This window comes from Loxodonta africana, chromosome 7, assembly GCF_030014295.1.
Source record: "Loxodonta africana isolate mLoxAfr1 chromosome 7, mLoxAfr1.hap2, whole genome shotgun sequence".
Classification (NCBI taxonomy): domain Eukaryota; kingdom Metazoa; phylum Chordata; class Mammalia; order Proboscidea; family Elephantidae; genus Loxodonta; species Loxodonta africana.
This window is the reverse complement of record NC_087348.1, coordinates 58,304,149-58,880,864: the sequence shown is the minus strand read 5'-3', so window position 1 is coordinate 58,880,864 and position 576,716 is coordinate 58,304,149. Positions and strand designations below refer to the sequence as shown.

General features: G+C 37.0%; 1 protein-coding gene across 1 annotated transcript; it reads left to right on the top strand.

Annotated features, from left to right (window-relative positions):
- The first annotated feature begins 219,808 nt into the window (after window positions 1–219,808).
- LUZP2 (leucine zipper protein 2) lies at window positions 219,809–485,942 on the top strand. The gene is made up of 9 exons (XM_064288344.1): window positions 219,809–220,021; window positions 234,913–234,975; window positions 367,064–367,126; window positions 379,951–380,013; window positions 429,430–429,504; window positions 444,371–444,535; window positions 468,788–468,880; window positions 482,960–483,037; window positions 485,838–485,942. Exons 1-9 carry the CDS (start codon window positions 219,947–219,949, stop codon window positions 485,940–485,942), a joined length of 780 nt encoding a protein of 259 aa, XP_064144414.1. The 5' UTR covers window positions 219,809–219,946.
- The last annotated feature ends 90,774 nt before the right edge of the window (window positions 485,943–576,716 follow it).

Sequence of the window (576,716 nt, the reverse complement as noted above, 5' to 3'; positions counted from 1 at the left end):
ACACAGTATTTTGCTGTTGTTGGTATATACCATATTTTAAAACTTGGATATATTATATTAGAGTGATATATTAATGCTATGTTAAATGTTTGATCATATAAGTTTGTTAAATGTAACATATTCATTAAATCAGTAGGGATTGGAACAATTTTTGAAAGCTGTATAAATGTGTTTTTACAGAAAGGATATGTAAAGATTTTTACCTTTTTTTTTAAAAAAAAGATTCTTCTTATAACTAGAATCCATAGAGTATTTATAATTTGACAGATTAATCCTTCATAAGAAAACTATATATTAAAGTATCAGATGACTATATTGAAACTTCTGTAGGTATAACACATTTGCCTTCAGGTGTTTGAATAATGTTAGGGACTATCATAGCAAAGTTGATTTAATATGATCTCCATTCTTTCATTTTTATAAAGCATAGAAGTTGTCTTGCCAGAATTGTTAAATGGCAAAGCTATTGAAAATCCTCAAATTGCTTCTAGATTCAACTTTTGACTCTTTGTTCAACAAACCCATACACTCTGCTCAACTACTTAATTATGGGAGAAAGGAAATCGTTCTGTGATCATATGGAATGTTATTCTTAGTTCTTGCTTGAAAGTCAAGGAGTTTAGATGGTATATTGATTAGGTAGACTGAGTAGTAGTTAGAGGTCATGTGAAAGTGACATTGTTGTTTCCACAAAATACAAAGATACATTAAAAAGAAATGCATTTGTCAGTTAACAATGTGATGGTGTAGAAAATCAACTTAGTGTTTTTTTATCTTTTTAGACAAAATTAGGAAAATAATTTGAGAAATAACTGGTAAATCCATAAATTTCTTTGATAGTAAAATAGTGTCAAGTCACACAGCAGAAATCACCAATATATTGTTTTATTCATTTATAGCATAAATACTGATTCAGTTCATATCTCATGTTAGACAGTAAGTAGCCTCTTAACCTTATCCCAGAAATTGCCTCGAAAGTACACAGCAAGGGATTTGCAGGCATGGTGTAGATTTGGCCACCATAGTTATATTCACAGCATTCAGCATTATGGCTGGTGTGAATTAGGAACTCTACACATATATGAAAAAATTAATAAATGAAATTTATTAAAATACATTAATTAAAAATTATTTCAATACCCAAATGTTATGATTCTTAAAAGAAATACAGTATAACCTAGTTATAATTTTATCTGTTTAGTAAGATTTAGCCTTTCCTGAGTTCCCTGGTATTTAATGATATTTGAAAATACCCCACAGATGTTTATGAACATATCTTGCAAATCCTTTTCCTTTATTAAGTTGTGGGAGATCAGTGAACTTACTGAGAAGGAACTTTTATTAGATTCTTGTTCTGCTTAAGGACAACATTGTTTAAATCTTTTCTAATTGTTTCAAAAAGTTGTGGATCAGGCAATTAGAGGCAAAAGAGCTACGTATCTGTTGCCTACAATACTGGAAAGATCTATTTTCCTTCTCCACTGCCTGTCATATCAAATAAGTAGACTGAGAGTTTATCTGTGATAAATGTACTCTATTTAATACAATGGGAGTGTCCCTTAATTTGAGTACCTAGCATAGTGTCAGCCTAAATCTCCTTCTGAATTAATTAGCAAAAGCTATATGTTAATCACTTCACAATTAAACTTTTGGAGTCTCACAGTTGAAAAAGTATAATCCTTCCACAAAACAAAACAAAAAAATTAGAATGAACTCAGTAATAAAACTAATTTGCATGCTCTTTTTTTTTCTTTTTTTTCAAATGTGTTAAACACCTGATGAATTATTCAACACTTGGTATTAGTGGCAGTTCTGGAGACTTAACGAGCCTCCCTAATTTGACTTCTATACCAAATTATGAATTTCATTCCATGTTTATGAATTGAAAAGTGTTCATTAGCAAAATGCATGCATCAATGTAGTATATACTGTTAATAAGAATTTTTTCTTAATTTGACACAAATTTTTCTTCTAGTATTATAAGCAGAATATCTTCCACTGATAAAAATTGTTCTATATCTGTTATTTATTTTACTGTCATTTATATGATGAGCAGAATATAAGTGGAAATCTACTTATTTTTGTTTATACGTATTTATATATATGTATTTGTTTTTTCCTGGATGTCATGTGTTGAACAGCTTCATAGAACCCAATTTTATAGTTCCTAGTTCACCTGGTGGTGCAGTGGTTAAGCACTGGACTGCTAACCTAAAGGTCAGCAGTGTGAATCCACCAGCTGCTCTGCAGGAGAAAGATGTGTCCCTATGGGACAGTTCTGCTCTCCTATACGGTCATTATAGGTTTGCCAGGAGTCGGAATCCACTGGACAGCAACGGGTTAGTTCCACTCAGTCTTGAGCTCTGTAGTTCAAACAGAGCTCTAGTAAGCCAGACTCGGGGACCTACATAGCCTAACCAAAAACAGAGGAACAAACCCATTGGAATCGAGTCAAATCCAACTGAGAGCGACCCCATAGGACAGAGTAGAACTGCCCAATAGGGTTTCCAAGGATTGGCTGGTAGATTCAAGCTGCTGACCTTTTGGTTAGCAGCTGAGCTCTAAACCAGTGCACCACCAGGGCTCAGTAGGTAGCCTAGCATTGTTAATATTTCTTCACAAAGAAGGTATCTCTCAATCCTTAGGTGTACAGTCTTTTACTGGCAAAATAACTGTCCTAGTCATTCAATGCTAAGAGAAAAGCTATCTTAAAAAAGAAAAAAGTGGTCCTAGTTTGTGCATTTTTTAAAACTCTAGATTGCATTTAAATAGCAAGAGATGCACTAATAATAAAAAATAACAGCAACATAATATTAGCTAATCTTTATTGAACATTTACTATGCACCCGGTAATATCTTAAGAGCTTTACATGCATTTCTCATTTAATTCTCACAACAAACAATGTTAGAATTAGGTGCTAAACTCCTGTTTCATTAAGAGGAAACTAAAAATCTGAGAATTGAACAACGTTCCCTGATTGCGGACAGGTTACTAGTGAAGCAGATAATCAAGCTCTGGTAAGTCTAACTCCATGCTAGTAACTCCTCAGCACTACCAGCCTCTGTAAACCATTGTTGGGAACGTTGTTGAACTTGAGGAGTACTTTGTATATTCTGGGTATTAAATCCTTATCTGATATATGGTTACCAATTATTTTTCCCCATTCCTTTAGTCATGTTTTCACTTTCTGAATAATGTTCCTTAATATACAAAAGCTTTTAATTTTGATGGACTCCAGCATATTTATTTTTATCCTGTTGCTCATGCTTTTGGTGTCGTATCTAAGAATTCATTGCCTAAAGAAGGTCTAGAAGTTTCATCCCTATGTTTTCTTATAAGAGTTTCATAGTTTTAGCTGTTATACTTAGGTTATTGATCCATTTTGCATTAATTTTTTGTAAGTTTTATTTATTTTGTTGTTGTTGAGAAAATACACAGCAAAACATATGTCAATTCAACAGCTTCTACATGTACAATTCAGTGACATTGATTGCTTTCTTTGAGTTGTGCAGCCATTCTCACCCTCCTCTTCTGAGTTGTTCCTACCTCGTTAACATAAACTCACTGCCCTCTAAAGTTCCTATCTAATATTTCAAGTTGCTGTTGTCAATTTGATATCATATAGGTACTTCTTAAAAGAGCATAATACTCAAGGCAAACTTTATTTCAACTTAAGCTAAACTCTTTTTTGGTTTTAAGAAGACTTCAGGGGATATTTTTGGTTTGAGGTTTAAAGATTATCTCAGGCAATAGTTTCAGGGATTCAACTACCCTCCATGGATCCAGAAAATCTGGAGTCCATGAAAATTTGAAATTCTGTTCTGCATTTCCTCCCTTTGGATCAGGACTCTTCTATGGGTTCTTGGTCAAAATGTTCAGCAATGGTAGCCGAACACCATTCAGTTCTTCTGGTCTCATGGCAAAAGAGGCTGTTGTTTGTGGAGACAATTAGCCACACATTCTATATCCTCCTCCTATTCCTGACTTTCCTTCCTCTTTTGTTCCAGGTGAATAGAGACCAATTATTGTACCTTGAATGGCCACTTCCAAGCTTTTTAGACCTCAGGCACTATGTGATGAACTAGGAGGTAGAAGAGAAGCACAAACACGTTATTAGGCCAATTAACTGGGATGTCCCATGAAACCGTAACTCTAAACCACCAAACCAAGTAACCAAATTCTGTGAGGTGTATGGTTCTGCATAAGCAGCCTCAGCAGCCACTCTTTTTTTGTCATTGTTGTAAATATATCCATCACACAACTTTTGCCATTCAACTTTTTACAGATATGCAATTTTTTGACAACAATTACAATAATAGGCTGTGCAACCCTACCTTTAATCAGTGTGATTTTTACATCACCATTAGCCCCTTTTCCACCTTCTCTTCCACCCCTGGCAACTGCTAATAAACTTTGGTCTGTGTACATTTGCCTTTTCTTGTCTTTTTATGTAAGAGTTCAAACAATATGTGTCATTTTGTGATTGGGTTTCACTCAGTACAATGTCTTCAAACTCCATCCATACTGTAGCATGTGTCAAGACCTCCTTTCTCCCACTGCCTGAGTAGTATTCCATTGTATCTTATGTACTACATTTTGTTTATCCATTCATCTGTTGGGCATTTAGGTTGTTTCCACCTTTTGGCTATTGCAAATAGTGCTACAATAAACATTAGTGTACAAGTCTTCTTTTGAGTCTCTGCTTTCAAGTCATTTGGGTATATACCTAGGAATGAAATTACAGAGTCATATGGCAGTTCTATTTTTTTATTTTTTCAGGAACTGCCACACTGTTTTCTACAATGGCTGTACAATTTTGCATTTCCACCAGCAATAGATAAGAGTTCCAATTTCCCCACATGCTCACCAACATTTATTTTCTGTTTTTTTTTTTTTTTAATTTTAGCTATCCCAGTAGAAGTGCAATGGTATCTCATTGTGGTTTTTATTTGCATCTCTCTGATGGCTCATGATGCTAGGCATCTTTTCATGTGCCTAGTGGCCATTTGAATGTCCTCTTTGGTGAAATGTCTATTCAAGCCTTTTGCCTATTTTACGACTGGATTATTCCGCATGCAGAAAAATGATACAGGGCCCATGCCACACACCATACAAAAAAAAAAAAAAAAATTCAAAATGGATTAAGGACCTAAATGAACAAACTAAAACCATAAAATCCTTAGAAGAAAATGCAAAGGCAGTGCTGTCCAGCCTAGCTTTTAGCATTGGATTATCTAACACAGTAACAAGAGCACAAACAGAAAAAGGCAAAATAAGTAAATGAGACCTCCTAGAAATTCAAAACTTTTGTACATCCAAAGACTTTACCTAAAAAATTGAAAAGACAAGCTACCAACTTTGAGAATCTTGTTGGAAACCACATATGCAAGAAGAATCTAATAACCGTTTGGGATTAACTTTTGTACAGGTATAAACTATGGGTCCAACTTCGTTCTTTTGCTTGTGGAGATCCAGTTATGGCAGTACATTTGTCGAAGAGATTATTATTTCCCAAATGAATGGATTTGGGACTCTTATAAAAAGTCAATTGGCCATAGATTGTTGTTAGGTGCCATTGAGTCGGTTCTGACTCCTAGAAACTGTATGGACAAACAGAGTGATACACTGCCTAGTCCTGCACCATCTTCACAGTCATTGCTGAGTTTGAGCCCATTGTTGCAGCCACTGTGTCAATCATCTCATTGAGCCTCTTTGTCTTTTTTACTGAGCATCTACTTTACCAAGCATGATGTTCTTCTCCAGGGACTGATCCCTCCTGATAACATGTCCAAAGTACACCAGACAAAGTTTTGCTATCTTTGCTTCTAAGGAGCATTCTGGCTGAACTGCTTCTAAGACAGATTTGTTCATTCTTCTGGCAGTCCATGGTATAGTCATAGATATATAGGTTTATTGCTGGATTCTCAATTTTATTCTATTGCTCTACTTTTCTATCCTTATGCCAGTACCACACAGTTTTGTTTTTTTTTAATGCCAGTACCACACACTGTTTTGATCACTGTAGACTTGTATTAATTTTTTAAATAGGGCAGCATGAGTTATCCTACTTTGTTGTCTTTTTTTTTTTCTCTCAAAATTGTTTTGGGTATTTGGGGACCCTCACAATTCCATTTAAATTTAAACATCAGCTTTTCTATTTCTACAAAAGTGACTACTGGGATTTTATTAGGAATTGCATTGTATCTGTAAATTGCTTTTAACATTTTAACAGTATTAAGTTTTTCCATCCATGAACGTGAGATGTCCTTCCATTTATTTAATTCTCCTTTAATTTCATTCAGCAGTGCTTCATAGTATTCCTTGTAGGGGTCTTTCGTCTCCTTGGTTAAATTTATGTCTAGGAATTTTATTTGTGTACACAGCATTGTAAAAGTAATGTTTGTTTGTTTTTCTTAATTTCCTTTCAGACTTTCATTGCTGATGTATAGAAACACAACTGATCTCTGTGTGTCAATCTTGTACCCTTGTAATTTTGCTGAATTTGTTTATTACCTCTGGTAAAGTTCTTGTGAATTCTTTGAGGTTTTCTATATATAGTATCATGTCATCTGTGAATAGAAATAGTTTTACTTCTTTTCTGATTCTGATGTCTTTTAATTCTTTTTTTCTATGTAATTGCTCTGAGTAGGATGTCCAGTACAATACTGAAGAACTTGGGCATCTTGTCTTCATCTTGACCTTAGGAGGAAAGCATTCATTCTTCACTGAGTATAATGTTTGCTGTGGGTTTTTCATAAATGTGCTTTATCATATAATTTGTTCAGTACTTTTATCATGAAAAAGAAGTTTAATTTTGTTAAATGCCTTTTTCTGTGTCAATTGATAAACATAACTTTTTTTCAGTAACCTTCTTTAAGTATGTCTTAGGCAGTTCACACCTCTCTCTCTCTCTTTTTTTTTTTTGGGTAGGTGGGGAACGATTTTGTCTTACTGTAATCCTTAGATTGTTTCCTGCCAAGGAACATGTTTGAAAATAGAAATAAACTGAAGCCACAAAATATAGGGAGGTGTATATCACACATTTAATGGTAAAATTTAGGTTTAGGTCTTTCTTAAAATGAATTATATTAAGTCAAAACCCTTTCTCCCCTTTCATTAATTTGATTTTTATGCAAAATAAAAATGAATTGATTATCCCATTATGAATTCATCTCAAGTTTTTGTACATAATAGTTTAGTAAATATTAATTTCTTCTTGCTTTTACTGAAAATTTATAAATGATGTCCATTGGCAGTGCATTCAGTTAGTACCATGCTTTTTCTATTAAATTCACAGTTATTATTCATTACATAAGTCTGGAAAAATGTGTGCCTGGAGCCATTTCTGAGATTTTACTAAGGTTGGCAATAAACAATAATGGCATGGAGAAAGCACTTTTTTTTTTTTTCAATGAAATATTCTGTGGCCAACTCTTGGTTATCTTCCAACTTTGTTTCCTGGCCTTCCTTAGAGCTTGTCTCATGGTTTGTATACCATTATTCTAGAATATATTTATATACAATAGACTAGAGCAATTACCAGCTAATTTAAGAGTTAAAAACAAGCAAGCACAGTAAATGTAATTCTTAGCCAGTTTTCAGGAATTGGCTTACTTACTGCCCCTTATTCTAGATTCTACTGATAGACTCTGTTTTTTCTTGCAGTGGGTCTGGACTGTGGATGGAGTTTATTTTAAGAGAAGGAGTATAACATATTGATTAAGAGCAGGATGGGGCTGGTTTATGTTAGGAACTTATCAGGAGAGATACTTTTACATTTTCCCATGAAGTATCTTATTTCAACATTCAGTTTTCCAAATAACCAAGTGTCTTAGTTATCTAGTACTGCTATAACAGAATTACCAAAAGTGGGTGGCTTTAAGAAACAGAAATATATTTTGTCACAGTTTAGGAGGCTAGAAGACTGAATTCAGAGTGCTTGCTCTAGGGGAAGACTTTCTCTGTTGGCTCTGGAGAAAGATGAAGATTCAATTCTTTGAAACCTAGAAGGCTGTGGCCCCACCCTTTCAGATCCAGGAGATAGTGGCCGCATCCTTTTAAACCTAGATGGACCTACTTCCTGTACTCCTTCCAACAGTTCTGCTGATCTCTGAGCTGTTCCAGATATGTTCTTATTCTTTTCTTGGAGGACAACAGATTCAGCTCTTTTGGTTTGTTTCCTGCATGTAGAATTCCAAGAGGCAGTACTCCTTTTTTCATTCTTTCTCTGACCTCTTCAGTCTAAGCTAATGGGTTTTCTGCTGTGGTAGTTAGTTATATCCATCCATCACAGGCTTAATCTCTTTAGAAAAGATTGAATAGACATATCTTTGGTAAACGTTCTAGGACACATGTCCTTAGTTTGCAGAACAGAATTTTCCAAATCTTTAAGTTATGTTTTCATTTTGCACAGCTCATTTTTAAGTCCATCTCTTTTCTCATATTTTACTATATGCAGCACGGAGAAAACACATGACTCCTTTAAGATCTTGCTTAGAAATCTCATCAGCCAGATATCTGAGTTCATCACTTACAAGTTCTGCCTTCCACTAAACATATGAACATAATTCAGACAAGTTTTTTGCCACTGCGTAAGAAGCATAACTCCTCCTCCATAGTCTAATCACATGTTCGTTGTTTTGTTATAAAACTTTACCAGTAGCACCTTTAACGTCCATGTTTCTAGAAACATTCTATTGCTGGCACCAAATATATTCTCCAAGATGATAGCAACTTTCTTTACAGTTCCCTTCACTTCCTTCTGAGCCCTCACCAGAATTGTCTTTGGTGTCCGTAATTCTACCAATAGTCTCTTCAAGTAAATCTAAGTTTTTACTATTAGGCACCTTAAAACTCTTCCAGCCTCTACCCATTACTCAACTAAAACACTGCTTCCACATTTTAGGTATCTGTTAAAGCAGCTGCCCACTCTTCCAGTACCAAATTCTTAGTTATCTAGTGCTGCTATCACAGAAATACCACAAGTGGATGCTTTTAACACACAGAAATTTTTGTTCATTCAGAGTGTCAGCTCTATGAGAAGAATTACTCTCTTTGTTGACTCAAAGGGAAGGTTCTTGTCTCTTCTGAGCTTTTGCTCTTGGAGAGTCTTCACACGGCTCCGTCTCTCTTCCCCTGTCTCTGTTCTGCTTGCTCATTTAATCTTTTTATATCTCAAAGGAAATGGACTCAAGATACACCCTACACTAATCCTGCCTCATTAACATAACAAAGACAACCCATTCCCAAATGGGTTTATAACCACAGGTATGGAGGTTAGGGTATAAAAACATATTTTGGGGGGATACAATTCAACCTATATCACCAAGGAACTGACTTCTTGCCACCCTATACCCAATCCATCTGTCTTAAGCTGGGTTCTCTAGAGAAGCAAAACCAGTAGAACATATAAATATCTATATAGGGAGATTTATATCAAGGAAATGGCTCACGTGACTGTAGAGGCTGTGGGTCAGGCTGGAGGTGTCTCATGATTCACATAGCTTCAGGGGCTGGCAAACCCAAGATAGACTGATCAGACAGCAGAGCTTTTGCTCACAGGCTGCAAAGAATGATGAATCTCAAAGTCAGCAGGCAAGACAGTAGGTAAGCTGCTAGTTCAAGCCCCAAGAACTGGAGGTCAGACGAACAGGAGCTGGCTGCAGGATCCAGAGAAAGCACAAGCCCAAGAGCCTTGCCACCTGTAGTGGATATAGGCCACACCCCCAAGGAAACTCCTTTTCAACTGATTATTTACTCACAACATATCCCATTTGGGAGGTTATCACATTATATTAAACCTCATGAAGGAGTTGATCACATCATCATACGACTGCCAAACTACATGATAACTGCCAAACCACTGAGAATCATGGTCCAGCCAAGTTGATACACAACATGAACAATCATACCATTCAAACCCTAAATTCTAGGCTTTATATCTGTAGTAAAGGAAAGCAGGCACTGCATCTTTCTCATCTTCAGACTTACTTACCCAAAATCCAAACCCATTGCTCTCAATCAATTCCAACTCATAGTGACACTATAGGACAAAGTAGAACTGCCCCATATGGTTTTCAAGGCTCTAAATCTTTACAGAAGTGGACTGCCACATCTTTCTCCCTCAGAGTGGATGGAGGATTTGAAATGCCAATCTTTTGGTTGGCAGCAGAGCACTTAACTACTGTGTCAGCAGGACTTCTTCTCAGACTTGTTTAGAACGACCTGTACCTGGGTCTGATATTTAACAGGTTTTCTGACTCAGTTATCTATGAACAAGAGGAAAAAAGGGAAGCAAGCCATTATTCAGAATATTTGGCAAGCGTACTCAGGTGGGTCCTTCGTGCTTGACCAATATCAACCTCTACTCGTCATGTGTCCAAACATATGAAGACACACGCAGGCCAAAGAAATGGGCTCATGGCTTTAGACAAAGAGTCTGGGTGTACCACGTGCCAGGAACATGATATAGAAAGAGAAGGTCAAAGTTTGTAGTGGGTGTATCTATTTGACCTCAGGGACGCCAGACGCTCCTTGGAATCCGACTCGAGGCCACTGGGTTACTACATGCTAGACACTCAAAAGACTGGAAATAAGTCAGTAAGACAACCAATTACTGCTCTCATTCTGGTAATCGTCCTTTGGATACCAAACTCTGGACTTGCCTACCGGTTGCCATTGAGTCTATTCCAAGTCATAACAACTCTGTATGACAGAGTAGAACTGCCCCATAGGGTTTCCAAGGAGCTGTTGGTGGATTCAAACTACCGACGATTTTATTAGCAGCCAATCTCTTAACCACTGTACCACCAGGACTTGTCCGGATAGACCAAATGAAATCTTCCAGCTTCTTTTTATCAGTCCCACTCCCACCCACAAACCTCGTATCCCCTGTGGTCTTCTCTTTACCCCCACCTCCATCCTGACTTCTGTCTATCCCAGTCACTTAGTAAATTTAATTCTTATGTGACATACAATAATCCTAGGGTATTTGAGATGTTTAAAAATGTTCTTTATATTTAACCATCAACTCTTGTGCTGAAAATGACAACCACTTATTTCAGTTCACCAAAGAAGAAAGCAGCTGGGCACTTTATTTTCTCTAATTACGCATCTGATCTATTGCTCCCTAATTGGTTAAGGGTAGATAAATGACTTAATGTCTCATGATAAGAAAGCCCTCAATAACGTGTTATTGTTTATATCTCCAGAATATACTAAATTAAAATTATCTTTATATTATATAATTCAATTAAGTTTCTGTGTGTGTGTGTGTGCGTGTGTGCACGCCCACCCATGCATGTGCCCCTTGATGACTGGATCCGTGATGATAGTAGTATTTGTAGCACCAAACCTATTGCATGCATGTGTTTTTGCTTAATAAATACACTCTGAACTGTATGATGTGTCACAGGAAAATAAGCAGGCAAATTGCAAAAATGCAAATTAGGCACTGATTTGAAAAGGGACTAGCTATCACTTATTTAAGCTTCTCTTCTTGTTACAGGCTCAGTCATAGGTCTGGAAATGCAAAGGTGATAATAGGTGGTCCTTCTTTTTGTGAAACTCACAGTGCAATCTGAGATTATGAAAATGCATGCATAACCCCACCCCAAAAGCAAAGTCAATACAACATCAACATAACATAAAATTCCAGACAGGAGTATGAAGCATACTACCTGCAATATTGCACAGCGATATACTAAAGGAACTTATGAATAAAACTTAGTACCCCTGGTGGCTAGCGGAGAATCAAGAAAGAGCATGTGTGAATATTCTACTAAATACACTTCTCTCTGTAATTCTTGAGTTCTTCTGATTACTTGTAAACAAATATTTTTATTTCTATTAAAATTTTCAAAGAATAAGAATGAAGTAAGTCATCTCCTCTTGGATATATGCTGCTTTTCCTTTTGGATAAAAAGTACAGTAGTTTGATACTACCTTTGCATTCATCAGCAGAGTTGAAAATATAGAAGGCTTGTTGAAACCAGGCCCTATTTTTCTGAAGTGTTTTATTTAGAATCTCATTCCTATTAGGTTCCCTTTGAGAAAGATTTCCATGGTCAAAGAACTTTTGGAAATAACCCATATTCCCATCTTGGAACTTCAGAGTGAACAAAGCATACTGAAATAAGAGAGGTCTTAAATGACAAAATGTATTAAACTGAAATTAACCAAATACCTCTCAAACTTACTTGACCAGAAACCCTTTTTGTTTTCTCTGTTGTATTTATAGCTTGAAGAACATATGTTGTAAAGATCATCTCATCTTAGGCTGAATTTGTATAGATGCTAGGATAGCTTTGGGAAGTTTCAGTTATTGATCTGTTTGTTGCTTTACCTAAATCCCTATTTCAGATTTTTATCTTGTCATTTATTTTCTCCAAGAGTACAATGCTGAATCATCAAAAGTATTTTGGTTCCTTAAGCTTCCAATATTGACATTTTAGAAAAAATGAAAACTTCTTGGTTAAGGTACATATAATCACTTTTTGACTTTAAGTTTCATAAATGCAGACACTATACATTTCATTTTCATGTTTATATCCCATATGTTGTTGTTGCTGTTGAGTGCCATGGAGTCGGCACAACAAAACAAAACACTGCCCGGTCCTGCACCATCCTCACAATCGTTGTTAAGCTTGAGCCTATTGTTGCAGCCACTGTGTCAGTCCATCTCATTGGGGGTTGTCATGGATTGAATTATGTCCCCCCAAAATATCTGTCAACTTGGCTAGATCATTATTCCCAGTATTGTGTGATTGTCTGCCACTTTGTTGTCTGATGTGATTTCCCTATGTGTCGTAAATCCTATCACTATGATACAAAGAGATGGACTAGTGGCAGATATGTTGATGAGGTCTGCAAGATTAGCTAGTGTCTTCAGCCAATCTCTTTTGAGATATAAAAGAGAGAAACAAGCAGAGAGACAGGGGGATCTCATACCATCAAGAAAGCTGAGCCAGGAGCAGAGCGTGTCCTTTGGACCTGAGGTTCTTGTGCTGAGATGCTCCCAGACCAATGTAAGACTGATGACAAGGACCTTCTTCCAGAGCCAACAGAGAGAGAAAGCCTTCCCCTGGAGCCGGCACTCTAAATTCAAACGTCTAGACTATTGGACTGTGAGAGAATAAACTTCTCTTTGTTAAAGCCATCCACCTGTGGTATTTCTGTTATAACAGCACTAGGTGATTAACACAGGGGTCTTCCTCTTTTTCACTGATCCTCTACTTTGCCAAGCATGATGCTCTTCTCCTGGAACTGAGACCTCCTGATAACCTGTCCAAAGTATATGAGACAAGGTCTCAACATTCTCTTTTCTAAGGAGCGTTCTGACTGTACTTCTTCCAAGACAGATTTGTTCATTCTTCTGGCAGTTCATGGTATATTCAATATTCTTCACCAACGCAATAATTCGAAGGCATAGATTCTTCTTCAGTCTTCCTTATTCATTGTCCAGCTTTTGAATGCATATGAGACAATTGAAAACACCATGGCTTGGGTCAGTTTCACCTTAGTCCTTAAAGTGACATATTTGCTTTTTAACATTCCACGGAGGTGTTTTGCAGCAGATTTGCACAATGCAGTGGGTCCTTTGATTTCTTGACTGCTACTTCCATGGGTGTTGATTGTAGATCCAAGCAAAATGAAATTCTTGACAACTTCAATGTTTTCCCCATTTATCATGATGTTGCTTATTGGTCCTGTTGTGAGGATTTTTGTTTTATGTTGAGATGTAATTCGTACTGAAGGAAGTAGTCTTTGATCTTTTTCAGTAAGTGCTTCAAGTCCTCTTCACTTTCAGCAAGCAAGTTGGTGTCATCTGTATATTGCAGGTTGTTAATGAGTCTTCCTCCAACCCTGATGTCCTGTTCTTCTTCATATAGTCCAGCTTCTTGAATTATTTGCTCAGCATACAGATTGAATAGATACGGTGAAAGGATACAACCCTGACAAACACTTTTCCTTACTTTAAACCATGTAGGATCCCCTTGTTCTGTTTGAATGACTGCCTCTTGGTCTACGTACAGGTTCCTCATGAGCACAATTAAGTGTTCTGGAATCCCTGTTCTTCGCAATGGTATCCATAATTTGTCATGACCTGTACAGCTGAATGCCTTTTTATAGTCAATAAAACACAGGTAAATATCTTTCTGGTATTCTCTGCTTTCAGCCAGGGTCCATCTGATATCAGCAATGATATCCCCCTTCCATGTCCTCTTCTGAATCTGGTTTGAATTTCTGGCAGTTCCCTGTCAATGTACTGTTGCAACCCATAGAGACTCTTAAAGTACACATTTATGTTCTTGAAGAGTCTGTGTTATGCCCCTGTATTTGACACCACCAAGACTGCTGTTTAGGCATCTCTCTCTGTCTAAATTTCACAATGAAAAGCGGTTGTAGCTTACACTAAGAAGAAAACCACAATGATGAAAAGGCTTGAAAATAAATGAATAAAACCCCTAAGGAAAACTTAGAGGAATTGAAACTACAGTTGAAAAGACAAATAAAAGAGGTAAACAATTGCTTCTGAGAGACAAATAGCCTCAAAACTACATTTGACGTGTGGCTAATTGTCTCTATGAACAATAGCCTCTTTTGCCATAAGACCAGAAGAACTGGATGGTGCCTGGCTACCTTTACTGAACAATTTGATCAAAGATTCTACAGCAGAATCTTGATCAAAAGGGGGGAAATGCAGAACAGAATTTCAACTTCTTATGGACTCTAGACTTCCTGGAAACCCTGGTGGTGTAGGGGTGAAGTGCTACTGCTGCTAACCAAAAAATATTGGCAGTTCAAATCCATAAGGCACTCCTTGGAAACTCTATGGGGCAGGTCTACTCTGTCCTATAGGGTCACTGTGAATGGGAATTGACTTGCCGGCAACAAGTTTGGACCTGGGATCCCTGAGCTAAGAAGCTCTTGGAACCAGGAGGCAGAAAGAGATAGTTGTAACATCAAAGACAGTGAGAAGTGGCAGCGCAGCAACAGCAGCAGCAGAGTCAGGAGACTAGCACGAGACTGACAGGAGATGGTGTAACGGGCTTCTTGGCCCATGGAGCAAGATAGCTGAGTGCCTTTGGGCAGGAAGATTGCTGATTGAGTGGAGTACCTCTGGGCACTTGGTGGAGCTAGGAATGCCAACCCATGGAGCTAAAGCTGAGCACCTTTGGGCTAAGGCTTATTGGCGGACTGGAATGCCTCTGGGTACTTATCAGTAGCACTGGAAGAGCTTAGTAACACTTGCCCGAACAGGGCAGAGGCCAAGCAGGGAGGCTGAGGGCCAGAAAGAGACCTGCCTGTGGGTACGGCAGAAAAGAGGTTGTCTTGATTGAAGAACTGTATCCTAAGCATTCCTGAACCTGAATTGTAACCTGTTACTTCCCTAACTAACCCCATAACTGTGAGTATGGTCTATGGGGTCTATGTGGCCACTGGAAGAAATTATCAAACCTAGCAGAGAAGTAGAGAGTGCCATGGGAGGGTGGGTTGGTATCAGAATTGGTAAACAGGTTGGAGGGTAGAGGCATGTCTCACCTCTGCCTCATAGAAATCAGCACTGGGCTGTTGATCTTGACTCTCCTTTCCTCCTTGTGAAGTTAAACGAGGAGTTCAGACACTCCATCCACACCAATTTGATGTTGGCCTTCAAGATTGATGACCCCTCTTTCTGTGATCAGCACCTACGTGGAACACTTAAATGCTCTCTCTGCAGTCTGAATGCTGAAACAATAAGAGTATAAATATAGGTGAATTTAGTAGAAAATACAGAAAGCATGCAAGCAGACTTTTTCTGCTCTTCAGACTGTATTCAGTGTGTATTTGGATCACTTGAATACCTGGAAGATAGTAAGAAGACTTTAGTATTGCTGTTTCTAAAAAGAAATTTGAAACAGTCTGTATATCCAGTGAAACTGTATTTGACTGGGCTTGTCTAGCTGCCGCAGCCAGAAGTCGGGACTGAAGCTTGCTTGTGAATCAATAACCAGTGTCAGGTCCAAATTGAATTTTTTTCCTATTAGTTTCTTGAGTCATCATTTTATGTCTCACCGCATTGCTTAAACCAACAGAAAGGATTTTTCCAGCATAGTTTTTTTTTTTTTTCTCACTCTCTGCACTTACTAACCTGCTTTATCATATCCCTTTGAAAATAAGGGTTATAGATTATTCTCTTTTTAATTGAAAATATTCAGAAACTTCTATTACTTTGTGTTCCCTGACCTCTGCTGAAAAAGTGTTTCCTTAGGGTCCTTGAGAGTCCTTTGAAGGTGATGAACATATCAGTAACATACAGTCAGGGGAGAAGAAAAATACTAATGTGACTAATTTTTTTCTTGACTTGATGTCTCTTAAAAAGCTGCTCTCAGACACACCCATGTCACTCAATGTTTTCTCTAACTCGCAAAAGATTGAACCATTGTTATAGGATTTCAGAATGATGTTTCTCAAACTAAATATTAGATGGTTAACGAATGAAGACGAAAATTAACCAATTTTTGTTCGGGTGGCAGAAATGAACAGGAACCAAGGTAAATTTTAAAAAGCGTTTTTTAAATTGACCTATATATTTTACCATTTATTCTAATTTTTTTTTTAATTTTGCATACTAGTCTGGTAAAGTTAGCTGTCGTCATTCACCTTTTTCTTTCTCAAATACTTTTCATGGAGATGCAAATGAATGATTAAAACTCACAGAAGTGATATCAGAAAGTAGGCAGTGTTTTCCATAGTAGTCCTCTGCACTTCCTGTAGGAATGGAGAAGCAGTTCACCGAGAGCTTATATTCTGTTGAAGCAATGAATCTAAACTTTTTTTCCAGTCTCGAACTCAATAATTTCAAATCACATTACCATCTCTCACTTCTGCTATCTGCTCTTGAAGCCATATACTTTTGTTGCCTTTATTTAGAGTGCTCTTATTTACATAACTCACATAGGATATTTGTTTCTTCCTAAGATATCTGAGGAGTTTCATTTTCTAAATAAATTCTAAGAAAAATATATCTTCTTCTCAGGCATAACAAGAATCTCTTTTAGATGGGTTCAGATACCCTTAACGAGTTTGTTATCCTAGGTTTAGTGACCTGAATTTCAAAGAAGCAGTGGCCATTAAAAAGTAATACATTTTCATGAAATAAATCTTGATCTGTTATCATGCTTAATAAAAGATAAGTGACCTTTTTTGTGATCATTTTATGATTCAGTACTCTCAAGTCAAATTAAACAGAAATCTATGAATGAATCAAGCATGCTGTCCTTAATGTTAAAATTCAAACGTATGAAAGTTACAGGGAATAATTAATCCTTTAGGGGCTCTAATCCTGTATTGCATATAGATGAGTACTAAATTGCAAAAATTCCTTGGGGATTTTTTAATTTATTTTCCAGAATATTATTAAAACCAGATAAGATTCTAATAGTTCTAATTCACTGTTATAGTTTAAAGCCAAATTATATTGTTAGGTATGATCTATCAAAAGTTATCAATTTTCTTCTGTAAGTAGCACAAATAGAATTCGGCATATAGCTTTATTGACTATCCCAAATAATCTTCTAAAATATGGGTATGAGATTTCTTTATGCCATAGGATAGAATGATTGTATTAAGGCTCTTTGCATAGGATTAGCCTGTTGTTGTTGTTGTTCTGTGCTGTCAAGTTGGTTTCGATTCATACCGACCCTATGTACCACAGAACCAAACACTGCCCGGTCTGTGTCATGCCCATAATCATTGTAATGCTTGAGCCCATTGTTGCAGTCACCGTGTCAATTCATCTCTTTTTCGTTGACTCTGTACTTTACCAAGCATGATGTCCTCCTCCAGGGACTGATCTCAAGGATTAGCCTAATGGGCAGCAAATATATGAGGGATTACTTTTTCATTTGTGTGTTATAATTCAATGAGTATAAACATGGACCTATGTAGGATCTCCGCCCAGGTTCAAATATACTCTGTCATGTACCTGTCCTTGATTTGTCGTTGTTTGCTGTCACAGAACTGGCAGAATAGAACCTGGGTCTCCTGCATGGAAGATGATAATTCTGCCGCTGAACCACCACTGCCCTCCTCTGTCCTGGATAAAAAAAAAGTGAACACAAATTCCTTCCCCTGTGAAAGGACGTGGCTGGTGTGGTTAATATGGGAGAGTGCAAATAGAACGAGGTGATGGTTTCATCCAAATATCTCATTATAAACTTTCCTACCTGTAGTAATTTTCACAAAACTGTTACCCAAAAAAAGAGAGGGAGAGAAAGAAGACAGCAGATAGCACACGGATGGAGGGCTTTCTTCCAAGCTTCTAATTCTTAGGAAAATCTTATGGTCAGCCTATTCCGTGGTCTTTTCTATGTAAAATTCCTGGGACTAGGGGTAAGATTTTTCTGTCAACTTTATGACGCCAACTGTGAAATACAACCATATGATTGTTATGGGAAAATATTTAGAATGATTTTGAAAATTAAAAGCATCCCATGTTACTACATATTCAATAAATATTTTCTGGGTACCCTAATAGATACTTGACACTGCACTTGATAGTAGGCGCAAAGAAGTAAATAACACAGTCTCTGCCTTCAGAGATTCTGAGCATAGATGTTTTTGTAATAAATTAAATACACATGATCAATCCAACAAGCTATGAGAACTGAGGGGAGCAAACAGCTTCTATTGCATAGAAGTGTCAGATAAGAGTTTGCAAGATGTCTCCAGGAGCTGGGCTACAGTTTTATCTGGATTTTGCTTTTATGGAGGGAAGAGGTCATCTGGTATAAATGCCTAGCCAGATGAATACAAAGATTCATATGCAGAGAAACACAGAAACCTTTAGCGTGATAGGGGAGAAAGCATCTTATTTTAAATTTTAAACAAATTTTTTCTTTCTGCTTCTAATTTTCATAGATCTATTTACAACTTTGCTTTTTCTTTCTCATCTTCAGTTACAATGTGTTTTTTATTTCTATTACTTTTTTTTACCTTGAGGAGAGAAAATGACGACATTATTAAGTTACTCAGCATCTATCCCTTAATTTGTCAAGTCATCCTTGACTTACGGATCGTGCTGTTTATATACACTGGAAGGTGAGACATTAAAGGAGTAAATGCCAGAGCATCCCTTTGTCAGTGAATTACAAATCTCTCCACGAGCAATGGCAGAGTTTCCCTGACACTAAAAATGATAATGATCCCCAGTCTGAACGCTCACTTTTTACTTCATTTAACTGGGCCCTTGAGAATTTCAAGAGCATTGGATTTTTTTTTTTTTTAATTAAAAATGTGGTTGCAACGATATATGGTTACTAAAGGAAAAAATATATATATATGTGTAGGTTGGGGAGAAGGAACCTGGCTATCCAAATTTATCTCTTTTTTTTTTTTTACCTTAGGTAGGATACTTAAGCGACCAGAGAAATATCCCAGACTGTTGTCCATCTGCAAACCCGAGGTTCAGGCTCACTTAAAAAACAAACAAATAAACAATGTTTTTGAACAAGAAAATAAGATTTAAAAATAGCAATAATAATATAACAGCTACTATGTGTTGAAAATTTATTGAGTTCTGTAAAAAAAAAAAAAAACTGTTGCCATCAACTTGATTCTGACTCGGGATGGCCACTTGTGTTACAGAGTAGAAGTGCTCCATAAGTTTTTTGGCTGTGGTCTTTACAGAACAGATTGCCAGGCCTTTCTTTCATGGCAATACTGGGTGGGTTCAAACTGCCAATCTTTAGTTTAGTAGTATAGCACAAACCATTTGCAAAACACAGGGACCTTTGTGGAGTTCCAGGCACTCCTTAATGTAAGTATTTTACATTATATGGGATAAGAATTATGTTATATAATCTTCACAATTCTATTATGGGGCTACTATTATGGATGAAAAAATCACAGGGTAAGTAACTTTTCCAAAGTTAACAGTCAACAACAACAACAAAAAGAAGACCCCGGCCTTATAAAGTGTTTTTCTTGCTTCCAACTGCTTATAACTATAGTCAGGCATCACTTAACGTCCATGATACATTGTGTGAAATAGGGCATTATGTGGTTTGGACATTGTACGGATACCATTATAATATACGGGCAGTCCCTGGATTATGAACGAGTTCTATTCCTAAATTTGTCTTTAAACTTTGTACATAAATTTGAAGAGTTAGGTACGATTAATCTCTAACATCAGTAAGTCAAATGTTTGTCTTAGTATATAGTATATAGTGTACCTTTCTATGCATAAAAAAATTAAAGAAACACTTCCAGATACACTAAAACATATTTAACATAATGATGCAGTAATAATAATAATGTTTTGATGTGTGTCACAAAGTAGCGTCCATTTGCTATCACAAACCATTGTATGTACCTCAAATTTTTAATATACTAGGCTTTACAGGGATTGGGACCATAGGCTCATACGTGGTCGGATATTGCACAAATGGACATTATTTGGCACATGGCTGTCCTGTGTTTGACAGCTGCCTTGGGCCTCCACTGCAGTTGAAGTAGCTGCTCTCCCTCTTGCGGGTGGGATATATTTCCAGGACCAACTTTGACTGTGCTTATTAATTTGACAATTGGCTATCTCATTCTACTCTATGCTCTATCTTTGTGTAAATAAACTGCTGTCATCAGAAGCCCCAGATATCATAATGTCATGGCAGTTGGACATGTCATTTGATTGCCTTCAGGGATGTTCTATAGATTGTAGTGACTCCGAGATTTCTAATTCATCACTACAGACACCTCTGAAATGTCTGTCTTGAATATCCTCCAGGTCTTGTGTTGCCTCCAGTGACTTACCAGGAATAATAATAATGTTTTGATGTGTGTCACAAAGTAATGTCCATTTGTTATTACAAACCATTGTATGTATCTCAAATACCAGGAGATACTGTCTCTGTATTGTTTTCTTCATTACAGTTTTCCTAACTCACAAATCTGCTGTGAGAATAATGAAATGATATATATGAAAGGGCTTAAAAAAATGTAACACCCTTAATTTCCTCCTCACTAAAATGAAGAGGATTGAACCAGATAATCTTTGAAGTTCCTGTGGCTCAGTGATCCCATTATTTGTGATTTATTAACTTGCTATTCAAGTACAAGGTATCCTGACAGCAGACTCCAAATATTCTCGTTTATTTCTGAGACAGGCTCTAGTAGGCATTATATAAACTGAAGGGATAATAGAATATACTCAGAGGAATTCAGAGGACACTTTACATTAACTCATTCTCAAGCTGGTGCTTATATCACCCTTTTTTAGAGGTCTTCCCCTTTTCTTCAAACCAGGTTAACTAGATATATAATTGTAGGCTAGCATTAAAGAAGCCAGGCCACTTAATATATGACAGAGAAATGCTCTCCTTTTCCTCAGTCTGATACTGTCTGACATTTTTTTTATTCACAATTTGGCTTATAATTGGTTGTTGTGCAAGGGCCTTTTCAGCTCATCTGATCCCAAACTGAATATTTTCAGTTCAAACACTGAAATGAAATGACAGCAACTATGTTCACAACTGAAACGATTGGGGTTTGAACAGAGTTCAGTGTTTTCTCTTAAATTTTGGTATTTAAGTTACAGTTTCAATACTTTAAAATTTAATGTGATTTATTTGCATTTAAAATAGTTCTGTTTTCTCCTTTGATCCACAAGTACAAAAACTTATGCTCCTGGTGAGTGTACTTGGCATTCAATTTTCCATGAAGAAATGTGAATGTTTTACAAAATATTGTTATAATTGAATCATCCACTCATTCTTCTAAATAAATAGTTAAAGATGTGCAACTGTAGCAGAATATAAGACCCTTTTTAAGATGTCTTGTCATTCTTAACATGGTGATATAGCTACTGTGTATACAAACATCTACATTTTTTCACCAAATGATGTTTAATTGCATCTTCTCAATTAGGAAAAAATAGTTAATTTTATTAATACTTTAAAATGAGCTTTAGATTAATGTCTCTGTTATCACCTTTATCCTAGAATAGAGATGAAATGTAGTCATTAGTGATTTTTTCACTAATTTATAAAGATTAATCCTCTTTTTTATTATAAAGTTCCACTTAAAAGATATCCATGGTGTTTTTAAAAAGCATGTGTGTCACTTTGTTGCTGAATCAAGGTATCATTACAGTAGTATTTCAAAAAGGTAAGAAATTCAGAACAGGCAATGCATTAACCATATCCAAGCATTCTAAAATCAATGCCAAGATACTACCTTGGCTTGTTTTCAGCATGAATTGGACATACAGAGGTTTGTGATAGCACTCCTTCTTTTACCTATATCAAAAACCAACCGAACCAAGCCCAGTGCTGTTGGGTCGATTCCAACTCCTAGTGACCCTACAGGACAGAGTGGAACTGCCCCATAGAGTTTCCAAGGAGCGCCTGGCAGATTCAAACTGCCTACCCTTCGGTTAGCAGCTGTAGCACTTAACCACTACACAATCAGGGTTTCCTTGACCTATATACAAATCTTAAATAACAGAAATATTAATAGTTACTATTCTTGAATATTTTGATTATATGTACAAGCACATTATCTTTCATTTTTCAACAATTCTTCAATGTAAGCAACATTACACTATTTTCAACCAAAGTGGAGAAATATTCATGGATTTGACCAAGACCTCACACACCAAGTGAAGGGGCAGAGCCACATTTCAGATCCAGATCAGCCAAAGTCCAAAGCTCAAGTTTTTTTCCATGTCTTGTGACTGATGCCTCTGGTTTCAAGGATTATGTATTGATAGTTTTGAATATCAGTGGGTTTGATTACTGTTTCTCTGTAGTCCTTTGGACAGATAAGTACAAATGTACTGTGGTAGTAAGAATTTGCAGGAGAATTGATGTAAGAGCCAATTTAATAAACAGAAAATACAAAATGAAAATACAAAAAGAACAATGGTAGCTACTCAATATATGATATATCACTCTCCCTCACTTTCCACTTATGTAAAAAAATATATAAGTTCAAGGGATGGATGCAGCTTCAGGTCAGTTTTTTTTTCTTTTTTTACCTTGAGCAAGTCATGTGACTTTCTTGCATTTTTTTTTTTTTTTTTTTGCCATCTGAAAAATGGAGATTATAATAGATAACACATGAATAATATCTGTGAAGTTGAATGCAGTCACACCCACAAAGCAGGATACACTCTGGGGAAGCCAGCCATGGACTTGTAATTAAATAAAAAGCAACAATAACATTTAAAAATATTTATTGTCAAAGTAGCAGGGGGAGAGCCAAGATGGTGGATTAGTCAGATTCACTAAGCCATCCCACTGCAACAAAGACTTAAAAAAACAAGTAAAACAGGTATAGACATCAATCCTGGAACCCTGAACCTTAAACGGAAGGATAAAGTATTAGATCAGAAGTCACTGAGAAGAAGAACGTGATAGAAAACAGGGAAGGCATAGAGACATGGAGTGGAGATTTCTGGCCAAACAGCATGACTCAGTGTGGCCATCTTGGAATAAAACCAACAACTCCACATGCAAAAAGACACCTCTATGGAATTCCCAATGGGAAATAGAAATATGGTGCAGACACACCCAGGGCTAAGTAAAACCACATTTGATAGCTGCAACTCGAGGAAGAGCCCAGACTCTCTCACTCAATAAAAACAGGAGCATGCTCTTACAACTTCTACTCCTCAGGTGAATAGCAGCTATAACTACCTCATCCTGGAAACCCTGTAGGCCAGAAAACACAGTATCAAACTGCTCTATTGCTCTCCTCCATCTAGCCCTCTCTGCCTTTGCCTTTGGCCCCCTCCTACCTGTCTTCTCTGCCCCACTGGCTACAGGCCTGAGGAGATCTGGCCTGGACCCCAAGCCGTTCCCTGCTGGCTCTGAACCACCCTCTGCCACCAGATGCACCCTGAGGGGACTTGGCCCATCCCTTTCCCCACTGCTCTGGCCCCACCCACTTCCTGCCATGGCCCTGAGGGGACCTGTCCCAGATGTAGGCCACTCCTTACCAGATCCAGATTCCTTCCACTGCCTATTGCCTGCCTCAGCCCCAAAGGGACCTGGCCCAGACCATAGGTTTTATCCCACCATCTCCAGACCACTCCTGCTACCCACCGTGTCACCAAGGGGACCAAGCCCAGACCCCAGGCACCTCCTCACTGCCTCTGGAATCACCCTCCACTGCTTGCCACACCCCCAAAGCAACCTGGCCCAGACCCAGGACCCTCCCTGCTGTCTCAGGACCTCCCAATGACTGCCATGGACTCACTCCAGCCCAGGGCCCTGTTCACACTGGGGACAACCCATCTCTGCCCCTCCCCCCAGTGGACTTGCCCTGCTGCAACATAGCTGAGTGACCAGCCCTGCACATCCGGACAAGGTGGTAAGGAATATCATGCCCGCAGGCAAGCTAGCAAGAAAGCACACCTGACCCACTCACACTGTCATAACCAAGCAAAACAAAAAAAGCAGGACAAAATAAACAAACCTACAATCAGTCAATGAAATAATACCTAAATGTGTTGGAGACAGCACACAATATCAAAACATAAAAAAAAAAAAAAGACAAGATGGCTCCAGTAAACAACCAGAATAAAGCACCAGTTTGCCTTCTGGCAGAAGAAAAGGCAATGGTACTACATGATAGAGAATTCAAAAGCCTTAATATTCAAGGTTTTCCAAGAAATTAGGAAAGAGATCCAGAAAACACAGACAAAACTAATAAATAAATAAATAAACACAGACAAAGCAATAGAAGAATTGAGGAAAATCATACAAGAACAAAATTTCAAAATAAATAAAGAATTATAAATCATAGAGAAAGAGCAATTCCAAAATTTCAGAAATGGACAACACAATAGAAGGTTTTAGGGGCAAATTTGAAACAATGGAAGACAGAATCAGCAAAATTGAAGACAAATCCACGTATGGCAATTTATTTGAGGAAAAATCAGAAAAAAGAATGAACAAAACCTAAGAACTATGTGGGGTGAATCAAGAGCAAGAAACTGTGCATGATCGGAGTTCCAGAATGGGGGAGAAAATGGAAAACACCGGGAGGATCATTGGATATTTACTGACTGAAAGCTTTCCTGATATCACGAAAGACGAAAAGTTGGTCATCCAAGAAGCTCAATGAATCCCATATAGGATAGACCCCAAAAGAAAGTCAACAAGACATATCATAATAACACTCACCAAAACCAAAGACAAAGAAAAATCCTGAGAGAAGCTCAAGAAAAAAGAAAAGTCACACACAAAAGGGAAACAATAAGACTAAGCTCTGATTAATTGGTAGAAGCCATGCAGGCAAGCAGGCAATGGAATGATATACATAAAACCTTGAAAGAAAAAAAAAAAATTGCCAACCAAGAATAACATATCCTGCAAAACTCTCTGTCGAATATGATGGTTAAATTAGGACATTTCCAGGTAAATGGAAATTAAAGGAATTTTAAAAACCCAACCAAAATTACAAGAGTTATTAAAGGGAGTCCTTCAGTTAGAGAACCAACAGCATCAGAAAACAACTTGAATCTAGGACACATCAGCCAAATACCAACCTAGGTAATGAACTCTTGAGGATAAAACAAAATTAAAAGATTCAAAACAGGGAACTAGAGACAGCTATATGTAAATGACTACAATGTAAGAACAACAAAAGGGAGAATTCACTGTGTAGATACAGAACTTTCAAATGGAGAGGAAGTCAAGGAGATACCAGGTAATAAAAGACTGGTTCAAACTTAGGAAGATAAGGGTAAATTTCAAGGTAACCACAAAGAAAGTTAACAAATTTACTCATCAAAATAAAGAAAAACATAAAGTCTGAATAAACACAAAATCTACAATAATGAAAGAAACAAAAATAAATTACACAAACAAAAAGAACTCAGCACAGGAGAGTTAGAGGAACAAAGAAAACATCATCACCATTAAAAGAAAAAGGAAAACGTCAGCACCACAAAAAGCAAACAAAAAAAGCACTACAAAATGACAGCAAAAAACTCACACCTATTGATAATCACACCGAATCAATAATTAAATGCACCCATAAAGAGAGACAGTGACAGAATGGATTAAAAAAAAGTGACCCATCACTATGCTGTCTACAGGATACACATCTTAGACACAAAGATAAAAACACATTAAAAATCAAAGGATAGAAAAATATATATATATATGAGGCAAACAACAACAACAAAAGAGCAGGAGTAGCAATACTAATCCCATATAAAATAGACTTTGAGACAAAACCCACCATAAAAGACAAGGAAGACTATTATGTAATATTTAATGCAACAATCCACCATGATGCATAACCATAATAAATATCTATGCACCCAATGACAGGGCTCCAAAAGACATAAAACAAACTCTAACAGAACTGAAAAGAGAAATTGATGGTTCCACAGTAATAATAGGATACTTCAACACACCATTCTCAGTAAGGGACAGAATATCTAGAAAGAAACTCAAAAAAGATATAGAAGATTTAAGCCCACAATCAACCATCTTGACCTCATAAACATATATAGAACACTCCACCCAACAGCAGCAGAGTATATATTCTTTTCCAACACACATGGAACATTTTCCAGATATAGCAAATCATTGGCCACAAAGCAACCCTCAACAAACTCTTAAACATTGAGATAATACAAAGCATCTTCTCTGATCAAAATGCCATAAAAGTAGAAATAAATAGCAGGAGAGCAAGGAAAAAAAATCAAATACATGGAAACTGAATACCAAATCACTGGGTAATAGAAGAAATCAAAGATGGAATAAAAAAAAAAAAAAAATTCTAGAATCCAATGAAAATGAAAACACACCATACCAAAATCTTTGGGACACAGCAAAGGCAATGTGCAGAGGTCAATTTATAGCAATAGACACACACATCAAAAAAGAAAAAAAGGACAAAATAAAAATGTGAGCCCTACAATCAGACAAATAGAGAACAAACAGCAAAAGAAACCCACAGTCACCAGAAGAAAGGAACTAATAAAGATCAGGGCAGAAATAAATGAAATAGAGAATAGAAAAACAATAGAAGAATCAACAAAACCAAAAGTTGGTTCTTTGAAAGGCTTAACAAAACTGACAAACCATTGGCCAAACTGACAAAAGAAATACAGAGGGGAAGCAAATAACCCATATAAATGAAATGAGGGATATTACAACAGATACAGCTAAAATAAAAAGGATCATAACAGAATACTATAAAACTGTACTCCAACAAATTTGAAAACCTAGAGGAAATGAACAAATTTCTAGAAACACACTACCTACCTGAACACAAAGTGAGATTGAAAATCTAGCAGACCCATAACAAGAGAAGAGATTGAAAAGGTAAAAAAAAAAAATCGTAGCCCAGTTGGCTTTACTGGAGAAGACTACCAAACATTCAGAGAAGAGCTTACACCAGTACTACTCAAAGTATTTCAGAACAGAGAAAAGAAAAGAATACTTCTGAATTCACTCTATGAAGCTAGCATAACCCTGATACCAAAACTAGGCAAAGACACCACAAACAAAAAAAAAAAGAAAGAAAATTGCAGACCAATATGTCCAGTGAATGTAGATGCAAAAATTCTCAACAAAATTCTAGCCAATAGAATTCACCACCATATTAAACACACACACACACACAAACAAGTGGGATTCACACCAGTTATGCAAGGTTCGTTCAACATTATAAAATCAATCAATGTAATCTACCACGTAAGTAAAAGAAAAGAATCACATGATCATCTCAATTGATGCAGAAAAGACAGTTGATAAAGTTTAAACCCATTCCTGATAAAAACTCTCAATAAAATAAGAAGAAAGGGGCAATTCCTCAATATAATAAAGGGCATCTATACAAAACCAACAGCCAAAATTATTTTAAATGGAGAGAGGCTGAAAACATTCCCCCTGAGAATGGGAACAAGACAGGGACACCCTGTATCACCACTCCTATTTACCATTGTACGGGAAGTCCTGGCTACAACTATAAGGCAAGAAAAGGGAATAAAGGGCATCCAAACAGGTAAGAAAGAAGTAAAATTATCCCTATTCACAGATGATATGACACTATACATAGAGAACCCTAAAGACTCCACAAGAAAACTGCTGGAACCAATACAAATATTCAGCAGAGTAGCAGGATACAAGATAAACATTAAAAAATCAGTTGGATTCCTATACACCAGTAAAGAGAACTACAAAAAGGAAATCAGGAAAGCAATACCGTTTATAATGGTCCCTAAAAAAATAAAATACTTAGGAATAATTCTAACCAGGGATGTAAAAGACCTCTACAAAGAAAACCACAAAACACTACAGCAAGAAACCAAAAGAGATATACATAAATGGAAAACCATACCATGCTCATGGCTAGGTAGGATCAACATTGTGAAAATGTCGATTCTACCCAAAGCGATCTATAAATGCAATGCAATCTCAATCCATATACCAACAACATTCTTTAAAGAGATGGAAAAACTAATCGTTAACTTAATATGTAAAGGAAAGAGGCCCGGGATAAATGAAGCATTACTGAAGAAGAAGAACAAAGCAGGAGGCCTCACACTACCTGACTTCAGAAACTACTATACAGCTACATTGGTCAAAACAACCTGTTACTGGTACAATGACAGACATATTGACCAACAGAACAGAATCGAGAACCCAGATGTAAATCCCTCTAACTACTGCCACTTGATTTTGACAAAGGCCCAAAGTCCATTAAATGCGGGAAAAGACACTCTTTAACAAATGGTGTTGGCAAAACTGGATGTCCATCTCTAAAAAAATGAAAACAGGACCTATTCCTCACATTATACACAAAAACTAATTCAAAATGGATCAAAGACCTAAATATAAAACCAAAAACTATAAAGATCACAGAAAAAAAACAGGGTCATATACAGCATAAACAGGATATAAACCATAATTGGCAATACACATACACCAGAAGATAAGCTAGATAACTGGAATCTTCTAAAAATTAACACTTAAACGCTCATCAAAAGACTTCATCAAAAGAATAAAAAGAGAACTTCAAGGCTGGGAAAAAAAACTTGGCTATAAAGTATCTGACAAAGGTCTAATCTCTAAAATCTGTAGGAATTTCCAACACCTCTATAATAAAAAGAAAATAATCCAATTAAAACATGGGTGAAGAATGTGACCAGACACTTCACCAAAGAAGACATTCAGGTGGCTAACAGACACATACATGAGAAATGCCCAGGATCACTAGCCATTACAAAAGTGCAAATCAAAGTTACAATGAGTTACCATCTCGCCCCAACATTACTGGCATGAATTAAAAAAAAAAACAACCAAAAATAACAAATGTTGGGGAGATTGTGGGAAGATTGGAACTCTTATGTACTGCTGGTTGTTGTTATGTGCTGTCCATTTGGTTCCAGCTCATAGTGACCCTATGTACAACAGAATAAAATACTGCCCAATTCTGCACTGTCCTCATGATCATGGTTATGCTTGAACCCATTGTTGCAGTTATATTGTCAATCCATTTCACTGAGGGTCTTCCTCTTTTTCTCTGACCCTCTACTTTACCAAGCATGATGTCTTTCTCGAGGAACTGGTCCCTCCTGACACCAAAAAAAAAGAACTGTTGCCGTTGAGTTGATTCCAACTCATAGGGACCCTATAGGACAGAGTAGAACTACCATATGGTTTCCAAGGAGCACCAGGTGGATTTGAACTGTCAACGGTTTGGTTAGCAGCCATAGCTCTTAACCACTATCTTACCAGGGTTTCCGTCCCTCCTGATAACTGTGCAAAGTATCCTTGCCATCCTTGCTTCTAAGAAACATTCTGGCTGTACTTCTTCCAAGACAGATTTGTTCCTTCTTTTGGCAGTCCATTCAACAGTTTTTACCAACACCATAACTCTAAGGCTAAATTCTTCTTCGGTCTTCCTTATTTATTGTCCAGCTTTCACATGCATATGAGGTGATTGAAAATACCATCATTTGGGTCAGATGCACCTTAGTTCTTAAAGTGACATCTTTGTTTTTTAATACTTTAAAGAGGTCTTTTGCAGCAGATTTGCCCAATGCAACGTGTCATTTGATTTCTTGACTGTTGCTTCTATGAATGTGGACTGTAGGTCTAATTAAAATGAAATCCTTGACAACTTCAGTCTTTTCTCCATTTATCACAAAGTTGTTTATTGGTCCTGTTGTAAGGATTTTTGTTTTCCTTATGTGGAGATGTAATCCATGCTGAAAGCTGTGGCCTTTGATCTTCATCAATAAGTACTTTAAGCCCTTTTCACTTTCAGCAAGCAAGGTAGTGTCATCTTCATATCACAGGTTGTTACTATGTCTTCCTCCAATCCTGATACCACGTTCTTCTTCGTATAATCCAGCTTCTCGGATTATTTGCTCAGTATACAGATTGAATAACTGTGGTAAAAGGATTCAACCCTGAGGCACACCTTTCCTAACTTTAAACCAAGCAGTATCCCCTTGTTCTGTTTGAATTGCTTCCTCTTGATCTATTTACAGGTTCCTCATGAGCATTGTTAAGTGTTCTGAATTCCCATTCTTCACCACGTTATCCATAATTTGGTATGATCCATATAGTCAAATGCCTTTGCATAGTCAATAAAACACAGGGAAACATCTTTCTGTTATTCTCCGTTTTCAGCCAGGATCCATCTAACATCAGCAATTATATCCTTCATTCCATGTCCTCTTCTAAATCTGGCTTGAATTTCTGGCAGTTCCCCGTCAATGTATTGCTGCAATCACTTAAGTGTGATATTGATGATATTGCTCGATAACTTTTTAATTAAGTTGGATCACCTTTTTTGGAATAGGCATAAATATGGTTCTCTTCCTGTCTGCTGGCCAGGTAGCTGTCTTCCAAGTTTCTTGGCATAGACAAGTGAGCACTTACAGTGCTGCGTCTGTTTGTTGAAACATCTCCATTGCTATTCGTTCAATTCCTAGAGCCTTGTCTTTCACCAATGTCTTCAGTGCAGCTTGGACTTCTTCCTTCGGTACCATCGGTTCTTGATCACATGCTGCTACTGATGTGACCGGACGTTGACCAATTCTTTTTGGTATAATGACTCCATTTCTTCCATCTTCTTTTGATGCTTCCTGCATCATTTAGTATCTTCCACTATTACAAAAAATTCAAGGCTTGAATTTTTCTTCAGTTCTTTCAGCTTGAGAAATGCTGAGCATGTTCTTTCCTTTGGTTTTCTAATTCCAGGTCTTTGCACATGTCATCATAATAATTTATTTTGTCTTTTGGAGCAACCCTTTGAAATTTTCTGTTCAGCTCTCTTACTTCATCATTTATTCCTTTTGCTTTAGCTACTCCATATTCAAAAGCAAGTTTCAGAGTCTCTTGTGACTCCAATTTTGGTCTTTTTTTCTTTCTTGTCTCTTTAATGACCTCTTGCTTTCTTCATGTATGATGCCATTTCACAACTCATTTGGTCTTTGGTCATCTGTGTTCAATGCATCAAATCTATTCTTGAGATGGCCTCTAAATTCAGGTGGGATATACTGAAGGTCATATTGGTGGGAACAAAAAATGGCACAATCATTTTGGAAAACAATATGGCCCTTCCTTAAAAATTAAGTAATAGAAATACCATACTATCCAGCAATCTCACTTCTGGGAATATATCCTAGAGAAATAAGAGCCATCACACAAATAGACATGCACACACTCATGTTCATTGCAGCATTATGCACAATAGCAGAAAGATGGAAACAACCTAAGTGCCCATCAACTGATGAATGGGTAAACAAACTGTGGTACATACATGTGATGGAATACTATGCAATGATAAAGAACAGTAATGAATCTGTGAAACATCTGATAACTTGGTTGAATCTGGAGGGCATTACATTGAGTGAAATAAGTCAATCACAAAATGATAAATACTGTGTGAGACCACTATTTTAAAAACACATGAAAATGTTTCCACCCAGAAAGAAAGAATCTTTGATGGCTATGAGGGGGGAAAATCACTAACTAGATAGTAGATAAGTGTTAACTTTGGTGAAGGATAAGACAGTAAACAATATGACAGATGGCAGCACAACTTGACCAGGGCAAAGTCATAGAAGCTTCACAGACACATCTAAACACCTTGAGGTACCAAGTTAATGGTGCTGAGGGCTGAGGATCATGATCTTGGGGGACATCTAGCTCAATTGGGGTAACATAGTCTATAAAGAAAATGTTCTACATCTGAGTGTGGTGGGCAGCGTCTGGGGTCTTAAAAGCCTGTAAACGGCCACCTACTAGTCCCATCCCAGCTGGAGCAAAGCAGAATGTAGAAAACCAAAGATACAACAGAAAGATTAGTCCAAAGGACTAATGGACCACAACTACCACAACCTCCACCAGAATGAGCCCAGAACAACTAGATTGTGCCCAGTTACCATCACCAACTGCTGTGGCAGGGATACAATAGAGGGTCCCAGACAGAGTGGGAGAAAAATGAAAAAAAAAAAAAATTCAAATTCACAAAACAAAAACAAAAAGACTAGGCTTGCTAGCCTGACAGGGACCAAAGAAACCCCTAGAGTATGGCCCCTGGATGCCCTTTTAACTCAGTACTGAAGTCACTCCTGAGGTTCACACTTCAGCCAAAAACTAGAGAGGTCTATAGGGCCAAAAGTAATACACATGAGGAACATACTTCGTAGTTCAATCATACGTACGAGATTAATGGGCACACCACCCCAAAAGCAAAGAGGAGACTGTGGGAAGGGACAGAAAAACTGAAAGAATGGAAACAGGGAACCAGGGGTGGCGAAGGGGAGAGTGTTGAGGCATCACAGGGTTTGAAACCAATGTAAAAAAAACAATTTGTGTATTAATGAGAATGTAATGTGTTCTGTAAACTTTCACCTAAAGCACACACACACACACACACACAAATATTTTCAAGATATTCACACAAAAATACATGCGCAGTATTGTCCAAGATACATTGTCTTTTAATTGAAAGCAAATGCCTGCCATTTTTCACTATATTATTGTCCATTTCAGGAAATGGTGACTATCCTAGAATATACCTGTTGCAGGTATATTCTAACCTGATGCAAGTTAACAAAGGATCACTGGAAAAAATGAACTGTGTAGTGAGTGTTAACAGGGAAAGAAAAGCAAAACAAAACAAAAACACCAACGCACATTCTGTGTAGTTACCTTACAGCTGACAGTGCTTTTTACTGTGGACTTTTTTGGCTTTAACTTAAGCAAACATTAACTACCCTAATTGGGAGATTATGTCAGGATTTTTAGATTTCACTCTACCTGACAACAGGCATTCCTAATATACTATGTCATGAATCTCTTGGTGTTATATTCAATCAGATCTATTCTTTTCATGAACACTGGTAATTAGAATTTACGGAACATTTCACATTTTATTTGAGATTTTGATTTTTCAACAGCTTTCTAGCAGGAGTATAGTCAGCATTAAGATGTTTTTAAATTCTATTATTCATTTAAGAGAAAAACAAAAAGAAAAACATATCCATTGCTGTTGAGCCAATTCCAACTTATAGCGAGAACCAAAAATGATGTGAGCAGAAATGAATGTTTTATATTTCCTTAGTTTTACATTTTCCTCGGTTCTCATTGTCTCAGTGTGGCTGTCAACATTTTAAATGACCTAATGTATATCAGTGGTTTAGTGCTACGGCTGCTAAAGATCAGCAATTCAAATCCACCAGGCGCTCCTTGGTAACTCTATAGGGCAGTTCTACTCTGTCCTGTAGGCTTGATATGAGTTGGAATCAACTCGACAGCAATGGGTTTGGTTTTTCGGGTTTTTTAATGTATATCTGGGAGACTCTCCAGCCTTAGTGCTCCCCACATGGATTTCTGAATGCTAAACCCTTACTGGATATATGTTTGCAGCACACCCTGTGTTATCCAGCCAAAGCAATGGGAGTGTGCTCGGAGAGGTCCTTTGTCTGGGTGTCACACTGTGGATTGAAAGAGAGCACAATAGAAATAACCTTCAAAATGTGTTGACAGTGAAAGTATTACCTAAAGTGAGAAAAGGTAGTAAAATATTCGTTTTGAAAATCAGAGTCATATAACAACAGGTATAGGGAAAAAGACCTAAAATTACAGCAAAAAGAGGCCAGTAGAATTCTTTGTACCTTGAAGAATAGAATCCATTACAGACGTCTATCAGTGATGTGCGTAAGTCAAACAATGCCCATTCTTTAGTGTCCTGCTGCCTCAAATAGACTTTTCCTTTTTTCCTGTACAATTTAAACAATTTTGAATGTGAAATTTTTACCTTTCAGGACTATTAGGTTCAAAATGTAATGGAAAAAGTAGTGGAATAAATGGGAACTCCTGTTTACAGGCTTGGAGTTCTGGTGGCACAGTGTTTATGAGCTGGGCTGCTAACCAAAGAGGTCGGGAGTTTGAATCCACCAGGTGCTCCTTGGAAACTCTATAGGGCAGTTCTACTCTGTCTTACAGGGTTGCTATATATATATAAATATATATATATATACATATAAAAAATGTGTATGCATATACACGCACATAAAAGATATTATTTATATAACGTGTTTGGTTTTCTTTTTTTTTTTTTTTTTTGGTATTTACATGCTTGGCCTGTTCAGAGTTTTAAAGGATGGATCCGGCCCAGTAAGTCTCAGGAGGATGGTAGTGATGGTTTCCTAGTAGGACTTTTAGTGCCACACAGCACTGTTAGATTTTTCCTGTTAGTAGCCACCATCAGTGGCCCTGACTCATGGTACTTGTCTCCACAATGGAACTAATTGCGGCCCAGTCTTGCACCATTCCCACAATCAGTTGGGGATTATATCCACAGAGTTTTCATTAGCTGTTTTTTAGAAGTATCTAGGCCTTCCTAGTCTGTCTTAGTCTGGAAGCGCCACTGAAATCTGTTCAGCATCATAGCTGCATACAAGCGTCTGCTGACAGGCAGGTGGTAGCTGCACATGCAGTGCGTCTTTGGGGAGTCCAACCCAGATCTCCCATGTGGAAGCTGAGAATTTTACCACTGAACCACCAACGTCTTCTACTGTTAGATTAATCTTTCTAAAACTTGCCTCTTTCTTAAATGTTTTCTAAATAACTACAATGTCTCCCATTACATGGCTTTCAAATTAATTTGCAGCATTATTTCACAGTTCCCTTATACTTACCATATTCCTGTCTACTTTCTTACTTTTCTTTCATAGTACATCTATCTGCAATTCTTTACCTTCATTTTTCCTTCTCCACTTCTACGTGCCCAAGTCTTTTCATGAGTGCTACTTTCTTCAAAAAGCTTAGTCTGATCACCTGTGGCCTGTAAGCAAAAATCAGCTTCCTCTGCTGAGAATTACCATAACACTGTATTGCTATCTTTCTGTATTTCTTTCATATAGCATTTCATCACTCTCTACATTACATTATAAATATCTTCCATTGCAAATGTAATTTACAATTACTATCTTTAGCATTCTATGCCATTATTTCTGTTATCTTCAGCTAAGCAACAAACTGTTCCTACAAAAGTTTCTTATTGCTTCTTATGATTCTGTAGTTCAGCTGGATAGCTCTTGCTTAAGGTCTGTAATGAGGTTGCTGTCAAATATCAACTAAAGGCTGACTTATACAACTGCCAGCTAATGCTAACTGTAGGCTGGTAACTCAGCTGGGGGCATCTTTTAGAATTCTAAAAGTGAATTTCTTTGTTGGGATGACCAACTTGTTCTGGTTTGTCCAAGACTTTCCTGGTTTTCGCACTGAAGGTACCACATTCTAGGAATCCTGACAGTTCTGGGCAAAGCAAAATGGGTAGTCACCCATTGTAGCTTAGGTTTCTCACAGTTTGGAGGCTGGGTTCCAAGAAGCAATATCCAGAGTACATGTGTTCTAAGAGTTTCTTGCAGAAGCTCCAAGCTTCTTATCATCTAACTTCAGATATGATTGACCATTTTACTAGTTAATCAAGTCGCTAAGGCCAGCCCATATTCAAAGGGAGGGGAATGAAACCCCACTTCTTGATAAGTGGAAAGTCCCATTGCAAGGGAGAAACTGAGACGGAATTTATTGTGGCTCTATCTGTTCCTGGAGTACTTTAGTAGGCACTTGCATTTAATAGGCATTGATAAATGCTTTAAGTATAAAAACAACCAAGAATATCTTTATCCTGATTTGATAAATTCTTATTTGTGTAAAAATAAATTGCCATCCATTTTTTGAGACCTTTCTTAATTTGTGTTGAGGATGGTGACAGATTTGGATCAAGCCTAAAAAAGAGAAGGCAAAAGAGAAAATGTCCTAGAGAAAGTCCATGCTTCTTCTAATGCTGAGTACTGTTGAGAGCCTATTATTTATTTCAAATTTGTGAAAGAGTCATGAATAGCATTTGGAAAGGCAGTAATAGGAACTAATGACAAACTCATGCATTACTTTATGCATCTACAATACAGTATTAAGAAGTAAACAACTAACCAGAAACTACCATTTCTACTTTAGCATTTCTCTTTACCCTTTTGGTGCCCTGAGGGAAAAACATTCTCTAAAGTTATGCAGGGATCCATATTTAAGGGCCTCACTGAAACCTACCATCCCTGTAGATGAACAGCTCTAGCTCTGCTTTTCTTACTGCACCTGAATTAGGTTCTATTTATTTCCACCAAAGCGAACTGCGATACACCCCAGGCCCAATTCAATAAAAAAAACTTTATACTTGTTAATGATTGATAGTTGTGTCATGTGCTAACCTCTCCTAAGTAGCAGCTTTGTACCTAAACATTGACCTCGATATGTTAACTCAGAAGTTTATCATTGACTGTGGAGGCATCTGACACTCAGATAGATCTTTGGAAGATATGTTTCAGTTTTCGAGTTCTAGCATAGAGGCAGTGTTAATCTTTGTCAATATACAGGGCCAGCTCTATTAGATTCTCAAAACAGGCGTAGTCGCAGTTTGTGGGCACCTCTGATGGCTTTTACTGTATTGGCTAAAGCACACAGTATTGACGTTGAGTGCACTTTAGAGAGCTGGATGCCCTCTAATAGCCGGGTGTTCCAGGTAGGAGCAAAGAAGCACGGGCATTGGAGAACTAATTGGTATTGAGACTTGAAGCTTTTCTAGGTCACTAGGCTCAGATCAGTAGTAACCCAAATTCATTCTCTTCAATGGCTACGTAATTTATGGGAAATCAGGCCATGGACACAGTCAAGTTATGGCTACATTGTGTGTACACTATAAAATCAAAGTATAACTGTCAGTTTTATTGGAATTTGAGGTGATTTTTCTTTGAGATATTTAACTTCAATATTAAATATTAAAATATTGTACTTTAGGAAACGAGCCTGTGCTTTAAAAAAGCCAGTTAGAAAGACAAGACTGTGGCTACTTACGAATAGGCAAAATCAAATTTCAGAACATGCCAGAGGCCTCTATGAGAGAATGCAGGACTGTAAAAACAGATTATTGCTTTATTTATTTCAATGAAGAGATGTCAAGTGAGTCTCATAATGGAATTTCTATCACCAAATATGTATTGCCTTTGTTTTCAAGAACTCATATTTAGTGCAGGTGAAGGCCTCAAGTTAAAGCCTGCCCCGTGGGGGTACTTTCAGCTCCAGAGACATGGCTGGAGTCTATTTAGTAATTTTAGTCATTAAAACTTTCAGATTTGTAGTAAAGTATTTAGCTCAGTTTATCTAAGGCAGGAGGTTCGATGTGCATGTTGGAGCGTTACTCATACCACCTCCTCTATATGCCAGAGAGGCTCATCTTTGTCTGTGCCTTGGGAAATTTACAAACTACAGTTGTAGAGCCTTACAAGGACCTGGGGCTGTCTCCATCTTTGTCCAATTCATCCCTGTACACCACAATAGCCCAGGAATGTAATCCCAAGTCTTTAGCTTTCTATTTCTTGAGGCATCAATTAAATAATATCGCCTCTGTCTTGTACTTTAGCTTTCCTCTATCAAACAAGTTATTCCCTCACTTACTATTTACTATGTTTGCATGCCATAACATAAGGTAGAATAAGTTCTAAAATCAGCGTTCAAGTTCTTTGGGTGTCTTCAGAGGAAATGAATGATTCATTCTGTCGGGAGGTTATGTAAGACTCATGGAGAATGTTACGTTTGAGCTGGCCTCTGAGAGAGATCAGTTAGAATTTTATAACAGTAACAGAATCTAGGGAAAGTATTTCAAGCTGTGATAACAGCGACACCATAGTTGATGTTGTCAGAATATAGTGTATATTCAGGTAAATATAAGGTTTATTTTATGGTGATCAAGCAGTTTTTCAACAAGTTAACCACTGACTGACTAATGTAGCCTAGTGCCTAAAATGTAGTCTGGCTTCTAAAATGACATATAGAACACCTAGTTTTGAAACCCTAAGGACATTGGTTATAAGAACAGACTCTAATTCTATGTTAATCAAAAAAAAGTAAGAGTCTATTACAAAGCTCTCTTAGGCTCAGAGATTCTATAAAAAGTCCGAACAACTGGCTCGGTAATCATCGTGAACCAGGTGATCCCCAAGAATTAGGAAGTAAGGACCAAAACAGCAAGAACAATGATAGCAGGGACAATCTAATTAAGATACCTCTTCTCAGAAGATATGGAATCCTGTCACTTTGTAATCTTAGTTTTTCAGCTAAAATGTCAGATTCTGAGGAGGATATATCCAGTTGGTCTGCTTGGTCATGCTATGTCATGATTAAGGGAGGGTTGAGACCACTATTCATAGTCTATTTCAATGGTCAAGCAATAATTGCAATAAAAGATTGACATTAGAAGTGCTATTATAAAGGATAAACAAAAAAGAACAGTAAAAAATGATATGTGTACGTTACCAAGGAGTTAATATGAACAGAAATAAAATGGAGAGTAAAAAAATTAAATGTGTATATTGTATGTATACACATACACACACACACTTTAATAGCATTTAACTTGAGTTGTTGCTCAGTTCATTAGGGAATCTCTTACACTGTAATGCACATGTTTGATGCTACAAGGCTTTCTTCAAAGTAGCTCCATATGGGATGAAGCACACTTTAATTTTCTTTAATCCAAATCCTAGATCAGCAGGTAGCCTGTATACAAGCATCAGACTTACTGACCATGTGTTCAGTGCTTCCCACCGATGCTGGATTCTGTGGTTTTGAAGTTGCTTCAGCGCGGGCAAAATTAAGGATACAAATGTAATCTGAGTAAAAGGGAAGGTCGAACACGATGTGAATCTAAAGAATAATTAAATTTGGTGACAAAAATTAGTCATTGTACCAAACTCTAGAAAAGTGGTGGGAGTGCCTTTGGGCTTCATGGCTGGAAGTCCAATGATGAGTAAAGCAATAAACTGCAATTTTCTTGCAGTGCTCTTTTTGGTTAAACTTAGAACCCCTTGCCACCAACTTCCTGCTTGTATATCATCACCTTAAAGAGCAATTTAGACTATAAGGAGTGGTATTCATTATTTAGTCATGTAAAAAATATTTATCAAGTGCCTCCTTTATACCTTGTAGATACAGAGTTGTTAGATCTTGTCATGGGGTTGGTAACTAATGTCACAAAACAATATGCATACTAACTGTTTAATGAGAAGCTAGTTTGTACTGTAAAACTTCATCTAAAGCAAAAAAAAAAAGTGAGAAAAAAAAAAGAGTTGTAAGATCATGCCCTGGAGATATGGTGAGGAAAATGAGAGTTTCATTCTCCTAAGAGTAGTAGTCTTGTGGCATGAATGGCATTAGTAGGATATGAGCCATCAGAACATCAAAGGCAAGAGCCTTATTTTGCCTGATACGCTTATCTGTTGAAAATTCCCTCTGGAATACTTCATGTAGAAGAGTTTCCTAAAACTAAGGATAAAAAAGTTAAATGGTGTAATAAATAGCTTCTCATAGAAGCTGCTGTGTCATTTATATCTTTCAGCAAATATGTCATTGGTCTGAATAAACAGTTTAAGTAAGTTGGCAGGTTAAATGAACTTGAGGAAGGGGAGGTACTAACACTTGCCAATATCCATATCTCACTGTATTCAGAGAAAGCAAAAATAATGTTTTCATACTGTCCCTGAAAATAAGCAAGTCATTTACAGAGAAAGAAAATATTCTTAAAGAAGATGATTCCAAGGGAGGTTATCATGCCATCTTCAAAAATAGAGCCTTGCAACAGACAGGAAGCAGTCTGGTTTGGTGTCTATGTAAGTCAAATCCTTATGGTACATGGGAAGGCTGCAGCTGTTGACAGCACAGCAGGTGTTCTTTACTTCCAGAGACACAATTCCAAAGATAGGCTTGTTGCCAACACTGCAAGCTTGCTGACACCAGAACTCAGGGATAAATGAGGGACTAGTATAGCAGTTTTAGTGAAATCTCTGGGTCTGTTCAAATGGCCACATCTTGTTTTCATCCTCAAAACTATTCAGTACAGTTTGGATTTTTTTTTTTTTTCCCCTAAGTCAGTAATCTAGGTAGCTAACACATGGAAAATTTTCTTTGGTGTTGTACTAATTGGCCTATATACTGGATCTTTAGCTGTCAAATGTTAAGCTCCCTCTGAGCTAGCAAATGTTTTCTTCATCAAAAAAGCAAAGAGAATATGAAGACAGCCACCCTTTAGGTTTTGAGACAGGTTTAGGAATAGATGCTAACACACAGATTCCAAAGGAAAACTGTTTTTCTAGAGTTGAATCAGGAAGATGACATACCATACTACAGATTCTCAGGTATGAAGTATCCTCTTCTCAGCTCTAAGTTTATGAGTGGATCCTACCACACCGTCACTGCCAGGAGGTCATCTGACTTCTCATGATAGGTTACTCTCCACTTATGTAGAATCTCCTTTCATCTTTGGGCCACTTTTAATTGTCAGAAAATCCTTCCTTATTTTTCCTGCAGTTGTTGTCTATTGAACCCACCCTCCACACCACACCAACTGCCTAAACATTGTTCTGCCTTAGATTCTCCCAATACTCAAATATAGCAAGCATAAGTAATTAGCCTTTACTTATTATACAGTGGAAACCCTGGTAGTGTAATGGTTAAGAGCTACAGCTGCTAACCAAGAGGTTAGCAGTTCAAATCTGCCATGTGCTCCTTGAAAACTCTATGGAGCAGTTCTACTGTGTTCTATAGGGCCGCTATGAGTCTGAATCAACTCAACGGCAGTGGGTTTGGTTTGGTTTGGTACTATACAGGCTAAGGAGCCCAGGTGGTCCATTGGTTAAGAGCTCAGCTGCTAACCAAAAGGTCAGTAGTTTGAATCCACCAGTTGCTCCTTGGAAACCCTATGGGGCAGTTCTACTCTGTCCTGTAGGGTCACTATGAGTCAGAACCTACTCAAAGGCAATGAGTTTGGTTTATACAGACTAAGCTACTACTGGTCCCTTTAAGTTATTCTCATATGACATTACATGTGGGCTTCTCTTCCTCCTCAGTTTTCATGCATTTAACTGTAGTTTGTCTATATTCTTAAAATGTAGAATCATCTGAGAGTCTCATTATAGCTGAGATACACCAAATATTTGTCAATAGTATCTTTATATTTTAGGGAGACTACTAAATTTGAGAAATACATAAAGAAACAAAGCCTTCTTTCATTTGTCTTTCTTGTGTGAATTTGGAATCTTTTATAAGTCAAAACATTTTGCCAGTCATTATCGTACTTACTATGGGTTACATTTTGCTTGTGGCAAGTGCACACATTAAAATACACAGCTTCTTTGTTCTCAAGTAAACTTGAGTTATAAGAATTATTATTTTTTTTGGAAGGATTGCTTTATAAGAAAAGTTTCCCATAAATTTTCAGATTAATGTAATATAAAGTAAAACTCTGGACTCAGAGAGATCTGCTTTCAAATTCCATTTGCCCCAATTGGAAGATGTGTACTTTTCATCAAGTTACTAACATCTCTAAATATCACTACTTGAATATGTTACAGGAAAATAAGGGCATTTAACGGCATTTTTTAGGACTAAGTGAGATCATGTATGTAAAATACCTAGCACCTCAGCTGGTTCTGAGGAAATATTCTACATATATAAGCACAGGGGCAGGGAAAGAGATGTGCTAACAGTATGTATTCACATTACTGATTGAAAAAGAAGGTGATTTTCTAGACTCAGTGAGACTAGATTGCATGTTTGATCAATTTCACACTGCAGAAGTTGGTAAAAATCTTCAATTTCATCTTTGGCATTGGTAGTTGGTATGTAAGTTTGAATAGTAGTTATATTAACTGGTTTTCCTTGTAGACATATGGATACCATCCTATCACTGACAGCATTGTACATTCGGATAGGTCCTGAAATATTCTTTTTGAACAATGAATGTAGTGCTGTTCCTCTTCAATTTGTCATTCATACCGTAATAGACCATATGATGATCTGATTCAAAATGGCCAATACCAGTCCATTTGAGCTCACTAATGCCTAGGATATTTGTCTTCAAGTGTTCCATTTCATTTTTGACAACTTCCAATTTTCCTAAATTCATACTTTGTACATTCCCTGTTCTGTTTATTAATGAATGTTTGCAGATCTTTTTTCTCATTTTCAGTCATGCCACATCAGCAAATGAAATTTTCCAAAAGCTTTACTCCATCCATGTCATTAAGGTTGACTCTACTTCGAGGAGGCAGCTCCTCCTCCCCAGTCGCCTTTTGAGTTCCTTTCAACCTGAGCAGCTCATCTTCTGGCGCTATGTCAAACAGTGTTCTGCTGCTATTCATAAGGTTCCTATTTGCCAGGTTTTTTTAGAAGGAGATCACCAGGTCCTTCTTCCCAGTCTGTCTTAGCTGAAAGTCCTGAGGAAACTTGTTTACCATGGGTGACTTGTTAGTATTTGAAATACTGGTGGCATAGCTTCCAGCATCACAGCAACATGCAAGCCACCACTAGTACGACAAACTGACAGTGTGCTCATGCAGAACCTCTACAAAGACAAAGAAGTAGCCATTCAAACAGAACAAGGAGATATTGATGCTTTAAAATCACAAATATGTGCATCAGGGTTGTATCTTTTAACCATTTTTATTCAATCTGTACAATGAGCAAATAATCCGAGAAGCTGGACTGTATGATGAAGAACAGGACATCAGGATTGGAGGAAGACTCATTAACAACCTCTCATATGCAGATGACACAAGCTTGCTTGCTGAAAGTGAAGAGGACTTGAAGCACTTGCTGATGAAGATCAAAGACCACAACCTTCAGTACGAATTAAAAAAACAAAAGCCAAACCTACAGCCATCAAGTCATTTCCGACTCATAGCGGCCCTATAGGACAGAGTAGAACTGCCCCATAGGGTTTCCAGGATTCAAACTGCCAACATTTTGGTTAGCAGCTGTAACACTTAACCACTGTGCCACCAGGGCTCCTCAGTATGGATTACAGATTATACCTCAAAATAAAGAAAACAGAAATTCCTACAACTGGACCAATTAGCAACACCGTAATAAATGGAGGAGAGATTGAAATTATCAAGTTCATTTCACTGGGATCCACAACCAAGAACCATAGAAACAGCAGTCAAGAAATCAGAGGACACACTGGATTAGGCAAGTTTGCTGCAAAAGAGTTCTTTAAATGTTAAAAAACAAAGTGTCACTTTAAGGACTAAGGTGCGCCTGACCCAAGCCATGGTATTTTCAATTGTCTCATATGCATGTGAAAGCTGACAATTAATAAGGAAGACTGAAGAAGAATTGATGCCTTTTAATTATGGTGCTGGTGAAAAAATCTTGAATGTACCATGGACTGCCAGAAGAACAAATAAATCTATCTTGGAAGAAGTACAGCCAGAATGCTCCTTAGAAGCAGGAATGGTGAGACTTTGTCTCAAGTACTTTGGACATGTTTTCAGGAGGAACCAACCCTGGTAAAGAGCATCATGCTTGGTAAATTAGAGGGTCGGTGAGAAAGACGAAGACCTTTACCAAGTTTGATTGACACAGTGGCTGCAATGATGGGCTCAAACACAGCAAGGACTGTGAGGATGGTGCAGGACCAGGCAGCATTTCGTTGTGTTGTGCATAGGGGCACTATGAGTTGGAAGCAACTGGATGGCACCTAACAACATTTATTACTATCAGTTACGAATGATGAAGACACAAAAACTTGAAGTCTCTTGAATTCCTTGTGACTTAGCCAGATATGTCAATTCTCTACCATGATGGCAATGCAAGGTTATTTATATATCAGTAATCACAAATAGCCGAAAATAAACCCTTACTCCTACACACATGGGAAAGAGATATAGGCACTGCTGGCACATGCTGATGTTTTATAAAGTCAAAAGTAGGCCTAAATTTGAGTATATTGAAATGTCATATGGGTATTTTCCTACTAGAAGATTCAGATTCTGAATTCAGAAAGAAAGATTTTGTCACTAAAATGTTTTCCTTCTGATTTTGTGTTGAATTTTGTGAGCAATAATCACTCACAGCTTTATAATTTCCCCTAGCCTAGACAATTAAAAAAATAGATATAGTGAATGAAAATATCAGCTTTATTATTGAAAGTGCTGAATTGAAAAGGTGGCTTAAATGCATGGCCATGCCCAAACTCTGTTACATTTCTTCTGGTGTTAGAATGACTTCCCCTTCATTCCTTAGAGGAAGAAGTGAAATGTGTTTACTGGAAGGTAGAAGTCTCTTTCCTATTATTTCACAAAGGATGCAAATTACTACTTAAGGTAGAAAAATCATCAATGGGCAGAATACCTAGGTGTGATAATGATTACACATTGTAGTGATTTCCAAAGTTCTAAGGTAAAATTCCCCCACGTGTCTGTCATTTTGCTGTACTGTGGGGGCTTGTGTGTTGCTGTGATGCTGGAAGCTATGCCACTGTTATTCAGATACCAGCAGGGTCACCCATGGAGGACAGGTTTCAGCTGAGCTTCCAGACTAAGACAGACTAGGAAGAAGGACCTGGCAGTCTACTTCCGAAAAGCATTAGCCAGTGAAAACCTTATGAATAGCAGTGCAGCATTGTCTGATATAGTGCTGGAAGATGAGCCCCCCAGGTTGGAAGGCACTCAAAAGATGACTGGGGAAGAGCTGCCTCCTCAGAGTAGAGTCGACCTTAATGACGTGGATGGAGTAAAGCTTTTGGGACCTTCATTTGCTGATGTGGCATGACTCAAAATGAGAAGAAACAGCTGCAAGCATCTATTAATAATCAGAACCGGGAATGTACGAATTATGAATCTAGGAAAATTGGAAATTGTCAAAAATGAAATGGAATGCATAAAACATCGATATCCTAGGCATTAGTGAGCTGAAATGGACTGGTATTGGCCATTTTGAATCGGACAATCATGTAGTCTACTATGCTGGGAATCACAACTCGAAGAGGAATGGTGTTGCATTCATCATCCAAAAGAACGTTTCAAGATCTACCCTGAAGTACAACGCTGTCAGTGATAGGATAATATCCATATGCCTACAAGGAAGACCAGTTAAAATGACTATTATTCAAATTTATGCACCAACCACTAGTGGTGGCCAAAGGAGAAGAAATAGAAGATTTTTATCAGCTGCTGCAGACTGAAATTGATCGAACATGCAATCAAGATGCATTGATAATTACTGGCGATTGGAATGCAAAAGTTGGAAACAAAGAAGAAGGATCAGTAGTTGGAAAATATGGCCTTGGTGCTAGAAACAATGCCAGAGATTGAATGATAGAATTTTGCAAGACCAACGACTTCCTCATTGCAAATACCTTCTTTTACCAACATAAACGGCGACTATACACATGGACCTCACTAGATGGAACACACAGAAATCAAATTGACTACATCTGTGGAAAGACATGATGGAAAAGCTGAATATCATCAGTCAGAACAAGGCCAGGGGCCGAATGTGGAACAGATCATCAATTACTCATATGCAAGTTCAACCTGAAACTGAGGAAAATCGGAGCAAGTCCACGAGAGCCAAAATATGACCTTGAGTCTATCCCACCTGAATTTAGAGACCATCTCAAGAACAGATTTGATGCATTGAACACTAGTGACCGAAGACCAGATGAGTTGTGGAATGACATCAAGGACATCATCCATGAAGAAACCAAGTGGTCCCTGAAAAGACAAGAAAGAAAGAAAAGAACAAGGTGGATGTCAGAAGAGACTCTGAAACTTGCTCCTGAGTGTCGAGCAGCTAAAGCAAAAGGAAGAATTCATGAAGTAAAAAAACTGAATGGAAGATTTTAAAGGGCCTCTTGAGAAGACAAAGTAAAGTATTATAATGACATGTGCAAAGAGCTGGAGATGGGAAACCAAAAGGTAGGAACACTTTTGGTGTTTCTCAAGCTGAAAGAACTGAAGAAAAAATTCAAGCCTTGAGTTGCAATAGTGAAGGATTCCATGGGGAAAATACTAAATGATGCAGGCAGCATCAAAAGAAGATGGACGGAATACACAAAGTCATTATACCAAAAAGAATTAGTTGATATTCAACCATTTCAAGAGGTGGCATATGATCAGGAACCAATGGTACTGAAGGAAGAAGTCCAAGCTGCTCTGAAGGCACTGGTGAAAAACAAGGCTCCAGGAATTGATGGAATATCAATTGAGATGTTTCAACAAACAGATGCAGCGCTGGAGGTGCTCACTCGTCTATGCCAAGAAATATGGAAGACAGCTTCCTGGCCAACTGACTGGAAGAGATCCATATTTATGCCTATTCCCAAGAAAGGCTATCCAAACGAATGTGGAAATTATAGAACAATATCATTAATATCACACGCAAGCAAAATTCTGCTGAAGATTATTCAAAAACGGCGGCAGCAGTATGTCGACAAGGAACTGCCAGAAATTCAGGCTGGTTTCAGAGGAGAACATGGAACCAGGGATATCATTGCTGATGTCAGATGGATCCTGGCTGAAAGCAGAGAATACCAGAAGGATGTTTACTTCTGTTTTATTGATTATGCAAAGGCATTTGACTGTGTGGATCATAACAAACTATGGATAACACTGCGAAGAATGGGAATTCCAGAACACTTAATTGTGCTCATGAGGAACCTTTACATAGATCAAGAGGCAGTTGTTCCGCCAGAACAAGGGGATACTGATTGGTTTAAAGTCAGGAAAGGTGTGCTTCAGGGTTGTATTCTTTCACCATACCAGTTTAATCTGTATGCTCAACACATATAATACAAGAAGCTGGACTATATGAAGAAGAGCGGGGAGTCAGGATTGGAGAAAGTCTCATTAACAACCTGCGTTAGGCAGATGACACAACCTTGCTTGCTGAAAGTGAAGAGGACTTGAAGCACTTACTAATGAAGATCAAAGACCACAGCCTTCAGTATGGATTACATCTTAACATAAAAAAAAGAAAACAAAAATCCTCACAACTGGAACAATGAGCAACATCATGATAAACGGAGAAAAGATTGAAGTTGTTGAGGATTTCATTTTACTTGGATCCACAATCAACAGCCATGGAAGCAGCAGTCAAGAAATCAAAAGATGCATTGCATTGGGCAAATCTGCTGCAAAGGACATCTTCAAAGTGTTGAAGAGCAAAGATGTCACCCTGAAGACTAAGGTGCAACTGACCCAAGCCATGGTATTTTCAATCACATCATATGCATGTGAAAGCTGGACAATGAATAAGGAAGACCGAAGAAGAGTTGATGCCTTTGAATTGTGGTGTTGGCGAAGAATAAGAATAACGAATAAATCTGTCTTAGAAGAAGTACAACCAGAATGCTCCTTAGAAGCAAGGATGGTGAGACTGCGTCTTACATACTTTGGACATGTTGTCAGGAGGGATCAGTCCCTGGAGAAGGACATCATGCTTGGCAGAGTACAGGGTCAGTGGAAAAGAGGAAGACCCTCAACGAGGTGGATTGACACAGTGGCTGCAACAATGAGCTCAAGCATAACAAGGATTGTAAGGATGGTGCAGAACCAGGCAGTGTTTCATTCTGTTGTGCATAGGGTCACTATGAGTCGGAACCGCCTCGAAGGCACCCAACAACAACAACAAAAGAAAGGTGAAATTAACTTACCTGTTTCTGGATTGCTTCTATAATGTTAGGGAAGATTTATTTTCAAATACTTTATAGAAAGTTGCAGTATTTGGTTCCAAATGATGTAGGTGGTCGGCTCTTTTAGGAAAGTGCCAGGGCCTGAGGTTTATAATATGAAATCCAAAAATGGAGGGGAGGGACTGGCAACCCTTCAGGAGGTGTTGCTCTCCTATTCTATCCATTACATCCCATTCCCCAATGTATAATTTCAGAAGTTATTGCTGAGTGACCCAAAAAAATCTGAGTTTGACCTCATTTTTTGAAAGGAAAATCATTTTCTAGGAGAAGTTTTAGTTCATTAACTTACATGTCAGAGAAATCTTTATCTGGGCCCTCCACATGCTAATGTTCATTTGGAATATTTGAATATCATCCAGGTGAGAGCAAGAAATGAGACACAAAAACTACGGCACCATGAATTCAGGAGAAACTCTCTGCGTCTGGAAACGTAGGGCATGATTGTTCTATCGTCATATTCTTGCAAGAAAATATTTTGTAAAATGTGTACGGAGACAAAGGGAAAAATTCCAGTTTCTAGAAATGCACAGATATGAACACATATAGTTTATAATCCTGTATGTACATTTGCATTGCTTGCATGTGTGTCTGCATCAGTTTAAGAAATAAAAATATGATCTATTTTATAGAATGTTCTAATAAATTGTAGATGTATATTGCCTCAATTATCCAAGTGATTTATTTTTAGGTCCAGCTTACATGTTTTATACAAAACCTTCCTGTGAGATAATAAGGGGATAAAATTATAGGGAGAATAAAACCAAAAAAAAAAAAAAAAAAATTGCCATCAAGTCTATTCTGACTCATAGCAACCCTATGGGACAGAGTAGAACTGCCTCATAGGGTTTCCAAGGAGCGCCTAGTGGATTCAAACTGCTGACCTTTTTGTTAACAGCCGTAGTAGCTCTTAACCACTATGCCACCAGGATTAGTTTGTAATAAGTCAAAGACCTAATTTCTTGTCTGTTTTTGCCATTTCTTCTTATGTTTATGATAGTAGGTGTATTACTATATTACAAAACTTGTCTAGGACTGAATTTCACCATTTCTAAGGTAAGATTAAAAAAAAATTTTACAACCAATTTAATTACGGAATGAATTAAGGAATTTTTGTGTAAAATTCTATGCAAATTACAGTAAGCAAACATTAGTTTAGTATACCTTCCAGTTAGTGATTAAAAAAATGAACAGTGTCACCTCGCTCTCTGGCCTTCCCAACATAGTATGTCCTATGGTACTTAGCATTTATTTACTACCATGTCTTAATGGTGTAGCCCTTTCTTTTTCTACTGAAGTGTGAGGTCTTTGAAAGCAGAATTTATTTGATTCAAGTAAAATCTTTCAGAGGTTCCTAGGTAATACAAATGGTTTGTACTCTCCCGTTAACCTAAACTTTAGGGGTTTGAACCCACCCAGCAGTACCAGGGAGGATAGGTCTGATGACATTCTTCTGTTAAGATTACAATCAAGAAAACCCTACGGAGTAGTTTTACTTTACAGCACATGGTCTTGCCATGAGTTATAAAGTCAAAATCGACTCAATGGCAATTAACAACAACAGCAACATAATACTTCATAGCACATTTCATACATGTCTTGCATGTAGCAAATACAATTACTATCTGATGGATAAATTCAGTCAACAGAAGTTCTTAATATGATCCAGGCTGTGATATGTGCGAAGAATACAGTGTTGATATACAAGTGGCACCTATTATTTCTCAGTTGAGAGTTTCAAAGCATAACTAAACAAAACAAAAAATCATATAAATAAAAACATAGAACTAATAATAACATTAAAATACTCTTTAGCTTTCTATTCCTCTATGCATTTTTTGTCTCCTACAGATTTTGGGTATGGGATTATGTGATATTCGATTGAGAAATTGAAGACATTGGAAAAACAGAAAATTGGTGATATAAAGAGGCAACATAGAGGATAACAGCATAGCCTGGGACAATGATCTGCTGGGTTCCACTTTTAGCTCAGCTATTTACCATCTATTTGACCTTGGCCTACATGTTTAACTTTGCCGTGTTTTAGTTTTCTCAAAGTAGTGAAATTAATGTAACCAAGTAATAACCTTGCATGCTTCTCAGAATATCAGTTTTGAAAATGTTCACTTATTTTATATTTTCTTTAAGAAGTCCACGCACTAAAGTCTAGATATGTCTTATATAAACACTGACTACAATGACTTGGTGGAAGTAGTCCCCAGCTTGATTGTTTTGTATAATATTTATGGGAGTTATTTTTTTGAATTTTTTTCAAATTCAATGTTATGTTTTTAGTTTATTTTTTATTTAGATTTGCTTGTTGAAATTTCATCCTGATCAATCTGAAGAGATGAGGATCTACCAATATTAATATTAGTATTAATCATCCTAAAGCCCATACTGTGAATTTAATATTGGTGCAAAACAGAAATGAGGGTTCCCTTCCTATGGGCTCCCAACTAAGCTCTGAGTATTATGTCTCCTATAGAATGGCGTAAATATGACAGGGACATCCTGAGTTTTAGGGGTTCATGATGTGGACATTAATCTGAACTATTTTAGAGTAAGAAAACCCTCTACGTAAGCAAACACCTTTAATTTAGCTCAAGAGATTAAAAAAAAAAAAGGGTCATAATTATTTCTGAACATATTAATTTTATTAGACCAAACTTTTGAGGATATATTATTATGGGAATTGTAATGCTTCGAATCTAAGCTCTTTTTAAAGATCACTTACTTTCATTTGTCAATGAACTTATATAAAGCAATGAAGATAATATCCTGATATTCTCACTTATATTTCACAATTTTTTTAATAATTCTGGTATAGGATAGACATAATTATTCTATTGAGATGCTATATAGTTTTCTATTTTAACAGGCATTCTTTAATTGTAGTATATAAAATAGTAGATTTTTGATAGAAATTTTTTTATCTCCCTGTTCTTTCTATCTATCTATCTATCTATCTATCTATCTATCTATCTATCTATCTATCTATCTATCTATCTATCTATTATCTATCTATCTATCTATCTATCTATCATCTATTTATCTATCACCTCTCTGTCTGTCTGTCTGTCTATCTCTCTCTATCTATCATCTATCTATCTAATCTACCCACCTACTTACCTACCTACCTGTTTTAATTTAGAGAGTTATCAAGTTACTTTTACTTTTTTTTTTTTAATCAGGTTACTTAGTATACAAAAAAGCAAATCAAAAGATTGACAACCTCTGTCTTCTTTCCGCTTTTAACCTCACCTCAGCCCCCACCCATTAAATTCATAGCATTAACTGCCAACTTAGCATCATGTGAGTACAGTCCCACAATGTAGAAATAGATCATCAGATACCAAATTATTATATGGCATGCAGCCAGGGTGGTTTTTAATAAATGATAACACTTCTGTGCTATTCAAAGAAATAATAAATTTGGGAGCTTGGCCAACTATCTTGGGTTGACTACCTTTTCTTCTGTGCAAAACAACAACTGAATATCACTGCACGGAGTCACAATTTGTGAACACATTTTGAAATACTTAAGAAGTCTACAAAGAAAATATTAGGTTATTTAAAAGGTAAGGAATGAATAAGAACCCCTGGTGGTGCAGTGGTTAAGCACTCAGCTGCTAACCAAAAGGTCATCTGTTCAAACCCACCAGCCACTCCGGGAGAAAAGCAGCCCACTTCCGTAAAGATTACAACCTTGGAAACCGTGTGGGGCAGTTCTACTCTTTCCTATAGGGCCGCTATGAGTTGTAATCCATTCCACAGCAATGGGTTTGGTTTGGTTTGGTTAAGGAGTGAATAGATTTTCTAGGGAGCAGATTTAAGAGTTGGGGTTATACGTGTAATCATTCTAATGTCTCAAGCAGCCATTTGCTTCCCCAGTTATACAGCATAGTAGCATCTTGGTGTGTAGACAGGCAAAATAGAACTTTTTATAAGATGTAAAAATGATATGGTTTTCAGTAAAACTCATCTCTGGGCTCATTTAAGTATCATGCTGAGGTGTTAGAAAAAGCTTGTACTGGCTCCATTTTGTATTTCTGCAAACTACTTTTTAGTCTTGTGGATGTTGATCTACTCAGGATACTGAAACAAATTTGCAGCTATTAAAACTAAAAATCTAATGCTTGAATAAATAATACGTGATTCATTTCTAGATGTATTTGCAAATACACAGTAGAATCCAATAACCAAACTAGGTCACGACCCACTAGAAATGCTGGCCTTTAGTAGAAATTCAGATATATTTTTTGCCTCTGCGTGTGTTTGCTGTGGTGGTGATGGGGGGAAGTGGGCATGTCTATCTGGTATCCCTTCTGATTCTATTTATCTGGCCAGTCTTTTACAACACTTATATCTGAGTTATGTGTGTGACCCTTGTCTTCTGTATCATGCAAAAAATTCTCAGGTATTTCCAACACTAGGACATTCTTTCTTAAGCTCTGTCTGGCATAAACCCAATCATGAACGAACGCAAACAATAAACACTGTATCAAAGATGAAATAAAAGATTATAGAATTCTGTAGAACAGAGCTTACATTTTTAGAAGTTTCAAGGACACACAATTTTTTTTTTTAGATGATGTTATTTATGGGATTTAGAGTCAAGTAGTTGTTGAATTCCACCTCCTGCTGTAATTTGCTTCACCTTTTTAAGCTGTCTCTGTAAAATGACAATACTGGGAGGGCGGAGCCAAGATGGCGGACTAGGCAGATGCTACCTTGGATCCCTCTTACAACAAAGACACGGAAAAACAAGCGAATCAATCACATACATAACAATCTACGAACCCTGAACAACAAACACAGATTTAGAGATGGAGAACGAACTAATATGGGGAAGCAGCGATTGTTTCCAGAGCCTGGAGCCAGCGTACCAGTCAGGTACGGCACAAGCACAGAGAGCTGCTCCACCCCCCTGAATTAACCCCGGGAGGGGGACCAGCCGGTTCCGCGGGCGGCGTGGGACGCAGCCGGTAGGAGAAGTCCCTGGGAGGCAGTGGCTGGTATTGGAACGGGGAGAGCAGCGTCCCAGCCAAGGAATCATCCCGCCGGGATTTGGACTGGACGCAGGTATGGCATAAACACGGAGAGCTGCTCCACCCCCCTGAACTAGCCCCGGGAGGGGGCCCAGTTGGGTCACGCGGGCGGCGTGGGACGCAGCCGATAGGAGAAGTCCCTGGGAGGCAGTGACTGGTCTTGGAGCAGGAAGAGCAGCGTCCCAGCCGGAGAACCATCCCGCCGGGATTTGGACTGGACGCAGGCAGCTTCATTAACATCCGAATAGCCTGAGCCAAAGGGAGAACTCTGGTAGGGATCTGACTGCATTTTTCTTTTAGCGGATTTTCTGGAAAAACTGGTTTCCCAGTGATGGCTTGGAGACAACAATCCATATCAAACCACTTAAAGAAGCAGACCATGACAGCTTCTCCAACCCCCCAAACAAAAGAATCAAAATTTTTCCCAAATGAAGATACTAAAACAACAACAAAAAATACACATAACAGGGAATCATGGAAGTCAATAGGTAAAAGATCACAATAATCAAAAAGAGGGACTAAATACAGGAGGCATTGAACTGCCATATGAAGAGTGATACAAGATGATATAGAACAATACAAGTTAGGTTTTTACTTACAAAAATAGGGGTAAATAATAAGGTAACCACAAAAAGGTATAACAACTCTATAACTCAAGATAAAAGCCAAGAAAAACGTAACGACTCAACTAACATAAAGTCAAACACTATGAAAATGAGGATCTCACAATTTACTAAGAAAAACGCCTCAGCACAAAAAAGTATGTGGAAAAATGAAATTGTCAACAACACACATAAAAAGGCATCAAAATGACAGCACTAAAAACTTATTTATCTATAATTACCCTGAATGTAAATGGACTAAATGCACCAATAAAGAGACAGAGAGTCTCAGACTGGATAAAGAAACACGATCCATCTATATGCTGCCTACAAGAGACACACCTTAGACTTAGAGACACAAACAAACTAAAACTCAAAGGATGGAAAAAAGTATATCAAGCAAACAATAAGCAAAAAAGAAGAGGAGAAGCAATATTAATTTCTGACAAAATAGACTTTAGACTTAAATCCACCACAAAGGATAAAGAAGGACACTATATAATGATAAAAGGGACAATTCATCAGGAAGACATAACCATATTAAACATATATGCACCCAATGACAGAGCTGCAAGATACATAAATCAAATTTTAACAGAATTGAAAAGTGAGATAGATACCTCCACATTTATAGTAGGAGACTTCAACACACCACTTTCTGAGAAGGACAGGACATCCAGTAAGAAGCTCAATAGAGACACGGAAGATCTAATTACAACAATCAACCAACTTGACCTCATTGACTTATACAGAACTCTCCACCCAACTGCTGCAAAATATACTTTTTTTTCTAGCGCACATGGAACATTCTCTAGAATAGACCACATATTAGGTCATAAAACAAATCTTTGCAGAGTCCAAAACATCGAAATATTACAAAGCATCTTCTCAGACCACAAGGCAATAAAACTAGAAATCAATAACAGAAAAACTAGGGAAAAGAAATCAAATACTTGGAAAATGAACGATACCCTCCTGAAAAAAGACTGGGTTATAGAAGACATCAAGGAGGGAATAAGGAAATTCTTAGAAAGCAACGAGAATGAAAATACTTCCTACCAAAACCTCCGGGACACAGCAAAAGCAGTGCTCAGAGACCAATTTATATCGATAAACGCACACATACAAAAAGAAGAAAGAGCCAAAATCAGAGAACTGTCCCTAAAACTTGAACAAATAGAAACTGAGCAACAAAAGAATCCATCAGGCTCCAGAAGAAAACAAATAATAAAAATTAGAGCTGAACTAAATGAATTAGAGAACAGAAAAACAAGTGAAAGAATTAACAAAGCCAAAACCCGGTTCTTTGAAAAAATTAACAAAATTGATAAACCATTGGCTAGACTGACTAAAGAAATACAGGAAAGGAAACAAATAACCCGAATAAGAAACGAGAAGGACCACATCACAACAGAACCAAATGAAATTAAAAGAATCATTTCAGATTATTATGAAAAATTGTACTCTAACAAATTTGAAAACCTAGAAGAAATGGATGAATTCCTGGAAAAACACTACCTACCTAAACTAACACAATCAGAAGTAGAACAACTAAGTAGACCCATAACAAAAAAAGAGATTGAAACGGTAATCAAAAAACTCCCAACCAAAAAAAGCCCTGGCCCGGACGGCTTCACTGCAGAGTTCTACAAAACTTTCAGAGAAGAGTTAACACCACTACGACTAAAGGTATTCCAAAGCATAGAAAATGACGGAATACTACCCAACTCATTCTATGAAGCCACCATCTCCCTGATACCAAAACCAGGTAAAGACATTACAAAAAAACAAAATTATAGACCTATATCCCTCATGAACATTGATGCAAAAATCCTCAACAAAATTCTAGCCAATAGAATCCAACAACACATCAAAAAAATAATTCACCCTGATCAAGTGGGATTTATACCAGGTATGCAAGGCTGGTTTAATATCAGAAAAACCATTAATGTAATCCATCACATAAACAAAACAAAAGACAAAAACCACATGATCTTATCAATTGATGCAGAAAAGGCATTTGACAAAGTCCAACACCCATTTATGATAAAAACTCTTACCAAAATAGGAATCGAAGGAAAATTCCTCAACATAATAAAGGGCATCTATGCAAAGCCAACACCCAGTATCAGTCTAAATGGAGAGAACCTGAAAGCATTTCCCTTGAGAACGGGAACCAGACAAGGATGCCCTTTATCACCGCTCTTATTCAACATCGTGCTGGAAGTCCTAGCCAGGGCAATTAGGCTAGACAAAGAAATAAAAGGTATCCGGATTGGCAAGGAAGAAGTAAAGTTATCACTATTTGCAGATGACATGATTATATACACAGAAAACCGTAAGGAATCCTGCAGAAAACTACTGAAACTAATAGAAGAGTTTGGCAGAGTCTCAGGTTATAAAATAAACATACAAAAATCACTTGGATTCCTCTACATCAAGAAAAAGAACACCGAAGAGGAAATCACCAAATCAATACCATTCACAGTAGCCCCCAAGAAGATAAGATACTTAGGAATAAATCTTACCAAGGATGTAAAAGACCTATACAAAGAAAACTACAAAGCTCTACTACAAGAAATTCAAAAGGACATACTTAAATGGAAAAACATACCCTGCTCATGGATGGGAAGACTTAACATAGTAAAAATATCTATTCTACCAAAAGCCATCTATACATTTAACGCACTTCCAATCCAAATTCCAATGTCATATTTTAAGGGGATAGAGAAACAAATCACCAATTTCATATGGAAGGGAAAGAAGTCCCGGATAAGCAAAGCACTACTGAAAAAGAAGAAGAAAGTGGGAGGCCTCACTTTACCTGATTTCAGAACCTATTATACAGCCACAGTAGTCAAAACAGCCTGGTACTGGTACAACAACAGGCACATAGACCAATGGAACAGAATTGAGAACCCAGACATAGATCCATCCACGTATGAGCAGCTGATATTTGACAAAGGACCAGTGTCAATTAATTGGGGAAAAGATAGCCTTTTTAACAAATGGTGCTGGCATAACTGGATATCCCTTTGCAAAAAAAATGAAACAGGACCCATACCTCACACCATGCACAAAAACTAACTCCAAGTGGATCAAAGACCTAAACATAAAGACTAAAACGATAAAGATCATGGAAGAAAAAATTGGGACAACCCTAGGAGCCCTAATACAAGGTATAAACAGAATACTAAACATTACCAAAAATGATGAAGAGAAACCCGATAACTGGGAGCTCCTAAAAATCAAACACCTATGCTCATCTAATGACTTCTCCAAAAGAGTAAAAAGACCACCTACAGATTGGGAAAGAATTTTCAGCTATGACATCTCCGACCAGCGCCTAATCTCTAAAATCTACATGATTCTGTCAAAACTCAACCACAAAAAGATAAACAACCCAATCAAGAAGTGGGCAAAGGATATGAACACACACTTCACTAAAGAAGATATTCAGGCAGCCAACAGATACATGAGAAAATGCTCTCAATCATTAGTCATTAGAGAAATGCAAATTAAAACTACGATGAGATTCCATCTCACACCAGCAAGGCTGGCATTAATCCAAAAAACACAAAATAATAAATGTTGGAGAGGCTGCGGAGAGATTGGAACTCTCATACACTGCTGGTGGGAATGTAAAATGGTACAACCACTTTGGAAATCTATCTGGCATTATCTTAAACAGTTAGAAATAGAACTACCATACAACCCAGAAATCCCACTCCTGGGAATATACCCTAGAGATATAAGAGCCTTCATACAAACAGATATATGCACACCCATGTTTATTGCAGCTCTGTTTACAATAGCAAAAAGTTGGAAGCAACCAAGGTGTCCATTAACGGATGAATGGGTAAATAAATTGTGGTATATTCACACAACGGAATACTACGCATCGATAAAGAACAGTGACGAATCTGTGAAACATTTCATAACATGGAGGAACCTGGAAGGCATTATGCTGAGCGAAATTAGTCAGAGGCAAAAGGACAAATATTGTATAAGACCACTATTATAAAATCTTGAGAAATAGTAAACCTGAGAAGAACACATACTTTTGTGGTTACGAGGAGGGGAGGAAGGGAGGGTGGGAGAGGGTTTTTTATTGATTAATCAGTAGATAAGAACTGCTTTAGGTGAAGGGAAAGACAACACTCAATACATGGAAGGTCAGCTCAATTGGACTGGACCAAAAGCAAAGAAGTTTCCGGGATAAAATGAATGCTTCAAAGGTCAGCGGAGCAAGCACGGGGGTCTGGGGAACATGGTTTGAGAGGACTTCTAAGTCAATTGGCAAAATAATTCTTTTATGAAATCATTCTGCATCCCACTTTGAAATGTGGCGTCTGGGGTCTTAAATGCTAACAAGCGGCCATCTAAGATGCATCAATTGGTCTCAACCCACCTGGAGCAAAGGAAAAGGAAGAACACCAAGGCCACACGACAACTAAGAGCCCAAGAGACAGAAAGGGCCACATGAACCAGAGACCTACATCATCCTGAGACCAGAAGAACTAGTTGGTGCCCGGCCACAATCGATGACTGCCCTGACAGGGAGCACAGCAGAGGACCCCTGAGGGAGCAGGAGATCAGTGGGATACAGACCCCAAATTCTCATAAAAAGACCAAACTTAATGGTCTGACTGAGACTAGAGGAATTCCGGCGGCCGTGCTCACCAGACCTTCAGTTGACACAGGACAGGAACCATCCCCGAAGACAACTCATCAGACATGAAAGGGACTGGTCAGCGGGTGGGAGAGAGCTGCTGATGAAGAGTGAGCTAATTATATCAGGTGGACACTTGAGATTGTGTTGGCAACTCTTGTCTGGAGGGGGGATGGGAGGATAGAGAGAGAGGGAAGCCGGCAAAATTGTCAAGAAAGGAGAGACTGAAAGGGCTGACTCAAGAGGGGGAGAGCAAGTGGGAGTAGGGAGTGAGATGTATGTAAACTTATATGTGACAGACTGATTGGATTTGTAAACGTTCACTTGAAGCTTAATAAAAGTTATTAAAAAAAAAAAAATGACAATACTGTCAGTTTCCCCCAGTAATTCTCTGAGTTTTAAATAAAAGAGTCTGTTGATACCTTGCAGAAAGCCTAGAATCTGGTTGTTTCTTTACCCTTAACATTGATTAGAATCATATTTTATGCACACATTGGTATACCTAAAAGTGAGTATTAATGAAGTGTGGTGTTTTCCTCTTTCACAAAACTCTGTTACCTCTCAAATAGAATTTCCTCCTGGGGTTCTTCAATTCCCAGGTCAGAATCATGCCTCCTGTGTACCTGTCATAGTAACTGTGCCACGACCTCAAGAAAGATTCATCGGTCTGTCACTTGCATTCACTGATCAGGCAGGGCCTTGGGAGTAGATACTATGCTATAGAGACTGCTAGTTCACTCCGGTTTGACAGTTCCCATTCTCTTCAGACGAAGTCTTAACTCAGGTGTCAGTGGTGATACAGAAGCACTGTACAATAAAAGCGCTTGGAAGGTCATACGTCACCAGCTCAGTTGATCCACGATTCTCTAAAATAATTAGACTGGCTGCTATGTGATGAATTATGAATTCACTTCCCTAGTTTCCTGAAATGACATTTGGAAAAAAAAAAGATTAATTTAGTATAAAACTAATTTTATCTTTTAAATCAGGTGGCCCAACATCAGGGACTTTTTTTTTTTTTTTTTGATCTAACATGTTGAGCTTAGTTCTTATAAGGTACAACATTCTATTTTAACTTACTTATTTTTGTTCCAGAAAGTTGAAGCAATATTTTTATCTCATACAAGGACAGTGGCATTCACCGTGTGGTACACTGGAGAAAATGTTGGATGAGGAAACAATAGGACCAGATTTTAGTGGTATTCTTGTCACTAGCCATGTAACCCTAAAATTAATCAGTGGCAAGGATGGGATTATGTTCCAAGCCTTGTCCTGTTTCCTCTGTGTATAAAATGTTGCTACTACCCTCCTAGAAGCATTTGTAATATTATCCTAAGACTCAAATAGGGTAATAGCTATTTCTGTTATATGAGAAAGAGAAATTGAGTTACGAAGACCAGGCTTAAAATCTGTTATGACTCTTAATTAGATAATCTTGACAGCTTATTTAATCTCTCTGAGACTCATTTTAAGAAAGAGAGACTGAAAGAAATCTTTAAGAATCACTTTGGTTCTGACTGTATATTATTTTACACTGTAACACTTAATACAAATTTAAGATAAATATGCATTCACTATGCAAACCCTGGTGGCATAGTGGTTAAGTGCTACAGCTGCTAACCAAAAGGTCGGCAGTTCAGATCCACCAGGTGCTCTTTGGAAACTCTATGGGGCAATTCTGCTTTGTCCTATTGGGTCACTATGAGCTGAAATCAACTCCAAGGCAACAGCTCTGGTTTTGGTTATACTCTGTGTAGAGTTCCTGGATGGTGCAAAGGATTAAGTGCTAGGTTACTAACTGAGAGGCTGGCAGTTGGAATTTACCCAGAGATACCTTGGAAGAAAGGCCTGCTTTGGAGAGATCATAGCCATTAATCTTATGGAGCACAGCTCTACTTTGAAGCACATGAGGTTACCACAACTTGGAGTCGACTGGACGGCAACTGATGGTTATACTTTACATATATAAATATGCATACTTAAGTAGAAAATGCAACATTTTCTTTAAGTGTACTTAATTGTAAAATTATGATGGGGTACTTTTGAAATTCTGGTAAAATATATTCACATTGTAATGAAAGTTAATCTGCTGTATTGTACCTCAGTAATAGCTAGAGTCACACTCCACTAAACCCACTACCATCGTTTTTTCTGACTCCGAGAAATCCTATAGGACAGAGTAGAACTGCCCCACAGGATTTCCAAGGCTGTAATTCTTTATGAAAGCAGACTGTTCCATCTTCCTCCCAAAGAGCAACTGGTGGATTTGAACCGCTGACCTTTCGGTTAGCAGTGGAGCCCTGTAACCACTGCGACCCAGGGCTCTCTAGATTCTCATTAGCCTATGAAATAAGACCTGCATTTGAATGTAATCTCAGCTATATACAATTTATGTAAAATGTGGCAAGTCACTTAAGTTCCTTGGAAGAGTTTCCTTCTCTGTAAAATGAGCTTAAGTAAACATCTTCGAGTTTGGGGGAGAATTCCTTGGAGCCATTTATATGACAGCTTCCTAAGGTAAAGCTTTTCTAAGGTAATCACTTGCTAGTTCACTGGTTGGCATAGATAGATGTCCCTCAACTAACTATTCCTCTTCCCTCACTTTCCATAGTTCAACACCCACTCCTGGAGGGGAGTCCAGAGGGAGAGGTGAACAATGAGCAGTAGATAGTTCAAGCTGGGTCCCATTGAAACTGAGCTAGACTGGGATGTACTAGAATAAACATCTGATGGGGTGAAATACAGAGAAGAGGTAAACGTGCTCTCAAATTGAGGAAATTGTGAGGCTGGGAAACAGGAATCAAAGACCAAAGAGTTGGAAGCCACTTAACATTGAAAATATGCAGGACTCAGGAGCAAGTATAGAAGCAAAGCTTAGGTCTAAAGACAATTCCCTCAATATGAGCCCTAAATAGACAACTTTGTTCATGGCTTGCTATCCCTGGTGGTGCAGTGGTTAAGAGCTCAGCAGTTCAAATCCACCAGCCACTCCTTGGAAACCCTGTGGGTCAGTTCTACTCTGTCTTATAGGGCCGAACAGGAGTCGGAATTGACTGGCAACACCTAACAACAGCAACAACACTCCATAGTACTGTTTTAGAACTCTAGTGAAATCTGTTTTCCCTTCACCTGATAAGTAATGTGTATTGTAGTACTTAAGCAATGTTATTGATGTTGGGTGCCATTAAGTCAATTCCAAGTAGAACTGCCCCATAGTGTTTCTAGGCTGTAATCTTTACAGAAGCAGATTGCCAGGTGTTTTTTCCCAAGAGCCCATAGGTAGGTTGGAACCACCAACTTTTAGGTTAGCAACCAACTGCTTAAATGTTACGCCACCAGGGCTCCTTACTTTAATAATGACCTTCTATTCTTTAAATCCAAGGAAACTCCGGTGGCCTAATGGTTGAGAGCTACAGATGCTATCCAAAAGGTTGGCAGTTTGAATCCACCAGCTGCTCCTTGGAATTCCTATGGGGCAGTTCTATTCCATCCTATAGGGTCGCTATGAGTCAGAATCAACTTGATGGCAAGGCTTTTTAAAAATTTTTTTATAAATCCAAAGGGGAAGGAAATCTAATATGTGAGGAGGATGAAAAATGTGTTCATGGCTGGGATTGTGGAAAGACACTCAGGCCACAGGGAGTGATAGCCATTTCATTTTCTGCACTCAGGGCTGTTATTTTGTGTGTGTGTGTGTGTGTGATTAACTCTGGTGAACATCAAATGTTTATTAAGAAAGTTTTACCTATTGTCCATGAAGACAGTCTCCTCAAAGTTCTCTGTATAGAAAGAAAAAAGGCAGACAGGCACTGAGATTATTTAAGATGCTGTGACTGACTGTCACATATCCTGCATTCCTGAGAGGGACACACTGTCTTTCTTAGCACTGAGAATACAGCATGGCCAACTTGAGTGATGGGATTTCCCACTGGGTAAGGGCCATCATTGCAGAAAAACTCTCTTGCAGCAATGCCATCCATTACTGGGAAGCTGACACATAGGAAATTCAGGCTGAGCTGTTACAAGACTGAAAAGTGTGAGTTGGACTGATTAAATGTTATGTCTCTGCACAGAGCAACATGTTGCTCAAAGGGGTATTGATTAGTCTCTACTACTTGGAGAGCTCAAACTCCATTTCTAGACTTGGCCTCTTGTCCTCAGGTCAATGAGAGGTCATCAAGAATTTTCTGTACTAGTGGTATTACTAAGGTCCCTAACGTTCCATTTCCAGGAACCTCAGGACTTCTTAGCAGACTGAATGCAGGGCTTTCTGGTGAAGATTCAGAACATTGATGAACGGAATTGGAATGAACTATGAAACAAGGAAGAAACTAAATGGTGATACACAGCAGGGAGAAACTTATAACGGATTATGAGCTCAATAAGTAGTATATATGGAGTAGACATCTCCATTTGTGCTTTTAAGACATATTTTCTTCACTTAGTATCTATCTTTAAGAAATGTTTAAGAAATTTCTTGGAAGTAAGAGCTATACTGGTATTCAGTGATTCTCACTTTTTCAAAAAGTTCTGTGGTAAACAAATTTGGCATCCCATTCCTGTTATTTACTATGGTAGAATTTAGCCCACTTCTATAGCCATTTATAAAACAGTTACCATGGACGATGAACTGTGCTAGGTGATGAGAATATGGGGATATTAACAATAATAATGAATATTTAAACAGTGCACACTGTTGAGTTGTCTCATTTTATCCTCATGCCAACACAGTGAGCAAAGCATGTTTATATCTCCATTTTACAGTTAGGAATCTAATAAACCTGTTCAACCTCACATAGCTCATAAGTGGCAGAGCTTAGTCTTGGAATTAATTCTGCCTGACTCCAACACCATTTTTTTTTAAACCAGGATGAAATACCCACTCAATGAAAACAATACACACCTCTTGAGCTCAAGGGCTCACTGCAGAGTTGAGGAGTGAGCTATAAAAACAAATCATTTTCCCGTTTAATCCTTCCATTAACTTCCAAGTGCACTTAAGAGAAATGCTGAAGTGGTCACTGTGGCCTCTCAGTTCTTTCATGATCTCCTCAATGACTCCTTCTGGATCCCCACCTCTTAATTCCTTCCCTGTACTCAGTTCCAGCATACAAATCTTGCTCAGTCTCCTTGTACTCTAGCCCACTCTGGGCCCATCTCTCTGTCCCAGTCTTCATTGTTCAGCTATTACTTGACCTGGAGATATCAATTTAAATATCATTCCCAAGAGAGACCTTTCCAAATTCATAGATCTGAATTAGTTTGTGGTATTGTGTCCCCTCATATCATTCTGTAAGCTTTCTTCATATCACTATCGCCATTTGTAATTACATATTTATTGTGATTATCAGTTTGATGTTTTCCTCTCCAAAAGCCTTTAAACACATTTTGGGAAAGGATCATATATATTTATTCATATTTATAGTTATTAAATTTCTTATAAAAGCACACCATATTGATCAGTGTGTTACTCTGTCAGTATATTTTATCTCTTATATATAAGCATGTCAATTTAGGAAACAACAAATGTGATAATACATAATAAAGAAAAATTTCAAATCCCCTTTTTGCCTTGTTATATGTTATTAAAGATTAGGAAGCTGTGATTAAGTAACATTGATGAACCAGTAGGGATTTGTTGAATGAATGAATTAATGAATATAGACATCCTTGCCTAGCAAGGGGACATTTGTTTATGGTAGCACAAAAAGGATATTCAAGAGCATTAAACCCCATAGAGTCTAATTATTCTGATTATGTTCTCTGCGTTACAATTAGTTAAAGGCTAAACCTCTTTTTCTAAAATCTTCAATTCTTGAAAGGTATAATTTTTTTTTTTTTTTTGGAAATGAAGTAAAATAAAAATATTTGTTTTCATTTGTCTTATGTTGCTGAATCTTGTGAAATGTAAACATTTGGATCGTTCCTTCTATTCTTATTATGTATATTAACCTATTACTATGTGCCAAGATTGTGCTAGCTACTGAGAGTATACCTTTACCTCAAGAACTCAAAATTCAAGGGGGAAAAGTAATAATGAAGATCAACCCTTGTATAGTAAGCTATTTAAAACCCTTGGTGGCTAACCAAAAGGTCAGCAGTTCAAATCCACCAGCTGCTTCACAAGAGACAGATGTGGCAGTCTGCTTCCGTAAACATTACAGTCTTGGAAGCCCTGTGGGGAAGTTCTACTGTCCTATAGGGTTGCTATATGTTGGAATCGACTTGCAGCAGTGGGTGTTTGGGTTTATAGTATACTATTAAAAGAATTGCAACCAATTCACAAAACATATGTGTATAAAATTTTTTTAATAAAAAACTAACTTGAGCTGTAAACTTTCACCTAAATCACAATTAAAAAAAAAAAAAAAGCTTATGGAGGGGGTTTTTGCTTAGAGTACACTGAATATATGTTAATGGTGGTGGAATTATTGGGAATCAGAAAGCAAAAATATGTGCAGAAATCGAAGAATGTAGTCAAGGTCACTGGAATATACATGTCGAAATTAATGAAATGTATGTTTTGTTGTGTGTATATCACTATAACAACAACAAAAAATAAATACATAAAATCAGAGTCATATTCCCCTACCTCATCACTTAACCTCCCTGCTTCAGTTTCCACATCTGTAAAATTGAGATAACAATGGGTGCCTCTTAGGATTGTTGCAAAGGGCAGTAATATCTGCTATGTACAGTGTGCTGCACTATCCAAGCGTCTCCCATTCCTACATCTGATGATGATCGTGGGCATGGAGGGACACCATGTTAACTAAATTTGTTTGGTTCTTGAACTCCTAATAGCAAGTAGCTAATTTCAGAGATCAAGAAACACTAGCCCTATCTCAAAAAGTATATCTACTGGTCTCAATTCATTCAGAGCAAATAAGAAGGAAACCACAGACCCAAAGAAGAAACTATTCTACAGGACAAATATTCTACATAAACCACAGCCTCACCTACTCTGAGACCAGAAGAACTAAATAGTGCTTGGTTACCACTACTGACTATTCTTATCAGGGTCACAATAGATGGACACTGATAAAATAGGAAAAAATATGGAACAGAACCTTAAATTCCTAAAAGAAAGGGGGAAAAAAAAAAACAAAACAGACTTATTGGTCTTGTTGAGACTATAAGACTCCCTAAGACTATTGCCCTGAGATACAATTGAAACCTTGAACTGAAACTAACTCATGAGGTCATCTTGTAGCTAAGTAACAAATTGGCTCAAAAAATAATGAATATCACCTTTAGGTACTGTGCACCTTTACACAATCACATATGAGACCAAACAGTCACCAGTTACTTTAAAACAATATGAGAATGTAAGGGAGCAGGGAAACTAGATTAACGGAAATGCAGCAACCAGAATAGAAAGAATGAGAAATGTTCACGTGTTGTGAAGAATGTAACCAATGTCAATGAACAATCTGTGTAGAAATTATTAAATGGGAACCTAAACTGCTGTGTAAACCTTCACTGAAAACACCATAAAGTATCACTAAAAAAAAAAAAAATTTACATATTCAATTTATTGAAACTTCATAAAATCTGGTAAGATAAGAACTATTTTACTTACATTATATATCTATATTATATATCATACATGTAGATTTATAATATTAAGTATTTGTAGATAAAAAGAAATATAAACATTCATATTGTAATGTGATATGTGCTAGAAAATATGTGTGTGAGCTCAAGGAAGCTTTGTTGTATTATGTGACACAAAAATTGAATCAAAGTTTTCCAGATAGAGAACTATCTTGGGAAGGAAGGATGTTACTGGAATATAAAAACAGCATTTACAGAAGTATGGGAATGTTCTTCATCATCGTCATGAGTCACTGTCACCATCATCCTCATCATGTCTAACGTTTATTGAGGATTCAACATATGTCATGCATATTATTAAGTGCTATACATAACTTAACTCTTTCAATCTTCTCAACAACCCAAGATGTAGCTCCTACACTTCCACACTTATAACCATTTTACAAATGAGGAAAAAGATGTGCAGAGATATGCAGTTATTTATATACAGTGACTCTCTAGAAGCTTGTCATATCTAGGAAGTGGTGGATAATTTTGGGTGGTTGGGATATTAAGATAATCATAGGAAATTCAGGTGTAAAAGTAGTCCTGAGGCAGATCATGTATATCATCCTAAGGTAAATGGACTTTGAAGAGTACGGCATTAACAATTTCATAAAGGAGTGTGTTAGGATTTCTGTGTTTTCAAAAGATCATGTAGTAGGGAATGTGAGCAGGAGAGACCAATTAGGAGAAAATTGTAAAAGTTTAAGGCAAGAAGGATGAGAGTTGAAACAAGGGAGTAGTTTTGGGGATAGAAAAGTGAATTCAAAGCCGGGGGCAAACAGTAAGAGAGAGTGATGGGGAGAAATTAATGTTTATTACATAGTTTCAGACTTTGGCAAATTAGTGGAGAAATGGGGTTACCATCAGAGATAGGGAATATAGGGGAGGGACTGGTTTGATGACAGTTAATTATTTCAGTTTTGAATAGGTTACTTTTAAAATGTCTGTGAAAGAGGAAAAACACAAAATTCTGGAGTTGCCTGAAACTTCCTCTACTTGAAAAAAATGAAATCAAATTTATGACTTTACAAATTCTACTCTTTGTAAGTAAGGGATCATTATTCTCATGATATGTTTCCATTAAATGTGATCTACCTTTAGTTTCTATTGAAGGCAATCTATTAACCCTAGTGGTTCCTCTCTAAAGTATAATTTGGTACTTAGCTCTCAACTTGTGCACTATAGCAAATTTAGGAATGGAGCTGCTTTCATTCTCCCTTCAAAGATAATTGACATCTGTAAATGGGTGAATATTTGATTTATATGTTGTCTTTGAGTATGAACATTTCAATGATGTAAGACTATCCTTCATCCTTTTGGAGCCCTAGTGGCACAATGGTTAAAAGCTCAGCTGCTAACCAAAAATGTCGGCAGTTCAAATCTACCAGCTCCTCCTTGGAAATCTTATGGGGCAGTTCCACCCCTCGTATAGGGTTGCTATGAGTCAGAATCTGCTGGATGGCAATGGTTTTGTTTAATACTCTAATCTGTTGTTCTTTTTACAGTTCAAAAAACAAACAAACCAACCCACTGCTGTCAGGTAGATCCCTACTCATAGTGACCCGATAGGGTTTCCGAGGCTCTAAGTCTCCACGGAAGCATACTGCCACATCTTTCTCTCAGAGAGTGGCTGGTGGTTTCAAATCACTGAGCGTTCGATGAGCAGCCCATTGCTTTAACTACTGTGTCAGCAGGGCTCGTTTGTATATAGTTAGTTGTATTTTATTTTCTATGCACCATCAGCTTATCTGGAACATCTCATGGCATATTCTTTTTAAGGATTAAAAAACAAAACAAAACAAAAACTGTCCTCTGGGCTTATTTTTTTGATTTTATTGAGTGAGGTGCCTTTGTCCCTTCTTCCAGAGTCTCTGTTTCTCAACTCTGTAAACTCTACTTGGATAGTAGTTCTACTTACACTGTCAACAGTATTTCCCTGACCTTTGGATTCCAACCACAAATGAAATTTCAGATAGACATTTAGTAAAGGGGGGACTGCTGTCTGACCTAAAGGTGATGACTTCTTATTTGGCCAAGAAGGTATATTAAAACACATGCATGTAAACATACACAAAATCTTGCTCTGTCTCTGTCATCTATTAAAAAAAATAAAATTAAAGGGGTAATTTTAAAACCATAAAAAGGGAAATAAGACAAAATAAAGAATGTATGGTTTTGTTGTTGTTAGATGCTGTCTAATTAGTTCCAATTTACAGGGACCCTATGTACAACACAGTGAAACACTGCCTGGTCCTACACCATCCTCACGATTATTGCTATGTTTGAGCCCATTGTTGTTGTCACTGTGTCAATCCACTTCATTGAGTGTCTCCCTCTTTTTCACTGGCCCTCTACTCTACCAAGCACAATGTACTTCTCCGGGGACTGGTCCCTCCTGACAACATGTCCAAAGTATGAGAGATGAAGATTTAACATTCTTGCTTCCAAGGAGCATTCTCACTGTACTTCTTCCGAGACAGATTTATTCATTCTTCTGGCAGTCCATAGTATATTTAATATTCTTGACCAACACTGTAACTCAAAGGCATCAATTCTTTTTTGGTCTTCAGCATTTATTGTCCAGCTTTGCATGTGTATGAGGTAATTGAAAAAAAGAATTAATACATGTGGTTAAATTTTAAAAGCTCACTACATTTACCTTTATTATTTATTATTTCACCTTGAAATGTGAAACTTTTTGTCGTTAATAAGTGCAAGTTTACATTCTTCCTGGATGAAATAAAACCTGGGCAAATTGAATTTGAAATGCATGTGGCATAACAGACATCAAAGGTCTAGATTTAGCTTAATCTACATTACTTTGGGGATGAATGCAATTGCAGGTAATGTGATCATGAACGATAAGTATTTCTGACTTCAAGACAATAGGAAAGGGAGACAAAGGTGAAGTGATTTTTTTTTTTTTTTTTTTGGTCATTTTAAACAGAAAAATTACAAAGAGGATGATGTTAAGAGATTACACAAGACAATAATTCAGAAAATACTTATAATTCTGATTCGGTCACTAGCAGTTTAGCAAATATTTGCTTTTTCCTTTGTTTTCTCTCGCTCTTTGGAAGACCTTCCAAAAAATGCCCCTTTTCCACTGAGGAAACATCTATGCATTCTAAGTACGCCCAAAAGCACATTTTCGCAGTGAATAAAGACGTTTATATTGGCACATGGTAAATCCTGCCCTGTTCCTTGGACTTCTTCTCCCGCCAATTTTTTTTTTTTTTTTTTTTTTTTAACTCATTCTACTACAACCACACTGAACTTTCTATTCCTCAAATGCAAGAAAAAATTTTCCTGGTTAACCTCTTTGTGCGCATTTTCCCCCTCCTGAAAAAGTCCTCTCCAAAACTTCGTTGGCTCAATTGTTGTGTTTTCAGAGAAACATTACGTAGTGACCTGCCTTAAAGTGGACTCTTTGACTTTTTCTACCCATTGCTATCACAGAAACACTCTGCTTTATTTTCTTTACCCTTGTACTCATCATTACTTAACACACTTTGCTAATTTCATCACTTCTTTATAATTTACAAATTAAGTATACAGGAAAACCTGCAAAAGCCAGACACTATGTAAGGAGGAATCCTGTCAGAAAAGGAAAACTCAAATTTTTTCCACTAATAGAAAGCAGTAGAAGAGTTGTAAGACTGAACCCAAAGGCGGAAAACTTGCGAGACCTGGAAAAACAGGACAGTCCCATTGAGTTCCAGCTCTCACAGGTTTCACTGTAATTTCTTTACAACACAAATTTTATCTGCCTTGTTCACAGTTCTACTGCAAACACCTGAAACATTGCCTAGCACATAATGACATTCGAGAGTGATGAATTGAATGAATAACTGAAAATACAAATCTTCACATCTTTTTCCTAGTTCAAGAATTAAAGTTTACAGCCTGTCACTAAGAAAAGATCTTGACATTTAAATTTTGAAATCATACCTAATTTTATTCATTTTTTTCCAAAATATATATACTTTATGGCCTTGTTATTATTCTATTAAACATTTTTGAGATAATGTAGATTCAAATCAGAAATAGTAGATCTTATGTACCTTTACCCAGTTTCTCCCAATGGTAACATCTTGCAAAACTAGAGTGTAATACCACAACCAAAATATTGATATTGATAACACAATGTACAGGATATTTCCATTGTCACAAGGATCTCTTGTATTGATCTTTTAGAATTATACCCACTTGTCTAACCCATGCACCCCGTCCTTAATGCCTGGTAACCTCTAATCTGTTCCCTTTCTAAAACGTTGTTATTTGAAGAAAGTTATATAAATGTAGTAATACAGTATGTAAACACTTGGAATTTGCTTTTTTTCACACAGTGTAATTCTCTGGAGATTCATCCAAACTGTTGCTTGAATCATAGTTTGTTCTTTTTGATTCCTGAGTAGATGGATGCACCACAGTTTGTCTAACCATTCATCTGTTGAAAGATATCTGTGCTATTTCTAGTTTTGGACTATTATAAATACAGCTGCCACAAACATTTGTGAACAGGTTTTTATGTGAGCATAATAAGTCTTCATTTCTTTGGGATGTATGCCCAGAAGCGCAATTGTTAGGTCGTGTGGTAGTTGCATGCTTAGTTTTCAAAGGTACTGCCAAATGGTTTTCCAGATTACTGTACCGTTTTATTGTCACATCTGATAGATGTATAGTGATGTCTCATTGTGTTTCAATTTGCATTTTCCTAGTGACCAATGATGTTGAACACTCTTTTCATGTGCTTATTTGCCATTCGTATATACTCATCAGTGAAATGTCTCTTCATCTCTTTTGTGTGTTTTTAATTGGATTTTTTTAACTGTTGAGTTTTGAGACTATATATCTAGTTACCGGTCCCCCTCATGGTATAAGTGTTTTGCAAACATTTTCTCTCAGTCTATAGTTTATCTTTTTATCCTCTTAACAGGGTCTTAAACAGAGATAAAGCTTTCATATTTATGAAGTCCAATTTATTATTTTTCCCTTTTTGGATTGTACTTTTGGTGTCAAACCTAAGAACGCTTTGCCTAACTCTAGATCCGGAAGATTCTCTCCTATGTATTTTTTCCAAATGTTTATAGTTTCATATTTACATTTGTGCATGTGATTCTCTTTTTTTTTTTTTAAATAAGATGAGAGATGCAGCTCAAGATTCTGTTTTTTTAGTCTATGGCTTTTCAGTTGCGCTTGCAGCATATGTTAAAAAGGCTCTTTCCACCACTGAAATCCTCTTGTCAAAAATTAGTTGGGGATATTTGCATGGGTCTATTTCTGGGTTCCCTGCACACTTCTACTGACCTATGTGTCTATCCCTTCACAAATACCATACATTTGTGATTACTGTAAGGATATTATAAAACTTGGGTAGACTGATTCCTCCCACTTTTTTTCAAAATGGCCTTAGCTATACTAGTTCTGCTGTCTTTCCATATCCATTTCTGTATCTATAAAAATAATCTTCTGAGATTTTGATAGAATTTGCTTTAAACTTGTATACCAATTTGAGAGAATTGACATTGTATTATGTTGTCTTCCTGTCCACTAACAAGGTAAATGTCTCCATTCCTTTCAGCAGCATTTTTGTAGTATAAAGCATATAAGTCCTGTAAATGTTTTGTTGGCTTTGCACCTAATATGACTTCTCTCTCTCTCTTTTTTTTTTTTTTTTGAGCAATTATAAGTGGTACTGTATATTTAATTTCAGACTCAAAGTGTTCACTGTTAGCATATAGAAATATAATTGATTCTTGTAAGCCTATGTTATATCCTGCAACCTTAATGTATTCACTTATTATTTCTAGGAATTTGTTTCTTTTTTGATTCCTTGGGATTTCTTATGTAGGCAATCGTGTTATATGTAAATAGGGACAGTTTTATTTGTTTTTTTTTCTGAACTATATGCTTTTCATTTATTTTTCTTGACTTATTGCCCTGGTTGGAACATCCAACACTCAATACTATTTTGAATAAGAATGATGAGAGCAGGCATCCTTGTATTGTGTCTTATCTTTGGGGTAAAGCATCTAGACTTTCACCATTAATTTTTATCTAGCTGTAGGTATTTTTGTAGATATTCATCATCAAGTTGAGAAAATTTTGACCTACTTTTTATTTTCTGAGAGTTTCTACCATGCATGGGTGTTGGATTTCTTAGTGTTTGGCTGGAACAGAGCAGTTATTGCAATTGTTTTCTGTGTTGCTAGGCTCCCTGCTTCCACATCCTTTGATATAGCAGTGGGTTTTTTTGTTTTGTTTTGTGTTTAGGATTTATATTTTGTCTGCATCCTTGGAGCTTCTGGGTTTAGGCTTCTTCAGTTTCAAGTCTGAGATATATGAGACAAAAAGAAAATTCAGGGAACTCATGACCATATAATTCCTCAACTCCTAGGTTCACTATCCAGTCTGCCTTCTTTTATCCACCTTTAAGAGTCTTCTTATACTTGTTTAATATAATGGCTGTGGTTTCTAGTTGTACTTGTTATTGTTGTGTGCCATGTAGTTGAGTCCGACCCACAGTGACACTTTAGAACAGTGTAAAACTACCCTATAGGATTTCCTAGGCTATATCCTTTACAGGAGCAGATCTCCAGGTCTTTTATCCTGCTAAGCAGCTGGTTAGCAGCTGAGCATTTTAATCAGTGCACCACCAGGGATACTTATAGTTTTACTTAGTGGGATGGATAGGAAAAAGTATGTCTACCCCATCTTTCTGGAAGCAGAAGCACATCGGATGCTAAACATCTGCTTATTGAGTTTCCTTAGGTAAGCTATATAATCTTTTATTTCTCAAAATGAAAATTTCTCCATGAAACTTGCCATCATGCATCAGCCAGAAGGTATCATTAAATTCTTGGAACTTTCTTATCTTCGGCTTTCATTGATGTCCTCTTTTTTTTTCCCCCTAATTGCAGCATTTAGCATTTTGTATAAAAGCCCTTTTATATACATGTGCTACTAAGCAAATAGCTCCTTAAGGTTTGAGACCAGGTTTTGTTTATCCTCAGAGCACCTGGCCCAGTGCCTTACTTACATGAAAGACTCAATCTTCCCTGAAGAAATAAGCTATTTGTGTTTGCTTATATTTTATCAGATTGTGTGAAATGTTGAAACTCCTTTGACAATATGAAAAAATATATAGTAGTATTAGAAAAAAGTAATTGAAATGTGCTCAAAATCAATAGTAATCCTTACAAATAGTATAAGAGTATTTTGAAACTATGCATATTTGCTAAAATGAACTTTATTTATATCTCTATTCTTTCCTGTTTCTCATTTGAAAGTTTGGCATTGTTTCTTTAAAGCCAGAAGTACTTTGAGGATCCTAGTTTCGAGTTTAATTAAATATACACATTTTAGTTAGTGAGTCCAAAGTCAAAATCTAATTATCTATTTCATGGGAAATAGTCCACAGAAATAAGTTTTTTAGGATAAGAATTTGATTCCATCATTTGTATGCTTTATCAACATTAAAAAAAAAAATTAGGAAATAGTAATTCTGAGACTTTTTACCATAAAAATTGAAATGAGAATTTTTAGCCCTTTTTAATTCAATGTGTGAAAGGTTTTAATTTTAAAATTCTATATTCAAATACATCTTTATGCATTTTTCAACCCAAGGGTACTGAATTTCATTTCAGTTCCACAAAGTCACAGTGTCTCCCTAGTTCTAAATTTCCTTATTTTTAAAGTGGAGGTAATAGTAATACCTTCCCTGTTTCCCTGAGTTGTAATATTGCAACTGAGGGAACTCACCTATAACTAATTTATAAATTATTGAATTCCTACACTATCTACCTCTCCATGGTGGTGTATGCATTGGATAATGTGGGTGTGCTTTAAAAATGTCAAAATGCTAAACAAATATTATTGTCTCTGAAGAATGGACCATTTTTGATTGATGATATAGTCTTGTATGGTGCCAGAATCACCAAAATCTTGAACGATTAGTTTCATCGTACAATGCACATTGTTTGAACATTTGACCTATTTGTGGATAGCTGCAAAGTAAGTCCTAGGGAGAATCCATATACCCACACACACATACAAACACAATGGGGGTGGCGATGTTAAATTACCACAAAATAAGTCAAGGCAAACATCAATTAAGTCGTGAGTTGATTTGTCAGTTATTTTACCTAAATCTAGATATTGAGTTAGTATACACCGGATAGTCATGTTTGCTAAGTATTGAAATGTGTCTATACCAGTTGGAAATAGCCATCTCCCTAAACCTCCTAAACCCCCCTCCCACCTTCAGGACACCTTGACTTCTTTCCTGGATCCCTTCTCTTAGAACTCCCTAAAGATGACACTTGTATCAGCAGGAACTTCCATGATTCTGCTCCAAAGCGAAGGCAGCCACTGTTCTGATTGGTCAGTGCTTTGTTAACTATTTTTGACACTTTTTAATTCTAACTACTTCCTAACTCTTTATAAAGACCAAGGATGAAATATTGGATTAGATTTTGCCTTAAACTTGCTTGATCTTTTCAAGGGAGGGGATAGGAAAGGGCTGGACTTCCAAATTTGGCTCTCGCTTTACCTCTGGCCTTCTCATTTTTCACCCTTCAACATCTACACTTCTATAAAATGGCAACCTAAGAAGATATTGTCCTGAGAAATGAGGCAATGTTTATGAAATTCTGAGCAATGAACTGGACAACAGAGATGCCTCAAGAAAAGGTAATTATCTCCATTTTCCTTCTCCACAGAGGAAAGCTAGGAATACAAGTAGCCCTGGGGGAGAATCAGGTTTCAATTAAGGTAAGGAATATCAGAGAAGAGTTTATTCTCTTGATTGTGTGTATTCATCCTTTCATTAGTTAATAATAGGTAATATTAGATTTGGTACATAGTTTGTGCTTAAAACTGGGGATAAAAAAATAATAATAATGATAATTTTCTCCACCTTCAAGAACTGATATCTTAGAGGCTGTACTGAACTAACAAGATACACATGGGCACTTGATCTGTTTGTCTACCCTACAAAGCTTTCCTGAGTTCTCACTGACTAACTTGTGTTCATACTTCATCCCAGTGCACAGCGGCTCTGCCTGGAAGCCTTTATCAATGGCACAGAGAGGACTGGGTACTACTTCTCTATGTTTTCATAGCACCATGTGCTTGTTCCCTTAAAGCACATATCCCCCAATGCTGTAATGACTAAGTTACTTTTATATCTCTCCTTCTAAATTTCATTTTCCTTAGGGCAGGAACTGTGCTTTCAAGAGATGATGACGTGGTGTCGCAAATGAATGTGTAAATAAGCTCAGATGTGTTGAGGATTAGTATAATAGGCCCTGTGATAGGTTCTTTCTAAATTTTATCTTGGTTAAGTCCTATTTTTAATAAAATAGAATACATATGCAGAGAAAGCACTAACCATTCAACTCACATACCAATACGGCCTAGATTTGAGCCAGAGAGTATTTTATTTTAAAGCCCCTATCCTTGCAGCAATACCACAGTGCATTTGTGCAGACAGGTAACTCTGTCCATCCGTTTTAAGCCTCCATAGGCACTAGGCATTCTGGCTCACTAAGCAGGTCCTATTAATCTCTGACTTGGTTCTCTCCATTGAACAGTTCATCTCATATGCATCCTAGCAGCACAGATTCTATAGTGGACCTAGCAATCAAGTTCAAATGTCACTGAAGTTTAGAATCCACTTGCTCTTGAAAGCTTTTCGATTCTCCGTTCACTTTCTTTTGCTGTGTTCTGTGTATAAGGAATATTTTTTTCTAAAATGCTTGGCTGTTTCAACCATTTTATGATTTCCATTATTCTCACAGAAGGATTACAAACAGAGTGCCGTGGTGTATGCCTTCTCTTCACCTTCATAGAACGTTGTCCTAACAACTCTTCTCTTAGCTTGCCTTAATCTTCCTTAAACCTGTAAAAAGAAAAACATAAATTTAGCCTAGTGTGCCTTGTAATCTCCTTATTTACTTATTTATTTTCACTTGTTCTTCGTTTACATATAAGCCTTTGTCAACACCATCAGAAAAGGTTCACACATTTTAGGTAGGTAGGTTTGCAAGTTGGGGGAAGAAGGGGCTCAGTTCTCAGTTTAAATCCTAACTCAACTGCTTATCAATAGCATAGCCTAGGGCAATTTGTTTTAATCTTGTTGAGCCTCAGTTTACTCATCTGGTAATAAAAACTAGAAATAATAATATCCACCACCTAGGATTGGTGTGTAGTAAGCCTTCAATAATTGTTACCCCTCTCCACACACTTTCTTCCCTTTGTAGAAAATCTTACCTCTTCCTGGAAGAATTTTTGTGTAAACTTTATTTTATATTTCCTAAATATGTTTGAATTTTTTCTAAAATCAAAATTGTGATTTAGAAGAAAAACTCTTTTACAGTGTCAGAGATGCAAGTAAGTTATGTTTCATCAATTTCCATCCAATCTCAATAGTATTAAGGAAAAAATGTCCAGGCCTTACACTATAAACATGCTGGAAAATGAAAAATAAGCAGGCATTTATTGAACAACAACAACAAAAGCCTGTTTTTTGTTAGTGAAAAGCTGCATCTGGGTCCCAGAATAGGCCATAATTATAAAAACTCAAGAAAAAACTGTTTACATGAATTCAAAAGGATCACAAAAATCAAACTAAGCCAACAGTGGCTTAAAAATAATAAAATCAGAGTTTCCACAGGAAGGGTCCCTCATTACGCATAACTACAAATAGGAAAAAAGAAGCTCTTTTTTTTTTTATGTTTTCTTTTTGTTATTTGCTTTGATATGACATAGATTTATATATAAACAAGGAATGGAACTTAGCAGTCTTTAAAAGAGGAAGCTCAAAAAAATTATTTATGTATTTCTAATGGAAAGTATCCCCTATTTGTCTGTGAGTTTGTTGTACTGTGGGGGCTTGCATGTAGCTGTGATGCTGGAAGCTATGCCACCTATATTCAAATACCAGCAGGGTCTTCCATGGCGGACAGGTTTCACCTAAGCTACCAGGTTAAGACAGACTAGGAAGAGGGACCCGGTGGTCTACTTCTGAAAAGAATTTGCTAGTTAAAACCTTATTAATAGCAGCAGAACATTATCTGATATAGTGCTGGGAGATGAGCCCCTCAGTTTGGAAGGTACTCAAAATAATATTGGGGAAGAGCTGTCTCCTCAGAGTAGAAAAAAGAGTAGAGTTGACCTTAATGATGTGGATGGAATCCAGGTTCTAGGACCTTCATTTACTGATGTGGAGTGACTCAAAATGAGAAGAAACAGATGTAAACATACGTTAATAATAAGAACTTGGAATGTACGAAGCATGAATCTAGGAAAATTTGAAACCTTCAAAAATGAAATGAAACACATGAACATCGATATAGTAGGCATTTGTGAGCTGAAATGAACTAGTATTGGCCATCTTGAATCAGACAATCATATGGTCTACTATGCCGGGAATGACACCTTGAAGAGGAATGGCGTTGCATTCACTGTCACAAAAGATTTCAAAGGGTGGCTCAGAAAGACAAAGTAAAGTATTATAATGAAATGTGCAAAGACCTGGAGGTAGAAAACCAAAAGGGAAGAACACACTCGGCATTTCTTAAGATGAAAAAAGAACTGAAGAAAAAATTCAAGCCTCAAGTTGCAAAGGACATTTCAAGAGCTATCCTGAAGTACAATGCTGTCAGTGATAGGATAATATCCATACGCCTAAAAGGAAGACCAGTTAACAGGACTATTATTCAGATTTACATATCAACCACTAAGGCCAAAGATGAAGAAATTGAAGATTTTCACCAACTTCGCAGTCTGAAACTAATCAAACATGCGATGAGGATGCACTGATAATTACCGGTGATTGGAATGTGAAAGTTGGAGACAAAGAAGGATTGATAGTTGGAAAATATGGCCTTGGTGATAGAAACAATGCCAGAGGTCATGACAGAATTTTGCAAGACCAATGACTTCTTCATTGCAAATACGTTTTTTTCATCAATATAAATGGTCACTATACATGTGGACCTCACCAGATGTAATACATATGAATCAGATTGACTACATCTGAGGAAAAAGATGATGAAAAAGCTCAATATTGTAGGTCAGGACAAGGCCAAGGGCTGATTGTAGAACAGCAATTGATGAATTGCTCATATGCACATTCCAGTTGAAACTGAAGAAAACTAGAACAAATCCAAGAGAGCTAAAATATGATCTTGAGCATATCTCACCTGAATTTAGAGACCATCTAAATTTAAAAAAAAAAAAATTTTTTTTTTTTAAAAGAACAGATTTGATGCATTGAACACTAATGACTGAAAACCAGATGGGTTGCAGAATGACATTAAAAAAAAAAAAAAAATTAAGGACATCATATACGAGGAAAGCAAGAAGTCATTAAAATGACAAGAAATAAAGAAAAGACCAAAATGGATGTCAGAAGAGACTCTGAAACTTGCTCTTGAACATCAAGTAGCTAAAGCAAAAGGAAGAAATGATGAAGCCAGAGAGCTCAATCAAACCCAGTGCTTTTGAGTTGATTCTGACTCATAGCAACCCTATAGAACAGAGTAGAACTGCCCTATAGAGTTTCCAAAGAGGGCCTGGCAGATTCAAACTGCCAGTCATTTAGTTAGCAGCCATATCTCTTAACCACTATGTTGCTGGGTTTTCTAAAAGCTGAGCAGAAGATTTCAAAGGGTGGCTCAGGAAGACAAAGTAAAGTATTATAATGAAATGTGCAAAGACCTGGAGGTGGAAACTCAAAAGGGAAGAACACACTTGGCATTTCTTTCTCTTTTTTATTTTTTATATTTTTTATTGCGCTTTAAGTGAAAGCTTACAAATCAAGTCAGTCTCTCACACAAAAACCCATATACACCTTGCTACACACTCCCAATTACTCTCCCCCTAATGAGAGAGCCCGCTTTCTCCATCCATTCTCTCTTTTTGTGTCCATTTCACCATCTTCTAACCCCCTTCACCCTCTCATCTCCCCTCCAGGCAGGAGATGCCAACATAGTCTCAAGTGTCCACCTGATCCAAGAAGCTCACTCCTCACCAGCATCCCTCTCCAACCCATCGTCCAGTCCAATCCATGTCTGAAGAGTTGGCCTTGGGAATGGTTCCTGTCCTGGGCCAACAGAAGGTCTGGGGGCCATGACCACCGGGGTCCTTCTAGTCTTAGTCAGACCATTAAGTCTGGTCATATGAGAATTTGGGGTCTCCATCCCACTGCTCTCCTACTCCCTCAGGGGTTCTCTGTTGTGTTCGCCGTCCCGGCAGTCTTCGGTTGTAGTCGGGCACCATCTAGTTTTTCTGGTCTCAGGATGATGTAGTCTCTAGTTCATGTGGCCCTTTCTGTCTCTTGGGCTTGTAATCACCTTGTGTCCTTGGTGTTCTTCATTCTCCTTTGATCCAGGTGGGCTGAGACCAACTGATGCATCTTAGATGGCTGCTTGCTAGTGTTTAAGACCCCAGACACCACTCTTCAAAGTGAGTTGCAGAATGTTTTCTTAATAGATTTTATTATGCCAATTGACTCAGATGTCCCCTGAAACCATGGTCACCAGACCCCTGCCCCTGCTATGCTGGCCTTCATAGCATTCTGTCGATTCACGACACTTCTTTGCTTTTAGTTTAGTCCAATTGTGCTGACCTCCCCTGTATTGTCTGCTGTCTTTCCCTTCACCTAAAGTAATTCTTATCTACTATCTAACTAGTGAATGCCCCCTCCCACCCTCTCTCCCTCCCCCATCTCGTAATCACAAAAGAATGTTTTCTTCTCAGTTTAAACTATTTCTCAAGTTCTTATAATAGTGGTCTTATGCAATATTTGTCCTTCTGCAACTGACTAATTTCACTCAGCATAATGCATTCCAGGTTCCTTCAAGTTATGAAATGTTTCACAGATTGCTCACTGTTCTTTATCGATGCATAGTATTCCATTGTGTGAATATACCATAATTGATTTATCCATTCATCTGTTGATGGGCACCTTGGTTACTTCCATCTTTTTGCTATTGTAAACAGTGCTGCAATAAACATGGGTGTGCATGTATCTGTTCATATAAAGGCTCTTATTTCTCTAGGATATATTCCTAGGAGTGGGATTGCCGGATCCTATGGTAGTTCTATTTCTAGCTTTTTAAGGAAGCGCCAAATCAATTTCCAAAGTGGTTGTACCATTTGACATTCCCACCAGCAGTGTAGAAGTGTTCCAATCTCTCCACAGGCTCTCCAACATTTATTCTTTTGTGTTTTTTGGATTAATGCCAGCCTTGTTGGGGTGAGGTGAAATCTCATTGTAGTTTTGATCTGCATTTCTCTAATGGCTAATGATCGTGAACATTTCCTCATGTCTTTGTTAGCTACCCGAATGTCTTCTTTAGTGAAGTGTCTATTCATATCTTTTGCCCGTTTTTTAATTGGGTTTTCTTTTTGCAGTTGAGTATTTGCAGTATCATGTAGATTTTAGAGATCAGGTGCTGATCAGACATGTCATAGCTAAAAACTTTTTCCCAGTCTGTAGGTAGTCTTATTACTCTTTTGATAAAGTCTGGATGAGCATAGGTGTTTGATTTTTAGGAGCTCCCAGTTATCTAGTTTTTCTTCTGCATTCTTTATGATGTTTTGTATACTGTTTATGCCATGTATTAGGGCTCCTAACGTTGTCCCTATTTCTTCTTCCATGATCTTTATCATTTTAGAATTTATATTAAGTCTTTGATCCATTTGGAGTTGGTTTTTCTGCATGGAGTGAGGTACGGGTCTTGTTTCATTTTTTTGCAGGTGGATATTCAGTTATGCAAGCACCATTTGTTAAAAAGACTGTCTTTTCCGCATTTAACTGTTTTGGGGACTTTCTCAAATATCACCTGCTCGTATGTGGATGGATTTATGTCTGGATTCTCAATTCTGTTCCATTGGTCCTCGTATCTGTTGTGCCAGTACCAGGCTGTTTTGACTACTGTGGCAGTATAATAGGTTCTAAAATCAGGTAAAGTAAGGCCTCCCACTTTGTTCTTCTTTTTCAGTAATGTCTTATTTATCCAGGGCCTCTTTCCCTTCCATATGAAGTTGGTGATTTGTTTCTCCATCTCATTAAAGAATGTCTTTGGGATTTGAATTGGAATTGTGTTAAATATATAGATAGCTTTTGGTAGAATAGACATTTTTACGACATTAAGTCTTCCTATCCATGAGCAAGGTGTGTTCTTCCACTTATGTAAGTCTCTTTTGGTTTCTCGCAGAAGTATACTGTAGTTTTCTTTGTATAAGTCTTATACATCTCTGGTAAGATTTATTCCTAAGTATTTTATCTTCTTGGGGGCTACTGTAAAGGGCATTGATTTGGTGATTTCCTCTTCGATATTCTTTTTGTTGGTGTAGAAGAATCCAACTGATTTTTGTATGTTTATCTTGCATCCCAATACTCTGCTGAACTCTACTATTAGTTTCAGTAGTTTTCTGAAAGATTCCTTAGGGTTTTTTGTGTATAAGATCATGTCATCTGCAAATGGAGATACTTTTACTTCTTCCTTGACAATCTGGATGCCCTTTATTTCTTTATCTAGTCTAATCGTTCTGGCTAGGACTTCCAGCACAATGTTGAATAAGAGTGGTGATAAAGGGCATCCTTGTCTGGTTCCCGATCTCAGTGGGAATATTTTCAGGCTCTCTCCATTTAGGGTGATGTTGGCTGTTGGCTTTGTATAAATGCCCTTTATTATGTTGAGGAATTTTCCTTCTATTCCTATTTTGCTGAGAGTTTTCATCATGAATGGGTGTTGAACTTTGTCAAACGTCTTTTCTGCATCATTTGATAAAATCATGTGATTCTTGTCTTTTGTTTTATTTATGTGGTAGATTACATTAATTGTTTTTCTAATGTTGAACCATCCCTGCATACCTGGTATGAATCCCACTTGGTCTTGGTGAATTATTTTTTTGATATGTTGTTGAATTCTATTGGCTAGAATTTTGTTGAGGATTTTTGCTTCTACATTCATGAGGGATATAGGTCTATAATTTTCTTTTCTTGTGGTGTCTTGACCTGGTTTTGGTATCAGGGATATGGTGGCTTCATAGAATGAGTTTGTTAGTATTCCGTCCTTTTCTATGCTCTGAAATACATTTAGTAGTAGTGGTATTAACTCTTCTCTGAAAGTTTGGTAGAACTCTGCAGTGAAGCTGTACAGACCAGTGCTGTTTTTTTGTTGGGAGTTTTTTGATTACCTTTTCAATCTTTTCTTTTGTTATGGGTCTATTTAGTTGTTCTACCTCTGTTTGTGTTAGTTTAGGTAGGTAGTGTGTTTCCAGGAATTCATCCATTTCTTCGAGGCTTTCAAATTTATTTGAGTGTATTTTTTTGTAGTAATTTGATATGATTCTTTTAGTTTCAGTTGGGTCTGTTGTAATATTGCCCATCTCATTTCTTATTCAGGTTATTTGCTTCCTCTCCTGTTTTTCTTTTGTCAGTTTGGCCAGTGGTTGATCAATTTTGTTGAGTTTTTTAAAAAACCAGCTTTTGGTCTTCTTAATTCTTTCAATTGTTTTTCTGTTTTCTATTTCATTTAGTTCAGCTCTAATTTTTATTATTTATTGTCTTACAATACCTGGGGGTCTCTTTTGTTGCTATCTTTCTATTTGTTCAAATGGTAGGGATAATTCTTTGATTTTGGCTCTTTCTTCTTTTCGGACGTGTTCACTTATTGTTATAAATTGGCCTCTGAGCCCTGCTTCTGCTGTGTCCCAAAGGTTCTGATAGGAAGTGTTTTCATTCTCATTGGATTCTATGAATTTCTTTATTCCATCCTTAATGTGTTCTGTAATGCAGTCTTTTTTGAGCAGGGTATTGTTCAGTTTCCAAGTGTTTGATTTTTTTCCCCTGCTTTTCCTGTTATTGATTTCCACTTTTATGGCCTTATGGTCAGAGACGATGTTTTGTAATAGTTCAATGTTTTGGGTTCTTCTAAGGCTTGCTTTATGACCTAATATGTGGTCTATTCTAGAGAATGTTCCATGTGCACTAGAAAAGAAAGTATAGGTGGTTGCTGTTTGGTGGAGTGTTCTGTATATGTCTATGAGGTCAAGTTGGTTGATTGTGACATTTAGATCTTCTGTGTCTTTATTGAGCTTCTTTCTGAATGTCCTGTCCTTCACGGAAAGTGGTGTGTTAAAGTTTCCTACTATTATTGTCGAACTGTCTATCTCACTTTTCAATGTTGATAGAGTTTGTTTTATGTATCTTGCAGCCCTGTCATTGGATGCATAAGTATTTAATATAGTTGTATCTTCTTGGTGTATTGTCCTTTTAATCATTATATAGTGTCCTTCCTTATCCTTTCTGATGGACTGAACTTTAAAGTCTATTTTGTCAGAAATTAATATTGCCATTCCTGCTCTTTTTTGATAGTTGTTTACTTGATATGTTTTTTCCATCCTTTGAGTTTTAGTTTGTTTGTGTCTCTAAGTCTAAGGTGTGTCTCTTGAAGGCAGCATATAGACGGATCTTGTTTTTTAATCCATTCTGCCACTCTCTGTCTCTTTATTGGTGCATTTAGTCCATTTACATTCAGGGTAATTATGAATAGGTATGAATTCAGTGCTCTCATTTTGATGTCTTTTTTTGTGTGTTGACAGTTTCTTTTTCACACTCGATTTTATGTGCTGTGTAGATTTTCTTTATTTAATGTCCTTTCCTCATATTTGTTGTTGTTAATTTTGTTTCTACTGAGTCTGTATTTTTCCCTTGTATTTTATTTTGATGAGTAAGATAGTTTGTCTCCTTTGTGGTTACCTTATTATTTACCCCTATTTTTCTAAATTTAAAACTAACTTTTTTTTTTTTATTTGTATCGCCGTATCTTCCTCTCCATATGGAAGGTGCATGGTTACATTTCTTAGTTCCTTTATTATTTTAACGTTGTCTTCTTTTATATAGTAACAGCGCTGTTACCCTGTTTTGGGCTTTTTTTTTTTTTAATATATATAATCTTGCTTGCTTAGTTTTTTTTTGGATTTCCCTGTCTGGGTTGACTTCTGGTTGCTCTGCCCAGTGTTTTAGTCTTGGGTTGATACCTGATATTATTGATTCTCTAACCAAAGAACTCCCTTTAGTATTTCTTGTAGTTTTGGTTTGGTTGTTACGAATTCCCTCAACTTGTGTTTATCTGGATATGTCTTAATTTCACCTTCATATTTAAGAGACAGTTTTGCTGGATATATGATTCTTGGTAGGCAATTTTTTTTCCTTCAATTTTTTAAATATGTCATCCCACTGACTTCTTGCCTGCATGGTTTCTGCCGAGTAGTCCGAGCTTATTCTTATTAGCTCCTCTTTGTAGGTTTTTTTTTCTATTTAGCCTTCGCTGCTTTTATAATTGTCTCTTTATCTTTGGTTTAGACAAGTTTCATTATAATATGTCTTGGTGAATTTCTGTTAACATCTACCTTATGTGGATTTCGGTGAGCATCTTGGATAGATATCTTCTCATCTTTCACAATATCAGGGAAGTTTTCTGCCAACATATCTTCAACAATTTTGTGTGTATTTTCTGTTATCCCTCCCTGTTCTGGTACTCCAATCACTCGTAGGTTATTTCTCTTGATAGAGTTCCACATGATTCGTAAGGTTTCTACATTTTTTTTTAATTCTTTTATCTGATTTTTCCTCAAATATACTAGTGCCAAGTGATTTATCTTCGAGCTCAGAAATTCTAACTTCTACTTGCTCAACTCTGCTCCTCTGACTTTCTATTGAGTTGTCTAATTCTGTAATTTTATTGTTAATCTTCTGAATTTCTGATTGCTGTCTATGGATTTTTCCAGCTTATTGAACTTTTCATTATGTTCCTGAATAACCTTTCTAATTTCTTCAGTTACTTTATCTGTGTGTTTTTTGGCTTGTTCTGTGTATTGTCTCATTTCCTTCCTGCTGTCTTGAAGGGTTCTGTATATTAAACTTTTGTATTCTGCATCTGACAATTCCAGGAATGTACTTTCATCTACAAGATCCCTGGGTTCTTTGTTTTAAGAGACTGTTGAGGTGATCATGGTCTGTTTCTTTATGTGACTTGATATTGACTGTTGTCTCCAAACCATCTTTAAGTTATTGTATTAGTTTATGCTTGCTTACTGTGTCATAGCTGCTTGCTTTGTTTTGTTTTGGTATACCCCTATGGGTTGCTTGAGTGAGCTAGCTTGATTATTTTCACCTTTGGAGCTCTGGTGTCCTGTCCCTAGCTGGCTAGAGCTGTTATCAGGTATGTCAGTCTAGGAGTCCATTCAGTTTTCTTGTATGAATTCAGCTCAGGCTTCCAGGTAGCCGATCATCAAGTGTGTGGTACGGCCCCTGTCCTACAGTCTTAGAGGGGTAGGGGTGATTGGCATATATACTGGTATCTGATTGCAGCAGGGAGTCACCCTCTGAACAAGGCAGTGGGCTGAGAACTGACACCCAAGTGTCTCTGAAGAAAACACATGTTTGTTCCCTAGAGCGTGCTTGTGGTTGGGTTCTGCAGAGGGTCCATGGGCACCCAAGGTTTTTGGTTGTAAGGACTAGGACGTATCAGATATCTTTGGAACCCTGTCATGGGCGGCTAGGTGACCTGAGTAGAGCTTCCAGTCCTTGGGTCCCTGATGTGGGTAGCTGAGAACCTTGCTTAATAGGCAAAGCAATGTCAAACGTCAAACACCCACCTCTCCACTGCACCACTGAAATGGTTGGAGTTTGCCAACAAGGGCCTATTCTCCTGAAATAGGCCCACACAGGTCCATGCAGAAGGGAAAGGTGCTTAAGGTCCACAGATGGTTTATGCCTGGACAGGAGCCACTTCTGTCCTGAGCTCCCACGGTTAATGGAACTAGCAAATTATCTTTTCACCCCAGTTGCAAATTTTTTCCTTCTCCAAGGCCTGGAGGATGGCTCTAGGTGCTCACCAGCGTCTATCTCAGGCCCAGGGATTCAGCCGCTGAGGCTGGCTTGGGGCTGGGGGGCCGCGGTAAAATATTCACAAGTGCTTAGGTTTTGCCAAGAGCACTGTTCTTCTCAGGTTCCGGAGGTATGAGTAGTTCTGTGTGGCTGGCTGCTTCTCTCTGAGGAAACTGCACCTGAACACTAGTACCAGCCTGCTGCCGGCACTGCCGCCACTCCGGGAATGGTGCCGCCACTCCGGGCTCACCATGGTTCAGGTCCAGTAACTCCTCTCCACTTCTGAACACTCTCTTTCTTCTCCTGTCCCTCAGTTCATTGTCTAAGCTTGCCTTTGATGCTCAAGGCTCCCAGCTTGTCACAAATATGCTCATTACATTTGTTTTTTCTCATCTTCGTCATAAAGAGGGCTCACCAGAACATCTGTCTATTCCACCATCTTGGCTCCGCCTCCTCGGCATTTCTTAAGATGAAAGAACTGAAGAAAAAAAATCAAGCCTCAAGTTGCAATACTGAAGAATTCTACCAGGAAAATAATAAACAAAAAAGGAAGCATGAAAGAAGATGGAAGGAATACACAGAGTCACAATACCAAAAAGAATTTGTTGACATGCAACCATTTCAGGAGGTAGCATATGATCAGGACCCAATGGTACTTAAGGAAGAGGTTGAAGCTGTACTGAAGGCAATGGCAACAAACATGGCTGCAGGCATTGATGCAATACCAATTGAGATGTTTCAGCAAAGGGATGCTGCACTGGAAGTGCCCACTCATCTATGCCAAGAAGTTTGGAAGACAGCTACATGACCAATCAACTGGAAGAGATCCATATTTATGCCTATTCCCAAGAAAGGTGATCCAACCGAATACAGAAATTATTGAACAATATCATTCGGTTTTGGGGTCATTAATATGACAAATAAGTAAAATTTTGCTGAAGATCATTCAAAAGCAGCTACAGCAGTATATCAACAAGGAACTTCCAGAAATTCAAGCCAGATTCAGAAGAGAACGTGGAACCAGGGACATAATTGCTGATGTCAGATGGATCCTGGCTGAAAGCAGAGAATACTAGAAAGATGTTTACCTGTGTTTTATTAACTATGCAAAGGCATTCAACTGTGTGATCATAATAAATTATGGATAACATTGTGAAGAATGGGAATTCCAGAACACTTAATTGTGCTCATGAGGAACCTGTACACAGATCAAGAGTCAGTCATTCAAACAGAGCAAGGGAATACTGCATGGTTTAAAGTCAGGAAGGTGTGTGTCAGGGTTGCATCCTTTCACCATACCTATTCAATCCATATGTTGAGCAAATAATCTAAGAAGCTGGACTCCATGAAGAAGAAAGGGGCATCAGGATTGGAGGAAGACTGATTAGCAACTTGCTTTATGCACATAATACAACCTGGCTTGTTGAAAGTGAGGAAGACTTGAAGGACTTACTGATTAAGATCAAAGACCACAGCCTTCATTATGGACTACACCTCAACATAAAGAAAACAAAAATTCTCACAACTGGACCAATAAGCAATATCATAATAAATGGGGAAAAGATTGAAGTTGTCAAGGATTTTATTTTACTTGGATCCACAATCAATACCCATGGAAACAGAAGTCAAGAAATCAAAAGACGCATTGGGCAAATCTATTGGAAAAGACCTCTTTAAAGTGTTGAAAAGCAAAGATGTCACCTTAGGCTAAAGTGCCCCTGACCCAAGCCAAGGTGTTTTCAGTTGCCTCAAAGGCACTTGAAAGCTGGATGACGAATAAGGAAGACCAAAGAATTGAATTGTGGTGGCGAAGAATATTGAATATACTAAGGACTGCCAAAGGAAGAAATAAATCTGTCTTGGAAGAAGTAGAACCAAATATTCTTTAAAAGCAAGAATGGCGAGACTATGTCTCACATACTTTGGACATGTTATCAGGAGGAATCAGTCCCTGGAGAAGGACATCATGATTGATAATTTAGAGGGCCAGTGAAAAATAGGAAGACCTCAACAAGATGGATTGTCACGGTGGCTGCATCAATGCCTCAAGCATAACAACAATTGTGATTATGGTGTAAGTCCAGACAGTGTTTCCTTCTGTTGTACGTATGGTAGCTTTAAGTAAGAGCCAGCTTGATGGCACCTAACAACAACAGCAACTAGAAAGTATATTCCACATAAGCTTAAAATCTGTCAGGTCACATGTATGTCTCTATCACTTAAAATACTGCTTTGTTGTTGTTAGGTGCCATCAAGTAGATTCCTATTCATAGTGACCCAATGTGACATTGTAGAACTGCCCCATTAGGTTTCCTAGGCTGTAATCTTTACAGGAGCAGATCACCAAGTCTTTCTCCCATGGAGTTGCATAGTTTTGAACCTCCAAGCTTTGGTTTGCAGCTGAGAACTTAACCATTTCACCACCAGGGCTCCTAGAACACTGCCTAACACTTATTAAATGCTCAGTAATTTGTTGTTGAATATTTGCTGTCTTTTTTTTTTTGCATTCATAAATGTGTCATTTTCTCTAATGCTAATTAAGAGGCAATTTTTTCTAATGTTAGCTGCCAACATTTTATAACTATTTATAGTTTATATAGCATACTCATATTCATGATTTAATTTTATCTTATGAGTAATTTTAATTTTTTTCATTAAAAAAATACTAAACCAAAATAAACTCATTGCCGTGGAGTCAATTATGACTCATAGCGACCCTATAGGAGAGAATAGAACTGACCAGTAGTGTTTTCAAGGAGCCGCTGATAGATTCAAACTGTTGAATTTTTGGTTAGCAGCTGAGGTCTTAACCATCAAGCCGCCAGGGCTCCATTATAAGGATACTGCAAGATAGATATTATTTCCAATTTTGAGAGAGGAAAAATGCGAACTGGAAAAGTGGAGTAAATTTTCTAGCCTCACTCAAGTAGTATGAGGCCAACCCTGATCTCAATGACAATATTTCAGATTTTGTAACCTTATCAGTATTCATCCATTAATATATTCATTTATTGATGAAGTAATAGTTTAAAATATTCAGTTGAATACCTCTTACAAGCTTGGTGCCAGGAATAACAAACAATAATAATTGTCTGTGTCCTCAAGACCTCATATTTTAGAGACAAAGACAGAAAAATACACCAGTGATTACAATATAACAGGGTAAAACTCCTAATCAGAGATAACAGGTTGAACACATTTGTTAATGTCCTTTCTTGAAAACTGCTATTAGATTGAGGATAAAGGAATAAAACATGCATGAAGTCGTAATTGCAGGGATTTAGCTTTCCAGGAATGGTTTCCATGATGCACAGGGAGAGAAAATAATCTCATGGTGCTGCTGAGAGTTTATTAAATGTATGGATCATACCTGCCTAAGTCATAGAGGCAGGCGATACTGTATAGTTAAAAAACAAAACAAAACTAAACTTTGGATTTGGAGACCTGCTCCCTCATCCTAATTATATCATTCATTATCTGTGTAGTCATGGATGGTCTGCTTCATATCTCTGAGCCCTAGACTTGATAACAATATAAAGTGCTTTATAAAGTCCCTTGTACATAAGGAAGGTAAAAGATGATGATAAAAATGAAGAGATCTACACATGAAAGAAAAACAGTAATAAGAAAAGAGAGTGAGAGAAAAGAACAACTAATACTCACGGTAAGTATCCCGCATTGGAGATTACAATTCATTGGTGGGATATTTGAGGGTAATGATGAAGTTCAAATGCATCCCTGGCTTGCTGGAGTAAAGGGGAAAGTCCTTCAAGAAAAGAAACGTCAGGCTGAATAATAATTTGTTATCCAACTCTACATTAAAATTTTTCAAGCTCCAGGGCCAGATTCCTCAGTTGAATTAGAGGAATAACCAAATCTGCTAACGATATTAATGAAGTGATACAGGGAACAGACAGCTGGATGTCATGAGAGTCTTAGAACACACTTGCAGATGAGGATGGAGATGTAGTAAACAGCAAGCAGCTGTAATGACCTGGGGAAGGCTAATGTTTCCCTTCCACTGGCCTTAAGATATACGGGGAGTGGGCACATGGGTGGATAAGAGCCAGAGATTTTTAATTCAAATACTGCCGCATGTTAGCTTTTGACGTTGAACAAGTTATATTAGGCCTTCTGAGTCTCAGCTTCTTCTACTATCAAATGCCTACCTCATAGAGTTATTGTCCTGAGAAATGAAGCAATGTACGTGAAATGCTGAGCAGAGAACTGGACGCTGGTGGTGCCTGTACAAAGGGCAAAAAACAATGCAATTGCTGTCTGGTTGATTCCGACACTATAGAACAGAGTAAAACAGCCCCGTAGGGTTTCCAAGGCTGTAAATCTTCATGGAAGCAGACTGCCACAACTTTTTTCCCCCATGACGCAGCTGGTAGGTACTAATCAGCAACTTTTATGACCTTTCAGTTAGCAGCAAAGCACTTAACCACTGTGCCACTGGGGTAGCCATCTCTACTATACTTCTCCCCTAAGAAAAGCTGGAAATGGGAACGGGCCAGGGAGGGAATCAGGTTTCAGTTAAACTAAGGAGCATCAGGGTAGAGCCTGTGTTCCCTCAGGGGCACGATCCTATCACCTAGGGAGAAATTCACTGCCATTGCAGCATTCTCCAGCCATCAACTGGCTTGCACACCTTGGCTTACAGGCAGACAAAAACAAATGAAACTGCCTCTCCACTGTAAAGTTTTAAAACAGATGCCCAAGTGTAATTCCACAATGAATCACACTGCATTCCACTTTAGACATTCCATCAATATTTCCTATTGCCTTGCCTCCTGGTAGGCCTTCATCAGTGAGAAGGTAACCTTTCAGCCAGTTGTAAGGATGAGGTGGGAGAGCAGCAATCAATGAATCATGCAGACTGTGTAAATGACACAACCAGCCTGATAGTATCTAACCTTTACAGAACTTCACCCAATTATTTGTGAAGAAAAGACCATTGTAGATCAATTCTACAGGCGAGCATATTATCAGGATGACTGTTAAAATCAAGAGAGAGAAAATAGCGCCATATTCTGAACTCTGATCAACATTAATTAATAAACTTTATGGAACTTAGCATCTATTTCACTTTATCACAGTTAAAAAATTCAAGTTTGATTCAAATTCCAAGATGGTGTGTGACAAAAGACCATATGAAGTACTTATTGTGTTACTTCATGTATTATATGAAATTCATGTTTTCAGTTGCTCCATACCAGGGGTCAGCAAACTCTGGCCCTGGGCCAAATCTGGCCTACTGCTTGCTTCTGTAAGTTTTATTGTAATACAGCCACACGCACTTATTTACATATTATCTATGGCTTCTTTCATAGCCTTGAGTAGTTGTGACAGAGACTTCATGACCCTAAAACCTAATATCTTTGTTTTATAGCACTTTACAAAAAAAGGTTTTTGACTCCTGTTCTATATGAGGAAATTTTGAAGTGTGGTAAGGTCCTCTAATTTTCACTGTGGTATTTGGACTGGAATTTGTTTCCATATGCACACAAGTGATACATTATTCACTAAGGTATAAATACTAATGTCACACATTATAAGTTCTACATACTACAAATTATGTGAGCATTTTATTTTATCTCAATTCTGTTTCATTTTGGAAGAAAACGTAACGTCCACATTTTAGTTTAGATATACTTTATCATTATTATGTTTACTTTTTGACATTAAAATTCCCCAAAGCGTGCTGATCTCTGAGAGGCTAATATTTTGATTAGTTGATAATTATGAAAGTAATTTTAGATAGAGTTTTTAAAGTAAAGAATTACTCAAACCTGAATTAAATAGCACGTGGGGATACTTTTGGTCTTTATGTTATTTAACTAACATAAAAGGGAAACTGATAAATCATCACTTTGGGTTGAGAGGAAAAGCAGAAGTCAGCCTGTTTAAAACCTATTTGATGTAAGTTATGAAAACAGATGCTACAGAGAGATGTTCTCAAAGTACAGGAAAATATGTGTAATGTTATTCTCTGAGAATTAACTTTTTTTAAATCAATATTTGACACTTCAGAGCAGACATATACAGAAGCAAGTTAAATGGCTCCTAAGCCAAAACCAAACCCATCAATTTGATTCCAACACATAGCAACCCTAGAGAACAGAATAGAATTGCCCCATAGGGTTTCCAAGAAGCAGCTGATGGATTCAAAATGCCCACCTCTTTGTTACCAGTCGAGGTTTTAACCACTGTGCCACGAGGGCTTGACCATGATCAGATGATTGAAAAAATCATTGGAAAAATATGTCATGAAAAGGAGAAGATTTTTCAGCTATGAAAAGAAGGCTTTTTGACTGCCAGAGTTGACAGTGTCCATTCAGGCTCTGCCCAGGGTGGACAGCGTTCTTTATTTAGGACTAGGCCTATTTCCTCTGAGTGGCAACTTATCACTATTGAAGGAATTGAGATATTAAAAAATTTTTTCTTAATATGACCCAATATTTGACTATTATTACTAACTTCTATTATTCTGACCCCAGGCTGATCAAGAACATTCTGACGAAAATTTGTCTTCTCATACAGAGAACAACATGAGAGCCAGATGTTCTCCTGTGGTACATAGATAACTGGTGTTCGAGTTTCAAGTACCCATCTCTGAGAGCTTAACTTGAATCTTCCCTGCAAAATGGAACCTCTTTGAAGTCAGTATCTGAGCTTGCAGGACTGAGATTCTGACACTGGACTGAGGTGGCCTTCCAGTGAGTCATCTTTTAGATGACAGACACTAAGTCTTTCTTGCCAATATTCAGACCATACCACACGTGACTCACTCTTTTCTAAATTTAACGCAGGAGACTCCCCTCCCCCCTTGTGACAAAGTAAATGTGTATTTAAGTGAATTTGATTATTATTACATATTTAAAATGAGCTAATCAACACCAAAGTTAGTTAAACAAACCCTCAAATATTTACTCTCAGGGGGAATTTTAGGCTTTGGCAATGTGGAGTAAAAAACTTAGCTTTACTCTAAGTAAGGTTTGCCTCTTTGTCCTTGGCTCCAGGGAAATAACCATTGGAGTAATTGGGGTACCTTGGTTTGGGACTTCCATTACACTGGAGGATTTGTGCTGAGTGGGGGCTGGCCAAACCAGAAAAGACTCACCTGTGAGGCAGATATCAACTAACCTGAGGAATCATGATTTAGCCTATCATGCACGACTAGCCAATAAAAGCTCAGAACACTAAGGCTCAGAGAACTTCCTGGTTGGCAAAGGGAAAGTGATGTGCCCTTTCTGCAACACAGCGGCTCTACATTGGTAACCTTCCCAGACCTCACCTGTGCATGCGTTCCTTATGAGGATCCTGATTTACATCCTTTTAGTATAATGAAACCGGTAGTTACAATATAATACCTTCTGTGAGATCTGTGAGTCATTCCAGCAAATTAATAAACCCAAGGACAGTTTTCTCTTAACTCGTAAGGCCTAACCTACCTCTGGGTGACTAGGGACAAAGAAAGAGTGCCATGTGGGTGGCAGGTGTCAGAAATTTTGGGAAAGTGGGAAAGCGGGGATGTGATTAATTTCTACCTCCTGAAAATAGTTTTTATGCTGATTCTCATCTAGGCATCTATCACTGTAGATACCATGTTTAGCTGGTGACAGTTCATCCGTGATAAAGTAATTATAAAGTAAATTAAGAGACACTCTAGCAGAAAGGACGGGATGGATGTCACACTATTTGTAATTGCACACTTTTAAACTTTTGAGCAAAGTTAATTCTTGAAAAATAACCACACTCACACACATACCTTTCTGTGAAACACGCCCTGTATATGCCTGTAGTTTATGTTTATCCATAAGAAAGATGCCGGTCTTTGGTCATGTATGCTTTTTGATAACTTCCTTCCATCTTCAAAGTATTGCAGAAACTTAATAAGGTACCATGCACTTCCATGGAATTGAGAATTGGTTTCTTTCCTTTTATCTCATGGAGATTGAAGCTGCTGGAATGGACCCACTGAAACTTTTCATACTTAAACTAGAATCTTTGAGGTCCTTGTTTATTTTCTCAAGTTAGGTGCAACTGAGTTCTGATTTATTCATTACAAAAGTATTTCTTCGGTAATTGCTCATGCAGGTTTGATGCTATATGTAAATGAGGACAAGAGGAAACACACACATATACACACAAAGCATAAAGCTAAATTTTATAGGGAATGTAGAGCTCTCTATGACAAAGTTTATCCTCTCAATCAAGAATACAAATGACTGTAGGAAAGAGGACACACGTATAAAATGAACCAGTCACTAAACCTGACCTGACTAGCAGACAAACTGCTGCTGCTGCATATTCCTGGCGTTGGAAGTGATCCAAATGGAAAAGTAATATAGATAGGCTTTTACTGGCTGTTCTAGGAGTGAAGCATTTACAAATATTTGGTATTTTATTTTCAGAACAAGTGAGTAAGATTGGTTGACATTTGAAGACATGTCAATGCCTAGCAACCAGGGCTTCAAACCAGTTCATTTTGGTTTGACCCCTGCTGAGAATTTATATTTCCATTCCGGATATACTGAATCATAGTCTGCATTTTAACAAGATACCCAGGTGATTCTTATATGTACATTCTGATTCAGTATATCTGAGGTAGAAATGCAAATTCTCAGCAGGCGGTCAAACTGGAAAGAACTAGTTCAAAGCCCTTCTGGCAACCTACTAAAATCCTAGAGATAGATGTTTTAGTGTTGAATTGTGGTTAGAAAATAATTGACAATCTAGGTAATAGGAGGTTATCATGTAAAATCAAAACGGAATAAATATCTATATCTTCAGATATCCTGAGAGACATTGGAAAGATTAGGTATCTGGTAATGTTGTAAAAGAGCTTGCCTTTTTGATCCAGTAAGTGTTTTCCACACAAATAAAATAAATTTGCCACAAGTCCTCTAGAATTTTTTTTTTTAACATCAAGGAATGTGATTACAGTTGAAAAGATGGTAAATGTTTAACTTCCACTATACCATAGCAATTTGTACATTCTAAGAAGTGAATTCTATTATCAGTATAGGTAGGACAATTATGTTTTTCGATGATTGTATTTCAGAATCTCCTGTAGAAATTGCAGATTCTCCCTTTTATGAATCCCTCGTGTCTACCATTCAGCAACTGAAAATCCCTGTCTAGTCAGCAGGACAATCTTAATATTATCCCTGACAAGCAACATCAAACACAGGAATGCTCTAAGTCCTCACAAATCTCACCTAGCATATGAGGAAAAGATAAAGAACTGCAGCACATTGACAGTTCGAACCTACCCAGTGGCTCTGCTGTAGAAAAATCTGATAAACTGCTCCTGTAAAGATTACAGGGTAAAGGACATAGCAGTTCTACTCCGTCACCTGGGGTCGCTATGAGTCGAAAACTGACCCAACAACAGCTTTGGTCATGAAAGGTGACTGACATTTTCTCACATATGAGGAAATACAAGGAGCCCTGGTGGTGCAGCGGTTAAAGCAGCCCAACTGCTAACTGAGACGTCGGTGCTCTGAAACCGTGAGCAGCTCTGCAGGAAAAGATGTGCCAGTCTGCTTCCGCAGAGATTGACAGCCTTGGGATCACTTTGGGGTCGCTGTGAGCCAGAATTGAATCGATGGCAGTGGGTTTGGTTTGGTTTTGGGGTATGAGGAAATACAGGATGCCACACAGAATCCAAGCCAAGCTAGCAAGATAGTTTGAAATACTCAGAGATACTTATTTTTTAAACATTTTGAGAATATTAGGACTCTCCCAATACTTTTTTTCTAGGTAATATCTTATTGTGTTTTTGGTGAATGTTTACATAGTAAATTAAGTTTCCATCAAATACTGTTTCCAAAAAAAAAAAACCTTTTTAAGTTCAGGCAACGAAGTGTTACATTAAAAAAAATTATGTAAAGTATAATCTATAGGTATTAAAGGAGACGATTGCTGAGTTCCTGGGTGGTATGGAAATAAAGGACCTTGTGAATGGTCCAGAAATCCAGAAAGAAATCTGAGCAGCAAGAGTAAAAGATTAGGTGGTTCTGATGTGAATTGCCTTTCTCAGACCTGGTGATTGCCTGGTCTCCTTCACATTGGTCCCATTTTAAACTTCCTTGATTTGTATATGGTGTTTTTATGAATATATATACACTTATTTTGTGCTCACGTTCAAAGGCATTAATGAGCAGAGGATACATAAAAACATTTCATCCAAAAATAATGAAATGGAACTGCTATAGTGCTTAAGTAAAAGCTTTTGAATACTTAAAATAACACAAGGACGTATATAGGTCACCTAAAAAAAAAAACCAAACCCAAATATATTAAGGTTGACATTTGATGTCGTTTATTCTTAGCAAAGAATACAAAGATTATTGCATTCAAAAATTTGTAAAGAAAAACTTTCTGTAAGGTCAAGTTTCCATTTCAATTACATATCCACCCCACTCATATATTGATCATTCAGAACTTAATTAAATATAAGTTACTTCAGGAAAAAAAAGCTGAAAAATAAAGTATTTTTTCAAAGTTGCCTTTTAATATACCCTATCATTGTGAAGAAATCCTTAATCCTTTTCCTACAGAAAAAAAATGCAACTCAGATGAAGAGGTATTAAAAACAAATGCATACACATATTTTTCCTTTGTCAAAAATGTTACATAGGAAAATATTTTATACTGTAAATTATGATCTATTTTAAATATCTATGTATCACATGCTTTCTATCCCCAAATGAATTAATAAATGTATCAAAATGTGGCTGCTTATTTTCACAGTCATATAACAATAGCATGGATTTTTTTCTGTCATAAGATGAACTGTTCACTTTTTTCAAAAGGACATATGAAATAACTTACCTGTCTTCTAGAACCGTCACATTCAACACCTTTCAAACTTTGAAAAAAAACACAAATGTAAAAAATTTTTTTTTCGTTTTAACCTGTAAAATATTGGTTTCTGTTTATTGAAAGATAATAAAGTATAAACCAGTTTAATTGTCAAAGCAAAGAAGTTAAGAGGGCAGACTCTACAGGCAGAAAGCCTTCATTTTATATAACAAGGCTTAGAACTTACTAGAAGAGTGATCTTGAGCAAATTATTTAACTCTCTCTTCTTCTGTTTTCTTATATGTTAATGGGTTTTGTGAGGATTTTATGAGTTAATGAAGGACTTAGAAAACATCTAGCTGTGATGAGTGTTCTGTAGGTGTTAGTTTTTAGTACTATTATTATTTGGAGAGTCTTGATTGTTAATTTCAAGCAACATAATCAAACGAATTGTTTAAATACTTTAATAGAAAAAATTAAAAAAATATTAATTGCTGATGCACCAAGGGAAAACATGCAACAGCATCACCTTGCATATTCGAACACCACTTTCTGAGTTCTTCATGCCACCAAGTATAAGGCACAGATCTATATCTACACACACACACAATCATAACAAAACCTTACAATATAAAAATTAATGTGTTCTTCAAATTACTGTATTTTTATACAGATAACATGCACCTTCTATGTTTGCCAGTTGCCCTCTCCCCCTGTAAGGTATTTCCATAAGCACTTCTATGCCAACTTTTTTTTACATGTTATTGTAAGAAAAAGAAAAGAAATTAGCATAGCACACTAATGAAAATACCTTGCAGGGGGGAAGGAGTGATTGGCACATAAACATAGAAGATGTGTGTTATTTGTGTAAAAATAAGGTAAGTCACCTTGAGGATTTTAGCACTTACCCCAGTGTTGGGACTATTTCCATAATCCTTCATTCCAATTTGCCATTAAAGCCTGCAACACAGTCCTTGAGTTGATATCCTGAGTGAAAGAAAATTCCCATTATTTAATTTGAGTTTGGTTTGGTTGAACATGAAATTTGAGATCAAGTGGAAAAGATAGACCAATTAGTGTTTCTCATCAATTTACTGAAGATAAAGTTTACAAAATACCATGGAAGAAGTGTAAAGACTTCTGAGATGGCTATTTTGATAAGTAGAGCTCATTTTATTTTATATATTTTTGTTAAGTTATTTAACAAGCAAACAAACCATACTGCTTACCTTACACTGGCATATCCCCAGTGTGAAACTCACATGCTTAGGGGCTACTCCTTCAAAATCCACATTTAACTTTTTGAGTTCCATCTAGATTCAGATATTCCTGAGCCATATTGGGTGGGATTCTTCACATAAAGTTGTGTTGGGTTTATTACAGTCAGAAAGAACTGGAGCTGGGGGAAGGGGAGAGTTTCAGAAGGAGGGAGAAGTTTGGATTTTGTTCTTAAATCTACGATGACCTGAGGGCCATTGGCGGTGTGTTTGTGTCTTGTCCCTCTCTCTCCTGATCCACCAGCGTGCATGTATTTTGTGTACCTCAGTTGTTTGATTATCCATAGTTTCTGCTTCTTCATATGTTCAGTCGGGACCCTAATCTATCTTCACTATGTCCCTTCAACTCCAGTTCCTCCTGCTAACTGCCAAGATTTTTTTTAGTATTTCTTAGTAAAAATCTCCAAGAGACAAAAGCTGATTGAATCAGTTTATTTTTTCATAACAGGTTTTATAAAAATATTTCAACTTCCATCCAATTGATTACCTATGGTTGGGCCAGGTGTCCACAACTTAGCTGTTCTACTATAGCTGGAGGTGAGGTGCATTTCTGGGTGCCTGAGGACTGCTTCACTAGCAGGTAATGAGAGGTAGACCTATGACCAACAACTACTATATTAGCTGTTTTCATAGAAATTGTTTAACCTTTGTGAGCCTTAGTTTTCTTCATGGTAAATGTTTGATAAGCTTCCTAATTTGGATGCCATGAGCTTCAGAAATTGTGTGTGTGAAAATTTTGTGGCCTAAGGGATGTCAGGTACTTTAAAAAAAATAGAACTTTGATTTATCCATCTATAGCCCCCCATCTCCTGTCTCTCACCCATCACTGTACATTCCTTTTGAGTGAGAGGATATTTCACTTTTAATTTTAGACACTTCCCTGGTCTTGTTGCCCTGTAAGTTACAAAGGGTTGATTCTCAATTTCCTTTATATAAATTGTCTGGCTTGTATTGAGAGAAGTTCAGCCTCAGCCCTTCAGTTGAAAAGATTTATAAAGGGAAGTAAACCTGAAGGAAAAGAATCACTCACTCAATGGTTTTTAATGACTGTACATATTACTTTCATTTTATTGAGCATGGCATTGTGTTGATTTGGGAGATATGAAAAATGACATTGAAAATTTTATAGAAAAACTGACAAAAATGGCTATGCATTTTGGTTGATTGCATGGCTCTGATTGATAAAAGACACAATAGGTCATCTTTCTTTTGTGCCACCTCTGTGACACAAATTTGATACAAAACTACATGAGTAATATTAGTGTTCTATTTGCTTTAGCCAGATCTTTACCTGAAAAATTAAGACTTATAAACTTTCAAGATGTTAGAAATAAAGGAAACCAACTTAGGTTTGGTGATGATGATGAAGCTAATAATGATGACATAAAGTACCTTGCCCAGTGCTTGTAATATATTAGATTTACGTAAACACTGTTGTTTTCCTACTCTCTACCTTGTACTTATTTTTTACATTATCATAATTCTTTATTTAAAGTAATTTCAGAAATTGCTGTTTCCATTAGATAAAAAGTGGAAAATTAATTTAGCATGGTTCTCTTTCCTTCTCAATGTATACTTTGGTAGATGACAAAACAAATGTATTTTAAAAACAAACATATTAGATCAAAAACAAGTGTTTCAGAGCTCCAAATTATGTATCATCTTAAGCTGAAAATAAATCGGATCTTTTCAGAAATTCTCTCTTAAACTATTAAGCCTGTTATCAAATATTTACTAATAACTCATTATATGAATAAAAGCAAGAACTCTCAAACCTGATTTAGCATATGTACACTGAAATCAAAAGAAAAAAAACTAAATTCTTTGTTAATGCTCACTAACTGAAGAGAGTGGGAAACCCTGGGAGTGTAGTGGTTAAGAGCTGGCTGCAAACCAAAAGGTTGGCAGTTTGAATCCATCAGGCACTCCTTGGAAACCCTATGGGGCAGTTCTACTGTGTCCTATAGGGTCGCTATGAGTCAGAATTGACTCAACAGCAACAGGCTTGGTTTTCTTTTTAAACGAACAGGGGCACAGTAAAGATGAATCAAATAACATCTCCAAACGAGAATTTCTAATTTCAGAATCCCAGGTTAGTTTTCATTAACTTCAGGATGAACCAAATTAAATGAATATTTTACAAAATGAACTCCAACAAATAGAATATTGGAATTCTCAACAGTTTGTTTGTTTGCTAGTATCCAGTCTTGTATTTACTAAATATTACAAACCCTTTGAAGTTATCGGTGTCATCAATAAGGAGGCATTAAATGGTTTATACTTAAACCAAAAAAAAGGCAAACCCAGTGCCGTCAAGTTGATTACAACTCAAAGTGACCCTCGAGGACAGAGTAGAACTGCCCCATAGAGTTTCCAAGGAGCACCTGGTGGATTTGAACAGCTGACCCTTAGGTTAGCAGCCGTAGCACTTAACCACTATGCCACCAGGGTTTCCGGTTTGTACTTAGCTTTGTAAAAAATCTGAATATTTCTATATCAATGAAATTTTTTAAAATAATTTTTATTGTGCTTTAAGTGAAAGTTTACAAATCAAGTCAGTCTTTCACGTAAAAACCCATATACACCTTGCTACATACTCCCGATTACTCTCCCCCTAATGAGACAGCTAAAACTCTCCTTCCATTGTCTCTTTTTGTGTCCATTTCACCAGCTTCTAACCCCCTAGACCCTCTCATCTCCCCTCCAGGAAGGAGATGCCAACATAGTCTCAAGAGTCCACCATATCCAAGAAGCTCACTCCTCACCAGCATCTCTCTCCAACCCATTGTCCAGTCCAATCCATGTCTGAAGAGTTGACCTTGAGAATGGTTCCTGTCCTGGGCCAACGGAAGATCTGGGGGCCATGACCACCGGGGTCCTTCCAGTCTCAGTCAGACCATTAAGTCTGGTCATAGGAGAATTTGGGGTCTGCATCCCACTGCTCTCCTGCTCCCTCAGGGGTTCTCTGTTATGTTCCCTGTCAGGGCAGTCATCGGTTGTAGCAGGACACCATCTAGTTCTTCTGGTCTCAGAATGATGTAGTTGCTGGTTCATGTGGCCCTTTCTGTCTCTTGGGCTCATAATTGACTTGTGTCCTTCATGTTCTTCATTCTCCTTTGAGCCAGGTGGGTTGAGACCAATTGATGCATCTTAGATGGCTGCTTGCTAGCATTTAAGACCCCAGATGCCACTCTTCAAAGTAGGATGCAGAATGTTTTCTTAATAGATTTTATTATGCCAATTGACTTAGATGTCCCCTGAAACCATGGTCCCCAGACCCCTGCCCCTGCTACACTGGCCTTCGAAGCATTCAGTTTATTCAGAAAACTTCTTTGCTTTTGGTTTAGTCCAATTGTGCTGACCTCCCCTGTATTGCGTGCTGTCTTTCCCTAAAACAGTTCTTATCTACTATCTAATTAGTAAATGCTCCTCTCCTACCCTCTCTCCCTTCCCCCTCTCGTAACCACAAAAGAATGTTTTCTTCTCAATTTAAACTATTTCTCAAGTTCTTATAATAGTTGTCTTATACACTATTTGTCCTTTTGCAATTGACTAATTTCACTCAGCATGATGCCTTCCAGGTTCCTCCATGTTATGAAATGTTTCACAGATTCGTCACTGTTCATTATCCATGCGTAGTATTCCATTGTGTGAATATACCATAATTTATTTATCCATTCATCTGTTGATGGGCACCTTGGTTGTTTCCACCTTTTTGCTATTGTAAACAGTGCTGCAATAAACATGGGTGTGCCTATATGTGTTCGTGTAAAGGCTCTTATTTCTCTAGGATATATTCCAAGGAGTGGGATTGCTGGATCCTATGGTAGTTATATTTCTAGCTTTTTAAGAAAGCGCCAAATTGATTTCCAAAGTGGTTGTACCATTTGACATTCCCACCAGCAGTGTATAAGTGTTCCAATCTCTCCACAGCCTCTCCAACATTTATTCTTTTGTGTGTTTTGGATTAATGCCAGCCTTGTTGGAGTGAGACGAAATCTCGTTGTAGTTTTGATCTGCATTTCTCTAATGGCTAATGATCGTGAACATTTCCTCATATATCTGTTAGCTACCTGAATGTCTTCTTTACTGAAGTGTCTGTTCATATCTTTTGCCCATTTTTTAATTGGGTTTTCTTTTTGCAGTTGAGTATTTGCAGTATCATGTAGATTTTAGAGATCAGGTGCTGATCAGAAATGTCAGAGCTAAAAACTTTTTCCCAGTCTGCAGGTAGTCTTTTTACTCTTTTGGTGAAGTCTTCGGATGAGCATAGGTGTTTGATTTTTAGGGGCTTCCAGTTATCTAGTTTTTCTTCTACATTCTTTATAATATTTGGTATACTGTTTATGCCATGTATTAGGGCTTCTAACATTGTCCCTATTTTTTTCTTCCATGATCTTTATCGTTTTAGATTTTATATTTAGGTCTTTGATCTATTTTGAATTAATTTTTGTGCATGGAGTGAGGTAGGTCTTGTTTCATTTTTTTGAAGATGGATGTCCAGCTATGCCAGCACCATTTGTTAAAAAGACTGTCCTTTTCCCATTTAACTGTTTTGGGGCCTTTGTCAAATATCAACTGCTCATATGTGAATGGATTTATACCTGGATTCTCAACTCTGTTCCATTGGTCCATGTATCTGTTGTTGTACCAGTACCAGGCTGTTTTCACTACCCAGGGAGTATGAAAAAAACAAACCAAACCCACTGCTGTAGAGTCAATTCTGACTCATAGCGACCCTAGAGCATAATAGGTCCTAAAATCAGGTAAAGTAAGGCCTCCCACTTTGTTCTTCTTTTTCAGTAATGCCTTATTTATCCAGGGCATCTTTCCCTTCCATATGAAGTTGGGGATTTGTTTCTCCATCTCATTAAAGAATGTCATTGGGATTTGGATCGGAATTGCATTAAATGTATAGATCACTTTTGGTAGAATAGATATTTTTATAATGGTAAGTCCTCCTGTCCACAAGCAAGGTATGTTCTTCCACTCATGTAAGTCTCTTTTGGTTTCTTGAAGAAGTGTATTGTAGTTTTCTTTGTACAAGTATTTTACATCTCTGGTAAAATTTATTCCTAAGTATTTTATCTTCTTGGGGGCTGCTGTAAATGGCATTGATTTGGTGATTTCCTCTTCGATGTTCTTTTTGTTGGTGTAGAGGAATCCAACTGATTTTTGTATGTTTATCTTGTATTCCGATACTCTGCTGAACTCTCATATCAATGAAATTTTGACAATATATGATGAAACTAGCAAAAACAAAAACAAGCAAACAAACAAAAAACAGCTATTTACATAATGTCCTCTTTTTTGGAATAAAAGACTTCCAAAGCTTGAAGACCCTGTCTTTAGCAACCTTGAGCAGATGTTTTGTTTGCAAACTTTTAAGGATTTCCATATGAGAAGGAAAAACATATCTCAAGTGTACTTTCTACCTCAGAGTGGAATTTTGTAGTATTTTGAGGTAGAGGAAAGGTTAAGATTAGTCAGAAATAGGTTGTTCTTTGTGAAGTGAGTTTGGAGTTGAGAGAGCACTGTTAACCTAGCAGTTGTAGCCTGATCATAAGGAGGAATTGCTGTAATAATAGACATACAATATTGCCTGACCCCAGAATTCCCAGATGGTTTCCTTTAGGCTCAATTTTCCATAAAATTTTCCACTGAATTATGTTTACAAGAGTATTCTTTTTTTTTTTTCTAATTTTTTTTTTTTTTTTTACCATCCAGAGAGATTGCAGAATATAAAAATAATATTTTCACACAGTGCAGAAAGGAAAGAGATAAGGGACTCAGAAATACTGGAAATGGCTTTTCCTTTAATATCTTGCCATGTGACTGAGAGCTTTAGTTGCCTCAGTAGGACATAGGAATGCTGATAAAGGGAAGATTTCATTAAAGGTCAAACTAAAGAAGGCAACAAAGGGAAGCTGAGAGTACAGGAGAAAACGAAAATGACTCTTACGTACTGCGTTTGAGTATCAATTTGACCACACGCTGAATATTTAACCTTGGGAGACATATTTAAACTCTAGGAGCCTTAGAGCCCATACCTGTAAATACTGACAGGCATATACATTTTGCAACATTTTGGAAAATGTTATTTCAGGAAATACACCTAAAAGACCTCTCTGTTCAGTGCCTTGCATTTTGTACACAATCACATATCATGTCCTTTTTGTGTATATGCTTTAGGTGAAAGTTCACAGCTTAAGTTAGTTTCTCATAAAAAAAAATTCTCATAAAAAGGTATACACATACTTTTTTGTGACATTAGTTGCAGTTCCCACAGTGTGACAGCACACTCCCTCTTTCCACCCCAGTTTCCCTGTGTCCATTCAACCAGTTCCTGTCCCTTCCTTCCTTCTCCTCTGCTTTTGGACGGGAGCTTCCCATTTGGTCTCATGCATCTGACTGAACTAAGAAGCACATTTCTCATGTGTATTCTGTTTGTTTGTTTTATACTCCTGTCCAATCTTTGTCTGAAAAGTGGGCTTTAGGAATGATTTCAGTTCTGGGTTAACAGTGTGTGTGGGGGCCATAGTTTTGGGGCTTCCTTCAGCCTCTGTCAGAACATTAAGTCTGGTCTTTTTACGTGAATTTGAGTTCTGCTTTATGTTTTTCTCCTGCTCTGTCTAGGACTCTCTGCTGTGTTTCCTGTCAAGGCTGTCACCATCTAGTTCTTCTGGTCTCAGGCTGGTGGAGTCTCTGGTTCATATGGTCCTTTAGTCCTTTGGGCTAATATTTTCTTTGTGTCTTTGGTGTCTTCATTCTCCTTTGCTTCAAGTGGGATGGAACCAAATGATGAATATTAGATGGCTGCTCACAAGCTTTTAATACCCCAGAGACCATTCACCAAAGTGGGATGCAGAACATTTTCTTAATAAACTTTGTTATACCAGTTGACCTAGATGTTCCCCAAAACTGTGATCCCCAGACCCCAGTCCCAGCTATTCTGTCCCTCAAAGTGTTTGGATATGTTCAGGAAACTTCTTAGCTTTTGCTTTGGTTCAATTATGCTGACTTCCCCTGTATTGTGTGTTGTCCTTCCCTTCACTGAAATTGACCCTTGTCTACTCTCTAGTTAGTGACTTCCCCTTCCTCTCCCTCGCCTCCCTCCTAACCATCAAGGAATGCTTTTTTTCTGTCTTTAAACCTTTTATTGAGTTCTTATAATAGTGGTCTCATACCGTATTTGTCCTTTTGTGACTGACTAATTTCACTTAGCATAATACCCTCCAGATTCATTCATATTGTGAGATGTTTTGTGGATCCGTCATTGTTCTTTATCATTGCGTAGTATTCCTTCTTGTGTATGTACCATAATTTGTTTTTCCATTCATATGTTGATGGGGATTTAGGTTGTTTCCATCTTTTTGCTGTTGTGAATAGTGCTGCAGTAAACATGAGTATGCATATGTCTATTTTTGTGACAGCTCTTATTTCTCTCAGGTATATTCCTAGGACTGGGATTGCTCAATTTCATAATATTTCTATCTCTAGCTTTTTAAGGAAGCAACAAATAGTTTTCTAAAGTGGTTTCACCATTTTACATTCCCACCAGCAGTGCAGAAGAGTTCCAGTCTCTCCACAACCTCTCCAACATTTGTTGTTTTGTGTTTTTTAAATTAGTACCAGTATTATCGGGGTGAGACAGTATCTCATGGTAGTTTTGATTTGCATTTCTGTAATGGCTAATGATCATCATTTCCTCACGTGTCTGTTACCTGCCTTAAAGTCGTTTTTGGTGAAATGTCTGTTTGTATACTTTGCCCATTTTCTAATCAGATTATTTGTCTTTTTGTTGTTGAGGTATTGCAGTATTTTATAGATTTTAGAGATTAGACCCTTATTGGGTATGTCGTAGACAAAAAAAAAAAACTTTTTTCCCCCAGTCTGTAGATTCTCTTTTGGAGAAGTCTTTAGATGAGCATAAATGTCGGATTTTTAGGAGCTCTCCGTTACCCAGTTTCTCTTCTGGTGTTAGTGCCTTGTTAGTTATTTTTTGTGTCCTATTTATGCCATGTATTAGGGCTCCTAGCATTGCCCCTATTTTTTTCTTCCATGATCTTTATGGTTTCAGATTTTATATTTAAGTCTTGATCCATTTTCCATTAGTCTTTGCACATGGTGTGAGGCATGGGTCCTTTTTCATTTTTTTTTTTTTTTTTTGGCAGATAGATATCCAGATATGCCAGCACCATTTATTAAAGAGACTGTCTTTTCCCCATTTAATGCACTTTGGGCCTTTGTCAAGTATCAACTGGTCATAGGTGGGTGGATTTATGGCTGGGTTATCAAGTCTGTTCCATTGGTCTAAGTGTCTGTTGTTGTACCAGTACCAAGCTGTTTTGACTACAATGGAGGTATAATAGGTTCTAAAATCAGGCAGTGTGAGGCTTCCCACTTTGTTCTTCTTCTTCAGTGATGCTTTACTTATCTGAGGCCTCACCGCTTTCCTTATGAATTTGGTGATTTGTTTCTCCATCTGGTTAAAAAAAAAGATTGTTGGAATTTGAATTGGAATTGCATTTTATCTGTAGATTGCTTTGGGTAGAACTGATGTTATCACAACGTTGAGTCTTCCTACCCATGAGTATGGCATGTTTTTCCACTTACATAGGCCTGTTTTGGTTTCTTGCAGCAGTGTTTTGTAGTTTTCCTTGTATAGATTTTCATGTCTCTGGTTAGATTTATTCCTATGTATTGTATCTTCTTGGGGGCTATTGTAAATAGTATTGATTTGGTGATTTCTTTTTCAAAATTCTTTTTGTTGGTGTAGAGGAATCCAACTGATTTTTTTGTTTGTTTATTTGTTTGTTTATCTTGTATCCTGATTCTTTGCTGAAATCTTCTATTAGTTCCAGTAGTTTTCCTGTGGATTCTTTGTGTTTTTCTGTGTATAAAATCATATCATCTGCAAATAGGAATACTTTTACTTCTTCCTTACCAATGTGGATGCCCTTTATATCTTTTCCTTGCCTTATTGCTCTGGCTAGAACCTCCAGCACAATGTTGAATAAGAGTGGTGAGGAAGGGCATCCTTGTTTCATGTCCTCTTTGATGTTAAACAAATATTCAATCATTCGACAAAAACCTATTGTGTACCTACTATGTGCTAAGAACTATTCTACGTACTGGTGATGTAGTGATGAATCCAACCAATTGATCAAACCAAATCAAGGCGGATAGCTTATATTAGGAAAAGAGGGACACTAAGCAAGTTAGATATCAAGAAAATGAAGACAAAAAATAAATAAGGTAAAACACAATAATATGAAAGTTTGACTGACTCAAAAACGAAAAGAAACCAAACTCATTGCTGAAGAGTAGATTCTGACTCAGTGAAGGAGTTGCAAATGAAGACAGGCTAGTCAGAAAAGGCCTCCCTGAGAGGGTGACACTTGAACTAAGACTTGCTGATGAGGAGGAGCCAAGTATGGAAGACAATGGTGTGGGGCTGGGGAGATGAAGGAGAACTTTCTCAGTCTGAGCAAACAATAGCAAAAGACAAGGAATGAGAATAAGCTTGCCATGTTCAAGAAAAAGATGATCATGGGGAAGCATAGAATGAAACGGGATGGGGACAATCCCTCAAGTGGTATTTTGCCCACTTGCTATGTCTTTTTCAAGGAAAAAGAGAGCTTAAACAAGTAAAACTCATAAAAATTCCAAATGCAGAATAAATAACCACTCTATCGCAGCTGAATTAAAACTTTAGAAGTCTCAAGCAATAAAAAATTAATGATGCCTCTTCCTCAGAAAAATTTAATACTAAAACAATAAATACTAAACCATAAAATCAGTGAACAGAAGTCTAACAAAATGTTGATGTTTTCCACAATGACTACTATAGCATGCCCTAAAATTAGCTCATCTGATGTCCATTCTTTCCCTTCTTTCCTGCTAACAATACTTGATAATGTTGTGAAAAGTATGAACACTTGCTTTTTCATCTACCCCTTCAACTGTGAAGAACCACTAAACACAGATATGGGTGATGGGAAATCAGCAAAAGTCATTTGGGGAGTTGTGGGAAATCATTTTCTTTCCCAATGAAAGAGGAACAAAAGTGGTTGGCACCCTTCACACCCAACCCTTCTTCCCTGAGCAGAAGCATTCATCTTGCAACGATGAAGCTGCAAAGTAGAAGAGCAAAAGTCAAAATGCTAAAGCGGTGAAGCATTAAGATAGAAAACCCTGGATCTCTTTTTATGGTATTACTAAGCAACTGAACAAATGCCAGTAATAATATATCTTCTGACTTGTTACTTAAATGAGGAAATTAATCACTATGTGTTAAGACACTGTTGGTTAGATTTTCCAATAAGTCACTTACAAATAAACATTTTCCTAATTTCTGTAACCACTTGATTTTTTTTTAGAATAAAATATGAAAAAATTTTTTTTTCTCTCTTATGAAATACCTAGTTTACATTCTCAGTTTTTGAGTGCACGCTGTGTCAGTTAACATAAGCACAAAAACCAACATTCATTGAGCTCTTACCATGAATCAGGCTAAGTAAGCACTTAAAGCTGGGTCTATTTAATCACCTCTGTGACACTATGAGGCTGGTGTAGTTAAAATTTACATTTTGTGGAAGAGGAAAATGTAAATTTTCAGAAATGTAACCAATCCAAGTCTGTACAACTCATAAGCGACAGAATTAGGTTTGAAACGAGGCCTTGTCTTTCTCCAGGGACCCTGCTTCTAGTAATTGCTTAGTACTGCCTCCTCTTCATAGAATCTTTCTTACAGAAGATTTAATAAACAAAGCTAATGAGATTTTATCTACAAACACTGTTTAATTTTTATGGAAAATGGGAAAAATAGAATGACTCTGGGAAGAATACACACACACATACACACATGCACACTCATATATATATGTATATATAATATGTAGATATATATATATATAAAATCTGCCAACACACACACTCACACACACACTTATTGTATATATTTAAGTCAACTGTTCTTGTTTACTTCTTATGGTTGGTGGTGCAGCAGTGGTTAAACATTTGGCTACTAACTGCATGATTGGTTGTTCGAACTCACTGGTCACTCCAAGGCAGAAAGATGTGGCAGCCTGCTTCCATAAAGATTATATCCTTGGAAACCCTAGGGGCAGTTCTATTAAGTCCTATAGGATTGCTATGAGTTGGAATTGACTCGACAGTACACAATAACAACAAATAATTATTACTTAATCTCTGCTCTCAGAAAATATCTATCACAGCATAACAAAGCACTAAATTTTAGCTACACTGAAATCGAAAGCAGCCAAATGATATATTTTAATTTTTGTGAAGGCTATTGTCATGGGTTGAATTGTGTTCCTCAAAAATATCTGTCGACTTGGCTGGGCCAGGATTCCCAGTATTGTGTGGTTGTCCAGCATTTTGTCATCCGATGTGATTTTTCAATGTGTTGTAAATCCTGTCTCTATGATGTTGAAATCGGACTAGCGGCAGTTATGTTAATGAGGCAGAACTAAATCCACAAGATTGGTTTGTGTTTTGAGCCAGTCTCTTTTGAGATACAGACGAGAGATCAAGCAGAGAGACATGGGAACTCATACCACCAAGAACGCATCACCAGGAGCAGAGCACGTCCTTTGGACCTGAGGTTCCTGCATGGAGAAGCTTCTAGACCAAGGGAATGTTGATGACAAAGACCTTCCCTGAAAGCTGATAGAGAGAGAAAACCTTCCCCTGGAGCTGGTACCATAATTTGGACTTCTGGCTTACTAGACTGTGAGAAAATAAATTTCTCTTTGTTAAAGCCATCCACTTGTGGTATTTTTGTTATAGCAGCACTAGATGACTAAGACAGCTATTTTAATGAAAAAATACTGACAGATGGTTAAGATACCATACTCATGGTTACTGTGCTAATTAGATAAATTGAACACAGTGTGCTTCTGTTTGCTTTGGAAACTGAAACTAGTAGAAATATTTGAACACAAGGACTCCAGCTTCCAAACACGCTTCTTGAGTTACAGGTTCCCCTGTTGCTATGGCATAATTCCAGTGTCCTGGGTACCCAGGAACCCTGTGACAATATACTTTTCAAAGGAATATGAGTGCCTACAGTCCTGCAAATTCAACACTGCACAATTATGGAAAGCACTAACTTAATAGGAAACGGGGTGGGGGTGCTTTAAACAAATAAGATAATTATATTATAATATATTCAAGATGAGTATCTCATATTTTTCTTCTCTATTAAAGATGGTAGGAATAGTTGAAGGCCTGACTATACAATTATCTGTGACTTCTCTCTTTGAAAACATATTTTCTTTCTTTCTCAAATTTGCAATAGGCAGAAATAGACATTCTGACAGTAAACTGAGAATAAAAATCATTATAGAACACAATGCTGTCAAGCTACACAATAACTAATATGTAAACAAGAATGAAATACAGAAAAAAAGTTTAAATCAGGGTTAGAAAATAAAAGACATAGGGAAGGAAAAATAATAAAAAGGACATTACAGACAAGAGTTTAAGAAGTGTTTTTCATGAAATAGTATTCCTGAATCTTCAACCCAATAAAAATAAATATGCTGTATATTGTTTACTTACTTTTACCTGAAATGCTTTGCCAGCCAACTATGGTTTTCATTTCTGTGGTTTTGTTACTTGGTTCTAACAAGATTTCACTGAGGTAATAAACAAAAAATTAGGGACCCAAACCAAACTAATGAAGGAGAATGATGAAGAAATCTGTATGCTGACATAGCCCAGAGGGCCACCTGCCTTCCTTCCTGATTAAGTTTCCTGTGAGCTAGTACTTGTTGATTCGGCTGACTTGAACACTGGCATCAATGCTGATGTTGCATATCCATCCCTGCTTGAGTCCTACATTGAATTGCTATCTCATTTCCTCTATGATCTAAATGAAGGGTAAAAATGTAAGTACAACAAATAAACCTCTGCAAATAAATTTGCTGTCTTTTTAACCACTCATTCTAGCTACTTTCGTATGGTATGGGCAGCTATGTAAAAAAGGTGAGACTGGAAAAGGGGAGAGTGTGTAGCGTTCTACTTGATGTAGCATGAACAGGAAGACAGCTGAGGAGGACTCACCCTTCACTGCACAAATGTAAATAGCATCAGAATGGGCCTTGCCGAAGCCTCCAGGAGAAGCAGACTGAGAGAAACACTCCCTCAAGCTGTTTTTACACCCCTTATCGGAAGGTTTCATCAAAGTAGTGAGTGAGCAAGACCAGCTGCCAGCAACTGACATTACAGAAACACATGACAGAGCCAAGAATTCCTTCTATCCAAGCAACACAGTGGGAGTGTTGGTTGGAAGTATAAAAGTCTAGTAGTGTTGCATACTAACTACAGCACCTTCAAAGGGAAGAAAACAGCAGGGAGTGGAATGATTTTACCTGCATAATCAGTCCTAGAACAGGGGTTATTCAGCCTACAGAAGTGAAGGCTACTCATGAAGGGTAAAGGTGAACATTGCCTGAATATGTGGAAGAAGTGTAAAATGAAAGAGGGAATATAATTTGATCTCAGAATTTAGGAAGACATAGCTATGAGAAACAGAGACTCTCCTACTACTGCAAAGAGTCAAGAAGAAACTCCACCAGAGATAGTGTAAAGAATATTCCATCTGTTATGGACTGAACTGTGTCCCCCAAAAAATATGTGTTGGAATCCTAACTCCTATACTTATGGCTGTAATCTCATTTGGGAATACGGTTTTCTTTCTATGTTAATACATTAGCCCATATCCTTGTCGGGTACATCCAACCCTAATAACTTTTGCATTATAAGGTGCAACATAGACACAGAGACGAGCCGACACAAACTGGGTAAGATAGATACCATGTGAAAATTGCCAAGGAACTGAGAAACACCAAGGCTACAGAAGCTGAGACAAGGATGGTTCCCCAGAGCCAACAGAGAAAAGAGAGTCTTCTCATATAGCTAGCTGGTGACTTAAATTTGGACTTCCGGCCTCCTAAACTGTGAGAAAATAAATTCCTGTTCTTTAAAGCCACCCGCTTGTGGTTTTTCTGTTACAGCAGCACTAACTAAATAAGCCACCATCTTACATCTTTCATAAATTAGAGTGATTAATTTGTGGGTTACAAGTAAATTAAGAACAACACAAAGAGTTAACCTTAATGTATACAACTTAAAAAAAAAAAAACAGAGGATCCCAGGAGGGAGTATACAATGTGACAAAACAATGTAACCATTATTATATGAAACAACTTGATTGAAAGGAGTGGGAGAAAAATGCTGACATCCATAACACTGGAAATAAGTAGAGTCTATAAGACTTTTATAAGACTAAAGGAAAAAGGAACTGTAAGTAAACATTGAACTCTAGTTAATGAAGTTATTCCCACAGAGGCTTGTGATAGCTATTCTGATGATCACTAGACAGTATACTGGAACTGAAAAAAAACAGTTATGTGAATAGTCGGAGAATGGCAGGAGACAGATTTCTAGCTGCTGGATTGGAAGCAAGGGGAACCAAAACCAAACCTGAACACATTGCTCTTAAGTTGATTCTGACTCATAGTGATCCTATAGGGCAGAGTAGTATGGTACCATAGGGTTTCCAAGGAGCAGCTGGTGGATTTGAACTCCGACATTTGGGTTAGCAGCCAAGGTATTAACTACAGTGCCACCAGGGCTCCAAGCAAGGGGAGGTGGCTAACATAATGCATGTGGTAATGTATTAGAGTGGCTGACATCATTATGAACTAATGTTTAGGTTAATGTAGAGCTACTTATATATAGACATATATGTGTATACACAGATTGTTATACAAACTATATTGTTTTTGCTGTCAGCTTAGAGGAACTAGAAACATTGGCACCCAGTAGCAATGAGCATACCTACCACCCAAATATTGATTTCTAGTATTTTCCAGTAAAAGCTATAAGGGCTCCTAATAGAAATGGCTGCTTCCAGGACTGGTGCAGGGAATATATGAGATGAGCCTGGTGCATTTTGTATTTCCAAAAAGTATGGCATTCTTAACACACACACACACACGCACATACATAGTTGTCAAAAGAACACTGGAGTCAACTGAAAAAGCTCCCCCTAGATGGCCAAAGCTGGAATAATTTGAGCAACACAATAAAGCAGTGTTGATTGTAAACCAAAATATAAAATATAACATCATAAGTCCATACTGAAATAAGTAAATGATAGAATAAATGTGGAAATAGTCAAATTTCTCATGTGTAATGTTGTTATGGAAACTCTGGTGGCATAGTGGTTAAGTGCTACGGCTGCTAACCAAAGGGTCTGCAGTTCGAATCTGCCATGCACTTCTTGGAAACTCTACGGGCAGTTCTACTCTGTCCTATAGGGTCGCTTGAGTCAGAATAGACTTGATAGCACTGGCTTAATGTTGTTATTGTTAGGTGCCATCCAGTCCATTCCAACTCATGGCAACCCCATGTGCACAGAGTAGAACTGCTTCATAGGATTTTCAGAAGCAGATTCACCAGGCCAGTCTTCTGAGGCACTTATGGGTAGGTTTGAACCACCTACATTTTGTCTAGTAGTTGAAAGCTTAACCATTTACACGACTGCCCTTGAGAACGTGGAGCAAGCATACGAGTGTACATATGATATGTATGATACGATAAAAATGGCATTTTACCTCTGTGGTCTTCCTCCCAAGAACATATAACCCCAGTGTAATTATTAGAAAAACCTCAGACAAATTTCTATAGAGGAATATTCTACAAACTACCTGACTAGTACTTCTCAAAACTGTCAAAGGTCATGAAAAACAAGGGAAGTTTGAGAAGCTGTCACAGCCAAGAGTAGTCTAAGGAGCTGTAACAACTAAACATAGTGTGGTATCCTGGATGGGATCTTGGAACAACAACAACAAAAGACTATTTGATAAAAGCAAAGTATATCTCAATATAGACTTTAGTTAATAGCAATGTATCAATTGTTGCATGCCATGGAGTGGATTCTGACTAGGCTGTAATCTTCATGGGAGTAGATCGCCAGGTCCTCTCCTCAAGAGCTTCTGGTAGGTTCAGAATGCTGACATTTTGGTTAACACCGCAGTGTTTAACCATTGCACTCCCAGGGCTCCTTATTATATCAATATTGGTCCATTAATTGTGACAAATGGACCATACTAGTATAAGATGTTAATAATAGAGAAAGCAGCATGGGGTGTATGGAAACTCTCTGTACTCATGTCATCATTTTTTCTGTAAATCTAACTGTTAATTAAAAAGAATTTATTTAAAAAATTGTATGTGGAATTCTAATATTAAAATAGATAAACATGTATTTTTATTGACTAAAAATAATGTATCTTAAACTGTTAACTTTTTCAATAGCTTGAACAATTTCTTTGAGAACCATTTTGTTTTAATGATACTATGTAATTGGTTAGTCTAGCTAATAATTGCAATCTTATGCCAATTTATTTCACTAATTTGTATGCACAATATCAAGAAGACCCTGATTATTAAACACAAATCATTGTGAATAACACATTTCTAGACTAGAAGTAACAAGATGGCCTTCAATTAGATTGATCTAGAAATTTTAAAATAATGTGAATGTCTTTTTATGCATCAAAGTTGAGACACTATATATGGACTTACTTTCTCTAATTAGGAAATACTCCATTTTGAGAGAGTTGCTGAATCAGTTAAATATTTTTTCAGGGTGAGAGTACCTTTCCCTATATCTTGTAATACTGTTAGATGTCCAACCATGATATTAGGGAAAAAATAAAAAATAAAAAACCTCAGGTATTGTATTGCTTATGTTTATAAATTCACTCAAATTTATAAAAGTCTGTTTGTTGATCCCAAATGTTCTTTTAATTTCCTTAATAAATTGTGTATCCTTAAATAAGCTAGCTTTGCAAGTCTGAATCTTCAAACTGAGCTCATGTAGCTTTATAAAAATATAAGCATGGTGTGAAAGTTAGTTCTATTAGAGATCTACTTAAGTAATTCATTTTCCTCAGCAGGAAAAAATAGTGACTTTTTTTTATTATTATTTCATTAGAAAAATTTGTACCAGTACCTTCCCTCAGGATAAGAAATGCATTTCAGTGTATAAAGGAAATTCCCTAAATCATGCTCCATTTTGTTAGAAGCAAATTTGGAAAGTCAGCAATTTAAAAACTCAATAAAATTCACAATTTATATGTTCCCTGGGTGTTGTACATGGTTAATATGCTTGGTTACTAGTTGAAAGTCTGGAGGGTCCAGTGCACCCAAAGGTGCTCCAAAAGAAAGGCTTGGCAACCTACTTCCAAAAATCAGCCATTGAAAATCCTATGGAGCACAGTTTTACTCTGAAGCACATGGGGTTGGCATTAGTTGGAATCAACTGGAAGACAACTGGTTGGTTGGTTAATGTGAATACCCATTAAAAAGATGAATGACACTTACCCTGCTCACTCATTATTTCAAGTACTTGACATGTGTTAATGCATCTAATACTCCCACAATAATATGAGTTACTATTTACCCCTGTTATACCTGTGGGGAAACTGAGGTGTAGAAAAGTCACTTGATTTATAAGAAAGACAGCTGGGATTTGAGCTCTGGCAGTCTAGGTTCAGACTCCATAGTCTTAAACCCTATACTATGAGTAGGTTGTACCGGTACCTGGGCTCCATGCTTGTTCTTTCCGATTATTGCAAATTATTTTGAATAGGGGGAATTCTTACTGGCACAGGTACTTACTCAAAAGTAATATTGAGATCTTTCAGGAGTGCACTGTGACTGAGAACATCTTCATTTGGGATGCTGATGCTAAGAACACCAATCATTTTATCTCAACTCAGCAATGAACTCTTAGCGCTCTCTTGCAGCCTGAAGTCCCATTGGACAAAAAAGATAATCTGCTCGTTGTGGTTAGGTGCCCTAGAGTCAGTTCTAGCTCATAGCAACCCTATGTACAGCAGAACAAAACATTGCTTGGTCCTGTACCATCCTAACAATTGTCGCTATGTATGTTTGATCCCATTGTTGCAGCCACTGTGTCAATCCATTTCGTCAAGGATCTTCCTTTTTTTGCTGACCTTGTACCTTACCGAGTGTGATGCCCTTCTCCAAGGACTGGTCCCTCCTGATAAAATGTCCAATGAACATGATATGAAGTCTCACCACCTTCACTTCCAGGGAGCACTCTGGCTATACTTATCCCAAGACAGAATTGTGTGTTCTTCTGGAAGTCCATAGTATATTCAATATTCTTTGCCAACACCATAATTCAAAGACATCAATTCTTCTTTGGTCTTCTTTATTCATTGTCCAGATTTCAATGCATATGAGGTGACTGAAAACACCGTGGTTTGGGTCAGGCACACCTTAGTCCTCAAAGTGACATCTTTGTTTTTCAGCCCTTTAAAGAGGTCTTTTGAAGCAGGTTTGCCCAATGTAATACGTTGTTTGATTTCTTGGCTGCTGCTTTCATGGACATTGATTGTGGATCCAGGTAAAATAAAATCCTTTACAAATTCAACATTTTCTTCATCTATCATGTTGCTGCTTATTGGTCCAAATGTATAATCTGCCTAGTTCCCAGATAAACCCTTATCCTAGGTTTTTTTAGGGATAATTTGAAGTCAATTTATCCCTTTTCAGCTGACAGTAATTAGAAGCTATAGAGTAGAATGCTATTCAGTGTGTCTCCTCCATCATGGCACACTGACAATATGTCTCTGTGGTTCTTTTTTTTTTTTTTTTCTCCAGTCTGGCCTTTCCTATCATCATCTATTCATAGTGCTTGGATAGGCTTGCAAAGCCCACCTGCAACACAGGCTTGTATTTCAAGTAAAGCAGTGCCGTTGGGCCCTCAGGGCATGGAGGTCCACTTTCAGTTAATGCTTTTGGGCTGCCTCAAATGTCCTCCCTAACATCCTGTGTTGATTGTTGCAAGTTTTACAGCATTTGACAACCTTTCTTCTCTCCCAGTTTAATTAAAGATGAGCTTCTATCTCTGCATGTTTTTATTTTCCTTTAAAAATCTTTTACTTCTAGTGTTTTAGAGAAGACAATAAGATAGAAATCCCTATATTTTGACATCTTTAATGAAATTATCATTTGTTTTATTTACTTCAAGTTCATTATATAAGGAAAAGCTCATGCTTTGTGTGTGTGTGTGTGTCTCTGTGTGTGTTTGTGTGTGTGTATGCTTGACCGTGTTTAGTTTAGTAGCCAAATATAATTTTAATGTTGATAGAAATTTATTTATATATTATGGCATGTAAATATATACACAAGCAACATTTTATGATCTGATGTTTGAAATTTTACTCATTGCACTTAAAAATCAACTTTTAGAACAAAAGTTTTGTGTAATGGCAAGATAAGAGCAAGTGTTCACTTTTTTTTTAATAGTGTTTCTTAAATAATGGTACACAGTGTCATTATTCCTTTTATGCAGAAAAATAGAACTCAAATTGGTAGAAATACTATTTCATTCTCTTTTTGACAATGGCTTTTGAAATACCACAGATATCTTGATGTTATCTTTAAAGCTATTACGGTGGCTAACGGGTCACTTGTGAGATTGCTCTTTCGAAGGCTGAGTCATAAGTACGTTTATTTAATCTTCACTACTTATTGCACCTATCAGAGCCACACTAAGAGCCACCTGGCTATTCAAAGTCAAAGAGGAAGAAAGAAAGCAATTATTCTATTTAATATTTTGCTTAAAAATAAAAGAAATAAAAAGTGTCAACATCTTTAATTTTGTGAACTCAGCACCTTCCGCTCTCACAAACTCAAAAGCTGACACACCCAAATAGGTAATGCAAATGAGTGAAGAAATGAGGTTTGAAAAGAAAATTACATGGTTCTACCTGCTCATTAACTATTTCATTTAATATTTTCTTGATAAATCTGCAAATGAAGAAAAAAATTTAAAAAGCAATAGCATATAATACTAGAAAAACTTGCAGCTGATTCTTGTCCCAGTGTCAGAGAAATAGTGGGAACTTGGGAAAGTAGAAAGCAAATGCCTGATCTAAGGGGGTTCTTGATACTTGAGATATCCTCTGATATTTAAGTGTTGGCAGCTATATCAATGAAAAGAAATTATGTGGATCAATTCTATGTCACATTTACACTGCAGGCTGCTGGTTTACGACCTTAACCATAATGTTTGTTTCTAGGTATGGTATGTTCTCATATGGCCATCTGTAAATGTGTTAACATTAAAGTACCTTGATTTATTTTTCTGCCTTCAATCACTGAGGTGATGATTTTGTTTCTTTTCTTTTAATATATATAAAATTAATAAGCAGGTAGAGAAAGAAAAAATTATGAATATTCTGAGCGCACCCAGCAATTAAATGAATGACAACAACAACATTCCTCTTGAATAAAAACTGAAGGAAAACTAACAGAATTTTTTTTTTTTCCAAAAGTATCTGTGTCTAACTAATATATGATACTCTCAGGGAAGGTATGGAAATTATTTTCTCTCACAAGAAAGTAGACTATTTTCAACCTGCTGAAGTAAAGTGCTATGTAATTATATACTAAACATTTTACTAATTGAAAATCACTCACACAGAAAAACAAAAATCAACACCACTTTGAATGTGTGCCTTATGCTATTATCTAACTTTTTCAAGTTAGATTACTGATCTGGTTCTTTTTTTGATATGTTTATCTCAAGGTTGAACGCTCTCATCGTGATTGTCTGTCGTTATTTCTGAGACACTTGTGTGTGTGTGTGCATATGTTGTTTACTTCAATTATCTTGGTCTTTTGATTTTGGTTTAGCCAAAATATAGAACAACTGTGTCTATTTTTATATCACCTTCTCCACCCCCTCCATGTACACTGGAATCCAAGAGCCATATAGTCCCCTATTCTGACCTACAGTCACTTTCATGAAACAAAGTTCCCTGGGGGCAACTAAAGATATTACCAAACCATCTGTCTTCTTTTTCGTCAGTGTTCATTGAGGTCCTGTCTTTTGAACCTCTTTTCTCCACCTGCTTTGCCAGCCCCTTTTCTTGTTTTCATTCTTAGTGTGCTAGTCTTCTTCTTCAGGAATCCCATGCCTTCACTTTTTTTCTCTAGTATGATTTTAATTCTATAACCTTGCTCTAATCTCTTTCTAAGTATCAAATTGATGTTCACCACTGACAGAAAAAAAGATGTACTATTTAAATATGTATCTCCAATTCAGCATTCCCAAAGCTGTCCTTATCTTACCATTACAAGCCCCACTTTTTAAATTTCTGTCAGCAATACTTCTATTCATTTTCTTAACCATATACAATGTGGTAGTTATTACTCTTTCCCACCTTTTATCCATGAGGGTTTCAAATTGCTTCTTGTTAACATGTGTTGTTGTTATCATTATCCCTCATATTCATCCAACTAGCACCATCAAACACACTTGATTTTGCTTAGTTAAAAAAAGAATGCCTAAGCCTCCCAGCTTTCAATCTCAATCTCTCTCTAAAATATATATGTATATATATATTTAGAGGATGAAGTCCAAAACTCAGTTTTGGTGTGTGCAGCAACCCACTATTCATCTAATAATTGACATGAGCACTCTCCGACATCCTGAGAAGTTATACCTGAACCGGGTAACACGTGAATTCTGACTGTTAAGGGCGTATGTGGTCAGTCCCCGATGGGCTGTTACTTCCAGAAGCAGAAGTGGCACATCAAGCCTCTGGATGTGCATGCACCATGGCAAAGGAATCGAGATACGAGAGTGGGAACTAGCAGTGGGAGCTGTGAATCAGGATGGAGCAATGATCCTGGGAACCATGTAATTATTAAAAACCAAACCAAACCTATTGCCATCGAGTAGATTCTGACTCATAGCAACCCTATAGGACAGAGTAGTATGTCCCACAGGGTTTCCAAGGAGTGACTTTTTGGTTAGCAGCCACACACTTAAGCACTGTGCCACCAAGGCTCCATATAATTATTAAAAGTTGAAAATATAACAGCTATACGAATGATTATAATTACTATGTTTTTAATTATTCTATTCTACAAATTTACGTGAACAAAAAACACCCCACGTTTTCTTTCTTTTCTTTAATGGGCCTCCTCAAGCCAATGAGAAATTCATCTTCAGTCATTATTGGGGTTGTCTATTTCCAATAAGAAAAATCTAGCACTTACCATCCTGTCACTAATCTTCCCTCATGTAAGCAAGCATAAAGCCTGAACATCTGCTTAACATTGGGAAAGGGCACAATATGGGACTAACATACATAGTACTTTGCTGTATTCTTATCAAGCAAAGGAAATGCATGCCCATTCCTTGGACCTTTCCCTCCTGTGATGGTTAAGACTGTGCATCAGCTTGGCTGGGCCATAATTCTCAGCGTTTATAAGTAATCACCCCCGTGATGGGATCTGTGAGTAGCCAGTGATTTGAAAGGAAGCTTCCTCGGGCGTGTGGCCTGCATCCGAATATAAGCAGATGTTCTGGCTTTTTGCTCGCTCTGGATCCCGCAGCTGGGTCCTGTTTATCAGATGTATGGCTCTTGGGACTTGAGCTAGCAGTTTACCTGCCAGACTTGGGATTAGTGGATTTTCACAGCCTGTACGCAAGAACCATGCTATCTGATCTGCTGATCTTGGGTTCACCAGCCCCTGCAGCTATGTGAATCAGGAGAAACCTCTATCCTGATCCACAGACTTGAGATCTTCCAGCCTCTACAACTGCTTGAGTTGTTCCGTTGATATAAATCTCTCTCTCTCTATATATATTTATATGCTTTACTGATTTTGCTTCTCTAGAGAATACAGCCTAAGACATTTCCTTATCCAAAATAGTGATTTTGTTGAAGAGTCATATTGAGGCTTCCCAGTAAATCCCTCCCACAATTAGAGAAGTCCTTTCCTAAGATATTTTTCCAAAGATTCCAAAGAGCTTCGTGGGGACAAGCTGGATCCTGGGTATCTTTTTGTCTATACTCTTTAACAGAAAACTTCTCTTGAAGAATATAATTTTCTTAGCACTGTCTCAATTCCACCTCCCTTTGGAATATCTCTTGTTTCTCGATGAGCCTTTTGAATTCTCGGGGAGTGAGGAAGGTTTTTGGGTTAATTGGGTCCATGTAAGTATTAAATTTAAAATTCCAAGTAGCCTTTATGCAGGATCCTCAATCTAGATATTTACTCATATTATCTTTTTCATAAAGTGCTTGTTAACCCACTGCCGGTGAGTCTATTCCAACTCATAGTGACCCTGTAGGACAGAGTAGAACTGCCCCATAGAGTTTCCAAGGAGCACCTGGTGGATATGAACTGCCAACCTTTTAGTTAGCAGCCATAGCTCCTAAATAATATGCCAACAGGGTTTCTGAAGTACTTGTTACTGGAGCACTATTTAAAAGCATTAACGACCTTGAAATCTAGTCCATTTAGGTGTTCAAAGAGATATTTTGATTTTTAGTAATTGCCGTCTCTGTTCTGTTTTGGTACCTTGCCTTCAGTAATAGTCTTGGGTGTCATTTCCTAAATTGGGGGTTTCATTCCTGGTGAACTGGGTGACAGGACTACAAATTCTGGTAAAATATCATTTCTCTCTGGGACAAAAAACCGTCATCTCAGTCTGTTTAAACATATTATTTCATGTCTCAGGTACTATATGCAGGATTGGGATAATAAGAGTGTTATTAATTCCTAGGTCACTGGAAACTGGGCCACTTTGTGCGTCCTCCTTCTTCAGAATCAAGCTCACTTATTTTTCAGGAATTTATAAACTTATACAAACCTTAAAATTCATCTCTATGCCCTTCATGTATGTGTTTGTCTTCCTTCTTGGGACCAGAGATAAACTGATCTTTGCAGCAAACACTGAGATTGCATTTTACTCCTTTCTTACTTCTGCTGAGCATTCTCTGTTCAGGGCTGCTGGAGAACAATGTCAAAGTTCATTTCTTCACAGCCGTTGTTATTCCCCAAATTAGTAGTAGTTTCCCTTCTGCGACCAAAATCTTCATCAGGGTCACGGCTTCTTTCTCAAATTAATACTGTAGATAAGGTAATATCTCCATATGAAGATATATGCTGCACATAGATTCTTAGTCATCCCAGGCAGCTTCCACCTATAACATTGAGTTGCCAATATCAGGTGACCTAAATATATCTATATTTTAATTTTATTTAAGTCACCTTAAATCTACTTTAGGATTATATTCCATCATATGGGGATGTAGTACATCTCACCAAAAACTAGAAAGTTCCTAAGATTTTCCAAACCATCAAAAGATGTTTATTATAGTTTGAGGGGCCAAGCACCACCCCAACACACACATAAGGATTCGCACATGCAGTGACAAAAAACAATAATAAAAAGTAAGCAAAGTAAGGAGGGCAAGTGATTTATTAACCAACCACATTTTAAAAGATTCTGATGAGCCATCACTGTGCCAGTAGGAGTAAGATTTTCTATGGTAAGAGACCGAAGCAGCAAAAGCCAGTAGGGGCAGAGACTAGATTCAAGAGCCCAGAAGCAATGCAGCCCCAAATGATTAATGAATGCTCAACAAATCATCCCTTAGAGACCTTAAGAAATGCTTGAAAGTGCTTTGCAAAGGGCTGAAATTCCTACATAATTACATGGGATTTAGATATAACAAAATTTGTGTTTAACTGTTAAAAAGGCAGCATGTGTACCTATAACTGGGAGTCTGGATACTTACTGTCCAGGGACTTAACTTTGTTGGGAAAATTTCTTAACTTCTTTAAGTCAAAATTACCTTGTTTCTTACAAAAATAAAAATAGCATGTGAAGTGCTTAGCACATGTTCTACAAAAAAAAAAATTACAGGTGCTTAATAATTGTTAGTTCCTTCCTCCCTCCTTGTTCTCACACATCAAGTCCATTCCCACTTCCATGCCTTTGTCCTTGTCTTTTCTCCTTATTACTACCCTCCCCTCCTCTTCTGCATTTCTCCAATTCAAAGTTAATCCTTCTAGGCCTTATTTGTTTTATTTATTTTGTAAACTATGCTTCAGTAACATTACTCAGCTCACACTAACCAACTGGACCATACCCTATGTTCTGAAGAAGTTGGCATTATACTCAGAAGTATTTAGGGAGAATCAGGCATATTTGGGAGAGGCAGGATGTTCAGGGGTTTGTTTTGGATATGCAATGTTTTATGTGCTGAACACATATCTGAGTGAAGGTGTCAAGTAGACATTTCTACGTAAATTTGAACTCAGGGAAGAGGTTCCATGGAAATTTTTTAGAATAGCTCCACTCAAAGCCATGAAGTCAGTTGAGATTTTCTAGAGAGAGTAAACAAGGAGAGAAGAGTTCATCTGATTTATCCCTGGGGCACAACTCTATCCCTGGGGTTGCAGATACTACAGAAAGGAAATTACAAGGGGGAGTGGGAAGTAACACACACTAAGATAGGAAGAGAATTAAAAAAATGAGTGTTTCCTGGAAACCAAGGGGAGAGATTTTCAAGAAGAGAGCCTACAAATGCAGAGAATGCTATTTATATGTCAAAGTAAGACAAGAACTAAATACCAACTTCTGCTTCTAGTGAGCTGGATGTAACCAATAGTTTTGACAAAATTTATTTTAAAAAAGCAGTGGGATGACAGCCCAAACAGTGTGAGTCTAGGAGAGGGTAGGTGAAAAGCCATTAGAGCATAGATAATCTTTCAAGAAATTTTGTAACAAAATGAACCAGAGATTAGACAATACTAGACAATAACCGGATGATGCTATGAGGCCAAGGGAGTCTTTTAATGACTTATATTGTGTAGAAAGATAATGACTTACCTTTTAATGACTTATATTTTAAAGAAAATTATGATATGGAAGAGAGAAGGAACAATTACTGTATTGATATTCACAAGGAGAGGATAGAGTATCTTACACTAATGTATTTACCTACCTCATTTTGAAATTTAACTGGGATTTGAATAAAAACCTTTAAACAATTTTAACAATTTTCTGGATATTTCTCTCCATACTTTAGTACAGTGAGCATAGAGTGGACTAAACCTTTATTTACTTACTTTTAATCTTGGCTCTACTACTGAATAATTTTATATCATTGAGCAAAATATGGAGAAGAAGAGATGCCCACGTAAGGACATTGTTGTAAGACAGGAGCCTAGAGAATTCATACACAGTAACAGGAAAGAAGATAATATATAGGTACAGAAGCCAATCTTCTGGTAGACATTATGGTAAGAACATATGGGAATGTTCTTAAAGGATTTTAGTGTCTATTTTTTTATTTAATATTCAGTGAAATATGTCTGATATTTTACTTAGCTAGTTCCCTGTTTTTGTACTATCGTAAAATGCTCTGTTGAACATCCTTGTGTCCGAAACCTTTGTCCTTATCCTTAGTTATTGCATTAGGATGAATTCCTGAAAGTGAAAGATTGAACCCAATTTGGTTTCACTTTCACCAACCGTGAATGACTAGAGATTACTGTAATCAAAGCTGTAGTTTTTTAAGCAAAAACATTTACTTATTTATTTGCTTTTACTTAACTTTTTGAATGTTATAAGTATTGAGAATTTGGTGGAATGTTTTTTCAGAAAAATAAAGTAACTTGGCATTAATATGAACATATTTTTTTCTCATTTTGGGGGGAATGCAGACTGAGTTAACTATAATGAACATGAAATTAGCTAAAAATATAAATTAACACAAACTAGTTCCTATATGGAGTCCTGGCAGAACACTGGTTAAGAGCTCAGGCTGCTAACCAAAAGGTGGGCAGTTCGAATCCAATCAGCCACTCCTTGGAAACCCTATGGGGCAGTTCTACTCTGTTTGATAGGATTGCTACAAATTGGAATTGACTCAATGGCATTTTTTTTTTTTTTTTAATGGTATCCCTGAGTGGTGCAAATGGTTAAGCACTTGATTACTAGCTGAAAGTTTGGAAGTTTGAAACCACTCAAAGGCACCGCAGAAGACAGCCCTGGCAACCTGCTCCTGAAAGGTCACACCTTGAAAACCCTATAGAGCAGTTCTACTCTGCACACGTGGGGTCGCCATATGAGCTGGAATTCCCTTGATGGCAAACTAACAACAAGAGCTCCTATATATGATTTAATTGTATTGAAAGATGGAAAATAGTGTGCTTCAGAAAAATATAAAAGTGAAGTTTATGATTCATTTAATGAAAAATTTTTTTATTTTTAAGTGGCAATTAACCATGGAAAAGAAAGAAACATTGTTTTCATTTTTAGCTCTGTTGTGATTTCACACTGGTGTAATTAAGACTTTGAGCTCAGTTGTGCCAACAGGTATTTTATCAATGGTTAAGACAAAAATTAGCCTTTGGTTAAATATATGCAGGTGGTTATAACTGTAATTATGTATGATCCTATTACTTCAAGCACCTTAAAAAGCCAGGAAGGGACTTGGGAAACCGCTACGTACATCCTGACATGGTGATATCAGTATTACAGCTTTTTTGTTTTATCGTTTGCTGCATAGCTAGGGATGTGTAGAGGGTATTTTGGATTATGATCTGGGGAATGAACTGAGAGTGACGGATAGCATGACGGTGCTGAACATTCAAGGCCTGGAGGTCATAATCTGGCTATATTGCAGGTACCTGACAGCACTGGGTCTGGGTAAGAGGATGTTATAAAAGGCAATAGCATAAAAACAGGCAAAGTAGAAGGTAAAATATCACACTTCAGAGATCATGAGGAAATGTGTGCAGAGTGGAGTGATACAATGTGAGCTTATCTGTTATGTGAGAAATATCAAGTGGAAATAAATGTGCGGTCTGAAATGCTAGAGGAAAGAGTTAATGTTTGGAATTTTGTGACTAGCCCAATTAGAGTTGGCTGTATCCAAATGAATTTTTTTTTTTTTTTTCTCCTGTGACTTTAAAATCCTTTGGTATCTTTCTTAGCCATCTCTGGGGAAAAAAAATAGAAAACAAACACTTCCTGAGTGCCTCCTATGTGCCAGGCATTGTACTGAGTGAGCTTTTTGTATCGTAGTTGTATTTTCCCTTTAACCACTCCCCAAGCTAAAATTTACTCTTGTTTTGCAAAAGAGGATTCTGACACTCTGGAATTTTAAATGATTTGCACCCTGTTAGAAAATTCATGAAATTTGAACAAAGTTTTTTTGAGCCCCAAAGTCCTTGCTCATTTCTCTAAGGAATAAAGGCAAAGCCAAGAACACGTATGAGTGTTTATGAGTTTCTATTTGTCTACTATTTGAAAATGGTAAAATTCAAAATGAAGAAGGTAAATCTGTTAATACCATAATCCTAATATTTCCCAGGGATGTCTTAACTTTCCAGAACAAATCTATTTTAACTACTGATTGGCTGCATCTAAATGTCAAAACAAATATCTTCCATTTTATTACTTTTATATTGTTACATAACAAATTACCACAAATTTAGCAGCTTAAAACCAGGAAAAGAGGCTCACATGGCTAAGCAGATTAAGTGAGGAATTAAAGAGTTGGTGATAGATTTGTAGAGGTATATAGAGTTCTGGGTACCTATGTGCACATGGGATATTATACTGGTGTTCTATTGCTTCCATAACTAATCACCACAAACTTGATGGCTCAAAACAACAAAACTGTGTTTTCTCACAGATCTGTAGGTCAGAAGTCTAACATAGGTCTCACTAGGCTAAAACAAAGACATTGGAAGGGCCTTGTTCCTTTCTGGAGGTTCAGGGGAAGAATCTGCTTCCAAGTTCATTCAGGTTGTAGGCTGAATTCCATTCCATGATGTTGCAGGACTGAGTTCCCTATTTGCTTGCTGGATGTTGGCTAGGGGTTGTTCTAAGATTCTAGAGGCCACTCACATTCCTTTCCTTATGGCCCCTTTCTCCAATTTCAAAGCCTGCAACAGTGGAGTAAGTCCTCGTCACTCTTTGGATATTTTGATCTCCCTGCTGCTTCTCTGCCTCATCCCTCCTCTGCTTGAAGTCAGAGAAAGTTCACCATTTTTAAGGGCTCTCGTGATTACATTGGGCCCATCTGGATAATCCAGGATACTCTCCCTATGAGTCGGGATCGATTCGACGGCAGTGGGTTTTATCTGCAAAGTCCCTTTTCATACGATCCTGTTGTGACAAAACTATTCACAGATTCCAGAGTTTAGGATTTGCAATATTTGCCGGGACAAGGGAGGTTGGGAACAGCATCATTCTGCCAAAATTCTTGCTCTACCCAATATGATAAGTAATATTGGATTCTTTTTCTAAACATAATAGTAAGCCAGTGGGGACTCCTATGCAGAGGTTAGACCTAATTTTATTTCCATTTTTTAAATGATAATGTCGTGTGGAGGAAAAAGAAGATGAAAGAGGAAACAAGAAGGCTACTTAGAAGGCTATTAATAATAATCTAAATGATACCTAATGGGGGCATCATTTTGGAAGATAATGGAGGAAGTGGTAGAACTGGCTGAATTTGAGATATATTTTGAAGGGAGAACTGACAAGCCGATGTATTAAATACGGATTTTTAGAAAAACTAGAAGCAAGGTGAGTTCTAAGTTTTCTGAACAAATGAGTTAATGTGCTGCTTTTAGAGCTAGAATTTTGGCAGCCTGTTAAAACCTGTGGCTCTCTTCTCAGAATAATTACAATAATACTCAAGTATTTTTAAGTACATGAAAGAAAATGCATAGGATTAGAAAAAAAACATGAGTTATATTAAATATACTTATCAAAATATTAAGCAATACATGTGATATTGTAGCATATATACTTCTTAATTAGTGAATTTTGTAATGTGGTCAGCAGAATTCTGAGATGGTCCCAAGGTTTCTGCCCCCTGATGTATGTTGTTGTGTGCCATCTAGTCAATTCTGACACATAAAGACCATATAGGACAAAGTAAAACTGCCCCATAGGGTTCCCTAGTCTGAAATTTTACAGGAACAGATCTCTGTGTCTTTTCTCCTGAGGAGCCGCTGGTGGGTTTGAACCACTGACTTTTCAGTTGAGTTGGTTATGACTTATAGTGACCCTATGCACACCAGAAGAAAACACTGCCCGGTCCTGTGCTATCCTCCCAATTGTTGCTACACTTAAGCCCATTGTTGCAGCCACTGTGTCAATCCAACTCATTGAAGGTCTTTCTCTTTTTTGGTGACCCTCTACTTAACCAAGCATGGAGTCCTTCTCCAGGGACTGATAAGGTCCCAAATACGTGAGATGTAGTGTCCCCATCCTTGTTTCTAAGGAGCATTCTGGTTGTACTTCTTTCAAGACAGATTTTTTTCATTCTTTTGGCAGTCCGTGGTATATTCAATATTCTTCACCAACGCCGCAATTCAAAGGCGTCAATTCTTCTTCAGTCTTCCTTATTCATTATCCAGCTTTTGCATGCATATGAGGCAATTGAAAACACTATGACTTGGATCAGGCTCAACCTTAGTCCTCATGGTGACATCTTTGCTTTTCAACACTTTAAAGATATCTTTTGCAGCAGATTTGCTCAAAGAAATGTGCCTTTTGATTTCTTGACTGCTGCTTCCATGGGTGTTGATTGTGGATCCAAGTAAAATGAAATCCTTGACAACTCCAATCCTTTCTCCCTTTATCATGATGTTGCTTATTGGTCCACTTTGTGAGGATTTTTGTTTTCTTTATGTTGAGATGTAACCCATACTGAAGCTTGTAGTCTTTGATCTTCATCAGGAAGTGCTTCAAGTTCTCTTCACTTTCAGCAAACAAGGTTGTGTCATCTGCATAACGCAGGTTGTTAAAGAGTCTTCCTCCAATCCTGATGCCCTGTTCTTCTTCATATCGTCCAGCTTCTCAGATTATTTGCTCAGCATACAGATTGAATAGGTATGGTGAAAGGATACAACCCTGACACACACCTTTCCTCACTTTAAACCATGCAGTATTTCCTTGTTGTGTTCGAACGACTGCCTCTTGATCCATGTACAGATTCCTCATGAGTACAATTCAGAATCCCTATGCTCTTCAATGTTATCCATAATTTGTTATGATCCACACAGTCAAATGCCTTTGCATAGTCAATAAACCAAAGCACAGGTAAATACCTATCTGGTATTCTCTGCTTTCGGCTAGGATCCATCTAACGTCAGCAATGATATCCTTCATCCAATGTCCTCTTCTGAATCCAGCTTGAATTCCTGGCAGTTCTCTGTGGATATACTGCTGCAGCTGCTTTCAAATGATCTTTAGCAAAATTTTACTTGCATATGATTATTAATGATATCGTTCAATAATTTCCACGCTAGGTTGGATCACCTTTCTTGGGAATAGGCCTAAATATGTGTCTCTTCCAGTTGGTTGGCCAGGTAGCTGTCTTCCAAATTTCTTGGCATAGATGAGTAAGCACTTCCAGTGCTGCATCCATTTGTTGAAATATCTCAATTGGTAGTCTGCCAATTCCTGAAGCCTTATTTTTTGTCAATGCCTTCAGTGCAGCTTGGACTTCTTCCTTCAATACCATTGGTTCCTGATCATATGTTACTTCCTGAAATGGACGAATATAGAACAATTCCTTTTGGGGTAGTGACTCTGTATATTCCTTCAATCTTTTGTTGCTCCCTGTGTTATTTAATATTTAGCCTGTAGAATCCTTCAGTATTGCAACTCAAGACCTGAATTTTTTTTTTTTTTTTTTCAGTTATTTCAGCTTGAGAAATGCTGAGTGTGTTCTTCCCTTTTGGTTTTCTATTTCCAGGTCTTTGCACATGTCATTGTAATACTTTGTCTTCTCGAGAAGCCCTTTGAAATCTTTTCAGCTATTTTACTTAATTTTTTCCTTTTGCTTTAGCTAAACTTGACTTTCAAGAGCAATTTTCAGAGTCTCTTCTGACATCCATTTAGGTCTTTTCTTTCTCTCCTGTCTTTTTAATGACCTTTTGCTTTCTCCATGTATGATGTCCTTGATGTCATTCCACAACTCGTCTGATCTTCAGTCATTAGTGTTCAATGCGTCAAATCTATTCTTGAGATAGTCTCTAAATTCAGGTGGGATATACTCGAGGTCATATTTTGGCTCTTGTGGACTTGTTCTGTTTTTCTTCAGTTTCAACTTCAACTTGCATATGAGTAATTGATTGTCTATTCTGCAGTCAGCCTCTGGCCTTGTTCTGACTGATGAGACTGAGCATTTCCATTTTCTCTTTTCACAGATGTAGTCAATTTAATTCTTGTTTATTCCATCTGGTGAGGTCCATGTGCATAGTCACTGTTTATGTTAGTGAAAACAGGTATTTGCAGTGAAGAAATTGTTGGTTTTGCAAAATCCTGTCCTGCAATTTCTAGCATCATTTCTATCACCAAGGCCATATTTTCCAACTACCAATCCTTCTTTGTTTCCGACTTTCACATTCCAATCACTGGTAATAATCAGTGCATCCTGATTGCGTGTTTGATCAATTTCAGACTGTGGAAAAATCTTCAGTTTCTTCATCTTTGGCCTTAGTGGTTGATGCATAAATTTGAATAATAGATGTATTAATTGGTCTTCCTTTTAGGCATGTTGATGTTATCCTATCACTGATGCATTGTATTTCAGGATAGATTTTGAAATGTTCTTTTTGACAATGAAGGCAACACCATTCCTCTTCAAGTTGTCATTCCCGGCATAGTAGGCCATATGATTGTCCCATTCAAAATGACCAATACCAGTCCATTTCATCTCACTAATGCCTAGAATATCAGTGTTGTTGGGTTCCATTTCATTTCTGACAGTTTCCAATTTTCCTAGATTCATACTTTTACATTCCAGGTTCTGATTATTATTGGATATTTGCAGCTGTTTCTTCTCATTTTGAGTTGTCCCACATCAGCAAATGAAGGTTCTGAGAGCTTTACTCCAACCACATCACTAAGGTCACTCTACTTCGAGTAGGCAGCTCTTCCCCAGTCACCTTTTGAGTGCTTTCTGACCTGAAGGGCTCATCTTCCGTCACTATATCAAACAATGTTCTGCTGCTTTTCATAGTGTTTTCACTGGCTAATTCTTTTCAGAAGTAGAACTCAGGGTCCTTCTTCCTAGTTTGTCTTAGTGTGGAAACTCAGCTGAAACCTCTCCTCCATGGGTGACCCTGCTGGTATTTCAATACCGATAGCATAGCTTCCAGCATCACAGCAACACAGAAGCCCCCACAGTAATAGAAACTAACAGATGCCCGGGGGCCACTTCCCCTTAAGTGTGAGGAGAATCTCTGAATGTTATGATGTCACTACATTGATTACGTTTTATATATATATTTATATACAGATATATAATATACATAGAGACAGCAAAGGTGAAGGGATTTTTGCAAATGTAATCAAAGTCTCAAATCAGTTCACTTTGAGTAATCAAAAAGAAGATTATGCTGTATGGGTCTGACTCAATCAGGCAGGCCCTTTAAAATCTGGTCTAATGGTCAGAGACTGGAAGTGGCCTAGAAACTCATTTTCTTGCTAACTTTAAAAATGCTAGCCACCATACATTCTACAACTATAAGAAAATGAAGTTGGCCAATAAACATTGAGCTTGGAAGAAAATCCTGAGCCTCAGATGAGAGCACAGACCTGGCTGGTTTGTAGCCTTTTGAGACCCTGAGCAGGGAATCCAGCTAAGGTGCACCAGGACACCTGGCAATGTAGTTCGAAACCACTAAGATTGGGTTAAATTTATTATGCAGCTATAGGAATGAATACACTTAATAGGGTCCGCGATGTGTCTGGTAACTTCTATGATTTCAAAGTACTTATAAGCATAAACTTAGTCTCTGGGTTACCTGCAGCAACCACAATGTGATATGAGATTATCGGTTTTCTAGCAGTGACAAAGTCACCCAAGTTCTCAGATACCTGAATTCTATCCACAGATTGCTTGGGGAGAAAATACGGACTCAGGTTAATTAAGAACTGCTGCTCAAAAAGATTTTAAGTAAGAATATATACTCAGTCATTTTAGAAAGACTTTGTTCAAACTATCTAAAGCGAAACAAAAAAATTTATTCTCAGTTATTCAGAAATATTCAATTAAGCAGGGCAATCCTTTCAGTTAATGTGTACTTTATTGCATAAAAATGGAGGAATGGTTTAATAGTGTTTCCAAACTTTATTCTTTTTAATTAGACGACTCCTAAAAACATTTGACGCATCTTGTGCTGAGAGACATGACGTAATGAGGCTTAAAGAAAGACATATACAGCAAATCCATTTGGTTGGGAGATGCTGGATATAATTTTATCAGAAATCTAAACACTTAGTAACCTCTATATTCTTTTATGTAAAAGTTAAAAAAAACAAACAAACTGTGTGAATGACGGTCACACCTTGCTCAGCACTTAAAACATTGAAACCATACCCTTGAGTGGAGAAAGTGAACTTCAGAGACCACACTGACTTTAGCCACAAAGTAATAAGTATAGTTGTATTAAAAAAAAAAAAAGAAATGTTTGATACCATTCTTTTCATATTTTTGAAATTTCATGTAGTAATGTTCTAAAAATACAATATACATTTTTATCATGTTCCTTCAGAAAAGTTCTCCCCAATTTGTAGGCAATAATGAAATATTGAATCACAAGAGAATTGCAGCTCGAGCTACTCTGCTTCATTGTCATGTGATTGCTAATTGAAAGAAAAATCCAATGTTGGCATATGAAATTAAATGAAACCTTGTGAGGATTATGCCCACTTAGACACACACTCAACACCTGCTGCCTTTTAAGAGTAATTATCATCCTTATTAGATTGTGTGGGGTCAGCTCAGTGGGCTGGAGACAGATGCTTGGATCAGATGTCCCTGTTTCACAGCTGGGGCTGCAGTGTCAGCATGTACCTTTCTGCTTCATTCTTGTCTCCGTGTCAGCACAGCTGTACTTTTCAGTACATTGGATTTGAGTGTTGATAGCACCACTGAGCTCAGTTGTCATTTGTGTTGCAAGTCCAGCTTATTCAGATAATTCAAAAGCCTCTATTTCTTGGGTTGATGAGATGTTGGCTCACATTTTCCTGAGATTCTGTATTCAATCATACCATTTAAAACAATGTTTTTACAAATATGGTGAAATATTAAACCATCTGTGAACCTAAGTACAAGATTTATTATACTGTTCTTTAACTTTTCTTTGAATTTGTTTAAAAAATCTAAAAATAAATGAATACATAAAAATGCTTGAGAGAGATGCAGGGTCGTCCCTGAAATGGGAGAAAACGTCAATCAGTGGAACACCCTTTTTTCACTCCCCGTGGTAATTTTGACTCTTTTCCTACAATCATGAGATGCAGCTTAGAGGAGACTGAAGCAATGTCCACAGACAAGCAATCATGGAATTTCAAGTGCTAAAATATGTAGAAAATCAAGAATAACCAAACATTTCTGGAAAAAAAAAATAAAAACAATATGTGAGACACACCAAATTCAGCAAGCAAATGAACAATAAAGAAAACCTAAATAATTTCTGGAAGAAAAGAAAAACAATGGATGAAAAGCACTGAAATCAACAAAACGAACAAAACAAAAATGAGAACTTAAGTAAGAAGCTCCACCAGGGCTCTGAAGATAAATGTAAGACTATAAAATAAGCACTATTCATAGCTTCAGAGACATGAAAAGACATCACATTCACAAAAATTAAAAGGTTATTATTAAAAATTACCAGTGTAGACCAAGAAAATATTTTATGTAATTCTTTTTTTATTATAAAATACTTAAACAGGTATTTTAAATGCATAAATTTAAAAACATAGATTTTAAAGTAACTAGATATTTAGGAAACCCCCCCCCAAATTTTTTTTTTTTTTTTTTTCGTGGTGTAGTGGTTAAGTGCTACAGCTGGTAGCCAAAAGGTTAGCAGTTTGAATCCACCAAGTGCTCCTTGGAAACTCTATGGGGCAGTCCTACTCACAGGGTTGCTATGAGTCAGAACTGACTCGACAGTTGGTTTTCAACAAGTTAGATATTTTTTTAAGATTCCTAAATGGCAGAAGGGACTCAGAAAACCATAGACTTAACAGAATAGAATATGTAGATTAACAATGACTGTATCCCAGAAATCAGCAAAAAAGGGATAAAAAGCATTTTTAATAGAAAAGTAAGTGGCATGAGGGTTAGATCTCGAAACCTCAACATAGTTCTAAAAGTTTTACTGCATTAAAAACTGAAATAATTGAGGAAATAGTCAAGAAATTACATTTTTTAAATATCCAATGATGCTGAAAGACCTGGATCTTGTTAAGTAAAAGGTGAGTCCATAGACTGGTAAACAGAATAATGAGTATAAGACTCACTTGTAAATAAATACCATATAACTTTTCAGAAAAATAGAATTAATAAAAAATTTTAAAACTTGCTGGGTGGGAGGGAGTTTGGCTTCAGAAAAGGATTAGATTAAAATTGTTAATCAAAATGGCAGCCCTGTGGCAGAGATCAGGGATGTAGTGTATAGAGTGGCAGACAAAAATTACTTCGTATCTAAAATGCTATAGCCAAATTAGCATATGCATAGGAAGGAGCATTAAGCCTTTAAATGAGAAATAAACTGAAATAATTAAGTAATTTGGCAAAATTAGGAAAGAGAAAGACTGATCTAAAATAAATAATAGTTACAAAGAAAAACCACTTACATTCTGAAACATTTTGATGAATTAATTGTAGTCATCGGCCCACACATTTATGTAACTATACAATCGTATAGTCACAAAGGTGATAACATTGCATAATCACAAATGTAATTTTATATGTAATTACACAATTTTATAGTCTTCTTTTCTTTTCATATTACAATATATTTTCCCTTAGTAAAATATATTACAAATATCTTTTTTAAGGTATGATTCTCTTTCCATTGAGTGGTTATGCAGTGATTTATTTATTATAGTCTTATTTTTGGATACTTTAATTGCTCTTTTTTTTTTTTACTATCATATATAATGGGGAGATCATCCTCTATACATATTTATTTTCTCTATATGTGGTTATTTGGGGGACAAACTTTTAAGTATAATGTTACCTATGCAGCCAGTCTCATCATTTATCAACTACTTGAGAAACTTAAGATTTTATCTTCATGTTGAGAGTAGAGTCTGCAAATTTTCTAAATGGAAGGAGCTGGACTCAGGAAGCAATTTAATAACAAATCAATGTGTTCTATCAAAAGGTGGGGCCTACTGATGAGACGAGGAACAACAGGGAAAGAAATTTCCCTTAAGAAGTGTTAGCACCCAAAGAAATATATAGGTGTCTATCTACAACGTCAGCTCTTGGCTGCTAACCAAAAGGTCAGCAGTTCAAACCCACCAGCTTCATCAATTGGCTTCCTTAAAGATTTACAGCCTTGGAAACCCTCTGAGACAGTTCTACTCTGTCTTATAGAGAGTTGGAATTAACTCAATGGCAACAGGTTTGGATCTATAACACCTTCTTTACCAACAGAATCATCTATTTGGTAAGGAAGAATCTTATGGAAATGAAAGACTCTTTGTCTGTGTTTCCCACCTGGAAACACAGGCAAAGGCAGCAGAGGAAATTATATAAAGCTTTTTATAAGAAATAGATGAAATTTTCTAAAGAAAGAAATTAATAGTTGAGTTCTTCATTGAAAATATTTCCTATGTTTGCATTAAAATACGAGGTTAAAATGAATGCAGGTGCTGTTCGAAGATGATTTAATTTCCTTGTATTATATATAAAAGCTGACAAGTTAAAAGGGAGTTATGTAATTGAATCTATTTCTCTAACTGGGAAGAGAAGTTTCCTTCAGGAATAAGTTCACATTTGAATGAAGGGAAGGGTGAATACAGACAGGAGGATTCATTATCAAAAGATGCTCTTGTATTCAAAGTTTGTAAGTCAAGACTTTCTTAATGTTATTGCTAAATATTTGATGAAGGCTTTTTTAGCCAAAAACAAATGAACAAAGTAACACTAAATAAAAACCAGTATTCTATTGAGAAATTTAGGGAAATAGCAAATTTAGAGAAATGAACTGACATAATTCTGTTTTTCTAGCCCTCATTCCGCTGTTGACTTACTCTATGGGTTTGTTCTAGTCACTTAGCCTTTTCATTCCCCATCATCCATTTTTTATGCAAAGTTTTTGTGAAAATAAAATGAGTTAATATATAAAAACATTATGTGATAAGAGCAAAATGCTGTATACATGTTAAATGATATTATTAATATTATCCAAGAGAATCCCACAACTTACTCATCTTCTTATTGAAAATAAGCAGTATCTCAGCCCAAAATATGTATGTGTTCTTGAATGTACAAAATTAAAGACACATGTTGAATAGATGCTACATGAAAGGCTTTGAACTATGCGTTTTATAAAGTGGCATCTACCAGAGTAGAGAGGACAAAGTTTTCACATTCAAAGACTTGATTTACATTCCTGAGACTTATGACTTGCAATCAAGAGTCCTAAGATCACTTAATTCCCAGCAACCGAAGGACCTATTTAGGGACAGTGAACAATGGATACCAGGTCCTGTTGCCATCGAGTTGATTCCGACTCATAGCGACCCTTTGAAACAGAGTAAAATTGCCCCACAGAATTTCTAAGGCTGTAAATCTTTATGGCAGCAAATGGCCAAACCTTTCTCCCACAGAGCAGTTCATGGATTTGAACTGCCAACCTTTCAGTTAGCAGCTGAGCAATTAACCACTGCACCACCAGGGGTCCTGAACAATATATAGCAAGTAACAAATAGGCTTAGTCAAAAATGTAAAATATACCACTTGAGCAGACAGAATTTTTTGGACCACTGTAAATCAGCAGTGGCTCTGAGAATGCGTACATTTGCATTGGCAGAACAAAACTGATTTCTCAGCAATCCGTATAACCTAAAACTCAAGTCTCCTGACTCCTTTCAGAACAGTAAACTCTCTGATGCAAAAGTTCATAGAAGGAAAAAGATTCTTAGGAAGGATGTTTATCTCTAAGAGTGTATTAATTACCTTTATGAAAAATGAGAACGATAAAGCAGCAAAATTGGCAATAACTAATGTCAGTGTCAGGATGGCAAGCACTGCACTGAGTACTGTAGCAGTCTGAATAGAAAATGTATCCTACCCTCAGAAAGCTCATAGTGTAAGTTTGATTGCATTATTCATGGAAAACCACTGTGTTTCTCCAGCCTTTATCATCATTGGTGCCACCTGCTGAAACTTGTCAGGACTTTTTTTACTTGTAAGCAACAGAAACTCAAATCCACTCAATGTAAGCATAGAAGAGAACTTGTTGATCTCATTACTGAAGAGTCCAGGATAAGTCTATCCTACTCCAGGCATGGCTGGTTGAAGGGACTCAAAGAATGTCCTCAGGACCTGGTCAGTTTTTCTTTATCTCTTTGCTTTTCCCTTGTAGTTGTGTTCTCAAGCTGGCTTTTTCTATGTGGAGGCCAATGGCATGCTGGAAGATCTAGAAACATATCTCTGCAATTTAGGAACTCCAGGAAGGAAGGTGGATGTGAGGCCAACAAAATGAGCAAGTGCCTATTATCGTGCACATCCCTTGTTGTCTATTACCTATGAATAGCTTAACTCTGAACCACAGCTTCCCTCATGAGATGGGAAATGGAGAACTTGAGTATGCCTCAAATTTTCCTGGATAGCTAAGTGCTTATTATGTCCCTTTTTCACAGGACAGGTTTCGAAATTTTTCTCAGAAAATATGGTCAAACTTTATTTGAATCTCTTTACAGTTTTTCCTTAAGCTGTGCTTCCCTTTAATCAGGCTGTTTTTAAGTACCTAGTGAAATTTAAACTCTCGTTAACCTGGCACTGGCAGGCAGCAATGTGTAGCACTAGAACAGGAAATCAGAACTGATTTCAGTTAAGTAGCTATGTGACCTTGTAGTTGGGGGTAGTTCTCTTTGACTTTAGCTTTCTCATCACTAAAATGAGGGAGTTGGTCCAAGCAATTCTTGTGCCCAGCTTTACCCAGAAACAAGACAGAATGTGCCCACCTAGCATCTCCACTCATTTAAGTTTATTTTTATTCTGTGCCTAGGCTTCCCCAACCCACCCAGTTTTATCCAAGCATGTTTTATCACCCAGTACTTTTTAGATCTATCACTAGAATAAAAATACATTACATCTGCACCTGCGAAATGTTTTCCTGATTGTTTTTAATGGTTTGCTTTTAAGGGATCAGTGCATTTTCAAAGAACTAACCTTGGGGGATTACAATTAATGCTACAATTGTTTTAAACCATTAGAGAAAACTGCCAGTGAATCTTTTCTATTTTTTTCCATCCCAATGTCTCTGTTAAGGAAATGGCTACTCTCAAAGATATAAATGTGTTTAGGTTTGTAGGTAGGAGGATAGAATGTTTGGGGTTATTTTAAGCAGGCATGTTTTGTAGTAACTGCCCATAGCTACACCTTATTCCTTTTACTGATATGGCGTTAATATTCAGTATTTGAGGAATTGTGTTTTGCTAGTGCTATGCAAAATACGCAACTGGTTTCTGCCTAGAATTTACAAAGGGAGGATACTTTTGGGTTAGTTGTGAAGCTTGAGATGTCCTAAAGAAAAGAGAGGAGAAAAAGAAAATGATGACCTTACTTACTGATCAGACCTTCTTTAACACTCTTTGGCCATGAACTTCTCACTAAATATCTAATGGTAGAGAAATAATCTTAGAGTGATGACAATAAATTTTATGTTTATCTGGCTGTATTCTGAAATAATAATTAAAAAATTAAAACATATTACATTGATAGAAGTTTATTGCTAATGAATAACTTTAGTTACAAATGATGTATAAATCTAAATTGAAAGACTAAAATACAGTCTTGTTAAAAAAAATGTAGAACAAAATTACAAAATTCTAACTCAAAAAGTAAGACCAGACTTGCTGGCCTGACAGAGACTGGAGAAACCCTGAAAGCATGGCCCCTGGACGCCCTTTCAGCTCATTAATGAAGTCATTCCTGAGGCTGGTTCACCCTTCAGCGAAAAATTGAACAGGCCCATGGAACAAGCAAGACTAAAGGGGCACACCAGCCCTGGGACAGGGACTAGAAAGCAGGAGGGAACACGAAAGCTGGCAATGGGGAACCCAGGGTTGAGAGAGGAGAGTGTTGACATGCCGTGGGGCTGTTAACCAATGTCAAAGAACAATGTGTGTGCTGACTGTTCGATAAGAAACTAGTTCTGTAAACCTTCATCTAAAGTGCAATTAAAAAAAAAAAAAAGGAGGGGGAGATGGTAGGAGGCACGGAAGAAACCAAAAGAGATGGAAAGAAGCCTCACCAGCTCAGGGACCTGGCCGTTGAGGGTGGTGCGAATTCAAGCAGCCCAGTGCAGAAGCACTGAAATCATGGTCCCCACAGCCCTCAGCCCAGCAATTCAGTCCCTCAGGGAGTTTGGATGTGTCTAAAAAAAAAAATAAAAAATAATTTTTTTTTTTTTATGGAGCTACCATGACCTTGCCTTGTACAGGTTGTGCTGGCTTCCCCAGTATTGTGTACCGTCTTACCCTTCACCAAAGTTTCCACTTAACTATTGTCTATTAAGTGCTTTTCCATCCGTACCCCTACCCTCCCCCGTAACTATCAAAGATTGTTTGTTTTTGTATGTAAACCTTTTCATGAGTGTTTACAGCAGTGGTCTCATGCAATATTTGCCCTGTTGTAATTTACCTATTTCACTCAACATAATGTCTTCCAGATTCATCCATGTTATGAGGTGCTTCACAGATTCATCATTGTTCTTTATCATTGCATAATACTCCATTTTGTATATGTACCACAGTTTGTTATCTGTTGATGGGCATCTAGGTTGTTTCCATCTATTTGCTATTGTGAACAATGCTGCAATGAACATGGGTGTGCATATATCTGTCTGTGTGATGACTCTTATTTCTCTAGGATATATTCCTAGGAGTGGAAATATCTAGCTTAACTGTCATAACATAGTTTATAAAGAATATGTTCTACGTTGTATTTTGGTGAGTAGCATCTGGGGGTCTTAAAAGCCTGTGAGCAACCATCTAGAATACTCCACTTGTCTCACTCCTCTGGGAGCAAGGAAGAATGAAAAAAAAAAAAAACTAAAGATACAAGGAAAAGATTAGTCCAAAGGACTAATGGACCACATCTACCACGGCCTCTACCAGACTGAGTCCAGAACAACAAGATGGTGCCCAGCTACCAGCACTGACTGCTCTGACAGAGATCACAATAGAGGGCCCCAGACAGACCTGGGAAAAAATGAAAATGCAACATGCTATCATGCATTTTTTCTAAGGAACATTAACAAGAGAACTTCTTGAAGCTGCTTTCCCATACTCCCTGTCTGCTAATCTGAGATGTGGGTGGGACACATCTAAGTGGCACGGAGGCTGCACTTCCCTGCCAGCCAAGCCACCACAGCCAGCCAGGAAGCTCGGAGGTAGAGCAGCAGGAAGAGGATGGGGGATGGGAAAGCGTGTATCTCTGGTTACCGGGTGCTCTGTCTCCTGCTGGGAGCTCTGTGAAGCTGCTTTTCCATGCTTACTGTCAGCCTATCTCTGACAGGAGTCCAAGATGTCAAATCTGTGCTGTGTTAGCTGACAAGGAACTCCACAAGTGTCTCTCCTCACTCTCAGTCCTCTGTCAGTTTCTTATTCCGTTCAGTGTTTGGCTGAGTCCCTTATCTCTTCATTTGACACTTCAGGTTCCAGGAATGATGTTTGTCTCTGTTTTACTTAGTTTTTAGGGTCTTTGCTGTGGAGAGACGGTGTGGTGCTTCTGTCTATGGTGCCATGTTGGCTAGAAGTCACTTCTTTTGGTTTCTTACTGTAGTGCTCTGTAGTTTTCTTTATAGGTCTTTTACATCCCTGGTTAGGTTTATTCTTGAGTATTTTATTTTTTCGGAGGCTATTATAAATGGTGTTGTTTTCTGGATTTCCTTTTTGGTGTTCCCTTTGTTAGTGTAGAGAAATCTGACTGAATTTTGTTTGTTGATATTGTACTTTGCTAATTTGCTGAATCCTTCTCTTAGTTCCAATAGCTTTTTGTAGAATCTATGGGATTTTCTATGTATAGGATCATGTTGCTGTTGTTGTTCTTGTTAGGTGCCATTGAGTCTGTTTCCACTCATAGTACCCCTATGTACAGCAGAACAAAACACTGTCTGATCCTGCGCCATCCTCACAATCCTTGTTATGCTTGAGCTCATTGTTCCAGCTACTGTATCAATCAATCTTGTTGAGGATGTTCCTCTTTTTTCTTGACCATCTACTTTACCAAGTATGATGTCCTTCTCCAGGGACAGATCTCTCGTGGTAACATGACCAAAGTATATGAGTCTTACCATTCTTGCTTCTAAGGAACATTCTGGTTGTACTTCTCCAAGACAGATTTGTTCGTTCTTTTGGAAGTCCATAGTATATTCAAAGGCATCGATTCTTTTTTTTTTTTTTTTTAATTTTTATTGTGTTTTAAGTGAAAGTTTCCAAATCAAGTCAGTCTCTCACACAAAAACCCATATACACCTTGCTACACACTACCAATTACTCTCCCCCTAATGAGACAGCCCGCTCTCTCCCTCCACTCTCTCTTTTGTGTCCAATTTACCATTTTCTAACCCCCTCCACCCTCTCATCTCCCCTCCAGGCAGGAGATGCCAACATAGTCTCAAGTGTCCACCTGATCCAAGAAGCTCACTCCTCACCAGCATCCCACTCCAACCCATTGTCCAGCCCAATCCATGTCTGAAGAGTTGGCCTTGGGAATGGTTCCTGTCCTGGGCCAACAGAAGGTCTGGGGGCCATGACTACCAGGATCCTTCTAGTCTCAGTCAGACCATTAAGCCTGGTCTTATGAGAATTTGGGGTCTGCATCCCACTGCTCTCCTGCTCCCTCAGGGGTCCTCTGCTGTGCTCCCTGTCAGGGCAGTCATCGGTTGTAGCCGGGCACCATCTAGTTCTTCTGGTCTCAGGATGATGTAGTCTCTGGTTCATGTGCCCTTTCTGTCTCTTGGGTTTGTAATTGCCTTGTGTCCTTGGTGTTCTTCATTCTCCTTTGACCCAGGTGAGTTGAGACCAGCTGATGCATCTTAGATGGCTGCTTGCTAGCATTTAAGACCCCAGATGCCACTCTTCAAAGTGGGATGCAGAATGTTTTCTTAATAGATTTTATTATGCCAATTGACTTAAATGTCCCCTGGAACCATGGTCCCCAGACCCCTACCCCTGCTACACTGGCCTTCAAAGCATTCAATTTATTCAGGAAGCTTCTTTGCTTTTGGTTTAGTCAAATTGTGCTGACCTCCCCTGTATTGTGTGCTGTCTTTCCCTTTACCTAAAGTAGTTCTTATCTAATTAGTGAATGCCCCCTCCCTCCCTCCCTCCCTCCCTTCCCCCTCTTGTAACCACAAAAGAATGTTTTCTTCTCAGTTTAAACTATTTCTCAAGTTCTTATAATAGTGGTCTTATACCCTATTTGTCCTTTTGCAACCAACTAATTTCACTCAGCTTAGTGCTTTCCAGGTTCCTCCATGTTATGAAATGTTTCACAGATTCCTCATTGTTCTTTATTGATGCATAGTATTCCATTGTGTGAATATATCATAATTTATTTATCCATTCATCCATTGACGGGCACCTTGGTTGCTTCCATCTTTTGGCTATTGTAAACAGTGCTGCAATAAACATGGGTGTGCATATATCTGTTCCTGTAAAGGCTCTTATTCCTCTAGGATATATTCCAAGGAGTGGGATTGCTGGATCTTATGGTAGTTCTATTTCTAGCTTTTTAAGGAAGTGCCAAATCAATTTCCAAAGTGGTTGTGCCATTTAACATTCCCACCAGCAGTGTATAAGTGTTCCAATCTCTCCACAGCCTCTACAACACCTATTGTGTTTTTTGGATTAATGCCAGCCTTTAAAATTTTTTTTTGTTGGAGTGAGATGAAATCTCATTGTAGTTTTGATCTGCATTTCTCTAATGGCTAATGATTGTGAACATTTCCTCATATATCTGGTAGCTACCTGAATGTCTTCTTTAGTGAAGTGTGTATTCATATCTTTTGCCCATTTTTTAGTTGGGTTATTTGTCTTTTTGCAGTGAGTTTTTGCAGTATCATGTAGATTTTAGAGATCAGGCACTGATTAGAAATGTCATAGCTAAGAACTTTTTCCCAGTCTCTAGGTAGTCTTTTTACACTCTTGGTGAAGCCTTTGGATTAGCATAGGTGCTTGATTTTTAGGAGCTCCCAGTCATCTAGTTTTTCTTCTACATTCTTTCTAATGTTCTGTATACTGTTTATGCCATGTACTAGGGCTCCTAACGTTGTCCCTATTTTTTCTTCCATGGTCTTTATCATTTTAGATTTTATATTTAGGTCTTCAATCCATTTTGAGTTAGTTTTTGTGCATGGAGTGAGGTTTGGGTCTTGTTTCATTTTTTTGAAGATGGATATCCAGCTATGCCAGCACCATTTGTTAAAAAGACTGTCTTTTCCCCATTTAACTGTTTTGGGGCCTTTGTTAAATATCAACTGCTCATATGTGGATGGATTTATGTCTTTATTCTCAACTCTGTTCCATTGGTCCATGTATCTGTTATTGTACTAGTACCAGGCTGCTTTAACTACTGAGGTGGTATAATAGGTTCTAAAATCAGGTAAAGTAAGGCCTCCCACTTTGTTCTTCTTTTTCAGTAATGCTTTACTTCTCCGGGGCCTCTTTCCCTTCCGTATGAAGTTGGTGATTTGTTTCTCCATCTCCTTAAAGAATGTCATGGGATTTGGATCAGAATTGCATTAATTGTATAGACCACTTTTGGCAGAATAAACATTTTTGTAATGTTAAGTCTCCCTATCCACTAGAAAGGTATATTCTTCCGCTTATGTAAGTCTCTTTTGGTTGCTTGCAGGAGTGTACTGTAGTTTTCTTTGTATAAGTCTTTTACATCTCTAGTAGGATTTATTCCTAAGTATTTTATCTTCTTGGGGGCTACTGTAAATGGCATTGATTTGGTGATTTCCTCTTCAATGTTCTTTTTGTTGGTGTAGAGGAATCCAACTGATTTATGTATTTTTTTTTTTTTTTTATCTTGTATCCCGTTACTCTGCTGAACTCTTCTATTAGCTTCAGTAGTTTTCTGGAGGATTTCTTAGGGTTTTCTGTGTATAAGATCATATCATCTGCAAATAGAAATAGTTGGACTTCTTCCTTGCCAATCTGGATGCCCTTTATTTCTTTCTCTAACCTAATTGCTCTGGCTAGGACTTCCAGCACAATGTTGAATAAGAGTGGTGATAAAGGGCATCCTTGTCTGGTTTCTGATCTCAATGGGAATGCTTTCAGGCTCTCACCATTTAGGGTGATGTTGGCTGTTGGCTTTGTATAAATCCCCTTTATTATGTTGAGGAATTTTCCTTCTATTCCTATTTTGCTGAGAGTTTTTATCACGAATGAGTGTTAAAATTTGTCAAATGCCTTTTCTGCATTAATTGATAAAATCATGTGATTCTTCTCTTTTGTTTAATTTATGTGGTGGATTACATTAATTGTCTTTCTAATGTTGAACCATCCCTGCATACCTCGTATGAATCCCACTTGGTCATGCTGAGTTATTTTTTTGATATGTTGTTGAATTCTATTGGCTAGAATTTTGTTGAGGATTTTTGCACCTATACTCATGAGGGATATAGGTCTATAATTTTCTTTTCTTGTGGTGTCTTGACCTGGTTTTGGTATCAGGGATATGATGGCTTCATAGAATGAGTTTGGGAGTATTCCATCCTTTTCTATGCTCTGAAATACCTTTAGTATTAGTGGTGTTATCTCTTCTCTGAAAGTTTCGTAGAACTCTGCAGTGAAGCCATCCAGACCAGGGCTTTTTTTTTGTTGGGAGTTCTTTGATTATCTTTTCAATCTCTTCTTTTGTTATGGATCTATTTAGTTGTTCTACATCTGTTTGTGTTAGTTTAGGTAAGGTAGTGTGTTTCTAGGAATTTATCCATTTCTTCTAGGTTTTCAAATTTGTTTGAGTACAGTTCTTCATAGTAATCTGATATGATTCTTTTAATTTCAGTTGGGTGTGTTGTAATATCACCCATCTCATTTCTTATTCAGGTTATTTACTTCCTCTCCTGTTTTTCTTTTGTCAGTTTGGCCAGGGGTTTATCAATTTGATTGATTTTTTTCAAAAAATCAGCTTTTGGTCTTGTGAATTCTTTCATTCCTTTTTCTGTTTTGTATTTCATTTAGTTCAGCTCTAATTTTTATTATTTGTTGTCTTCTGGTACCTGTGGGTCTCTTTTGTTGCTGTATTTCTATTTGTTCAAATGGTAGGGATAGTTCTTTGATTTTGGCCCTTCCTTCTTTTTGGATGTGTACATTTATTGATATAAATTGACCTCTGAGCACTGCTTTCGCTGTGTCCCAGAGGTTTTGATAGGAAGTGTTTTCATTCTCATTGGATTCTATGAATTTCTTTATTCCATCCTTAATGTCTTCTGTAATCCAGTCTTTTTTGAGCAGGGTATTGTTCAGTTTCCAAGTGTTTGATTTCTTTTCCCTGCTTTTCCTGTTATTGATTTCCACTTTGATGGCCTTATGGTCAGAGAAGATGCTTTGTAATATTTCAATGTTTTGGATTCTGCTAAGACTTTCTTTTTGACCTAATTTGTGGTCTATTCTAGAGAATGTTCCATGTGTCCTAGAAAAGAAAGTATACTTGGTTGCCGTTGGGTGGAGTATTCTGTATATGTCTACGAGGTCATGTTGGTTGATTGTGGCATTTAAATCTTCCGTGCCTTTATTGAGCTTCTTTCTGGATGTCCTGTCCTTCATGGAAAGTGGTGTGTTGAAGTCTCCTACTGTTATTGTGTAGCTGTCTATCTCACTTTTCAATGCTAATAGATTTTGTTTTATGTATCTTGCAGCCCTGTCATTGGGTGCATAAATATTTAATATGGTTACATGTTCTTGGTGTATTGTCCCTTTAGTCATTATATAGTGTCCTTCCTTATCTTTTCTGATGGATTTAATTTTAAAGCCTATTTGGTCAGAAATTAGTATTGCCACTCCTGCTCTTTTTTGATTCTTGTTTGCTTGATATATATTTTTCCATCCTTTGAGTTCGTTTGTGTCTTTAAGTCTAAATGTGTCTCTTGTAGGCAGCATATAGACGGATCTTGTTTTTTAATCCATTCTGCCACTCTCTGTCTCTTTATTGGTGCATTTAGTCCACTGAAATTCAGCGTAATTATGAATAGGTATGAATTTAGTGCTATCATTTTGATGTCTTTTTTTGTGTGTTGATAGTTTCTTTTTCCCACTTGATTTTACGTGCTGAGTAGATTTTCCTTATATATTGTCCTTTCCTCATATTTGTTGTTGTTAATTTTGTTTCTGCTGAGTCTGTATTTTTCCCTTGTATTTTATTTTGATGAGTAGGATAGTTTGTCTCCTTTGTGGTTACCTTATTATTTACCTCTATTTTTCTAAATTCAAAACTAACTTTTATTTCTTTGTATTACTGTATCTTCCTCTCCATATGGAATGTGTGTGATTACCTTTCTTAGTCCCTCTTTATTATTTTAATGTTGTCTTCTTTTATATAGTAACATCGCTGTTACCCTGTTTTGGGTTTTTTTTTTTTATTATTATTATCGTGCTTTGTTTTTTTTTTGGATTTCCCTGTCTGGGTTGACGTCTGGTTGCTCTGCCCAGTGTTCTATTCTTGGGTTGATACCTGATATTATTGGTTTTCTAACCAAAGAACTCCCTTTAGTATTTCTTGTAGTTTTGGTTTGGCTTTTACAAATTCCTTCAACTTGTGTTTATCTGGAAATGTCTTAATTTCACCTTCATATTTAAGAGACAGTTTTGCTGGGTATGTGATTCTTGGGTGGCAATTTTTTTCCTTCAATTTTTTAAATATGTCATCCCATTGCCTTCTTGCCTGCATGGTTTCTGCCGAGTTGTGACTTTTCATTTATCCCTCGCTGCTCTTATAATTGTCTCCTTATCTTTGGTTTTGGCAGGTTTGATTATAATATGTCTTGGTGACTTTCTTTTAAGATCTACCTTATATGGAGTTCGATGAGCATCTTGGGTTGATATCTTCTCATCTTTCACAATATCAGGGAAGTTTTCTGCCCACAAATCTTCAACAATTTTCTCTGTATTTTCTGTTATCCTTCCCTGTTCTGGTACTCCAATCACTCATAATTTATTTCTCTTGATAGGGTTCCACATGATTCTTAAGGTTTCTTCATTTTTTTTAATTCTTTTATCTGATTTTTCTTCAAATATATTAGTGACAAGTGATTTATCTTCGAGTTCAGAAATTCTAACTTCTCCTTGCTCAGATTTGCTCCTCTGACTTTCTATTGAGTTGTCTAATTCTGTAATTTTATTGTTTATCTTCTGAATTCCTGATTGCCGTCTATGGGTTTTTCTAGCTTATTAAACTTCATTCATTATGTTCCTGAATAACCTTTCTAATTTCTTTCAGTTGCTTGTTCTGCATTTTGCCTCATTTCTTTCCTGATGTCTTGAAGGGTTCTGTATATTAAACTTTTGTATTCTGCATCTGACAATTCCAGGAATGCACTTTCATCTAGAAGATCCCTGGGTTCTTTGTTTCGAGAGCCTGTTGAGGTGATCATGGTCTGTTTCTTTATGTGGCTTGATATTGACTATTGTCTCTGAGCCATCTATAAGTTATTGTATTAGTTTATGCTTGCTTACTGTGTCATAGCTGCTTTCTTTGTTTTGTTTTGGTGTACCCCCATGGGTTGCTTGAGTGAGCTAGCTTGATTGTTTTCACCTTTGGAGCTCTGGTGTCCTGCCCCCAGCTGGCTAGAGCTGTTATCAGGTATATCAGTGTAGGAGTCCATTCAGTTTTCTTGCATGAATTCAGCTCAGGTTTCCAGGTAGCTGATCATCAAGTCTGTGGTACAGGCTCTGTCCTACAGTCTTAGAGGGGCAGGGGTGATTGGTGTATATACCAGTATCTGATTGCAGCAGGGGGTCACACTCTGAACAAGGCAGGAGCCTGAGAACCAACCCCCAAGTGCCTCTGAAGAAAACATGTCTCTGTTCCCTAAAGCATGCCAGTGGGTGGGCTTTGCAGAGGGACCATGGGCACCCAAAGTTTTTGGTTGTAAGGACTAGGAGGTACCAGTCATTTTTGGATCCCTGTCACGGGTGGCTGGGTGACCCGAGCGGAGCTTCCAGACCTTCAGTCCCTGATGTGGGTACGTGAGGACCTTGTTTAACAGGCAAAACAATGTCAAACGTCAAACAACCACCTCTCTACTGCCCAGCTGAAATAGTTGGAGTCTGCCAACAAGGACCTATTCTCCCAAAATAGGCCCACACAGGTCCATGCAGAAAGGAAAGTTGCTCAAAGTCCACAGATGGTTTATGCCTGGACAGGAGCCATTTCTGTCCTGAGCTCCCCTGGTTAATGGAGCTAGGAAATTATCTTTTCTCCCCAGGTGCAAATTTTTTCATTTCCCAAGGCTGGGAGGATGGCTCTTCGTGCTCACCAGGGTCTATCTCCTGCCCAGGGATTCGGCCACTGAGGCTGGCTTGGGGTGGGGGGAGCATGGTAAAATATACGCATGTACTTAGCTTTTGCCGAAAGCGCTGTTCTCCTCAGGTTCCAGAGGTGTGAGTGGTTGTGCAGCTGGCTGCTTCTCCTGGAGGAAACTGCAGCCAAATGGTAGGACCAGCCCACTGCCGCCGCCCCTGCCGCTCCGGAAATGGTGCCTGGGGACTCCCCGTGTTTCAGGTCCAGTAACTCCTCTCCACTTCTGAATGGTCTCTTCCTTCCCCTGCCCCTCAGTTTGCTGTCTAGCTTGCCTTTGATGCTCAAGGCTCCCAGCTTGTCACAAATATACTTGTTTCACTTGTTTTTTCAGGTCTTTGTTTTAAATGAGGCTTACCAGAGCGTCTGCCTATTCTGCCATCTTTGCTCCACCTCCGGCATCAATTCTTTTTTGTCTTCGTTATTCATCATCCAGCTTTCACATGCATAAAGAGTGACTAAAAACACCATGGCTTGGGTCAGGATTACCTTAATCTTCAAGGTGACATCTTTGCTTTTCAACAATTTAAAGAGGTCTTTTGCAGCAGATTTGACCAATGTGTTGCAACTCGACTTCTTGGCTGCTGCCTCCATGGGTATTGATTTTGGATCCAAGGAAAATGAAATCTGTGACAACTTCAATCTTTTCTCCGTTTATCATGATGTTGCTTATTAGTGCAGCTGTGAGGATTTTTTTTTTCTTTATGTTGAGGTGTAATCAATGGTCTTTGATCTTCATCAGTAAGTGCTTCAAGTCCTCTTCACTTTTGGCAAGAAAGCTGTGTCATTTGAAAAAGAGGTTGTTGATGTGTCTTCTTGCAATCCCGATGCCCTGTTCTTCTTCACAGAGTCCAGCTTCTTGGATTATTTGCTCAACATTCAGATTGAATAGGTATGGTGAAAGGATACAACCCTGACACACACCTTTCCTGACTTTAAACCATGCAGTATCCCCTTGTTCTGTTTGAACAACTGCCTCTTGATCCATGTACAGATTCCTTGTGAGCATGATTAAGTGTTCCAAAATTCCTATTCTCTGCAGTGTTATCCATAATTTGTTATGATCCACACAGTCAAATGCCTTTGCATAGTCAATAGAACATCCTTCTGGTATTCTCTGCTTTTAGCCAGGGTCAATCTTACATCCACAATGATATCCCTGTTTCCATGACCTCTTCTAAATCTGACTTTAATTTCTGGCAGTTCCCTGTCAATATATTGTTGGAGTAGCTTTTGAATGATCGTCAGTAAAATTTTACTTGTGTGTGATATTAATGATATTGTTCTATAATTTCTGCATTCAGTTGGGTCACCTTTCTTGGGAATAGACATAAATATGGATTTCTTCCAGTTGATTGGTCAGGTAGGTGTCTTCCAAATTTCTTGGCATAGAGTAGCGAGTACTTCCAGTGCTGCATCCCTTCGCTGAAACATCTCAATTGGTATTCCATCAATTCCCAGAGCCTTATTTTTCGCCAATGCCATCAGTACAGCTTGGACTTCTTTTGGTACCATTGGTTCCTGCTCATATGGTGTCTCTGAAACGGTTGAAAGTCAATCAATTCCTCTTGGTATAATGACTCTACGTATTCCTTCCATCTTCTTTTGATACTTCCTGCCCCATTTAATATTTTCCCTGTAGAATTCTTCACTATTGCAACTCGAGGCTTGAACTTTTTCTTCAGTTCTTACAGCTTGAGAAATGCCAAGAGTGTTCTTCCCCTTTGGTTTTCTATCTCCAGCTTTTGCACATGTCATTATAATACTTTACTTTGTCTTCTTGAGCTGCCCTTTGAAATCTTCTATTCAGTTCTTTTCATCGTTTCTTCCTTTTGCTTTTTCTACTGGATGTTCAAAAGCAAGTTTCAGAGTCTGTTCTGACATCCATTTTGATCTTTTCTTTCTTTTTAATGACCTCTTGCTTTCTTCATGTATGATGTCCTTGACGTTACTCCACAATTCATCTGGTCTTTGGTCATTGGTGTTCAGTGCATCAAATCTATTCTTGAGACGGTCTCTAAATTCAGGTGGGATGTACTCAAGGTCATACTTTGGCTCTCATCAATGTGTTCTAATTTTCTTCAGTTTCAACTTGAATTTGCATATGAACAATTGGTGGTCTATTCTGCAGTTGGCCCCTGGCCTTGTTCTTACTGAAGATATTGAGTTTTTTCATTGTCTCTTTCCACAGATGTAGTTGACTTGATTTCTGTGTATTCATTCTATCTGGTGAGGCCCACCCGTATAATCGCCATTTACATTGTTGAAAAAAGGTATTTGAAATGAAGAAGTCTTTGGTTTTGCAAAATTCTATTATGGAGCCTCCTGCATTTGTTCTATCATGAAGGCCATACTTTCCATCTTGATCCTTCTTCTTTGTTTCCAACTTTCTCATTCCAATCACCAATAATTATCAATGCATCCTTCTTGCATGTTCCATTAATTTCAGACTGTGGAATCTGGTAAAAATCTTCAATTTCTTCATCTTTGGCCTTAGTGGTTGGTGCATAAATTTGAATAATAATCTTATTAATTAGTCTTTCTTGTAGGTGTGTGGATATTATTCTATCACTGACAGCATTGTATTTCAGGATAGATCTTGAAATGTTCTTTTTGATGATGAATGCAATGCCATTCTTCTTCAAGCTGTCATTCCCAGCATAGTAGGCCATATAATTGTCCTATTCAAAATGGCCAATACCAGTCCATTTCAGCTCACTAAAGCCTAGGATGTTTATGTGTTTCACTTCATATTTGATAATTTAAAATTTTCCTAGATTCATACATCTTACCTTCCAGCTTCTGATTATTAATTGATGTTTACAGATGTTTCTTCTCGTTTTGAGTTATGCCACATCATCAAATGAAAGTCTCAAAAGCTTGATTCCATTCATGTCATTAAGGTCCACTCTACTTTGAGGAGGCAGCTCTTTCCCAGTCATATTTTTAGTGCCTTCCAACCAGGAGGATTCGTCTTCCAGCACTATATCAGACAATGTTCTGCTATTCGTAAGGTTTTCACTGACTAATTCTTTTCAGAAGTAGACTTCCTGGCCCTTCTTCCTAGCCTGTCTTAGTCTGGAAACTCAGCTGAAACCTGTCCATCATGGGTGACCCAGGTGACATTTGAATACCAGTAGCATAGCTTTCAGCATCACAGCAACAGGCAAATCCCCACAGTACAATAAACTGACAGACTCATCTACAAATAAGGATAGTTTATTTCTTCCTTACCAGTTTGGGTGCATTTTATTTCCCTTTCTTCCATTAATGTTTTGGCTAAGACTTCCGGAATAATGCTGGATGTAAGTGGTGATAAAGGATATTCTTGTCAGGTTTCTGTACTCAAGGGGGATGTTTTCAGCCTCTCTCCATAAAGAATAATGTTGGCTGTTGGTTTTGTGTATATGCCCTTAATTATGCTGAGGAATTTTCCCTGTTTTTCTTTTTTGCTGTGAGTTTTTATCAGGAATGGGTGTTGGGTTTTATCAAATGTGTTTTCTGCATCAACTGTTGTGATTATGTATTTTGTCCCCTTGTTTTATTTATGTAGTGGACTACATTAATGAATTTTCTAATGTTGAACCATCCTTGCATACCTGGTATGAATCCCACTTGGTTGTGATTTTGGTATATTTTATTTTCTACCGGCTAGGATTTTGTTCAGAATTTTTGCATCTATATTCATAAGGGATATTGCTCTGTATTTTTCATTTTTAGTGGTGTCTTTGCCTGGCTGCGGTATCAGGATTATGCCTGCTTTGCAATGAATTTGAGAGTATTCCATCCTTTTCTGTGTTCTGGAATAGTTTCAATAGAATTGGTATAAGCTATTCTCTGAATGTTTCATAGAATTCTCCAGTGAAGCCACCTTGGCCAGAGATTTTTTGGGGGGGGTGGGGGGGGAGGGAGGGCGGTTGTTATGACCTCTTCAATTTCTTATTTTGTTATGAGTCTCTTTAAATTTTCTACCTCCGTTTGTGTTAGTTTGTGTAGATAGTGTGTTTCTAGAAATTTGTTTCTTCTAGATTTTCAAATTTGTTGGAGTGCATTCATTTTCAATACAGTTTAAGAGATGCAATAGAGAGATGGTATTTTTATACAGGACTAAGAAGAGTCCCATTCCCTCAACATCACACTAACTTAGTTGAAAATATGTGTGCTGAATTTTACAGAAGTCACCAGTAATTTTAAGACATAAAGGTAAGTGATATTATTGAGGGGCTAAATGAGTACAGAGTGAATGTTTTCATTAGCTTTTAGAACAATTGTCAAAGATTTTTGTTTATTATTTTTCCTTTCTTTTTTACTTGCTCTTAGCAGAAAAAAGAAAAGAAAAAGCACACTCAATTTGGCATGCACAGAGCATATTAATAGACTGACAATGAATGTTGTAAGGAAATGGACCTTTCAGCAAAATATATTTTAGAACAGTTGCATTTGTAATTGAGAGATGTCTCTTGTAGCTTGTGATTTATTACTTTTTTGCAGTTTAGTCCTGTGCAAGTATTGAACTCACTTAGAGAGTACTGGGAAAGAATTGCATTATTAAATATTCTGAATTGCACAGTATACCCAACCTTTTCTTGCTTACTGAGGCAAATCTTCTACTGAAGCCTTTGGTCCCCTAGGGAGCTGTTGAAAATTTGCCTTTGGTCCCTTACGAAGCTGTTGAAAATTTATCAGTATGGTGAATTAGTCTGAATGTAATAAATGATTTAATATGAAAATAGAGTTAAAACTTTTTAACTTTATTTGTATTTGTCCAATTTATTTGTTGGTATTTTGAGGGAGCTACAATGAAGTCACTAATTTTTATCTTATGAGATTTAATATTTATTATAATCCATTGCTGTAGAACTGCCCCATAGGATTTCCAAGGAGTGCCTGGAGGATTCGAACTGCTAACCTTTTGGTTAGCAGCCAGGTTGTTAAGCCCTGAACCACCAGGACTTCTCAAGGTTTATCATAGAATTATTATATATGTATTAGTATATATATATATTTTTAATTTTCCAGAAGAGCAGTGTTTTACAAATACTCAGCCCCATTTAATCAATGAGGCCTCTTTAGGTTGACATGTCCGAGATTACATAGTAATTAATAGAGCTATAATGAAATTTTAGACTTCTCTCTTCAAAATTTATGGTTTACCACTCAATATACAATAAAAAGTGAAAGAAATATTTACTGAACAATACATTGGAGGTGAACATTATAGACTGCATAAGCAATATAAACAAATCCTCTCATTTAAAATATTTTAAATATTCTCTTTCATTAACCCCCTGAGCTGTATTGTAAACCACATGTCTGTATCTTTCTTCCTGGTAAAAAGCTTGCTATGATCATATTGAAATTCCAACTAGATACTTTTAAAAACAAAAACTACCATCTTTTGCTCTGTTTCCGTAGGAATATTCCGTTTCTCTGCACAGAGCACACTTTGGTTTAAGAAGCCATTCTATGTCTGATCTCTAAACTAGCTTCAGTCTTTCCACATGGTTCTAGAGGGGCTCGTAGGTCATCTTGACAAGGCAGTGGGGTTGGGATTAGAATTTCAAATTCTGCCTTCTTAGAGATCTTGTTTGTTTCCTTAGACTTTATCTCTACAATATATTTAATTTCAGGTGTGCATCTTCATTTATATTTCATCCTTAAACTAACAAAGTCTGCCTTGAAATTACCTCTTAGTACAGGATTTGCAAATTATGCAATGTTGACGTTTGGGGTCAGATAATTCTTTGTTGTGGAAGGCTGTCCACTGCATTGCAGGATAAATAGCAGATGTAACACCCCTACTACTAAACTGTATCAACTACCTCTTGTCCAGCAGACATATATATATATTGTGACCTTCTTCTTTTTCTAGTTGCATACATTTCCTTCATCATTTAGGTACTTCTCCCCTGTGCTCTGGTTGCAGAGTGAAACACGTTTACCTCATCTTCTCCTCTTTTGATGCTTCTCCAGACAGGTGACTGGCCCTTTATGTCAGTTTCACTGGGAATCACTGGAAGGATAAGACAACACCAACAAAGCATGCACACATACAGAAGAGTAGTAGAGTAGCACAGTCTTCCCTCCTTCCTCATACACCATGGGAAATATATTTTTGCTGTTCTAACTTAAAAAATCTAAAATTTTTAAACATCTCAATTTTTACCTATAAAGATTGTTCATGTATCAGGTATATTACGGTCTTTTTAGGCTGGTCTCAGAAGTTAGCCAGCCTTTTGAAGTTGGCTTTGAAGCTAACCTCTTTGAAGTTATAAACTGCTATTCAGTCACATCTTCACAGTAGATATGACCTTGATATTTGTTTTCGATCCTGTGGTTACTTTAAGAAAATTAGGCTGTTGTTCAGCTACAAGGTAAATCAATAAACCCTTTAAAGTGGTATTGGGCTATCTGAACAATAATTTTATACCATGGACCAAATGCCTAGGTGATATATAGATACTATTTCCTCTAACAGACTTACAAAATAATACATGTTTGCCACTTCTGAACTTTGGAAAGTGAGGTTTTCAAAATCTGTTTGCTATTTAGGGTATAGAAAATATCTCAATTTCCTGAGACATCATAAGGCAATTTTAGGGACCACAGTTGACTTCAGTAATTAAAAATTATAAAGCAATTTCCATAAGTTCACCTTTTGCCTCATTTGTTATATTATAGAATTTTACAACACGCACAGTGTGTTATAAATGCATGATTACTCAATTGCAAATTAGCTCACCATAGAGTTTTTTTTTTTAGAGTATTATTGAAACAGAACCCTCATGGTGGAGAATGGGTTTATTATTCATTTACCTTGTCTCTGCCACATAGGTTCTACATTTGAATATATATATATGTTTTTTTTTTAATATTTAATCACTGCTAATGGCAACAAGGGAAAAAATATTTTCACTCTTCGAAAGATGCCTTCAAGAAATATCTGTTGGGGTATTTTTATATTATCATTGTTATTTATGTCCATGTTTTTCATACTTCTAAAAGCATAAAACATCAATAAAATGTTAATGGAAGATTTTATTCTTCCTTGTCTTATGCAACAGAATTGGAATGGCAGAATAAAGATCAGTGAAATAATATTAGGTCATGAAAAAGCTTTTGGTGGAGGTCATTTCTGGAGGCTGTGTTTTCCCTGTGAAGCCTAAATGACTCCATTGAGTCTGAAAATTCAGAAATAATTTATGGATGGTCTAATGGAGATGTCCTCCTTCAGTGGGTACTTTGTTTCTTTTTTGGTTTGTTTGTTTGCAAATTCCTTCTCTAAATCCCAAAGCATTCATTAGAATATAAATCAAATACCTTCAATCAAACCTGTTTAAACTCTCATTATAAAGTAGCAATTCAGAGACTGGAACATAACAAATTCAAAATGATGCTTATTAACCCCAATTAAAAGGAAAGGAAAAAGAACAAAACCGGCTGACAGCCACAATTGGATATTTTTATTGGATGCAGAAATAGGGTTGAATCTTTCAGAGTGGTACCTGAAGTCCTAGTAATCCTCATTACAACTCTATTAAAAAAAAAAAGTGTAACTCTAAAAGAATATTGTAAATGATGGAATGGAACTTTTTCATGGAGAATACAAGGAAGAGACCAATCAAGTGCCTTATTCTAGATTTTGTGCCTCCAAAATATGTACAGGTAGCCCCTGACTTTTTACCAACTTCTGCAGTCTGAAATTGGTCAAACATGCAATCAAGATGCATTAATAATTACTGGTGATTGGAATGTGAAAGTTGGAAACAAAGAAGAAAGATCAGTAGTTGGAAAAATGGCTTTGGTGGTAGACATTTTACCTAAGATCACATAATAGGATTTTGCAAGAACAATGACTTCTTCATTGAAAATACTTTTTTTCAATAACATAAATGACAACTGTACCTGTGGACCTCACCAGATAGAATACACAGAAATCAAATCAACCACATCTGTGGAGAGAGACATGGAGGAGTTCAATATCATCCATCAAAACAATGCCAGGGACTGACTGTGGAGAAGACCATCAATTGCTTATATACAAGTTCAAGTTGAAGCTGAAGAAAATTAAAACACGTTCATGAGAGCTAAAGTACAACTTGAATTGTACTTGAGTACATCCCACCTGGATTTAGAGACAAACTCCAGAATAGATTTGACACATTGAACACTAATGACCAATGACCAAAGACCAGAAAAATTCTTCAATCATATCAATGACATTGCACATGAAGAAAGCAAAAGACCAGTAAAAAAGACAAAAAAATGAAGAAAAGACCAATAAAAATGTCAGAAGAGACTCTGAAACCTGATCTTGAATGTAGAGTAGCTAAAGCAAATGGAAGACATGATAAAGTAGAAGAGCTGAACAGAAGATTTCAATGAATACCTTGAGAATACTATTTTAATGAAATACAAAGTAGGAGTTAGAAAATCAAAACAGAAGAACACGTTCAGCATTTCTCAAGCTGAAAGAAGTGAAGAAAATATTCAAGCCTCGAGTTTCAATATTGAAGGATTCTATGAGCAAAATATTGAATGACACAGGAAGCATCGAAAGCAGATGAAAGGAACATACAGAGTCACTGTACCAAAAATAATTGTTCAACTTTCAACAATTTCAGTAGATATCATATAATCAAGAACTGATGATATTGATGGAAAAATTCCAAGCTGCGCTGAAGGCACTGGTGAAAAAAAAGTCTCCAGGAATTGACAGGATATGAATTGAGATGTTTCAATAAATAGATACAATTCTGGAAGTGCTCACTTGTCTATGCCAAGAAATTTTGGAAAACAGCTACCTGGCCAACTGACTGGAGGAGATCCGTACTTGATCCCATTACAAACAAAGGTGATCCAACAGAATGCAGAAATTATTGAACGATAGCATTAATATGACATGCAAGGAAAATTTTGCTAAAGATAATTTAAAAATCACTGCAGCAGTGCATCAACAGGGAACTGCCAGAAATTCAAGCCAGATTCAGAAAAGGACATAGAAGAAGGGATATCATTGCTGATGTCAGATGGATCCTGGCTGAAAGCAGAGAATACTAGAAAGATGTTTGCCTGTGTTTTATTGACTATGCAAAGACATTCGACTATGTGGATCATAACAAATTATTGATAACATTGCAAATAATGGGAATTCCAGAACACTTAATTGTGCTCCTGCGGCACCTGTACATAGATGAAGAGGCATTTGTTTGAACAGAACAAGGGACTACTGTTCACTTAAAATCAGGAAAGCTGTGTGTCAGGGTTTTATCCTTTCATTATACTTATTCAGTCTGTATGCTGAGCAAATAATCCGAAAAGCTGGACTATATGAGGAAGAACAAAATATCGGGATTGGAGGAAGGCTCGTTAACAGCCTACAATATGCAGATGACACAACCTTACTGAAAGTGAGAACTTGAAGCACTTACTGATGAAGATCAAAGACCACAGCGTTCAGTATGGATTATACCTCAACATAAAGAAAAAATCCTGACATCCTTACATGACCAGTAAGCAAGATCATGATAAACGGAGAAAAGATTGAAGGAGTTGAGAAATAAAAGGACCTGTTGCATTGGACAAATCCGAAAAAGACCTCTTTACGTGTTTGAAAGCAAAGATGTCACTTTGAGGACTAAGCTGTGCCTAACCCAAGCCCTGATATTTTCAATCACCTCTTATGCATGTGAAATCTGGACAATGAATAAGAAAGGCAAAGAATTGATGCCTTTGGATTATTGTGTTGGTGAAGAATCTTGAATGTGCCATGGACTGGTAGAAGAAGGGACAAATCTGATTGGAAGAAGTACAGCCAGAACGCTCCTTAGAAAGGAGGGTAGTAAGACTTCATTTCATATACTTTGGACATGATATAAAGAGGAACCAGTCCCTGGAGAGTGACATCATGCTTGGTAAAACAGAGTATCAATGAAAAAGAGCAAGACTATCAACAGGATCGATTGATACGGAGGCTATAACAAAGGGCTCAAGCTTAGCAACAATTTTGAAGATGGCCTAGGAACAGGCTATATTTTGTTCTATTGTACAAAAGGTCTGCATGAGTTGGAACTGACTTGACAGCACCTAATACCAACAGTCCCTTACTTTCCATGGAGTTCTGTTCTGAAGATTCCATTGTAAGTTGGTTCTGATATAAATTGAATACCTTTTTTTTTTTTTTTTAGTTTCCATTATTATTGTTTTGAACAATAAATCATAACATTGAACTTCTGTAAGTGAATATCTGAGAATGGCAATATTGGCAAATTATGCCCTGCAATATTATATTTAGTGCATATTTCCAAAGATAACATGTATAAAAAAAAAATACAGTCATAAGTGCAGTTCAAAGTAACTTGAGTGTGTCCTAAGTTGGGGACTACCTGTATCAAATATTTTCATTTAGGTCTATTCCCTTTGTCACCGTTTTAATTAAAGCCTCCGTCCTCAGCTTTCTGGAGGTACTGTAAGAGCTTCCGCTCTAAACCCCTTCCAGTCTATTCTCTGCTTTGAAATAAATCACTTGCTATAATTGCTTCCTTTTACAATTAGAATAATGTGTTAGTACTTTTCCAGGTCTTATGAAACACTACATTATTCTGTCCTTGCCTAACCATCTAATTCATCTTATGCTGCTCTCTTCCTTTTTCCAGTCACAGAAACCTCTTTAATTTCCCAACACTGCAATCTTGCTCAAGACTCAGAGCTGTCACACATACCATTCCCTCTATTTGGAATTGCAAAGCTCCTGCTGTTCACTAAGTGGGCATTCTCACATCCTTCAAGATTTTTCAATGCTACTTTTCAGTAACATGTTCCCTGACCACTCTATATGACCACTCATTTTTTGCTTATTTTCTTTGGAGTTATTTATCATAATTCATAAATATGAATATAAATATGTACATGTTATATACACACACATATAAATACACATATAATGTGTGTGTAGCCACAGAGAGAAAGAGTAAGAGAGAGGTAGTAGTTAGATAGATCGCCATTGTTGTTTTGACTTGTTAATTTGACTATTGATAACTCCCGAGGGCAAAAACTGTATATGTTTTAGTCACTAAAATATACCCAGTGCCAAGAGCAATACATGGCACATAGTAACCATTCAATATATTTTTGTATCCATAGTGGATAAATAAATGAAACACATCCATGAAAGAAGGACTATCTTAGTTCACACAGCTAGATGGTTGCGAACCATGCCTTATTAGGTCTCAGCCCAAAGCTCTTGTTACTATGCCAGAATGGACCGCAAGACACAGTAGAATTTCCCAACTCTTCTGTACAGTTTTACTTGACTGCTCCAGTTAAAGTTAGCTGCTTCTTTTCACTGTATTTCCAGTGTGCTTGGTGTAAAAAAAAAAAAAAAAGAACTTGTAAGTGTACTAAAATAAAGTACATTGTTAAACACTTTGATTGTTTCTTATGTTTTATGTCCTGAACTATGTCTAAGCTACTCGGTGATAAGCTTCTAGTCTTCGACATTACTTTAAGAAAATCTTTGAAAGTTTCTAAGACAATGCAGGTCCTGAAGTAGATTCTTATTTTTAATATATGCTCATTAACTTTGAAATGTATCAGGAGAGAACAAGGTTGACTCAAAGGCAGGCCTTTCAGTCTGTCTGGAAAGCAGAGCGCATCTCCCAGTGTTAATTTAGGCTTGACAAATGAGGGGCGAATTTCTTCGTAAGAGAGTTCATATCATCATTGAGAAGCACTTATTCTTCCTTGAAAGGTTATTTTCTGCAAAATAAGATATATGCTGCATCCAGGCATCCAGCTTGCTCTGCAAGAGAACCATCCTTGGCATTTAGACTAAGTGTTATGTCCTCTAGCTAGGAAATGAGTTGTGAGGGATATTTTTCATTTCTAACTTCTGATCTTAGAAACATTTTTAGTAAGGTTTATGAGAGAGCAGCTGCTAAGCAGGTTTACATTCACTGGGTCAGAAAATCTCATATGGGTAGAAACAATTCAGTTATTGTTTTAGCTGAAGAAACTTTCTGTGATTGGAACACCACGGGTCTCAATAGAGTCAGACAGATGTGAGTCCATATCTCAGTTCCAAACTTTACTATATGTATGACCTGTGGCAAGTTACATAAACTCAGTCAGCCTCATTCACTCATATATTGTGTTATACCTTCCTCACAAGGGTGCTAAGGTTTTTAACGGCCTATTAGATATTCAGTAAACCAGAACTTTAAGTAACAATGATATCAGTAATTATGTAGACAAGTTACATTTCATAAAACACCACAGAACTGAGACATGGATGTAGGGAAATTTCAGCATATTTCATTAATTATTTTATTCATTGATTTTTTTTTTTTTAAAAAAAACCTTTAACTAAAAAAACTAGCCCTACTATATTACAGGCAATGAGATAGGTTTGAACTGTTGAATAAAACTGCAAGCTTGTCTTCCTCATGGAGCTTACATTCTACCTTCTTTCTATTGTTTTAATTTTAAAGATCTTCAAAAAATGGTCTAATTTTTTAAAATATGCTTTGTTTTTAAAATATATGCCAATATTGATGTTACCTTTTCCCAGTTTTATCACTCCCATTTTTTTTTTTTTAAGGTGGTATTACTATTGGAGTGTGCCTTCTTCCTTTAGGAAAACTATGGGCTATAGAGGTAACAGGTGTCTCTTCAATGTGTTCATGTGCTGACCATAAACCTTATCTAAGATTCAATTACTGGTTTAATTGTCTCCTCCACTAGAAGTTCCTTAGGTATAGGGGTTATTTCTGCCTTACTTGCTATTGTATACCTATAAGAGGCACTCACAGGATATATATTGAATGAATGAAAGAACGAATAAATGAGTATTACCAGTGATTATACATGTTAGGTAAGGTATGGGCTGAAAGTTACCACATCATTTTGAAATTCCAAAGTAAAAAGAAAAGAGAAATAAATTATGCAAATTCAAGGATCTACATTAATGGCGTATTTAAATTATTTCTGCTAAAAGCGAGTAGAACTGAATGTTGGAAAGTAAAGTGTGGTGAGTTTAACATGTTTTCAGTAAATTATCAGATTATCAAGGTACTTGTAGGAAATCAACATTCTCAAAAAAACAAGACCCCTAAATCAATAAAGCTGACTCTCTGTACTTTCTACTGATGTCTGACACAGGTAATGTGATTAATTCAAATCCAAAATAGCCCTTTAAATGCTCGCAGTCTTTAATTCAATCTTTGCTCAAGAAATTCAAGAATCTGACTAAAAAAGTTAGTGAAATGAAGCAGCATGAGCTTTACTACTTCTCTTTGTCAAGCCTGCCTGAACTCTAACGGGTAAAAAAAAATTTTTAAATATTGGCTACAAGGCCAAAAGAAGAAAGCTAATTTCCTATCATATATAATATCCCCCTGAATAGTTAAGAATTAGTATGTTATTAAAGGAGAGCATCTGGTTGGCTTTCCCATAAATTGTTGCCATTTACAGTCATAGCATACCTTCCTTAATTTGTATAAAAAGGTATAAATATAGACAGCACCTTACTGGCTTTGCATTTTACTCCCTCTTTTAACATTTAATGTATTATTCATACACTGTTCACTGCATTCAAAGTAAAAGCTGGTAAACGTAAACTTCCTTAGAAACGTGTCCTGTTGTCATTAACTCAAGGCTCTCTTCAACGTATTCTGAGATGGACTTCTTAAAATGTCAGGTATATAAGAAAAATCAGTGGAAATAATGTGTTTGGCATAAGAACTCTTCTTTCTGACTCATGAAAAATTACCAATATTTCTGTATACATTTCGATGTTTTGCATTTTAACCAAAGTACTTATGAGAACAGGGCAATGTTTTCTTATTTTAAAAATGCAGTTTATTTGTAGGAAAAGCCCATCAAATCACATCAAAATAACTTTGTGGCACTTGGTGGACTAGTGTAAATAATTTACAATACAAATAAATTGAAATGGACAATGAATTTGGTGGAAAGGAAAGTGAAGGTTAAAATGTTCTATGTTATTATAATCACTGAACATATTAATTCACGATGTATTAAAAATGAAGCTAATTCTTTTAATTGTAGACTATACATATCTCTCACTTCTCTATGATGAAATATAAAAATGGAGGAATCCAAAACACAAGATTACAATTGGAGCAAATAGGTTACATAATTCACCCACAAGAATGAGTCCATCCTCATTATCTGCAGATCCCATTTTTACAAATTTTCCTATACACATAAATTTATTTGTAGCCCCAGAGTCAATAATCTGTGCTTTTGTGGTTATTCATGGACATACGCAGAGTGGCAAAGAGTTTGAGTCACCAGACAGATATTCCCAGCTTTTTTAAGGTTGAAATGGGCAACACTCTGCCTTTTTGTTTCAGCTCTCATAGTCTATTTAATGATACATATTTCACTGTTTTATGTTTTTTGTTGGTGATTTTGCTGTTTAATATGGCCCCTTAAGCATGGTGCTGAAGTACTGTCTAGTGTTCTTAAGTGCAAGAAAACTGTGATATGCCTCTGTTTAGGCATAAGGTATAGTGCTGTTGGCTCTGAGCTCAGTGTTAATGATCAACCATAAATGTTAATTAAGATGTCTTTAAGCAGAAGCTCACACAAAACAAGGTTATGTATTGATTGGTTGGTAAAAGTATATGACCAGAGGCTTGCAGAGCCTAATCCTATATTTTCCTTATGAGCAATGTTTCAGTATTCACTAATTCAATGTTCCCGGTGACTTTATAGACCACCACTACTGCAAGTAACAAAAATCAACTGTATATGGAGAGTTTAATGTCTGTTGCATTCCTACTACCACCCTCTTTGAGTCAGAATTGACTCAAAGCAATGGGTTTGGTTTGGCTTTTGGTATATAAAGTCCCTGGCCCAGAGTCATTATCATTATCTTGAGTAGGGAGGTCTGTGATTACTGGCCCCACAACTACATTTTTTAGCTAATGAGGTCAAAGTACAATTAAGAAATCTAATCCCAGCAATGTTGCAGGCAGAAAGTAGAAAAGGCACTGAGCATCCTTTCCTCTACCATCTTACTGACTATTTTACCTTAAGACACTTAACCTTCAGTCCACTAACCATTTCTTCCCCCTTGCACGAAATGAAGTAGTTAAAGGAGGACTAGAACACTGAGAAATCTGGGTTGGACTGGAGCTGCCTTCCCACTGAGGAAACACATTCAGGGCACTGTTAATCCTGCTGTGCGAAGGGAAGGCCCTGGGGTTATCTTTTAAAAAGATTTACAAACCTTCTGACATGTTTGCCATCTACACAAGTCTGCTGCTGCCCCAGAAGCAGCACAGGGAAGCTGACAGCAGCTTTAGAAAGCCTGGAAATAATGAGCCTTGCTCTTTTTCTGCCAGAAGGGCATTAGTGGCTCTTTGCCCTCCCTTTTGCATGCCTAGGAGGGAGAATTACTCTGGACACTATTCATCTCCTTGTTTTTTCTCCTCTCTTTTCCTTCTTTTCTCTTCTCTGCTTTACTTTTTTTTTTTTTTCTTCCTATTCTTCTTGGCTCCCCTCCCCTGTTGCCAGCCAAGCAGTATAAACTGGTCATCTACTACTTGTAAGACACCCAGTGGTGCCAATTTTGATAAAGAATGCAAATGAAAATTGCCCCTGTGTTTCTCCTGTCAGCATCTTCTGGTGGAAGGGTGGAAATGTCTTTCCACAGAATAGTGCCTCATCTCCCAGTACTGGCTAAAATTGTCCCTTGCCCTTTATGAGGGAGACTTGATTTATCTTTTCTTATAGACGTCTTTTTTCCTCAATGGCGGCACCCAACAGTGGTTCTCATACTCATCACAGTCCCTTAGCCTAACTCAGGTCACCTCCTTTAATAAGTTAACATATCAACATCAGTTCATGTATTTAATTGTCTGGAAGTCCAATTGGAAATGCAAACACAGTACAACCAAAAGAGAGCCCACCATCCCTTTATTGTCACCTCCCCTCAGCACACAGAATATCATCCTGAGTTCTTGATTTTAGAACACAGTCCCACCCAGAAATCATTTCTTTTTGCCTTACGTTCTACGTTGAAACATTACACGAATCTACTACTACATGTAATATTCTTTCTATATTCCTCTCTCTATTTCTATTGTGTTTTTTTTTTTCTCTCTCAAATCAGACCCTCCATCCTTCTCTCCAAGTTGTTTACATTAGCCTTCTAACTCGCTTCTCAATCAACACTCTCTTTTATTACATTTTCCACCTGATCACCAACTGGATCTTTCTGAGGATTAGATTTGTCCACATCACTTTATTGCTCAAAACAGTCTGTACATGGGAAATACAGGGTGGAAAGAAGGAGTGTGCTGTCACATGGTAGGGAGAGCAACTAGGGTCACAAAACAATGTGTGTATAAGTTTCTGTAGGAAAAACTGACTTGAATTGTACACTTTCACTTAAAGCACAATAAAAAGAAAAAAAAAAAATCTGTAGTTCCTAATTACCTACAGGAAAAAAAAAAGTTTAAACTTATTCATTTGATCCTCTGGATTGTCTCTTTCCAATCCTGATCCTTCAAGACTTTCCTTTACATCTTTTAGCCTTCAGCACAACTGCTTTGTGTATTGTCTCTGGGTTGCCCTGAATTTTCCTGCCTGTGTAGCATTTGCTTACACAGCTTCCTCTGTCCTACAGATTTCTCCTGGCTGGAACAGATGATGTGCCTATCCCTGGACACTTGTGTTTTGAGTGCACACTGACAGCTTGCCTCAAGCGTTAGGGATTTGAGAAATAGCTCTCAAGCAATGACAGAAAAGAGTTCGAGAAAAGGTGCCTATATTTCCCTCCCTTCATTGGAGGACAACTCTAGAACTTGTTCTTCTCTATTTCCCAAAGGTCTTTAGATGTATTGAGCTCCAGTTACTCACAGTGGCAATATGCTTCTTAAGTCACCTCTATGGTTTCCTGCCTGTCTCCATCTTACTTCCTAATTGCCCTACAAAGTCTTCGTGGGATCGCCTCTCTTATTCTAGGGTTAGCCTAAGACAATAAAAATAGTCATCCTTAAATTCAACTCCATGCAGCTTTACCTTTTTACTGCAGCTGTGTACCTCGAACTGTACATCTCACTGTACACCAATTTGCCTCTAAGTGTCACTATTTCCTGCTTTTTACATATGTGTTTGTATGCGTGTGTGTTTTCTGAAAATGTTGTTTCCAGATAAACAGGAAATGCATCACCTTAGCTTCATATGCCCTACATTTCTCCATCATGCTAAGTGATATGTGAGTTCCATTTTTTTTTTCTGAGTTTTTATATCTACCCTTTCCCCATTCATTTTTTTCCTGTGTGAGAGACCTGTTTGATTGTCTGGGTCACCCCTTAGTGTAGATATTTAAGTAGATCAAAAATCAAATTCTTTATTTATAGTTTTTTTTTTCCCCCCTTTGAGAGACCTTAACGGTACAGTGAAAAAGGAGGAAGGTCTGTATAGCACAGCACCAGAGACCCTATGAAGGTGCAGTTTTTAATGCTGCCTCCATATCCTCCCATTATCAAATGGTAGAGTAATGTTTCGGTGCTTATTTTCCTCCTGTTTTCGGTGCTTGGAAAGAGTTGCCTATTCAGTTTCAGAAAAACTACATTCCATTTGTTTTACATTCTACATTGACCCACTAGCAAAATCTTAGAAAGTCTACCTATCTAATATCCTCCCTATTTTCCTCCATTTCTACTGTGTTTTTCCCACATCAAACCCTCCAGATTTCTCTCCAAGTTGTTTACATTAGCTTTCAAACTGGTTTCCTACTCAACACTCTTTTCCATTTTGTTACGTGGAAGAATGTGAGCTTTTTTAATGCCTTTAGAATCTTGACCTTTTAGGTTTTCATAACTCTCTGTCATTTAATATGCCCTTGCTTTATCCTTTTATCTCTCCTCACACAAAAATCTGCCCAAGCTATTGGAATATTTAACCTGTTTCTGGTTACAGAGATTAGAGTCATGGCTAGGTTATCTCTGGGGATGTAGTTTATCTCATTTCTTGCCCCTCCATTAAATATACTCTCCTCACCCAACACACTGAAATGTTAGCCAGTCCCTGAAAGTAACATAGTTTCTCCTCCCTGTGCCTTTACAGGTGCTATATCTCCTAGCTGGGACAAGGTACACATTTCCACCTCTCCCATACTGTTACTGATATCAGACATCATTCTCCTTCTATTTCCATTGTCATCGAATTGATTCCAAATCATAAAGAGCCTATAGGTCACAGTAGAATGCCACCTAAGGTTTCCTAGGCTGTAATCTTTATGGAAGCAGTCTGCCATGTCTTTCTCCCTCCAAGTGGCTGGTACTCTCCTTCTATAGCCCTCTGTAATTGCTTACCCAGTTCAGTCTGATTTGGGTGTCTCTCTGATCTACTCCTTCAGCATCCTTGTTATGCCTCAGTTGTTGCATTGACCACGATCAATGAATGCCTTCTTGACTGCCTTCTCCGTGGGATATCATTAGACTAAGATATCTTTCATGGCAAGGATTATGATTTATTCACTGATGTGTTGTCATCTCTACCATAATGATGATTTCTGGCATGTATGGTAGATAATAATAAATGTTTGTCGAATGAATGGATGGGTGAATGAATTGTTGCTTGAAAATGGAAATTGTTTTGTAAATCTGGGCCATATAATATCTTTTCTTGACCTATTACCAAATATTTTTAAGGAGATTTCAAGCAAATAGTAGATTACTCCATAATAGTTAAACTATAAAAGAGGACTGTCATGTTTGATGAAGCCCTAGTGGTGCAGTTGTTAGGAGCTCAGCTGCTAACCAAGGGGTAGACAGTTTGAGTCTACCAGCTGCTCCTTGGAAACCCTATGAGACAGTTCTATTTTGTCCTGTATGGTCACTATGAGTCGGAATCAACTCAGGGGCAATGGGTATCATGTTTGACAATATCACATATTCTTATATGCACTGCTTCCAAATTTAAGAAATTGTTTTGCATCTTCATTGCTGAATATATGCTGAAGGCATAGATACACCAAACATGGTAGTAATTATTGAGATTGGGGAATTCCATCTTAAGCCTCTATTTTTAGTATGCAGTAAAAGAATGTGAAAGGATACCTAATAAAACATTTGTAGTCATACCTTTAGTAGAATTTGGGAAGAAAAAATGTGAAGTCTGCAAAGCAGAAATTTGGCTGAGTTGGTTACTTTATCATTTGAATAGCTTACTGTTGCAGCTTCTCCAAGTCATATTCTCTGTTCCACTGCAGCAACTTTTAGTGCTTAGAGAAGTTGCTCAAAAGATAGTTGCTCCGACATAAGCAATTCAAAGACATCTTTGGAATACTTCAAAGCCAGTTGTAAAATGCAATATAAGATGCACCTTTAATATGTCCTGTGAAACTCCTGTCCCCATTGGTACAGTTAGCATGCCAGCAAATATGTTTTTCAAAATTATTTTCTAACTCTGTTCCTATCTTGAAAGTGTAAGTATACCTGTCCAAAATACATTTGCATCTGCTTTACAATTGAATCCGTTCTATACAGTCCATCTAAATAGCCCCTCATCTGTTATTTGTAGCAGAAATACTCCATTTAGGAGTTTTGTTTCCTAAATACTTGCTTCCAGCTTTGTTGGCAGTACGGGCTGTGAATGTTATGAGCATAGTAACTTATAGAAATCAGCCATTTTTATGGTAATACTTTATAATTTTTACTAAAATATCTGATCCTCGATCTATTATCCCTGTCTGTAGACCTTCAACATATTATGCTAAAGTCCTGACCCTGCTCGAGTTGCTTCCTCTGCCCTCCCCACAGTTACTGAGCTACTTAACATGGAAACCTAGGTTTGAAACTCCTCAGCAGAGGCTCAGCAATATACAATGTCAAGGGGACAAGCAGGACTATGTCTCATAAACTGGTATGTAATAAATGTTACATGGGTCTGAGATAAAATTGTTGTTGTTAGTTGCCATTGAGTCAATTCCAACTCATGGCAAACCCATGTGTTGCAGAGTACAACTGTTCCGTACAGCTTTCTTGGCTGTAAACTTAATGAAATTAGGAAAGAAAAATAAAAATATTACACTGTGGAGTTTTTCTTTCATGAAGTTAAATTTGGTCTATTTAAAGAATGGTCTGGTCTCTGTATAGATGTAATGTCAGGTTCAACCAGGGTTTCAGGTTTATAACTTTTTGGTGTTAAAATGTCCTTACTTCTATGAAGAGATATTGATATAAAATTGTAATTGATTTTTAATGTCCTTGTTTGGCAAAATTAAAATTTACCAAACCTGTATTAGTCATCAAAATATGTTTTGTGGAATTTTATCAGGCTCTGAATTTCAGAAGTAGAGGAATCATTATCATAGGCAATAATCATTCTTGAGAAACAATGTAAAAGTTAACACTCAGTATGTGCTGGATCCTATTCTAAGTGCGTTACCTGTGGTGACCTATTTAATTCTCACAGTAAACCTATGAGTCAGGTAACTATTAGCCTAGGGCTGCTGTAATAAGTTACCATAAAGTGAGTGGCTTAAAATGGTAGAAGTGCAATGTCTCACAATTGTGGAGGCTAGAAATCCAAATTTGGGGTGTCTATACCATTTTTTTTTTTTTTTATACCATGCTCTTTTCAAAGGCTTGAGGGGAAGATCCCTTCTTGTCTCTCCCAGCTTCTGGTGGCTCCAGACTTTCCTTTGCTTGCAGCTATAGCGTAACTCACATCTCTTCACCCATCATTACATGGTATTCTCCTCTCTGTTTATGTCTGCCCCTGTGTCTTTTTTCTTCTTTTATAAGGACTCCAGTTATATTGGTTTAGGGCCCATCCTACTCCAGTATGGCTTTATGTTAATTGAACTAATAGCATCTTCAAAAACCCAATCACATTATACCTGATTTTATAACTATTGTTGTTGTGTGCCATCGAGTCAATTCCAAATCATAGCAACCCTGTATGACAGTGTAGTACTGCCTCATAGGGTTTCCTAGGCTGTTATTCTTTATGAGAGCAGATCTCCCGCAGAGCGGCTTGAGGGTTTGAACTGCCAGCCTTTTGGTTAGCAACTGAGCAGTTAACCATTGCGACACCAGGGCTCCTTATTAGATACCCATAATATATGTATCTTGATAAGCAGGTCATTGGCCCAATTGCCAGGCGTCCTATGATTAAGACTCTTTTTGTACTTTTCATTCAAGTTTCAAGGGATCTCTTAAAATTTTATTCCCAAGTCACCTCCTAATGCCTCCTACCTGCTGACAGAGTTTCCCATCCTTGACTCCAATTTGAGTGTGTAACACTGCATGTAATTGGCACCTGTGCTAAACTAATATTTAAAAAATCTATGGCCACGTAAGAGAGCCCTAGTGCCAGTTGCGTTACTGGACTCTTCTCATTTGTCATCACACCTCCGGGGTAGCATATTCTGGGTGTTGGCCATTCATAACCTGAAATTGAGTCTGCTGTCTCACTCTCAAATCTATCCCATATCCCAGCTGGCAGATCTACTCAGAAATCCCAGCTCTCGCTTCCCTGTCCTGTCTCACTATAGTCAATGGCCCTCCTTCTAACTTCAGGTTTTTCCCTATGTTATATCTTCAAATATTTTTTCCATTGACTTTTCAGAACTTGGCTTACACACTTCAGACACAAAATTGTTCTGTCTCTTTTTATAATTCACTTCCTTTGTATAATGGCTTCCAATCTTACCTGATTTTTTATTCTTTCTATCTGTTCCTCTGTATCTCACTTAGCCAATTCCTACTTCTCGACCCAACACCTTTGATAATTTTCCTCCTAGAATTTTAGAAACCATGAAAGTAAGTGCCATAAGGATCTTTAGAGGACATTTGATGTAGACATTTTTTTTTTTTACATCTGTATTTCCGTACTCTTGGCAAGGATGCTAAGACTAAAGACTGGGGTGAGAAATAGAGAAATCTCAATTTTCTCAACTCGGGGGGCAGGGATCTTTGTTACTATAATAGCCACGTTTAATTTTGTAAGGTTTCAATTCTATAGTGCTTAGATATTTATATTACAATAAAATTAATAGGCACATTAATTATTCATTGATATTTATTAAAATAGCTGATAAGTCAGAGTTTTTTTTTTTTTTTTCCTTCAAAAATGTTTCCCTTTCCTAAGGCTTTGTTCCAGGTCTCCAAAGCAAGGGAGCTTTAAATGGATAGACTTTGCATAATGACTTTCATTTTTTTTCTAAAACAGTTTTTGAACATTGTGGTTGTCCCATTTTTCAACAAGGCATTCAGGGGCTGATTTCTCATGGAGTTAATGAAACTTGAGCCTTAGACTCCATGATTGCACAAGTTACTTCAAAGGCCATGGGAAAGATCCTAGCAATCTGATCACAAGGTCATGGATTTTTGTAAAATTTGAAAAAAAATAATAAAATGCTTTAACTTCAATTGGATAAAACAGCAATTTTGTTATACTTGTACATCCCTCAAAGATGCTTCCATTGTGTCTAGTACTATCACCGTAGCAGCACTTTGGGGACCTATCGAAAAGGGGAAGTTGAATTGAGGCTATGTTTAGTATAGATGTAATGGGGTATATGTACGTGGTTCACAGTCAATTGTTCTGTCTTATACATTCACTTCCTTTTTATAATGGTTTCCAATCTTTGGAGCATCATAGTACTCTAATTAGTACCTGCTCTTGGGATATCATATATAGAGATACAGCCTTAGTGGTCTAATCAAGAGCTGATCATGTTCTATATGCCAAGCAGGTGAAGTATCTGATTGATAGAAGAGAAATAAGGTTTGAAATACATAGTAACAGAAAATGGTACATGGAGACTCTTCCAATTAATTAAAAGTACACATTATTAGCAGAAGATTCAGTTCTCACCAACAACTAGTCAACACAGAGGAATATACCCCCCCCCCGCAAAAGATGCACGACTCACAGTTATAAACATGCCGTATATTTTGCCTTTTTGGTGGGATGTCAGGAAATAGAATTTATCAGAATTTCTGTGTTTTTATAGAAAAAAAAATCAGTTAACAGTTCAGGAAACACATTCATGTGTGATGTCATATGTTTTATGTAGTTCAGTGTATCAGATCTGGATGGCAGTAAAACAAAAAGAAAGGAAGAGAGTGAGGGATAGAGGGACGTAGGGAAGAAAGGGAGGAGAAGGAGAAGGAGTAAAGAAAAAGAGAGAGAGAGAGAGAGAAAAAAAAACAGCATTCAAATTTTAGAACTCTAATGAGAGGCATCACCATAAAAAGGATTGGATCCATAGTCTATAGTGGGTCAGATCTATGATGGTTCAATCTGCAATTTGTTGGATTGGATCTATAAGCATTAAACCTTCTATAAGCATAGAAGTTTCTTTGTGTCTGGATTATTGGAAAATTTATACTCTTAATAACTTGTGGTTATTTATCCGTGACCAATATAGGCATGATACTTGCTTATTCCTACAAATACATCTACATGAGAAGAGGATGGTGTAACCTGCTTATAACAATTCAAGCTACAGACAATGTCTGGCACCAATTAATGCCATCTGCAGCATTGGTATGAGTCACAAGTCAGCCTGGCAATTATATCATTCAAGGTTCCAAAAAAAAAAAAAAAAAAGCTCATTTAAATTTTGTGATTTGAGGTGAGTGTAATCAGGATGTATTTACAAAGATGAGGGTATCATGTAAGGAGTGCCATACCCTGGGACTAGCACCTGCAAGGCCCCAGAAACATTCCTAGGTATGAGGAAGCAATAGGAGGGAGTAGGTAACAGACAGTAAAGATATAGAAGACTCTGTGTGAAGTCTGCTTGGTAGGGGTTGAGACCTTTGGTGCAGGCATACATTCTTGAGTAAATACCCTAGCCTCACTTTCTGATCTCATATGAACCTTTTATTGGTTTTATTTTAAAACGGTGCAAATAAGGAAGGAAAAGATGTCTCTTAATATATTTTTCCTACATATCAGTCTCTTGAGAAACTAAGTATGCAGAGTGGGGAATAGTCACAAATGGATCTTGAGGGTCAAATGACTTGCACAGCATAGAAGTTAAATTATCTTCATATGAATACTGAGTGACATTTTTTCTTTCGCTAATAGATTATAAACTTGTAGTTGACACAAGTTAAGAATTAACCTTACCTCCTCATCTAGGATAATATTAAACCATAATTCTCTAATTTGGAAAAAAACACTTGAGGCTAAATCGTATGACCAAAAACTCCTGCAGATAGTTATGCATGGGAGTCTATTTTATTTTTACAGCTGCTATTCCATTTTTTTTCCGACATACCTAACTTTTGAATGACAGTTCTTTTCTATGTTTCTCCATGGATTTTTACAAAAAGAGCCCAAAATATATGTTCCTCACTAAAAAGCGAGTAAAAATCTATTTTTGGTAGTATACAGGGCACTATCAAAATAAGTGATTAAGAATTAATAGTCTTGGCTGTCTTCTATTGAGTTTATTGTTTGACTTTTGCAGGTAGTATTTTACTATCTAATTTTCCTCATTCTTCTCTATCTTCGCACTCTTTACGCTTGATCAATAATATCTTTTTGGAGAAATAAAAAAATGGTTTTTGTACAGCATTAGGTGATTTATTGCACTATGATACCACTAGACTTGTAATATTTTCTGTGAATTTTAACATAGTAGAACATAAAAGCAGTTGATCTCTTTTTTCTCACAGGAGTATCTAAGCAATAAATCTCCCAAACATGGTAAGATAGAGTGCTTTAAAGATGGTACCTGGAGGAGAACCAATCTTGGCAAAAGGACTGGAGTTACTCTGCTACATATGTTTTATCTTAATTAAAGGGATGGCTATTTCTGGGCATGGGAGGAAATTAAATTATATATTGAGTAAAAATAAACATAAGCAGAGCATTTTAACTTCATACACTGAGAGCTGCAAAATAGAACATTTACTATAGAAATTAGATTTTTTTTTCATAAAATGGAACTGACATATTTCATTTATTAGTTTCTGAACATAGATTCTTTTTCTCTATGCTATATATAAACTACTTGGATTTATGGGGTATAGAATTTATGAGATAAAAGCAGAGACAAAGAACAGTCACTGTACTTCATGTCCTTGAAAATGTGTTGAGAGATAGATGTGACTATATTAAAAAAGCTGAATAATATTATCAATATAAATAAGTGGTTCAGATGGAGGAAGTATACAAATGTCCAATGTGTGTATAAAATGATGCTCACTCTCTAATTATGAAGACAATGCAGTATAAAAAAATTAGTTTAGAAAAAATTAAAAGGACTGTTAATAGCTCAGTTCTCTTTAGGATGAAGGCAAAGAACACATCCATATATACTACTGGTAAGGATGTAAAATGATTGAAGGTTTAGAGAGAACAATTTGGCAAAATTTAAAGTAGTATAACCTATGAAACAGAAATTTCACTTATTTTTTCTCTTCAAAACCTTGCAGTGGTTTCTCATTTCACAGTAAAAGGCAAAGGTTTTATAATAGTCTATAATGCTATTTTTGGAGCCCTGGTGGCTCAATGGTTAAGAGATCGGCTGCTAACCAAAATGTCAGCAGTTCAAATGCACTAGTTGCTTCTTGGAAACCCTATGGGGCAGTTCTACTCTGTCCTATAGGCTCACTATTAGTCTGAACCAACTTGAAGGCACATAACAATAGCAACATAATGCTATTTGGCCCTTCTGACCTTTTCTCCTCCTTCCTTCCTATTGCTCACTCTACTCCCACCACACTGATATGTTTGATATGCCTCCAGCATACTTGGTGTGGTTCCAGTCTATGGTCCTGTACTGTTTCTCAACAATGTTTGTCCCCTAAAGTCTGTTTGGTTAATTCCTTCACTTCTGTTGTTATTTGCGTGCACAGCTCTACCTTTGCAAAGAGGATTACCTTGCCTACTCTATTTAACACTGCATGTTGTCACCTGTGTCATCCTGCTCCACAAAATAAGTCTATTTTTGCAGTGATTCATCCCAAGGGCCCAGAATCAGATATAACATATATTTATCGAATTAATAAAAATAATTATATACAAAAGGTTTTCTCTAGTCCAATAGTAAAAAGGAAAACTTAGAGATGCCCTAGATGCCCACCAACATAAGCCATGATTGTAGCCATTCAAGAAATATTTTTAAAAACCTTAAATGAATGTGTTAGATTTATACATCTTCACATGGAAAATAATATGAGAAACATATGGTTAAAATGAACAAAGCAGTTTTAGAATCGGTAAGATCTGTAGCAAAAGACCTCTTTAGAGTGTTGAAAAGCAAAAATGTCACTTTGAGGCCTAACGTGCGCCTGACCCAAGCCATGGTATTTTCAGTTGCCTCATATATATACAAAAGCTGAACAATGAAAAACGAAGCTGGAAAAAGAATTAACACCTTTGAATTATTGTGTTGGCAAAGAATATTGAATATACCATGGACTTCCAAAAGAATGAACAAATCCGTCTTGGAAGAAGTGCAGCCAGAATGCTTCTTAGAAGTGGGACCAGTCCCTGGAGAAGGACATCATGCTTGGAAAAGTAGAGGGTCAGTGAAAAAGAGGAAGACCCTCACCTCAATGAGATGGATTGGTACAGTGGCTGCGACAATGGGCTCAAACATGACAAGGATTGTGAGAATGGCACAGGACGAGGCAGTGTTTCATTCTGTAGTACATAGGGTTGCTATGAGTCAGAATCAACTCAACAGCACCTAACAACAACAAAAAGATATGAACTAATGAAGGGAGGGAAGCATCTAACTTTAAACTCTTTATGCCTAAGAAACTCTTTTAAAAAATGTACTCCAAACAGCAACAGTCATTACCTTTGGAAGCAAGGTAAGATAGGAAGGAATTTAAATATGGAGAAGAATTTATGTACTGTTTGACTTATTTTCAAAAAGAATACATTGTTGTGTGATTTTTTTTTAGTATACTAAAACAAAAATAAAATAGTGTTTTGACAAGTTCAGAGGAAGACTAAATCTCTTGTATGAGATGGCATTTTAGTGGAAACTTAAAATTTGCACAAAATTTTAAAAGGTGAAGACTGTGAGACAGGAAAAGAGTAGGAGAGTAAGGCATTTCAGATAGAAGGATGCATTGGTACATGTGTTCCGAGGTAGCCATTACAGGGAATGGCAAACACATGGGTTCTACAGGAGCGGATGAACCTTTCAAGACTGTGGAGAGCACTAATCTGGAAAGAAAGGCTGATACCCAGTTACATAAGACCTTGCACAGAAGGTTAAAGATTGGGTACTTTATTTTTTAATGAATGGGAGGCCATAGTGGGTAATATTTGAATATGGAGATGCCTTGTTGAAATTGGTGTTTACAATCACATTGACCATGTTAGGCAGACAAGGCCAAGGCAATAAGAAATCATTTTATCTGTCCCACTCACTTGAATGTGGTCAGAAACTGCCTAGAGAGCTCCTGGAAGGGAGATGGCCTCTGAAGACACTGAGTCACCACACATACAGACATGGTCTTTTACTTTAAACCCAAAAGGCAAACATTTCTATGCATTTGTATCTTTTTTCCCATTTATATTTTAGCATACAGTGTTAATTTACTAATCTTTGATGGACATTTACCACCCTTAATTCTGAGAGTCACCACAATTATCTATATTGGTAAACTCTGATCCTTTGAGAAATTGTACATTTCAGCTAGGCGAAATTTAATTTTCTCCCTCTTTACCTCATAATAACATATTCATCCATTTCTTCAATTGTTTATTTAACAAAAATTACTGTGTAACTGGTATGAGCCATCAAATCTGATAAGTGCTTGGAATACAATGGTAAAAGGAAAAAAAAAAAAAAAGGTGTAGCTCTGCATTTCTAGTAGAGAAGACAGAAAGTACATTAATACATTTAAAAAATGTGTTAGATAAGTGTTCTGAAGGATATAAAGAAACACATAAATTTAGGAAAACAAACAAACCAAATACACACTGTTTAAGAATTTCTATAAATAACATTAACAGAATCTTGTGATTGGACATATGAGAGATGACCTCTTTAATGATGAGACAATATACAAACTGTTAACTAAAACTATAATCCAAGAAAGAACTAGTCGTGCATGGATGGAGAAAATAACTTCCAGATAAAGAAACAGCAAGTGCAAAGGACTTGAGTCAGAGTAAGAACAGAGTTCTTCGAGTTTTCTGAAGAGTAGTGTGGCTAGGGAGTCCCTGGGTGGTGCAAAGGGTTAATGTGCTAGGTTACTAATTGACAGACTGGTGGTTTGAGTCCACCCAGAGGCTTCTCAGAAGAAAGTCCTGGCAACCTACTTAAAAAAAAAAAAAAATCCACTGAAAAACTTGTGGAGCACAGTCTGTTCTGACACATTGAGTCCTCACAAGTTGGAATGGCCGTCGTGGCCACTGTTTTTTTTTTTTTTTTTTTTATTGTGGCTGGAGTTTTGTGAACTAAGGAAAATAAAGTATAGATGAAACAAGAGATGTAGGCAAAGACCAAATAATAAAGTCTGTTTAGCTCATGGAAAGGACTTTGGACTTTATTCTGAGAGGATTATCAGGCACCTAAGAATATGAAATACAGGAAAAAATTATCACATTTACATTTTGAAAAAAAATATTCTAACTACTTGTAAAAAAATCAAATTGGAGGAAGAGTCATTATTGTAAGCAGAGTAACTCACTGGTAGTTTATGGCAGTCTCTTAGGTGGATTAGAGTGTGAGCATGCAAGCTAAGAGACATATGTATTTTTGAAATACATTTTGGAATTAAAACCTACAGGGGTTATTGATGGATTGAATATTAAAGGTAGAAAAAGGGAGATTTCAAATATGACTTTGCTTTGGTTAAGTATTTGGGAGAGTTGTTTTACTATTAATTATGGTGGGGAGACCTTGGGAGAAGCACAAATGTTTTATTCAGGACATTATAATTCTAAGATACAGATGGAAATATGAGGGCAAATGGAAATACAGATTTGGAGCTCAGAAGAATATTCTTGACTAGAGATATGTATTTGGTATTTGTTGGAATAAAGATGATATATAGAACCATGGGAAGGGATAATGTCATGTAGGGTGAGAGTAAGGGTGAAAAGAAGAGAAAGTCAGAATTTTGAACTCTGAGGAACTACCACACACAGGGAACTTTGTTGAAGTAGAGGCCAATAAAAGGAGATAGTAGGAACTGTCAGTGATGGAGTAAAAATGTGACAGCTCAATTCCATTTCCTGAAAGTACTTGTCATTGCTGCTCCATAGAACACTCTCCTCCAGAAAGCTACCTCCCTCATCCTTTCTGGTGGTTGCTCAAATGTCACCATCTTAGTGATGCTCTCCCAGGCCATCTCATTTAAAATTGATCACCCTCAATACTGACACTCCCTATTCCTTTTATTTTCAGCTATATTTTTTTCTAAACTTCCTGATATCTAACATATTATATCATGCACTTAGTTCTTTATAAAGTGAGTATATTAGATTATTATTATGCTATTATAATATATGGACCATGAAAGGCAGGGATTTTTGTTTACTTAGGCACTGTTATATCAACAGAACTTTAAATGGTGCAAGCATATTATTGATCTTCAATGATTTTTCATAGAAGTGAATGAATTAGTTCCATTGGACTAGAAGGTATGGATCCAAAATTAAAATGGTTTTAAGAGTGAATAGCAGTTGAGAAAGTGGAGAGCATGTGTGGATGTAACCAGCTCTGAGATAACTTTCTCATTAAAACCGGTGGAGGCATTAGCCTTTGACCAGAGGAAAGATTATAGGTGTGCATACAGAAATAGATATCCATACAGATGCATAGATATAGATATGAGTACCTGGGTAGTACAAACAGTTAAATGCTCAGCTAATAACCACAATATTGGTGGTTCAAATTCACACAGAAGTGCCTGGTGATCCACTTCTGAAAGATCATACCTACTGAAAACCCTATAGGGGTATAGTTCTACTCTGAAACTCATGGGATCTCCATGAATGGGAATCAACTCTACAGCAACTGGATTTGGTTATAAGTATACATATATAGAGATATAGACCATAATTTTGACTAGAGGAAGATGACGCAGATTTTCATGTCTTTAATTGAGTCAATAAACCATAATGCAAAGAGTTGGAATCTACTCAATGGCAGTGGGTTTCTTGGTCTTGTGATAATGTAAGCCATGGCTTAGTGATCTGAGTTATTGAAAAGAGAGTAATTTGCCTTTCTCATATTATTAACATTTTAGAACAAATATACAATTTAATCAGATTTAAAATAAATCTTCATCTTAAATGTATCAATTTGTCTAACCCCCTCTAATACACACACACACATACACACAGGCATGCATATGCTTCCCTGTTAACACATGGTCACATAGGCACTGCATTGTCAGGCTATCCCTCTACTTTAAAGACTTAAGAGAGGAAAGAAGGATCATATGAACCAAACACATGTTTTTCCTTGTTTAGGTAAAGAACAAAGAGGGAGGCAGGGCCAAGACGGTGAAGTAGTCAGATGATTCTGGTGATCCCTCTTACAACAAAGACCCCCCCAAAAAGGTGAAACAATTATATTTATGACAAGCTAGAAGCCTTGAACATCAAAGGCAAAGTTAGAAAATGGACTGAGTGTCAGGGGGAGGGAGAGATGGTTCAGAAGCAAAGAGAAGTTGCTGGACTTGAATCGCCGGTAACTCTCAGGCATCATTCCCAGGAGTGACTGCTGCAGGCTGGTGGTAGCATTTGGCTGCAGTTTCCTCAGAGAGAAACAGCCAGCTGCACAGCCTGCTCACACCTCCGAAATCAGAGAAGAATGGCACTCTTGGCAAAAGCTGAGTATTTGCAAAAATTTTACTGTGCCCCCAGCCCCCAAGCCAGCTTCGGTGGACGTTGATTTGTCTGGTCTGAGATAGGTCCTGCTGACTGCTCTGAGCCATTCTTCCAGCCTTGGAGAAGGAATAAATTCACAACTATGGGAAAAGATAATCTGCCAGCCCCATTAACCTGGGGAGATCAGGACAGAAGCGGCTCCTATCCAGACATAAATGGTCCGTGGACTTTGAATAACTTTCCCCCCTGGATGGTCCTGTGTGAGCCTATTTCAGGAGAATAGGCCTTTGTTGGAAGGCTGCAACTGTTTCATCTGTGCAATGGAGAGGTAGGTGTTTGATGTTTGACACCACTTTGTCTATAAAACAGGGACCTCACTACCCACATCACGGGCCTAAGGACTAGTGGCTCCATTCATGTCACCCAGCCTCCCATGACAGAGGTCCAGGCATAACTGATACCTACCAGTCTTTACAACCAAAAGCATTGGGTACCCATGGTCCATCTGCAGAACCCACCCACCTATGTGCTCTAGGGAACAGAGATGCGCCTTCCTCACAGGCACTCAGGGCAATGGTTGTCATCTCCCTGCCTTGTTCAGAGAGTGACCATCTGCTGCACCAGATACCAGTACCTACACCAATCACCCCTGAAACTCTAAAACTGTAGGACAGAGCCTACATAGCACAAAAAATTAAGTGGGAAAAAGAAACTGTCAAGAACACAAAAAAAAAGACATCAAAATGATAACACTAAATTCATACCTATCCATAATTACGCTGAAGGTAAATGGACTAAATGCACCAATAAAGAGACAGAAAGTGGCAGAATGAATTAAAAAACACAATCCGCCTATATGCTGCCTACAAGAGATACACATTAGACTTAGAGACACAAACAAACTAAAACTCAAAGGATGGAAAAAAATGTATCAAGCAAACAACAATAAAAAAAAACAGAAGTGACCATATTAATTTCTGACAAAATAGGCTTTAAAGTTAAATCCACTGCAAAGGATAAGGAAGGACACTATATAATGATTAAAGGGACAATATACCAGGAGATTATAACCATGTTAAATATTTATGCACCCAATGACTGGGCTGCAAGATACATAAAGCAAATACCAACAGCATTGAAAAGTGAGATAGACAGCTCCACAATTATAGCAGGAGACTTCAACAGACCACTTTCGGTGAAGGACAGAACATCCAGAAAGAGGCTCAATAAAGACATGGAAAATCTAAATGCCACAGTCAACCAAATTGACCTCATAGAAATACACAGAACACTCCACCCAACAGCAGTCAAGTATATATTCTTTTCTATCGCAAATGGAACATTCTCTGGAATAGATCACATATTAGGTCACAAAGCAAGCCTTAGGAGAATCCAAAACATCAAAATATTACAAAGCAACTTCTCTGACCGTAAGGCCATAAAAGTAGAAATCAGTAACAGAAAAAACAGGGAAAAGAGATCAAACACCTGGAAACTGAACAATACCTCGCTCAAAAATGAATGGGTTACAGAAGACATTAAGAATGGAATTAAGAAATTCGTAGAATCCAATAAGAATGAGAACACTTCCTATCAGAACCTTTGGGACACAGAGAAAGCAGAGGTCAGAGGTCAATTTATATCAATAAATGCACACATCCAAAAAGAACAAAGGGCCAAAATCAAAGAATTATCCTTACAACTTGAACAAATAGAAAGAGAGCAACAAAAGAAACCCTCAGGCACCAGAAGAAAGCAAATAATAAATATTAGAGCAGAATTAAATGAAATAGAGAACAGAAAAACAAATGAAAAAGTTAGCAAGACCAAAAGCTGGTTCTTTAAAAAATTAATAAAATTGACAAACCATTGGCCAAACTGACAAAAGAAAAACAGAAGAGGAAACGAATTATCCAAATAAAAAATAAGATGGTTTATATTACAACAGACCCAGCTGAAATTAAAAGAATCATATCAGATTACTACAAAAAATTGTACTCTAACAAATTTGAAAACCTAGAAGAAATGGGTGAATTTCTAGAAACACACTACCTACATAAAATAACAGAAACAGAGGTAGAACAACTAAATAAACCCATAACAAAAGAAGAGATTGAAAAGATAATTGAAAAACTCCCAATAAAAAAAAAAAAGAAAAAGCCCTGGCCTGAACGGCTTCACTGCAGAGTTCTACCGAACTTTCAGAGAAGAGTTAACGCCACTACTACTGAAGGTATTTCAGAGCATAGAAAAGGATGGATACTCCCAAACTCATTCTATTTAGCCAGCATATCCCTGATGCCAAAACCAGGTAAAGACACCACAAAAAAAGAAAATTACAGACCTATATTCCTCATGAACGTAGATGCAAAAATTCTCAACAAAATTCTAGCCAATAGAATTCAACAACATATCAAAAAAATAATTCACCATGACCAAGTGGGATATATACCAGGTATGCACGGATGGTTCAACATTAGAAAAACAGTTAATGCAATCCATCATATAAATAAAACAAAAGACAAGAACCACATGATCTTATCAGCTGGTGCAGAAAAGGCATTTGACAAAGTCCAACACCCATTCATGATAAAAACTCTCGGCAAAATAGGAATAGAAGAAAAATTCCTCAACATAATAAAGGGCATTTACACAAAACTAACAGCAAACATCATCCTAAATGCAGAGAGTCTGAAAGCATTCCCCTTGAGACCAGGACCCAGACAAGGATGCCCTTTATCACCACTCTTATTAAATATTGTGCTGGAAGTCCTAACCAGAGCAATTAGGCTAGATAAAGAAATAAATGCATCCAGATAAGTAAGAAAAAGTAAAAGTATCTCTTTTTGCAGATGACATGACGTTATGCACAGAAAACTCTAAAGAATCCTCAAGAAATCTACTAAAATAGAAGAGTTCAGCAGAGTATCAGCATATAAGATAAACATACATAAATCAGTTGGATTCCTCTACACCAACAAAAAGAACATCGAAGAGGAAATCACTGAATCAATACTATTTACAGTAGCCCCCAAGAAGATAAAATACTTAGGAATAAATCTTACCAGAGATGTAAAAGACCTATACAAAGAAAACTACAAGGCACTACTGCAAGAAATCAAGAGACCTACATAAGTGGGAAAACATACCTTGCTTATTGTATAGGAAGACTTAACATTGTAAAAATGTCTGTTCTACCAAAACCAATCTGTGGATACAATGCAATTCTGATCCGAATTCCAATGACATTTTTTAATGAGATGGAGAAACAAATCACCGACTCTATATAGCAGGGAAAGAGGCCCCGGATAAGTAAAGCATTGCAGAAAAAGAAGAACAAAGTGGGAGGCCTCACACTACCTGATTTTAGAACCTATTATACAGCCACAGTAGTCAAAACAACCTGGTACTGGTGCAACAATAGACACATAGACCGATGGAACAGAATTGAGAATCCGGACATAAATCCACCCACATATGAACAGTTGATATTTGAAAAGGCCCAAATTCAGTTAAATGGGTAAAAGACTGTCTTTTTAACAAATGGTGGTGGCGTAACTGGATATCCATCTGCAAAAAAAAAAAAAAAAAATGAAACAAGACCCATACCTCACAGCATGCACAAAAATGAACTCAAAATGGATCAAAGACCTAAATATGAAGTCTAAAACAATAAAGATCATGGGAGAAAAATTAGGGACAATGCTAGGAGCCCTAATACATGGCATAAACAGTATACAAAACATTACTAAAAATGCAGAAGAGAGACTAGATAACTGGGAGCTGCTAAAATCAAACAGCTATGCTCATGGAAAGACTTCACCAAAAGAGTAAAAAGATTACCTACAGACTGGGAAAAAGTTTTTAGCTATGACATTTCTGACCAGTGTCTAATCTCTAAAATCTACTTTACAGTGCAAAAAATCAACTACAAAAAGACAAATAACCCAATTAAAAAAATGGGCACAGGATATGAATAGGCACTTCACTAAAGAAAAAATTCAGGTAGCTAGCAGATAGCTGAAGAAATGCTCTCGATCATTAGCCATTTCAGAAATGCAAATCAAAACTACAATGAGATTTCATCTCACTCCAACAAGGCTGGCATTAATCCAAAAAACACAAAATAATAAATGTTGGAGAGGTTGTGGAGAGACTGGAACACTTATACGCTGCTGGTGGGAATGTCAAATGGTACAACCACTTTGGAAACAGATTTGGGGCTTCCTTAAAAAACTAGAAATAGAACTACCACAGGATCCAGCAATCCCACTCCTTGGAATATATCCTATAGAAATAAGTGCCTTTACATGAACAGATAAATGCACACCCATGTTCATTGCAGCACTGTTTATAATAGCAAAAAGATGGAAGCAACCAAGGTGCCCATCAATGGATGAATGGATAAATAAACTATGGTATATTTACACAATGGAATACTATGTATTGATAAAGAACAGTGATGAATCTGTGAAATATTTCATAACTTGGAGGAATATGGAAGGCATTATGCTGTGTGAAATTAGTCAGTTGCCAAAGGACAAATATTGTATGAGACCACTATTATAAGAACTTGAGAAATAGTTTAAACAGAGAAGAAAATATTCTTTGATATTAAAAAAGCAGGGAGAGAGGGAGGGAGAGGGTTTTCACTAATTAGATAGTAGATATGAACTATTTTAGGTGAAAGGAAAGAGAACGCACAATACAGGAGAGGTCAGCACAATTGGACTAAACCAAAAGCAAAGAAGTTTCCTGAATAAACTGAACTCTTTGAAGGCCAGGGTAGCAGGGGTAGGGGTTTGGGGACCATGGTTTCAGGGGACATCTAAGTCAATTGGCATAATAAAATCTATTAAGAAAACATTCTGCATCCTACTTTGAAGAGTGGTGTCCGGGGTCTTAAATGCTAGCAAGCAGTCATCTAAGATGCATCAGTTGGTCTCAACCCACCTGGATCAAAGGAGAATGAAGAACACACAAGGGCATAAGGCGATTACGAGCCCAAGAGACAGAAAGGGCCACATGAACCAAAGACTACATCTTCCTGAGACTGGAAGAACTGGATGGTGCCTGGCTACAACTGATGACTGCTCTGACAGGGAACACAACAGAGAACCGCTGAGGGAGTAGGAGAGCAGTGGGACAAAGACCCCAAATTCTTGTAAAAAGGCCAGACTTAATGGCCTGACTGAGACTAGAAGGACCCCAGAGGTCATGGTCCCCAGACCTTCTTTAGCCCAAGACAGGAACCATTCCCAAAGCGAAGTCTTCAGACAGGGATTTAGACTTGACTGTGCAATAGACAATGATACTGGTTAGAAGTGAGCTTCTTGATCAAGTGGACACATGAGACTATTTGGGTGGCTCCTGTCTGGAGGGGAGATGAGAGGACAGAGGGAGTCAGAAGCTGGCCGAATGGATATGAAAATAGAGAGTGGAGGGAAGGAGTGTGCTGTCTCAGGGGGAGAACACTAGCAGTATACAGCAAGGTGTATATAAATTTGTGTATGAGAGACTGACTTGATTTGTTAACTTTCACTTAAAGCACAGTAAAAATTTTTAAAAAAGAGGTGAACTTTTATTTTATATCTAACTGTGCATTGCTAAGAAATAAAAAAAAAAAAGAAATAGCATGATAATAAATGAAACATTAATCAATTTTTTTCCTGTAAATTAACAATATTTCTTTACCAGCTTCTGGCTTTTCTCTCATGTGCTAAAAACGTAATCCAAATTATTATTTCTGTCTATATCTGGACAGTGTTCTCACTTACGCTATGACAAGAAAAAAATAACGATCATGATGAGTACGAATTTTTAATTTCTTGTCCCTGTGTTAATTAGCTTAAATTTACATTACTTTCATTAAAATCAAGATTATCTGTCAGTACGTTGAATGAGTACGTATATGAAGGAGTTTAAAATAAGTACTTTGTGGTATTATAATTATAGATACATAATCTTATGTTCAAATTCATACATATTCTAATATTTCAAATAGCTACATACCCAAAGGGAATATTATTGTGCAGCATTTTAGTCCATTAAGTTTTATGTTCAAATGAACCAGAGATATGAGAGGTCATCTCATCTCTGAACTTTCTGAAAAGAGAAAAACACATGAAAGCTGCCAATGAAGGAATGTGAATTATGTAGATATACATAACTGTATTTGCACAATCTGTACTGGTATTTTAACCCCAAAAGGAAATCTTTAGGCCAGATGATTCATTACCCACATAAATTGGTTCCTACAAATGCCTTGAGCTCACATGTTTTTTTATATGAGCAGTCAGTCATGCTTCTACGTCTGTTGGTCTCTACATATGCACACACACATACACAAATTTATATTCAGTCACTTGAACTATAAACTTTGAAAGTTCTCTGTGCAATTGGGATACTTCTGTTTTCATTTTTTCCTTCTCAAAAAAGAAATTATTTTAGTAACAAAATTATTCAGCTGAGCTCTAATATCAAGGAAAGTGAAAATTTTAAAATTTTTCTTCCTGCAACTATTTTTAGAGGAGCCCTGGTGGTGCAATGGTTTAACACTTGACTACTAACCAAAAGGTTGGTGTTTGGCTCTCACCAGCTGCTGTATGGGAGAAAAGACCTTGAGATCTGCTCCCTTAAAGATTTCAGCCTAGAAAACCCTACTGGGCAATCCTACTCTGCCTTACAGGGTCACTATGAGTCGGAATCAACTGGGTGGCACAAAACACCAAAAACAAACAATGTTTGTTTAGATTTTTTGTATTTAGAGTAGGTTTTTCTTGGAAATCTTGGTAGCGTAGTGGTTAAGAGCTACTGGTGCTAACCAAAAATGTCGGTAGGTTGAATCCATCAGGCGCTCCTTGGAAACCTGTGGGGCAGTTCTACTCTGTCCTATGGGGTCACTATGAGTCGGAATTGACTCAAAGGCAACGGGTTTTGTTTTGTTTTTTTTTCTTGTTCCATTAAAAATTCATAAAGAAGGAGGAGATATGGAAAGGGTCAGAAGAGAGACACGAAGAGTATGTGTAGCAGGAGACTTTACAGTCACATTTCATTTTTCCTTAATTTTTAATTATTTGGTGGAAAATAAAAGCAATTCTGATGTGGAGACTAATAGAAAAGTTAGTGGAGTGTTCTAAGGAGATCTGAGACAGAAAGATTTAAAATTTTGTTTTTGATAGCTACTGAAAGTAGAGTTTCTCTGAATATTTATTGAAACACATTTATTATAAAAAGCAGCTGTGCCAATTGAAAACAATTTGAAGTAGCAACCTGGCAACAACAAGATGACATGTGAGTTGTTCAGGCTTCCCATCAGAATGTTGGGAACAGGAGCTAAACAATTGCAATGACAGTGTTGCAAAATGACTTCCGCTGTTTAGAATGCTGCCCGTTGCCACTGCCGCTCATCTTGATTAATAAGCATTTCCTCCAGTGGATGGATCATTAAAAAGTGACATTTTATATTTTTTCACCTTGGCTATTAATTTCATCTGTGGAAAAAAAATTTTTTTTTTTTTTTTAGACATAGAGTCATAATCTGTGATGGACATTCCTATAATTTCAAATGAAAATAACATATGCAAACTGTGGAAATATGACAAACTTGCTACTTAAGATTCCAACAATGTATAATATGAAATATGTACTCACCATGCAGGGGGAAAAAAGTGCTTCCTGAAGCTGCTGATGGTCTGTTTAAGAAAGTGTTGAGTGACAGTTTACGCCAAGGTTTGTAAGCCCCAGGCTGAGACTACCTCCTAGGGCAATGGAAAATTTTTCACTGAGAGCTGTGGGATGACTTGTACTTGACACTTCTTTCCCTTATGTATGAAAGAATAGTCCTGTACTAAAGCACAGAAAATTGCCTGGGAGCTGCTGTCTCTGTTTTATACTCTGCTTTTGTGAAGACGATGATTATGATGAAGATGAGGAGGGTGCTTACAATTTTTTCTAATATTGTGGTGGTGAGGAGGATGCAACATATATTGAATGCCAGATGCGTAACACTTATTATAACAGAAAAGGGTGTGACCAAGATTCCAGATCTCTTTTATGTGTATTTTTAAAAAGTTTCTTGAATCTCCATCCTACTCCATGGGGAGAAGGAAGTCCAGTGCCCTCTCTCTCTCTTTAATAACACCATGATCTTCTGAAGTCATCCATCTTTCCTGGGAATGTTTGCTAAGATTCCTTCCTTCCATCAAATTCCAAATTACTGCCCTATATGTCTTCCTTTTTTTATTTTTCAATAGTAACTTGTGTTGATCCCAAAGAAGAATATGGCCCCGCTTTCTTCAATGTCTCCTGAAGTACAACTGGGGATCCTGGTGATGCAGTGGCTAAAACATTCAGTTGCTAACCAAAAGGTCAGGGGTTAGAATCCACCAACTGTTCTTTAACAAAAAGATGTGGTAGTCTGCCTCTGTAAAGATTACAGCCTTGGAAACCCTAGGGGGCTGTTCTAGTCTGTCATATAGGGTTGCTATAATCAGAACCAGCTCAATGGCAATGAGTTCGGTTTTTCTTTTTTTTAAAAAGTACAGCTAACACAAAGATGCTTCTTGGAAATTATGGGTAATGATGGGGATGGGGCACCAGACACCACTCTGAAACCAATGCAAAATTTAATTCTATAAAGCAATCTTATTTTTGAAAGTCTCTGTCCCAACATGCTACTCGGTATTTCCCATGAACTGAAATGTTTTTACTTAGTGCCTGGTTTCCCATCATTTACTGAGCCACAGCTATCCCTCCTTCCTTCGATCTCTTCACTTTTCCTTTGTTTTCACCCTTCCTCCCATAATACGTACTTCATGGCATCTCTACCTTTTCTCTTTGATTTTCTTTAATAATAATAACCCATCGATTTGTTCAGCACTGTGCTCTGGGGCCCACCTTACCACAAGGGATTCTGATTCAGGAGCTCTGAGTAGAACTTGAGAATTTGAATTTCTTATAAGTTCCCAGATGATGCTAATGCTACTGGAATTCAGACCATGAGTTGAATAGCATTTCTATCGATGCTTTTCTTTATATCGTTTAGGAAGTTCAGGTCTAATTACCTGAAAGCCAAATAAACAGTGACTTAGTAACAAAACAATTTAATAAGATCACATAACCAATTATATGCATGAAGGAGCTTCTAGACCTGGTCCAGTGGCCCAAATATGTCATTAAGAACCAATGCTATTTCAATACTTAAAATTACCCATCTCCACCAAGCTGGCATCTCATCTATCTTGGGGATTGGTGTGTCATGCTTCAACAATGATTATCACAACTTCAAAAGTGAGGACAGCAGGGTGAGGGAAAGTATCAGTTTGTCAGGGCAGCAAAATATTTCCTGCTTTATCTTTATTAATAATAAAAGAAAAAGTTTCCAGAAGGCCCAGAAGATGCCTCAACTTTTGTTTTCTAGATCTACCACATGGCTATCACTTGCCATCATGGAAGTTAAGCAAGTGTATATGTAGCACGTGCAACCTCTGATGTGGGTAGGCTCTGCTAACAAAAGAAAAGAGAAGGAAATGGCTAAGGGCTAAACAACCAACTGCATCTAGCACATTCTAGAAGGATAACAAGAGCTTATCAGGTTTCAAAAAAAAGGCTAAATACCATTCCAGGACAAGAGAATAGCATACAAAAACACAGAGTTGTAAAAAAAGCATAGAATATTCAGGAACTGGAAATAAATATATTTTGACTGGTGTATAGAGTATATGGAACAAAACTATCAGTGAGATAAAGCTGAAGAGGGAAGTAAGCAAATGTTTTTTTGCAATTGTGTCTTAGTTTGCAATTGTATTTTAGTTACTTAGGATACCATTCTTTGTATTTAGTACAAAACTGCGCTTTATCTCAACTTGACGATTGAGGGATCCCATTTCAATTTTTCCAGTGATCTTGCAGAAAAGTCTTTCCCCGAGAACCTCTTTTGTTAATGGAGTCCCAATAAATAACAGAAATTTGATATAGATTATTACTCATAAAGAGGTATGCGCACAGCCTTCACTTGGACCTTCAATCATGTTGTAAATTTAGCTGTATTTACGTTTGTTGGCCTCAAAAGCAGTGAGAAGGGAGAAACTAGGAATTCCTGGGAGAATTTAGGTCAGATGGTACTTTCTGTTCACCAGCAGTGAGTACATAGAGAGGAGCTTGTGGATTAAATAGCTACTATGGTATCTGCCTCTCTCAGCTGGTTTATCAGATCCTTAGAACACGAAAAGTTTAAGAAAACAAGATCCAGGATCCAATTTTCTTGTTATATATTCCTACCTTGGGAAGTAATAGAAATTCACTCCTCTGGCAAGAGCATTTTCTTTTTTTTTTCCCCAACTTAACTGTAATTATCATTGCTGGCACCAGGCTTGCTTAACATTTTAATAGGTCCCTGTCAGTGTCTTTAAAAGCAAAAGTGAGAATCAGTGGGATGGCATTTCAGAACCACTGTGAAGTCCTGAAAAGAAAAGATTAATATATATATGAAAGGTGGCAATTTCAGTATTTTAAAGATGCCGTTGGAGTTTTTCCCTGTAGAATCAGAGAGATCATGGAGGCCTTACAGATTTTATTCTTCTTTGTTTTAGTTTCTTTCTGACTAAATACAATTTGCAGAATAGTAGGATCTGAAACCACTCAGGGTAAGAGGCTTGGAAAATCAATATCACTCCTATCAGTCAGAAACACCCAGCAGAAGATTCATTTCATGCATCAAACAGAATGCAAAGCTATGGATTCCTCCACACCTAGGGAAATGTGTTTCTGTATGGATACGTGAAGTTAATAAAAACCTAACATAGCGACTGGCAGGGGTGTTTTTCTCTCTGATTAATGGTCTCACATTCCATGCCAATCCAGTACCAAGCCTTTCTGAAATTTTCTGCTACTTTTTGAAACTAGCCTATCCATTCTTTCTCTGGTGTAGATTTCCTTAATCACAAAGGATTTCTACTACTTGAATTTTTCTTAAGAAACCCTGGTGGCACAGTGGTTAAAGTGCTTGGCTGCTAACGCAACAGTCAGGTCAGAATTCACCAGCCACTCTATGGGAAAAAGATGTGGCAGTTTGCTTCCTTAAAGATTTACAACCTTGGAAATCCTGTGGGGCAGCTCTACTCTGTCCTATAAGGTTGCTATGAGTCGGGGTCGACTCAGTGGCGGTGGAATTTTTTAATTATCCATTAAGGGTATCATATGTCACAACCTACCCTCTTACCAACGCTGAATTTAATATGTATCTTCAGTATAAAATTATCACGTTTTATTGCGATTATATATTTGTATCTATTGTACTTTTGACTAAGAACGTTGTGAATGCAGGGACTATCCTTTAGCCATTTCTGATCTGCAGGCTTGGCTCAAAATCTAGTTAAAAAGAAGAAAGAGACATAATCAGAGTGTTTAACTATCTTGAGGGAAGAAGGAATGCTAATATTTATGTACGCTGGCCGGGTAGGAGTGGTGCAAATGAAGCAGCTTCATAGCCTTTAAAAGCAAGTTATAATTCCAACTAAAAAATCTAGCGATATTTCTATTTTTTTCTGACTAGTCAGGCAGCTGGAGTCCCTCGGTGATGCAAACAATTAAGTGCTTGGCTATTAACCAAAAGGTTGATGACTCGAACCCACCTGGGGGTGCCTTAGAAGAAAGGCCTGGTGATTTGCTTCTAAAAAGATCATGGCCTTAAAAATCCTATGGAACACAGTTTTACTCTATAACACATGGAGTCACCATGACTCAGAATCTACTTAATGGCAGCTGGTTAATTAAGTAGTTGTTAACTTCTTTCACCATGGTCACTAAACAGCATTTCTTTCCAGGCGGAGCAGCAATAAGGTAAACTTTTTCACTGTGTGGCCATTTAAACAATCTAGGACTAAATGGGAACGGTATCTCTTCTCCCTGGATACATCCTCCTGCATGCCACTAGATCCATCTAGGCTCTCTGCAGAGATAAGGGGGTTTCTGAACCTACCACTGACAGTACGTTTGTAAGTGTGTTTTGTGCTTCTTTAGCTTAAGTCATCTCTGACTCCAAGAATTATCTCCTATCTGAAGATGATTTAAAAAAAAAAAAAAGCTGGGGATCCCAAATGACCAACTCCTCCTAGGGCATCAGGGGGTCTATTTCCTACAGGGGCTTCATGTGCCCTGTGAAATTTTATGTGAAATTTTGTTAATTTATGAGTACGTGGAATTTTTTTCTGGGTAGAGTATTTATAATTTTTGTAAGATTCTTAAATAAACTGACAACTCCCCAAAATTGGGGAACTACAGTGTGTGATCTATTGCATAGTGAAAATAAACATTCAGCTCTAAAGAAAGGGTGAAAGGCAAAATTCAGGTTAAATTACCCTTTGAATTTTCCTGCATCTTTCACACAGTTACTGTGCCTCTCTCAATTAGTCCAACAGAGATTGTGGACGTGTTTTTCCTCTTAAGCATTGCACAAGTTTGCTCTTTCTTTGGCCAAGTGGGCATACCTGTTCTTGGTTGTGTTTATAAAAATATGTGCATATATATATATATATGTATGTATATAGTCACTATAAGTCAGAATTGACTCGACAGCAATGGGTTTGGTTTTTGGTTTATATATGTATATGGACAGATAGAGATTTCTTCTTACTTATTCAAAACTTTTCACTTTGTTTCTTCATGTACACACACTGATTTTATGGAAAGAGAGCACAGTCCTTTTTTCCCATTTGCTTGTCTCTCCCCATCTTGTATTCCTCCTACATCTACAACATTGCTCTGCCTCCACCCCCTTGTAACACATGCCCTTCCAAGTTTCTCCCTTTGCTAGCATAACACTATATAGGTACACACATACACAAACACATGTCTGTACATTCAAAGAGTGTTACGTATTATTACTAATTTTATATAAATCCATCACACCCTTTTGTGTCTCTTCTCACTCAAAAATACCTTATGAGGATTCCTCCAAGTCACCTGATTTAACTCTGATACAAATTTTAATCTCAAAATATTATACCATGTTATATATGTACCATAATTATTTAGAAGTGTTATTTTATTTCCAAATATTTGTATCTGTGATAAATGCTGCTTTAAACATATGTCCTTGACAGCTGGCGCTTGGATTTCTATGAACAGATTATCATGTGGAAAATTGGTGGGAGAAGGGTTGTATATTTTTTTTATTAAAAACAGTCTCATCACAAGGCTTGAATGTCTCAAATTTTGATTATATATGTATGGGAGATCTCCCTTCCTAAATAGTAATTTTTCTAGACTTCCTTACGTGAGGACACAGAACTCATTCTGACACAAATCTACAGTGGGCTTTGGGAGATTTTCTTAGTTTATGTTGTCTGACCTTAAAAGGAAAGGATTATGTAAATATCCTGTTGGTCACAGGGAATATTGGATCTGGTACAAAGAAGAGAAAAAGGATGGTTTTCAAATATCACAAATACCACTTAACAAAATGATCAATTGCCTTGGTGCCAAGATTCAGAGGAATTTTACAGTTATCTTGGTTTAAAGGAGGACAGGCATTGCAAATGTTTCCCAGGAAATAATTCAATATGGTCAACATTTTAATATCCTAACCAAGCCAGTAAGTAAAAGTCACTCTTATTCAATATTCTTTCCTATGAATAAATAAGAATCTACACTTTGAAATAGCCTGGGCAACTGGGGGAGAATAAATCTTTGTCCTTTTTTGATCTATTTTTGAAATAGAAATTTGACTATATTTAATTTATCTTTTTCAGTAATTCACAGAGCAGTCCATTTCCTAAATAAATCATTTCAAACTTCTGAGAATGACATTCAAAAAAAAAAAGGTTTGGATAATTTGAATCTCACCAACTTTTTCAGGTTTTATCCAATAGCCCAGTGGGTACCTTATATGCAAGTAACTTGCTGATTTGAAATTTACATACACTCAGCACTTTTCCATCTCTGTTGTCCTTACTTATATTGTTCCCTCTACTTAAAATGCACTTTTCCCTTTAGTGCATTTAATAATCCTGTAAATTTTTCCAGGACCAACTCAAATATCCTTTTTTCCATGTAACTTTCCATGATGTTTTAAACTAAATGTCATCTCTCTTAATGCCATACTCTTATCACTTTGTCCTATCACACTTTGCTAATGTTTATATTTTTTCAGAGTGTCCTACAAATGGGTGGGGGGGCGGGGGGACCAGTAAAATATTTGCTGAGTTTATTTATAGTAGAATGGGAACATTTGCAATATTTTGTCATTGAAGATATCTAGGTTTGAAGACTGCTTTTATCATAAACTACCTGTGTAGCCTTGGAGAAATTACTTAAACTCTGAATTTTTGTTTTTTTGCTTGTAAAATAAACATAATGCCAGTTACCTTTCTGAATCATTATGATAATTAAGAGATATATGTAAAGTGTCTACCACAGTCTGACATATAATTGTAGATAATTAATATTATTAGTATTTAAAAATATATTATTATTTAAGAAGAAATAACACAAATGAGTCAATATGGCAGTCATATTAAATGATTGTTTATATATAGGCAAGAATGCCTCAAACAGGTTGACTGCAAGTCTGTATTTCTGCAATTATTATTATTATCTTATTATGCCTTTGGAAACCCTGGTAGCATAGTGGTTAAGTGCTACGGCTGCTAACCAAATGCTGGCAGTTCAAATCTGACAGGCGCTCCTCAGAAACTCTATGGGGCAGTTCTACTCTGTCCTATAGGTCGCTATAAGTCAGAATTGACTCAATGGCACTGGGTTTGGTTTGGTTTTATTACGTCTTTTGGGAAACAAACCTTCTTGAGATCTAACAGCACTACTCTAGATATTTGAATTTTTATGAGGTTTAAATCAATTGTGATTTCTGCATCAGAAAGCAAGAAATGGTTCTAAGAATAATGGGGACATATCACAAGAATGTAAGAGCCGTAAGAGCCAGCTTGTAGATACTTCCATTGGCCCAATCTAGGACAAGTTGAACATCAAATTAAATAATAATTATTGGAGGGGGGAGAACAATGCTGTATGAGATTTATGTGTTCAAAAACACATATATATAAAAAAAAGAAGAGGGGACGGAGCCAAGATGGCAGACTAGGCAGACGCTACCTCGGATCCCTCTTACAACAAAGACACGGAAAAACAAGTGAATCGATCACATACATAACAATCTACGAACCCTGAACAACAAACACAGATTTAGAGACGGAGAACGAACTAATACGGGGAAGCAGCGATTGTTTCCAGAGCCTGGAGCCAGCATACCAGTCAGGTACGGCACAAGCACAGAGAGCAGCTCCACCCCCCTGAACTAACCCCGGGAGGGGTACCAGCCGGTTCCACGGGCGGCGTGGGACGCAGCCGGTAGGAGAAGTCCCCGGGAGGCAGTGACTGGTCTTGGAGAAGAAAGAGCAGTGTCCGAGCTGGGGAACCGTCCCGCCGGGATTTGGACTGGACGCAGGTACGGCATAAACACGGAGAGTTGCTCCACCCCCCTGAACTAACCCCGGGAAGGGGACCAGCCGGGTCGCGCAGGCGGCGTGGGACGCAGCCGGTAGGAGAAGTCCCTGGGAGGCAGCGACTGGTATTGGAGCGGGGAGAACAGCATCCCAGCCGGGACACTCGGTCACGGCACAAGCACGGGGACCTGCTCCACCCATCTGAACTAACCCCGGGAGGAGGCCCATCTGGTTCTCGGGGGCGGCAAGGCCACGCGGCTGGAGGGACGAGAAGTCCCCGGGAGGCAGCGACTGATTTTGGAGTCGAGAGTGCACCGTCCCAGTAGGGGAGCCTTGACGCTGGGCTTGGGGCTGGAAGCGGAGGATCTGACCGTGACTCCAGCAGGCCAGACCCCCCGGGGGCAATCTCCACACAGCCAGCACACATAGGCAACGCGCCCGCGGGAATCTCAGATATAATAGTCATTCCAAGCAAGACAAGCAACTCTGGCTATATTCTGAGGTGCTACTCTCCTATCTCTCTGTTCCCTCCCCCACCCTCCCCAGGCGGCTTCATTAACATCTGAATAGCCTGAGCCAGAGGGAGAACTCTGATAGGGATCTGACTGCATTTTTTTTTTAGCGGATTTTCTGGAAAAACTAGTTTCCCAGTGATGGCTCGGAGACAACAATCCATATCAAACCACTTAAAGAAGCAGACCATGACAGCTTCTCCAACCCCCCAAACAAAAGAATCAAAATCTTTCCCAAATGAAGATACAATCTTGGAATTATCAGATACAGAATATAAAAAACTAATTTACAGAATGCTTAATGATATCACAAATGAAATTAGGATAACTGTAGAAAAAGCCAAGGAACACACTGATAAAACTGTTGAAGAACTCAAAAAGATTATTCAAGAACATAGTGGAAAAATTAATAAGTTGCAAGAATCCATAGAGAGACAACATGTAGAAATCCAAAAGATTAACAATAAAATTACAGAATTAGACAACGCACTAGGAAGTCAGAGGAGCAGACTCGAGCAATTAGAACGCAGACTGAGGCATCTGGAGGACCAGGGAATCGACACCAACATAGCTGAAAAAAAATCTGATAAAAGAATTAAAAAAAATGAAGAAACCCTAAGAATTATGTGGGACTCTATCAAGAAGGATAACCTGCGGGTGATTGGAGTCCCAGAACAGGGAGGGGGGACAGAAAACACAGAGAAAATAGTTGAAGAACTCCTGACAGAAAACTTCCCTGACATCATGAAAGACGAAAGGATATCTATCCAAGATGCTCATCGAACCCCATTTAAGATTGATACAAAAAGAAAAACACCAAGGCATATTATCATCAAACTCACCAAAACCAAAGATAAACAGAAAATTTTAAAAGCAGCCAGGGAGAAAAGAAAGGTTTCCTTCAAGGGAGAACCAGTAAGAATATGTTCTGACTACTCAGCAGAAACCATGCAGGCAAGAAGGGAATGGGACGACATATACAGAACACGGAAGGAGAAAAACTGCCAGCCAAGGATCATATATCCAGCAAAACTCTCTCTGAAATATGAAGGCAAAATTAAGGTATTTACAGACAAACACAAGTTTAGAGAATTTGCAAAAACCAAACCAAAGCTACAAGAAATACTAAAGGATATTGTTTGGTCAGAGAACCAATAATATCAGATATCAGCACAACACAAGGTCACAAAACAGAACGTCCTGATATCAACTCAAATAGGGAAATCACAAAAACAAACAAATTAAGATTAAGTAAAAAAAAAAAAATACACATAACAGGGAATCATGGAAGTCAATAGGTAAAAGATCACAATAATCAAAAAGAGGGACTAAATACAGGAGGCATTGAACTGCCATATGAAGAGTGATACAAGGCGATATAGAACAATACAAGTTAGGTTTTTACTTAGAAAAATAGGGGTAAATAATAAGGTAACCACAAAAAGGTATAACAACTCTATAACTCAAGATAAAAACCAAGAAAAACGTAACGACTCAACTAACATAAAGTCAAGCACTATGAAAATGAGGATCTCACAATTTACTAAGAAAAACGCCTCAGCACAAAAAAGTATGTGGAAAAATGAAATTGTCAACAACACACATAAAAAGGCATCAAAATGACAGCACTAAAAACTTATTTATCTATAATTACCCTGAATGTAAATGGACTAAATGCACCAATAAAGAGACAGAGAGTCACAGACTGGATAAAGAAACACGATCCATCTATATGCTGCCTACAAGAGACACACCTTAGACTTAGAGACACGAACAAACTAAAGCTCAAAGGATGGAAAAAAGTATATCAAGCAAACAATAAGCAAAAAAGAAGAGGAGTAGCAATATTAATTTCTGACAAAATAGACTTTAGACTTAAATCCACCACAAAGGATAAAGAAGGACACTATATAATGATAAAAGGGACAATTGATCAGGAAGACATAACCATATTAAATATTTATGCACCCAATGACAGGGCTGCAAGATACATAAATCAAATTTTAACAGAATGGAAAAGCGAGATAGATACCTCCACAATTATAGTAGGAGACTTCAACACACCACTTTCGGAGGACAGGACATCCAATAAGAAGCTCAACAGAGACACGGAAGATCTAATTACAACAATCAACCAACCTGACCTCATTGACTTATACAGAACTCTCCACCCAACTGCTGCAAAATATACTTTTTTTTCTAGCGCTCATGGAACATTCTCTAGAATAGACCACATATTAGGTCATAAAACAAACCTTTGCAGAGTCCAAAACATCGAAATATTACAAAGCATCTTCTCAGACCACAAGGCAATAAAACTAGAGATCAATAACAGAAAAACTAGGGAAAAGAAATCAAATACTTGGAAAATGAACAACACCCTTCTGACAAAAGACTGGGTTATAGAAGACATTAAGGAGGGAATAAGGAAATTCATAGAAAGGAACGAGAATGAAAATACTTCCTATCAAAACCTATGGGACACAGCAAAAGCAGTGCTCAGAGGCCAATTTATATCAATAAATGCACACATACAAAAAGAAGAAAGAGCCAAAAGCAGAGAACTGTCCCTACAACTTGAACAAATAGAAACTGAGCAACAAAAGAATCCATCAGGTACCAGAAGAAAACAAATAATAAAAATTAGAGCTGAACTAAATGAATTAGAGAACAGAAAAACAATTGAAAGAATTAACAAAGCCAAAAGCTGGTTCTTTGAAAAAATTAACCAAATTGATAAACCATTGGCTAGACTGACTAAAGAAATACAAGAAAGGAAACAAATAACCCGACTAAGAAATGAGAAGGACCACATCACAGCAGAACCAAATGAAATTAAAAGAATCATTTCAGATTATTATGAAAAATTGTACTCTAACAAATTTGAAAACCTAGAAGAAATGGATGAATTCCTAGAAAAACACTACCTACATAAACTAACACATTCAGAAGTAGAACAACTAAATAGACCCATAACAAAAAAAGAGATTGAAACGGTAATCAAAAAACTCCCAACAAAAAAAAGTCCTGGCCCGGACGGCTTCACTGCAGAGTTCTACCAAACTTTCAGAGAAGAGTTAACACCACTACTACTAAAGGTATTCCAAAGCATAGAAAATGACGGAATACTACCCAACTCATTCTATGAAGCCACCATCTCCCTGATACCAAAACCAGGTAAAGACATTACAAAAAAAGAAAATTATAGACCTATATCCCTCATGAACACTGATGCAAAAATCCTCAACAAAATTCTAGCCAATAGAATCCAACAACACATCAAAAAAATAATTCACTCTGATCAAGTGGGATTTATACCAAGTATGCAAGGCTGGTTTAATATCAGAAAAACCATTAATGTAATCCATCACATAAATAAAACAAAAGACAAAAACCACATGATCTTATCAATTGATGCAGAAAAGGCATTTGACAAAGTCCAACACCCATTTATGATAAAAACTCTTACCAAAATAGGAATTGAAGGAAAATTCCTCAACATAATAAAGGGCATCTATGCAAAGCCAACGGCCAATATCACTCTAAATGGAGAGAACCTGAAAGCATTTCCCTTGAGAACGGGAACCAGACAAGGATGCCCTTTATCACCGCTCTTATTCAACATCCTGTTGGAAGTCTTAGCCAGGACAATTAGGCTAGACAAAGAAATAAAAGGTATCCGGATTGGCAAGAAAGAAGTAAAGTTATCACTATTTGCAGATGACATGATTATATACAGAGAAAACCCTAAGGAATCCTCCAGAAAACTACTGAAACTAATAGAAGAGTTTGGCAGAGTCTCAGGTTATAAAATAAACATACAAAAATCACTTGGATTCCTCTACATCAACAAAAAGAACACCGAAGAGGCAATCACCAAATCAATACCATTCACAGTAGCCCCCAAGAAGATAAGATACTTAGGAATAAATCTTACCAAGGATGTAAAAGACCTATACAAAGAAAACTACAAAGCTCTACTACAAGAAATTCAAAAGGACATACTTAAGTGGAAAAACATACCCTGCTCATGGATAGGAAGACTTAACATAGTAAAAATGTCTATTCTACCAAAAGCCATCTATACATTTAACGCACTTCCGATCCAAATTCCAATGTCATATTTTAAGGGGATAGAGAAACAAATCACCAATTTCATATGGAAAGGAAAGAAGCCCCGGATAAGCAAAGCACTACTGAAAAAGAAGAAGAAAGTGGGAGGCCTCACCTTACCTGACTTCAGAACCTATTATACAGCAACAGTAGTCAAAACAGCCTGGTATTGGTACAACAACAGACACATAGACCAATGGAACAGAATTGAGAACCCAGGCATAGATCCATCCACGTATGAGCAGCTGATATTTGACAAAGGACCAGTGTCAATTAACTGGGGAAAAGATAGCCTTTTTAAGAAATGGTGCTGGCATAACTGGATATCCCTTTGCAAAAAAATGAAACAGGACCCATACCTCACACAAAAACTAACTCCAAGTGGATCAAAGACCTAAACATAAAGACTAAAACGATAAAGATCATGGAAGAAAAAATTGGGACAACTCTAGGAGCCCTAATACAAGGTATAAACAGAATACTAAACATTACCAAAAATGATGAAGAGAAACCTGATAACTGGGAGCTCCTAAAAATCAAACACCTATGCTCATCTAAAGACTTCTCCAAAAGAGTAAAAAGACCACCTACAGACTGGGAAAGAATTTTCAGCTATGACATCTCCGACCAGCGCCTGATCTCTAAAATCTACATGATTCTGTCAAAACTCAACCACAAAAAGACAAACAACCCAATCAAGAAGTGGGCAAAGGATAGGAACACACATTTCACTAAAGAAGATATTCAGGCAGCCAACAGATACATGAGAAAATGCTCTCGATCATTAGCCATTAGAGAAATGCAAATTAAAACTACGATGAGATTCCATCTCACACCAGCAAGGCTGGCATTAATCCAAAAAACACAAAATAATAAATGTTGGAGAGGCTGCTGAGAGATTGGAACTCTCATACACTGCTGGTGGGAATGTAAAATGGTACAACCACTTTGGAAATCTATCTGGCGTTATCTTAAACAGTTAGAAATAGAACTACCATACAACCCAGAAATCCCACTCCTGGGAATATACCCTAGAGATACAAGAGCCTTCATACAAACAGATATATGCACACCCATGTTTATTGCCGCTCTGTTTACAATAGCAAAAAGTTGGAAGCAACCACGGTGTCCATCAACGGATGAATGGGTAAATAAATTGTGGTATATCCACACAATGGAATACTACGCATCGATAAAGAACAGTGACGAATCTCTGAAACATTTCATAACATGGAGGAACCTGGAAGGCATTATGCTGAGCGAAATGAGTCAGAGGCAAAAGGACAAATATTGTATAAGACCACTATTATAAGATCTTGAGAAATAGTAAACCTGAGAAGAACACATACTTTTGTGGTTACGAGGGGGGGAGGGAGGGAGGGTGGGAGAGGGTTTTTTATTGATTAATCAGTAGATAAGAACTGCTTTAGGTGAAGGGAAAGACAACACTCAATACATGGAAGGTCAGCTCTATTGGAGTGGACCAAAAGCAAAGAAGTTTCCGGGATAAAATGAATGCTTCAAAGGTCAGGGGAGCAAGTTCGGGGGTCTGGGGAACATGGTTTGCGGGGACTTCTAAGTCAATTGGCAAAATAATTCTATTATGAAATCATTCTGCATCCCACTTTGAAATGTGGCGTCTGGGGTCTTAAATGCTAACAAGCGGCCATCTAAGATGCAGCAATTGGTCTCAACCCACCTGGAGCAAAGGAAAAGGAAGAACACCAAGGCCACACGACAACTAAGAGCCCAAGAGACAGAAAGGGCCACATGAACCAGAGACCTACATCATCCTGAGACCAGAAGAACTAGTTGGTGCCCGGCCACAATCGATGACTGCCCTGACAGGGAGCACAGCAGAGGACCCCTGAGGGAGCAGGAGATCAGTGGGATACAGACCCCAAATTCTCATAAAAAGACCAAACTTAATGGTCTGACTGAGACTAGAGGAATCCCGGTGGCCATGCTCCCTAGACCTTCAGTTGACACAGGACAGGAACCATCCCCAAAGACAACTCATCAGAAATGAAAGGGACTGGTCAGCGGGTGGGAGAGAGACGCTGATGAAGAGTGAGCTAATTATATCAGGTGGACACTTGAGATTGTGTTGGCAACTCTTGTCTGGAGGGGGGATGGGAGGATAGAGAGAGAGGGAAGCCGGCAAAATTGTCAAGAAAGGAGAGACTGAAAGGGCTGACTCAAGAGGGGGAGAGCAAGTGGGAGTAGGGAGTGAGATGTATGTAAACTTATATGTGACAGACTGATTGGATTTGTAAACGTTCACTTGAAGCTTAATAAGTTATTAAAAAAAAAAAAAAAGAAGAAAAACTCGTTGTCATCGAGCCGATTCCAACCCACAGTGACCTGTAGGATAGGGTAGAACTTCCTATAGGGTTTTTAAGGAGCAGTTGGTGGGTTTCAGCTGCCTGAGCTCTTAACCACTGTGCAAAATCAGCCATTAAAGAATACAAACTTTCAAAATCAAATACGAAATGGAGAAGTGGAGAGAATACACGACATGCAAATTCAGAAAAGGAAGGAACAATAGCTGTAGGAGGAAATGTCATGGAGACAATGAGGTAAGGTTTCTATCTAGATTTACAAAAGGAGTGAAGTAAAGGCACTTAAGGCTAATATAAGAATTCAATCAAAGGGTAGAGCTGAGAATTCATACAGCCAGCTTGTGTTTATCAGGAAGCTCACAATGTGCAATCAAATAAAAACAATACAAAATTAAGAGAGATGTTATTCAAAAATCTATTCCAGCAGGGAAAATACTCTGACCATAATATCTTCAAACACCTTATAAGGGAAGTAAGCTGTTGCCTGGAGCACAAAAAGATGAGAGTATTTCTTAACTGAGCACAGGGCTCAGGTAAATTTCAACATTAGTTGTGCCAAACAGTGAGCTAGATAATAGTTTAATTTAGAGAACATGCTTGAAGTCAAAGATTTCAGTTTTGTGGTGAAACACGTGTATAAGTATTATCCTATTTAAAAAAAAAAATACAAAGCTTTAAAAGAGAGATGGAGAATAGAGAAGACATTGATAGCAAGAGAAGTATTAAGATTAGTGGCTTGATATGTATGGACGTTTTGTGTTGTACAATCAAAAGCAGTAAGACTATGTAGCCTACAGCGATTTATGGAAGGTCTTTATTAGGAAGAAGTTAAGCATACGATTATTTGGATGATGTAATTTAATTTCCATTTCATTTCTTGCATAAAAATAAAAACAGGCAAAAGCGCATTTAAATGTTTTCAAGAAATTCTCTTTCTTTGGTAATTGACCAAACCCTCTACCCATAAGAGGAAACAGATGAAATCTTAGTAAAGAAACTGAAGGAGAGTAAAATAAAACAAGAATAAAAGTAAAATAAGAATCCCTTTAAAGGCATTGGAGAACTATCAAGGCAGCAAGTACTCAAAGTGCCAAAATCTATTTTAAGATTTAATCTGAAGAGTAAATAAATTTATAAATATATAAATACCACCTTGCATATTATACATGGTCAATAAATGTTCTCTTTCATTACGATTTATTATGGTCACTTAGTATAATTTTGGAGATGTGTTTATTGTCACGAACATTCAGGAGAAATAAACTAAGGCGTGGAGTGAGGTTTCCTAACTGGAAGAAGACGAAAATGTGCCTTGACCTTCATTCTTTGACTTTGCTGCTGAGACTGAGAGGAAACTTGGGGTATTAATCACCGTCTGATTATTGACTGATTACTGTATGTCAATGAAAATCACAAGTCTTGGGAGGTATTTTTTGTTTTCTTAACAGCGAACCACTTTATTACTTCAAACAAGAATGTGAAGACCACTAGAAACCTACATTTTAAAAATGGGCAAAAGTGAAGAATTATAACAGAAACCTATTCTATATGGAATCCATTTTTAATCATCACTAAGGCCATTGACAGATTCCGTATTTTAATTTTTTTATTTTCATATAGGTTATAAAGTGCATCAAAGTTTTCATTAATAGAAATTATATATTTTATTTAAATGAATTACTTGCAGTGTGTTCAAAGCTTTGCATAATAAGTTTCCCCACTTAATAGTCATAAAAATCTGGGTGAGGTCAGTGTTAGGATTGTATTTTACAGATAAGTAAACTAAAATATAGAGAGTTTGAGCCATTTTTCTGCAAGTATAAAATTGATTTTTCTTAACTCATCTTTCACCAAAACCTGTTCTTTCTATGACTTTTGTCTCAGTAAAGGGCTGTGTCCAACATTTGACCAAGCAAGAAAAATAGCACCATTATTAACTACCTAATTTTATATTTGAAAATGAAAATTACAATACCTATCTTGTAGTCTTGGAATTGCTATGTGAGAAAAATGAAAAAAAAAAGGTGCATTTACATATACGTACATATATATGTATATGAAATGCATATAAGACACACAAAAAAATGTCTTTTTCTCATGGTACTTATTACAAAGTCCGCTCACATTTCCCTATAATTACTGTATTTACTGATTGATTTTCATAGCTGTTTTACTTCTCCCAATACCTCTTCATTACCACTGGGCACTCTTAGGTTGAATGTATGGAAGGGAGTGCCTCTTCAAGGGGCTTTCTTCCCTACTAACCAGGGTAAAGCCCCTTACTCTCTGGTCAGCTTCTACTTATAGGTTTGTTCCCCCAGTGTCAGAACTTATGTCTCTGAGATACATTGGTCCAAATGATGTCTCTCATTGTTAAATGTCAAGCACTTGCTGAAAAGTGGAATGATGCCTTGGAAATGTCTGTTTTCCAAGAAGCATGTGATAAACTAGGCTATGCGTGTAGGTGTGTGACTTTGCTCTGGAGCCTCTCTTTAGCCTAGATGATGCTTGCTGTGAAATAAAACTTTTGTTATAAAACTGTTTGATTTTATAATCTTCTCCTTTTGGAAGAAAGAAGAACAACCAACATCCTAGTAATTAAGATTTCAATTAATCTAGATTTTTAAATCTAGATTTAAATCTAAATTTAGATTCAAATCTAAAATTTGAGAATTAGTGATTATAAGGGAAAGTGGCTGCTGCTGAGGGGAAGTATTTACAGGGGCTCTCATGCCTTTTCTTTCTGTGTTAGACAGGACTATGAAGAGCTAGAAAAGCAGCTGAAAGAAGTGTTTAAGGAGCGAAGCACCATCCTCCGTCAGCTGACAAAGACATCGAGAGAACTTGATGGAATTAAAGTCAACCTTCAGGTGAGATGAAAACTCATTTTCTCAGCAGCAAAGGACAAGTCATCTGATTTGCCTCAGTGGATTAACATGTAAAGACTCCTGCATTTTTAAATAGTTTTGAATATATTTCTGGGCTCAATCACAGAAGTTATTATTTATTATTATATGAGCTTTGAAAGGAAATGTCATTTGAAATGCTGTCTGGGAGTCTGTGGTTTGCAAATACAGGAGAGAAAATTGTGTGCTTGGCAAAGCCATCAATTCCTCACAGCTTCCTAGATCAATTTGACCTCTGTGTTTTTCTTATTATAAAATGATGAAAACTAATTATGGCCAAGTGCTAAATGAATATATGAACGATCACCAGAAGAGAATTTTGAATTCCCTACAGGATAGTTCTGATGATTCTTTAATAAACCTCATTACTGAAATGAGTGAATGTCTTAAAAAGGAGAATGTCATCTGTGGGAATGTAATAAGACTTGGTGAAGTTTCAATCAAAAAAAAAAAAAAAATCAAAGGCAAGATCTATACCTGATAAGAAAAGTTTTTAAAATATCCGATAATATGTTTTAGCATTTGATTTAGACCTTGCATTTATTACATACCTACCTTGTGCAACTCATAGCGACTCATAGCGACCCTATGGGACAGAGTAGAACTGCCCCATAGAGTTTCCAAGGAGCGCCTGGCAGATTCGAACTGCTGACCTTTTGGTTAGCAGCTGTAGCACTTAACCACTATGCCACCAGGGTGTCGGAATCAACTCAATAGCACTGGGTTTGTTTTTGGGTTTGACTTCGTGCAAAGAGCTTTGCAAGTATTTTCTAATTTAATTCTCATAACATATCTATCAGGTAGGAAATATTATTTTTCATGTCACACATGTTTAGTCAGGCTTAGACAAGACAAGCTATTTCTGGATGTCATAAAGTTTCTTAGTTTCCTAAGGGCTGACATAGCAAAATACCAAAAAGTAGGCAGCTTTAGTGTGTGCACAGAGTGTTAATGAAACACTGCCTAAGAGGTGCTTGGGTGGAATGAAATTTATTTCCTCACAGCTCTGGAGGCTAGAAGTACAAATCAAGGTCTTGGCTGTGTCTGTTCCTTTTGGGGGCTTTGGAAGAGGAACTGTACCAAGCCTCTAAGTTCTGGTGGCTCCCAGCCATCCTTGGCATTAATTAGCTGTTGATGGGTGCATCTGTCTTTCTTTCTTCTTTTTTTTTAATTGTGCTTTAAGTGAAAGTTTACAAATCAAGTCAGCCTCTCATACAAAAACTTATATACACCTTGCTATGCACTCTCAGTTGTTCTCCCCGTAATGAGACAACACACTGTATTCCCTGTGTCCATTCAGCCAGTCCTGACCCCGTCTGCTTCTTATCTCACCTCCAGACAGGAGCTGCCCACATAGTCTCATGTATCTACTTTAGCCAAGAAACTCACTTCTGACCAGTATCATTTTCTGTCCAGCCCAATCCCTGTCAGAAGAGTTAGCTTTGGGAATGGTTACAGTCTTGGGCTAACAGAAAGAAGGTACAGGGACCATGACCTCTGGGGTCCTTCCAGTCTCAGTCAGACCATTAAATCTGGTCTTTTTAAGGAGAATTTGAGGTTTGCATCCCACTGTTCTCCTGCTCCATCAGGGATTCTCTGTTGTGTTCCCTATCAAGGCAGGCATCGGTCGTAGCCAAGCACCATTTAGTTCTTCTGGTCTCATGCTGATGTAGTCTCTGGTTTACGTTGACCTTTCTGTCTCTTGAGCTCATAATTACCTTATGTCTTTGGTGTTCTTCATTCTCCTTTGATCCAGGTGGGTTGAGACCAATTGACAGATCTTAGATGGCCACTTGCTAGCGTTTAAGATCTCAGATGCCACTCTCCAAAGTGGGATGCAGAATGTTTTCTTAATAGGTTTTATTATGCCAATTGACCTAGATGTTCCCTGAAACTATGGTTCCAAGCCCCCCAGCCCTGATAATCTGGCCTTTGAAGTGTTCAGTTGTATTCAGGAAACTTCTTTGCTCTTGGTTTATTCCAGTTGTGCTGACCTCTCCTGTATTGTGTGTTGTCTTTCCCTTCACCTAAAACAGTTCTTGTCTACTATCTAATTGGTGAATGCCCCCCTCCTTCCCTCCCCACCTAGTAACCATTAAGGAATATTTTCTTCTTTGTTTAAACCATTTCTTGAGTTCTTATAATAGTGGTCTCATACAATAATTTGTCCTTTTGCAACTGACTAATTTCACTCAGCATAATGCCTTCCAGATTCCTCCACGTTATGAGATGTTTCATGAATTCATCGTTGTTTTTTATTATTGTGTAGTATTCCATTGTGTGAATACACCTGCATCTGGCTTTCTTGTCATATGGCACCTGTCTTCCCTGTGTGTGTGTGTGTGAATCTGTTTCCATGCCTGTCCTCCTTTTTATAAAACATTACTCAAAAACGATTAAGATTAGGACCCACCCTCTTCCAATATGACCCTGTTAACTGATAACATCTGCAAAGAAAAACTCTATTTCCTCAAACAAGTTCACATTCACAGATACAGGGGATAGGAACTTCAACATATCTTTTTGGGGGGCACAATTCAAACCAAAACACAAAGTGAAGTCAGAGTTTAAATTAATGCAGCCTGCCTAGTGTTTCTGACCCATGTGGCATCACCATTGTCCACACTCTTCAACTTAGCTTTCTACTCCTATGATGATGGTGAAAATAATGATGATGGTGTCAGTAACCACTAACTGGACATGGTCAAGGTGTTGCATTAGGTACTCTTCCTACATTTTTTATGTAATTTTTACAAGAAGACTATGCCATGATTATTATTAGTTTCATTTTACAGGTGAGAAAACTGACTTACGATATTTTTACGCAAATAACACACGCCTCCTATGTTTGTTTGCCAACTGCTTCCTCCCCTCATGAGGTATTTATGTAAGCATGCTGTGCTAATTTTTTTACAGCCACATGTAAAAAATAATTGGCATAGCAGCACTTATAAAAATACCTTATAGGGGAGGGCTCAGTTGGCAAACAAATGTAGAAGACATGCATTATTTGTGTAAAAATACAGTATAAAGAGATACAGACACTGTAAGCATAGAGATAGTTTGGGGGAAGAGCTGATATTTGAACTTAAAGTCCAAGTTCTTATGCCAGAAGTTGTGTTACAATTTGAGAACTTGGAAATAAGAGGGGGGAAAAAAAATCACCCACATTCCAGTGGGACACAGATACAAGTAGCAAGATGATGACAGTACAGGAATAAAAGTGCTATGATGGAAGTGTGCAAAGCATATTAATGAAACATTGCCTAAGAGGCCCTTTAGTCAAAGGAGGTGAAAATGGTTTCCACAGGGAGCTAATGCCTAAGTTGAACCTTATCAATGACTGGAAATTACCAGGCATATAAGACTGTGGAGAATAATCAAGGCGCCTGTACATTCTCAGAGCATTGGAAACATATTTTGACATATCCAGGAGTAATTAGAGTTTACAACATTCCAAGGACACTCATTCTTTTTATGTCAGTAGCCTAAGTAAAGACGCCTAATCACAATCTAGAAAATTGCTTGGTAAATGTAAAATTTCATGTAGTGAAGTCTTTTGAAAAAAATAACAATCCTATCACTAAAAGTAGTTGTCATTTTTTTAAGTGTCTTTTGTGTAACAGCCATTGGACAGGGTGTTTTTCATTTTTTTATCTTATTAAGTCCTCTTAACAATCTCAATGTAAACTTAAGATTTTATGCTCATTGTACAAATGAGGAAACAGATTTCAAATAGGATATAGAAATTGCTCAAAGTTATGCATCTAATAAATGGTAACTCCAATTTTAAAACTCATAGTGAATAACTCCAGCCCGTTGTACATATTTTTTCCAAAGAAATTTTCATGAAAGTAGGACCTTTGAAAGACATTTCATCCCACCTGGAATGGATTATATCTTAGAGAAATCTCTTAATTAGAAGGTATATTGAGCTTTGGTATCCTTAAAGGAACTGAGATGATTTTCCTGGGAAACCTGCTTCCCTGGATATTGTTGGGGAAATGATAATCCATTTCTTCTAATGGGATGGGTACTTCTTGCTGACCACCACCTGTATATCTGCCCTTTTCATTTTCTGTATCTCATGGTTTTTTTTTTTTTTAATCTTAAACATCTTGAGGACAGTTTCTTCCTTTCATATGTTGGTTTCCCTCAGAATGCCCAGAATATAGCTGGTGGCCAATACATGAAATTTTTGTAGCACTTTTTAATAAGTGCTTTCAGGTATTTATTATCTCCTTTGAGTTTTACAAGAATCCCCTAAAGCAAGCTCTTCAGAATTTTCATCCCTGTTTTTCATATGAGGAAGTCAAAGGGTAGATTTTGTAATCTGCCCAAGGGCATGTAACCGTGATGCATTTTGGTCTGTAAAACCCGTGATTAATGACCTTTTCAGCACTTTAATATGCTTGCTTTCTACACGTGCTCTGTGAAGCATTTTTTTCCAAATAGGTAGAACACCTTTTATTGGCTGCTTCCTAACGATAATCTTAGGCTTAACATTCAGTGATTGTAGGGAGAAGGTTTCTCTTGGGCAATGCATCAAACTGTACTCCTATTATACTTATAATATTTTATTAAAATTGTTTTTAACATTAAACTGAAACAATGTGAGGGTAGGCACCATGTTTTTGCATAGGTCTTTACATAATTCATGATATATTTTTGTTAAATATTAAGCACACAAAACATTTGTCCTTTTTGTATTGTCAATCCCCTACCTGTCACAGCTACTCTTTCTGCAAACAATATTATTGTTTCTCAATTTCAATTTTTAATCAAGAAAAAACAGGTTACCCTTTTAGTTTAATGGTTCAATGAGTCTAAATAGGAAAGTTTTCAGGGAAGGCTTAATGGGACAGTTTCTATTGCAAGAAATAGTTCAATTCTTTTTTTTTTTTTTTGATTAGTTCATGGTCTGTGAATGCTGAATTTTACAGATTAAATACACACTAAACCCTAGTGGCATAGTGGTTAAGAGTTTGGCTGCTGACCAAATGGTCAGCAATTCAAATCCACCAGGCGCTCCTTGGAAACCTTATGGGGCAGTTCTACTCTGTCCTATAGGGTCGCTATGAGTTGGAATCGACTCCATGACAATGAGTTAATGATGGAGGCGATATATATTTTTTTTTTTTTCCCTTAGTACCCTATCTATACTGTCCAGTTAAAATTTTAGATAGCCATTTTTCTGGGTATTCTATGAATTCCTCATAAATAATAGACAAGACCAAACAGATGCATGCCTTTTACTGCTCTGATCTTAAATTTTTTTATTTCCTGTATCACATAGGGAAACTTTTTATGTTTCCTTGTATTTGTGGAAACTCAGCCAGAGCTGGGTTAACATGTTTGTAGAGAACACACTAGAACTTCAAAAGAAGAGCAGAAGATATATTTTATATTCACGTATAAAGACATCAGATACTTGGAGTTTCACTTCTCCTCCTTTGAACCTCTAAAGGCTGAAGCTCAGCTCATGCTCTATGACTTCCTGGGTAGCATGCGCACTAGTTGTGTCATAAGTTCCTGTGTGTCTCCTTAGAGCTATGAGGACTAGAACAGCCTATTTGCACATCCTTGTTCCAGGGTGTAGGTGCAGGTATACTCTGTACCATTGAGTCGAAAGTGAAAGTAAAGTAAGCTTCAATTTATCACTGGAATAAGATCTTCTTTTCCCACTTTTCTTGTCAGTCTTTGAAAAATGATGAGCAATCCGCCAAAACTGATGTTCAGAAGCTCCTGGAATTAGGCCAGAAACAAAGGTAAGGCTTTGTTTTCCATTTTTTTCCCTCAGTTCTTTTTGTCATAGTGGCTTGTGTGAGGTTTCATTTTTCCCATCAAATCTGTGACATGTACTTCAGTCATGTAGGCAAGTTTCAACTGGCAACAGTTTAAAAAGAGGGACAAAAATCTAGATTACTTTAGTATCACATAAAGCATTAGGTGATGCTTTCTATCCTTTATCCAACAGCTGGGAAGTAAGAAGATAATTAAATTCATGAATTTACAATGAACAGATCTCAGGGAAATTCCCAAATGCATTATCCTCCTAGTTATCTGAAGCAGGGCTTTCCATACTTGAATGTACATATGATTCATTTGGGGTTGTTGTTCAAATGTATCTGTACTGTAGATTTGGGATGGGGTTTGAAATTCTGCATTTCTAATAAGCCCTACTGATGCTGACGCTACTTGTCTACAAGCTAAAATTTCAGTATTAAAGATCTGGAGTACTTTAACCCTAATTACCTTAATAAGAACTCCCCAGATAAGCCTGCTTATAAAAAGACAGGTCTAGTGGATCAGTTTTAATAGAATCAAAACTTGATCATGGTGGTAATGGTGGGGGTGGTAAAAAATGAATAATCTTATCAACCAGACGTGTAGAATTAATATAATGATATTAATGTTTGTTTATTTTTGAGAGCAACGTACTATGAAATAGTTTCCTACACATTATGAACGGCCATATGCTTCTGACGTTGCTTGTCAAAGCAAAAAAGAAAAAGAAAGCCAAGACAATTTTAGGAAAAAAACAAGCAGGCATCTGTTATGCATTTATTTAAAAAAAAAAAAAAATTTTTTTTTTTTAGCTAGATGCTTTATACACATTGTGCTAATTAATCCTCATAACTACCTTATAAATTAGATATTATTACCTTCATTTTATAGACAGAATATTGTTGGAAGTGCTGAGAGTCATGTTAATTGGAATGTAGGTTTAAACCTACCACTGTGTCTACTCAGTAGCCATGTTCTTCCACATTAGAACAATTCTCACAAAGTAAAAGGTTCTTAAAACGTTTACATAAATGATGCAAAGTGCCATTCCCCTTGAGATCTGGAACCAGACAAGATGGCCTTTATCACCACTCTATTTCAACATTGTGCTGGAGGTCCTAGCCAGAGCAATCGTTCTAGAAAAAGAAATAAAGGGCTCCCAGATTGGTAAAGAAGAAGTAAAAGTATCTCTATTTGCAGATGACATGATCTTATACACAGAAAACCCTAAAGAATCCTCAAGAAAACTACTGTAACTAATAGAAGAGTTCACCAGAGTATCAGGATATAAGATAAACATACAAAAATCAGTTGGATTCCTCTACACCAACAAAAAGAACAACGAAGAGGAAATCATCAAATCAATACCATTTACAGTAGCCCCCAAGAAGATAAATGCTTAGGAATAAATCTTACCAGAGAGGTAAAAGACCTATACAAAGAAAACTATAAGACACTACAGCAACAAACCAACAGAGAACTACATGAGTGGAAAAACATACCTTGCTCACGGATAGGAAGACTTAACATTGTAAAAACTGTCCATTCTACCAAAACCAATCTATAGATACAACGCAATTACGATCTAAATTCCAGTGACATTTTTTAATGTGATGGAGAAACAAATCACCAACTTCATATGGAAGGGAAAGAGGTCCCAGATAAGTAAAGCATTACTAAAAAAGAAGAGCAAAGTGGGAGGCCTCACTCTACCTGATTTTAGAACATATTATACTGCCACAGTCATCAAAGCAGCCTGGTACTGGTATAACAACGGATGCATAGACCAATAGAACAGAGTTGAAAATCTAAACATAAATCCATCCACATATGAGCAGTTGATATTTGACAAAGACCAAAAGTCAGTTAAATAGGGAAAAGATAATCTGTTTAACAAATGGTGCTGGCATAACTTGATATCCATCTGCAAAAAAACAAGACGAGACCCATACCTCACACCATGCACAAAAACGAACTCAAAATGGATCAAAGACCTAATATAAAATATAAAAAGATAATGGCCATGGAAGAAAAAATAGGGACGATGCTAGGAGCCCTAATACATGATATAAGCAGTATACAAAACATTACTAACAATGCAGAAGAGGAACTAGATAACTAAAAAAGATAACTGGGAGCTACTAAAAACCTAATACCTATGCTCATCCAAAGACTTCACCAAGAGAGTGAAAAGATTACCTACAGACTGGGAAAAAGTTTTTAGCTATGACATTTCTGATCAGCATCTAATCTCTAAAATCTACATGATACTGCAAAAACTCAACTACAAAAAGACAAATAACCCAATTACAAAATGGGCAAAGGATATTAACAGGCCCTTCACTGAAGAAAACATTCAGGTAGCTAACAGATACATGAGGAAATGCTCGCAATCATTAGCCATTAGAGAAATGCAAACCAAAACTACAATGAGATTCCATCTCACACAAACAAGGCTGGCATTAATCCAAAAAACACAAAATAATAAATGTTGGAGAGGTTGTGGAGAGACTGGAACACTTATACACTGCTGTTGGGAATGTAAAGTAGTACAACCACTTTGGAAATCTATTTGGTGCTTCTTTAAAAAAACTAGAACTAGACCTACCATATGATCCAGCAGTCCCATTCCTTGGAATATATCCTAGAGAAATAAGAGCCTTTACATGAACAGATATATGCACATCCATATTTATTGCAGCACTGTTTACAATAGCAAAAAGATGGAAGCAACCAAGGTGTCCATCAATGGTTGAATGGATAAATAAATTATGGAATTTCACACAATGGAATACTACACATTGACAAAGAACAATGACGAATCTGTGAAACATTTCATAACACGGAGGAAACTGGAACGCATTATGCTGAGTGAAATTAGTCAGTTGCAAAAGGACAAATATTGTATGAGACCACTATTATAAGAACTCAAAAAATAGTTCAAACAGAGAAGAAAATATTCTTTGTTAAGAGAGCTGGGAGGGAGGGAGAAGGTTTTCACTAACTAGACAGTAAGTAAGAGATATTTTAAGTGAAGGGAAAGACAACACACAATACAGGAGAGTTCAGCACAACTGGACTAAACCAAAAGCAAAGCAGTTTCCTGAATAAACTGAATGCCTCGAAGGCCAGCGTACCAGGGGCGGGGGTTTGGGGACCATGGTTTCAGGGGACATCTAAGTCAATTGGCATAATAAAATCTATTAAGAAAACATTCTGCATCCCACTTTGGAGAGTGGCATCTGGGATCTTAAATGCTCGCAAGCGGCCATCTAAGATCTGTCAATTGGTATCAACCCACCTGGAGCAAAGGAGAATGAAGAATACCAAAGACACAAGGTAATTATGAGCCCAAGAGACAGAAAGGGCCACATAAACCAGAGACTATATTAGCCTGAGACCAGAAGAACTAGATGGTGCCTGGCTACAACTGATGCCTGCCCTGACAGGGAACACAACAGAGAACCCCTGAGGGAGCAGGAGAGCAGTGGGATGCACACACCATAAAAAAAAAAAAAAAAAAAAAAAGACTAGACTTAATGGTCTGACTTGAGACTAGAAGGACCCCAGAGGTCATGGTCCCCAGATCTTCTGTTAGCCGAAGACAGGAACCATTCCCAAAGCCAATTCTTCAGTCAGGGATTGGACTGGACTATGGGATAGAAAATTGTACTGGTGAAGAGTGACCTTTTTGGATCAGGTAGACACATGAGACTATGCAGGCATCTCCTGTCTAGAGGGGAGATGAGAGGGCAGAGGGGGTCAGAAGCTGGCCAAATGGACACAAAAAGAGAGAGTGGAGGGAAGGAATGTGGTCTCTCATTAGAGAAGAGCATCTAGGAGTATATAGCAAGGTGTATATAATTTTTTTATGAGAGACTGACTCAATTTGTAAACTTTTGCTTAAAGTACAATAAAAATTAAAAAAATAAAAATGATGCTAAGTGGAGTAGATTCCAGGTTCATTTTCTTCATCTTCTCCACTGACCTTGTCTCTTGGCCAGAAATATCTTATTGACATGCACTTAGATTAAGCCATCAACCTTTGTTTAAAAATTTCAGTGTCTTGCGTTGACTCTTATTTTATTATTTACGATGGGATGTTTATTGTTTCTTTAGCATGAAATTCTCTTCAGTGTCAAATATTAAAAAGAACTTGAAGGAAATACTGGTCTGAGCACATGTTTTCAAAAGTGCATCATTTAAAAGGATTTTATACGTTTGAAATGAGCCACCTTTTAACACACCTACACTCAATGTTAAGCAAGCGTTTGTGGTTCACTAAGTTAGTGATGGATAATTATAAATGACATTATGAACAGAAATAAGTAGTCAGAAGACATCGAGCAACACTGAAAATGATTACTGTACAGAGCATTTCATGTTGGGAAAGGAGAATAAACAATAGCGTGAACATTAAAATGACCTCTGCACATTGCATTTGCAACATCAGTGAGAGAGAGAATGAGTGAGTCAGGATGATCATACATAAAACTGGATGCTTAGAGTGGAGCCAGTGGTAAAAACTCTTAAAGGCTGACCAAGATTAGATGTGAGTAACAAGCAATAGACAACTCATTTAAAGTAGTGCTGTAGGAGAATGATGTAATGAAAGAAGTATTTTAAGGGAATTATTCTGCCCACATTGTGCAGAGTAGAAACCAAATAAAGGCTTAGACCAGGATGTGGAAAGAGGGTTTATAGATGGGAGCAGGAAGATTGTCACAGCAAGGACCATGGAGTGAAAGGAAAGAACAATAAATTGAGCTATTCTTCATCCCAGGAGGGTCAGAGATGTGAAAACAGGTTTATCTATGATGTGAATAAGAAAAATCCTGTACCTATTCCTCACTTAATGACTATTGTGCTGTCTGACATTTTGCGTTTATGACAATGGTAAAAAATCTGGTATCCTGCTACTTTGCCCCTTAACAATATATGTCTGGTAGTAACAAACACTAAGGTGCAAGATAAAAGTAATACTGGATATGACAGTTAAAGTTATGTGTAAACTTGGTTGGGCCATGATTCTCAGTGGTTTGGCAGTTATGTAATAATGTTATTTGGCATCTAGGTAATGATGTAGTTATCCTTCATTTTGTGATCTTATGTGGTCATCCCCCATTCTCACATAACACCAATTTTTGTATAACAACCTGGCTTTTAGAACCTAATCATATCAATAAGTGAAGAGTGGGTGTATTTTTATAGTTTGCTGATATTTTTTTAAATTAGCTATAGCTGTTCCTGCCTACTATTGTTTATCATAGGGTCACTATGGGCCAAAATCGACTCAATGGCAACAAGTTTGGTTTTTTCCTTTTTTTTTTTTTCAGTTCCTACATGACACACAAAGCGCCCACGTAAACCAGGAAAAATATAGTCAAATGCATTAAGAATTAAAGGTCATCATCTAGATATATGACTGAGTGTACAAATTATCTAGATGAAGGACCAAGCCTTTCATTGAAAAGACTAAATGAAGCAGGTATTTTGTTGCTGTGATTTCAAAGCATTATAGAAAATTAGAAAACATGTTTAACATAACTAACTTGTATTATTTACATAATTAAAGTGATAAAAAATAGATTTTTGACAATAGGTAATTACTCTAAAGGGTGCAATATTTGCTATGTTAAATTTTGCTATTTACTTAAAAAAAGAAATATAAAAGTCATGTTTATTTGACTGTGAAGAACAATCAGTATTTTATTTCCAAAATTATAGATATTAATAAACTGCAAAAAAGAAAATATAATCTTATGAAAAAATATTGATTGTGAATTTGGAAGGATTACCTGAATCTGAAAGAGTGCTATGTGTTGTAAATGTCAAATGGCAATATGCCCACCTCTCAATAATACCCTTATCTTTGGATTCTTGCCATCTTGCCTTTACCTTAAGAAGTAATCCTTAGAAGCCATGCTTCTTTTATGTGTTCTGACACCCATGATCAGTTTATGGCTCAGAGATGGCCACCAAAACTGAGCCAATTAGAATTCCCCTCTTGGAATTGTAACCAAGAGGCAACTAATCAGTCTGTCTGTGTAACTGAAATTAGAAGTGCAAGTAAGCTCAGGGGATATGGGTTGGCCATTGTCATGGACTGAATTATGTCCCCCCCAAAATGTGTGTATCAATTTGTCTGCGCCATGATTTCCGGTATTGTGTGATTTTCCCGTGTGTTGTAATTCCTGCCTATGTGATGTTAACGAGGGAGGATGGGCCACAGTTGTGTCAGTGAGACAGGACTGAATCTACAAGATTAAATTGAGTCTCGAGGCAATCTCTTGAGATATAAAAGAGAGAAGTAAGTAAAGAGACAGGGGGACCTCATACCACCAAGAAAGCAGTGCCAGGAGCAGAGTGTGTCCTTTGGACCCAGGGTCCCTGTGTTGAGAAGCTCCTAGTTCAGAGGAACATTGATGAGAATGCCTACAGAAAGAGAAAGGCTTCACCTGGAGATGATGCCCTAAGTTTGGACTTTTAGCCTACTTTACTGTGAGGAAATAAACTTCTATTTGTTAAAGCCATCCACTTGTGATATTTCTGTTATAGCAGCACTAGATAACTAAGACAGCCATATACAACGATATAGAGGGAAAAACAGAGATTGCCTTTCTGGAGAGAGAAAAAGAGAGGGAGAGAACTGTGTTGACCCTTCAGTGTCACATTTTGAGAAGTACTTTGATAGCCCTAGATAATACTCACAGAAGAGCCCCCAAATTGGTGGAGAAACTTTTAAACTATACCATGTGAGGAGTGGTAAAGTGCAACAACAACAAAAAAACCTGGGGGATAGGATAGTACACTAAAGTGTCTGAAAACTCTCTTGAAAGAGAAGAAAAAAAAAAAAAAAATTTATTCCTAAGGTGGTCGGTTGAGTGGAGGTTCCAGAAAGGCAGTTTTAGAGTCAGTATACTAGAGAGTTTTATACCAGTATTCTCTGAAAACTAAAAGAATCCCTGAGACAGTGACAAATCTTCCATCTGTTATGGTATTAAAGTACAAGCTGGTGGCCACTTGAAAGAAATGTCATCCTGTAGCATGATATGGGTTATTGTGTTTTTGTATTTGTAATTTAGGATGGAAGAGGTACAAAATATCTGTCATTTAAGATCCTTCTTACCATGAAATTCTGTGGTAAAATGTACTTGATATTTGAAAAGCCAACCACAGATTCTACTAGAATCATAATCCTTTAGAAATAAAGCTTCGGATCAGTATCAAATAGGGCCCTAGAGTAGCTAGACATAGATTAGGCAAATTTCATTTGGTAGAGGAAAGTGGTCCCTAAGCAAGTCAGGAATCATCTCTCCTGAGGACAACTTAGTCAAGTCTGTGAGACAGAAATTTGGGGCTTCCTAAAATATAGAAAGCAGTGATATGTGAAGAAATAAAGCTGGGAGGTAGAAAAGGAGATGAAGAGATTCAAAAGACAAAAGGCCCACTTTTCCATTCTGACTGCTAGCTTTGCTGGGAAAGAAAATGTACAGAATTTTCTATTTCTCTAGTTCTTTGTAACAGTTGTTAGCCTATTTTTTTGTTTTGTTCCCTATACTGCCTATAGGTGTTACTATGGGAGATTTTTGAATATGTATATTTCAGTTTGGAAAAAAAAAAGTATTCAAAAGAGTATTCTTAAACCCATATAGCTTAAATTAAAAATAAGAGTTAATTACTATAACATTTTTCCAGTCAGAAATATGACTTCATTTGTGTTTTCATTCAGTGCCTACCTTCCTTCCTTCCTTCCTCCCTCCCTCCCTCCCTGGCTGCCTGGCGGCCTACCTATCTTCCTTCCTTCCTCTTTCTTTGTCTAAGACAGGTAGTATAATGACTCTCTAAAGTTTGAGAGCATAGCATCTGGAATCTAGACTTGTGGGGTTTGATCACAACTCCACCACCTCTCTAAGTGTCAGTTTTCTATCTGTAATATGATACCATAGGTTGACAGTAGACTTAGAAATGTGCCTGGCACATCGTAAGCCTATAATATATGTAGATATTACTATTTGATGTTATTTTATTTTATAGTATGCCACAATTCTCTTTCTGGAAAATATCAGAAATAATAATGGAAGGGTAGATTGTAAATGTCCATATATGAAACAAATCTAATAAATGAATTCTTGTTGAGGCAGTAATGGAAGTTGAGGCATAAAATCCACTGTAAGCAAAAGCATGTTATGATAAGCTTCACCCAAGCAAGCAATAAATCATCCAAAAACCAAAGTGTCTGTAATTATAACTTGTTCCAATTATACTTTGCTTTGCCAAAAAATGTCCAAATTGATTCCAACAACTATACATGCTCTCATTCATATTCTTGAAATTGAGACCAATAGCTATTAAGAGTTTCTAAAGTAAGAAATGTGGGAGTATCATTAACTCCCTCTAGATGAAAGAGAAGCTTATAGTCGTTTAGGAAGCATGGTCAGAGAATGAGCACATGTACCTAGAGTGATTGTTGCTAGTTATGGTAATAATCTAAAATTTATTAAGTAATTATTTGCCAGGCATTGTGCTAAGTGCTTTGCCTGTATTTGCCTTTTAAACTTTATCATAAATCCATGAAGTAGTTCTATCATTGTGACCATTTTACAGATGAAGAAACAGAGTCTGAGAAGGCTTGTTTTACTTATCCAAGGTTCTAGAGCTACTCTTTTGGTACTACACTAGAAATGTTAAACTAGTCTGGGTGCAGGTAAGACTGGAACAGGTTTCTGTATTGTTGGTGTTGCTTTGAGAGAATCTATTTCTCCAGCCACAATTCACATACACACACACAAACCCTTATCTAATTTCTGATCCTTTTTGAGGGATAGCTTAGATGATATAATCAAGACACAGAAAGATAATATGATTTGTCACAAATTAGTAAATGCTGTACCTTTTGAAGGTCTACGTGTTTCTATTTTCGCCAAGTAAAACATCATCATCCATATTTATAAAGGAGTTTGAGACACAATGTGTGTGTATATATAAAAATATGTATGCATTTGTCAACAAATGAGGCAGACCTCAAGTTAGAAATACATCTATTTTCACAAAAATTCTCAGGCTTCATAAAGGATGTTTAAAGCACAATGCTTCAAAACTAATCAATTACGGGTTTTAAAGTGAAACAGTCATTTTGTCCAATCAACAGGTGTTGAGTAACTTTTTCTAACTGGCATGTTCACACTCTGGCATGCTGTCAGTGAAATTAACTTTTCAACTCAAATTATTATATTAAGTTGCTTTAACACATTATGCAGCTCACAAATAATTCACACAGTTGGATTCTTATCAGACCCAGTAACAAGGTGATTCCTTTAAATTCAGCTTGCTTTTAGTATTTGCATGCTAGAAAATGCCCCTTATTACTAGACTCATTAGATACATCCTGTACGTTTAACTGTGGTTCTATATAATTCTACTGATCTGTTTCCTAAATGCAGGTAGAAAAACAAAACTTCCTTTCCTAATCTGCAGAGGAAATCACAGAATTATGCCTCTCTCTCTCTTTTTTTCCCCCTCTCTGTTCTCTATTAAACTAGAGAAGAAATGAAGTCTCTCCAAGAGGCCCTTCAAAATCAACTTAAAGAAACATCTGAGAAAGCAGAAAAACACCAGGCTACTGTAAGTGTGTTTCTCTCTGTGCCCTTTGCTTTGAGCTCTAGGAAATTGTTATATTCTTTTTCCAAAATAACTATAGAATAAACACACCTGTAAAAATGGAAATACGATAAAAGAAACTTTATTGACCATAATAAAAAAAAAATGTGATAAACATTCATTCTAAGAAAAGGTTAATATTGTATTTGATTCAAAGGGTCTTTTAAATCCTGACTCCAATTTTATGAATAAGAAACCCAGGTTAAGAGTGGGGCAGAGTGGTGGTGTCAGCCCCACATCAATGGCCCTGGGATTGTGGGATCCATCAGAAATGACCCTGAGGTAAATTAAGCTATGCAGATGCCTAATCACACTTTATATTCATAGAATAGAGATCTGTCAAGGATGGGAATAAAATATCTGAATTTTTAATCAGCTCCAGAGGTGATTCTGAAGTACTTTAAAGTTTAAGAATAAAACTTAACAAACTACTCTGTAGATTTTCTCTCTCTGAGGTGCTATTCACTTGACTCCATAATTTAATTCTTGTGACTGACATTCACCATAAGGAGGAGGGGTTGTGCACTTGACACCAGTTCTGAAAACTGGGTTTGTGGCTTGTTCTCCAGACCTAGTACCTACTTTATGCACCACTTATGGGGACTGGACCTTTTATCTTGTTTCTTCAGCCCAAGTTTTTGTAAATTGCACGAGACCCTAGTCCCTATAAGAACTGGCAGCCTGTCTTTCTTTTTCAAGACTTCTCTAACAGCCTTGATTAAGGTGTGGAGCTTTGCTTCTGAAATTTAGCCAGGCCTGTTATCTGGGATACCTGCTTCCTAGGGACAGGCTTTCTAATATTGACTGCCGACTTCCCAGGGCCATAACTGCTTCCTGTTAATGGATTTGCTGTTATCTGGTTTGCCCACCTGTAAGGACATGCATGTTGGCTCTCCTTTGCTATGCTGTGCCAGTGTTAACTACTTACTGTAATGCGGTCTATATATGTGGCTCTCTGGAGACCAGATGTTCAATATCAGAATAGATGAATTTTCAACATCAGCAGCCCAGCCTTCTACATAACCCTAAATGCAATATCATTTCTGCCTTAACCTATCACACTTGACTTGGCTTTCTCCATAGACTGAACACGAAGGATGACAATAGAGCATAACAGCAGCGTTCACACATACTATTTTCTCAGATTTTCATATTAAAACTGCACACTTTTTTAATTTTCTTTTCTAAAAAGGGATAAATCAGAGAAGGTAAGTTTCTAACTTGTATTTTCATGGCTATTAGGTGGAGGAGCCAAGGCATTTAGGTATGGACCCATGACCATTCCAATATTTTATATAATCTTGTATCTAATACCCAAGAAGAAGAAAGCTATAATTTTTGAAAGAACAAAAGCCAAAGTTAGAATATATGAGAATGGGAAACATGTGTGGACAAAAAATATCTAATTGGGAAGAGAAAGGAGTCAAGATTGACTGCTGTTACCCTCATCTCAAGCACCCTTATCTCAAAGTGCTTGCAGTGCCTTCTTAATGGCTCAACTCTGAATATTGAGAGAGATTTCCTCCCCTCCCACACACACACAAAAAACTCTACTAAATGAGAAATTTCCAAATGGCATTCCTCCCTTAGCATGTAAGGAACCGTGGTGGCACAGCAGTTGAGATCTCTGCTGTTAAAAGAAACATTGGCAGTTTGAACCTACCCAGAGGCTGTGCAGGATAAAGCTCTCCTTCGGCAAAGATTACAGTCAAGGAAACCCTGTGGGCAGTTCCACTCTGCTCCATTGAGTCCCTGTGAGATGAATGTTAACTGCACAGCTGCAACAACAACATCCCCGTCCCTCTCTCCTTCTCATTTCAATTTCAACTCCATCACTTCTTACCTGCTGAATGTAAGCACACAATTTTATTTTCCTGAGGCTCTCATCATAAGTAGCAGGTCAGTACTACTAATATAACAAATGTTTTAATAATTATATGAGGCAATATATGCAACACATTCAGCAGAGAATATATTGGATTGTAAGCAACCTCAACGTGGTAGCAGTTATTATTGGTAGGATTAGCATTAGTATTGCTACTTATTTTTCAAATAATTTGGAACTTTTTGTTATCTTATCAATACCATAGCAAGAATTATCAGGAATGGATAAGAATGAATATCTGACAAAAAGAAGACTAAAATGAGATATCGCCATGTTCATAATTTACGATGCTCTATTTCCTCAACTCTCCTTGTATTGTTCAGAGTCATAGTGTTATACCACACCATACCATACCCATTGCTGTCAGGTTGATTCTGACTCAAAGCAGCTCTACAGGACAGAGTAAAACTGCCCCATAGAGTTTCCCAGAAGTGCCTGGCGGATTCCAACTGCTGACCTTTCAGTTAGCAGCCGTAGCACACCACCTGGTCTTCCAACATGGGTTATAACGTGGGTTGCCAATATATGCTCTTAAAAGTACATTGTGATCATTGGAGACTAGTCTTTAGTTTCCCAGAGAGTTTGGAACATTCTGTTTTTCTGGAAATCAGATATCTTATTTTTCCCTTTATGATCAGGTTAGCCTGGCTTACTTTTCACTATTATTAACCATTATTAGATTATTGAGGTATTATTTCAAGCCACTGGCTTGTATTTTCTTAAATAATGATTATTTCTTCTTTTTTATTTGCTATTATTGTCAATTTTGTTTTTTAATACAATTTAAAACAATAGATTTGGATATTTTTATGCATGCATATGTATAGACACACATAGGGTATATATTTGTATATATTTACATACACATAGTTATACGTGTGTGAACATACACCTGTGGATATATATATATATATATATATATATATATATATATCCGTCTGTGTGTTTATGTGTATATGTTTGTGGGCCTGTGTGTGTGGAGAGACAGAAGCATAATTTATTTCAAAATAAGATTATCAATTTCATCTTATAGAAAATTAAACCATAAAAAATAAAAATTGACATATGATGTGTAATCTTTCAATTTCATCTAGGTGATGTGATAAGCAGAAAATGTATGGATTACTATAGGAACAGCTCACCTTTGAGATAAAAAATTTCAAATGTCCAAGTTTGAAGTGAGTCCTATAACTTACAAAGTGAATCCCAAATAAGCATTCAAATGCTAAAGCCTTTGAAGTTTCAGAAGCATTACTGCACAAAGCTCTATTTTGAAAACCTATTGGAGGAAATACTCACCAAAGAGATAAAAATAGAGGAAAATCTGTAAGATTTCTGTGGAGTAATAGTGAGTATTCGACGAATTTAGTTTTTTCCTTAGGAAACATAGAACCAAAGGAAAAGAAAACAAACTTGATTAGGGTCGGGGCAGGGTGACCAAAGGGACATGTGTTAATTAGCAAGAACTTATTATGAATTTCCTGAATCCTAATTTAGGAGCAATTATTGTAACAAAATTAGAATGGATAACCTTGAAACCACAGAAGAAAATTTGATTTATTTGAAGGCAAGAAATAAAGTAGGGAAAAAATGAAGTAAAATGATTCATCCAAAGGCAAGAAAAGGGAAGAAAAAGGTCAAATAAAATAGCAAAAGTAAGTTCCGATGTATTAAAAATCATGATAAATTAAAATGGGTGAAGCTCCGTGATTCATTTTTCAAAACATGAAAGGACTAAAGTTAAGTGGATAGGGCAATACATACAAATGTATTAATTTAAAAAATTGAAAAGATCACATATTTAAAATAAGCAGATTGTGTTATTCATCTAATGGTGTTATAACAGAAATACCACAAGTGGATGGCTTTAACAAAGAGAATTTTATCGTCTCACAGTCCAGTAGGTTACAAGTCCAAATTCAGTGCGTCAGCTCCAGGGGAAGGCTGTCTCTCTCTGTCAGCTCTGGAGAAAGTCCTTGTGATGTATCAGCCTTCCCTTGGTCTGGGAGCATCTCAGCGCAGGAACCACAAGTCCAAAGGACACACTCTGGTCCCAGCACAGCTTTCTTCATCGTATGAGGTCCCCATGTCTCTCTGCTCAATAGATATTGGCTTAAGATACTATCTGATCTTTTAGACCTCATCAGTATAACTGCCACTAATCCATCATATTACATCACAATGATAGAATTTACAACACATAGGAATCGCATCAGAAGATAAAATGGTAGACAATCACACAAGGGAATCATGACCTAGCCAAGCTGACAGACACTTTTGGGGGACACAATTCAAATCCATGACACAGATGAAAAAAATATTGCAAAACAACAAGGAAAATAATGGAACAAATGGCAGCAATATTAATGCCTGGCAAATACAATTTAAGGTGCAAAGATATTATAAGGGAAGACATTATATTTTTAGTAATATTAAAAAATTAGAATGAAATGATTATAGCTATAACCTTAATAATGACATATGTACTAACAGTGCAGCTTCAACCTCCATCAATCTATCAGTGACAGGATGCCCAGGAAAAAGTCATTAGCTGATACATTAAAGATTTTAAAAATACAGTGAATAGTTTTGAACTCTTAGATACATGGAAGAATCTCCAACAAATGCGTATATTCTTTTTAATCACACATAGAACATCTACAGAAGTAAAATATGTATTAATCCACAAATGAAGTTCCATAAATTCAAAAGTATTAATAGAATGCATAAAGTGTTCTTCAACTCTTTTGTAATAAAATTAAAAGTAGCTTTCTAAGAAATGCCCTTAAGTTTGAAAAATATACAACATATTCTCCAATAACTTAAAGTTGAAATAAATTTAAAAATACCTCAGAATAGAAATGTCTTCTATGTTTTGAACTGAATGACATATGTTTTAACTCAGAGTACAGAAAGAGAGAACAGAAGTTTTAAAAATATGGGAATAGCATGTTTATTATAGTTTATCTTTAACATGCATCTGGTGGAACCCAAAGGGAGACAGGTTTTACATAATTGACAATCACCACTATTCTTCCATATTTTCATAAAGACTCAAGTAAACAGAACACTGTGTGCTTTTTTCTGTTTGAAAACGCTAGGTTAACTAAAAATTAAAATAAGTACATAGTTTTAAACATTTTTTTTTATTGTTTTAAATCATTCTAAAATTGCTTTCTCTGATAAGTAGACTATAGTTGGTGTAATTGAAGCCTGAAAGATTCAGATAACTTCAATTGCTGTTTCTCAAAGAGAGAAAAATCATTTAGATTTGGTTTTAAATATACCATGCTATCGTAGATTAGAGCAGATGATATGTTGCCCTTGATTACATATCTAATTATTATGCCTTTTTCCTAAATATAAAGATTATATATATTTTATGATAAAGGTAATTGCTAATGACCATAGTATTCCATAAGTTCATAGTAAAAAGCCATGAAACATGATGGCGATTTTTCTTATTATGTTCCAAAATATGAAAGAAGAAAATAAATTTTTGAAAATGTAATTGATAAAGCAGTGAACTTGTCTTTTTATAGATATGTTGCAAAATACTCTTTATAAATGTTGTTGTTGTTGCTGCCATCGAGTTGCTTCCCATTTATAGTGACCCAATGGACAACAAAACGCAACACTGCCCTGTCCTAACCTCATCCTCACGATTGTTATGCTCGAGCCCTTTGTTGCAACCACTGTGTCAGTCCATCTCATTGAGGGTCTTCCTCTTTTTTGCTGACCCTCTACATTGCCAAGCACGATGTCCTTCTCCAGTGACTGGTCCCTCCTGATAACATGTCCAAAGTATGTGAGACAAAGTCTCTCCATTCTTGCTTCTAATGAGCATTCTGGCTGCACTTCTTCCAAGGCAGATTTGTTCATTCTTTTGACAGTCCATGATATATTCAATATTCTTCTTCAACACCATAATTCAAAGGCGTCAATTCTTCTTTGGCCTTTCTTATTCATTGTCCAGCTTTCACATGCATATGAGGCAATTGAAAACACCATGGTTTGGGTCAGGCACACCTTAGTCCTTAAAGTACCATCTTTAATTTTTAACACTTTAAAGGTGTCTTTTGCTACAGATTTACCCAACGCAATGCGTCTTTTGATTTCTTGACTGCTGCTCCCATGGGTGGTGATCGTGTATTCAAGTAAAATGAAATCCTTGACAACTTCAGTCTTTTCTCCATTTATCATGATGTTGCTTATTGGTCCAGTTGTGAGGATTTTTGTTTTATGTTGAGGTGCAATCCATACTGAAGGCTGTGGTCTTTGATCTTCAGTAAGTGCTTCAAGTCCTCTTCCCTTTCAGCAAGCAAAGTTGTGTCATCTGTCACCTGCAGCTTGCAAATTGTTAATGCGTCTTCTCTGATCTTGATGCCCCAATCTTCTTCATATAGTCAGGCTTCTTGGATTATTTGCTTGGCATACAGACCAAAAAAAATACGGTGAAAGTATACAACCCTGATGCACATTTTTCCTGATTTTAAACCATGCAGTGGTGCCCCAGTGTTATGTTCAAATGACTGCCTCTTGGTCTACATAAAGGTTCCTCATGAGCACAATTAAGTGTTCCAGAATTCCCATTCTTCACAATGTTGTCCATAATTTGTTATGATCCATGTAGTGGAATGCCTTTGCATAGTCAGTAAAACACAGGTAGACATCTTTCTGGTATTCTCTGCTTTCAGCCAAGATCCATCTGACATCAACAATGATATCCCTGGTTCCATGTCCTCTTCTTAATCTGGCTTGAATTTCTGGAAATTCCCTGTTGATGTACTGCTGCAATCTCTTTTCAATGACCTTAAGCAAACTTTTACTTGTGTGTGATATTAATGATATTGTTTGATAATTCCTAAATTCTGTTTAATCACCTTCCTGAGAATTGGGTACAAAAACGGACCTTTTCTATTTGGTTGGCCAGGTAGCTGTCTTCCACATTTCTTGGCTTAGAAGAGTGGGTGCTTCCAGTATTGCATCCATTTATTGAAACATCCTCATTGGTATTCCCTCAGTTCCTGGAGCCTTGTCTTTCACCAATCCCTTCAGTGTAGCTTGGACCTCTTCTCTCAGTGCTGTCAGTTCTTGATCAAACGCTGCCTCCCAAAATGTTTAAACCTTGACCAATTCTTTTTGGTACAGTGACTCTGCGTATTCCTTCCGTCTTCTTTTGATAATTCCTGTGTCCTTTAACATCTTCCCTGTAGAATCCTTCAATATTGCAATTCAAAGCTTGAATTTTTTCTTCAGTTCTTTCAGCTGAGAAATGTAGAGTGTGTTCTCCCCTTTTGGTTTTCCAACTCCTGATATTTGCACATGTTATTATAACACTTTACTTTGTCTTCTCAAGCCACAATTTGAAATCCGTTCAACTCTTTTACTTCATCATTTCTTCCTTTCACTTTAGCTACTCTATGTTCAAGAGTAACTTTCAGAGTCTCTTCTAACATCCATTTTGATCTTTTATTTCTTTGCTGTCTTTTTAATGACCTCTTGCTTTCTTCATATTTGATGTCCTTGATGTCATTCCACAACTCATGTGGTCTGGTCTTTGGTCATTACTGTCCAATGTGTCAAATCTATGCTTGCGATGGTCTCTAAATTCAGATGGGGTATACTCAAGGTCATACACTGGCTTTTGTGGACTTGTTCTCATATTCTTTAAATTCATATTGAACTTGCATATGAACAGTTGATGGTCTGTTCCACAGCCAGCCACAGGCTTTTTTCTGACTGATGATATTGAGCTTTTCCGTTGTCTCTTTACATAGGTGTATTCGGTTTGATTCCTTTGTTTTTATTCCTAAGAAAATCATGGAGTGGCAAATATTTCAAGCTTGCATCATCATGAAAAACTCTAACAGACAGCAAGGATGAATGAGCTCTCAGCTGTAGCCAGAGTAATTAAAGGTATTAATGCACATTGGATGCATTTCACTACTGTAGTTTATTTTTATGACTTAACTTGCCCTAAGCGAGACATAATCAGTTTAAAGGTAAAAGTTGGCTTCAAGCTTTGATTCCTTAAGAATATAGAATTGCTGTGTTCTTCCACTGTCCATTCAAATAAATAAATGATATTTTCTGTATCTGAGAATATTCCCGAAACCAACTCTTCAGACAAAGATTAGGCTGGACTGTAAGACATAAAATGATACTCATAAATAGTTTTCTTCTTAGCTCATGGCTTCAGGAATGATTTCAGTCCAGTCAAATCCCTGTCTGAAGAGTTGGCTTTGGGAATGGCTCCTATCTTGGGCTAACAGAAGGTCTGGGGACTATGACCTCCGGTAGCCCTCTGGTCCCAGTCAGACCATTAATTCTGGTCTTTTTACTGGAATTTGGGGTCTGCATCCCACTGCTCTCCTGCTCCTTCAGGGATTCTCTGTTGTGCTCCCGGCCGTGGCAGTCATCAGTTGTGGCTGGGCACCATCTAGTTCTTCTGGTCTCAGGCTGATGTAGTCTTTGATTTATGTGGCCCTTTCTGACTCTTGGGCTCATACTTACCTTGTGTCTTTTGTGTTCTTCATTCTCCTTTGCTCCAGGTGGGTTGAAACCAATTGTTGCAACTTAGATGGCCACTCGATAGCCTTTAACACCCCAGACACCACTCTACAAAATGGGATGCAGAATGTTTTCTTAATAGTTTTTATTATGCCAATTGACCTAGATGTACCCTGAAACCATGGTCCCCAAACCTCCACCCATGCTACTCTGGCCTTCAAAGAGTTCAGTTTATTCAGGAAACTTCTTTGCTTTTGGTATAGTCCAGTTGTGCTGACCTCTCCTGTGTTGTATGTTGCCAAACCTTTTACCTAAAATAGTTCTTGTCTACTATCTAATTACTGAATTTCCTCCTCCCTCCTTCTCTCCCATCCCCCTCTCATAACCATCAAAGAATATTTCTTCTCTGTTTAGACTATTTCTTGAGTTCCTCTAATAGTGGTCTCATACAATATTTTTCCTTTTGCTACTGACTAGTTTCGCTCAGCATAATGCCTTACAGATTCTTCCACATTATGAGATGTTTTGAGGATTCATCACTGGTCTTAATCGTGGGGTAGTATTCCATTGTATGAATATACCATACTTTATCCATTCTTCTGTTGATGGGCACCTAGGTTGTTTTCATCCTTTTGCTAGCTATTGTGAAAATTCTGCAATGAACATGGGTATGCATATATCTATTTCTGTGAAGGCTCTTATTTCTTTAGGATATATTCTAAGGAGAGGGATTGCTGAATTGTATGGTAATTCTATTTCTAGCTTTCTAAGGAAGTGTGAAATGGATTTCCAAAGTGGTTGTACCATTTTACATTCCCACCAGCAGTGTATAAGTGTTCCAGTCTCTCCACAACCTCTCCATTTATTATTTTGTGTTTTTTGGATTAATGCTAGCCTTGTTGGGGTGAGATGGTATCTCCCTGTAGTTTTGATTTGCATTTCTCTAATGGCTAATGATCATGACCATTTCCTCATGTGTCTGGTAGCCACCTGAATGTCTTCTTTGGTGAAGTGCCAGTTCATATCCTTTGCCCACTTTTTAATTGGGTTATTTGTCTTTTTGTCGTGAAAGTTTTGCAGTATCTTGTAGATTTTAGAGATTAGATGCTGATTGGATTTGTCATAGCCCAATTTTTTTTCCCAGTCTGTATTTTGTCCGTTTACTCTTTTGGTGAAGTTCTTTGTTGAGAATAAGTGTTTGATTTTTAGGAGCTCCCAGTTATCTAGTTTCTCTTCTGGTGTTTATGCTTCATTAGTAATGTTTTATATTCTGTTTGTGCCATGTATTAGGGCTCCTAGTATTGTTTATATCTTTTCTTTCATGATCTTTATCATTTTAGATTTTTATATTTATGTGTTTGATCCATTTTGAGTTAGTTTTTGTGCATGGTGTGAGGTATGGGTTTCATTTCATTTTTTTGCAGATGGGTATCCATTTATGTCAGCATCATTTTTAAAGCGACTATCTTTTCCCAGTTTAACAAACTTCAGGCCTTTATCAAATATCAGCTGCTCATAGGTGGATAAATTTATGTCTGGATTCTCAATCCTGTTCTGTTTGTCTATGTGTCTGGTGTTGTACCAGTACCAGGCTGTTTTGACTACCATGACAGTATAAAAAATATAGTAGGTACTAAAATCAGGTAGTGTGAGGCCTCACACTTTGTTCTTTTTCTTCAGTAATGCTTTACTTATCTGGGTCCTCTTCCTTTTTCACACGAAGTTGGTGATTTTTTTCTCTATCTCGTTAAAAATGTGTTTGGAATTTGGATCGTGATTGCATTGTATCTGTAGATCGCTTTGAGTAGAATAGACATTTTCACAACGTTGAGTTTTCCTATCCACAAACAAGGTATATTTTTCCACTTATGTAAGTCTCTTTTGGTTTCTTGCAGTATTGTCTTATCGTTTCTTTGTACAGATCTTTTACACTTCTGGTTAGATTTATTCCTAATCATTTTATATTGTTGGGGGCTATTGTAAACGGTATTGATTTGATGATTTCCTCTTTGAAGTCCTCTTTCTTGGTGTGGAGGAATCCAACTGATTTATGTATGTTAATCTTGTATCCTGATACTCTGCTGACATCTTCTATTAGTTCCAATAGCTTTCTTGTGGATTCTTTAGGGTTTTCTGTGTATAAGATCATATCATCTACAAATAGAGATACTTTTACTTCTTCCTTACTAATGTGGATAACTTTATTTCTTTTTCTAGCCTAATTGCTCTGGCTAGGACCTCCAGCACAATGCTGAATAAGAGTGGTGATAAAGGGCATCCTTGCCTGGTTTCTGTTGGCAAGGGGAATTCCTTCAGACTCTTTCCATTTAGGATGATGTTGGCTGTTGGCTTTGTATAAATTCCCTTTATTATGTTGAGGAATTTCCTTTCTATTCTTATTCTGATGAGAATTTTTATCATGAATGGGTGTTGGATTTGCAAATGCCTTTTCTGAGTCAATTGATAAGATCACGTGGTTCTTGTCTTTTGTTTTATTTATGTGATGGATTACATTGATTGTTTTTCTGATGTTAAACCATCCCTGAATACCTGGTATGAATCCCACTTGGTCATGGTGAATTATTTTTTTGATATGTTGTTGAATTCTATTGGCTAGAATTTTGTTCAGGATTTTTCCGTCTATGTTCATGACGGATATTGTTCTGTACTTTTGTTTTTTAGTTGTGTCTTTACCTGATTTTGGCATCAGGGTTATGCTGGCTTCATAGAATGAGTTTGAGAGTATTCTATCCTTTTCTATGGTCTGAAATACCTTTAGTAGTAAACCCTGGAAACCCTGGTAGCGCAGTGGTTAAGTGCTACAGCTGCTAACCAAAAGCTCAGCAGTTCGAATCTGCCAGGTGCTCCTGGAAACCCTGTGGGGCAGTTCTACCATAGTCTGAAATACCTTTAGTAGTAGTGGTGTTAAATCTTCTCTGAAAGTTTGGTAGAATTCTCCAGTGAAACCCTCAGGGCCAGGGCTTTTTTTGGGGGAGGAGGGGGTTTTAATTACCTTTTCAATCTCTTCTTTTGTTATAGGTTTATTTAGTTGTTCTATCTCTGTTTTTGTTAGTTTAGGTAGTTAGCGTGTTTCTAGAAATTGGTCCATTTCTCTGGGGTTTCAAATTTGTTAGAGTACAATTTTTCATAGTATTCTAATTCTTTTAATTTCAGTTGGGTCTGTTGTGATATTGCCCATCTCATTTCTTACTTGGGTTATTTGACTCCTCTCCTGTTTTTCTTTTGTCAGCTTGACCATTGGTTTATCATTTTTGTTAATCTTTTCAAAGAATCAGCTTTTGGTCTTGTTAACTCTTTCAATTGTTTTTCTATTTCATTTAATTCTGCTCTAATTTGTTTTAGTTCCTTTCTTCTGGTTTTCCAGGGCTTCTTTTGCTGTTCTCTTCTACTTGTTCAAGTTGTAAGGCTAATGTTTTGATTTTGGCCCTTTCTTGTTTTTGGATGCATGCATTTATTGCTGTAAGTTGACCTCTGAGCACTGCTTTTGCTATGTTCCAAAGGTTCCAGTAAGATGTGTTTTCTTATTTGATTCTATGAATTTCTTTATTCTGTCCTTAATTTCTTGTATAACCCAGTAGTTTTTGAGCAAGGTGTTCAATTTACATAAGTTTGGTTTTTTTTTCCTTGCTTTTTCTGTTATCGATTTCTACTTTTATGGCTTTATAGTCAAAAAAGATGCTTGGTAATATTTCGATGTCTTGTATTCTATTAAGGATTGCTTTATGGCCTAATATGTTGTCTATTCTGGAGAATGTTTCATGTGTGTTCAAAAAGAAAGTATACTTGGCTGCTGTTGTATGGAGTGTTCTGCATATGTCTATGAGGTCAAGTTGGTTGTGGCATTTAGATCTTCCGTGCTTTTATTGAGCTTCTTTCTGAATGTTCTTTCCATCACTGAAAGTGGTGTGTTGAAATCTCCAGCTATTACTGTGGAGCTGTCTATATCTCTTTTCAGCACTGTTAGAGTTTTTTTTTTTTTTTTTTTTAATGTATTTTGGAGCCCTGTCCTTGGGTGCATAAATATTTAGTATGGTTATGTCCTCCTGGTTTATTGACTCTTTAAAAATATATATAGTCTTGGCTGGCAATTTTTTTTTTTCCTTCAAGTATTTAGATATTTCATCCCACTGCTTTCTTGCTTGCATGTTTTCTGCTGAGTAGTCCAAGCTTAGTCTTACTGACTCTCCTTTGTAGATGACTCTTCATTTTTCCCTAGCTGCATTTAAAATTATCTTTTTATCTTTGGTTTTGGCAAGTTTGATTATATCATGCCTTGGTGACTTTCTTTTGTGATCTACTTTTTGTGGAGTTTGATGAGCATGTTGGATAGATATCTTGTCATCTTTCATGATATCAGGGAGGTTTTCTGCCAGCAAATCTTCAACAATTCTCTCTGTATTTTTTATTATTGCCCCCTTTTCTAGAACTCCAATCACTCATAGGTAATTTCTCTTGACAGAGTCCCAGATAATTCTTAGGGTTTCTTAATTTTTTTTTTAAATCCTTGTATCTCATTTTTCCTCAAATAAGTTGGTGTCCAGTGCTTTATCTTCAATTGCACTAATTCTGTTTTCCATTGCCTCAATTCTGCTCCTCTGACTTTCTGTTCAGTTGCCTAATTCTGAAATTTTATTCTTAATTTTCCAGTTTTCTGTTTGGATTCTTGCAACCTGTTAAATTTCTCATTGTGCTCTTCTGTAATCTTCTGAAGTTCCTCTATTACTTTATCTATGTGTTCCTTGGCTTTTTCTGCATTTTTGCCTGATCTCCTTCCTGATCTCTTGAAGAGCTCTGCATATCAATCTTTTGTATTCTACCTCTGGATTCCAAGAATTCTCTTCCTGTGGAAGATTTCTTTATTTTGGGAGCTTGCTGAAGCCCTCATGGTCTATCTCTTTATGTTATTTGATATTGTCTGTTGTCTCTGAGTGATCAGTAAATTATTATATTTATTTATTTTATTTTTGCTTACTGTGTCCTAGCTTCTTGTTTTGTTTTGTTTTGATATGCCCAAATAGGCTGCTTGAGCTAGTTTGATTATTGGTGCCTTTGAAGCTCTAACATCCTGTCACCAGGCGGTTAGAGCTGTTATTAGGTATGTGAGCTCAAGGGTCCATTTACTTTTCTTGCTTGGATTCAGCTCAGGTGTCCAGGTAGTCAGTCACCAAGTGTGTGGTACAGGGTCTCATCTACAGTCCTAGATGGGAAGGGGTGATTGGAGTAGGCACAACTACCTGTCTACAGTAGGCGGTCACGCGCTGAGCAAGGCAGGGGGCTGACAGTTGCCTCAGAGTATCTGAGAGGAAAATGTATCCCTGTTTCCTAGAGTGCATAGGTGGGTGGGTTTTGCAGCCAAATTATGGGCACCCAATGCTGTTGGCTGTAAAGCGTAGGAGGCATCACTTATTCTTGGACCTCTGTCGAAGGTGGCTAGGTGGCATGTATCACCAGTTCTCAGTCCCCTCTGTGGGTAGGTGAGGACCCTGCTTAATGAGCAGAGCAGTGTCAAATGTCACAAACCTGCCACTCCACCATATAGCTGACACAGTGAAGTTAGACTTCAGGTATATACCCTGTAGTACTGTGTTAATGAGGGCCTACATTGTTGAAATGGGCCCACACATGTCTATGCAGGGGTAAGAGGCATTCAAAGTCTGTGGACCCCTTATGCCTGTGCCTAGGCAAAGGAGCTGTGCTTGCACTGAGTTCCTGGTTTAGTGGAGCTGGCAGATTATTTTTTCCCTATTTGTTTGTCCCTCACCAAGGCCAGGAGAATGGCTCAGGGCACATGAAAGGTCCTGCCTCCAGCCCAGGAAAAGCAGCAATCACTGAAGCCAGCTGTGGACCCAGTGTGGAGTGGGGAGGGAGCAGATAAATGGAAAAGAGGTTCCTCTCAAACAGGGTGTTTTTTGACCTGCGTGGTAGGTTAGATGCGTGTACTTATCTTTTGCTGATTAACCTCCAGTTTTCACCACTTTTGGAGGCTTGAGTCTCTCCAAGGCTTGGTCTCTCCCATTGTGGAAAATGAGCCCCAAACACGACTGCTTGCCTCACCATAGACACCAGCTGATTTGGTATACAGAGTGCTGGTTCCAGCTGGGTAAGGCCTGGCAACTTCTTGCTGTTTCTGAATCATCTCTCTGTCCCCCTGCCACTCAGTTCAATTCCTCAGCTTTGTCTCTGATGTTCAGGGCTCCTAGATTGTCATATATAATTGATTCACTTGTTTTTTTTTGGTCTTTATTCTAAGAGGGACCACTGGAAACGTCTGACTAGTCTGCCATCTTGGCCCTGCCTCCAATTTTTGTTCTTCTTAAATATTTATGGATATATAGGTAATAGTTTTATAATACCTCCCAAAATCATGAAAATGATTTTATGAAAACCATAGAAATTAATTTAAAATATACCCACATAATCTTTTCTTCATTTTTAGATTAATTTTTTAAAGACTGAGATGGAAAGAAAGAGCAAAATGATCCGAGATCTTCAGAATGAGGTAAGATTTATATTTCAGGCAAATCTTATATAAGTTAAAGAACAGATACACACAAGTGCACACAAATGCTTTTCAACCAAAATTCAGCTGCAATACTCTGCTTATGACATTAAAATTGTTTCTCAGAGTTGTTTCTTATTTCGGCATAAGCACAGGGCATGGTGTATCTCTTTATGCTATGAATTTAACTTTGCTTTTATTATTTCCTCAACTATGTGCAGACTTCTTAAAGTTAGAAACTTACCTTCCCTACAATCTTAAAATTCACATTTTATACGTGATTGAAACAACATATAACAATAATTAAAAAAGGTCAATAGCCACTTAGAGAAAATACCAATGAATTTTAAGAAGAAAAAACATTTAATCCAACTCTTGTGGCTGGCTGTAAATCTCTCCTAAATAAATTATTCCATCTTCTTGTTTCAATAAGCACACTGAAGTGAAGATAAGGTATTTCATAATGTGATAGAGTGCTTCAGGGTCATCATTCTGAAAATGGTTTCTTATGGCTGCCTGCGGATAATAGGTGTAGGAGTTTCAGTCAAATATGTACTGAGTCCAGGACATGCCTGAGATGTTTTAAAAATATTTTATCACAGCATTTCACTTTACTGTTGATTTGCCTCTCTTAAATTCTGATTCCTGAGAAATTTTGGTTAACTGGTTATTCTGATTAATCGTGTGCCAATATTTAAGGTTTACTATAACCCATCTCTGGCATTTTATGCATTCCAGGCAAATAGCTTAACCATTTTTTGTTTTGTTTTTTAAGCAAGGAGGGGTCAGGTTTTTATTAAGTATGTGTAAGTCTTAGACATTTTTTTCAACAGAGAAGGAAGGAATATTTTAGCAGGTATAAATCTGTCTGCAGAAGTACTCTAATATTGCTTACTTAGAATGCGTATACAGGTAACATTTATTTATCTATATATCCATTCATAGAATAAAAATATACTTAATTCCAAATATTGTTCCAAAATTGTTAGATTTTGGCGGGATACAAATATTGATAAATTTCGATTACACAAGACAATCTTTGACCATGAAGAATTTAACTATTAAATATTAATTATATAATAAATGACATGCCATATAGCATATGATGGTACAATAATAACTACAAAAATTATCAACATTGCTCAAAATAACTATAATACAAACCAGATTTGGATGAGTGTGGTTCAGCATAATGTTGTAAGGGGGTGGATTAGAGCGGTAACCTATCCAGGTGTGGTGACCACTGAAAGCTTCATGGAAGAGGTGGCCTTTCAAAGGCATGAAAGTATTAGAATGTATGGTTATTCACTCACAACCAGGAAAAAAATACATACAAGAGGTTGATGCCTCAACATTTCCCTTGGAAGTGAAAAAATGTTACTTGTTTTATCAGCATGAAGAAGGCAGTTGATATTAATGGTTTGTTAGAACTGAATCCAATTCCATTCCAGGTCAGCTTACTTGCAAAGAATGCATTCACGTTTTTCAAATCAATGTTGTATGTATCTGTTATAATAAGGTCTTGGGATTGCTATCTGATTGATACAGCCAAAGCATAATATCCAGGAAGATAAATCTTTAAACTTCCTCTATCAGATATAACTACATGAGGGAACTCTTCAAGAACAAAGAATTTTTTATTCAGCATTTCAGAGGGAAGTTATGACTACTGTCTTAAGCGAGATTACCATCTACCTTAAATTTTATTTGCTGTTAAAAAAAAAAACTATCAATTAATTCCAATGAGTTCTAATTTTCTGCTGCAGACTTCTGAATGGCTACCTATATTATATGTAATCTTAGAAATGACCCTCAGTGGAAACTGTGCTTGCCATCCCCCTGGCTGCATTTGGGTCACCATTTCTCTTGTATAACTGAGGAGTATCTAGTATTTTCTGGCATGTTTCAGTGAAGGAAAAGGAGCAGGAAGAGGAGGAAGGGAGGGAGGGAGAAAGAAAGCCTGAGGAAAGAAACTTGGCTGAGCCTGAGAATCAGAAAGAAAACTTTTTGCCACCATGCAAGACTTATATACTTTGACTCCTTGAGAAAATCATAACTTTTCTGAATGTCAGTAGCAAAATAAGGAATTGAAATAAGGAATTTTAATGAGGTGATCCCCAACCAGCTTTAAGATTCTACAACTATAAATTCTCACTTCTCAGAAAGAACAATACACAGACTGTGAGTTAATGATAGCGGAGTACTAACCTCAATCAGGGTAAATCCAAAGCTGATGACCATTTGTGTTTCAGATAATTGCTAAAGGCACTATAAAATGTTTTTGGTTTTGCGTAGAGATTTTCTGAGTGTTATTAGATGTGCTAAAAAAAATTAAATGTCAAAGTCGTCTTTTCCCTAGTGCATGCCATAATTATGTGTACCATGTTAGGTTGTCAGGTCATCACACAAGGTTATTTTAAAAGGATGTCGTTAGTCAACCCATATTTATGGTGGCAAAATTTAACTTCAAAGAAAATCAATAAAACACATTCTTTAAGTTTTTTTTTTTTTTTTTCTGATGATGAATGTGAAAATTCACCGTTTTGGAAGCATGTTGAAACAATTCCTTTGGCGAATATAAACTATTTTTTCCCTTGGACATGTTGAAAACACCAGTGCTTATGAGAGACTCACAAGTATCAGAGGAAGAAAAGAAAAGCGGCAGAGTTAAAAGACAGAAGTTAAAAAAAAAAAAAAAAGCAAAACAACAACAAAAAACCAGTAGACCAGCTTCAAATCACAACTCTGTCACTTACTGTTTGGGTTACTTAAATGTCATCACTTAGGTAGAAAAACCCAGCAACCACCTACCACAGTTGTTATGAAAATGAAATAATAGTTATGAGAATAGCTATTGCTCTGCCTCACCTTGTTCTTCTAATAAATGTTATACGTTAATACACAGCTGTTTACAAAGCAAATTTTGTTTTACAAATGGTATATTCTTTAATTAGTTCTTATGTGGAAATTGATGTATTAGGCTAAATAATGTAATCTCTGGAATCTGTAAATGTCACTTGATTTGGAAAAGGACTTTGCAGATGTGTTTAAGTTAAGGATCTTGAGATTGGGAAGATTATTCTGGATATTTTGGGTAGGTCCTTAATGTAATCACCAGTGGCCTTCTAAGAGAGAGATGGAGGGAGTTTTCACACACACACACACACACACACAGAGGAGGAAGCAATGTGAAGACAGAGTGATTTCAAGGTGCTGACCTTGAAGATTATATTGATATGTCCACAAGCCAAGAGGGAAAGGAACAGATTCTCCCTTAGTGCCTCCAGAGGGAGTGCAGCCCTATTGACACATTGATTTTGGCCTGGTGATGCTGGCTTTCGACTTCTGGCCCCAGAACTGTGATAGAAGAAATTTCTGTTGTTCAAAGCCTCCAGTTTATGTTAATTTGTTACAGTAGCCACAGGAAGCTAATACAGGTATGAATGGGAGGGACAAAGTACCCAGGTTCTTATTAACAATAATTACTTAAGTGTGCTATACTAGGACGGATTTTTTTCCCTGACGTTAATTCTGAAGCTAGACTGAAACACTGGTAAGCATTACGTTTGTCCAAGTGATAGAATTTATAGATGGTGATTAAACAACCATTTGTTTCATTTTCAACCAATACTTACCACACTCCTGAAAGGTGGGCACTGGGCTAAACAGGGAGGAAATGGGATCAGTAAGATATTCCAAGTCCTGTTGCAAACTTCCATGCCGTATAGGAAAGAGCTTCAAAAATGCATAATACATTGATGCAATAACTGTATAATTTATTACACGATCAAAATATTATTCATTTACTTCACACACAAGCAAAAATATTGAGCAGGAAATTTGCTAGCACTGGGATGATTAACAATAACAACAATGGCAACAAACACTTTACTAGTATTTACTGTGTTTACTAAGAAGGCCTGGTGGCTGCTAACAGAAAGGTTGGCTGTTGAACCCACACAGTGGCTGTGTGAGAGAAAAGACCTGGTGATTTGCTTCCATAAAGACTGCAGCCTAGAACACCCTATGAGGATATTGTACTCCTCACATGGGGTTGATGTGAGTTGAAATAGACTCAATGGCACCTAATACAACACATACACACACACACACACATTTACTACTAGCCAGGGTGAAAATTACGATGAGGAGAAGTCTACCTGCATTGTCCTTGTTAGTTGCAGTAGAGTTGATACTGTTATCCCACTCGATTTAAATGGTGGAACTTTTCATTTCTTTGTTCCTTTGTTTTTAAATGTAACACCTCTGTTGCCCAGAATTGAATCCGTCATATTCTGTAGTTCCCAGAGCACCTTTATCATTGGTTCTGCACAGCTCTTTTGTATTGAGTTATTTTTAATAAACACAAGTGAAGGCACCAGCCAGCATGTGAGCTAGACCTTGCCAAAAATCCCTTTTAGCATGATCATCTGCAGTTTATAAACGAAGGAATTGAGGGAGAGAGTGGTAAGTGTCACGCAGTCAATCCTGCAGCTGGAATTTGAAACCAGACTGTCTTACACAAGAGCTCAGGCTCTCTGCTCTTAACTAAAAATAATACTGTGGGTTTAAGTGACTGTGTTCCCTGTTTCAGCATTTTTTTCATTAAGCCTAATTGAAGGTGGGAAAACTTTCTACCTCTTTTACCGGTAGCTTCAACCATCGGCTGCAACTTGCTCCTACGTTTGCCCTTTCTTTTCATGCTTCCCCCTCCTGTGAATTGGCTATTCATATTACTGTAATGATAATCATAGATTAATGTTAACCACAGAGAAAGTTAGTGATATTTTGATCTCCATTAAAATAAAATAAAAACTACCGTTGTCGAAATAGATTGAACCTAACCTATTAAAAAATATGGCCCCTCAAAACCATAGTTTTTTTTTTTTAACTTATTAAAAAAAGTTTATTAGGCCCCTCAAAACCATAGCAGGACCTTTCTGACCACATATCTGAAGGTTTCAGAGGGCAACACTAGATGGTGAATTTTTCTCCATTAGTCACGGAAACCTGTGCCCCCAAATCTTCATAACCAAAAGCAATACAAACCAGATAATTTTCCATTTTTTCCAGAAATGAGGCTTCTTCATAAAAGATCATAGCGCATATTAATAACCTAAAATCTATTTCAGAAAATTACAAATTTTTATTTTTATTTTTTAACTAGGTATGCTCTGCTGTGGAAACCCTGGTGGCGTAGTGGTTAAGTGCTACGGCTGCTAACCAAAGAGTCGGCAGTTCGAATCCGCCAGTTGCACCTTCGAAACTCTATGGGGCAGTTCTACTCTGTCCTTTACTGTTGCTATGAGTCGGAATCGACTCCATGGCACTGAGTTTGGGTTTTTTGGGGGGAGTTTATCCTCTGCTATACTTCTTTCTGAACCTTTAATATGCATGAGAATCACCAAGGAGGTCTCCTTAAAATGCTGATTCTGATTTTCCTTTTTAAGGTAAATCCTGAGATTCTGCATTTCTAACACTGTCCCAAGTGATGCGAATGCAGCCAGTGCATGTACCAAACTTTGAATAGAAAGGCTGTAAACAAGTGGTTGCCAAATGCTAGTCAATGGGTAGGTGTTGGCTTGCTATGAGCCATCATAAGGACAGCTTCTTTAATACGTAGATTCCTGAAAGCTGTTTAGAGATTCAGAATCAGTAGGCATGTCTTGAGGCTTGGACATCCTCATTTCTTAAATTTACATAACTGAGATGTCATTGTACAGATGAAGAGTTCCCAGAAATGTCTGGAACGCTGATGACTCAGTAACTCTCAAGATCTGAGGAGAAAAATCTTCAATAGAATCCTTTGTAGCACAAATATGGGTCTGTGGGCAGCTGTGGAGAGGCTGTGCCATTGTCTTTCTTATGTCTCATGTACTGTTCTTGGCCAAAGGAGAGCAAGGCAGTTGGTTAAATGACCCATCCAAACTCTATGCAGTGAGGAACAGGTAACTCCACAGTACTAAATACTAGGGTGCTTGGGGTGGGTGGGGATTAGGACTAAATTCTAAGTAGCCCAAAATAACCAGAGGACCTAGTATATAACAGAGACATAAATAATTTTATGATTGTAGAAACTGGACATCTGGAATGTCATAAAACAAGATCCAGACTTGGAAACCACTGCATTGCTCAAACTAGGGCCTGTAGATATAATCTCAGTAGTATATATATTTCATATATTTTCTGGGTTTAAGAATACAGATTTATGTATTTTACTTCTAATAGAAAAAAACAAAAAAGTGTGTGTGTGTGTGTGTGTGGTGTGTGTGTGTGCAGCCGACTTATGTGATTACCTCCTCTGATCACCAGGTAACTTTAATATAAGGTAGCCTGGCATATACTACCAAATGCCCAACAAAGTCCATGCTCCCTGTCGTCTGTTTGGTAATAGGAAGGCTGAGTTTTAGGTGAAAACATATAGCTATTTAGCTACAGACTATATTTACTAGTCTTCTAGCATCCTTTACAGTTAGACAGGGATACCTGACTATGTTCTGGCCAGTAGAGGTGAGCAAACTCTGTATACTTCAGTGTATGGCTAGATAACCCTTTCAAGACCTAATTTTTTTGTTTGTGAATATTTTGTGAATGATACGCATTTTCAGTAGTAGAATACATGCAGATTAATGGACTATGCTAAAATTTTTGGTTGTTAATATGGATTTTGAGAAATATCATGTGGGTATACATTTTCCCATAAGACGTTGGCAATAGTCTGGCACCATGTTTAGTAGGTTCTCTTTGTCCTAAGGTTCTTTGGAGGGTGGCACTTTTAATTTTGTTACATTGGGCATCTCTGATTTTCCAAATATGACACCCATGTTCACAAAACCAAGCCCAACCGGGCTCCCTAATTATCACACAGGAAGCCATAAATATGCTTACAAGGCTTGGTAGCTATACGAAAGTCAAAAGAGACAAAAGTTTGACCCAATCACACTTCCTGGATGTACTGCCTCAAACATAAGCCTTCTACCTTAGTGAATTTTCACCAAAGAACGTTTCTTTCATTTTTTACGATTACTCGAGCCCCCATTGGAGGGCAGCATATACTTTTAGTGGGACAAGTAGACTCCAGAAAAACCTGAGAATTCAAAAATATCTGTGAAAGTATTGTGTCCCAAGATTCAATAAAGGGATAAAACATAGAAAACTATGGTAGCTACAGAGAGTTAATTCTTTTTCACTTAGAAACTGGTGATAAGTTTTATCCCCTATGGCTAAAGGGTAAGTTTTTGTTTAGTCTGGAAACTCTTTTTATACCCAACATTGTTACTTTCTTTTAAGATTTCCTTCAGATGATACTCAAGAGGCCTTCTCATCTTTCTTGTCTTGTATTATCTTGTTGTTGTTAGATGTCCTTGAGTCAGTTCTGACTCATAGCAGTCCTATGTACAACAAAACAAAACACTTCCTGGTCCTGCACCATCCTCACAATTGTTACCAAATTTGAACCCATTGTTACAGCTGCTGTATCAATCCATTTCTTTGAAGATCTCCCTCTTTTTTGCTAACACTCTACCAAGCATGATGTCCTTCTCCAGAGTTTGGTCACTCATGATAACATGTCCGAAGAACATAAGACAAAGAATCACCATCCTTACTTTTAAGGAGCATTCTGGCTGTACTTCTTCCAAGACAGATTTGTTCATTCTTTTGGCAGTCAATGGTATATTCTTCACCAACACCATAATTCAAAGGTATCAATTCTTCTTAAGTCTTCCTTATTCATTGCCCAGGTTTTGTGAGTATATGAGGTGATTGAAAATACCATGGCTCGACTCAAGAGCTCCTTAGTCTTCAAGGTGACATCTTTGCTTTTTAATACTTCAAAGAGGTATTTTACAGAAGATTTGCCCAATGCAATATGTCATTTGATTTACTGCCTGATGGTTGCATAGGTGTTGATTGTAGATCCAAGTAAAATGAAATCCTTGACAACTTCAGTCTTTTCTCTGTTAATCACAATGTTGTCTATTGGCTCAGTTGTGAGGATATTAATTTTCTGTATGTTGAAATGTAATTTGTATCTTAGTCTTGTTTTATGCTATTGCTCAAATAAAGCACAGCATTGTCTTCAAACATGAATTTTTATCCTTCAACTTTTGTAGAAGACTTTACTTCATCCCTGCAGATTCTGCAAACTCTTTGTCAGAGCTACAGTAATGCTTGTCTATGGGTTCCTGTGGTGCTCTGCATTTCTAAAATGTATCCTACTTTACAGTTCTTATCTGCTAAGGGGTGACAAGTACCAATTTTCACTTTATTCATCCCCAGTAATTAGCATAGTACCTGGAACAAGGTATATTCTTAATGTTGTTGTTGTTGTTGTTGTTAGGTACCATCAAGTTGGTTCCAACTCATAGCAACCCTATGCGCAACAGAATGAAATACTGCCCAGTCCTGAGCCACCCTTACAATCGTTGTTATGCTTGAGCTCATTGTTGCAGCCACTATGTCAATCCACCTCATTGAGGGTCTTCCTCTTTTCTGCTGACCCTGTACTCTGCCAAGCATGATGTCCTTCTCCAGGGACTGATCCTTCCTGACAACATGTCCAAATATGTAAGACGCAGTCTCACCATCCTTGCTTCTAAGAAGCATTCTGGTTATACTTCTAAGACAGATTTGTTTGTTCTTTTGGCAGTCCATGGTATATTCAATATTCTTCACCAAATATTCAAAGGCCTCAATTCTTCAGTCTTCCTTATTCATTGTCCAGCTTTCACATGTATATGATGAGATTGAAAATACCATGGCTCAGGTAAGGCACACTTTAGTCTTCGAGGTGACATCTTTGCTCTTCAACACTTTAAAGAGGTCCTTTGCAACAGAGTTACCCAATACAATGCATCTTTCGATTTCTTGACTGTTGCTTCTATGGCTGTTGATTGTGGATCCTAGCAAAATGAAATCCTTGACAACTTCAATCTTTTCTCCGTTTATCATGATGTTGCTCATTGGTCCAGTTGGGAGGATTTTTGTTTTCTTTATGTTGAGGTGCAATCCATACTGAAGGCTGTGGTCTTTGATCTTCATTAGTAAGTGCTTTCAGTCCTCTTCACTTTCAGCAAGCAAGGTTGTGTCATCTGCATAATGTAGGTTGTTAATGAGTCTTCCTCCAATCCTGATGCTCTGTTCTTCTTCATACAATCCAGCTTCTCAGATTATTTGCTCAGCATACAGATTGAATAGGTATGGTGAAAGAATACACACCTCCCTCCTTGTACCCATACACCATGTAGACTTATTCTTCTGTGAAAATCGACTCCTCCGTGATGCCTTTCTGATCCCTCCCATGTAAACAGATTTACTTCATTATCTATTCCCAACATGGTTGGTACATATCACACTCTATTATATCTCTCACCACATGACTGTCTAGTTTTTGTTCATGTGGCTGTCCTATCTGTTACACTCTGAGTTCTTCAGGGCAGGAAAAAAGAGAGTAAAGAAGAAAGAAAGGAATCAATAATCTAATGCTTACATAAATGAATGGGTAGGTGGATTTATGATAATGTGTTATAACGGTGTTCAGGTTTTGATTGTAAATATAAATATGTGAATTATTTATTAATATATGGATCTTGCTTGGGAATGTTTACTTAAGTAATTTAAACAGCCTGTGACCTGTAAAAGATATTGTTTATTTACTTCGGAGTAGTAACAATATGTCTATAGAAGGGTCTGACATTTCATTAGGAAGTTTAATAAGCTTGACAAGATGATCCTAGTGGTCAATTCCAATCCCAACATGCTATTATAATATGATTAGAATGAAGGAGAAAGAAAAACTGAACTAAAACAAACATCCATTATATCTGACAATAAAATTACAGCTAGGATTCTGCTTAGGTGATACTCTATAAACCATTAGAGCCAGAAGGGATCTCAGACAACATCTAGTCTATCCTTCTCCTTTTAAAGATGAAAAGCTGGAGTCTTAAAGAGGTTAGGCTGACTCTTTATGTTATTTTTCTGTTTTTCCCTATAAACACTTTGTTTCAAATTGGCACTTGTTATAACTCACATAACTTATACAAATGACTTTCTGCAAACATTCTTGAAATATAATTATTTGAGTTTGTGCACACATACTTTAAGTTCCAATCATTCAGGTAGTGTCCAGAGTGTGGCACTGAGCACACCTTTGTATTAACATATTTACTTGATAGGAATATTTGCCCCCACTGGCAATGGGAAATGATTTCGCTTTTTATTTAGGCTCTTAAAATTCTCTCAGGGTTGGAAGAGAATGTAATATGTGTCTCAGGGAAACCAAAAAAAAAAAAAAGAAAAGGACCATGCTATGTATTTCATTACATATATGTGTGTGTGTGTATTAAAGGTCACCTTCTAACAAGTCTTAATTATATGTATACATATAATTAAGACTTGTTAGAAGGTGACCTTTAATTTTTTCCCAATTATAATGGCGTGCATGTTCAATATAAGAACAAAAACCCCAAGCCAGAGAAGAGTAGAAAATTGTGTTCCATTATCTTACCATGCAAAAAAAAAAATTAGACTATATAAGCATATCTAAAAAATATATTTAAAAATATAGTCAAGACTGCTTAACAGCTAGGATATCTATGGTTTTACTTAGCATGCTTACAGATTTTCTCATGGTACCAAAAATTCTTTGTAAGTATCATATTATAGCTGCTTACTTATAAAACCTTTTTTTTCACTGAAGACTCCTAATACATATATATACATATATATACATATATTTTTTTTACGGGGTAGACTGTCTAAATATTTCTTCCAATAGCAGCATAAGTTTAAACACAATTGCTATGCAATTCTCCATCCCCTCTGCTTTAATGATTTCAAGGACTGTCTCTATCCTGGAATGAATTAAATATTTCCCTATATTGTGCTCTAGTTATTTTTAACATAAACCAAATTTTCAGTAAGAAAGCCCTATTTCAGTAAATAAAATGATGCTATGTGTTCATTGTTTAGTAGAATTTGTACAATTGGAAAATAATGACTGTCGCTAAAACACAGCAGGATTGACAGCCTTTCCTATACAATTCAGGCCAAATTAATCACAGCAATCAAGAAACATGTGTTTGGGTTAAGTGAAGGTCCTTGTTAAATCAAGTAACACAAGCTCAGTCCCGTGCTCCTTGATCCCTTCAAATGATTAAAAAAGACCTTATTATTTCAAGAGTTATAATTGGGCATTTTCCTGAACTCTGCACAATTAAATTGTTTTTAAAATTAAGCTCCTTGGACTATTTAGAATCTTCCAGAGACTCAAGTTTATCGTTTAAGTTGTGTTTTTCCATGACTCAGAATATTTAAAGTTTAAAATGATTGAACAAAATGTGTGTTGATTATACACGTTCAGCAATTAAATGAACAGTCTTGTCTAATTTTGTTCAACAGTAAAATGGGGGAAAGTCATAGTATCTATCTCGTAGGATTACTGTGATTACTAAATGTACGGAAAGTGCTTGGACAGTCCCTAGCACACAGTTAGTATTCCATTATTGTTAGCTGTAATTGTCCTAATTATTATTATCATTGTTTAATATTAAAATGGACAAAATTTATATCTGATTGTCAGGTGATTTTTCATTTATATTTATTAAAAGAATCAATGTGAACAATGATAAGACTGTAGACCAAAGCTCTCAGTTGAAGTTTCTAATTTATTTGTTTCTGGTTTCGTTACAGTTTTCATGATCCTTCCTTCAACACCCACCCCTACTGTTTTTTCTTTGCAGAATCTTCCCTTTTCTTACACCTATTTTCTTTTCAATATGTTAAAACAGACAAGAAAGTCAGACTTTGTGTTCATTGATTGTTCTTTCAGCACATAAAGCTAGGTCCTCAATGCAACACACTTGATTATGGTATACCTGGGGCATCAACATAATCATTCTTATGAAAACTGTGTTACTGACAATATATACCTGTGTGCAAAGATGCACTTGCTGGAAGATCTAGTGACAAGAATACCAACTGAGTGGAACGACCAGCACTTATTCCCTTAGCCTCGTTATTTTCCACAATTACCTATGAACCTCACAAACAAGATGGGTTAATTAGGACTGAAATGAAAGTCCTAAACGAAAGTTGATCATGTTTCACAACCGTTTAAAGCCTCTCAGCATGCAAGAAGTCTAATATAGGGCTTGAAAAGCAGTAATTAAATTTATGTATTCAGTATTTCCAGGTTCATCTCCAATTCTATTTTTCGTCTCCATCTCTATTTTCTACATCGTCATTAACTTATCTATCTAGTGATGTATATATTGAGGTCTCCAGGTGGCACAAACAGTTTGCTCTTGACTATTGATGGAAAGGTTGGCAGTTCAAAACCCACACATCCTTGACATGGAAGAAAGTCCTGGGGGTCTGCTTCCATAAAGATTGCAGTGAAGAAAATCCTACAGAGAGTGGCTCTGCTGTGTAACACATGAGGTTGCCATGAGTCTGACTGGACAGCAATGAGTTTGATTTATCTTAGTTATCTAGTGCTGCTATAACAGAAATACCACAAGTGGGTGACTTTGATGAACAGAAATTTATTTTCTCACAGTTTAGGAGGCTAGAAGTCTGAGGTCAGGGCACTGGCTCTAGGCAAAGGCTCTGTCTCTCTGGACTCTGAGGGAAGGTGATTGTCTCTTTACAGCTTCTGTTCCTAGGTTGCTTGGCGATCATGTGGCATGTACCTTCCCCTCCCTTGTGCTTACTTGCTTGCCTAATCTGCTCTTTTATATCTCAAAAGAGAATAACTTAAAACATTCTGTACTAATACTGTCTTATTAACATAACAAAGAAAACTCTTTCCCAAATGGGATTGTGTTGTTGTTGTTAGGTGCTGTGCAGTCAGTCCCAACTCAGAGCAACCCTGTGTACCACAGAACGAAACACTGCCCGCTCCTACGCATGTTCATAATTGTTATGCTTAAGCCCATCGTTACAGCCACTGTAGCAATCCATCTCATTGAGGGTCTTCCTCTTTTCTGCATGAGGCCCTTCTTCAGAGACTGAGCCCTCCTGACAACATGTCCAAAGTATGTAAGACGCAGTCTCACCATCTTTGCTTTTAAGGAGCATCCTGGTTGTACTTCTTCCAAGACAGATTTGTTCGTTCTTATGACAGTCCGTGGTGTATTCAATATTCTTTACCAGCACAATTCAAAGGCATCAATTCTTCTTCTGTCTTCCTTGTTCATTGTCCAGCTTTCCCATGCATATGATGTGATTGAAAATACCATGGCTTGGGTCAGGCGTACCTTAGTCTTCAAGGTGACATCTTTGCTTTTCAAAACTTTAAGAGGTCCTTTGCAGCATATTTGCCTAATGAAATGCAATGGGATTATAATCACCATAAACCCAGACTAAATCCATTGCCATCTAATTGATTGCAACTCATAGCAACTCTGTAGGACAGAGTAGAACCGCCCCATAGGGTTTCCAAGGAACAGCGGGTGGATTTGAATTGCTAATCTTTTGGTTAGCAGCAGTAGCTCTTAGGAGTTACAACACATATTTTGGGGGACCCAATTCAATTCATAACATTCCTCCCTTTGGCCCCCCAAAAGTCATGTCCTTCCCACATATAAACATATACACTCCCTTACATCATCCCAAAAGTCTTATCCCATTCCATCATCAACTATAAGTGCAAAATATCTTGAATCATCTAGATTAAGTATGACTCTGCATGTGTTCCATTATGGGATAAAGTTCCTCTTCATCACTGGACCTAGAATACAAATTATCTGCTTCCAAAGTACAATGGTAGAACAAATACAGGGTAGACATTTCCATAACTAATAGAGGGAAAGAAGGGTTCATGGCTACCAAGCAATTCCAAAACCCAGCAGAACAAATTTCATTAGCTCTCAAGGCTTGAAAATAATCCTGTGCTCAAAGGCCTTGTCCTCCAGACTCTGAGTGCTGGACACACTCTCTGGATTCTGCATGGAGGCCCTTCAGCCTTGGACTTCACCTCTGTCTTCCAGGCCTATTGGGATGGCAACTTGGCTCTCTTGGCTTTGGGCAGTCCCATTCCCCTAGTTCATCTGAGTGGTGACTCAACCCTTTCTGTCCAGGTAGTCTCAGTTCTCCTGCCCTTTGGGCATGGCAGCCCAATCCCCTCAACTTTGGGCAGTGACCCCATCCTTTTGGCCTATCTGAATGGTAGCGCCACACTCTGGAGCTGAGTTGTGGCAGTCTGACTACTTGAAACATAGGAGACCATGGCTCCATCCTTCGAAATCTAGGAGGCTGTGGTTCCACTCATTGAAACTGAGGTAGCCCTGCTTCCCATGCTCGTTCCAACTGTTTTGTTGATCTCTGAACTGTCCCAGGGATGGTCCTTTTCTTTTCTTGGAGGTCAACAGATGTTTAGAACCAATTCACTGCATTGACTGGCTTCCTGCCTGCCAAAAATTCTAAGAAGCAGGCAGCTTTTCTTCATTTTGTACTTTTTCTGACCCTTGCAATGTAAGCTGATGAGATAGTTTCTTTGGTGGTTGGATAAATCCATCAGTCACAGGCTTAATATCTTTAAGAAAAGATTAAGTAACCAAATCTTGGTAAGAGTACTAGGGTAAAGGGTATATGTCCTTAATTTGTACAACAGAATTTTCCAAAACTTTACGTTCTAGTTTCATTTTGCATAGTTTTTTTTTTTTTAATAACACTTTATTATGTGTTTGTTGAAAGTTTACGTAGCAAGTTAGGTTCCACTTTGACAGTTTATACACAAATTGATCGATGACATTAGTTACATTTTTCACATAGTGTCAGATTCTCATTAATTGTATTCTGGTTGTTCAATTTCCAGTACTCTAGTTTATCTGCCTCCTTATCTTCTCATCTTTGCTGTGAATTAAATGTTGACCCTCGGACTTACACAGGTGTATTTTTAGTAGCGCACCAATCTAATAGGTAATGTCCTTTATTTTGTGTGTCGCTCTGCTTTTTCTGTTAGAAGGTGATCTCAGGGGATAATTTTGGTTCAAGGTTTAAAGAGCATCTCATGGCAGTAGTCTCAGAGAGTCCTCTGGTCTCAGGTGGTCCAGTTAATCTGGACATTTTTAAGAATTTGAGTTTTGCTCTTCATTTTTCTTCCATTCTAGCTAGAATCATCTATGGATCCCCCAGTCAGATTAGTCAGTGGTGGTAGCTGGGCACCATCTAGTCCTTCTGGTCTCAGGAAAGTTAAGGTCCTGGCTGGCATAGGCTATCAGCCTTGCATACTTGTTTCTTCTCTGTGATTTTGGTTACCTTTCTATTCTTTTGCCCTTGGCAAGTAGAGACCAATACTGTAGTTGTATCTTACATGGCCCCTTACAAGCTTTTAAGACCCCGGATGTTACTTACTTCACTAGAATGCAGAACATGAACTTTGTGAGATATATTATGCCAACTGACTGGGTTGTCCCATTAAACTATGGTCCTAAGCCTTCAAACCCCAAAAACCAATCTGAGGAGTATCTGTAGTTGTGCCCTCAATGATTGTATGTATCTGCCAATACATGTTTGTATTTACATGTACTTGTAGATACTTCTATCTGTTCTCAGGTATGTGTACACCTGTACCTACCCATATACATATATGCCTACACCCATCCTTATGTGACCCTAAAATCATTTTTTTGTTCTTTGTTGGGTTTGTTGCCATCTTATTATGTCAAATTCTTTCCTAGGGCATCCTTTTCTCATGAGTGCCTCTCAGCAGCATAATTTTACTTTGGTCATTCTGTGCTCACTATATCCATATCAGGTGTTACATTTCGCATCACCAAAAATAACAAGTATTTATAATCTAAAGCTTGCTTCCCTCTGTCTCCCCTCACTAGTAGCCACCATACCCAAACAAACAAAAAAACAGATAACATTGAATCTATTTGGACTAATAGCAACCCTATAGGACAGAGTAGAACTGCCACATAGGGTTTCTGAGGAGCTCCTGGTGTATTCAAACTGCCTACCGTTTGGTTAGCAGCTGAGTTCTTAACTACTATGCTAGCAGGGCTCTGGTAGCATCCATAGAACTGCATATATGTCTATGTCTTCTTATAAAAGAGGGATCATACAATATTTGTCCTACGTGCTTGATGTATTTAACTTAACATTATGCTTTCTAGATTCATCTATGTTATAATGTGTTTCATGGACTCATCATTTTTCTTTATGATTCTGTAATATTCCATTTTCAGTATGTAACAGATTTTGCGTAACCATTCATCCACTGATGAGCACTTTAGTTGTTCCCATTTTTTTTTTCTATTGTGAATAAAGCTCCAATGAATATTTGTTGTTAGGTCCCATTGAATCACTGCTGACACATTGCAACCCTATGTACAACAGAATGAAACACTGCCCATCATGCATCATACATACAGTGGTTGCTATGTTTGAACCCATTGTTGTAGCCACTGTGTCAGTCCATCTCATCAAGGGTCTTCCTCTTTTTTGCTGAACCTCTACTTCACCAAGCATGACATCCTTCTCCAGGGACTGGTTGCTCCTGATAACATGACCAAAGTACTTAAGATGAACTCTCACCATCCTCACTTCCAAGGAGCACTCTGGATATATTTCTTCCAAGACAACTTGTTTGTTTTTCTGGCAGCATAAATTATATTAAATATTCTTCACCAACACCATAATTCAAAGGCATCAGTTCTTTTTTGGTCTTCCTTATTCCTTGTCCAGCTTTCCCATGCAGCAGATTTGCCTAATGATTTCCTGACTGCTTCTTTCATAGGTGTCAATTGTGGAGCAAGTAAAATAAAATGAATATAGGAGTGCATATATCTGTTTTGTGTCACACTTATAGATCTCTAGGGTATATCCCTTGGAGTAGGATTGCTGGATTGTAGAGAAGAGATCCATGTTTATGCACATTCCAAAAAACATGATCCAACAGAATGAAGAAATTATTTAAAAAAATCGTAATATCACACACAAGTAAAATTTTGTTGAAGATCATTAAAAAATGGCTGCTGGATTCAGAAGAGGACATGGAACCAGGGATATCTTTGCTGATGTCAGATGGATTCTGGCTGACACCAGAGAATACCAGAAAAATGTTTAGCTGTGTTTTATTGACTATGGAAAGGCATTCAATTGTGTGGATTGTAACAAGTTATGGATAACATTTTGAAGAATGAGAAGTCCAGAACACTTAATTGTTCTCATGCAGAACCTGTACATAGACCAAGAAGCAGTCATTTAAACAGACAAGGGGGTGCTTCGTGGTTTAAAGTTGGGAAAGGTATGCATCAGAGTTGTATCCTTTCACGATACTTATTCAATCTGTATGCTGAGCAAATAATCCGAGAAGCTGAACTATATGAAAAAGAATGAGGCACCATGATTGGAGGAAGATCCATTAACTATGTGTGATATGCAGATGGCACAACCTTGCTTGCTGAAAGTGAAGAGGACTTGAAGCATTTACTGATGAAAATGAAAGACTACAGCCTTCAGTATGGATTACACCTCGATATAAAGAAAACAAAAGTCCTGACAACTGGACCAATAGACAACATCATGTTAAATGGAAAACGTATTGTCAACGTTTTCATTTTGCTTAGTCCACAATCAATGTCCATGGAAGCAGCAGTCAAGAAACAAAACAGAGTGAGTTGGGCAAATTTGCTGCAAAAGACCTCTTTAAAGTGTTAAAAAGCAAATATGTCACTTTGAGAACTAAGGTATACCTGACCCAAGCCATGGTTTTTCAATTGCCCCATACCAAAAAAAAAAAAAAACAAACCCAGTACCATCGAGCTGATTCCGACTCATAGCAACCCTATAGGACAGAGTAAAACTTCCCCATAGAGTTTCCAAAGAGCACCTGGCGGATTCAAACTGCCGACTTTTTGGTTAGCAGCTGTAGCACTTAAGCACTACACCACCAGGGTTTCTACTTGCCCCATAATGCATGCAAAAGCTGGATGATGAATAAAGAAGACCAAGAAGAACTGACGCCTTTGAATTATGGTGTTGGCGAAGAATACTGAATATACATTAGACTTCCAGAAGAATGAGCAAGTCTGTCTTGGAAGAAATATAGCCAAAGTGCTCCTTGGAAGTGAAAGTGGTGAGACTTTGTCTCAAGTAATTTGGACACATGATCAGGAGGGACCAGTCCTTGGAGAAGTACATCATGCTTGGTAACATAGAAGGTCAGTAAAAAAGAGGAAGACCTTCAATGAGGCGAACTGACTCAGTGGCTATAACAATGGGATCAACCATAGCAATATTGTGAGAATGGTGCCAGACAGGGCAGTGTTTTATTCTGTAGTGCAGAGGTTCGCTATTAGTTAGAACCAACTCGATGGCACCTAACCAGGATACCTGTATTTCTAGTTTTTTGAGGAAGCACCATACAATTTTCTACAGTGGTTGTACCATTTTATAGTCCCACCAACAATGGATAAGTGTTCTAACCTCCCCACGTCCTCACCAATATTTGTTATCAGTTATTTTAGTCAGTGCCATTTAAGTCCGGGTGAGAAGGTATCTCATTGAAGAAGCCTGGTGATGCAGTGGTTAAGAGCTTGTCTACTAACCAAAAAGTCAGCAGTTCAAATCCACCAGCCCCTCCTTGAAAACACTGTGGGATAATTTTCTCTGTCCTGTAGGGTTGCTGTGAGTCAAAATCTATACGACGACAATAGGTTTGGTTTGTTAATGGCTAATGATTGTGAGCATCTTTTCATGTGTTTTTTTTGTTGATGTGATGTATTTCTTTTTTGGTGAAGTTTCTGTTCCTGTTCTTAGCCCATTTTATAAGTGGGTCGTTCATCTTTTTGTTGTTGAGTTGTTGAAGTCCTCTATAAATTTTGGATATTAGACTGTTATCTGATACGTCATTTCAAAAGATTTTTTCCTAGTCTGTATGTTCCCTTTTTACTCTTTTGATAATTTCTCTTGAGGAGAGTTTTTAATTTTTATGAGATCCTAAAAAAAACAGTGCCATCGAGGTCCTATTTATCTATTTTGTCTTCTGCTATTTGTGTGTTTGTTGTTTTGTTCCTTATTCTAATGTTACAAAAGATTACATCTCATAGTTTTCTCCCTATGTTTTTTTTTTTTTCCCCTGGGAATTTTATAGTTTTAGGTTTAGCATTTAGGTCTTTGATCCATTTTTAGTTACTATTTTAGGTATGGTGTGAGGTATGGGCCCTGTTTTATTTTTTTGCTAGTGGATATCCAGTTTTGCAGCACTATTTATTAGAGACTGTTTTTCCCCCACTGAATGGACTTTGACCCTTTGTTAAAAATCATTTGTCCATAGATGGCTGGGTTTAATTCTGCGTTCTCAATTCTATTTCCCCTTTGGTCTATGTGTCTATCATTGAACAAATACTAGGCTGTTTTGATTGCAGTGGCTGTCTAGCATTTCATTTTAATTGGATCCACAGTCAATACCCATGGAAGCAACAGTCAAGAAATCAAATGATGCATTGCATTGGACAAATCTGTTGCAAAACATCTCTTTAAAGTGTTAAAAAGCAAAGATGTCACTTTAAGGACTAAGATGTGCCTGACCCAAACCATGGTGTTTTCAATCACCTCAGATGTATGTGAAAGCTAGACAATGAATAAAGAAAGTGGAAGAAGAATTGACACCTTTGAGTTATGGTCTTTGAGAAGAATTTTGAGCATACCATGGACTGCTAGAAGAATGAGCAAATCTGTCTTGAAAGAAGTAAAGCCAGAATGCTTACTAGAAACAAGGATGGCAAGACTCTGTCTCACATACTTTGGACATGTTATCAAAGAGGCCAATTACTGGAGAAGTATAGTATGGTTGGTAAAGTAGAGGGTCAATAAAAAAAGGAAGACTCTCAGTGAGATGAATTGACACAGTGGCTGCAACAATGGACTCAAGCATAACAATGTGAAGATAGCACAGGACCAGGTAGTGTTTTGTTCTGTTGTACATAGGGTTGCTATGAGTCAGAACTAACTTGTCAGCACCTAACAACAACCTAGCATGTTTTGATTAGAGCAGCCTTATAACATGTTTTGATGTTGCTGAGTGTGAGGCCTCCCACTTTGTTCTTTTTCTTCAATATTGCTTTGACTGTGCAAGGTTTCTTTCTTTCCTTATGAAGTTGGTTATTAATTTTTCCATTTCAGTTAAGTAATGTTGTTGGGATTTGTATTGAGATTGCATTGTATCTGTAGGTTGCTTTAGGCACTATTGACCTTTTCACTATATTAAATCCTCCAGTCCATGAGCACGGGATGTCTTTCCATGTTCATAGGTCTCTTTTACCCTCTTGTATTTGTGTTTTATAATTTTCATTGTGTAAGTGTTTTATGTCCTTGGTTAGGTTAATTCCTATGTATTTTATTTATTTGGAGACTATTGTAAGTGGTATTGTTATTTTTCAGACTACTCTGTATTAGTGTAAAGGAATCCAAATGATTTCTCTGTGTTGATATTGTACCCTGCAACATTGCTGAATTCTTCTGTTAGCTCCAACAGTTTTTTTTTGTGTGTGGAATCTTCAGGGTCTTCTATGTGTAGGATCATGTTATCTGCAAATATAGTTTTACTTCTTCCTTTCCAATTAGTTTTATTTTTTCCTTTTCTATTTGGAAACCTTTTATTTCTCTTTCTTCCCTTATTGTTCTGGGCAGGAGTTCCAGTACACTACTGAATAAGAGTGGTGATAATGGTCATCCTTGTTATCAAAGGGAAGGCTTTCAGTCTTTCTCCACGGAGTATAATATTGGCTGTTGGTTTTGCATATATGCCCTTGATTATGTCGAGAAATTTCATTTCTGTTCCTATTTTGCTGACAGTTTTTATCAGAAAAGGGTGTCGAACTTTATCAAATGACTTTTTTGCATCAATTGATATGATTGTATGGTTCTTTTCCTTTTATTTATGTGGTGGATTTTATTAACCGATTTTCTTATGTTAAATTACCTTTGTAATCCTGGTATGAATCTTGCTTGATCAGGGTGTGTGAATTTTTTGATATGTTGCTGAGGTCTGCTGACTAGAATTTTGTTGAAAAACTTTGCACCTATGTTCCTGAGGGATAAGGGCCTGTAATTGTGTGTGTGTGTGATGTCTTTGCCTTGTATAGGTATCAGGATTATGCTGGGTTCATAGGAAGAATTTGGTAGCCTTCCTTCCTCTTGTATGTTTTTGAAGAGATTAAATAGAATTGGTGACAATTATTCTCTGAATGTTTGGTGGAATTCCTCAGTTTACTTATATGGTCATGGGCTTTTTTTTTGTTAGCAAATTTTTTCTTTCTTTTTTTTTATATGACATATTATCTCTTCTTTTGTAATAGTTATTTTTAGATTTTGTACTTCTGTTTGTGTCAGTTTAGGTAAGTAGTGTTTTTCCAGGAATTTGTCCATTTCATCCAGGTTTTCATATTTGTTGGAGTACATTTTTTCATTGTAATCTCTTATGATTCTTTTGATCTTTGTTGGATCAGTTGCAATGTCTCCAGTTTCATTTCTTAATTTGGTTATTTGCTTCTTCTGTTTTTTTTTGTTTTTCTTTTGTCAGTCTAGCCAGTGATTTGTCTACTTTATTACTCCCTTCAAAGAACCAACTTCTGGTTTTGCCGATCCTTTCTATTGTTTTTCTATTTTCTATCTGGTTTATTTTTGCCCTGATCTTTATTATTTCCTTTTTTTCGTGTAGCTTTTGGTTTCTTTTGCTCTCCCTTTTCCATTTGTTCAAGTTGTCAGTTTAAGTTACTGATTTTGAGTCTTCTTTTTTAATGTAGGCATTTATTGCTATGAATTTAACTTGGAATGCTGCTTTTCCTATGTACCAAGAGTTTTGATATGTTGTGTTTTCATTGCATTTGATTCTAGAAAGTTTTTAATTTCACTTTTGGTTTATTTTATGACCCAATAATTTTTTTGCTAGTGTATTATTTAGTTTCCATGTATTCATTTTTTCCTGTTGTTGATTTCTAGCTTTGTACCTTTATGATCCAAGAAAATGTTTTGTATGATGTCAATCTTTTTTTTAAATTTGTTGAGACTCATTTTGTGTTCTGGCTTTTGGTCTATTCTAGAAAAAGATCCATGTGTGCTGGAGAAAAATGTGTATTGTTAGGTAGAGTGCTCTATATTTGCCTGGTAGGTAAAAATGCTCATTTTATTTTATTTTTTTAAGTTCTTAATGTCCTTGTGATCTTTTTAGATGGTCTGTCTAGAATTGAAAATGATGTGTTGAAATCCCCTATTATTATTGTGGAGTTCTCTCTTTCTCCTTTCTTATTAGTCAGTATTTGTTTCATGTATTTTGGAGCATTGCTGTTCAGTGCATACATATTCAAAACTGTTATGACTGTTTTTTTCTGGATTGACCCTTTTATTATTACGTAATATGATTATCACTTGTAATACATTTTGATTTAAAGTCTACTTCATCTGACATTAGTATTGCCACCCCTGTTACATAGAATATTTTTTTCCTTTTATTTTCAGTTAGTTTGTATCCTTATGCCTGGGGTGTGTTTCTTGTAGACAATAAAAGGGTGGATCTCATTTTTTATCCATTCTACCATTCCCTGCCTTTTGCATGGGATGCGTAGACCATTTACAATTAAGGTTATTCCTGAAAAATGAAGTGTCTGCATCATTCATTTTGCTATTTATTTCTTGTGTTTTGTATCTTCTTTGTTCTTTTATTCTCACTTTTCTGTTTTTGTATTTCATTGCTTTCTCGTGATGAGTCTTTTTATTTCTTCTTTCTTGGCATCTGTGTATTTTTTCTCAGTGATTTCTTAGTGGTTACCACACATATTACATCACACAACTTAACAATTGTGACGTTCAGCATGTGAACAACAGATAACATACAACCTTAACATTAAATCTATTCATGGTGTGCTTCTCCCTCCTTCGTTTCTGTTGATGAGTTTCTATTAACATCATTGTACATCCTATATCCAATAGGTTTGCTTTGTACTTATTTCTTACAATCTTGGTATTATATTGTTTGTGGGGTTATATTATTGAGTTTATCTGCTGAAAACATCACGTATTTTGTCCTTATGATTCCTGATGTTGTTGTATTTTTTGGAGGCCTCTCTCTCACTCTTATTATTATTATTTTCCTTTGTATAGATTCAAGTATTTTTTAGTGTTCTTGCCTTCCCATTTGGAGAACTCCCTTGGCTAATACTTGCAGAGCTGGTCTGGTAGTGGCAAATACCCAAAGCTTCTATTTATTTGGGAATGCCTTGATTTCCTCCTCATGTTTGAAAAGCAACTTTGCTGGGTAAAGAAATCTTGGTTAGCAATAATTTTCATTTTAATATTTTATATATTTTGTGCCATTGTCTTCTGCCCTCTAGAATTTCTGGGGAGAAAACTGCACTGATTCTTATGAAGAACACTTGGTATGTTATATATTCTTTTCTCTTGCTGTTTTCAGAATTCTCTTCTTGTCTTTAAAAAAAAGTTATCCGGAAATTTATTAGAAGGTGGCATGTAGTGATCTTTTTATATTCTTATGCAGGTTTGTGCAACTTCCTGAATTTGCATGCTTGGTTCTGTACCCAAAGCTGGAAAATTCACTCTGATTATTCCTTGAAAAATTCTTTCTATGCTTTTATTGTTCTCATGGTGCTCCGGAATTCCAATAATTCTAATGTTAGATTTCTTAATTGAACCCCATATTTCCATTTGTCTTTGTTCACTTTTCTTTGTTCTTTTCTCTTGTTTTTCTTGAGACTTGATAAGTTCAGTTATTCTGTCTTCTAGTTCACTTAGTCTATCCTCTGTCTGTTAGACTCTATTGTTGAGTGTTTCTCTTGTTTTTCTAATTCAGTAGCTTTATTCTTCTGTTCCAGTAGTTCTCTCTCTTTCTCTTTTTTTTCAATCTCCTTAAGTCCCTCATTTTGTTCCACCATTTGTTTCCTGAACTCTGTTATTTTTTATTGTGTGCCTTTGGCTTTCTTTAAGTATATTTAACACCATTGTCTGAAAATTTTATATTTTTTGCATTAACCTGGCCTCTGTAGGGAAAATTTTCTCTTCAAATTTTTCTTTTGATTGGTCCTTCTTCTCTTGTGATTTTGCCTGTTATACCATTTTTTTGTTGAACTTGGGTCATTTAGGTTTTTTTTTTTGAGTAGTTTAAATTATGTTCCGATTTTCATGAAAAAAAATTTCTGGTTATATTTGCTTGATTTCACTCCCTATATTCTCCTAGAAAACCCTGGTGGTGTAGTGGTTAAGACCTAAGGCTGCTAACCAAATGTCGGCAGTTGGAATCCAACAGGCACCCCCTGGAATCTCTATGAGACAGTTCTACTCTGTCCAATATGGTAGCTATGAGTCAGAATCCACTCAATGGCAGTGGGTTTGGTTTGGGTTTTATATTCTCCTAAGAACCACTGGAGGCACTCTTATCCTTAAGTTTCTTCAGCACTGATTCAGGAGTTCTTTGTGCTTGTGCTCTGGAGTTCAATATGCATGTACAGCAAATTTTAGCTGTCAGCAGGTGCTGACTTAAGCAGTGGTGTTTGGTTTCCCTTGGCAATGGTGGAGAGCACTCTATGTCTTTCATTCTTGGGCATCTCTGCATTGGCTCTCCCATGGTGTCCCACTGTGGGCAGAGAGTCAGCAGTTTCCCTCTGGGTTGCCTGACTGGAGTATCCCCTTCATCCTGGTGCCTTTTCAGCTCCTCCCAGTCATAGTACCCACCCATCTGGTGTCTTGGTGAGATTCAACAGCACTGTCTCATGGTGCCACTCTCTTCCTTCACCCCTTCCCAACTGCATGGCCCACAAACTCCCACAACCAATTTGTACAGTCTTAGAAATTGGGATATAGATTCTTCAGTTTAGCTCATGTTTTGTCTTCTTTGTTTGGGTATTGCCTGACCCTGTCCCAAACTGATTTTGGTGAGTAAGTGCTCTAGATGTTAGCAAGTAGATTTTCCCAGCATCTGTGCCACCTTCACTACTCCTCTCTCTTGTTTCTGGGCTCACCTTTACTCTCAACACCTCAGCTGCCATCTGGAATTCAGAGATATCAGTCTGTTTTTGTTTTTATTGGTTGTTCAGTGGGTTAGTTGCTGGGGGATACATGGAAGTAACTGCTCATTTCACCATATTGCACCATCCCCCTTTTGCATAGCTCATTTTTTAAGTCCACCTCTTTCCTCCTGCCTTCTACTCTGAGTGGCAATTAGAAAACATGCTGCCCCCTTAAAGTCTTATTTAGAAATCTTGGCCAAATATCCAAGCTCACCACTTACAAATTCTACTTTCCACCAATGATTTCAACATAATTCGAACCAGCTCTTTGCAACTACATAAAAAGCATCACCACTGGACACCTCCAATGTCCAACCACATGTTTGTCATTTTCTTTTAAAGTCTCACTAGAAGCACATTTAACATCCACATTTCTATCAACATTCTGTTCATGCCTGTAGAAACTTTCGTCACAGCTGCAGCTCACAGTTTTTACTGAACCCTAATCAGAATTTTCTTTAATGTCTATTATTCTACCAAAATTCTCTTCTAGGTCTTACAATGAAGCGCATCAAAATTTCACCACCCTCTACCTGTTACCCAATTCCAAAAACACTTCCATGTTTTAGATATTTGTTAAAGGAGCACCCTATTCCTCTGTATTAAATTTTTAATTATCTAGTGCTGCTATAACAGAAATACCACAAGTGGGTGACTTTAACAAATGTATATATTCTCACAGTTGAGGAGGCTAGAAGCCCAAATTCAGGGCACTGACTCCAGGGAAAGGCTTTCTGTCTCTCTGTCTGCTCTGAAGGAAGGTCCCATCTCGTTTCAGCTTCTATTCCTAGATTTCTTGGAGATCATGTGCTATGTATCTTTACCTCCCTTTGTGCTTGCTTGCTTGCTTGCTTAATCTACTCTTTTATGTATCAAAAGACATTGATTTAAGACATACCCTACACTAATACATCCTACACTAACATGTAATACTGAGAGAGTATTACATAACAAAGGAAACGTAACAAAGGAAACCCTTTCCCATATGGGATTATAGCCACTATCCCCATTGTTATTGAGTCGATTCTTACACATAGTGACCCAACGTAGGGCTTCCAAGGCTGTTAATCTTAATGGATGCAGGCTGCCACATCTTTCTCCTGCAGAGCAGCTGGTAGGTTTTAACCAACAACCTTTTGGTTAGCAGCTGAGAGCTTAAGCACTGCACCACCAGGGTTTCCTATAACCACTACAGGGGTTAGAATTTACAACACATATTTTTGGGGGACAGAATTAAATCCATTACAATATATATCCAAATAGATATTTATGTTAATATATACACACAGATATATATACATGAGAACTGAGATCCCAGACTTTATTAGAAATACTATTTTCCAAAATGTTGTTTAAAAATTATTTATCAGATGTAAGAATGTATGCTGTTAAGATTTCATTTTCTTTTTAGTAAGAATTACCATTTATATGTTCTCTTCACAATGGGTATATTTATTTGGGTATTCATTTGTAGAACACATGGTTTATTTCACTATTTGAAATCACCTGTATAAATAATTAAATATATAAATTTTAAGAATAAGTACCAAGACAGAGTATTATTTTACTGATAGATATTGTTCTGTTATATCTTAGTTAATTAAAGATTTGGAACTTACTTGTTTTTCTTTTAGTTTGTACTTTTGCTTTGGTTGTCATATACTAATTGATCTCACAATGTCTTCAATGTCTCCTTCATCACGTCATACTCTAATGTCCCTTTTTTCCCATCCTAGATTGCACTGCTCATCCTAAACATGAGTCCCTTGCATATTCCCTCATCTCTCTCATCCCTCCCTCCTTTTTCTATGCATCCATGGCTGAATTCCATTTTGAGTTAAATCTAAATCTCTCTGTGCCTGCCTCAGTGCAGGACACTGTGGCTGAAGAAACTCAAATAACCAATCTATATTTGAGTTTAATATCAATAATTTTAAGTGAGCCCTTACTGCTGCTAAGCAATTCTGTACATTTCACAGTCCATTAATTCTTCCACTATGATGGATGGCTGATTTACACCTTCTTCTGTCTCCTCGAACTTCAAACTCTTAATCCTAAAACCACACTATTGGTTGTTGTTCCTACTTATTATCCAATCAAGAAATATAGAAGCTATCCATGCTGGATATTGCTCATTTGCCCTTCCATATCCACTTTCTACCCTTCTTGACCCTTCTCTGTGTTCCAGGAATCTGTACTTTATGTACTACTTCAATTTGTTCTTTGCCTTTTGGCTTCAAGTTGGATTTGGTCAGTTGAAGTCCTGACAGCACGTGGAAGGGAGGGAGAAATGTAGTGTGATCAGTTTATTTGTTTACCCTCCCTGCGTGAGTTTTCAGTGGAAGTTTGCAGCTCCTCTCAAAATAATCTTCTCTATATAACTTTCTTCTCTTGATTTTGTGTTGAATCTTTTTTTTTTTTTTTTTTTTTACCCCTTCATGCCTGGATGCCTGGAGTCCCTGAGTGGTGCAAATGATTAACATGCTTGGCTTCTAACCAGGTGGTTGGAGATTGAAATCCACCTAGAGGCACCTTGGAAGAAAGGTCTGGCAATCTATTTCTGAAAAATCAGTCCCTGAAAATGCTGTGGAGTATAGTTCTACTCTGATACACATAGGGTCTCCCTGAATTGGAATTGAGGGGATGGCAACTTTTTCTATCATGCCTGGAGTAGTCATAGCTCCACCTCTTGTGTTTTCTTTTCATACTTCTCACATCCTGGGAAATAATCTTTCAATTAAGCCTGCTCAAATTATCTTCTTTTCCTTGCCCCTTCTGTTTCCTATTAGAACCCTAAGTAATATATCATAAGAAAAAATCTTCCATATATTCCCAGCACATCTACCAATCTATCTGCATTGCTACCCATTTGCTTTACCCTCCATCCTTTTGATGGAGGAATTACCCAGACTGTGATCTAAAGTCAGTGCCTCCACTTGTACATTGGATTTATAGTCCTCTCACACACAATGATACCTAATAATTATCCCTTCTTTCTTCTGCATCATCAATTTCCCCTCTCTATTTCATATTATCATGCTGTTATATCAACTATCTTTGAAATATCACCTCTCAACCCTATAGAGCATTACTGTAACTACCTTATTTCTCTGTTCCTTTCACAGAAAAACTCTTTGAAAAACTGCCTATATTCTTATATCTACTTTCATCCTCCAAATTCACACTTGAATCCACTCCATAAAGACAACTCTTTCATTTCACAGTCAACAGTAACTTCCATATTGCTAAATACAAAGGTTGATTCCTAGTTCTCATCTTACCTAAATTACCAGCAGTATTTGCTGACTACCACATTCTTGAAACACTTGCTTCACTTGGATTTAAGGATACCATGTCTCTGTGTTTTCTTCCTGGATAGATATTCCTTATGTTTCCAGCTATTTCATTGTTGCAATATACTAGACCTCAGTCTTAAAACCTCTTCTCTTTTCAATCTACACTCACTCTCTAAGTGACTATTTCTACCTCAAGTTTGTATCATTGACCAGCATATACTTCAAATATTCATATTTAAATTAATATTACTGTTTTATGTTTAAACCATTCCAAAGAACTCCAGATACTTATACCCACATGCCTACTCAACATAATCATTTGTTTATCTAAATGACATTTCAAACTTATGAGGTCCAAAATCAGTGCTTCCTACTGTCTTCCTCATACAAATAAGTTACTGAGATGAAACAATTTGTAGTCATTTTTGAGGCGTCTCTTCTACTCAAATTCTATGAACAAAATCCTTATCAATGCCACAAATCAAATAATGGAATCTTACAGCTGCAAGCTGTCTTAAAGATTCTATACCAAATCCCACCATTTCACAGAACTGCCACTATTGATTGATTAAGAAAATCTTATTCAAAGTCAGATAAACCTGTTCTAAGTTTCTTTGACTAATATATTTTCAAGCATCTTTTCCATTACAAATTTAAATTTACCCTTAAAGCTACAACTTTCAATACAATATGATGAAGTTTTCAGTAGAGAGCTAGTTTCTATACCAAACCAAAAACCAAGCCTATTGCCATCAAATCAGTTCCAACTGATAGCAACCATATAGGATGAAATAGAACTGCTCTATAGGGTTTCCAAGGCTGGAATCTTCACAGACTGCCACATCTTTCTCCTCTAGAGCAGCTAGTGGGTTCCAACTGCAGGCCTTTTGGTTAGCAGCTGAGTGCTTAACCACCATACCATCAGGGCTCCTTGTTTTCTGTAAAATATGCAAAAACAATTTGCAAGAATAGCTGGTAAATATAATTTAGCACTATTATGTCGTGATATGAGGGAAGCTGCTTAAAATTCAGAGATCGAAGGCAACGTGTTATAATCTGCCTATCCATCACCTATTGTATTGATTATCCTAAGTACAACTGGAAAAAGCAGATGCTTAAATTTTATACTTTGAACAGTTTTTTGTTTTGTTTTATTTTCAATCTGCATAACTTCTATTTCTGGCATGTAGTAGTTCAAAAAGCTTTTTTTTTTCTTCTTCCTAAAAAAAGAACTACTAGTCTGTTAAACAGCTCTTATGTTTTCTTTTATTTTTATTTCATGATAAACTCAAGAATCCACTCAATACCTATGTGCCAACCAAGTGCAGAGACCTTTTGTTCTGTGCTATAAGGGGAAGAAATGACAACTGATAAATAGTCATGCTTTCCCAGAGCTTATGAGCTAATAGAAGTAATGTAACTTCAAGCTTTTTTTCTTTTATTGGTCATCAGAAAGGTTATATTAGTCCCTAGTTTATTTGAAGAACTTACTAGTTATTTTCTTTTGTAGGAAAGGAAGAAGACATTTATGAATCAACATTTTAGTCTTTCCACAATAAAACAAACAAACAAACAATAAATAGTCCTGTTATTTAAAGTCTTGCACTTATTGGAAACACTAACTAGAAACTTAGAGACCTTCTTTCTCTGTGATCCAAATTTCAAACAGTGAAAACAGCAAAGTTAAAAGAGAAGAATTTTTGACATTGTAAATGTCAAAGATGTTCTCTTAATGCTCAGGTCCCTTCACTAGTGAGTGTCTTTTTGTTCAACCCAAACAAAAAGCTGCTTCTTCTTTTTTCCATCATTTAATTCTTTGAGTGCTTTGAAATGGAAACTTCTACTTTAAAATTATTACATTTGATTCTTCTATTCATAGAAAAGTCTATTTAGCTCTTGTGACTTAACATTCCTGCATTTCTATTTTCAAGAAATAGAAATGCAAATTTATGTGAGGCTAATAATAATATTACACACACACGACCTGCTGAAATCATTAATTAGACACCTAGTCTCTGTGGAGTACTGTTAGGCCTTTTGCACACATTACTTCTAGCCTATAAAGATACTCAGTGAGTCCAATGTTATAATTTCGGAATTACAGAACAAATGTAGGGAAGCTCAGAGAAGTTAGCATGCCTATGTTCACCTGAGTAGAAAAGAATTAAGATTAGATTTAAACCAAGGTTTATCTGACTCTGAAATCTAGACATAACATTAAGGAAAAGTCTCATTTTGTCAAGTTCTGGCTTTTTTCCTTACTCTCTGAATTCTCCACCTCCCATCCACAACCAAAGCACAACTACCGTTCACACTTAACTCATACCCTACTTGTACCTGCATGAACTCTGTGGCAGCCTTGGAGTTGGTCCCTACTCCAGCCAAGTATGTAGCCAAGCTAGAACAGAAAGTTGCCTTGAAGTGGTTTCTACGACTTGTGTTTTTAATTCCTTCTCCCTCACTATCTTGCCCAAATATCTGGGCTTCTTTCTTCGTGGAAGATTGGTCTACTTTCTGGACCTATTCTCTCTCATTGCCTTGACTGGTGAATTCCTCTTAGATCTGAGTTTGAATTTTAAATGAGCAACGTATTAACTGTAGAGAAGTTTCTACATAATAATTTACTTTGATGCTCATTAAAGGATTCTGTATTAAATGTTGATCCAAGTCCCACACTGGACCAGGTCAGAATTTTTTTTTCCACGTATTTTTGCGGATGTATTAATTATTGAGGCTTTAACTTTTCCTTGTCTCAAAATTCAACTTTAAGATATAGAGCTATTCAGCCTTGTGGATGTGTCATCAATTGTAACTTTATTTGCTTTAGGATTTTCTACTTTGATTTATTTCTAAACAATTCTGGGTAATCCTGTGGGACCGAATCTGCACTCCTTCAGAACTTCCTTCCCGCGGAAACACACTCTGTTAACACTGTCGCCTGCAAATGTCGATGTGCTGTTCACAAATGGGCTGCAGTGGGAGAAGTTTTTTGCTTGCCCTGATAATCAGCTGCAAAAGAATAAATACTGACTAAATTTTCTTTTTTTTTTTTTAAATTCCATTGCTTGTAAAATATTACTCATTACTCATAAGTCTTTTCCTCTATTTCATCCTTGATCCTTGCAATTAAGCAACCCCATCCAGCAGCAACTGAAGTAATACGCATGCATGACGGCCTTGAGAGGTTTTATCTTTTTCAAACCTCATCAGCAGAGAATTATATTTACATACATTTTCCCTTTGTCTTTTGTGTCTAGATTATTCGTTTATTAATAGAAAGTCAGAAAAGTACTTTTTCTAATACCAAATTTGAGAGAAAAACTGGAATCTATTTTTCTCAACTCTGAGCTTGTGTTTTTCACTTCGAATAATGTTAGGTGAAAAGAATGCTTTTAAAACGTCAAATTTCCATCTGATCATAAATAGGTTAAGAGTCTAACCTAAGATCAAGGCCTTGTTAGTCTTGTCAGATGCCCTTAGCCGTTTTGTAGAGTCTGAGAAGAAAGTGCCATTAAAATCTGATTCAGCGGAAGGCAACAAATAATAGGCTTAACTGCATGTTGTGATTTTCTGTACATATTCTGTTGCTATGTTCGACATACCCCACATACTCAGCACCTGACATACTTCAAGTGTATAGATGGATTTTCTTATCTTTTTTTGAGTTTGTATTTCAATAATAGGGGATGGTATATAGAGATCCGTGCTCATTATTTTAACCAATCCTGATGGAGCCCAATAGTATGTATTTTTGGAATGGTTGGTATTGGTGTCCAGAGCAATGGAATCAAGAGACACTGATCTAATATGTATTCACTAGCAGCCATTTCTTTACTAACAACCATGGTGGGGAAAAACAAAACAAAACAAAAAACCTCAAACTCCTCACCAACCATTGTGCTCTATCCACTTGAACTAAATGCTTCCACATAATTTGAAATTTGATATCTAGCACTTTAGAATGAAGCAGGTACTATTGATGTATAAACTGGTTATAGATTAAAAACAATTTATATGCTGTGATTTGGATAAATGAAGTATATAATTTTGTTGTTTGTATCAATACGCTTAACTTCATCTGTTAAAGTGAACACGTTTCTCCGGTCTACATTTCACATAAGGTTCTTTCAAGATTCCAATAAAGTATGGAATCAAAAGCATGCTTGAAATTAAAGGATGTAAGATGGAATACCATCAATAAAATAGATAAATAAATATCACATTCATAATGACATTGTTAACCAAGAAGCTAATTTCAAGAATTCAGAATTTTGAAGCTTGAATGGCCACCTACCTTTCAGTTAACAGCTGAGCACTTAACCATTGTACCAGCAGGGCTTCTTAATTTAATGAGTAAAAATTCATGTTATTATGAAGACACTGATGTCATTTTGTACTATTTGTCATCATTGCTTTTATATAAAAGTAATTTTGGGTCTTCAAAAGTGCTGTTATTATTTGTTGTTGTTTTCCAGTTTTAGTTGTTTGATTGCTTTTTATTCTGATTTTCTTCCCTTTGGAGTAATTGGTAGAAGGTCAGCAGTTTAATATTTATTTTTATATTTAGAAAGTTCATTAATTATTCAGTAACTGTAGCTGATATCTATAGCATTAAAAGAACATGGGAAATATGAGTAAAAGGATAATAGCAATAACACCTGTGAAGATAATACTTTACATCGTACAGATCATTTTATGAGTTTTATTACATAAAACTCTCCTAACAGCCATATGAAGTTAAATGCACTAAACCTCATTTCGCTGATTAAGAAATGAAGACTCTGATAACTGACATGAATTATCACAAATCTCGTAACTAAAGCAGATCATCTGAGTCTGATGCCTGAGCATCTTGCAGGGTTCCATGCGTTTGCTTTGTTAGTATTCTACAGTCTTCTCTTTTATGCTTAAATTGTCCTTATGTAATTTGAATTTAGAGTCTGGAGATTAGTTAAGGAGCTATTCAAAAACACAGAGCACTAGACTAGGATGAGATTAAATGACTCACTGTCAGGCTCTCTTCTCTAAGCACCCCAACTCACTGGGTCTTGCACATGCCAGCACAATCCTGAGTAGCTGCAGAGAGCATTGACATGTAGTAACTATGGCCATGTTGTCACCGACTCTGGGTGGTTATGATCTAAACTCCTTATTGTGCTGTCTAGAAATTCTTCAGAGATGCGTTTCTCTCTACAGACCAGAGCCTTGCTTTCAGACACTACGTAAAATTATTTTGTGTTTTCTCAAAGGTGACAAAGCATTGTATTCTGAGTGCAAGTTTGAATTTTGAATGTAGGAAGAGTTTATTTGAAACCCAGTTTAGTGAATAAAGTTGTTTAAGAGTCAGGAACATATATTTTAAGGGCAAAATTATTGTGGTGCTTTTAAGGTCTTAAACAAATGGTAATGCAAAGTTCATCCAAAGTTACCTGGGTTTGTTTTTGGAAAAGCCTGATGAAAATTTTCTATATCTTCTGTCACTACTCTAATTACACTGTTTTTAAATAATATTTTAATGTGTTTAAGGTGGAAGAATTCATGGCAAATTAAGTTCCCATTGAACAATTTCTACACAAATTATTCAGTGATATTGATTATATTTTTCACAATGTGTAATCATTCTCATTCATTCCGTTCCGTATGTACTATTTCCAGAGCTCTAGTTTCCCTACCCCTTTACCTTCTCATTTTTGCTTTAAATTATTTTTTGGCCATTTGGTCTCATATGGATGATTTTTTATAGGATCTCATTTCTCATGGATGATTGATATTATTATTTTAGATACACCATTAGTTCTTTAAATGGATATGATATTATTTTATCATTTACAACAAACTTTTTATTCACTTACCAGTTGACCTAGACTATTAAAAGACCATGTCAAATACAATGATAGATTAGTTTTGGAATAATGTGTGTAGGATATTGTGAGGATGGCACAGGGCCAGGCAGTGTTTCTTTCTGCTGTACATAAGGTCTCTATCAGTTGGAACCAACTTGATGGCGCCTAACAACAACAACATGTGTAGGAACAAGGAATAAAGAAAAGAATTCAAAAGTTGTAATGAGAGAAAAAGAGGTCAGATGGTGCACACAACACATATTTGTCCTTATTGAAGTGCCCAAGGATCTCGGGGCTAGCTCATGAACTCTGATCAGGGTGGATTTTCAAGTGGCCAAATTGGGCCGGATGTCTTTGAGTGACTGAAGCAAAAAAAGGATACATAGAACATAGAAATTTCCATTTTAAGTATTTTTAAGTGTACAATTCAGTGACATTAATTTTATTCACAATATTCTGCAACCATCGCCACTGTTTCCAAAGTATTTAAAATAACTCCAAACAGAGACCTTTTATCCATTAAGCATTAACACCCACTTCCTCCTCCCTGGATAAAAAGAAAAAAAACTTTTTTTTTTTTAATTTACTTTCTGTCTCTATGCATTTGCTTCTCCTAGATATTTAATATAAGCTGGATCATAAAATATTTACTCATTTCTGTCTTATTTTATTTAATATAATGTTTTCAAAGTTCATCTCTGTCATAGCATATATTAGAACTTCATTAGGACTGCATTTCTTTATAGCTGAATAATGTTACATTGGGTGTATATACCACGATTTGTTTATGCATCCATGGACATTTGGGTTGCTTCTGCCTTTTGAGTACTGTGAATAAATGCTACAGCGAACACTGGTGTGCTGTTTGACAGGACAATAGTTCAGGCAGGGGTTACTGAATTCCTTAGACATGCATGTTCAGAGATGGTGTGAACACACACTCAACCTCTCATGTCATATTCACACATCTATCATTCAATTCAAGGGAGGAAAAGCTTAGGTGGTTTTGCTTTCCGGATCATATGCTCATTCATTTCCAGTTTGATGTTCCTGATGGAAGTTTGAGCAACACCTGACAGGACTAGGTTTCTGAAATTTTATCTCAGACAGGTTGGGAAGATAATGTAAATTTCAATACAAATCCTGGTTGGAAGGTTCAAAATATAGGAAAGATAAACAATAAATTGAATGCTCTCTTCAGAGTATTCTATTGGAAGTTAAATATACTTTTCCTGTGATGCTTACCTCAAGCCTATATGTATGGTATTTTTTCATTTGTTTGTATTATTGAGACCTATTTTATGGTTATATATTCTTATGGCCAAATACATCACAGAAAGGCTATTGTGATTTCTACTTGCATTTCTCACTCAAATCGAAATGACTTATAGAAGAATATGTAGACTGAATCAAGCCTACTTAAGCCCTATTTTTGTTTTTTGCTACAACATGAAATCCCTTTGTTCATTTGTTTCTTTTTTTAATTATGCTCAGCTCCAAAATGTAAATTTGGTAAAAGAAATTTATTTATAAAACAATTATCTCTGAAGTTTTATGTATCACAAGGTTGTATTGTTCCTGCAGAAGCGGCATGCAACCTACCACATCAAACTAGTGCTGATAAAAGAATTTCTCGAAATAGCCTTTGCAGGGGTAATTTTTTCTTTTTTCTTTTTTTGGAACAATGAATGGCAAGGGAATATTGTTCTCTTTTCTAGGAATTTAACTGTCTGTCTCCACAGCCTATATCATCGATGCATTTTCAAACTTCCCCAGATACTCCATTAAAGACATCTTTTATTCAGGTCATCCAGCTGTCATATGTTCGTTAATACCGGTTTCCAGATTTTTCAAAGAAAACTATGTCAGGCATTGCAGATGGGTTAATTTATACAACCAGTAAAACACTATTATGTAGCACATGTTGTTATCATCATCATCATCAACATCATTTTGTATACAAGGCTTAGCAAGTGGTCCAAAATACCACAACTAATGAAAAAGAAACCTGGGACAATTTTTATCTCTACTGCATATTGCTTACAAATGAGACTGAGAAGTTATGTCCTTGATGTTTATTAAAAATAAACTACAAAGATATTTAATGATACCCTAGCATGGAACACCAAAAACAAACCTTTTGCCGTTGAGTAGTTTCTGGCTCAAAGTGAATCTTTTGGACAGAGTAGAAAGAGTAGAACTGCCCTCTAGGGTTTCCAAGGCTGTAATCTTCATGGAAGCAGACTGCCACATCCTTCTCCCATGGAGTGGCTGTTGGGTTTGAAACATTGACCTTTCAGTTGCAAACTTTTCTTAACTTTGTTTTATATATAAGAAAGTGTGTGATGTAACTAAAAGAGCCTAGATTACAGGGCGATAGGCCTTGGTAGTTGGTGTGTAAATTTTAATAAGAGCTGTATTAACTGATCTTCCTTGTAGACATATGGATATTATCCTATCACTGACAGCACTGTACTTCAGGATGGATCTTGAAATGTTCTTTTTGACAATGAGTGCAATGCCATTCCTCTTCAAGTTGTTGTTCCCAGCATAGTAGACCATATGATTGTCTGATTCAAAATGGCCAATACCAGTCCATTTCAGCTCACTAATGCCTGGAATATCGATCTTTACGCATTTCATTTCATTTCATTTTTGGTGATTTCCAATTTTCCTAGATTCATACTTTGTACATTACAGTTTCCAATTATTAATGGATGTTTGCAGCTGTTTCTTCTCATTTTGAGTTGTGCCACATCAGCAAATGAAAGTTCCAAAAGTTTAACTCCATCCACATCACTTAGATCAACTCTACTTTGAGCAGGTGGCTCTTCCCCAGTCATCTTTTGAGTGCCTTCCAACCTGAGGGGCTTGTCTTCTGGCAGTATATCAAACAGTGTTCCACTAATATTCATAAGGTTTTCACTGGTTAATTCTTTTCAGAAGTAGTCCGTGGGGTCTTTTGAACAGAACAAGGGAATATTAAAGTCAGGAAAGGTGTGTGTCACAGTTGTAATCTTTCACCATACCTACTCAGTCTGTATGGTGAGCAAATAATCCAAGAAGCTGGACTCTATGAAGAAGAGCAGGGCAACAGGATTGGAGAAAGACTCATTAACAACCTGCGTTATGCAGATGGCACGACCTTGCTTGCTGAAAGTAAAGAAGACTTGAAGCACTTACTGATGAAGATCAAGGGCCACAGCCTTCAGTATGGATTATACCTTAACATAAAGAAAACAAAAATCCTCACAACTGGACCAATGAGCAACATCATGATAAACGGAGAAAAGATTGACGTTGTCAAGGATTTCATTTTACTTGTATCCAAAACAGTACCATGGAAGCAGCAGTCAAGAAATCAAAAGACACATTGCATTGGGCAAATATGCTGCAAAAGACCTCTTTAAAGGGTTGAAAAGCAAAGATGTCACCTTGACGACTAAGGTATGCCTGACCCAAGCCCTGGTACTTTCAATCGCCTCATATGCATGCAAAAGCTGGACATGAATAAGGAAGAACAAATAAGAATTGACACTTTTGAACTGTGGTGTTGGTGAAGAATATAAGGATATATGGATTGCCAAAAGAAAAAAGAAATCTGTCTTGGAATAAATACAACCAGAATGTTCCTTATAAGAAAGATGGCGACACTGCATCTTACATACTTTGGACATGTTAACAAGAGGGACTAGTCCCTGGAGAAGGACATCATGCTTGGTAAAATACAGGGTCAGTGAAAAAGAGGAAGACCCTCAATGAGATGGATTAACACAGTGGCTGCAACAATGGGTTCAAGCACAGCAACAATTGTGAGGACAGCACAGGACTGAGCCTGCGTTCTGTTTTGTTCTGTTGGGCATAGGGTTGCTATGAGTTGCAACCAACTCAGTGGCATCTAACAAAGACAACACAATAATAATAATAACAGAAATTAAAAAAATGATAATGCATATCTGATAGTATTTCACTTACATGACCATCTTCAATCTTAAATTAACAAGATAACCTTTGAAGAAGATGATGAGTCTATGGGTACTTTTGCCATGTCCATAAACCCAAATATTTCAAATGTGTTTTGGGATGTGTAGACAGTATAAATTTTAAGAATATTTAACTCATGTATCTGTGAAGGTCACTAACATGTCATCGTTTATTTATTTAAGCTTCTCAATCGATCTGCAATGCACTTGGTTCTGAAGTTGGTAAATTCCACTACTCACATAACCTTTCCTGTAGATTTTATTTGCCAAAAGTAAGCTAATTTAATTCTTTCCCTGCCTATCTGTAAAATGTCAGAAACAGGTAGGTCTCAAACAAAATTTCTAACTCCAAAGCTCAATGTCACATCCTCTGGTACAGATAAGCTTGAGAATGCAAAGTTCAAACTCTAAAATCTTGATTAATTTAAAGCTCATATGTAAAACTGCTTTACAGTAGGCATTGAAGGAATAAGCCTATTTGGTCAATTTACTAATTTCAATTTTACTTGTGTTTACTGTGTATGTTTGCTGCCACTTTTGTCAATACTCAACATGAAGTTGAATATCTACAATCCTCAACACGTGATCTATTGAACAGTAATAAATCTGAAATGTCAACTCTAAAATTAAGAAAAAAATGTTTTCAGAGTGAACTCTGGGTGTGTGCTTTAATATAGGGTATTCCATTATATAAAATAACAACAGCAATAATATAACCAGTATATCATATAGTTTTAAAACATAAAATGATATACTTTCTCAATTAATATTCAACATCATATTTTTCAAGTAAGGAGTCCTGTTTGAACAGGTAATTCAGATAATATGTTCAGAAAGATCTATATAAAAAGGAATATTTTTATATGGGATACTCCTTCCTATAAAACAAAACATATGAGGTTTTGTTTGCCTTCCCAGAGGTTTGGAAAACAAGTGTATGAATTATTAAATGCAAGGCAAATGTAATGGCTGGAATGCCTGGTACCTTTAGAGAAATAACTAGCACTCTAAAAATGTATTTTTCCTCAAATTTGACTTTGTAACATCCTTTGAGGGGGAAGAACCAGGTCAGGTATAAATTTCCACCAATAAAATTAGAAAAAGAAAAAAAATCCTGAAACGCTGAGCTATAGAAACAGCAGTTGCACAAACTTTCAGGGGCTATACTACTAAAGAGATCATTTTTTTTATGATGTGTTCCTAGGGATACTGGGTCAATTTAGAAATACTGTGGCTTAAATTAAAGGTAATAAAAGCTTTTCATGGTTTGACAGCAATTTGAATTCTTAGAATATAGGTAAATCAGTCTTTTTGGACAGAGAAAAGCAAATCATTTATATGTTAGTCATTAGCATGCTTTCATGTTACGCATTTAAGGCATAATTTAATTGCCAGAGAAAAAGTTGCCATCGAAGAGATCTGGGTTTTAAACTGAGCTCTGTAAGGTATTAATTGTTTGATTTGAAGTTGTTTGAGGCAATTTTTTACCACAATGCAAAGTAGGCATATATATGTATGTGTGTATATATATATATAAAAACAAACACACACACACACACACGTTGTTGTTAGGTGCTGTTGAGTTGGTTCCTATTGTAGAGATCTTATGTACAGCAGAATGAAAAGCTGCCCAGTCCTGTGACATCTTCACAATGTTACTATGTTTCAGTCCATTGTTGCAGCCATTGTGTCAATCCATCTTGTTGAGGGTCTTCCTCTTTTTTGATGACCCTCCACTTTACCAAACGTGATGTCCTTTTCCAGGGACTGGGCCCTCCCGATAACACTTGTAAAGTATGTGAGAAGAAGCCTCACCACCATCACTTCTAAGAAACATTCTGGCTGTACTTCTTCCAGGACAGATGTGTTCATTCTTCTGGCAGTCCATGGTATATTCAATATTCGTTGCCAGCACCGTAATTCAGAGGCATCAATTATTTTTCAGTCTTCCTTATTCATTGCCCAGATTTTACATGCCTATAAGGCAATTGAAAATACCATGGCTTGGGTCAGGCACACCTTAGTTCTCAAAGTGACTTCTTTGCTTTTCAACACTTTAAAGAGGTCTTTTGCAGCAGATTTGTCCAATGTAATGTGTCATTTGATTTTTTGAATGCTGCTTCCATGGGTGTTGATTGTGGATGCAACTAAAATGAAATACTTGACAACTTCAGTCTTTTCTTCATTTATTATGATGTTGCTTATTGGTCCATTTGTGAGGATTTTTTTATTTTTTCTTTATGTTGAGGTATAATCCACACTGAAGGCTGTAGTCTCTGATCTTTATTAGTAAGTGCTTCGAGCTCTCTTCACTTTCAACAAGCAAGGTTTTGTCATCTGCATATTGAATGTTGTGAATGAGTCTTCCTTCAATCCTGTTGCCAGGTTCTTCATACACTTCAGCTTCTTGGCTTTTTTGATTGGCATACGGATTGAGTAACTACAGTGAAAGGATGCAACCCTGACACACAATTTTTTTCTGATTTTATGGCCCAGTTGTTAAACACTAGGCTGCTAACCAAAAGGTTGGTGGTTGAAACCCACCAGCTACTCTGTGGGATAAAGATCTGGCAATCTGATTCCATAAGATTACAGTTCTGGAGACCCCGTGGGGCAATTCTTCGGTGTCCTATAGGGTTGCTATGAGTCGGAATTGACTTAATGACAATGGGTTTTAAATGCACACTAGCTTACATAGTTTTCTTAATTTCAGACTATTCAAATGTAGTATAGGAAGAGAACAATCTTACCTTGCATGATTTGCTGACTTGTCATATCATGTTCAGTAAGTTAGTGTTCTTTATTATCACTCATTTCAGCATCCCATTTCCACTTAAACATTTCATCTGAACTAAGTTTCCTGCATTCTAAGGAACATTTTCCTGCTTTATCATACTGATTAACTCCTCTAAGTGAAGTTCTGTTTTTCCTTAGTTTGAGCATGCTTAAGTGTATGGAAGAAATTTTGAACTGGCTAGGAATAGCACAGCAAATTGGTAGGGGAGATAGGGAATTAACAATGGAGGAGAAATATGTGTAAAATTAGATTTTTTTTTTTTTTAAAATAAGAGTTAAACCTACTGATAATTATGTGTAGTCAAGTGCCAACTAACAGCACAACTTCTTTTGTTCTTTCTTTCCCTTTGTTTTCCCCTGTTAGAAGAGACAAAATATAGAATTGTGTGTGTGTGCACACATAAGTTTAGGTGCAATTCCAATGTAAATAGTTGGATTTGCTCAGGAAATGATTATGTAAAAGTGAACTACAGTGATAAAAAGGTATAATTGAGGACACAGTATTTCAAAATATTCAGTAGATTACACTGGATTTTTCTTTTGATATTTTACAATAGGGAAAATAGCTATTAAATGATTTTTTTTTTTTTTGCCTGATGCTATAAAGGCACAGTGAATTTGGAGATATATGTTTCCACACTAAAGTATCAAGTGTCAGCATTTAACCTGAATTTAACTACAGAGGAACATTTAAATTTACAAGTAGTTGTGTTTTGGGAAATTGACAGCTCCTTCCTTTGAACTAAAGTTATTGATATTCATTTTGTTTGTAGGTTTCAGAATTGCAAACTACATTTGTAAACATCAGGAAGTCAAAGGAGAAAAGCAATCAGTGTGCATGTACACACGTACACATACACACACACACTGATCAATTTTATTTATACATTTATCCAGATTGCTGTGTATTTTTCCTGAGTTGTATTTAGCATATATGTTGAATCACATATAATTGCCATTTTACAGGTTAAAAAGAATCAGAAATTGGCAATATCATACAGTTTGACTTAATAGATGCAGATGAAATAGGAACAGCTCTTTTCAAGGATCTGTGTCATGATAATAGCCACTCTTTCTGGACCGAATTCTATAAAAAAAATAATTATTAAAATTTTAGGAATTTTATTTAATAGCAAAACTAGTATTCCTTATTCAGTTCAACAGATATTGAGTGCCTACCATCATGCCAGGCTTGGGAAATACTATTTAATAAAATGAAGTCCATGTGTGGTGAAAATACTATTTAATACAATGAAGTCCACATGTGTTAAGCACTCAGCTACTAACAGAAAGGTTGGTGGTTTGAACCCACGCAGAGGCATCTTGGAAGAAAGGCCTGGTGATCTGCTTTTGAAAGATCACAACCATTGGAAAAACTTCATGGAGCACATTTCTACTGTGAAACACATGGGTTCTCCATGAATCAGAATCAACTCAATGAAAACTGGATTTAACAGAACAGCCATGATACTTGCTATTCTGAAGTTTATATTCTAGTGGATGAGATAAAAAATTAACAACATACATACTTAGAATATTATAATATGTTACAAAGTAAAAACAGTAGAAATTACAAAAAGAAAGGAAGAGAGGAGGGTTTTGTATAAGTGGTGCTGTTGCAATTTTAAAGAGCGTTGTCTGAAAAGGCCTTAAAAAAAAAAAATCCTGAAGGAAGTGAGGAGCAAATCACGTGAATGCCTGTAGAAAACGGAAGCCATTATGCTTGGAAGGTTGGTGTAGGTTGTCAAGCGTTGCTACAGCACATGCTTAGTTTCACGCATCAGCCCTCAACTAGTTGATATGCGTCAACAGCCGGGTTTGCAGCTTCTCTAGTTCCCATTGGGTCTCCTCTTTCATCTTCTTTGAGTCCTGGGTCAGGAACTCCATGAAAATGGATATTGATTTCTTCTAATCACTGAGGTTGCAGACAGTGAGAAATAGGCTTAAGTTTCAATTTGTCCTCATGTGTTCCAGTTTGTGTTCAGCAGTTTCCATTTGTTCTTATAGGATCCAGATTGTCTTTTCTCAGTTTGTTTTACTGCCAGCTTTTCTTACTGACCCGCAGCCTTGAGCTACTTATGGTGATTTCAGTCTTACCACCAGATTAGAGGTAGCAGCCTTTCATAGATGTCTTCACCAGCTCTCATGATTGTGAGAGGACCAATTTCAAAAATAAATATCTTATTCCATGTCACTTGTACCAGTTCTGCTTCCCTGATTCAATGCTAATTGATACACTGTTCAAACTTTATATCTAATAGATCTCTCCAATGTAACATAACCACAGCTGAATTCTTGATATTTTTTCTACACAGGCCTACTCTCTTCACAGTCTTATCCAATACAGTTAATGGCAAATCTTTCCTTCTTGTTGTTAAGCCAAACAGTAGAATGTGGAATTATCTTTGATAGTTTTCTTTTATGCACACTCTTTTTTTTTTCATTTTTAAACATTTTATTTTGCATAATTATAAACTCACAAGAAGTTGAAAAACAGGACAAACGGCCTCATGAACCCTTTACCCAGTTTCCCCCAATGGTGGCATGTTATATAGCTGTAGTACAGTATTGAGGCTAGGAAGTCAAAATTGTTATATTATATTAACTAGACTACAGACCTTACTCAATTTTCACCATTTTAAAAACACATTCATATATATGTGTGTATGTGTGTATGTAGTTCCATGTAATTTTATCCATGTACAGATTGGTATAACTACTATCCTGGCAATGAAGATATAGGAATTTTCTAACACCACATGAGAATTTTATGCTATCATCTCTTTTAATTTGCACTCTGACACTGCTCCCTCCCATCCCAGTCCCTGTCCCATGGCAACCTCTAACCTCTTATCCATTTCTACAGTTTTATCATTTCAACAATGTTATATAAATGGAATCATACATATGTAACATTTGAGACTTTTTTCACTAGGCATAAGGTCCTTGAGGTTCAACCAGGTTGGTGCATATGTCATTAGTTCATTCCTTTTTATTGCTGAGTAGCATTTCATTGTGTGGTTGTTACAGAGTCTTTTTTTCAACCAGTCACCCACTGAAGGACGTTCAGGTAGTTTCAAGTACATTGCTGTTATGAATAAAGCTGCTATCAGTATAATTGCTGGGTAATGTAGGTGCATCTTTAGTTTATTTTTTTTGTGCTTTAAGTGATAGTTTACAGATCAAGTCAATCTCTCATACGAAAATTTATATATGCCTTGCTATATGCTCTCCGCCTGATGAGACAGCACACTCCTCCTCTCCACCTTGTATTTCCCACATCCATTCAACCAACTCCTGTCCCTCTTTGCCTTCTCATCTCACCTCCAGACAGGAGCTGCCCACATAGTCTCATGTGTCTGCTTGAGCCAAAAAGTTCACTCCTCACCAGTATCATTTTCTGCCTAATAGTCCAGTCCAATCCCTGTCTAAAGAGTTGTATGCACACTCTTATATGCTTTCTTTTGAAAATATTGTCATCTGTACCTTTAAAACATATGCATTATCCAGCCCCTCCTTATCTTCTCCATAGCACCCCACGCTGGCTCAAGCCACCACCATGTCCTGCCTGGATTAGATGAGATCATCTCTAGGGAGTGAGTGTACATAAATGAGAGATGGGATCCAAAGACAAAGCACTGGGGCACTCAGATTTTTAGAGCCAGCAATTGGTGTGGTCAGTCAAGAAAATTTAGAAGGAACAGCTAGAAAAATGGGAAGAAATTCAAGTGAGTGTGGGATCCTGAAATCCAAGTAAAAGCAACAACAAAAAAGAGGTTCAAGAAAAAGAAAGTGATTGTGTGCCGCCTCTCCCCACAACTGATAAATTATCTCATTGAAAATGTGGGCTGTTGTGTTCCATCAGAGTTGCTCACTAGGTTACAGTAAAGAATGTAGGGCAGACACTGTCCGTATAATGTTATATGATGGTAGAATTTTCTGAAATATATTTTTCTTGTTATTATATTAGAATGGAGTGCAGGATGATGTTCGATGTAAAGATTACATTTTATACAGTGAATATTTCTTTCTACATTATAGAGCTATTTCGTTGATGTTTGACATCACCTTGGGATTATTACTTACTGAAACCATAGCTCAGAGAGGAAGCTTACAAAGAATTACAAAAATAAGTGCCTATTTTAAAAGAGCCATCTTCAATTCCCTTTCTGCTCCAGAGCTCATTGTTTACTAGTAAATAAAAACTCCAACAACTCAAGCCACGAGAAATAACGATAACCATTTGGCAGTTGCTCTTACACTTAAGGAGCTGATTCCAAAGATTGAACTTCTATTTCCAGTCTCCCAGATGAGTCACTTAACCTCTCCTTACCCTTTAAAGATAGGGAGAAATTGTTCTTTGGCACCCCTCATGGAGATAATTTAAATATTGGTGAGATAACGTCTGTTAAGCAATTTGAATGTCTCCTCAAAAAAAAAAAAAAAAATGGTGACACATGTTTTCAATGCAGCCTACTGTTTTATGTATCTCAGGGATGAAGAACAAATTCAAGAAATTAGAATTATCTTGTGGCTTTGCATGGACAGTGGATGAAGATAATTTTTAAAATTTTTTGTCTGCAAAAGGAACCAAACGCTACATGGCAGCCTAACCCAAAGATTAAGGAAAGTATAATGCTTTCTCAGAGAAGTCTCTAGTGAATATATGATGCTTTCATAAAGGTTAACTAAACCAAGCCAAACCTGTAGCCAACAAGTTGATTCCAACTCATATTGACCGTATAAGACAGAGTAGAGCTGCCCCTAAGGGTTTCCAAGGAGTGGCTGGTGGATTTAAGCTGCCTGCTGACTTTTGATTAGTAGCCGAGCTCTTAACCACTTCACCACCAGGGCTCCAAAGGTTAACTAAACCCATTGCTGTCAAATTGATTCCGACTCGTAGCGACCCTATAGGACAGGGTAGAACTGCCCCATAGAGTTTCCAAGGAGTGCCTGGTGGATTTGAACTGCCAACCTTTAGGTTAGCAGCCGTAGCCCTTAACCATTATGCCACCAGGATTTCCTAAAGGTTAACTAGGCATGTGCATACTTAAAGATGCACACAATTCCCTTAATTAGAGTAAATTTAAAACTTGATACCTTGAAAATTAATTCTTGTCCTTGTGTAATATGTGGGATGCCATATAACAAGTTACCCAAGTTATATACCTTGGAGCCATTCTAGGTTTTCTTTCTCCACGTATCAAATCCAGTCCTCCTCCAAATCTTATCCATTCTAAGTATTTTTTTTTTTTTTTATGTTGGAATAGTAGTTCAGTTTTTTTTTTTTTTTAATTAGGTTCTTACTTCTCATCATACATGAAGATAAAGTATAAAAAAAGTAAAATGAAATCATAAAATCATAGAAGAAAATTTAATTGGAAATTTATATATCCTTGGTGAAGGCAAAGGTCATTCTAAGTAAAACAATAAGGTCTGAGACCATAAAGAAATGATTAATAATTTGACAGCTTAAAAATGAAGCACTTCAATACATCAAGAAACTATTACAACGTGAGGCAAATGACAAGTTTTAAAAATTAGTTGCACAATATATGACAAAGAGTAATATGAAAAAGCTGCTAAGTATACTACATCTTATAAATCAATACTAAAAAGATGAACATTATAATAGAAAACAGTCAAAGAAAATGAACAGAAAATTCACCATGTATTCATTTACTTAACAAATACTTATTAAGTACTTACTTTTATGTGCTAGATGGAGCCCTGATTAAGCAGTGGTCAAAAGCTCAGCTACCAATCAAAGGGTCAGCAGTTTGAATCCGCCAGGTGCTCCTTGGAAACCGTATGGGGCAGCTCCACTCGGTCCCACAGGGCCGCCACAAGTCTGAACCAACTCATCTGCAACTGGTTTGGCTTGGTGTAGGTGACAGACAAGATTCTAGGTACTTGAGACACAGCCAAGAACAAGAGGAAGATTTCTGCCCTTATGGAGCTTGCATCCTGTTGTTGTGTGCCATCAGGGTGATTCCAACTCCTAGCGACCCCACAGGATGGAGTAGCATGGCCCCAGCATGGCTCCATAGGGTTTCCTAGGCTGTAATCTACTTGAGCAGATTGCCAGGTCTTTTCTCCCTCAAAGGGCTGGTGGATTTGAACCGCCAACCCCTCAGTCAGCAACCGAGCGCCCAACCACTGTGCCACCAGGGTGCTTGCTTGCATTCTACCCGTTGGCCTCTGGTCCATCTCAACTCACAATGACCTCGCAGGTCAGAATAGAACTGCCCCGCAGGGCCTCCAAGGCTGTAAATCTTCTTTTGTTTTTTTTTTAATTGTACTTAAGACAAAGGTTTACAAACTAGTTTCTTATTAAACAATTAGTACACGTACTGTACTCTTAGTATCTTGCTAATCTCTCATTGTCTCACTGGTAGTGTTTTATTTCAAACTGCCACCATTCTTTCACCTTGACTGCTGTGATCATCTCCCATCTGATCTCCTGGGCTTCAGTCTTCTATTTCTTTGTTCCATTCTCTGTATGCACAGCACATACAGTCCCCCTTTTCTGGTCCCTGGTCTTTCCATTCAGTCTTATAGTGGCCATTCCCCAAATACAAACTTTGCTCCAGATATGCTGAATTATCCAATGCTGTTTCACGTCTGGCTTCTGAGTATGTATTCTGCCTGAGATACCTCTCCTTCCGTCTACCTGGAAGGTAGCAAATTATGGTGGCCAAAAGCAAGGTCTTTTGCTTGTGTTCAAATCCCAGCTCTCCAGTTCCTAACAACATGACCTTGGGCAAATTTTTGACATACTTTGAGCCTCAGTTTGTCACATGTAAAGTGGAGATAATACTAATACTTACTTCATAAAAAGTAAGTGAGGTGATTAATGGTTGTAAAGCACGTAACAGGAGCCCTGGTGGCACAGGTGGTTAAGAGCTCCACTGTTAACCAAAACGTTGATGGTTTGAACTCACCAGCTGCTCCATGAGAGAAAGATGTGACAGTTTCATTCCGTAAAGATAACAGCCTTGGAAGCCCCGTGGGGCAGTTCTACTCTGTCCTACAGGGATGCTGTGAGTTAGAATTGACTTGATGGCAATGCGTTTTGGTTTTGGGTGTGAAAGCGGTTAACACCGTGCCTAACATATCATAATTGATAGGCAATGTTAGCTATTTTTGTAATATCTTGGGCAATTTCTTACAAATTCCTTTTATAAGTTTCAATGTAGTTTTTTCCTTCAAGCTTGAACTTTTTACCACCTTGTTCATGCTACCTTCGGGAGAACAAATTACTTACTACATTTTGTGCCCTAATCTTTGACAGTGTAGATAGTAACACACTGTGAGAACCTCTAATTTATTTCTTCCTCCCTGTTCTTTTGGTAGAGGTCCTGGCACATAAGAAGTATGAAGAAATAAATGGCAAGTGAGTCAAGTGGTCTGTATCAGATAAAAAGCCCTGACAGATAAGAGAGCCGTCCTCTACTTTACTCCTGGAGAGCATGTGCTCCTCAAGGGCTTTATGAGAGAAATAGACTTCTTTCTCTAATACATGCAAATGCTCTCTTTCCTTGTGCTCTCAAATAAGTTTTTTTTTTTTTTTACTGTGCTCCTTTTTTTTCTGCTTTAGGTGAAAGTTTACAATTCAAATCAGTTTCTCATACAAAAACTTACACACGCATCCTCACCCTGTATTTCCCATGTCTGTTCAACCAGCTCCTGTCCCCCTCTACCTTCTCATCTTGCCTCTACACAGGAGCTGCCCACAAGGTCTGATGCGTCTACTTGAGCTAAGAAGCACACTTTTCACCAATATTTTTAAAGTCTTATAGACCGGTCTAATCTTTGTCTGAAGAGTTGGCTCCAGGAATGGTTTTAGTTTGGGGCTGAAAGCCTGGGGGCCATGACCTCTAGAGTCCCTCCAGTCTCAGTCAAACCATTAAGTCTGGTATTTTTGCATGAATTTGAGGTCAACATCCCTCTTTTCTCCCGCTCCATCAGGGATTCTCTGTTGTATTCCCTGTCAGGAAAGTCATTGGTGGTACCTGGGCACCATCTAGTTCTTCCTGTCTCAGGCCGATAGATTCTCTGGTTTATCTGGCCCTTTCTGTTTCTTGGGCTCATATTATCCTTGTGTCTTTGGTGTTCTTCATTCGCCTTTGCTCCAGGTGGGTTGAGGCCAATTGATACATCTTACATGGTGGCTTGTTAGCTTTTAAGACCCCAGAGGCCATTCACCACAGTGAGATCCAGAACATTTTCTTAATATGTTATGCCAGTTGACTAGATGTCCCCTGAAATCGTGGTCCCCAGACCCCAACCCCTGCTACTCTGTCCCGTGAAATATTTGGTTTTATATTTAGAAACTTCTTAGCTTTTGGGTTAGCCCACTTGTGCTGACTTCCCCTGTATTGTGTGTCGTCCTTCCCCTTCCCTAAAATAATTCTTGTCTACCATCTAATTAGTGAATACCGCTTTCTGTCCCTCCCTCCTCACCCTCATAATCAAAAAATGCTTTCTTCTGTGTTTAGACCTTTTCTTGAGTTCTTATGATTGTGGTCTCAGACACTATTTGTCCTTTTGCAATTGACTAATTTCAATCAGCATAATGCCTTCCAGACCCCTCCATGTTATGTTTCATGGATTCATTGCTGTTCTTCATCATTGCTTAGTATTCCATTGTGTGAATATACCATAATTTTTTTATCCATTCATCCTTTGAAGGGCACCTTGGTTGTTTCCATCTTTTTGCTATTGTAAACAGTCCTACAATGAACATGTGTGTGATTATATCTATTTGTGTGAAGGCTCCAATTTTTTTTTTTTTTTTCTTATTTCTCTAGGATATATTCCAAGGAGTGGGATTGCTGGATCATATGTAGTTCTAGTTCCAGCTTTTTAAGGATGTGCCAAATCGATTTCCAAACTGGTTGTGACATTTTACATTCCCACCAGCAGTGTATAAGTACTCCAGTATCTCCACAAACTCTCCAACAGTTATTTTGTGGTTTTTGGATTAATGCTAGCCTTGTTGGGGTGAGATGGTATCTCATTGTAGTTTGATTTGCATTTCTCTAATGGCTAATGATTGTCAGCATTTCCTCATGCATCTGTTAGCCACCTGAATATCTTTGGCGAAGTGACTGTTCATATCCTTTGCCCATTTTTAAATTATTTGTCTCTTTGTTGTTGAGGTTTTGGAGTATCTTGTAGATTGTAGAGATTAGATGCTGATGGGATTTGTCATAGCCAAAATTTTTTTCCCAGTTTGTAGGTTATCTTTTTACTGTTTTGGTGAAGTCTTTGGATGAGCAAAATATTTGATTTTTAGGAGCTCCCAATTATCTAGTTTCTCTTCTGGCATTTGTGCATTGTTAGTAAAGTTTTGTATACTGTTTATGCCATGTGTTAGGCCTCCTATGGTTTATATTTTTTCTCCCATGATCTTTATTGTTTTAGATTTTATATTTAGGTCTTTGAACCATTTTGAGTTAGTTTTTGTGCATGGTGTGATGTATGGTTCTTGTTTCAGTTTTTTGCAGATGGATATCCAGTTATGCCAGCACCATTTGTTAAAAAGACTGTCTTTTCCCCATTTAACTGACTTTGGGGCTTTGTCAAATATCAGGTGGATGAATTTATATCTGGATTCTCAATTCTGTTCCATTGGTCTGTTTATCTGTTGTTCTACCACTACTACTGTGCCAGTATAATAGGTTCTAAAATCAGGTAGCCTGAGGCCTTTCACTTTGTTCTTTTTCAGTAATGCTTTACTTATTCTGGGCGTCTTCCCTTTCCATATGAAGTTGGTGATTTGTTTCTCCATCTAATTAAAAAATGCCATAGGCATTTGGATCAGGATTGCATTGTATCTGTAGTTCGCTTTGGGTAGAATAGACATTTTCACAATATTGAGTCTTCCTATCCATGAGCAAGTTATGCTTTTTCCACTTAGGTAGGTTTTTTTGGTTTCTTGCAGTAGTGTCTTGTAGTTTTCTTTGTATAACCCTTTTACATCTCTGGTTAGACTTATTCCTAAGTATTTTATCTTCTTGGGGGCTATTATATATGGTATTGATTTGGTGATTTCCTCTTGGAAGTTCTCTTTGTTGGTGTAGAGGAATCCAACTGATTTTTGTATGTTTATCTTGTATCCTGATATTTTGCTGAACTCTTCTATGAGTTCCAGTAGTTTTCTTGTGGACTCTAGGGTTTTCTATGTATAAAATTATATCATCTGCAAATAGAGATACTTTTACTTTTTCCTTATCAATGTGGATGCCTTTATTTCTCTATCTAGCCTAATTGTTCTGGCTAGGACCTTCAGCATGATGTTGAATAAGAGTGGTGATAAGGGGCATCCTTGTCTAGCTCCTGTTTGTAAGGGGAATGCTTTCATACTCTCTCCCTTTGGGTTGATGTTAGCCCTTTATTATGTTGAGGAATTTCCCTCCTAATTCTATTTTGCTGAGAGTTTTTATCATGAATGGGTGTTGGACTTTGTCAAATGCCTGTTCTGCCTCAATTGATGAGATCATGTGGTTCTTGTCTCTTATTTATGTGGTGGATTGCACTGATTGTTTTTCTAATGTTGAACCATCCCTGCACACCTGGTATGAATCCCACTTGGTCATGGTGAATTATTTTTTTAGCTATGTTGTTGAATTCTATTGGTTAGACTTTTGTTGATGATTTTTGCTTCTAAGTTCATGAGTGATATTGGCCTGTAATTTTCTTTTTTTTGTAGTGTCTTTACCTGGTTTTGGTACCAGGGTTATACCAGCTTCATAGAATGAGTTTGCGAGTATTCTGTCCTTTTCTATGCTCTGAAACACCTTTAGTAGTAGTGGGGTTAACTTTTCTCTGAAAGTTTGGTAGAATTCTCCAGTGAAGCCATCAGGGCCAGGGCTTTTTTGTTGTTGTTGTTGTTGTTGGGAATTTTTTATTACCTTTTCAATCTCTTCTTTTATTATGCGTATATGTAGTTGTACTACCTCTGTTTGTGTTACCTTAGGTAGGTAGTGTGTTTCTAGAAATTTGTCCATTTTGTCTAGGTTTTCATATTTGTTATAGTTTTTCATAGCATTCTGTTGTGATTCTTTTAATTTCAGTTGAATCTGTTGTGATATTGCCCATTTCATGTCTCATCTGGGTTATTTGCTTCCTTTCCTGTTTTTCTTTTGTCAGTTTGGCCAACAGTTTATAAATTTTATCAATCTTTTCAAAGAAAAAATCTTTCAATTGTTTTTTTCTATTCTCAATTTCATTTAATTCTCCTCTAATTTTTCATTACATGGTTTCTTCTGCTGCCTGAGGGCTTCTTTTGCTGTTCTCTTTCTATTTGTTTGAGTTGTAGGGTTAATTCTTTTATTTTGGTCCTTTCTTCTTTTTGGATGTGTGCATTTATTGAGCACTGCTTTTGCTGTGTCCCAAAGATTCTGGTAGAATGTGTTTTCATTCTCATTTGATTCTGTGAATTTCTTTATTCCATCCTGAATTTCTTCTATAATCCAATAGTGTTTTTTTTTAGCGAGGTGTTATTCAGTTTCCATGTGTTTGATTTTTTTTTTCCTTGCTTTTCCTGTTATTGATTTCTACTTTTATGGCTTTATGATCAGAAAAGATGCTTTGTAATATTTTGATGCTTTGGATTCTGCTAAGGCTTGCTTTATGGCCTAACATATGGTCTATTCTGGAGAATGTTCCATGTGTTGGAAAAGAAAGTATAGTTGGCTGCTGTTGGGTGGAGTGTTCTGTATAGGTCTATGAGGTCAAGTTGTTTGATTACAGCATTTAGATCTTCTGTGTCTTCATTGAGCTTCTTTCTGGATATTCTAACCTTCACAGAAAGTGGTGTATCAAAGTCTCCTACTATTATTGTGGAGTTGTCTATCTCTCTTTTTAATGCTGTTAGAGTTTGCTTTATTTATTTTGGAACTCTGTTGTTGGATGCGTAAATATTTATTATGGTTATGTCCTCCTGAGGTACTGACATTTTAATCATTATATGGTGTCCTTCCTAATCTTTGTGGTGTATTTTACTTTAAAGTCTATTTTGTCAGAAATTAATATTGCCACTCCTGCTCTCTTTTATTGTTATTTGCTTGAAATTTTTTTTTCCATCCTTTGAGTTTTAGTTTGTGTGTTTAAATCTAAGGTGTGTCTCTTGTAGGCAGCATATAGATGGATTGTGTTGTTGTTGTTGTTTTTTTAATCTGTTCTGCTGCTCTCTGTCCCTTTATTGGTGCATTTAGTCCATTTGCAGTCAGTTTAATTATTGATAGGTATGAGTTTTAGTGGTGTCATTTTGATGTCTTTTTTGTGTGTGTGTTGTTGAGCTCCTTTGTTCCACTTTATTTTCTGTGCTAAGTCATTTTTCTTTATATATCTTCTTTACCTCTTTTCATTGTTGTTGATTTTATGTATGCTGAGTCTTTATGTTTTTCTTGTTTTTTATTTTGATTTGTATGATTGGTAGTTTCCTTTGTGGTTACCTTAATATTTATCCTTATTTTTTTGAGTTTAGACCAAAGTTTTATTTCTTTATATCGCCTTGACTTCCTCTCCATATGAAAAATCTATGACTACATGTTTTAAAAATTCCTTTTTGCTTTAACATTGTCATCTTTTACGTAATGACATTTCTGTTTCCTTGTTTGGAGGAGTTTAGCTTTGCTTTATTCTTGTGATTTCCTATATGGGTTGATATCTGGTTGCTCTGTCCTTTGTTCTAGTTTTGAGATGTTATCTGATGTTATTGACTTTCTAACTGGAGGACTACTTTTAGTATTTCTTGTAATTTTGGTTTGGTTTTTGCAAATTCCCAAAGTTCTATTTGTCTGGAAATGTCCTAATTTTGCCATTATATTTGAGAGACTATTTTGCTGAAATATATAATTCTTGACTGGCAATTTTTTTTTTTTTTTTTCCTTCAAGGCTTTATATATGTCACCCTATTGCCGTTTTGCCTACATGGTTTCTGATAAGTAGGCTGAGCTTAGTCTTATTGACTCTCCTTTGTAGGTGACTTTTTATTTATCCCTAGCCACTCTTAAAATTCTCTGTTTATCTTTGGTTTTGGCAAGTTTCATTATAATATGTCTTCGGGACCTTCTTTTGGGGTCTACCTTGTGTGGGATTCGATAAGCATATGGATAGATATCTTCTCATTTTCTTGATATCAGATTAGTTTTCTGCCAATAAATATTCAACAATTCTCTTTGTATTTTCTGTTATCTCCCCCTGTTCCTGTACTCCAGTCATTTGTAGGTTATTCCTCTTGATAGAACCTCACATAATTCTTAGTATTTATTCATTTTTTAAATTATTTTATCTGATTTTTCCTCTAATATGTTGGTGCCAGGTGTTTTATCTTCAATCTCACTAATTCTTACTTCCATTGCCTCAGTTCTGCTCTTACGACTTTCTATTAAAAAAAATAGAATTGTCTAATTCTTGAAATTTTATTGTGAATCTTCTGAATTTCTGTTTGCTCTCTATGGATTCTTGCAACCTATTAAATTTGTCATTACACTCTTGTCTAATCTTCTTAAGTTCTTCTAATGCTTTGTCTGTGTGCTGCTTGACTTGTTCTGTGTTTTGTCTGATCTCCTTCCTGATGGCTTGGAGAGTTCTGTATATTAATCTTATTATTCTACCTCTACTGATTCCAGGACATTCTCTTCATCTGTAGATTTCTTGATTCTTTCTTTTGGGAGCTTGCTGAAGCCATTGTGGTCTGCCTCTTTATGTGATTTGATATTGACTGTTGTCTCTGAGCCATCAATATGTTATTGTATTTATTTGTTTTATGTTTGCTTACTGAGTCCTAGCGTCTTGTTTTGATATGCCCAAATAGGCTGCTTAAGTGAGCTAGTTTGATTATTTGTGCCTTTGACACTCTAACATCCTGTCACCAGGTGGTTATTGCTTTTACTAGGTATAGGCACCCAGGAGTCTGTTCACTTTTCTTGTATGGATTCAGTGCAGGTGTTCAGGTAGGCAGTCACCAAGGGTGTGGTGTAGGCTCTCACCTACAGTCCTCAACAAACAGGGGTAATTGATGTAGGCACAGGTATCTGGCTGCGGTAGGGGGTCACATGCTGAAGAAGGCAGAGGACTGACAACCACCTCTGAGTGTCTTTGAGCAAAGTGTTTCCCTGCTCTCTAGAGCATGTAGGTGGGTGGGTTTTTCAGTCAGATTATAGGCACCCAATGCTATTATCTATAAGCACTGGGAGGCACCCCTTATTCTTGGACCTGTGTCATGGGTGGCTAGTTGTTGTGGGTGGGGCCACCAGTTCTTAGGCCCTTGATGTGGGTAGGTGAGGATCCTGCTTAATAGGCAGAGTGGTGTCAAATGTCACAAATCTGCTTCTCTACCATGTAGCTGAAATAGTTGAAGTTAGACTTCAGGCATATACCCTGTTGCACTGTTAATAAAGGGCTATGCTGTTGAAATGGGCCCGGAGAGGTCTATACAGGGATGAAATGTACTCGAAGTCCATGTACCCCTTATGCCTGTGCCTAGGCAAAAGAGATATTTCTTCCCTGGGTTCCTGGTTTAGGGAAGCTGGAAGATTATTTTTTCCCTGTTTGTTAATTTGTTCCCTCTCCAAGTCTGGGAGAATAGCTCAGGTTGAATACAGGGTCCTTTTTTCAGCCCAGGAGATGCAGCCAGCTGGGACCCAGTGCAGACGTGGAAGGGAGCAGATGAGTTGGAGAGAGGTTTTTCCCAAAGGGGTATTTTTGGATCCACGAGGTAGGTTAAACAGGTACTTTTGCAGATTGAGAGCTGCTTCTCGCTTGTTCTGCAGGTTGAGCAGAGCCTCTGATGCTCATTTTCTTCCAATGTGGAAAATGCATCCTGAGTGCCACTGGTTGCCTCACTGCACTCGCGCCAGTGGAATAGGCCTAAAGGTGGCTGGTTCCTGCCGTGTCAGGTCTGGAAACTGCTCACTGCTTCTGAACCATTTCTCACTCCCCCTGCTGCTCAGTCCAGTTCCTCAGCTTTGCCTTTGATGTTCAGGGCTCCTAGCTTGTTATATATAATTGATTCACTTGTTTTTGGGGGGTCTTTGTTGTAAGAGGGACCACAGGATGCTCCTGACTACTCCACCATCTTGGCCCTACCTCTCTCAGATAAGTTTTCATTGGAGACAGCCCTTTTCTTTTTAGTTTTAACTCTAGAGAAAGTCCTCCCCCACTTCCAACTTACTTCTTCATAAAGCCACGGAGTTAAAATAGTTTGTTCAGCACAGAGTCCCAGGTGGCTCATGGTAGTTGCAGTTTGCAATACCCAAGAGGAAATATTTAGATCCCAGTATGTCAGCAGTTTCTCACTGTTAGTTTATTAACAATATGGTTATAGGGAGAGCAAGTAGGGTCACATAACAATATGTGTGTAAGTTTTTGTATCAGGAACTGATTTGAATTGTAAGGTTTCACTTAAAGCACAACAGGAAAAAAAAATATGGAAGCAAAAAAAAGTGATTATTATTAAGCTGTTTCCTAAATCATTTTGATCTCTTAGCATGACAATGGGAAATAAGCTTTGCTGTTAAAGTTTAAATTTAAAGGGAAAATGCATTCAATGCTTCATAGTTAGATTCCCTTACACAAATTGCCTTAGGAAAGTGACATATCAATGAATCAATATTATTTCCAATTTCATTTAAGTTACAAAATACTAAGTTGTTACAAATTTAGATAAAATAACTGAATTGTCCATCCTAAGTTGAATTTTTACATTCAGTATTGCCCTTCCTATCCCTGAAAATATTTTCTATGTTAACTTTGATACATGCTGGAAGAAATTACAAAGATATATCTGAGATGATAATCAAAGTTTTAATCAGGAGTTTAACTTTAGGCATTTTGAAGCATGTTGAATTGGATTTCGTAATACCTTAATGTTTGCTTTTGGTGAAGGAGTTTAAAAAAAACATCAGTAACAAATTATATTTGACTCAATAATATAATTCTCTAAGCCGGTAGGGCCATGTAAGTAAGAACTGAGAGTAGACCACTTTTAGAAGGCTCTTCCTTCTTTCTGAACAGCCTTTAGACAGCAATATCTCTCTTAAAGCAAGGACAGATTGGTTTGTCTTTAGCCTCTAGAGCTTTCAGCCTCCACTTAGCTCAGTGAATCATCCTCCTGGAGAGTTGACATATCTCTTCATTGTGAATTTTCAAGTGCTTTAGTAAAATAGCCTTTCAAAATGTCCTTTAGAAAAAGAGGATAGTAATGTTTAATTTCCATCTCAGGTTGAGCAACTATCAGAGCCAGAGAATAAAGTCTAGATGTACTTTTTAATAGATAAATGCAGTATTTTGGATCATGTGCCAGGTGGGAGTGATGAGCTCTGTATTCAGGAGTGAGACTGGTTTGTATTGATGCATCTCTCTCATCACCTCTGTTCTTTCTAGTAAAGACCTTTATGACTTTTTGTACTGTCGTTTACAAAAGGTGTGTGGTCGGTAATTTATGTAAAATTTCTTTTTTACAAAAGTCTCACTTTTCCTTATGTGAAAGGAGTATCATACGTATAAGGCTTCTGTGAGGATTAAAGATAAATTTTGTGAAGCCCCTAGCCCCATGAGGTATACGGTTAGCACACCCCAAATAATAGTTAAAATGTTTTGGACTAGTCATTTTCCTCTTTGGGGGCTTTTCCTCCCATATAATAAGGTGATTAGACCGTGTGAAATCTAAAATCCTTTTTGAGTTTTAACATTCTGTATTCTCCTGATTGTGATGCCTTGACAGTAAAAGTTTAGATTCCAGGAATGAATTAACTTCATAGATTTCGCCACGTGAAAAAGAATTATTTTAAGCCCCTTAAAGCATGTTTAAGATGTAAAAAAGTATAGTCATGCTAATTCAGGACTAAACTCGATCTTCAGTGACAGTTGCAGAATTTTTATATGGGAAATTATTTTGATCTCGTTTAATACTAATACTGATAATACACACACATACACGCACACAGTTACAAATATTCCCACAAACCATGGCAATGTAGCCAAAACATCTTATCCAACCAAATACCGATTTATTTATTTTTTATTGATGCTGGTTGTAGCTGACACAATTTCTATGGATAAGCCTATTTTTTTCCTAAGGTGGCATGTTTGAATTTTTTTTTAGTACTTAATATCAATCATATTTTAATTTTAGCCAAAACTATGAAAGAATTTATTTTTATCATCCTATTAAACTTTATTTTGATCATCCTATGAGTCGGAATCGACTTTTTTTTTTTTTTTTATGAGTCGGAATTGACTCGATGGCACTGGGTTTGGTTTTTTTTTTTTTTGCTTTTATTAAACTTTTGAAGAAATGATTCCTATCTTCAGGGATAAAATAGTTTCTATCTTCAGGGATTAAATTTAGAAAGGTAAATTCTTACAAAATCATTTGCGCCAGAGCTTGTACCATAATTTGATGATTTGGTAAGTAACCATACTCCTCTAGGGATCATTTTCATCATCTGTAAAATGGGGATACTATATCAATTTTACATGTTTTGTTACGAGCAATAGATCAGTGTTATTAATAATAATAATAACACCGTGTTCAGAGATGCATCCAAGTGTAATAACTAAGATATGTTAGACCATATGTTAGGAAGTTTCACGAAAACACTGTAATCCTCAAAATACTCTTCCAAGGTATTTCACATCCCTAATTTACAAAAAAAGAACAGCCTCAGAGAGGTCAAGTAACCCAATTAAAATTGTACAACTCTGCAAGTGGTAGAGTTTGAACCTGAAATCTAAATTTCAAAAGGTCTCTCTGGCTTCAAAGCCAACATATTTTTCAATTACACAGCAAAGGTTTAGAATAAAAGCTTTTGAAGAATAAAGTCAACTCTCCCAAATCCTTAAGGATATTGTGAGAATTTAATTTGCCATAGAAAGCCATGAAGTGAGGCACTGAAACTTTTTCAAGTCTGCAACACGGAGTGCAGATCTCTGTTCCCAGGAAAGACAAAACATGACAGCTCTGCCCATTGCAGTGTGAAATGCGGTAAAAAATCATTGTTCAGCAAATGAAGTTAGCAAGCGCATCACATCATCTCGTACTACTTATTTTTCTCAGTGCAAGTCAGTGGCCTGTCATATACTGTGTAATACATTCATGTACTATGAACACATCTCCCAGGTCACTTTTGCAAATGTGTGAGTAGTAAGATTTACTAGTATGTTTTTTGTCCCAACTGGCAGATTTCATACACTTACTGAATTAGTGCCTTAGAAAAATGGCAGGCATGTGCCACATTATGATCAAATAAAGCTATTTAGACATTAGGCTAGAAAATTCCCCAAGGTCTTTGATTGACAGCAACTCAGTTCTTTTAAACACTGCTGGCTCCATTGCTCTAAATAGATTGACAAAATAGAGTTAGCTGTCAGTGGGAAACTTTCCAAAAATATCTTTGCAGATGGATGAGAAGATGGGTGATCTATGTTTACAGGTGGGTGATGTTCAGATTCTTTGTGTCAAGAAGGCAGACAACAAAAGTCATTGCCTCTTTAGAAAAGTTCAGGTGAGACAATTTCCTTGGGCTTCATGAGAACGGGTAATTACTGGCTACATTTTATTTCTATATCATAATTATCAAACAGGATTTTAACAATTGGCATAGTTCTAGCAACTCGAGGAAAACCTTGACATTGTCATTTATTCATTCATTCAACAAATATGGACTGTGCTGTGGCTTTATGTCATGCTCTGTGTTAGAAAAAAAAAGAAGTTATTTCTACTTATCTTCCCAATTTCAACTTAAACGGCACTTACACAGAGAAGCCTTCCTTAACTCTATACTTGATTTTATCCCTAGCAATATATTTTCTTATTTCCCTTTATTCTCATCCTATATTATTTGTTACTGCAGATATAATATCCATCTTCCCAATTGTATATAAGCTTGCAGAGACCAGGAACATTATCTGTTCAGTTTATCATTTTAATGTCAGTGTTTATCGCAGAAGCTCAAATATTTTTGAACATATTAAAAAGGCATACATGCAAATAATGAAGTCTTAAAATAGTGTTAATGCTAATGGAATTTGGTTAAAAAGTACAATAGACACAGGACAGACAAAACGTGGGTGCCTGGAAAATTCAAAAAAGGCTTCGTGGGACAATGATTTGTTTCTGGGGAAAAAAGGAAGGGTAGACGATGTAATGAGAAGTGAAAGGACAGAAAGTCTTTGAGTGCAGCATGTTTAGAGAACAAGCTGAAGCAGAGAGAGTGAGGTATAATTTCAAGAAATGGGCTCAGACAAGTAGTGGAATCAGCTTTTGAAAGACACTTCATACTACCTAAGCAGCTTTTATATTTTATATTTGTGTTGATGGCAAGACCTTGAGAATTTTAAGTTGGCAAATGATAAGATTCAATTTCCATTAAAGAAAAATCATTCCCCTGGTGAATTGTAGGGTGAGTAGCTGCTTCTGGTCTCAAATATCCAAACAGTATATGCCTGAGATATGCAGACAATTTCGTAGCTTTCTGTTGGCATATTTTGTCCAGGAACCTTTAGAGGAATGTAAATTTGTAATTTTGCCCAAAGCTTAAAACCTCTTTTTTTTTTTTTTTAATCTAGAGTACTTTGTGAGTTCTCAATTTTGAACTACTTTTCACATTTTACAGCCCATAAAACATTCATGGTATGTAGTGTGATTTTATCTGTTAATCAGATTCATATCACCCTCCCGAAAGCTAGATTTCCCTTTTACACATTCATCACAGAGCTATTTTTTTCTCACGATGACTTCAAACAGTACATATGGAAATAACTTTTACAATTGCTTAACACTCAGATATTCCTATAGTAAAAATCTTCCCCACAGCAAAGCTTTTTTCCCTCTGAAACATTGGTAAAATACGTGCCAAAGATGTTAACCAAAAAATACCAGACCTATTGCCATCGACTCAATTCTGACTCATAGCAGGCCTATAGAACAGAGTAGAACTACCCTATAGGGTTTCCAGGGAGTGCCTGGTGGATTTGAACTGACGGCCTTTTGGTTAGCAGCTGTAGCTTTTAACCACTACGCCACCAGGGAGTGGAGATTTCTTCCATTCTAAGTATTAAATTAAAATTATCCATAAACTATATTCACTTTTGAGAGTGTCTATATAAAGGATGACAGGAGAGGATGAGAATGATCTAATTCACTCATTTGACATTTTCTCAGTGTTTCCAAAAATTTTTCTGCCTACCTGGAAACTTATATGCAAACTGTTCTCATAATGAAACTTACCATCTGATCACACTGTCTTCGGACGCTGCATGACCCTAGACCTTGCCTACCCGGTACCCAGTGCTGTCGAGTCGATTCCTCCTGTCAAACAGGATCAGTATTAGTATACACAACTTTATCTTTCTTTCTTTAGTTGAACCTAGATGGTGGTTACTTTCCATCTGCTACTGGCCTCCTTGGAAAACAACTTAAAATGGAAAATATCTCCTGATACATTTTCAGTTAAAAAAGAAAAGAAAAAAAAAATCAGCCTATAAAGGTGAAAGCTCGTGTTTTCAGGTTCTTGGGTGTATGATTAAAGCAGAATAGTTAGGAAAATGATGAGAACTATGGTTGGAGTACAAAGAGGTATAAAAAACCGTATTGTTTCCAGTCCCTTTTCACTGCATGGTACATGTTGAAATGACGACATTCTATGCCAGAAACATAATAAGGATTTTTGAATGTGTGTGATTTACTATTAAATATAGAATATAAATTCTAGAGTCACACTAACTTCTGTTCCCACCCTGGTATTTATGAATTTGTTTTGTGATCATTGGCAGTTTACTTAACATCTCCCATTTCTTTTCTTTGGATGATGGGGATATCCTATGCCCTCTGTAGGGTTGTTATGAGGCGTGAATGCAAAATCATTGTGTGTGTCTCACATTGCATAGCATAAAATAACTCCTCAGCAGATATTAGTTCTCTACTGAAATGTTACTTCTTCTGCTGTAAAAGTCTGAGTCAAATGATGGTTTTCTTTTTTTAGTGACCTGTTAGTACTTACCACTGGCCTCCATTTTCCTCCTTTCCTGATCTGAACGGAGCCTAGGCAGTTCCTATTGCTGGTTTTTAGCCTTCTAAGAATCATGCACGTCATACATTTTCCTCTTGCTTGTTTTGTATCTTTTTATGGCATATTCCCGTCACAGGTTTGTGTGTGAGTGTGTGCATGTGTGTGTGTGTGTTTACATGTGTGTGCATCTGTGCACATTAAGTGAAGGCTTTTTTTATTTTTAATGTCAGTCATGTTACTCAAGAGTGCTAGCTTTTTATATTATTATAAGAATATTCCTTTAAAAAAATATTTCCTATTCATTGTGATGAGTATTGTTTTTTAGGATCTTGAATTCCAGGAGGCATGCCTGATCCTGCAGTGTTTTCTTCTCTTTACTGCTGACTGTTATTCAATGGATGACACTTGGGCAAACGTCTCAGCACGTTCACCTCCCCAGCTCATTATTCCCTGATGATTAGATTTAAGTATAGTGTACTGCTTCTCTATTTTGCTTCCCGTTCCTTTTGAAAAATAAATCTATAAGCATCATTAAAAATAAATAAATCTCTATTCAACTGAATGAAGTTTTCAGAAGCTTTAATTATGGTTGCAGTGTCTTTTGTAATAATTATTTGCCTATATGCGAGCTTTAAAATTTACGTTACGAAATTCTTTTTCTTCTCCCTTATTTCATGTAAGTGAGGGAAACTTAAAAGTAAATATTCTTCATCAGGTGTACAGATATAGCCGTTGTTGTGTGCTGTAGAGCTGATTCTGACTCATAATGAACTTATAAGACAGAGTAGAACTGCCTCATAGTGTTTCCAAGGCTGGAATCTTTATGGAAGCAGATCTCCACATCTTTCTCTCATGGAGTGGCTAATGGGTTGAAACTGCCAACCTTTTGATTATCAGCCACTGCAGCACCAGGGCTCCTCCACAAATATAGAGTCACAGTCATTTATTTATTCAGCAGATATTTTTGATGTACTTTCAATATGTGGCAGGAAGTATTCTAGAGCTAAAGACATAGTGAAGGACTAGCAGAAAATAACTCTATTCTCATGGAGCTTATATTGTAACAAGAATTTTAGGTAAGTACTATGAAATTGATATAGACAGGTTATGTGATACAGAGTAACGAGACAGAAACAGTTTTCATAGGAGGTTTTTCTAACTTGCGACAACATTTTAACATATAAATACTAGCTAACACAAAGGACACAACCATATGACAATCTGGGGAGAGAATATTTCAGGAAGAATTGACTGCAAATTCAAAGTCACTAATGTTGCAATAGTCTTGGTGGACTCCAGGAATTCCATTGCAACTAGCTAATGTGGGACAAAAAGAACCGAGAGGAAATGAGTTCAGAGAAGTGGGTGAGGTTTGGGCCATACAGGACCTGGAGACCATAGAAAAAATATTATATTAAGTGTAATGTGAAATATTAAAGGGTTTTAAGTAGGTCTGCAGTATAATAAGGTTTACATAAACAAAATAATTCTGTTCTGTTCGTTGAGTGAAGAATGAATTGTACAAGGGTAGGAGGGAGAGTAATAGGTCCAAGTTGGTGACCTCTACAGTATTTCAGGTGAGAGGGACAGTGCCTTAGGTTATGTGAGCAACGGTGAAGATGCAAAGAACTGACCATATTCTGAAAATAGAATTGATAATATGTATTTTTTTTTTTTAATGGGCATGCTGAGGAATTTTTATGTATGAAAATAAACTGGTAAGTGTTCTGAATCTGTGGACTTGCAAACTAGTGGTAACTTTTATTGTGATATAGAAAATTTGCAAGTACTTTTATTGGGGAAGACATTCTATGTTTGAGGAAGAGTTCTGGCTAAAACTCAGAATACTTGAGTTATGGTTATTATCTGGTGTCTAATAAACAGTGAGCTAAGAAATAAGACACATTACTTTGAGCTTGAGTTTCATAACATGACACATGAATGCAGTCATTTATGTGGCTGTAGAATTTGCTTTCAGATCTTAAATTTTATATCATGATAAAAATTGAATAAATTACTAGTTCCAGTGGGTTTTTTTTCCTCTAAAAGCTCTAAGTATATTCATTTTATATAATTATTTATTTATTTGATTAAAAAAAATTTTTTTTGGTATTCCTATGTGTGTTATGTGCTTTCATTTTGAGTTCATACACAGCACCCTAATATTGAACAATAAGTCATTATCAATTATTAATTACAATATTATCAAAATAAATTGTATGATATCTTACATTATTGTGCCAAAATTAAATTCTTGTTTGTTATATATTATTGCTTGGTTAATGAAAATATGGGCTCTGTATTTCGTCTACTTTGTACCCTGTGAAAAAATGTCAAATTTGATGGTTGGAAAACACACACATGTATGTGATTAACGTGCAGGCCTACATACATATACATCCACACGCACATACACGTTCAAACAGTTCGAGGCAGAATGCTTATCCATTTACCCTTTTTTATCCAGGGTAAATGCTATAACATATTTAATTCTAAATATGGATTCTCATTTGAAAAACATATCACATAATATCATTATAATAATATCGAAGGATGTTGAATATACCATGGACTGCCAGAAGAATGAACAAATCTTTCTTAGAAGAAGTACAGCCAGAATGCTCCTTAAAAGCAAGGATAGTGAGGGTCTGCAAAAAAGAGGAAGACCCTTGATGAGATGTATTGACACAGTGGCTGTGTGTTGCAATGGATTGCTTTCATCTGGCCTTTCTTGCCATGGTTTTGTAACTGCTACCAAATGACTAGATGGGGCCATGCACATGAGGTGGTTATGGCCCACCAAGAGGATTGGACAGCTTGCTAATAATGTAGATAAGGTGCATGACACCCTTGTGAGGGTGAGACCATACACATAAGGTGTATGGAACCCTAACAAGGGGATTAGTCACTTTTGCTATCTGAATAGGCTTAAAATGAACCATCCCAGAAGTGGACAGGTAGGACCTCATTACCACCAAGAAGGAACAGTTAGGAGTGGAGTACATCCTTTGGACCCAGGATCCCTGTTCTGAGAACCTCCTACATCCAGGAGACAGAGAGAGAGAGCTGTAACACAGAAGACAGTAAGAGATGACAGCATAGCCATAGCAAGGGCTGTAGCAGTGAAAGACGGCAGGAACCAGGAGACTGGAGTGTGGTGCCCTGGGCAGTTACTGGCAGAGCTCAAGAGCTTTGTAACACTTGTCTGAGCAGAGAAAAGGCTGGACCAAGGGTCTGAGGGGCCAAGGGCCAGAGAGAGGGCAGCCTGTGGGCATGGCTGAGAAAAGGCTGTCATAATCAAAAAATTGTATCCTGAGTCATTTCTGATCCTGAACTGTTACCTATTACTTCCTAAATAAGCTACTTAAGTACAGCTGTGAGTTCTGTGAGACATTGCAGTGAGTTATGAGACCAAAAGACCAGAAGGAGAGTACTGAGGGAAGGGGAAGGTGTTGATGTTAGATGATGGAGTGGTACAGCAGTTGGGAGAAGTTGGACATTTGGGACATCTTTAACCTCTGTCTCATAAGAACCAGTTTTGTACTGATCCTTTTTAAAAGAAATTATTCATTTGGGCTGCAACAATGAGCTGAAACACGGCAATAATTATGAGGATGGTACAGGACTGGACAAAATTTCTTTCTGTTGTACATAAGGTTGCTATGAGTCAGAACCACTCAATGGCACCTGACAACAACGTCTTTATAATGAAAGATATCAAGTATAATAAAATCTTCCTATGAAATAGTTTTTAACTAGGTCAATGTATGGGAAAAATTCCTTTTACGTTTCCACCTTAGTAAGGGAAGCAGCTTACTGAGACAACATGCACTGTTAATATAATATAGTTTTCTTAGAATCATCCTCATATCTATATCAGCTCATGCAAACTGAAAACTCAATCACTTTGTTTCACCTCTTCCTCCCTTCACCATCTTTTCCTCTGCCAATTGTTTCTCCCCTTTCCTGCTCTCCTAGCCTGGAACTCTAAGTAATGTGCCCAGCCTGAACTTTAGTGTTTTTGTGCATATTTCCCCTTTTTGAGAGCCACTGAACTTGGCACTAGGTACTGAAATGCCAGTCATCAAAATCATATTAATATCTTTTAAAGCCATAAGTAGAATTTGAAGGCAGAAGGCAGTAGAGCCTTTCATTTTCCTTAAAAATGAAGAGAATACTTATTTAAGTAAAACGGTGAATTTGCTTTGGTTGAGAGTTGTTCCCATGCTTAAGAATTAAAATAATAATAATAATAACGCTTTCTCATCTGCTTATTCCACAGAAGTCCCACAGATTTGTCTCTAATTTTTCTCATTCTTGAATGGTATCAATAATGTAAGTAACATTTACACCAAGTATGTAAATGTTACTTACATTATTGGCTGGAAACATAGTTTAGAACGCTATAAGCCAGTGAATTAAAAAAAAAAAAAATACTAGAAGAACAGGTTTTAGAGAGTAATTTAAGAATTTTTTTAATCTGACTTATTCTCCCTGACACATGCAACCAACCTTTTAAGACTAGTGCTTTATAAACATCGTCTTATAGATCTTGAATATTGTAGAGTAGCTTTGTCTCTTTGAGACTCAGGGGTGGGTTAAAAGAAGAGGGAAACCAAATCGCTTGTCATTAAGTTGGGATATTATGCTATCCCTCTGTTCCGAAAAAGTTGTATGATAGGCAGGCACCGTGATATATAAAATCTGCTTTAGAGTTGTAAATTCACAGTACACTAGAAATCACTTGCAGGGTATTAAGCTTTATTTTTCTTTTTACCAAGATTTATCCCCTTTTCCATAGTGTCAATACCACCCTCTCCCTAAGGCTAGTGTCTTGGCAGCTTTACTAAAAACACAAGACAAATCAATTTGTCATTACAATATTCACCATCTTGTACCTCTGTAAAAACCAAAGGCAGTGGAGTTCCACTGCTGACATTACTGCAGTAAATAGACCCAACCTTCTAAATAATTGAACAATAAATGGTATTCTAAGGCAGTAAGAGAATAATTTTACTGAGTAGATGACCATGTTTAGTTTAAGAATAAAAAAAGAGGAATATTTCTTCTGCGTATATGTATTTTATGTCCATAGTGTTACATAAAATAGAACTATAGAAAGCTTAAATATTCATGGACAATCTTCTGATACTGATGTTTAATTGAAGACCAAAAATATGCCCCTTAGCACAGTTAAAACCATCTTGACATAGTGGTTGTCAAAATCACACAGCATCCTTCTGACAGAACAACAGAGATGTTGATTTTTGAATTGGAATAGTAAGAATGATGAATATATTCAATAAATGTGCAACTATGCAGATGAAAAAAATACAGGGAGGGTGATTATTTTCTAAAACAAATGACACAGAATATTTGATGACTAATTTAGAAATGTATGTGGTTGTAATGGATTGAATTGTGTCCTCCTAAAAATATGTTGAATTCCTAACATCTGTCCCTGTGAATGTGACTTTGTTTGGACATAAGTTCTTTCTCTGAAGATGTTATCAGTAAAGTTAATGAGATCATATTGGAGTAGGTTGGGGCTTAATCTCTCCTGAGCGATATGGAGCTATGATAGATACGGAAACAGAGACATACAGGGGAAGATACCATATGAGGATGCATCTACAAACCAAGGTACACCAAGGGATGCCTAGGGCTAGCAGAAGCTAGAAGAGACAAGGAAAGATCTCCTTCTAGAGCTGACAGAGTATGGCCCTGATAGCACCCTGAATCCAGACTTCTAGCCTCCAGAACTGTGAGACAATATATTTATGTTCTTTGACCAAATTTGGAATCTGGTACTCTGCATTTTTATCAAATGTTCCACCAGCTGTTATCTGTACTAATTAATGTTTGAGAACACTGGCCTATGAACAGTTTTTAGTGACTATCTTTAGAAACTCGGGATTTGTGGCTAACGCATCAATATAAGATAAAATAAGGAAGGGGTGGAAATGAAGGATCACATTTTAGACCACAGGAAATTTCTACATGAGATTTTTAATGCATGGGTCTACACCAACTGAATAAATTTTTAAGTATAATGTTGGTCTGCAATTTATTGATTGCACAAATTTTAGAAGAATCATACACAACACACATATACCACCAAAAAATAAAAAGATAGAGCAAAAACTAGGTAAGTGAATAATGTCTCAATGACTTTTTTTGTGAAAGACACAAATGGTTAGTTTTGATCCCAAGACCAGGATCAAAAAAATGATCCTTTTCTTCTGCTTTTCTACAATGCCACATTTGCTTTTTATCTCCCACAATGATTTGAGTCTTAGTACATAAATATTAAGAATGAGTGATTTTTTTCAGTGTTTACAGTTCAAAGGCATAAGCAGCTTAATGCAAGTAGCTTAAGAGTATTTTTTTAAATTACCTTTATGCAAGTTTAGATTATTTACTACTTCATTGAACCTATAAAAATTCCCCAAGCACAGGGGTTTAGAGTGGAAAAAAAAGCTTCTTATAATAAAATTATGTGGTTAAAAAAAAAAGAATATATATATATTCCAATTAGTAATCTTCTGTTCAGTAGGGACTTTTCAGAGTTACCATCCCAGTAGCAGAAAAATGTGTCTCCTGATATTACCTACCTGGCTGGGTGAATTGGTGTATTTTTATCAGCTTCTGAGTGATGTGTCATAATCTGGGTGAAAAACAGAGCAAATTCAAAATGGTGATGTCTTAATGTCAGCCCAGCATTTATTTTCCATAAGCCAGAGGTGGAAGGGAGGCAGTTGCCTAGGGCCCTTCAAGTTGGGCAGGAAATTTCGAGGGTGAGCATTAGGGTCAAGAGGCTAGAAAGAAAATTCAATTTGCTTTTTACTTCTTTTTAGTTTACTGTGTGCAGTTTTTTTTTTTTTTTTCTTTGAATTATAAAAGCAACAAGTAGGAGGGAAATGGAACTCTGAGATCATGGTAGGTAAGAGGACAGGCAGTGAGAGGGCCTGGCTTCCAACTTCAAATCAAAAGGAAAGAACAAGGATGTTGACCTGTCCTCCTGTATCTTTTTCAAAGGCGGCCCCTGACACGATGAAGCCCTGTTAGTTTCCTTCAGGAAGAAGTAACTGACTGCTGAGATAGAAAAGCTCTACTTGCCAACTATTTTATTCCCTATGAAAAGAGGAGCAGAGGGTGGTGGACATGTCTGAATAACCTGCTTCAAAGAGCAAACTAAGAAAAAAATGAAAGAATCACAAAAGGGTAAGGAGGTTGGAACGAGAAGGAGGCAGGTGGCAGAGAATGCTTGGCAGGACTTTAGCAGAAATAAAGAGGTTAGGGTTGGGGGCAGTCGCCACAAAACTAAGGAGTGTGACAAAAAAAAAAGGACATGGACAACTTCAGATGAAAAACTCTTTTTACAAACAAAGAGCTTTGAAGACAAAAGTCTGTAAGTGAAAGTACTTCATCTGTAATGATATACAACGAGTGTTCAAAAATTGTAGGAGGAAGATGGAATTAGATCACGTTAATATTACCCTGTTGTAGAGCTAGGATCTTAGCAGTAACCTCTGGAGGCAATTACTGTAACAAGCTCACTCCTGGGACAAGGAGTCCTTGTGATGTATGACTATCTGCCAAGATAAATATTGATATGTTGTATAAATAAAACAAACAAAAAATGTTAGTCTGCTGTTAAAGCTTCTAGAGAGAAATCAAGTCACGTTGTGGTGTTTTAATCAGCGTGTGTGTGACTTGACTGGGTGGCTGGCTTTGAAAAGACGATTTCCTGAGGTTCTAAGTGTCTGAGATTTGATCAGCCTGGGGTGAACAGCTGACACTAACTTCCTGCAAGATACAATTTTAGATGGATGGAAAGTGTAACATATTATACATATTTTTCATGATGGAATTTCCTGCTTTCTGTCTTGGTCCTCCCATGGGAAATAGTGTAGCAGTGATGTTTAAAGTAATAGATTTCAAGATTCATTAAAATAGTTAACAAACTTAAACGGTGTAGAAAATGACCTGATGTGATCAAATATTATTGAAACTACTCAGTTAATTAAAATACAAATTATGTGAAAAAAATATAAAATAGAGTATAAAGCCTTCATAATTGCTTCAGTTGTAAAACTACTTACATGACATACATTCTTATTTATATTGCTCATTTAATTAACTTTTATCCATCCTTTAGATTTTAGTTAAGGTATTTTTATCACTTCCTCCTCAAAAATTTCCTGATAGTCCCTTTCTCCTTCTTCATTTCTGAATTCTTTCCTTCTTTGATATTTTCATTGTCCCTGTAATTCTTTTAACATAGACTTTATCACAGTAGATTGTAATTGACTATTTTTTGCTGTTAATACCAACAGAATTGAGAGCCAAGCCATGTTTACCTCTCTGCTCTAAGACTTGACACATGAATGACATGTAGAAAATCACAGAAAATATTTAATGAGTGACAATAGTTAATAATTTATAGAACACTTATTATATGCCAACCATTGATATAGGGTCACTATGAGTCAGAATCAACCACATGGCAACGGGTTTGGTTTTTGAGTATTGATAAAAAAGCTTTACATTGCATTAAATTATTTAATCCTCACAATGACCTTATAAAATAGGTACGATTATTACCCCCATTTTATAGATGAATGGACTGGGGTATAGTGACATGTCCAGGGTCCTGCAGCTTGTAAGAAGTAAAGCCGAGTCTTTCCCAAGATGTCTGTTTCCAGACCGGTGCTCCTAACATTTATGCTGCAACTGATTGCCGTGTAGTCAATTCCGACTCACAGTGACTCTAGAGTACAAAGTAGAACTGCATCACAGGGTTTCCAAGGCTGTAATCTTTTCGGAAGTAGACTGCCACATCTTTGTCCTGCAGAGCAGTTGGCAATTCAAACCACTGGCTTTTCAATTACCACCTGAGCGCTTAACCACTGTACCACCAGGGCTCCTTCCTTTATGCTATACTATCTCTTAAATTGAATAAAGGAACAGTGGACAGAATACTCAGCACTTACCATGTTATATTAGTGTCATTTGTTTATGTCATCTCTACCAATATAAAGTCCTTGAGAACAAAACAATGTCTTATTCATCTCTACCATCCCATCATAGCACAATGTCTAGCTTATGGTTTGAGTTTTAAACTCCAAAAGATTGAGAGATTCAACTGTAAATGTTGTCTAAACAGATTGTGTCTAAAAAAGTGCAGGAAATTCATGTGATCAGTATGTAGAAAATTTTGTAGGCATTGTTCTTTGGAATAATTTGGATCTGAAACGAGACTATCTCTAAAGAAGAAATTTTGGAAAAAAACTTAAAAAATCACTGGAGAAAAGCGGTAAAGATGGTCTCAGGAAGCTTTGAATGAAGAGATGAGCAGAATAGTTTATATCCTTAAAAAAGAAAATTTCTGAAATACATAGTGGATGATTTTAACTATAACAAAAATTTGTAAAGCCACCAATTGACTATCTCTTAATATCGGACAAAAAAGAATTACTTGCATGTAAGAGACAAGCACAGACTGGATTACTATGAACACTTGAACATGTCACATAATATATGAATGAATTTCTGTGGAGTGGACTTATCTTTTTATTGTAAAAATATGGATAACACAACATTTGCCAATTCAACTTTTTTGATGTGTACAATTCAGTGAGACCAATCACATCAGTCATGTTCTGCAACCATCAATGATATCCATGGCCAAATTTTCTATTGCCATAAACAGAAACCCAATGCTTTCTAAACAATACTTTGCCCTTTTTCCCCTCCCTCCCACCTCTGGTACCACTATTAGACTATGATCTCTATACATTTGTTTGTTGTATGTATTTCATATTAGGAGATTATAGAATATTTCTCCTTTTGTGATTGACTTACTTTACTCAGTATAATATTTTAAAGGTTCATTCATGTTTTGGTTGGTATCGAGACTTTATTTCTCTTTATGGCAGAGTAATATTCCATTGCATATCCATACCACATTTTGGACTGTCCCTAAAGTTCCTAATCTCTCCAGTTGCTGTTGTCAATTTAATCCCATATGGGTAGATTTTAACAGAGCCTAATTCTCAAGTCAGATATTCCTTAGTAGTTAAACTAAACTATTCTTTGTTGTTAAGAAGACTTCAGGGGATATTTTTGGTTTAAGGTAAAGATTATTTTAGGGCAGTAGTTTCAAGGGTTTCTATTACATTTTAATACATAAATGAATGGATAAGTTAACAGATGAATGAACAAATGAAAAGATAGGGAGGTAAGTAGATATATGTAGAGAGAGAGAGAAAGAGAGATAATAGATGATTGATGGATGGATAGATAGATTGATAGATAGATGATGGATAGATAGAGAGATACTCCCTTTAACCTTGGTACCATTCCTTGGAGAAGGGCATAATGCTTGGTAAAGTAGAGGGTTAGCAAAGGAGAGGAAAACCTTCAATAAGACGGACTGACACAGTGGCTGCAACAATGGGCTCAAACGTAGCAATGGCTGAGAGGATGGCACAGGCTGAGCAATGTCTAGTTCTGTTGTATACAGTGTTGCTATTAGTCGGAACCGACTTGAAGGCACCTAACAACAACAACACCTTGGTACTTTGTGTAATGAACATAATTTAATGGAAAAAAATTAATTTGGAGGCCAGATGTCTGGATTTCAGTCCCATTTTTTGTTCTAACAAACTGTCTGGGAGACTGTGAACTAATCATTTCACCGTGTTGGACTTCAGAGACCTTGACTGTAAAATATGGTAGTTAAACAGGGGGGGATTCCTAAGTGCCTTTCTATAGTAATATGCTGTGATATTGTGGTTACAACCACACACAGCAAGAAAGGGAAGACTGCTATAACATACAGAACTTAAAACAAATTTTAGTTAGAATGGAATTAAAAAGCTTATAAAAGGAGTCTTGGAATGACAATAACTGAACACTTCACTGTGTAATGATCTCTGGTTTGTATCAAGTTTGCAACTTGGAGAATTAGGAGAATCTCAGTAATGGTAGAACTAAAGAGTACACTGAAACATAATACTCACCAATGCAAATGGCTAAAACCAAAACATCACCACTATTAATTTTGCTGAGCAAAACTGATTTCCAATAAATGTTATTTATTTGTGCATTTTCACTCATAAGATTGTGCTTCATTTTAAAAGTTCCCCTGGGGCTAAGATTTCTACTCAGGTTTCCTAATGAATCAGCCTCAAACAGATACTTAAACTCTTGAGAGTATCTTAAACTTGCTGACAAGCAGAATCACCTGTGGAACATGTATAAAAAATTCTTATTCCTGAGCCTAATTGCAGGTTGGTTAAATCAGAATTCCTGAGTGATAGAGTCCAGGTACCAGTATTTTTTTTTTAAACTCCCTGCTTTATTCCATTGTGCTGCCAAATTTAAGAGCTACTAAAGGCTCACTACTTGTCCTTCATATTGGTGTTGATGCATTTATAGAAGAAGATTAAGTTTAGGGGTAAGTCCAACCAGCTGACTTTCCTTCTTGCTCCCAAGAGTGTGAAGACAGCTATTGTGATCTACCTAAGCATTTTTCTTCTGCGGGCAAACCTAAGAAAAGTTCTCGGTTACTATTCTATAAGGAAAGAAAGCAAATTATTTGAGTTAATAATTTGTTTTTATGGTTCTTAAAAGTATTATCTCTTTCATAGTTAATATTGACATTTTATTAAATCTTGGCCTCCACATGTCTGTCAGGTTTGTTGTACTGTGGGGGCTTGCATGTTGCTGTGATGCTGGAAGCTATGCCACCAGTATTCAGATACCAGCAGGGTCAGCCATGGAGGACAGGTTTCAGCTGAGCTTCCAGACTAAGACAGACTAGGAAGAAGGACCCAGCAGTCTACTTCTGAAAAGCATCAGCCAGTGAAAACCTTATGGATAACATTGTGAAGAATGGGAATTCCAGAACACTTAATCGTGCTCATGAGGAACTTTTACATAGATCAAGAGGCAGTTGTTTGGACAGAACAAGGGAATACTGATTGGATTAAAGTCAGGAAAGGTGTGCCCCAGGGTTGTATTCTTTCACCATACCTATTCAATCTGTATGCTGAGCAAATAATACAAGAACCTGGACTATATGAAAAAGAATGGGGCATCAGGACTGGAGAAAGTCTCATTAACCACCTGCATTATGCAGATGACACAACCTTGCTTGCTGAAAGTGAAGAGGACTTGAAGCATTTACTAATGAAGATCAAAAACCACAGCCTTCAGTTTAGATTGCATTTCAACATAAAGAAAACAAAAATCCTCACAACTGGACCAATGAGCAACATCATGGTAAACAGAGAAAAGATTGAAGTTATCAAGGATTTCATTTTACTTGGATCTACAACCAACACCCATGGAAGCAGCAGTCAAGAAATCAAAAGACGCATTGCATTGGGTAAATCTGCTCCAAAGGACCTCTTTAAAGTGTTGAAGAGCAAAGGTGTCACCTTGAAGACTAAGGTGCGCCTGACATGCAAGCCATGGTGTTTTCAATCACATCATATGCATGTGAAAGCCGGACAATGAATAAGGAAGACCGAAGAATAATTGACATCTTTGAATTGTGGTGTTGGTGAAGAATATTGAATATACCATGGACTGCCAAAAGAACGAACAAATCTGTCTTAGAAGAAGTACAACCAGAATGCTTCTTAGAAGGGAGGATGGTGAGACTGCGTCTTACATACCTTGGACATATTGTCAGGAGGGATCAGTCTCTGGAGAAGGGCATCATGCTTGGCAGAGTACAGGGTCAGCAGAAAAGAGGAAGACTCTCAATGAGGTGGATTGACACAGTGGCTGCAACAATGAGCTCAAGCGTTACAATGATTGTAAGGATGGCTCAGGACTGGGCAGTATTTCCTTCTGTTGTACGTTGGGTCGCTATGCGTTGGAACTGACTCAATGGCACCTAACAACAACAACAACATTAAATCTTGGATTTTCAAAGTTAAGGTATACTTCCATTATCTAATTCAAATCTTTCAGTTTGCAGATAAGAACACTCAGGCTTAGAGAGGTAAAACGATTTGCATAAGGTAACAGAGCCGAAAATTGGCAGTTAGACCTGATGCCCATTTCATTGTTCATCAAACCTTATTGCCCTCTGACATTTCATATTCCTAGCACAGAAAAGGCTGCAGAATATTATGACTATTAGGAAATTTGGCATTAGCAATCTCAGTGTCCTAAATATCTTAAGACAGAATGAATTTGTACTTGTTTCCTGCCAAAGTAACCTTTCATTAAAGATTATCTTTTAAATGAATGATATCCTACCATAAAAACTCTACTTGTCAAGAATTTGCATGAGTTATCAAGAAGTTATTCATAAAATTTTCACTCCAAAACTCTGAAGAAAGATAAAAAGAAATCTTCATCAGGTCATAGTGACCTCCAGATGGGAATGCAGATACTGAATGGCAATCAATACTGCAGCAGTTAATATCATGGGCTTTGGAGTCAGATAGTGTTGGGTTCAAATCCTGGCTGTCTCACTTCCAAACCCAGGGTGATTGGCCAGTTTTTCTCATTTGCACATGGATACTCCTGCTGATGTTGATAATAAAAAAAAACAACAACAACGATTTCTCATTTGAGCTCTGGTGAGGATTAAATGGAAAAATGTATACCAAAAATCTATTTCAGTGCCTAGCATAGAGTAAGCTCTTGTTAAGCTGACACTTTTGTTAATATTATCAATAATTATCAAGCTTATGAACTGTCTTTATACCAATATTATTTAGGAGTGTTAAATAGAGTAAAAATGTAGTAGATTAAAAAACTGATCTCCACGATAAATGAAATAGAAAGTATATCAAATTCAGTAGAAACCAAGGAGGTTGAAATTAATTATCACAAATCAGGAAAGTGTATAGGGCTGTGGAGCCTGAGACAGAAGGGTGACCATAGGGCAGGGGGGCAAGTACTGAGTGTTGGAACTTGAATGGGATGAGGATGGTGTCCCTAGGGAAGGACAATAATGATAGCAGATTGCTTATATTCAGGGATATTGTTCAAATAATTTGCTAGATGAACTTAAAGCAAGCTAGGTTTTTCACTATCTGAGAGAGGGGTTATGTGATATATAGTAGAGCCAAGTTGAAGCAGCCCAGGTGGCACAGCAGTTAAGCACTTGGCTGCTAACCACAAGGTTGATGGTTTGAACCCACCAACCACTCCTCGGGAGAAAGATGTTGCAGTCTAACTCCATAAAGATTATAGTCCTGGAAACCTTATGGTGCAGCTCTACCCATCCTACAGGGTTGACATGAGAAAAAATCAACTTGACAACAATGTTTTTTTTTTCAGTTTGTTCAGAGCCAAATTAAACCAAGTCTGTCCGATGTCCATAATTCCAGGAATCATCATATTCTACTACCACTGTGGAAAAACAGATGCATTTTTAAAATTAATATTAATAGTAATAACTTCCTATTTTATACCATTTATTTTTTATAAAACATTCATATAAGTTCTAATTTGCTATACATTGACAACCTTGTGAAGGATATGTGTTTTAGATTATCTCAATTTTCTTTCTTTTTGAGGTAAGAAATTGAGGCTCTGACAAATTAAATCACTTTTCTAAGATTGTGAATTACCTTGGGCACAGTTTGTGTCTTCAGACTATTTAAAAAAAGGCTCCTTTCATGCACTATTCTCTCTGCCTATGTTGGTGAGCATCTCGCTAGACCTTCTACACTATAGACTGTGGGAACAGGAGCAGAATATTTGGCTATGGTTATTAGGGAACAAGCTAGAAGCATTTTAATTACCTTTGTGGCTGATAACCTTGAGATTATTTAAACAGAATTTAAAAAGAAAGTATTGTTCTCCCCAAGTTATTAAATTAAACTGCTCAGATGTGTATCTTTCACTTTCAACTATATTTACGTAACATCATTAGAAATTTGTTATTACGTCAGGAATCTTTTAATATTTCGGGACAGCTGACACCTGGAGAATGTTGAAGGCTTTGTATCCTGTCCTTGAAAAAATATATGCTGAAAAAGCTTCACATACATTTTCAAGCATTTTGAATTCTCCATAAAGCCTATACTTGGACTTCATATTAAGAACTCGTTTCTGTTCACCCTCACTACCACCACTGCTGCCACTACCTGTCAGCATTTACGTGCTGGGCATTGTTCTAAGTGCTTTGTATGGGAAATCTCATTTTATCCTAATGACAACCATATGAGATAGGTATAATTATCTCTTCAATCTTCTACATGAGGAAATGAAGTCGTAGGTTGTATTCTTATGAGAATTATTTTCCAAAATTATAATATTTGAGACCCACCTATAATTGTGTGTGTGTGTGTGTGTGAGCGTGTGTGTGTTTACATCTTCCAAATAATTTATTAAAATGGTAACTCCACCTGGCCTAACATTGAGCCTCTGGGAACGCCATTATGTAAATTTCTTTACTGATGAAAATTTCCTTTTTTGTAAAATTGATTCTCTATCATTAATCTGATCTAACTGGTGGTGTACTATTTTCTGGAATATGGCCAATGCCAATGGATTAAATGTTTGTTCTATTTTTTCTCTTTTGTTAAGAGACTATTTTTAGAGAGGCTAAACTTTCTAGTCTGTTGAGACTGAGATACTTTGAAAAATGGTGCTAAATATAATCAAGTCATGAATCATTAATATCCCAAATTGCATGTGCTACTGAATTTAGTAATATAATACAATTCACTATTGATGAAGAGAAAAATCCTTTGACTTTTATCTTTGTAGAATCCTTTGTCATTGCTAAATGATCTTTGTAAATATTCCTGAAGACAGCCTAATGACTTTTCTGCTCATAGATGTCTTACTGTTAAAATGCAATTCCTTTAAAAGAATATGAATTCCTGTGAAACTAATAAAGAGCTTAAGACATGTTACACTCGAGGGGTAATTCTGTATGTTTGTCAAATTACAGCTGCCTCAGTTTGTTCTTGACAGGCCTTTTGAGATCCAGAGGAGAAATCAAACTGCTACTGAGTTAGAATGTAAATGAAAATAAGACTTAACTCTCATTCTTCATACCGATTACACAGCCTCATAGTGTAATTAAGAAATTTCTGGTCATAAACCATGCCATATAATCTCTGCATTGATTATCGGATCAGAGATTTTGACATCCAGGCCCTGTTATATTTTGCCAAAGAGAGAGAGTAATAGGGGTTCACTATCCTCTCTTTAACAATTCCAAATAAATTGATGAAAACAACAATAACATCTTCGTTTCATGTAACAGTATCTTGAATTTGTGTGGAAAACAAAACAAAACAAAAATGAGTACTTTTTTCTCCACTTGTAGTTAAATAGCGATCATTGTTAGGTAGCAACGGCAAAGAGCCCAGGATCTGTAGACTGTTGTTGCAATGTTTCTTAAACTCAATATCCTTCGTTCTTATTTTCCTCAACCCTTCCTTCTGATAATGTCTACACTTAAACGCATGGTTATCCTTAAAATAGAGTAAGGTTTACCTGAGTTCAGGACAAATGTCAGCTATTCTGTAACAGAAGCACACTAGGAAGAGGCACTCATGGAGGAGTGACTTGAAAGATATTCAATGGTTCTCTGACAGAAAATTCTTATTCTGAGTTCTGTTCAATTTTAAAAGTTTCTCTAAGTCTAAAGAATCATACTATATGAGTCATAGAAAGGATTTTAGCAATTTTTCCTTTTGTAGATGAAAAATCTCAGGTAAGATGCCTTATGTCAGTAGTTTTTAGTTCCGTTTGATGAGAGAATCATCCTGAAAGCTTAAAAAAATATCTGTACTCAGGTCTTCTCAGGGATTTTGATCCGTGGGTCTGTTGGTTTTATTGTTGTTAGGTGCCATTAAATTGGTTCTGACTCATAGCAACCTATGTACAACAGAAGAAAACACTGCCCAGTCCTGCACCATCCTCACAATGGTTGTTATGCTTAAGCCCATTGTTGCAGCCACTGTGTCATTTTGCCGCCTTGAGGGTTTCCCTCTTTTTTGCTGACCCTTTACTTTACCAAGCATGATGTACTTCTCCAAGGTCTGATCCCTCCTGATAACATGTCTAAAGTATGTGAGACATAGTTTCTTTATCCTAGCTTCTAAGGAGAATCCTGGTTGTGCTTCCTCCAAGACAAACTTGTTCATTCTTTTGGCAGTTCATGATGTAGTCAATATTCTTCGCCAACACTGCAGTTCAAAGGCTTCAATTCTTCTTTGGTCTTCCATATTCATCATCCAGCTTTTGTATGCATATGAGGCCACTGAAAACACCATGGCTTGGGTCAGGCGCACCTTAGTCTTCAAGGGTGACATCTTTGCTTTTTTAACTCTTTAAAGAGGTCTTTTTCAGCAGATTTGTCCAACGCCAATGCATCTTTTGATTTCTTGACTGCTGCTTCCATGGATGTTGATTGTGGATCCAAGTAAAATGGGATCCTTGACAGCTTCCATATTTCAACTGGAGGCTTGAATTTTTTCTTCAGTTCTAGCAGCTTGGGAAATGCCGAGCGTGTTCTTCCCTTTTGGTTTTCTAATTCAGTGTCTTTGCACATGTCATTATAAATCTTTTCTTTGTCTTCTCAAGCCACCCTTTGAAATCTTTTATTCAGCATTTGAATTCATCATTCCTTTCTTTCACTTTAGCTATTTGACATTCAAGAGCAAGTTTCAGAGTTTCTTCTGACATCTGTTTTGGTCTTTTCTTTCTTTCCTGTCTTTTTAATGACCGCTTGCTTTCTTCGTGTTGATGTCTTCCAAAACTTGTCTAGTCTTTGGTCATTAGGTTCAATGGTTCAAATCTATTCCTGAGATGGTCTTTAAATTCTGGTGGGATAAACTCAAGGTCGTATTTTGCCTCTTGAGGACTTGTTCTAATTTTCTTCAGCATCAATTTGAACTTGCATATGAGAAATTAATGGTCAGTTCTGCAGTTGGCCCCTGGCCTTGTTCTGAATAATGATATTGAGCTTTTCCATGGTCTCTTTCCATAGATGTAGTTGATATGATTGCTGTACATTCCATATGGCAAGGTCCACATGTATAGTTACTGTTTATGTTGGTGAAAAAAGGTATTTGCAGTGAAAAAGTCATTGGTCTTGCAAAATTCTATCATAGTATCTCCAGCATTGTTCTTATCACCAAGGCCATATTTTCCAACTACCGATCCTTCTTTGTTTTCAACTGTCAAATTCCAACCAACAGTAATTATCAATGCATTCTGATTGCATGTTCGAACAATTTCACACTGCAGAATTTGCTAAAAATCTTCAGTTTCTTCATCTTTGGCCTTACTCGTTGGTGTGTAAATTTGAATAATAGTCTTATTAACTCATTTTCTGTGTAGGCATATTGATATTATCCTATCACTGACAGTGTTTTATTTCAGGATAGACCTTGAAATGTTCTTTTTGATGATGAATTCAACATCATTCCTCTTCAAGTTATCCTTCCCGGCATGGTAGACCATATGATTGTCCAATTCAAAATGATCCATACCAGTCCATTTCAGCTCACTAATGCCTAGGATATCAATGTTTATACATTCCATTTTTGATGATTTCCAATTTTCCTAGATTCATACTTTGTACGTTCCACATTCTAATTATTAACGGATATTTGCAGCTCTTTTTTCTCATCTTGAGTTGTGCCACATCAGCAAATGAAGGTCCATACATGTCACTAAGGTTGAATCTCCTTTAAGGAGGCAACTCTTCCCCAGTCATATTTTGAGTGCCTTCCAACCCGAGGGGCTCATCTTTCAGCACTGTATCAGACAATGTTCCACTGCTATTCATAATGCTTTCTTTGGTTAATTCTTTTCAGAAGTAGACTGTCGGGTCCTTCTTACTAGTCAGTCTTAGTCTGGAAGTTTAGCTGAAACCTGTCTACCATGGGTGACCCTGCTGTTGTTTGAATACCAGTGGCATAGCTTCCAGCATCACAGCAACACACAGGCCTGCACAGTATGACTCTTACTTAACATTTAATCATAATATCTGAGATTGGGGACCAGGTAATAATAAAAAAAAATCCTCAGAGGATTAAAATGTGCGGTCAAGGTTAAGATTATAGAGTTAAATGACTTCCCCAAGGCTGCAAAGAGATTTGATGCACTGAACACTGATGAACAGATGAGTTGTGGAATGATATCAAGAACATAATAAATGAAAGCAAGAGGTCATTAAAAAGACAAGAAACAAAGAAAGAAAGACCAAAATGGATGTCAGAAAAGACTCTGAAAAATGCATTTGAATGTAGAGTAACTAAAGAAATGATGAAGTAAAAGAGCAGAACAGAAGATTTCAGAGGGCAGCTTGAGAAAACTAAAGTATTATAATGAAATGTGTAAAGACCTGGAGATAGAAAACCGAAAGTGTAGAACATGCTTGGCATTTCTTAAGATGAAAGAACTGAAGAAAAAATTCAAGCCTCAAGTTGCAATATTGAAAGATTACACGCAGAAAATATTGAATGACAGAGGAAGCATCAGAAGAAGATGGAAGGAGTACACAGAGTCACTGTACCAAAAAGAATTGGTCTACTTTTAACCATTCAGCTTATGATCAAGAACCAATGGTGATGAAAGGAAGAAGTCCCAGATGTAAGTAAGGCAAAAAACAAGGTTCTGGGAATTGAAGGAATGTCAATTGATTTGCTTCAACAAAGGGATACAGTGCTAGAAGTGCTCACTCACTTGTGCCAAGAAATTTGGAAGACAACTTCTTGGCCAACTGACTGGAGGTGATCCGTATTTATACCTATTCCAAAGAAAAGTGGTGAAACAATATGAGAAAATTATAGAACCATATCATTAATATCACATGAAAGTAAAATTTTGTTAAAGATAATTCTGAAGTGGTTTCAACAGTGCATCGACAGAGAGCTTCCAGAAATTCAAGCAGGATTCAGAAGAGGACTTGAAGCAAGGGATATCGCAGCTGATGTCAAATGGATCATGGCTGAAAGCAGAGGATACCAGAAAGTCTTTTACCTGTGTTTTAAAGACTATTCAAATGAATTTGACTGTGTGGATCATAACAAATTCTAGATAATATTGCCAAGAATGGAAATTCCAGAACACTTATATGTGCTCATGTAGAAATGTACATGGACCAAAAGGCAGTTGTTCTAAGAGAACAAGGGGATACTGTGTGATTTAAAGTCAAGAAAGTTGTGTCATTGTATCCCCTTCACCATAATTATGCAATCTGTATGCTCAGCAAATAATCCCAGAAGCTGCACTCTATGAAGAAGTATGTGGCATCAGGATGGAGGAAGATTCATTAACAACCTGTAATATGCAGATGACACAATCTTGCTTGCTGAAACTGAAGAGGACTTGAAGAACTTAGTGGGTCTGGTTTGTGTAAAAGATTAACAGTCTTCAGTATGTATTATACCTCAACATAAAGAAAACAACAATCTTCACAACTAGACCAATAAGCAACATCTTGATAGAGAAAAGGTTGAAGTTGTCAAGGTTTTCATTTTATTTGGATCCACAATCAACACCTACAGAAGCAGCAGTCAAGAAATCAAATGACCCATTGGATTGGGCAAATATGCTGCAAAAGACCTCTTTAAAGTGTTAAAAAGCAAAGATGTTGATTTAAGGACTAAGATGTGCTTAACTCAAGCCATGCCGTTTTCAATTGTATCAAATGTATGAAAAAGCTTGACAATGAATAAGAATGACTGGAGAAGAATTGATGCCTTTGAATTATGGTATTGGTGAAGAATATTTAATATACCAGGGACTTCCAGGACAATGAACAAATCTGTCTTTGAAGAAGTATAGTCAGAATGCTCATTAGGAGCAAGGATGGTGAGACTTCGACTCACATGCCTTGGACATGTTATCAAAAGGGACCAGTCACCGGAGAAGGACATTATGCTTGGTAAAATAGAAGTTCAGTGAAAAAGAGGAAGACCCTCAATGAGATGGATTGACACAGTGGCTACAACAATAGGCTCAAGCATAACAATCATTGTGAGGATGGCTCAAGACCTGGCAGTATTTCATTCTGTTGTACGCAGGGTCGCTATAAGTAAGAACTGACTGGAAGGCACTGAACAACAACACAAATGTATTAAATAAATGGCAGCAGTAAAAGTGTTAATTCCAGTGACCTGAGCTACCCACATCATTCTGCCTACCAACAACCAAAAATTTGGTAACCAAAATGTTAGTACAATAATACTCAAGAGTAATAACCCATATTCTGTTATAAAAAAGCAAGAATATGTATTGAAGCTTCGAAAACAATCCAGACCAGGGAAAATGTCTGATTCTATAAAGTGAACTAACACTTCCAAAACGGCAAATCTCCGCAGACCTTTTAAATGGTTAGGACAAAGTACCTGAGGTGTACTATTTTGATTGGGGATTACAAAAGGACTTGGTTCCAGTGCCTAATAGCAGAGGAATGGACTCGCCCATAAACCAAATTAATCCCACTTCCACCGAGTTGATTCTGGCTCATAGGGACCCTGTAGGACAGAGTAGAACTGCCCCATGGGGTTTCCAAGGCTGTAATCTTTAAAGAAGCAGACTGCTACATCTTTCTTCCTCAGAAACGCTAGTGAATTTGAACTTCCAATCTGTCGGTTAGTAGCTGAGTGCTTTAAACACCACACCATCAGGGCTCTTTAATGTAGCCACCAAAAAACAAAAAATCCACAGGGGGAGTTAATGATTGTTTGTAGACCAGGTCAGTTTTAGTTCGGAGTCCTTTGAAATGTGAAAATTGGTTATTTGGTTAGGGATAAATATATATATATATATATATATTTTTTTTTTTTTTTTAGGGATGAGTGAGTTAAAAGCCTAGGTGAGTACAGAACAGATTTTTGGAGATTGGATTATTAAAATAACCTGGCTTAAAACAGAATTATTTCTTGAGAACATTGTTGGCAACCAATGAGCATTCTGCTGATAGTCCTTTTGGCTTAGTCACATTAAAAAAAAAAAAAAAAAAAAAAAACACTTCCCCTGTGATTGGGTCTGGTTTGTGTAAAAGATTAACAGCCTGTTAGCCATAAGCAGAAACTAAAATGGAATATGAGGCCAGACTCTGGATCAGCCATTTTATTTTGGTCAGTTGTCCTACATTTTGGGGGAGGCTCCACGTCAATACTAACAGTGAAGCTCAACATTTCTTCAGGTTGATAATAGAGTTTACAGAACTGAAGTACAATTATTGAATTACAGTTATACAGGTTATTTATTGAAAAACTTATCAATATAAATATATCAATGCATGTTAGAAATTTTCTTGAAACTAATGTAGTATGCAGTAATGTGATGTCTTGGGAGTGAGAAGGGTTTTTGTGCCCTTTGTGTGGTAAGATGGGTAAGAAGAATCCAAAGAAAGGTTAACAGGCAGTAGGGAGACTTATACTTCTGGGCATGTGACCGATTATATATGCACAAAAATTCTCCTGCCTCAATATATTTACATTTTCAGAAATTATGACACATACAGTGCATCACTGATCTCTCAAGAAAGTAAACCGATTTCCAAGGTCAAATAAACAATTGAAACAATATTTTTAAGTGAACTTGAAGTCAAGGGTATCCTAAGGGCAAATGCCACATAGAAGATTGATTAGTACATAAATATTCTAGGCTTTGAGCCCCAGAAAGAGCTATTAAACTTGAATCCTTTGAATTAAGCTGAGAAATCCAACGGGACTATACCCACAATGAAAATGTAGGCTGAAAGTGATCAAAAGGGACAGACGAGGAAAATAGTCAGCCTCTAAGTGTTCCTGGGTAACAAAAAAAAAAAAAGATATTGATAATAGCGTGCCTCCCCTAAGGCTTTATAAGCACATTTACTAAAACCTTACAGCAAACGTCATAGTTTATGGTGAAATATAAGAAACATTCTGTCGGGCCCAACTAGCACAGGAAGAAATAAATGTACAAGAGGAAAAAAGGAAATAAAACCAATGTTCATTATGTTTGATAATATGTGAGAATAGCGTCATAATAACCAATTTCTTAAAATTGATTTAAGACATGACAAATCAACTCTTGTACGGTGCGTCTAAAATTGTTTCTAGAGGAAAGTTTATAGGCTTTACAGCATATTGATGATCTACATTTTCATTTTCAGAAGCTAGAAATATGACTGCAAATCACACTCATAAAATAAGAAAATTATAAGGAGCAGAACTAATGAAATTTAAATATATATATATATATACAATAGAAAAAAACTAAGAAGCTCAAACTATAGATTATATATATGATTATCACTGAAGATAATTAGAGAATATTATACTGTTTTGCCAATACATTCAACATTTTAGATGAAATGGAAAAATCCCTTTAAAATGACTGTTTATCAAAATTGCTATGAGGGAAAAAATAGAAAATATTTTACAGTCCGATATATATTAAAGATAATGAATCTATAATTAAAATTATCCCACACAGAAAACCTCATGCTCTTACTACTTTGGTTAATGCTTCTAAAAATTTAAGAAAAAAAATGACATCAGTCACATAGAGGTGATTTAGGCTAACCACCCGCTGAAGATAAAACTAACCTGTAGAACATCGAGCATCTGTTAAACTGCTTCCTATGATAAGGAGCCCAGTTGTGAGTGAATCATCCACGTTATGGTAAGACAGATCAATTACGATTAAACTTTTCCCTATGTTTAGTCAAAAGTTGATTCCCTGCTCATTCACAAGTGAGGCTGTGTAGCATGGAGTAGAGATATCTTGGTTGGACTCTTGGTAGTCCCCTTTCCCGGTGCATATCCTTGGACAAGTTCCTTTTTTCCTTTCTGTGCCTCATGGACCTACCTCTTCAAATTGTGAATGTTAAAGCAGTGCTAGTATAGGAAAAACAGAACAGCACTGGCAGAGTTAAAGCACTTGATAAATATGAACTATAATTATTTTATCATCTTAACCAGCACTGAGTATATGGTTCTTTTATGCAATTTCCATGAAATAGTCTTTTTGTTACTTTTAGTCTTTTTGTTACTAAAAGTCATATAACAGATTCCCAGCCACACATCCCCACCCTGATCCCACCTCTTCACAATTCTTATATTTTTCATTCTAAAATCCCTGATACACTTAACAGGTCTTCCTATAACCTGATTTGGTGGCGGTGGTGGGGGCTATCATCCAGTCGGTTCCAACTCAGGGCCACCCTGTGTGTACAGAGTAGAACTGCTTTATAGTCTTTTCAGGGCTGTGAACTTTTGGAAGCAGGTCACCAGGGCTGTCGTCTGAGGTGCCCCAGGGTGGGTTTGAAACAACAGCCTTTCTATAGTAGTGAAACTCTTAACCATTTCTGCCACCCAGGAACTCGTATAAACCTGATTTGGGACCAGCAATTTGTGGTCGCATGGTTTCATTGGGGTACGCTCTCATTCATGTATTCTGAATCCAGCATTCATGCATGGGATTCAGGTAGTCTCATAAGATCTTTAAAATGATAAGCAGATCTTTGTGTGTAAGTATTATGCATATCTTTTTTTCCAGGGGAAAAGACCTGTAGCTTTCATTCCATTCACCTCACCAGAGCGTCTATGATACCCAGTGACTAGAATTATTGCCATTATTAATATTGTGCCCTCAAAGGCAAACAGCCTTCCACATACCATATATCTAAACTGGCTTCAGTAAATCCTCTGAGAAGTCCTTCAGGGACAGCTGTTGAGCATCTGTTTAGGAGCCTGTCCTTAGAGAAGCACCATTTTCCTGTCTTCCTAAAGCTGAATTTTGTTATCCAATTCTTATTCCTTCCCTAGAATGATAGAATTTATTTATTTTTATTTTTTGCCTTACTTCTTTCTGATAAATTATAACCACCTTACTGAGAGATGCTATCTGTCTTTGAAGATAAAACTATTCCTTTCAGGCAACACAATGGTTTCCAAGGCAACAAAAGTAACTTGCTGGGACAAAGTTGCTCTTCTTTCTCACTGGGGAAGAAAGTTTCTAAGCAGCTGGTATTATCACACCTGGAGAAGTGGGATGTAAAACAATGTCACTTTGCTTAGCATATTTGTGTTGACTTTCTCAGCAGGTGCATTTGGCAAAATAAAAGAGCTGTGGCCAAAAGCAAAGAATTTTAAAGACCCATATAGAGTTTTTTTTTTTATATATAGAGTTAGGAACCTTTGTGAACAATGTATTCCTTAGAATGGAGAGTTGGTCTGGATAAGGTGTGACCTGAGTGGTGCTGAACTGGGTTCAAACAGAGCAAGGATTGCGAGGATGGCATAGGACTGGACAGTGTTGTGTTTGGTGGTCCATAGGGTTGCTACGAGTTGAAAATGACTCGATAACACCTAACAAAAACAACAAAAAACTAGTACTATTTGATGAAGGGACAATAAACAATGACAATATACAAAGAAAAAACAAAATCTTCCGAAATACCTCAGAGTGTGCTTCTACAGTTGAGTTTTCTTTGGTATATCTTATCTCAATTTTGAAATTCAGTGTTTTTGGGATATATATCACATTCAACAGTTTGAATCATAACAGCTGGGCTCAATCATAATCCTGTAGTTTGTAATGTGCACTATTCTAGCAATTACGTATTTTGTATCTACCTCTACTCTGAGCACACTAATTAGCCAGGAACACAGCCTATACAAGTAAACCCCAGATGTTGTGGTCCTGTTCTTAGCAATCACCTGTTGTTGCTCCCTATCATCCCACACCTCTCCCACTTACTTTGAACCTACTCTTGATCACACAGTCTCCTTGTTTCCAGTTAATGATCTCCATACATATGAGTGTGTATATATATATATATATATATATATATATATATTCAACGAAGTTATCGGTGTCTATTTTTTTTTTATATACATGCTGTTAGAATTCAAAGAAAATGAAGCTCAGTAAGGATCAAGTTAATATTAGAAGTATTCATGGAGAGGAGGAAATTGAGTTAAACAGAAATAATTTTTATCCCAAATTAGTTTCTATGCATGCATCTTTTTATAGAACATTTCAGTTTTGTTTGAACATTTTTCTTTTTATGAACCTATTTCTCCCTTCCATTCAGCACCCTGTCTCACTCCATTCAGCTAAAATAGCGCTTTGGAACAGAACAGGTGTTTAGAATTTAAAGTTTGGATAATAGATTTTGAATAGAAAAATTGGAAGAGAGGATCTCTTGAGGCTAAAGATGTCACAGTTAAAATAAAATGCTCATTGTATTCAACTGTAAATGATTTTAAGAAAAAAAAAAACTTTAAATAGATGTTAGTGGTTTGCCATAGTCTGATATTTGGGCAGTCATTAAATTACCACGTTTGAGATAGACAAAAATGTACGTTGGAGGACTTTCCACAGTGGACAGATGAGAAACTTGTCCTCTGCCTTATTCTGGCAGCTCATTATGATTCGTTAAACTCAGATTGGCCTTCAGCCTTGCACTGAAAAGGACTACCCTGCTATAATGAATAGGCTGGTGACTGGGTTGGGTTATCCTTTGTCATTTCTCTATCAGGGTTACTTGTTCACAGCAGCAATTCCGTAACTCTACTAATCTTCCTCACCATGAAATAACACCACTTAGGAATCCTCATTCATTGCTGCTTAGAATGAAAAATGGCACAACTGCTTTGTATGACAGTATGGCAGTTCCTTAAAATGTTAAACATTAAGAGAGACTAAAACAAAACAAAAAAAAGCCATTCTCATCAAGTTGGTTCCTATTCACAGCGATCCTATAGGACAGAGTAGAACTGCCCCATAGGGTTTCCAAGGAGCAGCTGGTGGATTCAAACTGTCGACCTTTTGGTTAACAGCCATAGCACTTAAACTGATCCTACAAATCCACTCCTAGGTATATACCCAAGAGAAATGAAAACCTATGTGTTCAACAAAACTTATACATGCCTATTCATAGCAGTATTATTCATAATAAACAAAAAGTGGAGACAGTCCAAATGTCTGTCAACTGATGAATGAAAAAAGAAAATGTGGTATATCCATAAAGTGGAATACTATTTGGCAGTAAAAAGGAATGAATTACTGAAACATGCTGCAGCATGGATAAACCTTGAAAACATGATGCCAAGTGAAAGAAGAAGCTAGTTAAAATGGAACATACATTATATGATCCCATTCATATGAAGTCCCCAGAATAGGCAGATCCATAGAGGCAGAAACAAGGGGGAGTGGGAGTTTCCAGGGGCTGGAAGAAGGGGGAATGGTGTGTGACTGATAACTTGTACAGGATTTGTTTGGAATGGTTTAAAAAAAAATTCTAAAATTAATCATCACCCACCATCACCTGCTTTCTTTTGTTTTTCGCTTAACTGGCTCTTTAAATGTATTTGCGCTAAATGTCTTTGCAGTACATTTTGAAGTTACTCCCTTGGCCCTGTGAATGACTGCCTTTTTCAATTGTCTTAATATTCTTCTTCACAAATTGTCATAAACATTTCTTAGTCCTCTTTCTTCCCCCATTTTTCCTCATAATATTGTACCTGATGAACTCAGCACAGTCCCTGGGTCACAGATAGACCTGAATAATCTCATGGCGGTAATTCTCTTGTCTAACTGCCCCATCAAGGAGGGGAATTAGGTGCATTTCTTATTAAAGACTGCAGTGACTATCTTATTATTCTACTGGTCCTGATAACTGGCCTGGGATTAGATGTTCTAAGGGGAAACTGTTCAAGAGTTTCCTTCCAGAAGCAAAGTGATGTCTGTCAGATTTAATGACCCGTTTAGTAACACATATAGAACCACATTTTTTTCCTGTCAAATAGCAAATCTATTTCAAAGAGGAAACGTGGTAGGAAATGCTTACTGAATACCACTTCACAGAAAAACTGCTACATACAGGGAATACTAGAGGAAAAAGAAGCTGCTGTTCCACCTTAAAATATATAGCAGTGCATTGGAGAAACTAGAATTATCTGTAAACATAATACAATGAAAAAATTAAAGTTGTTCGAGACCTTAGAGATCCAGGAAAACTTCACAGAAGTGGTGACATTTTTTGCTAGATGCAGTAGTCTTATGAGAACTTCAAGCAGTAGAGAAATATAGAAAATGAGGAAATGGCAGGGCAGACATACAATCACAGGGCTTGAGAAATGCTCAGCTTAATTAAAAAATAAGGTTGCCACTGTGACTGGAGTTTGGTGGGAGATGAGTCTGGAGATAGACTGAGGCCATACTGAGGTGTGCAGGTGCTGCTCATGGCACCAATTCTGGCCTTAAAACCTGTTTCCCAGGAAAGCAGGGCACCGACAAAAACTGAATAAAGTAATTTGACTTCAAAAACTCTTTTGAAGAATTAGCAGGTAATCCAAGTAAGTTACTGAGCATACATTATGGACTATAGTCTTTCTTCTTTTTCTTCAAGAGGGTAAATTAATAAAAGAGTACATTTCTATTAAGGGAAGGAGGAAGAATTCCTTTTATGAGACAATAGTAACCACTTGTATTCTCATCTGTTGGGTAAGAGGAGACTCCAGGGGGTAGAAGAGTTTAGATTTGGATTCTCCAGGGTTGTACCAGGTGGAATTTTTCACTTGCGCAGAATTTGGTTTAATGACTGTTCTCAGGTTTTACCACACTGCTTCTTATGGAAGAATTTTTTAAAAAGCATTGGCTTTAGTGTATTTTTTCTCTAAAACAGCTGATGCTCTCTCCTCTCTCCTCCCCTCTCGTTCCCTCCCTCACCTCTCCTGCCATACTCTCTTCTCCCCTTTCTTCCTCTCTCTTCCGACCTATCTCTCTGCCAGTCAAGTTTTGATATTGATCTCATTTCTTTGCCTGGTCAGCAGATGACCTTCCCTTGCTACTGAAATTTAAACTTATATGGGAATATAGACTGCAAGTTCCCCTGATTTCCTTTGAGAGAGCTGCTTCATCTCATGGTGACTTGAAATGTTCCTGTTTCTTTTAGGAGACTTATGACACATGGTCTCACTGATTCTAATTCTCATGGGGCTTGCTTGTAAAGGAATTTGGGAAAGTTTTCAGAGCTGGAAGATTCCAGAGAACTTATTTATTTTTGCCTCAGAAGTTCCTTTCACACAAACATTCAAAGAGGGAAGGGCAATGTCTGTCGTCTGTCCCTCTACTTACCTAGGTTAGTGATCGTCAAACTAGGGTACAAATGAATCACCTGTTTTTTTTTTTTTTTTTTTCCTTTCTTTTCTAAATGTAAAATTGGCTTCTATTTTTCAGTATTCAAACACATTAGTTCTGATGTGGGAGCTCAGTGAAGTATCTGTTGTAAACAAAAACCCCTGGCGATTCTGATGTAAATAATTCAAGCACCATCCTTTGAAAAGTATGTATCACCAGTATCCCCATAGCCTTCAGCAACTTGTGCAGCCATCACAAGAAAAGTGTTTCTAGCTACCCTCCTCCTGCTCCTCTGAGACCTTCATTATAATTTAAATAAATAAATAAACCAGAATAGTCTAGAGTGGAATACTACAAATGCTATGCCATGAGCACATGCTTTAGACCCAGGTGTAGCAATTTTAAGGTGAATTGAAACGTCTACATAAAGGGTTGTGGACATGAGTCATGCTTGTTTCCTCTAACTGTTCCTAGCCTCCTTTGAGCCTATCTACCTCCAACTCTTTCTACCTGTATACTCACCTCAAGCAGAATAACCTATCCTTACTGAAGACAAATTTGTTGTTGTTGTTAGGTGCTGTCACGCCAGTTCCAACTCGTAACTACAGAACTAAACACTGCCTGGTCCTGCGTCATCCTCACAATTATTGTTATGCTTGAGCCCCTTTTTGCAGACATTGTGTCAGTCCATCTCATTGAGGGTCTTCCTCTTTTTTGCTGACTCTCTACTTAACCAAGCACGATGTCCTTCTCCAGGGATTGGCCCCTCCTTATATCATGTCCAAAGTACGTGAGATGGAGTCTCACCATCCAGCTTTCTAAGGAGCATTCTGGCTACACTTCTTCCAAGACATATTTTTTTTTTCCTTCTTCTAGCAGTCCATGGAATATTCTTTGCCAACATCATAATTCAAAGGCATCAATTCTTCTTTGGTCTTCCTTATTCGTTGTCCAGCTGTTGCATGCATATGAGGCATTAAAAACACCATGGATTTGGTCTGGCACACCTTAGTCCTTAAAGTAACATCTTTGTTTTTTTAACACTTAGAAGAAATCTTTGGCAGCAAATTTGCCCAATGCAATGTGTCATTTGATTTCTTGACTGCTGCTTCCATGGGCATTGACTGTGGGTCCAAGTAAAATGAAATCCTTGACAATGTCGATCTTATCTCTGGTTATCATGATGCTGGTCATTGGTCCAGTCGTGAGGATTTTGTTTTTCTTTATGTTGAGGTGCAATCCATACTGAAGGCTGTAATCTTTGATCTTCATCAGTAAGTGTTTCAAGTTCTCTTTGCTTTCAGCAAGCAATATTGTGTCATCTGAATATCGCAGGTTATTAATGAGTCTTCCTACAAATCTGATGATGCATTCTTCTTCATGTAGTCTAGATTCTCAGATAGTTTTCTCAGTATACAGATTGAATAAGTGTAGTGAAAGGATACAACCCCAACACATACACCTTTTCTGACTGTCTTTTGGTCTAGTACAACACTATTAAGTGTTCTGGAATTCCCATTCTTCCCAACGTTATCCGTAATTTGTTATGATACACACAGTAGAATGCCTTTGCATAGTCAGTAAAACACAGGTAAACATCTCTCTCATATTCTCTGCTTTCAACCAAAATCCATCTCACAACAGCAATGATTTCCTGAGTTCTATGACCTCTTCTGAATCTGGCTTGCATTTCTGGCAGTTCGCTGTTGATGCACTGCTGCAAGTGCTTTTGAATGATCTTCAGCAAAATTTTACTTGTGTGTGATATTAATGATATTGTTCGATAATTTCCGTACTCTGTTGGATCACCTTTTTTTAGAAACACACAAATATAGATCTCTTACAGTTGGTTGGCCAGGTAGCTATCTTCCAAATTTCTTGGCACAGATGAGTGAACACCTCCATTACTGCATCTGTTTGTTGAAGTACATGAATTGGTATTTCATCAATTCTTGGAGTCTTGCTTTCTGCCAATGCCTCCAGTGTAGCTTGGCTTTCTTCCTTCAGTAACACTGGGTCTTGATCACATACTACCTCCTGAAATGATTGAACATCAGTCAATTATTTTTGGTATAGTGACTTTGTGTATTCCTTTCATCTTCTTTTGATGCTTCCTACGTTATTCAATATTTTGCTCATAAAGTCCTTCAATACTGTAGCTTGAGTCTTAAATGTTTTCTACAGTTTTTTGCAGCTTGAATAATGCTGAGCGTGTTCTTCCTTTTTGGTTTTCTAACTCCGGGCCTTTGCACATTTCATTATAATACTTTACTTTGTATTCTTGAGCCACCCTCTGAAATCATCTGTTCAGCTCTTTTACTTCCTCATTTCTTCCATTCACCTTAGCTATTCTAACTTCATGAACAAGTTTCAAAGTCTCTTCTGACATCCATTTTAGTCTTTTTTTCTTTCCTCTCTTTTTAATGATCTTTTGCTTTCTTCCTGTATGATGTCCTTGATGCCATTCTACAACTCCTCTGGTCTTTGTTCATTAGTTTTCAATGTGTCAAATCTATTCTTGAGGTGGTCTTTAACTTCAGGTGGAATATACGCAAGGTCATATTTTGGCTTTCTTGGACTTTCTCTAATTTTCTTCAGATTAGCAGTTGTTAAAGATTTTGACTACCTAATTAAAATTTTCTCCTAGATATAATCCAGAGGATGGAAGAGCAGCAAAATAGGGAGAGCTCTAGAAAGAGACCAGGCATCCATCCAAGAGTTTGCACAGGGAATAAATATCATCAGTCAGGCTATGTGTATTTAGGTATTTTTGTTCAGGTGTCTTCGGAATTTACTAGCTCCAGAAATGGGATAGATTTTCCACTCTATTACAAGATCTTCCTTTGGGAGTTGTGAGACTAGGTTGGGTGATTTGCTAAATTGTAGGATTGAAAACATACACTCCTCTCCTCCCACACACATTGACAAAGCAAATGAGAGAACACCCACCATATATTGCAGAGGGTAAACTGGTATTGATGTTGGATAGGACATAGGAGCGAATAAATTAAACAGACTTTTAAAGAGAAAAGTATGTTTCTTTAATGGATCTACTACATGAGATCAAAGTTTCTTTCTCCTTTTTGAAGGAAATTTTCCTGCTCCCTAAAAACCAGTTGCCAATGAGTTGACTCTGACTCATGTCAACTCCATGTGTGTCAGAGTAGAACTGTGCTTCAGAGGTTTTTCAATTATTATCTCTTCAGAAGTAGATTTAAAGGCTTTTTATTTTCAGAAGTGCCTTTTGCTGGCCTCAAACTTCGAACCTTCTGGTCAGCAGAACAACTTGTTAACCATTTTGCACAGAAGGACTCCTATCATAAGGGAAATTATTCCAAAATGTTGTTAGTTAAGAATCTTCAATATCAATATAGATAGATGTAGAGATACAGTTATATAAATTGATATAGATACAAAGAGGTACACAATATGTACAAATGCATTTTTTAATCAAATAGCCAATAGACAATTTCTCCTTTTTGAATATTAATGCTGTCTGATGTAAGTTTAACCTCTCCCCAGCTTCCTCCCAAACTGATCTGACACATTTAAATCTCCTTCCCTACCTTTGGACAATACAGAAGGCTATTCTTTCCTCCTGTTGTTGCTTCAGAAAAGTGTTTTTTTTTTTTTTATTTGTTGTTTGTTTATTTTATTTCGTTTATTCTCTCTGATTCCCTAATCAGACCTGACATTTCGGATAGCTCCCTGAATCACTATTGTCCAGGTCTGCAAACTTTTATAAACGTCCCTCCAGTTTTGCCCAAGTAAGCTCAGTTTCAGTTTTTAGTAATGCTAGCCTGAGTCAAAACTCCAGGGTTCTTGCTTTCTCGGGTTACATACTCATGCTGTTATACTTGATTTATGCCTCTTTCTATGTGTGTTTATGAGAGAGAGAGAGATCCCTACTGTAACTTTCAAAGTATAATTGTTGCCTGTATGTTAATTCTTTTGAGAAGCCTTCCCATACCCCCACCAGTGACAATTTTCCCTCCTCTGGGCTCCCATAAAACCTAGCTGATATCAATTACTATCATTTACCATGTCAGTAGTATAACTTGCTCAATCTGTGGATATATTTCTCAATGTGTTGTGTATCGAAGGCAGGCAGCATGTCTCATTGATCTTCATATCCTAGTTCCTATCAAAATAACACATATATAGCAGAATTTCATTGAATGTTATGTAATTTGGATAGAACTGAAGGAAAATTGAGGCACTATATATATATATATATATATATCCTTGTAACCTGGACATGTGATCTCTTTAGAGGCTTTTGTTTTTTTTTTTAACAGACTTCTCAGAAATACTAAAAGAACAACGGGGCTGGGAAGAGACATTGGCAATCTTAACTAAGCAGAAAATCACAATGAGAATTTCCTGGTCAATTAGAGAAGGACATTGGGAGAACTGTGTCACCTCTGAATGGATACTACCACCCTGGACTCAGTGACTGTCATTTCTAGTGAGTCAGCTAGGCAGGGAGCAGAGGTAATAATCCAAACAACAAATGGAGTGGTGAATTGAGCACAAGCAAGACAGAATAGACAAGAGTAGATGAAATAGAATCACCTGACAACTCATGTAAGATTGATCCAGTATATACTAACCTGGGGTGGGTCAGGAACCCCTATAAGGGGGAGAAGAGCTTGTACTGTAGTTATTGAGACATGACCCTATGAATAGAATATTTTATGCTTTTTGTCATTGCCCTGGTAAACACAAGGTGGACATACAGGCTATTGTAGTGGACTGTGAACCTTTGGATTTAGAGCATCCAATCCATTCCCTTTTCCTATTAATACCGTATTTCCCGTTTTTTGCATTTTTACTGCCTCCTTTTGCTGTCTTCTGCTGCAGAAGCTAAGGGAAGTCAAATCCTTATGATAATTTGTCTCCCTAAACAAGCACACTACCTAAGCTCCTAATCATACATTTCCTGCCAGAATTGTGAAATTAGAGGAAATGTTTTAGAGGTGAAGTTAACAACAGCTGTAGTGTCATCTTGGCTGTTCTTCCTCTACCCAGTCTCCTGAGTTCCCTGTTTGCTGTTGATTCCAACTCATAGCCACCCTATAGAACAGAGTAGAATTGCCCTATATGGTTTCCAAGGCTCTAAATCTTTACAGAAGCAGACTGACACATCTTTCCCGTGTGTTGCAGTTGGTGGATTTGAAGCGCCACCTCTGGATTTGCAGCTGAATGCTTTAACCACTGTACAACCAAGGCTCCTCTGACCAAGACTCCTCTGACTTCCTCTGACTTCCTTTTAGGTCCTGTCTATTTTCCAACCCTGGTCCACCAACAATCTAATACTACTGAAATCTATGAACACATGCACACACACATTTTTTGTGGGTTAGTCAGGGTCTGTTTCTGTCACTTGCAACCAAAAAATCTGACTGATAAATATGTAATTCCCTGAATTTGGAGTAATGACTTGAATAGAGAAACTTTGCCCAAAAGCATCCTAAATTCTCTGTGCTTATGGTACTGCTGGCTCAAAAATTAGTGAAAAATGTGGGTTAGTTTAATCTCTGTTTATAGACCACCAGTTATACAAACATCTTAAGGAGATTGTTCATGGCTAATATGTATTTTTTTCCTTTTTGTTTTTATTTAAATTGTGCTTTAGATGAAGGTTTACAGAGCAAATTAGTTTCTCATTAAACAATTAATACACATATTGTTTTGTTACACTGTTTGCCCACACTGTAACTTGTCAACACTTTCCCCTTCTTGACCTTGGGTTCCCCATTTCCATTCTTCCAGCTTTCCTGCCCTCTCCTACCTTCTCGTCCTTGCCCTTGGGCTGGTATGCTCATTTAATCTTGTATACGTGGTTGAATTACATGTATAATTGTTTTATGGGCCTGTATAATCTTTGGCTAAAGGGTAAACCTCCAGAGTGACCTCAGTATTGAGTTAAAAGGGTGTTTGGGGCCATATGTGAAGATATTCTCTAGTCTTTGTCAGGTCAGTAAGTCTGGCCCTTTTTTGTGTGAGTTTGAATTTTGTTCTACATTTTTCTACAGCTCTGTCTGGGGATCCTCTATTGTGATCCCTGTCAGAGCAGTTGATAGTGGGAGCCAGGCACCATCTAGTTGTGCTGGCCTCAGGCTGGCTGAGGCTGTGGTAGTTGTGGTCCATTAGTCCACTGGACTAATATTTCCCTTATGTCTTTGGTTTTCTTCATTCTCCCTTGCTCCAAATGGGGTGGGGCCAGTGGAGTGTCTTAGATGGCTGCTCACAAGCTTTTAAGGCCCCAGACACTACTCACCAAAGTGAGATGTAGAACATTTTCTTTATAGACCATGTTATGTCAATTGAACTAGGTATTCCCCCAAGACCATGGTCCCTTGACCTCAGCCCTGTACTTTGGCCCCTCGGGGGCGGTGGGGGTTGGATGTGTCTATGAAGCTTCTATGATTTTATCTTGGTCAAGTTGTGCTGACTGCCCCAGTATTGTGTATTGTCTTACCCTTCACCAAATTATCACTTATCTATTGCCTGGTTAGTGTTTTTCCCTCCTTTCTCCTCCCCTCCCTCATAACCATCAAAAAGATTGCTTCTGTGTGTAAACTTTTTGTGAGTTTTTATAACAGTGGCTTCATATAGTCTTTGTCTTTTTGTGATTGATTTATTTCACTCAGCATCATGTATGGCTAATATATTTTATTGGAAACACAAGATTCACGTGATTGGGTTCTTCATCCTTATCATTTCATTAATAAGAAACCCAGTGGCTATTGTTCTCTACTGGTAATTGAGCTCGCAATAAAGACACAATACACAATGAAGAGATAATTTGGGACATAGTGTGGATGTCCATTTATTCAATTAACCATCTTTTACTCTAAAATATTTACACTTCTATATTTTACATTACTATGAAATATCGAAATTACTATAAAATATTGAAGGAGCCCTGGTGGCACAATGGTTAAGAATTCACCGCTAAATGAAAGGTTGGCAGTTTGAACTTTTCCATGTGCTGTGTTGGAAAAAGACCAAGCAATCTGCCATCATAAAGATTACAGCCTAGAAAAAAACCCAATGATGAAGTTCTACTCTGATGCATGGGGTCACTATGAGTTGGAATGGTCTTGACAGCACCTAACAACAATGAAACACTGGGTGACAAATAACTTTCGCATGGTGCTTATTTTCCCCATATATTATATTTAGGGTTATTCTTAAGTGGTTATACTGAGTCACAGTGCAACAAGAATCTTAAGACATTTAAATATATTATAAAATCATTTTCCCAAAAGTTATACAAATATATAATCTCTTTAGTAGTGGTTTAAAATGCTTCCAGTGTGTCCTCATTTTTTCTGTATATTCTCTTTGAAAAATTTTAAAACAAATTTAACACATAAAAAATTATATTTCTTGTCAATTACATTGATTATAAGTGAGATTTTAAGCCACTACAATTTTCCTTCATAGGAATGGGCAATTAATGGCCTTAAGCCACTAATATAATTTTCCTTTTCTTCTATAATGAGTCTTTCGCAATTTTGTCATCTTTCTGACCAATCAGCTGCCACTTACCATTCATCACATGTTTCTGATTACAGAAATCACTCATTCTGTAAGTCGTGCTGTCAACCTGAGTTGTTCTCCTCTAGGCGCCTCAGTCTTGTTGTTTATTGTTCTGTGGAGCCTGTGTTACACTAAATGTACCTCAAATGCTAGTCTGCCTGTGAAGACCCATTAGGCTGTCTTTAAATCAGGTTCTGAGATGTCCTTCAGTAAAGAACAATGTTTCTCAAATTTATGTGATAAGAGAATTATTTGTGATTTTGTCACTGGTCACTGGTGCACTTCCATAGAGCCAGTATTCTCTAGAACCCACATTACAAAATGTTTAGTAGTGTCTGGAGAAAATCTTTAATTCAGAACTTCGGGAAGCCAATGTAAACATTTCTTTGAGGAGGACTGACCTTCATTTTGGTGTGAGCTTTACATACAATGTACCATCAAATTACTTTAGGAAGTGATTTTCCCAAGCAAACATAATGATACATGTTGAGGTCCTCATGCAATATTTTTTTTCGTTCCAAATCCATCTTGCTAAGGAACTAGTGAAACCTGAGCTTTCCATTAGTTACATTTGATTCTGGTCTCCTACAGCTCTCCTCCTCCTCTTTCTGTCCTCCCCTTCTTTTCCTCCCCTTATCCCTTCTTATCGTAATTTTCTTCCTTCTCTTCTTTTACCTTCTTCCTCCTGTTTTTTATATCACCCCAGTGATAATTTTCTTTTATGTATTCAGACATTGTCCTTCACCGAAGCATTCTTCCTTGAGCTATCAATTTCTTATATTAGAGCAGTTATTATCTTTTTTCAGATTTTCTCAGTCTTTACTTATAATTATTCAAAATTCACCATTTATACCAGCGTTAGTCTTTATTCCATAGCAATCTGAAGGAGATTTGTTTCCTCTAATATGCTCTGCACAATGTTTGTTACTAATTATGAGTACTTATACCCATCTGGGTGATTTTATGCTGTATTTTCTTGCTCTGTTTGCTGTGGTCTTAGCTGTACTGTCTAATCGAAGCAGTTTGTTTTCTTCCCCGACTGTAGCAGCTCAGTATTGCACCTATTAAACCATTTGGGGGGACTAAAACATTTTGGAAGATTAAAAACATGTTTAAGATGTTAATGACCTATCAATTCTTCAAATTCTTCTCTTCCTGAATGTTTTTATCCCCATTTTACACTCACCAAGATGGAAAACAATTTAAACATATGGAAGCAATAGAAGCACGTACATACGTTTAGCTTTTTTTAAACACATATTTTAGGAAAATCTCACACCCTGTAGGTTTTAGCTTATGTTTTAGTGTTGGTGACATATGAATACATGGGATGTGCAAAACTGCCTCTTTTATTTACAAAGCACTTGCACATTTATTGTTTCCTTTTATTCTCACACTAACATAGTGAAGAGGCAGACGTTATTACAGATGGAGGAACCACAGCTTTGAGATATCACAGAAGAGTTATGTCTGTGGTGACAGCTTGCAGATGAAAGATCCAGCCATAGAACATAAGTCTTATGAATTCTGTTCCATGTTTTTTCCTCTGTAACACTCTATCAAAAAAAAAAAAAAAAAGCCTTGGATCAGACTGTAAAGAGAACGACATTAGGAGATTTTTTTCCTTGTTCTTGTCTAATCAGCCAAGTACAGGTGCACACTGCGTGGGCAGATGCAAATGAGATTAAGACAGATGTGATGGCAGTTAATTCCCAGACTCTAGTGCTTACAAACCCCACTGCTAGTCTAAAAGCACAGATCACAGCAGGCATACCACAAGAAGAATCAAATATGGTTGAACGGTCTGAACAACTTGTAGAGCTTTTCGAATTTTCAAAGTGAAGTGCTATTTAGTGGTTTTAAAATCTGACGTCTATTCATGACTTCTTAGGCAGTTGATATTTTTCAAGTCCTTGTGCAGAAAATCATTAGGTAAATGCAGAATCTAAGGTCATTTAAACCCCGTGAGCCCAGGAGAAGATATGTCAGAATGATAGAGTGACAAAAGCCCTGGTCTTTGGGATCCATGTGAGTTGTTGCCATCAGCACTATGTAAAGTGCCTAGCTTAGTGCTTCAAGCAGTTAATCAGTATTACTTCTCTTCCTCTTTTCTTGGGGTAACCTTTGACTTAAGATATTATTTGCATCATTAAAAATTGGTAAGTAAGTGAGCTAATTATATCAGGTGGACACTTGAGACAGAGTTGGCACCTCCTGTCTGGAGGGGGGATGGGAGGACAGAGAGAGTTGGAAGCTGGCAAAATTGTCACGAAAGGAGAGACTGGAAGGGCTGACTCATTAGCGGGAGAGCAAGTGGGAGTACGGAGTAAGGTGTATATAAACTTATATGTGGCAGACTGACTTGATTTGTAAACGTTCACTTGAAGCTCAATAAAAGTTAATAAAAAAAAAATTGGTAAGTAGTCCTTCTGGTTTGAATAAATTGTTGGCACTGAAGAGAGAAGTGTCAAAATAAATACCCTTGTGGATCAGAGGTGGCAAAACTGGATCTCAGAAGGCTTAGGATGATGTACTCTCCCTCCTTCTTATTGGGAAACAGATTTAGATGTAGGAAGATGAAAAGAGCACATGACCTGGAGTATAAAGATCTTAGTCTCCCCACTGCCTCTTTAGAGCTGTGTAATACTATGCAAGTCTCTTGACCTCTCTGAGTTTCAGTTTAGTTTGCTTGTCTGTTACATAGCAACATGTCTTGCTAGCTATCTCACGGGATTGGTAAGAAAATTGCATAAAATAATAACCTCGAAAGCCTTACTGCTTTTGGTGATTCTATGTATCTTCTTCCTATACTCTTTGAGTTCTAACTCATACCAGGGATTAGCTACCATAGAAGGACCAAACTGGATATACCGCTACATTAGTAATGGAAGGACAAAAGGTAAGACAGAGAAACCCTGAATGAATTAAAATCTATTGATTTCTTCTTTTCACTCTGCTGTGGTTGTAAAGCTTTAGTGTGCCTAAGACTCTTTATGGTGTAATGCTAAATTGCAGACTTCTGAGCCCCATGAAAAGACATTCTTGATACACCCTGTCTGGACTGGGACCAGGATTCTTAATTATTAACAACACTCTAGTTGATTCTTACCCCCACATATCTGTCAGTTTCTTGTACTGTGGAAGCTTGCCTGTTGCTGTGATTTTGGAAGCTATGTCACCAGTATTCAAATACCAGCATGATAACCCATGGCAGACAGGTTTCAGCTGAGCTTCCAGACTAAGACTGACTAGGAAGAAGGACCTGGTGGTCTACTTCTTAAAAGAATCAGGCAGTAAAAATCTTATGGATAGCAGCAGAACATCGTCCGATATAGTGCCAAGAAAATGAGCCCCTCAGGTTGGAAAGCACTCAACATGTGACTGGAAAAGAGCTGACTCCTCAAAATAGAGTTGGCCTTCATGACGTGAATGGAGTCAAGCTTTCAGGACCTTCATTTGCTTATGTGGCATGACTCAAAATGAGAAGAAACAGCTACAAATATCCCTTAATAATCAGAACATGGAATACGAACTATGAATCTAGGAAAATTGGAAATTGTGAAAAATGAAATGGAACACATAAACATTGATATTCTAGTCATTAGTGAGCTGAAATGGACTGATATTGGCCATTTCGAATGGTACAATCATATGGTCTACTATGCCGGGAATGACAACTTGAAGAGAAATGGTGTTGCATTCATTGTCACAAAGAACATTTCGAGATCTATCCTGAAGCACAACCCTGTCAATGACTAGCTGGAAGAACAGTTAATACAACTATTATCCAATTTTACCCACCAAAAACTAAGGCCAAAGACAAAGAAATTAAAGATTTTAACCAATTTCTACCGTCTGAAATTGATTGAATATGCAATTAAGATCCATTGATAGTTACTGGCGATGGGAATGCAAAACTTGGTAACAAAGAAGAAGGATTGGTAGCTGAAAAATACGGCCTTGGTGATAGAAAGGATTCTGGAGATCATGTGATAGAATTTTGTAAGACCACCAAATTCTTCATTGTGAATACTTTTATTCATCAACATAAATGGTGACTGTGCATGTGGACTTTGGCAGATGGTATACACAGGGAACAAATCGAATACATCTGTGGGAAGAGACAATGGAAAAGCTCAATATCATCAGTCAGAACAAGGCGAGGGGCTGACTGAGGAATGGATCATCAATTGCTCATATACAAGGTCAAGTTGAAACTGAGGAAAATTAGAACAAGTCCACAAGAGCCAAAGTACAACCTTGAGTTAATCCCACTTGAATTTAGAGACTATCTCAAGTTTTAATTTGAAAACTAATGACAGACAAGTTGTAGAATGAAATCAAGGACATTGTCTTAGCTATCTAGTACCGCTATAACAGAAATACCACAAGTGCACGGCTTTACCAAGGAGAAAGGTATTCTGTCACAGTCTAGTAGGCTACAAGACCATATTCAGGGTGTCACCTCCAGGGGAAGACCTTCTCTCTTTGTCAGCTCTGGAGGAAAGTCCTTGTCCTCAATTTTCCCCTGGTTGAAGCGCTTCTCAGGCATAGGAATGCTGGGTCCAAAGGATGTGATCTGCTCCTCGTGCTGCTTTCTTGGTGGTATGAGGTTCCCAGCTCTCTGCTCGCTTCCCTTTCCTTTTATCTCTTGAGAAATAAAAGGTGATGCAGGCCACACACCAGGAAAACTCCCTTTACATTGAATCTGAGTAGGGTGGTGTTACAATCCCACCCCAATCCTCTCAACATTTTATAATTACAAAATAGAAGATAACCACACAATACTGGGAATCATGGCCTAACCAAGTTAATACACACATTTTTGGGTGGACATAATTCAATCCATGACATTCCACCCTTTGGAACTAAGATCTCTAGGCCTGCAGAACATAAGGTCACAGGGACAGGAAGCAAAAATCTTACAAGTGGGTCACTAGGGGTAATAGCGAGTGGTGCCACTCCCAATACACAGGGATCAAATCAACTACATCTGTGGAAAGAGACCATGGAAAAGCTCAATATCATCATTCAGAACAACGCAAGGGGCTGACTGAAGAACAGATCATCAATTGCTCATATGCAAGTTCAAGTTGAAACTGAAGAAAATTAGAACAAGTCCACGAGAGCCAAAGTACAGCCTTGAGTATATCCCACCTGAATTTAGAGACCATCTCAAGAATCGATTTGAACACTAATGACAGACGGGTGTGGAATGACATCAAAGACATAACACATTAAGAAAGCAAAAAGTCATTAAAAAGACAGGAAAGAAAGAAAGGCCAAAATGGATGTCAGAAGAGACTCTGAAACCTGCTCTTAAACATCCAGTAGCTAAAAGAAATGATGAAGTAAAGAACTAAACAGAATATTTTAAAGGGTGGCTCAAGAAGACAAAAGGAAAGTATTATAATGACATGGGCAAGATAGAAAACCAAAATAGAAGAATACGCTTGGCATTTCTCATGCAGAAAGAACTCAATTAAAAATTCAAGCCTTGATTTGCCATATTGAAGGATTCTATGGGGAAAATATTAAACAACGTAGGAAGCATCAAAATAAAATGGAAGGAATACACAGAGTCACTGAACCAAAAAGAATTGGTCGACATTCTACCATTTCAGAAGGTAGCATATGATCAGGAACCAATAATACTGAAGGAAGAAGTCCAAGCTGCACTGAAGACATCGTTGAAAACAAGGCTTCAGGAATTTACGGAATACCAGTTGAGATGTTTCAACAACAGATGCAGTGCTGGAAGTACTCACTTGTCTATGCCAAGAAATTTAGAAGACAGCTACCTGGCCAGTGGACTGGAAGAGGTGTGTATTTATGCCTATTCCCAGGAAAGGTGATGCAACTGAATGTGGAAATTATCAAACAATATCATTAAAATCACATGGAAGGAAAATTTTACTGAAGACCACTCAAAAGTAGCTGCAGCAGTATATCAACAGGGAACTGCCAGAAATGCAAGTCAGATTCAGAAGAGGACATGGAAGCAGGGATATCATGGCTGATATCAGATGAATACTGGCTGAAAGCAGAGAATACCAGAAAGATGTAGACCTGCATTTTATTGACTATGCAAAGGCATTCGACTGTGCGGATCATAACAAATTATGGATAACATCGTGAAAATTGGGAATTCTAGAACACTTAGTTGTGCTTATGAGGAACCTGCATATAGATCAAGAGGCAGTTGTTCAAACAGAACAAGGGGATATTGAATGGTTTAAAGTTAGGAAAGGTGTGTGTCAGGGTTGTATCCTTTCACCATACCTATTCAATCTGTATGCTGAGCAAAAAATTCAAGAAGCTGGACTACACGTAGAAGAACAGGGCATCTGAATTCGAGGAAGAATCATTAACAACCCGTGTGTTGCAGATGACACAGCCTTGCTTGCTAAAAGTGAAGAGGACTTGAAGCACTTATTGATAAAAATCAAAGATTATAGCATTGAGCATGGATTTACACCTCAACATAAAGAAAACAAAACTCACAACTGGATCAATAAGCAACATCATGATAAATGGTGAAAAGATTGATGTTGTCAAGGATTTCATTTTGCTTGGGTCCACAGTTAACACCTATGGAAACAGCAGTCAAGAAATCAAAAAGTGCATCACACTGGGCAAATCTTCTGCAAAAGACTTCTTTAAGGTGTTAAAAAGCAAAGATGTCATCTTGAAGACTAAGGTGCAGCTCACCCAAGCCATGGTGTTTTCACTTGCCTCATATGCATGAGAAAGCTGGATGATGAATAAGAAAGACCGAAGAAGAATTGACACCTTTGAATTGTGGTGTTGGTGAATAATATTGTATATACCATGCACTGCCAAAAGAAGGAACAAATCTGTCTTGGAAGAAATACAGCCAATATGCTCCTTAAAATCAAAGATGTCTAGACTGCGTTTCTCACATACTTTGGACATGTTATCAGAGGGGGTCAGTCCCTGGAAAAGGACCTTATGCTTGGTAAAGTGTAGGATCAGTGAAAGAGAGGAAGTCCCTAGATGAGATGGATTGACACAGTGGCTACAACAATGGGCTCAAGCATAACAATGATTGTAAGGATGACGCAGGACCAGGCAGTGTTTCCTTCTGTTGTTCATGGGGTCACTATGAGTCAGAACCAACTTGATGGCACTTAACAACAACAAAAGGTGATTCTGAAGGTGATCTAAAGACTCAAATGTGAAGAATTATTCACTAAATTCTTCATGTACGAATGCAGCCACTTTCTTACTGGCTGGATAATAAGTACCTTGGGAGCAAGGACCTGAATTTATAATTCGTTGATTCCTACAGGCTCATAGGCTGTGATGCACATGGTAGACAAATGTTTGTTGCTGAAAAAGATGTTTATCACTTGTTCTACTAATTAATTTTAATACTGAAGATTTATTATTTAGCAGCTTCCACTACCTATTTTAAGAGTTAAGATCAGGGTATTGAACTGGGGTGAGAGAAGAATAATGAATGTAGCAGCATTAACTATTCTCCCTGTTTGAATAAATATTACACTCTTATTTGAATACTTTATCACCCAGAATAAACCTTTCCCAACTTCCTTGTAGCATGGTGGGTCCATTTACCTTAGTTTTGGCCACTGATCTGTGTACAGAAGTGATATAGGTACTCTCCAAGTTGTTCCCATAAAGAAAAATAATTTTCTCTCTCCATATCATCTATGCCCTTTCCCTGATAATGAATGTGGACATGGAAGTGAACTTTCATGAACCAAACAGGCAAGGGCAACACCTTGGAGTCGGCAACCCACAGAGAGATAAGGAGCCAAGCCCTTGATACTTCCAAGAAGTGGATTTATGACATTCTGACTTTTATAAGAGAAAGAAATAAACTTCTATATCATTTAAGGTTCTGCTATTCTGAGTATCCATCGCACAGAACTAAACTCAATTTGTTATAACTAATGAAATAAATAAATGGGCACCCAAGATTAGGATAATGCAATACAATAATGTGAAATGCACAGCCTTAGTTACCTCACCTTCAAAATGGGAATAATAGCGTCTCTTTCATAAGGCTGTTAGAATCATTCAAAATAAGTAGGCAAATTGCCTGATTAAATGCCTGTAACTTTGTAAGTGAACAGTATATTATTATTTTATTACTAATAAATAATAGTAAATCATTATTTATCACTATACATCATTAATACCTTGAAAATACTTTGCTAAGGTTGGTAGACTAACTTTGATAGAAATTTACCTCCAACTCTGCTTTAAGTGAGACTTAGGTGAGCTCCAGGCCAAAAACCCTTGAATGGAAAATACTTACAGGTTCTACGTTTGACATCGGAACCCTGATGAGCTTATTGGGAGCCATAACTGAAAGTAAAGAAGGGACAATGCTGAGTCCCAAGGCCCTTCCAAAATATCAAGAATATGTCTGTGAATGTGGATATTAGAAAGGTGATTCGAGTGGTTGATTTATTATTCATGACAAGTGTGTAGTGCAAGGTTTATGTTAAAGGCTTTTTGATTTGTATTGCTGTCATCCTGAAAAATAGCCCTGTCACAGTATTGTAACCTGAAAGATTTATGGGTATGCTTTTATCATTCATATTTGAGAGGCTGCTTAGTAATGATAGTATAGTAGCTTATGAACGTAGCCATATGTTAGTCAGAAAATCTGTATTATAAAAATGATATTAAAAAAAACAGGAATGATGGTGGTGGTGCAGTAATGGGAGGAATTAACTCAAAATATGGCAAATGATAAAAACTAGAAAGATTTCCTTAGCTATGGAGCACAAAACCAGAAATGAAATGCCCACTGGGTTTTGTCTGTATAAATTGGTCTACTTATTATATTTGCTTACAGTGGTGCTTCTCAAACTTGAGTAAATAACACCTACCATACATAAAACTCTCTCTTGCCGGGATCACAATGTTAGAAGCAGAATTAAAAACTTTGAGTCATACAAATAAAAAATTATGAAGCAATGCAATTGAAATATGAATTAATAGAAAAAAGTGCTTATTAACATGCATGGTATCTGCAATAAAGCAAAATGTTTTTATAAGCATAACATTGAAATTGCAGTGAACAGATTTTATGAAAAGCTTATAAAGACCAAAGAAGATAAATGCAATCAATTGTCTGAATTTTACTTATTTAAGATATGCATATTTGCAAAAATATGTAGATTGGAAAAATAATAATATCCTCTTTATTCAGGCTATTTACTCTATTATTTTTGTTTATTTTAACAAATAATAAAATTTATATTCAAGCTTTAATTTGTAGTCTCTGTTCTGTAATTCATTATTTCAGTAAAATATTAATTTCTTAACTATTAATTTACTCTTTTAGGAATTGTCAGAGGCTTGTCTTTGGTATAAGGCCACATTATGTATTAGAAGGTAGTTTTAGTATGATTTTATTTTTTTTTAATTTTTATTAATATCTACCTTTTTATCATATGTAATCATACTGATATTACTCCTCAAGGAATACGTATTTTAGCTGTCAGGTACAATGTACTTCGCTTAAATGATTACTACACCATTTACGTGTCTAGTGTTTTGTCGAATGTGAGGTCAAATACTGTGTGTTAATGCCTTTATGTACCCTCTACTTATGGTTCCAAAAATATTTATTATTTGAGGAAAGAATAAACACTGAAATGAATGTATGCATAAAGAAGAATCAGCGTGCTGACTTAAATGGTGACATTTCAGGTACTATTAGAGGCCAAGATTGAGATGGAGAGAAGCAGCCTTGCCATGGAATATTTCAGGATTATCATAACACAGCTGCCTTCTCCGCCTCCTCCTCTGGAGGATACAGAGCTCACTCTGAATACAAATGTTTCCTCCAAGATCAAAATGTTCATTCTTATGCAGAAAATGCACACTGACATAACTGTCATTAGAAGGAGAAACTCTGTATAGTGCAGAAAGGTCACTTTTCTTCTCATAACATGCCCTGTCACTTGCAGTTCAATCATTGTAGCAGGATTTTTAGTTTTAAATAACTAGAAAGGGAAATATTGGCAGAATATTTGCCCTTTTAGGGGCACGATCAATGACCCACCCCCAAAAAACCCACAGTGACAATCAGATGAAAAAACAAAAACCAAACCTGTCGCTGTCAAGTCAATTCTAACTCATAGTGATCCTGTGGGACAGAGAAGAACTGTCCCATGAAGTTTCCAAGGAACACCTAGTGGATTCGAACTGCTGATCTTTTGGTTAGCAGCAGTTAGCACTTAACCACTATGCCACCAGGTGAAAATGCCACCAGGTAGGAACAAGCAAATTCATGCTTAAAGACATAGGTAGTAGCAGATGAATTTGACACTAGATAAGATATATTTTTGATTTCGATGTTGAACTTTCTTCAAATTTTACTATTTATGGAAAAATTTTTTTTTTAATTTATGGAAACTTGTTTAATAGGAAATGCCAAGGTGTTTATCTTTACTGTCTTTTTATGAAGATAACAAGTGCCTTCTGCATACTTTTGCCATCAGTGCCCTTCCCCCCATGAGGAACCCTCACAAGAATGGCCATGACAATCCTCTTCCACAAGTTGCCATAAAAAAGATTAGCATAGCATGCTTATGAAAATACCTCCCAGAGGAAGGGCCTTCCCTACAAACAAAAGCAGGCCAAAACCCATAGCCCTTGAGTTGATTCCAACTCATAGCAACCCTATAGGACAGAGTAGAACTATCCCGTAGAGTTTCCAAGGAGTAACTGGTGGATTTGAACCACCAACCTTTATGGTTAGCAGCTGTATTTCTTAACCACTACACCACCAGGGTTTCCAATAAATGCAGAAGGTGGGCGTTATTTGAGTAAAAATACAGTAATTGTTGCCAGCTCTAACTAGGCTCAAGAATAGATTTCGCAGACAACCGGAAGAAACCACCTAATGAGTGTTAAGAACTTAGTACTGCTCGATTTGTTCTATTCATTAAGTCAGACAAAATCTAGATGAACCAAAATAAGCTGCCATCAAGAAGATTCCAACTTATGAAAAACCCATGTTTGTGAGACTAGGACTGTGCTCCATACGATTTTCAATGGCTGATTTCTCAGAAGTAGATCAAAAGTTTTTCTTTTGAGGAGTCTGAGGGTGCACTAGAACCTCCATCCTTTTGGTCAGCAGCTGAATGTGTTAACCTTGCACCATTCAGGGACTCCAGAATCCAGATTACTCTGCAATAAAAATAAATGCAGCATCCTAGTGAACTGAATGATATTGACCATATTGAACTGTTTTCTAAGGGAGATCCAATATTTGAAACAGTGAAGATCTGGCCTCAGCACAACTATAATAAATCTTTATGTTTGCACGTATCTACATAACACATCTATAAAGTTTGAAAGTAAAGCAAAACTTCCTTAGATAGTTCCCCTAACAGACCTATATTAAAATGCTAGTGAATTTTCTCTGTAAAAAACTTTTTTTTCTTTTAATTCTCATTCCAGAAGTTATAATTTGAAAACTTATGTTTGGGAAAAATTAGTACATTTCTTAACCTATAGCGTGCTGAACTTTACAGGAGTATTATGCTTATTATTTACTATGGAGGATCATAATATAAAATTTCATATTATTTTTTGAGATAGGTATTTCAATAAAAATACTTTCATCCAAAACTGTTCTCATTTAAGAAATATGACAGCAATTTTGTAACTAGATCCAAAATTGAATCTTCCATTGAAGAATATTATAGCATAGCTATGGACATGAAAGAAACATGTAACTTGAGGACCATCAGAACATAAATAAGTAAAATCCACATCTTATGTATTTCTCTATGCCATAATTTTAGATTTTGAGTTTAGATACTTAGTCCAAAATTTACTTTGTTCATGCTCTGTGAAGACATTGGGTTTGATATTGAGAAGGAAAATACAAAAGAATGAATAGTCTTTGACCTTAAAAAACCTTTAATCAGTATGAAATGCCAAAAGATGAAATTAAAAACAGGCCTTATAATTTTAAAGAATTAATAGCATAACAAAAAATTTAAGACATACGTACAAACAAGCATGAGAATATGAGAGGAATTCAAAGGTTATGCATCTAATTAAGAAAATATTTTTAAGAATTAGGGTTTGTGACTGCAACTTGAAAAGCATATCCAAATCAGAGAGTTACAAAGAAGAAAAAATAATCTATGTTGGTCATTATACACAAGGTAATGCAGATAGGAATGAGGAAGTTAAAGACAAGTATAATAATAATTATTGTTATAATGATATTTATTATTTATATAATTATTATGAATGACAACCTTAGTCACCTGCTGTAATACAGTGATAGTAGTAGCATCAGAACCTGTCTAACTTCAGGGGGACAATGACCAGGATCAGTCCAAAGCTGAATCCCATGAGGTGGAGGTCAGACATACCCCCACTCTCCTAACTTTTTACCTCTTCTGACACCAGCCATCCCTCCCATGGCACTCCCACTTCTCTTCTGGGTTTGATAATTCATTGAAATGGCCACAGAGAACTCACAGATCATACTTATGTTTGTGTAGCTTATTAAGGAAGTAACAGGGTACAGCTTGGAATCAGTATCGTTAGGCTACAACTCAGGATCAGGATCAGGATCAGGAAGCAAGTAGGAAAAGTCTCCCTTCTTCAGAGCAATCCTTCTCTCAGCCTCCCCAGGACAGGCCTCCTCTCGGCCCCCTCAGGACAGGCTCCCCTTGGGCCTACCTTCTGTCACCACCAGCTCTGCCACAGGGCCCTTTCCGGGTCTGCTGCTGTCTTCAGTGTGACAGCCTTTGATTCATGTTACAGCTGTTTAGGAAGTTCCCTGCCTCCTCTCTCTCTCTGCTGCTTCTCTCTTCTTTCTTCTTCTCCTTCCTGTCTTCCTGCTTCTTTCTGTCTGAAAAACATCTGTGGGGTTGGCTGCATACATACACAAGGCAAGGCCCCTCCCAGAGGAACCAAAACTGGCCAGTCCCCTCTTGGTGGGCCACAGACACTTCATTTGCATAGTAGGCTATAGTCATCTCATTTGCATCATAGTTTATTGACCAGTTCTTGCAAGGTGCACACCAATCACGGGGCAAGCTGAAGAAGCCGAGGACCAGAAAAAACTTATCAAACCACAAGTTGTTTACAGCTTATCCCTGAAATGAAACACATCCTCTGGAGTAGAAAACTAGGGCTAAAGTAACTCCTCAGGGTTTAGCGGAAAAATCTCTCAAACCATTTTTCCAAAGAAACAAGGCAAAAGCCCACATAAAGGAACTTATTTCACCGTACCTACTATACGAAAAACACTTGCTAAATTATTTACAGTCATCTCAATGCTTCCACAAAGGTACCGGGTAGGTACTATTTTTATTACCATTTTAAACATTAAGAAACTTAAATCAGAGTAGATAAGTAAACTGTTTTTATGGATTGAATTTTGTCCCACTAAGAGATACGCTGGAAGTCCTATCATGCCCTATACTCCCACCACCTGTGAATGTTATCTTGTTTGGAAGGAGATTCTTTGAGGATGTTATTAGTTAAGTTTACATGAGGTCATACTGGAGTAGGGTGGCGTGATGGTTAAGGCTGTATATCAACTTGACTTGGCCATGATTCTCAGTGATTTGCCAGTCATTAAGATGTCGTGAGCACTTACATGATGAAATTTAATATCATGTGATCACCTCCATGATGGGATCTGCTGTGAGTAGCCAATCAGTTGAAAGGGAGTTTCCTTGAGGGTGTGGCCTACATCAAATATAAGTGGACATCCTATAAAGGCTTGCTCTGGATCCTGCAACTGGCTCCCATTTGTCTGACCTCCAGTTCTTAGGACTTGAGCTAGAAGCTTACCTGCGGTCTTGCCTGCTGATCTTGGAATTCATCCATCTTCACTGCCTGTGAGCAACAGCCCTGCTCTCTGACCGCTGTTCTTGGGTTCACCACCCCCTGCAGCTATGTGAATCAGGAAAGCCTCTACCCTACCCACGTACTTGGGTTCCAGCCTCTACAACTGTGTGAACCATTTCCTTGACATCAATCTCTATATGTATATTCATATGTTTTACTGGTTTTGCTTCTCTAGAGAACCCCATCTAAGACAGGTAAGTTCTAATCCAATATGAGTGGTATCTTCATAAAAGAAGAAAAGAAGCAAAGACAAACAAAAGGAAGAATGCCATATGAAAATTGAGGCAGAGATTGGAGTTATGCTGTTATAATCCAGTAAATGCCTGGGGCTAACAAAAACTGGAAGCAACAAGAAAGCATTGAGAGCCTTTGAAAAGAGCAGGGTCCCACTTGCATGTTAATATTGGACTTTTTGCCTCCAGCTCTGTGGAACAATATATTTCTGTTGCTTTAAGCCACTCTGCGGTACTTAGTTAAGGCAACCGTAAGAAACTAACACTCCTGGAAAGGTCAAATAGCTAACACATTTTGGAGGGAGTTTTTAAGAGAACTTCTATTGCTCATACTCTTAAACACAGTGTACTTTATATACTTTTTCTAATTATAAGTAGATGAGCTTTGGATGCGATCTCTCTCCCTGTGAATATCCTTAACACGTTGTTTATTCGTGCTAAGCCAGCAGACTCATAAAACTAATGTTTATGTTCTTTTGTGTTAAAATTAGAGAACTTATTTTAGCACCTGTATTTGAGAATAAGATACATAAAGGCTTGAATCGTGTTTTACTAATCTCTATAGCATCTATATGTCACAGCACAGTGTCTTGCAAGTTAAACATACTCAAGAAATGTATGTTAACTTTAATCAACTTGATTAAAAAGAAAACTACTTTTTAATGAAATAGAGTGTTTGGATCCCAGTTTGTGATTTGAAAAGATGCCTTGAGTGTCGGGAAAAAATTTGGGATTTGACATATTTGACTGTGAGGAGCCATTAGAGGTTTCTTAAAAAGGGACACAATATCATGAAAACAATAATTTTAGAAAATTTCCTAGGGATAGTTAAGTGTGCTTTGCTAGGAATAACTACAGAGACTAATTTGAGAAGCAAAGTACTTCAGTGAGAAGCTAAACCTGGATATACACGTACCGTATAACTTAAGGGTTATCTCTTTACTGATTTAAAATGAAAAGAAGAAAAAAATCCAGCAGTAGAAGGAATGGGTTGTTTTATTTTATTTTATTAAATCTAAAAGAAAGAGACAATTCTTATGCAGATGTCTAATATACATCAAAATATATTTACAAATAAATAATTGAGTCTATTATGTTTGCCAATCAATATCTCCCTGTGTTGGAAAATGTAGCATTTAAAAAATCCATGAAAGAAGAAAAGTAAAAATATATGGCTTGACTCAAATGCTAGAAAACATTTCCACAGGAGAAAAGATAAATGCAAAGCAAGAGCTTGATGGTCTCTGATCTTGGCAGCCTGCAAGACAGACTGGAGTGGGCCATTTGAATTGTTATGGAGACTAAAAACAATGATGCAAGAGAAAGATCATGGAGTGAAGTCAGGAACAGGGTTGGGACTCATGCTACCTTTAAAAGGAGGAAAACCAATCTAAGCTACAACAGACAAAAACAAGTACTAATATCTCTTTTACCAATAAAAACTGCAATGAATCTACTGCCTTGTGCTACCTTCTAACAAGGAAAACAAAATTGTGACCTGGGGTGCCGGTAGAACAAAAACACAACGTGTTACCTGTAACTGAGCCCCATCTTTGCCTAACTTGATAACTGGATCTCTGGTATTCCCAATATTTCTTCAATCAACTCTCTAACCAATTGAAAGTATAAAACAATAAGTAGGCTAACCTATCTGAGCTTGGAACACCATGGTAAGTGATGAGACTACTCTTCTCCCATACACACTGTGTGGTAATTTTCTAGTGATAGTAGGAGGAAAAAATAAACCCAATTATAAAATAAGTCATCTTTCTTTGAAATTTATAACAGTTAAACTTTATTGCCTGGTTTGAATGACAACATGAAATCCTCACTAGTAATACTGTGAAAAGGAATTGCTCAAAACTGTCAATATTTGATAAGCTTGAATTAATTCATAAATAATAAACTAGGTCCAAACTAGCATTGATGACATTTAATCATCATGTATGTCATGTTGACCAGCTAGCAAAGGTTGAACAGAACAATTTTTAAATCCAATGTCAGCTCTAAAAGACTTGGCTTTTATATGTTTTGTGCAGCTACAACACTTGTCTTAAAATGTGGAAATATGTAAAGTGTATTTATATACTGGGCTGTGGAATAGATAAATTAAATTTTGATAGGCTGGAAAAAAATTCAGTTCTCCCACAAAATTGAAACAAGAAAGAAATCTTCTCTCAAATTCTCTAATTACTCACCTGTGTTCCTGTGATGAAATGGCTTTATGGGGTTTAAAATTCACAGCAGAATTGCAAGGAAAGAGTGAGAGGTATTCTAATGTTAAACAGGTAGGTCAGGGGAAGAATAACTTCAGCACAAATTATGGATGAGTTGATTGATATTTCCTAAAGATATCACAGCAAATTTGTTTTACCTAGATATAGCTCTAGGGACAAAATTATTTTATAAACCATATTTTTTTATATTGTCCTGAAGGGCATTTCAGTGCCAATTAAAAACTGCATATATTTGGGGTTAAAAACTCAAAGACCTGTTCCATGAGTACATACGTTTTGGTTATGGAGAGTCAACTCATTTGCCCATGCATTACTGAGTACAACTCCAGGATTTGTCTTTGTTTGATTATTATTTCAAGCAGAGAGGATGTTAGCAAAGGCTATATTGATGAAGCTCAAAGACTACAGCTTTCATTATGGTTTACATCTCAACATGGTCAGTGAAAACCTTATGAATAGCAGTGGAACATTGTCTGATATAATGCCAGAAAATGAACCCCTCAGGTTGGAAGTCACTCAAAAGATGACTAGGGAAGAGCTGCCTCCTCAAAGTAGAGTCAACCTTAATGTCAAGCTTTTGGGACCTTCATTTGCTGATGTAACATGACTCAAAATGAGAAGCAAACATCCATTAATAATCAGAGCTTAGAAGGTACAAAGTATGAATCTGGGAAAATTGGAAGTTGTCAAATATGAAATGGAACACACAAAGATCAATATCCTAGGCATTAGTGAGCTGAAATGGACTGGTATTGGCCATATCGAATCAGACAATCACATGGCCTACTATGCTGGGAAAGACAAAATGAAGAGGAATGGTGTCTTATTCATTGTCAAAGAGAACATTCAAGATCTATCCTGGAGTAAAAGCTGTCAGTGATTGGATAATATCCATAGGCCTACAAAGAAGACCAGTTAATAAGACCATTATTCAAATTACACACAACCAGTAATGCCAAAGATGAGGAAATTGAAGATTTTCACTAACTTCTGTGGTCTAAAATTGATCAATCATGCAATCAAGATGCACTGATAATTACTGGTGATTGGAATTCGAAAGATGGAAACAAAGAATTCCCCCCAAAAAACAAACTTATTGCTGTCAAGTCAATTTCAACTCCTAGTGACCCTAGAGGACTGCCCCATGTGATTTTCAAGGGGAGCCTGGTGGATTTGAACTGCTGACCTCTTGATTAGCAGCAGAAGGTCTTAACCACTACACCACCAGGGTTTCCAAGAATAAGAATTGGTAAATGTAAAATATGGCCTTGGTGATAGAAACTATGACAGAGATAACATAATAGGATTTTGCAAGACCAATAACTTCTTCATTGCAAAAACCTTTTTTCAACAACATAAACGGTGACTATTTTTTTTTTTTATATATATGTTTTCTTCATGAGATAGAAAACAAAGAAATCAAACCGACTATATCTGTAGAAGGAGATAATGGAAAGGCTGAATACCATCATCAGAACAAAGGCAGGGGCCGACTGCAGAAGAGGCCATCAAATGCTCTTGTGCAAGTTTAAATTGAGGCTGAAGAAAATTGAAAAAATTCCACCAGAACCAAAATAAGAGCTTGAGTATACCCCACCTGAATTTGGAGACCATCTCTAGAATATATTTGACGCATTGAACTCTAATGACCAAAAACTGGATGGATTGTGGGATGACATCAAGGACACCGTACTCAAAAAAAGCAGAAGGTCATTAAAAAGACAGGAAAGAAAGAAAAGACCAAATGGATGACAGAAGAGACCCTGAAACTTGCTCTTCAACGTACAGTAGGAAAAGCAAAAGGAAGGAATGATGAAGTAAAATAGTTGAAACAAATATTTCAAAGAGTGGTTCAAGAAAACAAAATTAAGTATTATAATGAAATGTGCAAAGACCTGGAGTTATAAAACCAAAGAGGAAGATCATACTCAGCATTTTTTAAGCTGAAAGAACTGAAGAAAAATTTCATGCCTCCAGCTGCAATATTAAAGGATTCTATCAGCAAAATACTGAATGACACAGTAACATCAGAAGGAGACAGAAGGAATACAGAATCACTACACCAAAAAGAATTGGAAGACATTCAACCATTTTGAGAGGTAGGATATGATCAAGAACTGGTGGTACTGAAGGATGAAGTTCAAGCTGCACTAAAGGGAATAGCAAAAAACAACTCTCCAGGAACTGAGGGATACCAATTGAGATGTTTCAACGAATGGATAGAACACTGAAAGTGCTCACTTGTCTATGCCTAGAAATTTGGAAGATAGCTATCTGGCCAACCTACTGGAAAGGATCCATATTTGTGCCTATTCTAAAGAAAAGTGAACCATCAGAAAGCAGAAATTATTGAAAATATCATTAATATTAATATTACATGCAAGTAAAATTTTGCTGAAGATAATTCAAAAAGAGTGACAAAAATACACTGACTTGGGAACTGCCAGATTCAGAAGAACTTGAAGTGAGCAATATCATAGCTGATGTAAGATGAATCTTGTCTGAAAACAGCGAATAGCAGAAAGATGTGTACCAATGTTTTATTGACTATGCAAAGGTAGATCGACTGTGTGGATCATAACAAATTATTGGATAACATTGCGAAGAATGAGAATTCCAGAACACTTAACTGTGCTCATGAAAAACCTGTACATAGACCAAGAGGCAGTTACTCAAACAGAAAAGGGGATATTTTATGGTTTAAAATCAGGAAAGGTGTGCATCAGGGTTATATCCTTTCACCATACTTATTGAATCTATATCCTGAGCAAATCATCCAAGAAGCTGGACTATATGAAGAACTGGGCATCAGGATTGGAGGAAACTTATTAACAATCTGTGATATGCAGATGACACAACCTTGCTTGCAGAAAGTGAAGAGGACTTGAAGCATTGACTGATGAAAATCAAAGACCACAGGCTTCAGTATGGATTACACCTCAACTTAAAGAAAACAACAATCCTCACAACTGGATCAACAAGCAACACCATGATAAATGAAGACAAGATTGAAGTTGTCAAGGATTTCATCTTCCAATCCCTATGAAAGCAGCAGTTAAGAAATCAAAAGACACATTGCATTGGGCAAATCTGCTGCTGCAAGGGACCTCTTTAAAGTGTTGAAAAGCAAAGATGTCACCTTTAGGACTAAGGTGTGCATGTCCCAAGCCATGATATTTTCAGTTGCACCATATTCATGCAAAAACTGGACAATGAATAAGGAAGACCCTGGAGAAGGACATCATGCTTAGTAAAGTAGATGGTCAATGAAAAAGAGGAAGACCATCAAAGAGGTGGATTGACACAAGGGCTGCAACAATAGGCTCAAGAATAACAGTGATTATGAGGATGGCGCAGGACTGGCAGCGTTTCGTTCTGTTGTAAGCAGGGTAGCTAGGAGTTGGAACGGACTAGGGGACACCTATCAACAAGGACTACAAAGCTCTGCATTCATATTATTGACGCTGAGTGTTTGATTCATTTTGGTCATTTTCCTTATAGTTGATTTAAAACAGTTTCATAGATAATTTTAGCATTCCCCCTCTCAGAGCTCTCCTTTTCGTTTCTACATGACTTAGAATAAATTAAAATGCCGTGTATGTTTCTTATTTTTTCCTGGTTTCTATAAAGTTACCAAAAAACCAAATCTGTTGCTGTCAAGTTGATTCCAACTCATAGTGACCCGACAGGACAGAGTAGAACTGCCTGATAGGGTTTCCAAGGCACGCCTGGTGGAGTCCAACTGCAGACCTTTTGGTTAGCAACTAAAAGCTTAACCGTTTAACCACTCTTCTATAAAGTTAAGTCTTTCTAAATGGAAGAAAAATCTCCCTTGTTTCTTTCTCTGTTTGACTGTTCCATTGATTTTAAAACAAGAATTACTGGAGTAATATTTAAGTCGTAACATCAGATCAATTGTAAATTGTTTTTTCAGACTTGACAATTTTCCTTGGAGGGGAGAATACAAAGTGTGTTATGTTGTAAACCTCATCCTGATTTGAAGACATGTAAAAAGTGAAAAATTGTGCATCTAAGGATGGGTGAGATAAACACTCATGGCTTAGAGTGGAGTCCGGTCCCCATCCTTTCATGAGATAACCTCAATAAGTAACTCAGCATTTGCAAAATTTTTAGTATCTGCAAATATTTTCGAAGCATTCTGTGACTTTGTTTATTACAGCATACCGTAGATAAGTTTCCCTGTTACTACCTGACTTATTGAAAAAGTTACTCCTGTTTCCCAGGCATTTTGCAAACACATTTGAACTGAAACAAATGTGGGTCTCAAGCAGTCATCTAAAGTGTTTTCTGCACAATCAGTTTTAGGAAGTTTTAAAGTAGGTGACGCTTTCCACAGGGACCCAGCAATCGCTGGTTTTATTTTGAATGTCTCTGCAGGTGTTTTTCTCTTGGTTTAAACTTAATTGCACATTGGAGAAATCAATACTTGTTTTCAGCTGCCTGAGAACAATCCTACGTTTTATTTAAATCTTCAAAATAATGTGATAATCATATTTACATAATTTATTCAATTGGACAATCTTAAGTAGTTCCAGATTCTTCATCCAGACTTTCACCATGAAAATTCATGGAGGCCTCATCTTTCTACTGTGTAATTAACTACAGTGCTTTCTACGCTCTTATTCAACAACTTTATTCCTAACTTGTCATCGTGGATACCTCCTCTTCCTTGGTTTCTACTTTTTTTCTGAGTCTTATTCCCATACTTCCTCTTGATTCTATCTAAAATCCTTCCAGTGAAATTTTTTAAAACTTTTCTTGCTTGATTTAGCTATTATTGATTTCTATTATTTGCAAAAAAACTCCAGTGCTTAATTTCATCTAAAAGCACTATGAGAAATGGAGTATAGTAATTTTGAATTTTTTTCATCTACATGTCACAAGATTATAGAGATGTACTAGACTTATGATCATTCACTTCTCTTTTGTAGACTAGAGATTTTGCCGGATTTAGGCTACCATGTAAGTTACACTGAAAGTGTGATTTTTAAGGTCTCAGTCAAAAATCAAAACTAGATTAAGAGGGTATATTTTTTGAGAAAGATTTTCTATCGCTTTCAGATTTGAGTTTGGGTTTTATCCTGTAGTCAATGGAAAAATATAAATGGCATTTTTAAGCAGGGCTGACAAATACACCCGCTTTATACCAAAAAAGGCTCTAGGGATCTTTGTTTATAGGCTGCACAACATCTGCACCCTATTCCTGTTGGGAGATATTCCCTAAGTAGGTGGCACGTGGGGTTTGCCTTCCACTTACAGAAGCAAAAAGTGGATGGACACGTTCTCTGACTACACCCTAGGAGCTATGGTATCAGCATGAGATATAAGCCGGTTACTTGGATGTGACATGATTATGGAGCAGATATTAGGTAAGATGGTGGGGAATGTGTGTGATATTCCAGCATGGCACCAAGAGGCCAGGAGTGCTGGTGTGAGGAGGGTGCAACTGAAAAACCCAGGAGCATACTAGCTTTAGGCAAATCTGTTTTGCAGGGTGGGGTGGGAGACAATGTCACCATAATTCTGTATTCCTTCCTACGTTACTCAGAGGTCTTCTTTTTCTATGTTAGATCTATTCTCAGACAAGTTCTGACTTAGTGATGGCCCTTAGCACCATTCTCTAGTAATTCTAATGAGCCATCAGAACACCTTTGGCCAAGCTGTGAGTGTGTTAAACTGTTTGATATAGTTGGTGGAGTTAGCGGCACACAAGCTACGTGGATTTCACTTGAAGAAAGGTTTCCCATAAAATAAATCAAGATATGGTTACCAGAAAAATGGATACTAAGAACTTCACAGGCAGTTTAACAACAGATATTCAACATGTGCGATGATGCTTTCAAAAGACTTTGTTTTTAGATCCTCTCAAATGATAATATGTCCTGGAATTTTGGGTGGAATTAAGTGTATGATTTCTTCTTTTAGATCTTGCTGTAAAAGTGTCATTGAGTTTGATAACGATGAGAGGCATTGTTTGAAGAGCAGATGAAAATGACAGAAATCTGATTACAAAACTGTAGAAACTATGTTCTCAATACCAAAGTAATAGGAAACCATAAGTGTTTTTGGAATTAAATTTTTTATAGTTGTAAGTCATGAGTGAAAAGGTTAAATCAGTAAATGGTCTGATTATCAGCACTCCTTGCTTCTGAAGAACGTGACACCTAAGAACAATCTCCATTTGTGCATGGACAAAAGCTCTTCCCACCCCACCCCACCCCACTCCATACATAATACAGATTTTAGGTACAATCGGCCCAGCCGTACCCGTTGCCATAGAGTTTATTCCGACTCATAGCAGCCCTATAAGACAGAGTAGAACTTCCCCATTAGGCTTCCAAGGCTGTAATCTTTACAGAAGCAGACAGCTACATCTTACTTCCATGGAGTGGCTGGTGGGTTAGTGCCTGAGCGTTTAACCTCTGTACCACCAGGACTCCTTTGGCCAAGCTTTGGCTATGTGTAATTAATTATTCCCAGTTTTATATGTCTTTCAAAATATCAAAATACTCTAGTTCTTAAACCCTGGAAATGACATTCAGCCTAATGGAAATGTATTGCTTTTCACAATCCCCCAGATTTAAATACCGGAACAAAGTGTGGACATACACTATAATCACTGCCCATTGCTTGGTGGCCACAAGGATATCCATGTCAGGGTCTGGCATTATTCCCTATGCTGAGCCAGGTGCATTGTCCAAGTCTATTATAAACATTTTTAGTGAAATACTGTTCATTTTCACTGCTTTATTACTTTTTTTTTTTATTACCTTAGAATTGGATTGAATGAACAAAAGGATATTCAAGTGTATTTCTCTTTGCTGTAACTGAGGCAAATAGGTTTTTCCAATTCTAATATATCCATATGGAGATTGGACTAGATGATATGCGTGCTCTTTTACAGATCTAAGAAATCTATGACCCCATAATACTCAATTGTGAATTAATAAATGGGTGATTATGTCATAAAAATAAAACCAAGCATATACCAGAGGGGGAAAAAAAGAGATCCTAAAATTGTGTTGAAATAGATACCTGACAAAGAACAAAGGCACTTAATTATCAAAGAAGATATTCTGCTGTTTAATAAGCTTAATTACATGATGAATAGAAGCAGAGTGTGGGTGTAAAAGAAAGTGCTTAATGCAAGGTCTAGCAGGGCTTCTTAAAGTCTATTTCTTTAATCTAGAATGGTATTTTCAAATATAATTCTTGCTGAATGTCAGTAAATTGATGAGATAGAAAACAATTTATCTATGTATAGAGGACATACTCAGACTTGGTCCTATCAATGTGATTGTTAAGTCCAAGTAGAATCATCCACTGTTTATAAACTAGTTATTTGGTGACTGACTAGCAGGCTTATTGAATTCAATCTTGTAGATCTGATTTATGAATGAGGATTTCATGGTGGCTAATGCTGAGGTGGAAACTCTGGTGGCATAGTGGTGAAGTGCTACAGCTGCTAACCAAGAGGTCAGCGTTTTGAATCCGCCAGACGCTCCTTGGAATCTCTATGTGGCAGTTCTACCCTGTCCTATAGGGTCACTATGAGTCGGAATCGACTTGATGGCAGTGGGTTTTTTAATGCTGAGGTGGAAACCATGGTGGCGTAGAGGTTAAGCAGTACAACTGCTAACCAAAATGTCAGCAGTTCAAATTCACCAGGTGCTCCTTGGAAACTCTATGGGGCAGTTCTACCCTGTCCTATAGGGGTTGCTATGAGCAGGAACCGGGATTGACTTGAAGGCAAGGGGTTTGTTTGTTTGTTTTGGTTAATGCTGAAGTTAAGGTGGGAGTTGGAATAAAAAAAGGAGAATGAGAGGTTCTCATACAGGCATTTAACATATCAAGGCACTGGAAACTCCTATACACCGGTATCAAAAAAAAAAAAAAAATGTGTTCGTTCTTTAACCTGGATTTATTTATTTTTATTCATAGCAACCCTGTAGGATAGAGTAGAACAACCCCATTCCAAGGTTGTAATCTTTACGGAAGCAGACCACCACATCTTTCTCCCTTGAAGAAGCTGGTGGGTTTGAACCAGCAACTTTTCAGTTAGCAACCAAATACTTCACCACCGTGCTACCAAGACTCCTTATTTTTTATTCTAAGATACGTTATTGCTTCTTGTAATATGCATTTTATTAGTCTATAGTAAGCAAATTATGCATACAAATAAATGTATATGTGTACCTAGTTATATGTTATACTAATAGAAATCTCTAAAATGAAATATAAAAAAAAAAAAAATCAACACATTTTGAGCTATTTACAGAGGATTAAAAGCTCCTACAGCCCTCAGTAATACCCAAGGACGTGCCTGTTAGCATCAATACGAAAGCAAAATTTATAATAGAGTTTGTACAATTTGGAGAAAGAGTGAAAATATGTTCAGTACGCTCTGTCACTATTTCATAGAGACGTGAACAAATCTACTTGTTAATGTTTCCACCCCCTAAAACATTCTGTTCATAGATAAACCTGATATTTCTATTTAAATGCTAATCTCTTTAGTGTTTCTGGATTCAGCAGACAATCTAATATCTGTGTCCTCAGAACTAAGTAATGTGAGTAGTTGAGCATTTTATATATGAAAACTTCAGATTGAGGTCACAACCTGTTCAAGGGTTATTAAATTCATTCATTCAACTAACTTTTTTTGAGCACTTATTTTGTACTATTCACTGAAGACACCCGTAAGTGTTGCACATTCAAAGAAGCACAGTTTTTAAACTTAAAAGAGCTCCTAGGTTGAGATTAAAGCAGAAATATGAAATATCGAAATGACACTAAATGATACTTGGCAAACGTTGAATAGCACAATGTTCGTAGACATTTTTCAGGTTTTCAGGAGTACCAAAACATTAGGGAAATGATTATCACCTAATTGTTTTGCACTATCTTTAGAGTCAAAATTGCCCCCTTTTTGTTCCCAAGAAACACCCTGAAAACCCAGATAGTAGAAACATTATATGTTTTAACGGTATGGACTTAAGATGCTCGGCTATTGTCAAATGAAGTTACACAATGAAATAATCTCACACAGAAGCACTGAACTGCCAATTTAGTCCTTAGCAATAGCATCAGCTTCAGTAACAAGTATTCACTGAACAACAAAAACAAGTAGGGTATGTTTCTGGCATTGGAAACGTAGAGAAAAATCAGACATAAATTTGGTTTTCAGTTTAGGTGAAGGAGCAGGAACTGAATATAAACAACACCAGCAACAACAAAAGTACACCAATGCAATTTTCAGCAATTCTGTGTAGAGGTATATTTACATACTTTCTATCTGTGTGTTTGCAACAGCACTGATGTTATTTTGCAGGTTGTCTTTTATATTTTCATTTGAATTACATTTAATTCAGAAAATTATATTAAAATATTAAATTCCATTAAGATATTAACTAAAATTTGGAGGGAACACTACATATAATCACATCTCTTAATCACATAGAAATTTTTATTTGCTCACTTTGCCTCCTAGATTTAAAAATAAGCATTTTTAAGTTTTATACACTGAATTAAAAATATGAATAGCATTTTATTTTCTACATTTTCACTCAACCTTGCAATAGAACATTTAAGGGACTGATGTGTGCTTTTTTCACTTCCACCTAATTTCATGCAGACAAACAAAAACATGTACACACATGTATACACAGATCTGTGATTGTTTTTCAAAGCTTAGGCCACTGTTTCATACATTTCCCTGCAAATTCTTTTTCTGTAATAATAATTTACTGTGAACATCCTCTCAGGATAAAAGTTATAAATTCAATTTATTCTTTTTCAAATGCTCTATAATTTGCATTGTACATTCTGCGTTTCAATTGTTTGTCTTCATGTCTGGAGCTCACCCTAACCGAGAATGTGAACTCTTTGAAAGCAGATAACCACTTGTTTTATATTTGTATTATCAAGATTTAACACTATGTTTGTCACATAAAGGTCAGTATAAATCTATGTATAAATAGACTAAGAAGGAATGAATGAATCTTTTATTAAGCAAAAAGTGGTACCATCTTCACATCACGTGAGATAGGATTTCAAGGGAAGGAGCTATCTCACTAAGTAGTGAGCTCACAAGCTTCAGAAGCAATCAGAAACACTAAAATTAGACTGCTGGAGTCAGGAAATGCCCCCCGCCTCCCATGGCTTCTGCTCCAGGTATGTAGATCTACACTGTTACTCTCTATATTCATCTTTCTCTCCAGAATTTGTGGTGGTAATGGTTCCAAGACAAGTAGTTGATTTTCTGTTGATATATCTTTTTCAGCTCTAATAATTTTATAAATCACATTAATATACAGCCATTTCTAATAAACTGAAGTTATTAAATTAAACTAAAGATGTGGAAGATTTCTGTTGACATAAATCCTCATATGAGATGCACTCCACTCATTTCTTCACCTTTTTGAAGAAGGCTTTTTACCCTATGACCAGAGCAAACCGGCAGATTTAAAACTATCAGTATATATTCACTCTCTGTATTTTTGTTTTTGTTAGGTTCTGTCAATTTGGTTCTGACTTATAGCAAACCTATGTAGAACAGAACAAAAACTGCCCTGTCATGCACCATCTTTACAATCATTGTTATGTTTGAGCCCATTTTTGCAGCCACTGTGTCAATCCATCTGGTTGAGGGTGTTCCTCTTTTTAGATAACCCCATACTTTACCAGGTAGGATGTCCTTCTCCAGAGACTGGTCCCTCCTGATAACATGTACGAAGTCTCATCATCCTTGCTTCTCAAGAGAATTCTGGCTGTACTTCTTCCAATACAGACTTATTCATTCCTCTGGAAGTCCATGGTATAGTCAGTATTCTTTGTCAACACTGTAATTCAAAGGCATCAATTCTTCTGTCTTCCTTATTTATTGTTCAGCTTTTGAATGTATATGAAAACTCCAAAAAACCAAACCCATTACCTTTGAGTTGAGCATGCGCATGAGAAGATTGAAAATACCATGTCTTGGGTCAGGCACACTTTAATCCTCAGATTGACATCTTTGCTTGTTAACACTTTAAAGAGGTCTTTTGCAGCACATTTGCTCAATGCAATACAATGTTTGATGTCTTGACTGCTGATTTCATGGGCTTTGATTGTAGGTCCAAGTAAAATAAAATCTTTTATAACTTCAATATTTTCTGTGTATATCTTAATATTGCTTTTTGATCCAGTTGTGAGGATTTTTGTTTATGTTAAGGAATAATCCATACTGAAGAGTGTAGTCCTTGATCTTCATCAGTAAGTGTTTCAAGTCCACTTTGTTTTCAGCAAGCAGTGTTGTGTATCTGCATATTGCAAGTTATCAATGAGCCTTTTTTCCAGTCTTGATGCCCCCTTCTTCTTCATCTAGTCCAGCTTCTTGGATTATTTGCTCAGCACACAGACTGAATAAATTTGGTGAAAGGATGCAATCTGACACACACTTTTCCTTATTTTAAACCATGCAGTATTCCTTTGTTCTAATTGAAACATTATCTCTTGATCTATGTACAGATTCCTCAGGAGAACAATTAAATGTTCTGGAATTCCCATTCTTTGCAATGTTATCCACAATTTGTTATGATCTACACAGTCAAATGCGTTTGCAGAATCGATAAAACATGGGCCAACATCTTTCTGGTATTCTCTACTTTCAGCCAAGATCCATCTTCCACAGCCTCTTCTGAATCCAGCTTGAATTTCTGGCAGTTCCCTGTGGATATATTGCTACAATCATTTTCAAATTATCATCAGCAAAATTTTACTTGCGTGTGATATTAATGGTATTGTTAATAATTTCCATGTTCTGTTGGATCACCTTTCTTAAGAATGGGAACAAATGTGGATGTCCTCCAATGTGTTGGCTAGGTAGCTGTCTTCCAAATTTCTTGGTATAGATGAGTGACCACTTCTAGTGTTGCATCTATTTGTTGAAATAACTCAGTTACTATTCAGTCCCTTCCTGGAGCCTGTTTTTTTGCCAATGCCTTCAGTGCAGCTTGGACTTCTTCCTTCATTGCCATTGGTTCTTGATCATATGCTACTTCTTGAAACAGTTGAACATCTACCAATTCTTTTTGGTACAGTGACTATATCCTTTCCACCTTTTTTGATGCTTCCTGCCATGTTCAATATTTTGTCTATAGAATCCCTCCACATTGCAACTTGAGGCTTGAATTTTTCTTCAGTTCTTTTAGCTTGAGAAATGCCAATCATATTCTTCTCTTTTGGTTTTCTAACTCCAGGTCTTTGAACATTTTGTTATAATAGCTGACTTTGTCTTCTCAAGCCACCTTTTGAAATCTTCAGTTCTTTTACTTTATCATTTCCCCCATTTGTTTCAGCTACTCTACATTCAAAGGCAAGTTTCAGAGTCTCTTCTGACATCTATTCTGGTCTGTTATTCTTTCTTGTCTTTTTAAGGACCCTTTGCTGTCTTCGCATATGATGTTCTTGGTGTCATTCCCACAACTCATTTGGTATTTGGTCATTTGTGTTCAATGTGTCCAGTTTAGTCTTGAGATGGTCTCAAATTCAGGTGGGTTGTACTTAAGGTCATACTTTGGCTCTTGTGGATTTGTTTTAATTTTCTTCAGCTTCTACTTGAATTTGCATATGAGTAATTGATGGTCTGTTCTGTAGTCAGTCCCTGGCCTTGTTCTGACTGATGATATTGAGCTACTCCATTGTCTTTTTTCATAAATGTAGTCTATTTGACTCCTCTGTATTCCATTTGGCAAGGTCAGCGTGTATAGTCACCATTTATGTTGATGAAAAATGTTACTTGCAATGAATAATTCTTTGGTCTTGCAAAATTCTATTTTGCAATCTCTGGCATAGTTTCTATCACCAAGACCATATTTTCCAACGGATTCTTCTTGTTTCCAACTTCCGTATTCCAATCACCAGTCATTATCAATTCACCTTGATTGTATGTTTGATCAATTTCAGACTGCTGAAATCTGTTGCAGTTGAGTCAATACTGACTCATAGCGATCCTATAGGACAGACTAGAACTGCCCCATAGGGTTTCTAAAGAGTGGCTGGTGGATTTGAACTGCTAACCTTTGGTTAGCAGCCAAGCTCTTAACCACTTCACAGAAGTTGATAAAGATCTTCAGCTTCTTTATCTTTGGCATTAGTGGTTGGTGGGTAAATTTGAATAATATTTGTATTAACTGGTCTTCATTGTAGGCATACAGATATCCTATCACTGGCATCGTTTTACTTCACCATCTTGAAATGTGCTTTATGATGATGAATTCTCTGCCATTCCTCTTCCATTTTTCATTCCGGCATAGTAGACAATATGATTGTCTGATTCACAATAACCAATATCAGTCCATTTAAGCTCACTAATGCCTAGGATACTGATCCTTAGCCATTCCATTTAATTTTTGGTGACTTCCAATATTCCTAGATCTGTACTTTGTACCTTCCACATTTTGATTATTAATGGATGTTTCCAGCTGTTTCTTCTCATTTTGAGTTGTGCCCCAACAGCAGACAAAAGTCCTGAGAGCTTTAGTCTATCCGTGTCATTAAGGTTGACTCTACTTTGAGGAGGCAGCTCTTCCCCAGTTGTATTTTGAGTGCCTTCCCACTTGAGGGGCTTATCTTCCAGCATTACATCAGACATAGTTCCTCTGCTATTCATACAGTTGTCACTGACCAAATTTTTCTAGAAGTAGACAGCCAGGTTTTTCCTAGTTTGTCTTAGTCTAGAAGCTCCACTGAAGCCTGTCCATCATGAATGATCCTGCTGGTATTTGAAATACTTGTGGCATAGCTTCCATCATCACAACAACATGCAAGCGACTGCAGTACCACAAAGTGACAGACAAGTGGTGGCATTATACTTTACATGCCTTTAAATATAAGGATAATGTATATTGCATTCTCTTTGTGCCTTGATGTATGAAGAGTACAAATATTTGCAAAATGACATTATTTGAATAATTCAAAATAATTTTCTCTTTATCGTGTAAAACGTTTCATGGTGTGAAACTCTAAATGAGCTTTTTAGAATTTCAACTCTTGTCTAAAGAGGAAAAAATAGATAAAGGATTTTTTTCAAAGTAGGGCAGCTGCATCCCTTTCCTGCATGGTAAGAAAACAAAATTGGAAAAGAGGGTCAAAATCAGGTGGGAATTGTGAGTGAAGAACTCTTAAATTTGGTGTATTCATTCAGTAATTTATCCATTCACTCTTCATAAAATGTTATTCAATATCATCATGGTGCTCATCACATTGGCTCTCTCTTTTTAGTCATTATGCATGAGACGTACATTTCTATTACATTGTTTGCTCCTCTTGAGCCAATATGAGGTCCAAATTCTGTGAGTTTTATAAAATTATCTGTTCTTTTATAGCCTTACTATCTAATGGAGGAAAATTTACCTCGATTACATGATACAAAAACAGAAAATCCTGGGTGTGTTGAGACAGGATTAAATGACAGCTATGAATGTTTGGAATCCCTGGGAGTTGCAAACATTTAACCACTTGGGTGCTAACGAAAATTTGGTTGAGTCCATCCAGGAGTGCCTAGGAAGAAAGGCCTGGCAGTCTTCTTCTGAAAAATCAGTCATTGAAAACCTTATGGAGCACAGTTCTATTCTGACTCACATGGGGTCACTGTGAGTCACAATCAACTGGACAGCATCTTGACAGTAAACCAGGAACTGACTGCGCGTGTGTGTATATATATACTTTATACACATATACTCAGTAAGTCCCTGGGTTAGGAACAGCCGATGTATGGGCAACCCATACTTGCCCTTTAATGTTATGTAAATTTGCCCTCACTTTGAAACTATTGAACCAATCCTTACGTGCAACAAATTCTTTATCACAATCACATTTGCTTGCTGCATATGCAGTTTTTAAGTCACTGAAAAGGCTTTGAGCTTTTTCTTGCACTAAAGTAAGGCTAATAAGAACCGTAAGTATCTGTGCCAACTTACCTACAAATTCCACTTAAAGACATGCTTACCCCAGTGGCCAGTGCCGTTGCTTCAATTCCGACTCACAGCGAGCCTATAGGACAGAGTAGAACTGCCCCACAGATTTTCCAACACGTGCTTAGGAACTGATTTTATTCATAACCTGGGGTCTGTTTGTATGAGGGTTTAGACTCAGATGGTTAAGAACATAAGACGTTAGCATCTTAAAGAAAAGACATTTGCCTATCAGTCTAGGTTAATTATGGGAGGTTCAAAGGATTAACAGATTTGCCTGAACTCAGGGCCAGAAAAGACAGTGCAATTCTGAGACTTGGAGGAAGAAATGGCTTCTGAGCATCAAGCGGCCTTTGAGTGAAACACCCTGGTATCAGGAATGTAAGAATCCTCTCAGGTCATAGTCCTCAAAGGGAAAGAAGATTCTCTGATATATCTGTGGCCACATTACAATACAATTTCTGAAAAAAAAAAAAAAAGGTTGCAGCAGTATATAGACAGGTAACTGCCAGAAATTCAAACCAGATTCAGAATAGGAGGTGGAATGAGAGATATCATTACCAATATCTGATGGATCTTGGCTGATAACAGAATACCAGAAAGATGTTTACCTGTGTTTATTGACTAAGCAAAGGAATTTGACTGTGAGGATCATAAACTATAGATAACATTTTGGAGAATGAGAATTCCAGAACACTTAATTGTACTCATGAGGAACCCGTACATAGAACAAGAGGCATCCATTCAAACGGAACAAGGGGATACTGCTTGGTTTAAAATAAGGGAAGGAGTATGTCAGGGTTGCATCCTTTCACCAAATTTATTCAACCTGTATGTTGAACAAATAATCTGAGAAGCTGGTCTATACAAAGAGGAACACAGCATCAGGATTAGAGGAAGACTCATTAACAACCTGACATGTGCAAATGACTCTTGCTGAAAGTGAAGAGGACTTGAAGCACTTACTGAAGAAGATCAAAGACTACAGCCTTCAGTACAGATTACACCACAACATAAAGAAAACAAAAATCCTTACAACTGGATCAATAACCAATATCATGATGAACAGAGAAAATATTGAAGCTGTCAAGTATTTCATTGTATTTGGATCCACAATAGGTTCCCATGGAAGCAGCAGTCAAGAAATAAAACAACATATTGCATTTGTCAAATCTGATGCAAAAGACCTCTTTAAAGTGTTGAAAAGCAAAGATGTCACTTTGAGAACTAAGGTGCACCTGACCCGTCCTGTGGTATTTTCAGCTTCCTCATATGCATATGAAAGCTGAACAATGAATAAAGAAGATGGAGGAGGAATTGATGCCTTTGAATTACAGTGTTATCGAAGAATATTGAACAAATCTGTCTTGGAAGAAGTACAGCCAGAATTCTCCTTCAAAGTGAGGATGGTGAGATTTAGTCTCACATACTTGGGACATGCTTATCAGAAGGGACCAGTCCCTAGAGAAAGACATCATGCTTAGTAAGGTAGAGAGTCAGCAAAGAAGATGAAGACCCTCCATGGGATGGATTGACAGAGTGTTTGCAACAATGAGCTCAAACATAGCAATGTTTATGAGAAAAGTGCTAGACCAGGCAGTGTTTCATTCTGTTGTAGATGGTGCTGCCTTGAGTCAAAACCAATGCCAGGGCACCTAACAGAAATGAAAGCATATTTCAGTGTTGTAACAGATGGCCATCATTCAGATGATAGTGTTTGCAGTTTAACAGGGTACTTTAAGGAATTAACATCTATTACAGATTTTAAACTAAAATTGTTTTATAAAATAACATAAACATAAGAAAGCAGGTTAAATGTGAGAGAAACATTAGCAATAATATAGAACAGTACTCTCAGTTCTAAAGAAAGTTTCATCCTTTGTTAATACAAGTTAATGTAGTTTCATCTTTTGTTAATAACAGTGCTAATTAATCAAAATTTTATTTGAATAAAAGGATCAGTTTTGGTTTTACATTACAGATTTAACTAAGTTTTACATAAATCTATTTCCACTCACGTCACAAAAGCCTCATCTGTGAACAAAGCATACAGCAATGATGCTGATTTATTTAGAGGAATTGTTAGTATTTTATCATTTTTTAGTAATATAACTATGTTTCTTTCCTCAGAATAAAAGTTTGAAAAACAAACTCTTGTCAGGAAGCAAGCTGTGTGGTATCCATGCAGAAGAGGTGAGTGAATTTTTTCTTCTTTGAGCTTCAACTGAATAAAAACAATATTAGTGTCAGATTTTTTCTTTAACACAGACATTTGGATGAAGTATAATGTGCAATATAATGATCCATATTATAATATTTCCTAATAATACCGTGTAAGAAATTTAAATTTAAATACATGGAAACTAAAGGGTGATGTCCCATGAGGTGAAAAATCAGACCAAATGGCTTGTAGATCTGAGGCAGTACCGTGTTACTTCTATTTTCATTGCGTTTTTCTATTGGGAGAGAAATACATTCTATGGTTAGTTATATATGCTATGTTTCTAGAAATAGTAAAAATGTGGTTTGGGCAGTTTCTGAACACTATTTACAAAAAAGGAAGAAAGTGAAACTGGGTTTCGAATAAGGAATATATAAGCTGTATTCTAAAACTTCCAACCTGTTCCTTGGGTCCCCACAACACTCCTTACACAAAAGAGGGGTCTATCGCAGGAGGAGGTCTCTGTCATATCTAGAATAAGAAAATTCTGGGCTTATCTGTATTTTTTAGCCTTGTAGTTCAAGGAAGATTCGTATTTTCTCTTCTTCTCAATGCGTTAGAGGATATATTATCTTTGCATTCTTATTATGACTTCTAGATGCTTTGTATATGTGCTGCCTAATGTTGAAGTGCATTGCAATGTGTTCATTATAATTGATTCATTTGCCTTATCTCTTTATTCATTTATAGAATGAATTTAGAGTTTAACATTCATGGCAGTAGGAGAGGCTTTTTTTTTTTCTGACATATTAACACTTCAAAATAATATGGTAGCAAATTTAATTATTTGATTCACCACCACTCCCCAAAACAAAATAGTATTGTATTTTAGTTTTCAGACATTGTTTTAGGATCTAAAATTACATAAATTCATCTTTTATATCAGTGACCCTAAACTTTTCATATTCATAGGTGAATAAATTTCTAAATTCCACTGATTTAATGAAATTGTAAATGTTTTAATTTGCCAAAACAGAATATTAAAAACAATGGAAACTGCTATGCATACCGTCTAGCATTGCCATCATTATATTTCATGAAAGTAATGTTATTTAAACACTAAAGTATGGGTCGGACAAATTTCAGCCTCCTAAATGGGACACCAAGCCTATTAAACAAATGTTCTATCATATTCAACTTCTCTGTCTCTTTCTCCTTCGTCTTCATCTTTGTCTTCTTCACCTTATAATCATCATCGTTAGCACCTTGCTGTTGACTAGTGAAAAATTCATGACTGAAGGTCCCCAGTTGCATTTAGAATCACTAATTAGTAAAAATAAAAATCAATACAATTCCAAATAGAGTGATATCTCAAGTATTTGAAGGTTGTCTATCTGACAATTTTTATTTTTCCCAAAATGTGGCCAAGCAACTAAACATAAACCAAGCATCAATTAGTATACATCTCAAAAAGGGTGTTCTCACTCAGAAAGTATTTATTCTTACTTTGCATCTTCTGTCATGGAATCCTGAGAAGAGGTTTTTTCTTTTTAATTCATTGAAAATTAGAACAGGTATGGAATATGCAATGCAGAGAAGTCAGGAATTACTGTCAGAGAAAATTTTACACATTATTTTTCTATCATAGCAAAGCTCAGAAAATCTAGCCGTTCATAGTCGCTTAAGGTAGAAAATGACATCTAGGTATTCTTGGTAGTTCTTGAATGAATCACTGTATAATACAATAATTGATGTTATAATAATGAATCCAAGTTGTGAAGAAAAGTTTCAACTATATTCTGTATATTCAGTATAACTAGGTAGTTAAAAATGAACACCTAAAACGGTTAAAATCAGTTCTTTCTTTCACTTGAAAAAATAGAGCATCATTTATCCTGGGATATTTAAAGTGGAGCTGGGCAATCCATATATACCATATGCAGTGGCAGTCTCCCATTCCCCATTGACACCAGTCAACGTTAGTTTGGAAAAAGCCATAAAAAAGTAAGTTACGTTATTTTTACAGACTATGTTGGCTGTAAATGAGTTCCAGACAGCAGATTGGAACAGCGGGGAGGAAATGCCAATCAACTGTACATTTGAAATTGGAAATATGATAGAAATGGTCCTTTTCTGAAATCAGTAGCTCAAAATTAATGACAGTCATGTCAACTAGGAGTTGTCTTGAGATAAAGTTAATGTAATAAGACAGAGACACTATGTCTGGAATCTCATTCTTTGAGGCCACTTGGGAAGCTTTGTGTGAGGAGGGGCAGAGCTATAGTACAAGCAGAGTTGTGTACATGCGTAAATTCAAAGACCTGAGGGCTCAAGTGGGACTTTTATGCTTCAGAGCCAGTATTCAACCACATACAACATGTTGGCTCTTAGAGATTTTCTTAAGTGTTATGAAATATATTTAGCTTTCACAATCTATATCAAGGAAAAAAGAACATGAAATAGTTTGTAAAAAAAAAAAAAAAATAGAAAAAAAGCACAGATTCTGGCTGCTTTTGGACACAGAGTTGAATGATTCAGAATTATTGTCAAAGCCTTTCTCTTTCTCTTCCTCTTTCCTGCCCTCCCTCCCTCTCCTTCTCCCTGTTTCCTTCCCTCCCTACCTACCCTTTTCCTCCCTTTCTTCCTCTCCTCCCCTTTCCTCCTTCCATCCCTTCCCTTCTCCCTCTCCCTCTCTTCCCTTCCTCCCTCACCAATACACTCTCTCTCTGGCTTCCCTCCCTCTCTGTATTTCTCCTTTTCTTTCTCCCTGCATGTTATTTAGTTTTCTCTTTTTAACTTTTTAATTCAATAGATAAGGAAATGCAGGTGGCTCACAATAAGAATGTTTGTGAAACAACTGTGTTTCCAGTATTAAAACTGTGCAATACTGCATCATTTACAATGCTGTCAAATTTCTACTCTAATAAAGGGTGCTTGCTACAGTGGGTGATGATTTAAAAGTGAGGACGTCCTTATAACACAGCCTCCCACTTTGCAAACTCTACTAAACGGCATGGTTAGAAACGTTTTGCATGTAATTGGAAATTGAATCACACTGCATTTGCAGTTAGTTCAATGAAAGACATACATACCCAACATATTCTTAGAAAACTGTAATATTTCAAAAAGCTGGATGGACTTATGACCAAGAATATAGTTTACTTGGTCATAATAGTCCCATAACAATCATGTGTTTATTATCTACTACAGTCAGCTACTTTTTAAATTGAGTTTTATTGAAATAAATTTTACATACAATAAAATTCATCCTGTTTAGGTGTACAATTTGATGAGTTTCACTGATGCATAGAGTCATATAATCACCACCACAATCAAGACACAGAACATTTCCATCACCCCAAAAAGTACCCCCTTATCTTTTTATATTCCATCCCCATCCCCATTCCTCAGCCCCTGGCAACTACTAATCTGATTTTTGTCCCTGTCCTTTTGCCTTTCCCAAAATATCACATAAATGGAGTTATATAATATACAGTCTTTTGCAACTGGCTTCTTTCAATTAGTAGAATACTTTTTTAAATTCATACGTGATGTTGCACGTTTCAGAATGTTATTTTCTTTTTTTTTAAATCTTTTGAAATTATTTTAATAATCCATTTCGTGTACATATAACAATTTGTTTCTCTATTTAACACTTAATGTATACATGGGTTGTTTTTCAGCTTTTGCTAGTATGAATAAAACTCCTGTAAATGTTTATGTGTACACGTATTATAATTTCTGTTGAGTAAATACCTATGTAGTATTGTAGTGTTGTTTTCCACTAAGTGTATTTAACTTCATAGGGAATTGCCAAAATGTTTCCCAAAGTGATTGTATTGTTTTACAGTCCCACTCAGTTATTTTTTTAATTACCTTTTTTTTTTTCTTCATGCAACTTGATAACCTATTTATTTGTGTTTTTATCCTGAGTAAAGAATCAGGACCTATGATCTTAGATGTAGATATATAAATAACTGAGATACCTATCTTAGAATGCTTGGAATTATATCTGGTTTAGAAAATTGGGGAGGCGTGATTATCCTCTGTGGCTTGCTGGGGCCTATTTCAATGTGGCAGCCAAACATGTCTGCTGAAAGAGAGCTCTGTTAAGCACTTTTTTTTTTTTTTAAATTAACTTTTATTGAGCTTCAAGTAAACGTTTACAAATCAAGTCAGACTGTCACATTTAAGTTTATATACACCTTACTCCGTACTCCCACTTGCTCTCCCCCTAATGAGTCAGCCCTTCCAGTCTCTCCTTTCGTGACAATTTTGCCAGCTTCCCACTCTCTCTATCCTCCCATCCCCCCTCCAGACAGGAGATGCCAACACACTCTCAAGTGTCCACCTGGTATAATTAGCTCACTCTTCATCAGCATCTCTCTCCCACCCACTGACCAGTCCCTTTCATGTCTGATGAGTTGTCTTCGGGAATGGTTCCTGTCCTGGGCCAACAGAAGGTTTGGGGGCCATGACCGCCAGGATTCGTCTAGTCTCAGTCAGACCATTAAGTATGGTCTTTTTATGAGAATTTGGGATCTGCATCCCACTGATCTCCTGCTCCCTCAGGGGTTCTCTGTTGTGCTCCCTATCAGGGCAGTCATTGGTTGTGGCCGGGCACCATCTAGTTCTTCTGGTCTCAGGATGATGTAAGACTCTGGTGCATGTGGCCCTTTCTGTCTCTTGGGCTCTTAGTTGTTGTTTGACCTTGGTGTTCTTCATTCTCCTTTGATCCAGGTGGGTTGAGACCAATTAATGCATCTTAGATGGTCGCTTGTCAGCGTTTAACACCCCAGACGGCACATTTCAAAGTGGGATGCAGAATGTTTTCATAATAGAATTATTTTGCCAATTGACTTAGAAGTCCCCTTAAACCATGGTCCCCAAACCCCCGCCCTTGCTCCGCTGACCTTTGAAGCATTCAGTTTATCCTGGAAACTTCTTTGCTTTTGGTCCAGTCCAGTTGAGCTGACCTTCCATGTATTGAGTACTGTCCTTCCCCTCACCTAAAGCAGTTCTTATCTAATAATTAATCAGTAAAAAACCCTCTCCCACCCTCCCTCCCTCCCCCCCTCGTAACCACAAAAGTATGTGTTCTTCTCAGTTTATACTGTTTCTCAAGATCTTATAATAGTGGTCTTATACAATATTTGTCCTTTTGCCTCTGACTAATTTCACTCAGCATAATGCCTTCCAGGTTCCTCCATATTATGAAATGTTTCACAAATTTGTCACTGTTCTTTATCAATGCATAGTACTCCATTGTATGAAATATACCACAATTTATTTAACCATTCATCCGTTGATGGACACCTTGGTTGCTTCCAGCTTTTCGCTATTGTAAACAGAGCTGCAATAAACGTGGGTGTGCATATATCTGTTTGTGTGAAGGCTCTTATTTCTCTAGGGTATGTTCCGAGGAGTGGGATTTCTGGGTTGTACGGTAGTTCTATTTCTAACTGTTTAAGATAACACCAGATAGATTTCCAAAGTGGTTGCACCATTTTACATTCCCACCAGCAGTGTATAAGAGTTCCAATCTCTCCACATCCTCTCCAACATTTATTATTTTGTGTTTTTTGGATTAATGCCAGCCTTGTTGGAGTGAGATGGAATCTCATCGTAGTTTTAATTTGCATTTCTCTAATGGCTAATGATCGAGAGCATTTTCTCATGTATCTTTTAGCTGCCTGAATATCTTCTTTAGTGAAGTGTGTGTTCATATCCTTTGCCCACTTCTTGATTGGGTTGTTTGTCTTTTTGTGGTTGAGTTTTGACAGAATCATATAGATTTTAGAGATCAGGCGCTGGTCGGAGATGTCATAGCTGAAAATTCTTTCCCAGTCTGTAGGTAATCTTTTTACTCTTTTGGTGAAGTCTTTAGATGAGCATAGGTGTTTGATTTTTAGGAGCTCCCAGTTATCTGGTTTCTCTTCATCATTTTTGGTAATGTTTTGTATTCTGTTTATGCCTTGAATTAGGGCTTCTAAGGTTGTCCCTCTTTTTTCTTCCATGATCTTTATCATTTTAGTCTTTATGTTTAGGTCTTTGATCCACTTGGAGTTAGTTTTTGTGCATGGTGTAAGGTATGGGTCCTGTTTCATTTTTTTGCAAATGGATATCCAGTTATGCCAGCACCATTTGTTAAAAAAAACTTTTTAACAAATGGTCTTTTCCCCAATTAACTGACACTGGGCCTTTGTCAAATATCAGCTGCTCATATGTGGATGGGTTTATATCTGGGTTCTCAATTCTGTTCCACTGGTCTATATGTCTGTTGTTGTACCAGTACCAGGCTGTTTTGACTACTGTGGCTGTATAATAGGTTCTGAAATCAGGTAGAGTGAGGCCTCCCACTTTCTTCTTCTTTTTCAGTAATGCTTTGCTTATCCGAGGCTTCTTTCCCTTCCATATGAAGTTAGTGATTTGTTTCTCTATCACATTAAAAAAATGACATTGGAATTTGGATCGGAAGTGCATTGTATGTATTGATGGCTTTTGGTAGAATAGACACTTTTACTATGTTAAGTCTTCCTATCCCTGAGCAAGGTATGTTTTTCCACTTAAGTAGGTCCTTTTTAGTTTCTTGTAGTAGTACTTTGTAGTTTTCTTTGTATAGGTCTTTTACATCCTTGGTAAGATTTATTCCTAAGTATTTTATCTTCTTGGGGGCTACTGTGAATGGTATTGATTTGGTTATTTCCTCTTCGATGTTCTTTTTGTTGATGTAGAGGAATCCAAGTGATTTTTGTATGTTTATCTTATAACCTGAGACTCTGCCAAACTCTTCTATTAGTTTCAGTAGTTTTGTGGAGGATTCCTTAGGGTTTTCTGTGTATAAGATCATGTCATCTGCAAATAGAGATAATTTTACTTCCTGTTTGCCAATCCGGATGCCCTTTATTTCTTTGTCTAGCCTAATTGCTAATTGCTCTGACTAGGACTTCTAGCACAATGTTGAATAAGAGCAGTGATAAAGGGCATCCTTGTCTGGTTCCCGTTCTCAAGGGAAATGCTTTCAGGCTCTCTCCATTTAGAGTGATGTTGGCTGTTGGCTTTGCATAGATGCCCTTTATTATGTTGAGGAATTTTCCTTCAATTCCTATTTTGGTGAGAGTTTTTATCATAAATGGGTGTTGGACTTTGTCAAATGCCTTTTCTGCATCAATTGATAAGATCATGTGGTTTTTGTCTTTTGTTTTATTTATATGGTGGATTACATTAATGGTTTTTCGAATATTAAACCAGGCTTGCATACCTGGTATAAATCCCACTTGGTCGTGGTGAATTATTTTTTTGATATGTTGTTGAATTCTATTGGCTAGAATTTTGTTGAGGATTTTTGCATCTATGTTCATGAGGGATATAGGTCCATAATTTTCTTTTTTTTGTAATGTCTTTACCTGGTTTTGGTATCAGGGAGATGATGCCTTCATAGAATGAGTTAGGTAGTATTCCGTCGTTTTCTATGCTTTGAGGTACCTTTAGTAGTAGTGGTGTTATCTCTTCTCTGAAAGTTTGGTAGAACTCTGCAGTATAGCCATCCGGGCCACGGCTATTTTTTGTTGGGAGTTTTTTGATTACCGTTTCAATCTCTTTTTTTGTTATGGGTCTATTTAGTTGTTCTACTTCTGATTGTGTTAGCTTAGGTAGGTAGTGTTTTTCTAGGAATTCATCCATTTCTTCTAGGTTTGCAAATTGGTTAGAGTACAATTTTTCGTAATAATCTGATATGATTCTTTTAATTTCTGTTGGGACTGTTGTGATGTGGCCTTTCTCGTTTCTTATTCGGGTTATTTGTTTCCTTTCCTGTATTTCTTTAGTCAGTCTAGCCAATGGTTTATCAATTTTGTTAATTTTTTCAAAGAACCAGCTTTTGGCTTTGTTAATTCTTTCAATTGTTTTTCTGTTCTCTAATGCATTTAGTTCAGCTCTAATTTTTATTATTTGTTTTCTTCTGGTGCCTGATGGATTCTTTTGTTGCTCACTTTCTATTTGTTCATGTTGTAGGGACAGTTCTCTGATTTTGGCTCTTTCTTCTTTTTGTATGTGTGCATTTATTGATATAAATTGGCCTCTGAGCACTGCTTTTGCTGTGTCCCAGAGGTTTTGATAGGAAGTATTTTCATTCTCGTTGCTTTCTATGAATTTCCTTGTTCCCTCCTTAATGTCTTCTATAACCCAGTCTTTTTTCAGGAGGGTATTGTTCAGTTTCCAAGTATTTGATTTCTTTTCCCTATTTTTTCTGTTATTGATTTCCACTTTTATGGCCTTGTGGTCTGAGAAGATGCTTTGTAATATTTCGATGTTTTGGATTCTTCAAAGGTTTGTTTTATGACCTAATATGTGGTCTATTCTAGAGAATGTTCCATGTGCGCCCAAAAAAAAAAGTGTACTTGCAGCAGTTGGGTGGAGAGTTTTGTATAAGTCAATGAGGTCAAGTTGGTTGATTGTTGTAATTAGGTCTTCCGTGTCTCTATTGAGCTTCTTACTGGATGTCCCGTCCTTCTCTGAAAGTGGTGTGTTGAAGTCTCTACTATAATTGCGGAGGTGTCTATCTCACTTTTCAGTTCTGTTAAAATTTGATTTACGTATCTTGCAGCCCTGTCATTGGGTGCATAAATATTTAATATGGTTATATCTTCCTGATCAATTGTCCCTTTTATCATTATATAGTGTCCTTCTTTATCTTTTGTGGTGGATTTAAGTTTAAAGTCTATTTTGTCAGAAATTAATATTGCTACTCCTCTTCTTTTTTGCTTATTGTTTGCTTGATATATTTTTTTCCATCCTTTGAGTTTCAGTTTGTTTCTGTCTCTAAGTCTAAAGTATGTCTCTTGTAGGCAGCATATAGACGGATTGTGTTTCTTTATCCAGTCCGAGACTCTCTGTCTCTTTATTGGTGCATTTAGTCCATTTACATTCAGTATAATTATTATTTTTTTTTTTTTTTTATAATTATAGATAAATAAGTGTTTAGTGTTGTCATTTTGATGCCTTTTTATGTGTGTTGTTGACAATTTCATTTTTCCACTTACTTTTTCGTGCTGAGATGTTTTTCTTTGTAAATTGTGAGATCCTCATTTTTATAGTACTTGACTTTATTTTTGTTGGGTCGTTACGTTTTTCTTGGTTTTTTTTTTGAGTTATGGAGTTGTTATACCTCTTTGTGGTTACCTTAACATTGACCTCTATTTTCCTAAGTAAAAACCTAACTTGTATTGTCCTATATCGCCTTGTATCCCTCTCCATATAGCAGTTCTATGCCACCTGTATTTAGTCCCTCTTTTTGATTATTGCGATCTTTTACATACTGACTTCAATGATTCCCTGTTTTGAGCATTTTTTTTTTTAATTAATCTTAATTTGTTTTTGTGATTTCCCTATTTGAGTTGATATCAGGATGTTCTGTTCTGTGACCTTGCGTTGTGCTGGTATCTGATATTATTCGTTTTCTGACCAACCAATTTCCTTTAGTATTTCTTGTAGCTTTGGTTTGGTTTTTGCAAATTCTCTAAGCTTGTGTTTATCTGTAAATATCTTAATTTCACTTTCATATTTCAGAGAGAGTTTTGCTGGATATATGATCCTTGGCTGGCAGTTTTTCTCCTTCAGTGCTCTGTATATGTTGTCCCATTGCCTTCTTGCCTGCATGGTTCCTGCTGAGTAGTCTGAACTTATTCTTATTGATTCTTCCTTGAAGGAGACCTTTCTTTTCTCCCTGGCTGCTTTTTAAAATTTTCTCTTTATCTTTGGTTTTGGCAAGTTTAATGATAATATATCTTGGTGTTTTTCTTTTTGGATCAATCTTAAGTGGGGTTCGATGAGCATCTTGGGTAGATATCCTTTCGTCTTTCATGATGTCAGGGAAGTTTTCTGTCATTAGATCTTCAACTATTTTCTCTGTGTTTTCTGTCCTCCCTCCCTGTTCTGGGATTCCAATCACACGCAAGTTATCCTTCTTGATAGAGTCCCACATGATTCTCAGGGTTTCTTCATTTTTTTAAATTCTTTTATCTGATTTTTTTCAGCTATGTTGGTGTTAATTCCCTGGTCCTCCAGATTTCCCACTCTGCATTCTAATTGCTCGAGTCTGTTCCTCTGACTTCCTATTGCGTTATCTAATTCTGTAATTTTATTGTTAATCTTTTGGATTTCTGCATGCTGTCTCTCTATGGATTCTTGTAACTTATTAATTTTTCCACTATGTTCTTGAATAATCTTTTTGAGTTCTTCAACTGTTTTATTCAGTGTGTTCCTTGGCTTTTTCTGCAGGTTGCCTTATTTCATTTCTGAGGTCATCCCGATGTCTTGAAGCATTCTGTAAATTAGTTTTTTATACTCTGTATCTGATAATTCCAGGATTGTATCTTCATTAGGGAAAGATTTTGATTCTTTTGTTTGGGGGGTTGTAGAAGCTGTCATGGTCTGCTTCTTTATGTGGTTTGATATCGACTGCTGTCTCCGAGCCATCTCTAAGATATTGTAGTGACTTATTCTATATTTGCTCACTGAGTCTTATCTTGCTTTGTTTTCTTTCAGTATATGTGGATGGGCTACTAGATTGTGCTGTCTTGTTTGTTGTAGCCCTTGACTTACTTATGACCTATTACCAGCTGGTTTGGGCTGTTGCCAGATATATATGCCTGAGTCTATTCACTATTCTTGAGTAGAATCTGATTTTGGGTCATCAAGTGTGTGCTGCACCCTAACACCTATCCACCTCGAGAAGTAGTGGTGATAGTTGTGTGCACTAGATTCTATTAGCAGCTGGGGTGCACCCTCCGTGGGGAGGGGAGCAGGATGCTGACAGGCTTCCCCCAAGTGTCAGTGAGGTAGGTGTGTCTCTATTCCTAAAGCACCTTGGTGGGAGGGCACTGCAGCTGTACCTTAGGTCCCCAATGCAAGTACCTCTACAGATTGGTATGTGTCACCCTCCTTAAACCCCTAAGGCAAGAAGCTAGGTGGTCTGGGGAGAGCTTCAGCCCTCAGTTCCCTGTTGTGGGTCAGTGGGGGCTCTGTTGAATAAGCAGAGATATCACACCTGGGAAACTTGTTTTTCCAGTAAATCTGCTAAAAAAATGCAGTCAGATCCCTATCAGAACTGCCTTTGCATTATAACAGCCACCTTGTTCCCTGTAGGGATGAAAGCCAGAGATATGGATCATATATGCTTGGCTGGAGCTGGTTCTGTGTTTTTAGTCCAATTAGGGAAGAATTTTTGGTCCCTGGGTTTTTTGTGGTTGCTTCTCTCAGGCCAGAAGAATGGGTTAGGAAAAGACTAAAAAAAAAAAGGGAAAAGCAAAGCCGCAGAGCCTGAGCCGTTCTCCCTCTGGCTCGGGAAATTCCAATGTTAATGAAGCCGCCTGTGAAGGGGAGGGAAGGGTTCAGAAAAACAGGATAGAGTAGCACCCCGGAATAAAGACAAAGTTGTTTATCTTGCTTGTGATGACTATTTTATCTGAGATTCCCGGGGGGCGTGTTGCCTATGTGTGCTGGCTGTGTAAAGATTGCCCCCGAGGGTCTGGCCCACAGAAGCTGTGGTCAGTTCCTCCGATTCCAGTCCAAAGCCCAGCATCAAGGTTCCCTGGCTGGGACGCTGCACTCCCAGCTCCAAAACCAGTCGCTGCCTCCCGGGGACTTCTCCTGCCGCCCACGCGGACAGGCTGGGCCCCCTCCCGGAGTCAGTTCCGGGGGGTAGGTTTGCGCCCCACGTTTGCGCTGTGACAGGATGCCGTGCTCAGCTCCCCCCGAGCCCAGTCCAAAGCCCTGCGCCAAGGTTCCCTGGCTGGGATGCTGCACTCCCAGCACCAAATCCAGTCACTGCCTCCCGGGGACTTCTCTTCCCACCAGCCGCATCACCACGCTACCCGCGCGGACCGGCTGGGCCCCCTCCTGGGGTCAGTTCAGGGGGCTAGGGCTGCGCCCCATGTTTGCACCGTCACAGATGTCGTGCTCAGCTCCCCTGCGCCCAGTCCTAAGCCCGGCGCCAAGGTTACCTGACTGGGACGCTGGCTCCAGGCTCCGAAAACAGTCGCTGCTTCCCCGTGGTTGTTTGTTCTCAGCCTCTGTCACTCAGGTCAACTCTTTAGATCTGTGTTTGATGGTCAGGGTTCATAGATTGTCATGTATGTGATCGATTCACTTGTTTTTCCGAGTCTTTGTTGCAAGAGGGATCCGAGGTAGCATTTACCTAGTCAGCCATCTTGGCCCCCCCTCCTCTGTTAAGCACTTTTGTATTTGTGATACCCAGTACCGAGTGCCGTCGATGGCTCTCTTAAAAAGTCCTTGCTTTTGAAGAGCAGACACATCTCATCTGAGCAACTTAACATTTGAGCTGCTTTCCTCGATCTTATCACATTTTCTTTCTCCATTCCCCTTGGACAGATGTCAAACTAACTTCAATCTTCAATCTAAACTTACCCATATTTCATTAAAGAAAAAGAAAGAAAGAAGTGCAAACTAAGCAGTGAAATTGAGGCATACATATGCAGAGATATATTTAGCAAGTAAAATTGGATTGTTGGCTGTGCTTGAATAACTGAACTTCTAGGTGAGAAACAATAAGCACTTTCTTTGAATAGTATCTTTTAAACAATACGCTTCTTTTGAACAGGCTTTGGTTTTCTGTTCCTGCCTATGATGTCTAAAAATCCACTCCCAAAACATTGATTAAGAATTTTTGTTTCATTTCCAAATTGGTTGGGCTCTTCTTAAGGAACCCTAGTGGCGCAATGGGCTCTTCTTTTGCTTGGCTGCAGAACTCACTCATGCATAGTCTGGAAGTACTTTAATCTTCAAATTTGAATATAGAAGTGAATTGAGACACTAATCTATGTTTCTGCTTTTGCAGTCAAAAAAAATCCAAGCCCAGCTGAAGGAGCTTCGTTATGGGAAGAAGGATTTACTATTTAAGGTGAGATTCTTCCTCCCTTTTCCCTCCACTTTGTTAATTTAATATCTAAACTCATTAAAATATTATTTAGTTTAAATTTATTTTTGGCATTTTCTCAGAATTAAAGTTGGAATTTACTGCATTGAAGATATTTTCATTTCTTGTCTCTTAACTAAAGGAGACATGCAAATCTGATTTCCTGGGTCTATTCAATCTTACATTAAGGAGAGCACATAGTAAGTAAGTTTCCGGGGACGAGGTTCACTAAGGACCTACATTTTTTACTTCCAGATTTCCCTGCATAAATCTCTTTCTTATACAGTCTTTATGTTAAATCATTGTTGATCAATATGGTTATTGGTACTTGTCTTTACAAGACTATCCAGTTATAGTCTGTAGATACTGTGGGCTCCTAAATAGATATACTTCCTAATACCTGGAACTTGTAACTGTTACCTTATACTTCAAAATGGACTTTACAGATGTGATTAAGCATCTTGACATAGGGAGATTATTTTGGATTATTCAGGTAGGCCCCAAAAGTAATCACAAGGGTCCTTATAAGAGGGAGAAAAAAGGGTCAAAGGGGAAAAAGGCTATGCGGTAATAGAAGCAGAGGGGGAAATGGCAATGAAAAGCATTCTCCCAGAGCCTCCAGAAGAAACTAGCCCTGCCATCACCTTGATTTTAGTACCTTAAGACTTACGTCAGGATTCTGACCTCTAGAAACATAAGAGAAAAATGTCTGTTGTTTAAGCCGCTACATTTTTGGTAATTTGTTATAGCAGTAATCTGAAATCAGTACCAATACTTTCTGTTTTTCCCCCTTAAGTAGAGGAAATAAAAGGCAGGTATTTTTAATCGTTATGTTTGTAATACATGTGGATTGCCAAATGCATTAAAAAAAAACCCAGTGCCGTCGAGTCAGTTCCAACTCATAGACAAATGCATTAGGATGATGGAAACTTAGATTCTTAGTAGTAGAAATAATAATTTATTTACTCAATAACTGAAAATAACTTTGGATATAATATTTTCTTTTTAAAAGCATATTCACTACAACGATCAACCTAATCTGTGACTGTCGTGTCTAAATTAAAGAGGCATAACTCCCATTTTATTGAATGGTTGTGAAAATCTGCAATTTTTCCATTGAGAATAAAAGAGAATGGCTCATCTCTCCTCCTCAGCACCTTTCTTTCAGTTTAGTGTCTTTCAGAAGTGTTCTAAATACGTCAACCAATATTTATTAATCACTCATTCTATGCAAGGCATTAATCTGGGCACATCTTGTCTTCTGTACTTGCATAAATATGCTTCAGGCCATTCCTTTGACCTCATTTAACAAAATATTTCCCAGCACTCCAAGAAAACTGAGGATTAATTTTCATCTTTGCTTATGGACCCCCCACCTCCTAGCACTAGCTGGTTGTATATGATAAATAGATAAGATAAAAACATAAAACCCAAGGCATTTGCTGCCTACCTTTAATCTTTCATACTGAGACTCTCATTCTCAGTCTGTCTTCACTCATACATTCAGCCTGTCCTTATTTTGTAAAGCCATCAACAATAACTAGTTGAGACTGGCCAAAAAAAAAAAAAGCGGGGGGGAAGGGTATTTTTGTTTGCAGTGAAATTCCTAGTTCCTCATAGAATTGGCTTAACTTAATAAAGTTAGCCGTGTTATAAAACAAATCCAGGCTTCCTAGGGATCATAAATTGTAAGTATTTGCTTAGAAAAGTTATATAAAGATAGATGATTATATGAAGCTTTTTGAATCTTATTCTTCAAATTAAAGAGTTTTAGAAAAATTGTGGAAAGAGACTGGGAAGTTCCAGTGATTCTGGGTTGCCTACCTCTTTGCAAAAGGCCAGCTTTTGAATGCAGATAAGTAATTTACCAGCTTTCAGAAATTACTTAAATCAGGGTTTGTTAAAAATCCTTATGACTTGATAAAAAATGAGACATATCATTCATGGGCCTTGTTCTTTCATGTCAGTTTAAGAGGAACATTTATATAAGAAATCAGGAGAGCTTTCTATGAATAAACCAAGTCACAGGAACTTGTACAATCTAGGATGTCTTTTGCATATGCCCTCCACATCCTCCCCCCGACCCCAAAAAAAGCTGTCTAACTGTAGAATTTTTGTTAACTCAAATGACAAGAAGTTTAGGAGCAAGAAAATATTATAATTGATTCAGTAGCTCAACAATGCCATCAATGGCCCTGGTGTTTGTTTTATTTTCCTACTTTTCCATGTCATTATGCACAACTTGCTGATTTGTTCTTAGACTTGTTTCCAAATTGTAACAAGACAGATGCTATATGCTGTGTCTTAACCCAACTGTGTCCAAAGTCAGAGAAGAAGAGTGGTGTTTGTCCTGTAGTGTCACTCCTTTTGTTTGTTTTTTTATCACTCTTTTTGTAAAGGAAGTTTTTTTTTTTTTTTTTTTTTTAAGTCCTTCTAAGCTAAGGTATGGAAACCCTGGTAGCGTAGCGGTTAAGTGCTACAGCTGCTAACCAAGAGGTCAGCAGTTCAAATCCACCAGGCGCTCCTTGGAAACTCTATGGGGCAGTTCTACTCAGTCATATAGGGTCACTGTGAGTCGGAGTCTACTCTACAGCAGTGGGTGGGTTAAGCTAAGCAATGTGTTCATGCAAAAGGGAGACCTCAGCTTTCTCAGATTCTGTTGAGAAAGATTGGTTCTTTTAGATATAAAGGAAAAGGAAAGAATTGCTGATGAGCAGGTGACCAACATTTCTGCTATAATGTGCTCATCTACTCATCTTGATCACAGAGAACTCATCTGGTTAGCTTCCTATCATATCGGCAATACACATTTTAGGTCTAGAATAAACATGTGTTAAAAAAAATGAATAAATGTGGCAATGTAGTAGAGAACAGAGACTTGTGTATGCAACACTAAATAGCATGTGGCTACAGCAAGTAACTCAAGTATATTTGAAAATGAGTCTGAAAATATCTTTGGTATAAATTTTAAGTTCCAAAGCTCTGAAGTGATTTGTGGAAAGAGAATCAATTTCAAGTAATTTTCCTTTAGGATGTGTTGTTCTATTTTGAATTGACTTGATATTGCTGTTATTGTTGATATTGTTTTTAATTAAAAATCAACTATTATGAAGCAAATCTTTCTGCTAAAACACTTAACTTTTGACTTAAAAACAATGGCATGTGCTATCAATTGCAAAGAAAGATAAAAAATTAGCTGTCCATCTTAATGTTTGAGAGCTGGCTTTTGTTTAGGGAAAGCTGCCAGAATCACTAAATGTTCTCCGCTCAAGAAAGAATTGAGGCCCTACTGACTGTTAGCTGCCCAGGACTTGAGTTATTTCGTATTCTCTTTGATTCCATTTGTAGTTAATATTTTCTGGCACACTTCCACTCCATTTTGCTATTCTTTTTTGTTTTTACGTTTACACTTTTTTTTTTTAATTGCAAAAGTATTATTGGCTCACTGTAGAATTTTTTTTTGAGTGTCAAGATGCATAAAGCTGGAAAAAAAGCACTTAAAAACCCAACCACTCAGAACAAATACAAACAACAAGTCTGGCAAATTCCCGTCTAGTTCCATTTGTACCAGGCATAATTTGCTTTATAATTACTTTCTACGTATAATTTTTTTATGTATAATATTCTTCTACATGTAATATTCACTGAAAGTAAAGAGGTCTTGAAGCACTTACTAATAAAGATCAAAAATACAGCCTTCAGTATGAATTACACCTCAACATAAAGAAAACAAAAGTCCTCACAGCTGGATCAATAAGCCACATTATGATAAATGGAGAAAATATTGAAGTTGTCAAGGGTTTCATTTTACTTGGATCCACAATCAACTCCCATTGATGCAGCAGTCAACAAATCAAAAGGCTTATTGCATTGGGCAAATCTGCAGCAAAAGACTTCTTCAAAATGTTAAAAAGACAAGACTTCACTTTGAGGATAAGGTGTGCCTGACCCACCCCCTGGTTTTTTCAGTTGCCTTATATGCATGTGAAAGCTGAACAATGAATAAGGAAGACCAAAGAAGAATTGATGCCTTTGAATTATGGTGTTGGTGAAGAATATTGAACACACCATTGACTGCCAGAAGAATGAACAAATCTGTCATGAATAAGTACAGCCAGAATGCTCCTTAGGAGTGAGATTGGTGAGACTTCTCGCATACTTTGGACATGTTATCAGGGGGGATCAGTCCCTGAAGAAGGACATCATGCTTGCTAAATAGATGGTCAGTGAAAAAGAAGACTTTCAACGAGGTGGATTGACACAGTGGCTGCAACAATAGATTCAAACATAGCAATGATTATGAGGATGGTGCAGGACCAGGCATGTTCGGTTCTGTTGTACACAGAGTCTCTATGAGTTAGAACCAACTCAACAATACCTACCATCAACAACATGTATAATATTTATATAATCTGCTTTTTCACCTAATAAAAAAAAATATATATATATCCTTTTGTTATCATTCTTTTCATAAAAAATTTGTTGCCTCATCTCCTATGATTTGAATAAGACAAAAGTTACCCTACCTTTCCCTTATTTTTGGATATGTATGTGTGTGTGTGTGTAACTTTAATTTACACTGCTATAAAAATTTTTGTCACTTTTAATTTAGAGATAGTTTTATTGAATATATATCTAAATAGCAAATAGTTCTCTAACATAATAGAAGTGTTAACATTATTGATACATAGTTAAGTTAATTTTAAAAGAATAATGTTTACTCTTCCATCATTGGGATCAGAAGAAAATAATGTGTTTAATTAAGACCTCCTTCCTACTGAGTATTCTCACTAAACTAACTGAACAAATATATGAAACAAAGCAAAGCAAACTTTGCTGTTCTGAGAGATTATAAAAAATGAAAATTACTGTTTTTTATTTATCATACAATGATTATTGGGGAACTCGAATATTTATTTTAAAGTGTAAGCCATTTAATTTCCTTAGCCTAATTTTTTTTTATAATTTTCAAAACAATTTCCACAATGCTCCCCCATCACCTAAAATCTAATCTATCAACTTCTTTATTGAGGTGGTGTATGGGAGATAGTTTGAGTTTTTTGACCAGATCTTCAAGAGGAGACATTTCCATATTCAATTGGAAAGTAACTCTGAACTCCGTTTCAAGTCCTGTAGGCTATGTATGAATTAGCTACAGCCCAAGCAGGAAAATTGCTGAACCTATAATTTAGCCATGACAAGTTTCCTGAATTCAATTTCTCTGTGGAGACTGACTTATTTTTATGCCATTGCTGAAAGCGTTTTTCAATCTCAGATAGGTAACGTTTGGTCTTTTTCAATCATCAGTTTAATGTCAAACCTCCTTTAACATTATGTTTATAAAATGTATAAAACCAAAAAAACCCAAAGCCGGTGCCGTCAGTGGATTCCGACTCATAGCGACCCTATAGGACAGAGTAGAACTGCCCCATAGAGTTTCCAAGGAGCGCCTGGTGGATTCGAACTGCTGACCCTTTGGTTAGCAGCCATAGCACTTACCCACTATGCCACCAGAGTTTCCATAAAATGTATACATTTATATAAAATATTGCATAAAATGTTGATGATAAATGTGTCCAATATGTTGTTTCATTTTTTTAGTTTTACTGCATCCATCTAGATGTATAATATTGAATAAGTTAAATTAGAAAGCCTCTAAAAAAATTATAACTATATATATCACATCATCACGTATGTAAAAGTTATTTTGCCATGTGATACATGTACCTTTATTCCTCTCCTCAAAACAATTTAGGTACTGTGAGGTATTGGCTCTGTGTGTGTGTGTGTGATGTGTGTTTGTGTGTGGAAGATGAGGCTTAAAGAGATCAACTGTCCAAGATCTTTGAAATATTATGTAACTGAGAAAGGATTCAAATATATGCATTCATGATGTATGTCTAACTCTCCTTTTTGTCCTTTTCTCTTATTTCCTGTGGTCTTCCTGGTAGCTGGCTTTTCATTTGACTATTTGTCTATTGTTTTCCCCTCTAAATTTCTGTCCATCTTCCTTTTGCTTTCTAGTTGCAGTATCTATTGAGGATTCTATCTTGCTCTAGCCTGGGGCACTCATGAACTCATTGTCAGTACCTGGCCTTAGGATATGGACAGAGAGACGTCTATGGATAGAGTTCATCCATATCCTGATATTCCAGTGTTTCAAGAGATTCAATTAAATGCATTTCATTTGTTTCTTGAAGAGAATTATGACACATTAGCTGCCTACGGAGTGATGCTGGTTTTGTGATTATTCCTGTTACTTATTGAATAAAACCAATTGAATAGTGCCATGTATCATTCAGTGTTAGAGGTAAAATAATGAATTAAAGTACTGATTTCAAGGAGTATATAGTCTAGTGATAAAACGAGTGCTTTATATATATAGGGCATTTTATGCTTTACCCATTGCTCTGATGCACATTATTTCAGTTGAGCCTCAGCAAAAACACTGTGAGGATAGAGAAAATGCTGTGGTATCCATTTAGCCTAGGGAAGTTTGATACTTAAAAGCCACCAAAATATTTACTTTCAAAGGAGATTTATTAGCAAATTGAAATCCTCAGCATAGATATTTTTTATTGATTTTTTAAAAACCGAACTGACTTGTTGGAGCATCATGAATCAAAACATATTTAGCAGAACTTTATTCATTTGATAACTATTCCTATAACATATACATATGCCATTGAGTCAAAATTCTAATTAATTATTTTGTCATATGTAGTGATAGAACATATGCAGTGATAGGACCCATTCCTTCTGATACTTAGACAATGAAATGACATGTGTTCTACTTGGTATTTTCTCTAGAAACCAGCCCAGTTCAACTTGGTATCTCCACTGTAATCTACTACTGAAAATAAGGACATAGGCACAGGTATTTCTCTGTATAACCAAAATACCAAACTTGTTACCATCGAGTTGATTTCCACTCATAGTGACCCGATAGGACAGAGTAGAACTGCCCCACAGGGTTTCCAAGGAGCGACTAGTGGGTTCAAACTGCCAACCTTTTGGTTAGCAGCCAAGCTTTTAACCACTACTCCATATGGATACCAAAAAATTTTATATTATTTTCTGGTGGTTTGCTTCATCTATAAGAGAATTTTATAAAGAAATTGTCCTTTAATTCAAGTCTTGTGTAACTTAAGGTAATTTTTGTGCATCTATTTCTCATTAATTTATACTTAATTTATCCACAAGTTAAATCAATTTTTTAATGAGCAAATGCACTTTCAGTGCAATTTATTTGTTACAAGCATCAATTTATCCAAAGTTAAATGAGCTTTAGCCCCAAAATGTAGACACCTCTCAATAGAGGTTTGAGGGGTTTCAAGGATTGAATTGTGTCCCCCAAAAATATATGTCAACTTGGCTAGGCCATGATTCCCAGTACTGTGGGATTATCCACCATTTTGTCATCTGATGTGATTTCCCTGTGTGTTGGAAATCCTACCTCTACAATGTTAATGAGGCAGGATAAGAGGCAGATATGTTAATGAGGCAGGACTCAATCTATAAGATTAGGTTGTGTTTTAAGGCAATCTCTTTTGAGATAGAGAGAAGCGAGCAGAGAGACAGGGAAACCTCATAGCACCAAGAAACAAGAGGCAGGAGAATAACGCATCCTTTGGACCCAGGGTCCCTATGCTGAAAAGCTCTTCCACTGTGGAAGATTGATGATAAACTTTCCTCCAGAGCCAACAGAGAGAGAAAACCTTACCCTGGAGCTGACACCCTGAATTCGGACTTCTAGCCTACTAGACTGTGAGAGAATAAACTTCTGTTTATTAAAGCCATCCACTTGTGGTATTTCTGTTGCAGCAACACTAGATAATTAAGACAAGGGATCACTGATTTTATTTTCCTCTGTGATTCTACAAGCTTTAAACCCATTGCCATTGAGTCAATTCCAACTCATAGTTATCTTATTGGACAGGGTAGGACTGCCCCATAGGGTTTCCAAGGAGCTACTGATGGATTCAAACTGCCAGCCTTTCTGGCCTGCAGCCTGAGCTCTTAACCAATGTGCTGCCAGGGCTCCAAGTTTTAGGGATTTCAAAATGCATTCGTTTGTTCCTCAAAATAATTTTGAGTCAGATAAAGCAGGTAATATTGTCCCTATATCATGGGTCAGAAAAATAATAAGGCCCAGGGAGGTTTAAAGAGTTATCTGAAATCTTAGAGCTAGTAAGTTGCAGAGTTTTATTTTCATCTAAGTCTTTCCACACCACTATATCCAATTTTTCCCAGTTATATTTTTATTTGTTATCTCAGGGTGATTTGTAGATTATACATTTTAGAAATGCTTTCCAACGCACTCAAAAATCTTAAAGTTCAACATGTATAGCTTGAAATACAGGGTTTATGACATGAAAACATTCTACAATGGCTATGGGTAACTAAAACTCAATATACATTTCCTTAAAAATATAAACATTTTCAGTACAAAAATATGATTCTTTCAGTTTAGAATCAGCAATCGATTGTGACAGAGATGTCCTTTCTAAGGCTCCCTATATTCCTGTGACTCACCGTACCAGTTTTAGGGGTTAGGAGTATGTTTTGTGGCTAGAATAAAGGAGAAAATTAATAGGTATTGTCAAAACCAGCTCAACTTTTTGGCCTTATTTCTGCCATGCCTTAAGCGTAAAAGCCAACTGACCACCCTTATATTTTCATTATTTAACAGGTAACGGAGGAGATATACAGGTTTTCAAAGGTCACTCATGTTTCTTATCAGAAGTCATGACAAATTAAAAGTTAGTAAACATTAATTTTTTTCCCCAAAATTTGGGGTTCTGTGAATACTGAGAATCGCTAAAAATACAGGGCTTTTTGAAAGAGTTATGGTGAGGAAATCAAATCCAGAGTGTTAAAGTGACTTATCTCTGATCACACAACTTCAATCTAAGTCCTCTGACTTTACATTTGTTCAAAAGTACTAACTGTACATGTATTATTACTCAAGCATTAAGCAAAATATTCATTTTGTTTGACCAAGATGCTGTTGACGCTCTAGCAAGAAGCTTGAAGTCAATAAATACATTTCAGGAAGATACTGCCTTCTCAGAATTTGTTCAGAACTTTTGTACGGTTGCATATGACACTTTACTTGGAGGAGAGTTTGTATAGTTTATCAGATTGTTAAAATGGTCTGTAAGCCCAACATTTAACATTTTAAGAACTACTGCTTTCAGATTGACCCTTACCTTCTACCATTCTAAGCATCTTTTAGCAGTGGTAAACACAACTTTCTCTGGCTGTCATTGGGCCTAAACATGCTTGTTCCTAAGTTTCTGTCTTTCTTTCTCTCACTCATTTTACTTGCTTAATAATTAAGGTGTATGCTGTAACAGGAAACCCTGGTGGCATAGTGGTTAAGTGCTACGGCTGCTAACCAAAAGGTTGGCACTTCAAATCCACCAGGCGCACTTTAGAAACTCTATGGAGCAGTTCTACTCTGTCCTATAGGGTCGCAATGAGTTGGAATCAACCCGATGACAATGGTTTTTTTTTTTTTTTTTTTTTTTTAATGCTACCAGACTGGTGGTTATGTTAGTACTGATACTTACAACATATTTATAACTTTAAATAATGTATTAAATTTTTTTCTTTTTATTCAATTTTAACTTTTATCCTTTTTTACCAAATTTAACCAATAATTAGGGTTTTAAAAAATGTTATGACATATCACTTAAGAAAACAGAACATTTTCAAATGGTATGAACAAGGGGTTATAAATATTTTGAAAAATATAAATATATCTATGTGTCCCCATGTCTCCTACAAACCTTGCTAGTGGGTCATGTTGCTATTTATCACTGAGCTTGGAAAAACACCTCAGAATCTTTCTCAATCCAAGAAGTGAAGCAGCTCCTGAAAGTCAGAGTTGGTACTCAAAATACAGTCCATTTGCCATCCCTGTACGAATTCTAAATATTTGTCATGTAGCCCATCTTCAGCATCCAGAGAACTAATCTGCCAGAATTTGCTCACCATTGTCTTACAGTTGCAGTAAAAAATATTCGTTATGTTTGCAAAGACTCTGGAGAGAAGTGGTCTGTAAAATGTTAAGGAATGTTAGAGAATAAGGAAAAAGTCTGCAGAAAATCAAAACAAAGAAAACTAAATTTAAACCACCTTGGACCATTTCTCCTTGGGTTTGAGAGGGTGGGCTGAGCATTTTATTGCTGACTTTCCCCACCTCTGTTGCCCTGTGTTTATCATTGTGGCATGTATGTCTTGGCTTAGCAAGCTACCCCTCAGCTGAGAGAGGGCCACAGTCTTATCCTAGTATCAGCTGACTTTGTACGTTTCTTTGCTAGGAGCATATACAGAGCAGCGGCACTATCATGAGACCTTTGGGGAAAATAATTCTCTTGTATAACTTACTTAAAAACAAAAAAAACAAACCCCTTGGAAACCCTGGTGGCGTAGTGGTTAAGTGCTACGGCTGCTAACCAAAGGGTCGGCAGTTTGAATCCACCAGGTGCTCCTTGGAAACTCTATTAGGCAGTTCTACTCTGTCCTATAGGGTCGCTATGAGTCGGAATGGACTTGACGGCTGTGGGTTTGGTTTTTTTGGTTTGTTGCCATGGAGTCAGTTACACTCCATAGTGACCCCATGCGTTAGAGTGGAACTGCTTCATAGAGTATTCTCTCCGCTTTAACCTTTTCAGAGGGAGGCCATCAGGCTTTCCTTCTGCAGTGCAGTTGGGTGTTTTTGAACTACCAACCTTGAGGTTAGTAGTTGGGCACAGACTGTTGGACCCGCCCGGGGACCTCGTAACCTTCCGAGGATACTACTATTCAATTTTAGGCACGTTCAAAACCAATTGATGAACTGCTTTCTTTAGGTCCTAAATGCTTCCTCGTAAAGCACTTTTATAAGACTTTCTTTTTTTTTTAAATATGAGATAGATCTATTTTTTGAGTGCACTGAAAAGCCAACATGTGTTTCTTATCAGATGCCAACTTAAGTTCTGAAATTTTAGATTAGATACGATGGCCTTTTTCTAGAGTCAAATAGGAGTACTGCTCAGGGATACAGTAGTACATCTTTAAATAGCTTTTCATCTTTAAAATATAGAATAATTACTGTGAAGATCTCTATTCTAAATGCATTTTTTTGTTTTGAATATAAAATAATAAGAAAGAACAGTGAAGAATTCAAAGCAATTTTACTCATTAGACTTTTTTAAAGTATCTTATTTTCTGAATTCCTTTAACATAATGATGATACTGACTGTAATTTCAGAAAACAAGAGCACGTTATTGTTCACCCTTGAAAACTTCTTCCTTTGGCAACACATTTACATGTGCTCCTTTGTCATGGCAGGAGACATTTCAAAAGTGTATTTGTGAGTTTATTTGATTTGTTTCTCTTCATTTCATTACTCTACCTGAATTACCAGGACATTTGTTAACCTACACATAAAAAAGAAGAAGAAGCCAATTATCTCTGAAGGTAATTGCATAGAAAGCTATTTACAAGAGATACAATTAAGAGCAATTAGAAAAGAGAGTTCCCCATAAACTGCATAGTTTATAATAAGGAAGGCACAACGTAGGAAGGCAAAAGCAGAATCGCCTAGTGCACCCTTTAGCCTTTTACAAGTGGCAGCAGTACCAGTTCAACAAATCTACCTAGAAATCTCCCTAAAGAAAGATTTTTGATCTCTCAGTCCCTATCATTGTCTTTTAGACTTAGCAATCTCCATTTGAGCAACAAGTCAGAAAAACTTACTACATCCATTTTTAAGAACAAAACACTTCACATTGGTGGGATCCTGTAACTCCTTTGAGTCTAGTCTATTGAAAGATATATGTAGGCTAATCTCTCCAACAGCATCACTCCTGCATTGATATGTTCAGTAATAGAGTTCATAAAAACAAAGGTAGGTTTTTTTTTTTTTCTTCTTCTTCTTCTTGTAGAATCCTAACTGTTGTAATTCCCCTTCTCATTTCTGATTAAAGTTGAATTATTATGTACCAACTTGAATCCTACAGATATGCCTGGCTCACATCTATAAAGTCATGTATGTGTTTCTTATACAGTCTCTTTGTTTTGGTTCTTCCTTTATTCTTTGTATCTATCTGCATTCTCTATTCTCTTTGCTCACTTTCATAAGCCCCCTTTGGAAGTAGATAGTAAGTTCCTAATGTAATTGTTTATCAATTCCAGAAACATTTGTGGTTTGAGCTGAGGATAGAACTTGATTTACTGCTAATGGAGGAACAGAGCGGAAGAAATGTTGCACAGTATTTGGATAGGCTATAAAGCTTGTTTTGGTGCTCTGAAGTAATGCTACTTAGCCAAAAGCCAAAATTTACCACCACCAACACCCATTTTATTTTTATTACTGATTGGACAATCTTGTCTTTTGTTAAACTCACAACTAGCATATCCCCCATTCTGAAACTTGCTCTCAAATGTTGAGCAGCTAAAGCAAAAGGAAGAAGTGATAAAGTAAAAGACTGAATAGAAGATTTCAAAGGGTGGCTCGAGAAGACAAAGTAAAGTGTAATGACATTTGCAAAGAGCTGGAAATGGAAAACCAAAAAGGAAGAACACACTCGGCATTTCTCAAGCTGAAAGAACTGAAGAAAAAATTCAAGCCTCGAGTTGCAATAGTGAAGGATTCTATGGGGAAAATATTCAACGATGCAGGAAGCATCAAAAGAAGATGGAAGGAATATACAGAGTCATTATACCGAAAAGAATTAGTCAATGTTCAACCATTTCAATAGGTAGCATGTGATCAGGAACCGATGGTACTGAAGGAAGAAGTCCAAGCTGCTCTGAAAGCTCTGAAGGCATTGGCAGAAAACAAGGCTCCAGGAATTGATGGAATATCAATTGAGATGTTTCAACAAACAGATGCAGCGCTGGAGGTACTCACTCGTCTATGCCAAGAAATATGGAAGACAGCTTCCTGGCCAACTGACTGGAAGAGATCCATATTTATGCCTATTCCCAGGAAAGGTGATCCAACCATATGTGGAAATTATAGAACAATATCATTAATATCACATGCAAGCAAAATTTTGCTGAAGATCATTCAAAAAATGGCTGCAGCAGTATATCAACAGGGAACTGCCAGAAATTCAGGCTGGTTTCAGAAGAGGACGTGGAACCAGGGATATCATTGCTGATGTCAGGTGGATCCTGGCTGAAAGCAGAGAATACCAGAAAGATGTTTACCTGTGTCTCATTGACTATGCAAAGGCACTCGACTGAGTGGATCATAACAAATTATGGATAACATTATGAAGAATGGGAATTCCACGACACTTAATTCTGCTTAGGAGGAAGCTTTACATACATCAAGAGGCAGTTGTTGGGACAGAACGAGGGGATACTGATTGGTTTAAAGTCAGGAAAGGTGTGCATCAGGGTTGTATTCTTTCACCATACCTATTCAATCTGTATGCTGAGCAAATAATCTGAGAAGCTGGACTATATGAAGAAGAACAGCGCATCAGTATTGGAGGAAGACTCATTAACAACCTGTATTATGCAGATGACACAACCTTGCTTGCTGAAAGTGAAGAGGACTTGAAGCGTTTACTAATGAAGATCAAAGACCATAGCCTTTAGTATGGATCGAACTTCAATATAAAGAAAACAAAAATCCTCACAACTGGACCAATAAGCAACATCATGATAACGGAGAAAAGATTGAAGTTGTCAAGGATTTTGTTTTATTTGGAACCACAATTAACAGCCATGGAAGCAGCAGTCAAGAAATCAAAAGACGCATTGCATTGGGTAACTCTGCTGCAAAGGACCTCTTTAAAGTGATGAAGAGCAAGGTGCACCTGACCCAAGCCATGGTCTTTTCAATCACATCATATGCATGTGAAAGCTGGACAATGAATAAGGAAGACTGAAGAAGAGTTGATGCCTTTGAATTGTGGTGTTGACGAAAAATATTGAATATACCATGGACTGCGAAAAGAATGAACAAATCTGTCTTAGAAGTACACCGAGTATGCTCCTTAGAAGCAAGGATGGCGAGACTGTGTCTTGCATACTTTAGACATGTTGTCAGGAGGGATCAGTCCCTGGAGAAGAGCATCATGCTTGGCAGAGTACAAGGTCAGTGGAAAAGAGAAAGACCCTCAACGAGGTGGATTGACACAGTGGCTGCAACAATGAGCTCAAGCATAGCAATGACTGTAAGGATGGTGCAGGAAGGGCAGTATTTCATTCTGTTGTGCATAGGGTTGCTACAAGTCGGAAACGACATGGTGGCACCTAATGGCAACAACAATATATCCCCCACACTGCCCACAAACATTGCTACCTCACTTTCAGAAATGTTGTTGTTGTTAGATGCCATCGAATCAGCTGTGACTTGTAGCAACCCTACCTACAACTGAATGAAATACTGCCCAGTCCTGCCACATCTTCACAATTGTTGCTATGCTTGAGACCATTGTTGCAGCCACTGTGTCAATCCACTTTATTGAGGGTCTTCTTTTTCTCTGATCCTCTTCCTTACCAAGCATGATGTCCTTCTCCAGGGGCTGGTCCTTCCTGATAACATACCCAAGGTACATGAGACAATGTCTTACCATCCTTGATTTCAAGGAGCACTCTGGCTGTACTTCTTCCAAGACATACTTGCTCATTCTTGCAATCCATGGTATATTCAATATCCTTTGTCAAAACTGTAATTCAAAGGCATCAATTTTTCTTTAGTCTTCCTTATTCATTGCCCACTTCCTTATTCATTGTCCAGGTTTTGTGTGCATATGACAATCAAAAATACCACGACTTGAGTTAGATTCACCTTAGCGCTCAAAGTGACATCTTTTCAACACTTTAAAGAGGTCTTTTGCAGCAGATTTGCCCAATGCAATACATTGTTTGATTTCTTGACTGATGCTTCCATTGACGTTAATTGTGGATCCAAGCAAAATGAAATCCTTGACAACTTCAATCTTCTCTCTGTTTATCATTAAGTTGCTTATTGGTCCAGTTGTGAAGATTTTTGTTTTCTTTATGTTGAGGTGTAATCCATACTGAAGGCTGCAGTCTTTGGTCTTCATCAGTAACTGCTTCAAGTCCTCTTTGCTTTCAGCAAGCAAGGTTGTGTCATCTGCATATTTTCAGGTTGTTAATAAGTCTTCCACCCTTAGGGCTTGTCTTATTACTACCGTGCCCTCTGATTAAAGTCAATGGAAAACTACAGCAACCCAATTCTGACATGACTACTAATGCCCCAGACCCTTCAGGAATGAAAGTTTGGGTCTGCCCCACCAGGCAAATGACCACAACTAACTGAGGTGCTTGCTGAGGGCAAAGAGAATAGGGAATGGGCGGTAGAAGAAGGTCGTTCTAAATACTAGTTACAGCCATGTGACCAACCTGAAACTTGGAAGGGGGACATACAGATAATCAGGAAGCTGGAGACTCTAAAGCCCTGAATTCTATTGAATTACTCCTGCAGACAGAACCACTCCCATCTGAAGAGATTACTTCATGTTTGTCTGCTAAACCACCCTGCCCAGAAAAACCATTAACACCTCCACTCCCATCTAATGAGATTAGCCCTAGCCCAGCTGGCTCTAAAGGGCCCTTGCCTGAGTCATTGCCAGAGGCATCGCCTGAGGCAGATGCTTTACAAGACAATACTTAATGTTTTCAAAACAATTCCACACTAGGATTCTGGCTTCTAGACCTATAACTAGACTTAAGTCCCAGCAAGCCCCAAAAGGTGAAGTAGAACATGTGACCCAGGAGGAGATATGCTACACTCCAAAAGAACTGCTTGACTTTTCTTTTATGTACAAACAAAAACCTGGGGAATATGTGTGGCTATTAAAGTGTGGGCTAATGGTGCAAGGAACACAAAGATGGAACAGACTGAGTTTATTAACATGGGCATACTAAGCACAGATCCTTCATTTAATGTTTCAGCTTGAGGAGATAGGAAAGGATCTGATAGTTTTTTTGGTTGGGTTGATGAAGCATGGATTACGGGGTGGCCTACACTAAATCAAATTGAAGTACCAGACCCGCCCTGGTATACTGTAGAAGAAAGTGTCTAAAGGCTTTGGGAAATTGGCATGCTGGAGTGGATTTATCAGATTAAGCCCACAGACCCACATATGGAGTGCCCAGAGGACACACCTTTTACCATAACTTGAGGAATAAATTTGTGAAGGGAGCTCCAGTATCCTTGAAGATGGCTATGATTGCTATTTCATGTAAATCAGACTTGACAATGGGAACTGCCCTAACTGAATTAAGACACCTAACTGCAATGAGACTGATTGGACCCCGTGGTAGTAGGGGCCAAAGGACTTCACTCAATCGACAAAGACAAAGTGGATGTTGTTACAGTAATGGACAGCTAAGTCAAAACAGTAATCAGAATAGTCTGACTCGTGTGGACTTATGGCATTAACTACTTAGTCATGGTGTCCCTAGGAATGAAATAGATAAGAAATCTACTAAGTATTTACTTGATCTGTACAAATGGATGAATTCAAGGTCAGGTGAACAGCAACCTAACTAGAATTCTCAGAAAAGAGAGTCACAGTCCCTCAAACAATTCCAAAATTTGAGCAAGTTTAAAGGCCCTTGAATGAAGGGGAGCCCAGGTCCCCTTGCAGAAGGACTCTAATACACTGCCCAAAATTTTTACTGTTACTCTTTCTCTCAGTCTTCCCCAAAGGGATCTACAGCCTTTTATGAGAGTGACTGTTTACTGGGGAAAAGGGCATAATCAGACTTTTAGGGGATTACAAGATACGGCTCTGAACTGACACTAATTCCAGGAGACCCAAAACATCACTGTGGCCCACCAGTCAGAGCAGGGGCATATGGAGGTCAGGTTATTAATGGAGTCTCGGCTCATGCCCATCTTACAGTAGGTCCAGTGTGTCCCCAAACCAATCCTGTAGTGATTTCCCCAGTTCCAGACTGCATAATTGGAATAGATATATTCAGCAACTGGCAGAACCCCCATGTTGGATCTCTGACAAATAAGATAAAGGCTATTATGGTAGGAAAAGCCAAGTGGAAGCCATTATAATTGCCCCATACCTAGGAAAATAGTAAACCAAAAGTAATACTGCATTCCTGGAGGGATTGCAGAGATTACTGACACCGTCAAGGACTTGAAGGATGCAGGGGTGGTGATTCCCACCGCATCCCCATCCAACTCACCTATTTGGCCTGTGCAAAAAGCAGATGGATCTTGGAAAATGACAATAGATTATCAAAAACTTATCCAGGTGGTGACTCCAATTGCAGCTGCTGTTCCAGATGTAGTTTCATTGCTTGAAAAAATTAATACATTTCCTGGTACCTTGTATGCAGGTACTAATCTGACTACTGCCTTTTTCTCCATGAATATTTTGAAGGGCCATCAGAAGCAGTTTGCCTTTAGTTAGCAAGGCCAGCAATACACTTTCACTTGCCTACTTCAAGGCTATATCAACTCTCCAGCCCTACGTCATAGTTTAGTCTGCAAGGACCTTGATCGCTTTTCCCTTCCACAAGAGGTCACACTGGTCCATTATATTGATGACATTATGTTGATTGGACCTAGTAAGGAAAAAGTGTCAATGGCTGGATTTATTGGTAAAACATTTGCATGCTAAAAAAAAAAAAAAAAAAAACTAACACAAAGCAAGCATTTTTTCTTTCTTTTTTTTTTTTTTGCTTTGTAGAGGGTGGGAAATTAATCCTAGAAAATTTAGACACCTTCCACCTCAGCAAAATTTCTACGGGTCCAGAAGTGTGGGACATGTTGAGGTATTCCTTCTAAAGTGAAGGATAAGTTATTGCATCTGGCTGCTCCCATAACTAAAAAAGGGGCACAACGCCTAGTGGGTGTCTTTGGATTTTGGAGGCAAGTTCCTTACCTGGGTATGTTACTCTGGCCTATTTATCAAGTGACTCAAAAAGCTTCTGGTTTTGAGTGGGACCCAGAGCAAGAGAAGGCTCTGCAACAAGTTCAGGCTGCTATGCAATTTGCTGTGCCTCTTGGGTTATATGATCCAGCCATTCCAATGGTGCTTGAAGTGTCAGTGGCGGATAGAGATGCCGTTTGGAGCCTTTGGCAGACCCCTATTGGTGAATCACAGCACAGACCCTTAGGATTTTGGAGCAAAGCCCTGCTATCCTCTGCAGATGACTACTCTCCTTTTGAGAAACAGCTTCTGGCTTGTTATTAGGCCTTAGTAGAGACTGAATGCTTAACTATGGGACACCAAATCACCATGCAGCCTGAGCTGCCCATCATGAACTGGATGTTATCTATCCCACAGAGTCATAAAGTTGGACGTACATAGCAACGCTCTGTCATTAAGTGGAAGTGATATGTACGAGGTTGGGCCCGAGCAGGACCCTGAAGGTACAAGTAAGTTGCAGGAGGTAGTGGCCCAAATACCCATGGTCTCCACTCCTAGAGACCTTCCATCTCCCAGTATGCACCTATGGCATCATGGGGAGTTCCTTATGACCAGCAGACTGAAGAAGAGGAAACCCATGCCTGGTTTACAGATGGTGCTGCATGATATGTAGGGACCACTTGAAAGTGGACAGCAGCAGCTCTACAGCCCCTTTCTGGGACCTCTCTGAAGGACAGCGGTGAAGGGAAATCCTCTCAGTGGATAGAATTTCAAGCAGTGCACCTCGTTGCTTACTTTGCTTGGAAGGAGAAATGCCAGATGTGCGATTATATACTGATTTGTGGGCTGTGGCCAATGGTTTGGTTTGATGGTCAGGGACATGGAAGGAACATGACTGGAAAATTGGAGACAAGGATTTATGCGGAAGAGATATGTGGATAGACTTCTCTGAGTGGGCCAAAGAAATGAAGACATTTGTGTCTCATGTGAATGCTTATCAAAGGGTGACCTTAACAGAGGACAATTTTAAGAAAGTAGATAAGATGACCTGTTCTGGGGAAACCAGTCATCCTCTTTCTGCAGCTGCTCCTGTCATTGCTCAATGGGCTCAGGAGCAAAGTGGCAGGGATGTACCCAGCAACATGGACTTCCACTCACCAAGGCTGACTTGGCTACAACCACTCTTGAGTGCCCAATCTGCCAACAGCAGAGACCAACACTGAGTCTCCGATATGGCACCATCTCTCGAGGTGATCAGCCAGCAACCTGGTAGCAAGTTGATTACATTGGACCACTTCCACCACGGAAAGGGCAGCATTTTGTCATTACTGGAATAGATACTTACTCTGGATATGGATTTGCCTTCAATGCTTCTGCCAAAACTACCATCCGTGGACTTACAGAATGCCTTATCCACTGTCATGGTATTTCATACAGCATTGCCTCAGATCAACGGACTTACTTCACAGCAAATGAAATTCAGCAGTGGGCCCATGCTCATAAAATTTACTAGTCTTACCATGTTCCCCATCATCCTGAAGCAGCTGGCTTAATAGAAAGATGGAATGGTCTCCTAAAGACACAATTATGGTGCCAGCTAGGTGGCAAATACCTTGCAGGATTGGGGCACTGTTCTCCAGGAGACTGTATGTGGTCTAATAAAGTGTCCAATAAATGGTGCTGTTTCTCCCATAACCAGGAATCAAGGTGTGGAAATAGAAGTGGCACCACTGACTATTACCCCTAGCCACCCACTTGCAAGATTTTTGTTTCCTGTGGCCCATGACCCTATGCTCTGCAGGTCTAGAAGTCTTAGTTTCAAACGGAGGAATATTCCCACCTGGAGACACATCACTGATTGCATTGAAGTAGAAGCTAAGAATGCCACCTGACCACTTTGGGCTCCTTATGCCTGTGGATCAATAGGCAAAGAAGGGAGTTACTATACTGGCAGGTGTGATTGATCCTGATTACCAAGAGGAAATCAGATTGATATTACATAATGGAGGTAAAGAAGAGTATGTCTGGAATCCAGGAGATCCCTTAAAGCATTTCTTAGTACTACCATGTCCTGGGATTAAAGTCAATGGGAAACTATAGCAACCCAATTCTGACATGACTATTAATGGCCCGGATCCTTCAGGAGTAAAGGTTTGGGTCTCTCTACTAGGCAAAGAACCACGACCAGCTGAGGTGCCTGCTGAGGGCAAAGGGAATACGGAATGGGTGGTGGAAGAAAAAAAAAAATTTTTTTTTTTTTACCAGTTTTGACCACGTGACCAGTTGCAGAAATGAGGACTGTAATTGTTATGAGTATTTCTGCTTTGTATATGTACATCAAATATTTTTGTTTTCTTATAAAATATAAGCTGTAAACAGGGCTAGTGCATTTTCAGTTGTACGAGTGTTAGCTGTATCACATTAGGCACAAGTATAACTTTGTAGTTGTGTTTATTCAGAAATTATATATGGTTTGGGGAGATGTGTACAGGTGCCAGTTTGACAAGGGGTGGACTGTGATGGTTAAATTGTGCATCAGCTTGGCTGAGCCATGATTTTCAGTATTTATATATGATCATCCCATGATGGGATCTCCTGTTAACCATCCCTTGAAAGGAGTTTCCTTGGGCGTGTGTACTGCATCTGAATATTAGTGGAAGTTCTGGTTTTTGCCTGTTCTGGATCCTGCAGCTTGCTCCTGCTCTACCACTTGGCTATCTTGGGTTCGCCAGCCCCTGTGGCTACGTGAATCAGTAGAAACCTCTATTCTGATCCATGGACTTGGGTCACTACAGCCTCTATAATTGCGTGAGATTTTTCCTTGATATAAATCTCTGTATATATATTATACTATTTACTGGTTTTGCTTCTCTAGAGAACCCAGCCTAAGACTGTGTCTGTGTGTGTTTTAGGTGAAAGCTTACAACTCAAGTTAATTTCTCATTCAAAAATTTATATATGTATTGTTTTGTGACATTGGTTGTTATCCCCACAATGTGACAGCACACCCTTCCTTTCCACTCCAAGTTCCCTGTGTCCATTCAACCAGTTCTTATCTCTTCTTGCCCTCTCTTCCTGCTTTTGGACAGGAGCTGCCCATTTGGTCTCGTGTATCTGACTGAACTAAGAAGCACATTGCTCATGTGTATTATTTTTTGTTTTATATGCCTGTCTAACCTTTGTCTGAAGAGTGAGTTTTGGTAATGGTTTCAGTTCTGGGTTAACAGAGCATCCAGGAGCCATAGTTTCAAGTGTTCCTCCAGTCTCTGTCAGACCATTGCTGTTTGTTATTTTGAAATAAGTGGAATGGTAAAATGGGAATATTAAGATAAACATTTTTTTTTTTTTCCTGTGTGATATTGTCAGTAGGCAAGTCTGAAACGGGATTGAGATATACTGATGTGTTTAGACAAGAGGGACAGAAATGGAATCTACAAGGTATCGCCACTTGGCACAGCATCCTTAATCCTCTCATTACCTCAAGGGCAATGTGGAAAATTCATTTTTCCTGCATCCTGATATGAAAGTGCTTGTGGAAGCCAAAGAAGTTGGTTATCAGTGCATTACAACCTGTAGTTCTAAAAGATCCCTCTCATACGACTGTTGAGTTTAGTATTTTTATAATAATTATCATTTTCTAAAAAAGGGTTTTAATTTCCTTGAGGGTTTTGTACAATAAATCATGTCATCATTTCTTATTTTGAAGTTTCACCTTTTTAGTTTCTCTGCTGAGAGAAAAAGATATTAATCTTGAACTAAGAATGTATGATTATGAAAATGAAGAAAAAAGTTTGCAAGTTAGAGCTGATAGTGAGGTCAAGCAGAAACTAACCCATTCCACAAGTGTTTCTCAAGCACTTTATGTGTCAGACATTGTGCTAAATGTGGTTTATATAGCAGTTAAGAATCCAAATAGAATGCTTCTAAAGGGAATTTGTTGTGTTTTTCAGATGAATGGAAATTTTGGTAATGCACACTCATTAGAAATACCATCATTTGTACTCTATATTATCATATTCTACCTCCCATACACCATGCATCCTCACTGCAAAGAAAAGTCCTATCTCTTAATTAATCTATTTATTTATCAATGTTATGGTGTATAATTTACATTCAATAAAATTCACACCTTTTATTGGATAATCCAATCAGGTTTGACAAATATGTCCATTGTGTAACCATCACCATAGTGAAGATATAGAACATTTTTATCATCTCAAAGAGTTAGTTTGAGATCCTTTTGCGGTACCTATAGTACCCCTGTAGCCCCTGCTTTCTGTTACTACAGTTTTGTCTTTTTTAGAATGTCATAGAAACGGGTACACATAGCTTTTGAGATTCATCTGAGTTGTTGCATATGTCAGTGGTTTGTTCCTTTTTAATTCCGTGTAGTATTCCTTTGAATGGATACATCACAATGTGTTTCTACATTCACCAGATAACTGATATTTTGCTTTTTATGAGTTTTGAAATATCATGAATAATGTTGCTATCAACACTTATTTAGAGGTGTTTGTGTGGACAAGTATTTTGTTTTTTACTGGGTAAACCTAAGAGTAGAATAGTTAGGTCATATGGTAAATATATACTTAATTTTATAAGTAACTGCCAAATCGTTTTTGAAAGTGTATAGCACTGTTTGCATTCTCGCCGATAGTATGAGATCCTTGTGCTCCATTTCCCAGCAATTCTTGGTTTAGTCAGTCTTTTTAAGTTTAACCTTTCTAGTTCATGTGTAGCTTTCTCCAGTATGTAATATGGGTTTTAATTTTCTTAACAGTGTCTTTCCAACAGAAAAAAAAAATTTTTTTTGATGAAGTGGAAGTTATAGTTTTTTGAGGCTAGGGCATTTGTGTCTACCTAAGAAATTTTTGCCTGACCCAAAGTCATAGAGTTTGCACCTGAATTTTTGACTAGGAGTTTTGTATTTTGAGCTCTTATGTTTAAGCCTATGGTCCACTCTAAGTTAAGTTTTGTATATGGTATGAGTTAGGAGTTTGGAATTTTTTATTGTTGTTTTTCTAGTTTCATCATATTTTATGTTTAAAATGTTAATAATTAAATTGAGAACTGACCAGCTGGTCTAGAAAGACACACAAAACAGTGCCCAAATTCTGAAGGTTCATCTTAATGTCCCTTTAATCATGGATTCCTGCATAAAACGTCTATATAAAGCACCTTTGATTACAGTTGTGTGGTGATTCTTTGTTCTTGCAGTTCAGCACAATTAAGTGCTCTGAATCTCGAGTGTAAGAAACTCAGATTTGAATCCTGGGTTCACCACTGACCGGAGTAATTTGGGGCAAATTTTTCAACTCTGGGATCTCAGCTTCATCAGTAAAATTGGATAGTTCATAGCTTAGTGCAATGCCTAGAAGAGAACGAAAAGTTGTATAAATGTTAGCTCCTCTTATCTTCCTCCTTCTTCTCCTTTGTCTCTTGATTAGTGCCTTATTTAATCAGGGAAAATGCGTTAGCCCCTTTCTCCTCTGCACCCCACTGTGCTCTGAGCTCATTTACCCGTTGCTGTGTTGTGCTGTGGTTATCTGAATGTTTGTCTCACTTCTTTATAAGACTATAAAGTCCTGATCTGTGGGCAATTCATCTAATACTGAATTATTCTAATTTATTCAACAACAAAAAAAATGTGTTGAGTTTCATCATCTTGTTATTAAGCATCTAAACTATGTACCATGAAAGCTATATGAGTAAGGTACAGTGTTAGCATTTAAAAATCCTGTAATAATTTGAAGGAAATAGACAGATAATAAGAGCAACCATTTTTCTTAAAATGCCTATAGGTTAAGCATGGTTGAGCTCTGGTGATAAAGTGGTTAAGGGCTCTGCTACTTACCAAAAAGCTTGGCAGTTCAAATCCACCAGCCACTCCTTGGAGCCCTATGGGGCAGTTCTTCTCTGTCCTATAGGGTCTGTATAAGTCGGAACCCACTCAATGGCAAGGGGTTTGATTTATAGGTTAAATGATGTGCACATTAGAGTCATCTGGAGATCTTTAACACTTCTAAAGCCCAGGCTGTCCATTAACCCAGAACAATTAAATAAACATTTCTGGGAATAGAAAAAAAGGCAAAAGTATTTTTGAAGTTCTCCAGTTTATTTCAAACAAGTTTGACATCCACTATTTTAAGGGTAATTCTAATATTATGAATGCCATATTTCAGATGGAGTTGATATATATATACAATGTAAAATATGCATAAACGTATCATATATAATATACTTATAAAATATGCATATACGTATGATATATACATATACTTATAAAATATGCATATACATGTATAAAGACAAATTGAAACAATATGGTAATTGATATAAAGTAGGAAAATTTGAAAGCCTAATGTTACTTTTGGAGCTGGTTAGGAGTGTGGTGTGCTGGTTGGAGTGTTAAAAAAAAAAAATTTGAAAAGAGGTTGAGGTTTTGAACTGAGTCTGGAAAAAGTAGTAGTTATCCAGGTCTAAGAATTGGGGAAGATCCTTTGTGGAAAACAGAGACTCGTGGTCAAAAGGCCCAAGGCATAAAAGCATGAAGAGTTTGGTTTTGGTAAATGGTAAAAGGGGCTAATGGTGACCTGGCAAAAACTGAGACTTGGAGTCAGAGCTGAAATATGTGCCTAAATCAGACATTAAAATGCATTCTATTACAAGATAAGTGTCTTAAACTTTACCTCTTATTAAAACTTTGCTGAATTGAATTGAAATTTAATATGAATCGATTTATCTTTAATGAACATTACATGCTCATATCTACCTTTATGAAAAGTTGTGATTCTGAGTACACTACAGTGGAAAGCAGTGACCGCCAATTCTTTTTAAACCTGTGCAGTGAAATCCTAAGTCCTTTGCAAGGTGGAAACCACATTTCAGCATTAATTGCCAGTTGCCAGGGGCAAGAAGTTCATTTCCCTGAATAGTCTCCTATTTGCCAGTTCCAGAGATAAGCAAAATAATTGGATGTCAAAATACCTCCTTTCCACATCTTTCTGCACTCCTCCCTGTTGTTTTCATAAAAAGAAAACCTGAAAGAAATGAAGCAGGTGATCTTGCTTATCTAATTCTGCAATTCAGAACTCTACCAGAACATACAGAGGTATTTCCAACACAACTGCCCATTTATTTATAGCACATAGAAAAGCTATTAAATTTTCCTTCCAAATATATTTTTCCATATCCTCACATTTTTTATGTTAGTTCGGACTCTCATCACCTCCACTGAATCACTGACAAGGCTCCCTACTTTCAGCCTCCTCTTCCTCCAAGCTATCTTCCACACTGTAGAAAAAAGGACTGTCTGCTTAAATTTCAAAATTTTCCATTTCGTTTCACTCCTGAATCCATCCTTATCTTCCCACTTCATGTAGGATTAAGTCCAACCTCCTTAGCATAGTTTGCAAGGTTCTCCATGAACTGCTCCTACCTATTTATTCAGTCTTATCAGCATCAAACACGGGTAATAACAATCTTACATTTCTTGTAGTTCTCCATTATTTAACTCTATTTTTCTCTTAATGTTTGTTTTCTTTGCTTAAAATATCTTTCCAGTCTCTTTCTTCACTTGGCTAATTTTTTGATATTTTTAAACAGCTTTATTGAGACTTGACAATCATTAAAAAAAAAAAATAGGAGCTCTAGTGGCACAGTGATTAAGTGCTCAGCTGCTAACTGAAATGTTGGCGGTTAGAACCTACCAGCTGGCTTCCATAAAGATTCAATTTTCATCACCATAAAAAGAAACCACTTGCGCATTAGCAGCCATTCTCTATCTCCCCTCCTCTCTAGCCCTAGGCAAATGATAGTGTACTTTCTTTCCATGCAGATTTTTATATTTCAGACATTTCATATAAATAGAATCATGTGATAATTTGTCTTTTGTGACTGGCTCACTTCACTTAGTATAATGTTTTCAAGGTTCATCCAAGTTATTGTATATATTAAAGCTTCATTTCTTTTCATTGCCAAGTAATATCCCATTAAGGAGTCCTGTAGGTGCAATAGTTAAGTGCTCAGCTACTAACTGAAAGGTGGGTGGTTGTAACCCACTCAGCTGCTCTGCAGGAGAAGGACCTGGTGATCTGCTTCTGGAAAGATTATAGCCTAGAAAACCCTGAGGGGCAGTTCTGCTCTGTCACATGGAGTCTCTGTGAGTCAGAACCAGCTTGGCAGCACTCAACAGCAGCAATAACAATATTCCATTAGGAGTCCCTGGGTGGTGCAAATGCTTAAGTGCTCAACTACTAACAAAAAGGTTGGCAGTTCAAACCCACCCAGAGGCTTCTCAGGAGAAAGGCACTAGAGTGCACATTTCTGGAGTGCAGGGTCTATATCTCACGTATCTTTGTGATTCTTACGATTTGCATATTGCCTTGTACATGGTAGGTGATGTTGAGGTTACCCATGTCTTTGGAATATGTGGGGTTTATACTATTTGGAAAGCATTTCTAGAATATGTGTGTGTTCTATGAGGTATGCCAGGGAAAACATTCTCTTCAATGAAAATCACACTGAGCGGTGGTTCTTAATGCTGGATTTACGTAAAAATCCATGTATGGATATTTCAAAACATAGATGCTCAGGCTAGGTTACTTCAGATTCTACCTCATGGAGTTTGGTTGGAGAGTGGCTATTTTCCTGTGTGCTGCCATGTATGTAAGTAGTCATGATTCAATTTGAGTAGAGATGCACAGTTGAGAAATGATCAGAATTCTTTGGAAACAGTTTGAAAACTTTATTGAATTCTCTAACTTAAAGAAGTCAAACTTGCCGCTGTGGTCTGAGATAAGCATAAAGTAACTCTTCCCTGTATCCCTAACGCCTACCTTAAGCTACTTGGGTGGGTACTAGCTTGGGTTGGTGTATGGGTAGATGAATGAGGGATGGATAGATAATCGGATAGATTCATGGAGAGATGGGTAAGTGTCTGAATATGTGAGTACATACATGGAGGAGTTCATGGAAAATGGGTTAGATTGCATGAAAGTAAATGGAAGGGTAAATTATTAATGGTTGGGCTGGCTTGTACCTGAATTGATACGTGTGAAAATTAGTGAAGGAATTGATGTGTGAGTGAAGGAGTAAAGGACATTTATAGAAAGAGAAACATTAAATCTTACAACACATTCTTGCAATTGTTGTTCTACCAAATTGTCCAGAAAATGATTTTTCCCATGCTCAGTAAAATATGTGTCATTTATAATAGATTTATTCGTTCATTCATTATCCAGTTGTCAATTCCCCAGAATTAAATCATGATCATGGCACAGGGGCACACTAATTTCAGTGGAGCCTTAGTAGATAAGGCAGCGTGACAGCTGCAAGACTGGTGGAGTAACCATTTTGAGCCCCATTTTGACAGCTACAGCTGCAAAGCATGTAACCTCTGTCACCGTAAGGATAGACCAGTGACATATGTGGCAGACCAACAGAAATCAGACCATTCTTTTTGTTGTCTTTAAGGAAACAATAAAACTAAGGAATTGGGTTGCAAAGACCAATTTTTGCTGAAATCAAAGCTACAGCTCTAATTTCAGGTAATTTTCCCAAAGGCCTAAATAAGTAAATAGATAAATGTTGTGCATCTGCATGTCTTCATGTAACAACTCATCTAAGCCTTAGAATGACCCTTTGAAGTAGTTTGACAGGGAAACCCCATGGAGGGATTAGGTTAATTTTCTCTTTAAGGTTCTTTTCCAGCTCTAAGTTTCTAACATTTTATGACACATGAAAACTCTATTAATCAAGCATTGGTTTGAAAGCTTGTTGTTTTCCTTTCCTGTTATTTCATGTTGGTTTCATTAAATACTATACAGTGAGCACTTCAGTTTGTATTACAACATTTTTGTTCTTGGTGAAATATGGAAGCAGGAAACAAGTTTCACATGCCATTATAGTTTATTGGAGCCCTGGTGGTACAGTGGTTGAGAGCTCAGCTGCTAACCAAAAGGTTGGCAGTTCAAATCTACCAGCTGCTCCTTGGAAACCCTATGAGGCAGGTGTACTCTGTCCTTAGGGTCACTATGAGTCGAAATTGACTCGACGGCAATGGGTATGCTATGGGTATGCAGTTTATTAGCATTTGGGATTCTATGAAGCCCCAATGGTGTAATAATTGAGAACAAACCATGTATTATGGAATCTCACACTAATTGCCTTAGTTAAGTGAATATCTTTGGAATCAGGTGTATGAGTACCAACTTTGCCACGCCTAGTAATGCAACCTTGTAACATATATATATGTAGCCTCTTGATGGCTCTCTTGCCTCCTTTGCAAAGTGGTTGTAAAAATAATATTATATTGTAAAGTTTTTTTTTAATTAATAAAATATTGTACATTTAAATGTCATCACAGTTCTTGCACATATCATATAATTTTATTGATGCTCTTACTCCCATTTTACAGGTGGGAAAACTGAGAATTGAAGAAAATAAGTACCTTTTCCATAATCTTTAAGCTAGTAAATGGAAAAAGAACAAAAAACAAGTTTTAAAACTTTTATGTTGGGGCTCTTTCTAATACCCTTAGTTATAAATACTTAATAAAAATATTGAATACAGAAGTCAGTGAATATCATGTAACTGTTCCATGTAGACTTGTGTTTAGGAAACACTTATTCTTCATCTCACTGGTCGTTTCAGTTCTTATCCTATTCCGTTCAAATGGAATGTTTTTAAACAATAAAAATAATTATTTTCTCTATTAAGAATCAGAGAAGGTTTTCAATCAGCTTCTCTCATCCAGTACTACAATTGGGAACTAGTTTGTTGTAGCATAAAAAGAAAGCCTATATCCCTCTTGCCACCCTCAATGTTATAAAAGTAATTCAAAATTCAAAAACTCATCACAACTTTATACCTTCCTCTATTCCAGCACATACAGTATTTAAAATGGCAAATAATTGTTAATTTATGAATCATATCTTCCACTAGAGTACACATTATTGTACTGCAGGGCCTGTGTGTTGCATATCTTTAATATTCTTGCGATTTGCATATACCTGGCATATGGTACGCAGTTGATAAATATTTGTGGAATTAAACTGAATTGGTGTTAATACAAATTATCATTTTGTTAACAATTAAGCAGATGTCCTGGCAACTGAGGCTGGGAAGAATCTTAGATTTGGTAATAAACTGAACAAATATTACATAATGTAATAGGATCCTGATGAAAAGAAATGCCATTTTTAAATCATAATTTAATAATGATTATTATTACCTTTATCATTTATTAAGCACCAACTGTATACCAAGTGCCCTGATTACATTTAAAATAGCATTTCTAATCTTTACCCAGACCTTCTAAGTCATATTATAGTGTAAAGATAATATATTTAATCAACATTTTTTTTATTTGGAGGCTGATATTGCTAGCTACTTTTCCAGGTGTTTATCTGATTCGTCACTGAACAAAAGAGGTAAAGTCCTTACCTTAAGGGTTTACGTTCAAGTGTGTGTAGATTACAATACCCAATAAACAGAAAAATTAATTTATGTAGTATATTGAAAAGTTAAATGCTATAGGACAAAGAAAAAGTAGAGAGGGATAGGTAATCAGGAATGCCAGGATGGGAAAAGAAGCAGATTGAAGTGTTAAATAAAAAATAATAAAAGAGTCTAGAACGGACTTCTTTGGTCAAGTAACACTTGAGTGAAAAATTTTAAAAAGTAAGGAATTTGAGAAAGATGAGGGTGGTCTTTGGAATCATAAAGATCAGACTTTATTTGAGGTTTCTGCTACTTACTACCCACATAGTTTGCTATACTTCCACAAATTCTGTTTCCATATTTAGTAAATGAGGGAAAATAACACTTACTTTGCAAGGGTTTTTGACTATTAAATATATTTGTAAATTGTCTAAAACTTGGCTTACACAAGCTGAACAGAATTTAACGTTTGTTAGAAAAATAGAAGGTGAATAAAAAATGACAGCTCGTGTTATATCCAACTACACGAGAGATAAGATGTTGACCCAGAGTGAGGAGCTCTTTGTCCTGTCTCTGGGGACCTCATATTTTTAAGGCTTCAGGTATTCCTTAGAGTTTTGGTTGTCCCTAATTGCCAAATTACTTATCTTTTTTTTTTCCATTTTTTTAATTCAAGAGGATAGGAAAAAAAAGTCAATTGGAAAAGAAGCCATGGAAATGTATTTAAAATCCCTATTATAAATTATTTTAAATGAATTCAAAGAGTAGAAGAACACAGGTAGTTTTAGAGTAGAAGGAAATTTGACAAACTGGTATGTAGATGTTTCTATATCTGCTGATTTCAAACAACAAAATTCACTTGGTGGTACCAAATTTTTGAAAGGATTTTTGAAATAAACATCCAGTGTAGCTGCTATACTTTAAAAATGATTAAATGAAACAATGGGCTCCATCTTACCTTCAGATGGCAGGATTTGCACAAATAGAGGAAGTCATGGCATTCAATCATACTTACATACAAATATTTACCAGTGACTTAATAATCCTGATATCTACAAATTGTGTGCTGGATTTTATCCACCACCCCCTCAGCACTGTTGCCAGTAATGTTAATACCATCAATTTCTGTGCCTATTAGAAGGAAGTGCAGCCATTGTCTGTAATGTCAATTATCTGCCAGAAAAAAAGAAGATTTACATGATGGACTGAAAAGGCTCCTAGAGGAGCATTATTTGATCCTTTTTTTTTAAAGTGAGGACACAAAATCTTTAGAGTGTTCATCTAGATAGAGAGTTTGTATAAACAATGAGACTCTTCATAAAGAGTGGCTGGTGGATTCGAACTGCCAACCCTTTGGTTAGTAGCTCAGCTCTCAAATGCTGCACCACCAAGGCTTCATAAGTTACACAGACAAGGCTAAACTGTAGTTTGATCCAAGCTGGGTGGAATGCTCTTTGATCCTCTGTACAATATAGCTGAAGAGGAGTTGTTATAGGACTGTTTCTTATCAACTTCAGTATCTTTCATGAGGCATCTATGAAGCAGTTTCTCATCTGCCTCCCTGGTGCCAGTGAGGGATCAACCACCTTTGGGTACAACTGCTGACTATAAAACTGATTGGCTGTAGTTTTAAGTTGGCTCCACAATGACAGAGATGCCCACTGCTTTTGTTGCCTGTCATTTAGAACCCTGGTTTTATATTATCCAGTGTGACTAGGAGGGGAATTGCTGATGCCATGCTGATTTTCTGTGTGCTTTTAGTGTGAGTAATAAACATTACAAATTGATTTGGGCTCATTTTCTCCTTACTGCCTAAATGTATGGAAATGTGGTAAGCCAGCCTAGCAGCTGCCACCACCAGGCTGTTTCTTGGGGGCTTCTTATTTATTTACACATGTCAAACAGGGCAAACCCAGCACCCTACTCCAACATTCAGAATAGAATTATATTTTATTGGTTGAAATGCATACCATACCAGTTATTATATATTTTGAATACCACAGCTAGTGAATGTACTAGGAAGAAAAATATAATATGCCACAAGAGCATAAAACAAGGCTGCTCAACTTACATTTGGGATTCAGAAGTAGGTCTCTATGAATTAGAATTTCCACTGGGACCAAAAGGATGAGTTAGAGGAGGTGTGAGTAACAGAGAATTTTCCATGATCCTAGGCCAAAAGAACAAGTACATACTAAGACACTGAGGCATGTAAGTATATACCTCATGCAATAACCTGTAAAAAAGGTCAACGAGACATTATATGATCCATTTGGGTCAAAATATCTCTTCTGACAGCCAAACAAACAAAAAATTGTAATCCCACCAATAAACATGGAGTTCCTTAGCCATGAAATGCAATGCAAATATAAATTTTGTTGTCCTACTATACAGAGAGTACCTGTACCAAAAAGAATTGGTTGACACTTAAACTGATGGACTGAAGGAAAAAGTCCAAGTTGTGCACTGAAGACATTGGTGAAAAACAAGTCTCCAGGAATTGACAGCATTCCAACAAACAGATGCAGCAGTGGAAGTGCTCACTAATCTATGCTAAGAAATTCGGAAGACAGCTACCTGGCTAACCAACTGGAAGAGATCCATATTTGTGCCCATTCCAAAGAAAAATGATCCAACAAAATGCAGAAATTATCAAACAATATCATTAGTATCACACACAAGTAAAATTTTGCAGAAGATAATTAAAAAAAAGTTGCAGTAGTATATCAACTGGGAACTGCCAGAAATGCAAGCCAGATTTAGACAAGGATATGGATTGAAGGATATCATTGATAATGCCAGATGGATCTTGGCTGAAAACAAAGAATATCAGAAAGATGTTTACGTATATTTTATTGATTCTGCACAAGCATTCTACTGTGTGGAACATAGCAAATTATGGATAACATTGCAAAGAATGGGAATTCCAGAACACTTAATTGTGCTCATAAGGAAACTGTACATAGAACAAGAGGCAGTCACTTGAACAGAAAAAAGAGGATACTGTGTGGTTCAAAAGCAGGAAAGATGTGTGTCAGGGTCATTTCTTTTCACCATATTTATTAATCTGAATGGTGAGCAAATAAACTGAGAAGCTGGACTACATGAAGATTGGAGGAATACTCAATAACAACCTACAATATGCAGATAACACAACCTTGCTTGCTGAAAGCAAAGAAGACCTGAAGCACTTACTGATGAAGATCAAAGACCACAGCCTTCAGTATGGATTAATTTCAACATAAAGAAATCAAAAATCCTCAAAACTGGACCAATAAACAACATCATGATAAATGGAGTCTATGAGTTTGTCACAAGTCTGTCAGTTTATCGTGCTGTGGGGGCTCGCATGCTGCTATGATGCTGGAAACTATGCCGCTGGTATTCAAATACCATCAGGGTCACCATGGCAGACAGGTTTCAGCTGAGCTTCCAGACTAAAACAGACTAGGAAGAAGGACCTGGTGATGTACTGCTGAAGAGAATTAGCCAGTAAAAACCTTATGAATAGAAGCTGAACATTGTCTAATATAGTGCTGCAAGAGGAACCCTTTAGGTTGGAAGGCACTCAAAAGATGACTGGGGAAGAGCTGCCTCCTCAAAGTAGAGTCTACCTTAATGATGTGGATGGAGTCAAGCTTTTGGGATATTCATTTGCCAATGTGGCATGACTCAAAATGATAAGAGACAACTGCAAATATCCATTAATAATCAGAATGTGAAATGTATGAAGTATGAATCTAGGAAAATTGGAAATTGTCAAAAATGAAATGGAATGCATAAACATAGATATCCTAGGCATTAGTGAGCTGAAATGGGCTGGTATTGGCCATTTTGAATCAGACAATCATATGTTCTAGTATTCCAGGAATGACATCTTGCAGAGGAATGGCATTGCATCCTCATCAAAAAGAACATTTCAAGATCTATCCTGAAGTACAATGCTGTCAGTGATAGGATAGTATCCAGACTCCTGCAAGGAAAACCAGTTAATGCAACTATCATTCAAATTTACCCAACAACCATTAAGACAAAAGATGAAGAAATTGAAGATTTTTACGAACTTCTGCCGTCAGATATTGATCAAATACCATCAATAGCTCACATGCAATCTCAAGTTGAAGAAAATTAGAATAAGTCCACTAGAACCGAAGTATGGCCTTGAGTATATTCCACCTGAATTTGGAGACCACCTTAAGAATAGATTTGGGGGGCTGAACACTAATGACCAAAGACCCGATGAGCTGTGGAATAACATCAAGGGCATCATACATGAAAAAAAGCAAAAGGTCATTAAAGAGACCGGGAATAAAGAAAAGATCAAAATGGGTGTTAAAAAGACTCTAAAACTTGCTCTTGAACATTGAGTAGCTAAAAGGCAGTGGAAGGATGATGAAATAAAAGAGCTGAACAGATTTGAAAAAGTGGCTCAAGAAGACAAAATAAAGTATTTTAATGACATGTGCAAAGACCTGGAGTTAGAAAACCAAAAGGGAAGAACACGCTTGGCATTTTTCAAGCTAAAAGAACTGAAGAAAAAATTTAAGCCTCGAGTTGCAATATTCAAGGATTATATGGGGAAAATATTAAACAACACAGGAAGCATCCAAAGAAGATGGAAGGTATGTGCAGAGTCACTGTACCAAAAAGAATTGGTTGATGTTCAACTATTTTAGGAGGTAGCATATAACCAGGGACCAATGGTACTGAAAGAAGAGATCAAAGCTGCACTGAAGGCATTGGTGAAAAACAAAGCTCCAGGAATTGATGGAATACCAGTTGAGATGTTTCAACAAATGGATGCAGCACTGAAAGTGCCCACTGGTCTATGCCAAGAAATTTGGAAGACAGCTACCTGGACAAATGACTGGAAGAGATCTATATCTGTATATCTATATCTATATGGCTATTCCCAAAAAAGTGTTCCAAGCTAATACAGAAATTATCAAATAATATCATTAATATCACAAACAAGTAAAATTTTGCTGAAGATAATTCAAAAATGTTTGCAGCAGTACATCCACAGGAACTTGTCAAAAATTCAAGCCAAATTCAGAAGAGAATCTGGAACCAGGGATATCATTGCTGATGTCAGATGATCCTGGTTGAAAGCAAAGAATACCAGAAAAATGTTTACCTGTGTTTTATTGACTATGCAATGGCATTCGGCTGTGTGGATTATAGCAAATTATGGATAACATTGCCAAGAATGGGAATTCCAAAGCACTTAATTTTGCACATGAGGAACCTGTACATAGGTCAAGAGGCAGTCATTTGAAAAGAACAAGGGGATACTGCATGGTTTAAAGTCAGGAAAGGTGTGTGTCAGGGCTGTATCATTTCACCGTACTTGTTCAATCTGTATGCTGAGCAACTAATTCAAGAAGCTGAAGTATATGAAGAACAACAGGGCATCAGGATTGGAGAAAGACTCATTAACAACCTGCAAAATGCAGATGACACAACCTTACTTGCTAAGAGTGAAGAGGACTTGAAGCACTTATTGATGAAAATCGAAGACCACAGTCTTCAGTGTGGATTACGCCACAATGTACAGAAAACAAAAATCTTCACAACTGGACCAATAAGCACATCATGATAAACAGAAAAAAGATTGAAGTTGTCAAAGATTTCATTTTACTTGGATCTGCAATCAACGCCCATTGAAACAGCTGTCAAGAAATCAAAAAAGGCATTGCCTTGGGCAAGTCTGCTGCAAAAAAAAAAAAAAAAAGAACTCTTTAAATTGTTAAAAAGCAAAGATGTCACTTTGAGGACTAATGTGCTCATGACCAAAGTCATAATATTTTCGGTCACCTCATATGCATACGAAAGCTCAACAATAAACAAGGAAGTCCCAAGAAGAATTGGTGCCCTTAAATTAAGGTGTTGGTAAAGAATACTGAATATAACATGAACTGCCGGAAGACTGAACAAATCCGTCTTGGAAGAAGTACCTCCAGAATGCTCCTTACAAGTAAGGATGGCAAACCTTCATCTCATGTACATTGGATATGTTATCAGAAGCGACCAGTACCTGGAGAAGGACATCATGCTTGGTAAAGCAGAGGGTCAGTGAAAAAGTGGAATACCTGCAAGGAGATGGATTGACACAGTGTCTGCAACAATGGGCTCAAGCACAACAACGATTGTGAGTATGGGGCAGGACCAGGCAGTGTTTCCTTCTGTTGTACCCAGAGTTGCTATGACTTGAAACTGGCTCCATGGCACCTAACAAGAACAACAACAACAAAATACTATATAGGGAAAGGATACCAAGCAAGTGTCTGGAAAGTCCTACCATGATTTCCTACACTAACACAGAAAAAAATCTCTTGCCCTTGAGTCGATTCCAACTCATAGTGCACCTATAGGACAGAGTAGGACTACCCTATATGTTTTCCAAAAAGCAGCTGATAGATTCAAACTGGAGACCTTTTGGTTAGCAGCCGAGCCCTTAACCACTATGCCACCAGGGCTCCTACACAAATATAACAAACGAAAATCTATAGGAAAATGGCTGGGCATTCAAGATGATCTGACTGTGACAACTGTCATAGGAAAACTGTCACTTTTCCTCCCTGCCTACATAATTTTCTCCATTTTCCTTTGATATCAATTTTATATACATAATTCAAGTTATCATTTATATTTAAGAAACTATTTCTTGCAAAATGAATGGTATGCTAAATGTTCCCTGGAACTCACCTGACATAAATATAAATTTTAAAGGAGTGATTTTCTGCTGAAAGCTTCATTTCTTTAACTGCCTCCTCAGACTTGCATGCAAATTTACGAGAAGGCAGTATATGAGGCCTGCCAAGTCCATTGATTCACATTAAAATCTTCTGCGGAATATCTCAGCCAACAAAGAAAGGATATCAACAATATTTGATAACCGTTGAAAACAATATGTTCCTGCTTCAATAACTCACGAAAAGGCTGCATAAATTCCTTATAGTTTCTGAAACAATAATTTCTCGATGAAAGAACATTATGACATTATAAAGTTGAAAAACAACTTGGAGAAAAAAGTTATAGGTTACTAAAACTTAGAAGATATCTTTTCTACTGATTGAAATTATTAATATAATAGTGCTAAGATCACATAATTTGATTTTTCTTTAAGATCACATACATAATTTTTAAAATATCTAGCATTTTGAAGAGATTTCGCATTTTTGTAAATGTTATAAAATTGAAGGTAGAGGTTATTAGGGCTATTGTGATGCGTGAATTAGAAATAACTATTACCATGGAAAGTATTCCCATGCACGTCGGTTTGTCGTAGTGTGGTGGCTAGCATGTAGCTATGATGCTGGAAGCTATGTCACCAGTATTTCAGATATCAGCAGGGTCACCCATGGTGGAAAGGTTTCAGAGGAGCTTCCAGACTAAGACAGACTAGAAAGAAGGACCTGGCAGTCTACTTCTAAAAAAAGTTGACCAGTACAAACCTTATGAGTAGCAGCTGAGCATTGTCTGGTATAGTGCCAGAACATAAGCCCCTCAGGTTGGAAGGTACTCAAAATATAACAGAGGAATAGTTGCGTACTCAAAGTAGAGTTGACCTAAATGATGCGGATGGAGTCAAGCTTTCAGGATTTTCATTTGCTAAGGTTGTACAACCCAAAATGAGAAGCAACAGCTGCAAACATCCATTAATAATCAGAACATGGAATGTACGAAGTATGAATCTTAGAAAACTGGAAGTCATCAGAAATGAAATGGACTGCATAAACATCCATATCCTAGGTATTAGTGAGCTGAAATGAACTGGTATTGACCATTTTAAATCACACAATCATATGGTCTACTATGCCATGTATGACAAATCAAAGAAGAATGGCATTGCATTTATTACCAAAAAGAACATTTCAAGATCTATCATGAAGTACACTGTTAGTGATAATATTCATACACCTACAAGGAAGACCTGTTAATGTGAATATTATTCAAATTTACATACCAACCACTAATGCCAAAGATGAGGAAATTGAAGAGTTTTACCAATTTCTGCAGTATGGAATTAAGCAAATGTGTAATCAAGATGCATTGAAAATTACTGGTGATTGGAATGTGAAAGTTAGAAACAAAGAAGAAGGAACAGTAGTTGGAAAATATGGCCTTGGTGATAGAAATGATGCTGGAGATCATGTGATAAAATTTTAAAGACCAACGACTTCTTCATTGCAAATACCATTTTTCAACATCGTAGATGATTATACACATGGACATTGCCAGATGGAATACACAAGAATCAAATCCACTCCATCTGTGGAAAGAGATGATGGAAAAGCTCAATGTCATCAGTCAGAACAAGGCCAGAGGCCGACTGTGGAACGGTCAATCAATTGCTCATATGCAAGTTAAAGTTGAAGCAGAAGAAAGTCAGAGAAAGCTCACCTGAGCCAAAGTGGGACCTTGAGTATATCCCACCTGACTTACAGACCATCTCAAGAATAGATTTGTCTCTTTGCATACTAATGACAGAAGACCATATGAGTTGTGGAATGACATCAAGGACATCATACGTGAAGGAACAAAATGTCCTTAAAAAGATAGGAAAGAAATAAAAGGCCAAAATATATGTCAGAAGAGACTCTGAAGCCTGATCTTGAAGGTAGAATAACTAAAGCAAAAGGAAGAAATATTGAAGTAAAAGAACTGAACACAAAATTTTAAAAGATGGCTGGAGAAGACAAAGTGTTACAATGAAATGTGCAAAGACCCAGAGTTAGAAAACCAAAAGGGAAGAACACATTCAGCATTTCTTATACTGAAGAAACTGGAGAAAAAATGTAAGCATTGAGTTGCAATATTGAAGGATTCCACAAGGAAAATATTAATCAATGCAGGAAGCATCCAAAGAAAAGGGAATGATTACACAAAGTCACTGTACCAAACATAATTGGTCAGCATTCAGCCATTCAGCATATAATCAAGAACTAATGGTACTGAAAGGAAAAAGTCCAAGCTGCACTCAAGGGAATGCAAAAAACAAGGCTCCAGAAATTGACACAATAACAATTGACAAGTTTCAACAAAAAGGTGCAGAGCTGGAGCTGTTCACTCGTCTATGTAAAAAAAAAATTGGAAGACAGCTTCCTAGCCAACCAACTGGAAGGGATCCGTATTTGTGACCATTCCAAAGAAAAGTGATTCAATAAAATGCAGAAATTATCCAACAATATCATTAATATCGTGCACAAGTAAAATTTTGCTGAAGGTCATTCAAAAATGGTTGCAGCAGTACATCCACAAAGAACTGCCAGAAATTCAAGCTGGATTCAAAAAAGAACATGGAATGACGGATACCACTGTTTATATTAGATGAATCCTGGCTGAAAATACCAGAAAGATATTTATCTGTGCTTCATTGGTTATACAAAGGCATTTTTCTATGTGGATCATAGCAAATTATGAATGACGTTACCAAGAACAGAAATTCCAGAACACTTAATTATGCTCAAAAGGAACCTGTTACATAGACCAAGAGACCATCCTTGAAGCAGAACAAGGAAATGCTACACGGTTTAAAGTCAGGAGAGATGTGTGTTAGGATAGTACCCTTTCACCATATGTATTCAATTTATATGCTGAGCAAATAATCCAAGAAACTGGTCTATATGAAGAAGAAAGTGGCATCAGAATTGGAGGAAGACTCATTAACAACCTCCGTTATGCAGATGACACAACCCTGCTTGCTGAAAGTGAAGAGGACTTGAAGCACTTACTGATGAAGATCACAGGCTACAGCCTTCAGCATGAAATACACCTCAACATAAAGAAAACAAAAATCCTCACAACTGGACCAATAAGCGACATCATGATAAATGGAGAAAAGATTGAAGTTGTCGAGAATTTCATTTTACTTAGATTCACAATCAAAGCCCATTGGCGTAGTGGTGGTCAGGAAACCAAAGGAGGTGTTGCAGTGGGCTAATCTGGTGCAAAAGACCTCTTTAAAGTGTTAAAAACAAAGATATTTCTTTCAGTACTAAGATGCCCTTGACCCATGATATTTTCAATTTCCTCATATGCATGGGAAAGCTGGACAAAGAATAAGAAATACCAAAGAAGAATCAATGCCTTTGAATTATTGTGTTGGCCAAGAATTTTGAATATACCGCAGATTGCCAGAAGAATGAACAAATCTGCCTTAGAAGTATGGCCAAAGTGCTCCTTGGAAGCAAAGACGTCAAGACTTTTTCTCAAGTACTTTGGCCATGTTATCAGCAGGGACCAGTCCCTGGAGAAGGGCATCAGGCTTAGGAAAGTAGAGGATCAGTGAAAAAGAGGAAGACCGTCAACAGGATGGATTGATGCAGTGACTGCTACGATGGGCTCAAATATAACAATGATTGTGAGGATGGCCCTGGACCAGGCAATGTTTCCTTCTGTTGTACATAGGGTTGTTATGAATTGGATCTGACTAGACAGCACCTAACAACAATAACAACACAGAAAGCATCCAAGGAATCATGAACTCATTTATCTAGAAGAGTCCTTAAGAATAATCTAGTCCAAAGTACTTATCTTACAGACAAAAAATCTGAAGTAACATAGTGAATATCAAAGTTTCTGCAGCAACTCTGACTGATAAATGTTCCGTCATTCTTGGAATTATTTTTGGAGAGTGTTGGTGATAATCCAAGATATTATGGTTAATGGTCTTTAGGGGGAAGGAAAATGTTATTTATCGTGGTTTTAATTGCTTTTCCCTGATAATTAATGATGTTGAATATGTTCTCATGAGTTTATTGGCTATTTGTGTATCAGTCTGTTCAATCCTTTGACCAATTTTTAATTGGTTGTTTGTCTTCTTATTGAATTTTAAATTGTTTTTATATATTTCCTTACAAGTTCTGTGTCTGATACATATTTTCCTAATACTTTCTTCCAATCTTTGACTGGGCTTTTCTTTTTCTTAATAGTGTCTATTGAAGAACAAACATTTTAAATTTGATAAAGTCTAATTTATCATTTCTTTTTCTTTTTTTCCTTAGGTTTTTTTTGTTTTATCTAAGAATGTCTTTGCCGATCTCAAAATCACAAGGATTTTCTTTTATTTTTTTTTCCAAAAAGTTATATATTTTTAACTTGTACATTTAGATATAGGATTCATTTCAAATTATCTTTTGAGACTAGCATGAGGAAAAAGTCAAGGTGGAATAATCTTTATGTATATATACATCCCTGTCTCTATCTTTACATCTATATCTATCTATTGTTGCACACGGCTATGCTAATGCCAATACCACACTGTCTTTATAAATACAACTTTAAAGTTAGTCTTGAAATTAGATAGCAAAAGACCTTCCATCTAGTTTTTATTTAAATTCTGAGTAAGTTTCATTTTGATATACATTTTAGAATCAGCTTAGAAAACTTATTTAAAAATTCTGCTGGAATTTTAATTTGGTTTAAATTTTTACAATAGATTAAGGAGAATGAACATCTTAAGAATATTGAATATTTTCTTTCCTAGACGAGTTAAGTCTGCTTGTAACATTTTTCTCAGCTTTTGTTTCATTTTTTTATTCATTTCACTGTTTGTTCTCAAGGATGTTTTTATTGGAGATGACTTTTTTTTTTTTTACTTCAGTACTTTAGAAATATCAATCTATTGTCTTAAGGCTTCAGTTTTTTCTGTGAAATCATTTTATATCATTGCTATTTTGTATATATTATTTTTTCTTTTTTCTCCAGCTGGTTTTAAAAGCCTTTTTTTTTTTTTAAATATTTGGTCCTCAAAAGTTTTACAATGATCTACTTAGGAGTAAGTTTCTTTTTATTTATTCTGATTGAGGATTTCTGTACTTCTTGAGTCTGTAGTAATTTTTTTTCATCTAAGTAGGACTATTCATATACTCAATTTTGAATTTATTTTTTTTCTCATTTTTCACTCTCTTCTTCTGACACAACAATTCACATATATTGGAGTGTTTAATATTATTCCAAAGATCTATGAGGCCCTTTTTCATGTTTCTTCATACATTTCTTCTCAGTGTTTATAAAAATAAATTATTTATTTTGATCTGTCCATATTTAGTGACTCTTCTGCCATCTTTATTTCTTATTGGCTCAATTAATTTTTTCTTTATAGAATTTTATTTGATTCTTTTTTATAATACCACTTTTTTCTGCTGAAATTAACTCTCTCTTCACTCATTAGGAACACATTTAAGCTTTTGGTCATATTTTTAATAGATGTCTTTAAAGTATTTTTCTGCTTAGTTCAACATACGAGCCACCTAGAGATTGTTTACCATTGTTTACTCATTTGTTTTACTACAGGTCATATAGTCCATTTCTTTGAATATCTAAGTTTTTATTTTGTGCATTGTGATTAATATGTTATAGAAACTCTAGATTTTGTTAACTTCTAAAGATCATTGAATTTTGTTCTATCTTGAAGTTAAAATACTGATTAACCGTTTTTATCTCATGTAGGGATGGCTTTATACTTTGTTAGGGCAGAGAACAGTTGGCTTATACTTGTTTACAGGGAGAGAGCTAGTCTAATACTTGTTACTCTGTCTTGTCTACAGTGGAAGTTATGAATATTTTATTTCTGAGTAACACAATATAAATATCTTAACAAAACTGAATCAAGGAAGAAAAAAAAAAAGGAACAGTAACCAAAAAATAAAAGGCTCTGTGGTTTAGGTGTGGTTTGATCCAGAGGTTTTCTAAGTCACCATTTTCTAGTATACATTTGTTAGCTGTTTTCTAGGCTCTGTTTTCCTCCATAAAAACCAAACTAAACCCTTTTCCATTGAGTCAATTCCAACTCATAGCGACCCTGTAGGTCGGATTAGAACTGCCCCAATGAGTTTCCAAGAAGCGCCTGGTGGATTCAAACTGCTGACCTTTTGGTTAGCAGCTGTAGTACTTAACCACTACACCACCAGGATTTCCATTTTCCTCCATAGGAAAATTTTAATCTCATGTTGCTCTTTTTTATTCCAGAAGTAATATTTACAATAATACTCTTTAGAGGTTAGACAACTATATCCTCATACTGTACACTACACCAAGAAGGAAAGAAAGAATATCCTTTATGTTTGCACAGATGGCGAAGAGAGATAGCTTCTATCCTAGAAGCTACCAATAAATACGTTCTTGCATATTGCCTGAAGTTAATTAGATGCCTAAACCCAGTTTCTCTCATTGTTTCTAGATAGTTCAGATAGACTGATTGCTTTAAGAAATTACAGCCCCATCCCTAAAATTGAGGATTGAGTTGGCCTCACCCAAAATATATGTCCAAGAAAGAAAGTGATACAGGTCCTCCCTAAATCTGGGTGTTCTTGAAGGAAGAAAGGGGATCAATATCAAAGACATGATTAATATCATCCATTATGGTATATTTTCATTAAGTGACCATAAGTGCCACATGCATATATACACATATGATGAAAATATGAGACTTCTTTTTTTAAAACGTAAACCCAAGATGAATTATATATGTCTGCTCTTATTTTCAAAAGAAAGGTTTATTTAACTTTATAACTTTGGCTTATTTAAATTCACTTTTAATTGTACTTATAACCAGATGTTATGCTAAATAATGCCTGTGTAATTTGGGATCAAAATTTGGTCTTTGTGCATATGTTAGTAATTCAAGGCTCAGTTTCTTTCTCAGCGTTACTCCCAAGTTTACAATGTTTACAATGTTGATGTGAGCCATCAATGAATCTGATGGCCATCGTTAATCTTGATACTACAACTTTCTACTCTTTTTTTGGGATGGGGAAGGCGATGAATAGAAGCAGGAAGAGATTGTTGACTATCTGCTTTTTTAAATATGTAGTAAAATGGGAAGTAGAGATGAGAGGAAGGGTAATGGTGTTGGTATATGTTATCTCTCTCAGGTATTTTCCACAGCTTCTCCTTTAGTGCTATTAACAAGTTAAGTATATGCTTTGTATACACAATAATCGACCAAGTATAAAAATTAAATCCTATCATTATCATTTCACCAACTACCTAAAAAAGTACTTGAGAATATCTCTGTTCATGAATCCATTGTCCTTATTAGATGAATAATCTTAGGAACCTGAAGTTACTATAGTGGTCAGGAGGACCAGCTATGGATCCAGACTGTCTGGAGAAAATTCAAGATTTAGATCTGCTATTCCAGATTTGGAAACCCTGGTGGCATAGTGGTTAAGTGCTACAGCGGCTAACCAAGAGGTCGGCAGTTCGAATTCACCAGGCACTCCTTGAAAACTCTACAGGGCAGTTCTATTCTGTCCTATAGGTTCGCTATGAGTCAGAATCAACTCAACAGCAGTGGAGTATTCCAGATCTGCTATTTCCCAGTTGTGTGATCTTGGGCAAGATATTTAACCAATCCATGTCTCAGTTTGAAAAGGATGAAAATAATTCTACTTAGCAATTAAAATAGTTGTGAAAATTAAACGTATACATATGACATTAAGTATATACATATCTATATATCTAAAATAACTTCGAAAGTTTAGTCTGTTGTTGTAGCAATTATTACTCAAAGGCCATATTATATACATTATAAACATAGCCAAAAATGGAGGGAAATTATGGAATTAAGAGCATACATAAATGTTTTAATATTTTTATATATTAAACTATGAGATATTTTATTATAAAGAATGTAGAATGCAGAGTATTTTATAATGTAACATATTTTAGAATATTTGAATTTAGAATTAGAGTGTAGAATTTCTACTGTTTTCTCCCCATGCCCCAACGGATCTTCTCCTGTATCCACTGCTCGTAATTCTGCATCATGTGCTGGAACACACCTGCGTGTTGCTATTGGTTCCAAAATGTGCAGCAAGTGACCTATTATTAACAGCCCAAGTAGCAAAGCCTTTGTTGGAAGTCTTATTATGTTTTCTGACCGTGTTTCACTGATGCCACAGGCCGATTACAAAGTCTGCCTTACTGCCAGGTCCCTAAAGACAGCCATTATAGCTCTCACTGAGGACTTGGTTTTCAATAAATATGTCACAGTATTCTTCTTCTGACTTTGGGGAAATCAAATCGTATAGTTGTTTATTTTAACTCTGCAGTAACCAAAACGCCAAGAGGAGGCTCTGTTCTCAATTCCATATTCAGAGTCTGCTGTATAAAAAAACACTTCCCTTATCTGGCCTTAGGTGGGAGAGTTGCCAGTTCAGTCTTTTCAAGCCATGGTTTGTGTCTGAAGAGAATCTGTCTGAACACCGTTATCCAGACACATTTGAATTGCTTCTTTTCTTATGTTTTATCAGAAGGTGAAATAGCTGAGTCTTTAGGCAAAGACTCTGCTGATCTTCACATCTCTCAATTTAGTCGAATATAGTCAGAGATTTTATTTTTTAAATGTCATTTATTCATTGTGTGTAAGGTGCTACTAACAGTTAAAACTCAACGATGAGAAAACTGTTCTAGTCCCTTGTAGCTTGGGAGTATAAGTTTGTTTCTCACTCACTTCTATTTCAACCCATTTTCTAGAGTGGGTGAGACAGAGTGGAATTACTGTGCATGGCCTAGGTAAGAAGTCAAGCTTCTGACTGCTTCAGCTTGCTTTCTGTGTCTTGGTGGGGGGAAAAAAGAAAAAAAGAGGAAAGAAAACATTGAACTACTCTTGTATTAGCCTTGGTTTGTGATAAAACATGAATTTATATTACATTTTCTTGGCTCCTGAAAAAATTGGTTCTCCAGGCTGAAAAACAAACTTTGCTCTTCAGAATTTTATTTTAGAACTTAATGTTTGGAAAAGTCTTACACCTTCTGTGTCTCTGGTATGTTTACTAATCCTTGATAATGAGAATTGTGGAGCCAACAGCATTTCTGTTTACACCTGGATGCCAGAAGACTTGGAGCAAAATTTACAGCTTAGCCAAGAGAAATGAATAGAACCTGAAGACCTCATTGCAGTGCCCTGTTCTGCCATCACTACCCTGCCTCTGCCTCCACACCCCAGTCACAACCTTATTACCATATATGTTTCCCTGACCTGATATGCTTTATGTTTAATACTTTATTATTTTTAGCATGAAAATCATCTCAGTTCTTTTTAGAAGAAGGTAGGGTATACATATTTTTATAGTCCATAAACTTCAGAATGATTCAGAAGAAAAATGAAAAAGAGGACAGCTAAATATTCTCACATAGAAATGGAAGGAAATGAAGAAGGAATTAAAAAATAAATTGTGTCAATGGGTTTTTCAGAAATATTGGAGCAGAACCCTAATGATGAGTTAGCATCTTGCAGGTTTAGTCATCCAACACAATTCTGTACAATGATTCATTAAAATTTCAGGTGAAGGTTAACTTTCTGGCATTGTGTAATTTCTTCCTGCTCCATCCAGCCCAGCTATACTTTCAAGCTTCTCAGAAAGGAAAAATAAAAACAAAAGGATGGTCTCATTCTTCATAATCTTGCTCAGTTTAAGGTGTAAACTTGAGAAAAACAGCACAAAGCAGCACCAGGAGCTCTAGTTGTAAAGCTGTAGTTTCCACCATTTCACAACTTATAAAAACACAGATCTCTGAAGCTCCATAAATTTTTAATAAAATAAATTGAGATTTATAATATGGACTTAACCTTTCAAACATGTTAGGAAACTCAAATGACAAAATACACACATACAAGAAATTAAATGTAGTTTTGGGGCGTTACTTTAATTGGGAAGAAAACATCTTCCCTGACTTCTCAGACCACGTTGAGGAATCCTGTTCTCTCAGTTGCAGCTTATACACACCTCCAGTTCAGCAGTTAGAATCTTATGTTGTGATTTTAACTTTGCATGTTTGTTCTTCCTCCTCTGAACACCTAAGTACACTGTACTATAAGTATTATAAGTTTATAGTTTACAAGTACTACAAGACAGGGAACGTATATTTCCATCCTTATATTCTCAGTTTATGTCTCATAGACTGAGAGGAATTTAACACTTCATGAATATTTATTCAATAATTGAATGTGAAGGAAAGCTATTCTAGAATTATCCCTAAATCCTCTCAAGTAATCCTGTGCTTTATTTCACAAGACTGCATTTTCTCAATTTAACTTTATTGACCAAAAACAAAATTCACTGTCTGGTAAAATTCCCCATCTTCCACAGATCTTGTGATGGTTTAACACCCAGCCGCAGTTTTCTGGTATATAATTTTATGTGCACTTAACCACTGGTGGCACTGTGGCTAAGAACTTGGCTGCTAACCAAAAAGTCAGCAGTTCAAATCCACCAGCCACTCCATGGAAACCCTCTGGGGCAGTTCTACTCTGTCCTATAGGGTGGTTATGAGTCAGAGTTGACTCACCGGCAACAGGTTTTTATGTAAGAGTTAAGGAGCCCCAGTGTCGCAACGGTTAAGCACTCAGCTGTTTACTGAAAGATCACCAGCATTCCATGCAAAAAAGATATGGCTGTCTTCTTCCATAAAGATTTATAGCCTTGAAACCCTATGAAGCAGTTCTACTCTGCCCTGTAGGGTCGCTGTCAGAATCAACTCACGGGCAATGGATATGCATAAATTAGTCCAGAAGCTGATCCTTTCAAGACTAGAACCAAAGTATATCACAATATGGAACAGTATCTTCAGTTTCAATGATTGCTTCTCCATACCCTTTGTTTAACATCTATCCCTCAAGATCTCTTGGCTGATTTATCCTGGCTTCACTGAGTTCCTAGAAGATTTAAACAATTGAAATCCTGGAGCTCTTAGCTGCATAGCTTTTAAAAACATATTTGCTATTCCTCTTGTAATCTATTCTTCTTCCCCTGATACAAGTTTCCCAAATTGCCATATTGGCTCATTTAATGTTGTTGAAGTTCCAGGTTAAAAACAGAACAAAACAAATAAAAAACAACAACAAAACTATGTTTATATTACTTATCAAACATTTATATGCTAACAATTTGCTTGGTACTGTTCTAAGTGTTTTGTAGATATTAACTAATTTCTCCCTTCTAACAATACTCTGAAGTTGATACTTTATTATCCCCATTTTTACAGAAAAGGAAACTGAGGCATGCAGTGGTTAAAACCTTGCCCAAGGTATTTACAACTAGTAAGGGCTAAGAGCCAGTCTTCAAACTCAAATGGTTTAGCTCCAAAGTTTATTTCCGGCCATCTCTGCTCTGCTGCCTCTTGAGAGTAGAAAACTAGATTGAGAGAAAGTGATATGCAACTTCAGAAATGCAAATTCTATGACACGTAGAGTAAAAAAGAGGGAATTTATGCTTAAATATAAGCACGAATATAGTCTTGTGTCTTAATCGAAGATAACATTTCCAACTGCAAAATGGGATATATGAGATACAAATATAATTTTGGAAGTTTGCAGTTTTTCTCTATTTTTTAACTGATTTAAAATAATATCTTTACTATGGTATGTAAGACACTCTGTTATTTGGCCCTTCCTTATCTTCTTTCCCTACCACTTGTCTTCTTGCTTGATAGGCTCTGGATACACTCGACTAATTTTTCTCAAAATTTCCAAGCTTATTTCTACCTCAAGTTTTAAAAAGCTCCCTAATTTTTTGCCTGATTTGCTTATTCCCATCATTTATTTCTCTGCTTAAATTCACCTAATCAGATCAGCTCCCTTGATGACACATATCAATATCAATTGGCTTTTGCTGTGAAACAAATAAAGCCAAACCCCGAGGCCAAAAGCAAAACTTAACACATCACAACATATGTGGCTTGGCTGGCAGTCAGTAGTCTTGGCTGGACTCATGCATAGCTTTGCAGACATGCAGGCTTGCTTATCCATGAGTAAGTTGACTATGGGCTCTTCTCTAAATTAAGCTCAGCCACAGCAGCTTAGCTGAGGCAGCTCCGTTTCAGCAGGTTAGCTCAGTCATTTCATTCTCATGGTGATGGCAGGATAGCAAGAGAACAAGGCCAATTTCATAAGAATTTTTTGCATCTCATTGGCCAAATAAAGTTACATAGAGAAAATCAGAATCAAAAGCAAGTTAAATATACTTTACCTCTTGATGAGAGGAACTATAAAGTCACATGGCCAAATATGCAGATTAATAAGAAGGAAGATGAAGAAGTTGAGATCTGAGTCATTAACACAACCTCCCTTCTACATGCTCTATTCCCTCCTCCAGCTTTATTTTCTTAATATTACCTATTAGTAATCTCCTTGAGGACAGGGATTTGCTTTCTTTATCATTATACCACCAGTACACAGAATAGTGTCTGATATATATTATGAGATCAAAACTACTTGTTGAAATTTAAATGATTAAATGAATTCTGATAACCTATAAGATGGCAGGATTTTCTAAGATAACCTACAAGACAGCAAATTAAAATAAATGTATTAGAGTATCTTGCTCTTGACAGATACCACAATCAACTGGGGAAAATAAACTAATTGAGTAAATAAATTTATAGATCATTTAAGGGATATTTTCTTACTATATCTACCATTCTGTGCACTGGCCTAGCACACTGCACAGAATAGTAGAGGATATGGAAATTATTCAGTAGATGAAGGGATGAAACGATAATGGAATGAACCAAGAGGGTGAGAGTGTCATATGCAGGCTAATAATAGGACTTCCAAGACTTCCCACTCCTCATTTGAACCTTGGTAGTACGGTGTAGAAAATCATTGTTATTTCTTGTTTAAATAAGTTAAGGGCTTTGCCCAAGATCACATAGCCAGGAAGCGCTGGAATACATATTTTCTTAGTCAGGGGCCACATCTCTTTTAAGAACGCAGTTAGGACATTTTTAAAGGTACAGAGATATGATAGGGTGGAGAAGCCTATGCAGTTAAAATTCAACAACAACAGTGAATACTAGAGACACAACAGAAGATTTCAAATCATAAGTATTTTCAGTGGCTTGAACTGCAAATTGGTCCTGTGAGGCATTTAGTGCCTATTCATCCAGAAAACACCATTTCATGCAGCCTAATCAAATGACCATATAATTCTAAATGAATCCCGCAAGGTAAAAAAAAAAAAAAAAAAAGCACATTTTTTTTTTTAATTTGTAGAGAATGAATGACAAATACTTAAAGCAGAAAAGAGAGATTATAGAATTTACTGAAAGATTTTCCTTTCTTTCATTCTACAGGCCCAACAGCTTACTGATCTGGAGCAAAAATTGGCTGTAGCCAAAAATGAGTTGGAAAAAGCAGCCCTCGATAGGGTAAGTTTACGCCCATGAACCGTCACAACTTGGTTTTAGAAAAGAAGTGAGGATGTGCTCGTTGCTTCTCATGATTTATTGATGCAATTCCAGTTGCTGCATATATAAGATGATATAGAATTTATGATTGTTTGGTATTCCCTTTGGAATCCATTGTTTTCCTTGTTTTTGCTTCTAAAGTGACTCAAGATTTAGTCTCTGTGAGTTCATGACTTCATTTTTAGCCTTGTGGCTACATTTGTTTTATAGTTCTATGAATAAACATGCTTTAAAGCGCTAACTAAGATGCTGTGCATAACTTTGGTTGAATGAGTTATGAAGTAAATGGAGTAGTCGTTGGTGCTTTTCATTTGAGAAGCTTTAAATTTGAGTTCTGGAGATACAGGCCTGAAAGAAGGAGATAACTCTCTTAAGATACTGCCGTATAAAAATAATAGATGAGTAGGTGACAGTATTAAATGACCGTCATGTAAAGATAATGTGAGAGAGATGACAGTTTTGTTTTTTTAACAACAGCTTTATTCAAATATAGTTCACATTCCATAAAAGTCACTCTTTTAAAGTTCACAGAGTTTTGTAACCATCACCATTATCTAATTCCTGAAGGTTTCCTTCACTTCATTTTGCCTCATTTATTTCTTTTTGGTTTTCTTAATCTCTTATGTACTATAACTATACATGCTCAGGATATACCACAACTCCCATCCAGTGATTTCAAGGACTTCATGTTACTTGGATCCACAACCAACTCCCATGGAAGCAGCAGTCAAGAAATCAAATGATGCATTGCATTGGGCAAATCTGCCGCAAAAGACTTCTTGAAAGTATTAAAAAGCAAAGACATCACCTTAAGGACTAAGGTGCACCTGTCCCAATCCATTATGTTTACAATTGCCTCATATGCATGTGAAAGCTGAACAGTGAATAAGGAAGACAGAAGATCGACACCTTTGATTTATGGTGTTGGCAGAGAATATTGAATATACCGTGGTCTGCCAAAAGAACAAACAAATCTGTCTTGGACGAAGTACAACCAGAAGGCTCCTTAGACATGAGGATGGTGAGACTACGTCTCACATACATTGGGCATGTTATCAGGAGCAATCAGTCCCTGGAGAAGGACATAATGCTTGGTAAAGTAGAGGGTCAGTAAAAGAGAGGAAGACAGTCCATGAGATGGATTGACACAGTGACTGCAGCAATTGGCTCAACCATTAAAAAGATTGTGAGGATGGCACAGAACTGGACAGCGTTTCATTCTGTTGTACATAGGGTCGCTATGATTTGAAACTGACTTAACCACAGACACACAGACACCTAACAACAACAACAACACATTCAGTGACTACCTTTGCAGTTCAATACTCTTCTACTGAGACACACATGGAGAAAATGGAAGTGGCATATGGAAAGGACAATGTAAAATAGAGGAAGGAATTGATAATATAATTCATAATTACTATTCTGTTGCTAAATAATTGTGTTTTGTAAAATTTCTTAATATCTCTCACTCTTGTGTTTTTCTTTGATCTTTAAACTAGTTTACAGCATTTTAGAGAACAAATATCCTTTTTCCTTAAGTTTACTCGGAACAAGAGGGTAGAGTGATTTTAAAATCATTTATTTCTTTGATCATTCAGAACGCATTTAATAAACATCTAATGTAATATTCTCTAATCCTTAGAAAATTTCTAACTCATGTTAATATGCAAAATTCTGACTACAAGTCCTGAATCTTCCACAGTATTTCAAACTTTTAGGAAACAAAAAAAAATCTACATCATTTTCAGTCAAAAGCATTGAAGGTATATGCCTGAGCAATACTGGCAATTCTGAATTAGTTTGAGTTTTACTAAAACTTCAATTCATGCTCTGATGGAGAGCAGTTTCTGATTAAATTGGGGTGATCAGCTTCATCCTGCCTAACAGTAACAAGGTAGAGGCTCTCATTGAAAATATAACCTGGGGAATGAATAGTTAATTCATATAGAATATCTAGCACATAATATAAATACTTTATACATGTTTAATAGCAATACCATTTCATCAATACACAAGAGAAAAACAAACAATACAAGCAAACCTAGAGCTGACTCATTTATTGGCATTAAAAAATGAGTACTTAAAAAATTGTCAGCTATGATCAGTATGTTTTAAAATAGAGGAAAAGAAAAAAAGATGAAAGGATAAAAAATTTGCCGAACTTGAAATCTATAAAATAATCAAGTTAACATACTGAAAATAAACTCATTGCTGCCGAGTCAATTCTGACTCATAGTGACCCTATAAGACAGAGTAGAATTGCCACATAGGGTTTCCAAGGCTGTAAATCTTTAAGGGAGCAGATTGCTATATCTTTCTCCTGCAGAGTAGCTGGTGGGTTTAAACCATGAGACCTTTCAGTTAGCAGCCAAGCACTTAACCACTGCTCTACCAGGGCTCCTATACTGGAAATAAACAATACAATGTTTATAATTAAAATTTCAACTGATTGGTTGGTGGACTGATGTAGTAGAACTGAGGGCTAGTGAAGTGAAAGGACAATTAATATAATATACCTATACCAATGTACAGAAGCCCTGGTGGTATAGTGGTTAAGTGCTATGGCGGCTAAACAAAAAGTTGACAGTTCGAATCCACCAGGCACTTCTTGGAAACTCTGTGGGGCAGTTCTACTCTGTCCTGTAGGGTCGCTATAAGTAGGAATAGCCTCCATGGCAATTTTTTTCTAATACTAATGTACAGAAAGTTAAAAGAAATTAAAAAATGAACAGAAAATGAGTAAGAAGCATATGAGAGAAGTTCAAAATTTCTAACATATCTATATCTTTCAGCTTGAAGGAATAAAGGAATAAGGAAGAAGTAGTATTTGTAGAGATAATGGCTGATAATTTTCCAAAGCTTTGAAAGTCACCAAACATAGATTCAAAAATATCAATAAACCATGGACATATTAAATATAATCACCTTATGGTCAAATTGTTAAATTTAAAAAATGGGCTAAACAGAAAATAAATAGTAAATTGTAGATATCAAGTTCCCGGGTGGTGTAAATGGTTAAGCTCTAGACTACTAACCAAAAGAGTTGGTGGTTCAAATCTACCTTGAGGCAACTCAGAAGAAAGGCCTGGTAATCTACTTCTGAGAGATCACAGACATTGAAAACCCTGTGGAACACAGTTCTACTCCAACACACATTGGGTTGCCATGAATCCACTTGGCAGAAACAGGTTTGTTTTCCTTTTTTGATTCAACCTAACTATGTCAGTGATTATATTAAAACAATAATGCTCTAAATACTCCAAGTACAAGGTGGAAATCATCACACTGGATTAACCAAAAACTCTATGATTCTTACAAAATACCCAGTGTAAATATGAATGTTTGTAAGTAAAAGAGTGGGGGAAAAAAGATAAACTAACCAAATACTAACTCAAATATAGCTTGCGTATCAATATTAACATAATTCAAAATACAGTTGAAGCAGAGTTTTTTTTTTTTTTTTTAGTGATAAGAAGGGAAACTCATATTGGATCAATCCAAGAGGAAAATATTACAATCTTAAAGCAGTACATGTTAGTAATATTCCAACAAAATGCATATAAATAAAAAATATACAGTTAAGATTCATGTACTTTCCTATTTTATGCTATATTGCAATAAACTTTATTAATAAAATAAAAGATAATTAACCTCACTCATAAAATGGAAATTGTGAGTAAAAATAACGAGGTTCCACTTCAATACCATCAGATGGGCAAAAAAAAAAAAAAAGTCTAATATCAAATTCTGAGCAGGATATGAGGAAATAGGAACTCCTATATACTACTTGTGGGAGTGCTGCTGGTACAACCCTGTCACAATGTTCTTCCTTACATTGAACCTTTTCCCTGATTTACCTTCATATATTGCTTTCAGTCAGTCGATGGCCAAATAGGTCTTAAACAACCACACTGTGATAAGTGCTGTGAGAAATAAACTATACTTAAGACATGGTCTTGTGTCCCACATCTTGCACAGTTTGTTGGGCACCAACAAATAGGAAATAATTTTGTGCCGAGCCATGTGACAATAGAAGCACAGAGAATGAAAACCATGCCAGATCTTCACATTCAGAATGACAGGCTGTACAGTGTACTTGCTATTGTTGTTAGGTGCCATTGAGTTGGTTCTGACTCATAGCAGCTGTATGCACAGTGGAAGAAACACTGTCCGGTCCTGCGGCATCCTCACAATTGTTGCTATACTTGAACCCATTGTTGCAGCCAGTGCGTCAATCCATCTCATTGAAGGTCTTCCTCTTTTCTGTTGACCCTCTACTTTACCAAGCATGATGTCCTTCCCCAGGGACTGATCTCTCCTGATATTGTGTTCAAAGTGTGTGAGATGTAGTCTCTCCATCCCTGCTTCTAAGGAGCGTTCTGCTTCTACTTCCTCCAAGACGGATTTCTTCATTCGTTTGGCAGTCCATGGTATATTCAATATTCTTCTCCAGCACCACAATTCAAAGGTTCCAATTATTCTTTTGTCTTCTTTATTCATCGTCCAACTTTCACGTGGATATGAGGTGATTGAAAACACCATGGCTTGAGTCAGGTGCACCTTAGTCCTCAAGGTGACATCCTTGCTTTTCAAAACTTTAAAGAGATCTTTTGCAGCTGATTTGCCCAGTGCAATGCATCTTTTGATTTCTTGACTGCTGCTTCCATGGGTGTTGATTGTGGATCCAAGTAAAATGAAATCCTTGAAACCTCAATCTCTTCTACTTTTATCATAATGTTGCTTATTGACCCTGTAGTGAGGATTTTTGTTGTCTTTATGTTGAGGTGTAAGCCATACTGAAGGCTGTGGTCTCTGATCTTCATCAGTAAGTACTTCACGTCCTCTTCACTTTCAGCAAGGAAGATTGTGTCATCTGCATAACTCAGGTTGTTAATGAGTCTCCAACCCTGGTGCCCCGTTCTTCTTCATATAGTCCAGCTTCTCAGATTATTTGTTCAGCATACAGACCAAGGTGGATGTCAGAGGAGACTCTGAAACTTGCTTTTGAGTATCGAGCAGCTAAAGTAAAGTGAAGAATTCATGAAGTGAAAGAACTGAGGAGAAGATTTCAAAGGGCCTCTCGAGAAGACAAAATAAACTATTATAATGACATGTGCGAAGAGCTGGAGACGGAAAACCAAAAAGGAAGAACACACTGGGCATTTCTCAAGCTGAAAGAACTGAAGAAAAATTCAAGCCTCGAGTTGCAATAGTGAAGGATTCCATGGGGAAAATATTAAATGATGCAGGAAGCATCAAAAGAAGATGGAAGGAATACACAGAGTCATTACACCAAAAAGAATTAGTTGATATTCAACCATTTCAAGAGGTGGCATATGATCAGGAATTGATGGTACTGAAGGAAGAAGTCCAAGCTGCTCTGAAGGCATTGGTGAAAAACAAGGCTCCAGGAATTGATGAAATATCAATTGAGATGTTTCAACAAACAGATGCACCGCTGGGGATGCACACTCATCTATGCCAAGAAATATGGAAGACAGCTTCCTGGCCAACTGACTGGAAGAGATCCATATTTATGCCTATTCTCAAGGAAGGTGATCCAACCATATGTGGAAATTATAGAACAATATCATTAATATCACACGCAAGCAAAATTTTGCTGAAGATCATTCAAAAAATGGCTGCAGCAGTATATCGACAGGGAACTGCCAGAAATTCAGGCCAGTTTCAGAAGAGGACATGGAACCAGGGATATCATGGCTGATGTCAGATGGATCCTGGCTGAAAGCAGAGAATACCAGAAGGATGTTTACCTGTGTTTTATTGATTATGCAAAGGCATTTGACTATGTGGATCATAATAAACTACGGATAACACTGCGAAGAATGGGAATTCCAGAACACTTAATTGCGCTCATGAGGAAACTTTACATAGATCAAGAGGCAGTTGTGCAGACAGAACAAGGGGATACTGATTGGTTTAAAGTCAGGAAAGGTGTGTGTCAGGGTTGTATTCTTTCACCATACCTATTTAATCTGTCTGCTGAACAAATAATCCAAGAAGCTGGACTATATGAAGAAGAACGGGGCATCAGGATTGGAGGAAGACTCATTAACAACCTGTGTTATGCAGATGACACAACCTTGCTTGCTGAAAATGGAGGACTTGAAGCATTTACTAATAAAGATCAAAGACCACAGCCTTCAGTATGGATTACACCTCAACATAAAGAAAACAAAAATCCTCACAACTGGACCAGTGAGCAACATCATGATAAACGGAGAAAAGATTGAAGTTGTCGAGGATTTCATTTTACTTGGATCCACAATCAACAGCCATGGAAGCAGCAGTCAAGAAATCAAAAGATGCATTGCATTGGGCAAATCTGCTACAAGTGTTGAAGAGCAAAGATGTCACCCTGAAGGCTAAAGGTGCACCTCACCCAAGCCATGGTATTTCCAATCTCATCATATGCATGTGAAAGCTGGACAATGAATAAGGAAGACCGAAGAAGAATTGATGCCTTTGAATTGTGTTGTTGGTGAAGAATATTGAATATACCATGGCCTGCCAAAAGAACGAACAAATCTGTCTTAGAAGAAGTACAACCAGAATGCTCCTTAGAAGCAAGGATGGCGAGACTGCGTCTTACATACTTTGGACATATTTTCAGGAGGGATCAGTCCCTGGAGAAGGACATCATGCTTGGCAGAGTACAGGGTCAGTGAAAAAGAGGAAGAACTTCAACGAGGTGGATTGATACAGTGGCTGCAACAATAAGCTCAAGCATAACAACTATTGTAAGGATGACACAGGACCGGGCAGTTTTTCATTCTGTTGTGCATAGGGTTGCTATGAGTCGGAAGTGACTCGACGGCACCTAACAACAACATACAGGCTGAATAGTTATGGTGAAAGGATACAACCCTGACACACACCTTTTCTGTCTTCAAACCAGGCAGTATCACCTTATTCTGTTCAAATGACTGCCTTTTGATCCGTGTACAGATTCCTCATGAGCACAATTAAGTGTTTTGGAATCCCTATTCTCTGCAATATTGTTCATAATTTAGTATGATTCACACAGTCAAATGACTTAGCATAGTCAATAAAACACTGGTAAACATCTTTCTGGTATTCTCTGCTTTCAGCCAGGATCCATCTGACATCAGTAATGGTATTCTTGTCCCACTTTTTCTTCTAAATTCAGCTTGAATTTTTGGCAATCCCCCGTTGATATACTGCTGTAGCCACTTCTGAATGATCCTCAGCAAAATTTTGCTTGCATTTAATAGTAGTGATATTGTTGGATAATTTCCTCATTTGATTGGATCTCCTTTCTTGGGAATTGGCATAAACACGGATCTCTTCCATTCGATTGGCCAGGCAACTGTCTTCCATATTTCTTGGCATAGATGTGTGAGCACTTCCAGCGCTGCATCAGTTTGTTGAAACAACTCAGTTGCTATTCCATCAATTCCTGGAGCCTTGTTTTTCGCCAATGGCTTCAGGGCAGCTTGTGCTTCTTCCTTCAGTGCCACAGGTTCCTGATCATATGTTACCTACTGAAATGGTTGAACGTTGACCAATTCTTTTTGGTATAGTGACTCTGTGTATTCTTTCCATCTTCTTTTGATGCTTCCTTCATCATTTAATATGTTCCCCTTAGAATCCTTCAGTATCGCAACTCAAGGCTTAAATTTTTTCTTCAGTTCTTTTATGGAGCTGCCCTTTGAAATCTTCTGATCAGCTCTTTCACCTTATCATTTTTTTCTTTTGCTTTAGCTCCTCGACATTCAAGAGCAACTTTCAGAGTCTCTTCTGACAGCCTTTTAGGCCTTTCTTTCTCTCCTGTCTTTTTAATGACATCTTGCTGTCTTCATGTGTGATATCCTTGATGTCATTCCACAACTCGCCTGGTCTTGGGTCATTAGTGTTCAACACATCAAATCTGTTTTTTTTTTTTTTTTAATTGTGCCTTACGTGAAAGTTTAGAGCTCAAGTGAGTTTCTCATACAAAAATTTATGCAAACATTTTTATGTAACCCTAGTTGCTCCCTATAATGTGACAGCACACTCTCAAATCTGTTCTTGGGATGGTCTTTAAATTCAGGTGGGATATACTCAAGGTCGTACTTTGTCTCTTGTGGACTTGTTCTAATTTTCTTCAACTTCAATTTGAACTTGCATAGGAGTAATTGATGGTCTGATCCACAGTCTGCCCCAGCCTTGTTCTGACTGATGATATTGAGCTTTTCCATCATCTCTTTCCACAGATGTAGCTGATTTGATTCCTGTGTATTCCATCTGGTGAGGCCCATGTGTATAGTTGACGTTTGTGTTGGTTAAAAAAGGTATATGCAATGAAGAAGTCATTGGTCTTGCAAAATTTAATCATTCGATCTCCGGCATCATTTCTATCACCAAGGCCATATTTTCCAACTACCGATCCTTCTTCTTTGTTTCCGACTTTCAAATTCCAATCACCGGTAATTACCAGTGCATCCTGACTGCATGTTTGATCACTTTCAGACTGCAGAAGTCAGTACAAATCTTCCATTTCTTCATCTTTGGCCTCAAGTTTAGTGCATAAATTTGAATAATAGTCTTCCTTGTAGGCATATGGATATTATTCTACCACTGACAGTGCTGTACTTCAGGATAGATCTTGAAGTGTTCTTTTTGAGGATGAATGCAATGCCATTCCTCTTCAAGTTGTCATTCCATATGATTGTCTGATTCAGAATGACCAATACCAGTCCATTTCAGCTCACTAATCCCTAGGATATCAATCTTTATGTGTTCCATTTCATTTTTGACAATTTCCAGTTTTCCTAGATTTGTACTTCATACATTCCAGGTTCCGATTATGAATGGATGTTTGCAGCTGTTCTCATTTTGAGTTTTGCCACAACTGCAAATGAAGGTCTTGAAAGCTTGACTCCATCCATGTTATTAAGGTCGAATTTATTTTGAGGAAGCAGTTCTTCCCCTGTCGTGTTCTGAGTGCCTTCCAACCTGAGGGGCTCATCTTCTGGCACTGTATCAGACAATGTTTCACTGCTAATTATAAAGTTTTCACCAGTTAATTCTTTCCAGAAGTAGACTGCTGGGTCCTTCACCCTAGTCTGTCTTAGTCTAGAAGCTCAGCTGAAACCTGTCTGCCATGGGTGACCCTGCTGGTATTTGAATACTGATGGCATAGCTCCCAGTATCACAGCAATGAACAATCCCCCCCACATTATGACAAAGTGACAGCCACGTGGGGTTATGGTGTGTTGGTTCAAAGGAAAACCTCCAGAGTCACTCAGCTGTGTTCAAATCACAACCTGACTACTGTGTTTGAATCTCTCAAATTCTTTCTGGTTCACTGTAAAATGGAGATAATAATAGAACTTAGTGTATAAGGGTAATGGAAAAACTAGATAATTAAAAAAATTAAAGCAGGGACAATTCCTAGCACATGGAAAGCACTCAATAAACTTAATAGCTATTATTATTGAACAATACCATAGAGCCTGACTGTCTGTGATAACAATTCCTTCCTTAACCTTCAGGGTCATTTCATTTCTTTTGGTACAGCATACTAGAAAAACATTTGTTACAACTGGAGGTTGATTTCAATAAATCTCATGTACGATAAGTATGAGGCTCATAAACTGCTCCAGAATGTCAGGTAAAAATGCTATCTCACTCCAAAAAGGATAAAACTGCAGTTTAATGAAATCACTCTTTACCTGTCTCCATTATCTTTGAATGGGAAGTTTTATGTTCTTCAGGTGTCTAAGTCCTAAGAATGTTATACTGGGCTTCAAATAAACCTTAAATATTTCATAAATATTATGAAAACAATGTCTTTATACTACAAATTAGTTCTCAAGGCATATTAAGTAAAAGAAGTCTTGGTTTACTATCCCAATATCTTGGTTTACTATCCCAATATAAACAATAATAATTTCAAGATCTAAGAATCAACTTTGAGTTTCCCAAATAATTAATTATTTATCTGGCAATATCTTATGAATTATAGTGAGCCTCAGCTACTGGAATATAATAAATGGTTATGAATTGAATAGATAAATGAATACCTGATTTAATGAATGAATGAACAGCATCTTATGTATAAGAGACCTAGGGATGGCTTAGAAAAGAGAACAAAACATGTTGAACGACTTGGCAAGGTCCAGAGAGCTAATTTCATGAAAGAAATAAAATAAGGACAAAGCCTTTGGATTCATAGCATCCTATCATCTTTCCAATGCCAGCAGCTGATACTGCACCCAGATTTTTCCTGGGACATCATGTGTCAGTGTAAATGAATTGATGCAAAAATGAATAATATCTTGTGAATTTTTATTTGTCAGGAGATGAGGCTTTGGAGGCGCTATTGTTTTTGCAAGGTATATATTTTTGTGCCCAGAAAAATATTTTTTTTTTGTACACACACATACAAAGTTGCTCTCTTAACTCTTCCACTCTTTTAATATTGTGTGTGTGCGTGTATATGTGTGTGTGTGTGTGTATGTAAAAACCCATTGCTGTTGAGTCGAGTTTGACTCTCAGTGACCCTATGAGACAGGAGACAGAGTAGAACTGTCCCATAGTGTTTCCAAGGGGTGGCTGGTGGATTGAACTCCTGGCCTTTTGGTTAGAAGCTGATCTCTTAACTACTGCACCACCAGGGCTCCATATATATATGGACAATAATGGACACACGATAATGTCTTATAAGGTTTACATATACAGCACCAGGGCCAGTATTCTGTTCATTGTTTGAAATAATACATTTCTTATATCACTTAATATATAGGATAAAATGAAAAATATTATATTATTATCTCATGTAGCACATCAGTAGACTATATATTCTAGGGTGTATGCTTTACTTATTCATTCAACAATATTTGTTGAGTGTCTTTATGCCAGTCACTGTACCAGAAACTGATAGACTTCCTTTCAAAGAAATTACATTCTAATCCCCTTTAATAAACACATAGATACACATATAGACAAAATTAAGATAATTTGAAATGATGATAAGGGCTGGATAGGACATAAAATTGGAGTCTGTGGTTGAGACTAAAGGATGGAGTATTCCTGGAAAGGTGATCAGGGTCTGTGTTTTAAATACAATGATATGGGAACTGCAACATAAATTGAAAGTGAAAGGTAGCTATGGGGATTTGTAGAAAAACTCTGAAGAAAGAGGACAAAGCAAGTGTAAACCCTCTAAGCTGGGAATGATTGAGAGCCTATGCACAAAGAACATTGTAACAAAGCAGGACTTTTTGGTAAGAATTTTGCATTTTATTTTACTATCATGTGGCAAATCAAGTGGGAAAAGTAGTTTGGGGCAGAAGAAAGACAAGACAAAAAACAAAACAAAACTAAAACTGACCTTCAAGGAGAATAGTTTATAAGATCTAGGAAGAATTATACTTTATAGAGTTGACAATGTATTTCTGTAGAAGACATCTTATTTCAATGAACTACAAAGTGATTAGTAGTATGCAGTTTTAAAACAGACTACATCTAGCAGTATAAATGAAAATATAATAATATGGTAAGTTTACAATATTATAAAATATTATTGCATTGTAAAATCATTGTCTGGGTCCTGCTCATGGGACTCGGTCAAGCTAAACCTGAGTAGTGACAGTAACTGGCTTCATTAAGTTAGAGGGATTATATGTGAGCTGGGTATAAAACTGACAAAAAGGGCAGAGTTTGTTCAGGGCAGTTGATGATGTTTGGCTGGAAAAAAATCTACAACGTAGTCAAGAATGCATCCAAAATCTATAATAAAGGGCCAATTTTCAAGTTTGTGGTTCAAAGAAGAATGAAGTCAGAGGTTATGAACTTAAGAGTAAGTTGAAATATGACATCAAAGATAACTTACTTCTGTGATCATGAAAGGTGTTGGAGGTGATGACTATGGGATGCTGACTCCCTCAGTCTAGAGTAATCCTGGCAATTCAGGAGGCCTGTGGGAGCAGACGATTGTACCAAAGCTCAAATCATTGAAAAAACAAAATATATAAACCTCCCATCAATGCTCTATTGGAAAATTTGCCTCGCCTAAGTACTGAAATACAGTCAGAGTGCTCCTTTGAAGTGAGTATGGTAAGACTTTATCTCACGTACTTTGGACATGTTATCAGGAGGGACCAGTCCCTGGAGAGACATCATGCTTGGTAAAGTAGAGGGTCAGCAAAAAAGAGGAGGACCCTTAATGAGATGGATTGACATAGTGGCTACAACAATGGGCTCAATCTAACAACCATTGTGAGGATGGCACAGGAACTGGCAGTGTTTCATTCTGTTGTACATAGAGTTGCTCAAGAGTCGGAATCGATTCAGTGGTACCTAACAACAACAACAATAAATAGCATTTACTGAAAATCAGTGTTTGAAACCATTAACCTAATGATGCTCACTATTTTCAGTGTCTGAGCTCTGCCATTACTCAGTTAGGGATTTGTAATTCATAAAGATAAGTCTAATATGGTTTCATATATCTTAAGCATGTTACAGATCCAACTTTTTGATACTGTATATGGCATCATAAGAAGAACCAAGATATGAGTACAGTGAAGATAACTATTATAGTTTTTGGTCTGATCTGAGCATTTAAAGTCCAATTTAAAGCCACATAATTTTTGGGTCCTAGCCAAGACATGAGTGACTCTGTCACATTAGCTCTATTGCCAGTGTCTCTGTAATATGCAAAAGAGCATATTTAAATTCTGAGTGTTACCTGGTTTGTTTTATTCCTGATATAGCATTCAGTGCCATGACCTTCTAGTCTGCAATGAGAGAAAAGGGAAGGGTCAGCCAAGATTGCAGCAAAGCCCAATAGAAAGAGAAATCTGGACCATTCCTTCTTTATTTCTTATATGGGAATACTTTATAATCTATTTCCCTGACATACAGATAAAACATTTTCTCGGGAGTTTTTTTTTAAGTCATTTATCAAAAAAGATTATTCATTGATTTCTTTCTAATGTATCAGGATTTTGCTAAGTGCTGGGTATGCAGTTGTGAACAAATGTATGAATTTATATGTTTATATCCATACGAATTAAAAATTAATGATGGGTTCTATTGAATTGGAATCAACTTGACGGCAAAGGGTTTAGTATTTTGGGTTTATGTGAGAGAAACAAACAGGTTCAACAATAACAAATACTATGGTGAGGGAGGGGCAGGAAAAGAGAGACTCAGGCAAACAAACCCAAAGGGACCATTGTGAGTAAAAAATATTGTCTGAAATGTCATCATTCAGCTTAGCGTCTCCTATCCACTTTCCCACACACCTCCACCCCAGTCATTGTCAGGTTCTAATTCTGTTTTAGATAACCTGACAGGGCAAGGTTTATGAGAAGAAAATGCATGTCTGTCCTATATCTGATATATTCTCTCTTGATTCCACTACAGCTACATTTTTATCTCTTGGAATGACCAAAAGAGAGAGATTTCATGAACTGCTATTCTAGCAGTAGACAATCTCATCTGGAATATCAGTATTATTATATATCACATAAGAGTAGAAAACACAGAGTTAGGTATTGGGAAGGATTTAATGTGTGATCCTTACTATCAAGAAGTTGACCTTTCATGTGAGGACTTTATAAACAGCAAATAGGAGAGTGTGTTATAGGAAGGCATACGCCTGGCATAATATATGCGATGTAGCAGTTCTGTTGGCTGTTCACTACTTTCCCAGGTAGAAACAACAGTCTTTGTAGGCTCATTGATCCAGGAGCTGTACTGAAAGTTTAACCTCTGTGATTGCCAGCGTGTCCAGGATCTTGGACCCAGTAACTAAGTCCATTCTCTTCAACTGTCTTGGCCCCAAGGCCATATCTCTTTCTGTAAATGGATGTTAATGTGCCATTATCTTATCACTGGGGCCTGTATTCATCCCCCACACTACCCCTGTGCTGCCATAGAAATAGCCTTCAGATTTTCCTCACAGTTTTATGGCTCTCTTCCTTTTGGCACCGGAGTGTTTCTCTTTCATTTGTGCTCAGCTTTATATTAATTTTCTGTTATATTTTATCAACTTTTTAAAATTTTTTATCAGTGGAAACTGGGCATTAGAGGGAATAACCGGGACTGTTTTAGTTCAGCCTGCTTTGTGGTCTAATCCAAAAATCCACCCATGTGAAAATTTAGAGCCTTATTTTCTTCATAGTAAAATGGTAATAATAATGGCAGCTCTATAGATATTTGAAAGAATCATATTGTTCCTCGTATGTGAAAGTGTTTGAAATACTGTGATAATCTATGCTAATTAAAAAAATGTTAAGATTATTATTCAGTATCATATCAGATTAACTCTGATCACTTAACAAAGTCCAGAGGAAATGAAATTTTATCCGAGGCCAAGATTCTTCTTCTCAGTGGATGGGTAAATTGAGTTGCACTACAGACTAATCTGAAAAGCACAGGGGCCTACATTGGTAGCAGACGGATTCTAAATGTAAGAGGTTGATGCTAACGGAAAGATTGTAGGTTTCTAAGGAGAACATTTTCTACTTCAGAGTGAGCCTAGAGTATTATTTCCTTGTCAGTAAACTGTCATGATTGAAATCATGTCAATTCAAGGGAAAAAATAAGAAGTGTCTCTGATTTTGAGTATTCAAAATACATCATGGAATGCATTAGACCCCGAAAACTAACTTGAGGGTAGATTAAACAATGTTTCCTACTGAAATTTGTAAAATAGGCAACTACCTTTGAAAACTGATAATATTTGTGTATAGAGGGAGCGTGGGGTAGAAGAAAGGGAGAAAGGAAGCAGATAAATGATGACAAGAACCAGATGTAAAGCACTTGCTGTCTCTTTGTCGTTCCTTAGGAGTCACAGATGAAAGCAATGAAAGAGACAGTGCAGCTTTGCCTGACCTCTGTTTTCCGTGATCAACCTCCCCCTTTGAGTCTAATCACGTCAAATCCAACTCAGATGGTACTTCCACCCAGGACAATTGACTCTAAGATTCCAGACTCAGTGACAAAAAACAAGGTACACTTTATTCTGACTTTGAAATGTGAAATCAAGTACTGTGATGCTTTGACAGTTCATGCTGTGTGATCATCAGAGTGGAGCCAGAGGGTATAAAACTCAGCGAAAGATTGAGAAGTAAATGGAGATAGTAACCCAGTTTGTAAGTTCTGAATAGTAACTTGGTAAATATTGGAAGGCAGCTTTTCTTGATAGCTGTGTTGCCAGGTGAAAACCCCAGGTTATGCTCAGCGTGACTCCTTACAGCCAATAAACAAGAGGTGGAGGTGGGAGATCAGAAAGACATCTTTATTTCATTGTATAAGGAAAGGATCAATTGGGGCTGCTGCCTCCAAGACTGCTTGCAGGCAGCTTGGGGAGGTAGGCTTTTACAGAGAGCAGACAAGGAAATGCATATTCATCATGAATATTCAGGATTGACTTTTGCGCAGGCCCTCAAGGCTTAGGGGTGATTATGCATTTTCTGTAGACAAGCGTTTGATTCTGGAGGGGGGTGCTTATATGTATTTTGCACTTAAGGAGCTAATGGGTCACTTGGAGGTGTTGAGGTAGCACAGAAAGCCTGCTAAGACCAGTCGGGGCCCACTATGGCTGTTCTGTGGTTATCTTGTCAAGGAGTCCTTGGCCCATTCTCTAGCCATCTTGTCAAGGACAGTTTCAGAAGAATGTGTAGCCTATTTTGCTCAGTGTAGGAGAATGAGCCAGAGCAAGTGTCTCTTAGAAGTGCTGAGCTCAAGGCTGTCTTTATCTCCTTGAAGTGTTGAGCTCTGAGGCTGCCTGTCTCAGCTGTTTCAGAGATAGAGTTATGAGTGTATAAACAAATAACTGAATAAATAAAATATATCTTGTATTATATGCAAATGCACACCACATTGCACTTCTCATTAAGTCTGATGATTTTGGACTATGCAGTTTTATAATTCTATGGACATTTTACATTTGTCTCCAACTCAAAAAGTATATTTGGATAAACCCGTCATTAGAATTAGTCTCTTCTGACCCTGAATATGTGGGTAAATTATTGATTTCGGTTTAACTGATTTGCTGTGAATAAATGTATATCCTGTTGTCAAAATAAATAATAAATATTTATTATTTCTCTTGGTATATCACAGAAAAAGATAAGAAGCATTTAGATGACATTGTTTTGGGGATGGCTCATTTTTCAAAAACCAATAACAATAAAATCCAATTGTTTAAGATGAAGTTCAATAAATCTAAATTAATGGACTCTGGAGCATTCCATTTTACAGATTAGCGTTAAAAGCTTGCCTGATGTTTATGCTATGCCAACATTCTTTATCGTTTCAATAGTGGAAGAAATTGTATTTTATGTGTTTTTGGGTCCTAATCTCTGTGCAGGTACCTTGCAGATAATATTAAAAGGATCCTGAATAATATAACTGATATAGGATGTGCGCAACAGAAACAAACACTTAGGGCAAGGAATGTGTTTTCCTCTATATACACAAAAGTAACTTTTTTCAGATGAGAACATTTAATTGGTAAGTCTTCAGAGTTGGCTAATTATAGCCACAATGATATGATGTGCCCGATAAAAGAGTGTGAGACAATCACATCACTCAATCTCCCTGTGCCTCAGATTCCTCCTTGCCTACCTCAGGGTGTTGTGACATGGGCATTAAAAATAATATGAAGAATTATTATTTTCCAAGACATCTGGCTAGTGTCAGTATTTTCTTTCATTTGATTTTTGTAACCCTCAACTCTTCATTAGACAGGTAGGTATTTGTGTGATATTTCCCTAAAATCTGTGAAACACATCCAAATATCAATATTCAGCCTATATGTGGAAAAAGGCAAAATATTCCCTCAAAGATGTTATTTTTACTTTGGAATTTCTTTCTCCCAGAAGATTTGGGGAATGTATTCAAATTCTTGATTCCTATGCATGTGTGTGTGTATATGTATACCCATACATACCCGTACAAAAGCCACAGGTTTCACTGGAAGGGGAGTTCAAAATTATAAGGGTTTAATAGAGACAGCAAAATAATAATTTATATATTGGTAACTCCTAAAGCAACAATTTTTTTTTTTTTTTTTAATTCTAGAGCATCCTTTTGCATACTCTTTTAGTTCAGTAAGTTTCTGCTGAGATTCCTCAATCAGGTCTATGGGCTTCCTTTCCTTTATTGCTCTCTCCATAGATGTTGTGCTTGCTTCTTTCTGATTCAAAAGAATTGTTCCTTATTTTCCCTTTTTGAATTTCTTGTTCCACTCTCAGTGCTCTGATAGCACAGTCTTTGATATTTATGGCCCTTGAACATGTCTTAAATTCAGTGATGTCGGCATATCCTTCACTCTTCAAGGGAGATGACTGCTTAGCTCATTGATCTGTTCTACACAATTTAATGTCCATCATGACCTTTCTATAGAAGTCATTTGAATTAATACATTGTATGACCTCTTATTGGTCATTTTTTTTCTTATTTACAGTTTATAAGAAAACATATTATTGAGTGCTTATTTTGTGATTAGTATCAAGACAAAAAAAAAATATATATTTTCCATCTATGTACCAGGACTCTGCTAGTCACTGGGGATGGAACTTTGGGAGGACAGTGCCTGACCTTATGGCAACTGCAGTTTAATTCACTGTATAGAGAGAACAAAACAAAAATGCAGAGGGTTTTCTCAGTAGTAGATCAGTCTATCTCTTGCCCAAATCAACAGCAACTGGTTTGGATATCCAGTAAGTGATTATACATTTGCATCTGGAACTCATGGAAAACTTCTGAATGGAGACATAGGATTTAGAATCATCACCACTATTGGCAAGTAAATGCTGGAAATAGATTAAATTACCTAGTGAAAATGTACATAGTGAGAGGAGACGAGAACCCCAAAGGACATCAGACATGAAAAATAATTTGAGTATGATATTATGCATAACCTAAAAGATGGAATATTTTGAGGATACATCTGTACCCTTATATTTTGCTGAGATACCCACCATTATTTATATGGGCTGGAACCAAGACTCTCACCACGGCTGTGTGACTTAATACCAAAAAACGGACTATCCATGTTGCTGTGTATAGTTAGAATGGTTAACGTGCCAGTATGCTGGCACTGGCTCATACCTTCTTGTGAAAGCCAAATGTTAAATTTTCAGAATTTGTGATAGTTAGCTGTTAAACACAACTATTATTAAATTTTAGTTATATACAACTATTATTAAATTTTAGGTATATAAATTTACAATCAAATAAATTATATTAAAAGCAAACATGACAAATACTCAAAGCTTCCTGAGTATTTTACTACATCCTGCTATTATCTGTGCTCTTGAAGATGTTATGTCTTTTGAATCTTTGAGGTAGAAATACTACATAATAGTATACTACTGCACATCTCTGTATACCATTTCACGACTTTAAGTTCACTGACATCACTTTGGTAGATTGAAATTGGTAGTATATATACCATGGAAATTGACAAACACTGCAGATCCGTGTACTCCCCAGAGCTAGTGTATGAGTTCAGTAGTATGTGTGTGCATGTGTATGTATGTGTATATGTGTGTTCATCATTAAGAAAGGCTTTCTGGGCTTCAGAGATAATGTACACACAAAAGGTGATCAGACTTTTATCTTCTTCTCTTCTCCTTGTATAATAAAGTTAGATGCATAGCTTACTTATTTACTTGCAGTTGCCTTTGAGTCAATTCAGATGTAGAGTCATTACTCAGGAAAGCCACAAAAATAATAAAGAAAAACAAGCTTGTTTGATTAGTGGCACATTCTGAAAACTTTAAATTTTATACATCCATTATAAAATTTGATTTAATTATAATTAATTTTATTGTAAAATATTAAATGTGACCTTATATAATTTGGAAAATATATAAATATCAGAGGAAAAGAAGGAAACATTTTGCTAAGACATCTCTTTTTGGTGAAAAGATATGAAACAGTACTACAGTAATGTCTTTGGTGCTTGATTGTGTAATACACAGTTTAAAGGCTAGGATTCTGCCAATTTCTATTTTTGAAAACTTGATCAAATTACTTCACTCTTCTAAAACTCATCTTCCATAGCTACAAAATGGGAATGATAGAACCAACCTTAAAGAATTGTTGGGGAGATTAAATTAGAAAACTCAGAGACAGCATTCAGCATATGTAGTAGTGTTTGACACCAAGAAAGCTCTTAATCAATGTATGAAATGTGCATCGTGGAATCTGAAAGCCATGGTAACACTATGAGAAGATTTCAGGAAGGTTTTTGGTAGGATGTTATTTTAATTAAAAAAAAAAAAAAAACTATTTACCTTTTTCTTATTACTCAAATGTGGTAATATAATATGGGGCTATTCAAATAAGTACAACTGCAGATTTCTGTTTAGCATAAAACTATAGTACGATCCTCACAGTACATTTAATGTCAGGGATCATAATAGCAAATGCCATAAACAAAGGTAGAAAGTTGAAAGCCAAAATGAAAAACAATTCAGGTAAGAAATGTGGATAAGGAAGTGATGAAATTTTTACTAAAACTCAGGATTTCATCCTCGCTCCAGGCTGTTAGCTGTCCCTGTCTGTCTTTTCTTTCTTTTCATGCAACACACTGCCTTAAATTTAGCTGCAGTGTACATTGTTAAAGGTCACAACTGTGGACTGTTTAATTGGACAAGGACGATTTGTTAATTTATTTTCAAGTTTGTTAAAAATGTCAAAGTCATGCAACTGTGGCCCTACTCAGGAGCTTAATGACTTTATTGAGGCACAAATTGCATTCTGTTTGTTGTCTGCAGGTTTGAGCAAGGTAGATTTGTATTTCTCTGTTCTCTGCCAAAAATCTGTTGCTCAGTAAATTCCAATAACTCTCCAAGTATACTTATAGTCATTGTAGATCAATGGTTCTCAATCTGGGCTGCATATTTTAATCATTGGGAGCTTCAGAAATACTCTCGACTGGGTGTCAACCCTGGAGATTCTTATTAAATCAAGCAGTAGAGGTGCTGGATTTTGGGATTATTCAAACCCCTCCCCCCTGGAAGATTATTCTAATTTACAGCCCAAATTAAGAACCATTAAGGTCCTTACTCTAGGAATAAGAAAAGACTCTGAGAAATAAACTCGTACTTTCTCTCCACTTTCCTGCTTCTAGAAAAGAATATATCTTAGCTAGCCCAGAAGTGATCAGTTTTAGATAGCTGTTTTTCTACCTGCCATCTGACTTTGGAAACCCTGGTGGTGTAGTGGTTAAGTGCTACAGCTCTTAACCAAGAGATTGGCAGTTTGAATCTGCCAGGTGTTCCTTGGAAACTCTACGGGGCAGTTCTACTCTGTCCTATAGGGTCGCTATGAGTCAGAATTTACTTGAAGACAGTGGCTTTGGGTCTGGCATTAGTTAGACATTTAGTTTTCTCTACCATGGATCATCTGCATTCTTCCCATGACTCAGATTTGTATTTTATGTCTTTATATGCCCAGGGTTATGGTGAGTATAAAAATGAAGTCATAGGCCTAAAGCATTTTTGTAAAATATAACTTTACTTCTAAGGAGTTTGGTTTGGCTTTATTTTTAGCCCTAGGAGATAAGTCTTGATGCCATAAACATTTTCAGTTAGAAATATCATGATTTACGTGTTGATAAATGAACATATATATGCACATATTTATATACTTGTATGTATAATTTATAAAATACATATTTAATTGATAAAAATGATATTTGAATTTTTAAGGACTCTATGATATCTTTACATTACTGGTATGTGGGTGTCTTAGTCATCTAGTGCTGCCATAACAGAAATACCACAAGTGGATGGCTTTAACAAAGATAAATTTATTTTCTCACAGTCTAGTAGGGTACAAGTCCAAATTCAGGGCATCAGCTCAAGGGGAAGGCTTTCTATCTCTGTTGGCTCTGGAGGAATGTCCTTGTTCTTAACCTTCCCCTGGTCAAGGAGCTTATCAGGTGCAGGGACCCTATGTCCAAAGGACACACTCTGCTCCCTGTGCTGCTTTCTTGGTGGCATGAGGTCCACAACTTTCTGCTTGCTTCTCTTTCTTTTTATCTCTTGGGAGATAAAAGGTGGTGCAGGCCACACCCCAGGGAAACTCCCTTTACCTTGGATCAGGGAGGTAACCTGAGTAAGGGTGGTGTTACAATCCCACCCTAATCCTCTCAACATAAAATTACAATCACAAAATGGAGGACAACCACACAATACTGGGACTCATGGCCTAACCAAGTTGAGACATATCCTTTGGGGAACACAATTGGATCCATACAGTGGGTTTGGATGTAGGTATGATATGAAACTGTATCCTTCTAAATTTCCATTTATTCATAATCCAGATGAATATATAATAAGAACATAGTTTACAGAATTTGATTACTGGATTATCTCTTTGAACTTCCTTCAAAGGCATTTGTTAACAACCTGAGATCATTAATTTAGTCCTTCTAAATTCAAACAAAATTTATAATACTTTTTGTGGAAATATTACTTTATATAATTTTAAGACATCATATTTATATACAAGGAAAACATCTCTATTAAATATCTTCTATATCACAAAAGAATGCTTGCCCATCAGGTTCCATTTTCTTTTTCTATACTCTCATCAGAATTTCTAGGGCACTTATCAAATAGCAATGACTTTCATGGTGCCCCAGTGTAACAGAGAATAAGTAATTTTAAAGCAGTTTTAGATTAGCTTCTAATTACCACGCATCTAATCACAGGTTAGAGAGACTGAAATGTTCCCTCCACTTATTATTAGCCTGAGGGGGCATTTTTGCTTTGAAAATGAAATTCTTGTTCAACTTTCACTTTTATTTTTATATAGTAAAAACTCTTAACCATAAAAACTCCATTGGATATATCTATTTCCTATAACACTTGAAAAAGAAAAGGGTATCTAATATGAATCTAAGAAACTTACTGCGAAAGTTTTAAATCATTGTTCCCCTCTCCAGGATTTATCCATTCATTTAATTTTGAGAATTTATCTTGTAGTCAATGGGAATAAACAAAACATTTGTAAAGAATAGAAACCTGACTAAGTTAGCGTTTTAGGAGGATAATTCCAGTAGTGATATAGAGGGAAAGGTAAGGAAGGCATCAGAAAAAGACAAAGTCGTTGGGAGAATAATACCATACTGTTGGTGAGAGATAGTGGAACAGTACCAATGGGGAAAGAGAGGAAGGGGTGAGAGAGGAGGGGATGGACTTGAGAAATATGAAGAAATAAAAGTTGAAGGAACTTGTGAGAAAGTGGAGGTGACAAGAATTTACATATAAATTGGATATGAGGAGCAGAGTGGGCAATGTCATGAAAAACAAATTTTTTTTTTTTTTTTAAAAAAATGTCATGGGAGGATTCTTTTTAGGATGGAAATGGCTTGAGCACATTTTTAGTAAGAGGTAAATGGAAGAGTAAAAAACACATTAAGGATATACAATAGAGACATAATGATGCAGATTTCCAGAAGAAACAGCAAGAGATATGATAATGATAAGGCAAGGAGTTGGACATGGAAAGGAGTAGGGACATACCAACTTTTCAGATGAATAGTGAATATAGATAAATGAAGATTGGATCAATTTTGATACAGATGGGAGGGAAGTTCCAAAGTGAAAATTAGGTCCTGACTAACTCTATAGAAACCCCCTGATCCTCTTGATTTGCTCTCCATAACATCACATTAACTCCAATTTCTGTTCATCAGACTGTCATATTCTCAAAAATGTTTTCAATATGAAATGGACCATGCCATGCAAACAATATTTCTATTCAAAACCATCCACACACAAAAAAATTACTAACAGTATCTCTTCTGAATCATTGCTGCTTTTTACTAATGTCATCTGTAGCCCACTGCCTTCCTCCTACCTCCTGAACAAAAGTTACTGAGGTACCTCATTGTGAAATCGCTCCACTTCTCCATAGTATTTAATTCAGAGCTGGCCGTAGTTCTGTAATCTGTTTGTTAAAATCATAAACCCATACTCTATACCAAGTCCGTTCCCATGCTCCCTGAGACACTCTAAAGGTTCTATGTGTGTGTATGTTTTCGTTGCAGCAAGCCAATTATACCTGACTTTTTTTTTGTTTTACTCTAGGTGTGTTTCTAATGGTCTTTGCCTGGTGATCTATGACAGATATGGGCCTGAATTTACTTTCTTATGCTTGGTAACTATCACCAAGACGGTTACCAGCATTGCTTTATATCACGGCTTTTAGAGGGCAGTGGGTTTTTTTTAACTGGTTCATTCTGATTTGAACCCCTGATGAGAATTTGCATTTCTAACGAGTTCCCAGGCAATGCTAATGCTGCTGGTTAGGGCCCAATTCTGAGAACCACTAGTAGAGCAATTGTTCTCAAAATTTATTATACATAAGAATCATGTGGGGATCTTGTTAAAATGTAGATTCCAATTCAGTGAATCTAGGGTGGAAATGCAAATTCTCAGCAGGAGCCCAAACCAGAAGTAACTGGTTCAAAGTCCTGATTCTATTGCTAAGTGTTCAAGTTCACTGATCTTTTTATTTATTTATTTTTTTTCCTGCTTTAGGAACAAATGCATCTCCTTTAATCTGCTATTAACCCAACACAGTGAAAATTTCTTTCAGATAATTCATTTTTATTTCAGATATCATGTTCTTCTCTTTATAGGTCCCATTTGATACTTTTTTAAATGTCTCCCAGTTTTCTCTTTAATTGTTGTTTTCCTTTGAATGACTGAATATAGGCATAAAAGCTATTGTAATATCTTTAGCTACAAACTATGTCACCTCTATTATTTATGGTCAGTTTTTATTTCTGTTATGCTCCATTGATCTATTTTCTATTCTTTTAATAAAAGTTTGTTAAAATATAAATATCAATAAAAAATAAGGCTTAGCCTTTATGTAAAGATCCAGAGTGATTTGTCCAAATACAATTTTAAGGGTATGTACAATCTAACATTTTTTTATGGGGGGAAGGGTTTGAGGAGAATAATATTTTGATGCCAAATGATCACTATGGCTCAGCCTGATTTACTTGTACATGCTCAATTAAAAAAAAAAAAAACAAGATATGTACCTTAGGTGACATTTTTCTTAACCTTAAGCAAAAAAAAAAAAAGGTGTATTATGATTTTTGAAATTTTTCATGATAAAATTCATATTCAGTGTGATCCACTGACCATGAATTATGCCTTTGCATGTAATTATTTACATTCCACATATGGTACGGCACCACACTCTCAGATAGCTACTATGTGGTAAATTCAAGTCTGCAGGGTTTTTTCAGATTATTCGTGATAGTGCTTTATAATTTAATAATATCTTTCATCCAATAAATCAAGAAACACTTAGAAGTATTAATTAAGCTTTTATGGGGTTTTATTTCCTTTTAAATATCTGTGGGAAGGGATCACCATAACATTATAACTCACTATATACTAAAGACATTGGAGAATTAAAAAAAAAAATGAAACCTGCTATTTTCTCTCTTACTTAATGTTGAGAATGTTTGAGACAACCATGACTAGCCAAGTACCTCACCCTTCAACTAATTCTCTACATTTAAAAATCAAATATTTTAAGAATTAAAAAGGAATGCCCTTTATATCTTCAGGGAGTAAAAATTTCATGTTCCAATAACTTGGTTGCATTTAATGCTACCCTTTTTCTCCTTATCTCCAAGTATGACCTTTCTTTTCCCCCTCCATCTGTACTTTCACTTAGAGCCAATGAAGCATGTTTTAGTTTACCTTGGGTTTCAAAAATAAGATTATTTCTCCCTCAAATATTGTTAGGAAAATATTAAATGTATGAGAATTATAATTTTCTAAGGCTGCTTATTTGTTAATATTCTAATTTGACAATGCACACATTGTACCAATCCAGAACTTTCCTGTCCTACACTGTTTTTGTTGTTGTTTTGTCTTTAAATACATTAGCATAAAATAATTAAGTTATTTTCTATTTAGGTAAGCCTGAATTAGAGTCTCTGTTCTACCACTTCCTAGTGGTATAATCTTGAGACAGTTCTCCGACTCTGTTACCTCATGTCAGCAATGGGTATAATATCTGAAATTTGTGATGCCAATTGACCGAGTTGCCCCACGAGACTAAGACTTAAGCCTTCAAACCCAGAAAATCATTCTCACAAGGTGATTGGTTATGTCTAAGAAGTATCTGTAATTGTGTCCTCTATGAATATATCTGCATACACACACAATGCTGTACATACATATACATACAATTTTATCAGTGTACACACATGCACTTATCTGTACCTAGCCATACAAACATGTGCCTGTGCACTTACGTATTTGACCATACACTCATTTTTTGGTTATAATTAGTGTTGTTGCAAATTATACATTCGTATTCTTCAGTACAAACATCCCTTTGTCTTGCACATTTTTTAATGGCATTGCTTGCTTTGGTCAAGTTATACTCATTATATTCACATTCTGTGCAACTTTTCCCATCATCAAAAATAACAAGTGTCTACAATCAGGAGATCATCCACTCCCTCCCTACCCATCCCTGGTAAAAAAAAAAAAAAAAAAAAGTAGCCACCAATAAACATTGATCTATCTGTATATATATATATATATATATATTCTTATCTTCTTATAAAAGTGAAGTTTTACATTATTTGTCCTTATGTGATTGACTCACTTCATTTAGCATTATGTCCTCCAGATACATCCATGTTATATGTTTGGTGGACTCATCATTGGTCTTTATGGTTGGGTAGTATTTCAGTGTATGTATTGACCACATTTTGCTTATCTGCTCGTCAGTTGAAGGGCACTTAGGCTGTTCCTCTTTTTTTTTTTTTTGCTATTGTGAATAATGCTGCAATGAACATAGGTATGCATAGGTCTGTCCATGTCACTTCTATCAGGTCTCTAGGGAATATACCTAGGAGTGGGTTGGCTGGCTCATAAGGTAGTACTGTTTCAAGTTTTTTGAGAAAGCACCATACTTTTTTTTTTTTTTGGTATCAGTGCCATTTTAGCCAGGGTGAGATGGTATCTTCTTGTAGTTTTGATTTGCATCTCTCTAATGTCTAATGATCTTGAGCATCTTTTTTATGTGTTTGTTGTTTGCTTGAATATCCTCTTTGGTGATGTGCATGCTCATGTCCTTTGCCCATTTTTTAATTGGGTTGTTTGTCTTTTTGTTGCTAAGTTGTTGAAGTTTTTTTTATATTTTAGAGATGAGACCTTTATCAGATTTGTCATTTCCAAAGATTTTTTCCCATTCTGTATGTCTTTTTATTTTTTTGATAAAGTCTTTCGATGAGCATAATTGTTTAATTTATGAAATAACAGATTGGCACGTAAAATAAAAGATATTACCTGTGAGTACGGAGCTCTGCTAAAAAAAAAAAAAAGAATTCTATTTGAGACCAAAAGGTCAACAATTATTTTAAAGCAAGGATGAGAAAATAAGAGGAGCAGGGAAGCAAGAGTACTGGAAATGAAACAACCAGAACACAGTGGGCATGTTGAGACAGTATGAAAAATGTAACTAAAGTTGCTGATAAATGTGTGTAGAAATTTCCAGATGGGGACCTAATTTGCTCTGTAAACTTTCACTGAAGACACAATAATACATCATTAAAAAATAAAATAAGAAATAAAATGGATGCAATAATAATACTAACATAGCAGGGTTATAGGGAGGGTTGAATGAGATAATGCATATGAAGCACCCCACAAGAAATATTCAATAAATGTGAACTTCTCATTTGTATGTAGATAGGAGAATATCATTTGAGTCCATTTTTCTATTACATGCCAAAAGTAGAGTTGCTAATGTTTCTGGAAATTTACCAATGATGTTATTAAATGAACACATTACAGTTGATGTGTTCATTCAGAACAACAAACTCCCAAGGACATGAAACATAGCTCAATTATTTTAGTGCTCTAGTGTTCATCAGAGTACATTGTGATTATAATGAATGTTTGTTGAATGAACAAACAAATGATTACATTAATGAATGAAGGATCTAAAAGAGGGAACCGTTCCATACTAACCCAATTATAATCTGTGTATGAACAGCTATATCTTTCTCAAAAGCTCTTCACAACCATAGAGATATTCTGCCACGGAGAGTAAACATATTCATTTTAACCACGGTAGTATCTGCTAATTTTCAAATCAGACACAGGCTTTTTTCATATTTCATCATTAGTCATGCGTGTCTTGTGAAAAGAAGGCCTTAGTCTTGTTATGCTTTTACTCGAACCACATTAAAAAGAGACCTCCTCAAGCTTCTCCATATGTTTAGTATTTTACTGGCAAAAAACATATGTTTTTTATATGTTTTAATTTTCAATGTATAATATGTTTTAATTTTATGTTTTATGATAATATGTTTTAATTTTCAATGTAAAATTTGTGTGAAAACACATTAAATGTGACTATTCCTTATTTTCTTAGTTTTTTTCCGCCCTTGTCCTTGTTTAACTATTTGTTAAGGTCATTGCGATAAGCTTTATAATTTGAACAAATAAGAAGTATTATTTATCATATTTACATGCTTATAGTCATAAGGAGACTCTAAACATTTTTAACATCCACTGCTCTTTAAAAGTATTGTTTGTCTTACATAATTAATGTCACTGACTTTTACACGTAAAGAATGCTGAAATGGCAAATGTTTTGTTACATAGGTATTTACCACAATAAAAAGTATTTTTTTAATTATAAATGTTAGGTTTATTTATCATGAAAATTTTAGAAAATAGTATTAATAATAATACTAATAAGGGGTGTCATTCAAAGAGCTGTTAACACATGCTAGACTAACTTGTGTACCCAGATGAATTTATTTAATACTCACAAAAGCCTAGAAGGAATAAATAATATTATCCCCATTTGTCACATCAGTAAATTGGAGCATAGAGATAGATACTCAGTTGTTTACACAAGGTAAACAACTGGTTAACATTTTGTGAGTGACATATTGCATTTAATTAAAATTCATTGTAAATTATATTAAAATTATTTTATATCATTTCCATTGTAGATATATACTCTTACTGAATCGCATTTATTTCTGAATTTTTTAGTTTTTTTATTTTAATAAATATATAAGTAATGTTCAGCTAAGCATCTGTCTACCATACCACCAAAATAATACATTCTATAAAGACAGAGAACCTGTTTTTTTCCTCCGTGTTTATATCCTTCCCATTCATCCTTTCCACTCAAAAGCATCTAATGCAGTGCATTATACCCACAGAGTAGGTGATCAATAATTCTTCGAAGAATGAATGATTACCCACTATGTTATCTTACTTAGGGTTTTGTTGGGCACATCTTTGAAGCTGACATAATGGAGGCCTGATACATAAGGTTTTTTGAAGCTACTATCAGAGACAGAAATGTGAGCAGAATGGCACATTGTTTTGATCCAGTGTCACACTCTATCTTCTTAAAAACATCTTTAGGGTTCACATCCTGGAATGTGTGTTTGTAAAATATTATTTAAAGCCTCATAATATTTTTGGAGTATTTACAGATTCCACCTGCACTCACTTCCATCTGTGCACTGCATGAAGCACATGATCAAAATTCCAGACCCCTTCAAGAAACTGCTCTGTTTTCTGCAGTCTAAGATGCTTATCTATAAATGCGGGAATGGTACATCGGTAGCTTTCCTGTTCTCTTTAGCTACTTGACGTTCAATAGCAACTTTCAGAGTCTCTTCTGACATGCATTTTGGTCTTTTCTTTCTTCTCTGTCTTTTTAAGGACTTTTTGCTTTCTTTGTTTAAGATGTCCTTGATGTCTTTCCACAACTAGTCAGGTCTTCAATCATTAGTGTTCAATGCATCAAATCTATTCTTGAGATAGTCTCTGAATTCAGGCGGGATATACCCAAGGTCATATTTTGGCTCTCGTGGACTTGCTGTAATTTTCTTCAGCTTCAACTTCAACTTACATATGAGCAATTAATGATCTGTTCTGCAGTTGGCCCCTGGACTTGTAACTGATGATATTGAGATTCTCCACCATTTCCTTCTGTAGAAGTAGTCTATGTGATTCCTGCATATTCCATCTGGAGAGGTTCACATGTATAGCTGCTGTTTATGTGGATGAAAAAAGATATTTGCAATGAAGAAGCCATTGGTCTTGCAAAATTCTATCATGTGATCTCGACCATCATTTCTATCGCCGAGGCCTTGTTTCCCAACTACCAATCCTTCCTCTTTGTTACGAACTTTTGCATTCTAATCACCTGTAATTATCAGTGTATCTTGATTGCGTGTTTGAATAATTTTGGTCTGCAGAAGTTGGTAAAGGTCTTCAATTTCCTCATCTTTGGCATTTGTGGTTGGTGCATAAATTTGAATAGTGGTATAAACTGATCTTCCTTGTAGGTGTATGGATATTATCACTAACAGCATGGTACTTCAGGATGGATCTTGAAATGTTCTTTTTGATGATGCATGTCACACTGTCCTAGTCATCCAGTGCTGCTATAACAGAAATACCACAAGTGGATGGATTTAAGGAAGACAAGTTTATTTCTTCACAGTAAAGTAGGCTAAAAGTCCAAATTCAGGGCATTAGCACCAAGGGAAGGCTTTCTCTCCACCGGCCTTCTCATCAATCTTCCCCCAGACTAGAAGCTTCTGCATGCAGTGACCCTGGGTCCAAAGAACGTGCTTTGCTCCTGGCACTCGTTTCTTGGTGATATGAGGTCCCCCCTCTCTGCTTGCTTCCCTTTCCCTTTTATCACTTAAGAGGTAAAAGGTGGTGCAGGCCACACCCCAGGGAAACTCTCTTTACATTGAATCAGGGATGTGACCTTGGTAAGGGTGTTATAATCCCACCCTAATCCTCTTTAACATAAAATTACAATCGCAAAACGGAGGACAACCACACAATACTGGGAATCATGGCCTAACCAAGTCGACACATATTTGGGGGGGACACAATTCAATCTACGACAGACACCATTCCTCTTCAATTTGTCATTCCTGGCATAGTATGGTCATATGATTGTCTGACTCAAAATGGCCAATACCAGTCCATTTCAACTCACTAATGCCTAGGATATAGATGCTTATGTATTCCATTTCATTTTTTACAATTTCCCATTTTCCTAGATTCATACTTTGTACATACCACATTCCAATTATTAATGGGTGTTTGCAGCTGTTTCTTCTCATTTTGAGTCATGCCACCTCAGCAGATCAAGGTCCTGAAAGCTTAACTCCATCCATATAATTAAGGTGAACTCTACTTTGAGGCGGCAGCTCTCCCCAGTCGTCTTTTGAGTGACTTCCAACCTGACAGACAGTACTTTCCTGCTATTCATAAGGTTTTCACTGGCTAATTTTTTCAGAAGTAGACTGACAGGTATTTCTTTATATTCTAAGATCTTAAAATTGTCAGCGACATCCTAGGACACAAGCAATGTATTTACTAAATAAATTCCGACTCATAGTGACACTATAGGACAAATCATAACTGCCCCATAGGGTTTCGAAGGACTGGCTTATGGGTTCAAACTGCTGACCTTTTGGTTAGCAGCTGTAGCTATTAACCACTGTGTTACCAGGGCTTCTAGAATTTATTAGTATAAGAAAATAAATGATTACCAAATGCTTCGTTCTGATGTAATCAAGGATTTATGTCATATTGAAATATTAATGAACATTTATTAATAATAGAGTAATTAGTAATTCAGTTTAGTGCATCAATAGTCATCTTCAAAACACTTTGGAAGCACCAATATATTATTTCTCATGGTTAATTTAGAATAATTTTCTTTAATAAATAATGCCTTCTATTATTTATGTTACGTTAACTTCATTATTTATTAGCAACTTTATGTTACTTAGAAATGAAATTTAGGGACACCCAAGAAGCCTTATTTTCATAATATTAAAAAAAAAAAAATGCCGTCGAGTCTGTTATTTTTATTCTATATGTAATTGTAACTGAGTTGGTTGGCAACGACTGAAGTTATTACCACCAACTCTATGAGTAATCTTGTTTAAAGCTGTGAATCTGTTAAAAATAACTATTTAGATACCTTATAAGTTTCTCTATTGTCTAGAGGATAAAGTCTAAACTCCAGTTTGGAGGTCAAATCTATCCAGTACTTGATATAACATACCTTTCTACTAATGCAACTTTTTCCATGGAGTGCAAGCGCACGCTATTTTTAATTCCTGCCGAGTCAGCCTTTCTCTTACCCATTTTACATTACCTAAAAACCGATTCCTCTTTCTCAACTGCTCTTTTCCTCATGTTAAAGCTCAATATATCTTTTAAGACAGTCCTAGAGCAAAAAAAAAAAATTTTTTTTTTTTTTTTTTTAGAGTCTAGTTTCTAGACTCAATTCTCCATCACTTTGCATAAAATCTTTCAACTAGGATTAATCTTGCCCTTATACACGCGATTCCAGCTGTCTGACTCAGCTATTTGACAGGTGTGGCTGGAACACAGAATAGATAGAAGAAAAAGTAAAGAATTTTGGCAAGTGATAAGGCAAGGTGAATAAGTGAGGCCAAGATATAAAGAGAGCTATAATCAATTCATTATGACGATTCTTGCCCAAAATGTTTCCCCACAGATTGACCTCTCCTGATACTTTAAAAGGATTATAGAAAAGATACTCTGGGTCACACCAAAAGCCATGCTTTAAATTTTCACTGGAGTGGCTATTGTTGTCAATCCATGACACTTTGTCGGGCAATGAATGAGAATTTGGATGGTCTGTGTCTGGCCTAGTGGCCTTGTGAGAGATAATCAAGGGGAACAATCTGTGAGTCTTATCTAATTCATACAGGGAAGCTTATTTCTTTGCAGTAAAACATTTTCTGGGATATAAATAGAAGGGAAATTTCTTAACTTTTCATTGTTTCCTGAGATCACAGAGCTCAGGTAAAGTCCAGCATCTCCATTATTCATTTAAATAACATTGAGCATTGTCTTTTTGTCAACCTTGATATTAGGTGTGAGGATTTATAGAGATAAAAGAGGCATTGTTCGTCCTTGCCTTTGAAATGTTCATGCTGTCATTTTTTGGCAGGACCCATGGGAAAGAAATTAAGTCGATTAAATGAAATAGCAATTCCAATCATTTCATTCATCTTCATGATCCTAATTAAAAAGCAGATGTGGCCCATGGTTTTGTGGTCACATGTAAGGTAATCGACGGCACTGGGTTTTTTTTGGGGGGGAGGGTAAGGTAATATTCATTCTTTTGCTACATTAGGTAGTAGTTACAAGATCCAGGGATTAGGACATGCCATATCTGTTGAGGGTCAATCTCTTTGTGACTCATACCTTTCCAGAACATGGCAGAAATCCCTATTTATTCAAGTAAACATAGCTTCAAGCAATAGCTGCACCTCATATAGTACCTAACAGACACCCAATATTTTTTATTTAGTTCCCTTCCCTTTCTAAAACAAACAAAATCCACTGCAGTTTTGGGGATCTTGACCTCATTTGACAGAGCAGGAAACCAAGGACCTGAAAAGTCACATAAGTTTTCTGAGGCTCCATTTTGATAAGTATTAATCCAGAATCGGAATCCAGATTTCTCTTACTCTAAAATACATTATCTTTCCCTAAATGCAGCTCTCACCCTGGTGTTAATTTATCAGGCTCAGTGTTTCTTTCCACAAGAAGCCATCCCACTGACAGCAAAGACCTGTCTTAAAGGATTGCATTTATTAAAAGCAAACAGTTCTTCAATTATTAAACACTGCATTTTGTACTTAAATTTGATTTTCCATGCTTTATTGCTCACCCTGGTAAAGTGATATACGGTTTCTTCCTATCATTAGAAGCATTCACATATAGATTTTTTTTTTTTTTTTACTGAAATGAGATTAAGTGGATAGCTTTAGCATTGATATAAAATTGACAAGCCAGGGAACCCAGTTGTTTAATAGATAAACACTTGGGTAGTCCTTGGCCAACATATGGAGGAGAAGTTATACTGTCATTCCTTTATTACCTGCTTTTTGTGACCTAAATAATGAATTAAGTCTCTTTTATCCTTTATTCAAAGTGTCAAGGGCCCAAGAAAATAAATACATAATACTGTAAAAATGGCATGGCAGGGGTGACATCAGAGGGGTGAGAGAATTTATCAGCATCAACAGCCCAAGGCTGATTCCTAAGATCAGAGGTCAGACATTCCTCCACCCTCCAACTGTTTTACCAACTCTGACACCAACTGGCCTCCCACAGCATTCTCTACTTCTCTACTAGGTTCAATAACCCATTGCAGTGGCCACGTAGAACTCACAGATCATACTCGCAGTTATGGGGTTTATTAGGGCAGTAACAGGTTACAATTCAGGTTCAGGAATGTTCAGCATACCGATCTTCAATCAGGAAGGCCTCTTCTCAGCTGTACCCACAGGCAGGCCTCTCTCTTGCCCTTGGCCCCTCAGCCTGGACTCTGCCTTGCTCAGGTAAGTGTTACAAAGCACTTTTAGCTCTATTTGTAAGTACCCAGAGATACCCCACTCCACCAGTAAGCCTTGTGTTGAAGGTACTCAGCTCTAGCTCTGTGGATAGGCAAACCTAGTGCCACCAAGTGCCTGAAGGCACTGTACTCTGCCAGCAAACCTCCTGACTGAAGGCACTCAGCTTTCTTGCTTTACGGGCCAGGAAGCCCACTGCACTGTCTCCTGATGGTCTCCTGCCTCTGCTGCCTTGTTTCTCTGCTTCCACTTCTCACCATGTTTAATACTACAGCTTTCTCTCTCTCTCTTTCTCTGTCTCTGTTTTTATCTCAGTCTCCTGGTTCCAGGAGCTTCTCACTGCAGCAATCCCAGGTCCAAAGGATCCTCTCTACTTCTGGCTCTTCTGTCTTGGTGGAGGTGAGATCCTCCATTCCAGCCTCTGGGATGACTCATTTTAACCCTAGAGGGATGTCAAAACTGACCAATCCCCTTGTTATGGCTCCATACACCTTACTTACATGGTCCCATCCCCACAACAGTGCTATGCATCTTATTTACATAATTAGCAAGCTCTCTGGTCCCCTTGGTGGGACACAAGCGCATTGTTTTCATGTTCCCACCCAGTCATTTGGTGGGAGTTACAAAGACTATGTTGTGTAACAACCCAGCTGCACCTGGAACCAAGGTGGGCAGCATCTCCAAGAGACTGAAGAAAGACTCTGAAATCAGGAATCATGACATACGGCTTATATGGGGAGCTTACATATGGGACGGTAAGTCCAGGACAGTGGCTAAACCAGTTTAGCACTCCACAACCACTTAGCGGGGGACACAAGCTTGTATACCATTCCAGCTAGCACTAAGGCTCATTTGTTTTTCTTCCCAAGTCCTTGGGCAGCCAGGGTTCCCAGGGACTTCACGTCCAGGCCCAGATGTTTTTCTTCTTGTTGCTAAGGCATTCCTTGGCCTTGGCCAGCCCAGTCATGCCACTCCTGGCCTTGTACCTTAGCCTGAGTCCATTCCAAGCTCATCCTCAGCATGCTTCAGGGAAGAGCAAAACTGACTCCATTAGGAGGGGATGCATATAGCTGAATAGCATTACCCTACAGACTATGGCTAGAAGGGCTGTAGTAACTAATTTATTGCATTGCACATGCATAAATAAATACATGAATAAACAAATGAAAGAGACAGAGAGGGCAAGAAGGAAAAAGAAAAGAAAGAAAGAGAGAAGAAAATGAAAGAAATGGAAGGGAGGGAGGGAGGGAGGGAGGAAAGAAGGAAGGAAGGAAGATATCCTTTTATTCTAGACAAATTTCTTTCCTCAGCCTCTCTACCAAAACCTGGGAGAATCTTCATAAATGCACGTTTTTTTTTTTTTTTATAACAGAATATAATTAATAAGCAAACATGAAAATTTACCAGCCTAATAGTGATTAGACACATACTAGGTAACAAAATAATTATATTTTAAGACTATATTAAATGCATACTTTAAAATGAAATATCCAGCACTGATGAGTTGGTTATTGCTATTTTGAACCCTGGTGGCATAGTGGTTAAGAGCTATGGCTGCTAACCAAAAAGTTGGCAGTTTGAATCCACCAGGTGCTCCTTGGAAACTCTATGGGGCAGTTCTACTCTCTTCTGTAGGGTTGCTATGAGTCGGAATTGATTCAATGGCAACAGGTTTGGTTTTTGGCTTTTTGGTTATTTTAGATTAGATTTCTGTCTTGTTGGTTACCATCACTTATGTCATGTTGCCAGTTTAGTTTAGTGGTTTGACACCCTGTATCATCCATGTCTCTTTGATTACATGCAACAAACATTGACCATGACAAAATTAAACAAATGGGATTTATGAATAGAACATCAGGAGCTCATAGTATCAAGGAGAAGGTGGAAAAAGTAGCCTGGGACAGAGGCTGGTCCAGAAGATTGTGAAGCATGAACCATAAGAATGGTTTTATTTTAGGAACAACTGGGCAACATACCATGTTGGAATGCATGTGTCTAACTATTTGTAGCCTGTCTTTAGCCTGGCCAATATTCAAAGTCCCAGAATGGGGCACTCAATGACCTGACTTGGGTCATGTGCCCATATTTTAGGACAGAGAATTTGATAAACAAAACAATATTTGGGATAGCATGAAGAAAAAGTAACCCTCAAGAAAGAAATCAGAGACTTTTAGGAAGGTAGAAGGAATGATAAGCAGTCAATAAAGAATAAAGTGGGAGCTCTTGAGATAGTTTTAATTTTTGATCTCCAGTCCCAAACACAATACTGTCCCTGAGTGGTTGCTCAATAAATATTTATTGACTCACTGCTGGAAATAATTCAAATTGCCACAATTTGAAAACATTCCTCTAATCATAGATATGTTCATTTCCCTTGGTTCAGTACCTTTTATTCATCCTAAGGAATATATCCTAAGTAAATGTTGAAAAAGTAAAGCAAATAAACAAACACCAAGTGCAAAATGTGTACTAGCTTCAGGGATGCCGTCATGAGTAAGGCGCATTGTCATCCCTTTAGGAGCTTCTAGCTTATGAGGAGAGCCAGGTGCTTAAACCAATGACCAGGGTGATATAAGTTATCACATCGGCTGGTACCTGGAAGGTTAACGTTTATCACATCATCTACATAACTCAAAACTGAAAACAACAGTCAAGATCTTCAACCATAAGATACTTATTTTTGAAAATTTATCCTATAAAATATTATTTAGACTGGTAAAAGTATAGATATTAAGCCTATGTACTCATTTATATGTTTGTGTAAAAGCAAAATAAAAATGGTATGGGCACTGTAATTGTGACTATGTAAAATATTCATTCCTGTGGGTAGGAAGGAAGGCTAGAATACAATACTGAGAAATAAAAATAGCCATTGCTAGAATAATGGATGAGTTTTTTCAATTTTCTTTAATGCTGTCATATAATAAACGAAATTTACAAGGAAAATTTGGGACTATTTGTTACCTGATTGTTCAACGGAAACAAAATACCCTAAAATTGCTCCCTTGCCTGTTAATGGATTTAATCCTTTCTTTAATTTATTTTTGCAGCTGCGGTTCTTTCTGTAAATGTCAGGGGACACTATCCAGTTAGTGTTTATTTATTCCTCCTCCTCTTTTTAACTTTGTTTCCTCAAAGCATCTCTAATTTGGAGACTATGGAAAGACAGGTGTTGGATGTTCAGTAGTTTGTAGGTAGAATAAATGGCTGTTTTGATTCTCCTTAATGACTTTTTTTTTAAAACATCACTATCTAACAGTTTGTGTCTATTTAATAGCCCTAAGAACTTCAAAATTTCTATTAACAATATAAAATCACTCCCCTTGCTTCAAACCTGCCCCTTCTTCAGGTTTTTCTATTTCTGCAGAATTCTTCAAATCTTTGTTTCCAGCATATGATTAAGGCCCAGTCTCTTTTAGGTCTCCATTACTGACACCTGCGTTCAGCCTTTGTTACCATCTACCTGGTCATTTTAATTGCCCCTCGATTGATTCCTTCACCTTAAAAGTCTCTCCTGTTTCATTTCTGCCACATGCTGACAGAGGCTGTAGAGATGTCATACATCCGTCTAAAATATCTAAGGGGCTCGCCTTTGATTACTAAATTAAGTACAAACTTTATAGTTCAATTTTGGATTCCCCTTCTATAAACCAACAGGTCAACAACTAATTCTTCCACCTCCGTGTCTTTGCTTTGTTACCGTTACCTAAAATGCCTTCCCTTGTTCTTGCCTTAATCATTTAAATACTCATTTTCAAAATGACCTTTTCCATGATGCCTATTTTTATGAGCCCAAATTAATTTGACATCTATCATTTCAAAATGTACATAATTCCATTTGTGCTGCCTTTTACTTAATCTGTTTTATCCTAAAATGATTTATGCAAATAATGATTAAATTGTGTAACTCTATAGACACAAAAACAATGTCTTTTTCATCTTTGTATCCACCAACAGCAGGTAGCACACAGTCCTGGCTTGTTTCAGGGCCTGAATTAAAGGTCAACTCCAAAACTAATCGAAAAGAATTTAATAGGATTAGAGAGAAGGCCTTTGGGTTTCCTGCTTACTTATCATTCTTATTTACAGAGAATACAGAGTGGAGATCACAACACAGGGATCCTAAATAAGGAAGGAAAGGAAGGAAAGAGAGAGTAAGAGAAGATAATCAGTGCCTTCTGGAATTAGCAGCACTGCCATTGAGTTGATTCTGACTCATAGCGACCCTATAGGACAGAGTAGAACCCCTCCATAGGTTTCCAAGGTTGTGAATCCTTACTGAAGTAGATTGCCACGTCTTTCTCCTGCAGCACAGCTTGTGGGTTCAAACTGCTAACCTTTTGGTTAGCAGTCAAGCAGTTTAATCACTGTACCACCAGGGCTCCTGGAATTCACACAACTAAGTTAAACTTCTTTAAATATAGGGAAAGAAAGTTTTGTTTGTTTATTTACATTTTGTATCCAGAGCTGAGCAACTGGGAGACTTAATATAGGAATCATTTTAATGAATTAAGGTGCTTTCTTTTTTCTTTTCCTCTGGTATTCTACTAATTCCTCTGATATTCTACTAATTTCATCATTAATGTAATTTTTTGTATTTAATATATATCAGTTTTATTAAATATCCTTTTCTTATTTCAATAAGGTATCATTTTTGTAAGATTATTTACTTGCTAAGGAATGGAATTGCCTGTGGAAAGCCAGGTCAGTGCTTATACAGAAAGTAGCCCTGGTGGAAAACCTGGGGGGGGGGGGTGGGAGGGGAGGGGGGCACTGTGATCTAAAAATATCTTCCCAGCCCCCAATGGCTAGAATCCTCTTCTTCTTCCCTAGGATCCACTGTGATCAAATTTCAGACTCAAGGTAGCATTCATTGAGTACTCTGCATCTATCCTACAATAGTACCTTCATGGATTCATAGGTATAACACCACATTCGAGTCAGCTCTGCCAAAGAAACACATACAAATTTGAGTGGATAACCTTCCTATAATAGAAATATTTTTATATATTAGTCATGGCATATACTTCCATGGCCAGAGCTGGAAAAAACTGCAGCTTTATTTTTAATTTAGTGTTCCTAAAGAGATGGATTTTGGAATAACATTTAGTGTTTCCAGAGGACTATATCAGTTTTACTGGGAGCCCTGGTGGACCACTAGTTAAAAACTTTACTACTAACCAAAAGGTCAGCAGTTTAAACCCAAAAGCTATTCCTTGGAAACTCTATGGGGCAGTTCTACCCTGCTTTATGGGTTGCTGTGAATCAGAATAGACTTGGTAACAATGGGTTGTATCAATTTTAAGTTATGAAACAGAGCTTGGTTAGTTAGTGAAGTATTGGTGTGAATACAATCTTCTATGTAAACTACAGTGAGATGTTACATTTTCTTTATCATTTAAAAGGTAAAGTGAGCACTTACTACTTCTCAAATATATTTGTGTTTAAAAATAATGACAAAGGATAGGATTACTGCTTCTTGAGGACATGGGGTACTTAGGCTATAATTTTATTATGCAAGAAATACATACTTCCAATGGGACAATAATCCCATTGGACATGAGGAATGCAAAATTGAATAGGAATTATTTGATTTAATTTCCAAATTAAGACTTATTTATACTTTTAAGGTCTCTGATATATCTCAAATTTATTCCTTTTGTTTGAGTTCAAACAAAGTGGTAGCCGTAATGCTACCATTATATCATATTTTGCAATAATCCTATGATTTTATTTGTTGATCCTATTTGTCTTGGCTTTAAATATTCTCTATCTTTTTTTCTGTCTCTGAAGCCTCAACAAATTGTTCCTGGAAGCAACGAGAGCTCTCAAGTTGAGTCAAAAAAGCAAGAAAATCCAAGCACTACTGAGTTTGATTCTCAAAATGTAAGATTAACTTAAAACTGCTTTAATGATATTCAACCTGAAAATATGGATATAAGTTAACAATCCTAGTTCATGTCAACACAAAATATTCTACTTACATATACCATCTATTATCTAAACATTATACTTTTAAATGTTGGAAAGCAAATGTTCTTTGGATATGAATCAGATGGGTTTTCCATTAGGGGGTATACCTGGGGTGTTAGGGGTATCGTGAACGTTTTCTGTCACAGAGGTGAGCGGATGACCATCAGGCCCACTGGCCTTCTCATTCTCACATCCACAGCAGAGAGAGCTGTTAAAATATGAAGAAAAATAATAGCGTGATATAATTCTATAGTATTCTCTCTATGAAGCAAATAAACTAGCATTACTGAGACATCACATTAAAGGAAGGGAGAATCTTACCTTCGAATGATAATAGGAAATAAGAAGTTTGCACCTTGTGGTTTTTCACCCCTAAAAAATGTAATCAATCTGCTTTTAATTCTAGAACTTTGGCAAAATCGGGCTTGTAGATCTGTCATTCCTGGATTTGAGAAACAGCAAACAACAATGCTGTGTTGAGTTGATTCAAAGTTAGTCTTCATCTAGTTGACAAGATGGGTAGTGTCTGCTGAAACTATTGATTCTTAAAGATATCAGGCTGCAGCTAAAGGAAATAAGGAAGAGTGACAAAATAAGTTAACTAAGTCATCCTGTTTTTCCTCTGCTGGCTGTCAAAGTAGATTTAGAAAAAATAATTTCTCAGCAATTTTGCCTTCTCATCTTAGTGTATTTAAATATGTATCCAAATTATATAAATTACAACACAAAAAAGGTCAATAAGAAGTAGAAACAAAATGCTCTGCAGTTTACATCCATGGGAAGAAGAGGTAAGGAAGGCTTTAGGCAGGAAGGAGCATTTTCGCTGTAGTTTTTTTTTTTTGAGGGGTGGGTAGGTCTCTGATTGTAAGAGAAGACGTGCAGAGGTGGGATATGTAGGAACAATATGACTAGGGAATAGGGTGTAGAAAGGGGTAGACTATGTGCCTAAGAAGAGAATTTGGGACTAGAGTGTGAGGGGCCCTGGAATCCCAAACTCAGGAATTTGATCTGAATTAGAGAAAGATTTGAGATTTTCAAATGTTTGTGTCCAATTGAGTTGTAAGATCAGGGAGTAATTTTAAGAAGGGTGCTTTTTTTTCTTGATGTATATTTCTGAAACGTCAAAACAAAATCCTTTAACCACCATTAAACATGTTTTTTTTCATAGGAGGCAACAACTAAAAAGCTCTGTGTTTGGCTAATGTTTCTTTAAAGCAATATTCGGTGTCAAATTGTTTTTTTTATTCTTTAATCTAGAGTGGGATATGCTCAAAATCATAAATTCCTTTGTGTGTGTGTGTTTCACTCTCCTTCCCCTTTTTTAAATCCTTCCATGTCTGTGGTAACTCCTCTTCCTTCAATAAATTCCATAAGCAACTAGTGCCTTGGTGCTGGTCCCACATGGAGTTATATCAAAAAGATGCCTCCACCTGCACCAATGTGAATGCTCTCTGTTTAACCCAACCTCATTGGCTTTTGTCTTTGGAGTCTAATTTCAAGTAGTACACATTTTACTGCTGGAAGTATTTAGTATTCTGAGGCTGTCAAAGTAACATGAATTTAAAGGCCAAGTGAGTAATATAAACGAGTGAAATAAGACAGATGAAAGCAGTAGGAACTTGTAGGACTGGGTGGATATCTATTTTCCAGTTGTAGATCAATAATTTTTAGTCTTATCTTCGTAGTGATACCACTTATAAAATACTGATGAGCTCTTAGAAAATACTGATGCCCAGGACCCATTCCTGAAAAATTAGCATTTCTGTGGGTGGGATCTGGGCATCTGATTTAATTTTGTTTTAATTTCTCCAGGTGATTCTATTGTGCAGGTAAGTTTCACTATCAATGGCTTTAAAATGTGAACTACATAAAAATCACTCAGGAAGCTTTTACAAATTTAGATTCCAAGGAATTCCTCAAGAATTTCTAAATGAATGGACTAATTGGATTACAAGAATCTATATTACTTAACATGAACCTGGCAATCCTCCTTCTAATTAAGGTGATCTGAGGCAGATGATCTGTGAACCATAATTTGAGAAATATTGGTCTAGATAAGACATAATTCCTTTAGTATATTATTCAGTAACAGGCTTTCTACTGTCTTTATCTCTATTTTTTTTTTTTTTTTTTGCATTTTAAATAGGGCAGTATCTTAATAAAGGTCTGTAATGGTGAGTATTCTGGTGGTGATGAAAGATAGTGATACGAGTTTTAACAGAGAGTGGGAGATATCCATCCCAGAACCTTTCATTTATTATATGACAATATGGAAGACCAATTCTGATGTAAGGCTTTGGGACTGATCAGAAAGCTGATGTGTGATTTCATCCATGGATACCCTTCTAATGAGAAAGTGTACTGGACCATCATCTGCCCAAGCTACAGAATTCAGGGTACGGCTGATCTTAAGTTTACTGAGTTGTGAAACCAGCACAATCCAGTTTTAACTCCTCCAAGGGTCATTTTCCTCTTCTAAAAAGGGATATAAATGTACTCTACCTTATACAGTCTGTTAAAATAATCCAGTGAGATAGCCCAACATAAGCATTTAATGCACATAGCAGTCTGTCAATAATTAGTACTTCCTTTTCCCTTATTAAAAAAAAAATGATGAAGAGTTTGAATCTACCAGCCACTCCTTGGAAACCCTATGGGACAGTTCTACACTGTCCTACAGGGTCACTATGATTTGGAATCGACTCGACTACAACGGGTTTAATTTTTGCTCATGTTAAACTTCAAAAAATATTTTTGAATAAATTAATTCACTTAATTTCTCAAATGAGGAAATTTGAAAGATGACAGAAGCAATCATAACTACTGTAATTTGAAACAAGGACTACCTTTGAAACCACATGCAAATGGTGGAAACAGCTAAAAAAAGAAGAACATTTCCACCAATTAAAATTAATTCTTAACATAAAGTACCTAAAAATAGAGATAATTACTAGGGGGAGGTTGAATATTGCATGATTTCATAATGAAAAACAGCCACTGTGGGACATATTAAGGGACTGAAGCACTAGGGTAGAGGGAAACAATTTTCATGTCAAGATTTCTTTCATACCTGGCATTCGATGATCATCCGTGAGCTCAGTGAAAGCTAATTGGAGTGCTCAGTGAATAAATGGCAAAGGTAACACATTTAGATTCCTGTTGGTCACAGCTGGGACTAAATAACATATGAAAGAAAGTTTGAAAATTACAAAAAACAAAACTAGATATGATTTGCAAAAGTACTGTTTCCTAACATTGTCACTTTTTTCAAGTGACCTTATTATTCAGCTCCCTTATTTATGTTGTTGTTAGGAGCAGTCAAGTCAGTTCCAACTCGTAGCAACTGTATGTGCAACAGAATGAAACAGGGCCCGGTCCTGTACCATCCTCACAGCCTTTGCTATGTTTGAGTCTACTTTTGCAGCCACTGTGTCAATCCATCTTGTTGAGTGTCTTCCTTTTTTTCGATGAGCCTGATGTCCTTCTTCAGGGTCTGGTCCCTCCTGGTAACATGTCCAAAGTAAGTGAGACGAGTATTGCCATCTTTGCTTCTCAGGAGCATTCTGGCTCCACTTTTTCCAAGATAGGTTGTTCATCCTTCTGACAGTCCATGGCATATTCAATATTCTTCGCCAACACCATCAGAATAGAACTGCCCCAATAGGGTCTCCAAGGACCGGCTGGTACATTCAAATTGCCAATCTTTTGATTAGCAGCCATAACTCTTAACCACTGTGCCACCAGGGTACCATAATTCAAATACATCAATTATTCTTCAAGTTTTCCTTAGTCATTGTCCAGCTTTTGCATGCATATGAGATGATTGACGATACTATGTTAAAAAAAAAAATTTTTTTTTTTTTTTTTTGCACCCCTTAATCATCAAAGTGACATCTTTGGTTTTTAAAACTTTAAAGAGGTCTTTCGCAGAAGATTGGCCCAATGCAATAAGTCATTTGATTTCTTGACTGCTGCTTCCACAGGCATTGATTGCGGGTCCAAGTAAAATGAAATCCTTGACGACTTCAGTATTTTCTCCATTTATTTACATAATATAAATGATTTTCAAATTTTAGGTTATTATGAATCATCTAATCAAAGGGTAGAATTGCTTATCTTCAGGTTCCACTCCTGCAGTAGGTCTGGGTTAGAGCCCAGGAATGTGTATTAATTTAATGAATACGCTTAGATTTTCTTCTGGCAATATTTCCTGTTAAACACTTTAAGAAGCTTTGATGTTGATATCTTGCATATTTATCATGATTATTATATATTGGTTGATATTAAATATACAGTGTTCAGCCACAATATAAATGTTCTTATTAACCCCACTGACTTTGAGTCTATTCTGACTCATAGCGGCCCCATAGGATATAGTAGAACTGCCACATAGGGTTTCCAAGAAGCAGCTGGTAGATTCAAACTGCCGGCCTTTTGGTTAACAGCCAAGCTCTTAACCTCTACACCGCTAGGGCTCTGGCTAATTAGTTCCTTCTTAAAAAAAGCGGCACTGAAAGTTTAATATTCTAGGTTTCAGAATTGTCTACGGCCAAGGTTCTAAACTTGAGATTATACTTATTCTTAAGTATCTTTGTGGGGTTTTTTCCACTTTCTACCTATGCCCTCTGCAAGCCAGGCAGGGTAGTTTAGGAAAATGGCCTAAAGATTACTTGTTTCTTTTTTTAATAGACTTAGAAAATTTGAAATGGATCACTAAGAGTTTGGAGGCATATTGAATTATCAGTTTGGGGCTTCTCTAAATTATTTTAAAAGCAATTTTGTTTAAATGATAATATTGGAGTCACATTGACAAAACAAAGGATGTACCTGCTTCATCCCATTTTCCAGCAGCTTGCAAATGTGCCTTATATTGTTTAATTGAGTATCCAAAATTAAAGATATTGCACATTTTATTTTAATTTTCACTTAGGGATCAAGACTTAATACTAACTGTAAATATGTTTTGCAATGTTTCTGATTCCTATAGGCAGCAAACATTTAATTTTTCTCAATGTGCTGAGAAAATGAAAAGCAACGACAACTTATAATTAGCCCTGGGAGCCCTCTCACGGTTTCCTGCTTTTATAAGTGCTTACAAACCCCAAGGGGGGCTTCATACAACAACAAAAGGTTATCTAGGGAAATGAGAAGAAAAAAATGTGTATAAAATAAACCCCAGAGTTATAGGTAGAAAATTATGCCAGCTTTTTCAAATTAAAGCTGAATTTGGCAGAGAGTTAAGAAATGCTAGTTTGCTGTATATCCATTATTCATTGTGTGACATTTGTTGGCCCTGATGAGATGTTGGCAGATGTTTGGTTAACAAAATTTCCTAAGCAAAGTCATGCCCTGCTGTAAAAGGGCCCAGAGATCACACTGCATTGTCACTCTGGGATACACTTCCATCACACCATCTGAAGAAACTGGCATCATGCTACTATGGTCCTTTGCAAGAAGGATCTGGCACACCTCCAGATAATGTCAAAGTGATTAGTTTTCAAGGTCCTCAGAAAAATTTGATGCTCTCCCCATTAAATAGCAATCTCCATGCTTATCTTCCTATAATATCTTAATTTAGAGTATGTGAAATGGGAACCTAATTGTGATTTCTAATGAGAAATCTTATGGACTTCTTAAGAATAATGGCTTATTTATTAATTTGGTAAGTAAGTATAACACAAAAAGCATGCTATTATTATAAGGATATTGACCAGTCACTGATGGACAAACACAAAGCTTCATCTGATTCATGATTCTGTGGCTCTTGCTCACTTGTCTGGGTTCCCATATCACATGGTCTGTAAAGTATTTTATCCTGTGTCACAGTCCACCTTGCATTTTGATTATGTGTGTAAGATTCTCTTATTGCATTAGATTATAAGTATTTTGAGGACAGGGACTATACAAATCTTTATATTGCCTTCGGCACCTATCAACATACTTGTCTTCCAAAAACCAAACCCAAATCCATTGTGGTCAAATGGATGCCGACTCATATCAAAAAACAGAACAAAAACCTATTGCCATTGAGTGGATTCCAGCTCATAACGACCCTATAGGACAGAGTAGAACTGCCCCATAGAATTTCCAAGGAGCTCGTGGTGAATTCGAACTGCCGACCTTTTGGTTAGCAGTCATAGCACTCAACTACTACGTCACCGGGTTTTTGACCCTATGCAGCAGATGCTTAATAATATTTCTTAAAATAACTCAAAATTACAAATGTGACAAGTACATTTTATAAACAATGATTTGGTTTGTTTTGACACAAAATGAACCAAAATTCATTCAGGTTTTAAGTAACTGAATATTTAATTCCAACTGTTTCTTCCTTTGGAATATTCTAAAAATTATTCTGTCCCTTAAATAAGTTTAGTGAACTGGACTTTTCTATCTGTCATATATAGTTTTTTGTTGGTGGAATTTCTGGTTGCCCAGTTATGCATTTGTCGTTAATTATGCTGGTTTTTTTTTTTTTTTTTGGTATTGTTTCCTTGTTCAACTAGCCACCCTATTATTTTTCAAGTTACCATAATAATACTTCTGAGTGCAAAGTTTTGTGTGTGTGTGTTTTTTTTCCCCAAAGTGAAATACGCTGGAGTATAAACATAATTAAACCCCATGTATCTACCCTACTAAATTATTTTCTAAAATATCTGGACAGATATATAATAAATTAATAAATAATGTAATTACTTATTTTTACACCAGCATTATCAGAGGGAGAAAGAATTTCATTTCATTGTGATCTAGCCAATAGTAAACATATTGTTTCTATTTCCTTGCTTTACATAAAAAACAGTTTGTTATTATTTTAATAACTTTTTTCTGTATGATCAGATTACCATTTTATTTTTTTTCCTCCAATGACAGGAGAATAGCATTTCATTAATGCAAATATAACTGAAAAGGGTAATGTAAAATTACCTTTCTTTCCAAACTGAGTCAACCACATCAATTATTATATGAAAAATCTCCCATTTGTTGAATATGTAACATTAGGGGATTTGTTATAATATAAATAGCTAAGATTTATTGAGTATCTGATATATTCTAGGTACTTTGCTCCAGGTACTTTGTCTTCACTTAATCCTTACAACCATCACATATATTTAGAGCTATTCCTTTTCCCTGTTTTATAAATGGTGAATGTGCTGCACAAGACCCCCCAAAATTCCCATCTAACCGATAGTACATCTGTTTTAAAAGCTAGATAATAAACCCCATTAACATTACCTGCTATCTTCTTTACCTACAACATTCATCTTTATCTCCATCATCATCATCATATGGAGATTTTACTGGCCGAGGGCACTGAGCTAAGCATTTTAAATCATTTTATTTAATCCCTACAACAGTTTATAAAGTGAAAGTGTTCCACATGTTAAAAATGTGGAAATTGGGATTGGGAAAAAAAAATAAGAAACCTTTCCAAGGCCACGAAGCTAGTCAATCATGGATTTCAAAATTTGAACATTGGTTCAACACAGACTTCTTGGCCCGTGGTTTCACCATTATATTATACTGTTTTGTCATAAAATCTCATATCAGATGGCCCTTTTTGTCTCTTTCAAAGAATTACAAGTCCTTTCCAGGTTGTACCAGGATGGAGTAAAAGAATGAAAAGTCAATAATTACTCTAGGCTGTGTTGGGGGATGAGACAAAGAAAAGACCAGTGTGACAAAAAGCCCTACGTGTGTGTATTTAACAGTTATAGTGAAAAGAAAATCAATGAATCTGAGTAGGTAACAGCAAAGACTTATTCTTTCAATGCCCAGACATTCATCTCATGAGCCTTTGCTGTGGTGCATCAAGGTGAGCTGACAGCCCCGCTCCTGTATCACATCTTACTTTTTAAGAAAAACCTCCAAGTCCCTCATCTCATCCAACTCAGTCCTCTCTGTTGAACTCCTCACTTGTCACTCCTGACACCAACTGGGAGACAAATATTACAGAAAATTTGGCAGAGCCTGTGTTTTTATACTAACCATAAAAGACTCCCAGGGTTCCAAGTGAGTATTTGTTCAAATGAGAAGGATAGAGAAGGCAGTTTGAAGTGTTTACAACATGATTGTGAGGAATTTTTTTTTTTTCTTCAGGAATCTTCTTTCTTGTTCTTTTGGGACTAGAGATTTTGTGAATCATACATGACCAAAGGGGATTTGGGGAAGGGACAAGTTTTGATTTAATCTGGAGTTAAGCAGTCATGTTTACAGGTATAGACATGTGAGAGATGGGCAGAAAGAAAGAATGTATACAGTTTTCAACACCACAGGATATATGATGCTCAGGGATTTATAATTTGAACTGCTGTTTAGCCTCAAATTTATTTACAAATTCTCATCCATCGCTGGTTTAGAATTAACTACTGGGTCTTTAATTTCCTGGCATTTAGGTCTAATCCACCAGGTAGCTGAACTGTCTTCTTTGGTCAGAGAATGACCTGGATCAAAGAGGCCAGAAAGTCATCAGACTGTAAAAAAAAAAACAACGAAGGTAGCCTGAAGGGATGAAGCAGGCGGGGTCAGATACTTCTACAGTGTTTTATTTCCCACTTTATCATAAGAGGTTTAACAAACGACAGGTTCAGGGAGCAAGTTAGTGACAGAGCAATTACATAAGCAATGTCCCCTGATTCCAGGGGAATTACTCATTCTGTCCCATACATTTGTACTTGCTCATATTTACCCCCTCTACCCATCTGTCAGCATCCATCAGTTTGTTGTCCTGTGGAGGCTTGCATGTTTTTACGATGCTGGAAGCAATGCCACTGGTATTTCAAATACCAACAGGGCCACCGATGGTGAAGAGGTTTCAGCGGAGCTTCCAGGCTAAGACAGACTGGGAAGAAAGTCCTGCTGATCTACTTCTGAAAATTAGCCAATGACTCTATTTTTCACAGCAGAATATTGTCTGATATATTATCAGAAAAGGAGCCCTCTAGGTTGGAAGACTCTCAAAATACAGTGGCTGTAACCACGGACTCAAGTATACCAAGGCAATGTTTCTTTCCGTTATACATGGGATCGTCGTGCCCACTCAGCGGCAACTATCGACAACAGTAACATATCTACTCTGTACGAATCCCTTACTGGCAATTTTTCAAACAGCAGCAGCAGATCAGACAAATAGGAAAAGTAAACTCATAAGAAAATCTTATAAAAATCATCTTCACCTAGAAAAGTTATGCTATAGAGTGAGAGGCATGGTCTCAGAGAAAAGATGGGCCTTTATTACAATTGCAGCTAAGAAAGATACTTAAAGAGAGTGGCCAGTGTTTAATAGGAAAACTGTTGGATTAATTTATTCCAACATAAAGTTACTGTTGAAAGACAGAGACAAAGAAGCAAATAAAAAAATGTAGATTCATTTCACCTGAGAATGCTGTAATAGTGATCATTGTAAGTATAATCACATATAGATAAATCTTTGTCTTTATATTGTAATACTTACAATTTAATACAACTGAAAAATAACTTCTTTTTCTTCTGTCATACATGTTACCTCAATATTTCTATCATGTGCTTGCATATATTATTGTACTGCATATGTTAATATTTGCATATATAATTTCAGGTTACTATTTATTATGGGAATAAAGTGAGGAGGCGAATAAAGTGAGGAGGGGAGGCATGATAGAATTAAAAAATTGACTTAGATTCAGTGTAGTTAAATATGACCTATTGAAAGTTGAAATGAAATTGGATTTATCTAGTTAAGACTCCCATGGCCTATTTGAATGTCCCCAATGTCAGTTTGTTCATATCCTTATAGGGCAGGCCCTTTTATTGTTGAACATCTTCAACTGTTAGGAGTTACATATTTTGTCTCCAAGGTAGATTCCCTAGAAGCAGACTCATTGGTTTAATTCCATACTAAGCATTTTCCAGAATAATTCTAAACTCATATCTTATTGAATAAATCTGAGAACGCTATGAAGAAACGTCCCATGTGTTCTCACCAAGTGAATGTCTGCTTCAACAATAACAAGGTTGACAAGATGCTTATTAAGACAAAATGCTTACGAGTTAAAATTACATTGGCCTTATCTCTGTTGCCTTCTTGAGAAATAACTAATAATTTTATGAACCTCATTCCATAAAGTGTCCACAATACTGGTGAAGCCAAAAGTAAATGTAAATGTAGTATTCATTACAGGATCAAAGTTTTACAAAAAGGTTGGAGTTATCTTCCAGCGTAACATTTCCTTTAATGTTGAAATTTAATAAGTCTTCATTCTCTGGATGATCAAAGTCTTGTCTGGCATAGTTGGCCATGCTACTGTTAGTGAAAGAATATACTGCACAGTAAATCCTAAAATATGTTTCTCATGACAATGACTGATATGATACTCCACATAAATATATTCAGAAAATATTAATGTCGTATCTCCTTCTTAAAGATATTTGATACATTTGTGCATCATAAAGAAGTGGATCTCAAATTTCACTATACATTTGAATTGCTAGGGTAGTGATTAACAAAAGGCCTCTCTTTCATAGGACTGTGTTATTGTCCTGGGATATTAATGTGGACAGATTATCCAACACCAAATGTTTAACAAATTATGTGTTAAAGACTCTAAGAAGAACTACACTGATGAAAATGGATTGATGATATTCAAATCAGCTGTTTTTCCCAAACTGATGCTACCTTTTAATTCCATCCTCTCCAATGTATTTTAGAAAACCCTACCCTATGTGGCTTCCTTACTGCATGTATTATGTTTTCTGAGCTGCATTCCGTATAATTATTTTAGTTTATTTTTCAGAGTCAGAATGAAAGTATAATGAAAACAAAAACTCAGTTGGTTTAACATAATAAAAACAGAACAATTAAATAATTATTCAGGGAAATTCGAGGTTCCAGATGCAACTCAAATTCATTTACCTCAGATTGCTTTCTTAGGTAACTTAGAAAATCTCTCTGTGAATCTGCCCAAAGCAACTTGGAATAAAACAGTCACGATTTTAGTTATTAATTTCTGTTTTTATAGTTCTAATCACACCTTTACATTATATTTTTGACTTATTGAAAGGAGGGAGTCCTTGTTGTTGTCATTAGGTGCCTTCGACTCTATTCTGACTCCCAGTGACCCTGTGCACAACAGAATGAAACAGCACTTGGTTCTGTGCCATCCTCACAATCATTGCTATATTTGAGCCCATTATTGTAGCCACTGTGTCAGTCCATCTCACTGAGGGTCTTCCTCTTTTTTGCTGACCCTCTAATTTACCAATTATGATGTGGTTCTCCAGGGACTGGTCCCTCCTGATAACATGTCCAAAGTGAGATGAAGTCCCACCATCCTTGCTTCTAAGGAGTATTCTGGATGTACATATCCAAGACATATTTTTTTTGTTCTTCTGGAAATACATGGTATATTCAATATTTTTCACCAACACCATAATTCAAAGGCATCGATTCTTCTTCAGTCTTCCTTATTCATTGTCCAGCTTTTGCATGCATGTGAGGTTGAAAATATCATGGCTTGGGTCAGATGCACCTTAGTCCTCAAAGTGACATCTTTGCTTTTTAACACTTTAAAGAGGTCTTTTGCAGCAGATTTGCCTGATGAAATATGTCATTTGATTTCTTAACTGTTGCTTCCATGGTTATTGATTGTGGATCCAAGTAAAATGAAATCCTTAACAGCATCAGTCTTTTCTCTCTTTATCATGATATTGCTTTTTGGTCCAGTTGTGAAGACTTTTGCTTTCTTTATGTTGAGGTGTAATCCTTATTAAAGCCTGTAGTCTTTAATCTTCATCAGTAAGTACTTCAAGCCCTCTTCAACTTCAGTAAGCAAGGTTGTGTCATTTGCACAGGGAGTCCCTGGAGTCCCTGGGTAGTGCAGAAGTTTAATGTGCTCAACTATTAGCCAAAAGTTTGTTGGTTTAGTCCACCGTTGAAAACCCTTGCAGTACAATTCTACTCTGGCACATGGCACTGCCATGAATCAGAAACAATTCAACAGCAAACTTTTAATTTAATTTTTATTTTTTTAAGAATGGTTTTTGTGTTCACATGTTAGAATCTTTATAAAATGTATCTAAACTTGGTTACAAAAAAACACATAAATAAAATCAAGCACTGAAAACCTTTTCACACCCAGCAGTACATATAGTGACCACTTACTTTTTCAGTCTCTAAGGTTTATTGGGAAGGTGCTTTCCCACTGACAGTGCATTCTGCCACAAGGTGGGGGCCTTTATGACTGTCTGAAACTGAGGAAACGGGCATGTGCTGTAAATTACTATTTTCACAGGGTATTTTATGAGGTGTGTGCATTTTGGTAGGAGAAGTAGACATTTTGAGGATTCATATGTAGTACACATATGTACCTCTGGATCCTGAGGGACTGTGGGGTAGAATAAGTGAGACAGCATTTCTCCCAAAAGACTCAAAGTGTAGGCTTGTGTGAGGTGACAAGAAAATCCATGTTAATACCAAAAATTCATACCTAAATAATTCAGTATGATTTCATTAATAAAAACACATGGTATCAACAAAAAAATTCGAAGCTGAAAATAATTGAAAAATAAAATGGTCAATAAAATTCTACAGGATTGAAATATTTTCATGACCTATGTTTGCTTTTTTTTTTTTTATGTTTGCTTTTATTCATTCATCATTTATTGAGTAATTATTATATGGTAGGCATCTAGCTGGGCTCTAGGGCTGGTAAAATGTAGTCCCCATCTACAAGAAATTCACAATATGTTGAGGAGCTGGGCATGACTATACATATAAAAACAATGTTAAATGCTAAAATTAAATTATATGCATAGTACCTTCAGAACAGGCAAGGATGACTGAATTTTTCTAGTGGTGGAAACTATGGACTAGGGAGGGAAGGGATAGGTGGTTTTCAGGATCTCCCAGTGCAGGGGGTTGGGGGGAAGCTAGTGTACACATAGTCAATGAGATATAAGGTAACATGGTTGTGTTTAATTAAGAGCAATATAGCTGGAGAATAAGGAATAGGTAAAAATGTTCCTGCTGTAAAATTGGGATTGAAGATGCAGATTTATTTACCAACTACTTGGAGAATTTACAGAATCTTAGAGTTAGAAGCCAGCTTTGGTCTCCACCTTTTTATTGACCCTCCAAAAAACAAACTGTCTTTTCAAGGTGAAAACTATTCAGTGGACATGTATTATTAAACTCCTAGGCTCTCTGTTTCACATGGGAAGGATTACAACAAATCTCTAAGTAAAAAAATGTAAATTTGCCACTAAAATATTTTTGCTGATACTTTAAAAACATGTTTACAAAAAAGAACAAGAATGAAAGGAAGGAACAAAAGGATAAAGAAGGAAAAGAAGGGAGGGAGAGAGGCAAGCAGGCAGGCAGACAGGCAGGAAGGAAGGAAAGGAAAATTCAATACATTAACTAGACTAAAATAGAAATGAAACCCACCTGGTATAATTTTAGGAATGCCACACTTCATCACTTTTAAAACTTCTAGGACTAATGAACGAGATGAGATTTCCTGATAGGGAAAATATAATACTTTAGTTCCAGAAATATTATATATTCAAGATATTGAGGGTTTTTTTTTTTTTTTTGCAAGATAGATTGATGATCATTCTTTTTCACTGCTTTCTGGTTTGCAATATCTGATGTTCCTGAAGGCACACAGACAGTTGATATACTCAAATCTTAAAGTCAAGATGAATCAAAGGTTCAACAGTTTTATAATCCTTTACCTTTTTTTTTTTTTTAAGTTTTTACAAAGGGAGAGCTTTCCATTGGAATTGATCTTCTTTATAGTAACCGACTGCCATAGCACCACTGAAACCCGCCATGAATGTATGATCTGTCCTTGAGGATTCCACTCACATTGTGATGATTTTGTCTCTAGCTTGACCTTTCAGCATATATTAAAATGGTGGAACTTTCTCAATGGGACGAATTCAAGGTTTTTGTTTTGTTTTCCTTCATTTAACTTAATTTCATTAACTTATTTTCAATTTCTGCCTTTATAGGAGGGCAAGGCCTGCTCAATGAACCACAAAGCATGTCCCTCAAGCAACACCACTGCAGAATCAGAGCCTGCCTCACAGGTATTTTTATTTTGTTTTGCTTTGGTTATTCCGGAGAGCACTTCTTATGCCATGGGTTTCAGTGCTTTTTTCTCTGTTCATAGCTGGTGAAGGGATTGTACATTTGCTAGTACAAGAAAGTTCTTTCACCTGGTGCCACTAGGACTTGCCATGACTGCTATACTTTTCATCAGATTGTGGGTTTGACTATATGAGGTCCTCAGGTAGATGATCCAGGGTGTGGGAAATGCCCCACCCCATCCCACCAAGAAATAAAACAAAAACAGCAGGAAAAAAAAAAAGCAAGCACATATTCCTTTGGAACAAAGACAATTTTCAGAACATTTTGTGACGTGGAGGAGGTAGAAAAAAGTACGAATTCCCTCAAAAACAACACCGCCACCAAATAAACACATCGGAAACTAAATTCTGAAATTCTATTTGTACTTTTCTACCTTTGAGCAAAAATGTTGTAGCGTGCAAATTTTAGTGTTTGTTTTATTAAAGACAATATTTCTGAACCTTTACATTCAATGAATTAGAATTGAAGTCTTTGACCAGGTTTATCTTGCCAAAATAGTACTTGAAACATCTTGCCATTTTCAGGTAAAATGTTTTATATACGTCTCTGAAGTAGAAGTTTTAGGATATTGGTATTTATTTCATTTTTGTTTGCCATTTTTTTTAATGTATTTTGTTTTATTTGTTGTTGTTTTTGTTGAGACTATACACAGCAAAACATACACCAGTTCAGCAATGTCTACGTGTACAGTTCAGTGAAACTGATTACATTCTTTGAGTTGTGCAACCGTTATCATCTTCCTTTTCTGAATTATTCCTCCCTCATTCACAGAAACTCACTGCCCCCCCTAAGGTTTCTATCTAATGATTTAAGCTGCTGTCATCCATTTGATCCTATATAAAGATAGATCTTACAGAAGCATAATACTCAAGGCAGATGTTCATTACTAGTTAAGCTAAACTATCGTTTGGTTTTCAGAAGACTTCACGGGATATTTTTGGATTAGGGTTTAGAGATCACCTCAGGGCAATAGTTTTGGGGGTTCTTCCAGCCCTCATAGTTCCAGAAATTCTGGATTCCATGATAATTTGAAATTTGATTCCACATTCTCCCCCTTTTGATCAGGATTCTTCTATAGAATCTTTGATCAAAATATTCAGTAATGGTAGCCAGGCATAATCTGGTTCTTCTGGTTTCATGGCAAAGGAGGCAGTTGTTCATTGAACCAATTATCCACACGTCCATTCCCTCCTCCTATTCTTGACTCTCCTTTCTCTGTTGCTTCAGGTGAATAGAGACTAATTGTTGAGCTTTGGATGACTGCTTGCAAACTTTTAAGACCCCAGGCACTGCTCAGTGAACTAGGAGGTAGTACAGAAGCAGTAAACACTTTGTAAGGCCAATTAACTGAAATGTCTCAGAAACCATGACTCTAAACCACCAAACCAATGGACCAAATTCCATGATGTGTTTGGTTGTATATAAGCAGCCTCAGCAACTACTTTTTTTTTTTTTTTTTTGGCCATTGTTATAAGTAAATCTATCAAAAAACTTTTGCCAATTCAACTTTTTACAAGCATATCACTTATTGATAGAAATTACAATAATTGGCTCTGTAACCCTACCCTTAATCAATGAGATTTTTCCATCGCCGTATACCAAAATTCAGTATTCTATAAGCCATTGAAAAAAACTGTTGCCATTGAGGGGATTCCAACTCATGGCGACCCTATAGGATAGTGATTTTTATAGGATAGAGATTTTTATAGGATAGAGTAGAACTGTCCCATATAGTTTCCAAGGAGCAGCTGGTGGATTTGAACTGCCAACCTTTTGGTTAGCAGCTGAACTCTTACCCACTGTGCCACCAGAACTCTAAGCAGTAACCCCAATTTCCCCCTCTCCCCCACCCCTTGTAATCACTAATAAAACTTTGGTATCTATACATTTCCTTTTCTTGTCTTTTTATACAAGTGAGGTTGTCCAATATTTGTCCTTTTGTAATTAACTTATTTTACTCACCATAATGTCTTCAAGCTCCACCCACACTGTAGCATGTATCAAGGCTTCATTTCTCTTAAATGGTTGAGTAGTATTACATTGTATGTATGTACCACATTTTGTTTATCCATTTATCTGTTGATAGTAATTTAGGTTGTTTCTAACTTTTGCCTATTTTGAATAGTGCTGCAGCAAACATTAGTATGTAAGTATCTGTTTGAGTCTCTGCTTTCAAGTTTTTTGGGTATATACCTAGGAGTGGAATTGCTGGGTCATATGGTAGTTCTATTTTTAGTTTTTGAGGAACAGCCACAGTGTTTTCCACAATGACTGTACCATTTTGCATTCCCACCAGCAAAGGATCAGGGTTCCAGTTTACCCATATCCTCACCAACATTTATTTCATTTTTTTTTTTTTTTGTTTGTTGTTGTTGTTTTATTCAAGTCATCTTAGTGAGAGTGAAATGGTATCTCACTGTGGTTTTAATTCGCATCTCTCTGATGGCTAATGATGTTGAACATCTTTTCATGTGTTTGGTCATCATTTGAATGTGCTCTTTGGTGAAATGTCCATTCAAGTCCTTTGCTCATTTTGTCTTTTTGATATTAAGTTGTCAAAGTTTTATATATATTTTGGTTATTAGATTCTTATTGAATATATAGTTTCTAAACATTTTTGTAAAATATTTGTTGAGATACATGAATTTCCATTACTATTCTATTAGCATTCTAGATTTTTATCTAAAATTTTGTGTGTATTTTTACCCTTTTAATTGTCTTTCCTGTGTTGTTTGACAGAAATTACAAATGTCTCCTTGTTCTGAATGTGAGGTGAAAAAATCAACAGAAAAAAAAATGACTGCCTTTGAAGAGATGGCAACTAGAGAAGAAACAATACTGTAAATACCAGGAAACTGTATTTAACACATTCATTTGATATTGTCTTCATACTCTTTTTAGACTCCAGGCTTGGTGGAAATACTAAGTTTCTAAAGCATGCAACTTTTTCACAATTTTATGTAACTTTATAAAGTAGTCCACAAATTTTCCGAAAGATTCCAGGCCAATTATGATCCTTCAAAAATAACCTTTGAAATGAACACCTATAGACGGAAGTGTACCATTGTTGTCATCAGTAAACTTCCTGGTATATATTGGTCTGTTTTGAACCCAAATACAATGTAACACTTGATTATTCTTGTTCACTTAAATTTCTAGTTCTACTGTGATCTAGTTGTTGAAATCAACTGGAGGATGATGAAATGTTGTGGATCCTCACTGGTCTTAAAATGCAAATTGCAATCCAACCATACAAGTTTTTGTTCACGCAAACCAATTGAAGTCACTTTTGTTAAAGCTGGAATCTGTGCCAGTTGGAATATATTGTTTGAGGGTCTTCATTGCAATAGTTTTATTAATTTGAATTATGTCTAAATAATGCCAAGACAATTCCGTCAAGGATTAAGTCAGTTAAAATAATTTATTAAATCATCTGATTAGCATGACGTAGACAAAACATCTGGATGAATGACTAAATTTCTGACTGAATGGATTAGATTTTTTTGTCATTCTATATAGATGCATCTCCAGGAAATGTCTATTGGACTTGCTCCAACCTGGGAATCCAATTTAGAAATGCTTGGCAATGAGGATTTGATTAAATAAACTTCTATGTAGTACCAGTGACCCTAGATTCATAGTCTTTGAAAACAAATGTATTATTACAACAAAGAAATAGGTATATAAATTGTTGAAATTGGGAATATTTCTCTCCAGCTATTTTAAAACATTAATCAATGTTATGTATCTGTTTCAGCATTAAGAATTTGTTTTGAATTTTGTTTCCCTTTATATACATTAACTGTACATACATTAAATCAGTGCCTAAAATGTGTAAGACCTGAATGAATGGTGACTGTGTCTACCCAACACCAACATGTTCAAAAGAAAACAATCGAGTCACTCACCTGGATGTTACTTTCACCTGAATGTTATCACTTATCAAGTAAATGCACCCCTGAATAATCTTAACATAGTTTACAGGAAAGGGGGATTGATATTTATATACTTTTCTGATTGATATAATTTTCTGATTTATATTTATATAATTTTCTGATTGACTATAGGCTCAGATTAATGAATCAAATGATACAGTTAGGTTGTCTGCATCAGATATATTCACTTTTGCTGAGTAGACTAATTTTGAAAATACAGAAAGTATGTACAAACCATTGGTTTTATAGAATGGACCTACCAAGCCACAGTGAATACATTTGGAGCAATGTAATCTGACAGTCTGTATTCAAAGACTGTTAATAAATATATATCAAATTAAATCTGTAATTAATAGGTTAGCTTATTTTTTTTTTTGATATAGTGGTGCACCTTTGATTACAATGATATATTCAAAGAAATTTAATGATTTGGAGAATTAGAAAATTATTATTAGCAGTTAAATAATAATGTAGTGTATTCATGAAAAAATTTCACTTGCCTCATATCACAGGCTACATAAGACAGAAAGAGAATTAGTTTTATAAATGATTCATAGAGTTTCCAGGTGAGGTAACCAGGATAAATTAAAAGATCAGGGTCTAAAGCTCCTGTTAACTCACTAATTTCTTCCCAGCTCTAAAAATAATGTAATTCTATGAGGAGGAATAATTCCAGTGTTTTTTGTAGTTTTCCCACTATACCCAGAAGCTCTAACTATCTTCATAGGGCTTATGAAAGGGAAAGACATAATTTTGCTTTAATTTAGGTCTACTTCTCCACTCTACGCTATGGTCCTATGAATCTTTTGAAAAGGTAATCACAATTTTTCATTAACACGGTATGTTTTGAGGCATCTTTGCTACTATAAAAGGAGAGTCAGGATAATTTTTTCAGAAATTGTTATGAGTGGTACATAACATTGAAAGATGAGAATTTGACTTATTCTTAATTAAATTTGACCAGATTATTTTTTGTTGTTTCTTTTTTCTGAATAATTGCTAAATTCCCATTCTAGTGTTTGAAAATATAGCCAATTTGTTTCTTAATTCCTGCCGTAATCTAGTGGGCTCTGAAGTAGCATATAAAGTTTTTTTTTTCTTTAACGATATACAGCATTATACATCCTACAGACTTTACTGTGATATATCCACTACATAATTTTTTCTAAAACCTAAAAAGCTTGTAGCAGGAGAGCTTTATGAAATATTTTAAAGAAATATTTTTAGAGTCCCATTTATTAATTAAGCATGAGATTCTTTTATAGGATGTTCTATGATTGTACTTTCATGAATGCATTTTATGTCTCTCAGTATTTAATTGCTTGAAAATAGCAACAGAGAGGCTTAAAATGCTTTCTTTACGTGTATGGCTTTTACCTATAAAATAAGTGTCATTCCTTATTATTTCTTTTAACAGCTACATAAATAGATGTGATTTTTAGGGAGTTAATATTCAGACCCTAACCTCAAATAGAAGAAAACCTTAAACTAAATGTTGACAGTAGATAGTATAATTCTATCACGTACCTGTAATAACAAGTAGTGAAAGATTACTTATGCTTTGTAGAAGAGAGGAACTGATTCCTACTGAGAAACGAACATATTTTCCAATGGAATAGGTTGTTTTAACACAGGTGCTACCAGAACTAACAAAAAATTTCTCTCTAGCTATTTTAAAACATTAATCAATGCTATGTATCTTTTTTTTTTTATGTATCTGTTTCAGCATTAAGAATTTGTTTTGAATTTTGTGTTTCCCTTTATATGCATTAACTGTACATACATTAAATCAGTGACTAAAATGTATAAGACCTGAATGAACGGTGACTGTGTCTACCCAACACCAACATGTTCAAAAGAAAACAATCAAGTTATTTTCTATGTGATCCAAATATTTGAACACCGAAAATATTAGGTGGCTGACTTTTTTTTTTTTTAAGTCTTTCTTTAAGCAGATATTTAACAACACAGTGTTGTTTCAGACACAATTCTGTTTCATAAAATATACTGGATTACAACTCCAAGGAAGTTATATGTGAAGGAGATATTAATGTTTTAGATTGATGATATGGGTTGCTGGATTTAAACAATGTGTACTTTGCTATAATGAAACCTTTTATTTTTTCTAGCTCAGGTACTATAACTAGCACTAAATGCAACAGAGACTGAACTCATTATTGGTTCCACAGAGTGGGTCAGCTGGCCAATCTAGAGAATGATGAAAACACGTACTTGGTTACTTAGGGGACGTTATCTCAGTCTTGTGTACAGCCTTAAAATTCCCCCAATTATGTGTTCATTTGGATTATAATATTAATGGTCAAGTGATGAAGAATAAAAGGTACTGAAAAATGGCCTATTTTTGTTCAATAAAGATTTGTTACCAATAATACAATGTATATTATCCTATATAGACTAATTAGAAAATCAGCTCTTAAAGTTAAAAATAACACTTACTTTTGTGTACCTATATATATATATATATATATATATATATAGCATTATCTGTTCTGATAAGATTTCAAAAATTTCTCAGATTTATATATATAAACACACATACATAGGTATGTATGTATATACTGTATATATACATACATTTATTTGTTTATATCTATTTATATATCTATCTATTTTTCCTCCCCAGTAATTAAGGTATTGTAGCCCAGTGGGACAGTGGTTAAGTGTTTGGCTACTAACCAAAACGTTGGCAGTTTTAATCCATCAGCCGCTCCTTGGAAACCCTGTGGAGCAGTTCTATTCTGTCCTATAGGATAGCTGAGTCAGAATTGACTCAACAGCAATAGGTTTGGTTTTTAGTTAAGGTCTTATTTGGCACTCCTGGAGAAACACTTGACCTCTGGGCATGATTAACTGCAGAATGAGCCTGTTTCCATGGACAGTATTTCTATCAAGCATGAGAAGAAGAGAGGGCAATTATATTGTTCTAGGGGATTATGTTGCTTTTCTGACCCAGCTTGTCTTCAAGACTTTTTCATGAGGAAAAGTCCATCAAAATAAGCTTAGAAACAGATGCTCAGCAGATAGGCACAACTCAAGTTTAGAGGATACAACAGAATTGAGTAGAGGACAAACATTTCTGATAAGTTGCCTGTTAGGTTAGCAGCACATTCAAGGTCACGAGTTGGCCTTTTTCCTCCTGTAAAATTCAGTTTAGCTCCTTGAAGATTTTTCAATCTTGGTCTCAAAACAGCAATTATTTTAGGCTGGAACCCCCCCCTGCCCCCGCCAAATTGCCAATCATGTCTCTTTTGGAGTACTCTCCTGAGTTTGTAAATTGCAGCATTCATGTGGCATGATTTCCACATCTTGAGATGGTCATGTTTCTAACAGGAACAAAATGTGACTGATCATGTTTGGTTTCAACACAATGACAGAGACGCCATAGCAAAAGGGGTGAGGGATAGCATCTTAGTTATCTAGTGCTGCTATAACAGAAATACCCCAAGTGGATGGCTTCAACAAAGAGAAATTTATTCTCTCACAGTTTAGGAGGCTAGAAGTTCAAATTCAGGGTGCCAGCTTCAAGGGAAGGCTTTCTCTCTCTGTCTGCTCTGGAGAAAGGTCTTTGTCACCAATCTTCCCCTGGTCTAGGAGCTTCTCAGCACAGGGACCTTGGGTCCAAAAGGTACACTCTACTTCCATACATTTTCTTGGTGCAATGAGGTCCCTCTGTCGCTCTGTTTGCTTCTCTTTTTGTATCTCAAAAGAGGCTGACTCAAGATACAAACTTATCTTCTAGATTGAGTCCCCCCTCATTAACATAACCACCTCTTCATTAACCTCCTGCTTCATTAACATCATAGAGGTAAGATTTATAACACATAGGAAAATCACATCAGATTACAAAATGATGGAAAGTCACACAATACTGGGAATCATGGTCTAGCCAAGTTGACACACGTTGCGGGGGAGGGGAGCACAATTCAATCCATTACAGGTAGTTTGAGTAACATGTAAGGAAGTGTGGATTTTAAATTTACTTTTTTAATCCCTGAAGGAGATCCTGCTAAAACAGATGGAGGAGCATAAATGAAATTGAATGTATTTATTAGATATGTTTCCAGTGATTTGAAACACAGTAAATATGTAGATACTTTAGTGAATAATAGCCCAGTTGATCCTTGCAAATTTGAAGGAGTGTGAGATAGAAAAGTAACACTTTTCTAAAAGCTTTTTCCTATGATAGTGTAGTCTGTATTCTCATTACCCACTTTCCCGCAATTGAATGAGCAGAACTGATGACCACCCAGGTGTGTTCGAAAAAGTAATATATGTCATTATCAAGATGGTAAAATGAACTCTAGTGTCCTTGAAAAAGAATATATCTTCCCACATTTGAGATTCCTGGTAATAACTGGATAGCTCGTTTATGTATTTTCAACTTCGTTTGAATACACAGATTAAGAGGAAGAGAACATGGTTGTAATTTGTGGACATCTGAACCTTCAAAGACATTACTCCTGTGATGAAGGCATCAATTTGTTTTGTTTTGTTTTCTGAATCAGGACATAGAGCAATTCTGCTCCTCCACAATATTTAGCCCACCGTCTGTTGTTTGCCCTTTCATTACCATCTCATTTGGGTGGTAGGTCTTTGAACGCGTTTTGGTGTTAGAGCTCCTGAATAAATTTCAAATATTTCTAGGATGCATCTTGTTTATCCACTGACATATCATCTATTATCTGGCACGTAAACTAAAATCTTCTCGTACATGTATATGTTTGCATATGCCCACAGTGGACATTACCATAGGCATTTCTATACATATTAGTGGCTAAGAGTTCAGCTTCTAACCAAAAGGTCAGCAGTTTGAATCTACCAGGTCGCTCCTTGGAAACTCCATGGGGGAAGTTCTACTCTATCCTAAAGGGTAGCTATGAGAAAAAATTGACTCAACGGCAATGAGTTTGGGTTTTTTTTTTTTGAGCCCTGGTGGTGCAGTGTTTGAGAACTATGGCAAACTATGGCTGCTAACCAAAAAAGGTCAATAGTTCAAATCCACCAGCCATTCCTTGGAAACCCTATGAGAGCAGTTCTACTCTTTCCTATAGGGTCAATATGAGTAGGAACCAACTAATTGGGTTTTTTTTTTTTTTTTTATGGCATTTTTACACATTCCACTTTTTGATTTGTGGGTACATACATTTGGTATATGAATGCACCTATACATGTATATCTCTGTGCATGTATGCACATGCTTTTATGCATGTGTTCTTGGAAATTAATTCAGCAAAACATAAATTTATCAGTTGAATACTTTTTCTGCCCTTATTTCATTTCTGTTTATATATGTAATAGCATTTTTATGCAGAAATTCTAAGAATACAGTAGATAATTGAGTAAGTAGAATAAGTGAAAGCCCAATGCAGTTGTAATGACCACAATATGTTAATTTAGGCTGCCTAAATGCTTGCACCAAATCAACCATCCCTGTAGCCATTTGATCCAGGCAACCATCCCCAAGCCTCATTACACAGGCTTGGCCTATGTACCTCTTTATGTCTGCTCAATTTTCCACAGATGGATCTAGACTAGGAAGTTACATTTGGAGCTTTTTGCTGGATGTTCTAAAAGGGGGGAGTTCTTACTGCATGGTTCTGTATACACAGACCCTCAAATACGTTTTATAAATTATTCTGATAGTAACCAAAGTATTTTTAATAGGGGAAAATAAGGTAAGTAATTATGCCAGATGATACCCACAATTACTGCACTAGAGCAGAAGTACACCTTTAGAGAAATAAGAATGTAATCATAAGGTCAGAGAAAGGGAGTTATTTCATTTTTCTCAAATGGCAACAAGAGAATGTTCTTATAACAAGCATTTTCTTTAGTCATTTCCAGGTATGAATTATTTTTGAAATCACTATACTTTTGAAAACCAGTGTCTGTTTTTGAGGATATGATTTACCTAGATTTTGTCCTTTTTTTTTTTTAATAAATGGCTGCATTGTTATTTTGTTCTCTGCGTGTTTCATTTGACATTTGGGTTAAATCAGTCAAATGTGTGTCTAAAACCTCCAGAATAAAAAGAATAAAATGCTAATTACTACATGGTACAGCTGCCACAGCTAATCAACTTTTACTTAAGACCTGAGGTGCTTTGTGGAATTATTCCAAATCATCTGAGGATGGATTAGTCTGATTGATTTAAACCGCTAAATTTCTGTTTCTTCAAATTATCCGCACTGTACCAGGTAACTTGTTAGGTAATTATTGTTCTCTAACAGGCCATAAGGAAACCCTGGTGGCATAGTGGTTAAGTGCTATGGTTGCTAACCAAAAGGTCGGCAGTTTGAATCCGCCAGGCGCTCCTTGGAAACTCTATGGGGCAGTTCTACTCCATCCTGTAGGGTCGCTATGAGTTGGAATCGACTCCACGGCACTGGGCTTGGGAGTTAACAGATGATAAAATCTTGCATTTCCTTCTCTTCTCAAAGATATGATTTTCTTCCCTGAAGTTTGACCTGAGTGATTTGCTTGGACCAAGAGGTGGGATGAGCATGATAGTGTTTTTTTTTGTTGTTGTTGTTGTTCTTTTTAAGAGATCCTCAGAAGCTTTCCTGAACTTGTCTCAATATGATGCCTTGAAATATACTCCTTCCAGGTTGATGTCTCCAAAGGCTACTTCACTGCACATATCTGCCTACACATTTAGGAGCACACACATAAGTGCCCTGGAAGTGTTGCAACACAGTTAAGAGCTAAGACTTTGTAGTCAGTCAGCTTGCATTCAATTCTTTGTTCAGTTTCTTGTTATCTGTATGGCCATAGAAAATTAGCTAAATGCTGTGTGTTTCAGTGTCTTCATTGGCAAACCAGAATAATAAGGTAGCTTACTTCATGATAATCGTAACTATTAAGCACCAGGCACCTAGTAACCATTTTATAAAAGACAGCTATTACTATTTTGTAAATATCTACACATGCATACATACATGTACATAAATACACTCACAAATGCTGAATGGAAAAAAAATCACACATGTGGAATTAGACACATTTTTAGGATGTTCTCTGCGCAGTGAGCAGAAGGTATGATTTGTCTTGCCCCAAAAGAAACTCACCTAATTTTGATTATATGAAGAAAAAGAATGGATTTGTCTAAATAGTTCTATACTGAACATTTATTTCTTAATATGAATTAGTCAATATATGATGATCATTCTTTGAAAATCCTTGAGTAGTGGCACCAAGTTCTCACCACGTAGTCACCCAACATTGTCACACAACTTTCCTCCTAAAACATCAAATTTCTAAATTCTGTTGTCAATCACAAAGGAGCTCTGGTGGCACAGTGATTAAGCACTCTGCTGCTAACCTATAGGTCAGTGGTTTGAACTCACCAGCCCCTCCATGTGAGGAAGATGAGGAAGTCTGCTTCCGTAAATATTTACAGCCTTGGAAACCCTACTCTGTTTTATAAGGTCACTATGAGTTGGAATCGACTCGATGGCAGTGGGTTTGGTTTTGGTTTTTGTTATCAATCACAATCCCAAATAAAGGCTACAAGGTTCTTTTTTATTTGCTTCCCAAGAGTTTTGTAAGGATGTGATCATTTTCTTTACCTTTATGGAATACAAGTAGTCCCTGATTACAAACGAGTTCCATTCCTAAGTCTGTTTTGAGTTGAATTTGTATGTAAATCAGAACAGTTAGGTACGATTGTCTTTAATATTAGTTAGGCAAATGTTTGTCTTAGTGCATAGTATATAGTGTATATTTCTATGTGTAAAAAGCATTAAAGAAACACTTCCAGATACACTAAAGCCTCTTTAACGTAATAATACAGTAATAATAATAACAATGTGTTGATGTACTTCACAAAGTACTGCCCATTTGTTATTATGAACCATTGTATGTACCTCGAGTTTTTAATATAATAGGCTTAACAAGGGTTGGTTCGTAACTATGGGTTGTAAGTTGGACATTCCTAACCCCAGGATTCTCTACAAATTATTTCCCAGATTCTTTTGTCTTGTTTATTATAATACATAATGAATAAAATCTGGGGAAAAAACAATTGAGAAAAGTATTTTTTCTAGTCTACAGTCATAATTTTAATATCATAAAACTTGGACTGTAATCCGAGGAGTTACGGAACAGTTCTTTTAGAAAATTAACTGAGTAGAAATATGAATAGGTTTTAAAGAGACAAACTTCAATGATATCCTTACAGCAAAAGAAGAAAAATATACATCTTTTAGATTGTCATTTGCTTTTCAGGTTTTAAGCTCCTATATGTCCCAGTACTAGGCTTTCAGGGAACTTTAAAATACCAATAAATCATTAATCAAAACAAAGCTTCATTTCAGAGTTTATGCTAGAAATGGTTCTATGCACATTCCTACCTTTTTGGAAATTGGATTCTTATTCTCATTTGGGAAATGGATGCATCAACATTCTCTTTCAATCTTTTTTCATCCCCACTTCAAAGTATCAAACCCTTATGGACATCTTCATACTCACCACCTTTCCCATTCTCACTTTTATTAAAGTAGAATATGCGAACAGACTTCTTCCTGATGTGTCTTGAAATTTCTTTTAAGGAAGGGAATGAGATACAGTCTCTGAAGAACTGAAAACCCCTTGAAAAGTTGGGAATTCATCTAACCAACACTTTCTTCAAATACAAAGTTTTTACACTTTATTGTTGTTAGGTGCCATTGAATTGGTTCCAACTTATAGTGGCACTGTATACAACAGAATGAAACACTGCCAAGTCCTGTGCCATCCTTACAATCATTGCTATGTTTGAGCCCCTTGTTGCAGCCCCTGTGTCAATTCATCTTGTTGATGGTCTTCCTCTTTTTCATTGACCCTCAACTTTGTCACTTTAGGACTACTCTAATAGCCTTCTAAATTGTCATTCTGTTTCACCTCTGCCCCCTACGGCTTATTCACCACAGTGACCATACTGATACTTAATAAAATATGTTAGATCATGACACTCTTCCTTTAAAACTCTCCAGTGGTCTCCCATATCACTGAAAATTAGAATTTTGAAACGTCCTTATCATGAACTACCATCCTGGGCCTCTTTCTCTTGGCCTGGTTTTCTACCGTTTTCCCCATTGTTCACTTGGTTACATTTACACTACCTCCTTGATGTGCCTAAATTTTGCAGAGAAGCTCCTGTCTCAGGGTCTTTTCACTTACTGTTCCCTCTGACTGGAATAGTTTTTTTCTAAATATTTATACAGCTCATTCTTTACTCATATATCCCCTACATGTCTGTCAGTTTGTCATATTGTGCAGTCTTGCTTGTTGCTGTGATGCTGGAAGCAAGGTCACCCATGGTGGACAGGTTTCAGCTGAGCTTCTAGACTAAGACAGACTAGGAAGAAGGACTCAGCAGTCTACTTCTGAAAAGATTTAGCCAGTGAAAACCTTATGAATAACAGCAGAACATTGTCTAATACAGTGCGGGAAGATGAGCCCCCCCCCCAGGTTGGAAGGCGCTCAAAAGACAATAAGGGAAGAGCTGCCTTCTCAAAGTAGAATCGACCTTAATGACGTGGATGGAGTAAAGCTTCCGGGACCTTCATTTGCTGATGTGGCATGACTCAAAATGGGAAGAAACAGCTGCAAACAGCCATTAATAATCAGAACCTGGAATGTACAAAGTATGAATCTAGAAAAATTGGAAATTGTCAAAAATGAAATGGAATGCATGAACATAGATATTTTAGACATTAGTGAGCTGAAATGGACTGGAAATGGCCATTTTAAATTGGATGATCATATGGTCTACTATGCTGGGAACAACTTGAAGAGTAATGGTGTTGCATTCATCTTCAAAAAGAACATTTCAAGATCTATTCTGAAGTACAACATTGTCAGTGATAGAATAATATCCACATGCCTACAAGGATGACCAGTTAATACAAATATTCAAATTTATGCACCAAATACTAACTCCAAAGATGAAGAAACTGAAGATTTTTACTAGCTTCTGCAGTCTGAAATTGATCGAAAATGCAATCAGAATGCATTGGTAATTACTGATGATTGGAATGCGGAAGTTGGAAACAAAGAAGGATCGGTAGTTGGAAAACATGGCCTTGGTGATAGGAACTATGCTGGAGATCACATGACAGAATTTTGCAAGACCAACAACTTCTTCATTGCAAATATCTTTTCTCACTAACATAAATGGTGACTATACATAGGGACCTCACCAGATAGAATACACAGGAATCAAATCGACTGCATCTGTGGAAAGAGATGATGGAAAAGCTCAATATCATCAGTCAGAACAAGGCCAGGGGCTGACTGTGGAACAGATCATCAATTGCTCTTATGAAAGTTCAATTTGAAACCAAAGAAAATTCGAACAAGTCAAGGAGAGCCTAAGTATGACCTTGAGTATATCCCACCTGAATTTAGAGACCATCTCAAGAATAGATTTGACGAGTTGAACACTAATGACCGAAGACCAGACAGGTTGTGAAATGGCATCAAAGATATCAACATGGAGAAAGCAAGAGGTCATTAAAAAGACAGGGAAGAAAGAATGCCACAATGGATGTCAGAAGACACTCTGAAACTTGCTCTTGAATATTGAGCAGCTAAAGCAAAAGGAAGAATTGATGAAGTAAAAGAAATGAGCAGAAGACTTCAAAGGGAGGCTCCAATAGACAAAGTATTATAATGACATGTGCAAAAGCTGGAGATAGAAAACCAAAAGGGAAGAACAGGCTCAGCATTTCTCAAGATGAAAGAACTGAAGAAAAAATCCAAGCCTCAAGTTGCAATAGTGAAAGATTCTATGGGGAAAATATTAAACGACACGGGAAGCATCAGAAGAAGATAAAAGGAATACACAGAGTCATTATACCAAAAAGAATTGGTCGATGTTCAACCATTTCAAGAGGTAGCATATGATCAGGAACTGATGGTACAGAAGGAAGAAGACCAAGCTGCACTGAAGGTATTGGCAAAAAAACAAGGCTCTAGGAATTGACAGAATATCAATCGAAATGTTTCAACAAATGGATGCAGCACTGGAAGTGCTCACTTGTCTATGCTGAGAAATTTGGAAGACAGCTGCTTGGCTAACCAACTGGACGAGGTCCATGTCTATGCCTATTCCCAGGAAAGGTAATCCAACTGAATGCAAAAATTATTGAACAATATCATTAATATCACACGCAAGCAAAATTATGCTGAAGGCCATTCAAAAGTGGCTGCAGCAGTACATTAACAGCGAACTGCCAGAAATTCAGGCTGGGTTCAGAAGAGGATGTGGAACCAGGGATATCATTGCTGATGTCAGATGGATCTTGGCTGAAAGCAGAGGATACCAGTAGGATGTTTACCTGTGTTTTATTGACTTTGCAGAGGCATTCGACTGTGTGGATCACAGCAAATCATGGATAACATTGCAAAAGCTGGGAATTCCAGAACACTTAATTGTGTTTATGAGGACCTTTACATAGATCAAGAGGCCATTGTTCAAACAGAACAAGGAGATACCGCATGGCTTAAAGTCAGGGAAAGTGTGTGTCAAGATTGCATCATTTCACCATACCTATTCAATCTGTCAGAAACCCTGGTGGCGTAGTGGTTAACCAAAGGGTCGGCAGTTCGAATCTGCCAGGCGCTTCTTGGAAACTCTACAGGGCAGTTCTACTTTGTCCTATAGGGTCTCCATGAGCTGGAATCGCCTCTACAGCACTGGGTTTTTGGGTTATCCAACCTGTATGCTGAGCAAATAATCTGAGAATCTGGACTATTTGAAGAAGAACAGGGCATCAGGATTGGAGGAAGACTTTTTAACAACCTCCGATATGCAAAAGACACAACCTTGGTTGCTGAAAGTGAAGAGATCTTGAATTACTTACTGCTGAAGATCAAAGACCACAGCCTTGAGTATAGATTACATCTCAACATAAAGAAAGGAAAAATTCTCACAACTGGACCAATAAGCCACATCATGATAAACTGAGAAAAGATTGAAGTTGTCAGGATTTCATTTTACTTAGGTTCACAATCAACAGCCATGGAATCAGCAGTCAAGAAATCAAAAGATGCATTACACTGGGTGAATCTGCTGCAAAGGACCTCTTAAAGTATTGAAAAGCAAAGATATCTCCTTGAAGACGAAGGTGGGCCTGACCCAAGCCATGGAATTTTCAGTCGCACCATATGCGTACCAAAGCTGGACAATGCATAAGGAAGGCTGAAGAATAACTGATGCCTTTGAACTGTGGTGTTGATGACAAATATTGAATACACCATGGACTGCCAAAAGAGCAAACTGTCTTAGAAGAAGCACAACCAGAATGTTCCTTAGAAGCAAGGATGGAGAGATTGAGTTTTATGTACTTTGGACATGTTGTCAGGGGGGATCAGCCCCAGGATAATGACATTATGCTTCATAAAGTATGGGGTCAGTGGAAAAAGGAAGACCCTTAATGAGACAGATTGACACAGTGGCTGCAACAATGGGCTCAAGCATAACAACGATTGTGAGGATGGTGCAAGACCTGGCAGTGTTTCATTCTGTGGTACATAAGGTCGCTATGCGTGAGACCCAACTTGACAGCACCTAACAACAACTCAAATATCTGTGTGTAAAAAGTTTGTTTTTAACTACCCTGTCTAAAAGTGCACAACTATCCCAATTACCGTGCTTTTATCATTATCATCCCTCAGCCTTGATCTTCATAAACTGTATTACTACTTTACATTATATTGCATATATATATGTATATAATATAATGTAATCTCTTTGTAATGTAATCCCTTTGAGAGCACAGCTTTGTCTCCTTTTTTCAGTAATACATGTTCCAGACATATATCCAGAACAAAGGAGGCATTCAATAAATATTGGTTGAATAAGGAAATGAAAAGTGCCCTTTCTCAACTGGCTTCAGTGCTTCCTTGTCATTACAGCATGGTGGGAATCACTCTGGGAGTGAAATACAAAACCCCAGACCAATATTGTGGCTTTGCCACTTGGAATCAAATCAGCCTTGTGACCTGGAGTAAGTTACTCAAATAAGGACAGAGGGTAGTTTTAGAATTTACATTTTATGTGAATGGGAGCACTGGCATTTCATTTCCCCCTCCAAATCACCAGAAAATTCCTGATGGAGCTACCTACTGGAAGATGAACTCAACTGAAAAGTTTGATTCTAGGTCTAATACACACACACACACACAAAAAAAGCTGTTAACTAATTCTAAATAAAATGATGCAATAGTTTTAAACAGGGTTAGTTGACTCCTAGCAAGAAATAATTTTATAGTGGGTCAGTTTATGGAGATTATGCGTGTGATCTACCCAAGGTGATTATACTGTAGGTGACTTACCCGAAGCACATGAATCCAGAATTGTGATCCAGCATTGCTTTATTTACCTACCGTTTAAATGTTAGGTGTGTGTGAGAACATTAAAACTGAGGTGCTTGACAAAACTGAAATGACTGGCCAAGGACTGAGCTCAGACTCCATCTTTGCTAAAACCTTTTACCTCTGTTTATAACTTAGTAACTATCCACCTTTGTGCAGACCTAGTCCTGCAGCTCAGGAAATGTTTTTCTATATGGTTAAGCTAAAGGTGTAGAAACAATGTCCATGAAGGAGGGTCTTGGAGCCAGCCCTTTTCAGAAATCTCCTGTGCAGTCAAATCTCAAGAATCATTTGCTAAAGCTGCTATTTTAACAGAATGTATTCAAAAAGAATGTCCTGTAATTGTCTTGTGGCAAACTTGTGACTCCCCTTTAATCGCATACCTTTACAATCTACGTGATTAACCAAACCTAATAGCCCACATACATGTTGTAGACCAATCCCTTTCAAGCCACACCCCTACCTCGAGTTGCCCTGCCTCTTACTTCTCTAATTCTGTATTGACCAATCAAAAAAAAAAAAAAAATTACCTTAAATTCCTGGTTTTACCATATAAATATGCCTCTGTGACTCCACCTCTTTGAAGCATTCTGGTTTCACTTTGTAAGATCAGACGTTTTTCACCAGCTGGAACAGTTTTAAACCCACAATAAATCTCTTTGCTTCTACTTTGGACAAAGTCCATGTTCATACACTTAGACAGGTGTACTCCCTGCATCTAAACTTAGGTTAGCATTACAAATACAGATTTGTGAGCCTTGTACTAAAATTTCTAAAACACAGTTTTTTTTTTTTGGTACTGTAACTGAGGGCTCTGCATTTTTATTTGAACTCAGTATGAAACCATGTGAACTACAATTTAAACCACCACATTGGATATGCTCTGCTACGTATATAATTACTGTTCCTTATGTTCTAAAATTTTACCATTTCTCCCTTATATAAGGTCTACATAGTTATGCAAATTTACCCTGCTCCAAGAAAAAATAAATATGCTTGCAAACTCCTCATAACAGAAGATTTTTCCACCTCTCACCAAGTACTCCAGTTGTTCAGCCAGCAGTGAAGTAAAGTTGTCTGTCAGCCCATTTCTGTCCTAACTCTTACATAGCTATCAGTATGCCAGAGCTATGTCACTAAGTTGGCAAGGTGCTGGCTTTATTTCCTCTCCCTGCTTACATGTATTGAAATATTGAAGGTGGTAAGTAATGGCTGATAATAATAATAATCATTCTAACAACAATTATCTAATTGGCTGCCATGCAGGATGGCTGTGATGGGATGTTCACGACAACAGCCCGTTTCGGAAGCCCCTGGTTACATTATTTCTATGTCCTTATAAATTGTTCTGAATTGTGATTTTATTTCCACCTTCAGTATAAGGGATTTTGAATTTGTAAATGCATTTCAGGTGTTTCAGGGACCTTGAGATGTCTTTTACTGGAGAAGAGAAAACTATAGCTATGGTTAAGGAAAGGGGGAGTAAACTTTAAGAGCTATGTCTGTATCTCGTATCTTCAGAGAAAGGACTGTGAAGTAACAATTTGATTATTATCAATGATTGCAAAAAGGATTATAAAGTGACAATTTTCAGCTAGTTTGCTCATGGGTAGGTCATTAAGGAACTTGAAATTGGGCTATTTCTCAAACATATTGCAGTGTTGGCCTCAGGTCTTTCTGTGTCTTAAAAGAAGATTAGAGAGTGCTGCCAGTCTTGAATTCTTGAATTAAATGAAGAAGCTGCTGTTTTGCACTCCTCAAGAAGTAGCAAGAATTCCAAAGTTACTTTCTTTCCTGTCCTTCTTTTTTTTTTTTAACTGTGAGGCCTCTGAGTCCAGATATTGGCCTAAATCCTTAATAAAGCCATGAAACGAAGGGAATAAAATGCAAAACCAGAACATTTCACACTCTGTTCTCAACATTTCCAGTACTTAAAGTCCAAATCCCTCACCAACAACCACAAAGCCTGGAACATCTGATCTCTTGCTATTTCAAATCTGATCTCTTCCCCTGTCGCTCACACCGTCCCTCACTGCTCTCACTGCGCTTTCGCAAAGGTAGCTCTCGGCACACTTTTAAAATATACAACTAATGCTAATGTTTTAATCACATTAGTAATACTTATATAAAAAGAAAAATGAACTAACAAACCATACCTGTTGCCATCAAGTTGATTCTGACTCATAGAGGTCTTACAATATTCCAGGTATTATTCTAAGTATATCATATATACATATGATATACTTATAGGTCATATATATATGATATACCCAACCACCCACTGCCATCGAGTCGATTCCGACTTATAGCGACCCTATAGGACAGAGTGGAACTGCCCCATAGAGCTTCCAAGGAGCACCTGGCAGATTCGAACTGCCTACTTTTTAGTTAGCAGCCATAGCACTTAACCATTATGCCATAAGTATATATATACTTAGAATAATAATACATATATTTATATATATAACAAAAAATCAAACCCATTGCCATCAAATCAATTCCAAGTCATAGCAACCCTATAGGACAGAGTAGAACTGCCCCATAGGGTTTCCAAGGAGGCTGGTGGGTTCAAACTGCCGACATTTTGGTTAGCAGCCAAGCTCTTGACCACTGTGCTACCAGGGCCCTAGATAGATAGATAGACAGACAGACAGATAGATAGATAGACAGACAGATAGATGATTGATGATAGATAGATAGATAGATGATAGATAGGTAGATAGATAGATAGATAGATAGATAGATAGATAGATAGATAGATAGATAGATAGATAGATAGATAGATAGATAGATAGATAGATAGATAGATAGATGGATGGTAGATATTAACTCCTCCAATCTTTACCATGGCCCCATGAAATAAGTTGAATTAATTTTCCATTTTACAGATGAGAGAATTGAATTAAGTTGTTCAAGATCACACAGCTTATAAGCATTAAAACTGGATACAAACCCAGGCTATACTACTGTAAAGTCCATATTCTTTACGACCGTGCTGCTTTGCAAAGAAAATCACAGCTCTCCCTTGCTTAACACACTCCAATGCCTGGCCATGTCACTTGAAATAAAATACAGTCTAAGTGTACATTATGTTCCAGATCCTGTCTGCTCTTATGACTGTCTTTTCTCAGAAGACCAGATACATAATTTGTGTGAACAATGCAGAATGAAAATGTTGGGCCTTTGGTTCTAAAGTCATTACAAATTGCATGATGGCAGCAGCAAAGCATTAAAACAAGTGTCGGCCTTTTGGAGCATCGGGGCTCTGCAGAACTGCAATGGTGGCTTTCAAAATTTTCTAGGGTGGCCATAACAAAATACCACAAAGTTGGTGGGCTTAATGAACAGAAATTATTTTTTTCCTAGTTCTAGAGGCTAGAAGTCTGAATTTAGGACATTGGCTATGTAGATCCCTTCTTAGGGTTTTGAGAAAAGAATTGTTTCATGCTTCTCTCCTAGTTTTTGGTGGCTGCCAGCAATCTTTGGCATTCCTTTGCTGATTCTAAATGTATATGCCTACATCACATGGCATCTTCCCCCTGCTTGCCACCTGTTTGTATCTGTTCTCCTCTTTCATAAGACAACAGAACTAGTCATATAGGATTAAGATTAGAACCTATCCTAGTCCAGCATGACCTAGTTTAATTTAACAGATAATTAAAGAAAAATCCTATTTCCAGACAAGGATATATTCACAGGTAGGGGTTAGGACTTTGACATACTTTTTTGGAGAGCACCGTTCAATCCATAACAGTGGCATACCCATGATGCTGCCCTCCTGGCTGCTCTTTGATTACCCCAAGCTGCTTATCTGTGGAATCTCTACAGTTGCAGATTTTCCTGCCAGAAAGGCTTCTTCCTCACAGAGTCACAAGACTTACCTCCTCACTTCATTCAGGCCTTTACTCAAATGCCATCTCATTAGTGAGCCCTTTCTGAGCATGCCTGAATTAGAGCTTTCCCTCTCTTATCCCCAATAATATGCCTACTCTTCTAGCTTTTCTTCCAAAGAACTTATATTTGTTAACTCATTTTTGGATTGTTCAACTTCACAATCTACAGCTCCTTAGATCATTGCCTTGTACACATTAGGTACTCTGTAAAATTTCCTGAATGACTTCATTAAAATCAAAGGGAATGTGAGAGTGACTTGAGTGGGAATGATGAAGTAAAGATTTTCAAAATCTTCTCCTTGATAAGGACAGTAAGAACACTGTCAAAAAAATATCAAAATCAACTTTGTAAATTAACAAAAGCATAGCAAAAAATCTAGAAAGAAATTATTGAATACAAATGGATGAATCTTGGTAAGAACTATGAATTTTGTAGTGTTTTCACGTGTCTTATTCTCATCCCCTCTCTACCCAGTTCTGCGGCAACAGTCCTGCTATCACAGTGAAAACTATAAGCCTAGCAGTCACTGGAGTGTGAAGAATGGGTTTGGAACTTTGCCAAAGCCCCATTTCTGGAGAATTATAATAATTTAACCTGCCTACCAGTTTCATAGAAAACATCACACGGCTTGTCTTTGTTTGATATGACTCAGATCTCCCAAGTGAAAAGATTCTTTTACCCATGGGCACTTGTCAAAAACAATCAAAACAATTGTGAACATCACAACTGCCTGAAGTGGCAATAACAGTTGTGACAAACAAGTTGTCCAAAACACTTCAAAGGAAAATCTGGGGAAAGAGATGTCTACAGGGACTTTGAAAAGCCCTGATATATTTCTGGGAAAGTACAAAACCATGTACACACGTAGGTCTGGATACATGTTGAGGGCTTTGTGCACAATCAGGAAAGACTGAGAAAACACTAAACTCTCATCCTCCACTGAACTTGTGATTCTGGACAAGCAGGAAGTAAAGAATAAGGCACAGTTGTAAACTGCCTTCCTGAGAATTGAAGGCATGCCTCAATACACTTACGGGTCAATTGTCAAAGACTCAGAGACATATTGGTACCAGGCATTTAAAGAAATATCTGTCCAATCATTTTTTTTAAGCTAACTCAGGAGAGGCATCAATGACTACACACAACAGTGTATGAACTTTAAATAATTCAGGAAATTCTCCTAGGTGGACACAATTGGGAGTGACTGCTAATGAGTGTGGTGTTTCTTTTTTGGGGTAATAAAGATAATTTAGAGTTAAACATTGATGATAGTTGACCAAAGCTTTGAATATATTAAATACCACTGAATTGTGTAATTTGAAAGGTGAATCTCAAGATGTGCAAATTATATATCAATAACACTAAAAGGTTAAAAATACAAGAAAAGAAGTGAGGTGATTTTGAACCCATGAAATGAAGAAAAAAATAAGCGCAGATATAAAAAATATGTTTATTATCTCAAGAATTCAACATTTAAAAAAGTCACTTTAAAATTCAGTAAATCTGGACTCTGCTACTGACAAAATGTGAACTTGGACAAGTCCCATAAACTGTTTCCAAAAAAGGGATGATAAATCTCTCATGTTTTAGATTATTTGGAAAACCAAATACGAAAAATTTTATTGGATGTAGATGCACCATAATGATAATAAAAATGAACATTTCTGAACACTTATTCAAATCCACGCATGTGATGAATCACTTTATACAGGATTATAATTCATACATCTTTATAAATCACCCAAAACAATGTCACTCCTAAATGAGAGTAGCAGTCATTATTCTAAGTGTTATGCAAATATGCAGTTATTCAATCCTTTACCGGTCTTATGGTAGGTATGAGTATAATCCTATTCTACAGATGAGGAAAACAAGGCATGGAGAGGCTGAATAACTTGGGTAAGTTTTAAGAATATCTATTAAGGAACTGATGTAGTGAGGATTCAAAACTAGACAATATAACTTTAGAGTTCACATTCTTAACCACTCACTATCTTGTATTGCATTTTCAAAAAGAAAAATATCTAATTGAGTCCTATATATTCCATAAAAATAAGAGCTTAAAGTAAGAATTAGTGTTCTTAGATCATTTTACTTCTGAGCCATTTTGCTCATTCTTTTGAAGCGTATTAATTCTACATGTTTATTGATTTATCTATTTGTCTACCTACCTATTATCTACAGGTAAATACTGTCTATCAATCTGTTTTGGATTGAATTATGTCCCCCCAAAATATATCTTTTAAGTCCTAACTTCTATGCTTATGGTTATAATACCATTGAGAATGGATTTTCTTTGTTATGTGAACGAGATAGGATTAGTGTAGGGTGTATCTTAAATCAACTTTTTTTTTTTTTTTGAGATTAAGCAGGCAAGCAAGAGAAGCAGAGAAGAGAAAGACACATGCCAAGCCACATGAAAATATTCCAGGTGGAGAAGCTCAAAGAGACAAGGACCTTCCTCCAGAGCCAACAGAGAAAGTCTTTCCCTAGAAACAGCACCTTGAATTTGGATTTCTACCCTCCTAAACTGTGAGAGGAAACCTGGTGGCATAGTGGTTAAGTGCTACAGCTGGTAACCAAAGGGTTGGCAGTTTGAATCTGCCAGGTGCTCCTTGGAAACTCTATGGGGGAGTTCTACTCTGTCCTATAGGGTCGCTATGAGTCGGAATCAACTCAATGGCACTGGGTTTGGTTTTAAACTCTGAGAAAACAAATTTCTGTTGGTTAAAGCACCCTTTGTGGTACTCCTGTTACAGCCGTACTGGGTAAGTAAGACAGAATTTGAAACCAGAAGAGTGGGGTTCTGCTGCTCTAAAGGACACCTAAAACGTGGAAGTAGTTTTGGAACTGGGTGATGGGTAGAGGCTAGAAGAGTTCGAGGTGTCTAATGATTAATGATAAAAGCCTAGACTGCCTTGAAGAGACTGTTGGTAGAATTATGGGTATCAAAGGCAATTCTGGTAAGGGTTCAGAAGGAAGTGAGGAGAGCCGTAAAGGAAGTCTCTATCGTCTTAGAGAACACATACAGTATCAGAAACAAAACATTGTTAGAAACGTGGACATTAAACGTCCTTGGGGGGAGTTGTTATCGGAAAGGGTGAACATGTGATTGACAATAGAGGAAGGGCGATGCTTTTTTATGTAGCAGCAAAGAATTTGTCTGAATTATTTTCAAATGTTTGGTGAAAGGTAGATTTGTAAGCGATTAACTTGGATATTTGGCTGATGAGATTTCTAAACAAAATCTTAAAGGGGCCATGTGTTTTCTTCTTGCCACCTACGGTAAAAAGCAAGAGGAAAGAGATAAACTTAAAAATGAACTGTGTGAGATGAAAACAGAACTTGAAGGTTTGGAAAATTCTTTTGTACAAAATAAGGACACGTGTCCTAGAATGCTTGCCAAGGACATGGCCACACAATCCTTCGTTAAGGAGATTAAGTCTGTGTCTAATGGATCTAACAAACTACCTCAGCAAAAAACCTATCAGGTAAGACCGAAGAGGACAAAGAAAGAACAAAAGGAAAGAATGTTGTCTGCCTCTTGGAACAGGCCAAAGGAGCTACATCTGTTGCCCTCTAAGAAAAGAAAAGGACCATCCCTGAAGCAGCTCAGAGATCAGCAGATCTATTGGAAGGAGTATGGGAAGCAGGGCATTCTTGGTTGCAAATGGTGGAGCCACAATCTCCTGGATCTCAAAAGGTGGAGCCATAGCTTCCTAGATTTCAAATACCCACACCTTCTCCAACTCAGTTCTGCAGTATGGGACTGCCATTAAGGTGTTCCAAGGGGATGGGGTCACCACTCAAAGCTAAGAGATGATTCTGTCATGTTCAAGAGACAGAAGAAAAAGGCCTGCAGGGGTTGAGGGGGTGGGGTCACCACTCAGATGGATTAGGAAAATGGGGCTGCCTAAAACCGAGAAACCCCACGTGTCTGTCAGTTTGTTGTACTGTGGGGGCTTGTGTGTTGCTGTGATGCTGGAAGCTATGCCACCAGTATTCAGATAACAGCAGGGTCACCCATGGAGGACAGGTTTCAGCTGAGCTTCCCGACTAAGACAGACTAGGAAGAAGGACCCAGCAGTCTACTTCTGAAAACCATTAGCCAGTGAAAATATGAACAGCAGCAGAACATTGTCTGATATAGTGCTGGAAGATGAGCCCCCCAGGTTGGAAGGCACTCAAAAGATGACTGGGGAAGAGCTGCCCCCTCAAAGTAGAGTCAACTTTAATGACGTGGATGAAGTAAAGCTTCTAGGACCTTCATTTGCTGATGTGGCACGACTCAAAATGAGAAGAAACAGCTACAAACATACATTAATAATCGGAACCTGGAACGTACGAAGTATGAATCTAGGTAAATTGGAAATTGTCAAAAATGAAATGGAACACATAAACATTGATATCCTAGCCATTAGTGAGCTGAAATAGACTGGTATTAGCCATTTTGAATCAGACAATCATACAGTCTACTATGCTGGGAATGACAACTTGAAGAGAAATGGTGTTGTATTCATCTTCAAAAAAAACATTTCAAGATGTACCCTGAAGTATAACGCTGTCAGTGATAGGATAATGTCCACATGCCTACAAGGAAGACCAGTTAATACACTACTATTCAAATTTACGCACCAACCACTAGGGTCAAAGATGAAGAAATAAAAGCTTTTAATCAGCTGCTGCAGTCTGAAATTGATCAAACATGCAAACAAGATGCATTGAAAATTACTGGCAATTGGAATGTGAAAGTTGGAAACAAAGAAGAAGGATCAGTAGTTGGAAAATATGGCCTTGGTGATAGAAACAATGCCGGAAATCGAATGATAGAATTTTGTAAGACCACCCTCTTCTTCATTGCAAATACCTTCTTTCACCAACATAAACGGCAACTATACACATGTACTTCGCCAGATGGGAGACACAGAGATCAAATTGACTACATCTGTGGAAACAGACAATGGAAAAGCTCAATATCATCAGTCAGAACAAGGCCAGGGGCCAACTGTGGAACAGACTGTCAATTGCTCATATGCAAGTTCAAGCTGAAACTGAAGAAAATCAGAGCAAGTCCACGAGAGCTAAAATATGACCTTGAGTATATCCCATCTGAATGTAAAGACCATCTGAAGAACAGATTTGACGCACTGAACACTAGTGATCACAGACCAGACGAGTTGTGAAATGACATCAAGGATATCATACATGAAGAAAGCAAGAGGTCAATGAAAAGACAGGAAAGAAAGAAAAGACCAAGATGGATGTCAGAGGAAACTCTGAAGCTTGCTCTTGAACATCAAGCAGCTAAAGCAAAAGGAAGAATTGATGAAGGAAAAGAACTGAACAGAAGATTTCAAAGGGTGCCTCGAGAAGACAAAGCAAAGTATTATAATGACATGTGCAAAGAGCTGGAGATAGAAAACCAAAAGGGAAGAACACACTGGGAATTTTTCAAGCTGAAAGAACTGAAGGAAAAATTCAAGCCCCGAGTTGCAATAGTGAAGGATTCCATGGGGAAAATATTAAACAACGCAGGAAGCATCAAAAGAAGATGGAAGGATTACACAGAGTCATTATACCAAAAAGAATTAGTTGATGTTCAACCATTTCAAGAGGTGGCATATGATCAGGAACTGGTGGTACTGAAGGAAGAATTCCAAGCCGCTCTAACAGCATTGGCAAAAAACAAGGATCCAGGAATTGATGGAATATCAGTTGAAATGTTTCAACAAACAGATGTAGTGCTAGAGGTGCTCACTCGTCTATACCAAGAAATATGGAAGACAGCTTCCTGGCCAACTGACTGGAAGAGATCCATATTTATGCCTATTCCCAAGAAAGGTGATCCAATTGAATGTGGAAATTATAGAACGATATCATTAATATCACACACAAGCAAAATTTTGCTGAAGATCATTCAGAAATGGCTGTAGCATTATATTGACAGGGAACTGCCAGAAATTCAGGCCAGTTTCAGAAGAGGATGTGGAACCAGGGATATCATTGCTGATGTCAGATGGATCCTGGCTGAAAGCAGAGAATACCAGAAGGGTGTTTACCTGTGTTTTATTGACTATGTAAAGGCATTCGACTGTGTGGATTGTAACAAATTATGGATAACATTGCAAAGAATGGGAATTCCAGGACACTTAATTGTGCTCATGAGGAACCTTTACATAGATCAAGAGGCGGTTGTTGGTACAGAACAAACGGATACTGATTGGTTTAAAGTCAGGAAAGGTGTGCACCAGGGTTGTGTTCTTTCAACATACCTATTCAATCTGTATGCTGAGCAAATAATCCGAGAAGCTGGACTATGTAAAGAACAGGGCATCAGGATTGGAGGAAGACTCATTAACAGCCTGCATTACGCAGATGAGACAACCTTGCTTGCTGAAAGTGAAGAGGACTTGAAGCACTTACTAATAAAGATCAAAGCCCACAGCCTTCAGTTTGGATTGCACCTCAACATAAGGAAGACAAAAATCCTCACAACTGGACCAATGAGTGACATCATGATAAATGGAGAAAAGATTGAAGTTGTCAAGGATTTCATTTTACTTGGATCCACAATCAACAGCCATGGAAGCAGCAGTCAAGAAATCAAAAGACGCGTTGCATTGTATAAATCTGCTGCAAAGGACATCTTTAAAGTTTTGAAAAGAAAGATATCACCTTGAAGACTAAGGTGCACCTGACCCAAGCCATGGTATTTTCAATCACTTCATATGCATGTGAAAGCTGGACAATGAATAAGGAAGACTGAAGAAGAATTGACACCTTTGAATTGTGGTGTTGGAAAAGAATATTGAATATACCATGGATTGCCGAAAGAACAAACAAATCTGTCTTAGAAGAAGTACAACTAGAATGCTCCTTAGAAGCAAGGATGGCGAGACTGCATCTTACATACCTTGGACACGTTGTCAGGAAGGATCAGTCCCTGGAGAAGGACATCATGCTGGGCAGAGTACAGGGTCAGCAGAAAAGAGGAGGACCCTCAACGAGGTGGATTGACACCGTGGTGCAACAATGAGCTCAAGCATAACAATTGTAAGGATGGCTCAGGACTCTGCAGTGTTTCATTCTGTTGTGCATAGGGTCGCTATGAGTCGTAACCGACTCGATGACACCTAACAACAACAACAAAACTGAGAAAGCAGAGTTGCCATCCCAGAGGTCCTGGAAGGTAGAGCTCAATCCCGGGGCTGAGGATCCTCCACCCAGAATCAAGAGGGTATAGCCAACACCCACAGTGTGGAGGACAGGGTTGTTGCCCAGATGTCTCAGAGGAGAGAGGATTATTTTCAAGTCCTGAAAACTACTGTTAACTGTTCTGTTGGGTTTTGAACTTGCTTGGTGCCTGTCCTATTATCCCTTCTTCCCCTCCAATTTATCCCATTCATAATGGATATGTCTACATTGTGCCTGTTCCACCATTACACTTTGGAAACAAGTAAATCGTAATCTGGATTTCACAGGTTCATAGATGAAGAATTTTCCCTGAAGATGGAATATCCCATAGTCTCACCCATATTTGAATTGTATCATTCAGAAGATGAGATTTGGGGTCTTGGAGCTGATTTAAGATTTTTGCAATGATATGGTGGGGTGAATGTGTTGTGCATTTGGCAAGGACATGAATTTTTGGGGCCCAAGTGTAGAATGTTATGGATTGAATTATGTTCCCTCAAAATATGTGTTATAAATTCCAACTTCTATGCCTGTGGTTATAATGCCATTTGAGAATGGGCTTTCTTTGTTATGCTAATGAGACAGGATTAGTATAGGGTATGTTTTAAGTCAATCTCTTTTGAGATATAAAAGAGATTAAACAAGCAAGCAAGAGAAGCAGAGATGGGAAAGGCAGCATGCCAACCCACATGATCCTCAGGAGCCAAAAAAGCTCAAAGAGACAAGGACCTTCCTCCAGAGCTGACAGAGAGAGAGAAAACCTTCCCCTAGAGCCAGCTCCCTAAATGCAGGCTTCTGGTCTCCCAAACTGTGAGAAAATAAATTTGTGCTTGTTAAAACCATCCATTTGTGGTATTTCTGTAAAAGCAGCACTAGATCACTAAGATACTATCTATCTACTTGTCAGTATTTTCAGAATAATCTCTCAAATTAAGGTTTTATTCCAACTGTAATTTAACTTTGGTTAAAATTGTCTTTCTAATAAACCAATGATAAAATAAAAGATTTTTTGTCTGTAAACAAACAAATGAACAAAAAATCTTAAAGAGAAATGCTTTTGTTGGGGTTTCACAGAGAAAAAATCTAGGTCAGGTGTAAGAAGCTCAAGAATTCTGTTGTTGAATAATCTAGATAAAACAAACAAACAAACAAAAAACGTTTCTGGGAGCACTGTTGTGGTATACAATTTACACATAAAACATAAAATAGCCTGATGTAAATTGAGTAGAAGCATAAAGAAGGTTGATGTAAATTGCATAGACGTTATCCATTTTTCTTAACACACATGATCTCTGTTTTATTTCAGTATATGTTAAGTACTCAGTAAAGTTTGGTGAAAAAATAAAATGTTAAATAATGTTGTATTTTTGTTGAGTTACTTCTGACTCTTAGTGACCCCATGTGACAGAGTAGAATGTCTCATAGGGTTTTCTAGGGGATTTTTTTTATTATTATTATTATGGGAACAGGTTACCAGGTCTTTTTCCTATGGAGCTGATGGGTGGGTTAGAACTGCTAATCTTTTGATTAGCAGACAGCCTCTTAACTGTTGAGCCACATGGCCTCCTTGTCAAATAATAGCAACTGATTTTTTTTTTTCCTTTTCTTTTCTTGTAGCAATTTATTTAATCTAAACTGTAGAAATGATGTTACTTGGTCTCACATTTATGACAGGGCTTTCATTTGTGCTTCTATTAATTTGTTCCACCTATTTCCAGCTACCTAAATTAGAAAGGCATGGTTATGCAAATATGCTGTTGTTATTTTTAGGTGCCCTCAGTGAGTTCTGACTGATAGCGACCCTATGCACAACAGAATGAAACACTGCCTGGTCCTGTGCCGTCCTTACAATCATTGTTATGCTTGAGCTCATTGTTGTAGCCACTGTGTCAATCCACCTTGTTGAGGATCTTCCTCTTTTCTGTTGACCCTGTACTTTACCAAGCAAGATGCCCTTCTCCAGGGACTGATGCCTCCTGACAACACGGCCAAAGTATGTAAGACGTAGTCTGGCCATCCTTGCTTCTAAGAAGCATTCTAGTTGTACTTCTTCTAAGACAGATTTGTTCTTTCTTTTGGCAGTTGATGGTATATTCAATATTCTTCACCAACTCCACAATTCAAAGGTGTCAATTCTTCTTCAGTCTTCCTTATTCATTGTCCAGCTTTCACAAACAATGTGAAAATACCATGGCTTGGGTCAGGCACACCTTAGTCTTCAAGGTGACATCTTCCCTTTTCAGCACTTTATAGAGGTCCTTTGCAGCAGATTTACCCAATGCAATGCGTCGTTTGATTTCTTGGCTGCTGCTTCCATGGCTGTTGATTATGGATCCAAGTAAAATGAAATCCTCTACAACGTCACTCTTATCTCAGTTTATCATGATGTTGCTCATCTGTACAGTTGTGAGGATTTTTGTTTTCTTTATGTTGAGGTGCAATCCAAACTGAAGGCTGTGGTCTTTGATCTTCATTAGTAAGTGCTTCAAGTCCTCTTCACTTTCAGCAAGCAAGGTTGTCTCATCTGCATAACGCAGGTTGTTAATGAGTCTTCCTCCAATCCTGATGCCCTGTTCTTTATATAGTCCAGCTTCTTGGATTATTTGCTCAGCTTACAGATTGAATAGGTATGTTGAAAGAACACAACCCTGGTGCACACCTTTCCTGACTTTAAACCAATCAGTATCCGCTTGTTCTGTACCAACTGCCTCTCGATCTATGCAAAGGTTTCTCATGAGCACAATTAAGTGTTCTGGAATTCCCACTCTTCATAATGTTCTCCATAATTTGTTATAATTCACACAGTTGAATGTCTTTGCATAGTCAATAAAACACAGGTAAACATCCTTCTGGTATTCTCTGCTTTCAGCCAGGATCCATCTGACATCAGCAATGATATCCCTGGTTCCACGTCCTCTTTTGAAACTGGCCTGAATTTCTGGCAGTTCCCTGTCAATATACTGCTACAGCTGTTTTTGAATGATATTCAGCAAAATTTTGCTTGTATGTGATATTATTGATATTGTTCTATAATTTCCAATTTTGGTTGGGTTACCTTTCTTGGAAATAGGCATAAATATGGATCTCTTCCAATCAGTCAGCCAGGAAGCTGTGTTCCATATTTCTTGGCATAGATGAGTAAACACCTCCAGTGCTGCATCTGTTTGTTGAAACATCTCAATTGATATTCCATCAATTCCTGGAGCCTTGTTTTTTGCCAATGCCGTTAAGCAGCTTGGAATTCTTCCTTCAGTACCATCGGTTCCTGATCACATGCTACCTCTTGAAATGGTTGAACATTGACTAATTCTTTTTGGTATAATGACTCTGTTTATTCCTTTCATCTTTTGATGCTTCCTGCATTGTTTAATACTTTCCACATAGAATCCTTCATTATCGCAACATGAGGCTTGAATTTTTTCTTCAGTTCTTTCAGCTTGAGAAACGTCGAGCGTGTTCTTCCCCTTTGGTTTTCTATCTCCAGCTCTTTGCACATGCCATTAAAATACTTTACTTTGTCTTCTCAAGAGGCCCTTTGAAATCTTCTGTTCAGTTCTTTTACTTCATCAGCTGTTAGAGCAGGTTAAAAAGAGCTCTCGTGAAAATATGTAAAAATATAAAAAAGGTTAAGAATATATATATTTTTTTCTTTTCTAATATATATTATATATATATATGAAAAAATAAAAAAAATATATATCAAAGTAACTTAAGATTTTGATATAAAGCAAATAGCTTATAGCCTGGTCATGACATATTTTAATTATTAAACATTCAATCTCATTATTTAATAATAAATCATCATAGCCTTCTCATGACAAAGGATTTATGTAGGAAGATAACTTACCAAGAGTTTCCAAGTAGTGTTCCATTTATCAGTTCCCTCTCCCTCTGTGCCTCATATATAAGTGGTTGAAATTTTGGTTTAGAACAATGACAGGATTTTCAAGAGAGACAGAAAGTCACTGCTGAAGCTTGCAAAGTACTTGTGAAACCTTTCTTCCTGAGTAGTCATGTACCTAGGTTTTACCTTCCATTGCTCGATTATTTGATGCCAAATAACAATAACTTTTCTGTAAGACAAATAGCTTCCCTCGTTCTTTAAATTTGCTTAAAATAAATGGGGCCAAAAGTATGTTAAAATAATTCTACCAACCACAATAAATAATACAAAAAGTCCTCTCTACCATCACTAGCAGTTAAAATTTGTTAAATGTTTACTGCATGCTTATACACATTGGGCTAAGAATTTTAGAACTATTACCTGTGATAGACAGCCTTTTAAAATGGTTTCCAGTGACTTCCTGGTATGCAGGCTCTTGGTAAATGTTCTCTCTTTGAATGTAAACTGGATATGGTGCTTTGCTTCTGGTGAATGGAATGCTGCAAATATGATGAGATATCATTTCTATGATTAGTTTAGATAAGACTGTAACAGCTTGCTAAACTGTCTCTATTGCCTTCTTGGATTGCATGGTTTTGTGAAACCAGAGAAAGGCCCATGTGGAAAGGAATTTAGGGTAGACTTTGGCCAGCTTCCAGTGATGAACTGAGTCTCTAGTCCAGTAACTTCCTGAAACTGAATTCTACCACCAATACGTGTGAACTTGCAAACAGATTCTCCCAGTCATGCCTTAAGTTGATTGTAGCCCTGGTCAACATTTTGATTAAAGCCATGTGAGAGATCCTGAAGCAAAGGACTCGGCTAAGTCACACCGAGATTCCTAACACATGGACTGTGAGATAACCAGTGTGTATTGTTTTAAGCCAATACAATTTGGAATATTTGTTATGCAACAATTGGTAACTAATGTTGTTGTTAGGTGTCATCTAGTCAGTTCTGATTCATAGTGACTTATGTACAACAGAAGGAAACACTGCTTGGTCAATCATTGTTATGCTTCAGCTCATTGTAGCAACCACTGTGTCAAACCATTTCATTAAGGGTCTTCCTCTTTTTCAATGACCCTTTACTTTACCAAGCATGATGTCCTTCTCCAGGGACTGGTCCCTTCTGATAACATGCCCAAAGTACATGAGAAAGTCTTCCTATCCTTGCTTCTAAGGAGCATTCATTCTGGCTGTACTTCTTCCAAGATAGATTTGTTCACTCTTCTGGGAGTACATGGTATAGTCAATAATCTTCATCAACACTATAATTCAAAGCCATCAATTCTTCTTCAGTCTTCCTTATTCATTGTCCAGTTTTTTTTTTTAATTGTGCTTTAAATGAAAGTTCACAGAACAAACTAGTTTCTCATTAAACTGTACACATATTGTTTTATGACATTGCCTAACAACCCCACAGCATATCGACACGTTCCCTTCTCAATCTTGGGTTCCCTATTACCAGCTTTCTTGTCCCTTCCTGCCTTCTAGTCCTTGCCCCTGGGCTGTTGTGCCCCTTTAGTCTCATTTTGTTTTATGGGCCTGTCTAATCTTTGGCTGAGGAATGACCCTCAGGAGTGACTTCATTACTGAGCTAAACAGGTGTCTGAGGAGCATACTCTTGGGGTTTCTCCAATCTCTTTCAGGCCAGTAAATCTGATCCTTTTTTGTGAGTTAGAATTTTGTTCTACACTTTTCTCCAGCTTTGTCTGGGATCCTCTATTGAGATTCCCGTCAGAGCTCATTGTCCGGTTTTCACATGCATATGAGACGATTGGAAATACCATGGCTTGAGTCAAGTGTGTATTAGTCCTAAAGGTGAAATCTTTGCTTTTTAACGCTTTGAAGAGGTCTTTTGCAGTAGATGTGCCCAATGCAACATGTCATTTGATTTCTTGATTGCTGTTTCCATGGTCATTAATGAAATCCTTGACAACTTCAATATTTTCTCCGTTTATCATGATGTTGCTATTGGTTCAATTGTGATGATTTTTGTTTTCTTTATATTGAGGTGTAATCCGTATTGAAGAATGCGATCTTTGATTTTTTCAGTAAGTACTTCAAATCCTCTTCACTTTTAGCAAGCAAAGTTGTGTCACCTGCATATCACAAATTGGTAATGAGTCTTTCATCAATCCTGATGCTGTGTTCTTCTTCATATAGCCAGCTTCTTCTATTATTTGGCCAGTATACAGATTGAATAAATATGGTAAAAGGATAGATAATCATTTTTAAAATCCTAACAATAACTTTATTGCTTGTTTATACATAGAGAACATGAGGTTTAGAGCAGCTTAGTAATTGGTCCAATTCAACATTGTAGAGCAAGCCAGGATTCAACCACAGGAGAGACTTCCCTGTTTTTCCCCTTGAGATTTATTTGATTAAAAAATATATATTTGTTTGAAGCAATTTGACTTCATGGGAGAAAATCACTTAGACACCAGCTAATATTTATCATCTTTATATTTGTTCAGCACCGCCATTCAGGAGTTGAGAATCTAGTGATTCTAGTAACAAGGGAGTTATTGCTAATTGACTATTTTGTGGTTGTTGTTGAAAGAGAATTTTCAATCACAGAATCTTGCCTATATACATCTTGAGAGCTTCTGCTTGATGAATATGAATATTGCAAAAATGAGGAGATTATGGTAACTTTCTCTATGAGATGAGATTTGGCATCTTGCTTCAGTGTGTCTAGATTGTTTACATTTGACATAACTAGGAAGATATTCATTTCATCACTGTGTGAAATTTCTGAATCCTATGGTCAAGTCTTGTGGATAAGGGGACCAGTTAAGAAGCCATACTCTATAACTATGTGATTCCATTTGATCATGAATTACAAAAACAACAAGGAATATTATGCTGATTTTTGACCTTTCTCTTTGTCCTGCTTTTTTCTTTATACAGTCTTTCATCTTTTCCAAATTTCTCAAATATGTCTTCTAGCATCCAGTTTCACTGCTACTACTGAGTTATAATCTGTTTCCTGAATTATTACAGTAGTTCTATAAGTTGCCTGCCAGGCTTCATTCTTGCAAAGCCTCTTATCACTCAACATACACATCCATACTCCACGGTGCTGCTAAAGTTGTATTTCTGAAATGAAGTTGATTATGCTACTCCCTTACTTTAAAAAAGAACAATGTTTCTTATACTTCAACCAAACAATACCTAATTGTAAAACAGAATGACAGGTTAGTGTTACAGGGCTCTGGAACAGAGTCACATCTACTCCATCATACAGAGAAATTTTATTTTATGTCTCCTTCTCAGTTTAGGGTTGTTTTAAACCCACCAGCCCAGTCCACAAGAGAAATGTCTGGCAGCCTGCTTTTGTAAAGATTTACAGATCTCAGATTTTAGTAGGGATATTTCCCTCAAGTTGAGCTGCTAATTCTGAAGCTGCTGTAGGAGCAAAGTTGCTCTATTTTCTGGACCCTATGCTCCATGGGGAAACCCTCGTGGCATAGTGGTTAAGTGCTATGGCTGCTAACCAAAGGGTCAGCAGTTCGAATCTGCCAGGTGCTCCTTGGAAACTCTATGGAGCAGTTCTACTCTGTCCTACGGGGTCGCTAAGAGTTGGAATTGACTGGACGACACTGGGTTTGGTTTTTGGTTCCTTACGCTCCATGAGTAGCTCTACTTTGTCCTGTAGGGTAGCCAAGAGTTGCAATCGGCTCAATGGCAATGAGTTTGGTTTTTGGTTTTATGCTACCAACACAGGAGCCTGTAGACTCTCAGGTTTTAGAGTGGACACAAAAACAGTAATATGAAGATTAGGAAATTGTGTCAAGAATTTGGAAAATAAACACTGGACTGGGTGCATGAAAATTAAAATTTTCCTAAATGGCATTGAAAAGAAGAAGCTCTAGAAAACTTACCTCATTTTTCACTTCAACATTTCACACAAGTGCGTCTTATTGAAAGAATATAAATCAAATCCAGAATCTTAGGTACAAAGGGATCAGGATTCTTTAGATTTCCACTTTCTGGTTACAGGTATAGGGATGAACTCCAAGTGCAAGACAGTGGTTACTAACCAATATAGCCCACCTCTTGAAGTACACATTAACACACACTCACACACACATCCACACTTCCACCTATATTTAAAATCTTACCACATAGCAGTAATAATAATTTATGCATTGCAGGAATATTTATGAAAACCAATATATGTTTACCCTGTCTTCAAAAACATAAACTTAAATTCTCTCGCTGTGGACTCTGGCTCTGACAAGTAAAGAACTTGGAAGTCATCACTGCCATCCTTAAAAACAAAAAAAAATATAGCTTCACAAGCTGAAAATTAATGAATTTCAGACCCTTCAGAACACTGAGGTCTCAGGGCAAACAACCATTCAAAACCATTCAAAAACAGGTAAATACAAAGAAACACAGCTGAGATCAGCTAACATGAAGCAGAAGCCACTGGTGCCATAAACTAATGGGAACAGCTAAGTAGTAATTTGACAAATTGTTGGAGCCTGAGTGTTAGCTTGAAACTTAAAAACTCCTGGGAACCACAGTCTTAGCTTAAGCAATCATCATGTAGTTGAGTTTTACTTCTAGGTCCTCTACTAAGTTCACATAGTGAAGAGCCAAGAAAAATTACCTTTTGTCTTTGGCAGAAGGAGGAGAAAAGTAGCCATTCTGAAATATTCCTAGTGTGTTCTTCAAAAAATAAAAAAGACCTGCTCTCAGTGGGAAAGTCTTTATCAGAATGTTAATCTCACATGGGCAGAAGGACAATTACCCAACTCTTGGCCCCTTTAGCCTTCCAGCTTCATCTAAGGGCGGGGGAGGAGGAGCGGGAGAAAGAAATACGTGTGAAAGAGTCCTAGGATACAGGCACACTGAAAGAGTTTTAATAAAAATATAGAATGTTTCCCCTCCTTTACTCCTTATCACTACGTCATCATAGCTACATGTAATAACAGTGAATTTTAGCTGAATAAGTTGCAAAGGCACAGAATCTATTTACAAAGTAGTTATTAGGGAAAGCCAAAGAAAACAGGAGAGACAAAAACAAGAATACTACAGGAATTTGTATCCCATGGCACCTACAACTACAACAAGCAATAAACACAGTCTAATTCCTAGCTACTTTAATAAAAAAGTCACAGTATTTACATCAGTTTCTATTATCCGGTACCATGTTCAACATTTAACAAAAATACTACAAGGCATTTTAAAAAGCAAAAAAATAAAGCACAGGCTAAAGTGACAAATAAGCATCAGAACAAAACTCAGATATGTTTTGGAATTATCAGAAGCAGAATTTAAAGTAAATGTGATTAATATATTAAGACATCTATTAAAAAAATCTATTAGAAGTAGGAACATTCAAGAAAATATAGGTACTGTAATCAGAGAATGGAGCCCTGGTGGCACAGTGGTTAAAACACTCAGCTGCTAACCAAAAAGTCAGTGTTTCGAACCTACCAGCCACTCTGCAGTAAAAAGATGCAGCAGTCTGCTTTCGTAAAGGTTTGCAATCTTGGAACCCCATGGGGCTGTTCTTCTCTGTTTAGTAGGGTTGCTTGAGTAGGAATCGACTCCATGGCAATGGGTGGGTGGTAATCAGAGAGATGGAAGTTCTAAGAAAGAATCTAAAGAAAATGATAGAAATCAAAGCACAGCAACAGAAATGAAAAATACCTGTATCGGCCATCAATAATCTTGACACAGTAGAGGAAAGGATAAGTTTGAAGATATGTTAACAGGAATTTCCCAAACTAAAGTACAAAAAGAAAAAAAAAAAAAAAACTAACAAAACAACAGAAAAGAATATTAAAGAACTGTGGGACAATTTGAAAACGTATAACATACCCCCCCAAAAAAAAACAAACCCACTGCCCTCGATTCGATTCCGACTCATAGTGACCCTATACGTAATTGAAATACCAGAAAGAAAAGAGAGGATGGAACATAGGAAATATTTGAAGTAATAATGGCCAAAAGCTATCCAAAATTAATGAAAGACACTCAACCACAAATTCAAGGTGATTAGAGAACATCAAGCAGGAATGGTACCATAAAATCGATACCTACACATATCGTATGCAAACTGCACCAAACAAAAGACAAAGAAAAAAATCTTATAAGCAGCCAAGGAAGGAGTCTTAACTACAGATGAAAAAGGATAAGAATTAGAGCTGACTTTTCATCAAATACCACGCAAACAAGAAGAATGTGGAATGAAATATTTAAAATATTGAAAGAAAGAGCTCCACCAAACTTGAATTCTATATCCAGCAAAAATATTTTTAAAGAGTGAAGGAGAAGGAACTCTCTTCTGGCATGACAACGTGAGGAGCTCAGCATATCACCAAAATTGGTAAAAATTATAAAAAATAAAAATAACAATGGTTTAAAGTCTCTGGAAATGGTCCTATGGGCATACAGCAAATTAAAAGACATTATTCAAGGAAATCTGCTAAAATTTGGTAAAAACAAGACTCAAGTTTCTTGTCAAAAAATAGGTGCTTAGTAAACATGTATTTTGATGTTGATTGACAGATTAGAACATTTTCAGTAGTTTGGACAGAGAATAGCAACTGGAATTTTACACATACCTCTCCCCTAATATAACAAATTCTTTAAATACTGTTTATATATGCAAGAACATTGAAAAAAAAGATCAGTGCTGACAGTTAGCCTCTTTGCTCTCTTTCATGAATTGAAATATTCTATCTCAGCCTTAGGCCCTTTGCTATTTGCATAAATCAAAAATACCATTGTTAACATTTGCCACTTCTAATTTCAAACATCACTTTTACATCAGTGATTTTAAAAATGTAAAACAAGTTCTGACCCAAGTTTTACAGATTAAATAACCATCAACTGAGTAAATATGCACAAGAGTACACTGAGAATGTTTGAAAAGCATCATTATAGTTAAAAATATTACTATTCTGTGTGATATGGCAGGCCAAAGTTGCTTATGCTCAGCTAGGCAAATCACTTGACCCTTCTGTGGCTCAATTTCTTGCTGTAAAGTCAAGCTATTATACGTTATGACACCTAACTTGCTTTCGGCATTGAAATGCTGTGACTGTTAAGACAACCAAATTTATTACTGGTAACAAGTTGTTTCATCTCTGGCAAAATCCTTCTTAATTATTAGAAAATATTTCAAGGTTGTACTTCTATAATGGCCTAAACATTTTTTCATTGTAAAGATCATATTCAGCTCACTGTTAGAAATGATTTTCTAATTCAATGCATATATTAATATTTTTCATTAATTTTAATACTCCTTAGGAGGCCACTGTGAGCACCAAGTAATTCGTTACAAACAAAACCTGTAACATGTCAATTATTTTTGAAGACTAAGGGAAATCTTATTAAAAAGTCAACCTGCCCAGTGGCTGTATCATCCACACACACACCACACACCGTTAACAATTTTGTCACCAGCAAAACATGTATTTGGCAAACCTGACGTTTAAAATTCATTACTATTGCTAGCAAGACTGCATTTTTTTTTTTTTAATCGAATAGTTGTTAAAATGACTCCATATTTGTCTGAAACAGTTAATAAATATCTGATAACCACATTAAAAAACCACATTAGCGGTACCAAAATGAAAAAACCCACTGCCATCGAGTAGATTCCAACTCATAGCGACCTTATAGGACAGAGTAGAACTGCCCCATAGAGTTTCCATGGAGCACCTGGCAGATTCAAACTGCCGATCTCTTGGTTAGCTGGTGTAGCACTTAACCACTACGCCACCAGGGTTTCCTACATTAGCGGTAGGGCTTTCGAAATAAGCAATATGTTGGTGATTTATTTGATTATTTTCATCCGCAATATTTTTTCTCCAATTTTTCCATGACAGAGTAAAACATCATCTTGGAAATAATCTTGAAGCGGGAAGGGAGAATTTGGTGTAGGTCTAAGACTACTGCTCCTAAGGAAAGATGTTGAGTTTACTCTATCGAGAAAACAGAGACAATGAAATAGGTATTTACATTATAGTACTGCACAAGCCAAGTATAGTCCAAGGACCTCCAGACAAAGAAGTGTATCTTAGAATTGGTCCTGCAGATTGACGATGTTGAATTCTACTTGAGCCTTGTGCTTCCAGAAAGCAGCAAGTCAGAACCACCCCCCACCCTGCACGCACACACACACACACATCCTTGTGTTTGGGAATAGTTTACTGCAAAAAACTACCTATCTCCATATAATTCAGGTAACACTCATGGATGCCCCTTGATTACCTATGACAAGGCTAGACAAAGACTTTCTAAATTTCCATCCTTTGCCTCATAAATGATTATTAGCTGGACTGCATGTCCCCACAGTTCAATTGAAACACAATGTTTCTTGACCAAACTTTGGTTAAGCTTCTTTTCCTCCTCCCAGCCATGAGCCTGCATACAGCCCCTCCTGAGAATAGGCTGGCCTCAGGGCGAAATCTTATTCTCTGACCTACTATCCAATCACATCACAATTTCATCCCACTTCCCTGCACTTGATTATTTTTAATTGTGTTTATTCTCATTTCTATGAAAGAAATACCTTTTTAACCTAACCCTTGAGATGTTTGCTGATTTTATGGCCAGAGTGTTCTTCCTATTGCAATAGTCCCACTATATCTACCACAGTAGTCTTATCCCTTGCCCTTGTAATATTTCTTTTCAAATAAAGTTTCTCTTTACTAAGTCTGCATTTGTGTTTCATCTGACAAGATGGACCCATGTTTATAATGAAGCTAAGCATGCTCTTTCCCTTAGAAACATGGAAGGTGTGTGTATATGTGTGTGTGTATGTGTGAGTGTAAGGGTATAAAAGAATGGGAGATAGTATCTGTATATATGTAAGGTAAAATGAAGTCTTACATTCTTCTGTAAAAAAAGACGGGGATCTATCATACTCAAGGTAAGGAACAGGAAACCTCTCTTAAAGCAATATTCTTTAATAATTAAATTTCCAGACTTCCTTTGATATATGGTCTAAAGAGTTTGCTGAGAACAAATAATTGTATAAAACTGTGGGATTCTATGGGTTTCAGTTTTACTGGTTGGTGCATAGAGATTTTCAGAACATGTAATATTGGAAGTATGAATCTAGGAAAAATTGGAAATTGTCAAAAATGAAATGGAATGCATAAAGATCGATATCCTAGGCATTAGTGAGCTGAAATGGACTGGTATTAACCATTTTGAATCAGACAATCATATGGTCTGCCATGGTGGGAATGACAAATTGCAGAGGAATGGCATCGCATGCATCATCAAAAAGAACATTTGAAGACCTATCTGGAAGTACAGTGCTGTTAATGAGAGGACAATATCCATATACCTACCACAGAGATGAGTTAAAACAATTATTATTGAAATTTATGGACCAACCACTAAGGTGAAAGATGAAGAAATTGAAGATTTTTATCAACTTATGCAGTCTGAAATTGATCAAACATGCAATCAAGATGCATTGATAATTATTGGTGATTGGGATGCAAAACTTAAAAACAAGGAAGAAGGATCAGTAGTTGGAAAATATGGCCTTGGTGATAGATATGACACCTGAGATCACATGATAGAATTTTGCAAGACCAACATCTTCCTCACTGCAAATACCTTTTTTTCAGCAACATAAGCAGTGAATATACATGGGAATCTTCCAGATGGAATACACAGGAGTCAAATTGGCTATATCTGTACAGACAATGGAGAAGCTCAATATCATCAGTCAGAACAAGGCCAGGGGCTGACTGAGGAACAGACCATCAATATTGCTCCTATGGATTTCAATTTGGAGAACACTAAAACAAGCACACACGAGCCAAAGTACTACTTTTTGTATATCTCACCTAAATTTAGAGGCATTCTCAAGAATAGATTTGACACATTGAGCACTAATGACAAATACTAGATGAGTTGTGCAATGACTTCAAGGATTTCACACGTGAAGAAAGCAAAAGGTCATTAAAAAGACAGGAAAGAAAGAAAAGACCAAATGGATGTCAAAGAGACTCTGAAACTTATTCTTGAATGTAAAACAGCCAAAGTAAAAGGAAAAATGATGAAGTAAAAGAGCTGAACAGAAGATTTCAAAGGGCTACTCGAGAAGACAAAGTATTGTAATGAAATGTGCAAAGACCTGGAGACAGAAAACCAAAAGGGAAGAACATGTTCGGCATTTGTCAAGCTGAAAGAACTGAAGAAAAAATTCAAGCCTAGAGTTGCAATATTGAAAGTTTCTACGGGGAAAATGTTGAACAACGCAGGTAGCATCAAAAGCAGATGAAAGGAATACACAGAGTCACTGTACCAAAAAGAGCTGGTGGATGTTCAATCATTTCAGAAGGTAGCATATGATCAGGAACCTGTGATATTGAAGGAAGAAGTTCAAGCTGCACTGAAGGAGTTGGATCCAGGAATTGATGGAATACCAATTGAGACGTTTCAACAAGTGGATGCAGATCTGGAGATGGTCACTGGTTTATGTCAAGAAATTTGGAAGACAGCTAAGACAGCTACCTGGCCAACCAACTGGAAGAGATCCATATTTGTGCTTATTTTAAAGAAAGGTGATCCAACAGAATGTAGAAATTATTGAACAATATCATTAATATCACACACAAGTAAAATTTTGCTGCAGAGAGTTAAAAATGGTTTCAGCAGTACATTGGCAGTTTTCTCCATTTTAATATTCTGTTTTGTCTTTCACAGTTAGTTTTAACTTCTTGCCATTAATACCATAATTTCCTCTACTATAATTTTGTGTGGGTGGAGAAGTACAATGTTCACATGTTTTAAAATTATTTCTAAAACAAGGCTAAACAAGTTTTGCATAACAGTCTTAGTAAACTTTCCTATCAGTAAAGTGCATGAATTTTAGTACATAGTCCTTATGATGTCAATTTTAACTCTTCAGAAGATATTTTACTTTCTTTTTGGATTTGATCTATGTTTCAGATAATTTATGTAGCTACTTTTTCTAGATAAATGAGTTGTTGCACATGAAATACCTGTATACATTTTCAATCTATATTTATCATTTTTATGTAATTACATAATTACATGTGTGATATATATGATGAATTTTACCATTTGACAAATTAGTTCTCTTTCTTCCTGTGACATTCCTTTCTGAATCTAATTCTTTAATACTGGGTATTAGTTCAGGAGCAATTAAATACAGCAGTGAAATAACAAAAGAAACCTCACTTGAACTATTTACAATTTCACATTTAAAATAAATTATAATATTGATAGCATGTAGTTCAACTTACATAAAACACTTTTCAGATAGAAAATATATTGATATATACTAAGCTCTAGGTATTCGGCTAGCTAGTAGCTATAGAGAAACAAGATTGACAGGTTTTAAGACTTTTGACCTGGTGTTATTAGGGGGTCAGGAGTGAGGAAAACTACACAGAGTAAATAACTTTAAAGTGTCTGTGGAGGGGCAAATAGGGACACTGCATTGTTGGCAACTCATCCCAACACAAGTAGAAAGCAGTGGGAACAGCATGTACTAAGGATTAAATAAGAAAGACAGTGCATTTTTTAGAACTGTAATTCATTAAAGCACAATCCTCTCCCTCTGTCTCTCCTCTCTTTCTCCCCAGCCCCTTCTGACTCTCTCTCGTGCATAAATCTGTGGAGACAGATCATCTTTGCTTATCTGTTGATTTGGGTTTTTTTCCTGGAATAGCTTTGTTATTATTATTTGTCTGTAAAGATGTATAGTCAAATATAGACGACACTTATGAGCACAATGACCCTTTTTACCCTAGATCAAATGAGTCTCCATGTAGATTAAGTAGCTAATTCCCTGCTCTAAATATTTCTGCATTGTGAAGAACAGTTTGGGTTTTGTTTTGCTCTTGGTTTATATTTTTAGTGTATGGTTTTGTTATTCCTCTACTTCTTTTGCCATAGCTTTTATTTCAAAAAGGCTATTATCTGGTGTATACTGAGTATTGAGGGGAAAAAAAAAATCACATCACATGCATTCCAGAGATGGTTTTTGAAATCTTGGTTCTATCATTATGAGAGAGTTATGAGACACTGGGCAAGTCCTCCAACTTCCCTGGGGTTCAGTGTCCTCATAGCTTCAGTGAATAGAGGGTTTGAGTCAATGATCTTTTAATTTCAAGTTAAGAGACAAAGCGATTATTACCTCTGCTTCTCCGCAGTCCAAATTGATGCTCAAGTAAAAAGTTCCTCATCCACTGGCCTTGTACTTTAAAACAGTGGAGTTTGTGAGATTTGTGAAAGCTTTTTGTATTTTCCTCTTGATATATATATCATCATCTTCTTGAAATGTTAATTAAAATATGGGTTCATGCTGTGACTACTTATGAAAATTATTTATATAGTGATTTCAATTAAAATGGCCTTGAGCAATGGAAAAAGGAATTATTATCTATTGAAAGTCCTGAAAGTACCAGACATTTTACTTATATTCTAATAAGCCAAGGTAAGGGGTTTTATTCTCATCATGAAAATGAGAAAAAAATGAATGTCAAGAATTGTTATGTGTCCCAGATATCAAATTATTGGAAGATACATGGTTGCATCTCATATCTGTATGGAGGCCAGGTGCGCACTGCATCATAATATTTCTTTATTAAGAAATAGGCCAATCTTTTAAACTCTTGGCTGAGTCTAATAGTTTGATTTTGGGAGCCCTTGCATCCCGTCTCTTTCCCTCCTTTGCCCTAAGTTTTCTATTTTGCATTATTTATCACGCTTCACATTTCAGAGACCATTGTCAGCCTTGTGGCATCTAATAGAAAAGGGAAAAAAGTCAGACTTATACCATTTAAATCACTAAACTATATAGAAATTGATTTAACAGAGTGGTTAAGAGTACAAGCTAGGGAGTTGGCATGTTTATGTTTGAATCTGGATTCCAACAGTTATTGAGTTTATGATCTGTGCAAATTACGTGGACTCCCTGTGCATCAATTCCCTTGCTTGTACAATAGGGGTAATAAGAATAGCACCTAACTTGAAGGATGGATGGTTGGGGAAATAGGCTGATTTTAGAGGAAAAAGCATTAAGCATATAAAGTTAGCTAATATTCCTATGCATTATTCCTATGTCACTGGAAGCCTGTATCATTGATATCCTTAAGCTGCTTTGTTTTATTTGAGCTTCTCATACTGATTTTAATAACAATTCCTGTGTTTGTGGATTTTTTTACTTCCAAATTCTGATTTCCTTACCATAATTTTTTAATATTGTCTCACTCTAATACCATAGATTTAACTCCAACTCTGAAATCAGTATCTCTGACAAAAAATGGTAGTAAGACCCAGAACAGAATTGCTTCACTGTATTGTATGGACCTGAAGTTCTTGATACTTGGACTGCACCCAAAATCTTACTAATCAGGTCAGGATTGTTCTGAAGGAAATGGTTGTTTCCTTTGTTACTGATGGCTTTATCATATTGGCTCCATCTATAACTTAGGGGAGGGTGTCAGAGAAAGCGGGGCCTAGGACTTTACATTTAGGTGAGAACAAGATAGGAAGTAACGTACAGGATATAGGTTATTTCTCCATAGAGATATCCTGATCCTTTGTTCAGAGTATGGGGGATAAAGGTACAATCTGCTGGATTAGTGGGAATTTTATCCACAAGATGGTGAACACTGAGTATCTATGTTTATACGTTCTCCATCTTGAACTAAAGTGTTAGGTGTTTATATTTTCACAGAATGGATAAAATAATAGATTTTGGACACACATATTTAATGCCATATGTTACAATCTGTCCTGTTCTATACTTTAGCTTCTCTTATGTTTTGAACATTTACTGTAGGTATGTGTGGCATGCACATGTATGGTTTATGTGTTTCTATTTGTTCCATAATATAAGGACATTGCTCACATTACGCTAGACTTCAGTAGATAGTAAAGACCTAGAAAATTTCAGTGGTTCATGGATAAAATAAAGGTTAAAGGAAGGAAGGACTACTGTTTTCTTGTTTGTTGTTCTTTTCCAAAAGCAGAGCAATAAAGACATGTTGAACATTTTGCAACACCAGTGCTGTGTAAAACAGTATGCATTTATTTATATGTTGTTGTTGTTGTTAGGTGCCATCGAGTCAGTTCCGACTCATAGCGACCCTATGCACAACAGAACAAAGCACTGCCCGGTCCTGAGCCATCCTTACGATCATTGTTATGCTTGAGCTCATTGTTGCAGCACTGACTCTGTACTCTGCCAAGCATGATGTCCTTCTCCAGGGACTGATCCCTCCTGACAACATGTCCAAGGTATGTATAACACAGCTTCGCCATCCTTGCCTCTAAGGAGCATTCTGGCTGCACTTCTTCCAAGACAGATTTGTTCATTCTTTTGGCAGTCCATGGTATATTCAATATTCTTTGCGAACACCACAATTCAAAGGTGTCAACTCTTCTTTGGTCTTCCTAATTCATTGTCCAGCTTTCACATGCATATGATGTGATTGAAAATACCATGGCTTGGCTCAGGCACACCTCAGTCTTCAGGGTGACATCTTTGCTCTTCAGCATTTTGAAGAGGTCCTTTGCAGCAGATTTGCCCAATGCAATGGGTCTTTTGATTTCTTGACTGCTGCTTCCATGGCTGTTGATTGTGGATCCAAGTAAAATGAAATCCTTGACAACCTCAATCTTTTCTCCGTTTATCATGATATGGCTTATTGGTCCAGTTGTGAGGATTTTTGTTTTCTTTATGCTGAGGTGTAATCCATACTGAAGGTCTTTGATCTCCAGTAGTAAGTGCTTCAAGTCCTCTTCACTTTCAGCAAGCAAGACTGTGTCATCTGCATAACGCAGGTTGTTAATGAGTCTTCCTCCAATCCTGATGCAGTGTTCTTTATGTAGTCCAGCTTCTTGGATTATTTGCTCAGCATACAGATTGAATAGGTATGGTGAAAGAACACAACCCTGACACCCCCTTTCCTGACTTTAAACCAATCAGTATCCACTTGTTCTATCCGAACAACTGCCTCTTGATCTATGTAAAGGTTCCTCGAGAGCACAATTCAGTGTTCTGGAATTCCCATTCTTGCAGTGTTATCCATAGTTTGTTATGATCCACACAGTCGAATGCCTTTACATAGTCAATAAAACACAGGTAAAAAAAAAAAAAAATTTTTTTTTTTTTTAACATGCTTCTAGTATTCTCTGCTTTCAGCCAGGATCCATATGCCATCAGTAATGATATCCCTGGTTCCACATCCTCTTCTGAAACTGGCCTGAATTTCTGGCAGTTCCCTGTCAATATACTGTTGCAGTCGTTTTTGAATGATCTTCAGCAAAATTTTGCTTGCGTGTGATATTAATGATATTGTTCTATAATTTCCACATACGGTTGGATCACCTTTCTTGGGAATAGGCATAAATATGGATCTCTTCCAGTAGTTGGCCAGGAAGCTGTCTTCCATATTGCTTGGCATAGATGAGTGAGCACCTCCAGTGCTGCATCTGTTTGTTGAAACATCTCAATTGATATTCCATCAATTCCTGGAGCCTTGTTTTTTGCCAATGCCTTCAGAGCAGCTTGAACTTCTTCCTTCGGTACCATCGGTTTCTGATCATATCCACCTCTTGAAATGGTTGAATATCGACTAATTCTTTTTTGGTATAATGACTCTGTGTAATCCTTCCATCTTCTTTTGATGCTTCCTGCGTCGTTTAATATTTTCCCCATGGAATCCTTCACTATTGCCACTCGAGACTTGAATTTTTTCTTCAGTTCTTTCAGCTTGAGAAACGCCGAGCATGTTCTTCCCTTTTGGTTTTCCATCTCCAGCTCTTTGCACATGTCATTATATTTTGTCTTCTCGAGAGGCCCTTTGAAATCTTCTGTTCATTTCTTTTACTTCATCAATTCTTCCTTTTGCTTAAGCTAATCAACGCTCAAGAGCAAGTTTCAAATTTTCCTCTGACATCCACCTTGGTCTTTTCTTTCTTTACTGTCTTTTAAATGACCTCTTGCTTTCTTCATGGACGATGTCCTTGATGTCATTCCACAATTCGTCTGGTCTGTGGTCACTAGTGTTCAGTGCGTCAAATCTGTTCTTCAGATGGTCTCTAAATTCAAGTAGGATGTACTCAAGGTCATATTTTGGCTCTTGTGGACTTGTTCTGATTTTCTTCAGTTTCAGCTTGAATTTGCATATGAGCAATCGATGGTCTGTTCCACAGTCGGCCCCTGGCCTTGTTCTGACTGATGATATCGAGCTTTTCCATTGTCTCTTTCCACAGATGTAGTCAATTTGATCTCTGTGTGTTCCATCTGGCGAGGTCCATGTGCATAGTCACTGTTTATGTTGGTGAAAGAAGGTATTTGCAATGAAGAGGTTGGTCTTGCAAAATTCTATCATTCGATCTCTGGCATTGTTTCTATCACCAAGGCCAACTACTGATCCTTCTTCTTTGCTTTGAAATTTCGCATTCCAATTGCCAGTAATTTTCAGTGCATCTTGATTGCATGGTTGATCAATTTCAGACTGTAGCAGCTGATAAAAATCTTCTATTTCTTCACCTTTGGCCCTAGTGGTTGGTGTGTAAATTTGAATAATAGTCGTATTAGCTGGTCTTCCTTGTAGGCGTATGGATATTATCCTATCACTGACAGTGTTGTACATCAGGATAGATCTTAAAACGTTCTTTTTGATGATGAATGCAACACCATTCCTCTTTGAGTTGTCATTCCCAGCATAGTAAACTGTATGATTTTCTGATTCAAAGTGGCCAGTACCCATCCATTTCAGCTCACTAATGCCTAGGATATTGATGTTTATGCATTCCATTTCATTTTTGACAATTTCCAATTTTTCTAGATTCATACTTCGTACATTCCAGGTTCTGATTATTAATGGATGTTTGTAGCTGTTTCTTCTCATTTTGAGTTAAGCCACATCAGCAAATTAAGGTCCCAAAAGCTTTACTTCATCCACGTCATTAAGGTCGACTCTACTTTGAGGAGGCAGCTCTTCCTCAGTCATCTTTTGAGTGCCTTCAACCTGGGGGGCTCATCTTCCAGCAATATATCAGACAATGTTCTGCTGCTATTCATAAGGTTTTCACTGGCTAATGGTTTTCAGAAGTAGACTGCCGGGTCCTTCTTCCTAGTCTGTCTTAATCTGGAAGCTCAGCTGAAACCTGTCCTCCATGGGTGACCCTGCTGTTATCTGAATACTGGTGGCATAGCTTCCAGCATCACAGCAACACACAAGCCCCCACAGTACAACAAACTGACAGACATGTGGGGGCTTATTTATATAGCCTCATTTTACTGTTATTTATAAACGCAAAGTGTGTACCTTGTGTTTCCTTTTTAATTCTCTCACAAAACTTGTACAAGTGCTCTTCACTGTATCATGCAGATGTGTTTGACAACTTAGGTTAGATTAGCAGTAGCCAGTTTGTTGAGAAATAGGGAAAAGCCAATTAGGAAAGATGCAATGTAGCAGGGATAGCCCCCATGGAAACTGCGACATTTGCTAATGAATGTTGACCAGCTCAAGCCTGATGCCATACATAACGCTTCCACTTGATGGTGGGTCATTGTTGGGCTTGCACCGCATTACATCTTGTTGATGGTAGATCAGACAACACCTGGTTAGGCAGCTCAAGTCATATGATAACTTGATGGACCATGCAATGCTCTCCAACTTTTCTAGAGCCAAATAAATCAGAAGTTGCTTCTCCATAGAATAGCTATCTTTATAGAGTGGCGTGGCTTTGCTCCAAAATCCTAAAGTCCTATGCTGTGATTACCATAGAAAGGGCCACCAAAGACTCCATAGATTATCCCTATTTATTATAAGTAATAAGAAATTATCATATCTCCTGGGGCCATATGGCCCATGGAGTAGAATAACTTACCCAGCAGCCAGGACCCATTTTTTGGTGAGAATCAAGATGTAATTTTTAATTGGCTGGTTCATTTTTATTTATAATATACAGATACATTATAAATATGTACCATTTTACATATAAGAAACATCTCATAATTAAACATACTGTGTGTTGGAACAGAAGACATCCATTTTAAAATAAAGCCTTTATTGTTCTATTTGGCTTTATCTTTGTTATAATGGCAAAGTTTCAAGGAGACTTTTCTTGCTTTGAACCCACTCAGAAGTGGCATACTTTTGAGTTACCTGGTAAATGGGCAGGAATACTATGCCAAAAAGTATATAGAGTGCTACAAAATTCAAAGAGGCTCATTAAGCATTGTGTTGCTCTTCATCTTAGACAAGATATATCTACATGCCCAAAATACCTTGTTCTTTGGAAGTTCAGTCAAGATGGCAAGACATGAAATCTACCTTGTATTTGTTTCCCAACTTTTGACACACATATGTCTTATTACTGTATCTAGCGTACTTGTTATTTCAAGGAGTTCAAACTGATTTAAATCAGTTCTGTCATGGTCAAAGAAGTGAAACAGGAATATGAGGCTTTACAATTTGGGTGACTCATCATCGTACCTGGGATAAGAAAAATTACAGACTGAAGCCATGGAATAGGAGACTTAGAAGAGGTGTAGCGAGACTTTCCAGGAGCCTGATGCATGAAGTTGATTGATTGACTCTAGGAAGCAACACATATTCAAAGCAGTGTGGTCAGCTTCCATTTTGGAGTGCAGTGTTGCCATGTTTGAGCAGGGCAGCTCTGTTTTCCAATCTGCTCAAAATCTGAGGGCAAGAGATTTGCTTGCTATGGAATGAGTGCACTGCCCTTGCTTTCTAAGAGGGATGTTAAGTTTCAAAGATGGCTTCAACCCATAATTTTTTTCCATTCCAATTATTGTTCCAGCTCACCAAAATTTAAAAAATTGGGGTCTAAAAATCAAACTAAGATTAATTTTAAAAAGAAAAAAACACTCAAAACAGGGAATCATTGAAGTCAATATGTAAAAGATCACAATAATCAAGAGGGACTAAATACAGGTGGCTTAGAACTGCCATATGGAGAGGGATACAAGGCGATATAGGACAATACAAGTTAGGTTTTTACTTAGAAAAATAGGTGTAATATTAAGGTAACTACAAAGAGATATAACAACTCCATAACTCAAAATAAAAACCAAGAAAAATGTAGTGACTCAGCAAACATAAAGTCAAATACTATGAAAATGAGGAACACACAAGTTACAAAGAAAAACATCTCAGCACAAAAAAGTAAGTGGAAAAATGAATTTGTCAACAACACACACAAAAAGGCATCAAAATGACAGCACTAAACACATAAAAAAAAAACACATACTTATCTATAATTACGCTGAATGTAAATGGACTAAACACACCAATAAAGAGACAGAGAGTCTCAGACTGGATAAAGAAACACGATCTGTCTATATGCTGCCTGCAAGAGACACACCTTAGACTTAGAGACACAAACAAACTAAAACTCAAAAGATGGAAAAAAATATATCAAGCAAACAATAAGCAAAAAAGAGCAGGAGTAGCAATATTAATTTCTGACAAAATAGACTTTAAAGTTAAATCCACCACAAAGGATAAAGAAGGACGCTACATAATGATTAAAGGGACATTTGACCAGGAAGATATAACCATATTAAATATTTATGCACCCAAAGACAGGGCTGCAAGATACATAAAACAAAGTTTAACAGTACTGAAAAGTGAGATAAACACCTCCACAATTATAGTAGGAAACTTCAACACACCACTTTCAGAGAAGGACAGGACATCCAGTAAGAAGCTCAACAGAGACCTAATTGCTACAATCAACCAACTTGACCTCACAGACTTATACAGAACGCTCCACCCAACTGCTGCAAAGTGTACTTTTTTTTCTAGTGCACATGGAACATTCTCTAGAATAGACCACACATTAGGTCATAAAACAAACCTTTGCAGAATCCAAAACATCGAAATATTACAAAGCATCTTCTCAGACCACAAGGCCATAAAAATGGAAATCAATAACAGAAAAATTAGGGAAAAGAAATCAAATACTTGGAAACTGAACAATAAAGAAAATACCCTGCTGAAAAAAGACTGGGTTATAGAAGACATTAAGGAGGGAATAAAGAAATTCATAGAATGCAACGAGAAAGAAAACACTTCCTATCAAAACCTCTGGGATACAGCAAAAGCAGTGCTCAGAGGTCAATTTATAGCGATAAATGCACACATACAAAAAGAAGAAAGAGCCAAAATCAGAGAACTGTCCCTACAACTTGAACAATAGAAAGTGAGCAACAAAAGAATCCATCAGGCACCAGAAGAAAACAAATAATAAAAATTAGAGCTGAACTAAATGAATTAGAGAACAGAAAAACAATTGAAAGAATTAACAAAGCCAAAAGCTGGTTCTTTGAAAAAATTAACAAAATTGATAAACCATTGGCCAGACTGACTAAAGAAATACAGGAAAAGAAACAAATAACCCGAATAAGAAACGAGAAGGACCACATCACAACAGACCCAACTGAAATTAAAAGAATCATATCAGATTATTACAAAAAATTGTACTCTAACAAATTTGCAAACCTAGAAGACATGGATGAATTCCGCAAAAAACACTACCTACCTAAAGTAACACAATCAGAAGTAGAACAACTAAATAGACCCATAACAAAAAAAGAGATTGAAAAGGTAATCAAAAAACTCTCAACAAAAAAAAAAGGCCTGGCCCGGACGGCTTTACTGCAGAGTTCTACCAAACTTTCAGAGAAGAGATAACACCACTACTACTAAAAGTATTTCAAAGCATAGAATGACAGAATACTACCTAACTCATTCCATGAAGCCACCATATCCCTGATACCAAAACCAGGTAAAGACATCACAAAAAAAGAAAATTACAGACCTATATCCCTCATGAACATAGATGCAAAAATCCTCAACAAAATTCTAGCCAATAGAATTCAACAACATATCAAAAAAATAATTCACCATGACCAAGTGGGATTTATACCAGGTATGCAAGGCTGGTTTAATATTCGAAAAACCATTCATGTAATCCACCATACAAATAAAACAAAAGACAAAAACCACATGATCTTATCAATTGATGCAGAAAAGGCATTTGACAAAGTCCAACACCCATTTATGATAAAAACTCTCACCAAAATAGGAATTGAAGGAAAATTCCTCAACATAATAAAGGGCATCTATGCAAAGCCAACAGCCAACATCACTCTAAATGGAGAGAGCCTGAAAGCATTTCCCTTGAGAACGGGAACCAGACAAGGATGCCCTTTATCACCTCTCTTATTCAACGTTGTGCTACAGGTCCTAGCCAGAGCAATTAGGCTAGACAAAGAAATAAAGGGCATCCGGATTGGCAAGGAGGAAGTAAAATTATCTATTTGCAGATGACATGATCTTATACACAGAAAACCCTAAGGAATCCTCCAGAAAACTACTGAAACTAATAGAAGAGTTTGGCAGAGTCTCAGGTTATAAGATAAACATACAAAAATCAGTTGGATTCCTCTACACCAACAAAAAGAACAGCAAAGAGGAAATCACCAAATCCATACCATTCACAATAGCCCCCAAGAAGATAAAGTACTTAGGAATAAATCTTACCAAGGATGTAAAAGACCCATACAAACAAAACTACAAAGTACTAGTGCAAGAAACTAAAAAGGACCTACTTAAGTGGAAAAACATACCTTGCTCATGGATAGGAAGACTTAACATAGTAAAAATGTCTATTCTACCAAAAGCCATCTATACATACAATGCACTTCCGATGCAAATTCCAGTGTCATTTTTTAATGTGATGGAGAAACAAATCACCAACTTCCTATGGAAGGGAAAGAAGCCCCGGATAAGTAAAGCATTACTGAAAAAGAAGAAGAAAGTGGGAGGCCTCACTCTACCTGATTTTAGAACCTATTATACAGCCACAGTAGTCAAAACAGCCTGGTACTGGTACAACAACAGGCACATAGACCAATGAAACAGAATTGAGAACCCAGGTATAAATCCATCCACATATGAGCAGCTGATATTTGACAAAGGCCCAGTGTCCGTTAATTGGGGAAAAGATAGTCTTTTTAACAAATGGTGCTGGCATAACTGGATATCCATTTGCAAAAAAATGAAACAGGATCCATACCTCACAGCATGCACAAAAACTAACTCCAAGTGGATCAAAGACCTAAACATAAAGACTAAAACGATAAAGATCATGGAAGAAAAAATAGGGACAATGTTAGGAGCCCTAATACAAGGCATAAACAGAATACAAAACATTACCAAAAATGACAAAGAGAAACCTGATAACAGGGAGCTCCTAAAAATCAAACACCTATGCTCATCTAAAGACTTCACCAAAACAGTAAAAAGACCACGTACAGACTGGGAAAGAATATTCAGCTATGACATCTCCGACCAGCGCCTGATCTCTAAAATCTATATGATTCTGTTAAAACTCAACCACAAAAAGACAAACAACCCAATCAAGAAGTGGGCAAAGGATATGAACAAGCACTTCACTAAAAAACATATTCAGGCAGCTAACAGACACATGAGAAAATGCCCTCGATCATTAGCAATTAGAGAAATGCAAATTAAAACTACGATGAGATTCCATCTCACTCCAACAAGGCTGGCATTAATCCAAAAAACATGAAATAATAAATGTTGGAGAGGCTGCGGAGAGATTGGAACTCTTATACACTGCTGGTGGGAATGTAAAATGGTACAACTACTTTGGAAATCTATCCGGTGTTTTCTTAAAAAGTTAGAAACTATCATACAACCCAGAAATCTCACTCCTCAGAGTATACCGTAGAGAAATAAAAGCCTTCACACAAACAGATATACGCATACCCATGTTTATTGCAGCACTGTTTACAATAGCAAAAGGCTGGAAGCAACCAAGGTGTCCATCAACGGATGAATGGTTAAATAAATTGTAGTATATTCACACAATGGAATACTACGCATCGATAAAGAACAGTGACGAATCTGTGACACATTTCATAACATGGAGGAACCTGGAAGGCATTATGCTGAGTGAAATTAGAGGCAAAAGGACAAATATTGTATAAGACCACTATTATAAGATCTTGAGAAATAGTATAAACCGAGAAAAACACACACTTTTGTGGTTACGGGGGGGGAGGGGGGAGGGTGGGAGAGGGTTATTTACTGCTTAGTTAGTAGGTAAGAACTACTTTAGGTGAAGGGAAGGACAATACTCAATACATGGAAGGTCAGCTCAACTGGACTGGACCAAAAGCAAAGAAGTTTCCGGGATAAACTGAATGCTTCAAAGGTCAGCAGAGCAAGAGCGGGGTTTTGGGTACTATGGCTTAAGGGGACTTCTAAGTCAATTGGCAAAATAATTCTATTATGAAAACATTTTGCATCCCACTTTGAAATGTAGCATCTGGGGTCTTAAATGCTAACAAGTGGCCATCTAAGATGCATCAATTGGTCTCAACCCACCTGAATCAAAGGAGAATGAAGAACATGAACGTCACACGATAACTATGAACCCAAGAGACAGAAAGGGCCACATGAACCAGAGACTTACATCATCCTGAGACCAGAAGAACTAGATGGTGCCCGGCCACAACCGATGACTGCCTTGACAGGGAGCAGAACATAGAACCCCTGAGGGAGCCGGAGATCAGTGGGATGCAGACCCCAAATTCTCATAAAAAGACCAGACTTAATGGTCTGACTGAGACTAGAGGAATCCCGGCGGTCATGGTCTCCAAACCTTCTGTTGGCCCAGGACAGGAACCATTCCCGAAGACAACTCATCAGACATGGAAGGGACTGGACAATGGGTTGGAGAGAGATGCTGACGAAGAGTGAGTTACTTGTATCAGGTGGACACTTGAGATTGTGTTGGCATCTCCTGTCTGGAGGGGGGATGGGAGGGTAGAGAGGGTTAGAAACTGGCAAAATTGTCATGAGAGACTGGGAGGAGGGAGTGGGCTGACTCATTAGGGGGAGAGTAAGTGGGAGTATGGAGTAAGGTGTATATAAGCTTATATGTGACAGACTGACTTGATTTGTAAAAGTTCACTTAAAGCTCAATAAAAGTTATTAAAAAAAAAAATTGGGGGTCTATTCCAGTGATGCTTCATGACTGAACCAGCAGTAACCAGTTTAAAACCCTGCTTAGAAATAACTAGCTCCAACCTGAATGGCATCATCAATGAGCAGACATGCATAATTTATCAAATAGAGAGAGGATCGATGTCCATTGGACTAGATCATGACATACTGTATTTTTATGTTTGCCAACTGGACCCTCCTCCTGAGAGGTATTTTCATAAGTGTCACTATGCCAATTTTTTTTTACACTGTTGTTGTAAGAAAATTAGCATAGCACACTTATGAAAAATACCTCATGGGGGAAGGCACAATTGCCAAGCAAATGTAGAAGGCATGTATTATTTGCATAAAAATATTATAATCGATACAGTTCTGTGATATGAGAATGAATTGCTATTACTGGCTCTGCCAGCTGTATGGAAATTATCACTAGTGTCCTTCATAAGAGGTAGATAGAAAAACACATTCATCAGATCAATACCTTAATATCAGGTGCCAGAGATGTGTTGATTTGTTCCAGCAAACAAATCATATTTGCAGTGGCTGAAATTTGAATCCCCACCTGATTAGACTTATAATAACCCACTGTCATTCTCCAACATCAATTTGTCTTTGGCACAGGAAAAATAGGTAAGTGAAATTGGAATGTTACAGGAATCACCAATCAGTCCTGCATACCTCACGTTTGTAATGATGAGACTCATCTCCTAATGCTTCTGTGAAGGAAGTATTGATTTTGGTTAGTATTTATTGGGGTAAGTAGAGGCAAGCTTAGGGGCTTCTACATGTCCTTTTCTACCATAATATCCCTTATTCCACAGGTCAGGTAACCAGTGTGGGGATTCTGCCAATTTCTGGGTATGTCTATTCCAACTATGCATGCCAGGGTTAAGGAAATAATTACAGCATGGGTTTAAGTTTCCACTGAATCCACTATGAGATGGATCTGAGAGAACTCCATTAATCACATGACTCTCAAAATATAAAGTTGAGCACAAATGAAAGAAAAACAGCCAGGTGCCAAAAAGAAGAAAGCCATAGAACTCTGGGGAAAACACACAGCAGTACAGGGATAGCATAGAGTGTGGATATAGACCCTATTGATAAGACACAATGGCACATTAACATTCATTTAAGGACAGAAATGTGGGGCCAGGAGAGATGAGGAGAATGTACTTACTGGGTTACTGGGTCCAAGGTCCTGGACAAGCTGACAAACATAGAGGCTATCCTTTCAGTACATGGAAACCCTGGTGGCGTAGTGGTTAAGTGCTACGGCTGCTAACCAAGAGGTTGGCAGTTCAAATCCACCAGTCGCTCCTTGGAAACTCTATGGGGGCAGTTCCACTCTGTCCTATAGGGTCGCTATGAGTAGGAATTGACTCGATGGCAGTGGGTTTTTTGGTTTTTTCAGTACACCCCACTAGATCGATGAGTCAACAAAGTATATACTGACTGGTGGAACATGGTGGCACTTTTGCTTTCAGGAATTAGTGTCTTTTCAAAGTCATTTCCCAGTAATATCTGAAATATATTGTTATTTATTTTTCCCAATTCTGTGTCAACCAAGTGTATGTTGAAGATTGCTTGAGGAAAGTCTAGAAGTAAGACTTACAGAATACATTTTTGGCAAGGTCGTACACCTTCTTTGAATGGACTCACCCTTTTTTCTAAGAGTTTTTGGTGTGTAAATTAGTTCAATCATTTTTTTTTTTTTCAGCTTAAGTTTACTTGCACGTAATATTAATGATATTGTTTGATAGTTTCTGCATCCCGTGGAATCAAGGATGGGGAGTGTTTTGTTCTGTTGTACATAGGGCTGCTTGACGACACCTAACAAAAACAAAAAAACTAATTCAAGCCTCAAAAGTTGCTGAGGAGCCAGACCTTGAACTTTTTCAGTCACAGGGATACCATGATAAACTAGCCAGAATCAAATATCTTTTTGTGAATCAATTGACCATTACAGTAACCATACACACCTGCCTCTGGCAGTAAAGTGCAACAGCCTTTCTTCCTACAACCCTGGTATACTTGACCTCCATTGAATGCAGAGAAGTTATTTGATGGTGACAATATACACCGTCACTCCTAGACTGCAGAGAATAGTCACTGCTGAGCTCTTTGAGGATGTTAGTGTTCCACTTAACAATGTATACTTTTAAAGCTTTGGTGAAGGAATTGTCCTGTGACCCTTCCAAGAGACAAAAGTTTGGGGCTGGATAAACAAGTCTCATGGAGTGTATCCACGCAAGCTTTCTAGTTGCACGTGTATTACAGCTTCATGAAGATGGGCATAAATACTATTACATGTACAAAGAAAACCATAGTTAAATACTCTACGGCAGTGAGTCATTGTAACGTAGTGGTTAAAAGAGCTAACTTTAGAGCCAGGCAGCTTAATTCCAAATCCTAATACCTCCTATCAGTGTGCAAACTTGAATAACTTATCTTTTTTCCTCATTTCTGTTATATGTAAGCTGGGGATGATAGTAGCACCTACCTGATAGGGTTATTCCGATAATTACTTGAGTTAAGGCACATAACACATAAAGCATATACTAAAAGTTTAATATACATTAAATACTGTTATTAATGACAATCATGTAAGCCTACACACAAATATGAAAGTATTTTTCCTATTTGGCAGGGCAAAACTAATCATGAAAGAGCACCACTGTGAGAAAACTGTATATATGCTGTATTTCCGGATCATTATTTTGCAAAGAGATGATGGCATTTCTTAAGGTGAACAAACCTCCTTTTTTTTAACACTCCTTAGGCTGGTTAAAAAAAAAAAAAAAAAACCCTTTGAAAATAAGAGTATTCAAATGGTGATTTTCATATTTGTTCATTGGGCCAACCACGTTTCCTGGTTTTCTTATCTCACATTGAAATGCTTTTTGAGTCTTTTTATTTCACCAAAGAAAGTGTAGTGAATGAAAATACAAAAGGATTATCATCAACCCCAAAGGGAAAGAGAGAGAAAGTGAGTACTGTATTTCAAAGGATATGTCATAATAGATGTCAAAAGGGGCTACCTAAAATCAGGATATAAGTTTTGGGACTTTACAGTCTAAGGTGCATGCAAGATGGATACAGTATATGGAATAATCACCTATAACAACATTTTTAGCTATCTCCATTGTTTGTAAAGTAATATCTGTAGCATATCTCAAGTAATTTGGAAATTTATTGTTTTAGATTTTCTCTAGTTTAGAAATCAGTGATGCTTTTAAAATCAGTAATATGCGATGATTATTCCGTTCCCAGGTATACAGTGTGCAGTTGTTTTGAGTCACCAGTGAGTCGATTCCAACTCATGGAGGCCCAATGGGTATCAGAGTAGAACTGCACTCCATAGGGGTTTCAAGGCTGTGACCTTTTGGAAGAGGATTGCCAGGCCCAACTTCCAAGGTGCCTCTGGTTGGGTTTGAACCACCAACCTTTCTTCTAATAGTGAGATGAGGAACCATCTGGACCACCCAGTGACTCCTGCAGTGTCTGTAGATAGTTCCAAGTTAGGTTGAAAGGGACCTTAGAAGATCACTTTATAGTGGAGAAAACTGAGCCCCAAATATAGAACTGACATCACACATTAAAAAACTAGGACTAACCCCAGTCTCCTAGTTTGCATTTCATGCCCTGTTGCCACTGTCTTCCATTTATTGTCTTTCCCCAAACTAAATTTGCTCATCTGTGAGGCTATACCCAGAGGATTAAAATGAATAAAAATATCAGCTTTATTTATGCAGTTTGTAAGCCATCATTTAAACTGATGAGTTCAGGACTTCTTATTGCTGATATCTAAATTTGGGTAAATAAATGCTCTCTCCTTATACAGTAGATAGTTAATTTGAACTTCTGGTTTGGTTAAAATATGTGTAAGCTTCTGTGACTTGACATCCATATGCTCTCCATTGGTTGTGTTCTGAGCAGGTTCAAAATGAAAGCATGAGTTATTCCATCCATAGTCAGTTACAATTATGCTTAGGAAAATGTTCTTTGACATAGCACTTGGGATCATTCACCCTCATCATAAATTAGGCAGGTGAGGGGCTGTCATCAGTCACCATACTCATGATTGCCTTAATAAAACACTATATCCCTTCTGATTTTATTATTGCTGTATTTGTCCAATATTGTCTGGAAACAATAATGTAGTTTGTAAATATTTGATAGGAGAAAAGCTTTGTAGAGTAGTAAAGTGCTTAATTATGTGAGAATGAGAATATTAGGATGCTTTCATTAAGTAATAAATGAATGAGTAGTGTTTGTGGCTCTATTCTGGGCAAGATATATTATTGAGACAGTTATAAACATCTTTTTCTCCATGGTTGGTGTTATATCCTTATTAGAGTTGAATAAATTATTACACATGTATAATTAACATGAGATTAGATGAAGGCTATGATAAGCAAAGGGTAGAAATATAAAATAATAGTAACTCCAGAAAGTTAAATTTTAGTTAACTTTCATGTAAAAAGAACTTACAGATAAACATAATTCCATTATGGTGAATTTACCATTATCCTTGCTCTTATTGATCCTGCACATGTAGCTACCACCTTTTGATTTGAGCAAGTTACATGAGCTCCAGTCATAGCCTCCACGTTTTAGCAAAGAAGAATGAGAAAGACACAAAGAAGGGTACATTCTTTCCCTTTAAGGATATTTCTCCATAGATGAACATACTAGTGATATTTATACTCTGTTGATGAAAAATTAGCCGTATGTTCATACTATGTTGCCGTATTACTACTTAAATATTCAGATATCTATTATTTAGGAAGAAAGAATAAACAGATATTGGGATAAAAATAGAAGTCTCAATCACATTCAGTATATAAAAAAAAAAAGCACAGTCAGAACCAAGGACAAGATCACAAACCCACATAAGGTTTATATACCTTATGTGCTTTTGAGAATTATTTGGGTACAAGCTAAAGGAATGAACTCTAATTAAAAAAACAAAACAAAACAAAACACTGTCGTTGAGTTGATTCTGACTCACAGAGACTTTATAGGACAAAGTAGAACTGCCCAATAGAGTTCCCAAGGAGCACCTGGCAGATTCAAACTGCTGACCTCTTGGTTAGCAGCCATAGCACTTAACCACTATGCCACCAGGGTTTCCTTCTGACTAATATATCTGAAAAAATAAAATGAAAGATTTTTTTGGATGTTAATGAATGCAACCCAAAAATAAAAGACAAAAGTGAATACTCTGGCTCAGAGAGGCATGACATCAGTAGAGACTGAGGAACCTAGATTGATGTAACATACACACAAACATCTTTAATGTGCTGCAAGTGGAATGAATCAACTTCCTCAGTTTTCAATCTATTTTACCGTTAGAAAAATTCTGATTGTGTAGCCTGTGAAACACATCTATTTCTAAGGTAGGGGATGGCTGGAGGCTTTGAGGGAAGCAACATGCCAAATATGATGGTGGTTTAGGGAGAGGTAGCTGAATACATACCAGAAAATCAATGTGTTGAAGATGTTATTATCAGAGATAGAGGAAATGGTTGCTGGACAAAAACAATTACTAAAAGATGAAGATTCCAAAATATGTATCTCTTAAAAAACATGAAGAATCTAAATACTAAAATATGTAGAAGATCAAAGGGGATAGGAAAAGGAGCTTAACATCTGTGCCTGCAACTAATGAAGAGAAACTAAATGAAAATTATATAAAATGTATCTAGAATTAAGTCATATCTTAATTCATTAAAATCTCAATCAAAACCTCCATTGGACTCCTATAAGATATGAAAAGCTAATTCTCATGTTGATCTGGTTCAAAATAATACAATTTGAGGAAAATAAAAATATATGGGAAAGACGAATTATTCAATATCTTATTGTGCAATGTATGGTTAAAAAAGTTCAAGTGAAGTTGGCTTCCATATTTGTATAAAAATGCTCACACCCAAAAAAAACCTAGACCCAAAATAAAACATTGTTTGGAAATAATGCATGTAACTAAATGAATAGTCTTGAGGAAAGGAGAACTCAAACCCTTTAAAAGATAAATTGATGATAACATAAAAATTGAAATGCGTACGCAGTGAATAAACCATGTACTCGGACCACATTAGAAACTTTTCTTACAAACCTGTATTTCGTAAGAGTAGAAATAATACTAGCAAAAGAAATTCACATGAAATAGCAAATAAGATTCAGCCTAATTTTTATCTTATAGAGAATTCTAAAAATCTGCATTTTGAAGGCTTCCCAATATAGATATTCAATTTTTGTTTGGTATGATTCAAAGCAAGCAGCAGAAAGCAGCCTCCAAGGGCCTGGTCAGAGGAGGGTGGAGATTGATGTGGTTTACTGTTTGCTTTGAAAACTAGCGCTAATTCCAAGCGAGGCAATCTACCTCCTGGATGTACCTGGTATTCTTCCCCCTCCTTTTTGTAGTTGTAGTTAGGAGCCATTGAGTCAATTCCAACACCTAGCAACCCCATGGACAACACAACAAAACACTGCCCAGGTTTGTGCCATCCTCACAATCTTTGTTACACTTGATCCCATTGTTGAAGCCACTGTGTCACTCCTTTTCATTGAGGGCCTTCCTCTTTTTCACTCACCCCCCACTATACTAAGCATGATGTCCTTCTCCAAAGACTGGCCCCTCCTGATAACATGCCCAAAGTACGAGATAAGTCTCACCATTTTTGCTTCTAAGGAGCATTCTGGCTGTACTTCTTCCAAGACAGATTTGATCATTCTTCTGGCAATCCATGGTATATTCAATATTCTTCACCAACATCATAATTTAGAGGCATCAATTCTTCTTCTGTCTTCCTCATTCATTGCCCAGCTTTCTTGTGAATGTGAAGCAACTGAAAACATATTGGGTCAGGGGCACCTTAGCCCTCAAAGTGACATCTTTGCTTTTCAACATTTTAAAGAAGTCTTTTGCACAGGATTGTCCCGTGCAATACGTTGATTTGATTTCTCGACTGCTACTTCTATGGACATTGATTGTGGATCCAAGTGAAATGAAATCCTTGGCAACTTCAATCATTTCTCCGTTTATCCTGATATTTCTTACTGGTCCAGTTGTGAGGATTTTTGTTTGCTTAACATTGAGGTGCAATCTATACTAAAGGCTGTAGTCTTTGATCTTCATCAATAATTGATAAGTGCTGTGAGACCTCTTCACTGTCAGCAAGCAAGGTTGTGCCATCTGCATATCACAGGATGTTAATGAGTCTTCCTTTAATTCTGATGCTGTGCTCTTCATGGAGTCCAGCTTCTTGGATTATTTGCTCAGCATACTGATCGAATAAGTGTAGTGAAAGGCTACAACACTTTCCTAATTTTAAATCACTCAGCGTTCCATTGTTCTATTCGAAATGTTGCCTCTCTATGAACAGTTCCCTAGTGATCACAATTCAGTTTTCTGGAATTCCCATTTGTAGAAATATTATCCATAATTAGTTATGATCCACACAGTGGAATGCCTTTGCAAAATCAATATAACACAGATAAATATCTTTCCAGTATTCTCTGCATTCAGCCACGATCCATCTTACATCAGCAATGATGTGCCTGGTCCCACGGCCTCTTCTGTATCCGGCTTGAATTTCTGGCAGTTCCTGTGGATATACCGCTGCTTTTGAATCATCTTCAGCAAAATTTTACTTCCATGCGATATTAATATTTTCAATAATTTTTGCATTCTGTTAGATTACCTTTCTTTGGAATGAACACAAGTATGGATATCTTTTAGTTTGTTGGCCAGGTAGCTGTCTTCATAATATGTTGGCATAGACACTTTAGCACCTCCAGTGCTGCATCCATTTGTTGAAATATTTCACTTGGTATTTGGTCAATTCCTGGAGTCTTGTTTTTCTCCATTCCTTCAGTGCAGATTGGACTTCTTCCTTCGGTACCATTGATTCTTGGTCATATGTTACTTCCTGAAACAGCTGAATATCAATCAACTAATTCCTTTTGGTACAGTGACTCTGTGTATTCCTTCCATTTACTTTTGATGCTTCCTGTGTCTTTCAATATTTTCCACATAGAATCCTTCAATATTGCAACTTGCAGCTTGAATTTTTTCTTCATTTTTTTTCAATTTGAGAAATGCTGAGCATTCTCTTCTCTTTTGGCTTTCTCACTGAAAATCTTTGCACATTTCATTATAATACTTAACTTTGTCTTCTTGAGCCATACTTTGAAATCTTCTGTTCAGCTCTCTTACTTCGTTATTTCTGCTGTTTGCTTTAGCTACTCAGCATTCTAGAGCAGGTTTCAGAGTCTCTCCTGACATCCATTTTGGCCTTTTCTTTCTTTTCCATCTTTTTAAAGACCTCTTGCTTTCTTTATGTGTGATGTCCTTGATGTCATTCCACAACTCATCTGGACTTTGGCTTTAGTGTTCAATGCATCAAATCTATTCTTGAGATGGTCTCTGAATTCAGGTGGGATACACTCAAGGTTGTACTTTGGCTCTTGTGGACTTGTTCTAATTTTCTTCAGCTTCAACTTGAACGTGCATATGAGCAATTGATGGTCTGTTCCATAGTTGGCCTCTGTCCTAATTCTGACTGATGATGTTGAGCTTTACCATCATCTCTTTCCACAGATGTAGTCAGTCTGATCCCTGTGTATTCCATCCAGTGATGTCCACAGGTAGAGTGGCCATTTATGTTATTGAAAAAAGGTACTTGCAATGAAGAAGTCATTGGTCTTGCAAAATTCTATTATGTGATCTCCAGCGTCATTTTTATTACCATGGCTATATTGTCCAACTACGGATCCTTCCTGTTTGTTTCCAACTTTCGTGTTCCAATCACCAGTAATTATCAATGCATCTTGGTTGCATGTTTTATCAATTTCAGACTGCAGATGTTGATAAAAAATTTCATTTTTAAAAAATTTTCGGCCTTAGTTGTTGGTGGGTAAATATCAAAAATAATTGTAAATTAACTGCTCTTCCTTGTAGGCAAGTGGATATTATCCTTTCAGTGAAAGCACTATACTTCAGGTTCAGGACAGATCTTAAAATGTTCTTTTTCACAATGAATGGGATGCCATTCCTCTTCAATTTGTCATTCCCAACATAGTAGACCATAGGATTGTCAAATTAAAAATGGCCACTACCATTCCGTTTCAGCTCACTAATGCCTAGAATACTGATCTTTATGTGTTTCATTTCATTTTTTATAGCTTTTGATTTTCCTAAATTCATACTTCGTACATTCCACATTCTGATTATTAATGAATGTTTGTAGCTGTGTCTTCTCATTTCGAGTTGTGCCACATCAGTAAATGAAGGTCTCAAAAGCTTTCCTCCATCTGCATCATTAAGATTGACTCTACTTTGAGGAGGCAGTTCTTCCCCAGTTATCTTTTCAGTGCCTTCGAATCTGAGAGGCTTATCTTGTGATGCTCTATCACACAATGTTCTGCAGCTGTTCATAAAGTTTTCACTGGCCAATTTTTTCAGAAATAAACTGCCGGATCTTTTTTTCTAGTCTGTCTTAGTCTAGAAGCTCCACTGGAACCTGTCTATCTTGGGTGACCCTGCTGGTGTATGAAATACCTGTGGCATAGCTTCCAGCGTCAGAGCAACATACAAGCCACTACAGTACAACAAACTGAGAGATGAGTGTTGGTTCCCCCACTAAGGTGTTTTTAAGAAATGTAAGTGGAGCTTAGGCATCTTATTCAATGCTTTAAGTGCTTTAAGTGAAAGGTTACAAATCAAGTCAGTCTCTCACACAAAAACCCATACACACCTTGCTACACACTCCCAATTACTCTCCCCCTAATAAGACAGCCCACTCTCTTCCTCTACTCTCTATTTTCGTGTCCATTTCATCAGCTCCTAAACCCCTCCACCCTCTCATCTCCCCTCCAGGCAGGAGATGCCAACATAGTCTCAAGTGTCCACCTGATCCAAGAAGCTCACTCCTCACCAGCATCCCTCTCCAACCCATTGTCCAGTCCAATCCATGTCTGAAGAGTTGGCTTCAGGAATGGTTCCTGTCTTGGGCCAACAGAAGGTCTGGGGGCCATGATCACAGGGATCCTTCTAGTCTAACTCAGAACATTAAGTCTGGTCTTATGAGAATTTGGGGTCTGCATCCCACTGCTCTCCTCCTCCCTCAGAGGGGTTCTCTGTTGTGTTCCCTGTCAGGGCAGTCATCGGTTGTAGCTGGGCACCATCTAGTTCTACTGATCTCAGGGTGATGTAGTCTCTGGTTCACGTGGCTCTTTCTGTCTCTTGGGTTCATACTTGCCTAGTGTTGTTCTTCATTCTCCTTTGATCCAGGTGGGTTGAGACCAATTGATGCATCTTAGATGGCTGCTTGCTAGTGTTTAAAACCCCAGACCCCACTCTTCAAAGTGGGATGCAGAATGTTTTCTTAATAGATTTTATTATGCCAATTGACTTAGATGTCCCCTAAAACCACGGTCACCAGGCCCCCGCCCCTGCTACGCTGGCCTTCGAAGCATTCAGTTTATTCAGGAAACTTCTTCGCTTTTGGTTTAGTCCAATTGTGCTGATCCTCCCCTGTATTGTGTGCTGTCTTTCCCTTCACCTAAAGTAGTTCTTATCTACTATCTAATTACTGAATACCCCTCTCCCACCCTCCCCCCCACCTCGTAACCACAAAAGAATGTTTTCTTCTCAGTTTAAACTATTTCCCAAGTTCTTATAGTAGTGGTCTTATACAATATTTGTCCTTTTGCCTCTGACTAATTTCACTCAGCATAATGCCTTCCAGGTTCCTCCATGTTATGAAATGTTTCACGGATTCATCACTGATCTTTATTGATGCGTAGTATTCCATTGTGTGAATATACCATAATTTATTTATCCGTTCATCCGTTGATGGACACCTTGGTTGCTTCCATCTTTTTGCTATTGTAAACAGTGCTGCAATAAACATGGGAATGCATATTTCTGTTCGTGTAAAGGCTCTTATTTCTCTAGGGTATATTCCAAGGAGTGGGATTGCTGGATCATATGGTAGTTCTATTTCTAGCTTTTTAAGGAAGCACGAAATTGATTCCCAAAGTGGTTGTACCATTTTACATTCCCACCAGCAGTGTAGAAGTGTTCCAATCTCTCCACAGCCTCTCCAACGTTTATTATTTTGAGTTTTTTGGATTAATGCCAGCCTTGCTGGAGTGAGATGAAATCTCATTGTAGTTTTGATCTGCATTTCTCTAATGGCTTAGCTAATGATTGTGAACATTTCCTCATGTATCTGTTAGCTATCTGAATGTCTTCTTTAGTGAAGTGTCTATTCATATCTTTTGCTCATTTTTTATTTGGGTTATTTGTCTTTTGGCAGTTGAGTTTTTGCAGTATCATGTAGATTTTAGAGATCAGGTGCTGATCAGAAATGTCATAGTAAAAACTTCTTCCCAGTCTGTCGGTAGTCTTTTTATTCTTTTGGTGAAGTCTTTGGATGAGCATAGGTGTTTGATTTTTAGGAGCTCCCAGTTATCTACTTTTTCTTCTGCATTCTTTATAATGGTTTCTGTACTGTTTATGCCATGTATTAGGGCTCCTAACATTGTCCCTATTTTTTCTTCCATGATCTTTATCGTTTTAGATTTTACTTTTAAGTCTTTGATCCATTTTGTGTTAGTTTTTGTGCATGGAGTGAGGTATGGGTCTTGTTTCATTTTTTTGCAGGTGGGTACCCAGTTATGCCAGCACCAGTTGTTTAAAAGAGTGTCTTTTCCCCATTTAACTGTTTTGGGGCCTTTGTCAAATATCAACTGCTCATACGGGGATGGATTTATGTCTGGATTCTTAATTCTGTTCCATTGGTCCTTGTATCTGTTGTTGCACCAGTACCAGGCTGTTTTGACTACTGTGACAGTATAATAGGTTCTAAAATCAGGTAAAGTAAGGCCTCCCACTTTGTTCTTCTTTTTCAGTAATGCCTTATTTATCTGGGGCCTCTTTCCCTTCCATATGAAGTTGGTGCTTTGTTTTTCCATCTCATTAAAGAATGTCGTTGGGATTTGGATCAGAATTGCATTAAATGTATAGATCGCTTTTGGTAGAATAGATATTTTCAGAATGTTCAGTCTTCCTATCCACTAGCAAGGTATGTTCTTCCACTTACATAAGTCTCTTTTGGTTTCTCACAGAAGTGTACTGTAGTTTTCTTTTTATAAGTCTTTTACATTTCTGGTAAAATTTATTCCTAAGTATTTTATCTTCTTGGAGGCTACTGTAAATGACATTCATTTGGTGATTTCCTCTTCGATGTTCTTTTTGTTGGTGTAGAGGAATCCAAGTGATTTTTGTATGTTTATCTTTTATCCCGATACTCTGCTGAACTCTTCTATTAGTTTCAGTAGTTTTCTTGAGGATTCCTTAGGGTTTTCTGTGCATAAGATCATGTCATCTGCAAACAGAGATACATTTACTTCTTCCTTGTCAATCTGGATGCCCTTTATTTCTTTATGTAGCCTAATTGCTCTGGCTAGGACTTCCAGCACAATGTTGAATAAGAGTGGTGATAAAGGACATCCTTGCCTGGTTCCCGATATCAAGGGGAATGCTTTCAGGCTCTCTCCATTTAGGGTGATGTTGGCTGTTGGCTTTGTATAAATGCCCTTTAATATGCTGAGGAATTTTCTTTCTATTCTTATTTTGCTGAGAGTTTTTATCATGAATGTGTGTTGGACTTTGTCAAATGCCTTTTCTGCATCAATTTATAAAATCATGTGGTTTTTCTCTTTTGTTTTATTTATGTGGTGGATTACATTAATTGTTTTTCTAATGTTGAACCATCCCTGCATACCTGGTATGAATCGCACTTGTTCATGGTGAATTATTTTTTTGATATGTTGTTGAATTCTATTGGCTAGAATTTTGTTGAGGATTTTTGCATCTACATTCATGAGAGATATAGGTTTATAATTTTCTTTTTTTGCGGTGTCTTTACCTGGTTTTGGTATCAGCGATATGGTAGCTTCATAGAATGAGTTTGGTAGTATTCCGTCCTTTTCTATGCTCTGAAATACCTTTAGTAGTAGTGGTGTTAACTCTTCTCTGAAAGTTTGGTAGAACTCTGCAGTGAAGCCATCCGGACCAGGGCTTTTATTTGTTGGGAGTTTTTTGATTACCTTTTCAATCTGTTCTTTTGTTATGGGTCTATTTAGTTGTTCTATCTCTGTTTGTGTTAGTTTAGGTAGGTAGTGTGTTTCTAGGAATTCATCCATTTCTTCTAGGTTTTCAAATTTGTTTGAGTGCAGTTTTTCATGGTAATCTGATATGATTCTTTTAATTTCAGTTGGGTCTGTTGTAATATCGCCCATCTCATTTCTTATTCAGGTTATTTGCTTCCTCTCCTGTTTTTCTTTTGTCAGTTTGGGCAGTGGTTTATCAATTTTGTTGATTTTGTCAAAAAAGCAGCTTTTGGTTTATTTCTTTCAATTGTTTTTCTGTTTTCTATTTCATTTAGTTCAGCTCTAGTTTTTATTATTTGTTTTCTTCTGATGCCTGTGGGTTTCTTTTGTTGCTCTCTTTCTATTTATTCTAGTCGTAGGGATAATTTTTTGATTTTGGCCCTTTCTTCTTTTTGGGTGTGTGCATTTATTGATATAAATTGACCTCTGAGAACTGCTTTTGCTGTGTCCCAAAGGTCTGATAGGAAGTGTTTTCATTCTCATTGGATTCTATGAATTTCTTTATTCCATCCTTAATGTCTTCTATAATCCAGTCTTTTTTGAGCAGGGTATTGTTCAGTTTCCAAGTGTTTGATTTCTTTTCCTTGCTTTTCCTGTTACTGGTTTCCACTTTTATGGCCTCATGGTCAGAGAAGATGCTTTGTAATATTTCAATGTTTTGGATTCTGCTAAGGCTTGCTTTATGACCCTAATATGTGGTCAATTCTAGAGAATGTTCCATGTGCACTAGAAAAGAAAGTATAGTTGGTTGCTGTTGGGTGGAGTGTTCTGTATATGTCTACAAGGTCAAGTTGGTTGATTGTGACATTTAGATCTTTCGTGTCTTTACTGAGCTTCTTTCTGGATGTCCTGTCCTTCTCTGAAAGTGGTGTGTTGACGTCTCCTACTATTATTGTGGAGCTGTCTATCTCACTTTTCAATGCTCAAAGAGTTTGTTTTATGTATCTTGCATCCCTGTCATTGGGTGCATAAATATTTAATATGGTTATATCTTCTTGGTGTATTGACCTTTAATCATTATATAGTGTCCGTCCTTAACCTTTCTGATGGATTTAACTTTAAAGTCTATTTTGTCAGAAATTAATATTGTCACTCCTGCTCTTTTTTGATTGTTGTTTGCTTGATATATTTTTTTCCATCCTTTGAGTTTTAGTTTGTTTGTGTCTCTAAGTCTAAGGTATGTCTCTTGTAGGTAGCATATAGATGGATCTTGTTTTTTAATCCATTCTGCCACTCTGTCTCTTTATTGGTGCATTTAGTTCATTGACTTTCAGGGTAATTATGGATAAGTACGAATTTAGTGCTATCATTTTGATGTCTTTTTTTTGTGTTGATAGTTTCTTTCCCCACTTGATTTTTTGTGCTGAGTAGATTTTCTTTATATATTGTTCTTTCCTCATATTTGTTGTTGTTGATTTTGTGTCTGCTGAGTCTATTTTTCCCTTGTATTTTATTTTGATGAGTAGGATAGCTTGTCTTGTTTGTGGTTACGTTATTATTTACGCCTGATTTTCTAAATTTAAAACTAACTTTTATTTCTTTGTATTGCCATATCTTCCTCTCCATATGGAAGGAGTATGATTACAATTTCTTAGTCCCTCTTTATTATTTTAATGTTGTCTTCTTCTATATAATAACATCACTGTTACCCTGTTTTGGGCTTTTCTTTTTTTTTTTTTATAATCTTGCTTTGTTTTTTTGGATTTCCCTGTCTGGGTTGACTTCTGGTCGCTCTGCCCAGCATTCTAGTCTTGGGTTGATACCTGATATTATTGATTTTCTAACCAAAGAACTCCCTTTAGTATTTCTTGTAGTATTGGTTTGGTTTTTACGTATTCCCTAAACTTGTGTTTATCTGGAAATGCCTTAATTTCACCTTCATATTTAAGAGACAGTTTTGCTGGATATATGATTCTTGGTAGGCAATTTTTTTCCTTCAATTTTTTAAATATGTCATCCCATTACCTTCTTGACTGCATGGTTTCTGCCAAGTAGTCCGAGCTTATTCTTATTGGTGCTCCTTTGTAGGTGACTTTTTGTTTATCCATTGCTGCTCTTATAATCCCCTCTTTATCTTTGGTTTTGGCAAGGTTGATTATAATATGTCTTGGTGACTTTCTTTTCAGATCTACCTTATGTGGAGTTCGATGAGCATCTTGGATAGATATCTTTCATCTTTCACAATATCAGGGAAGTTTTCTGCCAACACATCTTCAGCAATTTTCTCTGTATTTTCTGTTATCCCTCCCTGTTTTGGTACTCCAATCACTTATGGGTTATTTCTCTTGATAGAGTCCCACATGATTTGTAAGTTTTCTTCATTTTTTAAAATTCTTTTTTATGATTTTTCTTCAAACATATTAGTGCCAAGCAATTTATCTTCAAGTTCAGAAATTCTAGCTTCTACTTGCTCAATTCTGGTCCTCTGACTTTCTATGGAGTTTTCTAATTCTGTAATTTTATTGTTAATCTTCTGAATTTCTGATTGCTGTCTGCCTATGGATTTTTCCAGCTTATTAAACTTTTCATTATGTTCCTGAATAATCTTTCTAATTTCTTCAGTTGCTTTATCTGTGTGTTCCTTGTCTTGTTCTGCATATGGCCTCATTTCTTTCCTGACGTCTTGAAAGGTTCTGTATATTAAACTTTTGTATTCTGCATCTGGTAATTCCAAAATGCACATTCATCTAGAAGATCCCTGGATTCTTTGTTTTGAGAGCCTCTTGAGGTGATCATGGTCTGTTTCTTTACGTGACTTGATATTGACTGTTGTCTCTGAGCCATCTATAAGTTATTGTATTAGTTTATGTTTGCTTATGATGTCGAAGCTGCTTGCTTTGTTTTGTTTTGGTATACCCCTATGGATTGCTTGAATGAGCTAGCTTGATTATTTTTGCCTTTGGAGCTCTGGTGTCCTGTCCCCAGCTGGCTAGAGCTGTTATCAGGTATATCAGTCTAGGAGTCCAATCTGTTTTCTTGTATGAATTCAGCTCAGGTTTCCAGGTAGCTGATCATCAAGTATGTAGTACAGGCTCTGTCCTACAGTCTTAGAGGGGCAGGGATGATTGGCGTATATACCAGTATCTGATTGCAGCAGGGAGGTCACACTCTGTGCAAGGTAGGGGGCTGAGAACCGACCCCGAAGTGTCTCTGAGGAAAACGTGGGTGGGTTTGCTGGGGGGTGGGTTCTGCAGAGGGACCATGGGCACCCAAAGTTTTTGGTTGTAAGGATTGGGAGGCACCAGTTATCTTTGGACCCCTGTCACTGGTGGCTGGGTGACCTGAGTGGAGCTACAAGTCCTTTGCTCCCTGTTATGGGTAAGTGAGGACCTTGTTTATTAGACAAAGCAATGTCAAACATTAAACACCCACCTCTCCACCTCACATCTGAAATGGTTGGAGTTTGCCACGAGGGCCTATTCTCCCAAAATAGGCTCACACAGGTCCATGCAGAAGGGGAAGGCACTCAAGGTCCATGGAGAGTTTATGCCTGGACAGGAACTGCTTCTGTCCTGAGCTCCCCCAGTTTATGGAGCTAACAAATTATCTTTTCCCCCCAATTGCAAATTTTTTCCTTCCCCAAGGCTGGGAGGATGGCTCTAGGTACTCACCAGAGTCTATCTCAGGCCCAGGGATTCAGCCACTGAAGCCGGCTTGGGGTTGGAGGTGGCGCAGTAAAATATACACAAGTACTTAGCTTTGGCCGAGAGCACTGTTCTCCTCAGGTTTCAGAGGTGTGAGTAGGCTGTGTGGCTGGCTGCTTCTCCCTGTGGAAACTGTGCCTGAACTCTTGTACCAGCCCGCCACCACCACCGCTGCCACCACTCCGGGAATGGTACCTGAGCGCTCCCAGTGAATCAGGTCCGGTAACTCCTCTCCACTTCTGAATGGTCTCTTCCTCCCCTTGCCCTTAGTTCGTTGTCTAAACTTGCCTTTGGTACTCAGGGCTCCCACCTTATCACAAATATACTCGTTTCATTTATTTTTTCAGGTCTTTGTTGTAAAGAGGGCTTGCTGGAAGTGTCTGTCTGTTCCGCCATCTTGGCTCTGTCTCTGCCTTTTTAATTTTTAAGTGAAAAACATCAATTTAAGATACCTGCTATCACCCACAATTATTTATAGAGATGTTAGGTAGATAGACAGGTTAGATGTTATTATTATTAGTTGTCCTTGAGTCAATTCAGATTCATGGCACCCTTATGTGTGCAAAGTAGAACTGCACTGTAGGGTTTTCAAAGCTGTGACTTTTTGGAAGGAGAAAGTCAGGACCAACTTCTGAAGCTCCTCTGGGTCAGTTTAAATCATCAACCTTTCAGCTTGTAGTTGAGCGATTAACTGTTTGTGCCATTCAGGGACTCCTGGATGGATAGATGGATAGATAGACAGACAGACAGACAGATAGATAGATAGATAGGTAGGTAGGTAGGTAGATAGGTAAGTAGGTAGGTAGATAGGTAGACAGGTAGACAGATAGGTAGACAAATAATAGGTAGACAGATGATTGATAGGTAGACAGATGATAGGTAGACAAATGATAGGTAGACAGATAGGTAGACAGGTAGATAGGTAGACAGATAGATGATGGATAGACGGATAGATGATAGATAGATAGATAGATAGATGAAAGATAGATAGATAGATAGATAGATGATAGATAGATAGATAGATAGATAGATAGATGATAGATAGATAGATAGATGATAGATAGATAGATAGATAGATAGATAGATAGATAGATAGATAGATAGATAGATAGATAGATAGATAGATAGATAGATAGATAGATGGATGATAGATAGATGGATAAAATTTGTGGGGGCAAAAGGTTATATTTATTTTTAAATGCCTTTTCATTTGTTTCTGTTGAAGTTATTTCCCAGCCTTTAATAAAGGCTTAACCGTCTTCTGATTCAGAATCTGTTTTTGAGACATCATTGTTTGCTTCTAATTCACAAGACTGTTCCATGATTGATCTTCTAAAAAGGTTTTGTTGACAGTCTCCTCCTGTCAACAAAGAAGTAGATAAAGCAAGGTTATTTATTTGCAAGAATTGTGTTTTCACTAACTGACATCTGAACCCTGAAAAAAATATGGTTTCCTTTTCTCCCAACTGGATGAATCAAATCTAACTCTCACCTAAATTCTCCTAAGTCAAATACCCTTTTTATTATTGCAAAAGCAGGACAATGGCTTCCATTAGTCAGAGCACAAAGCTTGACGTCTAGCTCCTTGCTCCAATTTATCATGATGTGTATGTAATCAAGAAAAGGTCAATTAACGTACTTTCTCTTTTGGTCTTATTATTTAGCAGACATACTGAAAAGCTTCGTGAGAATTAGAAACTTCCTTAGAATTATTTTTCCTCCTTTCTTTCAGCTTCCTGGAAATGATGGCACAGACTCATTTTTTGAAGTTAACTGGATTCTTAGCTTGAATACCAGAGCCAACAACTGAAAATTGAATGTTAGAAATTATAACTTTCCCAATGTTATTTGAAGACTTTGACTGGAAAAAAGGAGCATAATTGGTTGTTATATCTATTCTATGACAGGTTTTGAAAACTATTTTAAAATGTTTACTTTTTATTCTTTGATGTTTCCAGTATAAAGGTAAAATAAGCAACTGAAATCAATCATGTAGACAAAAAAAAAAAAAAATACACTGTCTTCCTTAAGGGAACTGAAAGATTTAATTATGGTCAAAAGAAATAACTTCCGAAATCTTCTATGTTTAAGGGAAGATACAGTGCTCAGACATACTTGTCCAAAAGATTTATAAAATCCAGCCATCATCCATAGCCAAGCAACTGAAACTTTAATTGGCCTTCATTATAGCTTGGCCATAAAATCCCAACAAAAGCCTTTGGGTGTTATATAATGTTTGAGCATTCACCTGCCACATACTATTTGCTAGACACCGTATGGCAATTCACCCTGACTCTAATGCAAGCATCTCAGTTAAGGGTTTCTCTTGCAACAAAATAAAGGAAGGCAATGGAGAAATACCACCAAATGAAAGGATATCACTAAAAGGCTGAAAGAAAAGGCCTATATTAACCATTTTTATTTTTGTCATAAACCTTAATATAACAGGCAGAAAAAAAATGAAGGATCAGTGGTAACACATTCTACAAGTGGGATTTCCTCCTGCTTAGATAGGCACTTTCACTCTCCCTGGCTTACTCCTCAGGGCCCTGGTTTTTCAGTGGTTAAGCACTTGTTTGCTAACTAAAAGGTCAGCATTTCAAACCCATTAGCTGCTCCTTGGGAGAAAGATGTCGCAGTCTGCTTCCATAAAGATTTACAGTAGCCTTGGAAACCCTATGGGGCAGTTCTACTCTGTCCTATAGGGTTGCTAAAAGTTGGAATAGACTTGACAGCAACAAGTTTTTGGGTTTGGGGCTGATTCCTCAAAAGGTTTGCCTCTTGGGGACAGGAGCTGGTTGAACGGGCACAGTGAATACAGGGAGGAGAGGAGTAATATGCTGTCTTATTGAGGGAGACCAGCTAGGAGTACATAGCAAGGTGTGTTTAACTTTTCGTAGGAGAGACTAACTTGATCTGTAAACTTTCACTTAAAGCAAAATAAATAATAATAGTTAAAAGGAAAAAAAAGATTTGCCCCTTTTTCTGTTAGGATGAGGAGGGGAGATGGTCCCTAACTAGGACAGTAGTTTTGTCTGTAGCATGCCCAGCAAGATCTCAGACGGTCACAGAATTACAAAAAAAAAAAAAAAAAAAATTAGATCACCTAGGTCAACCTGCAAAGACCTGCACCTGAGACTTTAGTTTCTCTAGAAGCTTGAGATTCTGTGTGGACCATGAATCTGGCAGCACGGCTGTCACCCGAAATCTCGTTAGAAACGCAGAATCACACCTTCACTCCCAAGTACTTTTTTTTTTTAGGATGTTCATTTAAACAAGATTCCTAGGTGATACATGTGTACATTATGGTATGAGAAGCCTTGCTCAACAATATCTCCTCCAAATACTAATCCAGAACTGATATCTTCAGTTACTGGATACTTACTACATGGGTACCCTGCTTCATCATTGGATAACTCCAATGGTTCTAAAAAGCTTCCTTACATTAAGGAAAAAATCTTCTGTTATTTCCATCCAATTATTCGAAATGCTCCCTCCTAGGGTACTGGTTTTTTTTTTTTTTTTTTTTTTTCAGGGCTATTAATTTCCTAGGGCTTCAGTAACGAAAAACCATAGAGTGGCTGGCTTTAAAGAACTGAAAGTTATTATGTCACAATTCTGGAGGCTAGCAGTATGAATCAGGGTATTGACAGTGTTGATTCCTTCTTGAGTTCTGAAAAACAGCTCCATGCCTCCTTCTTGGATGTTAGTGCATACAGGCAACCCTTAACATTCCTTTGCTACTTGTAGATGTATTTTTACATCCTGTGTGTGTCTCTGTTTTCATGTCTTCTCTCTGCTTTTGTAAAATGCTATTCATAAGGGTTTGGGATTAGGAACCACCCTACTCTGACATGACATCATTTATTTGAACTGTTAAAAGAAAATATATATATTTCCAAACAAGCTCATATTTACAAGTGCAGGGATTAGGACTTCAATATATCTTTTTGGAGGACACAATTCAATCTTTAACCAGGGCCAATCAAAATCAGTCCCATACAACTTTCAAGATAAGAACACAAAGACTCTTAAATATACGACTTGTTCTACTGCCTTACTCTTCTCTTTGCCAACTCCTTTAGTCAGTCCTCAAAATACAAAGTAATTATTCCCTCAGCCAAGGTGGTTGTTCTGTCTAAACCTCGACTTGTTGATTGGAATCCAGACTTGAAATGCAGTAGTCCAGTGATCAACGCAAGCTTGAACAGAATGGTTGTCTCCTATATCCTGCACATCATTTCACCGTTAATATAGCCCAGAATGTATTGGTCTTGTCTCTGGTTCTTTGTTTTATTTTTCTAGCTTTATTTTACTTGTGAGAATTCTTTTTTGGGGTTGGTATCTGGGTAACGCTGCCTGTGTCTTAATCTCAGTTTCTTGTCTAATGTTGTTTGTTCTCTGTCAGAAGGACTCCCTTTAACATTTCTTGTTAGGTTGGCCTGTTTTTCATAAATTCCCTTAATTTCTGTTTATCTTGGAGTATCCTAGTTTTGCCATCACGTTTGAGAGAAAATTTTGCTGTACATATGATTCTTGGTTGGCAATTCTTTTCTTTCAGGGTTTTATACATGTTATCCCACTGTTTTCTTGTCTGCATGGTTTCTGCTGAGAAGTCAGAGCTTATTCTTACTGGTGCTCTTTTGTGGGCAAAATTTCATTTTTCCTGAGCTGTTCTAAGGATTCTTTCTTTGTCTTTGGCTTTGGAAAGTTTGGTTATGATATGTCTTGGTGACTTTCTTTTGGGGTCTATCCTGTATGGGGTTCATAGAGCTTCTTTGTCTTGGATGAAAATCTTTTCATCTTTCATGATATTAGGGAAGTTTTCTGCCAGCAATTCCTTCAAAATTCTCTCTGTGATTTTTTTGTCTCCTCCTGTTATGAAATTTTAATCACATGTATATTATTCCTCTTGATAATGTCCCACATAACTCTTAGGCTTTCTTCATTTTCATTTTTTTTTTTTCTGATTGTTCCTCAAAGAAATTAGTATCAAGGCATTTGTCCTCAATTTTGCTAAATTCTTTCTTCCACTGATTCAACTATGCTTCTATGTTCATCCATTGGAAACCGTGGTGGCATAGTGGTTGAGAGCTGCTGCTGCTAACCAAAATGTCAGCAGTTCAAATCCGCCATGTACTCCTTGGAAACTCAATGGGGCAGTACTACTTTGTCCTATAGGGTTGCTATGAGTTAGAATTGACTTGGCAGCAACAGGTTTCTTCTTTGGTCCATCTAGTGAGTTATCTTTTCCTGATATTTTATTGTTAATCTTTTTGCAAATCTAGTTGTTGTTTTTGTACGGGTTCTAATTGTTTATTCATTATATTGTTTTCCTGAATTATCCTAGAGCTTTTTTTTTCTGAGTTTTCCTTGGATTTGTCTGTTTTTCTTGATCTCTCTGAGAATCCTATACATAAGTCTTGAATTTCTTGTCAGGTAGTTCCATTAACATTTCTTCCTCAGGAAGGTTTTCTGCTCCTTTATTTTGATCACTCTTTTGAGGCATATTATCCTGTTTCTTCATATGATTTGTTGTTGTCTGCCGTCTCAGAGGCATTAAGTTTGATGCTAGCAGTTAGTGCATTCTCTTGAGGTCAGGGCAAGTTTCTTGTATACGCAATAAGGGAGAGCTACCCAAGTAAAAAAAAATATATATATTTTTTTTTTTACCCAAGTAGGATATGTCCGCTGGGCACAAACAAGTTGGCATCGCAGTAGGTGGTGAGGTATCAAAGGGTTTCAGTGCAAGTGCAAATGGCTTACAAGAACTGTTTGGGTGTGGAAAGTGTGCTGCTGTAGCTGGGTGAATGTTAGATGAAGGCACTAGAGTTTCCTACTTGTTGTTTGGCAGGGGCATAGCTGGTGCCTCTCAGGATGTCATTGGCATTGCTGGTGAGGTGATATATCTGTCTGGTGGATCACCTGGGCATGAATGCATAGAACTTTGTCACTGATTGCTGGGTTGGGTCCTGTGTGTGCTCACTGCTGGTTGCTGGGTAGTCTGGGTGAGAGAGCACATGTCACTAGATGGGTGGCATGGAAACGGACACCAATGGCCCCCAGTGGGTGGGGCTACGTGGGAGTGTTTGGAATGGGCACGAGCCTCTGGTTGCAGGGGTGGGGTGTGGTTTGGGTAGGACAAGGCAGGGGGGATGTCATCAGTCCACAAGTGCAGTCACTAGAGCACAGCGTGGGAAAGGTTGTGCTGCTGGTCCATGAGACCCTGCTACTGGTGACCTGGTATAGGAGCAGGTGCAGCTGGTCCTCGGGTCCCTGGCACAGTTGGGGGGAAGAGGCAGCACCACCATACATGTATGTTTTGTTTACACTTTTATTCCTGGAACCTAGGCTGATACATTCCCTTGTGTAAAAAAACCCAAAAGTATAGGGTGGATGAATGAATGTATAATTTTGTTTCCCCTTAACCTCATCTGAGCATCAGTTTGGTCACTTACAGCTTGAGAACAACAGAACTTACTGTCCAGCATGGTTGTGAGAATTCAAAACAGTTATAAATTTCCCAGTTCATAGTAGACACTAACTGCAGCTATTCACATTATTTAGTACAAATCTTTCTGGCAATGAACTGAGTATCCTGCAATCCACACCTCCCAGAATATCAAAATCATAAAGATTAATACACAAAGCCTGTGAATTTTTTTCAATTTTCTTTTTCATTGCACCATTGGCAATAGTTATAAAAATTCTCAGAAATATTCCAAATTATATAAATAATTTCTGCCCAATTTCTTTCTTCTGCAGGTTTTTGTTGGAAGTCATCTTTTAACTGTCCCACTCGATGGCACTGGGTTTTGGTCTTGGTTTATAAATTAGTGATTTGGAAGTGGTGAGAAACAATGCCTAACTCTGCCCTGAAGGAGTAATAGACCTCGAAACAGCCAATAGACATCACTGCAACAGTCTTTAATACTGTTTATATTTAGCTTGTCCCATACAGTCATTGGTTTTTCCTCTGGACACTTTGTCTGACACACTTTGTTATAATTTTGCCTCCACAGTCATTGAAAAAAAATTGCTCTCTTTATATGTGAAGTAGGTTTAGAAACTATCATTAGAGAATAAGACAAAACAAAAGTAAACTTAACTCAGGTGTCTTGTATCCAAATTGGATCTTCTGCGTATCTGGCAAATTCAATGGCCATGCTCATTGTTCTGGTTTGTTTTCTCTTGCTAATTTCTGCCTAAAATGTCAATCAAGGAACAAGAACTACTACCACAGAATTAGCTAAAGGTTATTCATATAAAATATTTAATACTTATAGTTTAAATAATACTGTTGGCATTCATCTCCATGGCACCAAGAAAGTCTTATTTTCTTGGAGAGATTTTAAAGGTAATATTCAAGTATGAGGAACTATTTTTGTGCACTAAATCAATTAAAGAGAACATATCAGATGCTAGCAATAACTAATGATGCATACTTTGAATATAAAGAAGAAAAGAAGGAAGGAGGGAAGGAAGAAGGAAGGGAGATTAAAAAACAAAATAAATTACTAGTTTACTTGCAACGGATATACTAGAAAATTTATTTATGAAGATTTATTTATATTTATGTACATGTTAGTGTATTTTAGGGCTTGCAAACATCAAAAACAAAAGAGTTAACTACTGCAGTGTCAAAACACTCTGTATGTATTAAACCAAAATTTTTGATGCAGTTTTATTTTCTTTTTTACTGATCTTGTTGTATACTTTTATATTCTTTTGAAATGTTCATAGTTTCTCAGCTATGCCAGCTATGCCAAATATTTATGTTTCTCATTGTTGTATCATCAAAAACAAAAACAAAACAAAAAAAGGAAAATAAAAAGCATCAGTACTTGCCTTACTGCTGAGGAAGAGTGTGTTGGTGGGAAAGAAGTTCAAAAAGAGAGCTTAAAAGTGACGTATATTCAGAGAAAAGTGTCAAGGACTTGGTTCTATTTAAGCAATTTTCCATTTTCATCTCCTAAGAAAAGGACAATTCCCTACTCTTTTCCAACAAACAATTTTCTGTTTTGGCTTTTTTTTTTTTTTTTTACTAAGGTAAATTTCATTCTCAGACTCTCCTTCAATGGATCTTGTATTAAAATAAAATAGATAGACTAAGTCATTTGGTTCCTTTCCTATTTTTTGTTCTGAGCAGGTCAACATTGTGATAAGCATATGAAATCCAAAGGTGGCACCCATCCTTTGTTTGATGCTGGGAGAACATAAAAAACCAAACCAAACCCAGTGCTGTTGAGTTGAAACCAACTCATAGCGATCCTATAGGACAGAGTAGAACTGCCCCATAGAGTTTCCAAGGAGCATCTGACGGATTTGAACTGCCGAGTCTTTAGTTAGCAGCCGTAGCACTTAACCACTATGCCACTAGGGTTTCCTGGGAGAACATAGGAAGGATTTATAAACCTAGTTCTCTAAACCAGTAGTTCTCCACGTGTGATCCACAGGGCATTAGCATTAGTATGAGGACACTTGTTAGAAAGATGGATTATAAGGGCCCATCTCAGACATACAGAATAAAATACTTTGACCTTGAGGCCCATAAATGTAAATTGTAACAGCCCTCCATGTGATTCTTATGCATGGTAATGTTTGAGAGCCACTGCTACAAATGGTGAATCTCAGATTCTAATGTCCACAAAAATATACAATTGTGGGCCTCTATCCTGACGATCCGAATTAAATAAACCTGGTGTGGAACCCAGAAATCTGCATCACCTCCAGTTTGTTCTGAAGCCTGCAATCCAAAAGCTGAGATTCAGTTGTCCAAGAGTATTTGTTAAGTATTACAGCTATTTGCACTAAAACACATTTTCATTTTTTATTTTATTGTATTGTAGGTAAAAGCTTACAGTGCAAATTAGTTTCTCATTCAAAAATTTATACGCGAATTGTTTTGTGACATTGATTACAATCCCTACAATGTGTCAACACTCTTTCCCTTTCTCTTTCCACCCTAGGTTCTCCATGTCCATTCATCCAGTTTTCTTGTCCGTTCCTGCCTTTTCATCTTTGCTTTTGGGCAGGTGTCACCCATTTGGCCTCATACATTTGATTGAACTAAGAAACATGTCCTTCATGTGTGTTATTATTTGTTTTATAGGCTTTTCTAATCTTTGGCTAAAAAGCGGACTTTAGAATTGGCTTCAGTTCTGAGTTAGCAGGGTGTCTGAAGGCCATAGTCTTAGGGGCTTCTCCAGTCTCTGTCAGACAGGTTAGTCTGTTTTTTTTTTTTTTTTTTTTTTTATGGATTTGAATTTTGTTCTACATTTTTCTCCCTCTCTAACCAGGAGCCTCTATTGTGATCCCTGTAAGAGAGTGTGGTGGTAGCTGGACACCATCTAGTTCTTCTGGGCTCAGGCTGGTGGAGGCTGCGGTTCATGTGGCCCATTAACCCTTTGGACTAATATTTTCCTTGTGTCTTTGGTTTTCTTCATTCTCCTTTGCTCTGAATGTGATGAGACCAGTAGGTGTATCTTAAATGGCCTCTTGCAAGCTTTTAAGACCCCAGACACTACTCACCAAAGTAGGATGTAGAGTATTTTCTTTACGAACTATGTTACGCCAGCTGACTTAATGTCCCTTGAGACCATGGCCCCAGCCCTCAGCCCCAATAACCTGGTCCCTCAAGGTGTTTGGATGTGTCTAGGAAGCATCTATAACTTTGTTCTCGTCAAGTTGAGCTGACTTCCTCTATGTTGTGTGTTGCCTTTTCCATCATTAAAGTTAACACTTGTCTGCTATCTAGTTAGTGATTTCCTTTCCTCATCCCTGGAGCTTCTTTGAAAGGCTTGTTTCTTTACTTGCATGTGTTGGTCCTTATCAGGGTAGAAAACAAAAAGTATTGTTTCCTACTAAAGAATATGCAAATCTTCACAGTGTCATGCTCCTCCTACCATGGTCTATCCCCAATTCACCTGTCTTGTCTCATCTTTAGTCACTTCTTAACTTGTGCTCTGTGCAATTTTCACCATAGTGTTATGTACTTTCTCCCTTCTAAGTATTTGTTCATGGCATTTCTTTTGCATGGAATGCCTTCTTTCCAAACTTCCTGTTAAATATACATTTACTCTCCATGTGGCACTTCTTTTTTGATTAGCTAGTAACCAGTTGCCATCAATCCCAACTCATGGCAACCCCATGTGTGTCAGCGTAGAACTGTGATCCATAGAGTTTTCAATGGCTGGTTGATATTTTGGAAGTAGATTGCCAAGTCTTTCCTTTGAGCCATCTGTGGGTGGACTAAAACCTCCAACATTTTGTTTAGTGGCCAAGAGCATTAACCACTCGAACCAACTAGGAACTAGATCTACTTTGCAAGCACTTTGTGTCTCAATATCTTTAAACTTTGCTCCATTAAAAGAAATAAAATGTATTATGGTTGTTATATAAAGTTTCAATAAGCATACCACTAAAGAAAGTCTCCAATCTAAGTCAAATGAAGGCTAAATGGTTGAACATTTATATATTTAAAGTTAAACTAAATGTGATTATTATAATATCTTTAATAAAATCTTTCAATAATATATTTTTAATAAAAAGTCTTTAATAAAATGTGATATATATAGACTTAGATCCAAATCCACATCTAGATCTATCTTTTTTAATTATCTTTGCTTTAATTGACTTTTTCTATTAACTTCTGTACTACACATCTTGATGACATTGGATTAAAGAGCTTCTGTGGTGTACTAAATGAAGAGCACCTTTAATCCACTGGAAGTTCATTATTGCACTCAACAAATATAGCTCACTGTCAATCATTTTGCCACAAATTCAGGGGAGAAAAGGAGTTGGATTTTAGTTGCTTTGGATAGCAGTGATTTATTTTTTAATGATATGAGATAAATGAGATAAATTGGCACATTTGAACCCTATAAAATATAAAAAAAGATACATGAATGTCATTTCCATAGTGATTTCAATTTAACAGTTTACTTTAATACAGTGTTTTGAGTTTCCCAGAGCATGTCTTAGTTTGCGAACGGTTTTTATTGATATTTCCTTGGAGATGGTAAGATAACAAATTATACCCCCAAAATAAAGAAGACAATTAACTACATCCTTGAAGATTAGAACATGAAAGTAACACCTTAAAATGAATTTAAACAATATCTTATTCTTCTTTATTATATTTCTCAATTAAGTGAACATATAAAATAGGAAAATTTGGGGGAAATAGGTTCCTACTATACAGCATATCTTTAAAGCTTTAAAATTATAAAAATAATTATTTAGTTGCAATCTATAAACAATATTTAGGACTTTTAATACTATATGCCTAGCCTCTTTTTTTTTTTCTTTTTTCTTTTTTCTTTATAGCCTCTACCAGAAAAGTAGTTTCTCTGGGACATTATTACTTATCTAAGTCCTAAAACAGTTGACAAATCTTTTGTAATAAAAGTATGCTTTTTCACAACTAGGACCTTAAATTATTGCATTTATGTTCATCAACAATCCCAATAATATTATATTTACTTTAGAAGAAACCTGTCTGACCTTGATTCTCTTTCCACCGAACGTTCCTGCATGTGATAAGTAAAGTAATATATTTGGAGTGTATAGGATTTTGCCCAGTTCAGGGTGGTATATTTCAGTCTCTTATGAGCCATTATCTCTTCACACTACATGCACTCAGAGTGAAGGCATTCAGGCTTGAATAACTCTTCAATTTTTGTGGCCATGAGAATAATGTGTGAGTATGTGGGTGTGTTTAATAATGATTGATGAAGCATGAATATATCTCTATGTCTGCTACTTTTTGCTGCCTTGCCAGATATAGCCAGTCACCTAGCAAGACATAAATGCCGGGTTCTTAATTTTTAAATCATATCAGGATTTTGAAAATGGTCTTTGTGTTTTGTAAAAGCAGTCATTAACCTTCAGTGAAAAATTAATTGCAATGAGGTTTTTATCTTTTTTTTTTTTGCTCTGATTTCCTTCTGTACTTAATTATCAACCAAATATCATTACAGCAATGTGATTTCTGACATTCCTTATTTCAGAATTTATTATCTGGTTCATGTTTTAAAAGTGTTCACAAGATGGCATATCCTCTACAGTTTTATAATGATAATTATTTAGGTTTTAGACCTTCTCAAATTGTTAAAGAAATTCTTCATAGATGATGTTCTGGAACTCCCGTAAGAGCGACAGTTTAGGTTCACATTCTCTATTTTGCTGGATGAAGACCCTGAAGTGCAGAGCTTGTTCCAAGTTCTTCTTATCTGAGATGGAAAAATAAATAAATAAAAAAGCAAAATTTCCTTTTTTTATTTGTTTATACCTGAACTCTTTCATCAGAAAAACAAGAAGCCATTCCTTAAAATCTCCTGGTACATAAAATATGAACATAAGGCAAAATACAAGCATTCTGTCGAGTTTTTCCAATCCTTAGTAAAACTTGAAAGTTACTTTTTTTTTTTCCCTTAAGGAATGGGTATTTCTGGAGTATAACGTAAAATTCATAACAATAACATTATTTCTCTCTTATCTTTGCCCACCTGTTAACCAGCAGTTTGGTGCAAATACATTTAATATTTTAGGGAAAATTCCCTTGAGGATTAGGATTCATACACATTTCCAGGTATTAGTCAATTCTAGTTTGCTCCTGACAGACAGAACTACTCTTAAGGTGCTATCAAAGTTTGATTTTTGAACTTTGAAATATTGTGGGACAGACTATGGATTGTCATAAAGAATGTGCTGGTGAGAAGGACACCAATGTTTGTTCTTCTCCATAAAGTAAAGGTTATGGTAGGAGAAGCTTCTATACAATTTGGCTTATTGACGGCAACAAGGAGGATAGAATTGGCCCTCCCCTAATAGACCAAAGCCAGAGGGCACCTCTTAACTACAGATGCCAAGTGATTAGAATTATAACAATGGTGAGCTTAGAGTGGTAGCTGGACCCACAGAGAACTATGGAGAAAGTTAATAGAACTCAGCAATCTGAAAGGGAAAAAAAAAAAAAAAAAGAACAGGCATCAAGGGTATTATTCAGATTGTACCAGCAATAGAAATCAAAGATTAATGACCAGCAGCCGAATAGAGGTGAGCTGAGTAAAAATTATCTCAGTATAATTGTTTTTCCAGTTTCTGGTCTTTACCCAGTTTTCAGACCCAAAATCAGGGGTAGATTAACGCGTAATCAAGGCACCCACAGGCTTACAGTAAGCAAGGTGCACAAGCGCTTTAATTGTGTTTACTTAACTAATTTGTAGTGCATAATTTCACGTTTTTCAACAATGTGGTGACATGATGAAAAATGTGAAATTGTGCACTATACAAATTAGTAAGTAAGCATGAGTAAGCCCATGCATACCTTGCTTATTGGGTAGTCTGTCCCTGCCCAGAACCCAGTGATGGAAGAGGTGTCTGGGTCCCCAGGAGGTAGGAACTTACAACACCACAGGAAGTATACTCTATAAAAATTTCCCTAAATCTTCCTCAAAGGAATCTAAGAACACTTATCAGCTAACTGCACACTGGGGCAAGTCGAATACTCAGACATTTTGAGGACTGTTAGACATAAGGACTAAGTAGAATTTGAAACCCAAAGATCTGAAGTGTTATTGTGGTCTCTCTGTTAAAATAGGGCCATATAAGGGTCTGGTAATAAATGATGTCCTATCCAAGATATAGCTTACAATGGGTTTACTAGACTTCCAAACCACCCAGTAGTCATTTTTCCAATCTTTGAATGTGTAAATGCATTTGCTATATTTGGGTGGTAGTGCAACCCTGTCACAGAATTATCTGTCTGTGGGATAAGAACGGAAACCCTGGTGGTGTAGTGGTTAAATGCTACGGGTGCTAACCAAAAGGTCAGCAGTTCAAATCCGCCAGGCGCTACTTGGAAACTCTACGGGACAGTTCCACTCTGTCCCATAGGGTCGCTATGAGTTGGAATCGACTTGACTGCAGTGGGTTTGGTTTTTGGTTTTGGGATAAGAACTATCATAACAGGGGAGGCTAAGAAGAAGACTCTGAAGCTACCTTCCCTCCCCGGCCAAGATAGGAAATCAGATGTAATATTGTATCTCTGGGAGCCTGGTAGAGATTAGTACTACTGTTAAATATTGAAAAGACGTAAGTGCGGTGGCACCCGTAAAAACTACACTTAATTCACCAATCTTCCCCCTACACAAACCAGAGGAATATTGGAGATAAATGTAGAATAGCTCAAGCTCAATCAAATGGCCCCAATCACAGCAGCCTTAGGTGATATGTTATCTATGCTAGAACAGATTAACATGACTTCAGATATACAGACTATAACTATTGACACAGAAATTTTTTTCACTTTTTTCTGCCACAAAGAGAAACAGAATGAGTGTGATTTTTCATGTAATGGACAGTAGTATGCATTATAGTCTTTGCCTTGGCTGTGATAACCCCCCCACTCTTGTAAGATAATTTGAAGAGTTCTGGACAAATTTGATATCCCTCAAAACGTTGCTAATATACTACATCAAGAACATTATGTTCATCTGGCTGGATGAATGGGATATGGATAGTGAGCCACTGGCTTGTTAAGACTTAAATTCTTTAGAGGATAGGAGATAAACCCTATCAATATTTGTTTCATGCCATATTCATGAACATTTTAGCAGCTTAAAGGTCAGAAGCATGCCAGGACATCACATTCAAATTATAGACTTGCTAATGCATTTTCACCTCCTACCAAAGAAGGAAGCATGATACCTCTTGGGCCTTCTGGGTTCTGTGGGAAATAGAATCTACATATTGGAATGCTGTTCTGGCACATACAGTGAGTGAAATAAAAGGCTGCCAGGCTTGAGTGGAGCCCAGAACAGGAAAGTGCTCTGCAGCAGATCTAAGCTATGTTGAAAGCATTCCTACCAGTTATGCCACATAATTGGGCAGATACTAGGTGATCTAGCATATTCCATGCAGAGCTTGTGGCAAGTGACAATAAGAAAATTGTGAGGCAGAACCATGGAGTTCTAGATAAAGCCATGCTATATGCTTCCAGAATTGACAGGATGGTAATTTAAGTGTTGAAAATTTGTTCAAATTTATTAATAATATGCTTAGCAAGTTCAATTATGTGCAAAGGTGGAATTGCGGATAAAATGATCATGAGCTGGGGGAAGTGTAAGAATGAAAGATGAATAAGCATCCTTTAGAAACACTCAATATACAAACTTAATACGTGAATATGATTTATATTATTTCATCCATGATTATATTCTGTTTTCATGGATTTAATGAATAAAAAAAAAATTTGCTAAACTTTGTAGTGTGGCCTTGAAACATTTTGGAGGCATTTTCTGACTTATCAAATAAAAACTGAATTTGTTTTTATGTTTGAGATTCCCAGAGGTTAGTTTCTTCATAATTTTATTAACAAATTACTGAAATAACATGAAAATTGTATTAATTGTATTATTGAAGCTATTCCAAAATGCCCTAAGATCTGACAGTCATTTTAATACCCTGTAGCCTTCTGGACTCAGTAATTAATCAGCTTTGACTGCCCCAGATGTGCCTGACTGACTTTGAAGCAGGATCCCAACAAAAGACCACGTGTACGCAGATGACTTAGTTGTTATATACTAATGATTTTAAGATTTTTATTACTATATTCAGAATATTCATTTAAAAATAATCAAAATTAGCTTAAATAGACTTTTATGTAAGAAAGAATAGAATGTCTTCGTCCTGTTCACTATTTTCCTTTAGGAATAGTCACTTTATATTAGTATGAACTGAGTTTTTAATTTACATGCAGAGAATTCTAGAATTTATTTCAGCAATACAGCAGTGTGATGGCAAGAATCAGAAGAAACAAAGAAAAAGATTAAAGTTTCAAAGACTTATCTTCTAATATTTTGATCATTTTCTATCTTTTAAAGTCTCCGAAATATCAATTCTGCAAATAAGAAAAAAAGGTATGCTTCACTGAGATGTGAATTTGGAAATCTATATTTGAATTGGAGAAATTTCTCGATAACTTGTCAAGAAAATTGATATAAGAGAATACTTAAATATAAAAAACCCAATATAACTCCAATATAATTGACATTGATTGGGAGAAATGAAGGCATCCAAAAATAAGGAAAATTCTCTCAACCACTTTTGAATTATCTCTAGCAAAATTTACTTATGTGTGCTATTAAAGATGTTGTTCAAGAATTTCCACAATCTGTTCAATCACTTTTCTTTGGAATGGGCACAAATGTCGGTTGGCCAGTTTGCTGTCTCCCAAATTTCTTGGCAGAGATAAGTGAGCTTTCCCAGTGCTGCACGCATTTGCTGAAACTTCTTAATTGATATTCTGTCAATTCCTGGAAGCTTGTTTTTTGCCAATGACTTCAGTGCAGCTTGAACTTTTTCCTTCAATACCATTGGTTCTTGACTATATGCTACCTCCTGAAATGGTTGAATATGGACTAATTGTTTTTGGTACATTGACACCGTGTATTCCTTATATCTTCCTCTAACATTAATTACAAAAAATACAAAAAAAAAAATTCAGTTTTTTAATTCTATTTCCTACATCATGGGCGTTTTCATATATTGTTGTATTTTATACTCCTGACAGCCTGATAAGGGTTATTGTCACCATTTTAAGGATAAAAAGTAAACAAACATGGGGCGGGGGGGCCAAGATGGCTGACTAGGTAGACGCTACCTCGGATCCCTCTTGCAACAAAGATTCGGAAAAACAAGTGAATCAATCACATACATGACAATCTACGAGCCCTGAACAACAAACACAGATTTAAGGAGTTGACCTGAGTGACAGAGACGGAGAATGAACAACTACGGGGAAGCAGCGACTGTTTTCCGAGCCTGGAGCCAGCACTCTAGTCAGGTAACCTTGGAGCTAGGCTTAGGACTGGGCCCAGGGGAGCTGAACACAACATCTTGTGACAGTGCAAACACGGGGCGCAGCCCTACTCCCCTGAACTGACCCCGGGAGGGGGCCCAGCCGGTCTGCGCCGGCTGCGTGGTGACGCGGCTGGTGGGAGGAGAAGTCCCTGGGAGGCAGTGACTGGTTTTGGAGCCGGGAGTGCAGCATCCCAGCAGGGGAACCTTGACGCTGGGCTTTGGATTGGCAACGGAGGAATTGACCGTGGCTTCAGTGGGACAGACCCTCGGGGACAATCTCCACACAGCCAGCACACATAGGCAACACGCCCCTTGGGAATCTCAGATAAAATAGTCATCCCAAGTAAGACAAGCAACTTTGGCTATATTCTGGGGTGCTACTCTCTCCTGTTTTTCTGAACCCTCCCCTCCCCTTCCCAGGCGGCTTCATTAACATTGGAATTTCCTGAGCCAGAGGGAGAATGGCTCCGGCTCCGTGGCTTTGCTTTTCCCATCTTTTTTTCTTTTGGTCTTTTCCTAACTCATTCTTCCGGCCTGAGAGGAGCAACCACAAAAAACCCAGAGACCAAAAATCCTTCCCTAATTGGACTAAAAACACAGAACCAGCTCCAGCCAAGCATATATGATCCAAATCTCAGGCTTTCATCCTTACAGGGATCAAGATGGCTGTTATAATGCAAAGGCAGTTCTGATAGGGATCTGACTGCATTTTTTTTAGTGGATTTACTGGAAAAACAAGTTCCCCAGGTCTGATATCTCTGCTTATTCAACAGAGCCCTAACTGACCCACAACAGGGAAGTGAGGGTTGAAGCTCCCCCCAGACCACCTAGCCTCTTGCCTTACGGGTCTAAGGGGGGTGACATCTACCAATCAGTAGAGGTACCTGCATTAGGGACCTAAGGTACAGCTGCAGAGCCCTCCCACCAAGGTGCTATAGGAATAGAGACACACCTACCTCACTGACACTTGGGGGAAGTCTGTCAGCATCCTGCCCCCCCTGGAGTGTGAACCCCAGCTGCTAATAGAATCTGGTGCACACAACTATCACCACTACTTCTCAAGGTGGATAGGTATTAGGGTGCAGCACACACTTGATGACCCAAAATCAGATTCTACTCAAGAATAGTGAATAGACTCAGGCATATATATCTGGCAACAGCCCAAACCAGCTGGTAATAGGTCATAAGTAAGTCAAGGGCTACAACAAACAAGACAGCACAATCTAATAGCCCACCCACATATATTGAAAGAAAACAAAACAAGATAAGACTCAGTGAGCAATTATAGAATAAATCACTATTTTTTTTTTTTATATCTTAAAGATGGCTTGGAGACAGCAGTCGATATCAAACCACATAAAGAAGCAGACCATGACACCTTCTACAACCCCCCAAACAAAAGAATCAAAATCTTTCCCAAATGAAGACACAATCCTGGAATTATCAGATACAGAATATAAAAAACTAATTTACAGAATGCTTCAAGACATCAGGGATGACCTCAGAAATGAAATAAGGCAAACTGCAGAAAAAGCCAAGGAACACACTGATAAAACTGTTGAAGAACTCAAAAAGATTATTCAAGAACATAGTGAAAAAATTAATAAGTTGCAAGAATCCATAGAGAGACAGCATGCAGAAATCCAAAAGATTAACAATAAAATTACAGAATTAGACAATGCAATAGGAAGCCAAAGGACCAGGCTCGAGCAATTAGAATGCAGAGTGGGAAATCGGGAGGACCAGGGAATTAACACCAACATAGCTGAAAAAAAATCAGATAAAAGAATTAAAAAAAATGAAGAAACCCTAAGAATCACGTGGGACTCTATCAAGAAGGATAACTTGCATGTGATTGGAGTCCCAGAACAGGGAGGGGGGACAGAAAACACAGAGAAAATAGTTGAAGATCTAATGACAGAAAACTTCCGTGACATCATGAAAGACGAAAGGATATCTATCCAAGATGCTCATCGAACCCCATTTAAGACTGATCCAAAAAGAAAAACACCAAGACATATTATCATCAAACTTGCCAAAACCAAAGATAAAGAGAAAATTTTAAAAGCAGCCAGGGAGAAAAGAAAGGTCTCCTTCAAGGGAGAATCAATAAGAATAAGTTCAGACTACTCAGCAGAAACCATGCAGGCAAGAAGGCAATGGGATGACATATACAGAGCCCTGAAGGAGAAAAACTGCCAGCCAAGGATCATATATCCAGCAAAACTCTCTCTGAAATATGAAGGCAAAATTAAGATATTTACAGACAAACACAAGCTTAGAGAATTTGCAAAAACCAAACCAAAGCTACAAGAAATACTAAAGGAAATTGGTTGGTCAGAAAACCAGTAATATCAGATGCCAGCACAACACAAGGTCACAGAACAGAACATCCTGATATCAACTCAAATAGGGAAATAACAAAACAAATTAAGATTAATTAAAAAAAAAAATGCTCATAACAGGGAATCATGGAAGTCAATAGGTAAAAGATCACAATAATCAAACAGAGAGACTAAACACAGGTGGCATAGAACTGCCATATGGAGAGGGATACAAGGCGATATAGGACAATACAAGTTAGGTTTTTACTTGGAAAAATAGGGGTAAATATTAAGGTAACCATAAAGAGGTATAACAACTCCATAATTCAAAATAAAAACCAAGAAAAATGTAATGACTCAACAAACATAAACTCAAATACTATGAAAATGAGGATCTCACAATTTACAAAGAAAAACGTCTCAGCACGAAAAAGTAAGTGGAAAAATGAAATTGTCAACAACACACATAAAAAGGCATCAAAATGACAACACTAAACACTTATCTATAATTACCCTGAATGTAAATGGACTAAATGCACCAATAAAGAGACAGAGAGTCTCGGACTGGATAAACAAACACGATCCGTCTCTGTGCTGCCTACAAGAGACACACCTTAGACTTAGAGACACAAACAAACTAAAACTCAAAGGATGGAAAAAAAATATATCAAGCAAACAATAAGCAAAAAAGAAGAGGAGTAGCAATATTAATCTCTGACAAAATAGACTTTAAACTTAAATCCACCACAGAGGATAAAGAAGGACACTATATAATGATAAAAGGGACAATCGATCAGGAAGATATAACCATACTAAATATTTATGCACCCAATGACAGGGCTGCAAGATACATAAATCAAATTTTAACAGAACTGAAAAGTGAGATAGACACCTCCACAATTCTAGTAGGAGACTTCAACACACCACTTTCGGAGAAGGACAGGACATCCAGTAAGAAGCTCAATAGAGACACGGAAGACCTAATTACAACAATCAACCAACTTGACCTCATTCACTTATAAAGAACTCTCCACCCAACTGCTGCAAAGTATACTTTTTTTCTAGCACACGTGGAACATTCTCTAGAATAGACCACATATTAGGTCATAAAACAAATCTTTGCAGAATCCAAAACATCAAAATATTACAAAGCATCTTCTCAGACCACAAGGCAATAAAACTAGAAATCAATAACAGAAAAATCAGGGAAAAGAAATCAAATACTTGGAAACTGAACAATACCCTCCTGAAAAAAGAC

Bases quoted from the DNA above. Each gene is read 5' to 3' on its own strand.
- LUZP2 (XM_064288344.1), top strand. From the start codon at position 219,947: ATGAAGTCTCTCCAAGAGGCCCTTCAAAATCAACTTAAAGAAACATCT. The intron at 380,014-429,429 runs GTGAGATTCTTC...TTCATTCTACAG, and splicing joins AGAAGGATTTACTATTTAAG to GCCCAACAGCTTACTGATCT. The intron at 444,536-468,787 runs GTACACTTTATT...CTGTCTCTGAAG, and splicing joins ACTCAGTGACAAAAAACAAG to CCTCAACAAATTGTTCCTGG.